Source organism: Pelobates fuscus, chromosome 3 (assembly GCF_036172605.1).
Source record: "Pelobates fuscus isolate aPelFus1 chromosome 3, aPelFus1.pri, whole genome shotgun sequence".
Lineage (NCBI taxonomy): Eukaryota > Metazoa > Chordata > Amphibia > Anura > Pelobatidae > Pelobates > Pelobates fuscus.
Window position 1 is genome coordinate 10,134,528 of NC_086319.1, and position 531,706 is coordinate 10,666,233.

At 43.8% G+C, this 531,706-nt stretch overlaps 5 protein-coding genes across 6 annotated transcripts; 2 read left to right on the forward strand and 3 right to left on the reverse strand.

The window, feature by feature from the left end:
- Nucleotides 1-1,468: 1,468 nt before the first annotated feature.
- Nucleotides 1,469-328,770, reverse strand: ITPR2 (inositol 1,4,5-trisphosphate receptor type 2). Its single transcript, XM_063446689.1, has 55 exons — nucleotides 328,507-328,770; nucleotides 279,050-279,120; nucleotides 256,379-256,494; nucleotides 246,140-246,226; nucleotides 245,581-245,739; nucleotides 244,070-244,168; nucleotides 243,905-243,988; nucleotides 243,207-243,353; nucleotides 236,836-236,931; nucleotides 228,753-228,794; nucleotides 225,440-225,582; nucleotides 225,026-225,125; nucleotides 223,015-223,175; nucleotides 221,022-221,163; nucleotides 204,132-204,293; nucleotides 203,302-203,474; nucleotides 202,551-202,670; nucleotides 202,272-202,457; nucleotides 201,090-201,341; nucleotides 200,215-200,359; nucleotides 194,056-194,206; nucleotides 188,382-188,575; nucleotides 176,721-176,850; nucleotides 176,342-176,399; nucleotides 175,970-176,135; nucleotides 164,911-165,087; nucleotides 154,076-154,165; nucleotides 152,859-152,984; nucleotides 152,517-152,639; nucleotides 152,166-152,366; nucleotides 138,993-139,244; nucleotides 133,105-133,230; nucleotides 132,773-132,901; nucleotides 128,012-128,132; nucleotides 126,804-126,994; nucleotides 125,418-125,560; nucleotides 125,044-125,152; nucleotides 88,662-88,770; nucleotides 87,797-87,984; nucleotides 83,869-84,049; nucleotides 80,878-81,137; nucleotides 80,192-80,392; nucleotides 79,084-79,194; nucleotides 78,633-78,728; nucleotides 77,880-77,999; nucleotides 76,743-76,850; nucleotides 75,804-75,996; nucleotides 59,427-59,552; nucleotides 38,206-38,381; nucleotides 26,956-27,120; nucleotides 26,453-26,648; nucleotides 22,863-22,949; nucleotides 3,330-3,460; nucleotides 2,771-2,936; nucleotides 1,469-1,663 (listed from the first exon to the last, which is right to left on the reverse strand). Exons 1-55 carry the CDS (start codon nucleotides 328,632-328,634, stop codon nucleotides 1,470-1,472), a joined length of 7,908 nt encoding a protein of 2,635 aa, XP_063302759.1. The 5' UTR covers nucleotides 328,635-328,770; the 3' UTR covers nucleotide 1,469.
- A 48,332-nt stretch (nucleotides 328,771-377,102) lies between these two features.
- INTS13 (integrator complex subunit 13) lies at nucleotides 377,103-397,015 on the reverse strand. 2 transcript variants are annotated; one of them, XM_063446690.1, is made up of 18 exons: nucleotides 396,916-397,015; nucleotides 396,012-396,242; nucleotides 395,088-395,162; nucleotides 394,702-394,904; nucleotides 393,405-393,485; nucleotides 390,934-391,024; nucleotides 387,895-388,023; nucleotides 387,754-387,777; nucleotides 387,065-387,149; nucleotides 386,196-386,282; nucleotides 383,940-384,029; nucleotides 383,105-383,283; nucleotides 382,767-382,937; nucleotides 380,522-380,676; nucleotides 380,109-380,339; nucleotides 379,020-379,156; nucleotides 378,497-378,632; nucleotides 377,103-378,142 (listed from the first exon to the last, which is right to left on the reverse strand). In XM_063446690.1, exons 2-18 carry the CDS (start codon nucleotides 396,234-396,236, stop codon nucleotides 378,103-378,105), a joined length of 2,139 nt encoding a protein of 712 aa, XP_063302760.1. In that variant the 5' UTR covers nucleotides 396,237-396,242; nucleotides 396,916-397,015; the 3' UTR covers nucleotides 377,103-378,102. The 2 variants fall into 2 exon arrangements, with proteins under 2 accessions (XP_063302760.1, XP_063302762.1); XM_063446692.1 differs by lacking the exon at nucleotides 387,754-387,777 and having other exon boundaries at nucleotides 377,244-378,142.
- A 1,556-nt stretch (nucleotides 397,016-398,571) lies between these two features.
- Nucleotides 398,572-430,424, forward strand: FGFR1OP2 (FGFR1 oncogene partner 2). Its single transcript, XM_063446694.1, has 6 exons — nucleotides 398,572-398,678; nucleotides 403,082-403,222; nucleotides 405,939-406,056; nucleotides 421,416-421,558; nucleotides 428,244-428,357; nucleotides 429,857-430,424. Exons 2-6 carry the CDS (start codon nucleotides 403,088-403,090, stop codon nucleotides 429,989-429,991), a joined length of 645 nt encoding a protein of 214 aa, XP_063302764.1. The 5' UTR covers nucleotides 398,572-398,678; nucleotides 403,082-403,087; the 3' UTR covers nucleotides 429,992-430,424.
- Nucleotides 430,425-431,166: 742 nt separating this feature from the next.
- On the reverse strand, nucleotides 431,167-457,339 carry TM7SF3 (transmembrane 7 superfamily member 3). Its single transcript, XM_063446693.1, has 12 exons — nucleotides 457,169-457,339; nucleotides 448,344-448,498; nucleotides 443,626-443,776; nucleotides 443,384-443,504; nucleotides 443,030-443,201; nucleotides 442,569-442,746; nucleotides 441,997-442,083; nucleotides 441,607-441,687; nucleotides 440,904-441,056; nucleotides 435,334-435,428; nucleotides 434,726-434,888; nucleotides 431,167-432,717 (listed from the first exon to the last, which is right to left on the reverse strand). Exons 1-12 carry the CDS (start codon nucleotides 457,245-457,247, stop codon nucleotides 432,455-432,457), a joined length of 1,698 nt encoding a protein of 565 aa, XP_063302763.1. The 5' UTR covers nucleotides 457,248-457,339; the 3' UTR covers nucleotides 431,167-432,454.
- A 3,295-nt stretch (nucleotides 457,340-460,634) lies between these two features.
- On the forward strand, nucleotides 460,635-467,176 carry MED21 (mediator complex subunit 21). The gene is made up of 4 exons (XM_063445040.1): nucleotides 460,635-460,759; nucleotides 462,812-462,926; nucleotides 464,553-464,653; nucleotides 465,421-467,176. The coding sequence occupies exons 1-4, from the start codon at nucleotides 460,718-460,720 to the stop codon at nucleotides 465,595-465,597; spliced, it is 435 nt and encodes a 144-aa protein (XP_063301110.1). The 5' UTR covers nucleotides 460,635-460,717; the 3' UTR covers nucleotides 465,598-467,176.
- Nucleotides 467,177-531,706: the final 64,530 nt, after the last annotated feature.

The following is a 531,706-nucleotide window of genomic DNA, read 5'->3' on the forward strand; positions in this document are numbered from 1 at the left end:
ATATCAATACGCAGCGTCATTACTCAGAGTGCATGGTACAGGCAGAGCTAAGCGACGAATCAGATAGTAAATCACTCATTAAATAATAAATAGAAAGTAATTAACACACAATTTACAGAATTTAAATTACAATGATCATTTCTGGGAAGTTAGCTCTGCCAGCAACGTCTGCTATTTTGTTAAGCATTTTATGTCCTGTTTAACATAATTGCTGTTGAAAATAAACGTCTCATAATATGCCAAAGGTCACATCGATCTCTCAAAATATTTATATGGAGAAGATTTGACCTCTCGTATGTCTCCCTCCTCCACCCAGCAATTATACATCTGATATGAGATAAATGGGAGGCCTACAAATGATGTAATAGGAGCGTTAAACAGATAATCGTGGGATTTGGAGATACAGTATCCGGCTGCTGTGCCGTATAATCTGTATTATTTACCGGCAAGATGTGGTGGCTATAGTGACAACTTACAGAGTGTGTTCCTTTACTTTACCAGCAAACTTCTACTCTGTGATTGGTCGGAATCTTAACGAGCATGTGTTATTGGTGGCCAGCTGTCAAAAATTAGCCAATCGTTAACTAGTAGCTGCTACTGCCTGTTGTATGACGCGACAGCTTAGAGCAGCTATTAACGGACAAGGTTACATGTTTAATGTAATAGTTGTATGACACAGTATTGTCAGCGCCCGTGTGATGCCAATCTGTCTCGTTCATTAAAATATGGGAAAATTGAATATCTGAAATAAAACAGGTGTCCTCGCCATGATGTGACTGCAAACTACCAAATATTGGGATTTTCCTCAACTTTTACTATTTTTTCATTTCATATCAAAACGTAATTTGAAATCACAGAGCAGGTTTCATGTGAGCACAAAGCATCCCTTTATAACGTTCATTGACGGCGTGTGCGCTATGTGTGTAATAGCTTAACTCTAACAAGCTGATGGAAACTGGATTCTGGACCAGTCCATTGCTCAGACTCAAACTTCAGACATATTGAAAAGCAATGTGAGTTACAAAAGGAAGGATTAAGGATCTGTTAACCAGCTAATAGGAATGGCTACATATCAGCTGACTATCCCCTTCCAAGGGCTTTAGATCTACTGATTGGCCAATAGGAATGGCTACATATCAGCTGACTATCCCCTTCCAAGGGCTTTAGATCTACTGATTGGCCAATAGGAATGGCTACATATCAGCTGACTATCCCCTTCCAAGGGCTTTAGATCTACTGATTGGCCAATAGGAAGAATTAAGGATCTGTTAACCAGCTAATAGGAATGGCTACATATCAGCTGACTAGCCACAATCAACGTCTACTGACTGTCCAATAGGAAGTGCTAGAGATCTGCCTAAGAGCTGATCGGAAGGGCTACAAAACTGCTGACATGCTTGGGATTTACTCACTAGCCAAACGTTAGAGATCAGCTGACTAGTTGAAAGGAAGAGTTAGGGATCTCACGGTCAATTCATAGGATAGGTGTGTGTGTTACTTACAGCAATCATTTTGGCCACAAAGCTCTCAGGTCCCGTGTACTCTGTGGGATCTTTTACTTTCACCAACACAATGAAGTACAGATAGTGCCACATACAGTGCTCAGACATAATATGCTCTTCAAAGGACACCGTCTTATTGTCAAACTTGTCTCTCTCGAGTCCTAAATAAATAAAGAGCGTTATATATACAGAGAATCCATTAATTCGCAGAGACAGGAGAGAGAATTATATATACAGGGGGAACCATTCATTCACAGAGACAGGAGAGAGAGCGTTATATATACAGGGGGAACCATTCATTCACAGAGACAGGAGAGAGAGCATTATATATACAGGGGGAACCATTCATTCACAGAGACAGGAGAGAGAGCGTTATATATACAGGGGAACCATTCATTCACAGAGACAGGAGAGAGAGTTTTATATATACAGGGGAATCATTCATTCACAGAGACAGGAGAGAGCGCTATATATACAGAGAATCCATTAATTCGCAGAGACAGGAGAGAGCGTTATATATACTGGGGAACCATTCATTCACAGAGACAGGAGAGAGAGCGTTATATATACAGGGGAACCATTCATTCACAGAGACAGGAGAGAGAGCGTTATATATACAGGGGTACCATTCATTCACAGAGACAGGAGAGAGCGTTATATATACTGGGGAACCATTCATTCACAGAGACAGGAGAGAGAGCGTTATATATACAGGGGTACCATTCATTCACAGAGACAGGAGAGAGCGTTATATATACTGGGGAACCATTCATTCACAGAGACAGGAGAGAGAGCGTTATATATACAGGGGAACCAATCATTCACAGAGACAGGAGAGAGAGCGTTATATATAGAGGGGAACCATTCATTCACAGAGACAGGAGAGAGCGTTATATATACTGGGGAACCATTCATTCACAGAGACAGGAGAGAGCGTTATATATACAGGGGAATCATTCATTCACAGAGACAGGAGAGAGCGTTATATATACAGGGGAACCATTCACAGAGACGGGAGAGAGAGCGTTATATATACACAGGGGAACCATTCATTCACAGTGTTATATATACAGGGGAACCATTCACAGAGACGGGAGAGAGAGCGTTATATATATACAGGGGAACCATTCACAGAGACGGGAGAGAGAAGTGGAATCAATTCATTAATTTACTTCAACATGTTATATCAGTGTATATAAAGTTACTGAAGTTCTAGGGCTCTCTCCCAGTATTTGCCGTGGAACATCTCTGAGCACACAAAAACTCACCGCAGATAAAACATGTTGTCTTTAAAATCTCCTCCTTCTTCTGTTTTTCACTCCTGAGATCAGCGAAGGTGTCGATGATGACACCAAAAATGAGGTTCAGAACAATAATAATGACAATGAAGTAGAAGAGGAGATCATACACAACTCTGGCAGCAAAGAGCGGTTCCTACAAGACACAAATGGCAAACAGTAAATGTTAGATTTCGGAATCGCAGGCGATGGCAGACGAGCCGCTTCCCGAGGAGGTACACAGCACCATTTATTAAGGCTGCAGAGGATTGGTGGTAAAAACTGGGAGACATATCAAGAGGCTATGGAGGTGCAATGCCTGTGGAGAAGAGCTCACAATCTTGAGCAAGAGTTAACAGAGGAAAATGGGAAGATTGCCTGAAACAAGAAGGGATCAGTGGATAAAAATAAGGCATTGGGGTGTGTGATGGTTCATCCCAGGGGAGATTGGACAAAGAATAGTAAACGCTAAACAGCAGAATTATCCAGAGAGTCAAGATGCTTTCGCTAGTTTACATTTTTACTGAAACCTTGTAATAAATACACTCACATTCTTAGACGGTTTCCGTAGAACGTCGCCCACTCCGCCCCCATTTCGCAGACCTTGGTTCAGTACGGTCACAATGCACATTAGCAGTGTATCGCAAGCTCGCTCTATACCATCCTCATCGCCATTTTCATCTGCAGAAATAAAATATACATAGATATCATTACATCGCACCATGTTTAGAGCTTGTCCTGGCCAAAGATCGTCATAAGCTAGTCAATTACATCTTAGATAAACACACAGAGCAGCTAAGCAGATGGATTAATTAACATTGACAGCTAAATGTTCTTGTCAATCAAATTGAATTGATTTTTAGAAAAGCATTGCGCTGGGAACGCGTGAGTGAAGATCAGAGAAACGCCCACATTCCTGCTTAAAATATAAACCATCTAAAATCCACCAAACCTAGAGAAGTCCGACGTGGCAAGTAAAAATACATGGCAAAAAGCTTCTAAAAAGGCTAGGTGCGATGCCCAACTGCAAACCTACCATGTAACTGAGAAGGAATGCCTTGTACACTTAGTAACAGACCACAAATCATATCATCATTAGATAATATAAAACAAACTATGTGCTGTGTAAATATTCTTTATTAAATAAGGTCCAGAAGTTCAAGATATTTTGAGAGCTTTAGCAATTTACGAATACATTTTACTACGTGATCTTTATGAAATATAATGAAAATCAACAAACTGAGCAGCCAGTCAGGACATGGAGGTCAGATGCCTGCTAACACTATCACATGCTACGACTACCACGTTCTGCTAAGACTATCACGTGCTACAACTACCACGTTCTGCTAACACTATCACATGCTACGACTACCACGTTCTGCTAAGACTATCACATGCTACGACTACCACGTTCTGCTAAGTCTATCACGTGTTACGACTACCACGTTCTGCTAAGACTATCACGTGTTACGACTACCACGTTCTGCTAAGTCTATCACGTGTTACGACTACCACGTTCTGCTAAGACTATCATGTGTTACGACTACCACGTTCTGCTAAGACTATCACGTGCTACAACTACCACGTTCTGCTAAGACTGTCACGTGCTACGACTACCACGTTCTGCTTAGACTATCACGTGCTACTGTGATGTAATTCCAGTAAAATACAAGTTTAGCAGGCTAAGATTGCCACAAGGCATATGTATGTATATGTGTTTGTAGTATCAGTTAGTTAATTACACGTAGCTAAGATACTGTTATCACTGTACTGACCAGGTGCAGGAATGTAAGAACTGGAATTACGCGTCCCTCTCCTTTGTATCAGATGAGCCACGTGGTTAGACCGGATGGATGAGTTTAGACTCTATTTATTAAATAGGTTAAGGGTATGTGTGGGTGTAGTTAATTGTGGGAGGAGCTACAGTGCTATATAAGGAATGTACTCTATGTATTCAGTACTCAGACTTTGCTGTATTTTGGTGACGCTAGTCCCTCTGAGTCCCGATCGGTGATCCAATAAAGAATCTCTTCCTTCCTGAAGAAACCTGTGTCCATCTCTCTGTGCTTGGCTTCCGTCAGTTTCTCCGGTATCATTTGGTGCATTGGCCGGGAAGCTCATCGTTCAACGGTAGCTGAGAGGCAGAGGCGTGAGACGGTCTATCTTTGCCCACGTTCTCTACGGCTGCACCCCTGAACTTCTGCGTGGACCTCCCTTCGTCTCGGCGCCACTGGTCTGTTGTCCAGGAGATCATCGGCCTCTACGTGAGAAGTGCTGGGGTGTCCCCGTCGATGAGTGTGAACTCAGGTTCAGGAACGAGGAGGTAAGACAACTGCTGTTTTAGACGGCAGGACCCACTAGGGGTATACCGATTGTGCGGTAGGCCCAAAGGGGTTTTGAATCTGTGTATCTGCCCCCTCTGTCGGAGGGAAGGAGCGAAGGCGCACCGCTCGATCGAACGCTCTTTAGTCAGACCGTTTGATTTGGTTAGTCAGGCGGGGTCCTGGTGTAAATAGCCCTAGCCGGACACCGGTGTCTTGTCTAGACTAGCGTTCTAGGGTGTATATTACGTTCGCTAGGTCGGAGGGACCGGGAGACTAAGCGGCGCCTGTGTAAATTCGGTTCGCTAGTTCTCATCCTATCTGGGCTAAGTGGGAAGGCGTGTAAATTTGGAACCCACTAGACTTTTGATAGTGCGACTAAGAGGCGCCTGTGTAAATTCGGTTCTCTAGCTCGCTATATATGTGGTGATTGGGCAGTGTGGCTAACCAAAACGGGTGTATATAGTTTTAGGTAGTCCATTCAAGGTACTGGCCAATAGTTTAGTTGGGAATTGTAAATGTGTTAACGATTGTTTTAGTAAAGTGTATATCTTGTTAGATAGCGCGAGCTCAGCCGTCTAGCGAGAGTGTTAATAGTGTGTTGCTGTATTATAGTGCACGGTACCATAACCCTGTATATTTACTGACATTATATAATAAGTACTAATCATTGTCGTCCATTGCATGTTTAACACCATAACCACTAATAATTGTATTGTGACCTTAACTTGTGCTTTGACCTATGCTAACCGTACTGTAACCGCTATTTGTAAAAGACGATGTTACTGGGGTGTGTTATAGACGGGTAATTCGTATATAGAGAATTATAGCGTGGGTGACTGTATAGTTACGCCAAAGGGCATAATATTGATTATATAGTGACTGGTGTAACAGCTGTGTGTGTACGGGAATTCCCTGAGTGTTTATTGTTATTGTGTACGTTTCACTTGGTAACCGTACCACGTGGTGCTGTTGCCAGAGGAAACGGGTGTGACTGTTGAATAGTACGCGTGTATAGTATTCGTTGTCGACGACGTTCCATTGTTAAGTATGGGTGCGTCGCAGTCAACGATTCCGGATCCCTTAGGATGTATGGTTAAGAATTTTAAAAAGGGATTCAAAGTTTGTGATTTTGGGGTAAAGATGTCTCCTGTACGTTTGGTCACTTTGTGTACTAGGGAGTGGCCTACTTTGGTTGCGGCATGGCCGCCACGTGGCAGTTTGGATCCAACTCTGGTACAGCGCTTACACGTGGCTGTATCGGGTAGGCCTGAACTTTACGGCCAGTTTCCTTATATTGACTGTTGGAGACAGGCCGTAAATGACTCGCCAAAATGGCTCCAGACATGCCACGAGGAGCAGTGTCGCCTCATGGTAGCTAGGACTTGCTCGTCCACTAGGACTGGTGTTAGGCCCATTTTGGACACGCCCCCTGAGTCCGAGATCCCTTTGCCGCCCCCTTACTTTCCGTTAAGAAGAAGTGACGCAAACGCAGGAAGTCCTGCACCCCTCCCCTCATTACCCTCATCCACTTCCGCTTCCTCCTCCAGTACAGGATCCACCCCCCCTCGTACTAAATCTCCCCTTCCGGAACCAGAATCCACCCCCATTAGAAACGAATATCCTGATTTGGCGCCACTTCAGACTTCCGGTCAAGCTTCATCTAGCTCGGCTCGAAGTGTTTTATTTACGACCTTTTCCCAAAACCGACCTCCCACATCCCCATACCCTATCTCTCCCCGACCGGAACCCATGACTGACGCCTCTCTACGTAGCCCCATCCAAACCCGACAGTTGACTGGTGCCCAACAATTAAAGCACTATCAGATGCCTCTTCGTCTGAATCCCGGGTCAGCTTATATCGATGCCGCAGGTCAAATGGCACACGCTGACCCAGTCTTCGTATATGTCCCATTTACCACAACCGATCTTTTAAACTGGAAGACCCATAATTCCTCGTATACTGAGAAACCACAAGCTATGACTGATCTGTTCACCTCAATAGTACAGACGCATAATCCGACATGGGCTGATTGCCAGCAGTTACTAATGACTTTATTTAACAATGAGGAAAGGACAAGAATAAATCAAGCAGCCATTAAAGCATTAGAGGATAGAGCCCGTGCTTTGAACCAAGCCAATCCAGCAGCATGGGCCGCGACACACTATCCCAACACCGATCCCGATTGGAACGTAAATGGTGCTGATATGGTTCAACTCAGAGCCTATAGAGACGCTATAATTGCTGGCATGAAAGCCGGAGGAAAGAAAGCCATTAACATGTCGAAGACAGTTGAGGTGATCCAGAAAAGCGATGAAGCGCCCAGTGTCTTTTATGACCGATTATTGGAGGCATACCGCTTGTATACCCTCTTTAATCCGGAAGACGCAGACAATTCCCGAATGGTTAACTCCGCCTTTGTCAGCCAAGCATACGGAGATATTAAGCGCAAGCTACAAAAGTTAGAAGGGTTTGCAGGTATGTCCATCACCCAACTAATGGAGGTAGCAAATAAGGTCTATATGAACAGGGATACAGAAAGTAAGAAAGAGGAAGAGCGCAAGATGCGTAAAAAGGCTGATATGCTAGCGGTAGCGATCGCAGGCGTAGATAAACGGGGCCCAGATAGAGGCAATAATAGATGGAGTAGGGAGCCTTTGAGTAGGGATCAATGCGCGTATTGCAAGGAAGAAGGGCATTGGAGGAACGAATGTCCGCAAAGAGAGCAGTACGAGAGAGACCAACCCAGGGCAGGCTACGGAAACTTTAGAGGTAGAGCGAGAGGTAGAGGAGGCCCCGGAGGGAGTAATGGTTATAGAGGGAGTAATGGGAACAGAGGAAGTGTTAGGGAAGACAGGTATATTCCAGCAGCGCAAAGGTCCCGCGATAGAGAAGGTAGGGACTTTGTAGGATTGGCTGACACTGTCATGGAGGACTATTGATACCGACCGGGCTCCATCCCCCTTGGTCGAGCGGAGCCTATGGTCGATGTATCAATAGGGGGGAAAAGGAGTGCGTTCATGATCGACACTGGTGCTGAACATTCAGTGGTGACTAATCTAGTTGCTCCTCCATCTGGAAGGACTATTACTGTGATAGGAGCAACTGGAAGAAGTGCTGAAAAACCGGTTCTTAAAAGTCGACTCTGTACATTGGGAGGCCACGTAGTAAAACACCAATTCCTTTATATGCCTGAATGTCCAGTCCAATTGCTGGGACGTGATATGCTATCAAAATTACAAGCGCAGATTACGTTCCTACCAAATGGAACAACATCCTTAAAGTTTAATGGACCTTCAGGTATTATGACTTTATCCGTACCAAAGGAAGAAGAGTGGCGACTTTATACAGTGTTGACTAGCCAAAACCCTAGGAGTGATGAGACATTGTTTAATATACCGGGAGTTTGGGCAGAGAACAACCCACCAGGACTGGCCCGCAATATTCCACCAATAAAAATTGAACTGAAACATGGGGTTTATCCAGTGAGCCTAAGACAATATCACATTCCGCAGAAGGCTAAGAAGAACATCCAATCCTATCTGGATAAGTTCATACGGTATGGTATCCTAAAATTCTGTACTTCCCCCTGGAACACCCCATTGCTGCCTGTTCAAAAGCCCGGTACAGATGAGTATCGACCTGTACAGGACTTAAGAGCAGTCAATGATGCGGTTGTTAGCATACATCCAGTTGTACCCAATCCATATAACCTGCTTGCTTTAATTCCGGGCGGGGCTACTTACTTCACAGTCTTAGATCTCAAAGATGCCTTCTTTTGCCTCCGAATTGCCGCAGAAAGCCAATGTATTTTCGCTTTCCAATGGGAGAACGCTGTAACGGGCTCAAAACGCCAAATGACTTGGACAAGACTGCCCCAAGGGTTTAAAAATTCACCTACCCTATTTGGTTCAGCTCTAAGTCAAGATCTACTGGATTTCGAGTCTATCCCAGGAGAATGTGTATTGTTACAATATGTAGATGACTTGTTGATAGCAGCAGTTACAAAAGAAAAATGTCAGCAAGCAACGCACGATCTACTACATATTCTCTGGAAGGCAGGATACAAGGTGTCCAGGAAGAAGGCTCAGTTGTGTTTGCCAACTGTCAAGTATCTGGGATTCCATATCTCTGAAGGTCAAAGGATTATGGGGCCAGAGAGAAAAGAAGCTGTCTGCCAAATACCAATACCCAAGAATAGAAGACAAGTGCGAGAATTCTTGGGGGCAGCAGGCTTCTGTAGGATATGGATTCCCAGCTATGCGATACTGGCAAAACCTCTGTACGCAGCCATCAAAGGTACAGAGCACGACCCCTTCTTATGGACCCAAGAACAGCAAACGGCATTTGAAGATGTGAAGAAGGCTTTGATGAGTGCCCCAGCATTAGGTCTACCTGATCACACACGACCATTCTACTTATATGTACACGAGCAAAGAAGAATGGCTGTGGGAGTATTGACACAGTACTTGGGATCATGGCAAAGACCTGTTGCCTACATGTCTAAGCAACTGGATGCAGTGGCCAGCGGACTTCCACCTTGTCTAAGAGCCGTAGCTGCAGCCGCCCTGCTAGTAGCTGAAGCCGATAAACTCACTCTGGGTCAAGAACTTTATGTACGAGTCCCACATGCAGTACAGACGTTGTTGGATTACAAAGGAAATCATTGGTTTAGTAACAGCCGTATGACCAAGTATCAAGCAATGTTGTGTGAAAACCCAAGAGTGCATTTAGAGACTGTAAACACCTTAAATCCAGCTACCCTTTTGCCGCAACCTACTGAAAGTCAACATGATTGTTTGGAAGTAATGGATGAAGTATTTTCAAGTAGACCAGATCTTCGTGATTTTCCCATCCAGAACCCCGATGTTCAATATTACACCGACGGCAGTAGTTATGTGAAAGAAGGGATCCGCTATGCAGGATATGCAGTGACAACAATAGACAAGGTGATAGAAGCTCGGCCACTGGCGAAAGGAACATCAGCACAAAAGGCAGAATTAATAGCACTAACACGAGCGTTACAATTGGCTGAAGGTTTAAGAGTAAATATCTATACGGACTCTAAGTATGCGTTTTTAACCACTCATGCCCACGGAGCTTTGTATAAAGAAAGAGGACTACTGAATTCAGAAGGCAAAGAAATCAAGTACGCAGCTGAAATCCTACAACTATTGGAAGCAGTGTGGGAGCCGAAAGAAGTCGGTATCATATATTGTCGAGCGCATCTGAGAGGAGATGGTGATGTAACCAAGGGAAATCGGATGGCAGATAGTGCAGCTAAGCGTGCTGCTGAATCAGGAAGACAGGAGTATGTGGGGCATATAGCTGCTCTTATACCAACTCCACTGTCCCAATGGACTCCAGTTTATACAGCTCAAGAAGAGGAGTGGTTAAAGACTGAACCGGGAAAGTATTTGGAGAACAAGTGGTATCAGCTAGAAGATGGAAGAATAGTCATACCAGCATCACTAGCGGTAGAAATTGTCCAAAATTATCACAACGGGACACATTCTGGGAGAGACAGTACTGAAGAATCTCTCAGGAAACATTTCTACATACCAAGATTGTCCAACTTGACTCAGGCCATTGTACGCAGATGTGTAACGTGTGCTAAGAATAATGCAAGACAAGGACCAGTAAAGCCACCAGGAGTCCAGTTTATGGGGGGACTCCCCATGTCCGATCTACAAATAGACTTTACAGTAATGCCTAAATCGGGTGGACATCGTTACCTGTTGGTAATTGTGTGCACCTATTCAGGCTGGGTAGAAGCATGTCCTACTCGTACAGAGAAAGCAGGAGAAGTTGTAAGATTCCTGCTACGAGAAATAATACCCCGATATGGACTACCCTGTTCTATAGGATCGGACAATGGTCCAGCTTTTGTTCATCAGTGCCTACAACAACTGACTCATATGCTTGGTATAAAGTGGAGGCTTCATACTGCATATAGACCCCAGAGTTCTGGTAAGGTAGAGAGAATGAATAGAACTATAAAGAACCAGTTGGCTAAAATGTGTCAGGAAACCCAACTTAAGTGGAACGTTCTCTTACCCATAGCTTTATTGCGAATCCGCAGTACCCCTACCAGAAGGATGGGCCTCTCTCCTTTTGAAATCATGTATGGGCGACCACCTCCCGTACTTGGTAACTTAAGGGGGGACTTGAGTCAGTTGGGAGAAGGAATTACCCGGCAGCAGGTTGTAGAGTTGGGTAAGACTATGGAGGAGGTACAGAAATGGGTACAAGATAGATTACCTGTGAATATTTATCCCCCTGTTCATAGTTATCATCCAGGAGACCAAGTGTGGATTAAAGAGTGGAATAATGTACCGTTAGGGCCCAAGTGGAGAGGTCCTTATGTTGTTCTTTTGTCTACCCCTACAGCGATAAAAGTAGCCGAAGTAACTCCGTGGATACATCACTCCAGGGTTAAACCAGCAGCAGTCGATTCTTGGCAAATTACAGCAGATCCAGAGAATCCCTGCAAGATCCGGTTGAAACGCACTACTCAGTCGGAGTAACGAGGAATTATTGTGGATTACAAATTTTATTGTTACAGGTGTGAGTGAGAAGGCCATAATAAAGCCTGTCCGCTTACCAACACATAGTGTATAAGCCAGGAAAGTCTCGAAGGGACACCTGTGAAGACGAGCAGAACTCCATTCCCTGCAGCCCTCACATCCTGGAAGCTGAGGTTCCATCGCACGGACGAAGACTGAGGATGAAGACGTCGAAAGAAGTGCTTTTGATTGTGTTTATTTATATGTGTTTTTATATTCAGGAAGGTAGAGGTACCGACACTCCTAGCTGTGAGGTATGCATTAAGACTACGAGAACAGGTAACCATATTTCCCAAACCCTAATTTGGCATTCACAATACGAATGTAAAGGAGAGGTATCAAGATGTAGATACCTAAATATAGACTATAGTGTGTGCCATTTAGGAGTAGGAGAACCTAAGTGCTTCAGTCCAGAGTATCAACCTCGTACAATTTGGTTGACTCTCAGGAATGGAGATCCTCAGGGGACCCTAATTAATAAGACGGTGTTAGAATCCGTACATTCTTCGGGTGTTCTGCTATTTGATGCATGTAAGGCGATATCAAGTGGTAGAAAACCGTGGAATGTATGTGGGGATCTTAGATGGGAGAGGACGTATGGGTCTAATGATAAATATATTTGTCCCAGTAGTAAAAATAAATATGTGAGTCCTAGATGCCCAAATAAAGACTATAACTTTTGTCCATATTGGTCTTGTGTGGGGTGGGCGACTTGGGGACAGACAGTAGATAAAGACATGATAGTGACTAAGTTGCCGACTAGCCCTTATTGTAAGTCTATGGAATGCAACCCAGTCCATATACTTATTAATAACCCCGACAAGTTCCTAGATAAGTATGGAAATTTATTTGGGTTTCAGATATACGGGACGGGTTTAGATCCTGGGACATTATTGTTTATAGGAATAGAGACTGATACGGTATCCTCCCAGACTCATCAAGTATACCATTCCTTTTATGAAGAGATGAGTATAGATAATAAGATCCCCCATAACGCTAAAAACCTGTTCATTGACCTAGCTGAGAGTATTGCCGGTAGTCTTAATGTTACCAACTGCTATGTGTGTGGAGGTACTAACATGGGAGACCAATGGCCTTGGGAAGCAAAGGAGGTAATGTCCGGTTCTGAGGCAGTTGACCAACTAATATCTACACAAGCCGATTATCATTTGAGTGTTAGAGGTAAATCTGAGTGGAGATTAAAGACCTCCATCATAGGTTATGTTTGCATAGCAAGGAAAGGAATAATGTATAATACTTCTGTAGGAGAATTAACTTGTCTAGGGCAAAAAGCTTATGATGATGATACTAAAAATACAACTTGGTGGTCGGCTTCAAATGTCTCAGAACCATCTAACCCGTTTGCTAGATATGCCAGTTTAAAGGATGTGTGGTTTGATTTATCCATCACATCTACCTGGAGAGCCCCAGCAAATTTGTACTGGATCTGTGGTAAGAAAGCCTATTCGGAGTTGCCACAGGACTGGGAAGGGGCATGTGTGTTGGGTATGCTCAAACCATCCTTCTTCTTGTTACCGATTGAAACAGGTGAGACTTTAGGTGTTAAAGTGTATGATGTGAATCATAGGAAGAAAAGGGGACCCTTAGAGATAGGCACCTGGGAAGATAATGAATGGCCTCCCCAGCGTATCATAGATTATTATGGGCCAGCCACGTGGGCAGAAGATGGTACCTTTGGTTATAGAACCCCAATTTATATGCTCAACCGTATTATAAGATTACAGGCGGTGGTTGAGATTATTACTAATGAGACCTCACAAGCACTCAATCTTCTAGCGAAGCATAATACCAGGATGAGGACAGCAGTGTACCAAAATAGATTAGCCTTGGATTACCTTTTGGCAGTAGAGGGAGGTGTATGTGGGAAGTTTAACCTGAGCAATTGCTGTCTTCAAATAGATGACGAAGGGCAAGCAATAGCTGAGCTTACTAGCCATATGGTTAAACTAGTGCATGTGCCTACTCAGGTATGGAAAGGGTACAATCCAAGTAGTTGGTTTGGTAGCTGGTATGAGTGGTTTGGAGGGCTTAAGGCAGTGGTAGGTGGAGTCCTACTGATTTTACTGTTGTGTCTACTCCTACCGTGTCTTATACCCTTAGTAGTTAGGTCTGTGCAAAGCCTGATAGGAAGTATAGCAGAGAGGAAGGCTGCTGCACAGATAATGGCGATATATAAGTATAAGGCTCTAGATCAAGGAGAACCAATGCAGGAAGATGAGTGTTAAAAGATTCACATCATAAGATAAGTCTGGTCTGGTTCATGGTAACCTGAGGTATATGCAAACCAAGGTTAAGTGATGCCTCAAGTAATTGTGAAATATCAGAGGCATCAAAGGGGGGAATGTGATGTAATTCCAGTAAAATACAAGTTTAGCAGGCTAAGATTGCCACAAGGCATATGTATGTATATGTGTTTGTAGTATCAGTTAGTTAATTACACGTAGCTAAGATACTGTTATCACTGTACTGACCAGGTGCAGGAATGTAAGAACTGGAATTACGCGTCCCTCTCCTTTGTATCAGATGAGCCACGTGGTTAGACCGGATGGATGAGTTTAGACTCTATTTATTAAATAGGTTAAGGGTATGTGTGGGTGTAGTTAATTGTGGGAGGAGCTACAGTGCTATATAAGGAATGTACTCTATGTATTCAGTACTCAGACTTTGCTGTATTTTGGTGACGCTAGTCCCTCTGAGTCCCGATCGGTGATCCAATAAAGAATCTCTTCCTTCCTGAAGAAACCTGTGTCCATCTCTCTGTGCTTGGCTTCCGTCAGTTTCTCCGGTATCACTACAACTACCACGTTCTGCTAAGACTATCACGTGCTACGACTATCACGTGCTACGACTACCACGTTCTGCTAAGTCTATCACGTGCTAGGACTACCGCGATCTGCTGGGACTACCGCGATCTGCTGGGACTACCGCGATCTGCTGGGACTACCGCAATCTGCTGGGACTACCGCGATCTGCTGGGACTACCGCGATCTGCTGGGACTACCGCGATCTGCTGGGACTACCGCGATCTGCTGGGACTACCGCGATCTGCTGGGACTACTGCGTTCTGCTGGGACTATCGCGGTCTCCTGGGACTAATGCGTTCTCCTGTACTAGAACTATAATGTTCTGCTAGGACTATTACGGTCTAAGCACTAGAGAAGAGTTGCTGTTTCAGTTATTAAATACGGAATAAACTGCTACAGCACAGAGACAGGTCGTGATGTGAAAAGCCATGAAACCAGATAAAAACGCACAGAGAATGCCATTTACAGAGAACGTTCTTCATTCTAATTGAAAAAGGTCGAATACCATGAAATGTGACAGGAAATTCGCAATCCAAAATGTTCTGACAATTACAAAAGTCCCTTTGGCAAATTTCCACAGACTAAAACATAATGGCAATGGTCTTCAACCAAAACTAGTCCACCCGAGTTTTTAGTAGGCCCCTTTTAATAGTAACAGGCACACCATATTCATAAAATGCCAGGTAAGTGCACAAAATAATATGATTAATGCTTTGGCTTCTCTGACGCATAGGAGAGAGATGGTCAAACATTTAATATATATTATAGTATTGTCACAGAACGGGGCACTGAGATTACTAAACCATTGAAGAACAAGTTACCAAACTAATGTGACGTACATAACAATCCAGATCACAATAAGGAACCAGAAAAGACATGAAACACCCACAAAGTGGAAATGGAAGGTTATGTTTACAGCGTCTCCTACTCAATATGGCTCTCTTTGGGTTTCTTTTGTGCAGCTTCCGTCTGTGAGCCGCGATATTCACTGCGCACGCCGCACAAATGCCGTAAGGGGACCGTTAAGGGACAGCAGTAACGGGCACACCATAATGTGGCAGTTATGATAGAGATTTCATTTCTGCCTGCACTTACACCCCACATTGGGTCCCCAATATATGACAGAGAGAGAATGAGACAGAGATATAATGAAAGAAAACAGGAGAGAACGAGAGACAGAGATCGAATGAAAGAGAGAATATAAGAGAGAAAATGCTACTAAAATATTTCTAAAACTATAAAGAGACAGATGACTAAAAAAAGAGTACGAATGATAGAATGAGACAGCTATAAAGAGAGAGAGTCAGAACAATAGTCTGATAACTTTACTAACAGTTAAGATAACTTTTCTGTCTCAGTGAGACTGAGTTAGTGGGTCGCTGCGACACGTCTGCAGGAATATTCAGCCTACGTACAGAGACAAATATAAAATCTATTCCGTTCTATAAATAAAGTGAAGGTTACACGGATCGTCTTGCTGGCGGTTTTAAATTCTCTGCCTGGCATTGCGGCCGTTTGCAGAGGAGTAAACATTTGTATTTACTTAGGGAATGAAGGAAGAAAGTGTGGGCTGAGACTGAAGGAAACATGAATATTGGATCATGGGGGGCCGCACTGGTTACATCCAGCCTTTAACATTCATATAATCTATTTACTCAGCTTAGAATAAAAGCCAGTGTCCCTTTGCAGATGATATAGCCGTGTTTCTCCTGGGTTTGGAACATACCATTCATTGCGAGAGCAATCTGCACTGAACCCCCGAGCTGGATCGGCATAGAACCTCTGACTACTGTATACGTTTATTTTAATGCCGTCGTCTGTCTGTCTTAGTAACTGTCACAGAATCCACAGGTTAAACAGGTAAAGCGCACCATGTAGGTTTATTGAAGACAGGAACACAGATAAATATACAACGTTTCAGGAAAGAGGCCTTACTCATGTATACAAATAAACCTACATGCTTGGAGGATTACCAGAGAGTGCCCTGGTTCCTCCACATATTTCCCTGGAGTGCCACACCATTTTTGTCACTGTATTTACATCACTAACTTGCTGGGAACTCTTTGGATTTACAGCAGAGGGTTTGGGACAGTTGACCACCGAGCTCTGATAATTCATTATGGACACTCTCTGGAAAGAGAAATCATAACTCCCAACATTCACACAGCTAGAGAGGGACAGTGTGGCTTTACAGGGTGTAGCCAGGGGCAAGGCTATTCTATGGCATTATATGTGACTTCGGGACCGACCAATGACCATTTCTATAAAAGAAGGTTGTGACGAGACCAATCTCGCCACTGTGCATTGGAGGAGCCTGGTTGCCCGCCTGCTGCCTTTAGACTATGGCCCCATGTTGAAACACTTTATTTTCCCCTGCAAAGATAGGAAAGCCGGGTCATTCGGTGCTTGCCCTGTTTGAGCGGTGATACCCCAGATAGCTATGCCATGGAGCCCATTCGTATAATGAAAGACTATTGGAAAGACTTTGACTCCATGGCAATTGAACTGTATGTGTGTGGTCTGAGCGCCATTCAGTAATAATATGTTGAATGTCTGTATTTTATGTAATAAATGTAACCTTGTGTATTTTATTGTATTTTACTGTCTTTTTACTGCCATGTGCTTAATGGAGTTTTGCCTCTGTCCTTGGAGATAATTGGATTACTTCCCAATTATCTCCAGGATAGAAGACTTTGTGGAACTGGTTTTGGGCAGAAAAGCCATGCTTCCTTTGGTCACAAAGAACTACGATCTCTCTTTTGAACTACTGGACCAATTTGTATGATTTTGACGTATGTTTGTATTTGGAGTATGCTGATTCTAAAAATGTGGATGTGATGCATACTTTTAAAATTTATGAATAATGTGGAAAAACTGTATTTCTCTGTCTGTGATAATTACATTACCCATTGTGTAAGGTAATTGTACCACAGGCAGAGGGGAGGATTTTGTGTGGGAGTGTCTGAGTGTATTGTACGTGTTTATTGGTTGTTTTCCAAAACCCTGTGGGTGGTACTAATGTGTATATGAGAACAATAAACCCACAGCTCTGTCTGTTCACTGCTTGACCCTCAACACGGAGCTTTGTCTGGTTCTTGGGGGGATTTACTGTATGCGGTTAGAGACTGATTGCCAGGAGTGTAAGCCGCTTGGGTGCTTTTCCTGTTCAGCTGCTAGCATCTATTCGTTAGGTTCCAGTTCGGGAGTTTGGAGTGCTACTTGGTATCCTGTTCGGGAGTTTGGGGTTCTGCAGTAGCTGTGCCTGTGTCTCTGGAAGGGGAAGATCTACTAAACGGCGGTTTAACCCTTTTATGCCTGGGGGTGCCGTTACAAAGGTGTCTCAAGTGTCTTATACACTGACTGATTTCTTAACTTATTGAGTTTAAAAGACACATTACTGGGAGTATTATTGCTGTGGAGCTCTGTTATACTCTCAGATACATTACTGGGAGTATTATTGCTGCAGAGCTCTGTTATAAACTCAGACACATTACTGGGAGTATTATTGCTGTGGAGCTCTGTTATACACTCACACATTACTGGTAGTATTATTGCTGTGGAGCTCTGTTATACACTCAGACACATTACTGGGAGTATTATTGCTGTGGAGCTCTGTTATACACTCAGACACATTACTGGGAGTATTATTGCTGTGGGGCTCTGTTATACACTCAGACACATTACTGGGAGTATTATTGCTGTGGAGCTCTGTTACACACTCAGACACATTACTGGGAGTATTATCTCTGCGGAGCTCTGTTATACACTCAGACACATTACTGGGAGTATTATTGCTGTGGAGCTCTGTTATACACTCAGACACATTACTGGGAGTATTATTGCTGTTTGCTGTGGAGCTCTGTTATACACTCAGACACATTACTGGGAGTATTATTGCTATGGAGCTCTGTTATACACTCAGACACATTACTGGGAGTATTATTACTGTGGAGCTCTGTGATACACTCAGGCACATTACTGGGAGTATTATTGCTGTGGAGCTCTGTTATACACTCAGGCACATTACTGGGAGTATTATTAGTGTGGAGCTCTGTTATACACTCAGACACATTACTGGGAGTATTATTACTGTGGGGCTCTGTTATACACTCAGTCACATTACTGGGAGTATTATTGCTGAGGGGCTCTGTTATACACTCAGACACATTACTGGGAGTATTATTGCTGTGGAGCTCTGTTATGCACCCAGACACATTACTGGGAGTATTATTGCTGTGGAGCTCTGTTATACACTCAGACACATTACTGGGAGTATTATTGCTGTGGAGCTCTGTTATACACTCAGACACATTACTGGGAGTATTATTACTGTGGGGCTCTGTTATACACTCAGTCACATTACTGGGAGTATTATTGCTGAGGGGCTCTGTTATACACTCAGACACATTACTGGGAGTATTATTGCTGTGGAGCTCTGTTATGCACCCAGACACATTACTGGGAGTATTATTGCTGTGGAGCGCTGTTATACACACAGACACATTACTGGGAGTATTATTGCTGTGGAGCTCTGTTATACACTCAGTCACATTACTGGGAGTATTATTACTGTGGAGCTCTGTTATACACTCAGACACATTACTGGGAGTATTATTAGTGTGGAGCTCTGTTATACACTCAGACACATTACTGGGAGTATTATTAGTGTGGAGCTCTGTTATACACTCAGACACATTACTGGGAGTATTATTGCTGTGGAGCTCTGTTATACACTCAGACACACAAACAATATGGAGCACCTAGATAAGAGGGACATTAGGACACAAAAGATGGATAGAGGGATTTGGGGCCTGTGGCGGAACCCGCCTCGCCACTGGGTATTGGAGGGGCCTGGCTGCCTGCCTCTTACCTGCTGACTATGGCCCCTGGAATATTGGTACGTTTAAAGCACTATATTTGGGCATGTTGTACTTTATATTGCTGCTGCTGGCCCTTTTAAAATCATCTGTGGACATATTGGGACTTTTGGGATACTGTACCTTTAAGACTGTGGAGCATATTACAGTAATACTGCCTTTAATATCATGTATGTATTTATGTATTGAGTTAACCTGGGTTATATGTATGCAGCATTCATCTGATTGTTCTGTAGAATCACTCCATTCATTATACTGAGTGAAACTACCGAACAACCAGACCACCCAGGAATAAGTGTGCCTCCAATTACCGTTTGCAACAATGTTGCAAACGGGTAATTGGCAATCAGTGTAATGTATTCTTTGTCCTCTGGGTGGCCGCCATTCGGGAAACGAACACGTGGCGGCGGCCATCTTAAACTCCCGAACAGCGGTGTTTTGCCGTCGAGTGTCTGGAACTAAAATCGGACACTCGACTAGGCAAACATCGATGAGACCTCCATACTTCCAGGAATTCGTATAGAAACTACCGAATGGCCCGCCGTTCGGTAGAAGGAACCCCACAAACAAGGGGATTCATTCGAATTCCCCTTAGGCTCCATAACCCAGGCAATTCGTCTGTTTTCATTCCCTTGTCTGTGACCGACCGCAGGGCCAAAATGCATGGAACTGTTTTCGGATACTTTACCCATGCGGTCGGTCAAATCTTTGGAACCCCATATCTCCCGAACCGTTTATCCGAATGAACTGATTTTTGGATATATTGTCCCCCTGAATAAGGGCTATCTGGATTTAAAGGTGTACCCCCTGTTTTTGGGGTACATCCAGAACCTGGCTAAAAAGGTGTACCGTATAATTGGGTTTACTGTTATCTGAGGGGAGGGGATGTGTGGGCTGAACCATGTATGTGATTGGTTATTTTATGCCTCCCCCGGGGTGTGGCCTGTAAGTGTACAAGTGTAATAAAAGTTCCTGTTTTACCCTCAAAGTGATGTGTCGTCTCATTATTGGGGGGGAGGATTTATTGCATGCTGTTCCAGTTGACTGCTAGGAGTGCAAGCCTATTCGTATGGTTCCTATTCAACGGTCTACAGCATTCCTATGCTTGAGAAGGTTCATATGCTGCATCGGTTCGGTGATTGTGGTGTCTGCCAGAGTGCTTGGAGTCCTCAGGAAGCACTAGGAGCATCCATTAACGGAGGTACTCAGTCGGGGTGCCAGGCGATCCGTTACAGGGCCAATATAGGGACTGTCCTTCTTAAATAGGGACACTTGGGCGATAAGTACAAACTCACACAGAAGGAGAACACCTAAACTCTGAGCAAATCACTGGTGTTGTTTATTTAACACAGGGTTGAGCACAAGCACCAAGCGGCAAATGACATCCAGTAACAATGCAGCTTCTATGAGTGACATCATGAAGGAGATGTGAGATACAGATTTCCATCATTACCAATATTTATATATTTATATTCCACAGCGCTGTGCAATGGGTACAAGTTTGGTTTATATTGTGGAAGGGTTCTTTCTACATAAGGGTGCAACGTGCATATCTGAGATTGATAGGTGTTAACTCCAGAGAAGCAACTAGTATCTACAGATATTTCCATAAATTGAAACCGTTTTCTGTTCATGATATGCCACAAGGTGAGCTGAGGAGAGAGAATTATGCTGTTCTGTCTCCTCAGCTTCTCTTTTAGCAGCTCCTACGAAGGAGTGTAACTCCCACTAAGCACCTCACATGAATTAAACGTATAATATACCTGTAATTACCTTTTTAAAGTAACACTATAGGTTTAGAAATACAGAGATGGATGACAGCCACTTGGGATGTGTTTAGACCCGCAATGTAAACATCCCAGTATCTAGAACACGGCAATATTTTACACTGCAGGACAATAACGACAGGGTCACTGCACCAAGACCACTTCATTGAGATAGCGGCCCTTTAACAATATTAGGAGCTGGTGTTTCCCACAATGCACCGGGCTGCAAGGAGTTAACATGGGACTGCTGGTGATTTTACATAATCTAGCTTAGCAAGTCACATGTCGAGTCATTTGAGGGCTATCAATTACTCATTGTGAAAAGGCAGCCATTGTGTGCAGATTCCCATCTCTGGGACTGGAGATAGGCTCCCAGGCCGCCACCGCGCCGCAAAACACTAAAACCCTTGGGAGGAATCCTTGTTTGCCCCACGCGGCTCTATTTAAACTGTCTGTCAAATTATATTGTTTGTGCTGCTTCCAACACGAAAATAACATGTCACGGGCTCTGTGGCTGGAAAAGCATAAAAGACGACCAAATTACACAGCCACAGAGAAATAAAGCGATGATTAACCCTTTAAAGAGACAAGGTTCGACACAGCAATTACATGGTATTCGAGAGGTTAATGGTAACTAGGAAACCTGGTGGAAAACCAATGAAAGATCAAGGAATTGAGAGGTTGGAATTTTGGTTCTGGTTGCAAATTAAAATGGCACGTTAAAAATGTTGAGCATAATTTTAGTTCAATTGTAAAAATAGCGCTGCATTCACAGGAGCGCAGGATCAATACAGCACTGTTTATGATAATGAGAATGTTTTGCCAGTAAGTGCAGGGGTGTGTAGGACCGGGGGTACTAAGGGTAAAGTTTAAAGCGTAATTTGGGATAAAAAAAACCTACCCATTTTAGTTTACTTGTATGTCAAACGCAGTGACTGGCCTGGCTGAGAGTGATCTGAGTTACAGTGCACAGGAATGGTACTGTAAATTAGTCACAGAACTTTAGTGGTGGTTGATTTATACAGTAAATTATTATTATCAATATAGGTTCTTAAAAAGTATCCACAGCTCTGTACAACTGGGGAAAAGAGCAGTACGTGACAGGCTGAAGCCAACAGATGGTGTAGAGCAGCATTGCTTATCCCAGTCCTCTGCAATCACGGAGATACAAGGTTTCATTATTATATCTGTGGAAACAAGATCCGAGTGATCTCTAAATGCAGGACCACGTGTGGGGGATAGATGAGCCATCTGAATTGGATCAGAACCTGTAAAGAAAACACGCTCAGGACGTTCCCCATCATTTAACAGACGATCCATCACAGACTCACTTAATTGTAGTGAGAATTCAAAGGGAATTTCAAATTTAAGGTTAACCCCTTAAGGACACATAATACGTGTGACATGTCATGATTCCCTTTTATTCCAGAAGTTTGGTCCTTAAGGGGTTAAAATAATCAAACATTCCCCCATGTCAGCTATGCTACTCTGCTACTCTGGCCTTAACTCTGAGATTGACTTGGAATTCTCACGTTCGTAAATAACCCTGTAAGTCTGGATGAAGTTATTTTCTGGAAACTTTCAATTCACAAGACGCTCCATTGTAATCAAGCTTGGTTCGTGGTAAACCTGGACAGAGAGATCTAATAAGGAACATGAGGGTGACACCGTGCGTCCACTGCCCGTACAGCCTACGTTTCTATCACAACGTATAATAACACACAGACCTGGCAGCGATATCCTGGCAGTCGTACAGTTCTCCTTATGACAAGTGCCCATCATGGCAGTCAGAGAGGATGCGGGTATATCATTCCCTAACGGAAAACAAGAACAGGATTGAATGAGACAGCAATTAGAAAAAATATATAAATGACAACAAATATTTAGGAGTTTCTAATTGTGGCAAATTGAAAATCAAATCTGCAATTAAAGCTGGTTTCAAGCCAGGAAATCTAGCCCAATTCTCCCAATTCAGTTATTTTAGTTTCAATTTGTCACCATTTGTAGTTGAATTAATATGCTAATAAAAGGAAAACACATGAATTAATGTTCCTGTAGTGAACACGCTGGTTTTGGACAGTAATATAGGGTAACTGCAGGTAACAGTTTAGCCACCTACAAACTAAGAATCCTCTTTTGATGTAAAATATGAAATTACTAGTAGGTGTAAAGGCTTCTTTCTGTAATTATTATTTTATTATTTATATAGCGCCAGCACAATTCCGCAGCGCTGTACAACGGGCCTTCTTTGAATATCCCCTTATTGTGAGAACGCTGTGAGTGAGCCTGGCGCCAAAACCCAACAAACTCAGCTTTTACAAAGTGGGAGTCTAGCAGCGGCTGCTGGTCTGAGAAATTCTCCTGAGACTATTGGTATTATCAAACTCCCCACATGGCCAGCATGCTTCATAACCGGCAGGTCAGCGCCTGACCACCAGATAGCTTGACAGGCAAGACCTGCGATTTGCCGACAATCTGAATGTGCAGGTCCAATAACTCACACAGTGCTGTGAATCTTAATTATTAATTAATATTGCCATTTATATAGCGCCAACAGATTCCGTAGCGCTTTACAATATTCTAAGAGGGGGGATGTAACTACAAATAGGACAATTACAAGAAAACTTACAGGAACGATAGGTTGAAGAGGACCCTGCTCAAATGAGCTTACAGTCTATAGGAGGTGGGGTATAAACCACATTAGGACAGGAAATAGCAATCAAATAAGGGGGAGTGAAGCAGAGCTGGAGGAGAGAGTAGAGTGCTGCCCTTTAGGAGAGAGCAAGACACAGTGGTAGAAGTTACTCTGGTAGACCTTTCCTGAAGAGATGGTTTTAAGGCACTTCTTAAATGATTGAAGACTAGGGGAGAGTCTGATGGCGGTAGGCAGGCTATTCCATAGGAAGGGAGCCGCCCGCGAGAAGTCCTGCAAGTGTGAGTTGGCCGTACGGGTGCTGGCTGTACGGGTGCAAGCAACGGACAGCCAAACACACTACAGACAATCGGAACGTGGAAAATTAACCTCCCCCCGAATGTGCGACTTTTTTCACTCTACATTCTTCTTGGTTTCAATACATTTTTTTCAGTCTTGTTGTTATACATGAGGTAAAGTAGGTAAAGTAAGGACTACTTTTTCTCATCTGGAGCATGATCTTTGGCAATGTTTGACAATAAACCGTGCTTAAAGGACAACTGTCACCTCAAATTTTTTTTTCATATAATCCTTTCATCAAGTTTTGAAAAGATATATATATATATTTTTTTTAAATGAAGTATATGTAAAAACATTAGATGAGATAAAACATAAGATTTATTATATGACAGCATCCTTCAGCCATATCCACGCACCTTGGGTCGGACAGTGTTTGAAAACCGACAGTTAGTCTCTATGGTCTTCCCAGCTTCACTCCCAGCACAGATACACGAAAAACCATAGAGACTAACTGTTGGTTTTCAAACACCGTCTGACACAAGGTGTATAAATATGGCGGAAGCATCCCTTCATATACTAAAGGTAGAGATCAGTTTTCCCATTATTTTACATACACTTCATTTAAAATAATCTATTTCCTTTCAAAACTTAATTAAAGGATTTTTACATTACAAATAGTGTTGAGGTGACAAAATGGCGGAGCCCAAGTACGAAGATCTGGCACTAGGTAGGAAAGATAAAATAGGAATAACGGCAAAGAAGGGAATGTATTCATTCAGATTTAGGGGGCATGAGGAAAGGAAAACTGAAAGATCTGAACAGACAGACATGTGTACAGCTATAGTATATAGAGAGATCTGAACAGACAGACATGTACACAGCTATAGTATATAGAGAGATCTGAATAGACAGACATGTACACAGCTATAGTATATAGCAGGGGTAGGCAACCTACGGCACTAGTGCCATGCACGGCACTCGAGATGTCTTTGCACGGCACTCAAGGCTGCTAGAGCCAAATGCACTCTGGCCTATCAGGAGTCCCAGTAAAACTTCAGATATCTGCTAATACGAAGAGGTGGTGAAGGACAATCCTCAATTTATGCATTGCAGCACATAGAGGAAGTGATCTCAGATCACTTCCTCCCAGCACTTGTGAATGGGAATCCACACTGTAGTAGAGCAGCCATCGTCAGCTATCCCAGCTCCTGTCCTTAACCTGTACCTGGCCAGCCTGGTCCCCACTGGAACCCACCCACACTGCTAGATATACACAGAAATGCAGAATAACCCTCCCCTCATACAAATAATATGAACAGCCCACACACACACACACAACACAAAATGCCGACAAACGCAACACCACTAACAATCCACATACACGCACACAACCCCACATGTAGCCTCTCACATACAATACCCCAAACAGCCCCCACACACTACCAAACACACAATGTGACATATCCATCCACACACAATTCCACAAGCAGCCCTCATACACAGCCCACATTCATAGGTATACACGATACCATAAACTACTAACGAACATATACAATATAATAGCTCATATACGCACAAATACAACGATACAAAGCAATTACAGTCAAAATAACACAAGCAGAATATGGCAGCATACACACCTCAATTTAAAAAAATTAGGATCGTCACTCTACGGGACATCACAATCCTCTATCGGCACAGTGCTGCTAAAAGGTTGCCTACCCCTGGTATATAGAGAGATCTGAACAGACACATGAATACAGCTATAGTATATAGAGAGATCTGAACAGACAGACATGTACACAGCTATAGTATATAGAGAGATCTGAATAGACAGACATGTACACAGCTATAGTATATAGAGAGATCTGAACAGACACATGAATACAGCTATATTATATAGAGAGATCTGAACAGACAGACATGAATACAGCTATAGTATATAGAAAGATCTGAACAGACAGACATGTATACAGCTATAGTATATAGAGAGATCTGAATAGACAGACATGTATACAGCTATAGTATATAGAGAGATCTGAATAGACAGACATGTATACAGCTATAGTATATAGAGAGATCTGAACAGACAGACATGTATACAGCTATAGTATAAAGTCACACACACACACACAGATCTGCCGACTCCCAGAATGCAGCATGTTTTGAGTCGTGCATTGCATTCTGGGATAATTTAGAGTACATTATGGGACAGACTGAATGTCACCGCATGTCGATGAACCTACGTTAAATAATACTATTGTAAATTGTTGTTGGTCGGTTTAATGGCCTGTTAGAAACTTTAGGAACAGAATCTGGGCCCAGCGCGTTTGTTGATGATACAGTTGATGATCAAGAAGCGGCAATTCGGAGGAGTGATCTTACCGATGTCCGGTGTTCTGTTTTTAAGCCTGTCCACCTCCATGATGAAATCATCCTTCAGGAAAAGGAAGCCGATGATTGAGAAGAGGTAAACGAGAATCAGGGCCAGCACGGCTGTCAGAATGATCGAACGCCCATTTCTTGTTACACTCTTTATGACGTTCAGTAAGGTTTCTTCTCGATAAACCAAATCAAACAGCTGTCAAAGAATGGGAGAAAATGATGATTAATTTCTAAGTTGTAATTCTTTATTTAACTATTTAGTATATCAAAATAACTTCACTGAAAAGAACATACACACAAATATTTAAAGTTCTACAAGGCAGGAAATGAAAGTGAATTTAAAGAGAATTTCCCATTTTAACCCAAAATAGCTGACTTCACACTGAATTACCAGAAGTTCCTGCTTTGAATAATCCTTCATCTCATTAAATGTAACAGTGTGAACTTGATTTGTCACAATCTACCTGTGGAAACCATGTCGGGTTAATGAAAAGGAAACTCACCAAAAAGCTGTAGAAAAATTCATGAACGAAAAGTCCCAACATGCACACGATGACATAAACCACGTGGTATAGGAAGGCCATGTCCATGATCACCGCCCGATAGCCTCGCGTGAAAGTCCCACGGTTTCCAACAAAACTCACCAAAAATACGACTTTGTTGCAGAGCTGTAAAAGAGAGACAGGACATCACAGAGCACTATCAGAACCTGTCTGCAGAAACACATCCCATCCCGCAGCATCCCTCCAGCCCGCGGCATTCCCTCCATCCTGGGGCACCCCTCCAGCCCGCGGCATTCCCTCCATCCTGGGGCACCCCTCCATCCTGGGGCACCCCTCCAGCCCGCGGCATTCCCTCCAGCCCGCGGCATTCCCTCCAGCCCGCGGCATTCCCTCCAGCCCGCAGCATTCCCTCCATCCTGTGGCACCCCTCCATCCTTTGGCACCCCTCCAGCCCGCGCCATTCCCTCCATCCTGTGGCACCCCTCCAGCCCGCGGCATTCCCTCCAGCCCGCGGCATTCCCTCCATCCTGTGGCACCCCTCCAGCCCGCAGCATTCCCTCCATCCTGTGGCACCACTCCATCCTGTGGCACCCCTCCAGCCTGCAGCATTCCCTCCATCCCAGACCTGTATCTTTCCTGAACTACCACCTCCGGAGGAACACCATCACATGTATCTACAACCATTTGTAAAGGAACAAAAGTTTCCTGTTTTTCCCTAAATCAACTCCCCAGTGACAATTTCCAGGTTACCTGTTCATATATCAGTGCTGATCTGTATTTTACCAATAAAATACCGCTATCGGCTTTAAAACCATTAAGGGTCCAATCATTAAATCAGTCCTGTTATTTACGTTCTTTAACCCCTTAAGGACCAAACTTCTGGAATAAAGGGGAATCATGACATGTCACACATGTCATGTGCCCTTAAGGGGTTATACGGACAGTCATTAAATTAGTTCCATTAGCGGAGTTCATTAAAGGGATAGTCATTATATATTAATTCTGGGTTAATTAAAGGGATAGTCATTATATCAGTTCTGAGTTCATGAAAGGGATAGTCATTATATCAGTTCTGAGTTCATGAAAGGGATAGTCGTTATATCAGTTCTGAGTTCATGAAAGGGATAGTCATTATATCAGTTCTGAGTTCATTAAATATCAGTTCCGGGTTCATTAACCCCTTAAGGATCAAACTTCTGGAATAAAAGGGAATCATGATGTCACACATGTCATGTGTCCTTAATGGGTTAAAGGGACAGTCATTACATATCAGTTCTGAGTTCATTATAGGGATAGTCATTACATATCAGTTCTGAGTTCATTATAGGGATAGTCATTACATATCAGTTCTGAGTTCATTATAGGGATAGTCATTACATATCAGTTCTGAGTTCATTAAAGGGATAGTCATTATATCAGTTCTGAGTTCATTAAAGGGATAGTCCTATCAGTTCTGAGTTCATTAAAGGGATAGTCATATCAGTTCTGAGTTCATTAAAGGGATAGTCATATCAGTTCTGAGTTCATTAAATGGACAGTCACTAAATCAGTCCTGGAAACGGATTCAATTAAAGGGACAGTCACTAAATCAGTTCTGTTAACTGAGTCCATTAAAGGGACAGTCACTAAATCAGTCCTGGAAATGAATCCCATTAAAGGGACAGGCACTAAATCAGTCCTAAAAACTGAGTCCATTAAAGGGACAGGCACTACAACGTCTTGGAAACAGATCCCATTAAAGGGACAGTCACTAAATCAGTCCTGTTAACCGAGTCCATTAAAGGGACAGTCACTAAATCAGTCCTGGAAACGGATCACATTAAAAGGGACAGTCACTAAATCAGTCATGGAAACGGATCACATTAAAAGGGACAGTCACTAAATCAGTCGTGGAAACGGATCACATTAAAAGGGACAGTCACTAAATCAGTGCTGGAAACGGATCACATTAAACTGTTATGCAGTTTAGCACACTGCAATGCACTGTGTGATCTGACACCTTTCTATTTTGGCAAGCATTACGTTTTTTCAGCAATTCAAGCTAAACGAGTTCTGATGTGAGATCAGACCAGATGGACTAGCATTTGCTCACCACGTGCATCATGAGCCTTGGGCGCGCATGACCCTGATATGGGTTCCCTGTGCCTTCTTCGCACCCCTTTTGGTAAGTACTAACCCCTGCATACTGGGAACATCCAACAAGACCTGCCGTTTTGAAGATGCTCTCACCCAGTGGTCTAGCCATCACTATTTGGCCCTTTTCAAAGTCAATCAGATAATTTCACTTGCCCGTTTTTCCTGCTTCCAACACATGAAATTCAAGAACTGACTGTTCACTTGCTGCCGAATATATCCCACCCCTCGGCAGGTGCCATTGTAACGATATAACCAATGTTATTCACTTCACCTGTCAGTGGTTTCAATGCTGAGGCTGATCAGTGTAATCAGTATGTATGCAGGTGTCTGAAGCATCACGGTGTACATTTACACTAGACTTGTGCAAACATTAGTTTGGACAGTTCATCCTAATCAAATTCCTTTTAATCCACAACCAAATGAATTGATCGTCCAGGATTTACCTGTGGATCTTACTCAATGAATTAGTCTGGGTATGGATTAAAAGGAATTCGATACGTTTAATATATGTATGAATGTATGAGTCAGATTAATTGTTGCGGCGTATAGACACAACTGTCACTCTGCAAAACATCAAATTTTCTGATTCTGATTTTAACGCTGGAACACAGGAACTGATCTAAAAACACATTCCGAATTCTATCACAAACCCCTGTGACAATTTAATATCCAGGTATTGGTAGGAATGTGATCGCCGTATGTGTTACACCACAACCAAGATAATCGATTTTACATCCCGGCCATGCTTTGATTGTGGGCTTATAATTGTTCCCTTCTACCTTATTTTCTGTCTCTCGGAATGAAAAATACAGGTTCTGTTGACAGAGACCGTATCCAAACAATTTCTAGGTGACTTTAGCTCAATAAGTAATCATGACACAGCCCTCACTGTGACTGCGTGGAGCCCACTTTAATGTGAAAGGGGAGCTTGTATCGGAAGAGCGCTGCAAACCTCAATCGTAGGAATTTAGTCCCAGAAATATAATCTTTGCTGTCACGCAGAAACAGCTCCCCGGAGTTTTAATATAGAACAGAATAACACAATACATTCTTCCTCAACCTTCACCCATTCTAGTGATCTGGTTACATTACAGAGGTCCTAGCACCAACTGCTCTCCAAATGCAGCGCTATTGCAGGAGACGCAGGAGTACTCTGGGTAATTTTATCATATATTTATTTATCAGAGCAGGATAAACCAGATACTTACATTGAAATGCACGATGCTTGCAGGTACAACAGATGTGGCACTATGTGCCTGGCATTAATGCCCATTTTATGCCCAGTGCTGAGTATTGCAAATAACCGATGGCACCATTATCAACAAGATACTCTATCAGAGACTGCAGTGCTCCCACTAAAATCTGATCAACAATCACTTCAAACCTGGCGAGACATATCAGTGTGAGCTCCAACTGCCCCTCTCCCTGCATTCTGAGAGTGTGCTGAGCTGTTACTGTGTATATAGGAACCATCAGTGTGAGCTCCAACTGCCCCTCTCCCAGCATTCTGAGAGTGTGCTGAGCTGTTACTGTGTATATAGGAACCATCAGTGTGAGCTCCAACTGCCCCTCTCCCTGAATTCTGAGAGTGTGCTGAGCTGTTACTGTGTATATAGTAACCATCAGTGTGAGCTCCAACTGCCCCCTCTCCCAGCATTCTGAGAGTGTGCTGAGCTGTTACTGTGTATATAGTAACCATCAGTGTGAGCTCCAACTGCTCATCTCCCTGCATTCTGAGAGTGTGCTTAGCTGTTAGTGTGAATATAGGAACCATCAGTGTGAGCTCCAACTGCCCCTCTCCCTGCATTCTGAGAGTGTGCTGAGCTGTTACTGTGTATATGTGAACCATCAGTGTGAGCTCCAACTGCCCCTCTCCCTGCATTCTGAGAGTGTGCTGAGCTGTTACTGTGTATATAGGAACCATCAGTGTGAGCTCCAACTGCCCATCTCCCTGCATTCTGAGAGTGTGCTGAGCTGTTACTGTGTATATAGGAACCATCAGTGTGAGCTCCAACTGCCCATCTCCCTGCATTCTGAGAGTGTGCTTAGCTGTTACTGTGTATATAGGAACCATCAGTGTGAGCTCCAACTGCCCATCTCCCTGCATTCTGAGAGTGTGCTGAGCTGTTACTGTGTATATAGGGACCATCAGTGTGAGCTCCAACTGCCCCTCTCCCTGCATTCTGAGAGTGTGCTTAGCTGTTACTGTGAATATAGGAACCATCAGTGTGAGCTCCAACTGCCCCTCTCCCTGCATTCTGAGAGTGTGCTGAGCTGTTACTGTGTATATAGGAACCATCAGTGTGAGCTCCAACTGCCCCTCTCCCTGCATTCAGAGAGTGTGCTGAGCTGTTACTGTGTATATAGTAACCATCAGTGTGAGCTCCAACTGCCCATCTCCCTGCATTCTGAGAGTGTGCTGAGCTGTTACTGTGTGTATATAGGAACCATCAGTGTGAGCTCCAACTGCCCATCTCCCTGCATTCTGAGAGTGTGCTTAGCTGTTACTGTGTATATAGTAACCATCAGTGTGAGCTCCAACTGCCCCTCTCCCTGCATTCTGAGAGTGTGCTGAGCTGTTACTGTGTATATAGGAACCATCAATGTGAGCTCTAACTGCCCCTCTCCCAGCATTCTGAGAGTGTGCTGAGCTGTTACTGTGTATATAGGAACCATCAATGTGAGCTCCAACTGCCCCTCTCCCTGCATTCTGAGAGTGTGCTGAGCTGTTACTGTGTATATAGGAACCATCAGTGTGAGCTCCAACTGCCCCTCTCCCTGCATTCTGAGAGTGTGCTGAGCTGTTACTGTGTATATAGGAACCATCAGTGTGAGCTCCAACTGCCCCCTCTCCCTGCATTCTGAGAGTGTGCTGAGCTGTTACTGTGTATATAGGAACCATCAGTGTGAGCTACAACTGCCCCCTCTCCCTGCATTCTGAGAGTGTGCTGAGCTGTTACTGTGTGTATATAGTAACCATCAGTGTGAGCTCCAACTGCCCCCTCTCCCTGCATTCTGAGAGTGTGCTGAGCTGTTACTGTGTATATAGTAACCATCAGTGTGAGCTCCAACTGCCCCTCTCCCTGCATTCTGAGAGTGTGCTGAGCTGTTACTGTGTATATAGGAACCATCAGTGTGAGCTCCAACTGCCCCTCTCCCTGCATTCTGAGAGTGTGCTGAGCTGTTACTGTGTATATAGGAACCATCAGTGTGAGCTCCAACTGCCCATCTCCCTGCATTCTGAGAGTGTGCTGAGCTGTTACTGTGTATATAGGAACCATCAGTGTGAGCTCCAACTGCCCATCTCCCTGCATTCTGAGAGTGTGCTGAGCTGTTACTGTGTATATAGGAACCATCAGTGTGAGCACCAACTGCCCCCTCTCCCTGCATTCTGAGAGTGTGCTGAGCTGTTACTGTGTATATAGTAACCATCAGTGTGAGCTCCAACTGCCCCTCTCCCTGCATTCTGAGAGTGTGCTTAGCTGTTACTGTGTATATAGGAACCATCAGTCTGAGCTCCAACTGCCCCTCTCCCTGCATTCTGAGAGTGTGCTGAGCTGTTACTGTGTATATAGGAACCATCAGTGTGAGCTCCAACTGCCCATCTCCCTGCATTCTGAGAGTGTGCTGAGCTGTTACTGTGTATATAGGAACCATCAGTGTGAGCTCCAACTGCCCCTCTCCCTGCATTCTGAGAGTGTGCTGAGCTGTTACTGTGTATATAGGAACCATCAGTGTGAGCTCCAACTGCCCCTCTCCCTGCATTCTGAGAGTGTGCTGAGCTGTTACTGTGTATATAGGAACCATCAGTGTGAGCTCCAACTGCCCCCTCTCCCTGCATTCTGAGAGTGTGCTGAGCTGTTACTGTGTATATAGGAACCATCAGTGTGAGCTCCAACTGCCCCCTCTCCCTGCATTCTGAGAGTGTGCTGAGCTGTTACTGTGTGTATATAGTAACCATCAGTGTGAGCTCCAACTGCCCCCTCTCCCTGCATTCTGAGAGTGTGTTGAGCTGTTACTGTGTATATAGTAACCATCAGTGTGAGCTCCAACTGCCCCTCTCCCTGCATTCTGAGAGTGTGCTGAGCTGTTACTGTGTATATAGGAACCATCAGTGTTAGCTCCAACTGCCCGCTCTCCCTGCATTCTGAGTGTGCTGAGCTGTTACTGTGTATATAGGAACCATCAGTGTGAGCTCCAACTGCCCATCTCCCTGCATTCTGAGAGTGTGCTGAGCTGTTACTGTGTATATAGGAACCATCAGTGTGAGCTCCAACTGCCCATCTCCCTGCATTCTGAGAGTGTGCTGAGCTGTTACTGTGTATATAAGAACCATCAGTGTGAGCTCCAACTGCCCCCTCTCCCTGCATTCTGAGAGTGTGCTGAGCTGTTACTGTGTATATAGTAACCATCAGTGTGAGCTCCAACTGCCCCTCTCCCTGCATTCTGAGAGTGTGCTTAGCTGTTACTGTGTATATAGGAACCATCAGTCTCAGCTCCAACTGCCCCCTCTCCCTGCATTCTGAGAGTGTGCTGAGTTGTTACTGTGTATATAGGAACCATCAGTGTGAGCTCCAACTGCCCATCTCCCTGCATTCTGAGAGTGTGCTTAGCTGTTACTGTGTATTTAGTAACCATCAGTGTGAGCTCCAACTGCCCCTCTCCCTGCATTCTGAGAGTGTGCTGAGCTGTTACTGTGTATATAGGAACCATCAATGTGAGCTCTAACTGCCCCTCTCCCAGCATTCTGAGAGTGTGCTGAGCTGTTACTGTGTATATAGGAACCATCAATGTGAGCTCCAACTGCCCCTCTCCCTGCATTCTGAGAGTGTGCTGAGCTGTTACTGTGTATATAGGAACCATCAGTGTGAGCTCCAACTGCCCCTCTCCCTGCATTCTGAGAGTGTGCTGAGCTGTTACTGTGTATATAGGAACCATCAGTGTGAGCTCCAACTGCCCCCTCTCCCTGCATTCTGAGAGTGTGCTGAGCTGTTACTGTGTATATAGGAACCATCAGTGTGAGCTCCAACTGCCCCCTCTCCCTGCATTCTGAGAGTGTGCTGAGCTGTTACTGTGTATATAGGAACCATCAGTGTGAGCTCCAACTGCCCCCTCTCCCAGCATTCTGAGAGTGTGCTGAGCTGTTACTGTGTATATAGGAACCATCAGTGTGAGCTCCAACTGCCCCTATCCCTGCATTCTGAGAGTGTGCTGAGCTGTTACTGTGTATATAGGAACCATCAGTCTAAGCTCCAACTGCCCCCTCTCCCAGCATTCTGAGAGTGTGCTGAGCTGTTACTGTGTATATAGGAACCATCAGTGTGAGCTCCAACTGCCCCTCTCCCTGCATTCTGAGAGTGTGCTGAGCTGTTACTGTGTATATAGGAGCCATCAGTGTGAGCTCCAACTGCCCCCTCTCCCAGCATTCTGAGAGTGTGCTGAGCTGTTACTGTGTATATAGGAACCATCAGTGTGAGCTCCAACTGCCCCTCTCCCTGCATTCTGAGAGTGTGCTGAGCTGTTACTGTGTATATAGGAACCATCAGTGTGAGCTCCAACTGCCCATCTCCCTGCATTCTGAGAGTGTGCTGAGCTGTTACTGTGTATATAGGAACCATCAGTGTGAGCTCCAACTGCCCCCTCTCCCAGCATTCTGAGAGTGTGCTGAGCTGTTACTGTGTATATAGTAACCATCAGTGTGAGCTCCAATTGCCCATCTCCCTGCATTCTGAGAGTGTGCTGAGCTGTTACTGTGTATATAGGAACCATCATAGTGAGCTCCAACTGCCCCCTCTCCCTGCATTCTGAGAGTGTGCTGAGCTGTTACTGTGTATATAGTAACCATCAGTGTGAGCTCCAACTGCCCCTCTCCCTGCATTCTGAGAGTGTGCTGAGCTGTTACTGTGTATATAGGAACCATCAGTGTGAGCTCCAACTGCCCCTCTCCCTGCATTCTGAGAGTGTGCTGAGCTGTTACTGTGTATATAGGAACCATCAGTGTGAGCTCCAACTGCCCGCTCTCCCTGCATTCTGAGAGTGTGCTGAGCTGTTACTGTGTATATAGGAACCATCAGTGTGAGCTCCAACTGCCCCTCTCCCAGCATTCTGAGAGCGTGCTGAGCTGTTACTGTGTATATAGGAACCATCAGTGTGAGCTCCAACTGCCCCCTCTCCCTGCATTCTGAGAGTGTGCTGAGCTGTTACTGTGTATATAGGAACCATCAGTGTGAGCTCCAACTGCCCCCTCTCCCTGCATTCTGAGAGTGTGCTGAGCTGTTACTGTGTATATAGGAACCATCAGTGTGAGCTCCAACTGCCCCCTCTCCCTGCATTCTGAGAGTGTGCTGAGCTGTTACTGTGTATATAGGAACCATCAGTGTGAGCTCCAACTGCCCCTCTCCCTGCATTCTGAGAGTGTGCTGAGCTGTTACTGTGTATATAGGAACCATCAGTGTGAGCTCCAACTGCCCCCTCTCCCTGCATTCTGAGAGTGTGCTGAGCTGTTACTGTGTATATAGGAACCATCAGTGTGAGCTCCAACTGCCCCCTCTCCCTGCATTCTGAGAGTGTGCTGAGCTGTTACTGTGTATATAGGAACCATCAGTGTGAGCTCCAACTGCCCCCTCTCCCAGCATTCTGAGAGTGTGCTGAGCTGTTACTGTGTATATAGGAACCATCAGTGTGAGCTCCAACTGCCCCTCTCCCTGCATTCTGAGAGTGTGCTGAGCTGTTACTGTGTATATAGGAACCATCAGTGTGAGCTCCAACTGCCCCTCTCCCTGCATTCTGAGAGTGTGCTGAGCTGTTACTGTGTATATAGGAACCATCAGTGTGAGCTCCAACTGCCCCCTCTCCCAGCATTCTGAGAGTGTGCTGAGCTGTTACTGTGTATATAGGAACCATCAGTGTGAGCTCCAACTGCCCATCTCCCTGCATTCTGAGAGTGTGCTGAGCTGTTACTGTGTATATAGGAACCATCAGTGTGAGCTCCAACTGCCCCTCTCCCTGCATTCTGAGAGTGTGCTGAGCTGTTACTGTGTATATAGGAACCATCAGTGTGAGCTCCAACTGCCCCCTCTCCCAGCATTCTGAGAGTGTGCTGAGCTGTTACTGTGTATATAGGAACCATCAGTGTGAGCTCCAACTGCCCCCTCTCCCTGCATTCTGAGAGTGTGCTGAGCTGTTACTGCGTATATAGTAACCATCAGTGTGAGCTCCAACTGCCCCTCTCCCTGCATTCTGAGAGTGTGCTGAGCTGTTACTGTGTATATAGGAACCATCAGTGTGAGCTCCAACTGCCCGCTCTCCCTGCATTCTGAGAGTGTGCTGAGCTGTTACTGTGTATATAGGAACCATCAGTGTGAGCTCCAACTGCCCCCTCTCCCTGCATTCTGAGAGTGTGCTGAGCTGTTACTGTGTATATAGGAACCATCAGTGTGAGCTCCAACTGCCCCCTCTCCCTGCATTCTGAGAGTGTGCTGAGCTGTTACTGTGTATATAGGAACCATCAGTGTGAGCTCCAACTGCCCCCTCTCCCTGCATTCTGAGAGCGTGCTGAGCTGTTACTGTGTATATAGGAACCATCAGTGTGAGCTCCAACTGCCCCTCTCCCTGCATTCTGAGAGTGTGCTGAGCTGTTACTGTGTATATAGGAACCATCAGTGTGAGCTCCAACTGCCCCCTCTCCCTGCATTCTGAGAGTGTGCTGAGCTGTTACTGTGTATATAGGAACCATCAGTGTGAGCTCCAACTGCCCCCTCTCCCTGCATTCTGAGAGTGTGCTGAGCTGTTACTGTGTATATAGGAACCATCAGTGTGAGCTCCAACTGCCCCCTCTCCCAGCATTCTGAGAGTGTGCTGAGCTGTTACTGTGTATATAGGAACCATCAGTGTGAGCTCCAACTGCCCCTCTCCCTGCATTCTGAGAGTGTGCTGAGCTGTTACTGTGTATATAGGAACCATCAGTGTGAGCTCCAACTGCCCCCTCTCCCAGCATTCTGAGAGTGTGCTGAGCTGTTACTGTGTATATAGGAACCATCAGTGTGAGCTCCAACTGCCCCTCTCCCTGCATTCTGAGAGTGTGCTGAGCTGTTACTGTGTATATAGGAACCATCAGTCTGAGCTGTTACTGTGTATATAGGAACCATCAGTGTGAGCTCCAACTGCCCCTCTCCCTGCATTCTGAGAGTGTGCTGAGCTGTTACTGTGTATATAGGAACCATCAGTCTGAGCTCCAACTGCCCCCTCTCCCAGCATTCTGAGAGTGTGCTGAGCTGTTACTGTGTATATAGGAACCATCAGTGTGAGCTCCAACTGCCCATCTCCCTGCATTCTGAGAGTGTGCTGAGCTGTTACTGTGTATATAGGAACCATCAGTGTGAGCTCCAACTGCCCCTCTCCCTGCATTCTGAGAGTGTGCTGAGCTGTTACTGTGTATATAGAAACCATCAGTGTGAGCTCCAACTGCCCCCTCTCCCAGCATTCTGAGAGTGTGCTGAGCTGTTACTGTGTATATAGGAACCATCAGTGTGAGCTCCAACTGCCCCTCTCCCTGCATTCTGAGAGTGTGCTGAGCTGTTACTGTGTATATAGGAACCATCAGTGTGAGCTCCAACTGCCCCCTCTCCCAGCATTCTGAGAGTGTGCTGAGCTGTTACTGTGTATATAGGAACCATCAGTGTGAGCTCCAACTGCCCCCTCTCCCTGCATTCTGAGAGTGTGCTGAGCTGTTACTGCGTATATAGTAACCATCAGTGTGAGCTCCAACTGCCCCTCTCCCTGCATTCTGAGAGTGTGCTTAGCTGTTACTGCGTATATAGGAACCATCAGTGTGAGCTCCAACTGCCCCTCTCCCTGCATTCTGAGAGTGTGCTGAGCTGTTACTGTGTATATAGGAACCATCAGTGTGAGCTCCAACTGCCCCTCTCCCTGCATTCTGAGAGTGTGCTGAGCTGTTACTGTGTATATAGGAACCATCAGTGTGAGCTCCAACTGCCCCTCTCCCTGCATTCTGAGAGTGTGCTGAGCTGTTACTGCGTATATAGGAACCATCAGTGTGAGCTCCAACTGCCCCCTCTCTAACCGATGAAGACAATAAATCTGGATGGTACTTACATTAGCGGCTCCGAGCAGGATGAGAGTCGGACCGAGGCCGAGGGTATAAATAGATCTGAGCATAACAGACACCAGGAATGGACGTATTCCAAACGGTTTGGGTAAAACGAACAGCATGGCCGTACACAGCGCAACAGCTATCCACAGGAGGACCGAAAATAACGGGGGCAGGGTACCTGCAATGGAGAAAAACAACTTGTAGATTCTTGTAGAAAAATACTGAATATGGGTTTATCAGGATAGGTGAAACCTTAAATGTTATTCACACGGGGACTTTACATCCTTTAACCCACATTAAATATATACTCCTACCGAAATAACACAAGCTAGTCAGTGTTAGTAGGAACAGAGAGAGGTGCTCTGTTCTTGTTATAACTAAAGGTTCTATTTTGGGCATGTCCATGGCCATCTAACACGGAACGGTTTAATCCACAGATGCTCATTGCTCCCCAGTGTAATGTGATTGGTGAGATTCTAGTCCAGTCTGGAATGCTGGATCTCAAGGGGATTTCAGTCTATACAAAGAAGCTGGGTACAGTGTTCGGCCTATGGAGAGCTGCAGGGTTCAGTAATCAGTCTATGGAGAGCTGCAGGGTTCAGTCTATGGAGAGCTGCAGGGTTCAGCATTCAGTCTATGGAGAGCTGCAGGGTTCAATTTTCAGTCTATGGAGAGCTGCAGGGTTCAGTACTCAGTCTATGGAGAGCTGCAGGGTTCAGTTTTCAGTCTATGGAGAGCTGCAGGGTTCAGTTTTCAGTCTATGGAGAGATGCCCGGTTCAGTACTCAGTCTATGGAGAGCTGCAGGGTTCAGTCTATAGAGAGCTGCAGTGTTCAGTCTATGGAGAGCTGCAGGGTTCAGTCTATGGAGAGCTGCAGGGTTCAGTCTATGGAGAGCTGCAGGTTTCAGTCTATGGAAAGCTGCAGGGTTCAGTCTATGGAAAGCTGCAGGGTTCAGTGTATGGAGAGCTGCAGGGTTCAGTGTATGGAGAGCTGCAGGGTTCAGCATTCAGTCTATGGAGAGCTGCAGGGCTCAGTGTATGGAGAGCTGCAGGGTTCAGTGTATGGAGAGCTGCAGGGTTCAGTCTATGGAAATCTGCAGGGTTCAGTCTATGGAGAGCTGCAGGGTTCAGTCTATGGAGAGCTGCAGGGTTCAGTCTATGGAGAGCTGCAGGGTTCAGTGTTCAGTCTATGGAGAGCTGCAGGGCTCAGTACTCAGTCTACGGAGAGCTGCAGTGTTCAGTACTCAGTCTATGGAGAGCTGCAGGGTTCAGTGTATGGAGAGCTGCAGGGTTCAGGGTTCAGTCTTAGGAGAGCTGCAGGGTTCAGGCTTCAGTGTATAGAAAGTTGCTGGGTTCAGTATTAAAGGGACACTATAGTCACCTCAACAACTTTAGCTTAATGAAGCAGTTTTGGTGTATAGAACATGCCCCTGCAGCCTCACTGCTCAAATCCTCTGCCATTTAGGAGTTAAATCCCTTTGTTTATGAACCCTAGTCACACCTCCCTGCATGTGACTTGCACAGCCTTCCATAAACACTTCCTGTAAAGAGAGCCCTATTTAGGCTTTCTTTATTGCAAGTTCTGTTTAATTAAGATTTTCTTATCCCCTGCTATGTTAATAGCTTGCTAGACCCTGCAAGAGCCTCCTGTGTGTGATTAAAGTTCAATTTAGAGATTGAGATACAATTATTTAAGGTAAATTACATCTGTTTGAAAGTGAAACCAGTTTTTTTCCATGCAGGCTCTGTCAATCATAGCCAAGGGAGGTGTGGCTAGGGCTGCATAAACAGAAACAAAGTGATTTAACTCCTAAATGACAGAGAATTGAGCAGTGAAATTGCAGGGGAATGATCTATACACTAAAACTGCTTTATTTAGCTAAAGTAATTTAGGTGACCATAGTGTTCCTTTAATTCTATGGAGAGCTGCTGGGTTCAGTGCTCTGTATGAGCAGGTCCAGGGTTCCTTGTTCAGTTAACGGAGAGTTGCTGAGTTTAGTCTATAGGAATCTGCTGTCCCATATTTGAAGCTCTGCAGGGTTCGGGGTTAAGTCTTCTGGTATCTGCAATCTTTAGGTTTGGATTCCAATATTCTTGAATGGGTAAGGCAGTGGCTGAGTGACAGGCAACAGAGGGTTGTAGTCAATGGAGTATATTCGAAGCTTGGGCTTGTCACCAGTGGGGTACCTCAGGGATCTGTACTCGGACCAATTCTCTTTAATATTTTTATTAGTTTTATTGCAGAAGGTCTTGATGGTAAGGTATGTCTTTTTGCTGATGATACTAAGATATGTAACAGGGTTGATGCTCCAGGAGGGATAAGCCAAATGGCAAATGATTTAGGTAAACTAGAAAAATGGTCAGAGTTGTGGCAACTGACATTTAATGTGGATAAGTGCAAGATAATGCATCTTGGACGTAAAAACCCAAGGGCAGAGTACAGAATATTTGATAGAGTCCTAAGCTCAAAATCTGAGGAAAGGGATTTAGGGGTAATTATTGCTGATGACTTAAAGGTAGGCAGACAATGTAATAGAGCAGCAGGAAATGCTAGCAGAATGCTTGGTTGTATAGGGAGAGGTATTAGCAGTAGAAAGAGGGAAGTGCTCATGCCATTGTACAGAACACTGGTGAGACCTCACTTGGAGTATTGTACGCAGTACTGGAGACCGTATCTTCAGAAGGATATTGATACCTTAGAGAGAGTTCAGAGAAGGGCTACTAAACTGGTTCATGGATTGCAGGATAAAACTTACCAGGAAAGGTTAAAGGATCTTAACATGTATAGCTTGGAGGAAAGACGAGACAGGGGGGATATGATAGAAACATTTAAATACATAAAGGGAATCAACACAGTACAGGAGGAGACTATATTTAAAAGAAGAAAAACTACCACAACAAGAGGACATAGTCTTAAATTAGAGGGACAAAGGTTTAAAAATAATATCAGGAAGTATTACTTTACTGAGAGGGTAGTGGATGCATGGAATAGCCTTCCAGCTGAAGTGGTAGAGGATAACACAGTAAAGGAGTTTAAGCATGCGTGGGATATGCATAAGGCTTTCCTAACTATAAGATAAGGCCAGGGACTAATAAAAGTATTTAGAAAATTGGGCAGACTAGATGGGCCGAATGGTTCTTATCTGCCGTCACATTCTATGGGTTTAGGGTACCGTTCACAGGATTCTTTCAATCTTTCTATCAACCAACCTGTCGCTACACAAGCAGCTCAGGTGTGTAAAACCAATTTAAGAGATAATTCACACCTGTGCTCATGCAGGGTTACATTAAAAATCTAGACTTTTAGCAAAGTATTTATACTTAATAACCCGAAGCATCTTAAAAGCTGAGAATCCAAACTGCAGCCACAGATTTTTAATCACATCATTACCCTGTGAGATAAAACAAGGATACGTTCTTGTGAATGCAGGAATAAATTAGTCCCAAGATGTTCCGGAAGCTCAGAGCGAGCATTCAGTTGTCATCCTGGTTTTATGGGATGCTTTGGTCCTATAAGTGAGAGCTCGGAGAGCAACTATATTTAGCATTTAAAGTGACAATCATTGTGTCTCTGCTTAACAGAGCTGTGTGCCTGAAAGCCATTTAATGAAACCAACTTTATACATGACACAATGTGCGGCCAAGACGCCGCGTCCTTCCCGACCTGTCAATCTCAGCAAATTCGCTGATTGGGTGCATCGGATCAATTTCCATGGCTGTAAAGGGGACTTTAAACTATTTTTCTGTGAAACACTGCTGTAGTTTTGACACTTCATTAATGCTATTAGATATGATAAAAAAATGTTATAGGGGGAAATCTTATTTTTTTCCCCACATATTAAATAAAGTAGTTCTATATTGAAAATACATGCTGGACTGTTTAAAGAATGCGGTTTCTAATTCACAGCATTACGTGTAGAAAGCAAATCAAATCTAAAATGTAAAGCTAACTTAACATGGTTCGAAACGCTCTGCAACCACAAAACGACCCTGAATAAGGCGATATCCCTCTTGTATCAACACATGCTAGTGGGGCATCTCACCAACAACGACCAATTCCGCAGACGCTGGGAGCATATGCTAGATACATCCTTCACCGCGTCACAATGGGATAAGATCCTCATACTGCACCATAAATGTTCAGCGAATTCCCAATATCAAGAAACAAACTACAAACTTCTTTCATTCTGGTACAGAACACCTGATCACCTACACAGGATCTTCCCGAACATACCTGACACGTGCTGGAGATGTGGGGAAGGGAGAGGTCCGCCTCTACACATATGGTGGGAATTTCCACTCATTAAGCCATACTGGGACGAAATACTACAGAAAACAGGGGAAATCTCACCGCAGAGGCAGTTCTCCTACACTCTACACCAGACCCCATAGGGGCCTATAGGAAAAACATTCGTAGACACCTGCTGAACGCAGCCAAGGCACTAATTCCACTATACTGGAAACAGACGGCTAGCCCGACGATAGGTCAATGGATGGAACGTGTGGAAGAGATCTATAGAGCAGAATCGATGCAGGCCACCCTTATGGGACTCGAGGACAAAAATGTAGAGAGATGGCGTCCATGGCTGCTTTACATAGCAGACCGAAACACGGACGGGAACGACCGTCTGCGGCCCCGAGGAACCCCCCCCCTGGATTGAGACTGTAAACCGATACGATACATGCGATACCGTGGACACGGGCAATGGGACCCCCTTACCTTCCACACCACCCTTCCCACACACCGCATTCTCTTCTCCCTTCCCTCCCCTTTTTTTTCCTTTCTTCTTATCCCTGTTTCCTTTTCTTACCTCACACTTAACTTCTCTCCAAGTTTTACCGACAACAATGCATAAACTACCTGTGCCACAGATGCCACCTACCGTAATCCGAGATTGCTAACGGGTGAGTCACTATTACACACCCATACACCAGTTTGGAAGCAACACTTCTCTCACGACATCACACAACACATACAAGACAAACTCATACTAGACAAATGTCAGCCACAGCCAGTCCACTAAACATCAACGTCACATCAGGGACGAAGCCAAACGGCAACAAGGATATAATGAAAGTGACCAACTGACTGACAAAGCATGCAAAATATGAATATACCTAACCCCATGTCGTAGCTACTCTAATGTTTTAAACATGATTAAAAACCACATTTCTGTATACTACATAACACTGTTCAAATGTTGTTTAAACAATCTTTGCTAAGACCTGTGTGTCCACTAAATTGTACTTGCTTGTGGCATCTTAACTCACTTGTCATTGCATACCGATCAGGGCAAGCCCTGAAATGCTTTTGTGTGAATAAAGCCATTTTAAAACTAAAATGTAAAGCTAATTTTCTGAGATTTGTCTACATTAACCCTTTAAAGGGGAACGGTCACTGCACTGCAATAAAACATTGAAAATCACCTATATCGTGTGATATTGTTTGTTTACTTTAAATTTATTTTAAACACTTAGCAAATGACGTCATAGTCCAGTTGTCTCTCTGTGAATCTGCAGCAAGTTAGGTAGAGCAGCAGTTGGTCAGATAACATGACATTTTCTAAAAAGAATCATTTATAAGATATACCATTAAAGGGAATCCGTACTGCCTACCACAATCTCCTTCCTTGACAGCCCCTCCCAGGCCGCCAGCGCTCCTCCACTGTTCTGCGCGGAGTTATCCTACGTGGGCGAACCTGCTCTATGACTCCAACATGCTGGTTTCATTGCCAGCGTGTCGGCAATTGAATGGAGTGACATCACATCATTCCGTTCCTATACTCCGTAGCCAGGGAGTTACCATAGCAACCACAGCGCCAGTGTCCTGTGGGAAGTCTCTTTTACTCTCCCTGTCTCTCAATTCCTCAGCATTGAGTGAGAGTTGAGGCATTGAGAGAAAGACGGGAGAATAGTTTTTTTTTAGATCTATAGATTTGGTAACAAAACTGCTTTCACAATGTATAGATAGAATTAAAACAGCTAAAGTTCCCTTCAGGGTTTAATAAACATAAAAAACATTTTAAAAAATGAAAAGTGAAAATTTGATGACAGTAGTCCTTTAATGTAGTGGTTTTGGTGGACAGATGCGGCCCCATTTCTCTGGCAAAATGCTCTAGTAGTTATCAAACTGGCAGCAACTACAGGCATTTCCTTATGAAGACCTACGATTTTCAAAGGTCTTCAACTTTTTTCATTTAAAGGACCACTATAGGCACCCAGACCACTTCAGCTCAATGAAGTGGTCTGGGTGCCAGGTCCATCTAGGATTAACCGTTTCTGCTGTAAACATAGCAGTTTCAGAGAAACTTCTATGTTTACATATGGGTTAATCCAGCCTCTAGTGGCTGTCTCATTGACAGCCGCTAGAGGCGCTTCCGCGCTTATCACTGTAATTTTCACAGTGAGAAGACGCCAGCGTCCATAGGAAAGCATTGTGAAAGCTTTCCTATGGACTGGCTGAATGCGAGCACGGCTCCTGCCGCGCATGCGCATTCAAAGGAGGAGAGTCCCCCGCCCGGCGCTGGAGAAAGAGCCCGGCGGGAGGGGGACCCTGAGGGTGGGGGCACCCTCAGGGCACTATAGTGCCAGGAAAACGAGTATGTTTTCCTGGCACTATAGTGGTCCTTTAATGTTCGTCCTCTGTCTGTGCTGACTGTCAGGTGTAGAGAATACATAACAGTGACTGTGGGGGAGCTAAGATTGAGACTCCCGAGTTCTGGACAGCAAGGAGACAGAGAGTAACAGAGAGTAGCGGAGATATAAGGAGGCAGTGTCCTCGCGCTGCACAGATTGTGATATAACGCAGAAAGCAAAGAGACAGAGAGTAACAGTGTTCATGAGGCCCTGACGTTAGCTAACACGGAGGGGCAGCGAGGGGCTACTGGGGTTTTCACTGAGTAAAGAGTGAATTGTAAGGAATTTGAAATGAATTAAAAAATTTAGGCGAAAATTGGTGAACTGAAAAAAATACTCTGAATTCCTGACAGGTCCATCCTTTAGGGAATAACCTAAATCTTTAATTAATCTCTCCTGATTCGTCAGGCAGTCAGGGTTCTAATTATTATTATTATTATTATTGCCATTTATATAGCGCCAACAGATTCCGTAGCGCTTTACAATATTACGAGAGGGTGTATATAACTATAAATAGGACAATTACAAGAAAACTTACAGGAACGATAGGTTGAAGAGGACCCTGCTCAAACGAGCTTACAGTCTATAGGAGGTGGGGTATAAGACACATTAGGACAGGAAATATCAATCAAATAAGGTGGGAGTGAGGCAGAGCTGGAGGAGAGAGTAAAGCACTGCCCTATAGGAGAGAGCAAGAGACAGGTATGTGAGGTAGAGGTTACTCTGGGAGGCCAAATTACAAACAAAGATTAAAATGAATAAGAGTCACTATAATAATAATGAATTAAAAGTAATTTTGGGAGATACAGAGCAGCCCATGACTTATGGCAGTTTCACTTTCATTTTATACAAACTATTGTGACAAGACCAATCTCGCCACTGGGCATTGGAGGAGCCTGGTTGCCCGCCTGTTGCCTCTGGACTATGGCCCCATGTTAAAATGCTTGATTTTCCCCTGCAAAGACACGAAAGCCGGGTCATTCGCCTGTCATGATGTATAAAGTGCTGCCATGTTTTTTAAAGTGCCTTCATGTCATGCTGTATAAAGTGCCACCATGTTTTATAAAGTGCCGCCATTCTGTATAAAATGCCGCCATGCTGTATAAAGTGCTGCCATGCCATGCCATGCTGTACAAAGTCCCGCCATGTTTTATAAATTGCCACCATGCTGTATAAAGTGTCGCCATGTCATGCTGTACAAAGTGCCACCATGCTGTATAAAGTGCCGCCATGCTGTATAAAGTGCCGCCATGCCATTCTGTATAAAGTGCCGCCATGCCATGCTCAGATGCTGGGTGTTTATTAAAGTTCCCCAGCCATGCGCTATTTAGAGAAGTGATGGGTACAGCAGCAGACTGGCATTGCTAGTTGGCATCATGCGTTGAAGTGGTTTCTCTATGATATAAATATATCTGCAGGCGCAATGTGTGACAAGCTGCAGGGCAGGGGCACAATATTGCAGGGACTTCCTGGAAGAAATATGTTGTAGAAATATATTTTAAAAATGCTGCAAACGGCAGACCTATTCTTTTCTTTTTTTAAAGCATTTTTTTAGTCTCCTTCCAGTTTCTATGAGTTTATTAAGACAATATATTAAACAGTAAAATAACTCACAAAACAATGGGCAGCCAAGACCAACAGCGCCCCCTATGTGTGAGCTCCCTGAGGTACAAGGACTCTAGGATTTCACAGAAAGAGAAGTCACGCTCTGCTCCTGTGTGGAAGGTTCCCGGTAACAAGGAGGAAGTTTCACAAGAAACAGAACCATTAATATAACCCCCTCCATCCAACGTGAGCAGCCATGGTCAGTAATACCACGAATACATTATACACCAACACCGAGACAAGAAGCCAAATGAAGTCTGACTCCAGGAACTGATTAAACTATGATACGAAAGGGGTGCACACTCACAAAGTGAAGGAACAGATTGTATTCTGTTTGCTATTTCAGGATTGGGGTAATTCATGGAAACAAATCTCATTTATGTTTTAGGTAGAATCCCTTTTACTGCCATACATCCTGTAAATATATGAAAATAACATGAATTAACCATCCCAATTCCAGTACCATGCGTTGTACAGCCGCGTGTGCTGTGATCAACATAGAGCAGAGGACGTGGGGGCTCGGATCATACATCGCGTAACAGCGATACATTATTTACAGGTTTGGGGGCACTGTGTCTGCCATGCTGGGATTTATTATTGATTATATATAATCCTCATTATGGCCTTGATTTAATATTCTTGGATAACCTTTTAAAATTATGTATCTACAAAAATCACCATTAAAGTCTATGAGTATTTTTTTGTAGATAAAACATTTGAACAGTTTTTCAAACAGATTGGGATCATTTGAAAAGTGTAACCAAAAACATTAAATCGAGGCCAATATTAGTTATGGTACATTTTGGTGCCAAGTCTTAGCCGGTGTCAACAAAAACCAAGCCTGGCCCTCACCTAATGCCAAAGTGAACTTACTCACTATCTGTCCAACTCTGGATGTCGATGATTGGCTAGTGAGGAATGGGGGCAAGAAGGTAGAGAATCTGATAACTTGCTATGGAAAGGAGTCAGAATATTCCCAAAATAAAACTAAAATGTCACTATTTCATATGAGAAATGTAACAGAGCCATCAAAGTGGGGGCTACATGGAGCAGAAATTGTCTAGGGACACTACATGAGTGATCACTATCAGGGCGTGCTGCAAAGTATCTGGCACACGAGGTCTCCTGTCCCCTGCATCCCACCTAATATGACTGCATTAATATATCCATGGATTATGTTGAGCTCTGTGAGAGTTGCACTTCTGAGTCAGCTGAACTACAACTCCCATATACTCCTTGTTGTACCGATATTCTATTTATTTAAAAGTATTTTAGGGACACTCCAGACCCCTAAAGCACTTTAGCTTGTGGAAGTGCTCTACGTGTGAAGAGTGTGTCCCTTTTTTAATTTCACAAAATGTTTAGGATTCCAATAGAAATTGCCACCTTTATAAATGAACAATGTTACACCCCCTGGCTGTCAATCAGACACCTGTACCTGTTACTTCCTGGTTTGTTTAGCTCAGTAAAGATAAATTCAACTGCCCAGAGCACCTGCCTTGCAAAGACTTCTTATTGAGAAGTCTGTGGTTTTAGATATACACCCAGAAAAATGCACAATTAAATGCATACATGTTTTCATTTGGGGCATATAACTAAACTGTGATATTTTAAATATTTTTTGATTTGGGCAGTGGAGTGTCCCTTTAACCCCTTAAGGACCAAACTTCTGGAATAAAAGGGAATCATGACATGTCACACATGTCATGTGTCCTTAAGGGGTTAATGTATTACCTTTGTAAGGAAGTAAAACGTTTGGGTCAGCTCCAGTCTTTAGAAACCTTTTAATTGTAATGTGAAACGCATCAGGTGATGGGCTTTCTCTGGGGCCATACAGCCTTTTAGCCAATTATAGCACTGGATGACTGACAGTTTATTTTATGGAACAAAAATTATCTATAGTTTTAAGGTAACATGCAACACCCCCCCCCCCCCCCCCCAAAAAAAAAAGGGAACAAGCCATCTGTTTAGGTGATTGGGGAACATTCTGCCCACTTTGCATATTGTCTGAGACCCCCCAAGATCTACTTATCACCCACCCCCTTAGTCACAAGAAAACAAAACCTCGTATCTCCTGGGACAGAAAACAAGGATGGGAGCTGCAGTATCCCTTTAAATAATATACAAATATAAAATAAATACAGCAATGTGTAATTAGTTGAATTTATCTCGGTGCTGGGACGTGATACACGGTTCATATTTAGACAGATCATAAGACACAAGCACCAGATTTGATTAAAATGATCTTAATCATTTCCCCCCAAACAAAAACTATAAACAAAAGGCTGTGTGTTATCACGCAGAGCAGGCATGTCGCAATGAAAAGCCACGCGGGATATATATAGTAGATGTTGTTTACAGACTGTCCTGCGGGGCCCAGTGTCCCGATCAGACTAACACGTGTACACACAGCACAGATAAGTCATAGGGAAAGCAGGGGCTGGGATCATGTGGACAAGTCAGAAAGTGAGGACATGACTTCACTGCTTTCACAAACACCCAACGCATGGGATCTGGGCTTCACCAACAGCAAAAGGAAACCCAAAGAATAACACTAGGGCCCTATTCACTAAACAGTGAGCTGCCAAAACCTGCTTAGTAAATACCATCCAAACTGTCTGCTACGAAGGGCTAATGGGACACATTCAGCGTCTCATAGAAACGGACACAAGCACCGATCCAAACTGATTTATTTCTATATATATTGGAGGTTATTTGTTATTTAGCATTTAGATGGCACCAACCTATTCCGTAGCGCTTTACAATGCTTGAAATGGGTTTCTTTAACGGTGAAGAAGACCCTGCTCAAACAAACTTACAATCTTATAAATAGTTAGAAATAAAAACCAGTTTAGCGAACCCCCAAGGCAGGCAAGTCCCACCTACAAAAAAATACAACAATGTAAAAAAATAACAAACAGAAAACGTTGATATTACATTCAGGATTAATCGTTAAACGGAAAATGACAAATTTAGGTCAAAATAAACAAAATGGGAAGATTCTGCAAAGCAGCTAATTTTAATGAAGATAGCGACTGATCAATTCTCAGCGATGTGCGTCTGAGTAAATAATAATCCCAATCCTTGGACGAGCTTTATAATGCCTCGTATAATTAATAACGACAAGTTAAAGATACTATAAGTACAAACTGTAAATACAGAATCTATAGCTTAATAAAGAATAGCCAGGTGCATGCTGGGAGAAACCCCAGAGTCCCAGAACCCAGCAATACTGGATCTATCCCTGAAGGAGAAACATTAATACCCAGAGTCCCAGAACCCAGCAATACTGGATCTCTCCCTGAAGGAGAAACATTAATACCCAGAGTCCCAGAACCCAGCAATACTGGATCTATCCCTGAAGGAGAAACATTAATACCCAGAGTCCCAGAACCCAGCAATACTGGATCTCTCCCTGAAGGAGAAACATTAATACCCAGAGTCCCAGAACCCAGCAATACTGGATCTCTCCCTGAAGGAGAAACATTAATACCCAGAGTCCCAGAACCCAGCAATACTGGATCTATCCCTGAAGGAGAAACATTAATACCCAGAGTCCCAGAACCCAGCAATACTGGATCTATCCCTGAAGGAGAAACATTAATACCCAGAGTCCCAGAACCCAGCAATACTGGATCTCTCCCTGAAGCAGAAACATTAATACCCAGAATCCCAGAACCCAGCAATACTGGATCTCTCCCTGAAGGAGAAACATTAATACCCAGAGTCCCAGAACCCAGCAATACTGGATCTCTCCCTGAAGGAGAAACATTAATACCCAGAATCCCAGAACCCAGCAATACTGGATCTCTCCCTGAAGGAGAAACATTAATACCCAGAATCCCAGAACCCAGCAATACTGGATCTCTCCCTGAAGGAGAAACATTAATACCCAGAATCCCAGAACCCAGCAATACTGGATCTCTCCCTGAAGGAGAAACATTAATACCCAGAGTCCCAGAACCCAGCAATACTGGATCTCTCCCTGAAGGAGAAACATTAATACCCAGAGTCCCAGAACCCAGCAATACTGGATCTCTCCCTGAAGGAGAAACATTAATACCCAGAGTCCCAGAACCCAGCAATACTGGATCTATCCCTGAAGGAGAAACATTAATACCCAGAGTCCCAGAACCCAGCAATACTGGATCTATCCCTGAAGGAGAAACATTAATACCCAGAGTCCCAGAACCCAGCAATACTGGATCTCTCCCTGAAGCAGAAACATTAATACCCAGAATCCCAGAACCCAGCAATACTGGATCTCTCCCTGAAGGAGAAACATTAATACCCAGAGTCCCAGAACCCAGCAATACTGGATCTCTCCCTGAAGGAGAAACATTAATACCCAGAATCCCAGAACCCAGCAATACTGGATCTCTCCCTGAAGGAGAAACATTAATACCCAGAATCCCAGAACCCAGCAATACTGGATCTCTCCCTGAAGGAGAAACATTAATACCCAGAATCCCAGAACCCAGCAATACTGGATCTCTCCCTGAAGGAGAAACATTAATACCCAGAGTCCCAGAACCCAGCAATACTGGATCTCTCCCTGAAGGAGAAACATTAATACCCAGAGTCCCAGAACCCAGCAATACTGGATCTCTCCCTGAAGGAGAAACATTAATACCCAGAGTCCCAGAACCCAGCAATACTGAATCTCTCCCTGAAGGAGAAACATTAATACCCAGAGTCCCAGAACCCAGCAATACTGAATCTCTCCCTGAAGGAGAAACATTAATACCCAGAGTCCCAGAACCCAGCAATACTGGATCTCTCCCTGAAGGAGAAACATTAATACCCAGAGTCCCAGAACCCAGCAATACTGAATCTCTCCCTGAAGGAGAAACATTAATACCCAGAGTCCCAGAACCCAGCAATACTGGATCTCTCCCTGAAGGAGAAACATTAATACCCAGAGTCCCAGAACCCAGCAATACTGGATCTCTCCCTGAAGCAGAAACATTAATACCCAGAGTCCCAGAACCCAGCAATACCGGATCTCTCCCTGAAGGAGAAACATTAATACCCAGAGTCCCAGAACCCAGCAATACTGGATCTCTCCCTGAAGGAGAAACATTAATACCCAGAGTCCCAGAACCCAGCAATACTGGATCTCTCCCTGAAGGAGAAACATTAATACCCAGAGTCCCAGAACCCAGCAATACTGGATCTCTCCCTGAAGGAGAAACATTAATACCCAGAGTCCCAGAACCCAGCAATACTGGATCTCTCCCTGAAGGAGAAACATTAATACCCAGAGTCCCAGAACCCAGCAATACTGGATCTCTCCCTGAAGGAGAAACATTAATACCCAGAGTCCCAGAACCCAGCAATACTGGATCTCTCCCTGAAGCAGAAACATTAATACCCAGAGTCCCAGAACCCAGCAATACTGGATCTCTCCCTGAAGCAGAAACATTAATACCCAGAGTCCCAGAACCCAGCAATACTGGATCTCTCCCTGAAGGAGAAACATTAATACCCAGAGTCCCAGAACCCAGCAATACTGGATCTATCCCTGAAGGAGAAACATTAATACCCAGAGTCCCAGAACCCAGCAATACTGGATCTCTCCCTGAAGGAGAAACATTAATACCCAGAGTCCCAGAACCCAGCAATACTGGATCTCTCCCTGAAGCAGAAACATTAATACCCAGAGTCCCAGAACCCAGCAATACTGAATCTCTCCCTGAAGGAGAAACATTAATGCCCAGAGTCCCAGAACCCAGCAATACTGGATCTCTCCCTGAAGGAGAAACATTAATACCCAGAGTCCCAGAACCCAGCAATACTGGATCTCTCCCTGAAGGAGAAACATTAATACCCAGAGTCCCAGACCCAGCAATACTGGATCTCTCCCTGAAGCAGAAACATTAATACCCAGAATCCCAGAACCCAGCAATACTGGATCTATCCCTGAAGGAGAAACATTAATACCCAGAGTCCCAGAACCCAGCAATACTGGATCTCTCCCTGAAGGAGAAACATTAATACCCAGAGTCCCAGACCCAGCAATACTGGATCTCTCCCTGAAGCAGAAACATTAATACCCAGAGTCCCAGAACCCAGCAATACTGGATCTATCCCTGAAGGAGAAACATTAATACCCAGAGTCCCAGAACCCAGCAATACTGGATCTCTCCCTGAAGGAGAAACATTAATACCCAGAGTCCCAGAACCCAGCAATACTGGATCTCTCCCTGAAGCAGAAACATTAATACCCAGAGTCCCAGAACCCAGCAATACTGGATCTCTCCCTGAAGGAGAAACATTAATACCCAGAGTCCCAGAACCCAGCAATACTGGATCTCTCCCTGAAGGAGAAACATTAATACCCAGAGTCCCAGAACCCAGCAATACTGGATCTCTCCCTGAAGGAGAAACATTAATACCCAGAGTCCCAGAACCCAGCAATACTGGATCTCTCCCTGAAGGAGAAACATTAATACCCAGAGTCCCAGAACCCAGCAATACTGGATCTCTCCCTGAAGGAGAAACATTAATACCCAGAGTCCCAGAACCCAGCAATACTGGATCTCTCCCTGAAGGAGAAACATTACTACCCAGAGTCCCAGAACCCAGCAATACTGGATCTCTCCCTGAAGGAGAAACATTAATACCCAGAGTCCCAGAACCCAGCAATACTGGATCTCTCCCTGAAGGAGAAACATTAATACCCAGAGTCCCAGAACCCAGCAATACTGGATCTTCCTCCCTGAAGGAGAAACATTAATACCCAGAGTCCCAGAACCCAGCAATACTGGATCTCTCCCTGAAGCAGAAACATTAATACCCAGAGTCCCAGAACCCAGCAATACTGGATCTCTCCCTGAAGGAGAAACATTAATACCCAGAGTCCCAGACCCAGCAATACTGGATCTATCCCTGAAGGAGAAACATTAATACCCAGAGTCCCAGAACCCAGCAATACTGGATCTATCCCTGAAGGAGAAACATTAATACCCAGAGTCCCAGAACCCAGCAATACTGGATCTCTCCCTGAAGCAGAAACATTAATACCCAGAATCCCAGAACCCAGCAATACTGGATCTCTCCCTGAAGGAGAAACATTAATACCCAGAGTCCCAGAACCCAGCAATACTGGATCTATCCCTGAAGGAGAAACATTAATACCCAGAGTCCCAGAACCCAGCAATACTGGATCTCTCCCTGAAGGAGAAACATTAATACCCAGAGTCCCAGAACCCAGCAATACTGGATCTCTCCCTGAAGGAGAAACATTAATACCCAGAGTCCCAGAACCCAGCAATACTGAATCTCTCCCTGAAGGAGAAACATTAATACCCAGAGTCCCAGACCCAGCAATACTGGATCTCTCCCTGAAGGAGAAACATTAATACCCAGAGTCCCAGAACCCAGCAATACTGGATCTATCCCTGAAGGAGAAACATTAATACCCAGAGTCCCAGAACCCAGCAATACTGGATCTATCCCTGAAGGAGAAACATTAATACCCAGAGTCCCAGAACCCAGCAATACTGAATCTCTCCCTGAAGGAGAAACATTAATACCCAGAGTCCCAGAACCCAGCAATACTGGATCTCTCCCTGAAGGAGAAACATTAATACCCAGAGTCCCAGAACCCAGCAATACTGGATCTATCCCTGAAGGAGAAACATTAATACCCAGAGTCCCAGAACCCAGCAATACTGGATCTCTCCCTGAAGGAGAAACATTAATACCCAGAGTCCCAGAACCCAGCAATACTGAATCTCTCCCTGAAGCAGAAACATTAATACCCAGAGTCCCAGAACCCAGCAATACCGGATCTCTCCCTGAAGGAGAAACATTAATACCCAGAGTCCCAGAACCCAGCAATACTGGATCTCTCCCTGAAGGAGAAACATTAATACCCAGAGTCCCAGAACCCAGCAATACTGGATCTCTCCCTGAAGGAGAAACATTAATACCCAGAGTCCCAGAACCCAGCAATACTGGATCTCTCCCTGAAGGAGAAACATTAATACCCAGAGTCCCAGAACCCAGCAATACTGGATCTCTCCCTGAAGGAGAAACATTAATACCCAGAGTCCCAGAACCCAGCAATACTGGATCTATCCCTGAAGGAGAAACATTAATACCCAGAGTCCCAGAACCCAGCAATACTGGATCTCTCCCTGAAGGAGAAACATTAATACCCAGAGTCCCAGAACCCAGCAATACTGGATCTCTCCCTGAAGCAGAAACATTAATATCCAGAGTCCCAGAACCCAGCAATACTGGATCTCTCCCTGAAGGAGAAACATTAATACCCAGAGTCCCAGAACCCAGCAATACTGAATCTCTCCCTGAAGGAGAAACATTAATACCCAGAGTCCCAGAACCCAGCAATACTGGATCTCTCCCTGAAGGAGAAACATTAATACCCAGAGTCCCAGAACCCAGCAATACTGGATCTATCCCTGAAGCAGAAACATTAATATCCAGAGTCCCAGAACCCAGCAATACTGGATCTCTCCCTGAAGGAGAAACATTAATACCCAGAGTCCCAGAACCCAGCAATACTGAATCTCTCCCTGAAGGAGAAACATTAATACCCAGAGTCCCAGAACCCAGCAATACTGGATCTCTCCCTGAAGGAGAAACATTAATACCCAGAGTCCCAGAACCCAGCAATACCGGATCTCTCCCTGAAGGAGAAACATTAATACCCAGAGTCCCAGAACCCAGCAATACCGGATCTCTCCCTGAAGGAGAAACATTAATACCCAGAGTCCCAGAACCCAGCAATACCGAATCTCTCCCTGAAGGAGAAACATTAATACCCAGAGTCCCAGAACCCAGCAATACTGGATCTCTCCCTGAAGGAGAAACATTAATACCCAGAGTCCCAGAACCCAGCAATACTGGATCTATCCCTGAAGGAGAAACATTAATACCCAGAGTCCCAGAACCCAGCAATACTGGATCTATCCCTGAAGGAGAAACATTAATACCCAGAGTCCCAGAACCCAGCAATACTGGATCTATCCCTGAAGGAGAAACATTAATACCCAGAGTCCCAGAACCCAGCAATACTGGATCTCTCCCTGAAGGAGAAACATTAATACCCAGAGTCCCAGAACCCAGCAATACTGGATCTCTCCCTGAAGGAGAAACATTAATACCCAGAGTCCCAGAACCCAGCAATACTGGATCTCTCCCTGAAGGAGAAACATTAATACCCAGAGTCCCAGAACCCAGCAATACTGGATCTCTCCCTGAAGCAGAAACATTAATATCCAGAGTCCCAGAACCCAGCAATACTGGATCTCTCCCTGAAGGAGAAACATTAATACCCAGAGTCCCAGAACCCAGCAATACTGAATCTCTCCCTGAAGGAGAAACATTAATACCCAGAGTCCCAGAACCCAGCAATACTGGATCTCTCCCTGAAGGAGAAACATTAATACCCAGAGTCCCAGAACCCAGCAATACTGGATCTATCCCTGAAGCAGAAACATTAATATCCAGAGTCCCAGAACCCAGCAATACTGGATCTCTCCCTGAAGGAGAAACATTAATACCCAGAGTCCCAGAACCCAGCAATACTGAATCTCTCCCTGAAGGAGAAACATTAATACCCAGAGTCCCAGAACCCAGCAATACTGGATCTCTCCCTGAAGGAGAAACATTAATACCCAGAGTCCCAGAACCCAGCAATACCGGATCTCTCCCTGAAGGAGAAACATTAATACCCAGAGTCCCAGAACCCAGCAATACCGGATCTCTCCCTGAAGGAGAAACATTAATACCCAGAGTCCCAGAACCCAGCAATACTGAATCTCTCCCTGAAGGAGAAACATTAATACCCAGAGTCCCAGAACCCAGCAATACTGGATCTATCCCTGAAGGAGAAACATTAATACCCAGAGTCCCAGAACCCAGCAATACTGGATCTCTCCCTGAAGGAGAAACATTAATACCCAGAGTCCCAGAACCCAGCAATACTGGATCTCTCCCTGAAGGAGAAACATTAATACCCAGAGTCCCAGAACCCAGCAATACCGGATCTCTCCCTGAAGGAGAAACATTAATACCCAGAGTCCCAGAACCCAGCAATACTGGATCTCTCCCTGAAGGAGAAACATTAATACCCAGAGTCCCAGAACCCAGCAATACTGGATCTCTCCCTGAAGGAGAAACATTAATACCCAGAGTCCCAGAACCCAGCAATACTGGATCTCTCCCTGAAGGAGAAACATTAATACCCAGAGTCCCAGAACCCAGCAATACTGGATCTATCCCTGAAGGAGAAACATTAATACCCAGAGTCCCAGAACCCAGCAATACTGGATCTCTCCCTGAAGGAGAAACATTAATACCCAGAGTCCCAGAACCCAGCAATACTGAATCTCTCCCTGAAGCAGAAACATTAATACCCAGAGTCCCAGAACCCAGCAATACTGGATCTCTCCCTGAAGGAGAAACATTAATACCCAGAGTCCCAGAACCCAGCAATACTGGATCTCTCCCTGAAGGAGAAACATTAATACCCAGAGTCCCAGAACCCAGCAATACTGGATCTCTCCCTGAAGCAGAAACATTAATACCCAGAGTCCCAGAACCCAGCAATACTGAATCTCTCCCTGAAGGAGAAACATTAATACCCAGAATCCCAGAACCCAGCAATACTGGATCTCTCCCTGAAGGAGAAACATTAATACCCAGAGTCCCAGAACCCAGCAATACTGGATCTCTCCCTGAAGGAGAAACATTAATACCCAGAGTCCCAGAACCCAGCAATACTGGATCTCTCCCTGAAGCAGAAACATTAATACCCAGAGTCCCAGAACCCAGCAATACTGGATCTCTCCCTGAAGGAGAAACATTAATACCCAGAGTCCCAGAACCCAGCAATACTGGATCTCTCCCTGAAGGAGAAACATTAATACCCAGAGTCCCAGAACCCAGCAATACTGGATCTCTCCCTGAAGGAGAAACATTAATACCCAGAGTCCCAGAACCCAGCAATACTGGATCTCTCCCTGAAGGAGAAACATTAATACCCAGAGTCCCAGAACCCAGCAATACTGGATCTCTCCCTGAAGGAGAAACATTAATACCCAGAGTCCCAGAACCCAGCAATACCGGATCTCTCCCTGAAGGAGAAACATTAATACCCAGAGTCCCAGAACCCAGCAATACTGGATCTCTCCCTGAAGGAGAAACATTAATACCCAGAGTCCCAGAACCCAGCAATACTGGATCTCTCCCTGAAGGAGAAACATTAATACCCAGAGTCCCAGAACCCAGCAATACTGGATCTCTCCCTGAAGGAGAAACATTAATACCCAGAGTCCCAGAACCCAGCAATACTGGATCTATCCCTGAAGGAGAAACATTAATACCCAGAGTCCCAGAACCCAGCAATACTGGATCTCTCCCTGAAGGAGAAACATTAATACCCAGAGTCCCAGAACCCAGCAATACTGAATCTCTCCCTGAAGCAGAAACATTAATACCCAGAGTCCCAGAACCCAGCAATACTGGATCTCTCCCTGAAGGAGAAACATTAATACCCAGAGTCCCAGAACCCAGCAATACTGGATCTATCCCTGAAGGAGAAACATTAATACCCAGAGTCCCAGAACCCAGCAATACTGGATCTCTCCCTGAAGCAGAAACATTAATACCCAGAGTCCCAGAACCCAGCAATACTGAATCTCTCCCTGAAGGAGAAACATTAATACCCAGAATCCCAGAACCCAGCAATACTGGATCTCTCCCTGAAGGAGAAACATTAATACCCAGAGTCCCAGAACCCAGCAATACTGGATCTCTCCCTGAAGGAGAAACATTAATACCCAGAGTCCCAGAACCCAGCAATACTGGATCTCTCCCTGAAGCAGAAACATTAATACCCAGAGTCCCAGAACCCAGCAATACTGGATCTCTCCCTGAAGGAGAAACATTAATACCCAGAGTCCCAGAACCCAGCAATACTGGATCTCTCCCTGAAGGAGAAACATTAATACCCAGAGTCCCAGAACCCAGCAATACTGGATCTCTCCCTGAAGGAGAAACATTAATACCCAGAGTCCCAGAACCCAGCAATACTGGATCTCTCCCTGAAGGAGAAACATTAATACCCAGAGTCCCAGAACCCAGCAATACTGGATCTCTCCCTGAAGGAGAAACATTAATACCCAGAGTCCCAGAACCCAGCAATACTGAATCTCTCCCTGAAGGAGAAACATTAATACCCAGAGTCCCAGAACCCAGCAATACTGGATCTCTCCCTGAAGGAGAAACATTAATACCCAGAGTCCCAGAACCCAGCAATACTGAATCTCTCCCTGAAGGAGAAACATTAATACCCAGAGTCCCAGAACCCAGCAATACTGGATCTCTCCCTGAAGGAGAAACATTAATACCCAGAGTCCCAGAACCCAGCAATACTGAATCTCTCCCTGAAGGAGAAACATTAATACCCAGAGTCCCAGAACCCAGCAATACTGGATCTCTCCCTGAAGGAGAAACATTAATACCCAGAATCCCAGAACCCAGCAATACTGGATCTATCCCTGAAGGAGAAACATTAATACCCAGAATCCCAGAACCCAGCAATACTGGATCTCTCCCTGAAGCAGAAACATTAATACCCAGAGTCCCAGAACCCAGCAATACTGAATCTCTCCCTGAAGGAGAAACATTAATACCCAGAGTCCCAGAACCCAGCAATACTGGATCTCTCCCTGAAGGAGAAACATTAATACCCAGAGTCCCAGAACCCAGCAATACTGGATCTATCCCTGAAGGAGAAACATTAATACCCAGAGTCCCAGAACCCAGCAATACTGGATCTCTCCCTGAAGCAGAAACATTAATACCCAGAGTCCCAGAACCCAGCAATACTGGATCTCTCCCTGAAGGAGAAACATTAATACCCAGAGTCCCAGAACCCAGCAATACTGGATCTCTCAATTTATTGTAACTGACTCCAGTTTGATGTGACCGGAACACAACACCTTACCTTCATCTCCATCGTCTCCGAATGGGTAGAAGAGCGCCACACCCAGGTTAATGAACACGGCAAGGTTGAACGAAATGCTCCCCCAGAGAGAGATGTGCCGGGAGAACCAAAACAGTGTGGGGTTCCCTGTAACAAAGGGGAGACATGGGTTAACTGCAAGTAAGATAGGAGGTCCCCATTAGAAATGCAGGATCTAGGTTATCTGAAAAGAATGATACAAAGGAACGAGAGATTTGGCTTTTCTGAAAACAAAGGTGTGAGAGAGGCTTCTATATGTAAGAAGATAGTTTGTTTATTTGCCAGGAAAGATATAAGAACTGTTCCCTAAAAGAAATGAGAGCTTGATTATCTGCAAAATAATAGAAAAGGTTCATTATTAGAGAGAATATATTTGGTCTATCTATAAGGAAACCTTTGGAAATCCCTTTCCAGCTCCACTAGACTCTCAACCCGTCTGCATCCCTTCAAAAATCACTAAAAACTAACTTCTTCACGAAAGCAGATCAATTAAACTGTTATCCACTTTCTCTCCCAACACCTCATTAACCCACCTTCTCCCTGCAACGGGGTCATCAAGTAATCTAAACCTTCATGGTCCCATACATGAAACACATTGTAATCTTATCTCCTGTGCCATTTCCCCCGACTCCCATTAGAAATGATCAGGGCCATCAACACCTTCTGTTTGTGTACACCTAACATGTCTCATTGTCAGGCCACCTACTGAACTGCGCTGTACCACTTGTTGGCGCTTTATAAATAATAACGGTTCTCTATAAGAAATTAGAAATGTGTTATCTGTGAGGAATGATATGAGAGATTCCCTTTAACGGAGGAGAAATTTGGTATTCGCAAGCAATGACATTATTTCAGATGCACATACACACAATTTAACTGACTTGAGATGAGTGTCTACTTTGATACATTGTTTCTATTCATTGCAGGGGTCGGGGGGTCTGGACGGCAGTACGTGTCAGAATGGTAGTATACAAAAAGCATTCACTGTACGTTTAATGAACTGAATGAAGTGTATATCGAGATATAAACGTGGAACACCCGACACATTGTACATTTATTGTGGCAGATTTTTTTTGAAATATTTGTAATTCAGACTAATTTGTCTGTGCTTTTTACTTATGCAGGGCATAGCGGGCTTTTTACTGGGTCAAAGGATAATTATTATTTGCAAATACAGAAGTATTTACAATCTTATCTTCTGCATGATTAAGTGTCGAAAATGACAAAGAAAATGGTTATTATTATCATTAGGAAGTCTGAGTGAGAATTTTAATACTACCCATCGGGAGGGTAGGATTGCGAATTAGAGTATGTGCCTCTCGTTATGCCTGCGTTCACTAATTGAGTGGCAGGAATGAATGTCAGGATCTGCGTTAATGGAGAATTTGTGTTTTAAGTCCAGTAATAGGGCAGTTAGTGTGCGGCCGGGAACATTTAATTTAAGGAAACGGCTTTGGCTATTAATATGCAGAGTGAGCAGTTAAATATGGAGGGATTCTTCCTGTTCAGGCAGAGTTTTTGAAAAGATCAGCATTATAAAGACTCTCTGAACACAGTATCAGATTAAGTAATCGCTCATATATTTACTAATGTGCTAAAGCAGAATTATATGGGAGCCACAGCACCACTTTATCACCAGGTCAAAAAAACTTCCAGAACCAGACGTGAATAGTGGAAACATAAATTTATAGTTAAATCCCCCCTCTCATAATATTGTAAAGCGCTACGGAATCTGTTGGCGCTATATAAATGGCAATAATAATAAATAAAATACACAGAAATGTTTTTCAAATTCCGCTATACCATCCATAACTTTACTGGATCTCTATATTGTAAGGCTGGGTTGGAAAGTGATAAAATGTGTGCAGACTTCTATATCAAATCCTCGCAAAAATGTTTGTAGGACAGCTGATTAACATTGTTAAATTACCAGGTTAGAATTAGTGTAGGATCCCCGTATTTGTTTGCAGAGGTGATTTTAAGTAGCCGTGTAAAATGTTAAAACTGTATTATTTTTGTGAGCTCTTCCTTAATCTGCATTATGTATAAATCATTGTCCTTACGACACCAACACTGCTTAGAAATGCATGTTCGGGGTGTAATTATTTCACTCGTTGACATGCAAATCAATTTATAACTTTTTTGATATGCGTTTTTCAGGATTTTTTTTTGTTATTCTGTCTCTCTTCTGTCTGTTAAAATACACCTACCATTAAAATTATAGACTAACCATTTCTTTGTCACTGGGCAAACGTTCAAAATCAGCAGGGGATCAAATACTTTCCCCCCTCACTGTATGTGGCCCTGTTGTACGTGCAGCTACAGACGTGCTTTCAAAACCCCTAAATGTGGCACATGTTTAGGAGAATGCAGATAATGGTTTTAAGCCGTCATCTTTCATTTAAATTGTGTTTCATTTCTAATAACGATCTTGATAAAGCCCCGGTATTTGGACTGTACTGTACATCTGGAGCAAGAACGTCTTCCATATTATATCCTGGTCATTAATCTTTAGCGGTGCTGAGAATCAGAGTGAGACATATCCCGTCTCCAGGGTCTCTGAATACAGACGCTCTGACTGTTCTGATACCAGCCCGCATCAATATCACTTGTAATAAATGAATAGGAGAGAGGTAATGTTTTCTTGCTAACAAGGTTTAAATTATGTACAGCCTGACGCACATTCCAGCAGCGAGGAAATGCTGTGCGCGGCCACATATTGTTGGGAAGCCAGCGTTTTACAAACCTTGTCAGGGAGTCCTGCACGTTTGTGAAAGGAAAGCTAAAGAGATCTGATTAAGTAATCAAATATTAAAAGGTACAATATGTACAAAGCACAGACTGCATCGTTCGCATTCAAGCTGTGATTAATGACAGAAACGGCTTTCAGCTATGCGAGGGACAAACAGTCAAGACCCGAGATTTGCGTAATAAAGGTATTTAATGAATAGTTTCACTTTCAAACAAGAGGAACTACTCACTAAATTGGAAATTGTGGAGAACTGGTAATGGAATTTCAAATTATAAACAAAAATACCTGATTAGGGAAACCTTTATTTTACCAGTTTAACCTAAATCCCATGTCACTATCTCCATCTTAGTAAATAACCCTCTTGGAATCACTAATGAAGTCAAAATGTTTTAATAACGGTCTCAGGGAAAGGTATGACTGACCGATCTGCTGTCACTGCCGCCAATAAGACACCGGGGTCAGAGAGTGACCGATCTGCTGTCACTGCCGCCAATAAGACACCGGGGTCAGAGAGTGACCGATCTGCTGTCACTGCCGCCAATAAGACACCGGGGTCAGAGAGTGACCGATCTGCTGTCACTGCCGCCAATAAGACACCGGGGTCAGAGAGTGACCGATCTGCTGTGACTGCTACCAATAAGACACCGGGGTCAGAGAGTGACCGATCTGCTGTCACTGCCGCCAATAAGACACCGGGGTCACAGAGTGACCGATCTGCTGTGACTGCCACCAATAAGACACCGGGGTCAGAGAGTGACCGATCTGCTGTCACTGCCGCCAATAAGACACCGGGGTCAGAGAGTGACCGATCTGCTGTGACTGCCACCAATAAGACACCGGGGTCAGAGAGTGACCGATCTGCTGTCACTGCCGCCAATAAGACACCGGGGTCACAGAGTGACCGATCTGCTGTGACTGCCACCAATAAGACACCGGGGTCAGAGAGTGACCGATCTGCTGTCACTGCCGCCAATAAGACACCAGGGTCAGAGAGTGACCGATCTGCTGTCACTGCCGCCAATAAGACACCGGGGTCACAGAGTGACCGATCTGCTGTGACTGCCACCAATAAGACACCGGGGTCAGAGAGTGACCGATCTGCTGTCACTGCCGCCAATAAGACACCAGGGTCAGAGAGTGACCGATCTGCTGTGACTGCCACCAATAAGACACCGGGGTCAGAGAGTGACCGATCTGCAGTCACTGCCGCCAATAAGACACCGGGGTCACAGAGTGACCGATCTGCTGTGACTGCCACCAATAAGACACCGGGGTCAGAGAGTGACCGATCTGCTGTGACTGCCACCAATAAGACACCGGGGTCAGAGAGTGACCGATCTGCAGTCACTGCCGCCAATAAGACACCGGGGTCAGAGAGTGACCGATCTGCAGTCACTGCCGCCAATAAGACACCGGGGTCAGAGAGTGACCGATCTGCTGTGACTGCCACCAATAAGACACCGGGGTCAGAGAGTGACCGATCTGCTGTGACTGCCACCAATAAGACACCGGGGTCAGAGAGTGACCGATCTGCAGTCACTGCCGCCAATAAGACACCGGGGTCACAGAGTGACCGATCTGCTGTGACTGCCACCAATAAGACACCGGGGTCAGAGAGTGACCGATCTGCTGTGACTGCCACCAATAAGACACCGGGGTCAGAGAGTGACCGATCTGCTGTCACTGCCGCCAATAAGACACCGGGGTCACAGAGTGACCGATCTGCTGTGACTGCCACCAATAAGACACCGGGGTCAGAGAGTGACCGATCTGCTGTCACTGCCGCCAATAAGACACCGGGGTCAGAGAGTGACCGATCTGCTGTGACTGCCACCAATAAGAAACCGGGGTCAGAGAGTGACCGATCTGCTGTCACTGCCGCCAATAAGACACCGGGGTCAGAGAGCGACCGATCTGCTGTGACTGCCAGCAATAAGACACCAGGGTCAGAGAGTGACCGATCTGCTGTGACTGCCACCAATAAGACACCAGGGTCAGAGAGTGACCGATTTGCTGTGACTGCCACCAATAAGACACCGGGGTCAGAGAGTGACCGATCTGCTGTGACTGTCACCAATAAGACACCGGGGTCAGAGAGTGACCGATCTGCTGTGACTGTCACCAATAAGACACCGGGGTCAGAGAGTGACCGATCTGCTGTGACTGCCGCCAATAAGACACCAGGGTCAGAGAGTGACCGATCTGCTGTGGCTGCCGCCAATAAGACACCAGGGTCAGAGAGTGACCAATCTGCTGTGACTGCCGCCAATAAGACACCGGGGTCAGAGAGTGACCGATCTGCATTGACTGCCGGGGTCAGAGAGTGACCGATCTGCTGTGACTGCCACCAATAAGACACCGGGATCAGAGAGTGACCGATCTGCTGTGACTGTCGCCAATAAGACACTGGGGTCAGAGAGTGACCGATCTGCTGTGACTGCCGCCAATAAGACACCAGGGTCAGTTAGTGACCGATCTGCTGTGACTGCCGCCAATAAGACACCAGGGTCAGAGAGTGACTGATCTGCTGTGACTGTCACCAATAAGACACCAGGGTCAGAGAGTGACCGATCTGCTGTGACTGCCACCAATAAGACACCAGGGTCAGAGAGTGACCAATCAGCTGTGACTGCCACCAATAAGACACTGGGGTCAGATAGTGACCGATCTGCTGTGATTGCCAATAATAAGAGAGCTCCACCAGACACCATAACCACCGTAAACCACACAGTCAGTATTACAGCTTGGTTGAGGTCTTGCTGTCCTCCACCCACCCTGGACCCAAGTCCAGGATCCAGCTTCCAGTGGGCAGACCTCTCCCAATCCAATGAGTAAAGCAGGATAGCTCTTACACCTCACCGCCCCGGCCGGGTAACTTTTAGCAGAGTAGGCACCTGCAACGTGGAGAAAGCAGGTGCCTACTCTGCTTTAACACTAAGCATGCACTTGCGGCTTGCCGGCCTGCAAAGATGTCCATTGTGGGCCGCATGCAGCCCGAGGGCCGCGAGTTTGACATGCTTGGTTTAGACCGACCGCACACGAGCGAGTGCCCAAAAGAGATCCATGAAAAATGGCACAATGCAGGGGAGCCCACTCTCCCCCCTACTATATTTAATGACAATAGAACCACTGGCGAGTATAATAAGACATAACGATTCTATTAAAGGAGTAGAGGTTTCAGGAGAGTCAATAAAACTTACAATACAAACCATTGTGTGGAAATCTATTCACAAACCGGAATTTACATAGGACACGAGGCCATGCGTTTAGACTGGAAGAAAGAAGATTTCATCTAAGGCTTGCAAAAACAGAATATTCAAAGATATAATCTTTCAATGTAGGGTAATAACTGCTTGATCCAAGGGTAAATCTGACTGCCATTCTGGGGTCAAGAAGGAATTTTTTTCCTAGCTTGTTGCAAAATTGTGCTTCAAACTGGGTTTTTTTGCCTTTTTTTGGATCAACAGCAAAAAACAAATGTGAGGAAGTCTGAACTTGATGGACGCAAGTCTCTTTTCAGCTATGTAACAATGCATGCAGATGACGTGATACTCACGTTGAGTGACCCTCTCATATCCTTGGAAGAGTTGATGGACATCATAAGTAAGTTTTCATTATACTCAGGATATGAACTGAATTTAAATAAATCTATAACACTCCCGTTTAACTTATCACAAACAGTAAAAAAGGAATTATCTGAAAAATTTGGTTGTGACTGTACTAGGAATTCTCTCGGGTGCTTGGGTATAGAAATTACTAATGAGTCAACTAGAATGATGGAACACAATTTGTTAAACTTGTTGAAATATACGAGCAAAACACTCAGAAAATGGAAGAGTGTGGAGTTATCATGGTGGGGGGAAATGAATATGATAAAAGCATACATATATCCAAAGTGGGTTTATCTATTCCGCATGGTACCTCTACACTGTCCAGAAAGTTGGTTGTCCCTGGTCCAATCGATTTTCAATAAGTTCATTTGGGCAGGGAAACGCCCACGGATAAGCTCAAATCGATTGGTGCTAAAGATCAACTAAGGGGGCTTGGGAATTCCACAGTTACAACAAACATGGAAAGCGTGTAACATTGCACAAGCAATTATTACCCAAACTGACACTGCAAAGAACCAAATATAGTAAAAAAATTGAACACTTTCTATATAACAAAGGGAAGCAGAAGGAGGAATTACGTACCTTACTCCGGACAAATGGAGATAAAAAAAATATAGGTATAGTTTTAACTCTAATACTCAAATTTGAAATAATATATTAACTATATAGAACAAGCTTAGAAAGGATCTAGATGTGTAAGATAAAATAATCACAAGTCTTCCTATATGATAATTAAATAGTAACATGATGGACTTAAATATACAGAAATGGATTAATCTTGGTGTTAAGGAATTTGACGATATAGTAGAAAATGGTCAAATTAAATACTTTAATTCTTTAAATATGGAATATAATATTGATAGTAAAGAGATTTTCACATATGCAAGGGTAAAGGGTTATCTTAATGGCCATTTACTTAAAGATAAATCAAATAAACAAGTAAAACTGGAAAAAAATAAAAATAGAAACACTATAAAGAAAATGGTGCCAAGATGTCCTGATCGATATGAAAGAGATAAATGGGAAAAAGATATACATACGAATATAAGTTACGATGATTGGAAAGATCCATAGCTATTGTTTCAAAGAATATACATTGTCTCAATGTATCCGAGGTACAGTACAAGATCATGAATAGATGGTACTTAACTCCAAGTAGACTGGCAAAAATGCATTTAAAAATATTTCCGACAGATGTTGGAGATGTGATTCTCATAATGGAGAGATGATGCATATCTGGTGGGAGTGTGGGTCAATGGTTCTTTTCTGGAGTATGATTGCCATTAAAATAAAGAAGCTGACTAATATCAAGACAGATTTATTCCCGAGTGTCTTTTTGCTGCATCTAAATATGTATCAAATCTTTGGTCAATTCTCTGCACTAGTTATACATATATTGATGGTAAGGTGTTAAGAAACTGGAACTAACATGGGGGTCCCCAGCCAGGTTGGGAGGGTTGGGCCCTTTCTGGGGGTATGCAGGGAAGCAGTGGATGGACTCATCTAATGGTAATCGGACACATTGCGAAGGGTGGTCCCCTGTAAGCGACCTCGATCGATGGACACCTGATGGACCACAGCCTGTTTCAGGGGGGGGCGGTGTGGGGGGTACCGGGAGGGCATGGGAGGACGGGGGCTTAATGGAGGGGGGTTACTGGGCTGTATGTTGGGATACGGATCTGATTTGGGGGGATGCTGTGCAACACAATGTTTTTTCTTTTATTATACCATCGTTTAGACATGTTGAAGTTGTACATTATGTTTATAGGCCCACATGTTTGTTACGAAGCCACATAGTATACACGTTAGGGGTAGCTATGTTCGCACGGATGCCAATCTGCACACAAATGCCAACGGTTGAAATCGCACCTTACTGCACACGTGGCAACCGTGCGCACGCACTATGCAACTGATGCGACTATGCACCTCCCCAATCTAATACTCTAGCCGGAGAAATCCGCATGGGCACGCTGATAGAAAGGCCCCTTAGCCATGCATGATAAAGTAGATCATTATGTTTCTGGGCCCACATGTTTGTCCTGAAGCCACATAGTAACCACGTTAGGGGTAGTTATGCAAGCACGGATGCTAATCTGCACGCAATTACCAATGGTGCAAGTCGCACCTTACTGCACACATGGCTGCCGTACACACGCACAATACAACTGATGCGATAACGCACCCCCCCAACCTAATACACAGGCCGGAGAAACCCGCATGGGCATGCTAGTAGAAGGGCCCCTTAGCCATAACGCACAGGACGAGCCTGGCACACCTTACAACACCCCACAGGATACACAATAAATGGGCACAGGGACCCCAAATTGTGCTGACATAACGAACAACTCACAACCCCACAGATAACACACGAAGGGGGAGATCTTGACATAAGGGAAGTGGGGAATATCCCCCACGCACACACAGGGCAGGGCTCACGGAAGACTCTGTGGCTACACGGGAGACCGGAGGGACACGAACTTGCCCCGCACTCCAGTTCAAACAGTTCACTACGCTACGCACATAGAAGCCTACATCAGGTTGGGAGCCGTAGGAGACGGTAGAAGTAGGAGGACATATAGACCGAATCACTCCATTGGTTACGACGGACTCGACCTCACTGAGACTGACCCATTTGTAAATACTACCGGGGAACCAGGTAGGGCTGACTGCCGACCCATAGGATCCACAACAAACCGGTACAGGGTCGTTGTCACACTAACGAGAAACCCACACACGGGACTGACTGGACACCGGACCGCCCCAACCCCTAGAACCCACTTCCCCGACAACTCTTACCCCAGTAACTTTCTGGTGCGGCGGCGGGTAGGTCGTTCCCCGCCCCTTGCTTCCCCAGTGGAATGACCGCCGCACGAGGGTTTATCCCAGCTCAATTGAAATATTGGTCCAATAATGTCCAGGGACTCAACACCCCGGAAAAACGGGCTCACCTGCGCCGCCGACTATGGCACGCCAAGGCATCAATAGCCTTCCTCCAAGAAACCCACCTCAAAGGTGGGAACGCACCAAAATTGGAAAATCAACGCTTCCCATTAGGCTACTACGCGAACCACCCCGACGCAAAAAGGGCCGGGGTGGCGATTCTGTTCTCACACACTGTCCCGTTCCAATGCACACAATCTCAGGCGGACCCGAATGGGAGATATCTCTTCCTGAAAGGCACAATAGCTGATCATGTATACACCTTCGCCTGCCTCTATGGCCCAAACAGGAAACAACACTCTTTCCTTAGCCGAACACTGGCCAAGCTGGAGAGGTTCAGGGAAGGCTTACTGATCATGGCAGGAGACCTAAACATGCCACTGGACCCATTACGGGATACGTCTAGGGGCCAAAGCTCGATCCCCTCGCACTGCTTGAGAGCAGCACAACGTTCCCTACGTAGACTGGGATTAGTGGACTGCTGGAGGGCGTTCCATCCTGAGGGCCGAGACTACACCCATTATTCTTCTGTGCACTCGCATTATAGTCGCATTGACTATTTCTTTATAGCCCAAGAGTACCTCAACTTGCTGCTCGGTGCAGACATCGACATCATGGACCACTCGGACCATGCGCCGGTACAGATTCGCACTCGCTCGCCTCTCTTTAAACCACGAGAGAGGCAGTGGAAGCTGAATGAATCTTTGCTGGGTGACCTGGAATTCACCACTGCGATGTCCCAAACTTTGACCGATTACTTTGAAACGAACGACAGCCCAGATATGCAACCCCTGACAATATGGGAAGCCCATAAGTGCGTGATACGGGGACACCTCATCACTGCGAGCACTAGACGAAAACGGCAGAGGATGGCGCAAATTGCCGATCTAACGAGCAGAATTGCCGATCTGGAACAGACCCATAAGGTCTCCCTGGACGATTGCACTTACCTCCGTCTCACGGAGGCCCGTAGAGAGCTCAGGGATATCCTATCGCAGGGTCTGATTCACACGGCAAGGAAGTCGTCTAGGTATTTTTACGAGCACTCGAATAAAAGTGGGAAACTACTAGCGAAGATGCTACAAGAAAAACGGAGCTCCCGGCACGTCCACAAGATACACACAAAAACTGGGACCGTTACACAGCTTCCAGAGGGCATTCTATCAGCCTTCCGCGAATACTACGCGGCATTATATGCCCAAACGCAGGCTAAAAAAGGGCATGAGGAACAACTCCAGCGGGTGCGGATCGCAGCATACTTAGAGGAACATGTCACACGCAAACTGACCCCAGAACAAACGGCCGTCCTGGAGCAACCCATGTCAGTTGAGGAACTGGCGGGAGCACTGAAGGCGACTAAACCGCACAAAGCCCCTGGACCCGATGGTCTTCCAGTTACATACCTTCGAACGTTTAAAGACATCCTCCTGCCCAGACTTTTACTGGGACTCAATTCCATTCAAGACGGGGGATGTTTTCCTAAAGATTCCCTGAGGGCAACGATCGCGATCCTGCCGAAGGAAGGGAAAGACCCGACCAACTGTTCCAGCTACCGGCCGATTTCGTTGCTTAACGCGGACGTAAAACTTTTCGCCAAGGCCATGGCTGCCAGGGTGGCACAGACACTCCCGGACTTGGTACACGCGGATCAAGTCGGGTTCATCCCAGGGAGAGAAGCAAGGGACAATACCATCCGGGCCCTTAACATCATACACAACGCGGCAGCAAGCAAACGAGACATGGTGCTCCTCTCTACCGACGCCGAAAAGGCGTTCGATAGAGTGGACTGGCATTATATGGCCGCTACCCTGGACCACATGGGATTCGGGCCGCGCCTGCGAACTTGGGTTGCGGCGCTATACACCGCACCCTCAGCACGCATAAGGGTCAACGGAGTGTTGACAGATTCATTTGACATCAGCAACGGCACGAGGCAGGGATGTCCCCTGTCCCCTCTACTGTTCGCCCTTACACTCGAACCCTTTCTGGAAGCAGTCCGGCAACACGGGGGGATCACGGGACACCACATAGGGGGGAAGGAGCATAGAGTGGCGGCGTACGCCGACGATATGCTCTTCTTCCTAGAACAGCCGAGAATCTCGACACCGAATCTCCTGGAAGCATTTCGTATTTACGGTGAAATATCCAATTTGAAGCTCAACCTGTACAAATCTGAGGCTCTGCCTCTCACCAGGGACCAGGCGCTTAGACGTCACCTTCAAACGCAATTCCCATTCAAAATATGCACCACCAAACTGCGCTACCTCGGCATCTGGCTGCCAGAAGACACAAAGGACATATACCAACTTAACTTCGCGCCCCTTTTGGCAACCATACAACAAGATATCAAAAGGTGGACGGCCCTTTACGTCTCGTGGTTTGGGAGGATAAACGCCGTAAAAATGAATGTCTTACCTCGCATTCTGTACCTCTTCCAGACGTTGCCGACAGCAATCCCAAGGAGCTTTTTTCAATCGGTGTCGACCACCATACGACAGTTTGTCTGGAATCACAAACCTTCACGTATAAGAAGGTCCACACTGGAACGCCCAAAAACCGAGGGGGGAGCGGGACTGCCGTCCATCGTTACATACTATCAAGCTACCCACCTCCATAGATTGGTCGACTGGCATGCCAGCCCGAGCACAAAGCAATGGGTTCACATTGAAATACAACAGGCCAGAGGCAAGATCCCTGCACAATTATGGCTTGGAGGCGCTTCCCTTGGGGAACTGCGCACAGGTAACCCAATGATAGATGCGACGCTGCGGGTTTGGTGCAGTGTGCGCTATAACAGAAACCTCACGACATCTCCCAACCCACTAACGCCCATCACCAACAACCCGAAACTGGCAGGGGGGCTTAACCCGTCCGACCTGCGGAACCTAGGTGCACAAGACTGGGTATACATTAATCAGTGGTGTATTGGACCGACTTTGAAACCGATAGCGGTATTGTTAGATGACCGTAGACCTAGCGGGCTGGACGAATTCCGATACCACCAGGTTAAACACTATGTTACTTCGGTGGCGGGCAAACACCACCTACATCGCCCACTGTCCCACTTGGAGAAGCTTTGTGCGGCAAGGCACCACCTTTCACATGGGGTCTCGACCTTATACACATTGCTCCAAAGCAATGGTGGCAAAACACCCCTAGGATTCACGGAAAAGTGGGAAAGAGATGCAGAGGTAGAACTCACGGAAGAAGACTGGGGAAAAATTTTCCAACTAACGCACAAAGGGACTATCTGCACCAAATACCAAGAATGTAATTACAAAATCCTGACGCATTGGTACAGAACACCGGACGTTCTTCGCCATGTGCATGATTCGATCTCGAGTGTATGTTGGAGATGTGGCGCAGAGGACGGGACAGGGATACACATATGGTGGAAGTGCACGCACATCATACCATACTGGCGAATGGTGCAAAGAACAATCAAAGACATCACGGGAACGGAGGTCCCCTTTCAGCCGTTACCTATGCTGCTAAATCACACGACTACGCCGACAAAAGTATACAAGAAAGGTCTTGTTATACACCTGCTGACGGCGGCGAAAACGCTCATTCCAACGATGTGGAAGAGCCCGGCAGTGCCCACGTACCAACAATGGATAACCAGAGTGGAATCCATATATGACATGGAAATGATGACGGCATCCCTGCAAGGCCGCTCGGACAACTGCGCCCGGACGTGGTTCCCATGGATGGACTATATTTCTAGGAGAGCAGCGGAGGCCAACACGGAAGGGGACGGGGACACCAGTGCCGCCGCACGAGAGATCCCGACGGGTTGACTTGCACTCAATGACTCTATTACACCCGACTGACCTCACCTACGACGGGACTCCCCCACGCTTCTCCTTATTCCTTCTTCCCTACCCAGGACAGTTTGACGTCAGACGGACCATGACCACGGACAGGTGCTCGACAGGTGAAAAGAGGGACGGACACAATGTAGACATCACAAGCGACTTCAACGACTAGTGAGGCTGGACGAGATACATAGGATACCCTTAGAAAACACAACCACGCACTGGCATAAGCAGGGACCCCTGACGAAGGGACTGCCCTGGTTCGACTACAACTAACGGAGACTGACAGGGGCTACCAGCACCCACACCATGACAGGAAAACGGACACTGACAGAACAATGAGACATAGGCAAGCATCAGACACACACTCACAACCACCGCATGATGCTGCCAAACACCGCCAAACACGCCCCATCCCACCATAACCCAGGCACCTGATAGCAAACATACACGGACCTACATCGCACTTGCCATCCTGATAGACCCTCTCGGATCAGGAAGGGAGCGGGCAAACACCTGACTTACAACTGAATGGGATTAGGTAGAGGATAACACGAACGTAGGCCGTAAAGACAACCCACCTATCCCTGGACCCTGACTTCCCACACGAACTCAAAAAAGTCAACCACATTCACACTGCCATCGTCCTTAGCAATTACAGACATGGGGGGAGATAGAAGGAGGGTTAGTAATGAACACCTAACGCTAGCGACCGCTACGACAGTACAGCAGGGAAACAATCGTGAACAGTCATGACACGGCTCATACTAGACAGGGGATGCAGACGTTGAAGTTATTCGATACAACACACGATAGATGGGATCAATAGTGAATACGCCCACGCAGATTGGGGGACACAATGACACCCAACCAGGTATGACACCCCCGCTGTCTCCGCCCGCAACTTCAACTTGCGAGTACGGGGACATGCCAAATTAGACAAAACCCGCCTGCTTACCGAAGTGCCTACTATTGTTCCCGCCTAGAGCTCTAACTAGCACCCGCACATAGCTTGAAGAGAAGTTTAATCGGGCTGTTGGGAAATGAAACTCTTACATTGCGATACGTGGCCTACCTTAACTAAATCATAACAGTCAGGATACTGTAGGACCACCTAAGAACCAGGACGCCGGCCTGGGCCGGGAAGTCCCTACGTAAGCCTATCCATGTCATGTTATTGTATTACTGTCATACGTATGTATCTCATTGCAGTAACTATTTACTTTGACCGAACCAATGTCCATGTATGCGATTATTACTGACTGCTGTCGTAAATATGTACGCCTGTTTGGAGACTAAAGTGAAGTATTACTGTATTATCCGCTAAGTTAAAGATGTTCACTTTCCAATATACTTGTATGATGAAAAACTACAAATAAAGAATGTCAAAAAAAAAAAAAAAAAAGAAACTGGAGATACTCTAAGGTTCCATTTTGGGACTTCGTTAAAGAACATCTGGTATGTCAGTTAAAGATTGAAATGGGAATAATATCAACAGATAGGAAAAGGATGAAGGAATGGCTGTGTAAGATACAACAGACATCATTTCTTTTTATTTTTTATCTTACCCCCTGAACACAATATAAGGTATAATATAGCCTAACAAGAGCAGACTGGCAACGTGATATATTGAAGTCCTAGCTATCCTGGTCATTCTCGAAGGAATTATTAAGTAGAGCTTTATAACATTAAATGATGTGATGTAATATTTACATGTTGAATATGAGCAATGTGTTAAAATAATGGGTAAAGAAAAAGATATAACACCATGGAGGGACACCACGGTCAGAGAGTGACGGATCTGCTGTGACATGCCACAAGGAGGGACACCACGGTCAGAGAGTGGCGGATCTGCTGTGACTGCCACAATGGTTGTTGTGGATAAATAACCCAAAGTAAGTTCAAGGGAACATATGGATGCAGACAGTAGAAGCTTTTTGTCACGATTCGGGGAACCAAACACGCTAACACACACAGAGAAAAGGCGCTGTACCGGACCTTAGAGTGGCCGGGCTAAGCACACAAAGAATCGTTAGGAGACAAGCCGAGTAAGGGGAACCAGAAGACAGAATAACGAGAAACAAGCCAAGGTCAAAGGGTAGGAGAAAGTCACAAAGTCAGATAAACGAGCCAGAGAGTACGTAACCAGAAGCACAAGTTTCAGTAGCAATACTAGCAAGCAAAGACCACAACAGGGCACTGAGAGACAGGAAAGGTAAGTATATAAATCCTGTGTTTAATTCTGATTGGATAATTTCCAATCAGAATTAACAACCACACGTGGGAGATATCTATACCTCCCACTGTGATTGTAGTGCTGTGACTTTAACGCCGGGTCACGTGGCTGACCCCGGCGTTTATATGAATGCGCGGTCTCCCAGCGTGCAGCGTTATACATGCTGCCGCTGGGAGACGAGAAGGAGGATGCGAGCGCCGCCCTGGGCTGTGAGGACGCCGCTCGCCAACAGGTAGGGGAAAGGGAGACCGTGGGCGTCGAAGAACTGAGGGTGAGTGCTGCAAGCAGATTGCAGCCTCCCCTTACAGCCGCCCACGGGATCCTGACACTTTTAACCTAACCTCTTTTTGCCTCAACCCTCTGCACAGCACCGAGCATGCTATAGAATCCTGTTTGGTAGCAGTTCCTACCCCCTTAGACATATTAAAGAAACCATCCCCCGACTCTAATGGCCATAGCCTACGGCAAAAGTAATAGGCCAAGGAATTATGCCGCAAAATTATGAGGAAGTCTATATGTATACCCAGAAGCCAATAGGGCAACCACCCGCCTGGTATAATTGGTCCCAAGCACCACCACCATTAAGCTCCCTTATGCCCTAAAAAACTCTCAATGTCACTGCAGCTGAGATTTGCTGGATATTTACTTGTAACTGCCAAGCCAATAACAAAAGTAGTACCCCAGCCAGATTCTACCTCCTAAATAGGCTTCTGTCTGCCTGTAAACCCATAAATACCTTAATGATCTGTAACAGAACCGTCCAACTAGTGAGTTACCATTACCCCAGGTAACATAACAGGAGGTCCCTGCACCATTTTGCGTCTAACCTTGTAGACCACCCAGTTAAGAAGGTGGGGCTAGTAGGTCTAGTCGGGGCAGAAGAGATATAATCTGGGGTAAGGGTGAGTATACTGCGAGTGTGACCGATCTGTTGTGGCATGCCACCGGTAGGAAACCACGATGAGCTGTGACTTATCACAGGTTGTTTAATGATTTTCTTACGTCGGATTTTGTGCTGCCAGGTCATCTCGTTGTACATGTCCTCTGTCTGCTGGAAGAAATGGTTGACTTTGCTGCCCTGTTCGTCCCGCTCTGTGCTGTTGAATACTCTACACATGGTTTCCTTGGTAAGAAATTCGCAGATATTTGGCACTGGGAACACGATCTGCTCCATGGTACGATCGTGCCGAACAATCTGAAAAAAACATTGGCAAATCTTCAGCATTTTAAAATGGTTTATTGTAAATACAACTGCCCACAGACGGGAAGGCTCTTCCAGGTATCCACTACCCTGTCTAGAACTTATATTTTCCATACCTGTCAATGATCACTGGCAATGCAATATGTGATTTATCATCATATTTAGTTGGATATATTAAAGGAACAATCGGCCAAGGATCTAGCCGGCACTACAGGCCTTAACTCAGGGCAGAGTGCTTCGGTGATCTCTAAAACAATGTGACTACTTACAATGAGGGGGTGGCAGGTCATTGTACAGTTATAGTGGTTATGGTGCTTGAAATTAGCTTTAATTTTAGTTTATAGCACTAAAGTGTGGTGTAAAAAGTTTACCTGCATTATCGCGGCTATACTGTAGGGTTTTGCCACTAAAGGTTATGGAATATTTTCATGAATAAAACTACTTGGCAATGCTGAGCGACATATTTTATAAAGGCCTATTTGGAACGGCTCCCATTGAAAACAACAGAAGGGTCACTCAAAACCCCAGCAATGTCTTGGCCCACGCAGCAAATGAGGTATTTGTTCATTTAACTTATTTGCATTGTTTATATTTATGATCTAATTAAAAGGACTGGGCCAGACCAGTTATGGCTTATAAAGTAACATGTTACGTTACTATATTCATGAAGGACTGGGCCAGGCCAGTTATGGCTTATAAAGTAACATGTTACGTTACTATATTCATGCGAAGACCATTACCTCTATCTGCGCAGTATGATTGGCGTAGTAATTCAGGGCTTCGTCTCCCCCTTCTGGATCGTTCCCCGGTTTTAGCATTTGTTGCAGTATTTTATAATGACGCGCCAACTGAAAAAGAAAGAAGTGTAGTCCTGATTACTGCTGGCGGAAGACACAAAATTCCTGCACCTCATACGTAAACGCCATATTGATGCAACATGAACAAACAGTCCTCAGGACGGCTTATTAGAACAAGTAAAATGTAACAGTCTGACCACAGCACATATAAAACACCGATAACAGCAACACAGAATGTTTATTGAGGTAAATTCTCCACCATAAACCAGTGACATGTTTATATCTGTCTCTGAACTGCAGGTCAGGCCTTTACAAGAATAGCTATTCGCTTCTGGTAAACTCAATGTAGGGCGCAAAGTAATCATAGGAAAAAAATAAAGAGAAATGTAACCCGCAACCAGTGCCAGCAAATCACAGCTCAGAATGGATTCTCTGAATGAACCAAAACACAAAGTCTGCGTAGAGCAAAAAAGCACCAAAATGGGAACATTGTGCTGGGTGTAGCAGCAAATAAATGTATTTTGAATAAATTGTCACAGAAAACCACAGTTATTTATATGAAGTGAGTGGCCTAACAGCCTTGGAAAAAGCGTAATAATAAAATTATTATTTGATCATCACATATATTATTCCACTTGTTTACCCTTCCAGAACTGAAGCGAGATTTCATTACAAGATGGAGGATCAGCACTCAGTGTATTTCTGACAATTTTACTCATTTAATGGAAGCAGGAACTTCCGAGCACTGCTGTATAATCTAAGTATGAAGCTGTGACGGGGTGCCCAGGCCCATACTGGCCATGATGTGCCAGTATCAGAGGCGACGCTGGAAGGGATGCATCTGTATGAGTCAGGTGTGACTATACGCCAGGCAGACTGGCTGTCAGATCGCACAATTAAAGCTCTCTGCCCATCGGCTGAATACTCCCAACGCAGCTTGGGCACAGCAAGCGTATCTAATCATACATTCACACCAGACTTGGGTCATCATTCACTGAAGCCGAGACAGAGGACCCCAGGTAATTCTATGGCTGCTGGATATTTCATTGGTTATGGAAGTCAGCAGGATGTCAGACATACCTGGTGTGCTAATATGTAAATGTTATGACCCACAGCCCTCGGAGACACTTGCTCATCCGACCCATGGTCATCACTGTCACCATCCAACCCTTGGTTGTACGCTGCTTTTATAACGTCCACCTGCATTTAGAAATAAAACAACATTTTAAACATTCACATTTCCTGCATAGTGAAATGGTTTGTCCTGTATAGATTATATCTGTGTGAGGGACACTCAGAGATGAAGCATTTACAGACGCAAAGCATTTCCTTAAAGGGATACTCTAGCCATTAAAACAATTTTAGCTTAATGAAGCAGTTTGGGTGTGTAGATCGTGCCCCTGCAGTCTCACTGCTCAATTATCTGCCATTTAGGAGTTACATCACTTTGTTTATACAGCCCTAGCCACACATCCACTGCATGTGACTTGCACAACCTTCCTAAACACTTCCTCTAATTTTTAAACTTCTTTAATTGCACATTCTGTTTAATTTAGAATTTCTTTTTTAATAGCTTTCTAGAATATGCAGGAGACTCCTGTGTGTGGTTAAAGTTCAATTTTACGGAGTAGGAGATAAAAACTTTTGAAGTAAACACACTGTGCTGTAAGATCTGATTGAAAACTGTGTGAATCACGTCCAGGGGAGGTGTAGCGAGGTGCTTAGAGTATCCATTTAACATTGGAGGAATGAACTGTATCTATAATGCAGCCAGCACGGCACTCACTGGGTCCTATTATAAATGTTTATGAACTGAAACCAACTGTCTCTTACCAGTTCTCCTGGCCTCATGTTATAAAGAATTCGCTCCGCGTTCTCGCTGTCACGTCTGCTCTCCATGATAGCCAGCAGGAGTTTAGAGGCATTATTCTGGAAATAAAAGACAAGGTAGATGTGTCGGAATAGTCTGCATGTCGGTTATATAATGAGATAGTCTGCATGTCAGTTATATAATGAGATAGTCTGCGTGTATGTTATATAATGAGAGTCTGCATGCCTGTTATATAATGAGATGGTCAGCATGGGTTTTACATGATAAGATGGTATGCATGGGTGTTGCATGATGAGATAGTCTGCATGCGTATTACATGATAAAGATGGACTGCATCCGTATTACAGGATAAGATGGTCTGTATGTGTGTCAGATGATAAGATGGTCTGCATGGGTGTAACATAATGGGATGGTCTGCATGCTGGGGAGGGGGAAATCATGCTCACTCTTCACCTTAAGCTGCAGAACTAAATCCATGCGATATTTTCCAAGAGGGTTAATGTCATTTAGAATCAAAGCGATAATTATATCGATCCCATTGGACTCGTGAGTAGCGATGCACGTCTGTGTAAACAAATCCAAGAATTTAAAAATAATTATTATTTTATTAGTTATACAGTGCCAGCAAATTCTGTAGCGCTGTAAAAGAATATATCAAGATCATCCATTTAATTGCCAGACTCAAAAACAAAAATGAAAGAGATATTGAATGCTCACTCAGAGCTAGGAACCTGGAAACCCAGTCCCCACATGCTGTCTCATTATTGTCCATCTAATGCCAATAAAGCAGAAATGTTACAATTAGAGACTTCGTCATATTTACTAAACTAGTACCAGGGACAAGCTGATGGTACGTTTACCTATTATCCATCCTGGCGACCAGCTGATGGTACGTTTACCTATTATCCATCCTGGCGGCCAGCTGATGGTACGTTTACCTATTATTCATCCTGGCGGCCAGCTGATGGTACGTTTACCTATTATTCATCCTGGCGACCAGCTGATGGTACATTTACCTATTATTCATCCTGGCGGCCAGCTGATGGTACATTTACCTTTTATTCATTATTATACATTAACAGACAGTACACTATCTGACTGTAATTAAAAAAGCCAAACGAGTAATCCGAGTGAACAAATTGCACATTCATTCGGTAAGCATTCGTTTGTTCAGCTCACTCCCATCAGACTTGATGAGCATGAGCCGAACTAACGAATGCGCACAGAATGAATGTGCCATTCGTTCATTCGGATTATTCCTTTGGCTTTTTTTAATTACAAATAGTTTAATACAAAAGGATGAACAAACAAACAAATGGTGCATGGAAGAATTTCGTTGGGCGCCCATTAGTTTGTCTCTCCATTCGCTATTCGGACAAATAAACGAAAATGCCTATTTTCGTCAGGAAATCCATCCATCCAAACACGAACGCCCAAGTCTAGTACTCAGTGTATAGCTCTGCGGCCAACTGATGGTATGTTTACTCACAATATCACTATGATACTTTACACATATATACTGCAGCATCTGTGGTGGAAATTACAACATGAATGTAATCACCTGATTTTCATGGCACGGTCCCTGGCAATATTCAGTCAAGCTCTCTAAAGTCTGGTTAACTAAAGCCACGTTCCTCTCGTTTATATAGAGCCCAAGGAGCCCCAAACCGCCAGTGGTACTCCCACAAATACAATCAAGAAACTGCAGTGTCTCGCACACTAGGTTATAGTTGGTTTTATTGTTCTGATTTCTTAGAAAGTTCTGGAAAAAAAGGAAAATGATTAAATTCTCTGGACTTTAGACATAGGAGGAGGAGTTAATACTGTCACAAATCAACATAGAATGAATTGCTAGCTAAGCATCATGGGAAATGGAAGTTTAACAATAACTGGAGTGGTAAGGTTAGACATTAGTAACTTGGGATGTGCTGAATACAGGGTTAAGTATCAATCTTTTATTCATCTATAAACTGCATTATAAGTCTTTTTTTGTAGCAAACTAACATACAACATTATTCACTAATTGCACTATTTGCTAACACGGTTATTTACTAAAAGAAAAAAAATCTTCTCCATTACGCTAGACTGTTCCGACAAGCGCCATTCTTATTGTGTCTAGCGAACATTTTGTATTTCCATTTTAAACAATGAACATGATAAAATTACAGATGGTATTTTCATTAGCTAAGATTTAAAGGGACACAAAGCACCAAACCCACTGCAGAAAATTCCACTGTGAAGTAATACCTGTAAACCTAGGTTGTGGTTCTCGCAGAGCAACTGGAGAAATCGCAGGATTGGCTGCATTATCGATATAACAGCACTCATTGCAACAGCTTCTTCTGCTGCCTTGTCTTCTGCGCCTCCATTATCGGCCCCTGAGCCCATGAGGTCAATATCTGTATCTATCTCCTTCCGGTACACACAATAAGCCTTTGATGTCGCTGAAGACGCCTCTGCCAACTGCCCCTTCATCCCGTCCTTCAGGTGCAACTGAGTATCTCTTACTGTAAGAAAAGAAATGAGGATATAAAACACCAGAACAAATGAGCCATTTCATCAAGAATGGAACCCTTCAATGAAGGACACTTCCTACCACAAAGGGAACAAGAGAACAAGAGACACTTCCTACCACAAAGGGGAATAAGAGAACGAGGGACAATTCCTACCACAAAGGGAACAAGAGAATGAGGGACACTTCCTACCACAAAGGGAACAAGAGAACGAGGGACACTTCCTACCACAAAGGGAACAAGAGAACAAGAGACACTTCCTACCACAAAGGGGAATAAGAGAATGAGGGACACTTCCTACCACAAAGGGGAATGAGAACGAGGGACACTTCCTGTCACAAAGGGAACAAGAGAACGAGAGACAATTCCTACCACAAAGGGAACAAGAGAATGAGGGACACTTCCTACCACAAAGGGAACAAGAGAACAAGAGACAATTCCTACCACAAAGGGAACAAGAGAACAAGAGACACTTCCTACCACAAAGGGAACAAGAGAATGAGGGACACTTCCTACCACAAAGGGGAATAAGAGAACGAGGGACACTTCCTGTCACAAAGGGAACAAGAGAACAAGAGACACTTCCTACCACAAAGGGAACAAGAGAATGAGGGACACTTCCTACCACAAAGGGGAATAAGAGAATGAGGGACACTTCCTACCACAAAGGGAACAAGAGAACGATGGACACTTCCTACCACAAAGGGGAATAAGAGAACGATGGACACTTCCTACCACAAAGGGGAATAAGAGAACGAGGGACACTTCCTGTCACAAAGAGAATAACAGAATTGGGGACACTTCCTATCACAAAGGGAACAAGAGAACGAGGGACACTTTCTGTCACAAGGGAAACAGGAGAACGAGGGACACTTCCTATCACAAAACGAACAAGAGAACGAGGGACACTTCCTATCACAAGGGAAACAAGAGAACGAGGGACACTTCCTATCACAGGGGAAACAGGAGAACGAGGAACCTCTTCCACAAACGCAACAAAACACTTCGTAATACAAAAAAGAATAGGAAAGTTAACACAAAAACAGGGAATGCTTTCTCCTACTAAAGGAACACTAAAACAAGACACTTGCTATAACAAAGGAGATCGCTAGACATAGGGACTTGCTTCCTACAGCAGAGTGACATTAGAAAGAGGGACAGTTCCTACAGCAGAGGGGCATTAGATTGAGGGACAGTTCCTACAGCAGCGTGACATTAGAACGATGGACAGTTCCTACAGCAGAGTGACATTAGAACGATGGACAGTTCCTACAGCAGAGTGACATTAGAACAAGGGACAGTTCCTACAGCAGCGTGACATTAGAACGATGGACAGTTCCTACAGCAGAGTGACATTAGAACGAGGGACAGTTCCTACAGCAGAGTGACATTAGAACGAGGGACAGTTCCTACAGCAGAGTGACATTAGAATGGAGTATATCAGGATAGGATATACTTCCCATTGCATGGTCCAATTCCGTGACAATAAATTATACAAACATGATTTTTCTTTTTCACAGCACCAAGAGTACATGCATGGAAATGACATCTACTGAGTAGCTCGACACCAGCATGTGATGCTTCTTCCAGTGATGTCTTCTACAAACATGGAATGGTTGAGCTCTCCTAATCAATCCTGGCTCTCCAACTGGTTTCTACGGAGCCAGTGACTTATGTACATGTGTACGGCTTTAATGATACAATGCTGTGCAGGAGTTTATGAGAAACATACAACAAGACCTCCTCATGGCAGTGGGACCAAAGGTACTGAACTATGGCACAAAATGATTTTGTCTTTTTTTTTACACTTTTTTTAGAATAATACATTGTGCTTAATAAATAAGGATAATACCCTGCATGGATCATTCTGGCACATTTTGTACCTGTCCCTTTAAAAAAGCAGAAACAAGGGGGAAAAAAAAATCAGATTTTCATTCCCTTTTTAATCAACTTGTCAATGTAATTGGCTTCTTGGAAAAATTCAATCACTTCGAAAGTACAATTTTCACTTACTTGCTTTCTCGGTCTAATTCTAATTATTTTTGGTAATTACTGCAACGGCTAATGATTGCAGCATAATTAGTTCAAACAACAAAGGGAAAAAATTGTCAACAATGTCCCTGTATGTATGAAAAACAATGTCCCTGTATGTCTGAAGAACAATGTCGCTGTATGTCTGACATTCGCTGCGGTATTACTGATGATGTGGAATATGGGGTCCCAAGAGAAGAAATTTCTTGGGATTAAATTATGGAAGGAAATATTTACATTAAAACCTCCAGCATTTTCTTTAGCTTTAGAAAACAATGCAAGTCTTATGCAAATATCAGCTGCCACAAGCCATATTTCCAAAGACTTGTAGAAAAATATTAACCAAATGACATGCCATGACGGTGACCAACCTGTGTCCAGATGGGGTAGGAGACCTCCTCTAACATCAGTTACAGGGTCCAACCCACTTCGCACGCAAGAGAGGGGGCATATTACAATTCTGAGACCGTGAAGCTTTGTAACTACAGGGCTGTGTCGTTTTAACATCCCTAAATGAACATTAATTAGGCTTGCAGGGTTTTACACAAATCCTATATTCTCATCCTGGATACAGGGATCATTAATCAACAAGCCTTCAATCTGCCTCCCCGCACCCAACTGTGTCTTGGAATAATATAATAAAATATATGACCCCCACTACCCTTAGCCAAAATATCACATCATTCAGTTTTACCTCTTTTTGTTGGAATAACAGACGAATCGTAGTCATCGGTCTTCTTCTTGGTGCCAAGGTCTATAGTGTTTACCGTGACAGTGGCGCGGATTTCCTGCTGGGCCACCTTCATTCGATCATAAAGCACTTTAAAGAATTTTTCAGATTTTTTCTGTTCATTCAGCTGATTGTAAAATGAACCCTGAAAAATCAAGATTTACTTTGATTAATTCAGAGTATCAGCACAAACCGGAACCTGGCGGTTAATTGCGGCAAATGAAACAAGGTTTATGGGAAAAACATGGAGCTGGCAAATCCTGTAGGGTTCACTGAAGAAATGCGTTGTTTATGGTCACAGACTGACGTCTCGCTCACTATACATACTTTATTAACTAACGGCAAACTGGTCGCAGAGTCACTCATTGCAAACCGCACCTGGGTTAGATAACGTCGAGTACAACTGGAGATACAGCCATTAGCTATTTACTAACCACCAAATCATACAACAAAGCTCTTGAAACAGCTAGAAAGTTTATACGGGATGGGGTTTCACACCAATATCTCCTGAAGTTTCAATTTAAACAACCAAACAACCAAGACTCCTGCTGGAAGCATTGAGACATCAGCCCTTAAACAAATAGTAATAAATAAATAGGACAAATATTCCTAAACAATGAGGCAGCCAACCATCTCTCCAACTTCTCTAGCAATGAGGTGAGTAGAAATATGGTAAATGTGCCTGGATCTCCTACTAAGCAGTAGTCACAAGGAAGCCCCCGTCCTCTTCCTATTCCCTCACCCATGTGGGACGGACTGAAAGTTGTCTTTTATGGAACATGGAACCTACTGGGGTGCTGGGGGATCCCCCAATTCCGCTGCGCATTGTTCAAACCTTTTTCCACTAGTAACGCTCATACTGCTCCCCAACATAGAGAGTTGGGGGATGCCCAATCCCACTGGAACAAAGGGGCAAATTATCAAAAATAATGTGCGCAAGGGATGATCATCTTCTCTAACTTCCCCAGTAAATTATAACAAAATATTTCCTTTGTCTATCAATTCAGCTTTGTCAGTTGCAGCATATAAACGCCAATGAGTCCACCGATAGAAGCCAACGATAGAAGCCAACCTGAAAAATTGGGCATTTTTATATTGAATTCACAACGGTCTCTCCTATAACAGTGACCCCCAGGAGACTTTGTTGTATTAGGAACACAGGAAGAGATTTGTATAATAACGGGTCATTCAATAATCAGTGATAGGTGACTTCTAGCTGAGCAGGAGATCTGTATAATAACGGGTCATTCAATAATCAGTGATAGGTGACTTCTAGCTGAGTAGGAGATCTGTGTAATCACAGGTCATTCAATAATCAGTAATAGGTGACTTCTAGCTGAGCAGGAGATCTGTATAATAACGGGTCATTCAATAATCAGTGATAGGTGACTTCTAGCTGAGCAGGAGATCTGTATAATCACGGATCATTCAATAATCAGTAATAGGTGACTTCTAGCTGAGCAGGAGATCTGTATAATCACGGGTCATTCAATAATCAGTGATAGGTGACTTCTAGCTGAGCAGGAGATCTGTATAATAACGGGTCATTCCATAATCAGTGAAAGGTGGCTTCTAACTGAGCAGGAGATCTGTATAATAACGGGTCATTCAATAATCAGTGATAGGTGACTTCTAGCTGAGCAGGAGATCTGTATAATAACGGGTCATTCAATAATCAGTGAAAGGTGGCTTCTAACTGAGCAGGAGATCTGTATAATCACGGGTCATTCAATAATCAGTGATAGGTGACTTCTAGCTGAGCAGGAGATCTGTATAATAACGGGTCATTCAATAATCAGTGATAGGTGACTTCTAGCTGAGCAGGAGATCTGTATAATAACGGGTCATTCAATAATCAGTGATAGGTGACTTCTATCTGAGCAGGAGATCTGTATAATCACGGGTCATTCAATAATCAGTGATAGGTGACTTCTAGCTGAGCAGGAGATCTGTATAATAACGGGTCATTCAATAATCAGTGATAGGTGACTTCTAGCTGAGTAGGAGATCTGTGTAATCACAGGTCATTCAATAATCAGTGATAGGTGACTTCTAGCTGAGCAGGAGATCTGTATAATCACGGGTCATTCAATAATCAGTGATAGGTGACTTCTATCTGAGCAGGAGATGTGTATAATAACGGGTCATTCAATAATCAGTGATAGGTGACTTCTAGCTGAGCAGGAGATCTGTATAATCACGGGTCATTCAATAATCAGTGATAGGTGACTTCTAGCTGAGCAGGAGATCTGTATAATCACGGGTCACTCAATAATCAGTGATAGGTGACTTCTAGCTGAGCAGGAGATCTGTATAATAACGGGTCATTCAATAATCAGTGAAAGGTGGCTTCTAACTGAGCAGGAGATCTGTATAATCACGGGTCATTCAATAATCAGTGATAGGTGGCTTCTAGCTGAGCAGGAGATCTGTATAATCACGGGTCATTCAATAAGTGATAGGTGACTTCTAGCTGAGCAGGAGATCTGTATAATCACGGGTCATTCAATAATCAGTGATAGGTGACTTCTAGCTGAGCAGGAGATCTGTATAATCACGGGTCATTCAATAATCAGTGATAGGTGACTTCTAGCTGAGCAGGAGATCTGTATAATCACGGGTCATTCAATAATCAGTGATAGGTGACTTCTATCTGAGCAGGAGATCTGTATAATCACGGGTCACTCAATAATCAGTGATAGGTGACTTCTAGCTGAGCAGGAGATCTGTATAATCACAGGTCATTCAATAATCAGTGATAGGTGACTTCTAGCTGAGCAGGAGATCTGTATAATAACGGGTCATTCAATAATCAGTGATAGGTGACTTCTAGCTGAGCAGGAGATCTGTATAATCACGGGTCATTCAATAATCAGTGATAGGTAGCTTCTAGCTGAGCAGGAGATCTGTATAATCACGGGTCATTCAATAAGTGATAGGTGACTTCTAGCTGAGCAGGAGATCTGTATAATCACGGGTCATTCAATAATCAGTGATAGGTGACTTCTAGCTGAGCAGGAGATCTGTATAATCACGGGTCATTCAATAATCAGTGATAGGTGACTTCTATCTGAGCAGGAGATCTGTATAATCACGGGTCACTCAATAATCAGTGATAGGTGACTTCTAGCTGAGCAGGAGATCTGTATAATCACAGGTCATTCAATAATCAGTGATAGGTGACTTCTAGCTGAGCAGGAGATCTGTATAATCACGGATCATTCAATAATCAGTGATAGGTGACTTCTAGCTGAGCAGGAGATCTGTATAATAACGGGTCATTCAATAATCAGTGATAGGTGACTTCTAGCTGAGCAGGAGATCTGTATAATCACGGATCATTCAATAATCAGTGATAGGTGACTTCTAGCTGAGCAGGAGATCTGTATAATAACGGGTCATTCAATAATCAGTGATAGGTGACTTCTAGCTGAGCAGGAGATCTGTGTAATCACGGATCATTCAATAATCAGTGATAGGTGGCTTCTATCTGAGCAGGAGATCTGTATAATAACGGGTCATTCAATAATCAGTGATAGGTGACTTCTAGCTGAGCAGGAGATCTGTATAATAACGGGTCATTCAATAATCAGTGATAGGTGACTTCTATCTGAGCAGGAGATCTGTATAATCACGGGTCACTCAATAATCAGTGATAGGTGACTTCTAGCTGAGCAGGAGATCTGTATAATCACAGGTCATTCAATAATCAGTGATAGGTGACTTCTAGCTGAGCAGGAGATCTGTATAATCACGGATCATTCAATAATCAGTGATAGGTGACTTCTAGCTGAGCAGGAGATCTGTATAATAACGGGTCATTCAATAATCAGTGATAGGTGACTTCTAGCTGAGCAGGAGATCTATAGTCCCAGGTGCCTCGCGGTTGTACCTGTATTTGCGTGTTTCCACCTTCGAGCAGCGCTATACCCAGCAAGATGCCTTCTGAGAATATCCGGTCATTCTTGGTGCTGACTATAACATCTATAACCAGCTCGGAGGCTCCTTCTTTATCTAGGAGACACTGAATATCCGTCATGGACACCCTGGACTTCTTATCGCTGTCCGGAATAGAAAATGCTGCACATAAATAGAACAACATAGAACATCCATCAATGTTTTAATAATACATGGCTGTTGGATGTTACGTTTTTACAAAAAAGTTTTCATTATGGCTACATTTACCAGCCCTATCTATCCAAACCTAGAGTGAATTTACTGATATGTCAAACTATGATAAGCTGCAATAGCTCTCAGTATTGATACCCAGAGATCAATACAAGAAAAGGTGGATTTACCAAAAACCGTGAACTACAAAAAGTCGATAGCCTCTCCCCTACCAAGTTATTAGTAAAAAAAAAATGATCTTTTTAGACTCGACAGAGAACAGTGAAAACAACAAAAGTGAAAGATATGAGGAATGTAAAGAAATGCCTTTCTGAGTAGTAGAGGCATGGAGAGGTTTCCAGCAGTGGTGGTAGAGGCTAGCACACATGGTTGTCCTGTACAGGGCAGTAAAACATATTCTAGATAGCTTTTATCTGCAATCACAATCTGCACAGTCTATTCACTAAACAGCGGGATTTTTCTTTAAACAGTGTCTTGAGAATTGGCTCTGAAAATGAAGGAGCCAGACAGTCAGCAGAATTCTCAGTTTAGTGAGCAGATCCCAATAGACAGAAAGATACAATGAGTGGACAATGAAAGTCCCACGCAGATACGATTGAGATCTGTTCAGTGAATACAGGGATCCGTACCTCCTGCCTGCGTGGTCTTACTGTAAGCTCCGGCCAGGGGTCCATTCAGCGTGGATCCGTGCTCGCCTTTAAAATACCGGTTGAGGAGAATCTTCCGTAAAGTGGCTCCCTGTAAAATAAGATCTATGTAAGGTGTACACGCTCTCTGGGTAGGGTATACACATTGCACATTCCCAGCTAACATTGTATTTCTTTATTTTACAGAACTTGATATTCTTTTGGAGAGAACATTTAGTAACATTTGCTGGTCTGATGCTGTTTCAGCAATGCCTTCGCTAACACATTCAGCACTTTAACAATTGTTACTAACAACAGAAATTCTAATCTGTAATACATATAACTCGCTAGGAATGTCAGAAAAAGGTCAGAAAAGGGTAAATGAAGGCAGTTGGTAATAAATACAAACAGCGCTTGTCTTCAGAACTTGCAGACTAGCTCAGTTCAGATAGTTTAGTAACTAGGTCAGCAGATTTAGAGTGCAAGCACTGATGACATTAGCCATGGCTATCGATGTATGTCCTCCAATACACAGCACCATTTAACGATCTCGTTTACAACCTTAAACTCTGTGTATTATAATAGAGGAAGAAACAAAATTATCAAAACACTAAAAAATGATGTAATGCAGATTCCATACACTGATTATTCTTCAATTATTAATAAGATATTAGGTGAGAGGTTTGAGATGATATCAGCTGATCTCCCACCACGCCAACAAGTGATACAATGAAACAGTTTGAACAAACAGAGAATAATAATTGCAGGGAGGGAGCTGGAGAACCTGCGATCTGAGGTGCACACTGGACTTTAAATGATAATAAATGGAATCAGTGGCCAGTTTGATGGTCTACTGACCTGTGTGGGCTGACTCACCGGAGTGTGGGCATCTAGGACATATAGTTACCATGGAAGCGGCACACAAGTTTAGGTGTAGGAGTCAGACAGTTATAGAAACTGTAACGGAATGCAGTGTAACAGCATACGATATCCGTTGGTTCATCTAGGAAATCCACAGTCAGAGTAGAAAGCAAGGCAATATTCCCAATCCTCCCAATAACCGGACGAAACACAGTTTGGGAGTCAACTAACTCGGTTTATTCACAGGCAGCATATTTATACAGTTCCCCCTGCAAGGGGTTTCCAGACAGTAATTCCAGGGGATTTCTCCCAACATGCACTGTGACTTTCCCAACAGGCCTTGCTGCACGAGAAAGATACTCCCACTAAAATGGACGCTTAAGTGGATTATCTCCTCGTGCAGCAAAACCGACAATTGACATTAAAATATACAATTCACACAATATTCGGTACTTTATAATAATTGAACGTTCGGTAGATAGCTGGGGTCGGAGCGCACACTTTGGGAGAATACCGCTCTGATCCCAGCTGAATTGACCGAACGCCGCATATAATATAGTAGAACATTAAAGAGGGTTTAAAAGTACCGAATAAGTACGGGACATATAATGTACCGAACGCGGGACTCCCGAACGCTCTGGAAGTCCAGCGGTGTTCAAATCATTGAGTAGCCGTTTTCCATTCCAGGCTCTCGACCACTGAACACCGCTGTAGAGACAAGGGATCCAAGATGGCCGACCGCCGGATGGTCGGTAGTCGAACGACGGCCACCTAGGAGAGCCCTTAATTACCGATTGCAACAATGTTGCAATCGGTTAATTGGTGCCACCCGACCTGTGAATGTGTGGTCTACCTGGGGAGTCCACATTCGTACGGCGAACGGCCAGGATAGCCGAGTTTCGTCGTACGAATGCTTTGTATGCTGGCAACATACTGCTGCCAGCATGCGAACGGCCATAGAGCAATACACATACATTTAACGTTATACATTATATTTTCAGCCTACGGACAACCGGTACTGTATGTAGTTCAGAAGTGGCTAGTTTTGCCACAATGCTCCCCCAGAACCAAGCCGGCATACACAGTCTGATCCCAACGGATCGGCTTGGGGACGTCCGGGAGAGTACTCACAGATCACTTCTCGAGTTCAGTCTGTCTGGATAACCCGTCAGCGTTACCGTTTTGTTTTCCTGGCCGGTAATGGATAGTAAAGTCAAAGGGCTGCAGCGCCAAACTCCAGCGCAGCAGCCTGGCATTGTCTCCAGACACACGGTTTAGCCACACTAACGGGTTGTGATCTGTGAGTAAGGAAAAAGGTTGTCCGTACAAATATGGCTGTAACTTTTTAAGGGCCCACACCACGGCCAGGCATTCTTTCTCAATGGCGGCGTAGCTCACTTCACGAGGCAGCAACTTGCGGCTTAAATAGGCTACGGGGTGTTCTCCGCCATCGGCTCCCACTTGGCTCAGTACTGCCCCCAATCCAAACATTGAAGCGTCTGTGTGAACAAGAAATCTTTTAGTTGGATCAGGAGCAGTTAACACAGGAGCATTAGTGAGAGCAGTCTTGAGTTGTTGGAATGCCTGCTCACACTCTGGGGCCCAGACAACCAGTCGGGGAAGGTTCTTCTTCGTCAGGTCGGTTAGGGGTTTGGCCAGGGTGCTATAGTCAGGGACAAACTTTCTGTAATAGCCGGCTGTTCCTAAGAACGCCAACACCTGGGTCTTAGTCCTGGGGGTAGGCCACTTGGCTACGGCCTCAATCTTGGCTGGCTCGGGCCTCTGCTGCCCACACCCTACACGGTGGCCCAGATACTGCACCTCGGCCATACCTATGTGGCACTTGCTAGGTTTTAGCGTTAACCCGGCCTCCCCAATGCGATCTAGTATCGCCCCTATGTGGTGTAGGTGGTCTTCCCAGGTCTGGCTAAAAACGGCTATATCGTCTAGATAGGCACAGGCATACTCCTGAAAACCGTCCAGTAGTCGATCTACCATCCGCTGAAAGGTAGCCGGAGCGTTTTTCATCCCGAAAGGCATGACCTTGAACTGGTACAGGCCAAACGGGGTGACAAACGCCGACTTGGGGATGGCGTCATCGGCTAGAGGGATCTGCCAGTACCCCTTACACAAATCAATGGTAGTGAGATACTGGCCCCGTGCCATCTTATCCAACAGCTCGTCTATCCGGGGCATCGGGTAGGCATCAGACACCGTTTTGTCATTTAGCCTCCGGTAGTCAACACAGAATCGGGTGGTGCCATCCTTTTTAGGTACCAGGACTACCGGCGATGCCCAGGGGCTATCGGAGGGTTCGATAACCCCTAGCTGCAACATTTCGTCTAGTTCGGCTTTCATATGGGTACGGACGGATTCCGGAACCCTATATGGAGCCTGGCGCATAGGTAGCTGTCCCGGGGTCTCCACTCGGTGGGTGGCTAGCGGAGTGTACCCAGGTAAATTGGAGAAGGTAGTCCCCTTTGCTACAATCAGCGCCTGTACCTGGGCACGCTCCTGGGGGCTTAGCCGCTCCCCCAGCTGAACTCCCCGGGAGGGCTCTATCTGTTCCTCGGGTTCTAGTAGGTCGGGTAAGGGTAGATTTTCCTGATCCTCTACGGAGGAGGCACATATTGCCGTCACATCCTCTATCCTCTCATGGTAGGGCTTGAGCATGTTCACGTGGAGCATGCGTCTCTTCCCTACCCCTGAGCAGGGGCCGATCACATAGGTAGTGTCGCATCGCTGCTCCACTACCTGGTATGGGCCTTGCCAGATGGCCTGCAGCTTATCTGTGCGGACGGGCTTTAAGATCAAAACCTTCTGTCCCACCTGAAAGCTGCGGTCCCTGGCTCCTCTATCGTACCAGCGGCGCTGGCGTTGCTGGGCCGCCTGGAGGTTGGTGTGTACAGCTTGAGTCAGCGCCTCCAGACGGTCCCTGAACTCCAGGACGTAGGACACGATAGGGGTTTCGTTAGTGGTACTCTCTCCCTCCCAGTGTTCCCTAATCAAGTTCAAGGGTCCTCGCACCCTCCTCCCAAACAGTAGCTCAAACGGGGAGAATCCTGTCGACTCCTGGGGGACTGTCAGGGTACCTGAGGTCTCTACCTCTAAGGGAGGTAGAGATTTGGTGGTTTGCCCGTCCAGGCGAGCTGTTTCCCTCGTTCCTCGCGGTTCATCCAGTCACTTAAACACCGGCCGCGAGGAATCCACGTCCTTTTCTAGCAGGACGCTCAATACGTGACGTCATGACGCTATCACGAGCGACCTGTCACTCAAGTGTCCGATATCCAATCGGTACTTGCCATCCAGAGCCAGGGTATTTAAGCTTACTTCTCTCTTCAGCTCATTGCCCTGTCGTGGTTCTAGCTTGTCTAGTCACTCAGTGCTCTGGTATTCTAGTTTACTCTATTTGGTTTTGACTCGGCTTGTTGTACTACCCTGCTTCTCTGTTCTCCCTTGACCCGGCTTGTCTCTCGCTTATCTGTCTTCCCGTTCCCTCGACCTCGGCTTGTCTCTGACTATTCTCTATTACTCTCGGTACGTTAGTCCGGCCATTCTAAGGCCCGGTATACGTACCTTTCCACTCTTTGTACTCTGCGTGTTGGATCCCTGTCCCGATCCTGACATTACGACAGGGCCAATGGATCCTGCAGGTACAAACAGTCAGCTTGGTTCTTCTGATCCCAGGTTTGACGCCATGGAGCATAGGATGGATCAGATGGCTCTAGCACTACAGGCACTTTTGTCTCGTGCTAGTAACCCACCTGAGGAGACACGTACTCCTTCTATTTCTCCTGCAGTCTCAGGTCTAGAGGTAGCCACTGTAGGTGCTTCTTTCCGTATTACCCCACCAGTACGTTATGGCGGGTCACCGGAGAAGTGCCGTGGTTTTCTGAACCAGATCAGCATCCATTTCGAATTACAACCCCGCTCTTATCCTACAGATAGAGCGAAGGTTGGATTTGTTATTACTTTACTCATTGAGAAAGCTCTGAGATGGGCCAATCCTTTATGGGAGAATGATAATCCACTAGTCTATAATTATAATGCCTTGTAGCTGCGTTTAGAAGAACTTTTGACCCTCCTGGTAGAAAGGTCAATGCAGCTAGATTACTGTTGCGCCTTAGAAAGGACAATCGAACACTTGTGGACTATGCACTAGAGTTCAGGTCCTTGGCGGCAGAAGTTAAGTGGAACGAACAGGCTTATATAGATGTGTTTCTGAATGGGTTATCAGATGTAATTCTTGACGAGGTCGCTACTAGAGAACTCCCTGAGAATTTGGAGGATTTAATTTCTTTTATATCTCGTATTGATGAACGCATAAGAGAGAGGCAGAACACTCGAGATAGGACCCGTAGACCCTCCTTTAAACTAGCGCCTACCTTTCAAAATTCTGAGTTCGAGGACTTACGTATTTCTGAACCTATGCAGATAGGCAGTACTCATCTCACAGAGAGAGAGAGACAGTACAGAAGAAGGGAGGGTTTATGTATGTATTGTGGAGTCAGAGGACATTTACGCCTAAATTGTCCTAATCGTTCGGGAAACGCTCGCACCTAAGTTTCTCTAGAGGACAGGCCTTGGGTGTTTCTACTTTGTCCTCTATTCACAACTACAAAGAGTTCAGGCTTCTGTTACCCGTTTCTTTGAGGTGGGAGAAGGGAGTAGTAAAGACTATGGCACTAATCGATTCTGGAGCTGCTGAGAGCTTTATAGATCAGGGTTTTGTTGCCAAGCATGCTATCCCATCCCAGTTAAAAGAGACACCACTGGCTGTTGAGGCCATCGATGGTAGACCGTTACTTGAGCCTGTTATTTTCCATGAGACCATACCGATTAACTTAACTGTTGGCATCCTACATAAAGAGGATATATCCTTAATGCTCATTTCTTCTCCGTCTATTCCCATAGTCCTGGGGTACTCCTGGTTGAGGAGACACAACCCTATTATTAATTGGGAGTCAGGGGAGATAGTTTCGTGGGGAAAGAATTGTCAAGAAAAATGCTTGCGGAAGGTCTTACCTCTCGGATTAACTAACACATCGACTACCTCTGACAATCTTACAGAGACACAAATTCCGCCTCAGTATCTAGATTTAAAGGCAGTATTTGACAAAAAGAAAGCCGATACCTTACCCCCACACAGGTCCTTTGATTGCAAAATTAACCTACTCCCTGGTACCATGCCTCCCAGAGGTCATGTATACCCATTATCTACGAAAGAGAACTCAGTTCTAGAGGAGTATATTCACGAGAATTTAGACAAGGGATTCATCAGGAGGTCCTCCTCTCCTGCCGGGGCTGGATTTTTTTTTGTTAAAAAGAAAGATGGTTCTTTGAGACCTTGTATTGATTATCGAGGCTTGAATAAGATAACCATTAAAAATGCCTACCCGATTCCCTTGATCACCGAACTCTTCGATCGTTTGAAGGGCTCTACAATTTTCACCAAGTTAGACCTCAGAGGGGCATATAACTTGGTGAGAATCCAGCAGGGACATGAGTGGATGACGGCATTCAATACTCGCTATGGTCACTATGAATATACGGTTATGCCTTTTGGGTTATGCAATGCACCAGCGGTATTCCAAGATCTGATAAATGAGGTTCTTAGGGAATTTCAGCAAGAGTGCGTCATTGTATACCTAGATGATATACTTATACATTCTAGTGAGATTGAGACTCATCACAAGCAAGTCAGGAGGGTGTTGCACAAGCTTCTTCAGCATGGTTTGTACTGCAAGTTGGAGAAATGTAGCTTTGATCAAACCCAGGTAACCTTTCTCGGCTATGTGATCTCTGGGGAGGGATTTAAGATGGATCCGGATAAACTCCAGTCCATTCTAGAGTGGCCTTTACCCAAAGGTCTTAAAGCCGTACAGAGATTTATTGGTTTTTCCAATTATTATAGGCGCTTTATTAAGGGCTATTCTTCAATTATCGCACCTATCACTAATATGACCAAACAGGGGGCTGATACTAAGAATTGGACTACTGAAGCTCTTCTTGCGTTCAAAACTCTCAAGGAGCTTTTCGCTTCCGCTCCAATTTTAGTTCACCCCGACACTTCCCTGCCTTTTCTGCTTGAGGTAGACGCATCAGAGACTGGTTTAGGTGCTGTCCTATCTCAAAGGTTGGGTGTTGATAAACCATTACATCCATGTGGATTTTTCTCTAAAAAATTGTCCGGTACTGAGAGCAGATATGACATTGGTGACAGAGAATTACTAGCGGTTATCAAAGCTTTGAAAGAGTGGAGACATTTATTGGAAGGTACTTTACATCCTGTTACCATTCTAACAGACCACAAAAATTTGTCTTATATCGGAGAGGCCAAGCGTTTGTCCTCCAGGCAGGCTCGTTGGTCATTGTTTCTTACCCATTTCAATTACGTTCTGACTTACAGACCTGGCTCAAAGAATTCTAAAGCTGATGCGCTATCTCGCCAATTTGAGCCTTCTGCTTCAGTTGAACCACTTGTGTCCTCCATTGTACCCAAATGCAATATTATTGCTAATACCAGTCTTAAAATTCATTCTCCGCTACTTGACCAGATCTTGAAGTCACAACATCTAGCTCCCGGAAACACTCCTGAGGGAAGAAACTTTGTTCCTCCTGAACTTCAACTGGAGCTCTTACAATGTTTTCACGAAAGTAAGATAGCTGGTCATCCTGGTATTCGCAAGACATACTCTCTGATATCCAAGGATTTCTGGTGGCCTTCACTTCGAAAAGATATTGAGGAGTTCGTCGCAGCTTGTGAGACTTGTGCCAAGACTAAACTACCTCATGCTTCTCCATGTGGCCTGTTACACCCCTTGGACGTTCCTGAGAAACCTTGGTCCTGTTTGTCCATAGACTTTATCGTTGATTTACCTGCTTCCAAGAGACAAACTGTTATTCTCACGGTGGTGGATAGATTTACTAAGATGGCTCATTTCGTACCATTACCTAAACTTCCGACTTCTCCTGAATTGGCGGAGATTTTTGCGAGAGAGGTTTTTCGCCTACATGGGATTCCTTCGGAGATTGTTTCTGATAGAGGTTCTCAATTTGTCTCACGTTTCTGGAGATCCTTTTGTTCTCAAATGGGTATCAAATTGAACTTCTCCTCTGCCTATCACCCTCAGTCTAACGGAGCTGCTGAACGTACTAATCAAAAGATCGAACAGTATCTACGTTGCTTTGTTTCCGAACACCAGGACGATTGGGTCGGTCTGATTCCTTGGGCGGAGTTCGCACACAATAACCTTGTTTGTGATTCAACTCGCTCTAGCCCTTTCTTCATGAACTATGGCTTTCATCCTTCGATTTTTCCTTCGGTTTCCTCTTCTCAGGGGATACCGTCGGTTGATGATCATGTCGCCAACCTGAAGAGATTATGGGATCAGACTCGGCAAATTCTATTACATAGTTCTTCGTTGTTCAAGAAACACGCTGACAAGCATAGAAGAGCGGCTCCTGTTTTTGTTCCTGGGGATAGGGTATGGTTGAGTACTAAGAATATTCGCCTAAAAGTCCCATCTATGAAGTTTGCTCCTCGCTACATAGGTCCTTACAGGATTCTCACTCGTATCAACCCGGTTGCGTATCGCCTTGCTCTGCCACCTGCCTTACGCATTCCTAACTCTTTTCATGTCTCCTTGTTGAAACCTCTTATTTGCAACAAATTCTCCTCTAAGGTTTCCTCCCCTCGTCCTGTTCAGGTGGAGGGTCGGGAGGAGTACGAGGTCAGCTCCATCATTGATTCCAGAATTTCAAGGGGAAAATTGCAATATCTGGTCAACTGGAGGGGATATGGTCCTGAGGAGAGGAGTTGGGTACCTCAGGAGGACGTTCATGCGTCTCGCCTTCGCAGAGTATTTCACCTCCGCTTCCCATCTCGCCCCGGTTCCTTCCGCCCGGTGGGCGTATCTGAGAGGGGGGGTACTGTCAGGGTACCTGAGGTCTCTACCTCTAAGGGAGGTAGAGATTTGGTGGTTTGCCCGTCCAGGCGAGCTGTTTCCCTCGTTCCTCGCGGTTCATCCAGTCACTTAAACACCGGCCGCGAGGAATCCACGTCCTTTTCTAGCAGGACGCTCAATACGTGACGTCATGACGCTATCACGAGCGACCTGTCACTCAAGTGTCCGATATCCAATCGGTACTTGTCAGAGGCGTGATTACCATCCAGAGCCAGGGTATTTAAGCTTACTTCTCTCTTCAGCTCATTGCCCTGTCGTGGTTCTAGCTTGTCTAGTCACTCAGTGCTCTGGTATTCTAGTTTACTCTATTTGGTTTTGACTCGGCTTGTTGTACTACCCTGCTTCTCTGTTCTCCCTTGACCCGGCTTGTCTCTCGCTTATCTGTCTTCCCGTTCCCTCGACCTCGGCTTGTCTCTGACTATTCTCTATTACTCTCGGTACGTTAGTCCGGCCATTCTAAGGCCCGGTATACGTACCTTTCCACTCTTTGTACTCTGCGTGTTGGATCCCTGTCCCGATCCTGACAGGGACCTCTCTATAGGCAAAGAGTAGGTGAGGTAGAAACCTCTCCCAGTCTTTGTGGGTCTCCCCGAACGTCCGAAGCATCTGCTTCAGCGTCCCGTTGAACCTCTCACATAGCCCGTTGGACTGGGGGTGGTAGGCGGAATTAACTATTGGCTTAATGCCACACACCTTCCACATATGTTGGGTAACTTCGGCCGTAAATTGGGTGCCTCGATCCGAGATTATCTCTTGGGGAAAACCTACTCGGGAAAATACCTTCATTAATGCTTCTGCCACGGTCTCAGCGTGGATATTAGAGAGGGCCACGGCTTCGGGGTATCGGGTGGCGTAGTCCACTATAGTTAGGATATATCTTTTGCCCGAGGGACTGGGTTTTGGCAGGGGACCTACGATATCCACTGCTACTCGGCTGAAGGGTTCTGCTATGATGGGCAGGGGGCATAGCCTGGCTTTGTGGCGATCCCCTCGTTTACCTACACGCTGGCAGACGTCGCAGGAGGTGCAATATTGGCGCACATCCTGAGAGATCCCGGGCCAGAAGAAGGCATGGGTCAAACGGTATCGGGTACGGGTCATCCCTAGGTGTCCTGACAAGGGGATGTCATGAGAAATTCGCAGCAGCTCCTGCCTATACTTCTGGGGTACCACTAGCTGTTTATTAGTTAAGGTGACAGACCCCCCCACATCTTTTGCCGTGACACGGTATAGCAACTCTCTTTCCCAGATGAACCGCTCCCCCTCTAACCCTGCTTGGTCGGTTTGTGCCCGGTCCCTATATACTTGGAGAGTGGGATCGGTCTGGACTTCGGTCGCAAAGGTAGTCGGGGTATCCCAGGACATGGGGGTCAGTTGGGGAACATGGTCTCTTACCTGAGCCTCAGAGTGCATCGGTGTAGCCGTGGTGCGAGCCTGTTGCCGGGTGGTTACGGGGAGGGCTTCCTGGTACGGAGCCTGGGGAATAAAAGCGGAAGTCATTTGGCCCAAGTCATTCCCCAGTACAACATCGGCAGGTAAATTCTGCATCAGCCCCACTTCGACGGTCCCCTCTCCCACACCCCAATCCAAATGAACTTTGGCAGTAGGTAGCCGGTATACTGCTCCCCCGGCCACCCGTACTGCCACTGAGCCGCCGGTGTGGGTTGCGCCTGGTACCAAATGGGGTGCAACCAAAGTTAAAGTGGCTCCCGAATCCCGGAGCCCTTGCACCTCCTTCCCCTCCAGGGTCACTAGCTGCCGATGATGTTGTCGGTTGTCGGTGGCTCGGACTGACATTACTTCGTGCAGCACCCCAAGAGGCTCCTCAATTTGAGCGCTCAGCAATTCTTGGGTGGCGGGTGCTACCTGGTAATGGTGCGCAGCAGCCCTGGGTGCCAAGTTTTGTCGCACCTGATTCCAAGCTTGTCGGCTCCGGTTTTGGGTGCACTCTCGAGAAATGTGCCCCCACTGCTTGCAGGTGTGACACTGAATGTTAGCCCGGCCGTTGTATCGGGAGGGGGTTGGTGGAGTATTCAGTGCCGGCCTGTGCAGGGGTGCGGTGGGGCCGGTAGGGATAAAATTATTGGGTGGCCCGGTAATCCGAGGGAGAGTCTTATTTTGGGCACCGTGATGCCTCCTGGCATCAAAATGCTGATCCGCCAATTTAGCGGCTTCGGGTAGGGTGAGTGGCTTCCGGTCTCTCACCCATTCTTGTGCTTCTGGGGACAAACCATTAAAAAACTGTTCCAGCAGCATTAACTGCCTCAACTCCTCCATGTTACTAGCGTTGCTGGCCTGTATCCAGCCTAGTGATGCTTGGTCCAGCTTGTGCGCCCATTCTGCATGAGAATCTTTCTCAGGCTTGCGCAGGCCCCGGAATTTCCGCCGGTATGCCTCTGGGGTAATAGCATACCTCTCTAAGATCGCCCTCTTTACTTTAGGGTAATCCTTACTGTCCTCTCGGGGTACAGCACGGTAGGCTTCAGCCGCCCTATCCGATAATTTGCCTGCCAGCAGCGGCACCCATGTTGCGGGTTCCAAATCGTGCAAATCGCACAGCCGCTCAAAGTCCTGCAAATACCCATCGATTTCGTCCTTTTCTTCACAAAACGCTTTAAATGCGTGATGTGGGACTTTGGGCTTTACCTGTCCGTAGGTGGAGGCAGTAACAGACTCTGCCCTAGGGGGGGTCGCTGGTGTGCTGGTCGCCATCAGATAATCCTGTACATCCGATACCATCACGGTCAGTATTTCCAGCGGTACTGGTTGCGGTAAGAACTCCAACCTGGTTCGTAGCTCTTTTTGGAATGGGGTCTCTTCCTTGGCTGGTGGGGGTGTAGCGCTGCGGGCTCTGTCTCCCTCCATCAGTTCAGCGATCAGCACAGCCTTAGATTTGTTGCTGGCTATCTTACCCCTGGCTTCCAGTAGCTCTTTTAAAGTCTGTCGTTTTAGTATGGTATAATCAATCTCCATACGAATTGCCCTTGCTTTCCTTGTTCGGTAGTTCCAGTTTACACGAACGCTGCTTTTTCGGCTGTAAGGTTCGGATCCCGTCGCTTGCCACCAATTGTAACGGAATGCAGTGTAACAGCATACGATATCCGTTGGTTCATCTAGGAAATCCACAGTCAGAGTAGAAAGCAAGGCAATATTCCCAATCCTCCCAATAACCGGACGAAACACAGTTTGGGAGTCAACTAACTCGGTTTATTCACAGGCAGCATATTTATACAGTTCCCCCTGCAAGGGGTTTCCAGACAGTAATTCCAGGGGATTTCTCCCAACATGCACTGTGACTTTCCCAACAGGCCTTGCTGCACGAGAAAGATACTCCCACTAAAATGGACGCTTAAGTGGATTATCTCCTCGTGCAGCAAAACCGACAATTGACATTAAAATATACAATTCACACAATATTCGGTACTTTATAATAATTGAACGTTCGGTAGATAGCTGTGGTCGGAGCGCACACTTTGGGAGAATACCACTCTGATCCCAGCTGAATTGACCGAACGCCGCATATAATATAGTAGAACATTAAAGAGGGTTTAAAAGTACCGAATAAGTACGGGACATATAATGTACCGAACGCGGGACTCCCGAACGCTCTGGAAGTCCAGCGGTGTTCAAATCATTGAGTAGCCGTTTTCCATTCCAGGCTCTCGACGACCGAACACCGCTGTAGAGACAAGGGATCCAAGATGGCCGACCGCCGGATGGTCGGTAGTCGAACGACGGCCACCTAGGAGAGCCCTTAATTACCGATTGCAACAATGTTGCAATCGGTTAATTGGTGCCACCCGACCTGTGAATGTGTGGTCTACCTGGGGAGTCCACATTCGTACGGCGAACGGCCAGGATAGCCGAGTTTCGTCGTACGAATGCTTTGTATGCTGGCAACATACGGCTGCCAGCATGCGAACGGCCATAGAGCAATACACATACATTTAACGTTATACATTATATTTTCAGCCTACGGACAACCGGTACTGTATGTAGTTCAGAAGTGGCTAGTTTTGCCACAGAAACCAAGTCACATACCTCAAACAATCAAATTCATGTATCGTTACAGACAGACTGACTGATACAGAGAGACAGACTGACTGACTGATACAGAGAGACTGACTGACTGATACAGAGAGACAGACTGACTGACTGATACAGAGAGAGAGATTGACTAATACAGTGAGACAGACTGACTGACTGATACAGAGAGACACACTAATACAGACAGACTGACTGACTGATACAGAGAGACTGACTGACTGATACAGAGAGACAGACTGACTGACTGATACAGAGAGAGAGATTGACTAATACAGTGAGACAGATTGACTGACTGATACAGAGAGACACACTAATACAGACAGACAGACTGACTGATACAGAGAGACAGACTGACTGACTGATACAGAGAGACAGACAGACTGACTGATACAGAGAGACAGACTGACTGATACAGAGAGACACACTAATACAGAGAGACTCACTAATACAGAGAGACAGACTGATACAGAGAGACAGACTGACTGATACAGAGAGACAGAATGACTGATACAGAGAGACACACTAATACAGAGAGACAGACTGACTGATACAGAGAGACACACTAATACAGAGAGACTCACTAATACAGAGAGACAGACTGATACAGAGAGACAGACTGACTGATACAGAGAGACAGACTGACTGACTGATTCAGAGAGACAGACTGACTGACTGATTCAGAGAGAGAGATTGACTAATACAGAGAGACAGACAGACTGACTGATACAGAGAGACAGACTGACTGATACAGAGAGACACACTAATACAGAGAGACAGACTGACTGATACAGAGAGACACACTAATACAGAGAGACTCACTAATACAGAGAGACAGACTGATACAGAGAGACAGACTGACTGATACAGAGAGACACACTAATACAGAGAGACTCACTAATACAGAGAGACAGACTGACTGATACAGAGAGACAGAATGACTGATACAGAGAGACACACTAATACAGAGAGACAGACTGACTGATACAGAGAGACACACTAATACAGAGAGACTCACTAATACAGAGAGACAGACTGATACAGAGAGACAGACTGACTGATACAGAGAGACAGACTGACTGATACAGAGAGACACACTAATACAGAGAGACAGACTGACTGATACAGAGAGACACACTAATACAGAGAGACAGACTGATATAGAGAGACAGACTGACTGATACAGAGAGACAGACTGACTGATACAGAGAGACAGACTGACTGATACAGAGAGACAGACTGATACAGAGAGACTGACTAATAGAGAGACAGGCTGACTGATACAGAGACACAGACTGACTGACTGATACAGAGAGACAGACTGACTGACTGATACAGAGAGACAGACTGACTGATACAGAGAGACAGACTGACTGATACAGAGAGACAGACTGACTGATACAGAGAGACAGACTGACTGACTGATACGGAGAGACAGACTGACTGACTGATACGGAGAGACAGACTGACTGACTGATACGGAGAGACAGACTGACTGACTGATACGGAGAGACAGACTGACTGACTGATACAGAGAGACAGACTGACTGACTGATACAGAGAGACAGACTGACTGACTGATACAGAGAGACAGACTGACTGACTGATACGGAGAGACAGACTGACTGACTGATACGGAGAGACAGACTGACTGACTGATACAGAGAGACAGACTGACTGACTGACTGATACAGAGAAACAGACCAGACCAGAACCACTGCCATGCTGGCGAAACCCACAAGGTCAAAAAAATCCATGTTATGTTTAAACCAGCACCCATTGCTCAGGATATCTGTAGAAATATAGATTGAAGACTGAAACACAATGTCCGCCTGTGCTCATTTGCATGACCGGCTAGGAATTCTGGGATATCCATGATTTCTCACGTTTCTGTGCTCAAGGGGGGCTTTATGAAGTTCAGCATGAGACATGCAGGTGATGAACAACAGTATTTTGTTTGGCACAGAGATAGACATACATAGACAATGGGACAAACAGTCAGATACAAAGATAAAAATAGAGATACAGATAAATACAAAGATAGAGATCGAAAGAGAGATTTGCTGGGGGAGGGATAGTAGTTTTCCTATTTACCTCTTTTTATATACTACCAGATCTAACATTTTCTCTACTTATGGAGATAGTGTTTTCTTGTGTGTTTTTTCAAAGATAGAGAGATACACAGACAGATATAGACAATGAGACAAACAGTCAGCTGCAAATATCGAGATATAGACAGATACAAAGACAAAGAGAGAGACAGACACATATACAAAGAGAGAGATGGGCAGATAGACAGACAGATATAGACAATTAGACAAACAGTCAGATGCAAAGACAGAGATATAAACAGACGCAAAGATAGAGAGATACAAAGACAGAGAGATACACAGACACATATACAAAGAGAGAGAGACAGACAGATATAGACAATGAGACAGTCAGATGCAAACATAGGGATATAGACAGATACAAAGATAGAGAGATAGACAGATACAAATACAAAGACGGAGAGATAGAGAGCCATAGATACAAAGGCAGAGAGACAGACATATATAAACAATGAGACAAACAATCAGATACAGACAGAGAAACATCAGATACAGACAGAGAAACAAAGATACAAAGACAGAGAGATAGACAGATACAAAGACAGAGAGATAGAGAAACAGATACAAAGACAGGGAGATACACAGACACATATACAAAGAGAGAGAGACAGATAGATATAGACAATGAGACCGTCAGATGCAAAGATAGGGATATAGACAGATACAAGGATAGAGAGATAGACAGATACAGATACAAAGACAGAGAGATAGAGAGACATAGATACAAACACAGAGAAATAGACAGATATAAACAATGAAACAAACAATCAGATACAGATAGAGATGTAGACAGATACAAAAATAGAGAGGCAAACAGATACAGAAATAAAAGAGGCACAGACAAAATAGATCCACAGAGAGATACAGAGAAAGACAGACAGACATATGCAGATATAAACAGACAGGTACAGAGATAAAGAGAGAGATTTATATATCTTGACAGACAGGCAGAAAGAGAGATCAATAGGCTGGGAATGATTCAAAACTACAGCTGGATATACGACAGACAAATTAAACAGAGACATTCAGACAAATCAGTGAATCAGTCATTGAGGTCAATATGGGATCCTGTCATTTGGCCAGTCTGGCAATCCTCCACAGGGGTAAATATGTTAAATACCCATTAGTTGAGCTGTCTGTAGGCTGGGTACAGAGGGGGGCACTTTATATATTGGGAGGGTAGATGGCAGGGAATAAAAGGTGTTAGTTAGAATCAAGATGATATATTCATCACATTTCCAAATGGATCACGAGAAGCCACACTGAAACATCAGGATTAATCACTTCTGCTGATTTTTCCCCAAAGTGCTTCATCATTGAAAACCCTGAGAAATGTCTGCTTTGGTAAAGTGCTACCTTGGGAAGAATTTACAATTTACTAAAACAAGCGGCCTCGTTCCGGGAAATATTATTCAATAAAAAAGAGAATGCCTCCTCAATGTCATCTTGTTGGATTGTGTGGCCATGATTGTGAGATTTAGCAAATTGCGCTGATTAACTCTTCATTGGCCGATTAGGCTGCAGCACACACAGTCTGTGCAATAAGCGCATCTTGTTTCAGCAATCAGGAATCATCATTTACCGGCGACAATCAGGGCCTGACGATCATTCCCGCGGTAACATTAAGGCTGTTTGTGTTACAATCAGAGTCAAGCCCTTTCTATACGGAGTCTAAATACAGCGCACAAAAAATAAACAAAACATCTCGGGACATAAAACACCGTTGGTACCGGACATATCATGCAAATCCAAACAGTATCAGAATGCTCTTTAAATGCACGGTGTGCCAGACAACACACAATGTAAATATAAGTATATGAACAAATGAACGCTCTGCCTATTTCTCTTCTTTTGCCACTTCACCGGCAGATACCAAGAGCGGATATAATTGCACTAGTGTGATTAATAGTGAATAAACATCTATAAAATCGTAAAACGAAGGAACCTATTAGCGCTTATTGTTTAATTGTTCAGCCGCCAATATAATTCTAATTTGGGAATGAATGAATGACGAGTACAATACTGCAAGAGATAAACGCGAACACGAAGCAGTTAGATTCAGGTTTGCTCCATGTGTAACAGTTGGATTAGTCGGTGAGACAGAACGAAGATAAACGTATTCATTTAACTCTTGGTCTTCCATAGAATCAGGAATGCCGTCACTATTACTGTGTTTGGTTGGTGACTGGGTTACACATTTTCAATACCTGTGAATTTTTTTTTTTTAATTCTTTATTTTTGTTTGTGCATGGAATTACAGGTCGTCTCGCTGCGCCACAATAGCGCAGCGAACCGTTCATTTACATATAATAACATGTCAGAAGAAATACAGAGCACTTTTAAATAGGGTATAAGATTTAACAAGGTCACCATTGTAAACAGTACAAATAAACATATTATAGTGAATGAGTCTAGCTGTTCTACCTTCGGTGTGATAAAAGTGTGTTTTGGGGGCGTTATCTTTGTGAGATCCAATTGGGTCACAAATGGTATCTGGGCGACTGGGCAGAGCATACACTTGTTTTGATCAATATTATCTTGCTGCTCTTACAGACAGTACTACATTCGGTTCGGCCTCTTATCCAGGTAGCAAGAGTCCCTTAAAGACCTTGAACCTGCATGCGGAGCATATCACCTGTTCGTGCGTTATTGTCTCCCCCGGTGTCCTGCCAAGGTGGCTGGTGTTTATACGGGTAGGCCATATTGCTCGAAATTAGTAAAATAATCTCATAGTATGGTAGAGGTTGTAAAGGCCTTTGTGTTCTACCCATATTCTACCCTGTCAAGGTTGCACCCATATTATGATTGTGTAGTGAGCATTGTATTTTACAGCGCGGCCTTAGCGGTCCCGCCAGATGTGCTATGTGGTGGAGTGCCTTACTGTGCATGTGTGAGGGACCTAGTTCCGTCGATGGCTTGTTTCACTATTGTCAGGCTAATTTGTTGGACCCTCGAGACATGCATTGATTTTGCCGTCGCCCCCTTGGGTGACTTCCTATGAACTGAACATAAGTGCGGGTGGCAAGAAGCCCTCCCTGGTGGCCACAAAAGGAACAAGAAAAAAAAAAAAAAGAACATCATGTCTAGTGCTAGTCAGGTTAGTGAAATCCCATATATGCTCCGAGACCAATAGGTGCCCTCTTGTATCTCAGGGTCGGATTAGCCGGTAGCCGGAACGTAAACTCTACACAGAGACTGCTGTCCAATATAAAGTCCATTCGGCCAGGTATCCATAAATTAAGGAGTTGCTCCCCCTTCCACATTGAAGATTAAGAAAACAGTTGACTCGGAAAAGGTAACTGATGTGAGAAAAGGCATATAATATAAAATAAAAAGTGTATAATATAAAATAAAAAGTAAAAAGTACGAGAACAGTTCACAGCTGTAGGGAAAGTCTCGGTAAGGCTGTGGGGTGAGAGACGGGTTAAAACCCGGGCAGGGGGCAGTGTGAGTGTTTTGTAAGTCCTCTGGGGCAGTGAAAGTCCCGCTTACCGCCTCATGTCCCGCTCTTTGGTGGGTGCACAGCTCTCATCTTGCGCTGCGTTTGGTCGGCGTCAGTGGTCAGTTTTCTTGCCCGGCTGGGTCCGTCGGGCGTGAGGCTTGCGATTACCTCCCCTGTAGGGGAGACTTGCGTCGGCAGATGGAGCGCCTTTAGAAATGCCGCCGGATCCTCATTCGCTGATAAAGTGAGTATCGCATCTTCTTGTTGTACTATAAGGGTGCCTGAAGCGCCCCACCTGTAGCGTATCCCCTTGTCGCGGAGTTCCCTTGTTACCGGTAGGAACCTCCGTCTCTCCAGGAGCACCGTGAAAGGTAGGTCATCGTAGATCCGGATTGGGTTGCCTTGCACCATGGTGGTAGGGTTGTTTCTGGAGCGGGCCAGGATCGCACTTTTTGTCCAAATGTCCCGTGTCACCGCTATGACGTCCCTTGAGGCGTCAGCCGGTGCCGTCGGGGCCTTTCTAATTCGGAATGCCGCTGTGACGGGTGAGGCTCCTGTTGTGGGTCGCACTCCTAGTGTTTCTGCAACCAAGTTGGCAAATCCTAGTATGGCCTCTGTGCCCACACTCTCCGGGACACCGCGTATCCTAACGTTTTTCTTGCGGTGCCTCGCTTCCAGCGAGGTGACCGTGCGAGTGAGTCTAGAGAGTTGCTGGGACATGGCTTCCATTTGGGCCTTCGCTCCTTCCATCTCCTGATCTCTCTTATCTTCCCTCTTTTCCACCGCACTGATCCGCGTGGTTATGCCCGCTACTTCAGACCGCACTCCCGCCAGGTCGGCCTTCCAGACCTCCCGCAGGTCGACCAGCAGTTTTTTTATGTCCCCTTTAGTGGAGGGTGAGGTGTCTGAATCCGAGTCTTCCCTCACATACACCCGGTTTGGGGTCTGCGAAGGTCTGTGGTCATCGTCCTCCGGGGATTCATCAGAGTAGCTGGAGTCTCGGGCCTGCTCGGGCGCCATCTTGGTCTGCGCATGCTGTTGCGGCCTGTCGAAGGACGCGCGGATGTCGGGTTGTTTAAAGCCGCTCGAGTGGGTCAGCTTGCGATTTTTCCTCCCCATTTCGCTCTGTGGGGGTTCTGCTTTGTGCAGGTATTCTTTGTGGGTCTTTTAGGACCACTCTTTGTGGCTAAATAATATGATTGTTAGTGGGGCTTACAGGAGCTCCACATCAGCACGTCTGGTTGCTTGCTCAGCTAGCCACCTTGATCCCTGTGAAATTTTTATATTTAATTTACAGTTTGAATTTAGTGAATAAGCCGGAATTCAAATGTTGGTTATTTCTAGTTCTCCAAAACGTTTTATTATCCCAGTACTTTTACTTCTTTATATAATAAAATAATATATCAATATATATATATATCACTCCTTAAACTCAATATTTACTCTTTGTTTTTCTGGGAAACCTTATTCTTTGTTGATTAGGCTGCCTATGGGCCACGGCGTCTGTTCAGTGTCAGTGTGTTGTGCTGAGCACAGAAATGTGTTGCATGCTTCTCTGACAAATTGCAAACATTTCTCCACTGCGAGCTCCCTGAAGACACATATCAAACCTCTCACAGTCAGGACCTCCGCCCCCTGGTTCCTAAATTACTGTAAAATAAAAGAGAGAATTTGAGCACTCTGAGAAGCTTAGTAGCTTGCCCTTGGGCAAGGGGCAAGTTAGTCGATGTTCTCTGAGATTTGCCGATTCTCAGATCCTCTGACATTCTGTGTAGGGTAAAGGAATCCCCGGTGGGTTGTTTTATTGACTAGATCTCAATTACTTTATTAAATCTTCTCATTTCCTCAGGTATAAAAAAAAAAATAATGTAAAAAAAATAAAAAATAAAAAATCAGTAAGCCGGGGCGTGGTTTGCAGCCGAGCGAGCTGGACGTGTCCAGATAGAGCTCCGCTGAACCACGGTGCCAACAGCCTATATTAGCGGAGATACTCCCGAAATATTTCCAGATATCGGTGGGCTATCTGAGATGGATAGGCGGGCCCCGAGAAAACAGTCTAAAAAGCCTTCGGAGCCAGGTACGACGGTGACGGAGCTGTTCGCGGCCTCTCGCGCCATGCGTTTGGCCTCACAAGATGGCGGACGGGAAGGCCGGGGGACGCCTCACTCGCCTTCCAGCTCGGGGAGCGGAGTCTCCTCGATGGCCCTGGAGTCTGATACGGGCCAAATATTGGCGAAATTGGCGGAAGTCAGAACCTACCTTGCCGCAGAGATTACCCGGAATACAGCCGAAGTCAAGATGGAGATCCAGGCCTTGGGCGTCAGGACAGATACTCTGGAACAGCGAGTGGAGTCTACTGTTGTGGCCCACAATGAAGCTGCAGCACAAATCAACTTCCTGACGACCCGATTGCTGCACGCCGAATCTGCTATTGATGACCTCGGCAACAGATCGCGGAGAAACAACATCCGTCTCCGCGGCCTCCCGGAACGAGAGGGTGAAGGATCGCTTGCTGAAGTGGTGGTAAATATCTTTAGGCCGCTTCTTCCCGACATCCCGGATCATCTTTGGCACATCGAGCGTGCGCATAGGGCGCTTCGAGCCCGGCGATCGGAGGATAGGCGGCCGAGAGACGTGATAATCAAGTTCCTCTCGTTTCCCACTAAGGAGGCCATCATGAAGCACGGTAGGAACAATAACATTGTGTACGAGGGGGCTGAGCTGGCTGTATACCAGGATCTAACCCCGGCTACACTGCAGAAGCGGCGCGAGTGGCGCCCTGTGACGGAACTTCTACAGCGGCACAACATCAAGTATGCTTGGGGCCACCCTTTCAGATTGATGGCATTTAAGGCCGGCCGTACCAAAATTCTGCTTGATGGCGGCGACCCGGTCCCCTTCTTGCTGGACTTGGGCATTCCGGCCCCGGAGGATCTGGCGGTGCAGGCTGCCCCGGCGGGAACCTTAAATCTTCTACCTCGCGACTGGTTCACGGCCGGAGAGTGATGGCGTTGGCTCGTCGGGCGATCTTCCTTTTCGGATGTCTGTGGATCCAGGTTCTGGGGTTCTTTGGGGCTCCTGTGGTTTGGGCGGGTGGCCCTGGGGGTCCGGTCCTCCCCCCCCCCCCCCCCCCCTCCTTTTTTTTTTTTTTTTTCTCTCCCCCCCTTTTATTTTTGGTGTCTTCCCGGGCTCCCCCCTCAACCTCACCGTACGACCAAGGTCTGGCCCGTCCCGTTTTTTTCCCAATCGCTCCCCTTGAGTCGAGGTTGGGATGTGTTGCTTTTGGGGTGGGCTAGGGATTGCTTCCGCCCTGGCCTTTAGTTTTTGGCCCGGCGAGCTTGTCTATGAGGGCGTTCTTCTGGAGGGGCAGTGGAAACCGTCAACGCTTGGGACAGCGATCCCCTTCTGCCCCACCGTCACACCCGATTTCGGGGACTCTGGCAGAACTTTTGATGTACTGGGTTTCTTATGTGCGGCGGGCGGCGGGTGGGGAATTGCTCTTGCTATGTATTCTCAACCCGTCGGGCTACAACCTGGCTGAGCTGACTTATGCAACCTGGTTATGTCGTGCTGCCTTTATGTCGGTTCGGGGTCTAATGTTTATATTGTGTTATATTGGACCGCTTTGCCCCCCTCCCCACCCTTTGTTAGTCTGGCTATCGCGGGAGGCGGGTTTCTTCTCCCATGGTGGCCTCGGAATTTATATGCTAACTATGGTTCTAGTATGCTATGTTGCTTCACAATATGGACGATTAACAGACTGCTGCCCTTTTCCCTCCATGGGCCTATTCCCGTTCGGTTGGGGAAGGGGGGAGGAGGCTGGGGTGGGAGGGTCTATTACATCACATACTTGATTAGATTTATTGTATATTGTGTGCCATTGTTCGGGAAATGTTCTGGGGTCAGCCTGTCGGGGTTGTGGTGGGGGCGGGTACCCCGGGAGGGGGTTGGGGCCCTCCGATACGCTAGTCGGCCGCACCTCGCTGGAGGTCTCAGATATCAGAGGGGGAGCCTGTTGAGATTGGATAACGTTGATAACACTAGGGTCGTGGCTGCTGGGAGGGGTCCCGGGGGTCGGTTATCAGTCCTGGTTTTCAGGGAGTTTCATGGGGGGGGTTGGTGGGGCGGCTCTGGGTGGGGGGATGGACCCCCTGGAGTAGGAGTGGGTACACTACTTGGTGTCCCACCTAACGGTTGTGTACTTAGTATCTCATAATTAGCCCGTTTTGGCACCCTTGTGGTGCATTAAGTAGTTGGTCTATGTTCCTTTTCCTGTGGAGCCTCTTAGAGGTTCCGAGGGGGAGGGAATTTACACCCCAGACGTGCCTGGCTATAGGTAAGACCAGGCTTCCTTTGTTCTATATGTTGTATCTTTCACTTCTTCCTTTTCTTCCTTTCCCCCCCTTCTTCCCCTTCCTTGTCCCTTACCTTGTTCTCACCCCTCAGGTGGGGGTGGCGGGTGAACCCAATTGTGTCGCGCTTTGCAGCTCCAGTCGGTTAGACCTGAGCCGACCGTCGCTCGTACGCAACGCCATAACAGACCATGCCGCCTGGCCCCGGGGCAGGATGGCTCGCGAGATTAGCTGGGTAACTTGTAGGATCCAATGCCTTTAAAGTTGCTATCCTTGAACGTGAAAGGCCTTAATGCTCCGACTAAACGCCGTCTTATGTTTCGGGAACTTAAACGCCTTGATCCCGATATAGCTTTCTTGCAGGAGACGCATATCCCGGCTGCGGCCAAGCTAGCTTTAAAGGACCACACTTTTCGGACAGTCTATGAAGCCAGGGCCTTAAACAAGAAAAATGGGGTTGCGGTGCTTATTCATCATCGATGCCCGATCAGAGTGGGCACAGTGCAGGCGGATCCGGGTGGGCGCTTTATACTGGTGACGGGGAGTGTTCATTCACACCCGATACACCTGCTTAACATCTATGCACCGAACATCCCCTCTACCGATTTTTGGGATGATATAACTCAGTTGGTGAACTCTCTCCCGCATGGAATGGTAATCGTTGGAGGCGACTTCAACGCAGCTCCGTGTCCGGCGGTGGATAGGGGCCCATGCAAGGGCCTCCCTCGATCCCATGGGAGAGGGGGACAGGATAAGCTGTTATATAACTTTGTTCAGCGCACAGGCCTCCTGGATATTTGGAGAGCGCATCATCCTGAGGAACGGGACTATACTTTTTACTCCGCTCCCCACGATACCTACTCGAGGATCGACCTCTTCCTAGTGAACTCCCAAGTGGTACCTAAGACCTCTGGCTCTACGGTGGGATCGATAACTTGGTCGGACCACGCAGAGGTAACATTGACCTTGGATAAATTGTGCACGGCCTCTCCATGGTCTTGGAAATTGAACACTTCCCTGCTCCAGGACCCGATCCTGGTGGAGAGAATTAGGGGGGAAATAACCGAGTATTTCGCTAGAAATGCTGAAGTGGGCGTCCGCCCATCCACGGTGTGGGCGGCGCACAAGGCGGTTATCAGGGGTATTTTGATTCGGGAGGCCACGCAAATAAAAAAGAGAAAGTCTCAACGTTTGGCTTCACTCCTAGAGGCCTTGGGTAGGGCAGAAACTGCCCACAAACAAAGTACTTCACCTGACACCTTGGCTGCCGTTAAAACTTTAAGGGCGTCCATACGCGAAACTCTCCTCGACGAGACAGCTAGGGCTATTATATGGTCCAAGCGGACCTTTTACGAAAAAGCGAACAAGATGGATACGCTATTGGCAAGGTCTCTCAGGCCGAGGCAGAGAAATACGCACATCACGAACATTAAGGATGCCTCGGGCACGTCCCATACAGATCCCACTAAAATTGCCCGAGTTTTTACGGACTATTATTCCCAACTATATAATCACTCTGGGGGGGTTGGCGACGACCCCTCTAGGGGGATTGCTAACACTCGGTCGTTCTTGTCCCGTCTGTCCCTCCCGACTTTACGGGATACGGACTCAGAGGCCCTGGGATCACGGATCTCGGCTGAGGAGATAAACGCGGCTATCTCCTCGTTGAAAGGCAATAAGGCCCCGGGCCCTGATGGCTTTGAGGGGGGCTACTATAAGATCTTTCGGGAAGAACTGACTCCCCATTTGGAACGGTGGTTCAACGATCTATTGGAGGGGGGCGCACCGGATAGGGACATGTCATTGGCTGATATCGTTCTTCTGCCGAAACCAGGTAAGAATGGCATGGTCCCGGAAAACTTCCGCCCTATATCCCTGATCAATCATGATTGCAAGATATTGGCGAAAGTTTTAGCCCATAGGCTGAACCCCTTATTGTCGCGCCTGATACATCCGGATCAAGTAGGCTTCATCCCGGGCAGACAACTATATGAAAATACTAGGCGCAATGTGGATCTCATCTGGCGACAATCCGCTAGGGACATTCCAACATTGATACTATCGCTCGACGCCGAGAAGGCGTTTGATAGGGTGAAGTGGCCATATCTGTTCGAAGTGCTTCGACATCTCAGGTTCCCGACCACGTTTATAACCGCGATCAAAGCCATGTACACGGATGTTCGGGCACGGGTCAGAATAGCGGGGGCCAAATTGCTGCCTTTCAGTTTGGGGAACGGAACCAGGCAGGGCTGCCCTTTGTCGCCCCTGCTGTTCGCCCTCTCACTGGAACCCCTTCTGCAGGCTATAAGGGAGACCGCGGATATCAAAGGGGTTGTGGTTGGAGGGCAGGAGTACGTCGTGTCGGGTTTCGCAGATGACATCTTGCTAACCCTGACTGACCCACTGGAATCCATGGAGGCACTGGCTAATCTGCTGGACGAGTATAGCGGAATTGCCGGCTATAAGGTAAACATGGCTAAATCAAGTGTGCTTCCGGTGAGGGTAGGAGATGCGGAACTGAACATTATAGGACGTACATATAAAATACGTATAGCGAAAGAGTTCATTACTTACCTGGGAGTCCGACTTACGGCGGACCCTTCTCAACTGTTCCAACAAAACTACGTTCCCATGCTGCGCACTCTGATAGACGATATGGAGAGATGGGTGGATAAGCCGATCTCTTGGATTGGCAGAATACACTCAGTAAAGATGAACGTTCTCCCCCGAATCTTGTTCCTGTTTCAGGCACTCCCGGTCCGACTGACTAAAGCGGACTTGGGAGCACTTCAGAAGGCTGTGGGTAAATTCATCTGGCAGAATAGGAACCATAGAATCTCGCGCAACGTTCTATATAGGGCAAAAACGAGGGGAGGTTTGGGGCTGCCAAATTTTTATTTTTATTACCTAGCGGCCCAACTGACCCAGGTAGCTATGTGGCACTCCCCTGTGGGGGAGAGGCGATGGGTCGATTTGGAATCCACTCTTCTGGGTGCTGATTTGCCGCAATTCTACATGTGGGTCCCTCGGGACCGTAGACCACCGGCTCGTATCGCGTGCCCAGCTATCAATAACTCTATAAAATTGTGGGATGCAGCAGCTTCAAAGTATGACCTGTCCCCCCTAATATCCCCTTTGGCTCCTTATTTGAGGAATATGGCATTCCCCCCCGGAATGGAGGCACGGGATTTTAAGGGGATAGAGAGTACTGGGGTACAGAGGTTTTACCAATTCTTTGAGGGCGGTTCGTTTGTAACATTTGAGGAATTGCAGTCCCGCACCCCCCTACGTCCGTCTGATTTTTTTCGATACCTCCAACTGAGGGATTTCGCTCAGACTCCGGAGGTGAAAACAGCTGCATTGACCCCGCCCACGTTTTTTGAGCGGTTATGCCTAAAAGAACGATTCCCGAAAGGTTTAATCGCAATTTTGTACGCGCATATCAGCACGACTACGACGGAGTGGGGGGATCTCACTTATACTGCCCAATGGGAGGCGGACCTGGACGAGGAGTTGGAGGGGGTCGAGTGGCAGGAGATTTGGGAGGCCGCGGCGACCTCGTCGATGTGTGTCTCCGTGCAGGAGCAGGCTTATAAGACCATGTTTAGATGGTACACCACTCCGGTAAAGCTCTGCAGGATGCATAGGGTGCCTTCCGATTTGTGTTGGAGAGGTTGCGGTCAGAAAGGGACGTACCTTCATATGTGGTGGGATTGTCCAGAGGCGCAAAAATTTTGGAAACTAATCGCGGACCTGCTAAGGGATATATTTGATAGAGAGGTCCGACTGGACCCCTGGGTCTTCCTTCTGGCCAGGTCCATGGATGACTGGACTAGGTCGGAACAGAAATTAATACTTAAGGTGAACCTAGCTGCTCGGAGAGCTTTAGCTCAGGTCTGGCTACAGAGGGAGATCCCTTCGATGGACCTAGTTCTCCAAAAGATTAGGGATAATTTCCTGATGGACAGGCTGACGGCGCAGGTCAGGGGTACGCTCTCCAGATTTGAAAAGAGTGGATGGAGAGTGGAGTTGGCAGCTAGGGATGGGGGGGAGGGGGGTTTCCCCCGGCTCTCCGTCTCTTCTGCCGGCTGCTTTGCTCAAGCTCTTGATATGCCCATCCTGCGGTCTGGCGTGGAGACGAGCGGAATAGGCGGACTACCCCTGCGCGACGGTATGTCGTATCACGGGCGTGTTGTCGTTTATCCTTAAGTTGCTGTTGTAGGTCTGTGACGAGTGGCCCTGTTGAGGGCGTGGCGATTGGTTCCCTGTCATTCCCCCTCCTGTCCCTCTCTTCTCCCCTTACTACCTTCCCGTTTTTTATCCCTCCCTCTCCTTCTTTTCTCTGTTCTTTCTAGGAGTTATGTGTACCTCTATGTTTCCTCACATAACCTTTCACCCGGATCTGACTGATGCTGGCGTCTAACTATCGCCGAGTAGGGGGACACTCCCTCGCATACGTAGAGTCGCAGGCGGTGCTGACGTGGCGCTCTGGGCTCGATGCGAGGGGTGTAGGCTCCCCCAAACATTATACTCCTGCCTGTATTATATATAGGACACTACATGTAGACGCTTCATATGAGAATTCTTGATTTGTTGGCTAGTCAGATCTCGGGTCTGTCCTTTTTTTATCTCATCCCTCTTAGTTAAAAACCTGGCGGGGCACTAATAAAGCAAGGAATGTGGCGGTTTGTACATGATAGACATATGCGTTTGGAGAATGACTACGTTTACTTTATACTCTCACCTCGCTTGTACAATTTTGAAAGTATTTTATGCTATTTGTGTCTTACTGCATTATAAGGTTTGCATTCTTTTTGGTGTACTGCCTTGAAATAAATAAAGAATTTAAAAAAAAAAAAAAATCAGTAAGCCAAAGTAAGTATATAAAAGCCTCTGACTGTGATTTCGTTCGACACACACTGAGCCAGAGCATCTGCTGCTAAAATCCTCTGTTAAAACATTTACAAACACGGCTTGGCAACGCACTCTGATTAAGCATAATAACACCTGGAGTCGCTGTGCGCCTGCGCAGGGGGCGGTAGTCCTGCAACGTGCCGAAACTAAATATGGGAAGGGGGAACGAGAGAGCGGAGGAACTGAAATAAAATGTGGAGAAGCAGCTGCCAATAATAAAGAGATTTATCTAAGTTCTGGCAGCCAGCTTGCACATCTTGGCAGGACTAGACACAGAAGTTGGCGCGAGTGCAGACACAGTAAGGAGAGGGAGGAGGTGATTTGGGATTATGGAGCAGCACATTTTCCTCCCCGGGTACCGCAAAGATGCAGAGTCTGGCGCTCTGCGCTGCTGACTTTGAAAAATGTTCCTGTCCAGACTGTATAACAGAAAATGTCTGACTGGCAGATTTATGGTCCGGAACCGCTAAGTAAGGATCGGGATTTAAAGAACCAGAGGAAAGATTCCTATAGGTCTCAATCTGTGCCATGAAAAGGTTTCACAGTTATGGCAGGATTGAGGTGCTAGCTCGGGATTCAGAATTCCAGAATAATTATTATTTTCTTAGGATTGTAACTCCAATTAATGTACGTGATTTAAATGATTAGCGTAGTGAGAGTTGCAGTCACATCATGGTTGCTATGTCCATGAGACTGTGCTGGGTATAATGCGTCATACTGGGTAACATTGTAAATGTGGAGCTTGGTCTCCATGGTTACTGCTTGTTTGTTCTTTATAAGTAATAGCATAGTAGTCACCTGGAGTCAGAATTACATCATTCCCACAATTTTACTACGAAAGCTGCACTTTAATCACTTTTACTAAAATCCTGAATATTTACTATGGGAGATCCAGACTGGTCTCCGATGTAATATCACAGCTTCCTGGCGGGAGTGACTGTGAGGGAAACATGCTGGAAGCAATGAATGGCGCACCCCCACTAACTCTGTTCTCATTTCTGATGAGATTTTTCCAAATTTTTCCATGCTAATTCTTTGGTTTTACACAACATCCCAGCTTAATGTCATGTTAAGGGACATACGTATCCAGGAGTAGCAACGTTTACATACTTCTTAGCTACCTAGCAACCTCACACTCCTTCCTAGCAACCTCACACACCTTCCTAGCAACCTCACACACCTTCCTAGCAACCTCACACACCTTCCTAGCAACCTCACACACCTTCCTAGCAACCTCACACACCTTCCTAGCAACCTCACACACCTTCCTAGCAACCTCACACACCTTCCTAGCAACCTCACACACCTTCCTAGCAACCCCACACACCTTCCTAGCAACCTCACACACCTTCCTAGCAACCTCACACACCTTCCTAGCAACCTCACACACCTTCCTAGCAACCTCACACACCTTCCTAGCAACCTCACACACCTTCCTAGCAACCTCACACACCTTCCTAGCAGCCTCGCAAATCTACCTAGCAACCTCACACACCTTCCTAGTAACCTCACACACCTTTCTAGCAACCTCACACACCTTCCTAGCAACCTCACACATCTACCTAGCAACCTCATACACCTTCCTAGCAACCTCACACACCTTTCTAGCAACCTCACACACCTTCCTAGCAACCTCACACATCTACCTAGCAACCTCATACGCCTTCCTAGCAACCTCACACGCCTTCCTAGCAACCTCGCACATCTACCTTGCAACCTCACACGCCTTCCTAGCAACCTCGCACATCTACTTAGCAACCTCACACATCTACCTTGCAACTTCATTTGCCTTCCTGGCAACCTCACACGCCTTCCTAGCAACCTCACACGCCTTTCTAGCAACCTCATTTGCCTTCCTAGCAACCTCACACACCTTCCTACCAGCCTCGCAAATCTACCTAGCAACCTCATACACCTTCCTAGTAACCTCACACATCTACCTAGCAACCTCACACGCCTTCCTAGCAACCTCACACACCTTCCTAGCAGCCTCGCAAATCTACCTAGCAACCTCACACACCTTCCTAGTAACCTCGCACATCTACCTAGCAACCTCATACACCTTCCTAGCAACCTCACACACTTTCCTGGCAACCTCAATCACCTTCCTAGCAAACCCGCACATCTTCCTAGCAACCTTGCACATGTTATAAAAAACTCACACACCTTCCTAGCAACCTCAATCACCTTCCTAGCAAACCTGCACATCTTCCTAGCAACTTCACACACGTATAAAAATCTCACACATTTTCTAAGCTACCTTGCACATTTGTTTAGCAATCTCACACAACTTCTAAACAAACCTCACACATTGTAAGTGCACTCATACATCTGCATAGCAATCCATGTATTAATCACTCACCTAACTAAGGATCTTCTGCATTCTATGCAATATATATCTATGTAATATCTATACATCTATATAATATCTATGTAATATCTATACATCTATATAATATCTATGTAATATATATCCATCTATCTATCCATCTGTCTATGTAATATCTATCCTATCCATCTATATAATATCTATGTAATATCTATCCATCTATGTAATATATATCGATGTAATATGTACCCATCTATGTAATATTTATCTATGGAATGTGTATCTATGTAACATCTATCCATCTATCTATCTAGCCATCTATCTATGTAATATCTATCCATTTATGTAATATCTATCCATCTATATAATATCTATTTATGGAATATCTATCCATCTATATATCTATGTAATACCTATCTATGTAATGTGTATCGATGTAATATCTATCCATCTATATATCTATGTAATATCTATCTATGTAATGTGTATCTATGTAACATCTATCCATCTATCTAATATCTATTCAGCTATGTAATATCTATCCATCTATATAATATATATGTAATATATATCCATCTATGTCATATCCATCTATATAATATCTATCTATGTAATATGTATCTATGTAATATCTATCCAGCTATGTAATATCTATCCAGCTATGTAATATCTATCCATCTATATATGTATCCATATATGTAATATATATGTGATATATATCCATCTATATATATCCATCTATCTAATATCTATCCATCTATGTAATGTCTATCCATCTATATAATATCTATGTAATATCTAGCTATGCAATATCTATCTATGCAATATCTATCTATGCAATATCTATCTATGCAATATCTATCTATGCAATATCTATCTATCCATCAATCTATGTAATTACCTTTCTATGTGATAATATTATTTATCTATGTAATATCTTTCTTATAATTATCTGTCTATGTAATATCGATCCATGTATCTATAATCATCCATCTATTTAATACCTAACTGTTTTAAGGGAGTGGTGAGTGGGTTAAAGAGAGACCCCCCAATCCTGGTTCTGATAAAGCTCTGTGTGTATTTTGGGGGGACATCGTGGCTGTGTAACTCCAGCAAACATACAATAAAACATGCCAATGGCTGGCAACTTTCCTCGGCCAGCAAAGATCTGCTTTCACTCCACGGCTCTGACTAACCGCGGCGCAGGGAACAAGTCCTGGCATGAACCATGGTAAATGTTTCCAAAACACGAGAATTGGAAACACTCCACGCTACGGTAACTCTTTCAGCGCTAGGAGAGCTAAAGAAGCCCTGTTTCAGAATGAGTTTTTGTCTGTGCTAAGAGTTAAAATCCCAATGGCCCACTTGTGTGTGTAACGTAATGTCCCAAATATAATAAGCATTACAATAATCAAACGACTGAGATAAAGGTGGATTATAATGCAGTACGTGTGGACGTTTAATTCCAGTAATGAAAGGGTCACAGGTAGGACAGCCTGTGTCTCGCTGTGATCTCGGCTGCGATTTGGGTTATATAATGGGTGCATTGAACCTTTTGCCGAGTCCCGGATGTATACACAATGCACACAGGCTCTTACTGGCTTCAGCAACAATTCATCAATTCATCTGCAGCTAATCAAGCCATTTGCTTTCTAGCATAGACTAGGAAAAAAAAGCTTATCTCATGCAGAGTCACGATCGTTCAAAGCAATCTAATTGAATTTCAGGGCCAAGAGCGCTGCTCGCCACGTGATGCGCCAGACGCTGCAGGCGTTACATAATCACATGCTGTTGCTGGCTTCGGACGGCTGTGCTCTCACTTGCCTCATTGACTTGGCAGGCTGCGTCTCTCCAATCACGTCCTGCAGCCTCAGTGTGCACGTCCGATTCACATGTACAGTCACATGCAGGGGAGAGCTGAGCACACACAGCAAGCGTGTGTACTCAATGGCTGGCAAAGTACAGCTTTAAAGCGATACAGAGATCGAAAGGAAACGGGGGCAGACAGGTGGGGGAGGAAAGGAGACCCAAAACAAGGAGAAAACACGGTGTTTGAGAGATGGGGTGTAGTGACTTCAACAACGTGGAACGATGACAAAAAGGAGAGGATGAAATGAAAAATATTCTGAAATTATAGAGAATAGAAATAAATTCTTATTACAGGGAAATCTATGGGCAGCAGATTTAACAAGGACACTGCACCTACATTGCAGTAACACACAGAGAAATGGTGGGTGTCCAAGAACGATCCCACCCAAATTGTGGTACTTGTCCAAATGTACCCCTTCTGCTTGTTCGAACAACGTGGGAAGGTGTAATATTAGGGGCAACTGCCTTCAACATGCTGTAGATTGTTGATCCGATCACTCCCATACATCTTTCTAATCTAAAAAATACACTTACTGAAAACCCTAAAAGAGAAATGAACCCAGAGCCAACACCAAGGCAGAGAGTTACAGTCTGTGTCACACTCGGTAACACCCACTGCGCTGGGCTGAGAGAGTAGGGCTCATTATCCTGTATTGGCTAATAACAGCGCCTTTAAGATGAACGCAATCCATAACAGGAAGAACCTAGGAGTTCCGAAACATTCCATAAAGAAACTGACAGTTAAAGCAGAATGTGAGCAGAGAGAGGAAGTCTTTCAGAGTGAGATATTTACAGAGAATTAAGATGTATTTAACCCAAATACAGTCATAAAATTTAACTGCACTACAAGATCTTCGGATATGGCAACTCTTATTATAATATTTTACAAGTACATCAGACTCTGCGAAGTAGATAAAACGTCTGGTGTTAATCCAATATTACAGAATTTTAGTGACATTGATCTGTCACCCCGGCAGCGCTTTATAGATCATAGTTACATAGTTACATGGCTCAAAAGAGACTTGCGTCCATCAAGTTCAGCCTTCCTCACATCTGTTTTTGCTGTTGATCCAGATCACTGTTCAGTTCCTATTCAGTGTGAGATTCCGGATTTGTTCTGATGCAGGTGTCACAATTTACGGTTTAAGTTGTAACCAGCAAACCTGCCAGTTGTTACCAAGTGCAACACTGCGGAACCTGGTGTATTAGAGAGACAGAACTTGGTAATTACCAAAGAAAAGGTTACGTGCGCTCTCTCCTAAATCCCTATGTATATTTAAACAAATGGAGGTCATTTAGTTACTCCAATGGGCATTGGAAGGAATGCCCGCCTGCCAACGTCAAGGCAGACCCCCCTGGGCGGGTCCTACACTGACCTTTACCCTTACTGTATATATTGGGGCTAATATACCCTTACTGTATATATTGGGGTGGGGCTGATGTGGCTGATGTGGAATATCATAATCCGCAGTGTAGACAGTTATAATAAATATATAATACATTGATAAAATCAAAGAATTTAACAAAAAAAGGGCCACTTAGCATGGCAGGCATTTCCACATATTTCTTGGTGTCTAGATATTATTGAATTATTTTATTATTAATTAATTATACTCATTCTACCGACCTAGGAAGGATAAAATGTTGTGCGGGCCTGCCACGTATCAAATCTGCAACTTGGTAATACGACCTATAAAGCTCTGTCCGCTGAGCTGTGATGGAAAACTAAGGACTGTGAATCCCATCAAGTGTAACCAGCCAACGTCTTATGCGATGTTTTGGTAAACAGCATGGACTGACAAACGTTACCCATCCAGGTTACCATCATTTTAGGGAAAGGGTTAACAGGGAGATACTGCTTTGCCATCAGGCCTTCGCTTAAAACAAGCGGACTAATTATGTCAGCGGCGCGGTCTGATTGCTGACAGGAAAACTCAGTAAAAATGATTTCGTTACTTTTACTTCATAATTCTGTCCTACTCAATCTCTCTTTCCAGTAAGGATGTAAGTGTCCAGGAAATTACTGTGACAGGTGATACAGTCTGAAAAATGGCCTGCGAAAAAATGCATTAAAAGGTACAAAGAGCTTTAGTCAGCAGCGCTGAGCCGCGCTGCCAAATCCACAGGACGCAACTGATTTCTCACGCTGTGCAGTCTTCCAAACCTAATGTGATAATACAGCAGGTTAAAGCAGCCAGCGTGTTACTGCTATGCTGGGACCCATGCTTTGTCGTACTGGTATCGCCAGAGTGGGTCGACCCGTTCCCATATTTTACCCTTGGGATACGGTAATTGTTTTTAAGTAGTCGTGAAAGATGGAGACAATTTGTTTTATGTGCATGCATTTCTCTTTTTGCATTTTGCAACAACTGTTCTTTTCAGCCGCAGCACCATTATTGCAGATCAAACACACTTTTTATTTAATTTTTTGCCAAGTTTACCCCAAAGAGTAAAGAAAATATAGATACCGTATTTATTCGAGTATAACGCGCAAAATTTTGTACCGATTTTTAATCTAAAATTAGGGGTGCGCGTTATACTCGAATAAATATACCCAGCAGAAGAGGGAGGGAGTGGGTGCTTCGATAATACCTCCCAGGACCGCCGGGCTCATTACAAGCCCGGCGGGCCTGGGGTGGCGGGCAGCAAGCGTTTACTCACCTCCCTGCAGCTCCTCCAGCTCCCCAGTGTAAATCTCACGAGACCCGCGGCCAGCTCTGACGGCGACACTGTATCCTAGCCAGTGACACACTATCCTAGCCAGTGACACTGTATCCTAGCCAGTGACACACTATCCTAGCCAGTGACACTGTATGGTAGCCAGTGGCACAGTATCATAGCCAGTGACACACTATCCTAGCCAGTGACACTGTATCCTAGCCAGTGACACATTATCCTAGCCAGTGACACTGTATGGTGGCCAGTGGCACAGTATCATAGCCAGTGACACACTATCCTAGCCAGTGACACATTATCCTAGCCAGTGACACATTATCCTAGCCAGTGACACTGTATGGTAGCCAGTGGCACAGTATCATAGCCCACACTATCCTAGCCAGTGACACTGTATGGTAGCCAGTGGCACAGTATCGTAGGCAGTGACACGGTATGGTAGCCAGTGACACTGTATGGTAGCCAGTGAAACTGTATGGTAGCCAGTGGCACAGTATCATAGCCAGTGACACACTATCCTAGCCAGTGACACTGTATGGTAGCCAGTGGCACAGTATCGTAGGCAGTGACACAGTATGGTAGCCAGTGACACTGTATGGTAGCCAGTGGCAAAGTATCATAGCCAGTAACACAGTATCGTAGCCAGTGACACGGTATGGTAGCCAGTAACACAGTATCGTAGGCAGTGACACTGTATGGTAGCCAGTGGCACAGTATCATAGCCAGTGACACACTATCCTAGCCAGTGACACTGTATGGTAGCCAGTGGCACAGTATCATAGCCAGTGACACACTATCCTAGCCAGTGATACTGTATGGTAGCCAGTGGCACAGTATCCTAGCCAGTGACACTGTATGGTAGCCAGTGGCACAGTATCGTAGGCAGTGACACGGTATGGTAGCCAGTGACACTGTATGGTAGCCAGTGAAACTGTATGGTAGCCAGTGGCACAGTATCATAGCCAGTGACACACTATCCTAGCCAGTGACACTGTATGGTAGCCAGTGGCACAGTATCGTAGGCAGTGACACAGTATGGTAGCCAGTGACACTGTATGGTAGCCAGTGGCAAGGTATCATAGCCAGTAACACAGTATCGTAGCCAGTGACACGGTATGGTAGCCAGTAACACAGTATCGTAGGCAGTGACACTGTATGGTAGCCAGTGGCACAGTATCATAGCCAGTAACACAGTATCGAAGCCAGTAACACTGTATGGTAGCCAGTGACACAGTATCGTAGCCAGTAACACAGTATGGTAGCCAGTAACACAGTATCGTATGCAGTAACACAGTATGGTAGCCAGTAACACAGTATGGTAGCCAGTAACACAGTATGGTAGCCAGTAACACAGCATGGTAGCCGGTAACACAGTATCATAGGCAGTGACACTGTATCGTAGCCAGTGACACAGTATCGTAGCCAGTAACACAGTATCGTAGCCAGTAACACCATATCGTAGCCAGTAACACTGTATCGTAGCCAGTGACACTGTATCGTAGCCAGTGACACTGTATCGTAGCCAGTGACAGACTGCCTTAAAAGACAAAGACACAGTGAGAAAGACAGAGAGGGAGACAGACCAACACACAGAAAGATAGACAGAGGGACACATGGAAGGAAAGATGGAGCGAGACAGACAGACAGACAAAGTGTGCAAACCATTGTATGAAGGTTTGTATGACGAGCTAATTATTGTAAACACACGGCTGCGCTGACATAGAGACTGAGCTGTGAAATGAGAGGGAAATCGGGATACTATAATATACGATATAAAGTCTTAGCTACACGTAATATGGAAAGGCAGAAAAAGAAGACGCTACCTGTTCCGCAAAGTTATCCTTTTTTTCCAGCATTTCACGAAGTGTTTGGAGTATTTTGATGCAAAGTTTTTCTTCTTTTTCCATCAGTTTCTTTGTGTGATTAATCAACCTTAATTAAAGGGTGGAAACATTTATTAGGTTTGCTATCATTGGGCAGAGATTTCTATGGAACATGCTAATTTAAGATGAACTGAATCTTCTGTGTTGCATGTTTTGTTACAGTGTTTGGGACAGGGATGCAAAGGATTACACCGTTCTAGGAGTCGACAGATTTAGCGTCATTGTGGCATTAGCCCGAACGCTAACTTTAAGCTTTACAGTCTTTGTTATATTTTTTGTTGTTTGTTAAATTCTTTATGCGTTTTTGCGCTTACTTGGACATGAAAGCTCCACATCGGATTCGAGCATCACTTCCATCTGGGAACAGGAGCTCAGGACTGTGCAGAACGTCAACGAGGACCGAAAATTCAGCCAACAACATTGGGCTAAACTGCTGCTCCAGGGATAACACAACATCCTGAAAAAAGAAAACATATTTCAAATCTTACATAGCAGCCAATGAATGGACTCACTCAACCCAAATTACATTCAGGTTAAAAGGCGAAATGGATATCGCTGAAAACGTTAAATTGAAAGAATTACTCTGTGAATTACTGAGTGGCCTGAAGTTGAAAGTTACAAAGGTCTGATTGGCTTTACTATAGAGTAATGATATCAATGATTACATAGAAGGAAATATAGAGGAAAAGCTTCCATGGAAGCTTCGATTTATCTTAGGCTGAGAGAGGATCTAGAATAATATGCGGTCAGTTGTGCAACAAATAATCAGATGGGAGTAACATGGTCCAGTTCGGGGGGAGGGAGTAAAATGGTCCCGTTCGGGGGGGGGGGGGGTAAAATGATCCTGTTCGGGGGGGGGGAGGGAGTAAAATGGCCCTGTTCGGGGGGGGAGGAAAATGGTCCCGTTCGGGGGGGAGGAAAATGGTCCCATTCGGGGGGGAGGAAAATGGTCCCGTTCGGAGGGGGGAGGAAAATGGTCCCGTTCGGAGAGGGGAGGAAAATGGTCCCGTTGGGGCGGGAGTAAAATGTTCACCAGAAGGAAACAATATAATTGTATAACGGAGGCCATTAAACTGCTGGTATTCTAGCTCAAATTGGGGATGCCCTAAAACGTACGCTGCCCCCACAAACCTTCTCTAATACTATCAGCATACCCTAGTGTTCTCACTGAAATATCAGAACACACAATAAATAACATGTAATGGTCTTATTGAGCCGGTGGGATAGCGGCTCAGTTAGTAATTTAGCTGCTTTAGCTTTGGTGAATGTTCAGACCTCAGGACCAGCACGGTCAATGCATCTGCTTTGTGGTTAATATTATGAATGCATACTGATTCAGACCAGAAATGGGCGCTATGATAGGCTAAAAGCGGTCAGCTGGCTCTCTCAGTCAATCACAATCGCCCATTGCTGCTCAGATTAATGCCTCCTATCCCATGCAGCACAGAGGGGATGAAAGCAAACATTAGAAAGTGTTTTACGCTGAATGGAAGGTTGGTTCCAGGAGACTTCAGATACTATAACCACTTCAATTATATAAAGCAGTTGCAGTGCCTACAGTGTCCATTTACTGTTCCATGCCTGGTTACATTTTCTGGTAATGTTTGTCTCGCCTATACAGATTTTATTATTGCTAAAGGTGGATAGAGATATAGGCGGAACATTGCTTTCACACCTGTAATAAAAGAACGGTAAACCACCTGAAGCTTTTCAATGATGTTTCTGTAGTCCCAGGCTGGGCCTCCAAGAGCCTCTTTAAAGCGAGGTCCGGTCCGCGCCGTTAACCTCCACCCCATGGCGGCCCTCTGAACCATGTTGGAATGGCTCTTCATGAATAGCGTGTTAACTTGGCTGTCCAGATCCACTGGAATCGCGATCCCACGATTCTTTGCTTTAGTCAGAAAAAACAGTTACAGTTAGTAAGCGGGATCTTGTTTGAAGTAATATTGACAATCTTTGTTAATATCAATTACACATTAACCGAGCAATTCATAGGAGAAGAAGGGTCATGTTGAAAGTGTTTATGATCAATGGTGAGAAATGTAATAGGGGGGAGAAATGGTTAAAAACAATTCATACTAAAACTAAATAGAATAGTGCGGTTTCACAGGCAATAATGTGAATTATAAACCATTTCAGGGCACAATGAGTAAATCCATGGATGTAACAGATCTTTCATGTGGATTCCCTAGCAATGCACAACTGACTTTTTAAAGATCAGATGTGTTGGCTTGTTATCTTTACATCCACAGATCTAGTATTTCTGTCAAAACACTGATTTCCTGGGTGGCAGGAGAGCTGGTCAGCCACGTGTATTAGTGAAGGATATGTTTGGCATAAAAGATAATTACGGACTACATTTCCCAAGATGCTCAATCCATTTAAGGTTAGCAGAGAATCATGGGGAATGTAGGTGACAAATATCAGGACTAGCTATTGATGTCTCAGACTATGGGTTTATTGCAACGCTGGGGCAACTTCATCTCTAATGGCATTTTGGTTGAATTTCTGTTTCCTCTTCACCTATTACTAGTTAAATGGATAAGAGAATCACTTCCCATGTTCTTTGTGGACACGCAGAATATCTGGTTTGGAACACCTGGCTGAAGTCAATATGCATTTCAATACGGTGCAGTGTGCTCCAGTCTCGTCTAGACACAGTGCCTGGGCTTAATAAAGATTCATTGACAGAATGTTGATGGATTCAGCTACAGAACCGAAATACATCTTGCTGTTAGTTTTCAGCATCACTACAGTAAAGTTAAATATAAATTGGAGACAGCGATAACGTGCTCCTTCCTGCCAAACGAGCTGCAAATTGGATCCTCGCTCCTGTATGTAAATCACTTAAACAAGGTTCCAATGTTCTACAAATCGAGGAGAATATTTCCTGATGTCAAACACATACCAACTTCTGCCAGTGTTTTAATGCACGATTCCACAGTGGATTTCTGCGAGGGGTTCGGCCAGGTACAGTTGTAGATTCGGAATGCGGACTGGAGGAGCTGAATGAAGAGCGGCTGATGTGTCTGTGGAGAGAGAATTGTGAGCATACTGTGTACATAACGTGTTTAAAAAGGTACCAACTGTGTCACACACCAAGACTAGACCAGCAGCAGATATATTATTCATAGGGTGGTTGTAAATGATGGAAACTGGATTTTCAATAAAATATGAAGAATTTAAAAGAAGTAAATTACCCCCAAGATGGAAATGTATGCAATGAAAAAAACAATAAACGTACGGTATTATTATTATTGTATTATTTATATAACACCAACAAATTCTGTAGCGTAATCCAACTCAATTTCAAGTTAAAGAAACTTTCAATCTACTATATGTGAATATGTTTATTTAATACTGTTTAAGGGGGGACTGTGCTGCCTGATCTGCATTATAGCAGCCCCCGGCCCGACCCGCAAGGCTCTCCGAACAGATAAACGACTGTGCCCAGTCTGCGCCGCCGGTCAACTGACCCCTTCTGGATCATGACATTATGGATTGTCTACACCACCAGCATTCCACAGAATTATAGCAGCCCCCCACCCCCTTCCTAAATTGACACCTTTTGGATCATGACATTATGGATTGTCTACACCACTAGGATTCCAGAAAATTATAGCAGCCCCTCACCCCCTGCTAAACTGACCCCTTCTGGATCATGACATTATGGATTGACTACACCACCAGTATTCCAGAGAATTATAGCAGCCCCCCCTGCCTCCCCGCCCCTAAACTGACCCCTACTGAATCATGACATTATGGATTGTCTACACCACCAGCATTCCACAGAATTATAGCAGCCGCCCGCCTGCCCCTAAACTGACCCCTACTGGATCATGACATTATGGATTGTCTACACCACCAGCATTCCAGAGAATTATAGCTGCCGCCCCGCCTCCCCGCCCCCCCGTAAACTGACACCTTCTGGATCATGACATTATGGATTGTCTACACCACCAGCATTCCAGAGAATTATAGCTGCCGCTCCTCCCCCCCACCCCCCCGCTCTAAATTGACCCCTCCTGGATCATGACATTATGGATTGTCTACACCACCAGCATTCCACAGAATTATAGCAGCCCCCCGCCCGCCCCTAAACTGACCCCTACTGGATCATGACATTAAGGATTGTCTACACCACCAGCATTCCAGAGAATTATAGCTGCCGCCCCCCAATCCCCCCCTAAACTGACACCTTCTGGATCATGACATTATGGATTGTCTACACCACCAGCATTCCAGAGAATTAAAGCAGCCCCCCCGCCCACCCCTAAACTGACCCCTTCTGGATCATGACATTATGGATTGTCTACACCACCAGCATTCCAGAGAATTATAGCAGCCCCCCCCCCCTGCCTCACCGCCCCCCCCCTAAACTGACACCTTCTGGATCATGACATTATGGATTGTCTACACCACCAGCATTCCAAAGAATTATAGCTGCAGCCCCCCTGCCCCTAAATTGACCCCTCCTGGATCATGACATTATGGATTGTCTACACCACCAGCATTCCACAGAATTATAGCAGCCCCCCGCCTTCCCCAAAACTGACCCCTACTGGATCATGACATTATGGATTGTCTACACCACCAGCATTCCAGAGAATTATAGCTGCCGCCCTCCCCCCGCCTCCCTGCCCCCCCCTAAACTGACACTTTTGGATCATGACATTATGAATTGTCTACACCACCAGCATTCCACAGAATTATAGCAGCCCCCCTGCCTCCCCCAAACTGACACCTTCTGGATCATGACATTATGGATTGTCTAGCATTCCAGAGAATTATAGAAGCCCAGAGCCATAGACACAATAGGCAGAAGTTCTTATTTACATCTCTGGCAAAGCATCATGGGATTTGAGTTCTACAACAGCTGGAAGACTGTTTTGGCACGCCTGTTCTAGATCATGCCATTGTTATAGAATTATTAAAACCCTTATTAAATTTCCCATTAACTCCATTAACTTCATTATATGACAGATTTTCCTAACAGCATTTAGAATATTAGAAAGAGAATGTATTTTCTAGAAGGATATGAGTAACACCGGAATTGTCAAGTTCCTGTAATATGAAACATTGTATGCCATAGTTAGATCATGAGAACTGTACTAATAAAATGTGTATTCACTAAGCCTGAGAAACTAACCTTGAAGCTAAATGGTGCCAAGTACTCAAAATGGCTGGCTGCCAGATCCCCCCTCCCATCGAGCGAGCCTCGTGCTAAACAACAATGGCGCTTGAATCTTATGTCCACTCCCTGTCAAAGATGACGACATCCCATGATGGGAGGATGCCCAACTGACCACTTAACCCCTAAGCCAATTAATAATATAGATGGGAGGGCATTTAACTTACCACTTAACACCTAATCCAATTAATGATGTTTATTTGTTGTTATCTTGATATTCTATGATGATGTAATATTGCCTTTAACCCCTTAAGGACCAAACTTCTGGAATAAAAGGGAATCATGACATGTCACACATGTCAAGTGTCCTTAAGGGGTTAAAAGGGTCTGCATACCCGCTTTTTAACCAGATGCCATTAAATTTTCTCGAAGTTCTTTTAACCTGAACTCCGTGTGTCAGTGTGAATTTACTTCTGCGTATACGCAATTTAATCATCTCTAATTTGGACAGGAACAGATAGTCATTCAAACTTATTTGTTTGCTTAAACGAATCTATATCACCATCATGGAATTGTCTGAATAATACAGCATGCCATGCTTTTTACCAGTCGTCACAGCAAAATTATGCTGGAATTGGATGTAGAAAATGCTCATCTGCGTGCAGTGTAGGCAAGATAAAAAACGCAGGGGGGGAGAGTCGCTTAGATCTTATGTGTTAATTAACAAACCCCAAACATACCTGTTATTAATTATATTGAAATAGGGGTGTTACAGTTATAAACAGCTTCATGTCTGCGGCTATTACTTGCCGATGGCTATCTCTGAAGTTATGCCAGGAAACACCATCGAAGTGCTGAGTTATGCCATGTAGCCAACCCGCCAGCCATGTTAGTAAATATCATGCTGGCTTCTTCTCATTTCCAAGTGCAACTCACTTTATGTTTAACGTGGTTTTAATAGGCATTTGCAAACTAACCCCCAAATAAGCAGGACATGGAGTGCCATTAATCCAGCCTTAGATTTTAGGAAGAGTTCTACAATCGGATTAATGACAGCATGTTTAATGGCAATGGAACCCAAATAAGGGTCACGCTAAGCTCTGCATTAAAGGATCTCAGACACCGAGCACTAAGCAACCATAAAGACGTTCATTCACCAAACACCGACCTGACATCCAAATTGACACATTTAGGTCAAAGTGTGGGTTTTTCCCCCAACTTTGACATTTTGTTTTACAATTTCTTTGTCAAAAAGTCCAGTTCCTCCAAAAACCTGAAGACTGAAATTAATTTTTTTTTTAAAATAATTGCAATTTGCAGAGTTTTGTGCCTGGCCTGTCTGTGAAATCCCGCACTTTCTTCCAATTAATCACTGATAATCAGAAAGAGCTTACAATGCATTGAGTGTGAATTTGTATTCCAGGAACAGGGTTCTTCCGTTGATAAATGTGCCCAGCTGTTCATTAATCCTACCTCGTCGCATGGCCCTGAATTTATTTAAATGCAGCGTTGCTTTAATAAATCACTCATCTGGATGTTAAAACATGGACAATTATTGCTGTTCACAATGATCTGGGGCCAGCGATTTAGCTGGAGAATTAAAGAAACGTGTCACCCATACATGTAGGCAAAGTAAAGGGAAGAGCACAGAGAGGAAACGGGACACTGATTAAAGGGACGGCGCAGGCATAAACTGTCTATCTATAAGTTATCCCACGATGCAGCTGTGAGATATTGCACTTACCCCAATACGAGTGTTTGGGAGAACAAAGATTACTGTAGTTTTGCTGCTGAAAACTGGTTTAATGACCAAGTAAGACAGTTGGAAATGTACCAACCTCTGCAGTTGGCTTTATTGGGACATTCTGTTAGAACCTTGGACATGAGTAGCTGGAGGCCGAGCTGTAGGGGAAGCAGGACTACTAGAGGAATGGGTAGTAATAAAACAATCAGATCTCAGATACAATAATGAGAACTGAACTGGGGAACACACTCACAATATGTAAATTTACACTAAAGGAAGTATAAACATTAGATGACTCTTTACAGGAAGTGTTTAGGAAGTCTGTGTAAGACACATGCAGGTAGGTGTGACTACGGCTGCATAAACAAAGTGATTTAACTCCTAAATGGCAGAGACTTGAGCAGTCAGACTGCAGGGGCATGATCTATACACCAAAACGGCTTAATTAAGCTAACGTTGTCTTGCTCACTATAGTGTCCCTTTAACTAACTCGGACTGAGGGAATGGGTACAAGTATTGCACAATAATATTTTCGGAAAGGATATGTGACAGCTGTAGCTGCACCCAGCACTTTTATAACAAACAGGGTGATATAATGCACGCATTCTAAATGGCTTGAACAAGGAAGGGTGGAAGGAAGAGTGGGGGGATTTATTTGTTTTAAATGGAAGGAGTTGTAGATGCAGGGAACAGTCTTCAGGTATAGGTGGGCATGATGAATATATCATTGCGTTCCTTAATGTGGATGTTATAATTCAGATTATAGTGAGGCTGTATTTCTGCACTGCACTCACCTGAAGACTTGTACTGTTGTCAGAGAACGGAGAGCTAAAAAACCCACTGACAATGTTCATCACGGCTTCAGTTACATACTTCTCTAATGCCGTGTCTGCATGCTTCCGGTCCGTGGTCGTGTTGCAAACCTGCAATGCAAGAAAATGGCTATTACTGACAAGTACATGGTGGGTTAGTAGACAGTAAAATGCTGACGTAGGATAGGAATAAGTCACACACCACAAAAGCAGAATGAAAATAAGGGGCAATGAATGGCAAAGTATCAGATACTTGTTTATGACACAGTATTCACACATTCAGCACTAATTACTTTATAGACAAGGACACTCACTCGCGCCATGTCAACCAGGAAGTTCTCAAACAGCTTCCAGATGTGGTTACTGGTGTAAATCTCCTTCATCTCCACTTCGGTGTCCACGTAGCAGTGGTTCACAAAATTCACGTACGCAATTTTCACCTGTGTAATAAGATCAACGACAAGTAAATCAAATCTATCACTGGCTGTTTGCTTCACGCTGAGGGTGGGATAAACATTGGCAATAAGTCATTCCAGGTCCTGTATTTAGGGAGGTGATTACTGAATATTTACACCTTTAATGTCACTGTCCGCACTCCTGTCTGACAGTCACAGATCTCCTAAACAACGCCGATCAGAACCAAATATTGTAACACATACAGAAAAAGGACTGTAAAACTGAACCCTATAATGTTCTGTTTTGATAACTCACATTGTTTGTATCCACTAAAATAGATAAATAGACAGACAAACAGACAGAGAGGTAGTCAAACATAGCAAACAGTTTATAGTGTATTAAGAAAAGGCAACATCAAGAGTTTTAGAGGTAATCATAATAATATACAAAACCAAAGGGTGAGTGTTCAGAACGCTGAGATATCATTATTTTGACATATTCTATATTTCACTGTTATTCTGTTATTTTAGTATAAATGTGACTATTAGGGTTAAGGTTAGGGTTTGTATTAAGGTGAGTTTTACGGTTAAGGTTAGGACCCCATGACTCCTTTCCTGCAACTGTCAAAAATGACCTACCAAGCACTCAATAAACCCTTCTCTAACAAACTATTTAATTCCCCTACTTTAACCCGTTTGTGTCACTATACCCCACTCCCTCTAGCATGTAAGCTCATTGAGCAGGGCCCTCAACCCCCTCTGTTCCTGTACGTCCAGTGGTCTGATCTCAATTATGTGTCTGTTAGTCCACCCATTGTACAGCGCTACGGAATTTGTTGGCGCTATATAAATAATAAAATAATAATAATAATAATAATAATATGTGTTAGGATTAGGGTTAATATGAGTATGAAGGTTAGGTTGAAGGTAAAGATAGTTATTTGTTTTAGGTTTAGTGTCAATATTGGGGTTAATGCTAGGAGAATAATTCTGTTTAGGTATTTGGGTTAGGTTTACGGTAAAGTTGGGAATAGGGCTAAATTTCCTTTAATTTTAGGACAGCACCACAGCATAGATATCAAATTCTGAGATTAGTGTGAGTTACACTCCTGAGATGCACATGATAACAGTTAAAATAACGAATAATAAAGATGAAGTCACTCAGCATGAAGCACAGGGATTGGAACAAGCTAAGGCATATTATAAATATTTTATATTATCTCCTCACACACAGCAACATGCATGTTTGATCTGAGTGGACAGATTACTCCGGAACTCCGTCACTTACAGGCTTATTTACTAACGTAAGAATTGTCATTACAATTCTAAGTAGATCTTAAACTTAACCCCTTAACCCCTTCAGGACCGGCCTGTTTTTGCGATGTTTGTACGTTAAGGACCAGAGCAGTTTTAACACTTTTGTGGTGTTTGTGTTTAGCTGTAATTTTCCGCTCTCTCATTTACGGTTCCCATACAAGTTATATATTGTTTTTTTCAGGACAAAAGGGGCTTTCTTTACATACCATTATTTGTATTATGTCCAATATTGTATTTAAAAAAAATAATAAAATATGGTGAAAAATTAAAAAAAACAAACATGTTTTTGGACTTTTACTTGAAAAATCTTTTACTTATCTACAAAAGCTAATGAAAAAAACTGCTAAATAGATTCAAAATTTTGTCCCGAGTTTAAAAACACCCAGTGTTTACATGCTTTATTGCTTTTTTTTGCAAGTTATAGGCCTATAAATACAAGTAGGAAATTGCTGTTTCAATATATATATATTTTAAATGTATCAATAGTGACCTTGTAACACCGTTATCTGTCATAAATCCCCGAAACACACCTAACATGTACATATTTTTTTTAAAGTAGACAACCCAGGGTATTCAAAATTGGGTATGTCCAGTTTTTTTTAGTAGCCACTTAGTCACAAACACTGGCCAAAGTTAGCATTTATATTTGTTTGTGTGTTAAAAATGCAAGAAACGCTAACTTTGGCCGGTGTTTGTGACTAAGTGGCTACTAAAAAAGGCTGAACATACCCCATTTGCAATACCTTGGGTTGTCTTCTTTTGCAAATGGTATGCCATCATGGGGCTAATTCTCATTCCTTGGCTACCATACGCTCTCAAAGGCAACCTAACCAATCCGACAAATTTCAATAAAAAAAAAAAAAGTAAAATCAAGCCTTATATTTGACCCTGTAACTTTCACAAACACTATAAAACCTCTACATGTGGGGTACTGTTATACTCAGGAGACTTCGCTGAACACAAATATTAGTGTATCAGAACAGTAAAATGTATCACAGCAATAATATCCTCAGTGAAAGTGCTGTTTGTGTGTGAAAAATGCAAAAAAATTCACTTTCACTGACAATATCATCGCTGTGATATGTTTTACTGTTTTGAAACACTAATATTTGTGTTCAGCGAAGTCTCCCGAGTAAAACAGTACCCCCATGTACAGATTTTAGGGTGTCATAGAAAGTTACAGGGTTAAACACAGTGCTAGCAAATTAAATTATCTGGACTTTCGGCCTGGGTTGGCAGGCAGGTCCCTCAAATTGCAATCATTAAAATTACTTAATTAGGTAAAAATATTACATAAATACACATGTAGAATTTTAATATATATACATATTTATATATTTGACGTCTATGTGTATATTTATGAAATTATTTATGTAATTATGTATATGGACATATGTATATTTCGTATTGTTTTTATTTATTTATTTATACATAGATATATATATCATTACATTCTAAGTATATTTTGATATAAATATATATATATATATATATATATCAAAATACTGTTAGAATAAAATTGCATATATAAATATTTTTTTATAATTATTAAAAATTATTTTTATTTTTTGTTATTTATTTTTATTAACATATTATTTGTATTTTATAATATATATATATACCATATATATAGCAATTATATATATATTGTATATATTCGTGTGTAATTTAAATATAAGTGTATTTTTATATTAATATACGTATATATAAATATAAAAATACACTTAATATGACATTATATATATGATACATATACATATATTATATATAGATATAATACATGTATATATATCATATATATATATATACACATATTATTTATTTATTTTTACACTGATTTTACACTGTTTTTTTTTTTACTTTATTTTTTGGATTTTTCACTTGCAGGGAGACTGCCTGTCAGCACAGACAGTCCCCCTGCAGGCAGATACACAGACACCTATTGCGGTCATGTGATCGAGTGATCACATGGCCGTGGGGTCCTGATCTGCCGAGGGGGGACTGCCGGGCAGACAGGCAGTCCCCCTGGACCGGGTGGAGCACTGATCGCCGCCGTGGGACCGACGGCGATCAGGTAAGTAGCCCCAGACCGTTATGACGGTTCAGGACCGTCAGCGGTCCAAACGCACGTTTTACCGCTGACGGTCCTGAACCGTCAGCGGTCCTGAAGGGGTTAAGGACTGAGCCAAATGTACACGTTGTGATCAAAACAAAATGTAAACAAAACCTGGAATTTGGCTATATGTCTGACCAAACGTAATTCACCTCTTTCATATTAAATGTACCCACACTTATTATATATCATTTTATTCTGGGGAAACGGGGCTTTCATTTAACATCAAATATTTAGCTATGAAACAATTTAATATGAAAAAAATATTTTAGAAAATGGGAGAAAAAAAATTGTAAAACATTTTTTAGTGCTACGTGACATTTTAACTGTGAATGTCATAATACTGTTTGCTTTTACTGCAATAAAACATACATTTGTTTTCAGCGATGTCTCGTGTGTAATACAGTACCCCCTATGTACAGGTTTTATGATGTTTTGGGTAGTTACAGGGTCGAATATAGCATGTTACATTTGTCATTGTTTTCACATTGAAATTCGCCAGATTGGTTACGTTGCCTTTGAGACCGTATGGTAGCCCAGGAATGAGAATTACCCCCATGATGGCATCTCATTAGCAATAGTAGACAACCCAAAGTATTGCAAATAGGGTATGTCCAGTCTTTTTCAGTAGCCAATTAGTCACAAACACTGGCCAAAGTTAGCGTTAATATTTGTTTGAGTGTGAAAAATGCAAAAAATTAATTTGAATGCCAATTTTGGCCAGTGTTTATGACTAAGTGGCTACTAGAAAAAAAGACTGGACATACCCCATTTGCAATACCTTGGGTTGTCTACTATTGCAAATGGTATGCCATCATGGGGGTAATTTTCATTCCTGGGCTACCATACGGTCTCAAAGGCAACGTAACAAATCTGGCAAATGTCAATGTGAAAAAACTGAAACGCAAGCCTTATATTTGAACACAAATATTTAGTAGACAACAGTAAAAAGTTTCACAGCAATAATATTGTGAGTGAAAAATGCAGAAAACTTCACTTTTACTGACAATATCATCGTTGTAATACATTTTACTGTTTTGAAACACGAATATTTGTGTTCAGCGAAGTCTCCCGAGTAAAACAGTACCCCTCATGTACAGGTTTTATGGTGTCTTGGAAAGTTATAGGGTTAAATATAGTGCTAGCAAATTAAATTCCCTGAACTTTCGGCATGGGTTGTCAGGCAGGTCCCGCAAATTGTAATTATTAAAATGACCTAATTATGTAAAAATATTACATAAATATATACGTAGAATTAATATATATATAATTTCATTCTATGTGTATTTTGATATCAATATATATTGATACCAAAGTGTGAGTGTATATATATATATACACAATAAACGTAATGTCCCGCACTCACTGCTCCCGGTCTTGTATGTTGCCCAGGTGCAAACTTCGACCTCCAAATATATAAATCCTTGTTTGAAGTGCACTCATTATTTAAAATCGTGCTGTTTATTCAAAGCATCAAATTTCCAGTAAATGGTGTCAACGTTTCAGTCCTCCAGGGACTTTTCTCAAGACCATATATACATAAATATTTTAATATCACAATACAGTTAGAAAGAAACATATATATATTTTTATTTTTAAATTATTTATTTTGAATTATTTTTATTTATTTTTAACGTATTTACATATTTGTTTATTTTACATTATATATAAATATATATATATATAATTGTAATTATATATATATATATGTAATCAATATCATTCTACGTATATTTTGATATTAATATATATATAATTATATATATTTTAATATTAAAATACACTTAGACTGTATATGTGTGTGTATGTGTAAATGTATATATATATATATATATATATATATACTTAGATCATACATATAATAAATATAAATATAAATATATATATATATATGATCTAAGTACATATTATTTAATTTTTAACTATTCTAAACTTATTTTACATTTTACAGCCAGCAGGGGGACTGGACTGCCTGTCATTCCAGGCAGTCCCTCTGCTGGCAATGCTGTAGATGGCTATGCCGTCCATGTGATCATGAGGTCCTTGCAAGGACCTCACAATCACATGGCCCAGGAGGGCCGGATCGGAAGCAGGGGGACTCCCCGGGATGCCAGGTGAATCCCCCCACCACGATCGACGGCGACGGTGTAATTGAATAGGACGGTGGGGACATTCTATGCCGCCCGCCTGTGTTTAGGACCGGGACGGCATAGAACGCCCGCCGTCATTAAGGGGTTAAGACCAGAATAGCTGAAGTGGAAAGCTTCGAAGCTTCTCCAGTGCGGCTATATCGGTCTACATTTCTAATTTCACTATGAATTCCCAACAATTCTCACTTTGGTAAATAACCCTGTGAATGTTCAGCGTGATGGCGTACCTCGGGAATGCAGTCGTCGTGTGTGACCACCCTCACTATGTCGTCCAGAGGCAGCAGAGAGTTACACTTAATCTCAGTGTATACGTTCTTTCCCTCAGTGCACGCGGCAAGCAGCTCAACCAGGGTGATATGATAGGCCAGCGCGCCACCTTCGTCCGCGCAGTCTCTTTCTGAACACATCATTTGGAGCAGGATGGGAAAGGAAGCGCGATCATTGTAAAATATCAACACGTCTTCCCCTCCATTGATTAGCTGAAAAACAAGCGCACAGATCAGGTCACAATCTGACAGTGTTATTGTGTTCGAAGTGAGAATTCAAAATGTCAAACTCAAGGTCAGAATAGCCACACGGGAAAAACATTTATGCCTCCAGTTTTACTAATGTGGCCTTAAATTTAAAGTCCACTTTGAATTCTCATTTTAGTAAGTAGCCCTGTGAGTATTCCTTTATACTATCACAATAACACACCTAACCTGGCTTACTAGAGTATCTCATACTCCACGTGTATTTAATACCCGCACGAACACTTACTGCAGTATTTAATACCCACGTGGACACTTGCTGCAGTATTTAATACCCACGTGGACACTTACTGCAGTATTTAATACCCACGTGAGCACTTACTGCTGTAGTTAATACCCACATGAACACTTACTGCAGTATTTAATACCCACATGAACACTTGCTGCAGTATTTAATACCCACGTGGACACTTGCTGCAGTATTTAATACCCACGTGGACACTTGCTGCAGTATTTAATACCCACGTGGACACTTGCTGCAGTATTTAATACCCACGTGGACACTTGCTGCAGTATTTAATACCCACGTGGACACTTACTGCAGTATTTAATACCCACATAAACACTTACTGCAGTATTTAATACCCACGTGGACACTTACTGCAGTAGTTAATACCCACATGAACACTTACTGCAGTATTTAATACCCACGTGAGCACTTACTGCTGTAGTTAATACCCACATGAACACTTACTGAAGTATTTAATACCCACATGAACACTTGCTGCAGTATTTAATACCCACGTGGACACTTGCTGCAGTATTTAATACCCACGTGGACACTTGCTGCAGTATTTAATACCCACGTGGACACTTGCTGCAGTATTTAATACCCACGTGGACACTTGCTGCAGTATTTAATACCCACGTGGACACTTACTGCAGTATTTAATACCCACGTGGACACTTGCTGCAGTATTTAATACCCACGTGAGCACTTACTGCTGTAGTTAATACCCACATGAACACTTACTGAAGTATTTAATACCCACATGAACACTTGCTGCAGTATTTAATACCCACGTGGACACTTGCTGCAGTATTTAATACCCACGTGGACACTTGCTGCAGTATTTAATACCCACGTGGACACTTGCTGCAGTATTTAATACCCACGTGGACACTTGCTGCAGTATTTAATACCCACGTGGACACTTGCTGCAGTATTTAATACCCACGTGGACACTTGCTGCAGTATTTAATACCCACGTGGACACTTGCTGCAGTATTTAATACCCACGTGGACACTTGCTGCAGTATTTAATACCCACGTGGACACTTACTGCAGTATTTAATACCCACATAAACACTTACTGCAGTATTTAATACCCACGTGGACACTTACTGCAGTAGTTAATACCCACATGAACACTTACTGCAGTATTTAATACCCACGTGAGCACTTACTGCTGTAGTTAATACCCACATGAACACTTACTGAAGTATTTAATACCCACATGAACACTTGCTGCAGTATTTAATACCCACGTGGACACTTGCTGCAGTATTTAATACCCACGTGGACACTTGCTGCAGTATTTAATACCCACATAAACACTTACTGCAGTATTTAATACCCACGTGGACACTTACTGCAGTAGTTAATACCCACATGAACACTTACTGCAGTATTTAATACCCACGTGAGCACTTACTGCTGTAGTTAATACCCACATGAACACTTACTGAAGTATTTAATACCCACGTGGACACTTGCTGCAGTATTTAATACCCACGTGGACACTTGCTGCAGTATTTAATACCCACGTGGACACTTGCTGCAGTATTTAATACCCACGTGGACACTTGCTGCAGTATTTAATACCCACGTGGACACTTGCTGCAGTATTTAATACCCACGTGGACACTTACTGCAGTATTTAATACCCACGTGGACACTTGCTGCAGTATTTAATACCCACGTGGACACTTGCTGCAGTATTTAATACCCACGTGGACACTTGCTGCAGTATTTAATACCCACGTGGACACTTGCTGCAGTATTTAATACCCACGTGGACACTTACTGCAGTATTTAATACCCACGTGGACACTTGCTGCAGTATTTAATACCCACGTGGACACTTGCTGCAGTATTAGTACCACGATAAGCCGTGCTGGAGTGCAGTGCTATAGGATGCTTTGACTCAATATGTAACTTTCTACATTCTGATAAGTTTTGAAAACATTTCTATATACATTAATATTTAAATGGATTGACATACATTTTAACTCACATTTTATAAAAAAAAAAAAAAAAAACAACACAAATATTTTCTGCATAATTAATTGGTGAATTGATATAAATATACTGAATATTGCTGCCAGTTTTAGGCCACAATGTTTGAGCATATCATGAAAAAAAGCAATTCTACGCTTCCAGTGAAAAAAGAAAAAGTGTTTTAAAGAATGGAAATAAAAGAATCCCAAACACTCTTTGCAAGTAGCACCCACATACTTTGCAAATTCCTTTCACCCTCAAACAAGAATTGAGAGACGGAATAGGGCTGACGGCAAACAGACAAAGCGCCATTAGAAACCGAATGCTTGCGATTGTTATGCAGATTAAAGTCTCCTAATAGTTAAAGGACGCGTAAGAAATGAAAAGGTTGGGAGCGAATTGAAAGCACAATAAAGGTTAGCCCTGTAAGTAGATTCATTCCATTATTCCTCGAAAAAGTTACAATCTCCTTATCGTCACTGACTGAATTTTTGTTCACTGACTCAACTCATTAGCTTGATTTTTACTGTCTTTTGTCTACATCTTCGACAAAAACGTCCGCTTTGGCAGGCAGGAGAAAATGGCACTTCACTTTTAATCTTTAAAAAGAGGGTAGTACTGGGAAGAAAATTAGTTAGAATAACTGTACGTGATACTCGGTGTCATATGTCAGTCATCTTAATTGCTAGGAGAGGGATTGGAAGCATTATGTCAAAATGGCTGAGTACAGCCTGTCATTCAGAGGACGGGACCGAGAGAACTGTTCGCAAAGAAAGTTAGGAGTTTGGCATTTTTAGACATCTCTACGATCCGCTGAGAAGCTATAAAATTCACTTAATCACAAGAAGAATAATTACTTCTTAGTACATTGGAGAGGAATATTACGGCGATTAGACAATGGCGCTTAACCCTGCTTTGCCTTAAAGTATCACGTTAAAGTCCCATGAGGTTTTTTTTTTACAGGATCTGAAGCATCTAAGTTATTGTTCAGAAAGTCTTAATCTGCAACGTAATAAGACACGTGCAACGTATTATAAAAAGCACAGCGTCTTTATTGTGTAGACTGTTGCAAAGGATTCCTCCCTAACTGTTGGGCCCAAACCCCTCTGTTTCTCCTTTCTCTCCTAATGTTCCTCTGTTTAGGAGCTCCATATTGTTGGCTCCGCAGCAATAATACTCCCAGTAATGTGTCTGTGTGTATAACAGAGCTCCACAGCAATAATACTCCCAGTAATGTGTCTGAGTGTATAACAGAGCTCCACAGCAATAATACTCCCAGTAATGTGTCTGAGTGTATTACAGAGCTCCACAGCAATAATACTCCCAGTAATGTGTCTGAGTGTATAACCGAGCTCCATAGCAATAATACTCCCAGTAATGTGTCTGAGTGTATAACAGAGCTCGACAGCAATAATACTCCCAGTAATGTGCCTGAGTGTATAACAGAGCTCCATAGCAATAACACTCCCAGTAATGTGTCTGAGTGTATAACAGAGCTCCACAGCAATAATACTCCCAGTAATGTGTCTGAGTGTATAACAGAGCTCCACAGCAATAATACTCCCAGTAATGTGTCTGAGTGTATAACAGAGCTCCACAGCAATAATACTCCCAGTAATGTGTCTGAGTGTATACCAGAGCCCCACAGTAATAATACTCCCAGTAATGTGTCTGAGTGTATAACAGAGCTCCACAGCAATAATACTCCCAGTAATCTGTCTGAGTGTATACCAGAGCCCCACAGTAATAATACTCCCAGTAATGGGTCTGAGTGTATAACAGAACTCCACAGTAATAATACTCCCAGTAATGTGTCTGAGTGTATAACAGAGCTCCACAGCAATAATACTCCCAGTAATGTGTCTGAGTGTATAACAGAGCTCCACAGTAATGATACTCCCAGTAATGGGTCTGAGTGTATAACAGAACTCCACAGCAATAATACTCCCAGTAATGTGTCTGAGTGTATAGCAGAACGTCACAGCAATAATACTCCCAGTAATGTGTCTGAGTGTATAACAGAGCTCCACAGCAATAATACTCCCAGTAATGTGTCTGAGTGTATAACAGAGCCCCACAGTAATAATACTCCCAGTAATGGGTCTGAGTGTATAACAGAACTCCACAGCAATAATACTCCCAGTAATGTGTCTGAGTGTATAGCAGAACTTCACAGCAATAATACTCCCAGTAATGTGTCTGAGTGTATAACAGAGCCCCACAGTAATAATACTCCCAGTAATGGGTCTGAGTGTATAACAGAACTCCACAGCAATAATACTCCCAGTAATGTGTCTGAGTGTATAGCAGAACTTCACAGCAATAATACTCCCAGTAATGTGTCTGAGTGTATAACAGAGCCCCACAGTAATAATACTCCCAGTAATGTGTCTGAGCGTATAACAGAGCTCCACAGCAATAATACTCCCAGTAATGTGTCTAAGGGTATAACAGAGCTCCATAGCAATAATACTCCCAGTAATGTGTCTGAGTGTATAACAGAGCTCCACAGCAATAATACTCCCAGTAATGTGTCTGAGTGTATAACAGAGCTCCACAGCAATAATACTCCCAGTAATGTGTCTGAGTGTATAACCGAGCTCCACAGCAACCTTTATTTTAGACCTGTAACCATTAGTGTCGTTAAGAAACACCTTAATAATCTAAAAATGAAAAACCAGTCTGGACCTGATCAAATCCCAGCAATGATGTTGAAGCTCAGTGTGCCAGCAATTACTAAACCTGTCACAACCCTAATTAACGAATCCTTGGTGTCTGGATAAATACCCACACTTTGGAAGACTGCAAGAGTAGTGCCTATCCATAAAAGTGGTGACACTACTTTGGTTTCCAACTATCGCCCAATATCATTGCTCCCAGTATTGTCAAAAATCTTAGGAAAGATGGGGCGGAGCCTAGCAGCACAACTGAATAGACGCCATTTCTACAGCTCCGTGCGCTGAAACATTAATCCACTCGATATCTCAAACATCCTGACGACAACTAAAGAAATAAGGTCAGATCTTACCGTAGCGTACTGCCCTGAACCTGCCGATGCCTTTTTTACTGACCCCGGGCAAAAAAACTCCGACCCGCGGCACTAAGGCCTACCGCGCTATCCGACACGCTCCAGCAGCCTGCGGAGGCCCACTAGACTGGGACGACCCCGACTACCTGCACCTGTTAACCGGCAACATGGGGAGAAAAACCCAAAGGCCGACTGCATCCACGGCCAAGCCGCAACAAGACATAAATCACATGCTGCAACAACCGCCGTCGGCGAAAACTCCGACGATAAGGGCGACAGCATCCACCCGAGAGCCCTCACCAGTAAGGGAAGACTGCGGGACCATAAGTCAAAGCCCGATGCCGACGGATAGAGGGGCACCAAGCCAAATGTTAGCAGAAGCACCGGCGACCAAACGGGAGATACAAGAAATGCTCACGGGACTTCAAGACAACCTCAGGTTGATGTGGGAGGCGGACCTGGCGGTTCTCAAAACGGAGGTGCAAGCGGTAAAGGGACGCACGCAAGCCACCGAACATAATGTAACAGACTTGCAGAAAGGCCTCAAGGAATTGAGCGACAGGGTACTACACATCCAGACTCAACAAACTGAAACGAATAAGCAGTTACTAATATTGGACGACAGATGCAGGAGGAAGAATATAAAACTGCGGGGGGTAGCAGAAACCGTACCCCTTGAAGAACTACCGCACTTCATAAGGAGGTTAGTGGCATCACTACTCTCAGCCAGAGAGGCTAAATATTTCTCCTTCGATGGGGCATATAGAATTGCCAAATCTCCTAAAGCCCCTGCAAATGCACCACGAGACATCATCCTTAGGTGTCAATCGATGTCCAACAAATTAACCCTGCTGGCAGCTATGAAAGGGAAGACACCTTACGACTTTGAGAACTGTACACTATCATTTTTTCAAGATCTCAGCAGAGCCACATTACAGTGGCGCAAAGCCATGCAACCCCTCACACAAGTATTGCGGAAGGCAGGACTAACGTACAGATGGGCGACACCGCAAACCCTATGGATTAACAAAGGGGGAAAGTACTATAAAGCCACAGACCCAGCAGATACTCCCGCGCTCCTGGCGGCCTTGGACCTACAACCACAACGGGGCTCAGCTCAAGACCCACAGGACACACAGCTCCTCTCAGACACTGACTCTGACAAGTCTTCTTCCGAAAATAGGGGCGCAAGGAGACCAAAGACCTGAACAGGCAGACGTTCCAAAGTGTCCCAAACAGCAGAGACATTTCTGAGACTTTTCTTAACCTAAAGTTATGCAATGTTTAACGTTTACTATTTAATGGTTTGCTCTTTCAACTTACTCTAATGTACGTCAATACATAGTTACATGTTCACATAATTCATCCGAGCGACCCAAAGGGCACACACAGCGCACACACTGAGCTCGAGACGCCTCCCCCCCCCCCCCCCCCCCCTACTAGCCACGCCAGGGAGGGACTGGATAGAGGTCAGAGGAATACACATAGTCGAGGACCACACAATAGCGACCACCACGTAAGGCCGGCCTCACTGGTGAATCAACAACCGACCCTCCTCATACTATTAAAGTGATCCAGAACCCGCATGCCTCGCTGGTCTTTAACTCCCGAGATATATCACATAGAGGGGGCACACATATTTAAATCCAACTAGTGCTAAAATCGATACAACACGACAGACCACCAAAAACCACAAAACGTGCAACATACCAACTAGACACCACAACTTGTGATGCTATACACATTGTTTACCGCTGTACTTATCTGTGTACAATACTTGTATCAAATGATTCGAAGCAATGTATACCTTTCATGCAACTTGCACCAAAAATAAAGAATTTAAAAAAAAAAATAAAAATCTTAGGAAAATGGGTCCATATGCAACTATGTATTACCAACAATCTAACTATCTGACCCCTGATCAATTGGGTTTTCGCCCGAATCACTCCACTACAACTGCCCTCTTAAAAGTTTGCAATGACATCCAAACTGGCATGGAATAAGGAGACCTAACTGGAGCTATACTTGATTTTGCAAAGGCCTTTGACACAGTAGACCACGACATTCTACTGCACAAACTCAAAAACTCAGGTATTGTGATCGTCTGCTAACCTGGTTTCGATCATATGTATCGGATCATTAACAATATGTGTCAATTTCTGACAGCGACTCCCTCCCTCTCCCAGTATTGGGGGGGGAGGAGGTTATTATATTGGGGGGGGGGGGGGGGAGGTTATTATATTGGGGGGAGGAGGTTATTATATTGGGGGGAGGAGGTTATTATATTGGGGGGGGGGGAGGAGGTTATTATATTCATAACCTCCTCCCCCCTCAATATAATAACCTCTCCCCCCCCATTATAATAACCCCCCCCCATATAATAACCTCCTCCCCCCCAATATAATAACCTCCTCCCCCCCCAATATAATAACCTCCTCCCCCCACTCCGCACGTTCTAAATTACATTTTAGTTGTTATTAAATGTTATTAGTAATAAGCCTGCCCCTGGCCACACGCCCCTGAAATTAAAGTGTCCCTTTTTTCCATGTCAATGTTGGTAGATGTCCATCTCCGCATGACATCAGCAGACACGCTGACGAAGACGGAGGCAAAGCAGGTGACTGCTGCCGAGGTGTCTCTGCGCTGGAAACGAGGTAAGTAATCCTTATTAAACTTACAGGGGGAGCTTGACAGAGAGAACTTATGGTTCTGGTAAAATGATTGTTATTTTCTGGACTACATGTTCCCCAGATATTTGCAGAATGGCTGAATTGGCCTTTTTTTATTCTCTCTTTATAACAGATACCTTCAGAGAATAATATAACTTGTCATTTGCTAATCACAAGGTGATTGGTATCATTTTCCAGTTTGTATGAACAATAAAACAATAGCATTATGTGCACAGTGCTGGGTGCATTAAGGTAGCAGCAATCCGCAGCCCCAGGTCAGCCTCGCAGAGTTCGGCCGTACTCAGGTAAATCGGTGGGCGTACAATGGTACTTCTCAATGCTGTCAACTCCAGTGAGTGAGCAACTCATTACCCGAGCCACCACATTACCCGAGCCACCACAGTGCTGCATATAGTAACAAGTCAGCAAAACAATATCAAGTAAATGGTTGGGCTGGTGATTGTGGCGGACTGCCTGGTACCCCGAATGGGTACCTCCGCCAACACGCTACCTAGCTATCGCCGGGACACCATCAGCACTTCAGCCCCTAGCCGCCGCAGCTTGGCTAGGGTCTCGCCATTGCTTCCCACCCTGAAGCAGGGCCCTGGATCCAGCTTCCAGTGATCAAAGCTCTCGTACATTGAGTATAGCTCTATGGTGATTATAGTATTCCCCCAACACATTAGTCGAGACCGAATGCTGGGAGTAGATCTGTTTAATGCAGGCAAGCACTCTCAATTTATACACACAGATTGGATTTTCCATCAAAGTAAACTTTTGACCGACCGCACACGTGGCTTCTGCCCAAATAGTCCCATAAGAAAAGGGGGTAGCGGTCAGTCACTTTCAGCAGTCCAACACCGAATGAAATACCGAACTGATCCTCTGACTCCTAGGTGTTCGCCTAGTTCATTAAAAATAATCCCACCTAACAGCGCTCTCCTGACATGTATATAAAAGAAGCAGGCGGTCGTTTAAGTTCAGCGGTGTTTGCGAGTTTGGACAAGTTGGCTGCCAACTCAGTTCCCACGTGTTCGTGCATACGAACGACTGCCACCCAGCCGAATACTTAGGATACATAGTGTGAAAACGATGATGGAGGTGTCAGGAGAGGTTCCCGAACAGAAAAGGGAAAACACACAAATCAAATCGTTTATGGGTCGGTTACATGCCCAATAGTCCTTGAGCAGGAGGCTAGCCAACAGGCTCCTTCAGGAGCTCGTGGCATAGGCACATTTGCAACAGTGATAAATTCAGTTACGCTCCGTTTTGGAACGTACGATTACCAAGGAAATAACAGGTATTACCTGGTCAGTTATAGCTGCAAACAGCAACACTTCATCATTATTTACAGCTATAATCCATATAGGTCTGTGAGAACTTAGCAAATTATAAGAAAGGCCCAATCGTGTCTCTCCAAAATTGATCAATCAATTAATTAATCAATTGAAGGGTCCCCCAGGACCAGAATAAAAATAAACCAGCAGAGGTCTGGTCATTGGACATGCCCCGTCTTCTGAGTCCTTATAGTTATTACATGATGGTATGATATGATAGCTAATATATGATATTTGTGCAACATTAGGGCTGGAGTTGCCTCGTCTCCTTGGCCAATAAAGGGGGCATCAAGCATCTACTGCAGCCCCTCTGCCCCCGGAAATGTCTTACTAACAGTGATAGAGGGCCAAAGAATATATATTAGAAGGCCTTTTAGGGCTCCAAGAGCGTGTGCATACCTTTAAATGGCAAACTTTCCTATAACTATTCTTTTCTATAACTTATTTAATGCTGGGAACGCTCAGTGGGCTAATGCATCATCAGTAGAATCTGTTCAAATCGCAAGTTCAATCCCATCATGGCTGACTCAGCCCTTCATCCTTCCGACTGTAGATAAAATGAGTACCATTAAATTGGGCAATAGTAACAACCCCTTGAAAAGTTTTGTATGTGAAGAATGTGGTCTCTTTTTTCATTTTGCAAAAAGTAGAGATTTCAATAGACCTGGTTACACTCGCCTGGCTGTTAAAGGACCACTATAGGCACCCAGACCACTTCAGCTCAATGAAGTGGTCTGGGTGCCAGGTCCATCTAGGATTAACCCTTTTTTTCTATAAACATAGCAGTTTCAGAGAAACTGCTATGTTTACTTTAGGGTTAATCCAGCCTATATTGGCTGTCTCACTGACAGCCGCTAGAGGCGTTTCTGCGCTTCTCACTGTGATTTTCACAGTGAGAAGACGCCAGCCTCCATAGGAAAGCATTGAGAAATGCTTTCCTATCGACTGACTGAATGCGCGCGTGGCTCTTGCCGCGTATGCGCATTCAGACGATGACGTCGGAAGGAGGAGGAGAGTCCCCAGCGCCGAGGGAGCCCGGCGCTGGAGAAAGGTAAGTGTTTAACTCCTTCCTACCCCTAGAGCCCGGCGGGAGTGGGACCCTGAGGGTGGGGGGACTTATTAACACTATAGAGCAAGGAAAGCGAGTTTGTTTTTGTGGCACTATAGTGGTCCTTTAATCAGACAACAGGTAAGGTTTCTTAGTGGTTTGTTTAGCTCAGTGGAACTAAACTCAAGAGGCAGCAATTGCCCAGAGTACCTGCCTTGAAAAGACTTCTCATTGTGCTGCATTGGGAAGTCTGTGATTGGACAGCCACAGAAAGTCTGGGCGGGGTTAGAAGGGGAGGGCTTGCAAAGGCAGCAGACAAGAGATCTGCAGGTTTTGCAACTTGGTTTTATATCTAACCCAATGAAAAAATGCACAATTAAATGCATGCAAGTTTTTATCTGGGGTATATCTACTAAACAGTGATTTGTATTTATTTTGTATTTGGGCAGTGGAGTGTCCCTTTAATTAGACAGACATAGCTTGCCTAGTGAGACTCTATGTCGGGTTTAAGCCACACTGCATCAGAAGAAGATTCAGCCAAATATTCCAAAACACAATACAGAGGGATGAGCAAAGCTTTGGTGATTCTGGTTCATGGCATCATATCCTAGCGTCTCTAATACAGAAAGACAACGGAAACTGTCCCATCCACAGAAATGGGAACATGAGAAAGCTATGAATATGCCCACAGAAATATTAGAAAGCCGGTTTATGGGAATGATAATTACACCTAGGGCCAACTTGAAATAACCTGGATTACACAAACAAATAAATACAAAATGATCAATTGCAACGTCCATGGCTTTCATTTTCTAATCCCAGGTCAGTACCTGCACTCCAGGGTGCTATGAGTAATGAATATAATTAACATTTCTCTTGGACTTCACAGAAAAAGCTTTTTCCCCCCCTATGCCTGTAACCTGGTCTAAACCATGCAGGAGTCCGGAGAATGGTGATTTACAGGTATCTGTCTTCAATATAATTACTGGTAGTGACAATACACGCAGACATGATTAATATATCAATTCTGAGTGCTGGAGTTTGCTCTATTATAAATCATACGGGCACTGCATATTACAAGTTAATCAGTCCAATATTCCAGGCATATTTATCACCCCTTTTGCACGGTTAATTATTACACAGAGTCTGGCAGTTTGTACTGTGAGTAACAGTTTGCAGATACAGAAAAAATAATAGATTAAAAAATTGCACAAAAGTAAAATCAGATCATTCTGTTTAACACGCCTATAGTGCGCCGTGTAACCTTATCTAATGGCAATTAAATATCACACACCGGTTCTCTCTGATAGGCCGAGCAGTATCAAACCGTGCAAGGAGAGTTCCAGCACAGCGAGGACAGAGACATTGAAGGGGGCATGGAAGCACAGTGAGGACAGAGGATTTGAGAGTGGGCAGGAAGGCACAGTGAGGGCAGAGACATTGAGAGTGGGCATGGAGGCATAGTGAGGGCAGAACCATTGAGGGTGGGCATGGAAGCACAGTAAGGGCAGAGATATTGAGGGGCGCATGGGGGCACAGTGAGAGCAGAGACCTTGAGAGTGGGCATGGAGGCACAGTGAGGGGAGAGAGGTTAAAGGTGGGCATTGAGGCACAGTGAGAGCAGAGACCTTGAGAGTGGGCATGGAGGCACAGTGAGGGGAGAGAGGTTAAAGGTGGGCATTGAGGCACAGTGAGGGCAGCGACATTGAGAGTGGGCATGGAGGCACAGTGAGGGCAGAGACATTTAGAGTGGGCATGGAGGCATAGTGAGGGCAGAGACATTGAGGGTGGGCATGGAGGCACAGTAAGGGCAGAGATATTGAGGGGCGCATGGAGGCACAGAGAGGGCAGGGAGGTTAAAGGTGGGCATTGAGGCACAGTGAGGGCAGCGACATTGAGAGTGGGCATGGAGGCACAGTGAGGGCAGCGACATTGAGAGTGGGCATGGAGGCACAGTGAGGGCAGAGACATTGAGAGTGGGCATGGAGGCACAGTGAGGGCAGAGACATTGAGAGTGGCATGGAAGCACAGTGAGGGCAGAGACATTGAGGGGGGCATGGAGGCACAGTGAGGGCAGGGAGGTTAAAGGTGGGCATGGAGGCACAGTGAGGGCAGAGACATTGAGAGTGGGCATGGAGGCACAGTGAGGGCAGATACATTGAGGGGGGCATGGAGGCACAGAGAGGGCAGAGACATTGAGGGGGCATGGAGGCACAGTGAGGGCAGAGGCATTGAGGGGGGCATGGTGGCACAGTGAGGGCAGGGAGGTTAAAGGTGGGCATGGATGCACAGTGAGGGCAGAGACATTGAGAGTGGGCATGGAGGCACAGTGAGGGCAGAGACATTGAGTGGGGCATGGAAGCACAGTGAGGGCAGAGGCATTGAGGGTGGGCATGGAGGCACAGTGAGGGCAGAGGCATTGAGGGTGGGCATGGAGGCACATTGAGGGTGGGCATGGAGGCACAGTGTGGACAGAGGCATTGAGGGTGGGCATGGAGGCACAGTGAGTAGAAGAGAGGACACAGTTCCCCCTCCCCAGTGATCATGGCCCAATCAACAACGCTTACCTCAGTCATCACAACATCTTGACACTTCTTTACGTACTTCCCGTCCGCTTTCACAATGGTCTGTAAGAAGCGCAGGTATTCCACGTGCCTGCCATGGGTCTCTATGCAGTGCACGAAATGTTGCACAACGCGGTCGCTGATCTCGTTGCACAGGTGGTAATTGTTAATAAAGATATTGCGCATGGTCTCGGCTTCCAGGAGCTGAAAGTAAAAGTTTCATTTTTTGATAAAGTCTGTGGTTGAAACATTTACCATTATTTTTGCCGTACAGAAGCCCACAGAGAGTCACGCTGATTACGTTTGGCAGATTTCTATGTAAACATGAGATGAGGGACTTTAGAAATCACTTACCCCCGGGGTCAGAAAGAGATTGAGGTTTTTATGAAGAAGGATCTGATTTTGAGGGTTGCCACGGCAGAAGTTCTGTAAGAATACGTGGGCCAGGGTCATAATTTCGTTCATTTTTTCGTCCGTCTATAGGAAATGAATAGTGACGTCTTAATGGATAAACATATTAACAGCAGCATCGTGTACGTACCATTATAGGGATCTTTTCATTTGGTTACACAGGGTTAAACGGGGAACTCATTGTGACATCCACCACCCCCCATTATAGATTTAAAGGGAAGCTGTCACTTCATCCGTTAAATGACAGATTAGTACGGCAGGTTATTATAAGGCCCCCACACTGACCTTTTCATATGGGATCTGAAGTAGATCCAGAACCACGGAATGGGCCCCCATATTTTTCAGAAGCCGCTGCTGTTGGTTTCGCCCTTTTTTACTCAGCGCACACAACTTACTGAGTCTGATCAAAATCTGAAAAACACACAAAAAAATGCATTGGAATAGGGATATAAAGCAGAAAATTATTTAATCTCAGGCTCTCACCAGTCACTAATACACATGATGCCCAAAAGGCGACTTGGTGTGATGTGAAATGTGATTAATTAAATCTTAACGCGTTATCCCCCATAATTCATATCAGGAATTCCGAAGACAAAATCACATGTAAAATAAATCAGCCTTAAAAGTCTTCTTTAATTAACTGAACACGGTGTGGGTGAAATACGGCCCAGAAATAGTCTGTTTATTATAATGTATCTAAAGTGGAGCAATTGGCTGGAACAGTCCAATGGTTTCCATGGTGACTGCTCCACGTTAGAACATTGCTCCAAAACTGCTCTTCATTAATACAAATGTGTGTTTCCCCCTAAAATGTTATGAAAAACATGTTCCAGGTCGCTTATAATAAAATACTGTGTTATTTCGGTTAATGTCAGGTTTGACAATAATTCCTGTGACCGTGATTTAAAACAGTCAGCATTTTATATCTGGTTGTAAACAGTCGCTAACCATTGAATTCTAATACACCATTAGTAAAATTCTCTCTCTCTCTCTCTAACAGGTTGTCTTCTGTGCTCTCTATAGCAAGCTTACAGTGAGTCACCATTGTAGGTGTCAGAATTCAGAATAAGTCGGCCGTGTCTGAAATGAATTCTCTGTGACGTCATCAAAACGCAGTTTCAGACAGGACTTGATGCTTTTCTAGGTAAGGCACGTTTAATCACAGATTTCAAACTTTCCATTTGGAGGGGTTTCATATAAACTTCCCTTTTTAAAATGTAAAATGAAAATCATCCATAGTATTGATAATCTGACGTCCATTATTGATTATGGAAAAAAGGAACTGTCACCTCAATATCCTAAACTGAACTGAACCGGGATTGCAGTAACCCCTAAAACTATTTTCTGAATCCCCCCCCCCCCCCCCCATTTGCATCATTCAGAGTGTGCTGCCTGTGCGTTTTCCTCCATGGTGTGCATTGGGGGGCAGATCAGTCCTTGATAGAGCAGCGGAGAGAACATATAAACCTGCGGGTAGATCACGGGGTACAGGGATTCATTACCTCCTTCACAATATTATAGTTATTTGCTTTATTGCTGTCAATTTGAGGCTTCTTAGTTCCATCCTGAATTGGACCCAAAATGTTCGGTTCCTAAAAGGGGGAAAAAACATAATTTAAGACATCCACATTAGACTAGAAATTTATCTCTGGACCTATTACCCAAAAGTGTACGATTTAAAGGGAATTTCTAGTCTGCTTGGATTTAAATAATTATAGCATCAAATCCATTTCCTGTGTTATGTTGCAGTAACCATTACGCTTCAAAGCTTTATAAATGATCATACAATGTGTTTAATGAAGCCCATATTGTGGAATACCCAGCAGTATGGGACAAAGTGTCTGCTGCTCAGTGCAGGATCAGTTTCAAGGTGCATAGCCCCGTATCACTTGCTCAGGGGTGGAGCAGAAGATAATCCTAGGGGTCCGTCCCTGAAGTATTATAAGCAGAATGACCCCCCGCCCATGTCAATGCCATGCCGACATTCATTACTGGACAGGGGGAATGCTCTGCACACTACAAACAGAGGTGGCACTGCACCCAGCATTCTGATATCAGAGGAGCAATCTAACGCTCTGTGCCGGGCAGTTACATTCACCCGAGTTCATTTTAGAGTCACCAGAACGTCAGACTAAACCAAAAGTACAGGTAGATTCCCATAAAACGTATGACAAGGAGAGATTATTCAAATCACTAGCCACAATAGATAAAACAGGAGAACAAACAATATGACAATAAGCCAAAACAAACATCTGAAAAGCAAGTCCAAAACCCAGAACACAAAGCTGGCAACAAAACTAGAACCTTTCCCCAGAGAGAGATTTCTAAAGAACACTAGAAGCAGTGATTGGCTCACCTGTGTGACACCCGTGTACCCAGATTAAGGTATTAAAGCGGCTCCATGCACCATAACCACTTCAGTGATATGAAGACGCACCTGCAGTCTTTATGTGCAGCGTTTTGCCATGAAACTATTATTATTATATTTATATAGTGCCAACAAATTCTGTAGCGCTTTACAACTATGCACAGAGTTTAACCCTCAGCTGCCAGAGATGTATTTCAGGCATACTGACTGATTTAAATGAGAACAATGGATCAGTAACTGTCTGACATGTGACTCCACCCCGCCAGTGTCATTGTGGCGTCAAGAGCTAGCCTGGAAGAGTTTGAGGCTAGCTAATGCGAATTCTGTGTATATTTGTTGTCCCCCCTGCACGTGGTGCTATCACTGGCCTTCTTTCAACCTTCCCTGACTTCCCTCCCTATCCATGGAGGAGTGACATCAGCAGGACGAGAATTGCGCAGAGGAAGAACTGTCAAAATGAGATGAGTTCTAGAGATTTTATTGTATTTTCCTGTGTGGCGGAACCCACCTCGCCACTGGACATTGGAGGGGTCTGGCTGCCTGCCTCTTACCCGCTGACTATGGCCCCTGGAAAACTGGTACATTTAAAGATTTATATTTGGGCTTGTTATACTGTATATTGCTGCTACTGGCCCTTTTAACAGCATCTATGGACACATTGGGACTTTTGGGACTACTGTCCATTTAAGACTGTGAAGCATACTCTAGTGTACTGCCTGCAATATTATATATGTATTTATGTGTTGAGTTTATCCTGGGTGATTTGTATGCAGCATTCCACTGATTGTTCGGTAGAATCACTCCATTCAGTATATTGAGTGAAACTACCGAACCACCAGAATGAGTGTGCCTCCAATTACCGTTTGCAACAATGTTGCAAACGGGTAATTGGCAATCAGTGCAGTGTGGTCTGTGTCCTCTGGGTGGCCGCCATTCGGGAGCCGAACACGTGGCGGCTATCTTAAACTACCGAACAGCGGTGTTTTGCCGCCGAGTGTCTGGAACTGAAAACGGACACTCGACTAGGCAAGCACCGCTGAGACCTCCAGACTTCCAGGATTTCGTGGGGAAACTACCGAACGGCCCGCCGTTCGGTAGAAAGAAACTCACGAACTAGGGGATTCATGCGAATTCCCCTTAGTCTCTATAACCCAGGCAATTCGTCTGTTTCATTCACTTTTCTGTGACCGACCGCAGGGCCAAAATACATGGAACTGTTTTCGGATACTTTACCCATGCGGTCGGTCAAAACTTTGCCTGCTCATAACTCCCGAACCCCTGGTCTGATCTGGGTGATTTTTGAGTATGTTGCTCACCCAGATCAGGGCTATCAGGGGATCTGTTTTAGGGGTGTATCATATGTATTTGGGGTACATCCAGGAATTGGGGAAAAGTGTGTACTGTATAATTGGGTTAAGTGTTATCTAAGGGGAGGAGATGTGTGGGCTGAACCATGTATGTGATTGGTTATTTTATGCCTCCCCCTGGGTGTGGCCTGTATGTGTACAATGGTAAGGCTGGATGAGCCAGTCCAGAGTTCCTGTTTAACCCTCAAAGTGATGTGTCGTCTCATTATTGGGGGAAGGATTTATTGCATGCTGTTCCAGTTGACTGCTAGGAGTGCAAGCCTATTTGTATGGTTCCTATTCAATGGTCTACAGCATTCATATGCTTGGGAGAATTTAAAGGTTTCTCGGATTCGGTGATTGTGGTGTCTGCCAGAGTCAGGGCCGGACTGGGAAAAAAATTAGGCCCGGGCATTTTTCAATCAGAGCGGCCCCCTAAGAAGGGGGCGGGGCCAGAGAGGGTGTGTTTTGTCATCACTAATGACAAGCACAGCCCCTCTCAAAGTGAGCATGTTAGTTCAATGCGCAGAGCCCCGCTGAGGAGCTCTGGCATTAGAAAAAGGCCCTGAATTTGTTCTGCGCAGCGCAAGCAAATTTAATAACATGCTTGCGCTGAGTTTGCTTTTAAATTGTCTCTGGTGTCTCCACAAGTGGGATACCAGAGGACAAAAGGGCCAGAAAAGTGTATGGTGCATGTGTATGGAGCCTGCTTGTGGGATTGCGTGTGTGTAGAGTGTGGTGTGGTATTGTGTAAATAGATCAATTTCATTTGTGTTTGTGGTGTAATATGTGTGGCTAGGGGCTGTAGAGAGTTTGTGTATAGGGAGCATAGTGTTATAGGGGATGTAGCGAGTGTGTGCATATGGGTTGAAGTGTGTGTGTATAGGTGACGTAGTGTGTGTAGGGGTTGTAGAGAGGGTGTGTTTAGAGAATGTTGTATGTGTTTGCTGACAAGGAATGTAGTGTGTGTGTAGGAGATCTACTGTGTAAAGGACCCAGAGTGTGTATAGGAGATTGTGTGTGTGTGTAGAGGATTAAGAGTGCATATAGGGTAAGGGATCTAGCGTGTATCTGGAGCGTAATGTGTGTAGTGGTGCAGTGTGAGGGGTGCTTTAGTGTGTGTGTGTGTATATATATATATATATATATATATATTTGGACATATTGTATGCGTGAGGGGCGCAGTGTGTGTGTATGTAAGAGGGGTGCTTTGTGTGAGGGTGTTTTTATGTGCCGTCACATTCTAGGTTTCTAATTTTCTTTGTCTGTTAACTCACTGAGGGTTATTTTATTTATTTATATATATATATATATATATATATATATATATGTGTGTGGGAGTGTGCTGTATATGTGTGAGCGAGGGTGCTGTGTGTGTCTGAGGGTGCTGTGTGTTTGGGTGCTGTGTGTGTGTGTGTGAGGGTGCTGTGTGTGTTTGAGTGCGCTGTGTGTGTTTGAGTGCACTGTGTATGTTTGGGTGCTGTGTGTGTCTGAGGGTGCTGTGTGTGTCTGAGGGTGCTGTGTGTGTGTCTGGGGGTGCTGTGTGTGTTTGGGGGTGCTGTGTGTGTTTGGGGGTGCTGTGTTTGTCTGAGGGTGCTGTGTGTGTCTGGGGGTGCTGTGTGTGTCTGGGGGTGCTGTGTGTGTCTGAGGGTGCTGTGTGTGTCTGAGGGTGCTGTGTGTGTCTGGGGGTGCTGTGTGTGTCTGGGGGTGCTGTGTGTGTGTCTGAGGGTGCTGTGTGTGTCTGAGGGTGCTGTGTGTGTGTCTGAGGGTGCTGTGTGTGTCTAGGGGTGCTGTGTGTGTCTGAGGGTGCTGTGTGTGTGTCTGAGGGTGCTGTGTGTGTGTCTGAGTGCGCTGTGTGTGTGTCTGAGTGCGCTGTGTATGTTTGGGTGCTGTGTGTGTGTCTGAGGGTGCTGTGTGTGTGTCTGGGGGTGCTGTGTGTGTGTCTGGGGGTGCTGTGTGTGTGTCTGGGGGTGCTGTGTGTGTGCCTGGGGGTGCTGTGTGTGTCTGAGGGTGCTGTGTGTGTCTGAGGGTGCTGTGTGTGTCTGGGGGTGCTGGTGTTGTGTGTGTGCCTGGGGGTGCTGTGTTTGTCTGAGGGTGCTGTGTGTGTGTCTGAGGGTGCTGTGTGTGTGTCTGGGGGTGCTGTGTGTGTGTGTGGGGGTGCTGTGTGTGTGTCTGGGGGTGCTGTGTGTGTCTGGGGGTGCTGTGTGTGTCTGGGGGTGCTGTGTGTGTCTGGGTGCTGTGTGTGTCTGGGTGCTGTGTGTGTCTGGGTGCTGTGTGTGTCTGAGGGTGCTGTGTGTGTCTGAGGGTGCTGTGTGTGTCTGTGTGCTGTGTGTGTGAATGTGAATGTATATTTTATTTACATTTAAATATATATTTTTTATTAATTAAAAAAAAAAAAAGTTATATCCCCCCCTCCTCCCTTCTTACCTTTTAGCCTGGAAGGAGGGGGGGAGCTGTTCTGCCTGTGAGGAGAGGGGGATCCGTTCTGCCTGGGGCTGGGGGGTGGGAGGGTGCCGTGCAGCTTCCTTCCCTGGTGGTCCAGTGGTGAGAGTGAACTTTAGCCTGAAGGCTATAGTTCACTCTCGCGAGATCTGAGCGTTGCCGCGGTAACCGCGGCAACGCTCAGACCTCGCGAGAGGACCCGGCGGAGCTGCTGGTTAGAGCTCCGCGGGTCCTCTCGTCTGCCTCCCTCCCTCACTCCCTCTCCTGCCAGCGGCCGCCTGTCAGTGTCTCTGGGCCGGTGAGGGAGATCTTTGATCTCCCCACCGGCCCATGGAAGCACACAGCAGGGCCGGCACTCGGGTAGCGCTGGCCCTGCAGAGACTGGCAGGGGAGATCCTGTGATCTCCCCACCGGCCCATGGAAGCACACAGCAGGGCCGGCACTCGGGTAGCGCTGGCCCTGCAGAGACTGGCAGGGGAGATCCTGTGATCTCCCCTGCCGGCCTCGGCCCCACGGCCATGGCGGCACACCGGGCATTTGCCCGGTATGCCCGATGGCCAGTCCGGGCCTGGCCAGAGTGCTTGGAGTCCTCAGGAAGCACTAGGAGCATCCATTAACGGAGGTACTCAGTCGGGGTGCCAGGCGATCCGTTACATCCTGTTTGTTTGTTTGGGGTTTTTTTTTGGGAGGGGAGGGGGGGGGGGGGGAAGTGACCAGGATAATATCATGGATTACTCTTTTCTTTAAAAAAACTATTTTTTGTTGGATTAACCATTAATAACCTATAATGTCAGAAAACAACACAGCGACAGGAATCGGGTCGCAGGTGCAGATTTGGAATGAATTGATTATTCTGTCCCACATAAAGTACAGAAAGTGTTGTTATAGAAGGTGGCAGAACATCGAAATGATATTTTCCCCTCTCAAAGAAAATGTTAAATTATAACCTCATTTATTATACGAACTCCACTGAATCTAGAACAGGTGTCGTTCCTTGTCCGCTGCTGGGAGGACGTGTTTGAAACGAGTATTTGGCAGGGAGTCAGAGGGGATGTGTGCCGCCACGATTTAGCACAGAGTCCCACAGGTCTTCCATCATTTCATGATGCCCCGTGAGTTATTTATCACCTTTCTTCCCAAATAGCCTCTCAGAGGTCCTAATTACCTCGTAGGAAGCACAGCACCCTTTAAAACACTCACAATTCCCTTCAACATGTAATTGCAGGCTTGGGGCCGCGAGACGGAACACTGAGATTCCTATACGATATCAAGTGACGAGAGCACGGATTGACGCAAAACTGCCATGTTAGACAGAGGGATATTTTATAAAAATAACTAACTTTCACGTATACTGTGCTCAATAATAAAAAAAAAAAATCCAACAAAGCCTATGCTACTAGCCTGGAGTAAAAGTATGCATCACAAAGACCCTACTCTCGATTACGGGTTCCTGTCCTGCAAAACCCAGGTTTGTTTCCCTGTGTCTGGCTTCTGGGGATGCCAGGGGGTTAACTGCCGCAAGCGCACCATTTAATGCAAAGGGTTTACAGGGCATTTATTCAACACACAGGACACTTCAGGGGGAGAGGTCTGAGCCTTCTAATCCAGTCCCTTCCTTATTGCGTCATGGACCCGTTCACCCACTTAGGCCTATCCTCTGTCCTGAAATTATACGTCATAATTCTGAGGGGTGTGCTAAAAGTAACTTGCCACTGCAAATCAATACAGATTAATTGCAATCGTGTACTAAACCATTTATACACTGCTGACCGTGAAGTGAGGAGACCATTATATTATATAACATAATTATCATTTGAAGGGTCCCTGCATCCACGAGGAGGAGGAGATAGGAACTTTTTCTTGATCTCTCGCCCAGTAAATCTGTTAGACTCTGAAGTACTAACTGCCGGTGTTTTTGTTGAGTGAGGGCTAGCAGGTGACAATCAGATTTCTACACTCTCTGCAGGTGATACAAGCTACTATTAACCCCTACAGTGACGGGAAGTCAAACAGATCCTCTGTACTCTTCGTATAAGAAAGAAAACATTGAGTACCAGCCACTGTCACAATGGGGTCGGGGGCTTTAAGGGTCTAGAGCTGGTTCATTATATTGTAGCACTCCGATCAGCTAGTAAAACCGCACTCCTACAATAAGAGCACTGAGTATATTCACAGGCAGGGGAGGCGTGAATACCTACTTATTATTATTATTATTATTATTGCAATTTATATAGCGCCAACAGATTCCGTAGCGCTTTACAATATTATGAGAGGGGATTAAACTATAAATAGGACAATTACAAATAAACTTACAGGAAACAATAGGTTGAAGAGGACCCTGCTCGATCAAGCTTACATTCTATAGGAGGTGGGTGTAAAACACATTAGGACAGGAATTTGCAGTCAAATAAGGTGGGCTGCCCTTTAGGAGAGGGCAAGAGACAGGTATGTGAGGTATTGGTTAGTCTTGGAGGCCATAAGCTTTCCTAAAGAGATGGGTTTTAAGGCACTTCTTAAAAGATGTAAGACTAGGGGAGAGTCTGATGGCGGTAGGCAGGCTATTCCATAGGAAGGGAGCCGCCCGCGAGAAGTCCTGCAAGCGCGAGTTGGCTGTACGAGTGCGGACAACGGACAGGAGGTGGTCACAGGCAGAGCGGAGAGACCGAGAAGGGACATACCTATGGATCTGTGAGGAGATATAAGAGGGGCTAGAGTTGTTCAGTGCTTTATAGGTGTGAGTTAGTACCTTGAATTGACTCCTATAGCATACAGGAAGCCAATGTAAGGACTGGCAGAGGGGTGAGGTGTGAGAGAAACGACTAGAGAGGAAAATCAGTCTAGCAGCAGCGTTCATTACGGACTGTAGGGGTGCAGTACGGCTTTTGGGAAGACCAATCAGGAGAGGGTTACAGTAATCCATACTTACCCCACTGACCGCTAATGGCCGATATAGTCATCAATATAAACTCTCTAAGAGCTACACACTAGCTGACTGCTGGGGATCCACAGTGCTGCTATAGCGTATTCTCTAATAAAGTGTGAATTTCTGAGAATTAACGGAGATAAGTTTCCAGCTGGGCTTTTTTTGACTGACATTTTGAAATTCCCTTTAGTTTACAATTAAATCCTTACAACACATACTCAGACACTCTGCATCATTAGAATTAAAACACCAACTATTTATTTCTATAGTTTTCTTTTGCTGCTTAGATAAAGCAGTTTATTTAAATCCCTTAAAAAGAGCAGTGAGAGCATGCATACGTCACTAGAGCACTTTGAAAGAGCACACAAGGGCCATTTCAATCTTCATCTGTTCCTGAGATCCTTTAGTTTAATCAGATCATATCTCTGACTATTTGTTGTATAGCAGCTTCCTTTAACAATCCTGTCTAAACCTTGTGTACTCCAAAAGCTTTTATATTACAATGCCCATGCTATCTATCCCGTGGGCTGACAAGGCGAAATGGGGAACGGATTTTGCAAAACACTTATAAGATATCTGCAAAGGTCGTCACTAGGAGGGTCGCTATGGAATCGAGGTTAAAGTTAGGGTGAATCGTGTTTTTGTACAATGTCTCTTTCCAAAACGCAGTTATTTGAATCACGTAAAACACAATACGTGGGCAATTCAGTCACACAGACAAGAGTTTGCTGGGTTTACAGATAATAAAAACGTGGGATTTTAAAGCACAGACATTACATGGAAGTACTCAACGATAATTCGCATGCACTGAGGTTCAAGTGATTATAATGGAAGCAAAGAGAACGCACTCACGGCAGAGTGCATTGTGGGATTGCATAATGCATCGAAGGCCGTCACAGCCTACGTATCTAAACTTTTTGGTTTATTTTGATTTTTTTAATTCTTTATTTTGGCAGGTGATATATGACAATACAGCAGTCTCATTGCATCACAATATATAAGCATGTGCAGTATTTGCAAACAATGATGTCTAGTGTGTTCACCTATTTTTTGTTTAAGTGATAACTATCGGTAAATGAGTGGTGCCCAGGAGCTTGGTGGTGGATAGTCGAAGTGTCCGTCTTTTTCTTTGTGTAGGCTAGGAAACATGAGTCTATGTGTCCGTGGCATTAGTGTGTCTCCCGGGTGTTGTGTGGCCTCTAACCCATGAGGCTATAGGGGGGGAGGGGGATATTGTGAGCTTTAAACCCCCTATATATATAATCTTTTGGAGCGTTGAGAGCTATCTATCTATTGGGGGGGTGTTTGTGTCGCTATAGCAGCACTTGGTGGACCGCCGTGTGGCGGTTGTATGGTGATCAGTTGTATCTAGGCATAGGTATGCACGTGTAGGTAACAAGGTCAAACCTAGGTAATGTATAAAAGCATAAGATAAAACTAAAACAGAAACAGTTGGTTCTTTTCCAGACTTTAGGTACTTAAGTCAGTGAGTCCCCGATCGTTCCCTGGCACAAAGGGAGTGATTGCCGTTACGTCCCATTGGTGATTGGGGCTCGTCGATGGGGTTGCTTCCGTTATGCCCAGGGACTGAAGGAAGACCGGTCCCTATGTGGGGCTTGTTGCTCGCAGGGCCTTTCCCTCTCGAAAAACTGTGAGGGGTCTCGGGTAAGTCCAGCGGTAGGCTAGTCCCGCAGTTTCTAGAGCTGCAGTTATGGGCTTCATCGATTTTCTCCACAATAGAGTGGGCCTGCTGAGGTCTTGGAAAAGGGTAATGTTGTGTGTTTCAAAGTGGAGCGGGGTTTTCCCTCTAAGTGCCGTGAGGAGCCTTTGCTTATCTGCAACGGTTTGACAGCACAGGATTATATCTCTAGGTGCCGTGCTGGGCGCTTGTGAGGATTTTGTGATGCGGTATGCACCGTCGAAGGCGAATTGTTTGGCGGATTTCGCAGGTAAGATGGTTGCTGCCAAACGCCTTATGAAGTGGGGAATTTCTTCCGAGGGGAGCGAGTCTGCTACCCCTCGGATTTTTAGGTTACGTTGCCTTCCTCTGTCATCCAAGTAGTCCACTCGCGTGGATAGTGAGGTATGTAATGCTCTTAGTTGCTGGACAGATTCATTAAGGGTAGTCATCTCTTGATTGAGATCCTGTATGTCCTCCTCAGTAGCCTGTTCCCTGTCAGCCACTGCCTGCACCTCTGTCTTGACCACATTCAGCTCTGCTGAAAACATGTTTTGGAAGTGTATAAGTAAATTGTGAATGTCCTGCTTTGTGGATGGGGCTGTTCCGTTTGCTGTGGATGGGGCCTCAGGTATTACTATTGGGTGGCGTTGGGGTAGTCTCTGGCTGTGTAGCTGTCATACCTCTTGTGCGTGCAGGGGCTGCCAGCATCTGGCCGATGTCTTGCCCGTATTTTGGGGTAGGTGGAGTGGGCTTTTTGCGCACCATGTCTGGTTCTTTTGTTGTCTGGGGTTGTTGTCTGTTTGCCGTTTGCAAGTTACCTCCAGTGTATTCCCGCGCTGTAGGCCCTGTTTCCCCGCCGTCGGTTTTTGCCACTCGTGGGGAAAATGAATGGCATCTGCCTGCTCGGGACCGCTTCCCCTGTGAGATGGTAAGGTTTTTTCGCCGGTCAGGCTCTCGGTTACGGGGATTTTGTCGCTTTATTTGGTGGCGTGCTCGGAGCTCAGGGAAATGGCGTCTGGCTCCGTGTGCTGCTTGGCTCCGCCCCCGATTTATTTTGTTTTAATAACAAACAAGGTTATTCCCGACGTGGGAATTATTGTAAATTCACAGTGAATTTTACATTTCAGCTGGCTTGAAATGTTATTTGGGCCCGGATGAGCTGCACCTTTACATGCAGTTTGCCTGGTACTGGGGTATAGATCAAATGTTCATCTCCGTATAGAACGGAGCCTTGTTCTGCATCAAGGGGTTCAAGCATCTGACGGCTCTGCATACAAAATTTATGAGGGCCAATTAACACAGAAAGAATGCATAGCATAGCCATTAAAGGGATACTATAGCCCACACCAAAACAACTTTAGCCTAATGAAGCAATTTTGGTGTTAATAGCATTTTAATAATTTGTTAACTTTAAGAGACTATTTAGATAGGGAACGGGTGATATATGCTCACTGCTAATTGTACTAGTCACACATTGTGGGGAGCAGGGCAGGTTTCAAAGTCTCTGCCATTTTCAGACCTTTGTTTAATCAGCTAATGAATAAAATTAAATCGTAAAATAAAAATGTTCAACATACCTCATTAATTTGCTCCTTCCCATCTTTGGCCTGGCCGTCTCCCATCTCTTCACTCTCGTAACTGTTGCTCTTTTCAACCCAAAGTTCAGATTTCTCCACCGTCAGCCGTAATTGGTCCAGATCTGCTTTGATTTGCTTGTAGTTATCTACATCCTGAGTTGACACCAATAACTGGACCTGAGCAAACAGCACGAAAACAAAGTGTTAAATCTGTGTCTGCAGCGACAGGCCTGCAATGTCCCCAAAAAACTAATTTTAACTGTCTGCAATACAATGCCAGAATCTACACACTATATTACAAAGCAACGGTATAAGTTACCTGCTCTCCTGCACCCCCCGTCTAAGACTAGAAATGAAGGGGTTTCAGGGAAATTGCAAGCTCGTCTATCTATAATGGAACAATTTCAAGGAAGAGAATAATTATAAATCTCTAAACATACAGGATATAGTGAGACGCATCAAACCACGACTGCGGTTACCCGATTCATTTATTATTTATTTATTTATTACTGGTATTTATAAAGCGCCAACAGATTCCGCAGCGCTGTACAATTAGTGGAGAACATACAATGTACACACTGAAATCTAGCCATTTAAGCTCTTTTATACAAAGTGCATGGGTAAATAGCCCGTGAGCTTACAATCTAAAGGATATCGTGGGGATTGAGACAAAGAGGTAGCAGGGGAAATTTGGAAGTGATGGCTAAATAAGGAAACAGAGAGTTGCAGATATTGGTAGAATATAGAGGGAATGAAGTGAAGTGAGTGAGAATTTTAAACAGCTGGAGGAGAATGCAATAAATTTAGGGGGAACCTGGGTGGGCGGGTTGAGCCGAGTAGAATTGTAGAGCCTTGCAGTAGGGATGGTGTGGAAAATGGGCCTAGAGAGGGAGTAGAGATAAACAGTTATATCAAGGTATTTACTGCTAGGAGTGGCAAGCATGGGGGGAGGAGTGGGAGGGGACAAGAAACTGTTGTGGTTTACAAATTAGAATTTTGCCAATCAAATCCTAACAGCCAGATTATTAATGAATGCATGTAGCGGCAAGTACAAGATACTACAGTAGTACACTATAGATAACAATGAAAACATTATTATAAAGAAGTCATCTAGTGGCAAAGGTGAAAGAAATCCGGTGGAGCATCTTCTGAGTTCCAAATTTGTACCCCATTTCATCCTGTCCACAATTCCAATGAACATTCTCATGATTCTCCCTCTGCCCACAATCACGTTGTTTTATAATCAGAGACTCTACTCATTGATACAGTATTTATTTCTCTCCTTCTATGTTATTGACAAGAACTAGTGAAAGATGTTTGACTACAGAAATCAATTGTAACGAACGCACACGCTTCCAGGTTTGGATGATACAGGAAGACGGCATTGCGGGCGTAACTGGAGGTACGTAACGGACTCAAAACAAGGAGGGGAGTACTTTGGACCTTTATATCAACAACATCATTCAGATTTCCCTGAGGAAGTACGTGCATTAGCGGACGAAACGCGTAGGGCTAATACTGGTATTTATTGTGATTTTATAACTTTTTTTTAGCACTTTCGGCTACTTTGGTTTGTTTTGTGGAGCAAGTAACAGAATATTCTCCATCATTAACCAAAAAATAATAAGTGGATAAAACAGGTGCTTACAAAAATGTAATAATATACAAAAAACAGTGAATATAAATTAGGTGTATATCCCACACACTGAATATAAATTAGGTGTATATCCCTTACCCTGAATATAAATTAGGTGTATATCCCTCACACTGAATATAAATTAGGTGTATATCCCTCACACTGAATATAAATTAGGTGTATATCCCTTACACTGAATATAAATTAGGTGTATATCCCTTACACTGAATATAAATTAGGTGTATATCCCTTACACTGAATATAAATTAGGTGTATATCCCTCACACTGAATATAAATTAGGTGTATATCCCTCACACTGAATATAAATTAGGTGTATATCCCTTACACTGAATATAAATTAGGTGTATATCCCTCACACTGAATATAAATTAGGTGTATATCCCTTACACTGAATATAAATTAGGTGTATATCCCTCACACTGAATATAAATTAGGTGTATATCCCTTACCCTGAATATAAATTAGGTGTATATCCCTTACCCTGAATATAAATTAGGTGTATATCCCTCACACTGAATATAAATTAGGTGTATATCCCACACACTGAATATAAATTAGGTGTATATCCCTCACACTGAATATAAATTAGGTGTATATCCCTCACACTGAATATAAATTAGGTGTATATCCCACACACTGAATATAAATTAGGTGTATATCCCTCACACTGAATATAAATTAGGTGTATATCCCTCACACTGAATATAAATTAGGTGTATATCCCACACACTGAATATAAATTAGGTGTATATCCCTCACACTGAATATAAATTAGGTGTATATCCCTCACACTGAATATAAATTAGGTGTATATCCCTTACCCTGAATATAAATTAGGTGTATATCCCTCACACTGAATATAAATTAGGTGTATATCCCTTACCCTGAATATAAATTAGGTGTATATCCCTTACCCTGAATATAAATTAGGTGTATATCCCTCACACTGAATATAAATTAGGTGTATATCCCTTACAGTGAATATAAATTAGGTGTATATCCCTCACACTGAATATAAATTAGGTGTATATCCCTCACCCTGAATATAAATTAGGTGTATATCCCTCACACTGAATATAAATTAGGTGTATATCCCTTACCCTGAATATAAATTAGGTGTATATCCCTCACACTGAATATAAATTAGGTGTATATCCCTTACCCTGAATATAAATTAGGTGTATATCCCTTACCCTGAATATAAATTAGGTGTATATCCCACACACTGAATATAAATTAGGTGTATATCCCTCACACTGAATATAAATTAGGTGTATATCCCTCACACTGAATATAAATTAGGTGTATATCCCTTACAGTGAATATAAATTAGGTGTATATCCCTCACACTGAATATAAATTAGGTGTATATCCCTCACCCTGAATATAAATTAGGTGTATATCCCTCACACTGAATATAAATTAGGTGTATATCCCTTACCCTGAATATAAATTAGGTGTATATCCCTCACACTGAATATAAATTAGGTGTATATCCCTTACACTGAATATAAATTAGGTGTATATCCCTTACCCTGAATATAAATTAGGTGTATATCCCACACACTGAATATAAATTAGGTGTATATCCCTCACACTGAATATAAATTAGGTGTATATCCCTCACACTGAATATAAATTAGGTGTATATCCCTTACCCTGAATATAAATTAGGTGTATATCCCTCACACTGAATATAAATTAGGTGTATATCCCTTACCCTGAATATAAATTAGGTGTATATCCCTTACCCTGAATATAAATTAGGTGTATATCCCTCACACTGAATATAAATTAGGTGTATATCCCACACACTGAATATAAATTAGGTGTATATCCCTCACACTGAATATAAATTAGGTGTATATCCCTCACACTGAATATAAATTAGGTGTATATCCCACACACTGAATATAAATTAGGTGTATATCCCTCACATTGAATATAAATTAGGTGTATATCCCTCACACTGAATATAAATTAGGTGTATATCCCACACACTGAATATAAATTAGGTGTATATCCCTCACACTGAATATAAATTAGGTGTATATCCCTCACACTGAATATAAATTAGGTGTATATCCCTTACCCTGAATATAAATTAGGTGTATATCCCTCACACTGAATATAAATTAGGTGTATATCCCTTACCCTGAATATAAATTAGGTGTATATCCCTTACCCTGAATATAAATTAGGTGTATATCCCTCACACTGAATATAAATTAGGTGTATATCCCTTACAGTGAATATAAATTAGGTGTATATCCCTCACACTGAATATAAATTAGGTGTATATCCCTCACCCTGAATATAAATTAGGTGTATATCCCTCACACTGAATATAAATTAGGTGTATATCCCTTACCCTGAATATAAATTAGGTGTATATCCCTCACACTGAATATAAATTAGGTGTATATCCCTTACCCTGAATATAAATTAGGTGTATATCCCTTACCCTGAATATAAATTAGGTGTATATCCCTCACACTGAATATAAATTAGGTGTATATCCCTTACACTGAATATAAATTAGGTGTATATCCCTTACACTGAATATAAATTAGGTGTATATCCCTCACACTGAATATAAATTAGGTGTATATCCCTCACCCTGAATATAAATTAGGTGTATATCCCTCACACTGAATATAAATTAGGTGTATATCCCTTACACTGAATATAAATTAGGTGTATATCCCTTACCCTGAATATAAATTAGGTGTATATCCCACACACTGAATATAAATTAGGTGTATATCCCTCACACTGAATATAAATTAGGTGTATATCCCTTACACTGAATATAAATTAGGTGTATATCCCTCACACTGAATATAAATTAGGTGTATATCCCTCACACTGAATATAAATTAGGTGTATATCCCTTACACTGAATATAAATTAGGTGTATATCCCTCACACTGAATATAAATTAGGTGTATATCCCTCACACTGAATATAAATTAGGTGTATATCCCTTACACTGAATATAAATTAGGTGTATATCCCTTACACTGAATATAAATTAGGTGTATATCCCTTACCCTGAATATAAATTAGGTGTATATCCCTCACCCTGAATATAAGTTAGGTGTATATCCCTTACACTGAATATAAATTAGGTGGATATCCCTTACAGTGAATATAAATTAGGTGTATATCCCTCACACTGAATATAAATTAGGTGTATATCCCTTACACTGAATATAAATTAGGTGTATATCCCTTACCCTGAATATAAATTAGGTGTATATCCCTTACCCTGAATATAAATTAGGTGTATATCCCTTACAGTGAATATAAATTAGGTGTATATCCCTTACACTGAATATAAATTAGGTGTATATCCCTTACAGTGAATATAAATTAGGTGTATATCCCTCACACTGAATATAAATTAGGTGTATATCCCTTACACTGAATATAAATTAGGTGTATATCCCTTACCCTGAATATAAATTAGGTGTATATCCCTTACAGTGAATATAAATTAGGTGTATATCCCTCACACTGAATATAAATTAGGTGTATATCCCTTACCCTGAATATAAATTAGGTGTATATCCCTTACAGTGAATATAAATTAGGTGTATATCCCTTACACTGAATATAAATTAGGTGTATATCCCTCACACTGAATATAAATTAGGTGTATATCCCTTACACTGAATATAAATTAGGTGTATATCCCTCACACTGAATATAAATTAGGTGTATATCCCTCACACTGAATATAAATTAGGTGTATATCCCTCACACTGAATATAAATTAGGTGTATATCCCTTACACTGAATATAAATTAGGTGTATATCCCTCACACTGAATATAAATTAGGTGTATATCCCTTACCCTGAATATAAATTAGGTGTATATCCCTCACACTGAATATAAATTAGGTGTATATCCCTTACCCTGAATATAAATTAGGTGTATATCCCTCACACTGAATATAAATTAGGTGTATATCCCTCACCCTGAATATAAATTAGGTGTATATCCCTCACACTGAATATAAATTAGGTGTATATCCCTTACCCTGAATATAAATTAGGTGTATATCCCTCACACTGAATATAAATTAGGTGTATATCCCTTACCCTGAATATAAATTAGGTGTATATCCCTTACCCTGAATATAAATTAGGTGTATATCCCTCACACTGAATATAAATTAGGTGTATATCCCACACACTGAATATAAATTAGGTGTATATCCCTCACACTGAATATAAATTAGGTGTATATCCCTCACACTGAATATAAATTAGGTGTATATCCCACACACTGAATATAAATTAGGTGTATATCCCTCACACTGAATATAAATTAGGTGTATATCCCTCACACTGAATATAAATTAGGTGTATATCCCACACACTGAATATAAATTAGGTGTATATCCCTCACACTGAATATAAATTAGGTGTATATCCCTCACACTGAATATAAATTAGGTGTATATCCCTTACCCTGAATATAAATTAGGTGTATATCCCTCACACTGAATATAAATTAGGTGTATATCCCTTACCCTGAATATAAATTAGGTGTATATCCCTTACCCTGAATATAAATTAGGTGTATATCCCTCACACTGAATATAAATTAGGTGTATATCCCTTACAGTGAATATAAATTAGGTGTATATCCCTCACACTGAATATAAATTAGGTGTATATCCCTCACCCTGAATATAAATTAGGTGTATATCCCTCACACTGAATATAAATTAGGTGTATATCCCTTACCCTGAATATAAATTAGGTGTATATCCCTCACACTGAATATAAATTAGGTGTATATCCCTTACCCTGAATATAAATTAGGTGTATATCCCTTACCCTGAATATAAATTAGGTGTATATCCCTCACACTGAATATAAATTAGGTGTATATCCCACACACTGAATATAAATTAGGTGTATATCCCTCACACTGAATATAAATTAGGTGTATATCCCTCACACTGAATATAAATTAGGTGTATATCCCACACACTGAATATAAATTAGGTGTATATCCCTTACACTGAATATAAATTAGGTGTATATCCCTCACCCTGAATATAAATTAGGTGTATATCCCTCACACTGAATATAAATTAGGTGTATATCCCTTACCCTGAATATAAATTAGGTGTATATCCCTTACCCTGAATATAAATTAGGTGTATATCCCTCACACTGAATATAAATTAGGTGTATATCCCACACACTGAATATAAATTAGGTGTATATCCCTCACACTGAATATAAATTAGGTGTATATCCCTCACACTGAATATAAATTAGGTGTATATCCCACACACTGAATATAAATTAGGTGTATATCCCTCACACTGAATATAAATTAGGTGTATATCCCTTACACTGAATATAAATTAGGTGTATATCCCTTACACTGAATATAAATTAGGTGTATATCCCACACACTGAATATAAATTAGGTGTATATCCCTTACACTGAATATAAATTAGGTGTATATCCCACACACTGAATATAAATTAGGTGTATATCCCTCACACTGAATATAAATTAGGTGTATATCCCTCACACTGAATATAAATTAGGTGTATATCCCTCACACTGAATATAAATTAGGTGTATATCCCTTACCCTGAATATAAATTAGGTGTATATCCCTCACACTGAATATAAATTAGGTGTATATCCCTCACACTGAATATAAATTAGGTGTATATCCCTCACACTGAATATAAATTAGGTGTATATCCCTTACCCTGAATATAAATTAGGTGTATATCCCTCACACTGAATATAAATTAGGTGTATATCCCTCACACTGAATATAAATTAGGTGTATATCCCTTACACTGAATATAAATTAGGTGTATATCCCTTACCCTGAATATAAATTAGGTGTATATCCCTTACCCTGAATATAAATTAGGTGTATATCCCTCACACTGAATATAAATTAGGTGTATATCCCTCACACTGAATATAAATTAGGTGTATATCCCTTACACTGAATATAAATTAGGTGTATATCCCTCACACTGAATATAAATTAGGTGTATATCCCTTACACTGAATATAAATTAGGTGTATATCCCTCACACTGAATATAAATTAGGTGTATATCCCTCACACTGAATATAAATTAGGTGTATATCCCTCACACTGAATATAAATTAGGTGTATATCCCTTACCCTGAATATAAATTAGGTGTATATCCCTTACCCTGAATATAAATTAGGTGTATATCCCTCACACTGAATATAAATTAGGTGTATATCCCTCACACTGAATATAAATTAGGTGTATATCCCTCACACTGAATATAAATTAGGTGTATATCCCTCACACTGAATATAAATTAGGTGTATATCCCTTACACTGAATATAAATTAGGTGTATATCCCTTACCCTGAATATAAATTAGGTGTATATCCCTTACCCTGAATATAAATTAGGTGTATATCCCTCACACTGAATATAAATTAGGTGTATATCCCTCACACTGAATATAAATTAGGTGTATATCCCTTACACTGAATATAAATTAGGTGTATATCCCTCACACTGAATATAAATTAGGTGTATATCCCTTACACTGAATATAAATTAGGTGTATATCCCTCACACTGAATATAAATTAGGTGTATATCCCTCACACTGAATATAAATTAGGTGTATATCCCTTACACTGAATATAAATTAGGTGTATATCCCTCACACTGAATATAAATTAGGTGTATATCCCTTACAGTGAATATAAATTAGGTGTATATCCCTCACACTGAATATAAATTAGGTGTATATCCCTCACACTGAATATAAATTAGGTGTATATCCTTTACCCTGAATATAAATTAGGTGTATATCCCTTACCCTGAATATAAATTAGGTGTATATCCCTCACACTGAATATAAATTAGGTGTATATCCCTCACACTGAATATAAATTAGGTGTATATCCCTTACAGTGAATATAAATTAGGTGTATATCCCTCACACTGAATATAAATTAGGTGTATATCCCTTACACTGAATATAAATTAGGTGTATATCCCTTACACTGAATATAAATTAGGTGTATATCCCTCACACTGAATATAAATTAGGTGTATATCCCTTACACTGAATATAAATTAGGTGTATATCCCTCACACTGAATATAAATTAGGTGTATATCCCTCACACTGAATATAAATTAGGTGTATATCCCTTACCCTGAATATAAATTAGGTGTATATCCCTTACCCTGAATATAAATTAGGTGTATATCCCTCACACTGAATATAAATTAGGTGTATATCCCTCACACTGAATATAAATTAGGTGTATATCCCTCACACTGAATATAAATTAGGTGTATATCCCTCACACTGAATATAAATTAGGTGTATATCCCTCACACTGAATATAAATTAGGTGTATATCCCTCACACTGAATATAAATTAGGTGTATATCCCTCACCCTGAATATAAATTAGGTGTATATCCCTCACACTGAATATAAATTAGGTGTATATCCCTTACACTGAATATAAATTAGGTGTATATCCCTTACCCTGAATATAAATTAGGTGTATATCCCTTACAGTGCAAAATATTTTATGCAAACCATTAAATTGCAAGAAAACCCAAAATAACCTTCTATCAATTTAAAGTGCAGGTCAACAGTAAATAGCAATCAATATGTTTATTGTGACAAGACAGTCAACAAATGATATAATATCCCCATATAGAAAATAAACCCAAAATGTTGGTGCGCAAAACAAACCTATACAAACTTGATGATACTTATATAAAGCAACCTTTTCTAACTCGTGTTAAAACTAAAATATAAAACTATCTACTGCAGAGCATCTACAATCTGATCCAATCGTATCAAACTCCCTGCATTGAGTGGTTTATGTGCCTTGAGTTAGGTGGATCCACCAGGCATTAACCGGGCCACAGACAGAGACGGCTGGTATTTGGGACATTTTATTTTTATTTCTCAAGTAGAGCTATAAGCATTTAAAACAAATCAAATGTTAAAATCCTTTGAAGGCTCTCTGTAACTCTTTCACAGTCTTATTTCACCTCACACGCATAACGCGTTCCTCTCCGCTGACAGAGCTTTGTCAAATGCTGACTAATAATCATTAAAGGAACACTATAGTCACCTAAATGACTTTAGCTAAATGAAGCAGTTTTAGTGTATAGATCATTCACCTGCAATTTCACTGCTCAATTCACTGTCATTTAGGAGTTAAATCACTTTGTTTCTGTTTATGCAGCCCCAGCCACACCTCCCCTGGCTATGATTGACAGAGCCTGCATGGAAAAAAACTGGTTTCACTTTCAAACAGATGTAATTTACCTTAAAAAATTGTATCTCAATCTCTAAATTGAACTTTAATCACATACAGGAGGCTCTTGCAGGGTCTAGCAAGCTATTAACATAGCAGGGGATAAGAAAATATTAATTAAACAGAACTTGCAATAAAGAAAGCCTAAATAGGGCTCTCTTTACAGGAAGTGTTTATGGAAGGCTGTGCAAGTCACATGCAGGGAGGTGTGACTAGGGTTCATAAACAAAGGGATTTAACTCCTAAATGGCAGAGGATTGAGCAGTGAGGCTGCAGGGGCATGTTCTATACACCAAAACTGCTTCATTAAGCTAAAGTTGTTCAGGTGACTTTATTTAATAAAAGCCGTTTATTTTATACTACAGTTTTGCACTCTGTGTTTGTTGCTTTCCTTCCCTTACATGTAACTGGATAATTGGGATATGAAAGAAAGAATCTTCCTAAATTATCTAGTGTTGTGTTCTGCCTACTGTCAACGTATACTTGTGAGTGTAATAGTCCACAACATTTTTAAATGGTGTTTTAACTTTATTACACTATTTTGTGCATTTTTATTGTAGATATAGTGTTTGATATATTTTACATAAAACCATCACCCTTGGACCAAACCACAGCTATCCTTCCATAAAATAATCACCCCTGGGCCAAACCATTCCTATCCTTCCATATAACATCACTCCTGGACCAAACCATTCCCATACTTCCATGAAACATCACTCCTGGAACAAAACATTCCTATCCTTCCATATAACAATCACCCCTAAGCCAAACCATTCCCATCCTTCCATATAACATCACTCCTGGACCAAACCATTCCTATCCATCCATAAAACAATCTCCACAGGGCCAAACCATTCCCATCCTTCCATAAAAACAACACCCCTGGACCAAATCATTCCTATCCTTGAATAAAATAATCACTCCTAGACCAAACCATTCCTATCTTGGACTTCCAGATATCCCTGAAGTGCATAAAGAATTCTAGGAAATGTGATCCAAAAGAAGCTGGTGGTAAAAGCCACAAATCTCCATTGTATAAGAGGTTCAGCAGTCATGGGGTACTAACCTGTTTAAAAGCCTGAAGGACCTCGGCCCTCTGACTGAAGTGCTTGAAGAGCAGCTGGAGTGCACCGGAGAGCAGTGGGGGATAATCATGCATAATCAGATGGATGAGAACCCGTAAGAAGGTCCGACCACCCTCGTCATCCAGCTCTACTGGGCTCTTCTCCTTACTAAGAGAGAAAATGTGATCAAAAGCACTTAGAGGGAACCTGGAATCTAATAGAATTAATACATAGTCCTACAGTGGAGATAAACATGATAATGGAGCGTAATCAAGGAGAAATGCCTCCATATAATTATCCCCCCTTGGACATCCTACAACTATCCGTGTCAGTCACAGATCCAGTAATATATTATTACATCTTACAGTACGTACCTTCCAGCAAACATGGACTCTGCTCGCGCAGTAATATCATCAATATCGGGAACAGTGACTGTAAAACACAATATGTCTTTATATCAGTGCTAAAAATTCTTTAATTCCATACGAAATGAGTTTATTGATACAATCATAATCAGAAGTCTAAACTGACAAAACATCAGCTGCAGATACATTTTAATAAAGACATTTATTAGTTTTACAAAATCCATAGAACTTGGACAGATGGAAAAATTCAGGCTAAATTTTAGATCATATTCTAAACTGAGCAAACGAGTAATGGAAGCCGAAAGGATATGGACATGAGGAGCCTGAAGGGTGACAGAGCATTAGGTGGTGGGATATAAGTTAAACAAATCCTTACATAAATACCTACCCGGTAAAGTTGGGGTGTCTGGGGGGGAAACTGTTGATGCATCGACACTGGCTCCATTCTCTCCGAATTCCTTCTTGTAAATGGACAACATGTACGAGATTCTGTAATCCAGCCTGACACTCAGAATAAACTGTAACACACAGAACACACTCATTACACCTATTGCCATACTGTGTAAATAACCTGTAAAGTGCTGAGTACACCTGTTAGTGCTATATAAATAAAATATACATACACTGTATACCTCCTGCACTTACTGTACCTCCCTCTACTGTAATGTAACATGTAAAGTGCTGAGTACACCGGTTAGCGCTATATAAATATAATATACATACACTGTATACCTACTGCACTTACTGTACCTCCCTCTACTGTAATGTAACCTGTAAAGTGCTGAGTACACCTGTTAGCGCTATATAAATATAATAAACATACACTGTATACCTACTGCACTTACTGTACCTCCCTCTACTGTAATGTAACCTGTAAAGTGCTGAGTACACCTGTTAGCGCTATATAAATAAAATATACATACACTGTATACCTACTGCACTTACTGTACCTCCCTCTACTGTAATGTAACATGTAAAGTGCTGAGTACACCTGTTAGTGCTATATAAATATAATATACATACACTGTATACCTACTGCACTGACTGTACCTCCCTCTACTGTAATGTAACCTGTAAAGTGCTGAGTACACCGGTTAGCGCTATATAAATATAATATACATACACTGTATACCTACTGTACCTCCCTCTACTGTAATGTAACCTGTAAAGTGCTGAGTACACCGGTTAGCGCTATATAAATAAAATATACATACACTGTATACCTACTGCAATTACTGTGCCTCCCTCTACTGTAATGTAACCTGTAAAGTGCTGAGTACACCTGTTAGCGCTATATAAATAAAATATACATACACTGTATACCTACTGCACTTACTGTACCTCTCTCTACTGTAATGTAACCTGTAAAGTGCTGAGTACACCTGTTAGCACTATATAAATAAAATATACATACACTGTATACCTCCTGCACTTACTGTACTTCCCTCTACTGTAATATAACCTGTAAAGTGCTGAGCACACCTGTTAGCGCTATATAAATAAAATATACATACACTGTATACCTACGTTACTTACTGCACCTCCCTCTACTGTAATGTAACCTGTAAAGTGCTGAGTACACCTGTTAGCGCTATATAAATAAAATATACATACACTGTATACCTACTGTACTTACTGCACCTCCCTCTACTGTAATGTAACCTGTAAAGTGCTGAGTACACCTGTTAGCGCTATATAAATAAAATATACATACACTGTATACCTACTGCACTAACTGTACCTCCCTCTACTGTAATGTAACCTGTAAAGTGCTGAGTACACCTGTTAGCGCTATATAAATAAAATATACATACACTGTATACCTCCTGCACTTACTGTACTTCCCTCTACTGTAATGTAACCTGTAAAGAGCTGAGTACACCTGTTAGTGCTATATAAATAAAATATACATACACTGTATACCTACTGCACTTACTGTACCTCCCTCTACTGTAATGTAACCTGTAACGTGCTAAGTACACCTGTTGGCGTTATATAAATAAAATATACATACACTGTATACCTACTGCACCTCCCTCTACTGTAATGTAACCTGTAAAGTGCTGAGTAAACCTGTTAGCGCTTTATAAATATAATATACATACACTGTATACCTACTGTACTTACTGTACCTCCCTCTACTGTAATGTAACCTGTAACGTGCTGAGTACACCTGTTAGCGCTATATAAATAAAATATACATACACTGTATACCTACTGCACTTACTGTACCTCCCTCTACTGTAATGTAACCTGTAAAGTGCTGAGTACACCTGTTAGCGCTATATAAATATAATATACATACACTGTATACCTACTGCACTTACTGTACCTCCCTCTACTGTAATGTAACCTGTAACGTGCTGAGTACACCTGTTAGCGCTATATGAATAAAATATACATACACTGTATACCTACTGCACTTACTGTACCTCCCTCTACTGCAATGTAACCTGTAAAGTGCTGAGTACACCTGTTAGTGCTATATAAATAAAATATACATACACTGTATACCTACTGGACTTACTGTACCTCCCTCTACTGTAATGTAACCTGTAAAGTGCTGAGTACACCTGTTAGCACTATATAAATAAAATATACATACACTGTATACTTACTGCACTTACTGTACCTCCCTCTACTGTAATGTAACCTGTAAAGTGCTGAGTACACCTGTTAGCGCTATATAAATAAAATATACATACACTGTATACCTACTGCACTTACTGTACCTCCCTCTACTGTAATGTAACCTGTAAAGTGCTGAGTACACCTGTTAGCGCTATATAAATATAATATACATACACTGTATACCTACTGCACTTACTGTACCTCCCTCTACTGTAATGTAACCTGTAACGTGCTGAGTACACCTGTTAGCGCTATATAAATAAAATATACATACACTGTATACCTACTGCACTTACTGTACCTCCCTCTACTGTAATGTAACCTGTAACGTGCTGAGTACACCTGTTAGCGCTATATAAATATAATATACATACACTGTATACCTACTGCACTTACTGTACCTCCCTCTACTGTAATGTAACCTGTAACGTGCTGAGTACACCTGTTAGCGCTATATAAATAAAATATACATACACTGTATACCTACTGCACTTACTGTACCTCCCTCTACTGTAATGTAACCTGTAACGTGCTGAGTACACCTGTTAGCGCTATATAAATAAAATATACACACTGTATACCTACTGCACTCACTGTACCTCCCTCTACTGTAATGTAACCTGCAAAGTGCTGAGTACACCTGTTAGCGCTATATAAATAAAATATACATACACTGTATACCTACTGCACTCACTGTACCTCCCTCTACTGTAATGTAACCTGTAAAGTGCTGAGTACACCTGTTAGCGCTATATAAATAAAATATACATACACTGTATACCTACTGCACTCACTGTACCGCCCTCTACTGTAATGTAACCTGTAAAGTGCTGAGTACACCTGTTAGCGCTATATAAATATAATATACATACACTGTATACCTACTGCACTTACTGTACCTCCCTCTACTGTAATGTAACCTGTAACGTACTGAGTACACCTGTTAGCGCTATATAAATAAAATATACATACACTGTATACCTACTGTACTTACTGTACCTCCCTCTACTGTAATGTAACCTGTAACGTGCTGAGTACACCTGTTAGCGCTATATAAATAAAATATACACACTGTATACCTACTGCACTCACTGTACCTCCCTCTACTGTAATGTAACCTGTAAAGTGCTGAGTACACCTGTTAGCGCTATATAAATAAAATATACATACACTGTATACCTCCTGCACTTACTGTACTTCCCTCTACTGTAATGTAACCTGTAAAGAGCTGAGTACACCTGTTAGTGCTATATAAATAAAATATACATACACTGTATACCTACTGCACTTACTGTACCTCCCTCTACTGTAATGTAACCTGTAACGTGCTAAGTACACCTGTTGGCGTTATATAAATAAAATATACATACACTGTATACCTACTGCACCTCCCTCTACTGTAATGTAACCTGTAAAGTGCTGAGTACACCTGTTAGCGCTTTATAAATATAATATACATACACTGTATACCTACTGTACTTACTGTACCTCCCTCTACTGTAATGTAACCTGTAACGTGCTGAGTACACCGGTTAGCGCTATATAAATAAAATATACATACACTGTATACCTACTGCACTTACTGTACCTCCCTCTACTGTAATGTAACCTGTAACGTGCTGAGTACACCTGTTCGCGCTATATGAATAAAATATACATACACTGTATACCTACTGCACTTACTGTACCTCCCTCTACTGTAATGTAACCTGTAAAGTGCTGAGTACACCTGTTAGTGCTATATAAATAAAATATACATACACTGTATACCTACTGGACTTACTGTACCTCCCTCTACTGTAATGTAACCTGTAAAGTGCTGAGTACACCTGTTAGCACTATATAAATAAAATATACATACACTGTATACTTACTGCACTTACTGTACCTCCCTCTACTGTAATGTAACCTGTAAAGTGCTGAGTACACCTGTTAGCGCTATATAAATAAAATATACATACACTGTATACCTACTGCACTTACTGTACCTCCCTCTACTGTAATGTAACCTGTAAAGTGCTGAGTACACCTGTTAGCGCTATATAAATATAATATACATACACTGTATACCTAGTGCACTTACTGTACCTCCCTCTACTGTAATGTAACCTGTAACGTGCTGAGTACACCTGTTAGCGCTATATAAATAAAATATACATACACTGTATACCTACTGCACTTACTGTACCTCCCTCTACTGTAATGTAACCTGTAACGTGCTGAGTACACCTGTTAGCGCTATATAAATATAATATACATACACTGTATACCTACTGCACTTACTGTACCTCCCTCTACTGTAATGTAACCTGTAACGTGCTGAGTACACCTGTTAGCGCTATATAAATAAAATATACATACACTGTATACCTACTGCACTTACTGTACCTCCCTCTACTGTAATGTAACCTGTAACGTGCTGAGTACACCTGTTAGCGCTATATAAATAAAATATACACACTGTATACCTACTGCACTCACTGTACCTCCCTCTACTGTAATGTAACCTGCAAAGTGCTGAGTACACCTGTTAGCGCTATATAAATAAAATATACATACACTGTATACCTACTGCACTCACTGTACCTCCCTCTACTGTAATGTAACCTGTAAAGTGCTGAGTACACCTGTTAGCGCTATATAAATAAAATATACATACACTGTATACCTACTGCACTCACTGTACCTCCCTCTACTGTAATGTAACCTGTAAAGTGCTGAGTACACCTGTTAGCGCTATATAAATATAATATACATACACTGTATACCTACTGCACTTACTGTACCTCCCTCTACTGTAATGTAACCTGTAACGTGCTGAGTACACCTGTTAGCGCTATATAAATAAAATATGCATACACTGTATACCTACTGCACTTACTGTCCCTCCTCTACTATAATGTAACTTGTAAAGTGCTGAGTACACCTGTTAGCGCTATATAAATATAATATACATACACTGTATACCTACTGCACTTACTGTACCTCCCTCTACTGTAATGTAACCTGTAACGTGCTGAGTACACCTGTTAGCGCTATATAAATAAAATATACATACACTGTATACCTACTGCACTTACTGTACCTCCCTCTACTGTAATGTAACCTGTAACGTGCTGAGTACACCTGTTAGCGCTATATAAATAAAATATACACACTGTATACCTACTGCACTCACTGTACCTCCCTCTACTGTAATGTAACCTGCAAAGTGCTGAGTACACCTGTTAGCGCTATATAAATAAAATATACATACACTGTATACCTACTGCACTCACTGTACCTCCCTCTACTGTAATGTAACCTGTAAAGTGCTGAGTACACCTGTTAGCACTATATAAATAAAATATACATACACTGTATAGCTACTGCACTTACTGTACCTCCCTCTACTGTAATGTAACCTGTAACGTGCTGAGTACACCTGTTAGCGCTATATAAATAAAATATACATACACTGTATACCTACTGCACTTACTGTACCTCCCTCTACTGTAATGTAACCTGTAAAGTGCTGAGTACACCTGTTAGCGCTATATAAATAAAATATACATACACTGTATACCTCCTGCACTTACTGTACTTCCCTCTACTGTAATGTAACCTGTAAAGAGCTGAGTACACCTGTTAGTGCTATATAAATAAAATATACATACACTGTATACCTACTGCACTTACTGTACCTCCCTCTACTGTAATGTAACCTGTAACGTGCTAAGTACACCTGTTGGCGTTATATAAATAAAATATACATACACTGTATACCTACTGCACCTCCCTCTACTGTAATGTAACCTGTAAAGTGCTGAGTACACCTGTTAGCGCTTTATAAATATAATATACATACACTGTATACCTACTGTACTTACTGTACCTCCCTCTACTGTAATGTAACCTGTAACGTGCTGAGTACACCGGTTAGCGCTATATAAATAAAATATACATACACTGTATACCTACTGCACTTACTGTACCTCCCTCTACTGTAATGTAACCTGTAACGTGCTGAGTACACCTGTTCGCGCTATATTAATAATATATTCATACACTGTATACCTACTGCACTTACTGTACCTCCCTCTACTGTAATGTAACCTGTAAAGTGCTGAGTACACCTGTTAGTGCTATATAAATAAAATATACATACACTGTATACCTACTGGACTTACTGTACCTCCCTCTACTGTAATGTAACCTGTAAAGTGCTGAGTACACCTGTTAGCACTATATAAATAAAATATACATACACTGTATACTTACTGCACTTACTGTACCTCCCTCTACTGTAATGTAACCTGTAAAGTGCTGAGTACACCTGTTAGCGCTATATAAATAAAATATACATACACTGTATACCTACTGCACTTACTGTACCTCCCTCTACTGTAATGTAACCTGTAAAGTGCTGAGTACACCTGTTAGCGCTATATAAATATAATATACATACACTGTATACCTAGTGCACTTACTGTACCTCCCTCTACTGTATTGTAACCTGTAACGTGCTGAGTACACCTGTTAGCGCTATATAAATAAAATATACATACACTGTATACCTACTGCACTTACTGTACCTCCCTCTACTGTAATGTAACCTGTAACGTGCTGAGTACACCTGTTAGCGCTATATAAATATAATATACATACACTGTATACCTACTGCACTTACTGTACCTCCCTCTACTGTAATGTAACCTGTAACGTGCTGAGTACACCTGTTAGCGCTATATAAATAAAATATACATACACTGTATACCTACTGCACTTACTGTACCTCCCTCTACTGTAATGTAACCTGTAACGTGCTGAGTACACCTGTTAGCGCTATATAAATAAAATATACACACTGTATACCTACTGCACTCACTGTACCTCCCTCTACTGTAATGTAACCTGCAAAGTGCTGAGTACACCTGTTAGCGCTATATAAATAAAATATACATACACTGTATACCTACTGCACTCACTGTACCTCCCTCTACTGTAATGTAACCTGTAAAGTGCTGAGTACACCTGTTAGCGCTATATAAATAAAATATACATACACTGTATACCTAGTGCACTCACTGTACCTCCCTCTACTGTAATGTAACCTGTAAAGTGCTGAGTACACCTGTTAGCGCTATATAAATATAATATACATACACTGTATACCTACTGCACTTACTGTACCTCCCTCTACTGTAATGTAACCTGTAACGTGCTGAGTACACCTGTTAGCGCTATATAAATAAAATATGCATACACTGTATACCTACTGCACTTACTGTCCCTCCTCTACTGTAATGTAACTTGTAAAGTGCTGAGTACACCTGTTAGCGCTATATAAATATAATATACATACACTGTATACCTACTGCACTTACTGTACCTCCCTCTACTGTAATGTAACCTGTAACGTGCTGAGTACACCTGTTAGCGCTATATAAATAAAATATACATACACTGTATACCTACTGCACTTACTGTACCTCCCTCTACTGTAATGTAACCTGTAACGTGCTGAGTACACCTGTTAGCGCTATATAAATAAAATATACACACTGTATACCTACTGCACTCACTGTACCTCCCTCTACTGTAATGTAACCTGCAAAGTGCTGAGTACACCTGTTAGCGCTATATAAATAAAATATACATACACTGTATACCTACTGCACTCACTGTACCTCCCTCTACTGTAATGTAACCTGTAAAGTGCTGAGTACACCTGTTAGCACTATATAAATAAAATATACATACACTGTATAGCTACTGCACTTACTGTACCTCCCTCTACTGTAATGTAACCTGTAACGTGCTGAGTACACCTGTTAGCGCTATATAAATAAAATATACATACACTGTATACCTACTGCACTTACTGTACCTCCCTCTACTGTAATGTAACCTGTAACGTGCTGAGTACACATGTTAGCGCTATATAAATAAAATATACATACATTGTATACCTACTGCACTTACTGTCCCTCCTCTACTGTAATGTAACTTGTAAAGTGCTGAGTACACCTGTTAGCGCTATATAAATATAATATACATACACTGTATACCTACTGCACTTACTGTACCTCCCTCTACTGTAATGTAACCTGTAACGTGCTGAGTACACCTGTTAGCGCTATATAAATAAAATATACATACACTGTATACCTACTGCACTTACTGTACCTCCCTCTACTGTAATGTAACCTGTAACGTGCTGAGTACACCTGTTAGCGCTATATAAATAAAATATACACACTGTATACCTACTGCACTCACTGTACCTCCCTCTACTGTAATGTAACCTGCAAAGTGCTGAGTACACCTGTTAGCGCTATATAAATAAAATATACATACACTGTATACCTACTGCACTCACTGTACCTCCCTCTACTGTAATGTAACCTGTAAAGTGCTGAGTACACCTGTTAGCGCTATATAAATAAAATATACATACACTGTATAGCTACTGCACTTACTGTACCTCCCTCTACTGTAATGTAACCTGTAACGTGCTGAGTACACCTGTTAGCGCTATATAAATAAAATATACATACACTGTATACCTACTGCACTTACTGTACCTCCCTCTACTGTAATGTAACCTGTAACGTGCTGAGTACACATGTTAGCGCTATATAAATAAAATATACATACACTGTATACCTACTGCACTTACTGTACCTCCCTCTACTGTAATGTAACCTGTAAAGTGCTGAGTACACCTGTTAGCGCTATATAAATATAATATACATACACTGTATACCTACTGCACTTACTGTACCTCCCTCTACTGTAATGTAACCTGTAACGTGCTGAGTACACCTGTTAGCGCTATATAAATAAAATATACATACACTGTATACCTACTGCACTTACTGTACCTCCCTCTACTGTAATGTAACCTGTAACGTGCTGAGTACACCTGTTAGCGCTATATAAATAAAATATACACACTGTATACCTACTGCACTCACTGTACCTCCCTCTACTGTAATGTAACCTGCAAAGTGCTGAGTACACCTGGTAGCGCTATATAAATAAAATATACATACACTGTATACCTACTGCACTCACTGTACCTCCCTCTACTGTAATGTAACCTGTAAAGTGCTGAGTACACCTGTTAGCGCTATATAAATAAAATATACATACACTGTATACCTACTGCACTTACTGTACCTCCCTCTACTGTAATGTAACCTGTAACATGCTGAGTACACCTGTTAGCGCTATATAAATAAAATATACATACACTGTATAGCTACTGCACTTACTGTACCTCCCACTACTGTAATGTAACCTGTAAAGTGCTGAGTACACCTGTTAGCGCTATATAAATACTATATACATACACTGTATACCTACTGCACTTACTGTACCTCCCTCTACTGTAATGTAACCTGTAAAGTGCTGAGTACACCTGTTAGCGCTATATAAATATAATATACATACACTGTATACCTACTGCACTTACTGTACCTCCCTCTACTGTAATGTAACCTGTAAAGTGCTGAGTACACCTGTTAGTGCTATATAAATAAAATATACATACACTGTATACCTACTGCACTTATTGTACCTCCCTCTACTGTAATGTAACCTGTAAAGTGCTGAGTACACCTGTTAGCGCTATATAAATATTATATACATACACTGTATACCTACTGCACTCACTGTACCTCCCTCTACTGTAATGTAACCTGTAACGTGCTGAGTACACCTGTTAGCGCTATATAAATAAAATATACATACACTGTATACCTACTGCACTTACTGTACCTCCCTCTACTGTAATGTAACCTGTAACGTGCTGAGTACACCTGTTAGCGCTATATAAATAAAATATACACACTGTATACCTACTGCACTCACTGTACCTCCCTCTACTGTAATGTAACCTGCAAAGTGCTGAGTACACCTGTTAGCGCTATATAAATAAAATATACATACACTGTATACCTACTGCACTCACTGTACCTCCCTCTACTGTAATGTAACCTGTAAAGTGCTGAGTACACCTGTTAGCGCTATATAAATATAATATACATACACTGTATACCTACTGCACTTACTGTACCTCCCTCTACTGTAATGTAACCTGTAAAGTGCTGAGTACACCTGTTAGTGCTATATAAATAAAATATACATACACTGTATACCTACTGCACTTACTGTACCTCCCTCTACTGTAATGTAACCTGTAAAGTGCTGAGTACACCTGTTAGCGCTATATAAATACTATATACATACACTGTATACCTACTGCACTTACTGTACCTCCCTCTACTGTAATGTAACCTGTAAAGTGCTGAGTACACCTGTTAGCGCTATATAAATATAATATACATACACTGTATACCTACTGCACTTACTGTACCTCCCTCTACTGTAATGTAACCTGTAAAGTGCTGAGTACACCTGTTAGTGCTATATAAATAAAATATACATACACTGTATACCTACTGCACTTACTGTACCTCCCTCTACTGTAATGTAACCTGTAAAGTGCTGAGTACACCTGTTAGCGCTATATAAATACTATATACATACACTGTATACCTACTGCACTTACTGTACCTCCCTCTACTGTAATGTAACCTGTAAAGTGCTGAGTACACCTGTTAGCGCTATATAAATATAATCTACATACACTGTATACCTACTGCACTTACTGTACCTCCCTCTACTGTAATGTAACCTGTAAAGTGCTGAGTACACCTGTTAGTGCTATATAAATAAAATATACATACACTGTATACCTACTGCACTTACTGTACCTCCCTCTACTGTAATGTAACCTGTAAAGTGCTGAGTACACCTGTTAGCGCTATATAAATATTATATACATACACTGTATACCTACTGCACTTACTGTACCTCCCTCTACTGTAATGTAACCTGTAAAGTGCTGAGTACACCTGTTAGCGCTATATAAATATAATATACATACACTGTATACCTACTGCACTTACTGTACCTCCCTCTACTGTAATGTAACCTGTAAAGTGCTGAGTACACCTGTTAGCGCTATATAAATAAAATATACATACACTGTATACCTACTGCACTTACTGTACCTCCCTCTACTGTAATGTAACATGTAAAGTGCTGAGTACACCTGTTAGTGCTATATAAATATAATATACATACACTGTATACCTACTGCACTGACTGTACCTCCCTCTACTGTAATGTAACCTGTAAAGTGCTGAGTACACCTGTTAGCACTATATAAATAAAATATACATACACTGTATACCTACTGCACTCACTGTACCTCCCTCTAGTGTAATGTAACCTGTAAAGTGCTGAGTATACCTGTTAGTGCTATATAATTATAATATACATACACGGTATACCCACTGACAGATAGACAGAGACAGACAGAAAGACAAACAAACGTGCTACCTTCAGAAAATATTGCCATTTCTACCTGCAGTATTTCGATGATTTTGAGCTTGGTGTCCATAACGGTGATGTCCTCGCTGTCGGTGAGGTTGGCTTGCTTGCTGGAGTGAACCCCCACCTGAACATCCTGCGTCACCATCGGAAGTGCCGCCCCCCTACTCAGAACCATCTGGGTCATCATCTCTCCCACTCCATGAATGGTTCTCATCACATTGTTACCTGGAGCAGGGAAACAGACAAAGTGTCAGCCGTCGCATAACGTGACACACTGGGAAACACTGAACGGGCAACCATGATGCTATTACTGACTAACGGTAGTGAGATCTGTAGTACAGTAAGAAGCAAAGGCTCAATACTCGTTAGGTCCCAGTGTGTGGTAAAAATCACAGAGCTGAATACTCAGTGGATTAAGTGTGACAGATCATTACCTTAAAGGACCCCCATAGGCACCCAGACACTGTCCCTGTCGTGTAAAATATTGCTGCTTAGTAGATACAGCGTGTTATGTGTCACGATTCCGGGAAGCTAACACACACACAGAACAGGTGCAGTACCGGACCTTAGAGTGGCCGGGCTAAGCACACAAAGAATAGCCAGGACTCAAGCCGAGTAAGGGAAACCAGAAGACAGAATAACGAGAAACAAGCCGAGGTCAATGGGTAGGAGAAAGTCACAAAGTCAGATAAACAAGCCAGAGAGTACGTAACCAGAAACACAAGTACAGAAGCAATACTAGCAAGCAAAGACCACAACAGGGCAGGGAGAGACAGGAAAGGTAAGTATTTAAATCCTGAGCTTAATTCTGATTGGATAACTTCCAATCAGAATTAACAATCACACGTGGGGGGTATCTATACCCCCCACTGTGATTATTGTGCTGTATCTTTAACGCCGGGTCACGTGAGTGACCCCGGCGTTCAGATATAAGTGCCGGCTCCCAGCGTGCAGCGTTATAAATGCTGCCGCTGGGAGGAGGAGAGGAGGACGCGAGCGGCGTATCAAGAGGAGAGGACGCCGCTCGCTGACAGGCAAGGGGAGAGGGGATCATTATGACAGCAGTCTTCCTGACAGCCACTAGAGAGCGCTATCGACGAGTCAGACTCGCAACGTCCTCACACATTGCAATGTTTTATAGAACGTAGCGGGCCCTTTACCTAAATTGGGAGTCGAACACTGCATGTTTGTATTGCTAATGCTATAGACTTCCTTCTGGCAATTTTAGGCTAGAATAGTCAAACTGGGAAAATTCTCCAACTCTGGTTATTTTATCAGCTCCCCTACTTGGACCTAACATTTGTAAATAGCTTGTTAATTGTCTACTATTGCGTGAGTTCCTGTTTGTACGGCACGGACAGATTTATTATCTAATATCAATGCATGAAATGCTAATCGGTGATTCTGATATAAAAATACCTTTTCTCTCCCAATCAAAAACTATTGAAAAAATGGATAACATCAGCGATTTTGTTTTATTATAAAAGTTTAACTATGTTTAAGATGTTTTATATTTGAAACAGTTCCTTTTATTTTTTTTCCGCTCTATAAATTGACAGGTTTAACATCCGTTAATTATGAGCATAGGAAATATTAAGGAAGTAGGATAATCGGGTACCTGTCTGGTCTAATTAACTCTGCCTTTTCAAATTCACAATGAACTCCCAGAACTTGTTAGAGGGACGTTAATGGCTTGCGCGACAATGGGTGCCCTCGAGCCACAGCTTATTGTAGCTGCTCGTTAACCTGATCGCTGGATGACTGACACAGTCTACTAGCAGCTAAAAGATATGATAAAAACTCAATCACACAGCGTTCCCACAGCTTTCAATCTATCAGGGAAAAAACACAAAACGGGCAACTGACTGCGAGATCGTTAGTGCAGATTTAGAACTTACAAAAGGTGTCAAATTATGGTTAAAAGTCAATCTCTGAGCGAAGGGTGGACACTGTGCTCGACTGAAACCTTGAAACCTTCACGTCAGATTATTTTTTAAAGATTTCAGCAGAAAAGGAATTAGTTTTTTCATACTTCTATATTTCATTTGGATTTGTGTCTGTTCAGTACAGGCACAGGTTCGTGTTGCAGAGAGATCTGGTTTGTCAGTTCACAGATCAGAACTATCAATATACTAGTTTTACACAGCAAGTGGCCCGGACAGCTATATTTACTAAGAAACTAACATTTTAAAGAGGATTTGTCACCCAAACGCATTTACACTAATCACTAAATGTTAAATGTTAACTTTCATGTTTCAAGTATTTTTTAATGGTGTCATTTTTTTCAGGAGAGGCACCAACAGGGCATTTCATGCAAATTAATGACTTTTCTCATAATCTTTTAGTAAAATGAAGTTGTGTCAGAGTGTCAGAGCTATAGTTTTGCTCCTTTTACAGCACGGATTCCTCTTTGATTCAATGCAGACTCTTTTTGTGAACCCAAGTTGTTGGCATCAAGACAGGCAAACTCCTGCAAAGGAATCATAAGCACACGACTCCCCAAACTCCTGACCAGCGCTCATTAGAAGCTTTCTGCCGTTATCAAATAATGAATGTGCTGAACTGAACCGAACCTCAACATGGGCTCCTGGAGGGGCCTGCTAGCCAGCCTCCTGCCCCAAGATTATATGCCATGCAAAATACACTGAAAAAAGGCTTGGTTTGTGCAATTTGGCTTATATTGTTTAGGAACCGAACCTCCGCACGAACCAGAGACCACCCGGGTGCTTGTTAAGCCCAACTGATACTTTGTAGCAATTTCCACAGCAGTGTTCTAAGTGTTCGTCTGCATTTCATATGGCCGACCACGAGGTGGTGGCCATCTTGTTTCCGCGAACGCAGGCAGCGGTGTTTGGGCATGAATCTCATGGAACTAAAACAACGCTGGACACGTTCCCACGGACAAGGGGAACAGGCTACACAAATAACTTAAGTATTCCGTTCGGTGTTTTATGTACTTTTGTGCTCCCGAAAGAGACCGACCGTTAGCCCTGATTTCCTGGAACTGTTTTGGGCATAGGACCATGCGTGCGGTCGGTCAAATAATTGACTTCCATGAAAATCCCGAACCTCTGAACCGATCTGGGTGATTTGTGGATATGTTGGTCATCCAGATCGGGGCTATCAGAGGAAGTGACTTTGATTTGTGGGGTTTTCATGTGTTTTGGAGGAGTTTTGGGGTTTTGTTTTATTGTATGTTTTTGTAACTGAGAGATAATTAAATGTTATGTGTGTGTGCTCATTTAATTATCTCTCAGGCCAGTGGCGTACATACCAGGGTCGCACAGGGCCAGCCTCTTCTGCTGGGGGGCCCAGGAGCCGGCCACCTCCGGGCCCCCCGAGGCTGGCCCTGCTGTTACCCGGCTGGCGGGCGCGCGAGGGAGCACTCTCCCCTGAGTGCTCCCTCTTCAGCTCCCTCGCGCGCCGCGTACTGATGCCGGAGCCGGAAGATGACGTCATCTTCCGGCTCCGGTTTCAGTGCGGTGCGCGAGGGAGCTGAAGAGGGAGCACTCAGGGGAGAGTGCTCCCTCGCGCGCCAGCCGGGTGACAGCAGGGCCAGCAACACCACTGGACCCCAGGGAATCCCCCCAGCTCTCACACAGGTAAGGAGGCTGGGGGGATTAAATTAAAAAAAAACCAGAAAAAACGTGTGTGTGTGTTTAGTGAGTGTGTTAGTGAGTGTGTGTGTGTGTTAGTGTTAGTGAGTGTGTTAGTGAGTGTGTGTGTGTGTTAGTGTTAGTGAGTGTGTTAGTGAGTGTGTGTGTGTGTTAGTGTTAGTGAGTGTGTTAGTGAGTGTGTTAGTAAGAGTGTTAGTGAGTGTTAGTGAGTGTGTTAGTAAGAGTGTTAGTGAGTGTTAGTGAGTGTGTTAGTGAGTGTGTTAGTGTTAGTGAGTGTGTTAGTGTGTGTTAGTTTGTGTTAATTTGTGTGTGTGTTAGTGAGTGAGTGTGTTAGTGAGTGAGTGAGTGTGTGTTAGTGAGTGTGTGTTAGTGAGTGTGTTAGTGAGTGTGTTAGTGTGAGTGATTGTGTTAGTGAGTGTGTTAGTTTTAGAGTGTGTTAGTGTTAGTGTGTGTGTCTGTTACTGAGTATGTTTGTGTGCGTCTGTCACTGAGTGTGTGTCTGTCAGTAAATGTGTGCGTCTGTTCATGAGAGTGTGTATGTGTGTGTCTAAAGCACTTACCTTTCTCCAGCGCCGGGCTCCCTTGGCGCTGGGGATCTCTCCGTCCCGATCCGCCTCTCAGCTCCGAATGCACATGCGTGGCAAGAGCCACGCGCGCATTCAAACCGCCCATATAGGAAAGCATTACTCAATGCTTTCCTATGGACGTTCAGCGTCTTCTCACTGTGATTTTCACAGTGAGAATCGCAGAAAATCCTCTAGCGGCTGTCAATGAGACAGCCACTAGAGATGGATTAACCCTCAGTGAAACATAGCAGTTTCTCTGAAACTGCTATGTTTTCAGCTGCAGGGTTAAAACTAGAGAGACCTGGCACCCAGACCACTTCATTGAGCTGATTTGATCTGGGTGTCTGTAGTGGTCCTTTAAGTGTATGTGTTTATGCATGCACTGGCGTACATACCGCGGTCGCACGGGTCGCAGCCCTGCGACCAGATGCCCGCCCGCCATGTGTTGCGGCCCCAGCCCGCGCAGAGTAAGCGCGGGGGGGGGGGGGGGGGGGGCCACAGATCAGTTTTCGCACCGGGGCCCCATGGGTTGTGTGTACGCCACTGTCTCAGGCACAGGGAAGTGTGTGGAATGTTTGCTTGTAACTAGTTCCCTCTCAGATCCAGCGAGGAATGCCCCTGGAATATGTTTAAGGAAACCGCTTGCATTGGGAGTTACATAAAAGGCCATGTGTGGCTCCCATTAAACACATTAATTTTACTCCTTCATGAAGTCTAGGCTCATGTTTGGGGGATTGGAGAGATCTAATCACTACTCTGCTGGAAACAGGAGAGCTATAATCACTGTATATAGATGGCATAGGAGTATAGCTGATAATCTACAGAAACAAAACATGACACAATAATGTGATATTGTATCACTGCGATTTTGTCCTTTTGTTAGGATATTTTTATTTGTTTTTATTATTGTGTCCCTGAAGAAGTCTATTTGTTAGACGAAACATGTTGGACCATATTTGTTTTTTTACTTTTTATATATACTAAATAAAGCAGATTTCTTAACCAGACTTCCATATTGTGGCGATACCATCAACCAGCTGAGAGGGAGTTCTGGAAATACCCCCCATATATCCAAGGGAGGCACCCTAAGGCAATTTTACTATCTACATCTCGTGAGTTCCCCTTATATTTGCGCAGTTCTTATGTTTTGTTTCTGTAGATTATCAGCTATACTCCTCTGCCATCTACATACATTTTCCATTTTGTATGGGATAAAGTCTGGAATATCCCAAGAGGAAGCTGCTTTCAGTACTACGATAAGTGATTGTTTTTGTACAATTGCCTTGTAGAGGTGTGGGTATTACACACTCTGTTGCCTGTCTGTCACATATTGAGCTATAATCATTCCAGCACTTGGGATTCGGGAGACTACTAAGGGATATACTCAGCCAGAGTATAGGGGATCCGTTGCAATTAATAGGGAGATATCTGGCCCCACTACGTTTATTAATGTTTATTGATTAAGGAGAAGTATTTTTCATGCTTTGCACAGACATTTTGAAGATGCCAAGAATGATCTTACCTCCATCCTGGAATTTGCTCATTCTCTCCAAATATGATGTCATGGGGCTCTGGACAATGTCAAGAATGGCCAGCAGCGTTCTGGTCAATCGCAGGAGTTCACTAAAACTGTAGAATCCAAAATAGATGAGATTCCTTGCCAAATGGACGACCTGCAGAGAGACATATTTGACAGCGTTAAGGGAATCCCATATCTATATTTATATTATTATTAGTGAGTTTACTAGTATAGTCTGACACTGATCCCATATCTATATTTATATTATTAATAATAGTGAGTTTACTAGTTTAGTCTGACACTTATCCCATATCTATATTTATATTATTAATAATAGCGAGTTTACTAGTTTAGTCTGACACTGATCCCATATCTATATTTATATTATTAATAATAGTGAGTTTACTAGTTTAGTCTGACACTGATCCCATATCTATATTTATATTATTAATAATAGTGAGTTTACTAGTTTAGTCTGACACTGATCACATATCTATATTTATATTATTAATAATAGTGAGTTTACTAGTTTAGTCTGACACTGATTCCATATCTATATTTATATTATTAATAATAGTGAGTTTACTAGTTTAGTCTGACACTGATCCCATATATATATTTATATTATTAATAATAGCGAGTTTACTAGTTTAGTCTGACACTGATTCCATATCTATATTTATATTATTAATAATAGTGAGTTTACTAGTTTAGTCTGACACTGATTCCATATCTATATTTATATTATTAATAATAGTGAGTTTAATAGTTTAGTCTGACACTGATCACAGATCTATATTTATATTATTAATAATAGTGAGTTTACTAGTTTAGTCTGACACTGATCCCATATCTATATTTATATTATTAATAATAGTGAGTTTACTAGTTTAGTCTGACACTGATCCCATATCTATATTTATATTATTAATATTAGTGAGTTTACTAGTTTAGTCTGACACTGATCCCATATCTATATTTATATTATTAATAATAGTGAGTTTACTAGTTTAGTCTGACACTGATCCCATATCTATATTTATATTATTAATAATAGTGAGTTTACTAGTTTAGTCTGACACTGATTCCATATCTATATTTATATTATTAATAATAGTGAGTTTACTAGTTTAGTCTGACACTGATCCCATATCTATATTTATATTATTAATAATAGTGAGTTTACTAGTTTAGTCTGACACTGATCACATATCTATATTTATATTATTAATAATAGTGAGTTTACTAGTTTAGTCTGACACTGATCCCATATCTATATTTATATTATTAATATTAGTGAGTTTACTAGTTTAGTCTGGCACTGATCCCATATCTATATTTATATTATTAATAATAGTGAGTTTACTAGTTTAGTCTGACACTGATCCCATATCTATATTTATATTATTAATAATAGTGAGTTTACTAGTTTAGTCTGACACTGATCACATATCTATATTTATATTATTAATAATAGTGAGTTTACTAGTTTAGTCTGACACTGATCCCATATCTATATTTATATTATTAATATTAGTGAGTTTACTAGTTTAGTCTGACACTGATCCCATATCTATATTTATATTATTAATATTAGTGAGTTTACTAGTTTAGTCTGGCACTGATCCCATATCTATATTTATATTATTAATATTAGTGAGTTTACTAGTTTAGTCTGACACTGATCCCATATCTATATTTATATTATTAATATTAGTGAGTTTACTAGTTTAGTCTGACACTGATCCCATATCTATATTTATATTATTAATAATAGTGAGTTTACTAGTTTAGTCTGACACTGATTCCATATCTATATTTATATTATTAATAATAGTGAGTTTACTAGTTTAGTCTGACACTGATCACATATCTATATTTATATTATTAATATTAGTGAGTTTACTAGTTTAGTCTGATACTGATCCCATATCTATATTTATATTATTAATAATAGTGAGTTTACTAGTTCAGTCTGACACTGATCCCATATCTATATTTATATTATTAATAATAGTGAGTTTACTAGTTTAGTCTGACACTGATTCCATATCTATATTTATATTATTAATAATAGTGAGTTTACTAGTTTAGTCTGACACTGATCCCATATCTATATTTATATTATTAATAATAGTGAGTTTACTAGTTTAGTCTGACACTGATCACATATCTATATTTATATTATTAATAATAGTGAGTTTACTAGTTTAGTCTGACACTGATCCCATATCTATATTTATATTATTAATAATAGTGAGTTTACTAGTTTAGTCTGACACTGATTCCATATCTATATTTATATTATTAATAATAGTGAGTTTACTAGTATAGTCTGACACTGATCCCATATCTATATTTATATTATTAATAATAGTGAGTTTACTAGTTTAGTCTGACACTGATCACATATCTATATTTATATTATTAATAATAGTGAGTTTACTAGTTTAGTCTGACACTGATCCCATATCTATATTTATATTATTAATAATAGTGAGTTTACTAGTTTAGTCTGACACTGATCACATATCTATATTTATATTATTAATAATAGTGAGTTTACTAGTTTAGTCTGACACTGATCCCATATCTATATTTATATTATTAATATTAGTGAGTTTACTAGTTTAGTCTGACACTGATCCCATATCTATATTTATATTATTAATATTAGTGAGTTTACTAGTTTAGTCTGGCACTGATCCCATATCTATATTTATATTATTAATATTAGTGAGTTTACTAGTTTAGTCTGACACTGATCCCATATCTATATTTATATTATTAATATTAGTGAGTTTACTAGTTTAGTCTGACACTGATCCCATATCTATATTTATATTATTAATAATAGTGAGTTTACTAGTTTAGTCTGACACTGATTCCATATCTATATTTATATTATTAATAATAGTGAGTTTACTAGTTTAGTCTGACACTGATCACATATCTATATTTATATTATTAATATTAGTGAGTTTACTAGTTTAGTCTGATACTGATCCCATATCTATATTTATATTATTAATAATAGTGAGTTTACTAGTTCAGTCTGACACTGATCCCATATCTATATTTATATTATTAATAATAGTGAGTTTACTAGTTTAGTCTGACACTGATTCCATATCTATATTTATATTATTAATAATAGTGAGTTTACTAGTTTAGTCTGACACTGATCCCATATCTATATTTATATTATTAATAATAGTGAGTTTACTAGTTTAGTCTGACACTGATCACATATCTATATTTATATTATTAATAATAGTGAGTTTACTAGTTTAGTCTGACACTGATCCCATATCTATATTTATATTATTAATAATAGTGAGTTTACTAGTTTAGTCTGACACTGATTCCATATCTATATTTATATTATTAATAATAGTGAGTTTACTAGTATAGTCTGACACTGATCCCATATCTATATTTATATTATTAATAATAGTGAGTTTACTAGTTTAGTCTGACACTGATCACATATCTATATTTATATTATTAATAATAGTGAGTTTACTAGTTTAGTCTGACACTGATCCCATATCTATATTTATATTATTAATAATAGTGAGTTTACTAGTTTAGTCTGACACTGATCACATATCTATATTTATATTATTAATAATAGTGAGTTTACTAGTTTAGTCTGACACTGATCCCATATCTATATTTATATTATTAATAATAGTGAGTTTACTAGTTTAGTCTGACACTGATTCCATATCTATATTTATATTATTAATAATAGTGAGTTTACTAGTTTAGTCTGACACTGATCACAGATCTATATTTATATTATTAATAATAGTGAGTTTACTAGTTTAGTCTGACACTGATCCCATATCTATATTTATATTATTAATAATAGTGAGTTTACTAGTTTAGTCTGACACTGATCCCATATCTATATTTATATTATTAATAATAGTGAGTTTACTAGTTTAGTCTGACACTGATCCCATATCTATATTTATATTATTAATAATAGTGAGTTTACTAGTTTAGTCTGACACTGATCCCATATCTATATTTATATTATTAATATTAGTGAGTTTACTAGTTTAGTCTGACACTGATCCCATATCTATATTTATATTATTAATAATAGTGAGTTTAATAGTTTAGTCTGACACTGATCACAGATCTATATTTATATTATTAATAATAGTGAGTTTACTAGTTTAGTCTGACACTGATCCCATATCTATATTTATATTATTAATAATAGTGAGTTTACTAGTTTAGTCTGACACTGATCCCATATCTATATTTATATTATTAATAATAGTGAGTTTACTAGTTTAGTCTGACACTGATCCCATATCTATATTTATATTATTAATAATAGTGAGTTTACTAGTTTAGTCTGACACTGATTCCATATCTATATTTATATTATTAATAATAGTGAGTTTACTAGTTTAGTCTGACACTGATCCCATATCTATATTTATATTATTAATAATAGTGAGTTTACTAGTTTAGTCTGACACTGATCCCATATCTATATTTATATTATTAATATTAGTGAGTTTACTAGTTTAGTCTGACACTGATCCCATATATATATTTATATTATTAATAATAGCGAGTTTACTAGTTTAGTCTGACACTGATCACATATCTATATTTATATTATTAATATTAGTGAGTTTACTAGTTTAGTCTGATACTGATCCCATATCTATATTTATATTATTAATAATAGTGAGTTTACTAGTTCAGTCTGACACTGATCCCATATCTATATTTATATTATTAATAATAGTGAGTTTACTAGTTTAGTCTGACACTGATTCCATATCTATATTTATATTATTAATAATAGTGAGTTTACTAGTTTAGTCTGACACTGATCCCATATCTATATTTATATTATTAATAATAGTGAGTTTACTAGTTTAGTCTGACACTGATCACATATCTATATTTATATTATTAATAATAGTGAGTTTACTAGTTTAGTCTGACACTGATCCCATATCTATATTTATATTATTAATATTAGTGAGTTTACTAGTTTAGTCTGACACTGATCCCATATCTATATTTATATTATTAATAATAGTGAGTTTACTAGTTTAGTCTGACACTGATCACAGATCTATATTTATATTATTATTAGTGAGTTTACTAGTTTAGTCTGACACTGATCCCATATCTATATTTATATTATTAATAATAGTGAGTTTACTAGTTTAGTCTGACACTGATCACATATCTATATTTATATTATTAATAATAGTGAGTTTACTAGTTTAGTCTGACACTGATCCCATATCTATATTTATATTATTAATATTAGTGAGTTTACTAGTTTAGTCTGACACTGATCCCATATCTATATTTATATTATTAATAATAGTGAGTTTACTAGTTCAGTCTGACACTGATCACATATCTATATTTATATTATTAATAATAGTGAGTTTACTAGTTTAGTCTGACACTGATCCCATATCTATATTTATATTACTAATATTAGTGAGTTTATTAGTTTAGTCTGACACTGATTACAGATCAGAAGGCACGTGAGATCCAGCCAGTCACAGACTGGACTTACACGGTATCTCTGAAATGAGTTGTGCCTGGAATTCTCCACGTTGCCAGAATTATTTTTAAAATGTATTTACAATAATAAAATGTAAAAATCATGAACCTATTTAAAAATGATCAGCAGAATGTATCGGTGTTTTTCAAAGTGCATAATACAATTTCTGATGACCGCACTCCTAGATCTGCTCTATGTGGAACCTTATAGGAGGGTGGGGGGGGGGGGGGGGGGAGGGAAGAGTGCTAACCTAGATAGGACACAGACACTATAGTGTTTGTACTACTAACATGATTGTGTTCCTTTAAGTGATTTCATGCCATTCCCCCCCATGTGTAATATTTAAAGAGCGAGTTGATCTATCTGTATATTTGTAGATGGCGATTATTAAGATAAACCTTTAAAGAAACTGCCAGTCAGCAAGGAATACGTTCCGTATGAGATTACTGGGGGGAGCTGCACAGGCCAGCTTGTTGGACAGTTTATAGAATATTCTGCCTGAATGTCTAATTACACATTACTAGAACTGTAACCTTCAAACTGGGTCTAGTTACTCAATTAAAAATGTTAAGTAAATAAATAAAAAAATAAAATGTTTCTACCTCGTAGGTCAGTTTGTTCTTTTCTTTATCCCCAAATGGGAAAGGCTGATTGACGACTTCTTTCAGATATTCCTCTACAAATTCCATGGTCAGGGCGAATTTTCTTTTCATTTCGTCCCTCGAGGAGTCTGTGAATGAATCGTAGCTGCAAACCGGGAAGAAAAAGGTCAGTCGTACAAAGAATTCGGAAACCTGCACCTGGTTTCAAACGTCACCCCAGCAGTTTCCCCAAATATCAGTCAGTGGCTGGAAAGTTGATAGCGTTGGTTCTGAATAAAGAGTGTTTCTGGGCAAAGATCTAAATGGAAGAAACTACTCGTTTCCATGGAGACTGCTCCACTTTTAGAACTTCATACAGAACCCCCTGTGTATCTCAATTTTGTCCAAAAAAAGCTGTGCACAGTTTAGTTAGTTTACTTTTAAAAGAAAGGTAAAGAATAAACAGTAAATTGTAAAATTCATGGAACTGACACAAACACTATATAATTGTTTTTTTTGTTCTTTTTTAATGATGTAATAAGGAGTTGTATCTTCTCCGTAATACTAATTTACTATTTAGTTTACATTTTTTCCCTTAGTTTCACCCAGCCCATGTGAAGGCTAAGTGTAGGAACGTTAAAGGGAATCAGTGACCTGAATCACGGCTGCTAACTAATTCATGAAAATCGCACTGATAAATACAGTGTTTTTCATAATCACCCCAAAAAAGGTTGACTCGTGACCATTGGAATTGAATTTTTTTTTCTATCACGAGAATTTCCTTAAAATGAATTTAAAACATTAAGTAGAACATGTGAATTGTAATTGTTACTCAACCTCCAAATGTATATCTACAAACACACATACATTGTGAAATAAAACCCTGTTTGACTCACTCGTGGATGCTAATTCGGGTTGGTATCTCTGTCCACAACCTGGCATATTTTACTGGCACCACTGATTCCTGGGGATCCCGATCTACATGTATGTGAAGCATGAGACGGCAGAAGGAAGCACGCAGGTCATATGGAAGGCTTTCGTCAGACATACATCGCAGGATCAGGTCAACAGAAAGCTGCGTAGAGATCTGGTTTATGGCAAGATACTGGCGGTCCAGACACATCCTCGCAAAGAGATTTAACTGGTATCTTTACAGAGAATTAAAAAGAAATATTGGAGTGTTACAGTGTGCACGCTTGCTACAATATTAGCAAGTAACTGTCAAAATGCATTCTTACATGACATTACAGTGCCTTATAGAACATTCAAATGGCACAGCCATACTGCTTGTAGCTAGAGTGCTCTGTCGCCCCGCTATACTCGCTCCTGTACTACAGACGTATTCCTCGTCTTTCCATTCAGCTCATGGTAAACGTGGAATGGTTACTCCAAGCACCATGACCACTTTACTAATTTGCAGCACTCATGGTGCCCGGTGTCTGTATGGGTAGCATTGTGCTATGAAACGCTGATCAAGGAGATTAAGTCCTCAGCTGCAGGAGATGTAACTTCACCTCTGGCAGCATCATAGGGGCATCATTAGCCGGAACTAGAGTCCTGGGTGGTTAATAATCATTCTGTGTAAAATTGGCACCTGACGTCAGCATGCACAGCACGCTGAGATACACACAAAGGAATCTTGGCTGCGTTCTGACTGCTGCCCGCTCAATGCCAACCATGGCATCCCATAATGACAAGCAGGAAACCACATGCTAAGCATTGTGGGATGTCTCGCACTGTGGGGATGCAATGCTGCACACGTACATGAAAGCGGAGACCCAGAGTCAAACACAATGTATTAATTCAATTTTACGATTTCCCTGAAGTAGATCCTGATAACAAAGTCTTGTTTAGCTCTTTCAGGGCCAGAAAAGCCCATCGTAAAGAGACTCACTAAAGCCAAGCCTTCCAAAAGCTCCTAAAACTGTTACATCTCAAACACTTTATTGAGATACATTTATCAGTTGTAGGAATTATTGTCACTAAAACAGAGACGTGTGCATGGAAACAGGTGTGCTCCCTCTCTATAAACCAGCAAGGTGTGTTTCAGACAGATACTTTATTTAACAGAATTTCACCTGTAGTAAGTCAGGACCTCGAGGTCGGCTTTGGTCCCCTCCTTTGCTTCCTGTGCCAGATGTCGAATGGCTTTACCATGTGGTTCCTTATTACTATCAATCCAGTAAAGCCATACTTCTTCCTCATCAATATCATCAGGAAGCAGGGAGCAATCCAGCAGATTGTCTGTTTGCATTGAAACTAGCCTGCAAAAAAAAAAAAAAAGAATCTAAGACCAACTATTCCATACAACAATGCCAGGGTTTCTGGCGAAGTGAACCCCCATTACAGTCACGTACTTGGTCTGAATAAGAATATCAGCATTGCCAGGACTCAGCATAAATTTACAAATCAGTTCCTGTGTAACAGGTATGGCGGTTGTGTTTGAAACGCAGAGATCAGACAAGTAATCAAGAAACCTGAAAATAAGCACAGCAAATAGAGCAGGAATTTATTCGTCACTCCTATTATTATTATTACATATAAACAAAGTGTGGAATATTAAGTTACTGCCCCAGAGTAAAGAAACTTTGCTACAGTTGTGTAAGAGTTAAATGAAGGTATGAAGAAGGTAAATGTATGATTTATAATTTTGAATAAAAAAAAAAAATACATTAGGACAGACTAGCCCTTTTGAACCATAACACAGTGATAGCATGCAATGTTTGCTCTCTAGAGCCGAGAAGTTAGAATATATGGTTCTATTTAAAAGTTTGTACAGTCTGTGTAACAGCTAGCTAATAAATGTGAAAAATAAAAAAACAGCGTATTCTATGTTGCTGCAAGAATATTTTCTAGATTGCAAGCTCTTTCGAGCAGGGATCTCATCAACTTGTTGTTCCTGTAACACTTTGTAATTGTCTCATTTCTTGTTAAATTCCCCCCTTTTATAATATTGTACCGCGCTGCGGAATATGTTGGCGCTATATAAATACCAATAATAATAGCAGGCCTGTGTGTAGGCAGGTATATTTCATTTACTGGCGGTAAGTATATAGTAGCTTGCCTACAAACCGTCAGAATAAAGTATTTCGAGAAGGGTTGACTGACCTCGGCTCGCGATTCCTTCGCAGTAAACTAACAAAAGTTTCTATTTCTTTTGCTGTGATGTGTTTTTCCAGCAGTTTTCGGTTGTTGTGTAATAATGCCGTGATTGTATCTTCGGCCAGAATATCGTATCCGATCTGAGACTGCATGATGCAGAAATGCTTCGCAATGTACTCCTGGAAACAGAAGGGATTCGGTTACTGAACGGAACAGGGCAGGGTCCAGAGACAGTGAATGGAAATGGGATAAAACAGCTGATATCCCTGTGACTCAATACCAACTGCGTGCACAAGGCGAGATTCGATAGACTGTAAATAAACACTGCTTTGTACAAGGAGAAAACCATGTGATTCATAGAACAGAATAAAAATACAAACACTCAAAAAAAAAATAATATACAAACACTCTTTCTTTTGTTTTACTTTCATTCTTACAACCTGTGCCATTGTTTTGTAACATTTTTTCTTTTTTTGCTAGTACTACAGAGATGATATTCCAGGTAATTTGTAACACAATGTTGTCTATGAATGTTTATGGATCTGTATTGCATGTACTTAAATAAACTTTTAGATACAAAAACACGTTGCAAAGTGGGAAAGACACAAAACACGTTTTATTTACAGCGTTTGCATATGTCCACAAACAGCAGAAACACCTTAGTTATAGCCTTTCCAGCTCTCTAGAGCCCTGTAATTCTTCTAAGGCTGGGCAGGTTTGAACATTAATCTCCCAGATTATCCAAGCCAGTGTTTTGGCTGGCTGAGCAAGCCAGGAGTTGCAGTCACAGAGCTGTCAGGAAGTCTGGCACTAGAGGTGATGACGTGCAGACCAACCTGGTTTTTGCGGTAGTCCTGCTGTGAGTGTCGCAGTACTCTGTAACAGAGTCTCAGGATGTATTTATAAGGTGCGTATCGCTGGTCACCGAGATCCTCTAGACGCAGCATGGCGCCCTCACCCGCCTTGTCCTTGAACGGAGCCTTTAGGATGCCAAAAATCTACAGAAAATCACAGAAACATACTGGGATTAGATTCCACAATAAATCAGTAAATCAAAATCTTGGCCACAATTAAACAAATCATGGTAGAAAATTTAACATCGTATTGGAGTGAATTGAAAACTGAAAACCAAAATTCAGGGTAAAATACCACACGTTGACTAGTTCAGCATCAATTATGCAATTCAGTTTTTAATTTACTACAATTTGCTGTTTTGTGAATAAGTCCCAGCGTGTCGGTTCTCTGCCACGCTTTGCGAAATTACGTCTGAATATTGATAATTGTTAGAAATGGTGTCTGGGACCTGTGTGTAATGCAGATGTTGGGAGGCCAATTCCTCCACTAAAATCCCTGGTAAAGCGCAGAGCCGGGCCTTCTATCAATTGAAAGTACGTTTTACCATTATTATTATCTCCTTTTATGATTCCGGATTATCCTAGAACGTTCTTGTGCTAAGCTCTGCGTCATTCCCACTCTAAGAACACGTCATACAATGTAATGCGTGATTCACACTCTAAGAACACGTCATACAATGTAATGCGTCATTCCCACTCTAAGAACACGTCATACAATGTAATGCGTGATTCCCACTCTAAGAACACGCCATACAATGTAATGCGTGATTCCCACTCTAAGAACACGTCATACAATGTAATGCGTGATTCCCATTCTAAGAACACGTCATACAATGTAATGCGTCATTCCCACTCTAAGAACACGTCATACAATGTAATGCGTCATTCCCACTCTAAGAACACGTCATACAATGTAATGCGTGATTCACACTCTAAGAACACGTCATACAATGTAATGTGTGATTCAAACTCTAAGAACACGTCATACAATGTAATGCGTGATTCAAACTCTAAGAACACGTCATACAATGTAATGCGTGATTCCCACTCTAAGAACACGCCATACAATGTAATGCGTGATTCACACTCTAAGAACACGCCATACAATGTAATGTGTGATTCACACTCTAAGAACGCGTCATACAATGTAATGCGTGATTCCCACTCTAAGAACGCGTCATACAATGTAATGCGTGATTCACACTCTAAGGACACGTCATACAATGTAATGCGTGATTCCCACTCTAAGAACGCGCCATACAATGTAATGTGTGATTCACACTCTAAGAACGCGTCATACAATGTAATGTGTGATTCACACTCTAAGAACACGTCATACAATGTAATGTGTGATTCACACTCTAAGAACACGTCATACAATGTAATGTGTGATTCCCACTCTAAGAACACGTCATACAATGTAATGTGTGATTCCCACTCTAAGAACACGTCATACAATGTAATGTGTGATTCCCACTCTAAGAACACGTCATACAATGTAATGCGTGATTCACACTCTAAGAACACGTCATACAATGTAATGCGTGATTCCCACTCTAAGAACACGTCATACAATGTAATGCGTGATTCACACTCTAAGAACGCGTCATACAATGTAATGTGTGATTCACACTCTAAGAACACGTCATACAATGTAATGTGTGATTCACACTCTAAGAACACGTCATACAATGTAATGTGTGATTCCCACTCTAAGAACACGTCATACAATGTAATGTGTGATTCCCACTCTAAGAACACGTCATACAATGTAATGTGTGATTCACACTCTAAGGACACGTCATACAATGTAATGCGTGATTCCCACTCTAAGAACGCGCCATACAATGTAATGCGTGATTCACACTCTAAGAACGCGTCATACAATGTAATGTGTGATTCACACTCTAAGAACACGTCATACAATGTAATGTGTGATTCACACTCTAAGAACACGTCATGCAATGTAATGCGTGATTCACACTCTAAGAACACGTCATACAATGTAATGCGTGATTCACACTCTAAGGACACGTCATACAATGTAATGCGTGATTCCCACTCTAAGTACGCGTCATACAATGTAATGTGTGATTCACACTCTAAGAACACGTCATACAATGTATTGTGTGATTCACACTCTAAGAACACGTCATACAATGTAGTGTGTGATTCACACGCTAAGAACACGTCATACAATGTAATGTGTGATTCCCACTCTAAGAACACGTCATACAATGTAATGTGTGATTCACACTCTAAGAACACGTCATACAATGTAATGAGTGATTCCCATTCTAAGAACGCGTCATACAATGTAATGTGTGATTCCCATTCTAAGAACACGTCATACAATGTAATGTGTGATTCACACTCTAAGAACACGCCATACAATGTAATGCGTGATTCCCACTCTAAGAACGCGTCATACAATGTAATGCGTGATTCCCACTCTAAGAACACGTCATACAATGTAATGCGTGATTCCCACTCTAAGAACACGTCATACAATGTAATGTGTGATTCACACTCTAAGAACACGTCATACAATGTAATGAGTGATTCCCATTCTAAGAACGCGTCATACAATGTAATTTGTGATTCCCACGCTAAGAACACGTCATACAATGTAATGTGTGATTCCCACTCTAAGAACACATCATACAATGTAATGTGTGATTCACACTCTAAGAACACGTCATACAATGTAATGTGTGATTCCCACTCTAAGAACACGTCATACAATGTAATGTGTGATTCACACTCTAAGAACACGTCATACAATGTAATGTGTGAATCCCATTCTAAGAACGCGCCATACAATGTAATGTGTGATTCCCACTCTAAGAATGCGTCATACAATGTAATGCGTGATTCCCACTCTAAGAACACGCCATACAATGTAATGTGTGATTCCCACTCTAAGAACACGTCATACAATGTAATGCGTGATTCACACTCTAAGAACACGTCATACAATGTAATGTGTGATTCCCACTCTAAGAACACGTCATACAATGTAATGCGTGATTCCCACCCTAAGAACACGTCATACAATGTAATGCGTGATTCACACGCTAAGAACACGCCATACAATGTAATGCGTGATTCACACTCCAAGAACACATCATACAATGTAATGCGTGATTCCCACTCTAAGAACACGTCATACAATGTAATGCGTGATTCCCACTCTAAGAACACGTCATACAATGTAATGTGTGATTCACACTCTAAGAACACGTCATACAATGTAATGTGTGATTCACACTCTAAGAACACGTCATACAATGTAATGAGTGATTCCCAATCTAAGAACACGCCATACAATGTAATGCGTGATTCCCACTCTAAGAACGCGTCATACAATGTAATGTGTGATTCGCACTCTAAGAACACGTCATACAATGTAATGTGTGATTCGCACTCTAAGAACACGTCATACAATGTAATGTGTGATTCCCACTCTAAGAACACGCCATACAATGTAATGCGTGATTCACACTCTAAGAACACGCCATACAATGTAATGTGTGATTCACACTCTAAGAACACGTCATACAATGTAATGTGTGATTCCCCCTCTAAGAACACGTCATACAATGTAATGTGTGATTCCCACTCTAAGAACACGTCATACAATGTAATGTGTGATTCACACTCTAAGAACACGTCATACAATGTAATGTGTGATTCCCACTCTAAGAACACGTCATACAATGTAATGTGTGATTCCCATTCTAAGAACATGTCATACAATGTAATGTGTGATTCCCACTCTAAGAACATGTCATACAATGTAATGCGTGATTCACACTCTAAGAACATGTCATACAATGTAATGTGTGATTCACACTCTAAGAACACGTCATACAATGTAATGTGTGATTCAAACTCTAAGAACACGTCATACAATGTAATGTGTGATTCACACTCTAAGAACACGTCATACAATGTAATGTGTGATTCCCATTCTAAGAACACATCATACAATGTAATCTGTGATTCCCACTCTAAGAACACGTCATACAATGTAATGCGTGATTCACACTCTAAGAACACGTCATACAATGTAATGTGTGATTCACACTCTAAGAACACGTCATACAATGTAATGTGTGATTCCCACTCTAAGAATGCGTCATACAATGTAATGTGTGATTCCCATTCTAAGAACACGTCATACAATGTAATGTGTGATTCCCACTCTAAGAACACGTCATACAATGTAATGCGTGATTCACACACTAAGAACACGTCATACAATGTAATGTGTAATGTGCAATGTGTGATTCCCACTCTAAGAACACGTCATACAATGTAATGCGTGATTCCCACTCTAAGAACACGTCATACAATGTAATGTGTAATGTGCAATGTGTGATTCCCACTCTAAGAACACGCCATACAATGTAATGCGTGATTCCCACTCTAAGAACACGTCATACAATGTAATGCGTGATTCACACGCTAAGAACACGTCATACAATGTAATGTGTGATTCCCACTCTAAGAACACGTCATACAATGTAATGTGTGATTCACACTCTAAGAACACGTCATACAATGTAATGTGTGATTCACACTCTAAGAACACGTCATACAATGTAATGCGTGATTCCCATTCTAAGAACACGTCATACAATGTAATGCGTGATTCACACGCTAAGAACACGTCATACAATGTAATGCGTGATTCACACTCTAAGAACACGTCATACAATGTAATGCGTGATTCCCACTCTAAGAACACGTCATACAATGTCATGTGTGATTCACACTCTAAGAACACGTCATACAATGTAATGTGTGATTCCCACTCTAAGAACACGTCATACAATGTAATGCGTGATTCCCACTCTAAGAACACGTCATACAATGTAATGTGTGATTCACACGCTAAGAACACGTCATACAATGTAATGCGTGATTCACACTCTAAGAACACGTCATACAATGTAATGCGTGATTCACACTCTAAGAACACGTCATACAATGTAATGTGTAATGTGCAATGTGTGATTCCCACTCTAAGAACACGTCATACAATGTAATGCGTGATTCCCACTCTAAGAACACGTCATACAATGTAATGCGTGATTCACACGCTAAGAACACGTCATACAATGTAATGCGTGATTCCCACTCTAAGAACACGTCATACAATGTAATGTGTGATTCAAACTCTAAGAACACGTCATACAATGTAATGTGTGATTCCCACTCTAAGAACACGTCATACAATGTAATGTGTGATTCACACTCTAAGAACACGTCATACAATGTAATGCGTGATTCCCATTCTAAGAACACGTCATACAATGTAATGCGTGATTCACACGCTAAGAACACGTCATACAATGTAATGTGTGATTCACACTCTAAGAACACGTCATACAATGTAATGCGTGATTCCCACTCTAAGAACACGTCATACAATGTAATGTGTGATTCACACTCTAAGAACACGTCATACAATGTAATGTGTGATTCCCACTCTAAGAACACGTCATACAATGTAATGCGTGATTCCCACTCTAAGAACACGTCATACAATGTAATGCGTGATTCACACGCTAAGAACACGTCATACAATGTAATGCGTGATTCACACTCTAAGAACACGTCATACAATGTAATGCGTGATTCACACTCTAAGAACACGTCATACAATGTAATGTGTGATTCCCACTCTAAGAACACGTCATACAATGTAATGTGTGATTCCCACTCTAAGAACGCGTCATACAATGTAATGCGTGATTCACACTCTAAGAACACGTCATACAATGTAATGTGTGATTCCCACTCTAAGAACACGTCATACAATGTAATGTGTGATTCACACTCTAAGAACACGTCATACAATGTAATGCGTGATTCCCACTCTAAGAACACGTCATACAATGTAATGTGTGATTCCCACTCTAAGAACACGTCATACAATGTAATGTGTGATTCCCACTCTAAGAACACGTCATACAATGTAATGCATGATTCCCACTCTAAGAACACGTCATACAATGTAATGCGTGATTCACACGCTAAGAACACGTCATACAATGTAATGCGTGATTCACACTCTAAGAACACGTCATACAATGTAATGTGTGATTCACACGCTAAGAACACGTCATACAATGTAATGCGTGATTCACACGCTAAGAACACGTCATACAATGTAATGTGTGATTCACACTCTAAGAACACGTCATACAATGAACACGTCATACAATGTACAATCGTATGACTTAGCGTGTGATTCACACGCTAAGAACACGTCATACAATGTAATGCGTGATTCCCATTCTAAGATCACGTCATACAATGTAATGCGTGATTCACACGCTAAGAACACGTCATACAATGTAATGCGTGATTCACACTCTAAGAACACGTCATACAATGTAATGCGTGATTCCCACTCTAAGAACACGTCATACAATGTAATGTGTGATTCACACTCTAAGAACACGTCATACAATGTAATGTGTGATTCCCACTCTAAGAACACGTCATACAATGTAATGCGTGATTCCCACTCTAAGAACACGTCATACAATGTAATGCGTGATTCACACGCTAAGAACACGTCATACAATGTAATGTGTGATTCCCACTCTAAGAACACGTCATACAATGTAATGTGTGATTCACACTCTAAGAACACGTCATACGATGTAATGTGTGATTCCCACTCTAAGAACACGTCATACAATGTAATGTGTGATTCCCACTCTAAGAACACGCCATACAATGTAATGTGTGATTCACACTCTAAGAACACGTCATACAATGTAATGTGTGATTCCCACTCTAAGAACACGTCATACAATGTAATGTGTGATTCCCACTCTAAGAACACGTCATACAATGTAATGTGTGATTCCCACTCTAAGAACACGTCATACAATGTAATGTGTGATTCCCACTCTAAGAACACGTCATACAATGTAATGCGTGATTCACACGCTAAGAACACGTCATACAATGTAATGTGTGATTCCCACTCTAAGAACACGTCATACAATGTAATGTGTGATTCACACTCTAAGAACACGTCATACAATGTAATGTGTGATTCCCACTCTAAGAACACGTCATACAATGTAATGTGTGATTCCCACTCTAAGAACACGCCATACAATGTAATGTGTGATTCACACTCTAAGAACATGTCATACAATGTAATGTGTGATTCCCACTCTAAGAACACGTCATACAATGTAATGTGTGATTCCGACTCTAAGAACACGTCATACAATGTAATGTGTGATTCCCACTCTAAGAACACGTCATACAATGTAATGTGTGATTCCCACTCTAAGAACACGTCATACAATGTAATGCGTGATTCACACTCTAAGAACACGTCATACAATGTAATGCGTGATTCACACGCTAAGAACACGTCATACAATGTAATGTGTGATTCCCACTCTAAGAACACGTCATACAATGTAATGTGTGATTCACACTCTAAGAACACGTCATACAATGTAATGTGTGATTCCCACTCTAAGAACACGTCATACAATGTAATGTGTGATTCCCACTCTAAGAACACGCCATACAATGTAATGTATGATTCCCACTCTAAGAACACGTCATACAATGTAATGTGTGATTCCCACTCTAAGAACACGCCATACAATGTAATGTGTGATTCACACTCTAAGAACACGTCATACAATGTAATGTGTGATTCCCACTCTAAGAACACGTCATACAATGTAATGTGTGATTCCCACTCTAAGAACACGTCATACAATGTAATGTGTGATTCCCACTCTAAGAACACGTCATACAATGTAATGTGTGATTCACACTCTAAGAACACGTCATACAATGTAATGCGTGATTCCCACTCTAAGAACACGTCATACAATGTAATGTGTGATTCAAACTCTAAGAACACGTCATACAATGTAATGTGTGATTCCCACTCTAAGAACACGTCATACAATGTAATGTGTGATTCAAACTCTAAGAACACGTCATACAATGTAATGCGTGATTCCCACTCTAAGAACACGTCATACAATGTAATGTGTGATTCCCACTCTAAGAACACGTCATACAATGTAATGTGTGATTCCCACTCTAAGAACACGTCATACAATGTAATGTGTGATTCCCACTCTAAGAACACGTCATACAATGTAATGCGTGATTCCCACTCTAAGAACACGTCATACAATGTAATGCGTGATTCACACGCTAAGAACACGTCATACAATGTAATGTGTGATTCCCACTCTAAGAACACGTCATACAATGTAATGTGTGATTCACACTCTAAGAACACGTCATACAATGTAATGTGTGATTCCCACTCTAAGAACACGTCATACAATGTAATGTGTGATTCCCACTCTAAGAACACGCCATACAATGTAATGTGTGATTCACACTCTAAGAAAACGTCATACAATGTAATGTGTGATTCCCACTCTAAGAACACGTCATACAATGTAATGTGTGATTCCCACTCTAAGAACACGTCATACAATGTAATGTGTGATTCCCACTCTAAGAACACGTCATACAATGTAATGTGTGATTCACACTCTAAGAACACGTCATACAATGTAATGCGTGATTCCCACTCTAAGAACACGTCATACAATGTAATGTGTGATTCAAACTCTAAGAACACGTCATACAATGTAATGTGTGATTCCCACTCTAAGAACACGTCATACAATGTAAGGTGTGATTCAAACTCTAAGAACACGTCATACAATGTAATGCGTGATTCCCACTCTAAGAACACGTCATACAATGTAATGTGTGATTCCCACTCTAAGAACACGTCATACAATGTAATGTGTGATTCCCACTCTAAGAACACGTCATACAATGTAATGTGTGATTCACACTCTAAGAACACGTCATACAATGTAATGCGTGATTCCCACTCTAAGAACACGTCATACAATGTAATGTGTGATTAAAACTCTAAGAACACGTCATACAATGTAATGTGTGATTCCCACTCTAAGAACACGTCATACAATGTAAGGTGTGATTCAAACTCTAAGAACACGTCATACAATGTAATGCGTGATTCCCACTCTAAGAACACGTCATACAATGTAATGTGTGATTCACACTCTAAGAACACGTCATACAATGTAATGCATGATTCCCACTCTAAGAACACGTCATACAATGTAATGTGTGATTAAAACTCTAAGAACACGTCATACAATGTAATGCGTGATTCCCACTCTAAGAACACGTCATACAATGTAATGCGTGATTCACACGCTAAGAACACGTCATACAATGTAATGCGTGATTCACACTCTAAGAACACGTCATACAATGTAATGCGTGATTCCCACTCTAAGAACACGTCATACAATGTCATGTGTGATTCACACTCTAAGAACACGTCATACAATGTAATGTGTGATTCCCACTCTAAGAACACGTCATACAATGTAATGCGTGATTCCCACTCTAAGAACACGTCATACAATGTAATGTGTGATTCACACGCTAAGAACACGTCATACAATGTAATGCGTGATTCACACTCTAAGAACACGTCATACAATGTAATGTGTGATTCACACTCTAAGAACACGTCATACAATGTAATGTGTAATGTGCAATGTGTGATTCCCACTCTAAGAACACGTCATACAATGTAATGCGTGATTCCCACTCTAAGAACACGTCATACAATGTAATGCGTGATTCACACGCTAAGAACACGTCATACAATGTAATGCGTGATTCCCACTCTAAGAACACGTCATACAATGTAATGTGTGATTCAAACTCTAAGAACACGTCATACAATGTAATGTGTGATTCCCACTCTAAGAACACGTCATACAATGTAATGTGTGATTCACACTCTAAGAACACGTCATACAATGTAATGCGTGATTCCCATTCTAAGAACACGTCATACAATGTAATGCGTGATTCACACGCTAAGAACACGTCATACAATGTAATGTGTGATTCACACTCTAAGAACACGTCATACAATGTAATGCGTGATTCCCACTCTAAGAACACGTCATACAATGTAATGTGTGATTCACACTCTAAGAACACGTCATACAATGTAATGTGTGATTCCCACTCTAAGAACACGTCATACAATGTAATGCGTGATTCCCACTCTAAGAACACGTCATACAATGTAATGCGTGATTCACACGCTAAGAACACGTCATACAATGTAATGCGTGATTCACACTCTAAGAACACGTCATACAATGTAATGCGTGATTCACACTCTAAGAACACGTCATACAATGTAATGTGTGATTCCCACTCTAAGAACACGTCATACAATGTAATGTGTGATTCCCACTCTAAGAACGCGTCATACAATGTAATGCGTGATTCACACTCTAAGAACACGTCATACAATGTAATGTGTGATTCCCACTCTAAGAACACGTCATACAATGTAATGTGTGATTCACACTCTAAGAACACGTCATACAATGTAATGCGTGATTCCCACTCTAAGAACACGTCATACAATGTAATGTGTGATTCCCACTCTAAGAACACGTCATACAATGTAATGTGTGATTCCCACTCTAAGAACACGTCATACAATGTAATGCATGATTCCCACTCTAAGAACACGTCATACAATGTAATGCGTGATTCACACGCTAAGAACACGTCATACAATGTAATGCGTGATTCACACTCTAAGAACACGTCATACAATGTAATGTGTGATTCACACGCTAAGAACACGTCATACAATGTAATGCGTGATTCACACGCTAAGAACACGTCATACAATGTAATGTGTGATTCACACTCTAAGAACACGTCATACAATGAACACGTCATACAATGTACAATCGTATGACTTAGCGTGTGATTCACACGCTAAGAACACGTCATACAATGTAATGCGTGATTCCCATTCTAAGATCACGTCATACAATGTAATGCGTGATTCACACGCTAAGAACACGTCATACAATGTAATGCGTGATTCACACTCTAAGAACACGTCATACAATGTAATGCGTGATTCCCACTCTAAGAACACGTCATACAATGTAATGTGTGATTCACACTCTAAGAACACGTCATACAATGTAATGTGTGATTCCCACTCTAAGAACACGTCATACAATGTAATGCGTGATTCCCACTCTAAGAACACGTCATACAATGTAATGCGTGATTCACACGCTAAGAACACGTCATACAATGTAATGTGTGATTCCCACTCTAAGAACACGTCATACAATGTAATGTGTGATTCACACTCTAAGAACACGTCATACGATGTAATGTGTGATTCCCACTCTAAGAACACGTCATACAATGTAATGTGTGATTCCCACTCTAAGAACACGCCATACAATGTAATGTGTGATTCACACTCTAAGAACACGTCATACAATGTAATGTGTGATTCCCACTCTAAGAACACGTCATACAATGTAATGTGTGATTCCCACTCTAAGAACACGTCATACAATGTAATGTGTGATTCCCACTCTAAGAACACGTCATACAATGTAATGAGTGATTCCCACTCTAAGAACACGTCATACAATGTAATGCGTGATTCACACGCTAAGAACACGTCATACAATGTAATGTGTGATTCCCACTCTAAGAACACGTCATACAATGTAATGTGTGATTCACACTCTAAGAACACGTCATACAATGTAATGTGTGATTCCCACTCTAAGAACACGTCATACAATGTAATGTGTGATTCCCACTCTAAGAACACGCCATACAATGTAATGTGTGATTCACACTCTAAGAACATGTCATACAATGTAATGTGTGATTCCCACTCTAAGAACACGTCATACAATGTAATGTGTGATTCCGACTCTAAGAACACGTCATACAATGTAATGTGTGATTCCCACTCTAAGAACACGTCATACAATGTAATGTGTGATTCCCACTCTAAGAACACGTCATACAATGTAATGCGTGATTCACACTCTAAGAACACGTCATACAATGTAATGCGTGATTCACACGCTAAGAACACGTCATACAATGTAATGTGTGATTCCCACTCTAAGAACACGTCATACAATGTAATGTGTGATTCACACTCTAAGAACACGTCATACAATGTAATGTGTGATTCCCACTCTAAGAACACGTCATACAATGTAATGTGTGATTCCCACTCTAAGAACACGCCATACAATGTAATGTATGATTCCCACTCTAAGAACACGTCATACAATGTAATGTGTGATTCCCACTCTAAGAACACGCCATACAATGTAATGTGTGATTCACACTCTAAGAACACGTCATACAATGTAATGTGTGATTCCCACTCTAAGAACACGTCATACAATGTAATGTGTGATTCCCACTCTAAGAACACGTCATACAATGTAATGTGTGATTCCCACTCTAAGAACACGTCATACAATGTAATGTGTGATTCACACTCTAAGAACACGTCATACAATGTAATGCGTGATTCCCACTCTAAGAACACGTCATACAATGTAATGTGTGATTCAAACTCTAAGAACACGTCATACAATGTAATGTGTGATTCCCACTCTAAGAACACGTCATACAATGTAATGTGTGATTCAAACTCTAAGAACACGTCATACAATGTAATGCGTGATTCCCACTCTAAGAACACGTCATACAATGTAATGTGTGATTCCCACTCTAAGAACACGTCATACAATGTAATGTGTGATTCCCACTCTAAGAACACGTCATACAATGTAATGTGTGATTCCCACTCTAAGAACACGTCATACAATGTAATGCGTGATTCCCACTCTAAGAACACGTCATACAATGTAATGCGTGATTCACACGCTAAGAACACGTCATACAATGTAATGTGTGATTCCCACTCTAAGAACACGTCATACAATGTAATGTGTGATTCACACTCTAAGAACACGTCATACAATGTAATGTGTGATTCCCACTCTAAGAACACGTCATACAATGTAATGTGTGATTCCCACTCTAAGAACACGCCATACAATGTAATGTGTGATTCACACTCTAAGAAAACGTCATACAATGTAATGTGTGATTCCCACTCTAAGAACACGTCATACAATGTAATGTGTGATTCCCACTCTAAGAACACGTCATACAATGTAATGTGTGATTCCCACTCTAAGAACACGTCATACAATGTAATGTGTGATTCACACTCTAAGAACACGTCATACAATGTAATGCGTGATTCCCACTCTAAGAACACGTCATACAATGTAATGTGTGATTCAAACTCTAAGAACACGTCATACAATGTAATGTGTGATTCCCACTCTAAGAACACGTCATACAATGTAAGGTGTGATTCAAACTCTAAGAACACGTCATACAATGTAATGCGTGATTCCCACTCTAAGAACACGTCATACAATGTAATGTGTGATTCCCACTCTAAGAACACGTCATACAATGTAATGTGTGATTCCCACTCTAAGAACACGTCATACAATGTAATGTGTGATTCACACTCTAAGAACACGTCATACAATGTAATGCGTGATTCCCACTCTAAGAACACGTCATACAATGTAATGTGTGATTAAAACTCTAAGAACACGTCATACAATGTAATGTGTGATTCCCACTCTAAGAACACGTCATACAATGTAAGGTGTGATTCAAACTCTAAGAACACGTCATACAATGTAATGCGTGATTCCCACTCTAAGAACACGTCATACAATGTAATGTGTGATTCACACTCTAAGAACACGTCATACAATGTAATGCATGATTCCCACTCTAAGAACACGTCATACAATGTAATGTGTGATTAAAACTCTAAGAACACGTCATACAATGTAATGCGTGATTCCCACTCTAAGAACACGTCATACAATGTAATGTGTGATTCTCACTCTAAGAACACGTCATACAATGTAATGTGTGATTCCCACTCTAAGAACACGTCATACAATGTAATGTGTGATTCCCACTCTAAGAACACGTCATACAATGTAATGCGTGATTCCCACTCTAAGAACACGTCATACAATGTAATGCGTGATTCACACGCTAAGAACACGTCATACAATGTAATGTGTGATTCCCACTCTAAGAACACGTCATACAATGTAATGTGTGATTCACACTCTAAGAACACGTCATACAATGTAATGTGTGATTCCCACTCTAAGAACACGTCATACAATGTAATGTGTGATTTCCACTCTAAGAACACGCCATACAATGTAATGTGTGATTCACACTCTAAGAACACGTCATACAATGTAATGTGTGATTCCCACTCTAAGAACACGTCATACAATGTAATGTGTGATTCACACTCTAAGAACACGTCATACAATGTAATGTGTGATTCCCACTCTAAGAACACGTCATACAATGTAATGTGTGATTCACACTCTAAGAACACGTCATACAATGTAATGCGTGATTCCCACTCTAAGAACACGTCATACAATGTAATGTGTGATTCAAACTCTAAGAACACGTCATACAATGTAATGTGTGATTCCCACTCTAAGAACACGTCATACAATGTAATGTGTGATTCAAACTCTAAGAACACGTCATACAATGTAATGCGTGATTCCCACTCTAAGAACACGTCATACAATGTAATGTGTGATTCCCACTCTAAGAACACGTCATACAATGTAATGTGTGATTCCCACTCTAAGAACACGTCATACAATGTAATGTGTGATTCCCACTCTAAGAACACGTCATACAATGTAATGCGTGATTCCCACTCTAAGAACACGTCATACAATGTAATGCGTGATTCACACGCTAAGAACACGTCATACAATGTAATGTGTGATTCCCACTCTAAGAACACGTCATACAATGTAATGTGTGATTCACACTCTAAGAACACGTCATACAATGTAATGTGTGATTCCCACTCTAAGAACACGTCATACAATGTAATGTGTGATTCCCACTCTAAGAACACGCCATACAATGTAATGTGTGATTCCCACTCTAAGAACACGTCATACAATGTAATGTGTGATTCCCACTCTAAGAACACGTCATACAATGTAATGTGTGATTCCCACTCTAAGAACACGTCATACAATGTAATGTGTGATTCCCACTCTAAGAACACGTCATACAATGTAATGTGTGATGCACACTCTAAGAACACGTCATACAATGTAATGCGTGATTCCCACTCTAAGAACACGTCATACAATGTAATGTGTGATTCAAACTCTAAGAACACGTCATACAATGTAATGTGTGATTCCCACTCTAAGAACACGTCATACAATGTAAGGTGTGATTCAAACTCTAAGAACACGTCATACAATGTAATGCGTGATTCCCACTCTAAGAACACGTCATACAATGTAATGTGTGATTCCCACTCTAAGAACACGTCATACAATGTAATGTGTGATTCCCACTCTAAGAACACGTCATACAATGTAATGAGTGATTCACACTCTAAGAACACGTCATACAATGTAATGCGTGATTCCCACTCTAAGAACACGTCATACAATGTAATGCGTGATTCACACTCTAAGAACACGTCATACAATGTAATGAGTGATTCACACTCTAAGAACACGTCATACAATGTAATGTGTGATTCACACTCTAAGAACACGTCATACAATGTAATGTGTGATTCACACTCTAAGAACACGTCATACAATGTAATGCGTGATTCCCACTCTAAGAACACGTCATACAATGTAATGTGTGATTCAAACTCTAAGAACACGTCATACAATGTAATGTGTGATTCCCACTCTAAGAACACGTCATACAATGTAATGTGTGATTCAAACTCTAAGAACACGTCATACAATGTAATGCGTGATTCCCACTCTAAGAACACGTCATACAATGTAATGTGTGATTCCCACTCTAAGAACACGTCATACAATGTAATGTGTGATTCCCACTCTAAGAACACGTCATACAATGTAATGTGTGATTCCCACTCTAAGAACACGTCATACAATGTAATGCGTGATTCCCACTCTAAGAACACGTCATACAATGTAATGCGTGATTCACACGCTAAGAACACGTCATACAATGTAATGTGTGATTCCCACTCTAAGAACACGTCATACAATGTAATGTGTGATTCACACTCTAAGAACACGTCATACAATGTAATGTGTGATTCCCACTCTAAGAACACGTCATACAATGTAATGTGTGATTCCCACTCTAAGAACACGCCATACAATGTAATGTGTGATTCACACTCTAAGAACACGTCATACAATGTAATGTGTGATTCCCACTCTAAGAACACGTCATACAATGTAATGTGTGATTCCCACTCTAAGAACACGTCATACAATGTAATGCGTGATTCCCACTCTAAGAACACGTCATACAATGTAATGTGTGATTCAAACTCTAAGAACACGTCATACAATGTAATGTGTGATTCCCACTCTAAGAACACGTCATACAATGTAATGTAATGTGGGTTCTGGTAGTGAGCATTGTATTATTTCCAAGTTCCTCCAACATACAGAGTCTGACTTGCTAAACCGTGAGCTGCGGTGAGCCGATATCTTTGTAGCAAAGTTTAGGGATCGGGAGGCAGGTTGGAGATTATTTTCCACCACAATTATCTCTTAAATTCTGAAAGTCAGTCACTCTGGATTATTCGCTAAATTGAGAAATCAAAATGAATTTAAGGTAAAAATCGCCCAACAGGAAACATTCAGCTCTGCTTTTGGTTTTACTCTGAAATTCTCTTTTTAGTAAAATAACGTGTTTAGGATAATGCATCCACGCACTGAATTATTCCCCTAATCACAAAAATGACCGGGAGCTAGGGGGATCCTGTTATCTCCCGGTTGTGTGGCAGAGAAAGGGTTAACCGGCTCCTCCATATTCACTCACCTGCGCTAAGATGTTCTGCTCCCGCATCAGTTTCTGTCTTTCGCGGTCAGGTTTTGTAACAACAACCTCCAGCACCTCCTGCCCATTATTCATCACGCCCGCCACAAAGAAAATCAGGTCTTCTAAAAGCTTGGTTACAAACCTGCGAGGAAGCAATGATAAACGCCATTTTAGAATCAACTGACACGAATGTTAGAATTATCTGGTAATTACACCACTATATCAAACATTGAAAATCACCTGGAATGTGTATTAATCTGGTTTATGAGATGCTATGTTTTCTTTAAATGAATATAGAAGATATCAAGTGATATCACAATGCAGGACAGTCCTGGCACAGCAAGGCACACATTAAGGGACACTATAGTCACCAAAACAACTTTATCTTAATGAAGTAGTTTTGGTATATAGACCATGCCCCTGCAGTCTTGCTGCTCAATTCTCTGCCATTTAGGAATTAAATCACTTTTGCTTCTGTTTATGAAGCCCTAGCTACACCCCGTCTGGCTGGGACTTAAACAGCCTGCATGAACAAAATGGTTTCATTGTCAACCAAACTCAACTTACTTTATTTCCTGCTCCGTAAATGTAACTTTAATCACATACAGGGTCTAGCAAGCTATTAACAGTGCAGGAGATACGAAATTCTAAATTAAACAGAACGTGCAATAAAGGAAGTGTAAACATTAGATAACTCTTTACAGGAAGTATTTAGGAAGGCTGTGTAAGTCACATGCAGGGAGGTGTGACTAGGACTATATAAACAAAGTGATTTAACTCCTAAATGGCAGAGAACTGAGCAGTGAGACTGCATGGGGCATGTTCTATACACCAAAACTGCTTCATTAAGCTAAAGTTGTTTTGGTGCCGACCGTATCCCTTAAAATTAGGAGAGATAGCAGTATTGTTTCTGTTTCTCCCCCTCTCATGCTCTCTCTATGCTGACTGCCAGGTGTAAAGGGCGGAGCTTATAACAATGACTGACAGGGAGCTAAGATGGAGGCGGCTCTCTCTATACTGACTGCCATGTGTAAAGGGCGGAGCTTATAACAATGATTGACAGGGAGCTAAGATGGAGGTGGCTCTCTCTATACCGACTGCCTGATGTAAAGGGCGGAGCTTATAACAATGATTGACAGGGAGCTAAGATGGAGGCGGCTCTCTCTATACTGACTGCCTGATGTAAAGGGCGGAGCTTATAACAATGATTGACAGGGAGCTAAGATGGAGGTGGCTCTCTCTATACTGACTGCCAGGTGTAAAGGGCGGAGCTTATAACAATGATTGACAGGGGGCTAAGATGGAGGCGGCTCTCTCTATACTGACTGCCAGGTGTAAAGGGCAGAGCTTATAACAATGATTGACAGGGAGCTAAGATGGAGGCGGCTCTCTCTATACTGACTGCCTGATGTAAAGGGCGGAGCTTATAACAATGATTGACAGGGAGCTAAGATGGAGGTGGCTCTCTCTATACTGACTGCCTGGTGTAAAGGGCGGAGCTTATAACAATGATTGACAGGGAGCTAAGATGGAGGTGGCTCTCTCTATACTGACTGCCAGGTGTAAAGGGCGGAGCTTATAACAATGATTGACAGGGAGCTAAGATGGAGGTGCCCAGTTACAGGATAAAGAAATGTGGATTTCTTTATTTAATTTTATTATTCACACTTCAAAAATCCATAGCTGTTAATTATAGAGATAAGTAAATATATTATTAAAAATAGCCAGTTCCTCTTTGAGCTTCAGGAGCTCTCAGGAGGAGTTTGAAGAGGTGCAGGGCTCCCGGGCACCTACAACTAGGGTCAAGCCACAACTCCATTCATTGTAGAGTAGCGCTAGAAATTAAATTACGTCTGAATACAATTCATTTAATGGACCATTTAATGGACAATAACAAGTGATAGCCCACAGAGCAAGTACAATGATAATTGTTAAAAAGATCCTGTCTGTTTGCAGGTGTATAATGTGTGACCCCTGGAAGAATGAAACTAACCGTCTCTCATTCTGAGTAATGGTCCCATATTCCAGTTTCTTCACTGTCGCAGCTAAGACCTTGTTGGCATCGTTGGCAAAATCCAAATCTCGGACTTCAGACAGGGGGACAGATATGATGGCGAAAGCCTCTTTATCCTCCTTAGTCTGGCAGGTTCCGATCTGGGGACAGTGATAGCTTTGTATTAGATTTAGAGGGAATTCAACACACAGTCAGCACTATACTGGCACAAACAACATTCATACAATAAATGTATACTAATACAATTCAAAAACAAATTAAAATAATAGTACAATAGTTTCAGGCTCTCAGGGCTGCTATCTCACACACTTGTTCCGGGAGGCGGGGCTTACGGCCGTTGGACATAATGACGTCAGAGCGTGACGACGCGTTTCGCCGACGTGCTCGGCTTCAGGGATCCGATGAAGCCGAGCACGTCGGCGAAAGCGTCATCACGCTCTGACGTCATTATGTCCAACGGCCGTAAGCCCCGCCTCCCGGAACAAGTGTGTGAGATAGCAGCCCTGAGAGCCTGAAAAGGACCGACGGAATTGTTTGGGACTATACCACATCGGAGAGGAGAAGGACATACAGCCAGACAACTACTTTTAATGATTGGAGTGTCTAATAAAAGATTTTAACTACCATCACAGCCTCAAGCCTCTATATATCGAGATGCCAATACAGTGCAGAGCAGACTAAATTGCTCTACTTTTGTGAGTGTTTGGATTTATAATTTCAGTATTTCAACTTTATGCATATTGCCCTATGAGTTTTCTTCTGTTTTCTTTGAGTATATCACTGAAGTGCTAACAGAAGCAACCACAAAACTTTTAAAAGTGAGTTTATTTTTCATTTAGCACTTATGTGTTTTGACACTAATGCACTTTTATGATATCACATATGTATGTGGTATTCATATCACTCAATTTGATTTGTAGTGTTTAAGCACAGTGCACTTTATATAACCTTTTGAAAATTTATTATTATTATTTAATATTTGTGTGAAAATTATTCACTTACATTGTTGATGGTCTTAAAGGCACAGCGCACTTTATTATTTTTTTTAGTTAATAACCGGCCTGTACGCAGTGTTAGTTAATAACCGGCCTGTACACAGTGTTAGTTAATAACCGGCCTGTACACAGTGTTAGTTAATAACCGGCCTGTACACAGTGTTAGATAATAACCGGTCTGTACACAGTGTTAGATAATAACCGGTCTGTACACAGTGTTAGATAATAACCGGCCTGTACGCAGTGTTAGTTAATAACCGGCCTGTACGCAGTGTTAGATAATAACCGGTCTGTACACAGTGTTAGATAATAACCGGTCTGTACGCAGTGTTAGATAATAACCGGCCTGTACGCAGTGTTAGTTAATAACCGGCCTGTACGCAGTGTTAGATAATAACCGGTCTGTACGCAGTGTTAGATAATAACCGGCCTGTACACAGTGTTAGATAATAACCGGTCTGTACACAGTGTTAGATAATAACCGGTCTGTACACAGTGTTAGATAATAACCGGCCTGTACGCAGTGTTAGTTAATAACCGGCCTGTACGCAGTGTTAGATAATAACCGGTCTGTACACAGTGTTAGATAATAACCGGCCTGTACGCAGTGTTAGATAATAACCGGCCTGTACGCAGTGTTAGATAATAACCGGCCTGTACACAGTGTTAGATAATAACCGGCCTGTACGCATTGTGAGATAATAACCGGCCTGTACGCAGTGTTAGATAATAACCGGCCTGTACGCAGTGTTAGATAATAACCGGCCTGTACGCAGTGTTAGATAATAACCGGCCTGTACACAGTGTTAGATAATAACCGGCCTGTACGCATTGTGAGATAATAACTGGCCTGTACGCAGTGTTAGATAATAACCGGCCTGTACGCAGTGTTAGATAATAACCGGCCTGTACGCAGTGTTAGTTAATAACCGGCCTGTACGCATTGTGAGATAATAACCGGCCTGTAATCAGTTTTAAAGGGAAACAGTCCCCACCTTCAGCATCACCGGCCTCTCCTCGTTTGTATCGATGGGGATACTGGTACTGGTCACCCAAGTGTTTGTACAGAGATGACGAAGTCGAACATAGGAATTCCTACAGACAGAAAGTTACATATATTAAATGCTTATAGAACACGGTGCTACTGTCAGCTTAGTAAGAATATGAGACAGGAGCTTATCTTCCTGGATGCCCTTTTAATAGATTTCCCAGTAGATTAACTGGATTGATGGCTGAGGACAGTCAATAGTCAATGTATCTGAAGAGTTGAGTTTATGTACTCCAACCTAATATTTACTTTAGAGAGGGTTACAGGATAAAGTAAACCCTTACGTTACCTATACGTTCACCACAAATGTATTTTTGGAAAACAAACAAGTCATTTCCTGTGTCTGTTGAGGCCATATTACCTGGGCACCAGGCAGTCGGCTCGTTGCAGGGTGGTGGCATCTAGTTCGAATAGTGAGGCAATATCGTTGCCATGGGGTACAGATACCAGCGTGTACATGGTCTTTTCCCCTGCCTGCCACTTCTTGCGCTGTGCAGGGAGTTCCTGCAAAATAATTACCAAGAAAATATTCAGTTTCATTCATTTACATTTAAAGTTCTGCCCACATTCAGTGCTTTCCCCTCAGGTGCTCCGCAGAAGCTGTCGAGGATACGAGGAATTTAGGTCAAAATATTTAAAGTGGCAGATTCAGTCTAAACTTTGTAATTCACCAGTCAATTCTCCACAAGGAAATTGCAGGACATTGAAACCTTTAGTCCAAAATAGGTGATTTGGAAACACAGCGTGTCGGAGTAAATTGTCAATGTGCGCACACACAGGCCAACGAATCGCAGGACATGAGTCAGAGATTTTTTTTCTAACTTAGAACTTTAAAACTGAAAATAATACAGCGAATTCACTGCTTAACGAATTAACCGGCTGCACAAATATTTAAAGTTATTAAGAAAATTGGGAATTATGGAAAAATGGGAAATTTTAAATCTTAGGTGAAAGTTGCTGAATTATTTTCAACTTTTTATCCCAACTTACTATTATGGCCTAAAATTTGCAAATCAATTTAAATCATGCAGATTGAGATTTTTTTTAGAAAAATGTCACAGTTGGTCAGATAACAGTAGATTCTGCCGCTCAGACAGATAAAAATATCATTTTTTTTTTTTTTTAAATCATTAAGTTTCATTAAATGTGATAAGCCTTTGTGAAAACGTGATGCTGGTTGTCCTTTGACTGGCCGATACAGTTGCTGTTACGATCACGGTTTGATGAATGAAATGATTTTCTACATATCACAGTGCAGCACTTTACATTTACTGACCATCAGATGGTGATCTGGCAACCTTGGCCCTGTCTGTTTAATGGTTTTGTAAAACACTCTGCGTTCACAATAAACTATTATGTGCAGCTAGACCTGCAAGTGATATTGTGTAAAAGTTAGTGATGTTATGGAATGAGACGATAAACCATTAAAAAACCACAATGAACGCGGAAAATGCACTGTTAAGGGATCATTTCCGTAGGCAAGCTGTGCAATTTGGGCGCAGTGATAAAGTTGGGAGCTTCTCGTGGACTGACGTCACACTTTTAGTTGTGTAGCTGCAAGAGGCTGGTGGGAGGCAGCCCGCTTCCACAAGCACCTTCGCTGTTGACTCACTTGTGACTCATTGCCATTTTTAGCAGAGACATCACGCTGTATCACCACGAGCAGCCAGCGACGCAGGACGCAGCGTATGTGCTTCCCGAGCTGATTCAGGCTTGGAGGCAACGGCAGCAGAATTCTAAATTGGCAGCATCTGTATCACACCATGCTCGGGCTTCCCCATGAGGCTTAACCCCTGCCGCTGCGTTAGCGCAGAACTCGCCTGCACACAAGGCTGAGTACTCACAGGGGGAACACACCAGCAAGCAGTTTAACCCCTTCTATCAGGACAACATCTGAACGACTCCAGTAAATGGAAAGTAGATGAGACGCCGGCAAGGCAGAATAAGCATGTCCAGCCATAACAATGCGTTAATATTCTCCTGCACTAGTCGTGCTCTTCGTTTCTTTGTGCCGTGGTCTCGCGGCCTCAAATAATAACTAACCAGGTCATGGAATGTCTCGCCCGGCTCCCCCCAGACTAATTAAACATTTAGAGGTCGCTCTCTGATTCTCTGATCCCCTTTCTATCTGACCTGGCAGCCTGATCTCATTCTCACAGATCGCGCCATCCCTGACCTCACATTTAGTATTTCTAGCAGGTAAATAATGGTGGGCGACGCACAGGACTCCAAACAAAAATCGAAAAAATAACAATGTCACGGGCTCCATAGCCACTTACTAACGCAGAAAATAATTCTTCTTTCTATCTTTAAATATACATTTTACTGGGCTGAGCTCCCAGGGGGCTGCCTTGCTGGACAAGATATACTTAACCCTTTCAGTATTACGTTAAAACAAGCGGCTGCGGCTTTAAGAGCGTCACGTGTGAGATAAGGACTCAGCAAAAAATAAAAATGAAAAGTACTGGAGGTGTCAAAAAAATTTATGACTCGTTCAGCCAGAGAGAAACTTTACTCCCCCAGATGGTGTCAGGGCCCCAAGAGACATGAAAGGGCTTATTTACTAAACAGTGAATTGCAGTGAAATAAAATGGCAAACTTCCAGGAAAAAAAAGCTGTCATGTGAATATCTGTAATATATATATCTATATATATAATGTGTAACCATGCTACAGTTACCAGAATCGCCAACAATCAGAAAGTTTCACACCTCGGCTACATTTAACAATGGATGACCGATAACTGCTTTAGTGAATAAGTCCCTCAGATGAGTGAGTAAAAAAATTAGATGCAGAAGGAAATGTCAATTAACAGGCACCACACGTCAAGAACACGGATTATAGGGGCCGCAGGGGTTAGAGAACTATCGCGGAGTTAGAGAGCTATCGTGGGTTCAGAGAACTATCACGGGGTTCGAGAACTTTCATGGGGTAAGAGAACTATCACAGGGTTTGAGAACTATTGCAGGGTTAGAGAACTATTGCAGGGTTAGAGAACTATCGCGGGGTAAGAGAACTATCGCGGGGTTAGAGAACTATCGCGGGGTAAGAGAACCATCGCAGAGTTAGAGAACTATCGCCAGGTTAGAGAGCTATCGTGGAGTAAGAGAACTATAATGGGGTAGAGAACTATCGCGGGGTTAGAGAACTATTGCCAGATTAAAGAACTTTCAGGCGGGGTTAGAGAGACAACCATCGCAGGGTAAGAAAACTATCACGGGGTAAGAGAATGATCGCGGGGTAAGAGAACGATTGCGGGGTTAGAGAACTATCGCGGGGTTAGAGAACTATTGCCAGAAGAACTATCAAGCTGGGTTAGAGAGGGAAGCATCACTATCAAGCTGGGTTAGAGAGGGAAGCATCACTATCAAGCTGGGTTAGAGAGGGAAGCATCACTATCAAGCTGGGTTAGAGAGGGAAGCATCACTATCAAGCTGGGTTAGAGAGGGAAGCATCACTATCAAGCTGGGTTAGAGAGGGAAGCATCACTATCAAGCTGGGTTAGAGAGGGAAGCATCACTATCAAGCTGGGTTAGAGAGGGAAGCATCACAGGGTTAGAGAACTATCAGGCCTAATTTGTTATTTAATTCACTATGTTGCACATCTGAGTCACGTTAAGGGTTAAGGCCCAAGTGTTAAATTATATTCATGTTCAACAATAGGTGTACACTTACCGCGCCTTTGCCTTCATTGACATCTCGATAGTCTGGATTGATCTAGAAAGACAACATTTTAATTTTACATTTCTCACTGAAAATATTCACAAACCGTTACACAGTGTTTTAACAGATAACAAACGATCTGTTCTTTTACACGAAATAAGAAATTATTCACGAGTATTGAGGCTGTTCTAATGTAATTATTTCTAACCATGGCACTGCAAATGTTTGTGAACTACATTTCCCAAGATGCTCTGTCTGCATTGTAAATTGCAATGCTACGGAAACCATATTACAATACAGTAAGGTTTATTTGATAACAGTGATTTGTGCTGAATTAAACCGTCTAAAATAGAATAAGGCGAATATTTGGACTTTATTAAGCTCAGCTCTTTGGATGTAAATGTTGTCATTTGATTTCCAATTCACCAGAATTTACATTTAGCAAATAATCGCCAACGTCCAAGCTCTGTCAGTGTGCAGTCCTATGGTTCCAACTAGTGATTTTACCCTCTCAGCTCACAATACCACAAGGAAACCCTATCCACTCTCACTCTGAGAGTAGATAGACACAGCAGAACCAGGCAAGGGGCACAGAAAACACTCATTAATTCAGGAAGATCGGAGTCTTAATGTAAAGTTTTAGAATGTTCTTTTAGATATCTATAGCTGGGACTTTGTTAGACAGATAGACAGTTATGGAGAGAGGAGAGCTAGCAAGAGTAAGAGATATAAAGAGAGAGATTACTTTGAGAAAGAGAGAGATAGGATTGAGAGAGAATGGGAGAGAGAAAGGATTGAGAGAGACAGAGATAGGACTGAGAGAGCGGGAGAGAAAGACAGAGAGAAAGATAGGATTCAGAGAGATAGGATTGAGAGAGAGACAGTGAGAGAGAGACATGATTGAAATAGGATTAAGAGACAGGATGAGAGAGAAAGGATGAGACAGAGAGATAAATAGATAGATAGATAGATAGAATTGAGAGACTGGATGAGAGAGAGAGAGAGAGAGAGAGAGAGAGACAGACATATATAGGATTAAGAGAGAGTCAAAGAGAGAGATAGGATTGAGATACAGAGAAAGAGATAGGATTGAGAGAGAAAGGATTGAGTATAATATAAACTGAAAACCGATTAGCATTATTTAGGGTACAATAGCTAAACTGGAAAAATTTGATAATTGAAATACCGCCAGTTCTTTGCTATTTTTTTCTTAACGTTGCGATTTGGTTTCCAATCTGCTATAATTCATACGTTAGTGAATACACCCCATAGAGTGCTACCTGCTGTTACTTTCCCTTACAGTTAGGACAGAGCAATGCTTTGACTTGTTTCAATCCACGAATAGCCCAGCAGAGACGGTTCTACACAATCTGTGCCTGCATTCAGGGACTCACGGACTCAACTCGTTTTAAAGAGCGGAGAGCAATGCCTGTTATAAAAGTAAAGTATGCGTCCCTGCGAGCCATTTAAACGTCTAATGTTCAGACACCTGTGCTTTTAATTTAGCCGTTAAAGGTGCCTTTAAAATGACAGTGAAAGAAAGTGTTTAACCCCTTAAGGACCAAACGTCTGGAATAAAAGGGAATCATGACATGTCACACATGTCATGTGTCCTTAAGGGGTTAAATATTATTACACCCCATTCACCAACTAATAGAGTATTAACCTGCAAAATGTCTAGTAGGTGTTTACTGCCACCTGGTGGCTCTCTATGCTCATTGCAGTAATATAATTCTCTTATTCTCTTATTCTGTTATTACAGCCACTATACAAGCAATATTTCACTATAAGAATCTTAATAAAGCATAACTTGGCATTTTATATCCACACATTGTTGATTTAATCTCCTCAATAAAGCTTCATCACTTTTCCTAACAGAGATTTTGGCTTCTTTCATTGTGTCCTGGGGATTCGCTATGTTTCCTGGGAAGCGGTGTGCAACTCCCCCAAATATTAGCAAATATTCCTGGGGTGCTGGACCTACCTCATTCACATCTATATTCTAATACAGCACATAACAGGACCACCATCATTATTCCCAGACCCGGAACTCCTGAGAATTTGACCACTTTGCACATTATTGGTCCAAATGAAAGATTTTCCAATTCACCTCCCGGTTATTTGGCATAAAGTTTGAGGTTCCCTGCTGCATTTTCCAGAGTTCCAGTTTAGTGACTAAATCTGTAAAGATCTCAATAGAACTTTGTTACTCAGTGAAGCCTAATGGAGGAATATAATAAGTTATAAGAGACCCCACCAAGTAAACCTAATCTTAAAGCATTCAGCAGAACTCTCTCCTTGTCAACATGTGATAACATTAGGTAATCCCTTAAGGCCCCACTTACTCCCGTCAAACTGCTCCAGTGATGGTTCCGATATATTTATAGCTTATCAATTCATTTATAATGGTTTCCCACCTCCCCTTACTCTAAAGCAACACTGTAGATCCAGGAGGGAGTGAGGTCTACTGAGAATCTTTGCAGGTTGGAATAGCAGCCTTTGCTGTCTGGAATCTTTTGAAGTCACAGAAATACAAACAGGTTCCCTACAAATTCCTATAGCAGGATATTCTATCACTTTTATCTCTCTGTGTTTGTTGCTGTATGAGACAAAAATGGGATTTATACTTCTACGTTAATATCTACCGTCTTAAATATAATTTTTTTTTTTTTTAATTCTTTATTTTTTGTGTGCAAGATTTCACAAAACGGGTGGTGGCTCCACAATAGCAGTCACAAGCACAGTGTCAACATACATTCCACATATGGCATATAGAAGATCTGCACAATTTTTATATTATGATAACAGAGTATTACGCATTTGGTGCTCCAGCAGTTTTCACAGCTAGTATCGTCAGTTTATGCAATAGGAGCATAAATACAAGCAGAACTAGGAATTACAGTTTGCTTCACTGGAGTTAACATGACATAAAGTTAGACGTTTGCTGGCTATAATCATATGAGTGTTTGGTCTCTGATAAGTCGTTTGGTCTAATTAGTTAAACTCTAGCTTGGTCTACCTCGGGCGCCACCGTGGAGCACGTGGAGTTTTGTGGGATTAGTTGCTGTCGCTCCCTTAGTCAGGTCTGGGGTCTATGTAGTTAATAATGGGGGTATTTGTCAGGGCTTATGCGCGGTATCTTTGTCTGCAGTGGCATGTGTATACCAGAAGTTGTCATGTTGTGCGTTTATGGGTTGCTTTACCTACTGGTTATGCTGGCTGGATGTCAGGTAAATCAGAGTGTGTGTGAGTCAGTGGATACCGTTTGTTTCAGTGTTTGCAGGTACGGCATCATAGAGTCCATAGTTAGTGTCCAGAATTAGCCGATGCCTAGGCTTGGTTGTGGACATATAAGGCTGTAGGAGGCCCGGCTGCAGAGTTCAATTAAGCCCTCTTCAGAGCCCTGGGTAATCCTGGGGGCCTGCTTCTGCGGCTCGCGGTTTCGAGTGCTTCCAATGTGGGCCGCGGTACTTCCCTGTGTAGGAGTTGTCGAGGATCCCAGTATGGAGTTTCCTCCTGTGGTCTCAGTTTTTCCACGCCGGAGTTTGGCGTACAGGGCAGGAGCTCCTGGATGTCTTCGGCTGGATTGGGCTCGTTTGGTGTGGTTGTGTGGTCCGTGCGTGGTCCCTCTGTTCCCGCCTTTTGTCTCTCCACTTGCGGTTCTTTGCCGGAACTGGTAGCCACTTAAGGTGGGTTGCTGGCTTGTCTCGGGGGCATGTAGGGTCCACAAATCGGCTCTGCCGTTGGGGGGCTCCGCATTATGTGGCGGGTCGCTCTTTGTATGCCCATGTGGTTGTGGGCTATCCGCCATTTTGGAGCGCTCCCTCTGGGCTTGGTTCTGCGGCCTGGATCGTGTTTGGGCTCGGCAGTCGTCAGTGGTGGTCGCCCCTGGGGACCGGGATAACCCCCGCCGGTCCAGGGGGGGGGGCCGGGGACAGCCGGCCGCTGTTCGGAGACCCGGGGGAGCAGCCGTCTCTCCCCGGCTCAAGCTCGAGTAGGCCCCAGGCCGTGGTCGGGTTTCTCCGGCGCCATACCGTGTGTTGAGAGGTATCGCTGTGTGTGCCCTCATCTTGTGGGTAGTTTGGGTGCCAATTTGGGTTGGTGGCTACTTATGGTGCGGAGTTGGCTCCGATTTTCCGGCCCAGATCCCAGAGCTCAGACGAGACACGTCTGATCTGTTCAGCGGTCAGGCCCCACCCCTGCTTAAATATAATCTTTAGAAATGTTACATCTCCCCCACGTTTCTATGAAGGTTGAAGTTTTCGAATTTTGCTAATTTATTGTTTTTTTCGACCCTGAATATCGATATTCTACCTACTGCTGCCATGTTGTTGGTTTTTAATGCTTACAGAGTTATTGACTGAACGCCGTTTTTTTCCGGATGTACAAAATCCAGTGAAAATGACCAAATATCCGACTGCTATGGCAATTCTAAGATTTACTAAAACTAATTACAGTCGGAGATGCATTCGATGTCCGGATTAAAATCAGTGATTTCTGCATTCGAACCTTGAACAAAGTGTAGGATTCGGAATAAATAAAAAGAACAGGGTTTTAAAAAATTAAGTATCTAATGCATCAGACAAGATCCACTTTGGCAAATGTATTGTTTATTTGCTTTTTGCCAGCGAAGCTTGCAGTTGTCAGACAAATCTTGGCCGCTAATCATGTGGCCAAATAAGAAAGTGCTCTGTGCAGACAAAAGGCCATTACATAAAGTGACAAATTTATAGAAAATTCACAGCTGACACTGCACTCTCCCACCTCAAATTTTGAAAAAAAAAGCAAGGATTGGGTCTGGGGGGTCAAACCAAAATCCAGAGACTTTAGAAATGCCTTGAAGCTCATTCTGTGTGGTGCCCTCGAGGGGCTCACGTGGGTCTACCTTTGCTGTGTTGTAGTTTTATTATTTAGTTGGATTTTAGTGAATCTGCTTTTTTTATTTTTTCTATTTTAATAGTTCGGTCAGGATGTAAAGCCATTTTTTGGGCCTTATTGAGGAGGTAAGGAAAAGAAGACTTCAGAAGAAAGAAGGCGTCAAACGGTAAGTAGATTTATTTACCCCAAGTTATTAGATTTACTGTGACTCACTTCACTATTATTAAGGGGGTATGCAGTGTATTATATTTGGGGGGAAGGTGGCAAGGTGGCTTTAGCCACCAGGATGGGGAAAATAGCACACATTTCAGAGGGGGCACGATGATATATTCAACCGCCCTTGTATATTTTAGTAGCCCCCACCTGCTGCCAGCAGGCCAATAGTTTGGGTTTTTAAAATCCAGGCCATGATGTCAGCCATCTGGCAGCGCTCGGTCGACTCGAAATTCGGGCCATATTCAGGAGCCTGCCATGCAAAATCTGAATATTGATAAATAGCAAGTACAGTGGTCGGAATTTGCCAGCACGAATGGCCCCATAATGCACCAGATGATTTTACCCCATTTGGCACAGGGTCTTTGAGAATTTAATTAATAATCCTGACGGTCTCAATTTAAATTAAAATGTTAATATTTTAATGTAAATCCTCACTTTCACACACATTCATTTCCTGATGTGCTCTTTCAGAGAATTTGTTGTACAGATCGTTCCAGTCATGTGACCCAGCAGAGTAACGTACCAGCAGTAAATAAAACGATATTATATTCCCTGTAAAATTCCCTCACCGTCAGACGATCGGCTACTTTGCACTTCTAGATTTAATTAGATTTTTCACACCTTTATTAAATATATGGATACATTAACATAATATACAAAATCCTGGGCCCTGAAAGTTTAGATCTCTTCTCTTCCATAAGTACTTGGTGTCGGCAGCATTGTAACTCTCCCCCTCCCATCCCATCCAAATAAGGCTCCATAAATCTTTAACTTCTCAAGGTTAACGCTTTGCATTTTGCTTGGCAAATCCTTCAATATGTTACTAAAGAGAACTTGCTTTCTGTTTTGTCTGTTCAATAGTATCCCATACACAGTCACGATTTCACAAAGGACCGCAAGGGGATTGAATTAATTTTTTAATATACTTTTTTATAAAACGCGCAGGTTTTTGCAGTTGGTGGCATGGTAACAAACGGGGAGGAGTTGGGGCAGAGCTCTGTTTTAAGTGTCGCTGACCTTGCTCAATAAGAGGGGTCAGGCTGTTTGGACAGAACTCCAAGTATAATCCAGCTATTTAATGGTTTGCTGTCACTAAATAAAAGTCCCACATACTACGTCTCTGTTTACACTGCATGTATTTGATTTATCTGCAGATTGTGGTTAGGCGGTTGTCGCTAATTTGCTTTTGTTTTCATTATATTCCAGGGGAACTGCCGTCAGAGATTTATATTCCTATTCAAACGAAATAAAGAATATTTACTTGCTTCAGATTAGCTAAAGAATTATATAAGCTGGTAGCTGTAATCAGGCAGTAAGTAAACAGAAGGTGCTGTGCAAGATTAGGAAAGAAAACATAAAATTCAAAAGTCAGGTCGAAAGAGACCTCAAGCGAAATCCAATGTGTTCAATAACAATGAGTGTCAACCGGGCGGAAGGCGAAGGGTTAAAAGGATCAGGATTTACATTGTGGGATTTATTACAATACAGAACCCTGTGGAGTCTATTAAATAAACTGGCAAACATTTACCAGCTCAGATAATTTTACTTCAGATCTCGATTTGATGAATCGAATGTTTACTCCAATCAAAACCCAGCTTTTACAGAAAGTAGCCGTCAGTAACGTTGACAGTGTTTCAAAGAAAACACAGAGCAGAGTTATTGGGAAATACAGCAGCTCCGGTGAGACGTGATACTTCCTAATAGGAACAGCTGTAACCAATAGGAATGCACAGACAGATCCCATGGGGGTTATTCACTAAGCGGTGACACATCGTGCACCAAAATGGCATCCAGAAAAAGTATATGTGGGAAAAGTCACCGGCTCAACTGTTTTGGCTCCGATTTTACAACTAAGTTCCCGGATCACTAAAAGTACTGATTAATGAATAAGCCCAGTGGTAAACGTGGCAACGTCAGCTGGGTTTTGTATAAATCAAGGAACTGGGAACAATTTGCTAATTGAAACAAGACACTACATTCTGAATGCTGTTTCCTAGGCCTGCAGTCAAGTCTGCTCAGTTCTGCCCCTGTGTGTGCAGAGAGCACATTGCAGTCTGGGTGACATTAAATAGCTTCCCAGTATTTGTAATAAAAGGACTCCTGGACTTCAATGAATGCCCTGTCTCATTCACACTCCAATGATTGCCAGGTCTCATTCACACTCCAATGATTGCCAGGTCTCATTCACACTCCAATGAATGCCCTGTCTCATTCACACTCCAAATGAATGCCCTGTCTCATTCACACTCCAATGAATGCCCTGTCTCATTCACACTCCAATGAATGCCCTGTCTCATTCACACTCCAATGATTGCCAGGTCTCACTCACACGCCAATGATTGCCAGGTCTCACTCACACGCCAATGATTGCCAGGTCTCACTCACACTACAATGATTGCCAGGTCTCACTCACACTACAATGATTGCCCTGTCTCACACACACTACAATGACTGCCCTGTCTCATTCACACTCCAATGATTGCCAGGTCTCACTCACACTCCAATGACTGCCCTGTCTCACTCACACTCCAATGATTGCCAGGTCTCACTCACACTACAATGATTGCCAGGTCTCACTCACACTACAATGATTGCCCTGTCTCACACACACTACAATGACTGCCCTGTCTCATTCACACTCCAATGATTGCCAGGTCTCACTCACACTCCAATGACTGCCCTGTCTCACTCACACTCCAATGATTGCCAGGTCTCACTCACACTCCAATGATTGCCAGGTCTCACTCACACTCCAATGATTGCCAGGTCTCACTCACACTCCAATGATTGCCAGGTCTCATTCACCCTCCAATGACTGCCCTGGCTCACTCACACTCCAATGATTGCCAGGTCTCACTCACACTCCAATGACTGCCCTGGCTCACTCACACTCCAATGACTGCCCTGGCTCACTCACACTCCAATGATTGCCAGGTCTCACTCACACTCCAATGATTGCCAGGTCTCATTCACCCTCCAATGACTGCCAGGTCTAACTCACCTCAGCTGCCAAGTAATTTCCTGTTGCCAAATGTTTAAAGCGGAAGAGGCTGTTCCATTGGCCGGCTCCTCCCCGACAGGGATCGTGATGTACAACCTGACAAGAGAGTCACAGAGTGTATCACTGTATAACTGTAACACTGTCTGACTGTCTGACTGTAACACTGTCTGACTGTAACACTGTCTGACTGTCTGACTGTAACACTGTCTGACTGCCTGACTGCAACACTGCCTGACTGCCTGACTGCATCACTGCCTGACTGCATCACTGCCTGACTGCATCACTGCCTGACTGCATCACTGCCTGACTGCATCACTGTCTGACTGCATCACTGCCTGACTGCATCACTGTCTGACTGTATAACTGTATGTGGCGGAACCAACCTCGCCACTGAGAACTGGAGAAGCCTGGTTGCTAGCCTCCTGCCCAGTGATTATGGTCCCTGGGAGGTATTGCCCTTTAAGGGACTGAATTGGGGCTTATGGACTGCTACCATAATGTACTGACCCTTTAAGAACTACTTGTGGGCATGTGGATTGTATAATACTGTCCCTAGCCCTTTAAATACTTTGGGGACAGATTAGTACATTTGTATATGGCACTTCGGACACAGTCGAAGCTGTCAAAGTGGTCGAAGCTGTCGAAGCTGTCGAAGTTACCGAAGTTGTCGAAGTCGTCGAAGTGGCCTGTATCGGACAAAGGCCCACGTGGCGGCGGCCATTTTAACTTCGAACACTGCCGACCCTTAACATCAACTCCACTTCGACACTTCGACTAAAGTCGAAGTACAGGCACACTTCGAATGGGACTTAGCCATTTTTATGCCAGAAATTGACCGACCGCACAGCCCAAATCCATGGAACTGTTTTGGGCAAGAAAATGTGCTGGCGGTCGGTCATAAAAGGACTTCCGTGCAACTTTTGATCCACTGGAGGGATTTGCCTGAATTTTGGAAGTGTTTATGTTTAAAGTATGCTGAGTCTGAATATGTGATTTGTATGTGAATGTGAAGTATGGTTTTGAAGTTACAGATATTGTGTAAAAGTTATGTTTTAAACTGTATAATAATTGGATTATCTCTCAGGCTAAGGGGAGGGGATGTGTGGGTTGTTCCATATCTCGGATTGGTTATTTTATGCCTCCCCCTGGGTGTGGCCTGTATGTGTGAGATGGAAATAAAAGCCAGGCTGGATGAGCCAGTCCAGAGTTCCTGTTTTACCCTCAAAGTGAAGTGTCGTCTCATTATTGGGGGAGGATTTATTGCATGCTGTTCCAGTTTGACTGCTAGGAGTACAAGCCTATTCGTATGGTTCCTATTCAACTGTCTACAGCATTCAGAGGCTTGAGAGGATTCATATGCTTCTCTGATTCGGTAATTGTGGTGTCTGCCAGAGTGCTTGGAGTCCTCAGGAAGCGCTAGGAGCATCCATTAACGGAGGTACCCAGTCGGGGTGCCAGGCGATCAGTTACACTGTATAACTGTCTGACTGCATCACTGCCTGACTGCATCACTGTCTGACTGTATAACTGTATAACTGTATCAGTGTATAACTGTCTGACTGTATCACTGTATGACTGTATAACAGACTGTATTACTGTCTGATGGTATCACTGTATAACTAACACTGTATCACTGCATAACTGTATCACTGTATCATTGTAACACTGTCTGACTGTATCACTGTATGACTATATGACTATAATTGTAACACTGCATGACTGCATCACTGTATAACTGCATCAGTATATAATTGTCTGACTGTATCACTGTATGACTGACTGTATAACTGTATGACTGTATAGCTGTATCACTGCGTCACTGCCTGACTGCGTCACTGCCTGACTGCATCACTGCCTGACTGCATCACTGTCTGACTGTAACACTGTCTGACTGTAACACTGTCTGACTGTAACACTGTCTGACTGTAACACTGTCTGACTGCATCACTGTCTGACTGCATCACTGTCTGACTGTAACACTGTCTGACTGTAACACTGTCTGACAGTAACACTGTCTGACAGTAACACTGCCTGACTGTAACACTGTCTGACTGTAACACTGTCTGACTGTAACACTGTCTGACTGTAACACTGTCTGACTGTATAACTGTAACACTGGATGACTGTATAATTGTAACATTGCATGACTGTATCACTGTATAACTGCATCAGTGTATAATTGTCCGACTGTATCACTGTATGACTGTATAACAGACTGTATTACTGTCTGATGGTATCACTGTATAACTAACACTGTATCACTGCATAACTGTATCACTGTATCATTGTAACACTGTCTGACTGTATCACTGTATGACTATATGACTATAATTGTAACACTGCATGACTGCATCACTGTATAACTGCATCAGTATATAATTGTCTGACTGTATCACTGTATGACTGACTGTATAACTGTATGACTGTATCACTGCGTCACTGCCTGACTGCGTCACTGCCTGACTGCATCACTGCCTGACTGTATAACTGTAACACTGGATGACTGTATAACTGTAACACTGTATAACTGTATAACTGTATCAGTGTATAATTGTCTGACTGTATCACTGTATGACTGTATAACTGTATCAGTGTATAACTGTATCAGTGTATAACTGTCTGACTGTATCACTGTCTGACTGTATAACAGACTGTATTACTGTCTGATGGTATCACTGTATAACTAACACTGTATCACTGCATAACTGTATCACTGTATCATTGTAACACTGTCTGACTGTATCACTGTATGACTATATGACTATAATTGTAACACTGCATGACTGCATCACTGTATAACTGCATCAGTATATAATTGTCTGACTGTATCACTGTATGACTGACTGTATCACTGCGTCACTGCCTGACTGCGTCACTGCCTGACTGCGTCACTGCCTGACTGCGTCACTGCCTGACTGTATAACTGTAACACTGGATGACTGTATAACTGTAACACTGTATCACTGTATAACTGTATCAGTGTATAATTGTCTGACTGTATCACTGTATGACTGTATAACTATCAGTGTATAACTGTCTGACTGTATCACTGTCTGACTGTATCACTGTATGACTGTATAACAGACTGTATTACTGTCTGATGGTATCACTGTATAACTAACACTGTATCACTGCATAACTGTATCACTGTATCATTGTAACACTGTCTGACTGTATCACTGTATGACTATATGACTATAATTGTAACACTGCATAACTGCATCACTGTATAACTGCATCAGTATATAATTGTCTGACTGCATCACTGTATAACTGCATCAGTATATAATTGTCTGACTGCATCACTGTATAACTGCATCAGTATATAATTGTCTGACTGTATCACTGTATGACTGACTGTATAACTGTATGACTGTATAGCTGTATCACTGCCTGACTGCATCACTGCCTGACTGCATCACTGCCTGACTGTATAGCTGTATCACTGCGTCACTGCCTGACTGCATCACTGCCTGACTGCATCACTGTAACACTGGATGACTGTATAATTGTAACACTGCATGACTGTATCACTGCGTCACTGCCTGACTGTAACACTGCCTGACTGCAACACTGCCTGACTGCATCACTGCCTGACTGCATCACTGCCTGACTGCATCACTGTCTGACTGCATCACTGCCTGACTGCATCACTGTCTGACTGTAACACTGCCTGACTGTAACACTGCCTGACTGTAACACTGCCTGACTGTAACACTATCTGACTGTAACACTGTCTGACTGTATAACTGTAACACTGGATGACTGTATAATTGTAACATTGCATGACTGTATCACTGTATAACTGCATCAGTGTATAATTGTCCGACTGTATCACTGTATGACTGTATAACAGACTGTATTACTGTCTGATGGTATCACTGTATAACTAACACTGTATCACTGCATAACTGTATCACTGTATCATTGTAACACTGTCTGACTGTATCACTGTATGACTATATGACTATAATTGTAACACTGCATGACTGCATCACTGTATAACTGCATCAGTATATAATTGTCTGACTGTATCACTGTATGACTGACTGTATAACTGTATGACTGTATAGCTGTATCACTGCGTCACTGCCTGACTGCGTCACTGCCTGACTGCATCACTGCCTGACTGCATCACTGTCTGACTGTAACACTGTCTGACTGTAACACTGTCTGACTGTAACACTGTCTGACTGCATCACTGTCTGACTGCATCACTGTCTGACTGTAACACTGTCTGACTGTAACACTGTCTGACAGTAACACTGTCTGACAGTAACACTGCCTGACTGTAACACTGCCTGACTGTAACACTGTCTGACTGTAACACTGTCTGACTGTAACACTGTCTGACTGTATAACTGTAACACTGGATGACTGTATAATTGTAACATTGCATGACTGTATCACTGTATAACTGCATCAGTGTATAATTGTCCGACTGTATCACTGTATGACTGTATAACAGACTGTATTACTGTCTGATGGTATCACTGTATAACTAACACTGTATCACTGCATAACTGTATCACTGTATCATTGTAACACTGTCTGACTGTATCACTGTATGACTATATGACTATAATTGTAACACTGCATGACTGCATCACTGTATAACTGCATCAGTATATAATTGTCTGACTGTATCACTGTATGACTGTATCACTGCGTCACTGCATGACTGCGTCACTGCCTGACTGCGTCACTGCCTGACTGCATCACTGCCTGACTGTATAACTGTAACACTGGATGACTGTATAACTGTAACACTGTATAACTGTATCAGTGTATAATTGTCTGACTGTATCACTGTATGACTGTATCACTGTATCAGTGTATAACTGTATCAGTGTATAACTGTATCAGTGTATAACTGTATCAGTGTATAACTGTCTGACTGTATCACTGTCTGACTGTATCACTGTATGACTGTATAACAGACTGTATTACTGTCTGATGGTATCACTGTATAACTAACACTGTATCACTGCATAACTGTATCACTGTATGACTGACTGTATAACTGTATGACTGTATAGCTGTATCACTGCCTGACTGCATCACTGCCTGACTGCATCACTGCCTGACTGTATAGCTGTATCACTGCGTCACTGCCTGACTGCATCACTGCCTGACTGCATCACTGTAACACTGGATGACTGTATAATTGTAACACTGCATGACTGTATAACTGCATCAGTATATAATTGTCTGACTGCATCACTGTATAACTGCATCAGTATATAATTGTCTGACTGCATCACTGTATAACTGCATCAGTATATAATTGTCTGACTGCATCACTGTATAACTGCATCAGTATATAATTGTCTGACTGTATCACTGTATGACTGACTGTATAACTGTATGACTGTATAACTGTATGACTGTATAGCTGTATCACTGCCTGACTGCATCACTGCCTGACTGCATCACTGCCTGACTGTATAGCTGTATCACTGCGTCACTGCCTGACTGCATCACTGCCTGACTGCATCACTGTAACACTGGATGACTGTATAATTGTAACACTGCATGACTGTATCACTGCGTCACTGCCTGACTGTAACACTGCCTGACTGTAACACTGCCTGACTGTAACACTGCCTGACTGCATCACTGCCTGACTGCATCACTGCCTGACTGCATCACTGCCTGACTGCATCACTGCCTGACTGCATCACTGCCTGACTGCATCACTGCCTGACTGCATCACTGTCTGACTGCATCACTGTCTGACTGCATCACTGTCTGACTGCATCACTGTCTGACTGCATCACTGTCTGACTGCATCACTGTAACACTGGATGACTGTATAATTGCATCAGTGTATAATTGTCTGACTGTATCACTGTGTGACTGTATCACTGTGATTGTATTATTGTATCATTTTGTATGAATGTATAACTGTATGATTGTATCATTGTATGATGAGGTCCCCCAGAGGAAGGCTTCACAGCCGAAACATTGGGGTTTTATTTCTCCTGCTCTTGGTCGTATATCTTTTTTAATGGGTTTTTGCATTTAGCACTTTACTTACATTGTGGTTTTGGCACTATATACTGGTTTAGCACTATACTATGCACTTTCTCTCTGCTATAATGATATCTTGTTGTATTTTCAATGCATGAATAAAACCTCTTTTTATGTGCAAAACTGTGATGTGCCTTGGGATCATTTCTTAATTTTTATGATTGTATCAGTGTCAGACTGTATGGTGACTATTTATTTAAGGGTATTTATTCATTGAACACCATTGAACGCGGTTTGAAACGATGTAGGTCAAAATAACTCATTTGGAAACAACCTCCACAGCTCAGCTACTTTAGCCTGAAATCTTTCATTTCTATTCTGGGTCTATTTGGAATTACCTCTATTTCCCACAATGCCTTGGAGCTGGTCGCGGATGTTGCAGACTGGCGCAAGGTGGTCCGCAGGAAGATGTGCTGCTTTTTCTCATATTCATCACAAGTGAGAAACTTCTCTTGTTCTGCATGAAACAATCTCACAACATCACCCTATGGCGAGAACAGAGAGAGACCAACTTGAATAGCTTCAGGTAACGGAGAATCATTATCTACATGAAAGAGAGCTCTTTACACAGGATTCCTATATGCTGATGGGCAGTATACGTAGTGGTGCCCTGTCGTAAGTGGCTTTCATATGATGCAGGAGAAAAGTTAATTAACAAATCAAGATCCCTCCTGCAGCACATTAATGCTACATACAGCTCAGGATCTGGCAAGCATGGCAATAAAAGTGTTCAACGTAAAATAAATCTACCATTAACCCTGTCAGTGCTGTACAATGCTGTTATACTCTGAATTCCAGCCTGAAAAAGATTGCAGGAAAGGCTTAGAATGGCAAAGAATACCTCAAATAACTCTGATGTTTTAGTCCTGTCCTTGGGATATTATTGTACCTTCGTTATCATCGAAACCCTAAATACATGTTACTCGGCCAAAAACCCACCCCAGGCCATGGCATAAAGCGTTATCCGGTTTAGTGAGAGCAGAGAGGAATGTAAAAGGAATTATAAAGCTTATTTTGCACAGGTCGTTTTACATACCCCTTTCAAGACATCATCTCTGTAATCGCTGTATTTCATGAACAAGACCACTTTCCAGCTGGTGTTACAATTTACGGCGTTTACCTAAAAGGAGACAGAAAGGGTTCTGTTTTTAGTAAAGTTTCAAAGTTTAGTTGTTGCTTTAATCGAGTCCCAAAGTCTCACCTCTTTGCACCCCGGATTATCGAGAAGTTCAATATTGCTGGCGTGGAGTGGCTGACCAGCATTAACCGGCATCAAAACCACTTTATCTCCCACAACAACCTGTCAAGAACAAGGTGAAGATTAAACAGGATCACAGCAAGATCTCAGGCTGGGAACTACAGACCTGCATGTCTGATATCTACATCATAAAGCTACAACAACATATAGAACGTTCACACAGAAAAAACACCCCGGGGGGCTGCATTGGGTAAAATCCCCTGTAAATAAAAATCAGACTGGTGGGGATTTCTATGAACTGGACCTTCTAACATTGGGAAGGAGCCAGAATCAAACCATCACAAGGTTCAGTCCTTGGCCGCATTCCTTTTAATTTGTTTATTAAAGGGACAAAATGTACACAATGCGTCTCGAATAGCTACATCGTTCGATTTCTCTATAATGTTGGACTTCGGCCATTTAGTTTAACATTTCACACATTCCTGTAGCCATTGATGATTAAAGTGAAGTAGAAAAACCTACATTTTCTAATATTGCTCCAAAACGTGCAATTATGATCCAAAATTATATTTTTAAAATATTATTAACCGCAAAGCTGCAAAGAGCTTTCTTTTGGGTTATTTCTTAATAATATGTTAGTAAAATATATATCAAGATACTTATTGAAGACAGACGTTTACTACACTTTATGAAATAAAACCACCTATATAGCGAATTTCGAAACGTTTTGTTCTTTCTGTGCTCAAACATCCCCCAAAAACTCAATCAAACACCTCCAGAACTCATTGCCTCCTGTCACTCTGCACACCCCATGAGCAGGTGTAAGGTGGTAGAATCTATGTCACGCTGAGTGCTGCAGTTTTCTAACTTCATATTTTTATATGCTTCGATAAACTGGTTTACATATTTTTAACTTGTTATTGCCAAAGTTTCTGAGGAGTCTTCTATGCGATGTATGAACACTCTGCACACAGCTGACTATACCTGCAGTGATCGAATTATTGTTTATAGGAGAAATGATCAGATAGCTGCTGTATCTGTAAACACGAGGCCAGTCAGACGGTATCAGGTATAAACAAGGAATTTGCTATTTTAGAATGAACCTCTAACAAACCCTTTGTAAATTCTCTTTGGTGCTAGGTTTTAAGAGGAACTGTTACCTCCTCACTTTGAGCACAACCATATAGCTAAAAGTCACCTTTTGGTTGTACTAAGTGTTTCTAAAAAGACCCGTAAAGTCTATGTAGCTGATAACCTTTGCATAGCCGTAATTATGGAGCAAGCGCACATTAGGCACTGCTCGAGAAGAGTGAGAATGCGCATGAACATTGGTACTCGGGGTAGATGCCCAAGTGCAAAAGGCAGTGAAAAGGCAACGCCTGAAGGGAGCCATTATACTCACCAGAACAACTACATTAAGCTGTAATTGTTCTGATGACTATAGTGTCCCTTTAATATTGGGAAGGTGTTTTACAATAATGTTATTGTATAGAAGGGAATTTTAATAAATGTACATTATCGCCTTCACTTCTCAGCTTCCAAAATGGCTGAATGTAGAACCAGGATCCTTCGTTTCCCGCTGCGTCCAGCGACACGCGCATGGCGTTCTTTTCCAGAAGTGCCGGTAGTCTCTTGTTGACTGTGAGGTATTTGTTGCTTTTAATGTGTAGTAACTGGGGAGAAATTGAGCAACAGAAAGTGATATTATCCACAACAGAAATTAGAACCATATCCCAAAAATGTTTATCCACGCCCAAAAAAATAACCACACCCACAAAATTAAAACCACAACCACTGACAAATATAGAATAACACTAATGACTCTGAATTACACTTATTAAAACAGAACCAAAATGACAAAATCCAAGTGAAAATTCGGAGAAGACGGGTTGCAATGTGTAAAACGCTATATTAAACAGACAGATAAAATACATTTACATAAATATTTGTCATGTTGTTCACAATTGAGAGGTATAATAATGACTTTTAAAATGCTATTTTTCTCTTGATATTTTTCTTTGAACGTTATGCGGGTGAGCTGTATAAATGGCGGCCGTAACCACGGAAACGTACCTGTATAACATTGCTGTATTTGACGATTTCTCCGAGCAGCTTTCTGTTTTCGGACTCATTTTGTTTCTGTTCCAGTTCGGCGGCGTGCTATGAAATAAAACCATAACATTTATTATCAATAAGAACACATACTTCACTATTCCAGTAAACTGTCAGCGCTATCCACTACAGCGTGTTGGGAAATCAGATTTCAATTTCAAACACTGTACCCTGCAGCTATTCATAGATTTAATACTGCACCCTGCAGCTATCCATAGATTTAATACTGCACCCTGCATCTATCCATAGATTTAATACTGCACCCTGCAGCTATCCATAGACTTAACACTGCACCCTGCAGCTATCCATATATTTAACACTGCACCCTGCAGCTATCCATATATTTAACACTGCACCCTGCAGCTATCCATATATTTAACACTGCACCCTGCAGCTATCCATAGATTTAATACTGCACCCTGCAGCTATCCATAGATTTAATACTGCACCCTGCATCTATCCATAGATTTAATACTGCACCCTGCAGCTATCCATAGACTTAACACTGCACCCTGCAGCTATCCATAGACTTAACACTGCACCCTGCAGCTATCCATATATTTAACACTGCACCCTGCAGCTATCCATATATTTAACACTGCACCCTGCAGCTATCCATAGATTTAATACTGCACCCTGCAGCTATCCATAGATTTAATACTGCACCCTGCAGCTATCCATAGACTTAACACTGCACCCTGCAGCTATCCATATATTTAACACTGCACCCTGCAGCTATCCATAGATTTAACACTGCACCCTGCAGCTATCCATAGATTTAACACTGCACACTGCAGCTCTCCATAGATTTAATACTGCACCCTGCATCTATCCATAGATTTAACACTGCACACCGCAGCTCTCCATAGATTTAATACTGCACCCTGCAGCTATCCATAGATTTAACACTGCACACCGCAGCTCTCCATAGATTTAATACTGAACCCTGCAGCTCTCCATAGATTTAACATTGCACACTGCATCTATCCATAGATTTAACACTGCACACTGCAGCTCTCCATAGATGTAACACTACACATTGCAGCTTTCCATAGATGTACCACTGCACGCTGCGTCTATCCATAGATTTAATACTGCACCCTGCAGCTATCCATAGACTTAACACTGCACCCTGCAGCTATCCATAGATTTAATACTGCACCCTGCAGCTATCCATAGATTTAATACTGCACGCTGCGTCTATCCATAGATTTAATACTGCACCCTGCAGCTATCCATAGACTTAACACTGCACCCTGCAGCTATCCATAGATTTAATACTGCACCCTGCAGCTATCCATAGACTTAACACTGAACCCTGCAGCTATCCATACATTTAATACTGCACCCTGCAGCTATCCATAGACTTAACACTGCACCCTGCAGCTATCCATAGACTTAACACTGCACCCTGCAGCTATCCATAGATTTAATACTGCACCCTGCAGCTATCCATAGATTTAATACTGCACCCTGCAGCTATCCATAGACTTAACACTGAACCCTGCAGCTATCCATACATTTAATACTGCAGCCTGCAGCTATCCATAGACTTAACACTGCACCCTGCAGCTATCCATAGACTTAACACTGCACCCTGCAGCTATCCATAGATTTAACACTGCACCCTGCAGCTATCCATAGATTTAACACTGCACCCTGCAGCTATCCATAGATTTAATACTGCACCCTGCAGCTATCCATAGATTTAATACTGCACCCTGCAGCTATCCATAGATTTAATACTGCACCCTGCAGCTATCCATAGATTTAATACTGCACCCTGCAGCTATCCATAGATTTAATACTGCACGCTGCGTCTATCCATAGATTTAATACTGCACCCTGCAGCTATCCATAGACTTAACACTGCACCCTGCAGCTATCCATAGATTTAATACTGCACCCTGCAGCTATCCATAGATTTAATACTGCACCCTGCAGCTATCCATAGATTTAATACTGCACCCTGCAGCTATCCATAGGTTTAATACTGCACCCTGCAGCTATCCATAGATTTAATACTGCACCCTGCAGCTATCCATAGATTTAATACTGCACCCTGCAGCTATCCATAGACTTAACACTGAACCCTGCAGCTATCCATACATTTAATACTGCACCCTGCAGCTATCCATAGACTTAACACTGCACCCTGCAGCTATCCATAGACTTAACACTGCACCCTGCAGCTATCCATAGATTTAATACTGCACCCTGCAGCTATCCATAGATTTAACACTGCACCCTGCAGCTATCCATAGATTTAACACTGCACCCTGCAGCTATCCATAGATTTAATACTGCACCCTGCAGCTATCCATAGATTTAATACTGCACCCTGCAGCTATCCATAGATTTAATACTGCACCCTGCAGCTATCCATAGATTTAATACTGAACCCTGCAGCTATCCATAGATTTAATACTGCACCCTGCAGCTATCCATAGACTTAACACTGCACCCTGCAGCTATCCATAGATTTAACACTGCACCCTGCAGCTATCCATAGATTTAATACTGCACCCTGCAGCTATCCATAGATTTAACACTGCACCCTGCAGCTATCCATAGATTTAATACTGCACCCTGCAGCTATCCATAGATTTAACACTGCACCCTGCAGCTATCCATAGATTTAACACTGCACCCTGCAGCTATCCATAGATTTAATACTGCACCCTGAATCTATCCATAGATTTAATACTGCACCCTGCATCTATCCATAGATTTAATACTGCACCCTGCAGCTATCCATAGATTTAACACTGCACCCTGCAGCTATCCATAGATTTAACACTGCACCCTGCAGCTATCCATAGATTTAACACTGCACACTGCATCTAACCCTAGATTTAATACTGCACCCTGCAGCTATCCATAGATTTAATACTGCACCCTGCATCTATCCATAGATTTAATACTGCACCCTGCAGCTATCCATAGATTTAACACTGCACCCTGCAGCTATCCATAGATTTAACACTGCACCCTGCAGCTATCCATAGATTTAACACTGCACACTGCAGCTCTATATAGATTTAATACTGCACCCTGCAGCTATCCATAAACGTAACACTGCACCCTGCAGCTATCCATAGATTTAATACTGCACCCTGCAGCTCTCAATAGATTTAACACTGCTCACTGCAGCTCTATATAGATTTAATACTGCTCACTGCAGCTATCCATAGATTTAACACTGCACACTGCATCTAACCCTAGATTTAATGCTGCACCCTGCAGCTATCCATAGATTTAATACTGCACCCTGCAGCTATCCATAGATTTAATACTGCACCCTGCAGCTATCCATAGATTTAATACTGCACCCTGCAGCTATCCATATATTTAACACTGCACCCTGCAGCTATCCATATATTTAACACTGCACCCTGCAGCTCTCCATAGATTTAACACTGCACCCTGCATCTAGCCATAGATTTAATACTGCACAGCACACTGCAGCTCTCCATATTTTTAACACTGCACCCTGCAGCTCTCCATAGATTTAATACTGCACACTGCGTCTATCCATAGATTTAACACTGCTCACTGCAGCTCTCCATAGATTTAACATTGCACACTGCATCTATCCATAGATTTAACACTGCACACTGCAGCTCTCCATAGATGTAACACTACACATTGCAGCTTTCCATAGATGTACCAATGCACGCTGCGTCTATCCATAGATTTAATACTGCACCCTGCAGCTATCCATAGACTTAACACTGCACCATGCAGCTATCCATAGATTTAATACTGCACCCTGCAGCTATCCATAGATTTAATACTGCACCCTGCAGCTATCCATAGATTTAATACTGCACCCTCCAGCTATCCATAGATTTAATACTGCACCCTGCATCTATCCATAGATTTAACACTGCACCCTGCAGCTATCCATAGATTTAACACTGCACACTGCAGCTCTCCATAGATTTAATACTGCACCCTGCATCTATCCATAGATTTAATACTGCACCCTGCAGCTATCCATAGATTTAATACTGCACCCTGCAGCTATCCATAGACTTAACACTGCACCCTGCAGCTATCCATAGATTTAACACTGCACCCTGCAGCTATCCATAGATTTAACACTGCACCCTGCAGCTATCCATAGATTTAATACTGCACACTGCAGCTATCCATAGATTTAACACTGCACCCTGCAGCTATCCATAGACTTAACACTACACCCTGCAGCTATCCATAGATTTAATACTGCACCCTGCAGCTATCCATAGACTTAACACTGCACCCTGCAGCTATCCATAGACTTAACACTGCACCCTGCAGCTATCCATAGACTTAACACTGCACCCTGCAGCTATCCATAGATTTAATACTGCACCCTGCATCTATCCATAGATTTAATACTGCACCCTGCAGCTATCCATAGATTTAATACTGCACCCTGCATCTATCCATAGATTTAACACTGCACACTGCATCTAACCCTAGATTTAATGCTGCACCCTGCAGCTCTCCATAGATTTAACACTGCACCCTGCATCTATCCATAGATTTAATACTGCACCCTGCATCTATCCATAGATTTAACAATGCACACTGCAGCTCTCCATAGATTTAACACTGCACCCTGCAGCTATCCATAGACTTAACACTGCACCCTGCAGCTATCCATAGATTTAATACTGCACCCTGCATCTATCCATAGATTTAATACTGCACCCTGCATCTATCCATAGATTTAACACTGCACACTGCAGCTCTATATAGATTTAATACTGCACCCTGCAGCTATCCATAGGCGTAACACTGCACCCTGCAGCTATCCATAGGTTTAACACTGCACCCTGCAGCTATCCATACATTTAACACTGCACCCTGCAGCTATCCATAGACGTAACACTGCACCCTGCAGCTATCCATAGATTTAATACTGCACCCTGCATCTATCCATAGATTTAATACTGCACCCTGCATCTATCCATAGATTTAACACTGCACACTGCAGCTCTATATAGATTTAATACTGCACCCTGCAGCTATCCATAGGCGTAACACTGCACCCTGCATCTATCCATAGATTTAATACTGCACCCTGCATCTATCCATAGATTTAACACTGCACCCTGCATCTATCCATAGATTTAACACTGCACACTGCAGCTCTATATAGATTTAATACTGCACCCTGCAGCTATCCATAGACGTAACACTGCACCCTGCAGCTATCCATAGATTTAATACTGCACCCTGCAGCTCTCAATAGATTTAACACTGCTCACTACAGCTCTATATAGATTTAATACTGCACCCTGCAGCTATCCATAGATTTAATACTGCACCCTGCAGCTATCCATAGATTTAATACTGCACCCTGCAGCTATCCATATATTTAACACTGCACCCTGCAGCTATCCATAGATTTAATACTGCACCCTGCAGCTATCCATAGATTTAATACTGCACCCTGCAGCTATCCATATATTTAACACTGCACCCTGCAGCTATCCATAGATTTAACACTGCACCCTGCAGCTATCCATAGATTTAATACTGCACCCTGCAGCTATCCATAGACTTAACACTGCACCCTGCAGCTATCCATAGATTTAACACTGCACCCTGCAGCTATCCATAGATTTAACACTGCACACTGCAGCTCTCCATAGATTTAATACTGCACCCTGCATCTATCCATAGATTTAATACTGCACACTGCAGCTCTCCATATTTTTAACACTGCACCCTGCAGCTCTCCATAGATTTAACACTGCACACTGCGTCTATCCATAGGTTTAAAACTGCTCACTGCATCTATCCATAGATTTAATACTGCACACTGCGTCTATCCATAGATTTAACACTGCACACCGCAGCTCTCCATAGATTTAACACTGCACACCGCAGCTCTCCATAGATTTAACACTGCACACTGCATCTATCCATAGATTTAACACTGCACACTGCATCTATCCATAGATTTAACACTGCACACTGCGTCTATCCATAGATTTAACACTGCACACTGCATCTATCCATAGATTTAACACTGCTCACTGCAGCTCTCCATAGATTTAACACTGCACACTGCATCTATCCATAGATTTAACACTGCACACTGTGTCTATCCATAGATTGAACACTGCACACTGCAGTTCTCCATAGATTTAACACTGCACACTGCAGCTCTCCACAGATTTAACACTGCAAACTGCGTCTATCCATAGATTTAACACTGCACACTGCAGTTCTCCATAGATTTAACACTGCACACTGCAGCTCTCCATATATTTAACACTGCACACTGCAGCTCTCCATAGATTTAACACAGCACACTGCGTCTATCCATAGATTTAACACTGCACACTGCAGCTCTCTATAGATTTACCATTGCACACTGCGTCTATCCATAGATTTAACACTGCTCACTGCAGCTCTCCATAGATTTAACACTGCACACTGCATCTATCCATAGATATAACACTGCACACTGCAGCGCTCCATTGATGTACCACTGTACACTGCAGCTCTCCATTGATGTACCACTGCACACTGTGTCTATCCATAGATTTAACACTACTCACTGCAGCTCTCCATAGATTTAACACTGCCCACTAAGTCTATCCATAGATTTAACACTGCACACTGCAGCTCTCCATTGATGTACCACTGTACACTGCAGCTCTCCATTGATGTACCACTGCACACTGTGTCTAACCATAGATTTAACACTGCTCACTGCAGCTCTCCATAGATTTAACACTGCACACTGCATCTATCCATAGATATAACACTGCATCTATCCATAGATATAACACTGCACACTCCATAGATATAACACTGCACACTGCATCTATCCATAGTTTAACACTGCTCACTGCTGCTTTCCATAGATTTAACACTACACACTGCATCGAACCATAGATTTAACACTGCACACTGCAGCTCTCCATAGATGTACCACTGCACACTGCAGCTCTCCATAGATGTACCACTGCCCACTGCGTCTATCCATAGATTTAACACTGCACACTGCATCTATCCATAGATTTAACACTGCTCATTGCAGCTCTCTATAGATTTAACACTGCACACTGCATCTATCATAGATTTAACACTGCACACTGCGTCTATCCATAGATTTAACACTGCACACTGCGTCTATCCATAGATTTAACACTGCACACTGCGTCTATCCATAGATTTAACACTGCACACTGCAGTTCTCCATAGATTTACCATTGCACACTGCATCTATCCATAGATTTAACACTGCTCATTGCAGCTCTCTATAGATTTAACACTGCACACTGCATCTAACCATAGATTTAACACTGCACACTGCATCTATCCATAGATTTAACACTGCACCCTGCAGTTCTCCATAGACTGAACAATGAATGGAACTCTTTTCCTAACTTTGAACTTCCCAATGGTTCCAATCTTCTCCTCCCCGAGGTCAGGGTGTTCTCCCAGATTTCAGAAAGAAACGAGTATAGACTCAGTAAAGCTAAGTGCAGCCAAATGATGCAATTCTGGGCCGGTTCAAAAACAATGCAGATCTAATCGTCCCAGTAACTATCAATCTCGATCCCATATATCATAGGCTTATAATATATACAGGATCCAATCTTGGCCACCAGGTTTGGATATAGATATCTACCTCGAATCTCCATAGATTGTAAGCTTGTTTGAGCAGGGCCTTCTTTACCTCCTTACATCTCTTTTCTATATTGGAATACACTATTAAATAATTACTTCAAACTGCACCATTAAAACATGGACAGTGGCAATACACCAGATTGATCCCATTCCTACGTAACCACCACGTTCACGATGGGGAAGCCCAACACCCTTACCGTTCTTGGGCATCCGCAAGTCATTTCTCACTTGGCAATTTTACATTAATTCCCTAGATAGCTCTACTTCATCCAAAATTAAACCCACTTTCGAGTTTTCGGATTGGTTTTTAACCAGGGTTATAGCAGGCCAATCCCCCATAGTTTCATAATACAAATCTCTTGAAACTAGATACTCCAAGCTGCCCCCGATGTTGCATTAGCTTTGTGCATTTAACTCACAATTTATATAACAATTAATTGAATTTAATTAAAATTTATATTTTTGTTCTAAACACAAGATGTCCTCTAAGATGTCCTCTAAGATGTCCTCTAAGATGTATAAGTCAATAGTCCCAACTGCCAAGTCGATTTTAAATTGTAATATTTGTGACTGTCTTGTTTATTATATCTCCTTGACTCGTAACAATAGAAGAGTTTAAAACGAAATGCTAATTTAATTATAAGACCGAGAAATTTCCACGCTTCCCTTTACTGGTAATAACTTTTAATACATACAGAGAGTGATATTATTTCTAGATATTCTTTCTAATTAATATTCCACTTACATCAGAACAGAATTATAAAATTGCACGGCTTGAGACTGACACGGTTTGGTTGGGATATTGTTTAGCTGGACGTCATACTGCTCATTGGCATAGCAGTAAAGACGGCATCTTCTGGAGATCTATAGCAGATACATGCGCAGCATCCCACCTCTAAGTGAAATAGCGGCATCCCAAAACTCCCAGCATGCACTTACATGGTATGAATTGCTGCCATTCTGGTCATGTAACAGTGAGAGGCAGCATTCACAGACGCCATGACGCCATTTCAGGAAAATGAACACGAAGGAGAGACATTTCCAAATCTATAAACATGCTGCTGATTCACAAGCTCAATGTATGACTAAATCTATATATCTGCCTTAATCAATCACAAATGGGAATATTTATATATAAGAGTTTACACACTAAAAGGTAGCAGAAAAATCTCAAAAAAACTTTTACCTAGTGCAGCATACATTGCTTTGGCTGGATTGATTATCAACCTTAATGGTTGGAGAGGGCCAGGATATAATCACATGGGGAGGAGGTTAAGAGATCCATAGTGTATATATAAGAAAGTAGCAGGATACCCTGTGAGAATGGAGGGGACAGGATCAGGATACCCTGTGAGAATGGAGGGGACAGGAGCAGGATGCCCTGTGAGAATGGAGGGGACAGGAGCAGGATAACCTGTGAGAATGGAGGGGACAGGAGCAGGATAACCTGTGAGGACAGAGGGGACAGGAGCAGGATACCCTGTGAGAATGGAGGGGACAGGAGCAGGATAACCTGTGAGGACAGAGGGGACAGGAGCAGGATACCCTGTGATGGCACAGGGGACAGGAGCAGGATACCCTGTGAGAATGGAGGGGACAGGAGCAGGATAACCTGTGAGAATGGAGGGGACAGGAGCAGGATACCCTGTGAGGACAGAGGGGAGAGGAGCAGGATACCCTGTGAGGTTGGATGGGGCAGGAGCAGGATACCCTGTGAGGATGGAGGGGAGAGGAGCAGGATACCCTGTGAGGGTGGAGGGGAGAGGAGCAGGATACTCTGTGAGGATGGAGGGGAGAGGAGCAGGATACTCTGTGAGGATGGAGGGGACAGGAATAGGATACATTGTGAGGATGGAGGGGACAGGAATAGGATACCCTGTGAGAATGAAGGGGACAGGAATAGGATACCCTGTGAGAATGAAGGGGACAGGAGTAGGATACCCTGTGAGGATGGAGGGGACAGGAGCAGGATACACTGTGAGGATGGAGGAGACAGGAGCAGGATACCCTGTGAGAATGAAGGGGACAGGAATAGGATACCCTGTGAGAATGAAGGGGACAGGAGCAGGATACCCTGTGAGGATGGAGGAGACAGGAGCAGGATACCCTGTGAGGATGGATGGGGCAGGAGCAGGATACCCTGTGAGGATGGATGGGGCAGGAGCAGGATACCCTGTGAGGATGGATGGGGCAGGAGCAGGATACCCTGTGAGGATGGATGGGGCAGGAGCAGGATACCCTGTGAGGATGGAGGAGACAGGAGCAGGATACCCTGTGAGGATGGATGGGGCAGGAGCAGGATACCCTGTGAGGATGGATGGGGCAGGAGCAGGATACCCTGTGAGGATGGATGGGGCAGGAGCAGGATACCCTGTGAGGATGGATGGGGCAGGAGCAGGATACCCTTTGAGGATGGATGGGACAGGAGCAGGATACCCTGTGAGGATGGAGGGGTCAGGTGCAGGATATCCTGAGTAGATGGAGGGTGCAGGACGAGTATAGCCATGCTGTGTGGTGGGGATAAAAGCAGAATTTTCGAGTGGGGAGATGGGGACTTACCTGTAATTTTTTGAGCAGGGCAGCCTCCGTATTATTTCCCTGCTTAGCTTGCTTTGCTTTCCAGAACTGCTTCTGTGCTGAGTATCTGTTCATTGGACAGACCTTGAAGAGACAATCTGAAACAGACGCAAAACACACGATTAGTGAGGGTTAGTGTGAGTGATCATAGAAATAGAGACTGCCTGAAACATTGAAGGAAAAAGACTAAATAAAAAGGTATTTTTAAAAAAGGTTTCACTACAGAATATTTTAAAAACAACATTTTGTGTAATAAGCATCAAATACAGCCCAGCATTTTAATTTCTTAATAGTTTGTTACAATTGCCACTAGTGTTCAGTACCCAATAATGACTGATTATTCTTACTGGTATCACCAAGAGTACACGACTGCCTCCATTACTATACAATGCGGAGAACTGAACTCATCAGCTTTCTATAGACTGAACCCTGCAGCTCTGCATAAACTGATCACTGAACCCCGCAGCTCTGCATAAACTGATCACTGAACCCTGCAGCTCTGCATAAACTGATCACTGAACCCTGCAGCTCTGCATAAACTGATCACTGAACCCCGCAGCTCTGCATAAACTGATCACTGAACCCTGCAGCTCTGCATAAACTGATCACTGAACCCTGCAGCTCTGCATAAACTGATCACTGAACCCCGCAGCTCTGCATAAACTGATCACTGAACCCTGCAGCTCTGCATAAACTGATCACTGAACCCTGCAGCTCTGCATAAACTGATCACTGAACCCTGCAGCTCTGCATAAACTGATCACTGAACCCTGCAGCTCTGCATAAACTGATCACTGAACCCCGCAGCTCTGCATAAACTGATCACTGAACCCCGCAGCTCTGCATAAACTGATCACTGAACCCCGCAGCTCTGCATAAACTGATCACTGAACCCTGCAGCTCTGCATAAACTGATCACTGAACCCTGCAGCTCTGCATAAACTGATCACTGAACCCTGCAGCTCTGCATAAACTGATCACTGAACCCTGCAGCTCTGCATAAACTGATCACTGAACCCCGCAGCTCTGCATAAACTGATCACTGAACCCCGCAGCTCTGCATAAACTGATCACTGAACCCCGCAGCTCTGCATAAACTGATCACTGAACCCCGCAGCTCTGCATAAACTGATCACTGAACCCTGCAGCTCTGCATAAACTGATCACTGAACCCTGCAGCTCTGCATAAACTGATCACTGAACCCCGCAGCTCTGCATAAACTGATCACTGAACCCCGCAGCTCTGCATAAACTGATCACTGAACCCCGCAGCTCTGCATAAACTGATCACTGAACCCTGCAGCTCTGCATAAACTGATCACTGAACCCCGCAGCTCTGCATAAACTGATCACTGAACCCCGCAGCTCTGCATAAACTGATCACTGAACCCCGCAGCTCTGCATAAACTGATCACTGAACCCCGCAGCTCTGCATAAACTGATCACTGAACCCTGCAGCTCTGCATAAACTGATCACTGAACCCCGCAGCTCTGCATAAACCGATCACTGAACCCTGCAGCTCTGCATAAACTGATCACTGAACCCTGCAGCTCTGCATAAACTGATCACTGAACCCCGCAGCTCTGCATAAACTGATCACTGAACCCCGCAGCTCTGCATAAACTGATCACTGAACCCTGCAGCTCTGCATAAACTGATCACTGAACCCTGCAGCTCTGCATAAACTGATCACTGAACCCCGCAGCTCTGCATAAACTGATCACTGAACCCCGCAGCTCTGCATAAACTGATCACTGAACCCCGCAGCTCTGCATAAACCGATCACTGAACCCTGCAGCTCTGCATAAACTGATCACTGAACCCTGCAGCTCTGCATAAACTGATCACTGAACCCTGCAGCTCTGCATAAACTGATCACTGAACCCTGCAGCTCTGCATAAACTGATCACTGAACCCTGCAGCTCTGCATAAACCGATCACTGAACCCCGCAGCTCTGCATAAACTGATCACTGAACCCCGCAGCTCTGCATAAACTGATCACTGAACCCCGCAGCTCTGCATAAACTGATCACTGAACCCCGCAGCTCTGCATAAACTGATCACTGAACCCTGCAGCTCTGCATAAACTGATCACTGAACCCTGCAGCTCTGCATAAACTGATCACTGAACCCTGCAGCTCTGCATAAACTGATCACTGAACCCCGCAGCTCTGCATAAACTGATCACTGAACCCCGCAGCTCTGCATAAACTGATCACTGAACCCTGCAGCTCTGCATAAACTGATCACTGAACCCCGCAGCTCTGCATAAACTGATCACTGAACCCCGCAGCTCTGCATAAACTGATCACTGAACCCTGCAGCTCTGCATAAACTGATCACTGAACCCTGCAGCTCTGCATAAACTGATCACTGAACCCTGCAGCTCTGCATAAACTGATCACTGAACCCCGCAGCTCTGCATAAACTGATCACTGAACCCTGCAGCTCTGCATAAACTGATCACTGAACCCTGCAGCTCTGCATAAACTGATCACTGAACCCTGCAGCTCTGCATAAACTGATCACTGAACCCCGCAGCTCTGCATAAACTGATCACTGAACCCTGCAGCTCTGCATAAACTGATCACTGAACCCTGCAGCTCTGCATAAACTGATCACTGAACCCTGCAGCTCTGCATAAACTGATCACTGAACCCTGCAGCTCTGCATAAACTGATCACTGAACCCCGCAGCTCTGCATAAACTGATCACTGAACCCCGCAGCTCTGCATAAACTGATCACTGAACCCTGCAGCTCTGCATAAACTGATCACTGAACCCCGCAGCTCTGCATAAACTGATCACTGAACCCTGCAGCTCTGCATAAACTGATCACTGAACCCTGCAGCTCTGCATAAACTGATCACTGAACCCTGCAGCTCTGCATAAACTGATCACTGAACCCCGCAGCTCTGCATAAACTGATCACTGAACCCTGCAGCTCTGCATAAACTGATCACTGAACCCTGCAGCTCTGCATAAACTGATCACTGAACCCTGCAGCTCTGCATAAACTGATCACTGAACCCCGCAGCTCTGCATAAACTGATCACTGAACCCCGCAGCTCTGCATTAACTGATCACTGAACCCTGCAGCTCTGCATAAACTGATCACTGAACCCCGCAGCTCTGCATAAACTGATCACTGAACCCTGCAGCTCTGCATAAACTGATCACTGAACCCCGCAGCTCTGCATAAACTGATCACTGAACCCCGCAGCTCTGCATAAACTGATCACTGAACCCCGCAGCTCTGCATAAACTGATCACTGAACCCCGCAGCTCTGCATAAACTGATCACTGAACCCCGCAGCTCTGCATAAACTGATCACTGAACCCTGCAGCTCTGCATAAACTGATCACTGAACCCTGCAGCTCTGCATAAACTGATCACTGGACCCTGCAGCTCTGCATAAACTGATCACTGAACCCTGCAGCTCTGCATAAACTGATCACTGAACCCTGCAGCTCTGCATAAACTGATCACTGAACCCTGCAGCTCTGCATAAACTGATCACTGAACCCCGCAGCTCTGCATAAACTGATCACTGAACCCCGCAGCTCTGCATAAACTGATCACTGAACCCTGCAGCTCTGCATAAACTGATCACTGAACCCTGCAGCTCTGCATAAACTGATCACTGGACCCTGCAGCTCTGCATAAACTGATCACTGAACCCTGCAGCTCTGCATAAACTGATCACTGAACCCTGCAGCTCTGCATAAACTGATCACTGAACCCTGCAGCTCTGCATAAACTGATCACTGAACCCTGCAGCTCTGCATAAACTGATCACTGAACCCCGCAGCTCTGCATAAACTGATCACTGAACCCCGCAGCTCTGCATAAACTGATCACTGAACCCTGCAGCTCTGCATAAACTGATCACTGAACCCTGCAGCTCTGCATAAACTGATCACTGGACCCTGCAGCTCTGCATAAACTGATCACTGAACCCTGCAGCTCTGCATAAACTGATCACTGAACCCTGCAGCTCTGCATAAACTGATCACTGAACCCTGCAGCTCTGCATAAACTGATCACTGAACCCTGCAGCTCTGCATAAACTGATCACTGAACCCTGCAGCTCTGCATAAACTGATCACTGAACCCCGCAGCTCTGCATAAACTGATCACTGAACCCCGCAGCTCTGCATAAACTGATCACTGAACCCTGCAGCTCTGCATAAACTGATCACTGAACCCTGCAGCTCTGCATAAACTGATCACTGAACCCTGCAGCTCTGCATAAACTGATCACTGAACCCTGCAGCTCTGCATAAACTGATCACTGAACCCTGCAGCTCTGCATAAACTGATCACTGGACCCTGCAGCTCTGCATAAACTGATCACTGAACCCCGCAGCTCTGCATAAACTGATCACTGAACCCTGCAGCTCTGCATAAACTGATCACTGAACCCTGCAGCTCTGCATAAACTGATCACTGGACCCTGCAGCTCTGCATAAACTGATCACTGAACCCCGCAGCTCTGCATAAACTGATCACTGGACCCTGCAGCTCTGCATAAACTGATCACTGAACCCCGCAGCTCTGCATAAACTGATCACTGAACCCTGCAGCTCTGCATAAACTGATCACTGAACCCCGCAGCTCTGCATAAAGTGATCACTGAATCCCGCAGCTCTGCATAAACTGATCACTGAACCCCGCAGCTCTGCATAAAGTGATCACTGAACCCCGCAGCTCTCCACAGACTTACATTATTAAAGGACCACTATAGGCACCCAGACCACTTCAACTTAATGAAGTGGTCTGGGTGACTGGTCAAGCTAGGTTTAACCCTTTTTTTTTATAAACATAGCAGTTTCAGAGAAACTACTATGTTTATACTAAGGGTTAATCCAGCCTCTAGAGCCTGTCTCATTGACAGCCGCTAGAGGCGCTTGCGTGCTTCTCACTGTGAAAATCACATTGAGAAGACGCCAGCGTCCATAGGAAAGCATTGTAAATGCTTTCCTATGAGACTGGCTGAATGCGCGCACGGCTCCTGACGCGCATGCGCATTCAGACAATGACGTCGCGAGGAAGGAGGAGAGGAGGAGGAAAGCTCCCCGCCCGGCGCTGGAGAAAGGTAAGATTTTAACCCCTTTCTCTCTCCAAAGCCCGGCGGGAGGGGGTCCCTGAGGAAAACGAGTATGTTTTCCTGGCACTATAGTGGTCCTTTAAGGCGTAGTATAATAAATCAAGTAGCTGAATTTTGCCAAATTCAAAAGAGATTCAGAAAAGGGCTCATTATGAGTCCAGTTCTAAGTGTGCTCTTGGGCTAGTTAATCATTTAGTAACACACAGAGTCTGGAGCCGAAATCCGATTTATTAAGTGCAATCCCTGCTAGATACACATAACAAGACTTTAATTAATCAGCCAACCAGTTATTCACTAAAACGATGGGGATTACAAACAGCCGACATGGGAATATTACCCAATCTAGCCGTATACACAACAACGTTTTACCTTCAATGCCAAGTTCCTGCAAACGTACAGTTTATTGAATAACCCTGAAGGGACGCCCTGTTTATAGGCCAGGCACCCGCTGTCAGTGACAGTGTCAGTACATACAATGCTAAGATATAACAATCATTCCCGGCCAGCTCATAGGATCGCGTGAAGATACATAGCCTGAAACCTGCAGCTCAGTTACTGTTCCTTTAAGGAATAAAACATATGGGTCAGTTTACTAAACCGTGACTTGTGCTGAGCAGAAAAACTATTTTTTTAAATAACTTGTTTGCAAAATGACAATTATTTACATAGCACCAACATATTCTGCAGCGCTGAAAAAAGTATGTGTCCTTTGCCAAAAAACGCGACCCTTGCAATAGTCCCTGTGGTCCCACACAGTGTGTGCAGCAGGCTATGGCTCAATAGTAAAACGCACACTAAATTCAATATAAAAGCAATCTCCCATCAGACTGTAAGCTCCTATGGACAGAACCCATTCATTGTATTGTACGGCACCGGGATAAATAATATATTGTGATAACAGGGTCATTGTTTATGCAAAACCTTGTTTGCAATTTGTGGAGGAGAGGGTTATATCTGAAGAACAGATCTCTGATGTCCCAACTAACGGGGAACGGTCACTTCTGCAGAAATTACAGTGACAATCCTCGGGTCAATCATTTCTTGTACTGAATTATTCGCCAACTGAAGGCCAAACAAGCCGGCCTGGAAGTTTGACTTTGAGAATGATTCCAATTCGGCTCCTTTTACCCTAGAATTCAAATTCTCCCCGAATCCTCACTCTAGTGAATAATCGTGTTATTATGGCACAATTTAAAAAAATACCAGGACCAAGCATAAAGTCATGATGGTAATACATGCATGAAACCAAGAGTCTATGGATTACATTATTTGGGCCTTCTCCGCCATTTTATTTTACTTTCCATTCTGTTTTGTTGTTTCCAATAGTGGGCCTATTTCCTCCGACACATTTTACCACCGTTGTAATATTGGCGGATTTTATTCACCATTTTCCGTTTTGTTAAATTGCGGCGGCATTTTTCCAAATAAAATGACTAATTTGCCCTATTTTGTGAGTGCAATCTCTGGTAAAATCATCAGAAAAAAAGGAGCAACACATTTGTCAGATGAATAGAAAGTAAAGGAAATAATGATTATTTTGGCATATAAAAAATCTGAATAAAAAGTCACCAATATATAAATTGTGGAGTAACAGTTTTACACATATGAAAAATGTCGCAAGCATTAAAGTTAAAGGGTTTCTCTAAGCATCATAACAAATACTGCACGCTGTAGTGGTTATGGTACCAGGAGAACCCTGGCCAAGTCCCACAGTAATGGGGAAATTACCTCTGTGCCCGTCGGGATCTGAGTCTCCCCTCAAAGCTGGTGATGCAGAGCTGCTGAGAGCATCAGTTGATTTATTGGCTAATGACGTCCCAATGACACTGCCACAGAGGGGTTAAGCTCTGTAACCACAGTGTTTTCAAGCAAAACGTTGCACATACACACTTTAGGCACCATGATCACTTCATATCCCTGAACTGGACACGATGCACGGACTAACATTATATTTTAATGTATGCCCTAATACCGCACTAATCCCAAGGGCCACCACCACATCCCTACAGGCTGCCAAAAACCAAACTAAACCGAGCTGCACTCCATGTGAAAAAACTAAACCTTCTCTTTTCACATGGGAGAGTTTCCCAAAAATACAATGTTTCGGCACAGTCATTTAGGTGAGGTTTACCTTCCTTTTGTCCATCGCAGCGCTAGTCTCTGGCATGTACGGCAAGCGCTACGGAATCTGTTGGCGCTATATAAATGGCAATAATAAATAATGTAGCTCCACCTCTTTGGTGAGATCATCATGATCGAAAATCTCAGCCAATCCAATACTTTCCATAGGAACGTATTGGGAGACTAGAGCGCATGCACATCAAAACGCCATGCTGTGCCAATTAGATGGTCTCTGTAAATTCATCGAATAGAAATGGACGATTTTCAATTATTTTATCAGATTGAGACGAATTGATCTGGGTGCCTACAGTGTTCCTTTAAGTCACATTAAGTCAGTAATACACATGGCATTTGTTGGTAATAATAATACCGGGTGCCTTGTGTCTGAACTAAATGCAAAAGAGGAACACACTGCCTTTCTGCATATTGCTCAATAAAAAGAAAACGCAGAAGGCACATTTTCAACGGTCACAGCCGTATCTGCGGTAACCACATTAATTGTATTTACACGATTGGCCAATGATAAGACGTCTCCCCCATTCTCCCAGTTTAACCAGTCATTTCCTGCCGCGTGGTTTTAACAAAGTCAGAACGATTTGATGAACTTTATGTTCCATGCAGGAAGTGGTAGCAGGCATTCCACAGAGAAAAGGTGATCTAATCAACCGAAATAAACCTAGTCTACAACATTCCATCTCCCTCAACCCCCAGCAACCCAAAGACAGAGTCAGGGGAGAAAACAAAATGTTGCATAATAGACCTTTTGGTTTTATTTACTAAACACGGATTTGTTAGTACTGACAAACTCGACTCTGACCTTCGGGGATCTATTTCAGCTGAAACTCCATGAGGACAGTGTGGGATGGAGGTCTGAGGGATATTCACACCACGTTACTCACTTAAGGGAAAAATGTCTGGAATTCAAAGTAAATTTCACATTTATTTACCAAAACATATCGAGTGATAACAGCTTGGAAAATGTTCTAGGTCCAAAGTTTGAAACTCACTTCACATACATTCCTGGTAATTCAAACCAAAAAAGGCATCGGCGCACAGTGATGTCATACTGCTGATGTCACGGCTCGTGCTGGTTTGGAGTTACTCTATTGTTATACATACCGTATATGTAACTTATACACCCCAGTGGTACCACTAAACTAGGAAATTGACTTGCCATGGTTACGTATATTAATTGTTAGTTAAAAAAAAACAAAACACATTTTTAATCTGTCATGTTAACAATCACAGCCCTGACTTTGTAGCAAGCAGATCCCCGAACTCTGACACCGTGATACGCACTGTGTCATATAACAAGCAGTATCGAGTCTGACAGCAATTAGTCACATCGCATTGAAGTGTGCGCATGGTGCAAGAGTCGTATTCGAGGCTGCAGCCCAATAATAGCAATTTATTTATCAACGTGTCAATATTTAGACAATTCCTACCATTAACCCTTCAGAGTCTGGCCACATAGACCTTGCTCCAATACCATTTTCCCGGTGTTGTTTTTATAGAACTCCAAACAGAAATGTCAAGTGACCATTATGGGAAAACTGGCCATTAGCAGAGGCACAGCAGAAAGAAACGTTGCCTGGACAAGTCCACAATATCATGAAGTGGAAGTGGTTGGCATGAATGGATAGGGCAGTAACTGGGCAGAGAGGGTCTTGTAGAAGGGTCTGAGATAGAAAATCAGTAGGAAACCTGAATCCAATCACTAATTCTCCAGAGATACCCCAAGGTACACCTGGGTACACCGACCGCATTCCAACACTACAACCAGTCTTATAAACTCCATGTAACTCCATAACGTGAAAAACCAAGGGGAGAAAAGAGATGGGACGGCTAGGATAATATCTGAACTATTTTCACATATTCTTAGTTTTTTTCAGAACGTATTCATTAAAATCCCCTTCCTACGTCACTGCAAAGTAATATGACGTCAGTTAATAAAGCCCCCCCCCCCTACCATACCCCTTCTATAACCCAGTACCGTTAAATAGCCATAACTGCAGATCACAGCTCCAAGGAATGCTGCATTTCAAGTAGAGCAGAGATACGGTTACATATTCCCATTCAGCTGGTTGGCACAGACTGGGCATGGTGCCTGCTGGGTTTAGAACGAATGACATTTACACTCCTTGGGTGGTAAAAGTGCCATTTGCCGAAACGTGTATTAACTGACCTAATGCAAACTGTGAAAAATGTTGCCCATGATTTAGGACCCGTTGTACTCTGAAAAACATACAGCCGCCCTCTGTGCCATATGTCACTATATCTATGGATTAAATTGGACCGACTGCTGAGTGATTTTTATTTCAATAAAAATGTTCTTTCCATATGTCACCGTTTTTCAATCACGTCTGTTAAACTCAGTCACTTTCACGGCAATATGTTGTATTTACTTGTATCACAGCAGTCCTTCTGGGGCCAACTCGTCACAGTCACCGACATGTTTAAACATAGGACACCGTGACGGCAGCGTATTTTGGAAGCACACAGGTAGGTGTATCTTTTAACCTGTAATGTTTCCATGGTAATCAAACATTTGGGGATCTGTCATTACTGAGCTAATCTATTCACAGATAACACTGTTTGTGTCTGTCAGTCTCTGAAAAAGCTGCTCTTGTTGGGTTTGTGTAACTATGATACACCCGCTACAAAGAATATATATATATATGAGAAAAAAATATATATATGTAGATATATACACACACAGGAGAAAATGCTGAAAAGTGAGGTGTGTATTATGGCAATGTATTGCCTTTAAGAAGTTACGTAGAATTTAAATTTAACAAGAACCCCGAGATTATTATTCTTTCCCCATAACTCACATGACAGGTTTTATAAATATATTTTTCCTGAAGTTTTGATACACAGAAGCTGCAGAGTTGTGCAATACTCAACACAGACACACATACAGGGAGGGAAAAAAGTATTTGATCCCCTGCTGATTTTAACCGTTTGCCCACTGACAAAGAAGTGATCAGTCTATAATGTTAATGGTAGGTGTATTTTAACAGTAAGAGTAACCAAAAAAAATAATCCAGAAAAACGCATGTCAAAAAAATTATAAATTGATTTGCATGTCAATGAGTGCAATAAGTATTTGACCCCTTTCGACTTAGTACTTGGTAGCAAAACCCTTGTTGGCAATCACAGAAGTCAGACGTTTCTTATGGTTGGCCACCAGGTTTGCACACATCTCAGGAGGGATTTTGACCCACTCCTCTTTGCAGATCCTCTCCAAGTCTTTAAGGTTTTGAGGCTAACGTTTGGCAGCTTGAACCTTCGGCGCTCTCCACAGATTTTCTATGGGATAAAAGTCTGGAGACTGGCTAAGCCACTCCAGGAACTTAATGTGCTTCTTCTTGAGCCACTCCTTGGTTGCCTTGGCTGTGTGTTTTGAGTCATTGTCATGCTGGAATACCCATCCATGACCCATTTTCAATGCCCTGAAGGAAGGAGGTTCTCACCCAAGATTTGACAGTATGTTGCCCCATCCATCGTCCATTTGCGGGTGCTGCAGGATTTCAGTCCTTCACGGCGTAGTGTGTTACCAATTGTTTTCTTTGTGACTATGGTCCCAGCTGCCTCCAGATCATTAACAAGAACCTCATGTGTAGTTCTGGGCTGATTCCTCACCGTTGTCATGATCATTGAAACTCTAGGAGGTGAGATCTTGCATGGAGCACCACACCAAGGGAGACTGATAGTTATTTTGTGTTTCTTCCATTTGCAAATAATCTCACCAACTGTTGTCACCTTCTCACCAAGCTGCTTGGTGATGGTCTTGTAGCCGATTCCAGCCTTGTGTAAATCTACAATCTTGTCCTTGACATCACTGGACAACTCTTTGGTCTTGGCCATGGTGGAGAGTTTGAAATTTGATTAATTGATTCTGTGGACAGGTGTCTTTTATACAGGTAACGAGCTGAGATTAGGAGCACCCCATTTAAGAGAGTGCTCCTAATCTCAGCTCGTTACCTGTATAAAAGACACCTGGGAGCCAGAAATCTTGCTGATTGATAGGGGCTCAAATACTTATTTCACTCATTGACATGCAAATCAATTTATAACTTTTTGACATGCGTTTTTCTGGATATTTTTTGTCGCTATTCTGTCTCTCACTGTTAAAATACACCTATCATTAACCCCTTCAGGACGGAGTCAATAGTACACGTTCTGATCAAAACAAAACGTAAACAAAAACTGGAATTTGCGCTATATGTCTGTTCACCCGTAGTTCCCCTCTTTCATATTAAATGCACCCACACTTATTATATATCATTTTGTTCAGGAGAAACAGGGCTTTCATTTCATATAAAATATTTGTATATGAAACCATTTATTATGAATAAAATTAAAAAAAACTGTGAGAATTTTTTATTTTTTTTTAAATTTGTAGTTCCGCCTCACATTTTAGCTGTAAATGTCATAATACTGTTAGGTTTTACGGCAACAAAATGCACATATTTGTAATCAGCGATGTCTCACGAGTACAACAGTACCCCCCATTAACAGGTTTTATGGTGTTTTGGAAAGTTACAGGGTCAAATATAGAACGTTCCATTTTCAAATTGAAATTTGCCAGATTAGTAATGTTACCTTTGAGACGGTGTGGTAGCCCAGGAATGAGAATTACCCCCATAATGGCATACCATTTGAAAAAGTAGACAACCCAAGGTATTGAACGTGGGGTATGTTTAGTTTTTTTTAGTAGCCACTTAGTCACAAACACTGGCCAAAGTTAGCATTCATATTTGTTTTTGTGTGAAAAAAGCAAAAAACTAATATTTGGCCAGTGTTTGTGACTAAGTGGCTACTAAAAATGACTGGACATACCCCATTTGCAATACCTTGGGTTGTCTACTTTTGCAAATGGTATGCCATCATGGGGGTAATTCTTAGTCCTGGGCTACCATACGGTCTCAAAGGCAACATAACTAATCTGGCAAATTTCAATGTCAAAAAAATGAAATGCAAGCCTTATATGTGACTCTCTAACTTTCCAAAACACCATAAAACCTGTACATGTGGGGTACTGTTATTCTCGGGAGATTTCACTAAACACAAATATTAGTGTTTTAAAACAGTAAAACATATTACAACAATAATATAGTCCATAAAAGTGCCGTTTGTTTGTAAAAAATGCAAAAAACGTCACTTTTACTTAAAATATCATCGTTGTAATACAATTTACCAGTTTTAAACACTAATATTTGAGTTCAGCGAAGTCTCCCGAGTAAAACAGTACCCCCTATGTACAGGTTTTATGGTGTCTTGGAGAGTTACAGGGTCTAATATAGTGCTTGCGAATTAAATTCTCTGCACTTTCTCCCTGTGTTGTCAGGCATGTCAATCAAATTTTAATTAATCAAATGACATAATTATGTTAAAAAATTACTTAAATATACACGTAGAATTTTAATATATATGCATTTATAGGTATATAAATTCTACGTGTATACTAATGTCATCTTTTATGTAATTATATGTATTTATCTCTATATATATATTTGCGGTTATTTGTATTTTATATATAGATATATATATATATAGAATGTCATTCTAAGTGTATTCTGTTTCCAATATATATATATTAATAACAAAATACAGTTAGAATGAAATTACATATGAATATATAATTTATTTTATATTTTGTTTCAATATTTTATTTATTTATTTAATTATTTTATTTATTTATTATTGTAATTGTGCGTATATATATATAATATATATATATAGATCTATTATATATATAATATATATACATATTATATATATGTAACGTCAATCTAAGTGTATTTTAATATTAATATATATACTAATATTATTATTAAAATACATTACGTATGACGTTACATATATATAATATCTATATATATTATATATATAATATATATACATATTATATATATATATAAAAAGGCATTTAATTTATTTTATAACATTTTAATATTTTTTTTTTTACACTACCTACCAGCAGGGGGACTGTCTAATATTTTAGACACCCCCCTGCTGGCAGATCCATAGCCAGCTATAGGGGGCCATGTGATCGCTCTTTGAGAGCGATCACATGGCCCCCGGGGGCCTCATTTGGCGGAGGGGGGCTGCCTGGGCTCTCAGACAGCCCCCCAGAAGAGGATCGCGGCGGAGGTGAGTACACCTCTGCTCCTGGGGCTGCAAGCCGTTACGGCGTTCTATGCCGCCGCAACGGCTTTAAAGCCCTTTAAAGCCGCGACGGCATAGAACGCCGTAACGGCGTTAAGGGGTTAAAATTATAGACTGACCATTTGTTTGTCAGTGGGCAAACGTTCAAAATCAGCAGGGGATCAAATATTTTTTTTTTATTCTTTATTTTTGACGTGCAGGTGATTACAAAGCATAGACAGATGCCACAACAGCGTGCTCTTATATTTAGACATAGGATAAACAGTGGCATGAATGGTTTGCACATTTTTGTTTTAAAAGAAACATAGTAAGCTAGGCACATGTGTCTAATCAATTATAAACTATTTACAGTAACTGCAATGGGTTATCGACAGTGTAGTAAGCTGGTCAGCTTTTTGTAAACAGTTATGCATTGACTACATTGGGTTGTCTACAACATAGAAAACTGAGCAGTTATGTCTAAACGATTTTATACTATTTGCATAAACTACATTGAGTTATCAACAGGCTGTAAATAGAAAGTCGTTGGTACAGTGAGCGTCACACATTGTGATAAAGCCCCCCAATGGGCCCCCGGGTATGTCATAAATGTACCCTTCAAGGGAGAATATAACCACGGAGAACATCAGAAATATACTCATCAAGTAACGGTAGGGGTAGTGGTATGATGCCAGTCAAGGAAATTTGCAATGCTCTGCCCCATGGTCAGCCAATTCCCCGCTGGGGTGCTTCTGAGTCCAGCTTTGAGAGACTTGTTGTCCGAAGACAGCCAGGCAAGCGGGGTGAGCACTGCTGGTTTGGTGGTTTCTGTGAGGCTATTCCCTGGGACCTCTGAACCCAGAGTGTGTCGGCGTGTCGGCGTGTCGGCTCGTTGGATGCCTCGATGCTGCTCGTGTTACTGTGCCGGGCGGGAGTGCGCTCCGGGAGAAGCTTGAGATCCTTCCTGCGGGTTCTTTTGCCTGGCGCGCCTCGTGGCACTGTTGCGGTCTGCCCGAACTCTGGGAGGGCCTGCCATGTTCTGCCGCACGTTTGGGCCTTGCGCTTGTCCGCCCCTCCGGCCGACTCGGGTCAGCCTCGCCGGGGCTCCTGCTGCTCCCAGGCTCGAGGATGAGGAGGTCTGCGGCTCTTTTTGTTAGGCCAGTTCCGGGAGCGTGCTCCAGTGGTGGCCCCTTGTGGGTGCTTGTCTGCCGTGATGGTGTTATTAAGGTGGGTCATGGTGTCCCGCCGCTTGTCCCGCCCGGGGCAAGCAGTGTGGTAGGTTCGTGGATAAAGTCTCTGGCGGAGAGGGGTTCATGCGGGCCTCTAGTTTCTGCCAGAAGGCTTGGAATATTTTGTTTAGCCGGAGCTCCGTCTCATGCTCTGCCTTGCTTGTGTCATCGGTGGGGCAGCCGGCCATTTTGTGAGCCACATGGAGAGTTTGTTTGGGGTTTTGCTGTGTTGTTGCTTGATCATAGCTGTACAGGGAGGACTTATGGGGGGTAGACCGGGATAACCCCCACCGATCCAAGAGGGGGGGGGGGGAAGGGGCTCTCGTGCTGATTTTCGGCGAGTTGCAGCAGTGTGAGGGCGGCCGTCCCTCCTGCACCTATACTGGTGGTAGGCCTCACCATGGGTCCAGGGTGTTTGCTGCTTTGGCTGTCGCTTGTGTGGCATCATTCTGTGCCCCTGGATGTCACCTCTCCCTTGGTGGCCTGTTTGCGTTGAGTAATCGCCGTTCTAGTTGTGAAATTAAACTTTTTCTGTCTCAGATAGCCGGAGCTGTTAAGGCTTGCTTCCTTCCAGCTCTGCAGTCAGGCCCCGCCCCCCGATCAAATACTTTTTTCCTTCACTGTCATGACACACCAGCACACACACATTTATTGCCTCCAATTCCAGCAATTGAACTGTGAGGTTTATTGATTAACCACAACCTGCAGTAACATGTAGACAAAAGTAGATGATTCAGAAAAATTCACCAACTTGTTTAAAGTCACAGGTTGATTTTAAAATTTAGCCTGAATTTTGTTACAAATCCCTGGTTGTCAATCAGAAAACCGGTCCTGTTACCTCTGGGTTTGTTTAACTCAGTGAAACTAAACTCAAAAAGTATCAATTGGCCAGAGAAACTGCCTTGCAAGGACTTCTCATTGTGCTACATTGGGAAGGCTGTGATTGGACAGCCACAGAAAGTATGGGCGGGGTTAGAAGGGGAGGGCTTGGAAAGGCTGCAGACAAGAGATCTGTTATTTTTGCAAACTGTTTTTAGATATAACCCCAATAAAAATATGCTGAATTAAATGCTGGCATGCTTTCAGTGATTTTTGATCATTTAATAATTTTTTTTGTTATTAATATTGACCATTGGAGTGTCTTTTTGAAAAGATGTTATCAGAATCTGACTAGAATGTTCTTTTGAATGTCCTTAAATAGTCCATAACAGAGACAACAACAGCACTTCTACATTGTGCTAGCTATGGGTATAACAGCATGTAAACATTGTCTACATTACGCTAGCTATGGGTATAACAGCATGTAAACATTGTGCTAGCTATGGGTATAACAGCATGTAAACATTGTGCTAGCTATGGGTATAACAGCATGTAAACATTGTGCTAGCTATGGGTATAACAGCATGTAAACATTGTGCTAGCTATGGGTATAACAGCGTGTCTACATTGTGCTAGCTATGGGTATAACAGCATGTAAACATTGTGCTAGCTATGGGTATAACAGCGTGTCTACATTGTGCTAGCTATGGGTATAACAGCATGTAAACATTGTGCTAGCTATGGGTATAACAGCGTGTCTACATTGCGCTAGCAGTGGCTATAACAGCATGTCTACATTGCGCTAGCGGTGGCTATAACAGCGTGTCTACATTGCGCTAGCGGTGGCTATAACTGCGTGTCTACATTGTGCTAGCTATGGGTATAACAGCATGTAAACATTGTGCTAGCTATGGGTATAACAGCATGTAAACATTGTCTACATTACGCTAGCTATGGGTATAACAGCATGTAAACATTGTCTACATTACGCTAGCTATGGGTATAACGTTGGCAATAAAAGCGTGTCTACATTGCGCTAGCAGTGGCTATAACAGTGTGTCTACATTGTACTAGCTATGGGTATAACAGCATGTAAACATTGTGCTAGCTATGGGTATAACAGCATGTAAACATTGTCTACATTACGCTAGCTATGGGTATAACGTTGGCAATAAAAGCGTGTCTACATTGCGCTAGCAGTGGCTATAACAGTGTGTCTACATTGTGCTAGCTATGGGTATAACAGCGTGTCTACATTGTGCTAGCGGTGCCTATAACAGTGTGTCTATATTGCGCTAGCGTTGGCTATAAAAGCGTGTCTACATTGCGCTAGCAGTGGCTATAACAGTGTGTCTACATTGTGCTAGCGGTGGCTATAACAGTGTGTCTACAATGTGCTAGCGGTGGCTATAACAACGTGTCTTCATTGTGCTAGCGGTGGCTATAACAGCGTGTCTTCATTGTGCTAGCGGTGGCTATAACAGCGTGTCTTCATTGTGCTAGCGGTGGCTATAACAGCGTGTCTTCATTGTGCTAGCGGTGGCTATAACAGCGTGTCTACATTGTGTACATTGTGCTAGTGTTGGCAATATCAGCGTCTACATTGTGCTAGCGGTGGCTATAACAGCGTGTCTACATTGTCTACATTGCGCTAGCGGTGGCTATAACAGCGTGTGTATATTGTGCTAGCGTTGGCTATAACAGCGTGTGCATATTGTGCTAGCGTTGGCTATAACAGCGTGTCTACATTGTCTACATTGTGCTAGCGTTGGCTATAACAGCGTGTGCATATTGTGCTAGCGTTGGCTATAACAGCGTGTCTACATTGCGCTAGCGGTGACTATAACTGCGTGTCTACATTGTCCTAGTGTTGGCTATAACAGCGTGTCTACATTGCGCTAGCAGTGGCTATAGCAGCGTGTCTACATTGCGCTAGCGGTGGCTATAACAGCATGTCTACATTGCGCTAGCGGTGGCTATAACAGCATGTCTACATTGCGCTAGCGGTGGCTACAACTGAGTGTCTACATTGCGCTAGCAGTGGCTATAACAGCATGTCTACATTGCGCTAGCGGTGGCTATAACAGCGTGTCTACATTGCGCTAGCGGTGGCTATAACTGCGTGTCTACATTGCGCTAGCAGTGGCTATAACAGCATGTCTACATTGCGCTAGCGGTGGCTATAACAGCGTGTCTACATTGCGCTAGCAGTGGCTATAACAGCATGTCTACATTGCGCTAGCGGTGGCTATAACAGCGTGTCTACATTGCGCTAGCGGTGGCTATAACTGCGTGTCTACATTGCGCTAGCGGTGGCTATAGCAGCGTGTCTACATTGTCCTAGTGTTGGCTATAACTGCGTGTCTACATTGTGCTAGCGGTGGCTATAACTGCGTGTCTACATTGCGCTAGCGGTGGCTATAACAGCATGTCTACATTGCGCTAGCGGTGGCTATAACTGCGTGTCTACATTGCGCTAGCAGTGGCTATAACAGCATGTCTACATTGCGCTAGCAGTGGCTATAGCAGCATGTCTACATTGCGCTAGCGGTGGCTATAGCAGCGTGTCTACATTGCGCTAGCGGTGGCTATAACAGCATGTCTACATTGCGCTAGCAGTGGCTATAGCAGCATGTCTACATTGCGCTAGCGGTGGCTATAACAGCATGTCTACATTGCGCTAGCGGTGGCTATAACAGCATGTCTACATTGCGCTAGCAGTGGCTATAGCAGCATGTCTACATTGCGCTAGCGGTGGCTATAACAGCATGTCTACATTGCGCTAGCAGTGGCTATAGCAGCATGTCTACATTGCGCTAGCGGTGGCTATAACAGCATGTCTACATTGCGCTAGCGGTGGCTATAACAGCGTGTCTACATTGCGCTAGCAGTGGCTATAGCAGCGTGTCTACATTGCGCTAGCGGTGGCTATAACTGCGTGTCTACATTGCGCTAGCAGTGGCTATAACAGCGTGTCTACATTGCGCTAGCGGTGGCTATAACTGCGTGTCTACATTGCGCTAGCGGTGGCTATAACTGCGTGTCTACATTGCGCTAGCGGTGGCTTTAACTGCGTGTCTACATTGCGCTAGCAGTGGCTATAACAGCGTGTCTACATTGCGCTAGCGGTGGCTATAACTGCGTGTCTACATTGCGCTAGCGGTGGCTATAACTGCGTGTCTACATTGCGCTAGCAGTGGCTATAGCAGCGTGTCTACATTGCGCTAGCAGTGGCTATAACAGCGTGTCTACATTGCGTTAGCGGTGGCTATAACTGCGTGTCTACATTGCGCTAGCAGTGGCTATAGCAGCGTGTCTACATTGCGCTAGCAGTGGCTATAACAGCGTGTCTACATTGCGTTAGCGGTGGCTATAACTGCGTGTCTACATTGCGCTAGCGGTGGCTATAACTGCGTGTCTACATTGAAATAGCAAGGCGTACAAAAGCGTGTTTACATTGTGCTAGCGTATTGTGCAGGATATTTACATATAAGGTCACACTGTGATATTATTTAGAAGATTTGCATACCAGTCACACTGAGATATTATTTAGGTGATTTGCATATTAGGTCAAACTGCGATAATGATTAGGAGATTTGCATATAAAGTAACACTGTGATATTAATTATGAGATTTGCATACCGGTTACACATTGCGCTAGCGGTGGCTATAACTGCGTGTCTGCATTGCGCTAGCGGTGGCTATAGCAGCGTGTCTACATTGTCCTAGTGTTGGCTATAACTGCGTGTCTACATTGTGCTAGCGGTGGCTATAACTGCGTGTCTACATTGCGCTAGCGGTGGCTATAACAGCATGTCTACATTGCGCTAGCGGTGGCTATAACTGCGTGTCTACATTGCGCTAGCAGTGGCTATAACAGCATGTCTACATTGCGCTAGCAGTGGCTATAGCAGCATGTCTACATTGCGCTAGCGGTGGCTATAACAGCATGTCTACATTGCGCTAGCAGTGGCTATAGCAGCATGTCTACATTGCGCTAGCGGTGGCTATAACAGCATGTCTACATTGCGCTAGCGGTGGCTATAGCAGCGTGTCTACATTGCGCTAGCGGTGGCTATAACAGCATGTCTACATTGCGCTAGCAGTGGCTATAGCAGCATGTCTACATTGCGCTAGCGGTGGCTATAACAGCATGTCTACATTGCGCTAGCGGTGGCTATAACAGCATGTCTACATTGCGCTAGCGGTGGCTATAACAGCATGTCTACATTGCGCTAGCAGTGGCTATAGCAGCATGTCTACATTGCGCTAGCGGTGGCTATAACAGCATGTCTACATTGCGCTAGCAGTGGCTATAGCAGCATGTCTACATTGCGCTAGCGGTGGCTATAACAGCATGTCTACATTGCGCTAGCGGTGGCTATAACAGCGTGTCTACATTGCGCTAGCAGTGGCTATAGCAGCGTGTCTACATTGCGCTAGCGGTGGCTATAACTGCGTGTCTACATTGCGCTAGCAGTGGCTATAACAGCGTGTCTACATTGCGCTAGCGGTGGCTATAACTGCGTGTCTACATTGCGCTAGCGGTGGCTATAACTGCGTGTCTACATTGCGCTAGCGGTGGCTATAACTGCGTGTCTACATTGCGCTAGCAGTGGCTATAACAGCGTGTCTACATTGCGCTAGCGGTGGCTATAACTGCGTGTCTACATTGCGCTAGCCATGGCTATAACTGCGTGTCTACATTGCGCTAGCAGTGGCTATAGCAGCGTGTCTACATTGCGCTAGCAGTGGCTATAACAGCGTGTCTACATTGCGTTAGCGGTGGCTATAACTGCGTGTCTACATTGCGCTAGCAGTGGCTATAGCAGCGTGTCTACATTGCGCTAGCAGTGGCTATAACAGCGTGTCTACATTGCGTTAGCGGTGGCTATAACTGCGTGTCTACATTGCGCTAGCGGTGGCTATAACTGCGTGTCTACATTGAAATAGCAAGGCGTACAAAAGCGTGTTTACATTGTGCTAGCGTATTGTGCAGGATATTTACATATAAGGTCACACTGTGATATTATTTAGAAGATTTGCATACCAGTCACACTGAGATATTATTTAGGTGATTTGCATATTAGGTCAAACTGCGATAATGATTAGGAGATTTGCATATAAAGTAACACTGTGATATTAATTATGAGATTTGCATACCGGTTACACTTTAATATCGTATAGGAGATTGGCATACCGGTGACACTGTGATATCGTACAGGAGATTGGCATACCGATTACACTTTAATATCGTACAGGAGATTGGCATACCGGTGACACTGTGATATTGTACAGGAGATTGGCATACCAGTGACACTGTGCTATCGTACAGGAGATTGGCATACCGATTACACTTTAATATCGTACAGGAGATTGGCATACCGGTTACACTGTAATATCATACAGGAGATAGGCATACCGGTTACACTGTGATATCATACAGGAGATTGGCATACCAGGATGTTATGGTATGTCTAATAACAGTAGACAATTGGCTTGTGGGACATTTTGAGTTTGCATGAAAATCACAGATCTATACAATCCCTGTTTGAAAGCGGCACTGTCATGGCCGAATCAAGTGTTTTTTTAACCCCCCTCCCAACTCTACTACATCTAATTGTCCCCCCCAAATGCCCCTAATCCCCCCATATTACCTATTTTGCATCTTTATTTTCTGCCCGGACCTAAGTCCTGGGCGCTGCCATCTTTGTGTGGGTAGATAAAGTCCCTGTGGGACACGTCATCTGCCCACACTAGATAGAGCTGTGAAATTCCCGTGCATGCCCAGTGAAACACTTGGGCATGCGAACGGGAATTTCATCTATTTATTTATCAGAAAGATGAATAAATTAATAGAAAGTCCCCAAGCCCCTAGTCACTCCCCCCCCAACCCCCGCCCACCTTACCTGTCAGTCTCTTCATTTACATGTCAGAGCACTCTGATTAGTTGGCTTGGAATCAACCAATCAGAGTGCTCGAAGTCAAATTGCAGGGCATGGGAAGGCTTTATAAGCTCAGTCTGCGAGGTGCCCTCGTTCGGTGAAGATGGATTACCTTTTTAACGTCTGGTTGGGTTTTTTTGCGCTCAGGTTTTTTTTTTTTTTTTTTTTTAACAGTTGCGACGGGTATTATGGATTTTTATTTGGCCTTTTTTGGGGCTGAAAAAAGAAGATTTTAGAAAAAAAAGACATCAAATGGTAAGTTATTTTTTATTTACAGGTATTTAGTTTTCTTGTTCCTCCCTCACTATTTTTAGGGTGAGGGGGGTAGGTAGGTCTTTATTAAAAAAAACTTCGCCCATGTGTGGGGGCCAGTGGGCGGGGGGACAATAGGTCCCCCCACAGTCATTTAGGCCCCCACCCGCCTTATGGGTGTGGGCCGGGGGGGAGGAGGACAACAGGTTCCCCCTCCCCATTTTCATTTAATGCCCCAACCCACCACTCATGGGTGGGGGCCGGGGAAACTAGGGGTTCAGTTTAATAGCCACCACTCGCTCACCATGGGTGGGGGCTCAGGAGGGGGGACATTAGGGGGGCTTTTTTTTTTAACAGTGAGCAGACGCTGGCTGCTCACTGTTTAGTAGACATACCCCTACTCACGGTATAGTAGTAGCGGTATGTCTACTAGTATTAGTAAATTAGACTGAAAGACCAATCTTGGTCTTTCCACCTTTTGGTAGATAGCTCCCTCATACCGGGGGAATTAGGGAGTTATCTACTAACCGCAATTTAATTCATATGAATAATATTACAATCCGAACAAAGTCCTGAATTGCGTCCTAACATAATTGGAGAAACTGTTCTCGTTCTGTTAGAAAATTTGGTAGTTTCGCCAGCGTTCTAAAATGATAGGACGTTCGGGAATACTGACAGGAAGCATCGCAGATCACGGCGGAAAGGTAAGAATTGTGGGAAAATTGCTTTGATCACCGGAAACTTAGCACACTTTGCTCCTCAGCTGGTCATAGCTAGTCAGTCGTAGGAAACCTCCATAAGACAATAGTCCCTACTTTGTCTTATGTTTTAAAGAAAACTATATCAGATAGGAAGAAATTAAGAACAGATCCTGACAGAGTGAGAGAAGATGAATTGATTGGGGAAAGGTAAGTGCGGCATAACAGTGCCTCTTTAAATGTCAGACTCCACTTCTAACTTAAATCAGACAATAAATATTGCCTGCACATCTTCTGGGGTAATCAATACACACATTACTCACCTCTAAACTTTTTGGGGGGATTTGCCAAATCTCCTGCATCTGGATTGACCACACATCTGTCGTCAACCAATCTGTAAAAAGAAAAAATATATAAACACATATATATTTAAAAAGACGAAAAATTTAAAGTTAGAAGTAATAAATAGAGCATTGTAAAGATTAGCAGCCAGATCCAATTTTAATACATTGCACAATTAATATCATAAGAAAATGGCTGAATTTGCGTTCCTGCTCAGCCAATAATATCTCTCCCAACTGAAAGCGTGGCAAGCATGGGGCCCGGAGTCAGAAATTAAATTAAAACTAAATCTAAACACTGATTTCATTGGTAATCTTGCTGTCAAGCTCCATAGGCCAATAATGTGAGATTACAAAGAGCCGTGTACATTAATGATGCCAAAAGGTGAGTAATTAACCCGGTATGTTCCAAAGGGGAATGGCAGAGTGTGTTTAAGATGTTTATTTTTATCTAATGTGCTCACGTCTATTTATTATGTTATCAGTATTCGCTACGTTCTATTTTAGTTGCAGTGCTTATATGTCCTATAATGGGTGTAATTGATTAACCAGGAATCAGTAACTTAGCTTGTAGACATCATCGATTCAATGGCAGAGTGTTTCAAGTACTTTTTCAATACTTTGGAGGTATTGGATTCTAACACCACCAAGATATCTGTGGCTGTCCAATCACAGTCTTCCCAATGCAGCTAAATGAGTAGTCTTTACAAGGAAGGTGCTCTGGGCAATTGTTGCCTCTAGCTCTACTGAGCTAAACAACCAGAAAGTAGGGATTTTGATAGAACACCGGCTGTCTGATTTACAGCTAGGGCAGTGTAGCAAAGTTCATTTATAAAGGTGACAATTTCTATTGAAATCTGAACTTTGTGTATAATAACATAAAGCATTTCAGCAAGCTAAAGTTCTTCAGGTGTCTCGAGTGTGCCTTTAACCCCTTAAGGACCAAACTTTTGGAATAAAAGGGAATCATGACATGTCACACATGTCATGTGTCCTTAAGGGGTTAAAGTGCTATTTTCATCTATTTGGCCGGACATGAGGTCTAGCTCTAATTTTTACCAATCCAATAATTGTTGTTGCAAAGTATCAGAAAAGAGGGACTGATTTAGAGTAATAGAACAGAATGGGGTATTGTAAGAGAAAGAAGCTCTTACCGTGTGCACTATGGGATCAACATCTTACCTAAATGCTTTATCACATACCAACCTGTATAACAACTATAATACTCCCAGTAATGTGTCTGAGTGTATAACAGAGCTCCACAGCAATAATACTCCCAGTAATGTGTCTGAGTGTATAACAGAGCTCCACAGCAATAATACTCCCAGTAATGTGTCTGAGTGTATAACAGAGCTCCACAGCAATAATACTCCCAGTAACATGTCTGAGTGTATAACAGAGCTCCACAGCAATAATACTCCCAGTAATGTGTCTGAGTGTATAACAGAGCTCCACAGCAATAATACTCCCAGTAATGTGCCTGAGTGTATAACAGAGCTCCACAGCAATAATACTCCCAGTAATGTGTCTGAGTGTATAACAGAGCTCCACAGCAATAATACTCCCAGTAATGTGTCGGTGTATCACAGAGCTCCACAGCAATAATACTCCCAGTAATGTGTCTGAGTGTATAACAGAGGTTACAGCAATAATACTCCCAGTAATGTGTCTGAGTGTATAACAGAGCCCCACAGCAATTATACTCCCAGTAATGTGTCAGTGTATAACAGAGCCCCACAGCAATTATACTCCCAGTAATGTGTCTGAGTGTATAAATGATCTCCACAGCAATAACACTCCCAGTAATGTGTCTGAGTGTATAACAGAGCTCCACAGTAATAATACTCCCAGTAATGTGTCTGGGTGTATAACAGAGCTCCACAGCAATAATACTCCCAGTAATGTGACTGAGTGTATCACAGAGCTCCACAGCAATAATACTCCCAGTAATGTGTCTGAGTGTATAACAGAGCTCCACAGCAATAACGCTCCCAGTAATGTGTCTGAGTGTATAACAGAGCCCCACAGCAATAATACTCCCAGTAATGTGTCTGGGTGCATAACAGAGCTCCACAGCAATAATACTCCCAGTAATGTGCCTGAGTGTATAACAGAGCTCCACAGCAATAATACTCCCAGTAATGTGTCGGATGGTATAACAGAGCCCCACAGCAGTTATACTCCCAGTAATGTGTCTGAGTGTATAACAGAGCCCCACAGCAATAATACTCCCAGTAATGTGTCTGGGTGCATAACAGAGCTCCACAGCAATAATACTCCCAGTAATGTGCCTGAGTGTATAACAGAGCTCCATAGCAATAATACTCCCAGTAATGTGTCTGAGTGTATAACAGAGCTCTATAACAGAGCTCCACAGTAATAATACTCCCAGTAATGTGCCTGAGTGTATAACTGATCTCCACAGCAATAATACTCCCAGTAATGTGTCTGAGTGTATAACTGATCTCCACAGCAATAATAATCCCAGTAATGTGTCTTAGTGTATAACAGAGCCCCACAGCAATAATACTCCCAGTAATGTGTCCGAGTGTATAACAGAGCCCCACAGCAATAATACTCCCAGTAATGTGTCTGAGTGTATAACAGAGCTCCACATCAATAATACTCCCAGTAATGTGTGTGAGTGTATAACAGAGCTCAACAACAATAATACTCCCAGTAATGTGTCTGGGTGTATAACAGAGCTCTACAGTAATAATACTCCCAGTAATGTGTCTGAGTGTATAACAGAGCTCCACAGCAATAATACCCCCAGTAATGTGTCTGAGTGTATAACAGAGCTCCACAGCAATAATTCTCCCAGTAATGTGTCTGGTGTATAACAGAGCTCCACAGCAATAATACTCCCAGTAATGTGTCTGTGTGTAACAGAGCTCCACAGTAATAATACCCCCAGTAATGTGTCTGAGTGTATAACAGAGGTTACAGCAATAATACTCCCAGTAATGTGTCTGAGTGTATAACAGAGCTCCACAGCAATAATACTCCCAGTAATGTGTCTGAGTGAATAACAGAGCTCCACAGCAATAATACTCCCAGTAATGTGCCTGAGTGTATAACAGAGCTCCACAGCAATAACACTCCCAGTAATGGGTCTGAGTGTATAACAGAGCTCCACAGCAATAACACTCCCAGTAATGGGTCTGAGTGTATAACAGAGCTCCACAGCAATAACACTCCCAGTAATGGGTCTGAGTGTATAACAGAGCTCCACAGCAATAACACTCCCAGTAATGGGTCTGAGTGTATAACAGAGCTCCACAGCAATAACACTCCCAGTAATGGGTCTGAGTGTATAACAGAGCTCCACAACAATAATACTCCCAGTAATGTGTCTGAGTGTATAACAGAGCTCCACAGCAATAACACTCCCAGTAATGGGTCTGAGTGTATAACAGAGCTCCACAGCAATAACACTCCCAGTAATGGGTCTGAGTGTATAACAGAGCCCCACAGCATTAATACTCCCAGTAATGTGTCTTTAAACCACAATACGTAAATGTGTTTAGAAACCCGTCTGTGTAAATAAGATACATTGTTCTTCTAAATTGCATTTTAGTTCTATAAATTGTTATTAGTAAGTCACCTAAAATTCCTGAGCACAGCCCTCCCCTCCCCTGGTCACACGCCCACTCAGAGCAGCCCCGCCCCCTGACCACACCCTACTTACACCCCTAAAATTAAAGTGACCCTCTTTGTCCAGACAGGTATGCTATCACACCCTAAATGGCTTGGTTTACCTATTACATGGCGCTCGTTATCATCTTACTGACTCCATGTTTTAAATGAGGCAGAACTCACTGTATTTGGGCGTTCTATGATGCAATGGGTGCATTGAAAGGGTGCAATATTTAATGTTGACCACGTGTAGATTTTATCACATAAAGATAAACGTTTTTTTATGCTGGCAGTTTTGTTAATGCAATTTGTCTTATTTTTTTTATTTTTATTTTTTATGTTTTCATGGCAAACGTTATTTTAAAGTGGTTTTAAAAAGATATATATCTACATATCACGAGCTGCGAGCTGTACAATCAGGAGGGACACATTTACCTCTGGTGGCGTTAACAAAGAGCCGGGCTGATAACTTAATGCAAGCCATGGGTGACAACAAACACTCAGACACATTACTGGGAGTATTATTGCTGTGGGGCTCTGTTATACACTCAGACACATTACTGGGAGTATTATTGCTGTGGAGCTCTGTTATACACTCAGACACATTACTGGGAGTATTATTACTGTGGGGCTCTGTTATACACTCAGACACATTACTGGGAGTATGTTTGCTGTGGGGCTCTGTTATACACTCAGACACATTACTGTGAGTATTATTGCTGTGAAGCTCTGTTATACACTCAGACACATTACTGGGAGTATTATTGCTGTGGAGCTCTGTTATACACTCAGACACATTACTGGGAGTATTATTGCTGTGGAGCTCTGTGATACACCGACACATTACTGGGAGTATTATTGCTGTGGAGCTCTGTTATACACATTTAGACACATTACTGGGAGTATTATTGCTGTGGAGCTCTGTTATACACTCAGGCACATTACTGGGAGTATTATTGCTGTGGAGCTTTGTTATTCACTCAGACACATTACTGGGAGTATTATTGCTGTGGAGCTATGTTATACACTGACACAGTACTGGGAGTATAATTGCTGTGGGGCTCTGTTATACACTGACACATTACTGGGAGTATAATTGCTGTGGGGCTCTGTTATACACTCAGACATATTACTGGGAGTATTATTGCTGTAACCTCTGTTATACACTCAGTCACATTACTGGGAGCATTATTGCTGTGGAGCTCTGTTATACACTCAGGCACATTACTGGGAGTATTATTGCTGTGAAGCTCTGTTATACACTCAGACACATTACTGGGAGTATTATTGCTGAGGAGCTATGTTATACACTGACACATTACTGGGAGTATAATTGCTGTGGGGCTCTGTTATACACTGACACATTACTGGGAGTATTATTGCTGTGGAGCTCTGTGATACACCGACACATTACTGGGAGTATTATTGCTGTGGAGCTCTGTTATACACTCAGACACATTACTGGGAGTATTATTGCTGTGGAGCTCTGTTATACACTCAGGCACATTACTGGGAGTATTATTGCTGTGGAGCTCTGTTATACACTCAGACACATTACTGGGAGTATTATTGCTGTGGAGCTCTGTGATACACCGACACATTACTGGGAGTATTATTGCTGTGGAGCTCTGTTATACACTCAGACACATTACTGGGAGTATTATTGCTGTGGAGCTCTGTTATACACTCAGGCACATTACTGGGAGTATTATTGCTGTGGAGCTCTGTTATACACTCAGACACATTACTGGGAGTATTATTGCTGTGGAGCTCTGTTATACACTCAGACACATTACTGGGAGTATTATTGCTGTGGAGCTTTGTTATACACTCAGACACATTACTGGGAGTATTATTGCTGTGGAGCTATGTTATACACTGACACATTACTGGGAGTATAATTGCTGTGGGGCTCTGTTATACACTGACACATTACTGGGAGTATAATTGCTGTGGGGCTCTGTTATACACTCAGACACATTACTGGGAGTATTATTGCTGTAACCTCTGTTATACACTCACACACATTACTGGGGGTATTATTACTGTGGAGCTCTGTTATACACTAAGACACATTACTGGGAGTATTATTGCTGTGGAGTTCAGTTATACACTCAGACACATTACTGGGAGTATTATTGCTGTGGAGCTCTGTTATACACTCAGCCCCATTACTGGGAGTATTATTGCTGTGGAGCTCTGTTATACACTCAGACACATTACTGGGAGTATTATTACTGTGGGGCTCTGTTATACACTGAGACACATTACTGGGAGTATTATTACTGTGGAGCTCTGTTATACACTCAGACACATTACTGGGAGTATTATTGCTGTGGAGCTCTGTTATACACACAGACACATTACTGAGAGCATTACTGCTGTGGAGCTCTGTTATACACACAGACACATTACTGGGAGTATTATTGCTGTGGAGCTCTGTGATACACTCAGACACATTACTAGGAGTATTATTGCTGTGGAGCTCTGTTATACACTCAGAAACATTACTGGGAGTATTATTGCTGTGGAGCTCTGTTATACACTCAGACACATTACTGGGAGTATTATTGCTTATTATTAAATTATATTAGCTCGACAAATGTTAGATTTAGAAAACAAATTTATTTTAGTTCAGATACAAAACAAACTGGAAGAATGGAAATTCTAGGAATTAAATCTCCAAGTCAGACGTGTGAAGACATCCCTCAGGTGGTATTATATACGACGCTGTCACTGAAGGACTAAGGCCTCATTTTGTTAGAAAAAGTGTGCTGGGTCCAACATGTAAAGATCCTGATAACTACAGAGTTTGGTTCTTAATATCCCAGATTTTGTCTCCCTTGGGATCAGGACCTAGGACAGCCTCAGCCACAATCAGATTATCTGTAACTGCTATCTGCACATTGACAATAGGCGCCTCTAGTGTGGCTTACACCATCGCCACTGACCTGCGCTCACAACCAGTCCTTATTTTCAGCTTATTTTGCACATTATCGTCATTAACGCAGAAATCCCAATATCATACAATGGAATATTCTGTCCCGCACTAAGAAGCCCGGCAGTTAATTCACTAAGAGGTAAATTATTAACCCAGAAAACTCCATTAATGTTCCTACAAGATGTTTTCATGCCTCGGCTAGTGCTGACCTTTTGTTCTGTAAATGCAAATTTATAGAAATTATATTCTGATACAATATGCACACCGATGGGGCACGGTGATACTGAACATGTTACAAAGGAATGACAAGGAAAAAAAATCTTAATTTGTCCCCTGAGGCAGGGGTCAGCATCCTATGGCACATGTGCTATGCATGGCACTCGAGGCTACCAGAGCCAAACAGGCTCCGACCTCTCAGGAGTTCCAGATATTTGCTAGTGCAAACTTAGCTGCGATTGCCGATGGTGAGGGACAATCCACATACACAACCCCACAAGCAGCCTCTCACACACAATTCCACAAGCAGTCCCCCTAAACATCATACACAACACCTCAAACTACTCAGGAACAAACACAATATAACAGCCCACATAGGCACAAAAACAGCGTTACAAAGCATAAATAACACAAACACAATACGGCAACTTGCAAAAACATAACAAACAGGGATACAATTTCTAATTAGTGGGGTAATAGCTGCTTGATCCAAGGAGACATCTGACTGCTATTTTGGGGTCAAGAAGGAATTTTTTTCCCAGTTTGTTGCAAAATTGGAAGTGCTTCAGACTGGGTTTTTTGCCTTCTTTTGGATCAACAGCAAAAAACAAATGTGAGGAAGGCTGAACTTGATGGACACAAGTCTCTTTTCAGCTATGTAACTATGTAACTATGTAACAACATATACATCTCAATCTAAAAATATAAGCCTTGTTTTGGCACAGTATTACTAATAGGATGCCTACCCCTGTCCTAAGTAAGGGTCATTTTAATTATTTCCCCAGGGCTTTTTATCGCATAGCCCTGTCTACACTGCCCTCCCTACTGTTGCTCTCCCAGAGTGCCTGGTCCATTGAGAAGCTCTGCCTGGAATAACTACAATTGTCATGATGCTTTGCCAGCCTAACACGGATTTAAAATTAGCTTGTTACATACATAACGATAGTGCAACATGCTTCTCTACGTTACGCTTGTTACGAAACTATCCCGAATTCAGCAGACACTAACAGAACAAGTACCCTGAAATCTTTCCACCTGGTAACCTATCTGTGCAGGCTAGGTACTCCGGAGCAGCCACATGGAACTAGTGATGGTCTCGGAGCTCAGCTCAAACCTTTAACCGGGTGGCGATCATACACCGTGCCAAGGAGCAGGGCGCTATTTGAACTGTATACAGCTCATGGGTTGAGGTATCCAGGGATACCTGATATGTGAGGTTTACTGGTGGAGAAATACATCTTTTGGTGCCGAGCTCGACAAATCACCGGCAAGGAATTTTGTATTGGTGCCAGGGTGTTTGTCAGCCCATTCAGCCCCCGAGGTAGCCGGCTGACTGAGATCGGAGGCAGGCAGCTGGCTCATGGAGAGTGGAGGTGGGTGGCTCATGGAGATTGGATGTGGCGAGGGAGCTGTAATCTTACTGCTCTGCTCTCTCACATGCTCTGCTATGATGCCAGGGCTGGTATATGACGTCACTCCGGCCCAGGCATCACTGAACAGTGTGCCAACGAGCAGAATGAGAAGATTGTGAAAATGATCAGAACAGCTCCACTGGACCCCAGGATCCACTCCAGCTCTCCCGAAGGTTAAAATTAAACAAATAATAACCTGTGAGTGTGTGAGAAAATGTGTGTGAGTGTTGCAGTATCAGTTTGTGTGTCTGTCTGTGTGTGTGTGTGTCTGTCTGTTAGTATGTGTGTCAAGTCAGTAAGTGTGTGCCTGTCAGTGAGCATGTGTGTGTCTGTTAGTGAGTGTGTGTGTCAAGTCTGTTAGTGTGTTTGTGTCTGTCAATAAGTGTGTGCCTGTCAGTGAATGTGTGTGTGTCTGTGTGTGTGTCTGTCTGTCAGTGAGTGTGTATCTGTTAGTGAGAGTGTGTGTGTGTCAAGTCTGTGAGTGTGTGTCTGTCAGTGAGGGTTTTCTTTAGTTGACTGCCCCCTCCAATCACATGGGTACTGGGGGCATTTTTGGGCTTAAGTCAAATCTATCAACGTAACGTTTTCTGCACCGGTAATAAAACATATTACAAAGGATTGGATATGTTACAACCCAGCAGCCAATCACAAAGAGGAGGAGTGATGCATGCTGGGAAATGTGTATGTTCAAGAAATTAAAGGAGAACTATCACTTCTCCAAAAATTACAGCACTGAATAAAACGGAAAAAAAAACTTACATTGCTTAGCTGGAGCTAAGTATTACTGACTGCTGATTGGAATCATGTAGGCGACTATTCGGTTAGCATGGGGCATGTAATGAGTTTACACTAATGGAAACTACGAGCAACAGAAACTCCTATCTGCTGGTTTCTGTCAAGGGAGACGCTTCCTTTCACAGATATCAGAGTTATTACAGCCAGCGTCAAGTTCCTGTCTGTTCACATACATATACCATGCTAACATTAAAAATATCCCTCGGACCACATGCCGCTATCTTAAAGGAACAAAAGGTGTTCCAGCGCCATTGAAATTTGAGTTTTCCTGTAAAATAAAATTATCAGCTCTTACTGATAACTTGAAATGTAAGAGGTTTTAAGCTGCAGATAACACGTAAACTGGGGAGTGTATTTCTTAATTTTGATTGAACTAGGAAATCCATAGAATTCAGGAGGAAATGCATATTAGGCAAACGGAGTACGAACTAAAGTGACATTTAAAGTTTTTGTTTAATTGCCTGCGCAGTGTCTATAAAGTCACGGTATACTGCTGATATAACGAATCGGCTGTAAATTCCATAAAGGTATCTATAGTTCTAGGTTGCTCTATCAGTTCTATATATAAAGGCCCGGTATATTGCAGATATAACAAATCGGCTGTAAATTCCATAAAGGTATCTATAGATCTAGCTTGCTCTATCAGTTCTATATATAAAGGCCCGGTATATTGCAGATATAACGAATCGGCTGTAAATTCCATAAAGGTATCTATAGTTCTAGCTTGCTCTATCAGTTCTATATATAAAGGCCCGGTATATTGCTGATATAACGAATCGGCTGTAAATTCCATAAAGGTATCTATAGTTCTAGCTTGCTCTATCAGTTCTATATATAAAGGCCCGGTATACTGCAGATATAACGAATCGGCTGTAAATTCCATAAAGGTATCTATAGATCTAGCTTGCTCTATCAGTTCTATATATAAAGGCCCGGGTATATTGCAGATATAACGAATCGGCTGTAAATTCCATAAAGGTATTTATAGTTCTAGCTTGCTCTATCAGTTCTATATATAAAGGCCGGGTATACTGCAGATATAACGAATCGGCTGTAAATTCCATAAAGGTATCTATAGTTCTAGCTTGCTCTATCAGTTCTATATATAAAGGCCGGGTATACTGCAGATATAACGAATCGGCTGTAAATTCCATAAAGGTATCTATAGTTCTAGCTTGCTCTATCAGTTCTATATATAAAGGCCCGGTATACTACAGATATAATGAATCGGTTGTAAATTCCATAAAGGTATTTATAGTTCTAGCTTGCTCTATCAGTTCTATATATAAAGGCCGGGTATACTGCAGATATAACGAATCGGCTGTAAATTCCATAAAGGTATCTATAGTTCTAGCTTGCTCTATCAGTTCTATATATAAAGGCCCGGTATACAGCAGATATAACGAATCGGCTGTAAATTCCATAAAGGTATCTATAGTTCTAGCTTGCTCTATCAGTTCTATATATAAAGGCCCGGTATACTGCAGATATAACGAATCGGCTGTAAATTCCATAAAGGTATCTATAGTTCTAGCTTGCTATATCAGTTCTATATATAAAGGCCCGGTATACTGCAGATATAACGAATCGGCTGTAAATTCCATAAAGGTATCTATAGTTCTAGCTTGCTATATCAGTTCTATATATAAAGGCCCGGTATATTGCAGATATAACGAATCGGCTGTAAATTCCATAAAGGTATCTATAGTTCTAGGTTGCTCTATCAGTTCTATATATAAAGGCCCGGTATACTGCAGATATAACGAATCGGCTGTAAATTCCATAAAGGTATCTATAGTTCTAGGTTGCTCTATCAGTTCTATATATAAAGGCCCGGTATACAGCAGATATAACGAATTGGCTGTAAATTCCATAAAGGTATCTAGAGTTCTAGCTTGCTCTATCAGTTCTATATATAAAGGCCCGGTATACTACAGATATAACGAATCGGCTGTAAATTCCATAAAGGTATCTATAGATCTAGCTTGCTCTATCAGTTCTATATATAAAGGCCCAGTATATTGCAGATATAACAAATCGGCTGTAAATTCCATAAAGGTATCTATAGATCTAGCTTGCTCTATCAGTTCTATATATAAAGGCCCGGTATATTGCAGATATAACAAATCGGCTGTAAATTCCATAAAGGTATCTATAGTTCTAGCTTGCTCTATCAGTTCTATATATAAAGGCCCGGTATATTGCAGATATAACGAATCGGCTGTAAATTCCATAAAGGTATCTATAGATCTAGCTTGCTCTATCAGTTCTATATATAAAGGCCCGGTATATTGCAGATATAACAAATCGGCTGTAAATTCCATAAAGGTATCTATAGTTCTAGCTTGCTCTATCAGTTCTATATATAAAGGCCCGGTATATTGCAGATATAACGAATCGACTGTAAATTCCATAAAGGTATCTATAGTTCTAGGTTGCTCTATCAGTTCTATATATAAAGGCCCGGTATATTGCAGATATAACGAATCGGCTGTAAATTCCATAAAGGTATCTAGAGTTCTAGCTTGCTCTATCAGTTCTATGTATAAAGGCCCGGTATATTGCAGATAGAACGAATCGGCTGTAAATTCCATAAAGGTATCTATAGATCTAGCTTGCTCTATCAGTTCTATATATAAAGGCCCGGTATATTGCAGATATAACGAATCGGCTGTAAATTCCATAAAGGTATCTATAGTTCTAGCTTGCTCTATCAGTTCTATATATAAAGGCCCGGTATATTGCAGATATAACGAATCGGCTGTAAATTCCATAAAGGTATCTATAGATCTAGCTTGCTCTATCAGTTCTATATATAAAGGCCCGGTATATTGCAGATATAACAAATCGGCTGTAAATTCCATAAAGGTATCTATAGATCTAGCTTGCTCTATCAGTTCTATATATAAAGGCCCGGTATACTACAGATATAACGAATCGGTTGTAAATTCCATAAAGGTATTTATAGTTCTAGCTTGCTCTATCAGTTCTATATATAAAGGCCGGGTATACAGCAGATATAACGAATCGGCTGTAAATTCCATAAAGGTATCTATAGTTCTAGCTTGCTCTATCAGTTCTATATATAAAGGCCCGGTATACTGCAGATATAACAAATCGGCTGTAAATTCCATAAAGGTATCTATAGTTCTAGCTTGCTCTATCAGTTCTATATATAAAGGCCCGGTATACTGCAGATATAACAAATCGGCTGTAAATTCCATAAAGGTATCTATAGTTCTAGCTTGCTCTATCAGTTCTATATATAAAGGACCGGTATATTGCAGATATAACGAATCGGCTGTAAATTCCATAAAGGTATCTATAGTTCTAGCTTGCTCTATCAGTTCTATATATAAAGGCCCGGTATACTGCAGATATAACGAATCGGCTGTCAATTCCATAAAGGTATCTATAGTTCTAGCTTGCTCTATCAGTTCTATATATAAAGGCCCGGTATATTGCAGATATAACGAATCGGCTGTAAATTCCATAAAGGTATCTATAGTTCTAGCTTGCTCTATCAGTTCTATATATAAAGGCCCGGTATATTGCAGATATAACGAATCGGCTGTAAATTCCATAAAGGTATCTATAGTTCTAGCTTGCTCTATCAGTTCTATATATAAAGGCCGGGTATACAGCAGATATAACGAATCGGCTATAAATTCCATAAAGGTATCTATAGTTCTAGCTTGCTCTATCAGTTCTATATATAAAGGCCCGGTATATTGCAGATATAACGAATCGGCTGTAAATTCCATAAAGGTATCTATAGTTCTAGCTTGCTATATCAGTTCTATATATAAAGGCCCGGGTATACTACAGATATAACGAATCGGCTGTAAATTCCATAAAGGTATCTATAGTTCTAGCTTGCTCTATCAGTTCTATATATAAAGGCCGGGTATACAGCAGATATAACGAATTGGCTGTAAATTCCATAAAGGTATCTATAGTTCTAGGTTGCTCTATCAGTTCTATATATAAAGGCCGGGTATACTGCAGATATAACGAATTGGCTGTAAATTCCATAAAGGTATCTATAGTTCTAGGTTGCTCTATCAGTTCTATATATAAAGGCCGGGTATATTGCAGATATAACGAATCGGCTGTAAATTCCATAAAGGTATCTATAGTTCTAGCTTGCTCTATCAGTTCTATATATAAAGGCCGGGTATACTGCAGATATAACGAATTGGCTGTAAATTCCATAAAGGTATCTATAGTTCTAGGTTGCTCTATCAGTTCTATATATAAAGGCCCGGTATACTGCAGATATAATGAATCGGCTGTAAATTCCATAAAGGTATCTATAGTTCTAGCTTGCTCTATCAGTTCTATATATAAAGGCCCGGTATACTGCAGATATAATGAATCGGCTGTAAATTCCATAAAGGTATCTATAGTTCTAGCTTGCTATATCAGTTCTATATATAAAGGCGTTTCTCAGGGACCACCGAGCTGTTTATGACAGCCTGCATCCTACTTCTATATGAATCACAATGATATAAAATGCATGTATCTTTAAGAGTACACAACATTTTATCTACATTCTGCATGCATCCTGTCTGACTCTCACACTCCTGTTTTAGCATTATGGGCTGATTTTTTATGTACCCGAAAAGTGGAATTAACCAAGAAATAATCCAGGATGACAGGACTTGGATCCCAGATAGGGAACTCTTGGCAGGTGTTGTGATGTTACACACCTATGGAAGATGCAGCACTCAGTAGTGACTGATACATCTTCAAACCTTGGCGGATATGGGCAGAGGAAAGAGGTTGGTAGGGGTTTGGTTAAGAAAAATTGGTGTTTCTGTAATGCAGTTAAACTGGAGGTGTCCTGGTTAGTAGTAGTGTACATATTAGGTTAGTGTGTAGGGGTTGATGGTTAGCGGTAATGTACATGTTGGGTTAGTGTGTTGGGGTTGATGGTTAGGGTTAGTGTACATATTATGTTAGTGTGTAGGGGTTGATGGTTAGCGGTAATGTACATGTTGGGTTAGTGTGTTGGGGTTGATGGTTAGGGTTAGTGTACATATTATGTTAGTGTGTAGGGGTTGATGGTTAGCAGTAGTGTACATGTTGGGTTAGTGTGTAGGGGGTGATGGTTAGCGGTAGTGTACATGTTAGGTTAGTGTGTAGGGGTTGATGGTTAGCAGTAGTGTACATGATGGGTTAGTGTGTAGGGGTTGATGGTTAGCAGTAGTGTACATGTTGGGTTAGTGTGTAGGGGTTGATGGTTAGGGTTAGTGTACATATTAGGTTAGTGTGTAGGGGTTGATGGTTAGCAGTAGTGTACATGATGGGTTAGTGTGTAGGGGTTGATGGTTAGCAGTAGTGTACATGTTGGGTTAGTGTGTAGGGGTTGATGGTTAGGGTTAGTGTACATATTAGGTTAGTGTGTAGGGGGTGATGGTTAGCGGTAGTGTACATGTTAGGTTAGTGTGTAGGGGGTGATGGTTATCGGTAGTGTACATGTTGGGTTAGTGTGTAGGGGGTGATGGTTAGCGGTAGTGTACATGTTGGGTTAGTGTGTAGGGGGTGATGGTAAGCGGTAGTGTACATGTAGGGTTAGTGTGTAGCTGCAGTTGATGGTTAGCAGTAGTGTACATGTTGGGTTAGTGTGTAGGGCGTGATGGTAAGCGGTAGTGTACATGTTGGGTTAGTGTGTAGCTGCAGTTGATGGTTAGCGGTAGTGTACATGTTGGGTTAGTGTGTAGGGGGTGATGGTTAGCGGTAGTGTACATGTTAGGTTAGTGTGTAGGGGGTGATGGTTAGCGGTAGTGTACATGTTAGGTTAGTGTGTAGGGGGTGATGGTTAGCGGTAGTGTACATGTTGGGTTAGTGTGTAGGGGGTGATGGTTAGCGGTAGTGTACATGTTAGGTTAGTGTGTAGGGGGTGATGGTTAGCGGTAGTGTACATGTTGGGTTAGTGTGTAGGGGGTGATGGTAAGCGGTAGTGTACATGTTGGGTTAGTGTGTAGGGCGTGATGGTAAGCGGTAGTGTACATGTTGGGTTAGTGTGTAGCTGCAGTTGATGGTTAGCAGTAGTGTACATGTTGGGTTAGTGTGTAGCTGCAGTTGATGGTTAGCAGTAGTGTACATGTTGGGTTAGTGTGTAGCTGCAGTTGATGGTTAGCAGTAGTGTACATGTTGGGTTAGTGTGTAGCTGCAGTTGATGGTTAGCGGTAGTGTACATGTTGGGTTAGTGTGTAGGGGGTGATGGTTAGCGGTAGTGTACATGTTAGGTTAGTGTGTAGGGGGTGATGGTTAGCGGTAGTGTACATGTTGGGTTAGTGTGTAGGGGGTGATGGTAAGCGGTAGTGTACATGTTGGGTTAGTGTGTAGGGCGTGATGGTAAGTGGTAGTGTACATGTAGGGTTAGTGTGTAGCTGCAGTTGATGGTTAGCAGTAGTGTACATGTTGGGTTAGTGTGTAGGGCGTGATGGTTAGCAGTAGTGTACATGTTGGGTTAGTGTGTAGCTGCAGTTGATGGTTAGCGGTAGTGTACATGTTGGGTTAGTGTGTAGGGGGTGATGGTTAGTGGTAGTGTACATGTTAGGTTAGTGTGTAGGGGGTGATGGTTAGCGGTAGTGTACATGTTGGGTTAGTGTGTAGGGGGTGATGGTAAGCGGTAGTGTACATGTTGGGTTAGTGTGTAGGGCGTGATGGTAAGCGGTAGTGTACATGTTGGGTTAGTGTGTAGCTGCAGTTGATGGTTAGCAGTAGTGTACATGTTGGGTTAGTGTGTAGCTGCAGTTGATGGTTAGCAGTAGTGTACATGTTGGGTTAGTGTGTAGCTGCAGTTGATGGTTAGCAGTAGTGTACATGTTCATTTAGCGCAGGAGTTAACAATTACCGGTATTGAACTTGTTAGGGTAGTGTAGTGGTTAGGGGGCAGGTCTCTACTGTAAGGGCCACACTAGAACATGCAGTTTTCCCTGAGATTACTGAGTGTTAGAGTCCCACACAGCAGCTATGTCAGTTGCTGACATTGATTTGAGACAAGCTGCCACTCAGTAATGTAACTCCCACTAATTTCTGGCAATAAGATATATTTATAAATTAAAATATAAAATTGTAGCTGAATTTTTAAAAAAAATATCTAATCACAAATAAGATAGATCACAGTTAAAGGGACACTCCAGGCACCCAGACCACTTCTGCTCATTGGAGCGGTCTGGGTGCCAACTCCCACTACCCTTAACCCTGCAAGTGTAATTATTGCAGTTTTTTTTAAACTGCAATAATTACCTTGCAGGGTTAAGTCCTCCCCTAGTGGCTGTCTATTAGACAGCCACTAGAGGACACTTCCTGACTCATAGCACAGGTTTTCTGTGCTAGAGCGTCGCTGGACGTCCTCACGCTGTGTGAGGACCTCCAGCGTCACTCTATTCCCCATAGGGAAGCATTGAAATTCATTTTCAATGCTTTCCTATGGGGTGCACTAATGCGCATGCGCGGCACTGCCGCGCATGCGCATTAGGTCTCCTCGGCCGGCGAGATCAGTCTCACCCACCGGCCGACGTAAGCAGAAGGAGGAGCGGCGGGGGAGGAGGAAGCAGCGACGTGGGACCTGTCGCTGCCTCTGGTAAGTCACTGAAGGGGTTTTCACCCCTTCAGCAACTGGGGATTGGGGGGTGGGAGGGAGAGGGACCCTCCAGTGCCAGGAAAACGGATCGTTTTCCTGGCACTGGAGTTTCCCTTTAACTGCAATGATACGTCTGTATTCAAGCTAAGAGCAATTGGATAAATACTTGCAAAAACATAATATTCAGGGATATCTTTTTAATTAGTGGGTAATCGCTTCTTGATCCAAGGAGAGATCTGACTGCCATCCCGGGGTCAAGAACGAATTTGTTTCTTGCAAAATTGAAAGTGTTTCAAACTGGGTTTTTTGCCTTCTTTTGGATCAACAGCTAAACAGATGTGAAACAGGCTGAACTTGATGGACGCAAGTCTCTTTTCAGCCTATGTAACTAATTTACAGGCAATTAGAACGCCCCTCCTTCCCACGCAGAATCCTGCACCTTGGTTACTGAATAGCGTAACAATTCCAAGCTCAAACACACAGCCATGCAGTGTGGAAATCTTATCTCGTCCAAACAAAACGCTCGGCCTTTCAAAGTGCAGAGCTGGCTCTGACTCAGGGTTTTGCAGGGGATACAGAGAGCACACACTCTACTCACATTATACAGGGCTAGTCAATAAACAAGGTTATTCAGTGAGAATTCAAAGTGAATTCCTAATTCAAGGCCAAAGTAGCCCAACTGAAAACGCAGCGAACTTACTTGGACAATTTTTCCAGTTCGGATTTACTGACGTAACATTTAAAATTCACTTTAGTAAAAAATCCTTTAAGGTCCAAAATGCCATCAAAATGCTAAATTCTGAAAAAATGACTTGATCTGAAATTCTGAAACAAACACTCAAAGTATTCACTAAATACCATTTGTGGTCAAATTTCGCAATACTAAGAAAATTCAAATTTGAAGCAGATGAGGATTACTAAAAAAACAGAGCCTCGAACTGACCCCCGATTTCCTCCGATTTATATAGCCAAACTAGAAGAAATTCATATATGTCCTCTGGCAAATTAGCAAAGGGTTATAGTAATTAAATAAGTGTCCATCAAATTGCCTGCACATCAGGAGGCCCCTGGTTTAAATATAAAGTGCCGCCATTTTCTAGGACCTCAATTTAGTGAGGTGGAATTTCCACGGCGTTACTGGTCATATTCTATCTCCCCCCGGCTCATTTATCGCCCTCGCTGGAAAACGTGGTATATTGTACTCCATGTTCTCCGCACTGCTGAAAGGCGTCAGGGTGCTGCGGAGATAAATGTGGCCATGCTGTTTGCTACTGCATGCAACAGCACATCTCCCAGCATGCATTCTGTCCTTCCCCTTATGGCGAGAAAGATTGATGTAATTAAAACGTCTGAGACAGGGAGAGCGTCTCACTGCCCGGGGTTATATTTCGCACCCAGAACTGCCCTCTCCATACTGGTGACTGGTTTGAGGGCGATGAAGGCCATATAGTCCACAACGTACTGCAGTGTTGGGGCTGTCTATCACTACATGACTCCGTCTATGGTTAGCGCTGGGTTCAGCGTCAGGCCTATCCCTACCTCTCAAAGCGCATAGCATGTGATATATTAATTAATCGGCATAGAGAATCCTAATGTGGGGGTACAGAGGTACGCTAGTTTAAAAAAAGAACATCGGTATAACCTCTAAGTATGGTGGACCCGGGTCTCACTCTCTCAAGGCATCGCACATTGCCAGCACATCATACCCAGCATTATGGGATGCCGAAAAAGCAGAAAAGGTCCGTGGTGCGCAGACAAACTTTCCTTCCTTCTAATAAAAAGGTATTGTTTTATTAAAGTTCCAGTAATATGGTTTGACAGATAAAGTACATGTTACTATATAACACATAACTACAAATATGCATTTGCAAACCCAAAACGCCGCTGGACATGATGGTACCGCGTCACTAGCATTACAACGGGGAGTGCACAGATTTATAAAGCATTTGTTCTGTACGTTTGCTTACACGACGCACACTTAGTCTACTGGATATATTAGTACTGGTTAAAAAATTAAATACCGTATTTATCGGCGTATAACACGCACTTTTTTCCCCTGAAAATAGGGGAAAAATCGTGGGTGCGTGTTATACGCCGATATCCCATAATTACTTACCTGTCCTGAAGCGTGGGCCGGCTTCACAGCGCGCACCGCGGTACAGGAACTTTAATTTAGGGTTCCGGTTTCCGGCGGGACTGAAAGGAAGTGTGCACAATAGTGTGCACACTTCCTTTCAGTCCCGCCGGAAACCGGAACCTTAAATTAAAGTTCCTGTTCCGCGGTGCACGGTGTGAAGCCGGCCCACGCTTCAGGACAGGTAAGTAATTATGGGAGGGGAGGAAAGTACACTATGGGAGGGGAGGGGAGGGGGAGGAAAGTACACTATGGGAGGGGAGGGGGAGGAAAGTACACTATGGGAGGGGAGGGGGAGGAAAGTACACTATGGGAGGGGAGGGGGAGGAAAGTACACTATGGGAGGGGAGGGGGAGGAAAGTACACTATGGGAGGGGAGGGGGAGGAAAGTACACTATGGGAGGGGAGGGGAGGGGAGGGGGAGGAAAGTACACTATGGGAGGGGAGGGGGAGGAAAGTACACTATGGGAGGGGAGGGGGAGGAAAGTACACTATGGGAGGGGAGGGGAGGGGGAGGAAAGTACACTATGGGAGGGGAGGGGGAGGAAAGTACACTATGGGAGGGGAGGAGGGGAAGTACACTATGGGAGGGGAGGAGGAGGAAAGTACACTATGGGAGGGGAGGGGGAGGAAAGTACACTATGGGAGGGGAGGGGGGAGAATACTATGGGAGGGGAGAGGGGAGAATACTATGGGAGGGGAGGGGGGGAGAATACTATGGGAGGGGAGGGGGGGAGAATACGAGGGGAGGGGGGGGAGAATACTATGGGAGGGGAGGGGGGAGAATACTATATACTATGGGAGGGGAGGGGGGGAGAATACTATGGGAGGGGAGGGGGGGAGAATACTATGGGAGGGGAGGGGGGGAGAATACTATGGGAGGGGAGGGGGGGAGAATACTATGGGAGGGGAGGGGGGAGAATACTATGGGAGGAGGGGGGGAATACTATGGGAGGAGGGGGGAATACTATGGAAAGGGGGGAGAATACTATGGAAAGGGGGGACACTATGGCATGAGGGGGGAATACTATGGGATGAGGGGGGGGAATACTATGGGATGAGGGGGGAAATTTCCTGGAATTTCTTTCTAAAAATGAGGTGCGTGTTATACGCCTGTGCGTGTTATACGCCGATAAATACGGTAAGCATTTAGTTCAACTGCTTCATTCTTAGCTTAACCCCTTAAGGACACATGACGTGTGACATGTCATGATTCCCTTTTATTCCAGAAGTTTGGTCCTTAAGGGGTTAAACCAGTAACATTAACATTAATATCCCTGGCTAGCGTTTCAGTTGGGGGCTAGATGGGACACATTGTGTGCAGAGTATTTAGATCAGTGTAATAATCTTGTTCAGGTTTCAGACTCTTCCTTCCTGGCTTGTAGATACTTCATACAACTCTGCCGTCGTCAAGGTGATTCCTTGGCTCTTATAATCCTGTTTCTGCTTTTAGCTTAATTCAGGCAAAATTAATTACTCTCATTTCTTTTGGTTTTAGCGACACTTCCTGAAGGCAGAATGAGCCAAGTTTGTAAGGACAACAGCGCTATTTAGACAGCGACCTCGGTGGCAATGAGACGGAACATCAATATTCACAGCAACCAATTAAACGGAACGTCAATGTTCAAAGCAAACAATTAAAACTGCACCTAGTGCTTGAAATGAAATTATATATCAGAGAATAAAGAGCTTAATCAGAAGATTTGTATTTATTTATTTTTTTAAATACACGTCCTCAGCCGTTTAGTGAACGCTGCTGTATAATGGTTAGATTTCAACTGTCAAAAAGACAAAGATCCCTTTGTGGCCCCTTTCGGATTATGAAAGTCGCAGGTCCACAAACAGGCGTCTCGCTGCCAGCACACCCTGAAAGACTCTGAATTAGCGAGAGTTGAAACATTAAAGTGATTACAGCATGAAATCTGTGCAAAAAAACCTCAAATAATCCCATGAAATCAGCGTAAAACATGATTTCAAGCACATTATGGTTCCTGCTCCCAGACTGCTAGCCATCGTACAGTGTCGATACAGGACATATTGAGAGCTGAATATCACAGGGTGTGTGAGTCTGGGTTATGGATACATTCTATGAATATACAATATAGTGAATGCTCAGGCATCTATGCTGTCCCAGAATGCCTTGCGTGTGACATTGCGCTAAGTGATGAGTTTGTGCCGCGTGAATTGTACGTACATACACACCAAAGCATTAAAGTTTCAGTAATATATGACAATAGTGGAGAACTGCAAGTTTTAGGGCAAATAGCACAAAAATATCAAAGTTCTACAAGTCAGCTATGTTTCCAATGCAGATATCTTGACCTAATCTTTGCAATTTCCAGATCATTTTGTTATAACTCCCAGTTTAGAGGATACACCCCACATTACACACTATGAGCTCCACCAAAGCTGACAAAGAGGAAGTGTCTGGGCTCAGTCTAATAGCTAACCAACAGTTCTCCATTAGCTGTGGTGCTATTCACTAACATGTGAACTTCTGGGAATGCAAAGTGAATTTCAAATCACAGATCATAATAGGCCAATTGGAAGTAGCCTTCAAATCAGCTATGATTTCCCTTCAGTTCTTAAAGAAAAATAGAACGTTAAATTTGAATTGTTATTATTTAATGTACTTCGGCTTCTTATGAGGCTCCCGGTAAAGTGGAAATGAGTTAAACAGCTTCACACTGACAATGTTATAGCAGCCGAGGGTTCGTTTCTTACTAACAGGAACTGTCAGCAGCTAGATTACAATTAATCCTACAAAGTTCCTCCAAACTGCAACGAGGACAATGCGAATATTATACTGCGGCTGTCAAGCGTTGGCCTGCATCAATACAAGGCAGGTGCAGCCGCTTGGGATCGCTTCGATAAAGCGCAATATCATTGATTGTCAGCTCTCCGCTGGGAAAAATTCCAGCTATCAGCAGGTGTAGCAATCAGCCAGCTTAGAAAAAGGCACATTTCTCATTCTCTGCTGCCGACATGAAGGTATTTCATCAGGAAAGCAAAAAAATTTCAATTACTGACACAAACACATACTTTACTAAGAAATGTAATCTCTTCCTGTTAGCGTGAAAAACAAGTAAATAAAGGGCTTAGAGATAGAGGAGATCTGTGGGCTCAAAGGGGAACTTCTAGTACGGTATAGAAAATGTTACTGGCTAACATAAATGAATGCTCAAATATACAGACAGCTATATACTCCCAGACACACACATACACAGTCAGAAACACACACAGAGAAATACTCCCAGACACACATAGACAGTCAGAAACACACATGGACAAATACTCCCAGACACACATATACACAGTCAGAAACACACATAGAAAAATACTCCCAGACACACACATAAACAGTCAGAAACACACATAGACAAATACTCCCAGACACACATATACACAGTCAGAAACACACACAGAGAAATACTCCCAGACACACACAAACAGTCAGAAACACACATAGACAAATACTCCCAGACACACACATAAACAGTCAGAAACACACACAGAGAAATACTCCCAGACACACACATAAACAGTCAGAAACACACATAGACAAATACTCCCAGACACACACAAACAGTCAGAAACACACATAGACAAATACTCCCAGACACACACATAAACAGTCAGAAACACACATAGACAAATACTCCCAGACACACATATACACAGTCAGAAACACACACAGAGAAATACTCCCAGACACACACATAAACAGTCAGAAACACACATAGACAAATACTCCCAGACACACATACACACAGTCAGAAACACACACAGAGAAATACTCCCAGACACACACATAAACAGTCAGAAACACACATAGACAAATACTCCCAGACACACATATACACAGTCAGAAACACACACAGAGAAATACTCCCAGACACACACAAACAGTCAGAAACACACATAGACAAATACTCCCAGACACACACATAAACAGTCTGAAACACACACAGAGAAATACTCCCAGACACACATATACACAGTCAGAAACACACACAGAGAAATACTCCCAGACACACACAAACAGTCAGAAACACACATAGACAAATACTCCCAGACACACACATAAACAGTCAGAAACACACACAGAGAAATACTCCCAGACACACACAAACAGTCAGAAACACACATAGACAAATACTCCCAGACACACACATAAACAGTCAGAAACACACATAGACAAATACTCCCAGACACACATATACACAGTCAGAAACACACACAGAGAAATACTCCCAGACACACACATAAACAGTCAGAAACACACATAGACAAATACTCCCAGACACACATACACACAGTCAGAAACACACACAGAGAAATACTCCCAGACACACACATAAACAGTCAGAAACACACATAGACAAATACTCCCAGACACACATATACACAGTCAGAAACACACACAGAGAAATACTCCCAGACACACACATACAGTCAGAAACACACATAGACAAACACTCCCAGACACACACGCACAGTTACATAGTCCCAGATACACACACACAGCTACATACTCCCAGACACACACATACACAGAAACACACAAAGCTACATACTCCCAGACACACACAAACAGTCAGAAACACACATAGACAAATACTCCCAGACACACACATAAACAGTCAGAAACACACACAGAGAAATACTCCCAGACACACACAAACAGTCAGAAACACACATAGACAAATACTCCCAGACACACACATAAACAGTCAGAAACACACATAGACAAATACTCCCAGACACACATATACACAGTCAGAAACACACACAGAGAAATACTCCCAGACACACACATAAACAGTCAGAAACACACATAGACAAATACTCCCAGACACACATACACACAGTCAGAAACACACACAGAGAAATACTCCCAGACACACACATAAACAGTCAGAAACACACATAGACAAATACTCCCAGACACACATATACACAGTCAGAAACACACACAGAGAAATACTCCCAGACACACACATACAGTCAGAAACACACATAGACAAATACTCCCAGACACACACGCACAGTTACATAGTCCCAGATACACACACACAGCTACATACTCCCAGACACACACATACACAGAAACACACAAAGCTACATACTCCCAGACACACACATACACAGAAACACACACAGATAAATACTCCCAGACACACACATACACAGAAACACACGGATACATACTCCCAGACACACAGGCACAGTTACATAGTCCCAGACACACACACAGCTACATACTCCCAGACAAACATATACACAGAAACAAACGCAGATAAAAACTCTTAGACACACACATACACAGAAACAAGCACAGATAAATTGTCCCAGACACACATAATCAATGCTACACCCCCCCCCCAGACACACACAGATAAATAGTCCCAGACACACACATACATGGATACATAGTCCTAGACCAATACACACACACACACGGATACATAATCCCAGACCGATACATACCCTCCAAAACATACACAAATACAAATCCTCTGAAGCATACACAGATACATACTCCCAGACACACACACAGATACATACTCCCAGGCACACATATGGATACATACGCCCACACACACACACACACTGATACATACTACAAAACACACAGATACATATTCCCAGACAAACACACAGATACATACTGCCAGACACAGAAGGATACATACTCTCAGACACACACACGGATACAGAATCCCAGACACACAGACAGACATACACTCACACAAATAAATATATACTATCAGACACATACGTATACAAACAGACATACACACACATACATACTTTCAGACAAACACAGATACATACTCTAAGGTAGGCACAACCACAAATACATATTTTCAGACAAACACAGATACATACTCCCAGACACACACATAGATTCATACTCACAGATACATACTCACAGACACACACAGATACATACTCACAGAAACACACAGATACATACTCACAGACACACACAGATACATACTCTAAGAGGCACACACAGATACTCACAGACACACACAGAAACATACTCACAGACACACACAGATACATACTCTAAGAGGCACACACAGATACATACTCACAGACACACACACACAGAAACATACTCACAGACACACACAGATACATACTCTAAGAGGCACACACAGATACATACTCACAGACACACACACACAGATACATACTCTCAGACACACAAAGATACATACTCACAGACGCACACACACAGATACATACTCACAGACACACATAGATACATACTCTAAGACAGGCACACAGATACATACTAACAGACACACACAGAAACATACTCACAGACACACACAGATACATACTCTAAGAGGCACACACAGATACATACTCACAGACACACACACACAGAAACATACTCACAGACACACACAGATACATACTCTAAGAGGCACACACAGATACATACTCACAGACACACACAGATACATACTCTCAGACACACAAAGATACATACTCACAGACGCACACACACAGATACATACTCACAGACACACATAGATACATACTCTAAGACAGGCACACAGATACATACTAACAGACACACATAGATACATACTCACAGACACACATAGATACATACTCTAAGACAGGCACACATAGATACATACTCACAGACTGTCAGGGTACCTGTAGTCTCTACCTCAGAGGAGGTGAGAGACTTAGACGTTTATCCTCCCAGAGGGGTTGTTTCTTCCGTTCCTCGCGGTTCTCTCGGCCATTTACAAGCCGACCGCGAGGGATCCACTTCCTTATATGACGCGACGCTCAGTAGTCGACGTCATGACGCCAACCCGGGTCGACCTGTCAGTCAAGTCCCGAGCACTAATCAGGACTCGTCGGTGGCGTGATTACCCTCTAGAATCAAGGTATAAAGTAAGGCTTTCGGCATCTGCTCATTGCCCTGTCGTGGTTCTAGCCTGTCTAGTCACTCAGTGCTCTTGTATTCTAGTTGTCTCTTTGGTTCTGACCCGGCTTGTTTGTACTACCCTGTTTATCTCTGTTACCCTTTGACTCGGCTTGTCTCTCGCTTACCTGTCCTCTCGTTCCCTCGACCTCGGCTTGTTCCTAGACCATTCTCTACTTACTTCTTACGTTAAGTCCGGCCATTCTAAGGTCCGGTATACGTACCTACCACCTGTTTGTACTCTGCGTGTTGGATCCCTGTCCCGATCCTGACATTACGACAGGGCCAATGGATCCTGCAGGTACAAACACTCAGGTTGGTCCTTCTGACTCTAGGTTCGACGCCATGGATCACAGAATGGACCAGATGGCTCTAGCACTACAGGCGTTACTATCTCGTTCTGGTAATCAACCAGAGGAGATGCGTAATACTTCTATCTCTCCTGTGAGTTCAGGTCTAGAGGTAGCCACTGTAGGTGCTTCTTCCCGTATCACTCCACCTGTACGTTATGGTGGTTCTCCAGAGAAGTGTCGTGGTTTCTTAAACCAAATAGGTATCCATTTCGAATTACAACCCCGCTCCTATCCTACAGATAGGGCGAAGGTTGGATTTATTATCACATTACTTGTTGAGAAAGCTTTGAGATGGGCCAATCCATTGTGGGAAAATGATAATCCGTTAGTATATAATTATAATGCCTTTGTAGCTGCTTTCAGAAGAACTTTTGACCCTCCAGGTAGAAAGGTCAATGCAGCTAGATTACTGTTGCGCCTTAGACAAGAAAACCGAACACTTGTGGATTATGCACTAGAGTTCAGGTCCTTGGCGGCAGAGGTTAAGTGGAATGAACAGGCTTATATAGATGTATTTTTAAACGGGTTATCAGACATAATCCTTGACGAGGTTGCTACTAGAGAGCTTCCTGAAAATTTGGAGGATTTAATTTCTTTTATTTCTCGCATTGACGAACGTTTAAGAGAGAGGCAGAACACTCGAGAGAGAAACCGTAGACCTTCCTTTAAACTAGCTCCTTCATTTCAAAGTTCTGAATCCACAACCTCACTTTTTCCAGAACCTATGCAGATAGGCAATACTCGCCTCTCAGAAGAGGAGAGACAATACAGGAGAAGGGAGGGGTTGTGTATGTACTGTGGAGTCAGAGGTCATTTACGCCTAAATTGTCCTAATCGCTCGGGAAACGCTCGCACCTAAGTTTCTCTAGAGGACAGGCCTTGGGTGTTTCTATTTTGTCCTCTAATCTTAATTATAAAGATCACAGGCTTCTGCTACCCGTTTCTTTAACTTGGGAGAAGGGAGTACTAGAAACTATGGCATTGATAGATTCCGGAGCTGCTGAGAGCTTTATCGACCAAGTTTTTGTTACCAAACACGCTATCCCATCCCAGTTAAGGGAGACACCCTTGGCCGTTGAGGCCATAGATGGTAGACCTTTAGTTGAGCCTGTTATTTTCCGTGAAACCATACCCGTTAAATTAACTGTTGGTATCTTACACGAGGAAGACATATCTTTATTGCTTATTTCTTCTCCTTCTGTTCCCATAGTCCTGGGGTACCCTTGGTTAAAAAAACATAACCCTATTATTGATTGGGAATTAGGGGAGATAATCTCATGGGGTCAGGGTTGTCAGGACAGGTGCTTACGGACAGTGTCACCGCTTTGCGCAGTTAACACACCGATTAATTCTACCTACTCTACAGAGGTACAAATACCGCCCCTGTACCTGGATTTAAAGGCAGTATTTGACAAAAAGAATGCTGATACTTTACCTACACACAGGTCTTTTGATTGTAAGATTAATCTACTACCTGGTACTATGCCCCCCAGGGGTAATGTATATCCTTTGTCCACTAAAGAGAACTTAGTCTTAGAGGAGTATATTCGTGAGAACCTTGAAAAAGGATTCATTAGGAGATCCTCCTCTCCTGCCGGGGCTGGGTTTTTTTTTGTTAAAAAGAAGGATGGTACACTAAGACCTTGCATTGATTATCGAGGTTTGAACAAAATAACCATTAGAAATGCCTACCCAATTCCTTTGATTACCGAGCTCTTTGATCGTCTAAAAGGCTCCAAGATTTTCACCAAGTTAGATCTCAGAGGGGCGTATAACTTGGTGAGAATTCAGCAGGGACACGAGTGGATGACGGCGTTCAATACCCGTTATGGGCACTTGATTCCTTGGGCGGAGTTTGCACACAATAATCTCGTTTGTGATTCTACTCGTTCCAGTCCCTTCTTCATGAATTATGGCTTTCATCCTTCCATTCTTCCCTCGGTTTCTCCTTCCCAAGGGGTACCATCGGTTGATGTTCATGTTGCCAATTTGAGGAAGTTGTGGGATCAGACTCGACAAATTCTCCTACATAATTCCATGTTGTTCAAGAAACACGCTGATAAGCACAGAAGGGCGGCTCCGGTTTTTGTTCCAGGTGATAGGGTATGGTTGAGTACTAGAAACATTCGTTTGAAGGTTCCTTCTATGAAATTCGCTCCTCGTTACATTGGCCCTTACAGGGTTCTGACTCGAATTAACCCAGTTGCGTATCGCCTAGCCCTTCCAGCTGCCTTACGCATTCCTAACTCCTTTCATGTTTCTTTACTGAAACCGCCAGTCTGTAACAGATTTTCCTCCACTATATCCTCTCCTCGCTCTGTTCAGGTTGAGGGTCAGGAGGAGTATGAAATCAACTCCATCATCGATTCTCGAATCTCCCGGGGGAAGTTACAATATCTTATTGACTGGAAGGGATATGGTCCTGAGGAGAGGACTTGGGTACCTCAGGAGGATGTACATGCTCCTCGCCTCCGCAGGGCTTTTCACTCCCGTTTTCCATCTCGTCCCGGTTCCTTCCGCCCGGTGGGCGTTTCTGAGAGGGGGGGTACTGTCAAGGTACCTGTAGTCTCTACCTCAGAGGAGGTGAGAGACTTAGACGTTTATCCTCCCAGAGGGGTTGTTTCTTCCGTTCCTCGCGGTTCCACTCCACTTCCTTATATGACGCGACGCTCAGTAGTCAACGTCATGACGCCAACCCGGGTCGACCTGTCAGTCAAGTCCCGAGCACTAATCAGGACTCGTCGGGGGCGTGATTACCCTCTAGAATCAAGGTATAAAGTAAGGCTTTCGGCATCTGCTCATTGCCCTGTCGTGGTTCTAGCCTGTCTAGTCACTCAGTGCTCTTGTATTCTAGTTGTCTCTTTGGTTCTGACCCGGCTTGTTTGTACTACCCTGTTTATCTCTGTTACCCTTTGACTCGGCTTGTCTCTCGCTTACCTGTCCTCTCGTTCCCTCGACCTCGGCTTGTTCCTAGACCATTCTCTACTTACTCCTTACGTTAAGTCCAGCCATTCTAAGGTCCGGTATACGTACCTACCACCTGTTTGTACTCTGCGTGTTGGATCCCTGTCCCGATCCTGACACAGACACACATAGATACATACTCACAGACACACACACACAGATACATACTCACAGACACACATAGATACATACTCACAGACACACACACACAGATACATACTCACAGACACACATAGATACATACTCAGACACACAGATACATACTCACAGACACACATAGATACATACTCACAGACACACACAGATACATACTCACAGACACACATAGATACATGCTCTAAGACAGGCACACATAGATACATACTCACAGACACACATAGATACATACTCTAAGACAGGCACACAGATACATACTAACAGACACACATAGATACATACTCACAGACACACATAGATACATACTCTAAGACAGGCACACATAGATACATACTCACAGACACACATAGATACATACTCACAGACACACATAGATACATACTCACAGACACACATAGATACATACTCACAGACACACACAGAAACATACTCACAGACACACATAGATACATACTCACAGACACACATAGATACATACTCACAGACACACACAGATACATACTCACAGACACACATAGATACATACTCACAGACACACATAGATACATACTCACAGACACACATAGATACATACTCACAGACACACACAGATACATACTTACAGACACACATAGATACGTACTCACAGACACACACAGATACATACTCACAGACACATAGATACATACTCACAGACACACATAGATACATACTCACAGACACACATAGATACATACTCACAGACACACATAGATACATACTCACAGACACACACAGAAACATACTCACAGACACACATAGATACATACTCACAGACACACATAGATACATACTCACAGACACACACAGATACATACTCACAGACACACATAGATACGTACTCACAGACACACACAGATACATACTCACAGACACACACAGATACATACTAACAGACACACACAGAGATACATAATCCCAGACACACACACAGATACATAATCCCAGACACACACACAGATACATAATCCCAGACACACACTGATATACACACGCAGATACATACTCACAGGCACACATAGATACATACTCTAAGACAGGCACACACACAGATACATACTCACAGACAAATACTCTAAGACAGGCACAGATACATACTCTCAGAAATACACAGATACATACTCACAGACACACACAGATACATACTCACAGACACACACACAGATACATACTCACAGACAAATACGCTAAGACAGGCACACAGATACATACTCACAAACACAGATACATACTCACAGAAACACACAGATACATACTCACAGAAACACACAGATACATACTCACAGACACACATAGATACATACTCACAGACACACACAGAAACATACTCACAGACACACATAGATACATACTCACAGACACACATAGATACATACTCACAGACACACACAGATACATACTCACAGACACACATAGATACGTACTCACAGACAGGCACACATAGATACATACTCACAGACACACATAGATACGTACTCACAGACAGGCACACATACACCTCTTTTGCTTTAAAATGTATTCTTTACATTGTTGCCACCATCCAAGACTGGATGAAAAGCTTAAAGTAAAAGTTCCTGATTCCAGTAGAACTTGCAGATTTCAAGCAAATAATGCAATTTACGAATTAACATAAAGAAATACATTAAATCTATCCATATAAGTAAAAGGGGTGCCGGGTCCTATTAATAAATGGAAAGTTTTGGCTTTGTATCGGAGTCGGGCAGAGTTCTGAGCAGTCAGGACTTGCGCCAGGGCTGGGCTGTGTGCGCTGTAAGCTGTGTTTTGAAATTCTGCAATACGCTGCATGTCTGAGACCCACGTGACCTCAGGCAGAGAGCTGATATGATTACAATTTGTCATGTTATCTTAAAACTTGTTTAAACAAAGATCTAGCGCTGTGTGGCCTGGGCAACGTACCCAGTGTAACGTATGTTATTTATGTAATATATGGGCTTATTGCAAATAAACACATGAAATATCTCCTCTGCTGCATTTTATTCAGAAATTGGTAAAAAAAAAAACCACGTCAATTTCATACAGGAAAATAATTAATTTCTACGCTGTGCAACAATAAACATAACACATTAGCACAAGCAGTAAAATGACGGAATGTGAAAATCTAATAATAATAATAATAGATAATGAAAAGCAAGAAAAAAATACAAAAATTATATCACATTTTTGCTTTATCTCGCACCACACTTTGAAAAACGTTTAGCTTTCACTGGTTTCTAATGCCAGGGTCTTGTGGTTACTGAAATGCATGCTCCTATTTACTGAGTCCTGCACCAGTTGGGCAACATTTCAGAAGATTTAAATGCGGGAAGCAGCCAATCAGGAAGAGGGATTCCGGTGCATGCTGGGAAACATGTTCATGTCGCAAGAGAGAGGAAACATTGATTGCAAAAATTATATTAAAAAGAAATCGGCTGAACTGTCTCAAACTCGCACTCCGTATTTATCTTATCATGCTCTTGTCTTGTCCAACTCAAACTCCTGATTTTGAAGATATTTTTATCAATGGGAAGCAATTTCTAAATGCACTCCCCACTTCCTGTTTCACAACAGGTTTCCTTCTGAAAGGAAGATACTATAACCTACAGACAGGGTAATACTCATCCCTGATATATGTCTGTTCCATGGACATTACCCCGTGTAACGTCAGCCTAATTCGCCTCTGCCGTCACATTCTATGTCTATGTTTCTATGAAACCTCTGCAATTCGCCAACTGTCATCAAATTACATCACATGATTTCAGCAAAATTAGTTCATTTATATATATATACAGCATTATTTTAAAAAGGTGGCCGGCCACATGTCCCCAAACTCATCTTCCTGACTCGAGCTGCACCCTAAAACGCGGGTGCTCTGCTCAGAGCAGGGAGGGGTTTCATGAGGTCGCGCAACGTGGCACCTCATTGGCTGGCAGCTGGGTGCAGCAGACGGTGTGCTGTGAAAAAGCACTGCATGTTATCGGGCAGTGTTAATTCCGTCGACTAACAATTTTAGGCAGATTTAGTTGACTGAAGATAGGCTAAAACTAAAACAATTCAGATGATTAAAATACGACTAAAACTAAAATGGCTTTTTAGTCAAAGGACTATGACTAAAACTAAATTGAAATTTGCCGTCAAAATTAACACTGCTATCGGCAATTTCGGTAACTTTGAAGACCGATTCCGATTATTCGAAAAATGCAATATATATCGGCTCTAATAAAAGTGGATAATCGTTCGATCCCTAGTTCACACAGACCAATCACAGCAGCAGTTGGTCAGATAACAATAGCGTCTTATCCAATATGGCCGCTTAGCCACATAAAAAGTTATATATATGTTTTTTTAAATAATAATTTAAAAGAAGTGTCCTTCAATAACAAAGCAACAAAAATAAAGTATGTCTCTCCTCCGTCTAGCTGGTGAAGGCTGTTTGTGATGTTTTTTTTATTCTCAATCTGTAACAATAAACAATCGCACAAGTTACAGAATGTTTTTGTTATGGGCGTTGTATTTTGGGCGCAGGGAGAAAGCAAGAAGTCGAGAACCAGTGTATGATCTCTGCAAATCTGCACACATGTCTGAGATTGAATCGTACAGCTCGGGACGGCCAATCACAGTCATGGGTTGTAAATACGGTAACGCTGCGCTGAGCAGACTTAGCCGGTTCCCCAATATCTGGCCGAATGAACAAACCCCACAAACCAGGGTACTAAGGGGTTATTCAATAAATAATGAATTATTATATCTGCGTCTCAACAGAAACCTGCGCAGTAAAGAAAAGCGTTTCCAGACACCTGCTCCCGGTCCAGGATGTTTATATTTATTCATTTATTAGGAAACAGATGTTATGTGAACAAAACTTTGAGTAAAATCAGCCAAATTTCTGTTTACCCAACAAGATCAAAATAATATTATTGCATTAATGAGCTGCTGGATCTAAACACAGCGTGTGCTTATATTAAACATGCAGTGTATGCGCGGGGCAGGTGCCTCCATGCAGTGCTAATTTTGTCGACTAAGACTTGACTAAAACTAAAACCATTCAGATGACTAAGATACGACTAAAACTAAAATGGCTTTTTAGTCAAAAGACTATGACTACAACTAAATGTAATTTGCCATCAAACTTAACACTGCACAGAGGGGCTAGGGAAGGGGCAAAAGAGACAGACCAGTGCTTGGGAGAGAGACACCTAGAGGGGTTGGTAGAACACAAAGAGACACAGAGGGGCTAAATAGACAGACCTGGGCTTGTGAGAGAGACACCTAGAGGGGCAGGGAGGACACAGGGAGACACAGAGGGGCTGGGAAAGGGCAAAAGAGACAGACCAGGGTTTGTGAGAGAGACACCTAGAGGGGCAGGGAGGACACAGAGAGACACAGAGAGGCTGGGAAGGGGCAGAAGAGACAGACCAGGGTTTGTGAGAGAGACACCTAGAGGGGCAGGGAGGACACAGGGAGACACAGAGGGGCTGGGAAGGGGCAAAAGAGACAGACCAGGGTTTGTGAGAGAGACACCTAGAGGGGCAGGGAAGACACAGAGAGACACAGAGAGGCTGGGAAGGGGCAGAAGAGACAGACCAGGGTTTGTGAGAGAGACACTTAGAGGGGTTGGTAGAACACAAAGAGACACAGAGGGGCTGGGGAAGGGGCAAAATAGACAGACCTGGGCTTGTGAGAGAGACACCTAGAGGGGCAGGGAGGACACAGAGAGACACAGAGGGGCTGGGAAGGGGCAAAAGAGACAGACCAGGGTTTGTGAGAGAGACACCTAGAGGGGCAGGGAGGACACAGAGAGACACAGAGAGGCTGGGAAGAGGCAGAAGAGACAGACCAGGGTTTGTGAGAGAGACACCTAGAGGGGCAGGGAGGACACAGGGAGACACAGAGAGGCTGGGAAGAGGCAGAAGAGACAGACCAGGGTTTGTGAGAGAGACACCTAGAGGGGCAGGGAGGACACAGAGAGACACAGAGAGGCTGGGAAGGGGCAGAAGAGACAGACCAGGGTTTGTGAGAGAGACACCTAGAGGGTCTGGGAGGACACAAAGAGACACAGAGGGGCTGGGGAAGGGGCAAAAGAGACAGACCAGGGCTTGAGAGAGAGAGACACCTACAGGGGCTGGGAGGACACAGGGAAAGACAGAGAGGATGTGGAACTGGGCAAAAGATTCAGATAGAGGCTTTAACTAAACCCATAAAATTTTAGTTGTGTCGATTAAAATATACTGGAGATTTAGTCAACTAAAACTAAAACAATTCAGATTACTAAAATAAGACTAAAAATAAAATGGCTATTTAGTCAAAAGACTATGACTCGAACTAAATTGAAATTTGACGCCAAAATTAAAACTGCCTGTATCTGTGTCCTTCATGCCATTCACACTATAACTGGTGCCCGAGACATGGTGCCATGTCAACAGTAATTAGAGATGATTGCTATGCCCAAGATATGGCATCAAATTCATAATTACCAAAGAGTAGAATTATACCCCAAATTACCACAGATGTGCTGCCATACCTATAATTACCACAAACATAATGCTATGTCCGACATTACCGGACGTGTGGTACTATACCCAAAATTACTATAGCCGTGGTGCTATGCACAAAATTACCAGACATGTGGTACTATACCCCAAATTACCAGACACGTGGTACTATACCCAAAATTACCATAGCCGTGGTGCTATGCCCAAAATTACCAGACGCGTGGTACTATACCCAAAATTACCAGATGCGTGGTACTATACCCAAAATTACCAGATGCGTGGTACTATACCCAAAATTACCAGATGCGTGGTACTATACCCCAAATTACCAGACACGTGGTACTATACCCAAAATTACCGGTGTGGTGCTGTACCCAAAATTACCAGGCGCATGGTACTATACCAAAATTACTATAGCCGTGGTGCTATGCACAAAATTACCAGACACGTGGTACTATACCCAAAATTACCATAGCCGTGGTGCTATGCCCAAAATTACCAGACACGTGGTACTATACCCAAAATTACCAGATGCGTGGTACTATACCCAAAATTACCAGATGCGTGGTACTATACCCCAAATTACCAGACACGTGGTACTATACCCAAAATTACCGGTGTGGTGCTGTACCCAAAATTACCAGGCGCATGGTACTATACCAAAATTACCATAGCCGTGGTACTAGACCAGATGCGTGGTAGTAGACCAGACTATAGTTGCACGTAACCCAATATGGGAACCCTCCAGTAAGGCAGAATTGCCCCCACTCTTAGTGATATCCAGGGGGTTATTCATGAAACACAGAATGGTTGGTGAAACCCAATTTCCAAATCTTGTAAAATAGCCAAACGTTGATTATAGCTAAGTTGGAGACTTTGAAAAATCTGTTATTTTAGATCAAATGTTGCAATGCAGTTATAATTTACTCCAATTCAGTGTTTAGTAAATACACCCCTTGTATATATATATTTAACAATCTTCACAATCAACTCAGTGAAGACTGCATTTACCATCCTGCAGAAACACCCATCACTCTCAGGCCTCACTTCACAATCAACTCAGTGAAGACTGCATTTACCATCCTGCAGAAACACCCATCACTCTCAGGCCTCACTTCACAATCAACTCAGTGAAGACTGCATTTACCATCCTGCAGAAACACCCATCACTCTCAGGCCTCACTTCACAATCAACTCAGTGAAGACTGCATTTACCATCCTGCAGAAACACCCATCACTCTCAGGTACTGACTGAAGCTTGGAAGATACTCCACCTCCCGTATTACTGGATTGCTACAATATTCTCATGTGTTACTATAGAGTTGTTACAATTTATACCTGTAGTTTGCCTCTGTAATGTTATGTGCATGCAGTGTGTACCACTGCCATTTAATGATTCTGACCAATATTTCATGTAGACAGTTATTAATATTTTGGGTGATAGAATTTGGTTGCTAAACTTTTCAATAGTTTATAACACATGCCTACTCTGCCCGCTCCCCCCCCCCCCCCCCTCACACTCTCCTTTTCCCCTCCCCCCCCCTCACACTCTCCTTTTCCCCTCCCCCCCCCACACTCTCCTTTTCCCCTCCCCCCCTCACACTCTCCTTTTCCCCTCCCCCCCCTCACACTCTCCTTTTCCCCTCCCCCCCCTCACACTCTCCTTTTCCCCTCCCCAATCGTAAATACCTTCATATGACTGTTCTATCCCTATTCCTCAGGCCTCACTTCACAATCAACTCAGTGAAGACTGCATTTTTTTTCTCCCCACTTCCCACCCACCCTCCCCTCCTCCCGCCCACCCTGGCTCCCCACTTCCCACCCACCCTCCCCTCCTCCCGCCCACCCTGGCTCCCCACTTCCCGCCCATCCTGGCTCCCCTTAAAGATATAGCATGCTCCTCCAGCTGTTTGAGATTCTCACCCAATTACCTCTTCACTCCCCTAACATCTTACCAATAGCTTCTCTCTGTTAACTCTTTCAGCCATCACCTCCAAACTTCCCTTGCTACCTCTTGTCTCAAATCCCCATGGTTTCCTTTAGATTGTAAGCTCACGGGCCATCTAGCCAAGCACTTTGTATAAAAGAGCTCCAATGGCTAGATATCAGCTTACGGGCAGGGCTCTCCTACCTCTTGTATTTGTATGTGTATATTGTACGTTTCTCCACTAATTGTACAGCGCTGCGGAATCTGTGTGCGCTTTATAAATAGCAATAATAAATAAATAAATAAATAATATATATTCCAGCACAGAAAGACACAGCACCGAGGAGAGAGAACCTTACTGGCCGTGTTAATGTGTCCCACATATAATAAACCAGGCTAAATCCTCCACGTAAACACATTTCACAATTAATGTCTCTCTTAAGGGGCTTCTCCATAAAACATTCAGCCGATACAGACCCCCTGACAACTATCTAACTACATAACAGGGAGTGTAACACGACAGCTCTATAGGTTTTCAGAAAAGATCTGAATAGACCCCAAGAATTAATGTATACGATGAGCAATGCTTGTGGAATCCCTTTTTGGACATCTTTAAACTTTATACAGTCCAGGCTGCAAACACCCAGGGCTTGTAGTCTGTAATAGGTAATAAAGTCAGGCTGCCTGAGGATTGTGTGAGTTGTAGTACACGTGTCAAGGCCGCCCTTATGTAGATAATTTGTGAAGCCCAGAGCAGGATTAAGATCCCACAGAGTCCTGGGTGGGTTACCAGTCTGCCCATTATTCTTCACATATGGATGGTGAATTGGGACATGTACGGGTAGCCACCTAGGATCGCCTTATGGTTAATCTGTCGCATCCCAATGAAATCATAGATTCACATTGAGAATTTTTTTGAATATTTCTGGGTTATCATTGGGAAATGTCTGGAACTGACAAGAGAATTGCAGATTTTAGGCTGAAAAAATAGCTTGAGGGGCGGAGCCTGAACGCCGGAGAGAACGGTCGCACTAACGGGTCACTCCGAGGCAACAACCGAGAAAAATACTATTTTCCCACCCTACCACCCCCTTAAACCAACCGCAGCGTACCTCAACACAGAATGGGGCGAAGAGGGAAAAAGCCGACACCAAACAAGCCTGCTTCGGGGCTCACAATCGGAGAGATGTGGAGCCATGCACGAGGCGCCAGCGTAGCCAACATGGCGGCACTGCATGGCGGCTGCTCTGACTTCTCCGAAGACTTGTCTGAAGACATGGAGGAGGAGGACCAGCCGGCTACCGCCCCGATACGGAAGACAAAACAAAGTGGCACAGGAGGGGGCTCAGAGCCGGTAACCACAGCAGCCCTACAGGCTATGTTGGCGGACCTACAAAAACACATCCATGAGGATGTAATGGCGATACGTGCGGACCTGAAAGGCCTGACAGGCCGCATCACGAAATTGGAGGGAACCTCATAATCCCAAGCCCAGGACATTGCCACACTGCAAAATACCGTGCAAACCCTACAATTGCAGAACCTGCAACAAGAACGCCGCCTAGCAGCTCAAGAGGATTCCAGGCGTAGGAATAACTTGAAGGTTAGGGGGGTCCGTGAGGAGATACCGGACGCTGAGCTGCCGAAAGTTATGGGGGGTTTACTAGCAGCAATAATGCCGCACAGACGGGACAAACAAATCACCCCAGAGGAGATTTTTAGGGTCCCCAAACCGCTGAAGGCCCCGGCCACCAGCACCAGGGATGTAATAGTCACCTTCCGCAGCGGCAGGGACAAAGCGGCGGTCCTCTCGGCACTACGGGGCAAAACCCCTTTCCGCTATGAGACCATGGACCTGGCCTTCTTCCCAGACCTATCCAACGGCACCCTCGCCTGGCGGAGGTCGCTACGCCCTCTCACCTCCATACTGTAACAGCATAAGATTATCTACCGATGGCGGTCCTCCCGAACTCTGATAGTCATGGAGGGGACCAACACACATACTGTCCAAGACATCCAGGAGGCCCCAGCTATACTGCGTACTCTGGGCCTGACGCAAGATCCTATCTCCCAAGTGGGGCCACCCAACAACGCCTCCCCAACACACACCTGGGACCCGGCGAGGGTCACCCCATTCGTACCTCACGGCTCCACGCCGAATTCCTACGCAGCGATCACCACTTAAGATTATATTGACTGGTTAAACCGAAGGGACGACTGCCCAGCAGCTACTTTGGTATGCCGATCATATGCGACAACATTGATTTGATAAGGATACTTTTTTCCGAGGCCGGCGCCCCTCCACTGTTGCCGAACCCTCCACCACAGCCGACCTCCCACGACACTCTGGCAGAGACAGAACATCCCACATAAAGTGCTTACTTCTGCTGGGTATGGCCTGAAGGGAAACCCGACAAAAGGGATGTTTTCAATGTCTTTTCCCACGTGGACCGGGACAACCCCAGCTTTTCTGGATAGGAGCAAGCTGGTTTATGCTTTGATCCAAGAAACGCTATACAGCAGAAATGCTCTTTCTACGCTATGGTTTTTTCCTCCTAATTTTTTTTTTTTTTTTCTTTCGCAAGTTCAGTTCGAAACTCACGTCGGAAGTCACTGGACAGTGGACCCTAGGTGTGGTGAGCAACCTCCTCCAGACTGAGACCAACAGACCTTTGAACCTTTGAGAAGCATGTTCAGTCACACTTCGATGACTTCGATGAGTCTTGACTTTCGATTATACACCTCTGCTTTGTGTTTGCTTTGTGTTTGCAAGTAGCGGTGAGAAGCTCACCTTAAAAACTAAACGTTAAACCTAACATAAAGTTCCACGTATAGCATGGGAAATGCTCTGCATTGTAATTTTAGTTAAACTCTGTTTGGGATTTTCCCTAGTGTTCCATAGGTGTCCAAGTCTCCTACAATTAATCTTAAATTTTGTTGTATTGGAATTACATAAAACTAAACTCACTGGTGTGTTTAACCTACCAGCGGCAGTTTACAGCGTACCTTTCAATCCCAAGACCCAGTTTGGTGTCCCACTATAGTTTGGTGAAGGGGACTGTCTGAATTAGCGGAAGTCACACACTGCCTCCCTCTTATCATTTAGGTTTAGCTAGGAATAAAACATTAACTGCCTGTAAAATGGAATGATGTTACCATTAACCGTATAGACAACTTGCATCTCAATTGTGTAAAACTAGACGACTGGTGACTATAATTATAATTGATTCAAATCCAATACACTATACGACTGATGAATCCGTAGGCCTACAATGCTTTAAAATTATTTTACTGTATTCAGTATTCTTTTTCGTTTCTTTTTTTTTGCCTTAAGAGTTGTATTGCTTAATTACTCAACTCATGTCTTAAATGACAGTCAGACCTGACCAGATAGCATCCTCCTCTCTTTTTGATATAATCTTTGTCGATCATAAGCATTATCTAGTTTAATATTGAAAAGTGTAACCTGCTATGTCACGTAATCTCTAATGTACACTGTTAACCATTAAGTGTTCTCACTTGTTTTATATACTTCTACTTTAACAATATAAGTGTTCAAGCTAGTTAAAATTATAAAAATGTGTAAACTCTCATGCCACTGCCTAACGTATGTCAATATTGTCTCACGCTGTTGTGGCGTTTGTTCATATCTTGTACCCACCTGCACAACACAAAATAAAGAATTTAAAAAAAATAGCTTGAACTGGACAATTCTTCCTGTTATTTAGGCTAATATGTATATATTATTATTTTTTTAAGTCTCCAGATCTATAGTCATAACTAGCACGTCCTCGTCTGATCAATATTCGCTGCAAGGAGCCTGCCACGGCAAAACAACATTTTTTAAACTTTTATGTCTATTAAAAAAAGTTATATTTAAAATAAACGTTCATAGCCACATGAGGCCCATAGATTGATGGAAACTGTAGAAAGCCACGCTTGTTGTGTGTTCCTCATTTCAAATTCACTGGGTTTTGTATCTAATCAATTTAACCCTTAGTGTACTAATAGCGTGAATCAATATTCTACCACCTCCGGCCCGGTTATAAAACTGCACAAAATGACCACAACCATAAGTGCATCATATAATTTAAGTGGTTATAGTTTCTGGGATCCCCTGGCGCTGTCATTCCATTCAGCATTAAAACCGTATTTAATGTTTTAATACTAAACTGGAGTCCCCAGCAACCTGTCCCCTCTGCTAAGTGGGTGGCTCTGATTGGCTGAGAGTGTCAGCTGACTGCTTCCAGCCTATCATAGCGCCAACTGCTTGTATAAATTGGTTTGGCTGGAAGCAAGTGTGTAATCTCTGCCTTAGCCACACCTCCAGTGGGGGCAGGGCTTTGAGAAGCCAGGGATCCACATTCAGTGATAAACTGTTCGAAAATGATGTAACACTGAATCGAGGGACAGCGCCAGGGGACTACAGGGACTATAACCACTTCAATGAGATTAAATGGTTTGACACTGAATGGAGGGACAGCGCCAGGGGACTACAGGGACTATAACCACTTCAATGAGATGGAATGGGTTACCACTGAAGGGAGGGACAGCGCCAGGGGACTACAGGGACTATAACCACTTCAATGAGATTAAATGGTTTAACACTGAATGGAGGGACAGCGCCAGGGGACTCCAGGCACTATAACCACTTCAATGAGATTAAATGGTTTAACACTGAATGGAGGGACAGCGCCAGGGGACTCCAGGCACTATAACCACTTCAATGAGATGGAATGGTTTAACACTGAATGGAGGGACAGCGCCAGGTGACTCCAGGCACTATAACCACTTCAATTAGATGAAATAGTTGTAGTGCCTACAGTGTCCCTCTAACCTCTTACCAGTCAGAGTTCTATATGCTGAGCACTCGATGAACAAGTGTATTTCCTGCCCGTCTACCCTTTTGCGCGCAGGTGACACTAACAGGAAATGGTTAATATTTGTAGCACTGTTTAAATACAACACGCTTCCTGGTAACTAGTATACTTTGCATTTCACATAATAAGAGAAAAAAAATAATAAAATACAGGAAACCACTGGAATCCTGTCTGGCCAGATGAGAATTGCCCCGTGAGAGTAAAAATGGGCTCCGTACTAACCGCCGGAGGAATAGGCTTCTATGGGTGGAATATAAAGCCTGGCCTTGCAGACCCATCATAACCTCCTGTACATATATAACATAACTCATTGATTTATTGAATTCAGCATTTAAATTCTGCATACAGCAGGGCAAATCTAGCAAAGTGTTGCAGACAGTTCTCTTTGGGGGCAAATTATTAAAGGAACAATGTCATAAAATGTTTTTAATATCTCAAATAAACACTAAGCACCATAACCACTACAGTGTGCTCTCCCATGATAAGGCTAACTATGTGCTAAGGTATGACAAATCATTGAAATAACTGAGGCCCAATAGGGCAGGCCACCAACTTCAGGAGGGCTGAAGCTTCCGACTCTCCAGGAGGCTGTGGTGGTTATTGTGTTTGGAGTGTTGTTTTAATATACCATTTTATTATTTTTTTATTCAGATTTATTGAAATGCTCGAGTTAATCAGCTACCTAGCTTTCCCACTCCCCCTTTTTGACATCCATCGGTCGGATTGTCAGTTCTCTGGGGATTAACCCTTTATTTCTTGTTGCCGTTTGGAGCGATGAAATTCTCTTCTGACGACAGACAAAATTCCAGTGGAATTTCTACAGAGAAGAATCTTATCGTTCAAACACAATAAATCAATATTATAAAACAATCCCAACCTGCGGGTCTACCTGAAAACAGGCTGTAAAAGGATTTCTGAACCCAAAGTACTGCACTGCACAACATGTTGGCGCTATATAAATAAATATCTCGGATACTGAAACACACACCTCCCTGAGATTGTCATAACTCTTTCTAACACTGTACTACTGGGAGGGGTCTGGACGTTGACCTTATCCTATGGAAAGAAGGGTGATAGATATTTAAAACATGGTAACACAGAAATTCCAGGTGTCTCCCTCCATGCGTCCCTGCCTTAGTGTGGAAGCGTTTTATTACCCAGTCTTCCTGTATATACAGCTCGTCAGGGTTATCCACTAAAGTGAGGATTCAAAGTGAATTTCAAATGGAAAGGCAAAATAGCAGAACTAGAAATATTTTCTCATTTAGCTATGCTTCCAGTTCGACTGCTCTGGCCTTAAATTTAAAATTCACTTTGAATTCTCAGTTTTGAATTCTGCTTCTAGACTGTAAATCCCAAAAAAGCATATTGTGTGTTTTATCTGAACTGATCCAACTCTCCCCTCATCCCTCCTTCCTCAATCCCTCCTTCCCCATCCCTCCTTCCTCCATCCCTCTTTCCCCATCCCTCTTTCCTCCTTCCTCCATCCCTCCTTCCTCCATCCCTCCATCCCTCCATCCCTCCATCCCTCCTTCCCCCCATCCCACTTTCCTCCATCCCTCGTTTCTCCATCTATCTATCTATCTATCTATCTATCTATTGAGGATTCCAGTTTGTGTTTAAGGTTGCTGGTATCGTGGCACTTTTTACAAATACCCTGTCTGGCAGGGGAGCAGGAAAGGTGAATATACTTGATTGAAGTTCTCTCTACATCTTTGTTGCCGCTATGGTTGTCCAGCTCTGTGCCTGTAAGGCAGCAGGAGTACTGCGCAGGCGACAATATCTATAACTGTATAAATCTTGGTGACATTATCAGCGATGTACACATAGTTGGCAAGGACTCCCTTTCTTTGGTATCTGGAGTTTATTCACTAAGGAATGAGGATCAGGAATTGCACAATGCTGTATGGGACAAGATCTGAGTTGGAAACATCTGAGTTGGATCATTTGTGTCTATTTTGAAGTAAAAGCTGCAGGTCTCCATGATTCGCGGTGAATAAATGCCAAAAGGTTAGAGTTTAAAGCAACCCGCCGGTCCTGACAAAGCCTCCGTATAAGAACATTCTACGCTATATAAAATATCTGTCTTCTCTGAGAACTTACATAGGATTTGCTGCCTCCTGGGCTATAAAACCAATTTCACGACAGGTCTATTCCCTGTCCGGCAGGGGTCTAGGAGATTAGCAGTTTATTCGCCAATAGCACTTCCAGTCCTTTCATAGGATGCAATGCCGTGTATACTGTGCGGTTATAGATAGCCGGTTCATGGCTTTGTGAATTGGGTTGTGAGTGATTGCCAGAGCTGTGGTCCACAACTCAGTCCAAGTCATTAGTAACAACTTGGGCAAAGTTAATATCTTGTGGCCAGAGCAGAGCGTTCCAACTGTCTGATTGACAGCTTGGGGGGAGTGGGTTATAGCTGTCTGATTCCTCAAATCGCTGCATTTCTAAGCCAATCTCTGTGTCTATAACTTTTACAGTCAATAGATTTGTTATATATATAGTTTTAAGAAATAATGCAAAAACAGCTTAAAATAAAAGAGATACCCACCTTAACAGTTCCCATCTTAATCCCTCTCCATTAAAGACAAATAACAGACATACCTAGACTCGTATTGGTTTAATCACAGCCCCCGGGCACTGCAATCATGTAAAGTTGTGATGGTGCAAAGATTGAATCTTTAAAATGCCCCCTTAGCAAGTAGCTCCTCAAATAACATTGCTTATTTATGGCAGGCAGACCTCATCCTGAAGCCCCCTCAGGCCACAGTTTGACCCCTTTTCCAAGTAGATACAGGGCGGAACCAAAATTAACCCTTAACCTTTTCAGTGCCAGAGGGGAATTGAATCCTTTCTAACATCTGTCAAAAGGTGCAATTAAATGGAATTATTCAGAAGCCCACCCATTCCAGCCCTCCCCTTAAGCCGTCCGTGTTTCCATTTGACTTCATTTAAATGTTATACACCAGGGGTTTATGGTACATTTAATTCTACAGACAATTAAACTATAACTCCCACAAATCCTTGCTGTGCATGGGCCTAGCACTCCCATAGCCAAGTATCTTCCTAGTCTAAACACAGCTTCCAGCAGATGCTGCAAGGTCTGGGATTTACAGCAAATACAGGAACTTCAAAGAGGAATATCTTTTTAGTTAGTAACTCATTCTTTACATACCTAGGAGTTTATAATGCATTTACTGTATAAAAGGTCAACTCCAGCCTCCATTGTGCCCCTTAAAGGATGCAGGAGTATTTATTTAGGTTATCGAACCCACTCAGGATGGAGTTTAAAAGGTATTTTTACTTGACTTTTCACCATCGCCACGTTGGTCTCCCCGCAGCTGGTCACGGGAACCATCTCAGCAAATCCAGTGCTTTTCTATAGGAAATCACTGGGAGGCTACCGCGCATGCATGACAAAACGCTGTGCTGTGCTAATCCGCATCTCCTAATGCGTTTCTATGGGGAACGTGGAGAGCGTGGAGACGATGAACACTGTCTGAGTGACTGCACCTTGATGCTTTACTAGTCAGCGACGTACACGTTACCTTTTCTCTGAAAAGGCAGCGTTTCCATTGCTGAGCCTGCAGGGACAGGCTATATCAAGCTGTAGTGGTTCTGGTGACTATATCTATTTAAGCACAGGTGAATGAATTTCCGTAAGTGGGGAGCGACTAAGCGAGCATAGAACAGTAATAACATGACTTTGTAGGGCTTTTTATTATTGTTAATTAGTGACGCAGTTACTTTACATTTAATACACCCCACTAGGGACGGTTTACTATTGGTTACTTTGTTTGCCTTCTGTACATCACTAGCATTTACCATAAATGGGATTGCCCAGATACCTCGAGCTTTGTATAGGAGAATATTTCTTGAACAATATGCTAAATTGATCTAATATGATGTAAAAACAGAACCGCGCAGGGAATTAAATATTTATGGTTTTATGAGAATTAGCCACTTTTTAACGTTTATTTGGAAGATCTGACGCCCTATATACACCAAGAAGCAGAGCTCCCATATCACTGTGTTCTTACATGCAGAATATGAATGCTACTGCTGTGGCTGTATGTAGCATTCATATGGTGCAGGCACGGAATCAGTTATTCAGGGTTTTGAGATGGGTATTACTCCCACCATTATTTCTTCTTAGTGGCAATAGTCTCAAAATCGGAGAGACAGTCCCAATTGTTCGACTCTATCCCACCAACATGTGTCTGTAATATATAGGAACCACAAGCACACAGCGATCTGATAAGCCCTGCAGGAATTCAAATTAGTTATTATTTACAATTTAACAACACATTCCACAGTGCGATAATACTGCTAAATGTTTGTGCTGAGCACATCAATCATTTTTACACAAATTTTAAAAAACCCTCAATTTTATGAGCAGAACAAATCTAATTTGCATTCTAGCTGTCTATGCAAAAATAGACACTACGCTAAACAAAGACATATTTATAGCGGCGTGTATGTAAATGGATGAGTTACTTAACATTGGGCCTCACTCGCTCTGCCAGGAGAACTGGAAAGGAAAACCCAAATCTTAGGCCCCCGATAAATGGATTAGAAAACTAAAATGAATGATAGTATGTGGATCTTGTATCGCCTGTTCAGCCCGTTTACCCTAAAATGTGATAGTTTAGGGGGACTATTTTTAATGTGATTATTTTGGAGACCACTTTGCAAGTAGTTTGCTAATTTACCCCAATTCACCGTTTAGTGAGGTTGTATTTTACAGTAAACGCACGGTGCGTTACGTATGGGTTTGAATTTAGTAATATACTGAACAATAGACCAACATTAATTACCTGCGTCAACCAATGCAGGAAACACTGTGAGGCCTGATTTAACTGTTTGAGTTGCAGGCACATACCGCAAAGTCACATCAATTCTGAAACCCTTTCAGTGCCAGGCTAGAGATACACACATATCCCCCAGCCTGTCTGTTCTAATTTCTGTACTTCCAGGTTCACATATTGCTCGGCGAACCCGTCCACTACACTTTCCGTACAATGGAGAACGTCTTGGACAGCCCAGATTTGTAAATAATTTGTATTTTTTGACACTATTTGTTAGCATTATTTATTATTTCTTTACTTAGTCGAAAGATATGCCCTGTTTTAGAAATATTGCAATGTCTTATCGAGATCCCCCAGAGAGCGCTCGAGTTGCGAGAGAGGCGGAAGGTGCAGATTTTAGGGGAGGATAGGAAGATTACAGCAACCACTGACTGCACAAGTGAAATGATGTGACATCTGATATTTAAATGCCACAGAAAAATGGAATAAACAGCCCTAAAATGTCACAGCGTTAAAGTACGAGGCTGATTGAAATCTGCTGAAATTTGAATTCCGGCAACGCACTTTCATTCTGATTAAAATCTGCTAAAACTCTAAGAATCAGGCAATTTCACGAACACGTCACAAGCCAGTCATAAACTCTCATCCGGATAGCGGCCACACAGCTCAATCTAGCCGGCCTGGTGCTGTAAATTAGGGCAAAACAACTGGTTTACAGCTGCTAAGCTGGGCATTGTCACAAACTGACCAAGGGTTTCCTAATATTGGGCAAAAATAATCATATTGGAAGAATTTGGCAAATCTGCTATTTTGGCCTAAAATTAGGATTAACGAAACCTTGGCAGTCTACAACAATTCGATGGCAATCACTGACTCCAATCCATGTTTTCTTGGATGTATACAGGCAATACATGCAGAGTCCTTCCTGCAGTATGTAGCATTCATGTGCTAAAGGAGGGGAATCATTTCCTGTAATCAAGGACATTAATTAGTTAATGTAGCTAATTAAAAGGCTCCGGACCTTGAGAATTCCTGTGATTGGCATTTTAACAATATATCCGTAACCATTTTCATTTTAGCAGTCAGTCACGGCTGCCGCTTGGCCTTCGGACTGTAAATAAATGCAACCCTTGGCCTGCAATCCGTGGCTCTGCTAGACACTGCGGTTCTGAGCCACTCTTCACATTTTGATTGATAAAGCGCCAACATATTCTGTAGCGCACAAAACTTCTTTAATAACAACGTCACAATATTTAACCAGGAAGGATACACGGAAATTTGCAAAGTTTATATAGAAGAATTGGAGATTTTGTTTATTTTCCTAATTAATAATAAATCCCAATTTCTACGTGTTAGATATTTTAGAAACATAATATATATGTAAATACTGCGTTGGGGCATTAGTGCTGAGGCTCACTTTAGATTTTTTGTGTTAACTGTTCCAGAGTTGAAGTAACAATGAACATTAACTCATGTCACAGAGCCATGTAATAATATAGATATCACAGAGGAATGTTATAACATTAACACAATATATAAATGTGCGATGCTCAGGCGGCAGATAAGGGGTTAAAACAAGCACCACTGTCCTGTCAGGCAAGAATGAAGCCAGGCTAATTATTGCAGAATAATACAGCCCAGCATGTCAGCACAAATCCAAAATAATGAATGTATACCATCATAAACCAGTGCCAGGTATACCATCATAAACCAGTGCCAGGTATACCATCAGAAACCAGTGCCAGGTATACCATAATAAACCAGTGCCAGGTATACCATCATAAATAAGTGCCATGTATACCATCATAGAAAAGGCCAGCTATACCATCATATCTAAAGGAGAGTCTCATTTCCCCAAATATGAGTTGGCAACCTGACCATGTATGTCTAATGTTAGAGTGGAGTGCCAGCAGGTCTTTGGGGGCAGATAGGTAACAGCACACTCTTGGAGGGTCTGTGGGGGCAGATAGGTAACAGCACACTCTGGTGGGATTTGAGGGTGGAGATAGGTAATAGCACACTATGGGGGGGTCTGTGGGGGCAGATAGGTAACAGCACACTCTGGGGGGGGGGGTTTGAGGGGCAGATAGGTAACAGCACACTCTGGTGGAGGGTCTGTGGGGGTAGATAGATAACAGCACACTCTGGGGGGAAGGTCTGTGGGGCAGATAGGTAACAGCACACTCTGGGAGGGTCTGAGGGGGAGATAGGTAATAGCACACTATGGGGGAGGGTCTGTGGGGGCAGATAGGTAATATCACACTATGGGGGAGGGTCTGTGGGGGCAGATATGTAACAGCACACTCTGGGAGGGTCTGAGGGGGAGATAGGTAATAGCACACTATGGGGGAGGGTCTGTGGGGCAGATAGGTAATAGCACACTATGGGGGAGGGTCTGTGGGGGCAGATAGGTAATAGCACACTATGGGGGAGGGTCTGTGGGGGCAGCTAGGTAATAGCACACTATGGGGGAGGGTCTGTGGGGGCAGCTAGGTAATTTCACACTATGGGGGAGGGTCTGTGGGGGCAGATATGTAACAGCACACTCTGGGAGGGTCTGAGGGGGAGATAGGTAACAGCACACTATGGGAGGGTCTGTGGGGGCAGATAGGTAACAGCACACTCTGGGAGGGTCTGAGGGGGAGATAGGTAATAGCACACTATGGGGGAGGGTCTGTGGGGGCAGATAGATAACAGCACACTCTGGGGGGAAGGTCTGTGGGGGCAGATAGATAACAGCACACTCTGGGGGGAAGGTCTGAGGGGGAGATGGGTAATAGCACACTATGGGGGAGGGTCTGTGGGGGCAGCTAGGTAATAGCACACTATGGGGGAGGGTCTGTGGGGGCAGCTAGGTAATAGCACACTATGGGGGAGGGTCTGTGGGGGCAGATATGTAACAGCACACTCTGGGAGGGTCTGAGGGTGGAGATAGGTAACAGGACTGTTGTGGGGGCAAATAGGTAACAGGACTGTTGGGGGGGCAGATGGGTAACAGGACAGTCTGGGGGGGGGGGCAGATAGGTAACATGACAGTTTGGGGAAGCAGCTGGAGGACACAGATGGGGAAGGCCTGTTTGGGTGGTTTTGGTGATTTCCTTGTTTACTGAGCAGTCTGATACCCCCTAGGGGCAGATAGTGAGATTTCTTACCCCAGGGTGCTGATGAATCCATTGACCGAGCCCTCGGCGTATAGAGACACAATGTCCCCAATATACAGGAAGCTGGACATCTTGTAGCTCATTTCTGGGGCACCTGGAGCAGCACCCCCAAAGTGCATGGAGCTTCCTCAGCAACTAGCAGCAAGGCATGCCCCAGGGCTAGTCCAGGGGGCAGCTAGGTAGCCAACAATATCTCCGGTGTAATTAAAAAGTGCCCACTCTTTCCAATGGGTAGTTACAGCAACTCTCTCCAGGGGTAATTATATAATATCTACTCTCTCCAGGGGTAATTCCAGGGGTAGTTATATAATATCTACTTTCTCCAGGGGTAGTTATATAATATCTACTCTCTCCAGGGGTAATTCCAGGGGTAGTTATATAATATCTACTTTCTCCAGGGGTAATTCCAGGGGTAGTTATATAATATCTACTTTCTCCAGGGGTACTTCCAGGGGCAGTTAGCCTCCTCTTTTCAGGGGCAATGCCAGGGGGTAGTTATATGATGTTCTCTCTCTCAGGGGTAATTTTCCAGTCTATAAGTAATTCCAGGGGGTAGTTAGTCTCCTCTCTCCAGGGGCAATGCCAGAGGGTAATTATATGGTGTTCTCTCTCTCCCCAGGGGTAATTTCAGGGGTAGTTTTCCAGTCTATGAGTAATTCCAGGGGGGCAGTTAGCCTTCTCTCTCCAGGGGTAATATCCACTCTCTCCAGGGGTAATATCCACTCTCTCCAGGGGTAATATCCACTCTCTCCAGGGGTTATTCCAGGGGGTAGGTAGTCTCCTCTGTCCAGGGGTAATATCCACTCTCTCCAGGGGTTATTCCAGGGGGTAGTTAGCCTCCTCTGTCCAGGGGTAATATCCACTCTCTCCAGGGGTTATTCCAGGGGGTAGTTAGCCTCCTCTGTCCAGGGGTAATATCCACTCTCTCCAGGGGTTATTCCAGGGGGTAGTTAGCCTCCTCTGTCCAGGGGTAATATCCACTCTCTCCAGGGGTTATTCCAGGGGGTAGGTAGTCCCCTCTGTCCAGGGGTAATATCAGGGGTAGTTATATGATGTCCTCTCTCCCCAGGGGTAATATCAGGGGTAGTTATATGATGTCCTCTCTCCCCAGGGGTAATATCAGGGGTAGTTATATGATGTCCTCTCTCCCCAGGGGTAATATCAGGGGTAGTTATATGATGTCCTCTCTCCCCAGGGGTTATTCCAGGGGGTAGGTAGTCTCCTCTGCCCAGGGGTAATATCAGGGGTAGTTATATGATGTCCTCTCTCCCCAGGGGTAATATCAGGGGTAGTTATATGATGTCCTCTCTCCCCAGGGGTAATATCAGGGGTAGTTATATGATGTCCTCTCTCCCCAGGGGTAATATCAGGGGTAGTTATATGATGTCCTCTCTCCCCAGGGGTAATATCAGGGGTAGTTATATGATGTCCTCTCTCCCCAGGGGTAGTTATATAATATCCGGGGGTAGATTTCCAGTCTCTCCAGGAGGGATTCCAGGGGCAGATAGAATGGCTATCAATGTGCGCTACTTGCCCCGGGTCTCCCGATAGTTGCCCCCGCTAGTTGCCCCCGTTGTTGCCCCGGTTACCGGGAAGTAGTTTCTCAGTTGGAAGTTTCCCGGAGACAAACTGCTCTGAGCTGGAGGGCGGGGCTTCGGTAGGCAAGCAGCCAATAGGAGGAGCCGCTGGAGGCTGTGGGCGTGTCCGGACTGAGCAGAACTTCCTCAGATTCATTCATAGCAGCAGGCAATGTGATAATACCAAGAGCCATATAATAATAATAATAATAATATAATAATAATAATATAATAATAATATAATAATATAATAATAATAATATAATATTAATATAATAATTATTATAATAATAATATAATAATAATATAATAATATAATAATAATAATAATATAATAATATAATATTAATATAATAATTATAATAATAATAATAATAATATAATAATAATATAATAATAATAATATAATAATATAATATAATGTGATAATACCAAGAGCCATATAATAATAATAATAATAATATAATAATTATATAATATAATAATAATAATAATATAATAATAATAATAATAATATAATAATATAATATAATGTGATAATGCCAAGAGCCATATAATAATAATAATAATAATATAATAATAATAACAATAATAATATAATAATAATAATATAATAATAATATAATATAATGTGATAATACCAAGAGCCATATAATAATAATAATATAATAATAATAATAATAATAATAATATAATATAATGTGATAATACCAAGAGCCATATAATAATAATAATAATAATAATAATAATAATATAATATAATAATATAATATAATACCCATATAATAATAATATAATATAATAATATTATAATAATATAATAATAATAATATAATATAATAACAATAATAATATATAATAACAATATAATAATAATATAATGTGATAATACCAAAAGCTATATAATAATATAATAATAATTGTTATAATAATAATAATATAATATCCATATAAAATAATATAATACCTATATAATCATATTATAATATAATAATAATACAATGTGATAATACCAAGCGCCATATAATAATAATATAATAATAATAATAATGATATAATGTGATAATACCTAGAGCTATATAATAATAATATAATAATAATAATATAATGTGATAATACCTAGAGCTATATAATAATAATAATATAATAATAATAATAATAACATAATATATTAATAATATAATAATAATAATATATTGATAATAATAATATATTAATAATATAATATAATGTGATAATACCAAGAGATATACTACTACTACTAATAATAATATAATATAATGTGATAATACCAAGAGCTATACAATAATAATAATAATTAATAATATAATATTATAATAATAATAATATAATATAATGTGATTATACCAAGAGCCATATAATAATAATAATAATAATAATAATATAATAATATAATAATAATATAATATATAATATAATAATAAGAAGAAGAATATAATATAATGTGATAATACCAAGAGCCATATAATAATAATAATAATAATAATAATATAATATACTTGTGTATTAGTGAAGATAGATAGGTGGGAGTAGCATTATGTAGAGATTTGAAAGCAAGAACCAGAATTTTAAATTGAGCCTTATATCTTACAGGAAGCCAATGTAGGGACTGACAGAAGGGTGAGGCGTGGGCGGTGCGGGCGGACAGGAAGATGAGCCTCGCCGCCGCATTCATTATGGACTGTAACGGCGCTAGTTGGGAGCACGTAAGACCACTGAGAAGCGGATTACAGTAGTCAAGGCGAGGGAGGACAGTGGAATGGACCAACACCTTAGTCGCATCTGGCGTTAAGTAGGGGCGGATGCGCGCAATGTTTTTGAGATGGAAATGACAGGATTTGGCGATAGACTGAACATGAGGCTTGAAGGAGAGGTCGGAGTCAAAGAGAACACCTAGGCAACGAGCCTGCGTGGTGGAGCTGATGGTAGCACCATTGACTTGGAGGGAGACAGACACAGGAATAACAACACTTGAGGGAGGAAAGACCAGAATTTCAGTTTTGGTCAAGTTTAGTTAAAGGAAGTGGGCAGCCATCCAGTTAGAAACAGCAGAGAGGCAGTCAGAGACACTAGTCAAGAAGGACGGGGAGAGATCAGGAGAGGACAGGTAGATTTGCGTGTCATCTGCATAGAAATGATATTGGAAGCCAAAGGAGCTAATGAGTTTACCAAGGGAGGCAGTATAGATGGAGAACAGTAGGGGACCAAGGACTGAACCTTGGGGGACACCAACAGAGAGGAGTTGGGGAGAAGAAGCAGAGGCAGAGAAAGACACTGAAAGAGCTATTATAATAATAATATAATATTATCTATATAATAATATATTACCTATGTAATAATACCAAGAACTATATAATAATATAATTATACCTATATAATAATAATATAATATAATAATACCTATATAATAATATATTAATACATATTTAATAATACCTATATAATAATATAGTAATACCTATATAATAATATATTAAAACCTATATAATAATACCTATATAATAATATAATAATTCCTATATAACAATACCTATATAATAATATACTATATAAATACCCAGAGTAATATATAATAATACCTAGATCTATATAATACAATAATAATTCCTAGATCTATAAAATAATATATTAATTAATAACCAGGCAATATAAAATATTTATACCAAGAGCTATATAATAATTAATAACCAGGTAAAATAATATCTTAATACCTAGATCTATATAATACTATAATAATTGCTAGATCTATAAAATAATATATTAATTAATAGCCAGGCAATATAATACACTAATACTCAGAGCTATATTATAATATATTTATTAATAACCCGGCAATATAATACACTAATATCCAGAGCTATATAATAATAGTCTTTTATAAGAGGGGTTGCAGTTGGGAGACATGTTGTCGCGGTCCGCTAAAACAAGATCACTCTCGGTCTCAGAACCAGCAATCAGGGCACTTTTTGTAGGGTGTTTCACCAAACTGCTGAAACCCGTGGTCGCACATCTTCGAGCTCAAGGCATTCGTTGCATTATATACCTGGACGACCTCCTTCTGTTCTGTTCAGACAGACTCAGACTGATACAACACACACGCTACACCACGGATCTCCTATCATCCCTGGGCTTCACAGTGAACTTTCAAAAATCAGCTATCCCCCCATCACAAACAGTTCCATTTTTGGGATTCGAGATAGATTCCACCTCCAGCACTCTACGGCTACCGACAGCAAAAATCTCAGCCATTCGCAAGGAATTACGCAGGGCCTTCCGCTCCCACACCATTCCACTCCGCACCCTCGCACGCATCGTAGGGCTTCTCTCTGCTTCCATTCAACCTATATTTCCAGGTCCACTTCACTACAGGGCAATGCAACGCCTCAAAGCTTCCTTTCTCAGGGAAAACCCCTCATACGATCAGCCGGTCCCGATGACAGAGGAAGTCAGAGACGAATTCAGATGGTGGCTGGACAGCATGGAGGCGTGGAACGGCCGAGCCATCTTCGGGAAAGCTCCCGACATGATATTAGAATCAGACGCCAGCCTCTGGGGATGGGGAGCGACGAGCGAAAATGTATCGACAGGAGGCGCTTGGACATCCCAAGACCTCAACTTACATATAAACTGCCTAGAACTCCTAGCCGGGTCTTTCGCGATCCGAAGCCTAGCAAAGGACAAGTCGGACTGCTGCATCCTACTCCGGATGGACAACATCTCCGCAGCCCGTTACATCAACCGCCTAGGCGGAGCCCGCTCACGTCTCCTGTCAGAAATAACGAAATACATTTTCGACTTCTGCCTACCCCACAACATCTCCCTCATGGCGGAATACCTCCCAGGAGAGACAAACCTCACAGCGGATTGGTTCTCACGCCACTGGCGGGACACCAGCGACTGGAAACTGGATCCACAAATCTTCAACTGCATTGCGGAACGCCTAGGTCCACTCCACCTGGACCTGTTTGCGTCCCGCAACAACAGACAAACAAAATTATACTTCAGTTGGCTCCCGGACCCGGAGAGCGCAGCAGTGGATGCATTCCTACAACCTTGGCCGATCACAGGAGCCTACGCCTTCCCTCCCTTCGCCATGATAGCGAGGACCATACACTATCTGAAGAATCAGCAAACCTCACTAGTACTCATCACTCCACTATGGAGGGGACAACCATGGTTCCCAGATCTCCTAGCTCTATCATGCCACGATCCCCTTCTACTACCTCATCATCAATACATTCTAACAGATCCAAAAGGCAACCCTCATCCACTAATCCTAGACAACCATCTCCATCTGGTGGCTTGGACGCTTTCAGGGGCTCCTGGCAAGTCGGTGAACTATCGCAGGCTGCTAAAGAACTGCTATGGGACTCATGGGCCCCCGGAACCAGAAGATGCTATCTTTCCGCTTGGAATTCCTGGTCCACTTGGTGTCTGGAACGGAACTTCGATCCATTTACGGCCCCTGTTTCAGCCATTTTGAACTTCCTATCCCACCTTTTCTCATTAGGTCGGTCTTACAGATCACTTAATGTAATTCGCTCAGCTATTTCAGCGGCCCATGTCCCCATACAAGGGATTCCGGTTGGTAAAGAACCACTTGTATGCCGACTCCTGAGAGGCATTCGATTACAATGTCCCCCAGGGCCCAAATATTCTCAATTCTGGGACGTCAACGTAATCCTCCGATTCCTGAGAGACTGGCCAACTAACGACAGACTCTCCCTCCGTCAATTATCATCAAAACTCACAGTCTTGCTCTGCCTGGTCTCCTTCCGCAGAGTGTCAGACATTCGAGCACTGGACATAGACGCTTTCTCAATCTCTCCAGAAGGAGTTACATTCCGGATATCTCGCCGCACTAAGACGGACTCCACATCTGTGTTTTATCCTTTCTTCCCCACAGAACCACAACTCTGCGTCGTCTCCACACTACAACAGTCCGTGGAAACCACCCTACCTCTCCGGTCTACACCATCAGGTCAACTCCTAGTATCATATGTCAGACCACATGTCCCCATCACTTCCACCACCCTGGCAAGATGGGTTCGCTGGTTACTATCGCTAGCCGGTGTGGACACTACATTCGGAGCCCACTCAGTACGCGGAGCAGCAGCATCCTCAGCCTTCATGGCGGGTGCTTCCTTAACGGATATCCTACGCTCCGCAGATTGGTCTAGGGAATCTACATTCCGCACCTTCTATTTCCGTCCGAATTCCGGTGCTGCCATGTCTCTGATTCTACAGCGTTAAAAATGCAAAATATGAAGCCTCCTGTCATGTGATAAAATTGAAGATTATGCTAGCGCTAGTGTACTTATAATCTTAATTTTAATAATGACAGGAGGCGAGTATTTTCCCACCCTTTCCACCCGGGGAGGAGGGGAACCACTCTATTCATACTCTAATCATACTTATCTACATTTCTTCATTCTTCTGTTTTTCTTCATAACTCCTTGAATCATATGTTGACATAAGGTATTCACTGTTGTCATTAGCCTATTTAACTACTAGTAGTCTATACACTGAATATACAAATTAAATTATTGCAATGTAATCCGATGGATCACTGTCATGACTACAAACAGTTTCAAGACCGGTGCCTAACCTTTCTCATATTCTCTTTTCAGTTTAAGTGTGAAAGAATTTGGAACATCTACGGCATGACCATAACATTATTGTTCATCATATAAAGACCAAGCATCGGATGTTCTCCGGTTGGTGCCTGTTTTCCTACTCAACCCAAGAAGTTCATCATTCCCGTTGGATTCCATTACTGATGTTCGTTACAGACTTTATGACTATTTTCTTCCCTATTCCGATGTTCGCTTCCGAAAGAGGGGGAGGAGCCTGTTGACTGGGATAATATACTCCCTATTTGCATTTTGATTGATTAAAAGTTTTTTCACTTTCTTTAATGCTGTGGAGTTTTAGTAAAGAGGGTTAAGCAAAATACTCGCCTCGTGTCATTATTAAAATTAAGATTATAAGTACACTAGCGCTAGCATAATCTTCAATTTTACGCTGAAGTATTTAAACTGGAAAGTGGAAACGTTCTCCAAGTCAGCCATGTTTTTAGTTTTTGTAATTCCTTACAGTTCCACTTTAGTAAATGTGAGATTGTATTGGTTATTTAGACATCTAATGAACATTCTTTACTCGCCATGATACACTGGGTCCGAGTGCTAAAGGAATATTCTGTTGGTTTCCATGATAACTGCACTACTTTCAAAACTGAGCCTTAGAATTGCTGTTTAAATAGGAATTAGAAAGTTGAGGCAGATAAAACATGAAACTCGTGAATTCACTTTCAAGAAGAGTCAATATATCTCCGAATCACGCCTTCACCGTGGAGTCTCACTCTCCAGAGCCACGCTAAAACCCATCACGGTGTATTTGGCAATGTTACCCAGCCTTCACGCTCTGCTCATCAAACAGAACAATTCTATTACTTTATTAATCAATTCATTATGCTCCTTCAACCTGTGTGTGTGTGTTTGTACGAACTGAGCTCTGCCACTGGTGATCTGTCATGCATTGCTGGGTAATCACTGCCTATTATCTACTTTATTGAGTAATAGTTGATAGTCTTTATTGAATTGAATCCACCGTTAAGGCGTAATTGTTAACCTTTTCAGTGACCAAACGTAAGTGCACAAAATCAAGGAATCTATAGTCTGCTGTAATCCGCTTTATTTTTAAGTAATGTTCTATTTCCGTCACATTTTACAGCTAGAAAGAGGACATTTCATCCTATTTCAGTGGGTTTCTCTGGTTCAGTTATTGGATGTTGAGTTTGATTCACAGAACAGGGCATTCCAACTTTGGCTCAAGTAATAATGATGGTTCCATTTCTTGGGAACCAATATTTGAGGTTTCTGGATAAATGCTAGACATGTGCAATTAATTTCATTCCGAATGCAAATTCAGACTAATTTGGGAAATTCGGACATTCGGATGCTTCCGAATGTCCGAAGTGCCGAATTTCGGAATGCCGAACCGAATTTCCGAAGTGCATATCCTCTCCCTCGTCTCCTATTGCATAGATCCTGAGGAAGGATAGGGCTTAGAGGCTAGCCGGATAAGGGGCATGTGTGGGTGTGGAAGGGTGTAGGTGCAATTGGGGAGAGGAGCGTTAGGTGAAGGGTGGAGTATAGGTGGAGGAAGCCGTGGTATATGTAGGCAGGCATTTTACCCCTCTATCGCAGCCATTTTAAAAATCCCGGCATGGTAACAGCTAACTTTTTGGATGTGGTTCTTGGAGATGTTCACCTCATTTTTCTTGTCGCAGCTGGCGAGTAAGGTCCTTGCCAATGCACATGGGGAAGAAGGAAGGCCGGGGCTGATCCCTCCCCCTACCACTGGTATATGGTTTGGATAAACGGACGTGCCCATTGAGCCAAAGGCCGGTTAGTGCTTGGCATTGTGGTATGGTAAGGCCAAGTTGGAGGCCTGATTGTGGTTAGGACGAGGGAGAGGGCAGGCCCTAAGATGATTCGTGATAAGCGGTGGGACGAATTGGTAAGGACGAGTTTACGTTAAATGTTATATTATGTGTCATGTTATGTTTTAAAGGTACACTATAGTCACCCAGACCACTTCAGATCAATGAAGTGGGCTGGGTGCCTGGTTCCTCAGGTTTGAACCCTTCACTTGTAAACACAGCAGTAGAGTTGAGCGGACACCTGGATGTTCAGGTTCGCCGGGTTCGGCCGAACTTCGGCAAAAAGTTCGAGTTCGGGACTCGAACTTGACCCGAACTTGACCCCAAACCCGAACCCCATTGAAGTCAATGGGGACCCGAACTTTTGGGCACTACAATGGCACTAAAAAGTCCTGGAAAGGGCTAGAGGGCTGCAAAAGGAAGTAAGATGTATTGCCTAAGTACTAATATACTTACCCAGTGGAAGAAGAATGTTACACTGCATACAATTGTAAATAAAAAGTATACAAACATAGCCAGGATTCAGCTGTAAGCATTTGCAACACTTTACAACAATCAAGTAACATACATTCATATAAAATGTAAGTTACTTGGCCAGTCATGTAATGACAGGAATGAATAAGTAGATAACTCCCTAATTCCCACGGTATTAGGGAGCTATCTACTAAAAGGCTGAAAGACCTGAATTGGTCTTTCAACCAAATTTACTAATACTAAGTAAAGATTAATTAGTATTAGTAAATTATGCCCCTACTCGCTATACTGCGAGTAGGGGCATGTCTATTAAACAGTGAGCAGCCTATGGCTAAAATAAGGGGGGAACCTATTGTCTGTGGGGTGGGGGCCGGGGGGGGACCGTAGGCTCTTATTTAGGGTCCCCACCCGTTGTTCAGGGGTGGGGGCCAATAGGTTTTTATTTTTTTTATTTTTTTTTACTAGACATGCCCCTACATTTTTTTACTTGTTTACTAGACATGCCCCTACTCGCGGTATAGCGAGTAAGGGCTGCATTTACTAATACTAAGTAATATTTACTTAGTATTAGTAAATGTGGCTGAAAGACCAATTTAGGTCTTTCAGCCTTTTGGTAGATAGCTCCCTGATACCGTGGGAATTAGGGAGTTATCTACTAAGCGGCTGCAAGATGCAGCCACAGCACGAATAGGATCTGAGTTTCATTCATTCGAATGAAATTGCGATACGAACAAAGTCCCTAATTGCGTTCTCACACGAATGGAGAAACTGTTCTCATTCTGTTAGGACGCATTTTGGCAGTTTTGTCAAACGCTTGTTGATTGGCTGCCCTGCAGCTTTTCAAAACGTGCCATTAAATCGCCGAACATCGAACTCGAACCGGAACTGTTACTGAAATGTCGGGTTTCGGGGTAAAAAAATTGTAATGTTCGGTACGAATCCGAACGTTACAGTTCGGGTTTACTCAATTCTACACAGAAGTTTTAAAGAAACTGCTATGTTTACATTAGGGGTTAATCCAACCTCTAGTGGCTGTCTTCCTGACAGCCGCTAGAGGCGCATCTGCGATGTTGTATTCGCATCCAGCGTGCAGAACGTCCATAGGAAAGCATTGAGAAATGCTTTCCTATGGACTGTTAGAATGCGCTCCCTCGCCGCCTTTGATTAGAACAGCCGCCTGCCTCACTGCAGCCCCACTGGACCTCAAAAAGGTAGGGAGGCTGCGTGGGTGGGAAATGTTAATTATGATAATATTAATAATTTGTGTATATCAGTTAGTGTATGTGTGTGTGTATAAGTGTATGTGCATCTGTTAGTGTATGCATGTGTGTGTATGAGTGTATGTGCGTCTGTTAGTGTATGCATGTGTATGTTCGTGAGTGTCTGTCAGTGTGTTTGTGTGTGTCTCTCTGTCAATGAATGAGTATATGACAAATCAGTGACGTCTGTGTGTTTGTCATTGAGTGTGTGTGTGTATTACTGTCAGTGTGTAACTGCCGGTGTGTGTCAGTGAATGTGTGTTTGTCTGTCAGAGAGTGTGCTTAAAGGAACACTATAGGCACCCAGACAACTTCAGCTCATTGAAGTGGTCTGGGTGCAGTGTCCCAGTCCCCTTAAACCTGAAAGTGTAATTATTGCAGTTTCTTAGAAACTGCAATAATTACCTTGAGGGCTAACTCCACCTCTAGTGGCTGTTTACCAGACAGCCACTAGAGGGACTTTTGGGTGGTTGAAAAAAAGGTCGCCTAACTGATGCTGGACGTCCTCACGCTGTGTGCATGAGAACATCCAGCTTCTGCTAAATACCCATAGGATTTTAACCCCTTCAGTGTCAAGTGGGGGAGGGAAGGACATGAGGGAGGGGGACACTATAGGGAATTATAGTGCCAGGAAAACAGCTTTGTTTTCCTGGCACTATAGTATTTCTTTAAAAGGAGCAGGAAAAGTGGAGTCTAAAGAGGAAGGGGTGGGTTCTTAATTAGGAAGAGGTGCACCCTTGACAGGAAGGGGTGGTAAATTTAGATTAGGGGGGTGCTCAGGTATAATCATGCCTAGGGCATCACAAAATTAAAATACACCACTGTGTGAGTGTCTGAGTATGTGTGTGCATCTGTGAGTGTCTGAGTATGTGTGTGCATCTGTGAGTGTCTGAGTGTATGTGTCTGCGTCTGTGAGTGTCTAAGTGTATGTGTCTGTAAATATCTGAGTGTATTTGTCTGCGTCTGTGAATGTCTGAGTGTATGTGTCTGTGAGTGTCTGAGTGTATGTGTCTGCGTCTGTGAATGTCTGAAGGGTCGTGCTATAATGGGACACATGGGGGTTATAATTAGACATATGGGGCTGGTGAGGGAGCTATAGGGACACATTGCAGCTGGGGAAGGGGCTATAATGGGAAACAAGGGGGTTAGGTGGGCTATAGGGACACATGGGGACTGTGAAGGGGGCTCTAGGGACACTTGGGGATGGGGAGGGGCTATAGGGACACATGAAGGGCTGGGAGGGGGTATATGGACACATAGAGGGCTGGGGGCTATGGGGACACATGAAAGGCTGGGAGGGGGGTATATGGACACATGAAGGGCTGGGTGCTGATGGGGGGGCTCATTGGACACGTGGGGATGCTGGTGAGACACATGGGAGGGCTAAAAGGACATACAGGGCTGGGAGGGGGCTAATGGGAGCCATGGAGGGAGGGGGGCTATTAGAACACATGGAGGGCTGGGGGGCTAATAGGGCACATGGAGGGAGCTACTGAGACCCATGGGAGGGCTAATGAGATAGATACAAGGCTGGGAGGGAGCTAATGGGACAAATGGGTGGTTAATGAGATGCAAGGAGGAGCTGGGGGGGGCTAATGAGACATCTGGGGGGCTAATAGGGCACATGGAGGGAGCTACTGAGACCCATGGGAGACAGATACAAGGTTGGGAGGGAGCTAATGGGACAAATGGGTGATTAATGAGATGCAAGGAGGAGCTGGGGAGACACACAGAAGGGCTGAGGGGTAATGAGACACATGGAGGGACAGGGGAGTAAAAAGACACGGAGATTCTGTGAAGTAAAAAGAGGGGTCTGGGGTGAAAGTGGGACTGAGAAAGACAAACAAAAGACTCACAGAAGGGCTGGGGAAGGGGAGAAAGAGACAAACAGAGGCGCTGCGGCCTGGGTAAGAGACTAACAGAAGGGTTGGGGAATGGGAGAAAGAGACAAAGGGCCTGGGGCTAATAGACATATGAAAGGGGCTTGGGGCAGAAAGACACAAACAAAGTGCATCTTCACTTGTGTCTCCTGCTCTCCCTGTAATTTAGAGTTGACCGGTAAGAGAAAGACTTCATATTAAAGGGACACTATAGTCACCAGAACTTGTACAGTTTAATGTCGTTGTTCTGGTGTCTCTAGCCAGGCCCGGCCTTAGGCCTTTAGACGCCCTGTGCGAAAAATCTTCACAGCGCCCCCCCCCCATCATCCATGTATGATGTAATGTTTTTGTTGTCTGTGTATGTGATAGTAGGTGTGATGACTGTGTGTGATATGTATGCTATGTGTTGGCTGTGTGTGATATTTGTAATGGGTGTATTAACAGTGTGTGATATGCGTGTATTGGTTGTATGTGATACACACACACACACACACAGAGTCAGACGGCCATACACACACAGGAAGACATCCACACACACAGAGGCAGACAGTCACACACACAGGCAGACAGTCACGTACACAGGCAGACAGTCACGCACGCACACACACACTGGCAGTCATACACACACACAGTCATGCACACACAGGCAGACAGTCATACACACACACACAGAGGCAGACAGTCATACACACAAACACACATACAGTCATACACACAGACAAACACACACACAGGCAGACAGTCACACACACACACACACAGGCACACACAGGCAGACAGTCATACACACAGACACACACACAAAGGCAGACAGTCACACACACACAGACACACACAGGCAGACAGTCATACACACAGACACACACACAGTCATACACACAGACAGTCACACAGACACACACGCAAACAGGCACACACAGGCAGACAGTCACACACACACCACACACACACAGACACACACAGGCAGACAGTCACACACACACAGACACACACACACAGGCAGACAGTCATACACACAGACAAACACACAGAGGCAGACAGTCATAAACACAGACACATACACAAAGGCAGACAGTCACACACACACAGACACACACAGGCAGACAGTCATACACACAGACACACACACAGTCATACACACAGACAGTCACACAGACACACACACAAACAGGCACACACAGGCAGACAGTCACACACACACCACACACACACAGACACACACAGGCAGACAGTCATACACACAGACACACACACAGGCAGACAGTCACACACGCACACAGGCAGACAGTCACACACACACAGACACACACACAGGCAGACAGTCACACACACACAGACACACACTGGCAGACAGTCATACACACACACACACACACACACAGGCATACAGTCATACACACACACACAGACACACACACACAGGCAGACAGTCATACACACAGACACACACACACACAGGCAGACAGTCACACACACACACACACACACACAGAGGCAGACAGTCACACACAGAGACACACACAGAGGCAGACAGTCACACTCACACTGACAATCACACAGTTACCTGTTCAGTTCATTGTGGAGGCATTGCAGCTCCTGGAGACTGTTTGGTGGGGAAGCAGGGACTCCTTCCCCATTGCAGCTCCTGGAGACTGTTTGGTGGGGAAGCAGGGATGCTTTTAGCTCCGCCCCCACCGCACGGTAAGCTCCGCCCCGCCGCAATTTCTTTTTTTAAATTCTGGCCGGCCATGTGTGAGCTGTGTCGGCCACAGCTCGCACACCCCTAAGGCCGGCCCTATCTCTAGCCTCTCCCTGTAGGTTGAGCATTGTAAATGCTACCTTTTCAGAGAAAAGACAGTGTTTACATTGCTGCCTAGGAACATCTCTAGTGACAGTCACTCAGACGGCCACTAGAGCTGCTTCCTAGTCCAGTGCTGCACAGTGTGAGCATCTCCACTCTCTGCATGGAGGCGCTGAATGCTCCCCATAGAGATGCATTGATGTGGTGAGGAGATTTTCCCATACATGCGCAATAGCCTCCCAATGCTTTCCTATGGGAATTGACGTTGACTGAGATAATCCAGTTGTCCGCCAAAGTGAGGAGCACACTCTTATTACTTCAAAATAAACAAGATAACGTCATTTTGTACTGCTGTGCAATAAAATTCACAATTCCAATTACGAAACTTTGTACTGAAACATTGATTATATGCAAATGCACGTCTGCTTACAACGAATCCGCTCTTTTGTTTATTTTGAAGCCCTATGAGTGCTTTCTTTCATGTTTGAGTGATAGTTTTCAGTTTTAAGGGTTTTTTCCCACCTCCATATCTGCACACTATGCTGGCGCAATGCATTATGGGGCTGGTGTAGAATTTATTTCCAGGGCTGCTTTTCAGTCCGGCCCTGCCCCCTCACCTTTCACACAGAAAGCGATAACCTGAATGGAGAAACCTCATGCTGCCTGAGAGTCTACAATGCCAATGGCAAGTACTTGTATGTGTTCAGCTGCCAATAACTGATTGTGATGTGTGTGAGCTTGAATGTAGTGAGCTTGTGGGTATGTGTGTGGGTGTGGGTGTCAGTGAGCTTGCATGTAGTGAGCTTGTGGGTGTGTGTGGGTGTGTGTATGTGTCAGTGTGCTTGTGGGTGTGTAGGTGTCAGTGAGCTTGAATGTAGTGAACTTTCAGTGAGTTTGTCTGCAGTATATTTTCTATGTGTGTTAGAGAACTTGTCTGCAGTACATTTGTCTGTGTGTGCCAGTGAGTTTGTGTGATATGTTCATGCAGAACACATTTGCATATATACACATACATATATACATTAATATAATATAATATATACTAATGCATGAACATGGAGGATAGCCCTGCTTAGGGAAGTGTCCCCAAGCAGAGTTAATAATATCAGACAGGAGGCAGCCTGGAGGGTGGGTGTTACAACAGTGTAGCACTTATTGATTGTCTGCAGCAAGGGGCTGGAGGTAAGTAACACATAAATATATGACATATCACTATGACAAATCATATAATTAGTGCCTCAGCAAAATAACACCACTGCGTTCTATCAATGTTCCAACTGCCCCAATATTATCTACAGATATGCACACTCTTTACTTACACCTCAGTTATACTTTTGATAAGAAGACGGCAGACCGGTTACCACCTCATAGACCCTATGATTGTTCCATTGATCTCCTTCCAGGCACAATACCTCCTAAAGGCAGGGTTTATCCCTTATCTCCCCAGGAGAATGCTATTATGGAGGAATGTATTAAGGAGTCATTGGAGAAAGAGTTTATAAGAAGATCTTCCTCTCCTGCAGGTGCTGGGTTCTTCTTTGTGTCCAAGAAAGAGTGAGATCAGCGGCTCTGTATAGATTATAGAAGACTTAACAAGATCACAATAATGAATGCTTACCCAATCCCTTTAATCACAGAGTTGTTTGATAGATTAAAAGGGGACTCTGTGTTTACCAAGTTAGACCTCAGGGAAATGCATTCGATACCAAGAGTGGACATTATCAGTATGCTGTTATGCCTTTTGGCCTCTGTAACGCTCAGACAGTCTTCCAAGATTTTATAAACGACGTCCTCAGAGAATACATTCATTCCTTTGTGATAGTGATATTCTGATCTACGTACACATTACTGTCATGCCTCTAAGGTGTTACTAACACTTCTTTATAATGGTTTGTACTGCAAACTCGAAAAGTTCGACCAATCAGAGGTAAACTTCGTGGGCTACGTGATATCTGCTTTAAGATTCAGTATGGACCCAAACAAGTTGTGTGGGCTGTAGTAAAGTGCCCTTTACCTCAAGGTGTGAAACCTATACAAAGCTTCAGAGGGTTCGCAAACTATTACAGACGATTCATTAAGAATTTCTCTTCTGACCCTCACCAAGAACCATGCAAATCCCTGTATATGGTCCCCTGAAGCTATTGTAGCATTTGAAAGGCTGAAACAACCTTTAGTTTCTGCTCCTATACTCAGACATCCTGATCCTATTATCATGTTTATTGGATGTGGATGCTTCTGAGATAGGAGTAGGTCCAGTCCTATCACAGTGTACGTTCCCTGAACAACCAATTCACCCATGTGGGTTCTTTTTTTTCAATATCTCGTTTTTATTAGGATTTTCCATAATACATGGATAGAACAGTGATAGAACACTTTGTGTGGTTGATAAAGAAAAAAAAAAGCACCAAGGATAAATTGCCGTAGACATTATACAGGACAGTCAAATACATTTCCACATACTTTTTTCCCCCCCATCAAATTATATAGTAATTCTAAAGCATAACATAAGCCTAAACAGAAAGTAGCAATGCCGTTTGGTTCCCTTAGTTCCCATTTTGTATGGGTTGTTGTAGACAGATCACACGAGTACACACTATTAGAGAAAACACAGTAGTACGTAAGTGAAATGAAAAAAACAAGAAGGAAAGAAAGTTAAGTAAAGTATAGAATATGACATAGCCGATGTGTTATTTTAGAATTTATCAACTCCAAGAGACCAACATGATGTTCATCACTTGACCTACTAGCACCTGAAGGTCAGTTAGTGGGTCATTGGTCCAATTTGGGGCTTAGGAACACACACATATTTCTCCTTGATCTTCTGCCATCCCCACCAATGTTTGTCATAATCCCTGACTCTTCCCTTCAGCCTATATGCCATTTTTTCATATTAAGAAGACGTGTCGACCCTGTCCAGCACTTCTCGGACGCTAGGAGAACACGTCCTCTTCCAGTTAAAGGCTACGCCTAAAGAATATGGATTTTTACTATTTTATGTGGTAATTCCTTCATATCTAGAAATATGTGTAATTGATAGATTTCTGGTTTCAAAGGCAAGTTATTATTATTATTATCACTGGTATTTATGTAGCGCCATCATATTCTGTAGCGCTTTACAAAATTATAAAAGTTGATGCTAACTTTTATGGATATCATCTCTCTTAATTGCTTCAGTATGATTCTTGGCATGGGCAGGACCAGAACACATACTCAATGGAGCCTTGTAACGGAGCTTCCTGTACCCTGGTTGGGTACCTCTGCCGACGAATGCTCCTAGTGCTCACTGAGAACTCCAAGCACTCCACCACACACCATCAGCACTGCAGTTCCCACGTCCAGCGTTACAGCTTGGCTAGGAATTCACAGCCCTCCACCCACCCTTGACCCAAGACCACGATCCAGCTTCCAGTGGGTGAACGTCTCCTACTCCAGTAAGCGTAGAACTAAACAGCTCTTAAAAGAGCTAATGATTAGAACCCAGGGGAGTATTAAGAGTATAGCAATCCCCAGTGTAAATATAGCAGTTCCCCTTCAATCACAAGACAAGGCTACGTGTTGATGTTTAAACAGGAACCAGTGGCGTACATACCAGGGTCGCAGGGGTCGCGCCTGCGACTGGGCCCGGCCCACCAGGGGGCTCGGCCGCCCTGCGACCCGGTATGTACCCACTGTGGCCAGCCTCTTCCCCTGGGGGGCCCAGGAGCCCCCCCGAGGCTGGCCGTGGTATCACCAGACAGGCGGGCTATCTGGCTGGCGGGCGCGCGAGGGAGCACTCTCCCCTGAGTGCTTCCTCTTCAGCTCCCTCGCGCACCGCACAGATACCGGAGCCGGAAGATGACATCATCTTCCGGCTCCGGTATCAGTACGCGGCGCGTGAGGGAGCTGAAGAGGGAGCACTCAGGGGAGAGTGCTCCCTCGCGCGCACGCCAGCCAGATAGCCCGCCCAGCAGCACCACACCACTGGACCCCAGGGAATCCCCTCAGCACTTCCAAAGGTAGGGAGGCTGGGGGGACTAAATGAAAAAAAAAAAAAAACGTGTGAGTGTGTGTGTTAGTGAGTGTGTGTGTGTTTGCTTGTGTTAGTGTGTGTGTGTTAGTGCATGTGTGTTAGTGTGTTAGAGAGTGTGTGTGTGTGTTAGTGTGTTAGAGTGTGTGTTGGTGTGTTTGTGCTAGTGTGTGTGTTAGAGAGTGTGTGTGTGTTAGAGAGTGTGTGTGAGTGTTAGTGTGAGTGTTAGTGTGTGTGTTAGTGTTAGAGTGTGTGTGTGTTAGTGCGTGTGTGTTTGTGTTAGTGTGTGTGTGTGTTAGTGTGTGTGTGTAAGTGTGTTAGAGTGTGTGTGTTAGTGTGTGTGTGTTAGTGTTAGAGTGTGCCAGTGAGTGTGTTACTGTGTGTGTCTGTTAGTGAGTGTGTGTTTTGTGAGTGAGTGTGTATGTATGTCTGTCACTGAGTGTGTGTCTGTCAGTAAATGTGTGTGTCTGTTAGCTAGTGTGTATGCGTCTGTTCATGAGAGTGTGTGTCTTAAGCACTTACATTTCTCCAGCGCCGGACACCCTTTGCGCTGGGGATCTCTCCGCCCCGATCCACCACTCAGCTCCAAATGCGCATCCGCGGCAAGAGCCGTGCGCGCATTCAAACCACCCATAGGAAAGCATTACTCAATGCTTTACTATGGACGTTCAGCGTCTTCTCACTGTGATTTTCACAGTGAGAATCGCAGAAGCTCCTCTAGCGGCTGTCAATGAGACAGCCGCTAGAGGCTGGATTAACCCTCAGTGAAACATAGCAGTTTCTCTGGAATTGCTCTGTTTTCAGCTGCAGGGTTAAAACTAGAGGGACCTGGCACCCAGACCACTTCATTGAGCTGATGTGATCTGAGTGTCTGTAATGGTCCTTTAAGTGTATGTGTACCTGCATGCACTTTCGTACATACCGCGGTCGCAGGGGTCGCAGCCCTGTGACCCCTGCGACCAGGTGCCCGCCGCCATGTGTTGCGGCCCCAGTTCGCGCATAGTAAGCGCGTGGGGGGGGCCCACAGATACGTTTTCGCACGGGGGCCCCATGGGTTGTTTGTACGCCACTGACAGGAACTCAATTTTAATGGAGGCACACTGGCCTTTTATGCAAGTTTCCCAACAAGGGTTACATCCAGGTGGACCTTGTTGGGCACAGGGACACAAAGTTAACAAACCAATAAAAACAGAGTTATACAATGAGACACTCCCATACACAAACAATAGAATCCCTCCTCTGTGCTTGGGAGATAATTGAATCAGGAACTGAACTAATCTGACCCAATTATATCCAAGCACAGAAAAACATACAATTTTATGAAACCCCAAAAGGTACCTTAAAAACACATAAAATCCCATAAAATCCCCTGATAACCCCGATCTGGGTGAACAACATATCTAAAAATCACCCAGATCGGTTCAGGGGTTTCTGGAAGTCATAGTTTTCACCGACCGTGCCCATGGTCCTACGCCCAAAACAGTTCCAGGGAAATCAGTGCTAACAGTCGGTCAAGTTCGGTAGTCTTTTACAGGTTTCCCTGCAGGGCCCATAGTCTGTGGGCAGGAGGCTGGCAAGCAGGCAGCTCCAAGTACAAGTGGCGAGGTTACTTTCGCCACAGAGAGGGATTTAGCTGAGGGTTTAGAGATGTGTCTTGCAGGGGTTTGTAAATGAATATAGAAGGAGGTTTAGAGAGGAGTCTAGCAGGGGTTGTGGATATGAATCTAGTAGTGGGTTGATAAAGGGTATGGACTTAGAGAAGAGTTTAGCAGAAAGGTATTTATATTGTGGGAGGTCTGAGGAGAAAAGCTCTTCCCTGCTCTATGGCCTCCACTCATGTCCTGCACTGGTAACACCAATCCAGGGATTAGGGCCGGCCTTAGGCCTGTAGGCGCCCTGTGCGAAAAATCTTCAAGGCGCCCTACTCTGGCCACTAGCCCTCTTGGTCCACATCCTCCCATTTATACTTCTAACCATTTAAAACCTCCTTATTAATCACCCACAAAAAAATATTAAAAAGCTGTATCAAAATACAAATTATAAATATAGCTCTAAATAGGTGTCTCCCATTTGCAATTAAAATGAGAAAATAATAAAGATTTACTCATCTTTTCCCCGCGCCTCCCCCAATGTCATAGAGGAGACATTGCCTACCACGCCAATGTCCAATCCAATGCTTCTCATAGAAGACAAGCAAGTGTTGCACAGGCAGTAAAATGTTCCCATAGGAAATGATTGAATCAATGCTTTTTTATGGGGCTCCTGCATCACGTGACCAAGTTTTACTCAGTCAGTGCAGTGGAAGCACCTCGAGTGGCTCTTATACTGACTTATTGCTGGACTTAACACAGCAATTTAAATATTGCAGTATCTCAAAAACACAGGCCCATGCACTCAAACCACTTCATCTCAACGGTCTCGGTGACAATAATGTTACTTTAAGTAAAACGACTTGAATTTGTTGTTTTGATACCGGAGAAACTGACGGAAGCCAAGCACAGAGAGATGGACACAGGTTTCTTCAGGAAGGAAGAGATTCTTTATTGGATCACCGATCGGGACTCAGAGGGACTAATGTCACCAAAATACAGCAAGTTCTGAGCCCCGGACAATAGTGCAGGCTCCTTATATAGGCATATAACTCCTCCCATATTAAGCTCCACCCGCACATTCTCTTGACCAATCAACACAAATAAGAATTAACTTCCTGTTTGACCGCATGGCTTGTCCAGCACAATGGAGGAGGGGGAATACTATATCCTGTATTCTTGCACATGCTCCGTACACTACTGATCGTATCTTGCCTCGTGCATCCAACTGATCGATACGTCAGCATATGCACGTACACATGCCACGTGGTAATCTCGGCCTACTAAATTTATTTTTACCGAGATTCCACCACATTCCCCCCTTTGATGCCTCTTGATATTTTACAATTACTTGAGGCATCACTTAACCTTGGTTTGCTTACACCGCAAGTTACCTTGAACCAGACCAGACTTATCTTATGATGTGAATCTTCAACATTCATCTTCTTGCATTGGTTCTCCCTGATCTAGAGCCTTATACTTATATATCGCCATTATCTGTGCAGCAGCCTTCCTCTCTGCTATACTTCCTATCAGGCTTTGCACAGACCTAACTACTAAGGGTATAAGATACGGTAGGAGTAGACACAACAGTAAAATCAGTAGGACTCCACCTACCACTGCCTTAAGCCCTCCAAACCACTCATACCAGCTACCAAACCAACTACTTGGATTGTACCCTTTCCATACCTGAGTAGGCACATGCGCTAGTTTAACCATATGGCTAGTAAGCTCAGCTATTGCTTGCCCTTCGTCGTCTATTTGAAGACAGCAATTGCTTAGGTTAAACTTCCCACATACACCTCCCTCTACTGCCAAAAGGTAATCCAAGGCTAATCTATTTTGGTAGACTGCTGTCCTCATCCTGGTGTTATGCTTCGCTAGAAGATTGAGCGCCTGTGATGTCTCATTTGTGATAATCTCAACCACCGCCTGTAATCTTATAATACGATTGAGCATATAAATAGGGGTTCTATAACCAAAAGTACCATCCTCAGCCCACGTGGCTGGCCCATAATAGTCTATGATACGCTGGGGAGGCCATTCATTATCTTCCCAGGTGCCTATCTCTATGGGTCCCCTTTTCTTCCTATGATTCACATCATACACTTTAACACCTAAAGTCTCACCTGTTTCAATCGGTAACAAGAAGAAGGATGGTTTGAGCATACCCAACACACATGCCCCTTCCCAGTCCTGTGGCAGCTCCGAATAGGCTTTCTTACCACAGATCCAGTACAAATTTGCTGGGGCTCTCCAGGTTGATGTGATGGATAGATCAAACCACACGTCCTTTAAATTGGCGTATCTAGCAAACGGGTTAGATGGTTCTGAGACATTTGAAGCCGACCACCAAGTTGTATTCTTTGTATCATCATCATAAGCTTTTTGCCCTAGACAAGTTAATTCTCCTACAGAAGTGTTATACATTATTCCTTTCCTTGCTATGCAAACATAACCTATGATGGAGGTCTTTAATCTCCACTCAGATTTACCTCTAACACTCATATGATAATCGGCTTGTGTAGATATTAGTTGGTCAACTGCCTCAGAACCGGACATTACCTCCTTTGCTTCCCAAGGCCATTGGTCTCCCATGTTAGTACCTCCACACACATAGCAGTTGGTAACATTAAGACTACCGGCAATACTTTCAGCTAGGTCAATGAACAGGTTTTTAGCGTTATGGGGGATCTTATTATCTATACTCATCTCTTCATAAAAGGAATGGTATACTTGATGAGTCTGGGAGGATACCGTATCAGTCTCTATTCCTATAAACAATAATGTCCCAGGATCTAAACCCGTCCCGTATATCTGAAACCCAAATAAATTTCCATACTTATCTAAGAACTTGTCGGGGTTATTAATAAGTATATGGACTGGGTTGCATTCCATAGACTTACAATAAGGGCTAGTCGGCAACTTAGTCACTATCATGTCTTTGTCTACTGTCTGTCCCCAAGTCGCCCACCCCACACAAGACCAATATGGACAAAAGTTATAGTCTTTATTTGGGCATCTAGGACTCACATATTTATTTTTGCTACTGGGACAAATATATTTATCATTAGACCCATACGTCCTCTCCCATCTAAGATCCCCACATACATTCCACGGCTTTCTACCACTCGATATCGCTTTACACGCATCAAATAGCAGAACACCCGAAGAATGTACGGATTCTAATACCGTCTTATTAATTAGGGTCCCCTGAGGATCTCCATTCCTGAGAGTCAACCAAATTGTACGGGGTTGATACTCCGGACTGAAGCACTTAGGTTCTCCTACTCCTAAATGGCACACACTATAGTCTATATTTAAGTATCTACATCTCGATACATCTCCTTTACACTCGTATTGTGAATGCCAAATTAGGGTTTGGGAAATATGGTTACCTGTTCTCGTAGTCTTAATGCATACCTCACAGCTAGGAGTGTCGGTACCTCTACCTTCCTGAATATAAAAACACATGTAAATAAACACAATCAAAAGCACATCTTTCGCCGTCATCCTCAGTCTTCGTCCGTGCGATGGAACCTCAGCTTCCAGGATGTGAGGGCTGCAGGGAATGGAGTTCTGCTCGTCTTCACAGGTGTCCCTTCGAGACTTTCCTGGCTTATACACTATGTGATGGTAAGCGGACAGGCTTTATTATGGCCTTCTCACTCACACCTGTAACAATAAAATTTGTAATCCACAATAATTCCTCGTTACTCCGACTGAGTAGTGCGTTTCAACCGGATCTTGCAGGGATTCTCTGGATCTGCTGTAACTTGCCAAGAATCAACTGCTGCTGGTTTAACCCTGGAGTGATGTATCCACGGAGTCACTTCTGCTACTTTTATCGCTGTAGGGGTAGACAAAAGAACAACATAAGGACCTCTCCACTTGGGCCCTAACGGTACATTATTCCACTCTTTAATCCACACTTGGTCTCCTGGATGATAACTATGAACAGGGGGATAAATATTCACAGGTAATCTATCTTGTACCCATTTCTGTACCTCCTCCATAGTCTTACCCAACTCTACAACCTGCTGCCGGGTAATTCCTTCTCCCAACTGACTCAAATCCCCCCTTAAGTTACCAAGTACGGGAGGTGGTCGCCCATACATAATTTCAAAAGGAGAGAGGCCCATCCTTCTGGTAGGGGTACTGCGGATTCGCAATAGAGCTATAGGTAAGAGAACATTCCACTTAAGTTGGGTTTCCTGACACATTTTAGCCAACTGGTTCTTTATAGTTCTATTCATTCTCTCTACCTTACCAGAACTCTGGGGTCTATATGCAGTATGAAGCCTCCACTTTATACCAAGCATATGAGTCAGTTGTTGTAGGCACTGGTGAACAAAAGCTGGACCATTGTCCGATCCTATAGAACAGGGTAGTCCATATCGGGGTATTATTTCTCGTAGCAGGAATCTTACAACTTCTCCTGCTTTCTCTGTACGAGTAGGACATGCTTCTACCCAGCCTGAATAGGTGCACACAATTACCAGCAGGTAACGATGTCCACCCGATTTAGGCATCACTGTAAAGTCTATTTGTAGATCGGACATGGGGAGTCCCCCCATAAACTGGACTCCTGGTGGCTTTACTGGTCCTTGTCTTGCATTATTCTTAGCACACGTTACACATCTGCGTACAATGGCCTGAGTCAAGTTGGACAATCTTGGTATGTAGAAATGTTTTCTAAGAGATTCTTCAGTACTGTCTCTCCCAGAATGTGTCCCGTTATGATAATTTTGGACAATTTCTACCGCTAGTGATGCTGGTATGACTATTCTTCCATCTTCTAGCTGATACCACTTGTTCTCCAGATACTTTCCCGGTTCAGTCTTTAACCACTCCTCTTCTTGAGCTGTATAAACTGGAGTCCATTGGGACAGTGGAGTTGGTATAAGAGCAGCTATATGCCCCACATACTCCTGTCTTCCTGATTCAGCAGCACACTTAGCTGCACTATCTGCCATCCGATTTCCCTTGGTTACATCACCATCTCCTCTCAGATGCGCTCGACAATGAATAATACCGACTTCTTTCGGCTCCCACACTGCTTCCAATAGTTGTAGGATTTCGGCTGCGTACTTGATTTCTTTGCCTTCTGAATTCAGTAGTCCTCTTTCTTTATACAAGGCTCCGTGGGCATGAGTGGTTAAAAACGCATACTTAGAGTCCGTATAGATATTCACTCTTAAACCTTCAGCCAATTGTAACGCTCGTGTTAGTGCTATTAATTCTGCCTTTTGTGCTGATGTTCCTTTCGCCAGTGGCCGAGCTTCTATCACCTTGTCTATTGTTGTTACTGCATATCCTGCATAGCGGATCCCTTCTTTCACATAACTACTGCCGTCGGTGTAATATTGAACATCGGGGTTCTGGATGGGAAAATCACGAAGATCTGGTCTACTTGAAAATACTTCATCCATTACTTCCAAACAATCATGTTGACTTTCAGTAGGTTGTGGCAAAAGGGTAGCTGGATTTAAGGTGTTTACAGTCTCTAAATGCACTCTTGGGTTTTCACACAACATTGCTTGATACTTGGTCATACGGCTGTTACTAAACCAATGATTTCCTTTGTAATCCAACAACGTCTGTACTGCATGTGGGACTCGTACATAAAGTTCTTGACCCAGAGTGAGTTTATCGGCTTCAGCTACTAGCAGGGCGGCTGCAGCTACGGCTCTTAGACAAGGTGGAAGTCCGCTGGCCACTGCATCCAATTGCTTAGACATGTAGGCAACAGGTCTTTGCCATGATCCCAAGTACTGTGTCAATACTCCCACAGCCATTCTTCTTTGCTCGTGTACATATAAGTAGAATGGTCGTGTGTGATCAGGTAGACCTAATGCTGGGGCACTCATCAAAGCCTTCTTCACATCTTCAAATGCCGTTTGCTGTTCTTGGGTCCATAAGAAGGGGTCGTGCTCTGTACCTTTGATAGCTGCGTACAGAGGTTTTGCTAGTATCGCATAGCTGGGAATCCATATCCTACAGAAGCCTGCTGCCCCCAAGAATTCTCGCACTTGTCTTCTATTCTTGGGTATTGGTATTTGGCAGACAGCTTCTTTTCTCTCTGGCCCCATAATTCTTTGACCTTCAGAGATATGGAATCCCAGATATTTGACAGTTGGCAAACACAACTGAGCCTTCTTTCTAGACACCTTGTATCCTGCCTTCCAGAGAATGTGCAGTAGATCGTGCGTTGCTTGCTGACAGATTTCTTTTGTAACTGCTGCTATCAACAAGTCATCTACATACTGTAACAATACACACTCTCCTGGGATGGACTCGAAATCCAATAGATCTTGACTTAGGGCTGAACCAAATAGGGTAGGTGAATTTTTAAACCCTTGGGGCAGTCTTGTCCAAGTCATTTGGCGTTTTGAGCCCGTTACAGCATTCTCCCATTGGAAAGCGAAAATACATTGACTTTCTGCGGCAATTCGGAGGCAAAAGAAGGCATCTTTGAGATCTAAGACTGTGAAGTAAGTAGCCCCGCCCGGAATTAAAGCAAGCAGGTTATATGGATTGGGTACAACTGGATGTATACTAACAACCGCATCATTGACTGCTCTTAAGTCCTGCACAGGTCGATACTCATCTGTACCGGGCTTTTGAACAGGCAGCAATGGGGTGTTCCAGGGGGAAGTACAGAATTTTAGGATACCATACCGTATGAACTTATCCAGATAGGATTGGATGTTCTTCTTAGCCTTCTGTGGGATGTGGTATTGTCTTAGGCTCACTGGATAAACCCCAAGTTTCAGTTCAATTTTTATAGGTGGAATATTGCGGGCCAGTCCTGGTGGGTTGTTCTCTGCCCAAACTCCTGGTATGTTAAATAATGTCTCATCACTCCTAGGGTTTTGGCTAGTCAACACTGTATAAAGTCGCCACTCTTCTTCCTTTGGTACGGATAAAGTCATAATACCTGAGGGTCCATTAAACTTTAAGGATGTTGTTCCATTTGGTAGGAACGTAATCTGCGCTTGTAATTTTGATAGCATATCACGTCCCAGCAATTGGACTGGACATTCAGGCATATAAAGGAATTGGTGTTTTACTACGTGGCCTCCCAATGTACAGAGTCGACTTTTAAGAACCGGTCTTTCAGCACTTCTTCCAGTTGCTCCTATCACAGTAATAGTCCTTCCAGATGGAGGAGCAACTAGATTAGTCACCACTGAATGTTCAGCACCAGTGTCGATCATGAACGCACTCCTTTTCCCCCCTATTGATACATCGACCATAGGCTCCGCTCGACCAAGGGGGATGGAGCCCGGTCGGTATCAATAGTCCTCCATGACCGTGTCAGCCAATCCTACGAAGTCCCTACCTTCTCTATCGCGGGACCTTTGCGCTGCTGGAATATACCTGTCTTCCCTAACACTTCCTCTGTTCCCATTACTCCCTCTATAACCATTACTCCCTCCGGGGCCTCCTCTACCTCTCGCTCTGCCTCTAAAGTTTCCGTAACCTGACCTAGGTCTGTCTCTCTCAGACTGTTCTCTTCGCGGACACTCATTTCTCCAATGCCCTTCTTCCCTACAGTAAGCGCACTGATTTCTACTTAGAGGTTCCTCATTCCACTTACTATCGCCTCTATCTGGGCCCCGTCTATCTACGCCTGCGATCGCTACCGCTAGCATATCAGCCTTTTTACGCATCTTGCGCTCTTCCTCTTTCTTGCTTTCTGTATCCCTATTCATGTAAACCTTATTTGCTACCTCCATTAGTTGGGTGATGGACATACCTGCAAACCCTTCTAACTTTTGTAGCTTGCGCTTAATATCTCCGTATGCTTGGCTGACAAAGGCGGAGTTAACCATTCGGGAATTGTCTGCGTCTTCCGGATTAAAGGGGGTGTACAAGCGGTACGCCTCCAATAATCGGTCATAAAAGACACTGGGCGCTTCATCGCTTTTCTGAATCACCTCAACTGTCTTCGACATGTTAATGGCTTTCTTTCCTCCGGCTTTCATGCCAGCAATTATAGCGTCTCTATAGGCTCTGAGTTGAACCATATCAGCACCATTTACGTTCCAATCGGGATCAGTGTTGGGATAGTGTGTTGCGGCCCATGCTGCTGGATTAGCTTGATTCAAAGCACGGGCTCTATCTTCTAATGCTTTAATGGCTGCTTGATTTATTCTTGTCCTTTCCTCATTGTTAAATAAAGTCATTAGTAACTGCTGGCAATCAGCCCATGTCGGATTATGCGTCTGTACTATTGAGGTGAACAGATCAGTCATGGCTTGTGGTTTCTCAGTATACGAGGAATTATGGGTCTTCCAGTTTAAAAGGTCGGTAGTGGTAAATGGGACATATACGAAGACTGGGTCAGCGTGTGCCATTTGACCTGCGGCATCGATATAAGCTGACCCGGGATTTAGGCGAAGAGGCATCTGATAGTGCTTTAATTGTTGGGTACCAGTCAACTGTCGGGTTTGGATAGGGCTACGTAGAGAGGCGTCAGTCATGGGTTCCGGTCGGGGAGAGATAGGGTATGGGGATGTGGGAGGTTGGTTTTGGGAAAAGGTCGTAAATAAAACACTTCGGGCCGAGCTAGATGAAGCTTGACCGGAAGTCTGAAGTGGCGCCAAATCAGGATATTCGTTTTTAATGGGGGTGGGTTCTGGTTCCGGAAGGGGAGATTTAGTACGAGGGGGGGTGGATCCTGTACTGGAGGAGGAAGCGGAAGTGGATGAGGGTAATGAGGGGAGGGGTGCAGGACTTCCTGCGTTTGCGTCACTTCTTCTTAACGGAAAGTAAGGGGGCGGCAAAGGGATCTCGGACTCAGGGGGCGTGTCCAAAATGGGCCTAACACCAGTCCTAGTGGACGAACAAGTCCTAGCTACCATGAGGCGACACTGCTCCTCGTGGCATGTCCGGAGCCATTTTGGCGAGTCATTTACGGCCTGTCTCCAACAGTCAATATAAGGAAACTGGCCGTAAAGTTCAGGCCTACCCGATACAGCCACGTGTAAGCGCTGTACCAGAGTTGGATCCAAACTGCCACGTGGCGGCCATGCCGCAACCAAAGTAGGCCACTCCCTAGTACACAAAGTAACTAAACGTACAGGAGACATCTTTACCCCAAAATCACAAACTTTGAATCCCTTTTTAAAATTCTTAACCATACATCCTAAGGGATCCGGAATCGTTGACTGTGACGCACCCATACTTAACAATGGAACGTCGTCGACAACGAATACTATACACGCGTACTATTCAACAGTCACACCCGTTTCCTCTGGCAACAGCACCACGTGGTACGGTTACCAAGTGAAACGTACACAATAACAATAAACACTCAGGGAATTCCCGTACACACACAGCTGTTACACCAGTCACTATATAATCAATATTATGCCCTTTGGCGTAACTATACAGTCACCCACGCTATAATTCTCTATATACGAATTACCCGTCTATAACACACCCCAGTAACATCGTCTTTTACAAATAGCGGTTACAGTACGGTTAGCATAGGTCAAAGCACAAGTTAAGGTCACAATACAATTATTAGTGGTTATGGTGTTAAACATGCAATGGACGACAATGATTAGTACTTATTATACAATGTCAGTAAATATACAGGGTTATGGTACCGTGCACTATAATACAGCAACACACTATTAACACTCTCGCTAGACGGCTGAGCTCGCGCTATCTAACAAGATATACACTTTACTAAAACAATCGTTAACACATTTACAATCCCCAACTAAACTATTGGCCAGTACCTTGAATGGACTACCTAAAAACAATCTACATACGTTTTGGTTAGCCACACTGCCCAATCACCACATATATAGCGAGCTAGAGAACCGAATTTACACAGACGCCTCTTAGTCGCACTATACAACGAGCTAGAGGACCGAATTTACACAGACGCCTCTTAGTCGTACTATCAAAAGTCTAGTGGGTTCCAAATTTACACGCCTTCCCACTTAGCCCAGATAGGATGAGAACTAGCGAACCGGATTTACACAGACGCCGCTTAGTCTCCCGGTCCCTCCGACCTAGCGAACAAAATATACACCCTAGAACGCTAGTCTAGACAAGACACCGGTGTCCGGCTAGGGCTATTTTACACCAGAGCGCCCCGCCTGACTAACCAAATCAAACGGTCTGACTAAAGAGCGTTCGATCGAGCGGTGCGCCTTCGCTCCTTCCCTCCGACAGAGGGGGCAGATACAGATTCAAAAACCCCTTTGGGCCTACCGCACAATCGGTATACCCCTAGCGGGTCCTGCCGTCTAAAACAGCAGTTGTCTTACCTCCTCGTTCCTGAACCTGAGTTCACACTCATCGACGGGGACACCCCAGTACTTCTCACGTAGAGGCCGATGATCTCCTGGACAACAGACCAGTGGCGCCGAGACGAAGGGAGGTCCACGCAGAAGTTCAGGGGTGCAGCCGTAGAGAACGTGGGCAAAGATAGACCGTCTCACGCCTCTGCCTCTCAGCTACCGTTGAACGATGAGCTTCCCGGCCAATGCACCAAATGATACCGGAGAAACTGACGGAAGCCAAGCACAGAGAGATGGACACAGGTTTCTTCAGGAAGGAAGAGATTCTTTATTGGATCACCGATCGGGACTCAGAGGGACTAATGTCACCAAAATACAGCAAGTTCTGAGCCCCGGACAATAGTGCAGGCTCCTTATATAGGCATATAACTCCTCCCATATTAAGCTCCACCCGCACATTCTCTTGACCAATCAACACAAATAAGAATTAACTTCCTGTTTGACCGCATGGCTTGTCCAGCACAATGGAGGAGGGGGAATACTATATCCTGTATTCTTGCACATGCTCCGTACACTACTGATCGTATCTTGCCTCGTGCATCCAACTGATCGATACGTCAGCATATGCACGTACACATGCCACGTGGTAATCTCGGCCTACTAAATTTATTTTTACCGAGATTCCACCACAGTTTAAACGGTAAGAAAAAAACTATATATAGCAAATTGTCTATTTAAAAAAATTATGCACAACAACACATACTCACTCTCACTGACACACACAATCACAAGTACACATAGTGTGGTGGAATCTCGGTAAAAATAAATTTAGTAGGCCGAGATTACCACGTGGCATGTGTACGTGCATATACTGGTGTATCGGTCGGTTGGTTGCACGTGGCAAAGATACGATCAGTAGTGTACGGAGCATGTGCGAGAATACCGGATGTAGTATTCCCCTCCTCCATTGTGCTGGGCAAGCCATGCGGTCAAACAGGAATTTAGTTCTTGTTCGTTTGATTGGGTAAGAGAATGTGTGGGTGGAGCTACTTAGGGGTGGAGTTACATGCTTATATAAGGAGCCTACACTATTGTCCGGGGCTCAGATCTTGTTGTATTTTGGTGACATTAGTCCCTCTGAGTCCCGGTCGGTGAATCGAATAAAGAATCTCTTCCTTCCTGAAGAAACCTGTGTCCATCTCTCTGTGCTTGGCTTCCGTCAGTTTCTCCGGTATCAATAGAACCACTGTCAGATGCACTCATGATGCATACAATCAATGACACAAACACTGACGTGCACTCACTGACACAAACACACAGAAACTCATTGACATACATACACTGAGCAAGCATTCACCAACACACACACTCACTGCCACAAGCACTCACTGCTACACACTGTCACAATCATTCACTAACACACATTGACACAATAACTCACTGACACACACACACACACTGAGCAAGCACTCACTAACACACACACTCACTGCCACAAGCACTCACTGACACACACTGTCACAATCATTCACTAACACACATTGACACAAGAACTCACTGCCACAGGCATTCACTGTCACAAGCACTAACTGAAACACAAACACACACTGGCACAGACCCTGACATAAACACTGTCACACAGACACTGAGAGATTAACCTTATGACACACACAGACACTGGCATACAACAGTTTACAAATGCATATATCCACTGTGTGGTTTACAGAGACATTAGTTTGGCAGATAATACAGGATTGTAATGGTTGGTGCCTGGCAGCACTGACAGAAATGGGGCACTAACAGACAGTTAATAGATATATCAGGTCATAGAGTACTGACCTGCAGCAGCCAATAGCTCCATCCTCAGCCATGCTCCCAGACAGGGTTAGCTGATCTGCAGGGGAAGGAAGGCTGTGAGGTGCTGACACTCCTCCGAGGGGAATCTACAGGCAGCACAGAGGCCATAAAAATGGTCAGTGCTGTAAAATGCCAGACTGGCAGCTAAGGACAGGAGGGGGGGGTCTGGAGGAGCATGCTTAGTGGATGAGTAAGCAGAGGGGAAGCCAGGAATGCCTGCAATCTGTGTGCTGCCTGGTTACTCCCCCACGGCTCTCCTCTATATTAACCTCCAAAATGCCGCAGAGACTGCAAGGGAAGGATTAACAAGCCCTAGTGTCCAAGCATGTGAGAGCTGTGTTGGCTGCCCGGCGCCCCTGTTGCCATGGCGCCCTGTGCAGCCGCAAAGCTCGCACACCCCAAAGGCCGTCCCTGCCAGGGATCCCCTGGACTGTAAGGAAGGGGAGGCATGGCTGCTGACACACAGTAAGGGGTGTGGATTTATGGGATACAATTGTGGCAATATGGGGACAGTATAAGTATGCGTGCACGGGGAGGGTACTCACCATTCCTAGAAAGAAGGCTGGAACATTCCTAGAAAGAAGGCTGGAACAGGGTTTTCCCTTCCCTCCCTCCCTCCCTTCAGGATGAGTTTGTATGTTTTGTATGTTGTGGTTCTGTGTTTGCGGTGTTGTTGTTTCTCTTTTCCTTTTGTCACAGCTATGGCGGAGGTCCTGGCCAGCGCAAGTAATGCAAGACAAGGCTTTGGGGAGTCGCAGCTGCCAGGGCTGATGGCAGAAGGCAGACTGTACGGACTCTTGGAATTATCCGGTACATCTGCCTGTTGGGTAGTCACCCCAACAGCCGACAGGTGGTGATAAAACGCTGGCTGAGTTGATATGTTGGAATAATAAAGCTGTGGCCGTTTCCCTTATCCAATACTCAGGTGTCTTGTCGTTATTGGGGGGCAACGGGAATGTAAGTGGTCTGCAGTCATGCCTTTAATGGAAGGTTTAATTTTGGTTATCCGTTTAGCAAAACTCTGGTTACATAGAAACCTAGAATGTGACGGCAGATAAGAACCATTCGGCCCATCTAGTCTGCCCAATTATCTAAATACTTTCATTAGTCCCTGGCCTTATCTTATAGTTAGGATAGCCGTATGCCTATCCCACGCATGCTTAAACTCCTTTACTGTGTTAACCTCTACCACTTCAGCAGGAAGGCTATTCCATGAATCCACTACCCTCTCAGTAAAGTAATACTTCCTGATATTATTTCTAAACCTTTGTCCTTCTAATTTAAGACTATTTCCTCTTGTTGTGGTAGTTTTTCTTCTTTTAAATATGGTCTCCTCCTTTACTGTGTTGATTCCCTTTATGTATTTAAATGTTTCTATCATATCCCCCCTGTCTCGTCTTTCCTCCAAGCTATACATGTTAAGATCCTTTAACATTTCCTTGTTGGTTTGTAACAAGATGTGTGTGTGTATCCGAGATCCATTCTCAATAAAACAGAGGAACATCTTACTTAGAGAGCATGACAGATCAGCTAGATGGGAACATGGTACTGGGGCCAAAATCATTTATTAGTTTGCTGAAGGAAGGAATGCAAATAGGGAACAGGATACATGCTGTCTTCAGAACAGAGATTTATTCACTTATAAAATATATTTATTATTACTTCGCAGCGACGAGAAAATATAAAATCCAATAGCAATGTACTAATATTCTGATATATGAAATTATGAAATGCTGATTATATCCATTTAGTGTAAAAGATATTGGGGGGTTTGGTTAATTGCCCCCTCCAGTGTGAGCTGCTGTGTTCCCTGAGTATTCTACAGACAGCAGTTACATTGTAATGTCCGTATCCCTTTAGTGTAAAAGATATTGGGGGGTTTGGTTAATTGCCCCCTCCTGTGTGAGCTGCTGCGTTCCCTGAGTATTCTACAGACAGCAGTTACATTGTAATGTCCGTATCCCTTTAGTGTAAAAGATATTGGGGGGTTTTGGTTAATTGCCCCCTCCGGTGTGAGCTGCTGGGTTCCTGAGTATTCTACAGACAGCAGTTACATTGTAATGTCCGTATCCCTTTAGTGTAAAAGATATTGGGGGGTTTGGTTAATTACCCCCCTCCAGTGTGAGCTGCTGTGTTCCCTGAGTATTCTACAGACAGCAGTTACATTGTAATGTCCGTATCTCTTTAGTGTAAAATATATTGGGGGGTTTGGTTAATTGCCCCCTCCAGTGTGAGCTGCTGGGTTCCCTGAGTATTCTACAGACAGCAGTTACATTGTAATGTCCGTATCCCTTTAGTGTAAAAGATATTGGGGAGTTTTGGTTAATTGCCCCCTCCAGTGTGAGCTGCTGGGTTCCCTGAGTATTCTACAGACAGCAGTTACATTGTAATGTCCGTATTCCTTTAGTGTAAAAGATATTGGGGGGTTTGGTTAATTGCCCCCATCCAGTGTGAGCTGCTGTGTTCCCTGAGTATTCTACAGACAGCAGTTACATTGTAATGTCCGTATCCCTTTAGTGTAAAAGATATTGGGGGGTTTGGTTAATTGCCCCCTCCAGTGTGAGCTGCTGGGTTCCCTGAGTATTCTACAGACAGCAGTTACATTGTAATGTCCGTATCCCTTTAGTGTAAAAGATATTGGGGGGGTTTGGTTAATTGCCCCCTCCGGTGTGAGCTGCTGTGTTCCCTGAGTATTCTACAGACAGCAGTTACATTGTAATATCCGTATCCCTTTAGTGTAAAAGATATTGGGGGGTTTGGTTAATTGCCCCCTCCAGTGTGAGCTGCTGGGTTCCCTGAGTATTCTACAGACAGCAGTTACATTGTAATGTCCGTATCCCTTTAGTGTAAAAGATATTGGGGAGTTTTGGTTAATTGCCCCCTCCAGTGTGAGCTGCTGGGTTCCCTGAGTATTCTACAGACAGCAGTTACATTGTAATGTCCGTATTCCTTTAGTGTAAAAGATATTGGGGGGTTTGGTTAATTGCCCCTCCAGTGTGAGCTGCTGTGTTCCCTGTGTATTCTACAGACAGCAGTTACATTGTAATGTCCGTATCCCTTTAGTGTAAAAGATATTGGGGGGTTTGGTTAATTGCCCCCTCCAGTGTGAGCTGCTGTGCTCCCTGAGTATTCTACAGACAGCAGTTACATTGTAATGTCCGTATCCCTTTAGTGTAAAAGATATTGGGGGGGTTTGGTTAATTGCCCCCTCCAGTGTGAGCTGCTGTGTTCCCTGAGTATTCTACAGACAGCAGTTACATTGTAATGTCCGTATCCCTTTAGTGTAAAAGATATTGGGGGGTTTGGTTAATTGCCCCCTCCAGTGTGAGCTGCTGTGTTCCCTGAGTATTCTACAGACAGCAGTTACATTGTAATGTCTGTATCCCTTTAGTGTAAAAGATATTGGGGGGTTTTGGTTAATTGCCCCCTCCAGTGTGAGCTGCTGTGTTCCCTGAGTATTCTACAGACAGCAGTTACATTGTAATGTCTGTATCCCTTTAGTGTAAAAGATATTGGGGAGTTTTGGTTAATTGCCCCCTCCAGTGTGAGCTGCTGTGCTCCCTGAGTATTCTACAGACAGCAGTTACATTGTAATGTCCGTATCCCTTTAGTGTAAAAGATATTGGGGAGTTTGGTTAATTGCCCCCATCCAGTGTGAGCTGCTGTGCTCCCTGAGTATTCTACAGACAGCAGTTACATTGTAATGTCCGTATCCCTTTAGTGTAAAAGATATTGGGGGGTTTGGTTAATTGCCCCCTCCAGTGTGAGCTGCTGTGTTCCCTGAGTATTCTACAGACAGCAGTTACATTGTAATGTCCGTATCCCTTTAGTGTAAAAGATATTGGGGGGTTTGGTTAATTGCCCCCTCCAGTGTGAGCTGCTGTGTTCCCTGAGTATTCTACAGACAGCAGTTACATTGTAATGTCCGTATCTCTTTAGTGTAAAAGATATTGGGGGGAGATTGGTTAATTGCCCCCTCCAGTGTGAGCTGCTGTGTTCCCGGAGTATTCTACAGACAGCAGTTACATTGTAATGTCCGTATCCCTTTAGTGTAAAAGATATTGGGGGGAGATTGGTTAATTGCCCCCTCCAGTGTGAGCTGCTGTGTTCCCTGAGTATTCTACAGACAGCAGTTACATTGTAATGTCCTTATCCCTTTAGTGTAAAAGATATTGGGGGAGATTGGTTAATTGCCCCCTCCAGTGTGAGCTGCTGTGTTCCCTGAGTATTCTACAGACAGCAGTTACATTGTAATGTCCGTATCTCTTTAGTGTAAAAGATATTGGGGGGAGATTGGTTAATTGCCCCCTCCAGTGTGAGCTGCTGTGTTCCCGGAGTATTCTACAGACAGCAGTTACATTGTAATGTCCGTATCCCTTTAGTGTAAAAGATATTGGGGGGAGATTGGTTAATTGCCCCCTCCAGTGTGAGCTGCTGTGTTCCCTGAGTATTCTACAGACAGCAGTTACATTGTAATGTCCTTATCCCTTTAGTGTAAAAGATATTGGGGGGTTTGGTTAATTCCCCCCTCCAGTGTGAGCTGCTGTGTTCCCTGAGTATTCTACAGACAGCAGTTACATTGTAATGTCCGTATCTCTTTAGTGTAAAAGATATTGGGGGGTTTGGTTAATTGCCCCCTCCAGTGTGAGCTGCTGTGTTCCCGGAGTATTCTACAGACAGCAGTTACATTGTAATGTCCGTATCCCTTTAGTGTAAAAGATATTGGGGGGTTTGGTTAATTGCCCCCTCCAGTGTGAGCTGCTGTGTTCCCTGAGTATTCTACAGACAGCAGTTACATTGTAATGTCCGTATCCCTTTAGTGTAAGAGATATTGGGGGTTTGGTTAATTGCTCCCCTCCAGTGTGAGCTGCTGTGTTCCCTGAGTATTCTACAGACAGCAGTTACATTGTAATGTCCTTATCCCTTTAGTGTAAAAGATATTGGGGGGTTTGGTTAATTCCCCCCTCCAGTGTGAGCTGCTGTGTTCCCTGAGTATTCTACAGACAGCAGTTACATTGTAATGTCCGTATCTCTTTAGTGTAAAAGATATTGGGGGGTTTGGTTAATTGCCCCCTCCAGTGTGAGCTGCTGTGTTCCCGGAGTATTCTACAGACAGCAGTTACATTGTAATGTCCGTATCCCTTTAGTGTAAAAGATATTGGGGGGTTTGGTTAATTGCCCCCTCCAGTGTGAGCTGCTGTGTTCCCTGAGTATTCTACAAACAGCAGTTACATTGTAATGTCCGTATCCCTTTAGTGTAAGAGATATTGGGGGTTTGGTTAATTGCTCCCCTCCAGTGTGAGCTGCTGTGTTCCCTGAGTATTCTACAGACAGCAGTTACATTGTAATGTCCTTATCCCTTTAGTGTAAAAGATATTGGGGGGTTTGGTTAATTCCCCCCTCCAGTGTGAGCTGCTGTGTTCCCTGAGTATTCTACAGACAGCAGTTACATTGTAATGTCCTTATCCCTTTAGTGTAAAAGATATTGGGGGGTTTGGTTAATTCCCCCCTCCAGTGTGAGCTGCTGTGTTCCCTGAGTATTCTACAGACAGCAGTTACATTGTAATGTCCGTATCCCTTTAGTGTAAAAGATATTGGGGGGAGATTGGTTAATTGCCCCCTCCAGTGTGAGCTGCTGTGTTCCCTGAGTATTCTACAGACAGCAGTTACATTGTAATGTCCTTATCCCTTTAGTGTAAAAGATATTGGGGGGTTTGGTTAATTCCCCCCTCCAGTGTGAGCTGCTGTGCTCCCTGAGTATTCTACAGACAGCAGTTACATTGTAATGTCCGTATCTCTTTAGTGTAAAAGATATTGGGGGGTTTGGTTAATTGCCCCCTCCAGTGTGAGCTGCTGTGTTCCCGGAGTATTCTACAGACAGCAGTTACATTGTAATGTCCGTATCCCTTTAGTGTAAAAGATATTGGGGGGTTTGGTTAATTGCCCCCTCCAGTGTGAGCTGCTGTGTTCCCTGAGTATTCTACAGACAGCAGTTACATTGTAATGTCCGTATCCCTTTAGTGTAAGAGATATTGGGGGGGTTTGGTTAATTGCTCCCCTCCAGTGTGAGCTGCTGTGTTCCCTGAGTATTCTACAGACAGCAGTTACATTGTAATGTCCGTATCTCTTTAGTGTAAAAGATATTGGGGGGTTTGGTTAATTGCCCCCTCCAGTGTGAGCTGCTGTGTTCCCGGAGTATTCTACAGACAGCAGTTACATTGTAATGTCCGTATCCCTTTAGTGTAAAAGATATTGGGGGGTTTGGTTAATTGCCCCCTCCAGTGTGAGCTGCTGTGTTCCCTGAGTATTCTACAGACAGCAGTTACATTGTAATGTCCGTATCCCTTTAGTGTAAGAGATATTGGGGGTTTGGTTAATTGCTCCCCTCCAGTGTGAGCTGCTGTGTTCCCTGAGTATTCTACAGACAGCAGTTACATTGTAATGTCCGTATTCCTTTAGTGTAAAAGATATTGGGGGGTTTGGTTAATTGCCCCCTCCAGTGTGAGCTGCTGTGTGAAGAATAGATAACAGAGATTTTTTTTTTCCAATTTTCCTTTGAATTGGAAATGTAGTTTGAGTTCTCACTTTAGATGATAAACCTGTAAAAGGAATCACAGCTCTGCAATGTGTATTAATAAATACTAAAAACATATTAAAAGGTAACCGTACCTTCCTCCTTTCGTCCCATTTGTAATCCTTTTTGTAATTTATTAGTAAATATCAACATCACTGTCTGAATTAAACAAATTTGAATTTATTTGATTTGTACTTATCAGGTAATTTATATTAATAAATCTATAATGTTTCTAGAGGCCACTGTTAACCCTTGAGATCCTGCATGTTGCTAAATTCAGAACTCTGTGTTTGTTCTGCGCTTGGGCCCATGTGAGAGATATCACACATGTAGCCAAGGTCATTCGGCCACTGATTACAACATATGGCTTGCAGGAAGCTCTTACAGAATTATTCCCTCAAACAAACTTCATTCCTAAAACTTAGGCCAAAACAGGAGAGTTGGAACCAAGAGCGTCTCTATTTACTACTATGATCTACACTAGGGGTGGGTAGAACATATATCGGCATTCTGAGCATTCTATTTGACTAGATTGTAAGCTCCTTGACACAGGGATTCCTGTTTCCCACTTTTTTCGAAATCCATTTAATATCCACACAGGAACTTAGTGCATTCAGTTACATAACATTCCCCCAGGCTGGAAACGGGGGTATAAATGTATAAAAACCCAAGTGCCAGCCGGCAGAAGGTCCCTTTATGCAAATTGTCACAGATCACATGTAATTGAATATGGGACTGGGCAGCAATAAGGACTGAGCAATAAGGATTGTTAGTAGGGGGTCTGGGCATGAACTTATTGTTTTGAAGACGTGGGAGGTGGGTGACTTACATTTACGAACTTGAAATGAAGTTAGAACCAGATTATTTCTTCACTGGCCATCTCCATATATAACTCTACTCTTACATCTGCCTTGAACACTGCAGCGCCACTCCAAACAAGCACCTCGAGGAGGACCCGCCCCCAACCATGGCATATTAAATCAACGCGCTACCTGCAAAGATGCTCCCGTTGTGCTGAACGCTCCTGGAGGAAGTCTCGTACCCAATCAGACTTTCTCCATTATAGATTCATATTGTGTTCATACAGTGCAGCCCTTGCCCTTGCCAAACAGTCCTATTTTTCCGCTCTCATTAGTTCATGTTCCCGCAACCCCAGGCGTCTCTTTCACACCTTTAATTCTCTTCTTCGCCCTGCTGTGGCCACCCCCAAAACTAACCTTACTGCTGATAACTTTGCATGTTACTTCACTGACGAGATTGAACAGCTAAGGAAAGAATTCTCCCCTCCTTGCCTTTCTGTTTCTCAATCACACATAGATCATGCCTTTCCTACCCTTCAGACATTCTCCCCAGCTACTGACCAAGAGGTGGCTGCTCTTCTTTTCTCCTCTCGCCCCACCACTTGCCCGCTCGATCCTGTCCCATCTCACCTTATTAGATCTCTCTCCACTTGTCTCGTGCCTCCTCTAACACACATCTTCAACTGCTCGCTCTCTTCTGGCATCGTCCCTGCTGACCTTAAACATGCCACTGTAGTACCTATACTAAAAAAACCATCCCTCGACCCATCCACCCCCTCTAACTACCGTCCCATATCCCTGCTCCCTTTTTCCTCAAAGCTTCTGGAAAGACTTGTCTTTACCCGTGTGTCTCATTTCCTCAATTCCAACTCTCTCCTTGACCCCCTTCAATCTGGCTTCCGCCCTCTCCACTCTACAGAGACTGCCCTTATCAAAGTTACTAACGACCTAATCGCAGCTAAATCCAAAGGCCACTACTCCATACTAATTCTTCTTGACCTCTCAGCGGCCTTTGACACCGTTGATCATGCTCTCCTTCTTCAAACTCTTCAATCACTTGGTCTCTGTGACTCTGTCCTCTCATGGTTTTCCTCTTATCTCTCCCAACGCTCATTCAGTGTCTCCTTTTCTAATGATACCTCCTCCCCTTGCCCTGTCTCAGTTGGCGTTCCCCAAGGCTCCGTCCTTGGTCCCCTTCTATTTTCTCTTTATACTGCCTCTCTTGGCAAACTTATTACCTCTTTTGGATTTCACTACCACCTGTACGCTGATGACACCCAGCTATATCTCTCCTCCCCGGACCTCTCCCCTGCCGTCCTGCAACGTGTCACTGCTTGCCTTTCTTCCATCTCTGACTGGATGTCCTCCCGCTTTCTGAAACTCAATCTCTCAAAAACTGAGCTCCTTGTCTTTCCTCCTCCTAATACTGATCCTCATCTTTCGCTCTCCCTCCAAGTTTGTGGTACCAACATTAGTCCATCCTTGCAAGCGCGCTGTCTTGGCGTCATACTTGACTCTGGTCTCACCTTTGAGCCTCACATCCAGCATGTTGCCAAATCCTGTAGATTCCATCTTAAAAACATAGCCCGCATCCGCCCCTTTCTTGCACCAGATACTACCAAGGAGCTTGTCCATGCTCTAGTAATTTCCCGCATGGATTATTGTAACCCTCTCCTGATTGGTCTTCCCAATAGCCGTACTGCACCCTTACAGTCCGTAATGAATGCTGCTGCTAGATTGATTTTCCTCTCTAGTCGTTTCTCTCACACCTCACCCCTCTGCCAGTCCTTACATTGGCTTCCTGTATGCTATAGGAGTCAATTCAAGGTACTAACTCACACCTATAAAGCACTGAACAACTCTAGCCCCTCTTATATCTCCTCACAGATCCATAGGTATGTCCCTTCTCGGTCTCTCCGTTCTGCCCGTGACCACCTCCTGTCCGTTGTCCGCACTCGTACGGCCAACTCGCGCTTGCAGGACTTCTCGCGGGCGGCTCCCTTCCTATGGAATAGCCTGCCTACCGCCATCAGACTCTCCCCTAGTCTTGCATCTTTTAAGAAGTGCCTTAAAACCCATCTCTTTAGGAAAGCTTATGGCCTCCATGACTAACCCTTACCTCACATACCTGTCTCTTGTCCTCTCCTAAAGGGCAGCCCACCTTATTTGAGTGTAAATTCCTGTCCTAATGTGTTTTACACCCCACCTCCTATAGAAAATAAGCTCGTTTGAGCAGGGTCCTCTTCAACCTATTGTTCCTGTAAGTTTTCTTGTAATTGTCCTATTTATAGTTAAATCCCCCTCTCATAATATTGTAAAGCGCTACGGAATCTGTTGGCGCTATATAAATGGCAATAATAAATAAATTAAAATAAATAAGGAACAATTAGTCTGAAATCACCGTGCAGTCAGCTCGGTCATGTCTCGGTAATTAATCCTATTATTACCCCAAATGGTGAGTGAAGTGACTCTAAGGCTAGAACTTAACTTCTTGGGGGAGTGTTGATGTGCCACTACATTGTTTCAGAAATAAATAATAATCAAATGATGGGTGTTTCTTTGACGGTCCATCCTTTGACGGTCCATCCTAGATGAAGCAGTTTTGGTGTACAAATCATGCCCCCGCAGTCTCACTTCTCCATTCTCTGCTATTTAGTAGTTAAATCACTATATTTATACAACTGTGGTCACGCCTCCCGTGGCTGTTACTCACACAGACTGCATGCAGGGAGAAAGCACAGGCGGTGACCGTAGGGCACCAGGGCAGGGGGTGCAAAAATCTGAATCATGGGCCCTAGGCATGGGACTCAAATTTAAAAACATCTACTGCCCATTGCCTGTTGTCCCATTCCGCTTCGCTATGTTGGAGGAGACTTACAGACCCTAAGTAACATCCATGGGGCATGACTTCCTCCTCTCTGCATCCAACTCCCCGGCGGTCCCAGCCGAATTGAGTCCATGCCCAGCGCACAGCTTCCCCTGCCTAGAAGGTCACTGCTGTACCCGGACACAACACAGATATTGTTGGACCCGGCAGCATCACCAGTGAGGCGCTAAGGAGAGCGGCATTTTCAATATCTGAAATAACTCATCACCTTATCCCTTTAGTCATGTGTCAATGTGCCCCCCTATAGCTCTGACAGGTTATTAGGAGGAAAGGTATCACAGAGCTATGGAGACAGAGTGGGGACCAAGTTTTTAATCCCCTGTCACTCTAAACTCCTCCCCCGAAGCCCTGCGTCACTCTGTCCCCCTGATTTGCTGCCCCCTTTCCCTGTCCCCTTATCCCTGTGTCACTATGCCCCCCTAATTTGCTGCCCCCTATACCTGTGCCCCCATAATCATATGTCCCCATAATTTGCTGCCATCTATACCTGTGCCCCCCTAATCATCTGTCCCCTTATCCCTGTGTCACTATGTCCCCCTAATTTGCTGCCCCCTATACCTGTGCCCCCCTAATCATCTGTCCCCTTATCCCTGTGTCACTATGTCCCCCTGTGACAGACCCATCCGTCTGGACTAAACATACTGTGTTCATCTGTTTTGCCATTTGCCTGCATTCCCCGTTCGTATGCCCGGATTAGGAGAATACATTTGTTTGCCAATCGCAACTACCGAACGGACGGCCACCCAGGAGAGAAGTGTGCTGCTCGTTAACCTATTGATCCCAATTAGAACGTTGAGGTTAACCGCAGCCACTTCTCAATTAAGACCGAAGACAGGGTGGTCGTCGTTCGTATGTCGACCACGAGGCGGCGGCCATTTTGACTGTGCGAAAGCCCCGGTTATTCCATGGAACCCAAAACGGACACTTAATCAACCGAACACCGCTGTGGCCATCAACCTTCCCTTCTCCATCGCCCGGGATATACGAACGCCGGCCGTTCGGGAATGTTGGCAACACGAATAGACTTGAACTCAGATAGCCATCCCATGGAGTCAATCGCGTACCGAAAGACTATAACAGACTTTGACTCCATGGCGATTGAACTATACGTATGGGATCTGAGCGCTATACGTCAATAATATACGCTCAGATCCAGGCTATCTGGGGATGGGTTATGCGAATACAAAATGTTCGGCAGTTGTAAAGTTATGGATTTTAATGTCTTTTATAACCTGAAGTTAAAATGGCGATGTGCCTCTGCTCGAGGAGATAATTGAATTACATCCCAATTATCTCCTGAGCAGAGGGAAGGAAACTGTGATGCATGCTGGGAATACTGGGGGGATGTATGTCTGAAATGTCCCCATGTCCTTCTATTATTTCAGTCTTCCATTTGGTCCCCTAGGGGAGTGTCCACCAAGTGGGAGACCTGCATAAATACGGGCAGGTAGCCCACAGTAAAGCCAGTTCATGTTTTACCCTCATAATGGAGCTTGGTCTCGTTATTGGGGGGGATTTTATTACCAGCGACTAGAGACTGCTTATGGGGATTATATGCCGCTTAGGTCCTATTGCCGTTCGGCTGTAAGTGGCGATTCGTACGACTGGAGCTCAGATGGTAGAAAGCCGTACCGGTACCGTTTGAGAGTTTGGAGGATTCCCTAACTAGCGGTTCGCATGGTAATGTTACATACGCTACCGACTACAGTATTGTGACCGGGGGATATCTACTAAACGGCGGTTTGGACATTTATTACGGAAGGTACCGTAACACCCTCTAATTTAATTTTTTGCCCCTAATCCCCTAGCCCTGGGTCACTCTGTCTCCCTAATTCCCTGCCCCAACCCCTGTGTTGCTCTGCCCTTATAATACATTGTTCCTTAGTCTAGTCCATTGTCACGCTGTCTTCCAAACAGGGCTGGAGCTACTGTGGCTGCTCCGGCTTTCGGGCTCCCTGACAGGAGGGTGCTGTACCGAGGATACTGTCTGCCCTGCATAATAAGTTAAACGTTATTTATATTCAATATATTGCAAGATCGGCAATATATTAATAAATAAAAATCGAATTCCTGGTGGAGGGCATGGTCTGCACTTGCGGCTGGTGCAGACTATTATAATTGCTCCCCACAGTTTTGCTGTTCAGCTGCAGAGTCAGTGCACAGACACAGTAACTATTACTGTGGTCACGAGAAATGTGAGGCTCAATGTTTGGTATGTTTGTCAGGCATAGCATATGTTGAACATTCTAGTGTGTGAAGGTTTCAACTTTTCTAATGCTTACTATACACAGCATGGCCATTAAGAGAGTTACGGTTATGAGTACAGCGGTTTTGCCATAGTAGGTAGGTTACGGATAGGAGAGTTCAGCGGCTTCACTCTTAATTATCTACCAATCGTCCTCAGACAGATAGGTAAAAAGTAAGTCCAGGGGAGCATGCATGTCAGGTAGGGGGGTTTCGTGTGGCGTCTTCTTGGGCCTTTCTGACCGCGTCCCGATCGGTTCTCAGCCAGTAGCGGTGGTGAGTGGGACTTTGGGGCAGCGAGATTGCGGTCAGCCGATGCCTCTACTGGGGAAGGCAGCTGTGTGAGCTGGAATAGTCCACTGGGGGGGGCAGAGGGTTGGTATAGGCCGCCAGCCAGCCCCAGGTCGGTGTGAGGGCCAGTACCTGTGGTCCACAGACTCCGTGTCTCTGCGAGGCCGGGTCTTCCCTTCGTCGGGCGCCATGGGAGGCCTGGGTGTTACGCCGCCGCCAGCGGCGGTTAGGCCCCCTGCAATGTGGTCGGTACCGTGCAGGCTTTCTCCCTGCGGCCTTTGACCTGGGAAGGCTTTTAGTGCGGTCTATGTAGCTGGTTCCGTGGAGTTCGCCACGTGGTGACCATCCCCCTATCCCTCTTCTGACATCTTGTGCTGCTGCTTCACGTTGGGACTGCTCGTACCTGCTGCGGTCCTCCAGGCGTCTCCAGAACCTCTGGAAGAGCTTGTCAAGCTGTGCCATAAAGTGGGACACAGGGTTAGTGCCCTGTTGATCGTACTGTGTATACGCTGGGTGCTGTTGCTTGGACGCCATTTTGTGAGGCCTTCTGGCCGTGTCGCTCCGGTTGCAGAGTGGCCTGGCAGCATGCTGAGCCGTGGGTCTGGGGCTGGTGGGGACCGGAATAACCCCCACCGGTCCAAGGGGGGGTGGGCGATTTGCAGGGGCCCTTGCCGGAGTGTGAGCGTGGTGCACCCGAGAGAGAGCGGCTGTCCCTCCCCAGGCTATCCCGCCTGCCATGCTGAAGATCAGGCCGCACCGCCGAGCTCCGGTTTCTGCTGGGCGATAAGTATGATTCAGGTACCGTTGGGCGTCTCGCTGGGTGCCGGTCAGTCTCCTGTGTCAGGTTGCTTGTTTCTGGCGTGGACAATCACAGTTGGGTCTGAGTATATGCCCGCTGGCACCGGAGCCAAGAGCAAGTGAGTCCGGCCATCTTGGCTGTCGGGCCCCGCCCCCCCAGTAATAACCTTTCATGGACATTACTGAGAGTTTTGTTGTGGGGGAGCTCTGCGAAACACTCAAGCACATTACACATTCATGTGGGTTTAATTATTTGCTGTGGAGCTCTGTGATACAGACACATCACACAACACTGTGACTTTTAATACCCAGATCGAGGTCAATGAGGAAAACAGTCCAGAGTAATGCAGCTCAGAGCATTGTATGGCATGGAGGAGAATCAAGAGACTCTGAAGTAATAATCTTTGTGTTTGTATGTGGGGCCCTCTGTATAAATGAAGAGAGTGATGGGGCGGCAAAATACATTTTGGCATGGGTACCTAAAAAGCCTTGCATCAAGCCTACCTGCATGTGACTTTCAGTCTCCCTACAAAATTCCTGTAACGAGAGACCTAATGTTTACACTTTATTTCTTATCTCATACTCAGTTAATAGCCTTCTAGAACTTGCAGGAGCCTCCCGTGTGATTAAACTTCAATGAACAGAGCAGGAGACAAATCCTTTTAAAGTAAACACACTGCGGTTGTATTGAAAGTTATTTTTTTAACTGCAGGCTGTTTGAATCACAGCCAGGGGAGGTGTGACTAGGGCTGCATAAACAGAAACAAAGTGATTTAACTCCTAAATGGTACAGACATGAGCACGAAGACGGCTTCATTAAGCGGAAGTTGTTTTGGCATTCACAATATTTATTTACATGTTTCTATAAGTCATTCTATGTTACGGATATCACCGTCATTAGACGGTCTGTTGGGAATGGTCGTGGCTAGGACAATATACCATGATTGGCCTCTGTATCAATAGCAAGATAATAGACATTGATGGCACTGAGAATTCTTATGCAAAACTTGAGCTGAAATGGTTTCCTGTTTTCAATAAAAGTTCCACATTTCTTTAGCCACGAAAAGCTGGAGCCCACGGGCCAGAGCCTCAGGGGTCCAAGATAAAGAAGGGAAACTGGGCTAGTAACAAATCTATCAGTCACTGTACTGTGTGAAACAATGAGCCTGTTTGGGGAACAATGAGACGTTAATGATAAAGGAAGCATGTTCGTAAAGCAAACCCTTTCAGTGCCGGGGAGTGAGAAACCTAGTCACACTCATCATGTTACTGTACCAGCGTGGGAACACCTGCAATAATTAGACTGGGGAGTATTCACTAACTGGGAATATTAGCTACAAGAAGGTAGCTGCAAAATGTGTTAAACATGGAGCGACCAGAAAAAAGGGAACTATGTGCTCTAGTCTTGGTTATAAGATATAGAACTGAACCAGCACAAAAAAAAAAAAAAGGAGAAACCGGGTGCTAAACTAAACTAATGTTGAAATATATTCCTGCAGGGGCCTACGCTTGCATCCCGCACTGTGAGATGTGATGATAAAGTGTAGTGATCGTCCTTATGGAGAAATGTGGTTACAGAGCTTCCCCAGATTAAGAGGAACTCACTCAGCAGCAGAAATAACGGAGTTAAAATCTTAAAATTTTAATAATACAACCCAAAATGAGCAAATCCTTGTTCTCCACACTAATCCGTATAACCCCAATTTAGCGGGTTGCTTTGGAATACATTTTGCAGTTTTGCTTTTTATTTTTTTTAAAGGCAACGCTTCTTCGTTTGTCAGTAAATTAGGTGTAAAACTATTAAAACGAATGCAGTTACCCTTCAACTTTTCTACTCTCGCTTAGTTTCGATTTCCCCCATCCTCCTCGTATTCCTTTCTCTTTCAGAATTATTTACAATATTGAGAATTCACATTTAAGGCCAGTCTAGCCAAACTGAAAGCAGAGCTGACAGAGGATTTTTGGTTTTTTTCCAGTACAGCAATTTTCACCTTAAATTTGAAATTCTCTTTGAATTCATCTCTCCCTTTAGTGACTAACCCCGTTTAACCCTTCTCACACCAGAAAGCTGTTCTACTATTATACCAGTGGTTTAAGTTGGTGAAACCGAACTCTGACTCTGCAATTACTTCCTTTTTTCCTACAGCAAGTTGTTGTATTTGTGTTACACAGCAGTGATATTTATAACTTTAAATTGCAAAAAAATAAATAAAAATAATTAAAAATGAATCCAGTTAGTTTCCTAATTTCCTTCCTCTGTACTGGTGTAGAGATTCATATTTCATTGTATTTGAATTTATAAATGAGCTGCCAAGTGAAAAGCCTTTGCTTCCTATGGGGACCTGCTATGGTTAAGGCCGCAGCTTTGTGCCAAATTCCAACTAAAACGTTGAGGCCCATTTTCTCTATTTGTCTGTAAATATTGACACAAGACTAGGAGCATTAATTGCCGAGGAGAGACCGGCCCAGGTACCTCGGTCTGGAGAGCTGCAGAGAGTCATGTCATTAAAAAGGATTTAGTCAAGACACATCACTTACTCTAAAAGCTCATTTCTGATCAACCTCTACTCTCACCATCTTGTGAAACCTGCTCACATTGTTAGAAACTAAATCTCTACCTTCAGTTTATACTATTAAAATACACTATTACAGTACACATCGAAATAATGTTCTCCCCTCTCAAGAAAAAAACGTTTTCTGCAACAGTTACAAACATGGCAAGGCAACAAACCCAGAGAGTAACCAGGAAGGTACCAAGTGATATTAACCCCTTCCTCTCCAGCTCAGATTATAGACGAGGGGGAGTATCGCTCTAGTTATGTTACCATCGCCCAGACAGACTAGAAAATCCCTCCCCTAACATCAGCCTTATCAGCAAGCAGCAATGTTCTTTAGAATACACACAACTGGGTTAAGGTTGGCCACTTATTTACTGTGTGTTGATGTTGCTCTGAAATTGTGAAAACGTGTGGTATTTTAACATTGTACAGAAAACTTGAACACACATGTGGAGCCTAATAATAGCATGTACAGAGCAGATCCCATTATACAGAGCTACCGAATCTGATGGCGCTATATAAATAATAATTTACTATATAATAAAACATTTAAGGTGTAATTACAGATAAACGGATTCACTGTTAGAAACCAAACCCATGGTGCAGATTTCCAGTGCATTAAAACACATTATTTTAGAACATTTTGTGCCTCTTATAATCTTTTCACCAATAGATGTACATTTAATTGAAAAAGAAATCGGAACAAAGATACAAAAATTCTTTTAAAAAAAACTTTTTCTATACAGGTTTACTGATAATGAATTCATCTATTTAAAGGGAAAGTCCAGGCACCTAAAGTGAAAAAAGGGCATTTTACAGAGAATTAAAGGGAAAAAACAGATGTTCATTATCATCATTAAAAGTTCTCTTAACACTTGGAATGAAAGCTGTACAGCAGCAGCAGCAGCATTACACAGGGAAGAGACAAAGCCAGAATTTCATTCCTTCTTAAATACCATGAATGAAGCCAATCGTTACGGCCATGTTTTGGGGGAATTAAAATGGAGACCAGGTCCGCTGCACTATGAACAAGTTACAAAAGAAATCAAGAGCTGAACTACTGATTTCATAAAAACCCAAGGTTTTGTACAAAGCTCCCACTAAAAGCAACTGGATTGGAGATCTCCATGCCATTCTCTGGTCACTGATGGCCCTGAAGGAGGACAGCAAGTATCTTTTCTCTTTTTAGAATGGATTTGTTGCAGGCAAGTCTTAGATGCCTTGTCCAGCCGAGGCGGTCCTTCTAACAACTGTGAGAGTGATCACTGCCTGCCAGCCTTGCCAGTCTCCACTGTGTCCGAACTGTCAAACGAAACAAATTAAATATGTAAGAAATAAAAATATTGCAGAAGATACAGACAAATTCTTTACATCCCCAGCTCTGGGCTTCACACTGGTCTGCCTAAAATATCATATTCCCCTTCCATACACCTGCTGACTGACATCTCCCATCTGACTGGCCCTGCTGTGATGCAGCACCTAGAGCCACTAACTGGCCTTTATTTATTTCCCTATAGGGTAGCATTTAGGGGGCTACTGCGCATGGCAATCAACATCTCCATGCAGAGTGCAATAGGAAGCAAATCTAGTGTCGGTCTGAGAGTTGGATTGAGTGTCGGTGGAGTCCCTAGCAGGTAATGTAAACACATCTCTCACCCGTTCTCCTCTTTGAGGTGCTGGTATAACTCGGCCTTGTTATTGATGGAATTAAGGCGACCAATAAACTCTTGATGCTTCCTGGAATTTGCAGCATGGATTCTCGTGGTCCACAGCGCCAGCAGAGACATGGGTCCTAGGCCAACAAGAAATAGGAGTTAGTGGTCACCAAAGCTACAAGTCCACGTGAAGCGTGTATTGCACATTCTATTTGCTCACTTTCTCCATCAGAAACACAGAACATGACTTTTACCTGGCAGCCCTTAACAACAATAGACAAGCATTCAAGTGGATGTTGGGGTACGATTATATTAAAACAGAAATAAGTTTTATAGTTAAACTTCCATTAATGAAGCAATCAACAGGAACCACTGGATGTTCATTCACAATGTTACACTTTTTGCAAATTTCCTCAACTGCTCTTTCTACATCAACCTGTGTAAAAAAGGGTCTCATGGGGTCCCCGGGAGTGGGGGAGGTTTATAGAACAGATTTGAAAAAAAATAATGCACTCATCCCTTACCCTTGGACTTTTCAACTGGGGTCACATCATCCACCGAATTGCGTGGCTTTTTGTTAGGGGGTTCAGGGGAATCCGGAGAATCCTTTATTACTTCTGCCTCGGTCAGGTCTTCTTTATCTCGTTCTATTGATTTCAACCTAAACATTGAATTTGGTAATTGGGTAAAACCGTTTCGGTAAATATAGATATAAAGAACAGAGAGCAAGACTTGAATCAAAGTGGAAAAAAATGCTAAGATGTTAAATTCTGTGACTACAAGGGGGGTCATTTCACCAATACCAAAACCTTACACATCTTATTGGGCTAAAATATAGCCAGTCCACTTGCAGAAAACTGAATGCTGTTTGTTCCATTGGTGGGCACTGTCAATATCTTAGGAAATCGATAGGGACGAACCTGCGACTTGAGAAAAGCTCAATATGTCAAACATTGGCATTTTCCTTTTTTACTTTACATTTACCCCTTTAGTTTTTTCTAAGAGTTGGTGTCTCTCTGGGCTAACAATTCTCTGTCTTACTGAAAGCTTTAGAGAAAATAACAACATGTTTGGATAGATTACTTACAAAAGTAAACTATTCTGAGACTTGATTAACTCTAGCGACATCAGATATTTGAATTAAAAGTGGTAAATTGTGTCTGGAATTCCAGGTCAGTGATAGTCTCCCCTTCCCACACTCCAGCAGAATTCCCGAAGTGTTCAGAATGTTAAGCAATGGAGGGGAGTATAAATCTCTACAGTAAGTCAAGCACATGATTGCCCCATAATGCTCCATGTCAGACACGCACCCTTATACAAATAAACATGTGCTTAGGCATTCCTTCCATCGCATCATACATGCAGCAGCCCCACGAGGTTAGTGTGCATGGCATGATGGAAGTCACAGTAATTTACATTGTATGCTCTGGTTGTGACTACTTGTTTTAGATCAATTAATTCAGTTGTGCAGAAATTAGACAAGCAATGGTTGAGCAGAGCCGTCAATGTGCCCTGGCAGTGTGCTTGGTATGATTGCACATGGGATAGAGTGTAACCCTGAAGTGATGGTTGTTCTGGAGCTGTGCATCAATCAGTATGTAAGAGGAGCGCACCTGTCAGATTCCTGACTTTTCTTGTCATGGTCGTGGTCCTTGGTGACTTTCTCAGATTTGTCCTCTTTGTCTTCTCTTTTGCGGCCCCGTTTTTTGCGTTCCTCTTCCTCGGGAGGTTTGCTCCTGCAGGCTAGTAGGCAGTCTAACACCCGCTGGTGCTTTTCAGAGGCGCTGACATGGGCACGGACCAGCGTCTCCAGTTCGTTCCACATTATGCGGTATTGCTCATCCCTAGGACAGTAAATGCATTAGAAATGGATTTTCAAAGAACCCTTAACAGAAAACATCTAGTTAGGGCAAAAACAGATACTGCAAGAATTGCATGCTTGCAGACAATGCATCTCCTGCCCCAAACCCTACTTGCTCCCCATTTATATTGGTCAGATTTTGGGGTGTATGTCAGGGTTCTCCACCTTTTGGGGCCTTTGCCTCTGGTACCGGCTGTAGAAATGGGTAACGGGTCATTTTTTCTCTCCATATCCACCAAATTATAAATAGTTTTCTGGCAGTTCACCACGTCGTCTTCGGTTAGAGATTCCTTTACTATAACGTTGGCCAGGGGGACAACCTGTGTGGAATGGACAATAGATATAGACATGCAAAAGCATCTACATGTATATAGACAGAATACAACGGCTAATGGTTTATAAACCTCACACGAAAAGAATAAAAGCCGATAAGGTGTAAACAGGGGTCTGATTTCTACAACAGGAAATTGATTGAACCTCAATTAAATTTAAAAACCGAACTTTATTTAAAACTAGGTGCCCTGTACAGAAACAAATCCTGCCTAAGACCTACAGTAAAGGAAAAGAATGTACAGAAAATGCTAATGCCGGTCATTGATTATGGGGATGTAGTGAATGCACCTGTGCTGCACGCCCACCTTTATAAACCTACTACACTGTATAACTAATTCTCCCTCTCTATACTGCAATGTAATTGCCACCATTGTGACATGCTAAAAGAGCTAAACCGGCTGTCGCTGGAATCCTTCATCTTTCCAGTCTGGTGTTTAAGAGCTTTTCTGGGAAGCTCCCACCCTACCTGAGCAGAATGCTCTCCTCGGCTGTTCCCACCTCCTATAACCTCAGAGCCAGCACCAGCACTTTATTTAGTCTACCTCAATACAAAAAGAAAGCGGTTCGATTCTCATTTTCCTACAGAGCACCACAAATATGGAAAAACCTCACGGACACCATCAAATCCTCTCCCAGTCTAAAATCCTTTGAAATTATCTGTCATTATACCTCTATAGAGAATGCACTTGCAACCACTGTTGATAATATTTCTCACCTGTACGTGTTCTGTGTTAAAAGTGTGTTAACCTTTTTTTTTTTTTAGTCCCCCGTCCCCTGCTTGCCAGGAAGGGGGGGATATGGCATTCCCTGGTGGTCCAGTGGCATGGACTGTGCAAGCTCTTACTTACCTTCCCAGCAGCTCCCCTGTCTAACTCCCGGGGCCTGTGTGCCGCACGGAGCGTTGCCATGGTAGCCCGTGACAACACTGACGGCCGCGGGACTCGCGAGATTTACACAAGGGAGCTGCAGGGAAGGTGAGTAAGAGCTCACTGCGGGCCCTCCAGGACCGCCGGGCTTGTTAGGAGCCCGGCGATCCTGGTATGTATTATTGGCAATATCGGTATCTCTATTTGACGATACCGATATTGCCGAAAATACCAAATATCGTCCGATAATAGCGGCCAGACCGATAATCGGTTCAATCCCTAGTGTGTACGCACACATCTGTGTATGTGCATCTGTGTGTCAGGTTGTGTGTTTTTATGTCACTGTGGGTATCTGTCATGGTGTGGGCATGTATCAATGTTTGTGTGTGTCAGGGTGCATGTATATCTATATGTGTGTATGTGTCGGTGTCTATATGAATTTGTGTGTATGTGTCGGTGTATTTATATGCATCTGTGTGTTGATGAGCATGAATATCTGTGTAAATATGCATGTGGTAGTGTATGTGCATACATCCAAGCAGTCAAACATCAGCACAACATACAAGCACACATCCCTGCATGCAAGCTATTAAAAACATTTACAAACACAAATACTTCACACAAATGTACATCCACATTTAAAAGTGAACATTACAATCAGATACAGCCCTGCAATCAAACATCACATACAAACACCCCCCTATATTAAGACACAAATGTATACAAGCACCCCTTCAAACACCAACACTGTACATTACACTATAGCGCCAGTAAATGCCGCAGCGCTGTACAGATATACAACCTAGAAATTTTGACTTGAGGTACGCCTTGGAAAAATACTGAATTATCAAGGGCACCTTGAATCTAAACATTTGGGAACCACTGGTCTAGACTATTTACTGCAGGAGTATCAAGCTCTGTCATTGGCTACAGTTAAGAGATTTGTGGTGTATGATATGCAGGCAATTCTACATCAAGGTGTGTGTACATGGGTCGAGTGGCAAAGAATTATGGAAAGTTTTGTCCAAGCAATTTCGAGCTATGGGTTGAACACCCCCGGACTATAGCTTGTTAACCATACAAAGCACTGTCTGGTAATAACTGGCTTCTGCAGCAGTACTGATCAGAACACTATCCCCTGCGATGTGAGATAACCCACATCAGATTTTAGACATCGCGTAGAAACCTCACAGGAGGATGCCAATACTCACAGCCTGCATATTGAAGATAGTCGTCTGTGAGATAATCATCGGCCAATACCGAGTGTATCTTTCCAGCTGTTCTTTGGCTCTTTCCAGAGGAACGTCCAACGTCCCATCCATCTGGTAGCGGGACTCTGATACCGGCATCAGTCTGTTTTCCTTCATAAACTCCCCAAAGTCCTAACAAACACAGAGCAGGGTATACACAGAATCAAGCCTATGTCTCTCCAATTATTACACACTACACACATTGTAATACAGATTGTCTGAGGGGGCATGAAACGGCTGAGAGAGAGAGAGGAGCTCACTATGATGCCATGTGTCAGTCAGACAGCACAGCAATTTACCGTAATCCTGTAGTCAGTCACTCGTCCCCCGCAGCCTTCACTGATTGATGGAGGGTCCTCTAATATAGAGCGAGAGCTGCACAGCACGTGTAAGAAAATTTCACCCCCGTGGCTGCTTAACATGTGGCTAATTACTTTCGATCCAGACTTCCGTGGCTGCTCCAGCAACACTGACCGACCTGAGAAGAATTGAAAACGAAAAATAAAACCATGAAAATAACAAACCACGTGGTACAATAGGCCAGCTAATGTTTAAATCTAATAACATATGCCTATATCCAATACCCTTCATTGAAAGGGAAATTTATACTGAGTTATGTAATGTAAACAGGGGCTAAGAGCAATATGAGGGGACACACAATCAGCTGGTCCGGACAGTGATTTCAACATTAGTGACATGTGATGGAAGACAAATAGTAGAAAATGGTAATGGAACCAATTAGAAACGTACTGAGTAAGATGGAGAGCTTGTATAAAGAATACAATTATACAAGATGAATATTGTTAATCCTTTATCTCTCACACCAATACATCATAAGAATACACAGGAAAACATGACAAATATTGTGCTGATATCATCGAAAATAGGGGCAGGGTTTTTAGAAATTATAAAACGACTTGAGCTAAGGGACCATCGCCTGCTAGCAGTAAGTATATCAAGAGATGGGTAGGCGAAGTCTGTATCTTGTAGTGGTCCTATCGGATGAGGCCGTGTTGTATGCTCAGCATAGAACAGTTAAACAGTGGAGCTTTAAAAAGGATTGGATCAATAGCAGCAAAAAAACACGAACAAGTTTAAAATAAAAAATAAAGAAATAAAAACTGAATTTATTACCATTCAAAAGGAAGTTGGTGAGACAGGAGGACGGCCTGCTATTAACATCTACGGGGGATATTCGATAGGCTCCTATACAGTAATGTAATTCTGAGAGAAGAAATAGAGAAACAGCATTGATCACTCAAAATTAACATCCAAACCATAACCCAGGTATATCTACATAGAGCACAAACACTACACCTCTATCTATATACTTGATTCTTTAATAGAACATTGTCAGAAGTGTTCTAATCACTTACAGTCTGTGTTGTAACAGATCATCTCATTCATTTAACTTATGGAAAAGCAAGAGACAGTTGTGAAATAGTGAGCACTGAATCAGATAGATGACAATACGACCAAAGGAGCATAAAGATGGCTGTCAGAAAGGGAGAGTGTGAAAGGTAGCAAGTGATTTCTTCAAAAAAATGAATTAAAAAAATAAATTGTATATTATAACAAAGATTACAATACAATATTAAAAAACAAAACAAAAAAATAATAACAAGCAACACAACAACAACTTTGTTTTCCTGGCACTATAATTTCCCTTTAACACACGTACATGCAGAAAACAAACGGAACTCCTTGCTTGTATATGTAATTCACTTTATTAGATTCTCTCTCTCCTAGTTACGCTATATATTAGATTCTCTCTCTCCTAGTTACGCTATATATTAGATTCTCTCTCTCCTAGTTACGCTATATATTAGATTCTCTCTCTCCTAGTTAAGCTATATATTAGATTCTCTCTCTCTCCTAGTCGCGCTATATATTAGATTCTCTCTCGCCTAGTCGCGCTATATATTAGATTCTCTCTCTCTCCTAGTCGCGCTATATATTAGATTCTCTCTCGCCTAGTCGCGCTATATATTAGATTCTCTCTCGCCTAGTCGCGCTATATATTAGATTCTCTCTCGCCTAGTCGCGCTATATATTAGATTCTCTCTCGCCTAGTCGCGCTATATATTAGATTCTCTCTCGCCTAGTCGCGCTATATATTAGATTCTCTCTCGCCTAGTCGCGCTATATATTAGATTCTCTCTCGCCTAGTCGCGCTATATATTAGATTCTCTCTCGCCTAGTCGCGCTATATATTAGATTCTCTCTCGCCTAGTCGCGCTATATATTAGATTCTCTCTCGCCTAGTCGCACTATATTAGATTCTCTCTCGCCTAGTCGCACTATATTAGATTCTCTCTCGCCTAGTCGCACTATATTAGATTCTCTCTCGCCTAGTCGCACTATATTAGATTCTCTCTCGCCTAGTCGCACTATATTAGATTCTCTCTCGCCTAGTCGCACTATATTAGATTCTCTCTCGCCTAGTCGCACTATATTAGATTCTCTCTCGCCTAGTCGCACTATATTAGATTCTCTCTCGCCTAGTCGCACTATATTAGATTCTCTCTCGCCTAGTCGCACTATATTAGATTCTCTCTCGCCTAGTCGCACTATATTAGATTCTCTCTCGCCTAGTCGCACTATATTAGATTCTCTCTCGCCTAGTCGCACTATATTAGATTCTCTTTCGCCTAGTCGCACTATATTAGATTCTCTCTCGCCTAGTCGCACTATATTAGATTCTCTCTCGCCTAGTCGCACTATATTAGATTCTCTCTCGCCTAGTCGCACTATATTAGATTCTCTCTCGCCTAGTCGCACTATATTAGATTCTCTCTCGCCTAGTCGCACTATATTAGATTCTCTCTCGCCTAGTCGCACTATATTAGATTCTCTCTCGCCTAGTCGCACTATATTAGATTATCACTCGCCTAGTCGCACTATATTAGATTATCACTCGTCTAGTCGCACTATATTAGATTATCACTCGTCTAGTCGCACTATATTAGATTATCACTCGTCTAGTCGCACTATATTAGATTATCACTCGTCTAGTCGCACTATATTAGATTATCTCTCGCCTAGTCGCCCTATATTCGATCTCTCGCCTAGTCGCACTATATTCGATCTCTCGCCTAGTCGCACTATATTTGATCATCTCTCGCCTAGTCGCACTATATTTGATTATCTCTTTCCTGGTTGCCATATATCTTCCCGTTTTTATCAGGGTTAGGGTGTATTTATATAGGACTCCACTGGGTTTACTCTAGTGGAATTACACCTCCAAGTTTACTTTGTTTTCTACTATCACAGTCCTAAATGCCCATATTAAGAAATGAACATAACATGATGTTGCGGGATTCCATCAGGAACGCTTTACCAAGGTCTAGGAATCAATAAAACCACTGCGCCCAAAACAGTATTACTCACCCACGCTATTTGTCCTTGGTGTGCACCATTTCAAGGTCACCGTTTCCTTCAGTGTGGGTTCTCGACTGTTACTGACATGACCATCACCTAATAGAAATATGGAACAGATGTAACATACTGGGAGCCATGTGGCACTCGCCGCCTTACAATTTGCACACGTTTCCTATTTCTTGTTACTCTGGGTAAGAAGTCATAGCGCTTCATGATTCCACTTTCTGCCACAAAGTGCGGTTGATCCAGCGGCAGAGGGAACACCACACTGTATTGTGCAGTAAACTTAGGAAAGGAACAAAGCATCGCTAGGAGGTTTCCTGTCGGAAAATATCTCTGCTAATCTGGATAACTAAAATATTTATTAGTAAAAGCATAGAGGAGGGTATAGTTTCTAAATACGGGTTTACATCCAAGGCAATAGTTTGTATCTAGACCTAAAAAAATAATGCACCCCAATATGGCCAGACATGGTAATGGATTATTATATGTGAAAGAAATGTCATCATTCTTTGACGAGAACACTTTGTTTCTACTAATTCTGCAGAAAGTCAATATCTTTAAAAAATATATATACTAGGTGTATTGCGTTCTGCTGGGTCTCCTTAGAGTGTTAGGTCTTATTGATCAGGCACTAAAAGGATTAGCCACTAATATAAGAAAGACAATGATTGGGTTATACATCTGATGATGATGATCTAGGAGAGGCCTAACTCATAACTGAGGCAAGATTATCATTGCTGCCATGTTAACAGAAACCTCTGCTGAATATTTGATACACGAGGCTTGTGTTCCAACTGGTGAAAGGCATACAAAGTGCACTATGCAGGCCAACAGTTCCACCATTAAATGCTGCTGGAACATTCTGACACACTCACCACTCTTTGCAAACTCCACGTGTGCGTCCTTGTGGTGGAGAAGCTCCACGTCGTAGTTTGCTGATGTATTGGCATGTTGTTCTTCCTTAATTAGAGGGAATATAAAAAGCAGAGACACAAGAAGAATGTTGACCACGTTTCCCCACTAAAAGCAATTTTACAAAGTGAAGATCAGGAAGCGCCATTGATAGATCACAGCTTTTAGAAATGACTTCAAATGATATCAAGCATCTTCCATAAAACAAAACATGTATACCCAGAAACAAAACTACACTATTCTTTCAGACTTGGGGGATGCATAATGGTTTTATTAAAAAGGACAGGAGAGGATATCACAAAAATCTTACCTGTGTCAACTTAAAACACTAGAAAGCTTATTGTCTGTGCCGGGTTAGTAATTCGAAAGGACATAATGAAAGCAAAGCCACACTTGTGTGAACACAGGTTAGATCTCCAGGAGAAGTTAAGGCAACTCCATAAAAATAATATATATATATATGGGCATAAGATGGGCACGTGGACAGAGATGTAACACATCACAAGGACACAGGAGAACAGAAAAATCTAGACACACTACAGGGCAGCAGGACGACAGGGGAGGGGGCAGAAGCCAAATTTTAGTCAACAAGGAATTCTGCTCCACAGTCCTGCTTTGTTTTGGAGGGAGGTGATTTCCAAAATGTACTAACCTGATCACAGACATTGAGTGTGGGCTAGTGAAAAACAGAAAAATATGATATGGAGAGGAAAAAACAACGTAAAAAGGAAATTCAGAAGTTTTTTGTAAGGAAAAAAAAATATTGATTGGTCTTCGGAGAATGAGATCTTACCTTCATCGGGATGTTGGTGATGGTTGTAGATGCAAGGTCAAAGTGAAGTTGCACTAAATGGTTCAGTTTTGTGGCAAGATGGCGTCCAGCTCGGACACTGTGAACCTCACTGGTTAATACAGGCGAGAGCTAGAGACAAGTATTAGACAAGCTAGGTCATGGTCTCACACTTTACTACCCTATTCACGTTTACTCCAAATAAACATCACACTGCAGTACACTCAGCAGGTTCCATGTGTACTGCAGAAATTGTAAAGTTCATTATTAAAGGGACATACTAAGCAACATACCTGTTCAGCTTAGAGTAATGGTTATGTGGCTTAGGTCAAAGAATTTAGTAGCACCCCTCTCGGAACCCAGAGATCCTTTCCTCCTTGAACGTACTGATAATGTAGAATTTACACTCCAGCATTATCATTGTCCATTTCATCCTACCTGGACGTCATTGATTAGCTATTAGTGCAGGGAATTAGCACAACACTCTCAGCCGATCAATACAATCTGGGCGTAACAGACATTGATAATGTGGAAGATCTAATTACACATTATTGATTCAGTTAAGGTGGGAGCATTCACTGGGTGCCAGGGAGAAAGCCATTTTGTGCCAAACTGATTGAATTAAAACCCAGGGATGGTGTCAAGAGTTACTTAGAGCGCCCCTTTATGTCTGTGTAAAACAGACAACTAAACTAAAGGCCAATGGGTGCAGTGTTGGTTGCTGCGCTCCTGCCCGATGAGCTAAATTCTGTTCGGAAGTTAAAAGGATGCTTTTTGGCAGATTTTACGTTAATAAATATGAAGCTCTATTGATTCTGATTATATAGTGACATGTTTTCACGGCTATGGACGATCTGTAGAAATAAACGCATATAGAGCTTATTGTAAATTACCTTAGCATGGGAAAAAATAAATCTATTTAACCCCTTAAGGACACGTGACATGTGTGACATGTCATGATTACCTTTTATTCCAGAAGTTTGGTCCTTAAGGGGTTAAAGAATCACAGTGAATACATCGAGATGTTGCCATAACCTCCTGAAAGTTAGCCATTGGCTGAGCTAATGTACATGGTACGCTGGAAGCAGCATGCTGTGGGGATATTTATGGGATAGTAATAGTAAACAGTTGAGAATTAGCCACTATTTTTAATCCTCAGATCCCAACAATCGTTATCATTATAAGTGAAATGTATACCATTTCAATAAAATTCACAATTTGTTATAAAAATAGATATTATTATTTGAATATAAAAATAAATTAAGTAACATGCGTGATAATAATCAATAGAAATTCAGTATAACATGAGTATGCAATACAAATGGTAATATAAAAACATCTCCTAATGGTTAGTAGTTTAGAATCTACAGCATTAGCCGTCAAGACAGGATTTACGACTTTCTTCACAGAGAAAGAATGTGAAAGTTTCACAGAGAGAATAGAATGCAGCATAAGGTCGTAAAAACTGACCGTTAAAATAACCCTTTCAATGCTGGCTAGACCTCTTCTAGGCATTTAAGATCTATTCTTATGTAATTTTAAATAAAATAACATTTTACCAGTTCATTAGCCATTTCCTAGATCCATCCAATGAGAAGAAATCTATATGTTCTATAAGCTGATATTTTATTAATTTGCCTAAACAGATATTTAATCTTATTTTATAGCAAATCAATACAGCTGGATAAATATCACGATATGCTAACATGTGATAATTACATTAATATATATAATTAATATTAATCCCATCTGCAGATTGGGATGCTATAACCATATATATTCTTTAATAACTAAGATTTCTGAATATCGCAATCTGATCGTGATTTATCCAGTCATATATCATGCTGTTAGAAAATTTTTAATTAATTTAAATTAATTAAATGAAGACAGTATATTTACCACTTAAATAGATATTTTCACCAGATGTTCTCAGGTAGCTAACTGTCAAGGAAGGTTTCTCTGTCTCGCTCTGACTCTGCTTGCTTCTTATTTAGCCTGCTCCCGACTTTCTCTGCATTACCCTTCTGGCTCTTGATGCTTTGATTGCCCCTCTCTTCCCTTTGTCTTAACTTTTAAAGGGACAGATTCTCTGTTCGTCACTGGCTATAGACCAATGGGAACACTAGAGGTGGGATTATTTTTTAAATAGCAACTTAGTATTTGGTCTATAGATGGCAGTCTCGTCCCACTAAACATACCTATCCAGGAAAGAGTTAACTTTTCCTGGTGGCTATTTTGACGTCATTTTGGCTTATCTATATGTTGCCATAACTCACGTTTTCTCGTCAGATCTAACAGTTTCTTTGGGCTTTCTTCAGACTATGTGTCTCCAAATTCTGCTGTAATTTCTAATATGACAGTTCGTGAACTAAAATTTACCCCTTTAATACAATGGGAATCTGTTAGATATAGAAAGTAAAATTTAATTATTTAATCTTCTCTGTCACCTATGTCTGGGTTTAGAATTTATTCTATTCCATTAGCAATTTGGACAGTCTTATCACTTGGTTTGTTTATACTATACATTCCTTTTAGCTCGGGCAAAGTTTTAGAGAAAGGATAGAAATTTCGTGTCTCTTTGTTAACTTGAAAATAACAAAATGGAGTCTGGTCTGTTCAGATTGACTTCAGAATATACACTTTGTATTTCTATCATAGCACAAAATGTCTGCCGATATAAATACCCTGACAATGCAAATTAATTAACCCGTGCAGTGCCATACTTTTCTGAAAATGACTCTTTAGGGTTACACTTTCATGATACAGTGCATCTAGAAGACCAATTTCCAGAATAGAATGGAGTAAATTGGAAGATATATATTTTAACAGAAAGTGCAATGGTTTCTAAGGTGACAATACATCAGGAGAAAAAAGTCACAAAATTATATTTGCCATTAAATATATATATATATATATATATTCTATATAAAATGGTTCTGTCTGCAGACAATACGGCCAGTACAGAGACAAATTAAATTAAACTTCTAGCTGTATGTTCCCCTTGGACTGGAAGATATCTTCAGTCACCTGTGGGTACGTTACCTCTTTTCGGGGTCGATCAGAAACCAAGCTGTCATCCCCAACTGGGTAAGTGTGGATTAAAACCAACTCACATTTCTGGATCTGCATGAGACTAAAATAAAACAGATTTAAAATGTTTATTAACCTCTACCGGAGCAAACTGTGTTTCCTGATTTCCCCTTTGTTAAAAGCGGCTACAAGAAAACTCTAGTAAGCGCATACAAAATGTTTCACCCAAACAAAACCTCCAATATTAGCATTTTTTAAATAAAGTGGGTTCTTCTGAGCTCACTTTCTCCATACAGAAAAGATATTCAGAGAAGGACATATAAGTCGCTTAAAAGGCAAAAAATATAGAATAATAATAAAAAAAATAAAACACAAAGGTCAAAATTATGAACATAAAATATTAAACATTAGAAGACAAAGGATTTATAGCAAACCATGCAATTCAAAGAAACATTACCAATATAATACACTGGGCATTTTAATACCAATCAAAATATATAAGAAGAACTACTGTTCAAAATATTCCTAAACTAGACAAACAATGAAGACACTGCTCAAGAAAGATTATAGGAAGACCAGTCACAAAACATACAAGCCCCTCTCTAAAAGATTTGGTGTAAACGTTTCCTTTTAACCCCAAAGGATTTCTATTGGTTTCCAGAATTTCTCTGTAATCAGAGAATGAATTTCTAACATAGTTAAATGTAAAACTACTGGACTAACAGTCCCTAAAGGTAAAGATAAATAGTAGATTCCTATGAATGTTCTTTAAGGTGAAATAAAAGCCCGGGCAATAGTACAAAGTGTGGGCAGAATTATTGGATGAACAGTAACAACATACTGGCCCTTAACAGAGCCTTTTTCAAGCTCACTAAAAGTATAGATTGTGTTGTACGTTATTGTTAACACAAATACACTGATAAAGGCTGCCTTAGGAGCCGAAAGATTGCTGCTTTTAATCCAATGAATCTGTCTGAACTTTGGACCTGTGCCCAGTTTTATATCTGACTGTTTAACACTTTTGGAGTTCGGTCACCCCTGGAGGTACGGTCATTACTCCTTGCTTGTGCATGCCCTCTCTCATTTTGTATAAAGGGAAACTCAACACAAATAATCAAAACATAGCCTAAAAGTATACGACCCATGTGCCATCTCTAACCTTGTATTAATTAAACTTACAAAGCCAACAAGTTAAATCCGTTCACATATTATGTACAATGATAGAATATATTGACAGGGACCAAATGTAACATTTATAAACATTATCTAATGATACAGCCTGCGAGCTGCATATAACCGCATATTATATACAGGGCTCAAAATGTCCAATAGCCATTGGGGAGTAGAAATTCCCTCCTGTACAGTTATTTGGAACCTTCAGCGTTGGCAAGTCCCGTTAAAATCCTGCCCAGGGGTGTAAGACTTTAAGCCCTGTATATATACGGACACGGCCGTGCACTGAATTTATCCATATATTATCATTTAACACATATTATACATATGGATATAGAGCCACTTGTTACATTTACCGGAACCCTAAAATTAGGAATACAAACCTTTATTTCTAACTTTAGAGTGATTTTTTTTTAACAATTTAGGAATTACCGTACCTGAAAAGGTAATTAAAAAAAGATTTACTAAATGTTTTCCTCTTGACCCCATCAGACAAGTATCTCAACCTCACCCATAGGGAAGCATTGGGGGGTACTGTACATGAGTGGAATCCCCTTATAGGATGCATTAGCACGGTGCGTCTCTACGTATCCGCCATCAGGCAGAGTATGCAGTCACAGAATGTCGCACCACTAGTACCGGTCTGATTGACTGATTGTCCGAGTGAAAGCCACTAGAGGTTTTCTCAGAAAACGCAGTGTTTACATTACTGAGACTGCAGGGAGAGTCCCATTTCACCACATTAATGGAGCTCTGTCACTTTCAGGGGTATTTTCATATGTTACAAAAACCCTGGAAGGTGACATTTCTGGTTAGGGTCTGGTGGGCATGGGGTGCAGTGAAAGGTCGGTTTACTTACCTGGAGCAATCCCTCCCTTTTTCTGGTACTTCATCTGCCAGGAACAATGACAGTACAACACTGAAGGTCTATTGAGGAATCCTGCTGGTGCCGCCATGGATCAAATCTTGTGATGGGCGAGACAGTGCCTGCATTTTGCAATTTCAGGAGTGTCCAGAACACAAAATCTCTACTTTGAATTTCATTAAACATTCCAACTCCTTCAGCATTATTATTTCATAAAGATTATATCTTTATGATCTACTAAGAAGTGACAGAGACATATCTTTATGATCTACTAAGAAGTGACAGAGACATATCTTTATGATCTACTAAGAAGTGACAGAGACATATCTTTATGATATACTAAGAAGTGACAGACGCTTTAAGCTGTAGAGGTTCTGGTGGATAGTGTCCCTATAATACATAAGGATACAGACACACAAGCTACATTTGCCGGCAGATTACTTACTGATCAGAGCCGGCTGCCAACTTGTTATGTTCATGAATGGTTTCATTGACACAATCTTCGAGCATCTGAACATGGCTGTCACTGTAACAGAGAGTGGTGTATTCTTTATGATCAGGCCCAAGATGCACCCTGCATTAATAACCACAGCCCTGCAACCCCAATCACACCCAGAGCCGTATCTACCGTGGTGCACGCTCACACCGTATCCGCCGCCAGGCGCTCACACCGTATCCGCCGCCAGGCGCTCACACCGTATCCGCCGCCAGGCGCTCACACCGTATCCGCCGCTCACACCGTATCCGCCGCCAGACGCTCACACCGTATCCGCCGCCAGACGCTCACACCGTATCCGCCGCCAGACGCTCACACCGTATCCGCCACCAGACGCTCACACCGTATCCGCCACCAGACGCTCACACCGTATCCGCCACCAGACGCTCACACCGTATCCGCCACCAGACGCTCACACCGTATCCGCCACCAGACGCTCACACCGTATCCGCCACCAGACGCTCACACCGTATCCGCCACCAGACGCTCACACCGTATCCGTCACCAGACGCTCACACCGTATCCGTCACCAGACGCTCACACCGTATCCGTCACCAGACGCTCACACCGTATCCGTCACCAGACGCTCACACCGTATCCGTCACCAGACGCTCACACCGTATCCGTCACCAGACAGACACTCACACCGTATCCGTCACCAGACAGACACTCACACCGTAACCGCCATCAGACACTCACACCGTATCCGTCACCAGACACTCACACCGTATCCGTCACCAGACACTCACACCGTAACCGCCATCAGACACTCACACTGTAACCGCCATCAGACACTCACACTGTAACCGCCATCAGACACTCACACTGTAACCGCCATCAGACACTCACACTGTAACCGCCATCAGACACTCACACTGTAACCGCCATCAGACACTCACACTGTAACCGCCGTGGTACACTTACACCGTATCCGCCATCAGACACTCACACCATATCCGCCGTGGCGCGCGTGCACACACACCGTATCTGCCGTAGTACACTTACACCGTATTCGGCATCAGACACTCGCACCGTATCCGCCGTGGCGCACACACACACACACACACACACACACCCTATCCGCCATCAGACACTCACACAAAGACACAAATACTCTCCATTATTATATGTAAATAACATGGTATCTGTTTGCCGTTAACCCTGAAAGGTTGTGCATTTGTTGGCTCACTCATTTGCAGTGAACCAGCAGTTCACAATAATGATTTGGCAGGAAGTCAGTGTGCACCTTTTTGCGTTGGTGAGACAGATTATACGTCCTCTATTCGCCACTCTATCTGCGTTCTCCATTAACACGGTTCGTGACTCATGTTGGTAATCTGTGATTTTACATAATGTTTCTACTGCCGCAACCAGTCCGTGCAGTATACTACAACACTCAGGGTCAGCGCGAGGATTGGGCGGGCCGATTGTTGCTAAAGCTTCCATTAGCTGAAAAAGAGCGAAAGGGCAGTTATTTAACCCATTCACTGCCAAGTTAATGGGAGAAACTAGAAATTAGAACCACTGTGACATGAAAAGTAACATGCAGAAATTAATTGAAGCAAAAGGAACATTTTAAAGTCACCACCAGAATAGATCAGGGGGTACAAGGAACTCAGCTAGAGCACTTACCTCTTGTACATTCTGGTCCTCCTGAGACCAGGAATTCAATATACGGGAGCATGAGTCGCTGACAATGAGGTTTACCTAGAGAATTATGAAAATAAAATCATTCGTAGGGAGGTTTTACTCCAGCTTGACTAATACATTGGTCATTAGCAAATAGTTTTACCTCAGAACTACAGCTCCTGTCTGGTCGCTCTCATTAACCTCTCCGGTGCTCCATTTCATCTCACTGCCACCAATGTAACTGACAAACGCTGCCTGCATCTATGCCTGATGGCAACTTATAGATGTGATGCATCTCACTTTAAACATCAAATGATCCCCGTTATTTGCCTCTAAAACTTTAGCTTCCACCTTTAGCAATTGAATTCAGGCAATCTTTCTTTCCCACCTTGACTACAGCAACCTTCTCTTGCTTGTTCCAATTTTCCATCTACGTTCCATAACTCATACTGAATTTAGCTGCTAAACTACTTTCCCAGTTTTCTATCATTTTACTTCCCTGATAGTGGCGCACGCTGGGAGCCAGTATTGCCAATTTGCAATTATTATCTGCTTCAAAACTCTCCAGAACATTAAAAACACCCCCAACATGCATTACTGGATGTGACTAGAACTGCAAATTACAGTGTCAGGGGGTACTCTGCTCCACTGACCCCTCAGCATTTTAAACAAACTATATTTATCCACTTACACAGAAACAAGAGTACAGGGCTGGAATATCGCAATGTTCTGCAAGCCATCTGAATTCAATGGGCGATCAGACAGCGGATGGAAACACTTCCCAGCAATATGCAGAATATATAGGCACCCGACTTCAAACCAATTATTTAAACCCCTGGCTTACTTGGGTAACTCTGCACTGTGAAATTGTACAGTGCCCTGAATAAGCTGGCCCTTTAGGATTGTTGACAACTAGAAAAGACTCACCACTTTTTTGAAAGGAAAGATATCATACATGATCCTACAATATTCCATAGCTGCTTCCACCGCACACGTCCATAGTGATTTTGAGATTGGAGCTAAAGGAATAATTCCCTGAGTGCGATTTTTAGTCAGCATGTCAAATTCCACATGTTGTCGGCATGATTCTGCCATGTACGGACAGTGATCCACAACGAAAACAGTCTTGTGGGACTCTGCAAAGGTTTTCATTTTCTCCTGAACAGAAAGAAAAATGTATATTTTATTTATTTAACCCCTTAAGGACCAAACTTCTGGAATAAAACGGAATCATGGCATGTCACGTGTCCTTAAGGGGTTAAATGGGCAGTAACAAATCCATGGAAACATTTGTTTAGTGTGGATTATCTTTTGGTATACATGGTTATTATAAACACGTCAAACACATTTCCCGTAACAGTGTCTCTTAGCTGCACCAAATCGGCACTGCCAGTGTTCATCTTACCCTCTGCACCATTCATCAGGCAGAACGGACAGTAAGAATAGATTGATGACACCAGTGAGAGGAACACAGTAATAAAACAATTACTAACACATCAAACTGTTTAAATTGCGCAACGCAGATGTGGTGTAACCATGTCATTCATCCGTTTCATGATTTATTTATTTTTGGGGATGTAGGAAAGATCTTGAGACCAAACCATAACTCCACAATGGCAACAAAAATGTAATAGATCATAGAGCAGCGAGCCATCATCGGTGCCATTTTTAGCTAATTAATACACATTAAAGTATATTCCTTACTGAAATTACAAAGAAGATAATACAAATTAGACAATGGAACATACAGACATATAGATAGACAGACAGATATATAGAGAGAGGCTGGATAACATGGACCGAACACTTGATATCAGGATTGGGCTTTTACCTGCCCAGTGATGACCTCTCAGGTGAGATGTTTTCACAGGTGAGTATCTGGGGGGACAGGGGTCCCTCACTCAGCTGCTGCTGACCCCTCTCAGTGGGGGGTGGGGAGGTGGGTACAGGGAGCCCCTCTCAGTGGGGGGAGAGGTGGGCTGGGGGTACAGAGAGCCCCTCTCGGGGGGGGGGGGGGGGGGGATGGGGCTGGGGGTACAGAGCCCCTCTCAGTGGGGAGGGGGGCTGTGGGTACAGAGAGCGGGGGGGGGGGGCTGGTGGTACAGGGAGCCCCTCTCAGTGGGGGGGCTGGGGGTACAGAGAGCCCCTCTCAGTGGGGGGGCTGGGGGTACAGAGAGCCCCTCTCAGGGGGGGGCTGGGGGTACAGAGAGCCCCTCTCAGGGGGGGAGGGGGGGCTGGGGGTACAGAGAGCCCCTCTCAGGGGGGGGAGGGGGGACTGGGGGTACAGAGAGCCCCTCTCAGGGGGGGGAGGGGGGACTGGGGGTACAGAGAGCCCCTCTCAGGGGGGGGAGGGGGGACTGGGGGTACAGAGAGCCCCTCTCAGGGGGGGGAGGGGGGACTGGGGGTACAGAGAGCCCCTCTCAGGGGGGGAGGGGGGACTGGGGGTACAGAGAGCCCCTCTCAGGGGGGGAGGGGGGACTGGGGGTACAGAGAGCCCCTCTTAGGGGGGGAGGGGGGACTGGGGGTACAGAGAGCCCCTCTTAGGGGGGGAGGGGGGACTGGGGGTACAGAGAACCCCTCTCAGGGGGGAGGGGGGTACAGGGAGACCCTCTCAGTGGGGGGGGGCTGGGGGTACAGGGAGACCCTCTTGGGGGGGGGCTGGGGGTACAGGGAGCCCCTCTCAGTGGGGGGGGGCTGGGGGTACAGGGAGCCCCTCTCAGTGGGGGGGGGGGGGGCTGGGGGTACAGGGAGCCCCTCTCAGTGGGGGGGGGCTGGGGGTACAGGGAGCCCCTCTCAGTGGGGGGGGGGGCTGGGGGTACAGGGAGACCCTCTCAGTGGGGGGGGCTGGGGGTACAGGGAGACCCTCTCAGTGGGGGGGGGCTTGGGGTACAGGGAGATCCTCTCAGTGGGGGGGGGGGGGCTGGGGGTACAGGGAGACCCTCTCAGTGGGGGGGGGGGGCTGGGGGTACAGGGAGACCCTCTCAGGGGGGGGGGGGGGGCTGGGGGTACAGGGAGACCCTCTCAGTGGGGGGGGGGGGGGGGGCTGGGGGTACAGGGAGCCCCTCTCAGTGGGGGGGGGGGCTGGGGGTACAGGGAGCCCCTCTCAGTGGGGGGGGGGGGGCTGGGGGTACAGGGAGCCACCCTCGGGGGGGCAGGGGGTACAGAGAGCCCCTCTCAGGGGGGGAGAGGGGTACAGAGAGCCCCTCTCGGGGGGGGGGGGGAGGTACAGGAGACCCCTCAGTGAGGTATTGGGGTCACTCAGTGATCCGCCCGATCCCGCTGACAGGCTCCATGCCGGGCGGCTCCCAGTCTCTCAGTCTCGGCCGGTATTGGGCTCGCGGTTCTCTCACTGAGCGGCGGCTTCGCGCAGGAAGGTTTATGGGCCAAACAGGCCGCCGTCCGAGTGTCCGGCCGCGAGCACGTACAGCGTCACACGGAACCCGGCCGCGCGCAGTGTCTGTGTCTCCTGATTGGCTGTCAGGCGGGGTCAGAGGTCGGACCTGCGTCACTGCCAGCGGCTCCGGGGGATGACGTCACGGCTCGCTCTGCAGCGGTTTGGGACCCACACATTGCAAAGCCTCCTGGGAAATTACTGTGAGTGCACACTCACTGAGTGACAGCCAGCCCCCCCCTCACTGAGTGACAGCCAACCCCCCCCCTTACTGAGTGACAGCCAGTCCCCCCCTCACTGAGTGACAGCCAGCCCCCCCCTCACTGAGTGACAGCCAGCCCCCCCCTCACTGAGTGACAGCCAGTCCCCCCCTTCACTGAGTGACAGCCAGCCCCCCCCTCACTGAGTGACAGCCAGCCCCCCCCTCACTGAGTGACAGCCAGTCCCCCCCTTCACTGAGTGACAGCCAGCCCCCCCCCTCACTGAGTGACAGCCAGTCCCCCCCTTCACTGAGTGACAGCCAGTCCCCCCCTCACTGAGTGACAGCCAGTCCCCCCCTCACTGAGTGACAGCCAGCCCCCCCCTCACTGAGTGACAGCCAGTCCCCCCCCTCACTGAGTGACAGCCAGTCCCCCCCTTCACTGAGTGACAGCCAGTCCCCCCCCCCTCACTGAGTGACAGCCAGTCCCCCCCTTCACTGAGTGACAGCCAGCCCCCCCTCACTGAGTGACAGCCAGTCCCCCCCTCACTGAGTGACAGCCAGCCCCCCCCTCACTGAGTGACAGCCAGTCCCCCCCTCACTGAGTGACAGCCAGTCCCCCCCCCCTCACTGAGTGACAGCCAGTCCCCCCCCCCTCACTGAGTGACAGCCAGCCCCCCCTCATTGAGTGACAGCCAGCCCCCCGCCCCTCACTGAGTGACAGCCAGTCCCCCGCCCCTCACTGAGTGACAGCCAGTCCCCCGCCCCTCACTGAGTGACAGCCAGTCCCCCCCTCACTGAGTGACAGCCAGTCCCCCCCCTCACTGAGTGACAGCCAGCCCCCCCTCACTGAGTGACAGCCACCCCCCCCTCACTGAGTGACAGCCAGTCCCCCCCCTCATTGAGTGACAGCCAGTCCCCCCCCTCATTGAGTGACAGCCAGCCCCCCCCTCATTGAGTGACAGCCAGCCCCCCCCTCACTGAGTGACAGCCAGTCCCCCCCCTCACTGAGTGACAGCCACCCCTCCCTCACTGAGTGACAGCCAGTCCCCCCCTCACTGAGTGACAGCCAGTCCCCCCCTCACTGAGTGACAGCCAGTCCCCCCCTCACTGAGTGACAGCCAGTCCCCCCCCTCACTGAGTGACAGCCAGTCCCCCCCTCACTGAGTGACAGCCAGTCCCCCCCTCACTGAGTGACAGCCAGTCCCCCGCCCCTCACTGAGTGACAGCCAGTCCCCCGCCCCTCACTGAGTGACAGCCAGTCCCCCCCTCACTGAGTGACAGCCAGTCCCCCCCCTCACTGAGTGACAGCCAGCCCCCCCTCACTGAGTGACAGCCAGCCCCCCCTCACTGAGTGACAGCCAGCCCCCCCTCACTGAGTGACAGCCAGCCCCCCCTCACTGAGTGACAGCCAGTCCCCCCCTCATTGAGTGACAGCCAGCCCCCCCTCACTGAGTGACAGCCAGTCCCCCCCCTCACTGAGTGACAGCCAGTCCCCCCCCTCACTGAGTGACAGCCAGTCCCCCCCCTCACTGAGTGACAGCCAGTCCCCCCCCTCACTGAGTGACAGCCAGTCCCCCCCCTCACTGAGTGACAGCCAGTCCCCCCCTCACTGAGTGACAGCCAGTCCCCCCCTCACTGAGTGACAGCCAGTCCCCCCCCTCACTGAGTGACAGCCAGTCCCCCCCCCTCACTGAGTGACAGCCAACCCCCCCTCACTGAGTGACAGCCAGCCCCCCCTCACTGAGTGTCAGCCAGCCCCCCCTCACTGAGTGACAGCCAGCCCCCCCTCACTGAGTGACAGCCAGCCCCCCCTCACTGAGTGACAGCCAGCCCCCCCTCACTGAGTGACAGCCAGTCCCCCGCCCCTCACTGAGTGACAGCCAGTCCCCCGCCCCTCACTGAGTGACAGCCAGTCCCCCGCCCCTCACTGAGTGACAGCCAGTCCCCCGCCCCTCACTGAGTGACAGCCAGTCCCCCCCCTCACTGAGTGACAGCCAGTCCCCCCCCTCACTGAGTGACAGCCAGTCCCCCCCCTCACTGAGTGACAGCCAGTCCCCCCCTCACTGAGTGATAGCCAGTCCCCCCCTCACTGAGTGACAGCCAGCCCCCCCCCTCACTGAGTGACAGCCAGCCCCCCCTCACTGAGTGACAGCCAGTCCCCCCCCCTCACTGAGTGACAGCCAGCCCCCCCCTCACTGAGTGACAGCCAGTCCACCGCCCCTCACTGAGTGACAGCCAGTTGACAGCCAGTCCCCCCCCTCACTGAGTGACAGCCAGTCCCCCCCTCACTGAGTGACAGCCAGTCCCCCCCTCACTGAGTGACAGCCAGTCCCCCCCCTCACTGAGTGACAGTCAGCCTCCCCCCCTCACTGAGTGACAGCCAGTCCCCCCCTCACTGAGTGACAGCCAGTCCCCCCCTCACTGAGTGACAGCCAGTCCCCCCCTCACTGAGTGACAGCCCATCCCCCCCTCACTGAGTGACAGCCAGTCCCCCCTCACTGAGTGACAGCCAGTCCCCCCTCACTGAGTGACAGCCAGTCCCCCCTCACTGAGTGACAGCCAGCCCCCCCTCACTGAGTGACAGCCAGTCCCCCCTCACTGAGTGACAGCCAGCCCCCCCCTCACTGAGTGACAGCCAGTCCCCCCCTCACTGAGTGACAGCCAGTCCCCCCCCTCACTGAGTGACAGCCAGTCCCCCCCTCACTGAGTGACAGCCAGTCCCCCCCCTCACTGAGTGACAGCCAGTCCCCCCCCTCACTGAGTGACAGCCAGTCCCCCCCCTCACTGAGTGACAGCCAGTCCCCCCCCCCACTGAGTGACAGCCAGTCCCCCCCCACTGAGTGACAGCCATCCCCCCCCTCACTGAGTGACAGCCATCCCCCCCCTCACTGAGTGACAGCCAGTCCCCCCCCATTCACTGAGTGACAGCCAGTCCCCCCCCCCTCACTGAGTGACAGCCAGTCCCCCCCCCCTCACTGAGTGACAGCCAGTCCCCCCCTCACTGAGTGACAGCCAGTCCCCCCCCTCACTGAGTGACAGCCAGTCCCCCCCCTCACTGAGTGACAGCCAGTCCCCCCCCTCACTGAGCGACAGCCAGTCCCCCCCCTCACTGAGCGACAGCCAGTCCCCCCCCTCACTGAGCGACAGCCAGTCCCCCGCCCCTCACTGAGCGACAGCCAGTCCCCCGCCCCTCACTGAGCGACAGCCAGTCCCCCGCCCCTCACTGAGCGACAGCCAGTCCCCCGCCCCTCACTGAGCGACAGCCAGTCCCCCGCCCCTCACTGAGCGACAGCCAGTCCCCCGCCCCTCACTGAGCGACAGCCAGTCCCCCGCCCCTCACTGAGCGACAGCCAGTCCCCCGCCCCTCACTGAGCGACAGCCAGTCCCCCGCCCCTCACTGAGCGACAGCCAGTCCCCCGCCCCTCACTGAGCGACAGCCAGTCCCTCGCCCCTCACTGAGCGACAGCCAGTCCCCCGCCCCTCACTGAGCGACAGCCAGTCCCCCGCCCCTCACTGAGCGACAGCCAGTCCCCCGCCCCTCACTGAGCGACAGCCAGTCCCCCGCCCCTCACTGAGCGACAGCCAGTCCCCCGCCCCTCACTGAGCGACAGCCAGTCCCCCGCCCCTCACTGAGCGACAGCCAGTCCCCCGCCCCTCACTGAGCGACAGCCAGTCCCCCGCCCCTCACTGAGCGACAGCCAGTCCCCCGCCCCTCACTGAGCGACAGCCAGTCCCCCGCCCCTCACTGAGCGACAGCCAGTCCCCCGCCCCTCACTGAGCGACAGCCAGTCCCCCGCCCCTCACTGAGCGACAGCCAGTCCCCCGCCCCTCACTGAGCGACAGCCAGTCCCCCGCCCCTCACTGAGCGACAGCCAGTCCCCCGCCCCTCACTGAGCGACAGCCAGTCCCCCGCCCCTCACTGAGCGACAGCCAGTCCCCCGCCCCTCACTGAGCGACAGCCAGTCCCCCGCCCCTCACTGAGCGACAGCCAGTCCCCCGCCCCTCACTGAGCGACAGCCAGTCCCCCGCCCCTCACTGAGCGACAGCCAGTCCCCCGCCCCTCACTGAGCGACAGCCAGTCCCCCGCCCCTCACTGAGCGACAGCCAGTCCCCCGCCCCTCACTGAGCGACAGCCAGTCCCCCGCCCCTCACTGAGCGACAGCCAGTCCCCCGCCCCTCACTGAGCGACAGCCAGTCCCCCCGCCCCTCCCCTTCACTCACTGAACAGTAAAATGCATTTCATTGTCGGTCCTACATACTAAGTACTAGTCCTTTACTCACCTACAGCTAGTCTCACAGTCTCTGATACTTGGGGCCCCTTTCACACATCTTGTTACTATGTATTTGTCCTCCAGTCACTGAGCCTCTGTAACATTACAGTGTGTCCATTGATTTTGTTTATAGGGAGAAATGAGTTGCACAATTGAGAAAGTCTTGGCTGATGCTAAAGCCTTGGTGGAGAGACTACGCAAACACGATGGCGAAGCTGAATCACTGATTGAACAAACTACCGTGCTGAACAAACGTGTTGAAGCAATGCAGCAGGTCTGTACTTACACAAGGGAGCAATGCTGCTTGCACCATGGTAATCTTCCATTGATGTAGCACACTTCGACACTCAATGACTATTATCTACACTATGATGTAATTAAAGAGACACTATAGTCACCAAACTAACTTTATCTTAATAAAGCAGTTTTGGTGTATAAATCATGTCCCTGAAATCTCACTGCTCAATTTTCTCCCATTTAGGAGTTGAATCACTTTGTTTATAAGCCCTAGTCACACCTCCCTGCATGTGACTTGCACAACCTTCCTAAACATTTCCTGTAAAGAGTTATCTAATGTTTATCCTTCCTTTATTGCGAGTTCTGTTTACTTTAGAATTTCTTATCTCCTACTCTGTTAATAGCTTACTATATCCTGCAGGAGCCTCCTGTGTGTAATTAAAGTTCAATTTAAAGAGCAGGAGATAAAAACATCTAAAGCAAGTAAGATCTGATTGAAAATGAAACCATTTTTAAATGCAGGCTGTGTGAGTCTCAGCCAGGGGAGGTGTTTCCATGGCTGCATCGATAGAAACAAAAGTGATTTAACTCCTAAATGGCAGAGAATTGAGCAATGAGACTACAGGGGCATGATCTATACACCAAAACGGCTTCATTAAGCTAAAGTTGGTTTGGTGACTATAGTCACCAAAAACTATAGATCTATTTTACACTAATTTAAGATTGGCACATTTAAAGGAAGGTGAGGCCCACTGAGAAGGTGTGTACATGGAATGAAATATGCTGATCTGGAATCCCCAGATATTGTCATAGCCCGGCTGCTCTTTCACCTCTGGTTTGCCGTTCAGTTCTCAGTTCACTGCAGCCCAGTGTTTAGTGCATAATAGTAATAACAACAGGATATGTGGATTGGGTTTTTGTGGCAGAAGCAGCCACAAGAGACTGTGACCTAAAATGTTATATCGTATTTGGACTACATGTCCCTGAATGTACCTTGTATTTTAACAGCATGTTAATGTAATCGGTTCCCGAACCAGAAACCCTTAGCCGGTTCGGGAACCGATTGAAAGTACCGAATGCAAGACCACCCTGCTGTGGTCGTGTGCCTCCCCTTAATAGAAGGGAAACAATGTTACAAGTACAGTAATTGGGTTCGTGGGTGGCCGCCGTTCGCATAATCCCCACGTGGCGGCGGCCATCTTAACTCCCGAACAGCGGTGTTTGGTCGTCGAGCGTCTGGAACTAAAATCGGACGCTCGACTACCCAGACACCGCTCAGACCTCCAGGACCACCAAAACGCACGATTCAAACTGCCGAACGGCCCGCCGTTCGGTAGGATGAATCCCCCAGACTAGGGGATTCATCCGAACGTAAGATTAGAGCCGGATGGCTGAAATGTTCGGTACTTTTTGTTCAGTGAAACAGACCGACTACAGGGCCAGAATCCATGGAGCTGTTTTCGGCTACCGAATCCCTGCAGTCGGTCAAATCTTTAAATGGCTTTAACTCCCGAACCCCTGGTCTGATCTGGGTGAATTTTGAGTATGTTGCTCACCCAGAACAGACCTACCAGGGGACCCCTCATTTGTCACCGTACCCCCTGTTTTTAGGGGACATCCAGAAACTGGGGAAAACTCTGTTCCCACTAATGAGCTTAACTGTTAATCTAAGGGGAGGAGAGGGAGAGGAGGTGACTACGATGTGATTGGATATTTTAAGTTACCTCCCTTGCATGGGAAAAAGACATAAAAGCAAATGTGTGAATAAAGCTGACAGTTGACCTCCAAGCTATGTGTCGTCTAGTTCTTGGAGGGAAGGGATTGTAACTACGCTACCTGTTTTATACCTGTCTTGGATTGCTGTTCCTGTCTACCAGCGGAGCTACCTTGGATCATACCTCTACTCCGCTACAGTTTTCTTCCTATTCTGTGTGTATTACATGTCTTGTATTTATGTATTTATGTAATACAGTCTTGTATTTATGCACTAGATTAGAACATTTGTGTGTGCATTCCCCCCCTCCCCCAAGCTAGGGCTTGTTTTTATAAAGTTGTTTTAGCTTTTACAGTCTGGCAGAACTGACCCAGTTTTTTAAGCCACTACATTTACAGTTGCCAGTATGCTTTAAGTCTTGGTTTATGGCTGTATTCTCAAATCAATACTATTATAAATCATTCTGTATATGCATGGATAATAATGGCCTTTATTGTCAATTCTGTTCTGTTGGTCTGATAATTTCTAAGATAACAGCTGTATGTATATTGATTGTTTTTTTTTTGTTTTTTTTTAATCCACACCCGAACAAATTGATTGTCCGGAATTTACCCGTGGAGTCTTTTTTTCAATATGTAAAACCTTTTTGCAACAGTTTAACCTCAAAGTTGGTCCCCCTGTGCCCAACACTACTACCCCTAGCCGCTGCAGTGTGAGTGGTTTCCAATGATGTCACCAGCTAATGTTTCCACTCTGATTTTTATTCAGCACAATTGGGTATTTAATGAATAAACCCCAGAGAGATGCCATAATCTTCTTTGAATGAAATATGTTTTCATGGATAAAAACAGATCCTGTCAGACATATTATGATCGAAAACGTAAAAAAATGGCAGAAGTGTAGCATTTATTTGGTGCTTTATCAGCCTTTTCTCTCAGGAGTCCCTGTGTCAGCTGCGTGCTGCGTGCAGATTATAGAGTGAATGGGAGCTTGTCAGAGCCCACGTTTGGAATAATGTTTCACTTCTAATTATTTCCAGTATCAAGAGGAGATTCAAGAGCTGAATGAGGTAGCCAGACACAGACCTCGGTCTACATTAGTCTTGGGGATCCAGCAAGAGAACCGTCAAATCAGGGAACTGCAACAGGAGAATAAAGGTAAATGGTCTTCCTTGGGTCACATCTGATACTGCAACAAGCAGTTGCTGTCTAAGATTTTTATTTATTTATAAAATATTTTACCAGGAACATTGAGATTTCTCTCGTTTTCAAGTATGTACTGGGTCTACAACACATTGCATTGTTACAATAGGCTACAATAAACTAAAAAAAACAATATTACAGGAGCACTATAGGGTCAGGAACACAAACATGTATTCCTGACCCTATAGTGTTAAAACCACCATCTAGCCCCCCTGGCCCCCTCTTGCCTCTCTTAAAAAAATAGTAAAATCTTACTTGTATGCAAGCCTGAAGCTGCTTACTTTGTCCCTGTTTCCTTTACACCTGCCTGCTGACATCAGCAGAAGTGGTAGCCTGATTCATTCACAATGCTTCCCCAAAGGATTGGCTGAGACTGACAAAGAGGCAGAGCCAGCACAATTAAAAGACAGCCCTAGCCAATCAGCATCTCCTCATAGAGATGAATTGAATCAATGAATCTCTATGAGGAAAGTTCAGTGTCTGCATGCAGAGGGAGGAAGTGCTGAATGTTTGGATGCATTTTAGGCAGCCGTGACCCAGGAAGGATCTCTAACAGCCATCTGAGGAGTGGCCAGTGAAGTTATCACTAGGCTGTAATGTAAACACTGCATTTTCTCTGAAAAGACAGTGTTTACAGCAAAAAGCCTGAAGGTAATGATTCTACTCACCAGAACAAATTCAATAAGCTGTAGTTGTTCTGGTGACTATAGTGTCCCTTTAATACACAACATATACTAAATGTCACATAGAACAGCTAGGAAATATATAATCAACCATGACAGGTACATTCTGTTTTGAGGTATGTAGAGAGGACTTTAGGCCTGGGGAAGATTTGAAAGTGTGCGGGAGGTCGTTCCATGATTAAAGTGCTCTGTAGGAAAAGGAGGATCGAGCAGCTTGATATATATTGTGTATTGTGTGTTTAAATCGTGAAAGATAACACGGCAGACAAAAAGAGAAACACATTTTTTTTAATTTATTCTAGCATTGAGGATTAACGCTGTTCTGTCTCCAAAAATAAAAAATAAACTTTATTTAGATTGTTTCTATGTAGCTCCCGGTGTCTCAATCTCTAGTACTCTAGTTTTATAAAATACATAAGGAAAAGTAAGGACAGAATTTCCATATCTATAGCAGTCAATGGGTGGAGGTTAAGCAGGGTTCTGTTTCAGTTGGGAGACAGATTTACCCCCAATCCATCATTAAAAGGAATCCCACAAAAGTCAAACTGCAGACATCATGGAGAAAGCAGAACAAAATGGCGGTGCCCAGGTCCTGAGAGCCGACACAGGGAAGAATAGATAATAAATATAAATAAAGGCAAATGACATGGGAGGAAGTGTAATCATTATAAATAAAGTGACATGGGAGGAAGTGTAATCATTATAAATAAAGTGACATGGGAGGAAGTGTAATCATTATAAATAAAGTGACATGGGAGGGAGTGTAATCATTATAAATAAAGTGACATGGGAGAGAGTGCAATCATTATAAATAAAGTGACATGGGAGAGAGTGTAATCATTATAAATAAAGTGACATGGGAGGAAGTGTAATCATTATAAATAAAGTGACATGGGAGAGAGTGTAATCATTATAAATAAAGTGACATGGGAGAGAGTGTAATCATTATAAATAAAGTGACAAGGGAGAGAGTGTAATCATTATAAATAAAGTGACATGGGAGGAAGTGTAATCATTATAAATAAAGTGACATGGGAGGAAGTGTAATCATTATAAATAAAGTGACATGGGAGAGAGTGTAATCATTATAAATAAAGTGACAAGGGAGGGAGTGTAATAATTATAAATAAAGTGACATGGGAGAGAGTGTAATCATTATAAATAAAGTGAGAAGGGAGAGAGTGTAATCATTATAAATAAAGTGACATGGGAGAGAGTGTAATCATTATAAATAAAGTGACATGGGAGGAAGTGTAATCATTATAAATAAAGTGACAAGGGAGAGAGTGTAATCATTATAAATAAAGTGACATGGGAGAGAGTGTAATCATTATAAATAAAGTGACATGGGAGGAAGTGTAATCATTATAAATAAAGTGACAAGGGAGAGAGTGTAATCATTATAAATAAAGTGACATGGGAGAGAGTGTAATCATTATAAATAAAGTGACATGAGAGAGAGTGTAATCATTATAAATAAAGTGACAAGGGAGAGAGTGTAATCATTATAAATAAAGTGACATGGGAGGAAGTGTAATCATTATAAATAAAGTGACATGGGAGGAAGTGTAATCATTATAAATAAAGTGACAAGGGAGAGAGTGTAATCATTATAAATAAAGTGACAAGGGAGGGAGTGTAATCATTATAAATAAAGTGACAAGGGAGGGAGTGTAATCATTATAAATAAAGTGACATGGGAGAGAGTGTAATCATTATAAATAAAGTGAGAAGGGAGAGAGTGTATGATACCGGAGAAACTGACGGAAGCCAAGCACAGAGAGATGGACACAGGTTTCTTCAGGAAGGAAGAGATTCTTTATTGGATCACCGATCGGGACTCAGAGGGACTAGCGTCACCAAAATACAGCAAAGTCTGAGCCCCGGACAATAGTGCAGGCTCCTTATATAGGCATATAACTCCTCCCATATTAAGCTCCACCCGCACATTCCCTTGACCAATCAACACAAATAAGAATTAACTTCCTGTTTGACCGCATGGCTTGTCCAGCACAATGGAGGAGGGGGAATACTACATCCTGTATTCTTGCACATGCTCCGTACACTACTGATCGTATCTTGCCACGTGCAACCAACTGATCGATACGTCAGCATATGCACGTACACATGCCACGTGGTAATCTCGGCCTACTAAATTTATTTTTACCGAGATTCCACCACATTCCCCCCTTTGATGCCTCTTGATATTTTACAATTACTTGAGGCATCACATAACCTTAGTTTTGCTTACACCGCAAGTTACCTTGAACCAGACCAGACTTATCTTATGATGTGAATCTTCAACATTCATCTTCCTGCATTGGTTCTCCCTGATCTAGAGCCCTATATTTATATATCGCCATTATCTGTGCAGCAGCCTTCCTCTCTGCTATACTTCCTATCAGGCTTTGCACAGATCTAACTACTAAGGGTATAAGACACGGTAGGAGTAGACACAACAGTAAAATCAGTAGGACTCCACCTACCACTGCCTTAAGCCCTCCAAACCATTCATACCAGCTACCAAACCAACTACTTGGATTGTACCCTTTCCATACCTGAGTAGGCACATGCGCTAGTTTAACCATATGGCTAGTAAGCTCAGCTATTGCTTGCCCTTCGTCATCTATTTGAAGACAGCAATTGCTTAGGTTAAACTTCCCACATACACCTCCCTCTACTGCCAATAGGTAATCCAAGGCTAATCTATTTTGGTAGACTGCTGTCCTCATCCTGGTGTTATGCTTCGCTAGAAGATTGAGCGCTTGTGATGTCTCATTAGTGATAATCTCAACCACCGCCTGTAATCTTATAATACGGTTGAGCATATAAATAGGGGTTCTGTAACCAAAGGTACCATCCTCAGCCCACGTGGCTGGCCCATAATAGTCTATAATACGCTGGGGAGGCCATTCATTATCTTCCCAGGTGCCTATCTCTATGGGTCCCCTTTTCTTCCTATGATTCACATCATACACTTTAACACCTAAAGTCTCACCTGTTTCAATCGGTAACAAGAAGAAGGATGGTTTGAGCATACCCAACACACATGCCCCTTCCCAGTCCTGTGGCAGCTCCGAATAGGCTTTCTTACCACAGATCCAGTACAAATTTGCTGGGGCTCTCCAGGTAGATGTGATGGATAGATCAAACCACACGTCCTTTAAATTGGCATATCTAGCAAACGGGTTTGATGGTTCTGAGACATTTGAAGCCGACCACCAAGTTGTATTCTTTGTATCATCATCATAAGCTTTTTGCCCTAGACAAGTTAATTCTCCTACAGAAGTGTTATACATTATTCCTTTCCTTGCTATGCAAACATAACCTATGATGGAGGTCTTTAATCTCCACTCAGATTTACCTCTAACACTCATATGATAATCGGCTTGTGTAGATATTAGTTGGTCAACTGCCTCGGAACCGGACATTACCTCCTTTGCTTCCCAAGGCCATTGGTCTCCCATGTTAGTACCTCCACACACATAGCAGTTGGTAACATTAAGACTACCGGCAATACTTTCAGCTAGGTCGATGAACAGGTTTTTAGCGTTATGGGGGATCTTATTATCTATGCTCATCTCTTCATAAAAGGAATGATATACTTGATGAGTCTGGGAGGATACCGTATCAGTCTCTATCCCTATAAACAATAATGTCCCAGGATCTAAACCCGTCCCGTATATCTGAAACCCAAATAAATTGCCATACTTATCTAGGAACTTGTCGGGGTTATTAATAAGTATATGGACTGGGTTGCATTCCATAGACTTACAATAAGGGCTAGTCGGCAACTTAGTCACTATCATGTCTTTGTCTACTGTCTGTCCCCAAGTCGCCCACCCCACACAAGACCAATATGGGCAAAAGTTATAGTCTTTATTTGGGCATCTAGGACTCACATATTTATTTTTACTACTGGGACAAATATATTTATCGTTAGACCCATACGTCCTCTCCCATCTAAGATCCCCACATACATTCCACGGCTTTCTACCACTCGATATCGCTTTACACGCATCAAATAGCAGAACACCCGAAGAATGTACGGATTCTAACACCGTCTTATTAATTAGGGTCCCCTGAGGATCTCCATTCCTGAGAGTCAACCAAATTGTACGAGGTTGATACTCTGGACTGAAGCACTTAGGTTCTCCTACTCCTAAATGGCACACACTATAGTCTATATTTAAGTATCTACATCTCGATACATCTCCTTTACACTCGTATTGTGAATGCCAAATTAGGGTTTGGGAAATATGGTTACCTGTTCTCGTAGTCTTAATGCATACCTCACAGCTAGGAGTGTCGGTACCTCTACCTTCCTGAATATAAAAACACATATAAATAAACACAATCAAAAGCACATCTTTCGCCGTCATCCTCAGTCTTCGTCCGTGCGATGGAACCTCAGCTTCCAGGATGTGAGGGCTGCAGGGAATGGAGTCCTGCTCGTCTTCACAGGTGTCCCTTCGAGACTTTCCTGGCTTATACACTATGTGTTGGTAAGAGGACAGGCTTTATTATGGCCTTCTCACTCACACCTGTAACAATAAAATTTGTAATCCACAATAATTCCTCGTTACTCCGACTGAGTAGTGCGTTTCAACCGGATCTTGCAGGGATTCTCTGGATCTGCTGTAACTTGCCAAGAATCGACTGCTGCTGGTTTAACCCTGGAGTGATGTATCCACGGAGTCACTTCGGCTACTTTTATCGCTGTAGGGGTAGACAAAAGAACAACATAAGGACCTCTCCACTTGGGCCCTAACGGTACATTATTCCACTCTTTAATCCACACTTGGTCTCCTGGATGATAACTATGAACAGGGGGATAAATATTCACAGGTAATCTATCTTGTACCCATTTCTGTACCTCCTCCATAGTCTTACCCAACTCTACAACCTGCTGCCGGGTAATTCCTTCTCCCAACTGACTCAAATCCCCCCTTAAGTTACCAAGTACGGGAGGTGGTCGCCCATACATAATTTCAAAAGGAGAGAGGCCCATCCTTCTGGTAGGGGTACTGCGGATTCGCAATAGAGCTATAGGTAAGAGAACGTTCCACTTAAGTTGGGTTTCCTGACACATTTTAGCCAACTGGTTCTTTATAGTTCTATTCATTCTCTCTACCTTACCAGAACTCTGGGGTCTATATGCAGTATGAAGCCTCCACTTTATACCAAGCATATGAGTCAGTTGTTGTAGGCACTGGTGAACAAAAGCTGGACCATTGTCCGATCCTATAGAACAGGGTAGTCCATATCGGGGTATTATTTCTCGTAGCAGGAATCTCACAACTTCTCCTGCTTTCTCTGTACGAGTAGGACATGCTTCTACCCAGCCTGAATAGGTGCACACAATTACCAGCAGGTAACGATGTCCACCCGATTTAGGCATCACTGTAAAGTCTATTTGTAGATCGGACATGGGGAGTCCCCCCATAAACTGGACTCCTGGTGGCTTTACTGGTCCTTGTCTTGCATTATTCTTAGCACACGTTACACATCTACGTACAATGGCCTGAGTCAAGTTGGACAATCTTGGTATGTAGAAATGTTTTCTAAGAGATTCTTCAGTACTGTCTCTCCCAGAATGTGTCCCGTTGTGATAATTTTGGACAATTTCTACCGCTAGCGATGCTGGTATAACTATTCTTCCATCTTCTAGCTGATACCACTTGTTCTCCAGATACTTTCCCGGTTCAGTCTTTAACCACTCCTCTTCTTGAGCTGTATAAACTGGAGTCCATTGAGACAGTGGGGTTGGTATTAGAGCAGCTATATGCCCCACATACTCCTGTCTTCCTGATTCAGCAGCACGCTTAGCTGCACTATCTGCCATCCGATTTCCCTTGGTTACATCACCATCTCCTCTCAGATGCGCTCGACAATGTATGATACCGACTTCTTTCGGCTCCCACACTGCTTCCAATAGTTGTAGGATTTCAGCTGCGTACTTGATTTCTTTGCCTTCTGAATTCAGTAGTCCTCTTTCTTTATACAAAGCTCCGTGGGCATGAGTGGTTAAAAACGCATACTTAGAGTCCGTATAGATATTTACTCTTAAACCTTCAGCCAATTGTAACGCTCGTGTTAGTGCTATTAATTCTGCCTTTTGTGCTGATGTTCCTTTTGCCAGTGGCCGAGCTTCTATCACCTTGTCTATTGTTGTCACTGCATATCCTGCATAGCGGATCCCTTCTTTCACATAACTACTGCCGTCGGTATAATATTGAACATCGGGGTTCTGGATGGGAAAATCACGAAGATCTGGTCTACTTGAAAATACTTCATCCATTACTTCCAAACAATCATGTTGACTTTCAGTAGGTTGTGGCAAAAGGGTAGCTGGATTTAAGGTGTTTACAGTCTCTAAATGCACTCTTGGGTTTTCACACAACATTGCTTGATACTTGGTCATACGGCTGTTACTAAACCAATGATTTCCTTTGTAATCCAACAACGTCTGTACTGCATGTGGGACTCGTACATAAAGTTCTTGACCCAGAGTGAGTTTATCGGCTTCAGCTACTAGCAGGGCGGCTGCAGCTACGGCTCTTAGACAAGGTGGAAGTCCGCTGGCCACTGCATCCAGTTGCTTAGACATGTAGGCAACAGGTCTTTGCCATGATCCCAAGTACTGTGTCAATACTCCCACAGCCATTCTTCTCTGCTCGTGTACATATAAGTAGAATGGTCGTGTGTGATCAGGTAGACCTAATGCTGGGGCACTCATCAAAGCCTTCTTCACATCTTCAAATGCCGTTTGCTGTTCTTGGGTCCATAAGAAGGGGTCGTGCTCTGTACCTTTGATGGCTGCGTGCAGAGGTTTTGCTAGTATCGCATAGCTGGGAATCCATATCCTACAGAAGCCTGCTGCCCCCAAGAATTCTCGCACTTGTCTTCTATTCTTGGGTATTGGTATTTGGCAGACAGCTTCTTTTCTCTCTGGCCCCATAATCCTTTGACCTTCAGAGATATGGAATCCCAGATACTTGACAGTTGGCAAACACAACTGAGCCTTCTTTCTAGACACCTTGTATCCTGCCTTCCAGAGAATGTGTAGTAGATCGTGCGTTGCTTGCTGACATTTTTCTTTTGTAACTGCTGCTATCAACAAGTCATCTACATATTGTAACAAGACACACTCTCCTGGGATGGACTCGAAATCCAATAGATCTTGACTTAGGGCTGAACCAAATAGGGTAGGTGAATTTTTAAACCCTTGGGGCAGTCTTGTCCAAGTCATTTGGCGTTTTGAGCCCGTTACAGCGTTCTCCCATTGGAAAGCGAAAATACATTGACTTTCTGCGGCAATTCGGAGGCAAAAGAAGGCATCTTTGAGATCTAAGACTGTGAAGTAAGTAGCCCCGCCCGGAATTAAAGCAAGCAGGTTATATGGATTGGGTACAACTGGATGTATACTAACAACCGCATCATTGACTGCTCTCAAGTCCTGCACAGGTCGATACTCATCTGTACCGGGCTTTTGAACAGGCAGCAATGGGGTGTTCCAGGGGGAAGTACAGAATTTTAGGATACCATACCGTATGAACTTATCCAGATAGGATTGGATGTTCTTCTTAGCCTTCTGTGGGATGTGGTATTGTCTTAGGCTTACTGGATAAACCCCAAGTTTCAGTTCAATTTTTATAGGTGGAATATTGCGGGCCAGTCCTGGTGGGTTGTTCTCTGCCCAAACTCCTGGTATGTTAAACAATGTCTCATCACTCCTAGGGTTTTGGCTAGTCAACACTGTATAAAGTCGCCACTCTTCTTCCTTTGGTACGGATAAAGTCATAATACCTGAAGGTCCATTAAACTTTAAAGATGTTGTTCCATTTGGTAGGAACGTAATCTGCGCTTGTAATTTTGATAGCATATCACGTCCCAGCAATTGGACTGGACATTCAGGCATATAAAGGAATTGGTGTTTTACTACGTGGCCTCCCAATGTACAGAGTCGACTTTTAAGAACCGGTCTTTCAGCACTTCTTCCAGTTGCTCCTATCACAGTAATAGTCCTTCCAGATGGAGGAGCAACTAGATTAGTCACCACTGAATGTTCAGCACCAGTGTCGATCATGAACGCACTCCTTTTCCCCCCTATTGATACATCGACCATAGGCTCCGCTCGACCAAGGGGGATGGAGCCCGGTCGGTATCAATAGTCCTCCATGACCGTGTCAGCCAATCCTACGAAGTCCCTACCTTCTCTATCGCGGGACCTTTGCACTGCTGGAATATACCTATCTTCCCTAACACTTCCTCTGTTCCCATTACTCCCTCTATAACCATTACTCCCTCCGGGGCCTCCTCTACCTCTCGCTCTGCCTCTAAAGTTTCCGTAACCTGACCTAGGTCTGTCTCTCTCAGACTGTTCCCTTCGCGGACACTCATTTCTCCAATGCCCTTCTTCCCTACAGTAAGCGCACTGATTTCTACTTAGAGGTTCCTCATTCCATCTACTATCGCCTCTATCTGGGCCCCGTCTATCTACGCCTGCGATCGCTACCGCTAGCATATCAGCCTTTTTACGCATCTTGCGCTCTTCCTCTTTCTTATTTTCTGTATCCCTGTTCATATAGACCTTATTTGCTACCTCCATTAGTTGGGTGATGGACATACCTGCAAACCCTTCTAACTTTTGTAGCTTGCGCTTAATATCTCCGTATGCTTGGCTGACAAAGGCGGAGTTAACCATTCGGGAATTGTCTGCGTCTTCCGGATTAAAGGGGGTGTACAAGCGGTACGCCTCCAATAATCGGTCATAAAAGACACTGGGCGCTTCATCGCTTTTCTGAATCACCTCAACTGTCTTCGACATGTTAATGGCTTTCTTTCCTCCGGCTTTCATGCCAGCAATTATAGCGTCTCTATAGGCTCTAAGTTGAACCATATCAGCACCATTTACGTTCCAATCGGGATCAGTGTTGGGATAGTGTGTTGCGGCCCATGCTGCTGGATTAGCTTGGTTCAAAGCACGGGCTCTATCTTCTAATGCTTTAATGGCTGCTTGATTTATTCTTGTCCTTTCCTCATTGTTAAATAAAGTCATTAGTAACTGCTGGCAATCAGCCCATGTCGGATTATGCGTCTGTACTATTGAGGTGAACAGATCAGTCATGGCTTGTGGTTTCTCAGTATACGAGGAATTATGGGTCTTCCAGTTTAAAAGGTCGGTAGTGGTAAATGGGACATATACGAAGACTGGGTCAGCGTGTGCCATTTGTCCTGCGGCATCGATATAAGCTGACCCGGGATTTAAGCGAAGAGGCATCTGATAGTGCTTTAATTGTTGGGCACCAGTCAACTGTCGGGTTTGGATGGGGCTACGTAGGGAAGCGTCAGTCATGGGTTCCGGTCGGGGAGAGATAGGGTATGGGGATGTGGGAGGTTGGTTTTGGGAAAAGGTAGTGAATAGAACACTTCGGGCCGAGCTAGATGAAGCTTGACCGGAAGTCTGAAGTGGCGCCAAATCAGGATATTCGTTTTTAATGGGGGTGGGTTCTGGTTCCGGAAGGGGAGATTTAGTACGAGGGGGGGTGGATCCTGTACTGGAGGAGGAAGCGGAAGTGGATGAGGGTAATGAGGGGAGGGGTGCAGGGCTTCCTGCGTTTGCGTCACTTCTTCTTAACGGAAAGTAAGGGGGCGGCAAAGGGATCTCGGACTCAGGGGGCGTGTCCAAAATGGGCCTAACACCAGTCCTAGTGGACGAACAAGTCCTAGCTACCATGAGGCGACACTGCTCCTCGTGGCATGTCTGGAGCCATTTTGGCGAGTCATTTACGGCCTGTCTCCAACAGTCAATATAAGGAAACTGGCCGTAAAGTTCAGGCCTACCTGATACAGCCACGTGTAAGCGCTGTACCAGAGTTGGATCCAAACTGCCACGTGGCGGCCATGCAGCAACCAAAGTAGGCCACTCCCTAGTACACAAAGTAACTAAACGGACAGGAGACATCTTAACCCCAAAATCACAAGTTTTGAATCCCTTTTTAAAATTCTTCACCATACAACCTAAGGGATCCGGAATCGTTGACTGCGACGCACCCATACTTAACAATGGAACGTCGTCGACAACGAATACTATACACGCGTACTATTCAACAGTCACACCCGTTTCCTCTGGCAACAGCACCACGTGGTACGGTTACCAAGTGAAACGTACACAATAACAATAAACACTCAGGGAATTCCCGTACACACACAGCTGTTACACCAGTCACTATATAATCAATATTATGCCCTTTGGCGTAACTATACAGTCACCCACGCTATAATTCTCTATATACGAATTACCCGTCTATAACACACCCCAGTAACATCGTCTTTTACAAATAGCGGTTACAGTACGGTTAGCATAGGTCAAAGCACAAGTTAAGGTCACAATACAATTATTAGTGGTTATGGTGTTAAACATGCAATGGACGACAATGATTAGTACTTATTATACAATGTCAGTAAATATACAGGGTTATGGTACCGTGCACTATAATACAGCAACACACTATTAACACTCTCGCTAGACGGCTGAGCTCGCGCTATCTAACAAGATATACACTTTACTAAAACAATCGTTAACACATTTACAATTCCCAACTAAACTATTGGCCAGTACCTTGAATGGACTACCTAAAAACAATCTACATACGTTTTGGTTAGCCACACTGCCCAATCACCACATATATAGCGAGCTAGAGAACCGAATTTACACAGACGCCTCTTAGTCGCACTATACAACGAGCTAGAGGACCGAATTTACACAGACGCCTCTTAGTCGTACTATCAAAAGTCTAGTGGGTTCCAAATTTACACGCCTTCCCACTTAGCCCAGATAGGATGAGAACTAGCGAACCGGATTTACACAGACGCCGCTTAGTCTCCCGGTCCCTCCGACCTAGCGAACAAAATATACACCCTAGAACGCTAGTCTAGACAAGACACCGGTGTCCGGCTAGGGCTATTTTACACCAGAGCGCCCCGCCTGACTAACCAAATCAAACGGTCTGACTAAAGAGCGTTCGATCGAGCGGTGCGCCTTCGCTCCTTCCCTCCGACAGAGGGGGCAGATACAGATTCAAAAACCCCTTTGGGCCTACCGCACAATCGGTATACCCCTAGCGGGTCCTGCCGTCTAAAACAGCAGTTATCTTACCTCCTCGTTCCTGAACCTGAGTTCACACTCATCGACGGGGACACCCCAGCACTTCTCACGTAGAGGCCGATGATCTCCTGGACAACAGACCAGTGGCGCCGAGACGAAGGGAGGTCCACGCAGAAGTTCAGGGGTGCAGCCGTAGAGAACGTGGGCAAAGATAGACCGTCTCACGCCTCTGCCTCTCAGCTACCGTTGAACGATGAGCTTCCCGGCCAACGCACCAAATGATACCGGAGAAACTGACGGAAGCCAAGCACAGAGAGATGGACACAGGTTTCTTCAGGAAGGAAGAGATTCTTTATTGGATCACCGATCGGGACTCAGAGGGACTAGCGTCACCAAAATACAGCAAAGTCTGAGCCCCGGACAATAGTGCAGGCTCCTTATATAGGCATATAACTCCTCCCATATTAAGCTCCACCCGCACATTCCCTTGACCAATCAACACAAATAAGAATTAACTTCCTGTTTGACCGCATGGCTTGTCCAGCACAATGGAGGAGGGGGAATACTACATCCTGTATTCTTGCACATGCTCCGTACACTACTGATCGTATCTTGCCACGTGCAACCAACTGATCGATACGTCAGCATATGCACGTACACATGCCACGTGGTAATCTCGGCCTACTAAATTTATTTTTACCGAGATTCCACCACATGTAATCATTATAAATAAAGTGACATGGGAGAGAGTGTAATCATTATAAATAAAGTGACATGGGAGGAAGTGTAATCATTATAAATAAAGTGACAAGGGAGAGAGTGTAATCATTATAAATAAAGTGAAATGGGAGGGAGTGTAATCATTATAAATAAAGTGACATGGGAGAGAGTGTAATCATTATAAATAAAGTGACATGGGAGGGAGTGTAATCATTATAAATAAAGTGACATGGGAGGAAGTGTAATCATTATAAATAAAGTGACATGGGAGAGAGTGTAATCATTATAAATAAAGTGAGAAGGGAGAGAGTGTAATCATTATAAATAAAGTGACATGGGAGAGAGTGTAATCATTATAAATAAAGTGACAAGGGAGGGAGTGTAATCATTATAAATAAAGTGACATGGGAGGGAGTGTAATCATTATAAATAAAGTGACATGGGAGGGAGTGTAATCATTATAAATAAAGTGACATGGGAGAGAGTGTAATCATTATAAATAAAGTGACATGGGAGGAAGTGTAATCATTATAAATAAAGTGACATGGGAGAGAGTGTAATCATTATAAATAAAGTGACATGGGAGGGAGTGTAATCATTATGAATAAAGTGACATGGGAGGGAGTGTAATCATTATAAATAAAGTGACATGGGAGAGAGTGTAATCATTATAAATAAAGTGACAAGGGAGGGAGTGTAATCATTATAAATAAAGTGACATGGGAGAGAGTGTAATCATTATAAATAAAGTGACATGGGAGGAAGTGTAATCATTATAAATAAAGTGACAGGGGAGGAAGTGTAATCATTATAAATAAAGTGAGAAGGGAGAGAGTGTAATCATTATAAATAAAGTTACATGGGAGAGAGTGTAATCATTATAAATAAAGTGACATGGGAGAGAGTGTAATCATTATAAATAAAGTGAGAAGGGAGAGAGTGTAATCATTATAAATAAAGTGACAGGGGAGGGAGTGTAATCATTATAAATAAAGTGACAAGGGAGAGAGTGTAATCATTATAAATAAAGTTACATGGGAGAGAGTGTAATCATTATAAATAAAGTGACATGGGAGAGAGTGTAATCATTATAAATAAAGTGAGAAGGGAGAGAGTGTAATCATTATAAAAAAAGTGACAGGGGAGGGAGTGTAATCATTATAAATAAAGTGACAAGGGAGAGAGTGTAATCATTATAAATAAAGTGACATGGGAGGGAGTGTAATCATTATAAATAAAGTGACAAGAGAGAGAGTGTAATCATTATAAATAAAGTGACATGGGAGGGAGTGTAATCATTATAAATAAAGTGACATGGGAGGGAGTGTAATCATTATAAATAAAGTGACAAGAGAGAGAGTGTAATCATTAAAAATAAAGTGACATGGGAGAGAGTGTAATCATTATAAATAAAGTGACATGGGAGGGAGTGTAATCATTATAAATAAAGTGACATGGGAGAGAGTGTAATCATTATAAATAAAGTGACAAGGGAGAGAGTGTAATCATTATAAATAAAGTGACATGGGAGGGAGTGTAATCATTATAAATAAAGTGACATGGGAGGGAGTGTAATCATTATAAATAAAGTGACAAGGGAGGGAGTGTAATCATTATAAATAAAGTGACATGGGAGGGAGTGTAATCATTATAAATAAAGTGACAAGGGAGGGAGTGTAATCATTATAAATAAAGTGACATGGGAGGGAGTGTAATCATTATAAATAAAGTGACATGGGAGGGAGTGTAATCATTATAAATAAAGTGACATGGGAGGGAGTGTAATCATTATAAATAAAGTGACATGGGAGGAAGTGTAATCATTATAAATAAAGTGACAAGGGAGAGAGTGTAATCATTATAAATAAAGTGACATGGGAGGGAGTGTAATCATTATAAATAAAGTGACAAGGGAGAGAGTGTAATCATTATAAATAAAGTGACATGGGAGGGAGTGTAATCATTATAAATAAAGTGACAAGGGAGGGAGTGTAATCATTATAAATAAAGTGACATGGGAGGGAGTGTAATCATTATAAATAAAGTGACAAGGGAGAGAGTGTAATCATTATAAATAAAGTGACAAGGGAGAGAGTGTAATCATTATAAATAAAGTGACAAGGGAGAGAGTGTAATCATTATAAATAAAGTGACAAGGGAGAGAGTGTAATCATTATAAATAAAGTGACAAGGGAGAGAGTGTAATCATTAAAAATAAAGTGACATGGGAGAGAGTGTAATCATTATAAATAAAGTGACATGGGAGGGAGTGTAATCATTATAAATAAAGTGACATGGGAGGAAGTGTAATCATTATAAATAAAGTGACAAGGGAGAGAGTGTAATCATTATAAATAAAGTGACATGGGAGGGAGTGTAATCATTATAAATAAAGTGACAAGGGAGAGAGTGTAATCATTATAAATAAAGTGACAAGGGAGAGAGTGTAATCATTATAAATAAAGTGACAAGGGAGAGAGTGTAATCATTATAAATAAAGTGACAAGGGAGAGAGTGTAATCATTATAAATAAAGTGACAAGGGAGAGAGTGTAATCATTATAAATAAAGTGACAAGGGAGAGAGTGTAATCATTATAAATAAAGTGACAAGGGAGAGAGTGTAATCATTATAAATAAAGTGACAAGGGAGAGAGTGTAATCATTAAAAATAAAGTGACATGGGAGAGAGTGTAATCATTATAAATAAAGTGACATGGGAGAGAGTGTAATCATTATAAATCCAAACACACAGCTGGTTTGGGGTCAGTTCTAAACTCTGCCATTTCCTAATGTTTTCCAGAGTTGCGTACGTCTCTTGAAGAACACCAGTCTGCTCTGGAACTCATCATGAGCAAGTACCGGGAGCAGATGTTTTGCCTGTTGATGGCCAGCAAAAAGGACGATCCTGGCATTGTTATGAAGCTGAAAGAGCAGCATTCGAAGGTGAATGGACTGTTTGTTTGACGTGAATAAGGCTTGGCCTACTAATTTGTCTCTTACTGACTTTTGTTGATTAGAACTTCCAAAGAGAATACATCTCCCCATTCCAGAAATTGCAGAGATGCATGTGCATTGCTTGGATTGACAGAAAGAGTGGAGCAGTCACCATGGTAACAAGTGCAATGATCCTGTTGATTTGTCCATTTAGCTTTTCATTCCCACCAATCAGAAAAAAACAATCCGATTAGAAAAGGAACATGCAGTTCAGATATAGAGGGGGGGGGTGTTAAAGCGGCACTGTCATGCTGAATCCCCCTTTTTCCCTTCAGATTAGAGGCAGTGCTTATACCACAGGGATTTCTAATCTGGAGGGAAAAAACAGGCAGGCAAATCTCCAAACATTTAAACCCTCCCCTAATTACCTCCTTTCCAATAAGTAGCAGCTCCTGAACATACCCAGTTCTTTGCCTGCCTTCGGCAGGGGAGGTTAGACAGGAGGTTCTCCAGGAAGCAGGTGAGAAGGGCTGAGGCTCGGGAGGCTCTGCTTCCTTTATGTCCGGGTAAGTAGCGTTTCACACGCCGGACGGCGTGGTCCCTGCCTTTTTATTATGCCGTCTCTTGCCGTGCCAGGTGCCGGTCTGACGAAGGACGCAGGCGTGCGTCGGCTGGGAGGTCCTGTCGGTGGAACGCAGCCACAGGTTGCGTTGCGTTCCACCAGGGAGTCGCAGAGCGCTATACACATGCGCAATGCGAACCTTGATTCAGGCGCCAAATTTGAACTTGGCGTTTTGGTTTGGTTACAGGACTTAAAAGGAGCAATTACCAGCAGCAACCTCTGTTTGCCAGGAGCTCTCAGAACGGTTGCAAAGTGTGTTTCTCACCTGCCCTCCAACACACTCTCAAGCCATTTAAGGTAAGACTGATTAAGTTTTTATTTTAAATGGTTTTAGCCTGAATCTTTAAGGAGAACATTTTGATTATTTTCCCTTTCTTGTTTTCTGTTCCCAGTATGTCTAATCCTGAAAATTTGGATAAAGTTGCTGAGAAGGGGAAATGTACATCTAAAGCCAAGCATTTAATGTGCTCTGTGTGTGGCCAACCTATGCCAGATGGTTGTAAAAAGAAACTTTGCTCATTGTGTTCAAAAGAAGCTTCAGAGGAAGCAAAAAGAACAGAAATGTCCACTTTTCTCAGCTGGTTGCAGCAAAGTATGCAGCAAACATTTGTGGATATGCAGTCGGCAGCATTACAGTCAGTCCAGGCGTCGGTTGCCCAGGATTCACAGATTGTAAAACATGCTAAGAAAAGACTGAGATCTTGGGAAGTTTCCGATACTAGTTCAGGAACTAGTGGTTCTGATTATGGCGAAAATTCAGGTAGTGACTCATCAGATGAGGAATTTGCCTTCCCAGATGAAGCCATTGGGAAATTGATTAAAGAAGTGCAGTGCATTTTTGAGATTGAGGAAACAGGGAAAAAGTCCAAAGTGTTTCCTTTTCACCCACAGATTAAGGAGTTGATTTTAAAAGAATGGAAATTCCCGAGTCACAAGCCGTTTATTTCTAAACATTTTAAAACTCTCTTTTCCATAGAAGCGGAACAAGACTGTAAGCTGGATACAGTCCCTGTAGTGGACGTTCCTATTGCTCAAATAGGAAAGAAGACTACATTACCGATTGGAGACTCAAGCGGGCTGAAGGATGTCATGGAAAAACGCATGGACTCCTCCTTAAAAAAGTTGTTTCTCTTCTGCAGCCCAAGCTAAAGCTTTGATTGCGGGGGCATCCGTTGCCAAGGCCCAAAAACTTTGGTTGGAAGAGCTAGAAAAGGTCTATACGGGAGAAGCAAAGGAAGATCCGGTAAAACTATTAAAAAATATCAAGATGGCAGCTGATTTTTTAGTAGATGCCTCTGCAGAAAGCCTGAAATTATCGGCCAAGAATATGGGTATTTCAACAGTCGCCAGAAGAGCGCTTTGGCTTAGAAATTGGTCAGCAGATGCGGCATCTAAAAATTCACTGTGTGAACTAGCTTTTGAACCAGGAAGACTGTTCGGCTCGAAATTGGATGAGCTGTTAAAACAGATGAAGGAAGGAAGGAAAGCTTTACCAGAGTCATATAGGAAGCAGTTTCGAAGCCGGAAATCGGAGACGCTTCCCTCATTTAGAAGTTCCTTTCGTAGAACCTATTTCAGCGGTCAACATAAAAGAGCCTTTGATTATAGGAAGAAGGAAAGATTTACAGACAAGAGAAATAAAAAATTATGACGCCAGGCCTGTGGGAGGAAGGTTGAGTCACTTCCTAGAGCACTGGAAAAAGACAACATCAGATCGCTGGGTCCTCGCAGTGATAAAGGATGGATACGCTCTAGAATTATCACAAACCCCAAAGAAAATGTTTCTATGTTCCGAGGTTCATTCTCTAGATATGGAACTCTCTCTGATGCGAGAAGTATCAAGTCTGTTACAAAAAAGAGTGGTGGAAGAAGTTCCTCTAAAGGAAAGACATCAAGGCACCTATTCAAGACTTTTCTTGGTGCCAAAACCAGATGGCTCGTTCAGACCCATTTTAGACCTAAAAGCCGTAAACAGGCGGATTATCAAAAAGAAATTCCTCATGGAAACAGTAAAATCAGCTACTCTGCTTATTCATCCAAAAAGTTGGTTTGCGTCCCTGGATTTAAAAGATGCCTATCTTCATGTACCCATAGCAGAATCCAGCAAAAGTCTTCTAAGGTTTGCTGTGTGCTTCCAATCGGTAACCAGACATTACCAATTCAGAGCACTGCCTTTCGGCCTGTCATCAGCGCCCAGGGTATTCACAAAGCTTCTAGTAGTCGTCTCAGCTTTTCTAAGAGGTATGGGCATCGCTGTCATTCCTTATTTGGACGACTGGCTGTTGATTGCAGAGTCTCAAGATCAGCTACAGTTAGACCTGGGGACAGCTATAAAAACGCTGGAAAATCATGGCTGGCTAATAAATTTCAACAAATCGGAACTAGTGCCAGTTCAAAGGATTCAGTTCTTGGGTCTAATTTTGGAATCTATCGCTATGAAGTTATTCCTGCCAGAAGAGAAGAAACTAAAGATCAAGCGTTTAATCCGGAACCTCAGAAAAAAAGGTGTGTTTTCGATCAGAGAAGCCATGTGCTTACTGGGTCTGTTTACAGCCTCAATCCCGGCAGTCGGTTGGGCAAAAGCCAGAATGAGACCTCTACAGAGAAACATTCTGCAAGTCTGGAATCGACAGGAACTCGGCCTAGAGGGGCTTATGAGGTTCAACAATCTAACTTTGAGAAGTCTGCATTGGTGGACCTCTTCTCGATTCCTGCACGCAGGTCTTTCATTCCGGATGAAGTCCTTCACTATAATAACAACAGACGCCTCTGCACTGGGCTGGGGGGCCCATTTGGGAGACATAAAGAAGCAGGGGTGTTGGCAAGAGAAGGATATGAGAAATTCCTCAAACTTCAGGGAATTAAAGGCCGTATGGATGGCGCTCTTGGCATTTCAGTTTCTCATCAAAGATCAACATATTCAAATTCGTTCAGACAATCGAACGACAGTGGCATATTTGAACAAACAGGGAGGTACAAGATCAACAAAATTAGAAAGTCTTTGTTCAAAGATCATGCTGTGGTCAGAAGTTCACCTTATGTCGATCTCAGCAGTTCACATTTTAGGAAAATTCAATGTGGTGGCAGATGCCCTGAGCCGGCATCATTTGAAACAAACAGATTGGTCCCTGTCATGCAGAATTTTCAAGCTCATTACAGACCGCTTCGGTGTTCCGGAGATAGACCTGATGGCCTCCAGAATAAACAGGAAGACAAGACGTTTTGCATCCCTAAATCCAGCAGACAAGCCAGATATCATAGATGCCCTGTCAGTACCATGGAAGTTCAACCTGGCATATATCTTCCCGCCAGTAGTTCTTATTCCCAGAATACTTCAAAAAGTAAAGCTGGAAAATATAAGGATTATCCTAATCCTTCCCTGGTGGCCAAGAAGAAGTTGGTTCTCGGTTCTTCTGAACTTTCCAGGGGCCACCTTTTGGAAGCTTCCTCTATCAGAAGAAATACTAGAGGACGCCATGGTGCCTCTTCCGACCCTTCGGAGATTCCAATTGACGGCCTGGTTTCTGAACTCCAGATTTTAGAGAGTAAAGGTCTGGATCCTGAAGTTATAAAAATTTTGTTGGCAACAAGGAATCTACTTCGAGGATCTACGCTAGGATTTGGAAGATATTTTGTCAGTGGTGTTGTAGGTTTAAAGTCAACCCTGTTTCCGCGTCCATCCAGAAGATTCTAAGTTTCCTTCAGATGGGATTTGCAAAAGGTCTTAAACCTGCTTCATTGAAATTACAAGTTTCTGCTATCAGTTTCTTCTCCCTCAGATGCTTAGCTTCAAATATTCTGATTTCAAGGTTCTTCAGAGCTCTGACACGTTTGGTGCCCTATGTTAGGGAAACCTGTCCTCCCTGGGATCTAAACTTGGTCCTTTCCGCACTTTGTGAGCCACCCTTTGAACCATTGGAGGAAGCTTCCCTGAAGATTATTTCGTTAAAAAACGTTTTTTTGGTGGCTATTACATCAGCTAAAAGAGTGTGTGAGATCCAAGCTCTTCGGGCGAATTTTCCTTTTTTGGTTTTTCATCAGGACAAGGTGGTTCTAAAGCTCGATCCTTCATTCATCCCTAAAGTTTTATCTGTTTCGAATGTCAACCAAGAAGTTGTTTTGCCGACTTTTTGTCAGAATCCGTCTAATGCCTTGGAAAGTAAATTTCACTGCCTAGACGTAAAGAGATGTCTTTTGCAATATCTAAAAGCTACGGAATCCTTCCGGAAGGATAACAGTCTTTTTGTCTTGTTCAAGGGCACAAGAAAAGGTATGAAGGTTTCGAAGAGTTCTCTGGCTAGATGGCTGAAGGATTGTATTCTGTTGGCTTATTCCAAGAGTGGCACGGAAATTGCAGGCCCTATAAAGGCCCATTCTACTAGAGCTGTTTCTACGTCCTGGGCTCTGCGAGCAGCTGCTTCTCCTTCTCAGATTTGTTCAGCTGCTACTTGGTCCTCTCTCCATACGTTCTCAAGACACTACAAGTTGGACATACTGGCCTCAGAGGATGCAGCTTTTGGGCGCAAGGTGCTTCAAGCAGTAGTGAAATGAAACCCGCCCTCAGGATCTGCTTTATTATATCCCTGTGGTATAAGCACTGCCTCTAATCTGAAGGGAAAAACATAAATTTTACTTACCGTAAATTTCTTTTTCCTGAAGATTAGAGGCAGTGCTACAATTCCCGCCCCTTTTTCTAATAAACTCAGTAATTTTGCAGCTATTTGGCTTATGTATTTTCTGGGTATGTTCAGGAGGAGCTGCTACTTATTGGAAAGGAGGTAATTAGGGGAGGGTTTAAATGTTTGGAGATTTGCCTGCCTGTTTTTTCCCTCCAGATTAGAAATCCCTGTGGTATAAGCACTGCCTCTAATCTTCAGGAAAAATAAATTTACGGTAAGTAAAATTTGTTTTTTTTGTGTTTTTTTTACAGTGAGCAGCTATAGGCTGCTCACTGCTTACTAGACATGCCCTACTCGCGGTATAGCGAGTAGGGGCATATTATTTACTAATACTAAGTAATCTTTACTTAGTATTAGTAAATTTGGCTGAAAGACCAATTTAGTTCTTTCAGCCTTTTAGTAGATAGCTCCCTGATACCGTGGGAATTAGGGAGTTAGCTACTAAGCGGCTGCAAGATGCAGCCGCGGCAATGAATATTCCGAAATGAAATTCCGATACGAACAAAGTACCGAATTGCATCCTAACACCAATGGAGAAACTCTTCTTATTCTGTTAGGATGCAATTCGGCAGTTTTGCCGGCGTTCTGTCTAAGTGACAGGACGTTCGGCAATAATGACAGGAAGCATTGTGGGAACTGGGAGGAAAGCTAGGGATCATGGGAAAATTGCTCTGACCAGCGGAAATGAAGCACACTTTGCTCCTCCGCTGGTCAAGCGGAAGAATCCTCCATAAGGCAAAGAGTCCCTACTTTGTCTTATGATTTTAAAGAAAACTAAAGAAGACAGGAAGAAAAGAATAACAGATCCCGAGAGAGGGGGAGAAGAGGAAGAGATTGAGGAAAGGTAAGTTCGGCATGACAGTGTCGCTTTAAGGGCAGGGTTCAAAAACCTGTTTCAATTTAATAAAGTGTGAATATTCTGCCTGGGCTTATAACACAAAATAAAACTGGTGTGAGACAATGGCAGAAAATAGAATTCGTTTCTAGCGCAAAAAGACAGTTGAATTAATTAATCATGCCAGGAAAAAGAAAATGATTGAACAACTTTTTGATAAATGTCTCCATGTTTTTATTTTTCCGTGTATCTGTATGCTCTCTCGGTCTACTCTGCCTGCCAGACGCAGTGGGCGGAGCTTATAACAATTGACAGGGAACTATTATGGAGGCGCACGCTTTCAGCATGAATGTGTGAATTTAATATAAATATTAATTACAGGGATAAGTAAACATTTAAAACTCTATTAATGATTAAATTTACATGATTGATCTACTTTAACCTTGTTTTTCACTGAATTTATTCCTGCAGGCAGTAAACATATTTGGGTAATATAAAGCTTTCCATGAGTTTTGCAATCTGTGTTTATTCCACAATCTGTTTCACGATTTCCATCAGGATTTACAGACCCATGTGGAGAAAATCCATGAGATGACGGCAGTTATAAAGTGCGCCATCGAAATTGATGATCAGGAAGGGAACATGGAATATGATCGAATTCTAAAACTGGAGGTGAGGAAGCACACAGTTTGCTGCCTAAAACACAAACAACACACTGCGTCGGGGAAAGAAAAACTGAAATGTGTTTGTTTCTCCTCCTTTTCTTAAGCTGAGTGACAGGTGTAAAGGACTGAACTTCTAATAATGATTGACATGGTGGTGATCTCTGCATTCTAGCGTCCTTATCCTGGTATATTGTGAATACATTTGGTAATTTCTTCCCCATCATGGTTTTATATCTCAAGGCTGAGAATTCCTGTGTTGGTTTACCAGAAGCCTTCCCCCAGCATCAGACCACCATTACTGGCTGTCTGGGCAGTATTCAGAGCTGCAGACGGCCTCTTACTTAGGATTGTGGTTCCCTGACACATGAGTCAGCCCAACAACAGTTACTGATTGGCCCCTGTGCGGTCTGATCACTTTGGGAGCTGTCAATCACATGGTAAATGACAAAGGTGTCAAAATCTGAGAAAGGCCCACGTGGGGGTATTGCTGTAGTCAGCGGCAGCTGCAGAATTTATAGCTGGGGTCTGCAAAGTAGTAGAGGACACCCTCAAGCTATGAAATTCCATGTCGAAAAGAAAAAAGTTTGAATGAGAAACACAAATCGCGAGGTTTTGTGACAAAAAATGTTAAATGAAACGCTCACTGATCCGGGCTAAATACTCAGCATAATCTGCTTTATCCATAGATATATCGCTGTGTAGTGGTTTTGGATCTTGTGTTATTGCCTAAAACTACATTTAGCAACCGTTTTGTTTTTAAATAACACAATTCACCCTTTGCAACGTTTGTCTTTTAATGGATGAACAATAATGAAGTATTGGAAATAGAAGTAATTATGTTTTTTACAATATAATATTTCAATCATCCTTAATGGGTTATGCCTAATTATTGGGTATTAGAACACTGTTCTGATCCCTAAAATATGATCTGTGGTAGTTGTGGCTACTTTGGAAGAGAGAGCATTTCGATTACAGTGGAACAAAGACTTAGAGGTGCCAGAAGACATTTACAAAAGGGTTAGTTTTATTTTTCTTATCTCACAAAAACACACACTTGTTAAATATAGGGGGATAAGTAACCAAATGAATCCAGGGAAATAATGGTTGCCTTTTTACGGTGTCAGTACTGTGGCACTGATGTAATAGTTTAGTGCATTTTACAGGGGAGACTGCATGATGCGTGTAAACACTGCCGAGAGCCATCACAGGAGGCATTCCCCAAACTGCAGTATCCATTTCTACCACTAGATGGCAAGAACTGACATTAGCCGTTTGTGGCCTTTGACCAGGGGTGCCCAAAATGTAGATACCTAGCAGTGGTAGAACTACAGCTTCCATGATGCTTTGTCATTCTAAAGCCCTGCAAAGCATTGTGGTAGTTGTAGTTCTAAAACATCTGAGAAGCTACCTTTTGGGCACCGCTGCCTTAAACAAACTCACATTAAAGTAAAGGTTGTGATTTCACTTTGGCAAGAGATTTGAGGATTATTGTCTTTTTCATTACAGCAAGAAAATAAGGGATTACGGGAAATCCTTCAGATAACGCGAGAATCCTTTCTAAATCTACGAAAAGACAACCCGGAAACCACATCTGTGGCTGTTGTCATCCCAGGGACTGACCTGAGTTTACGGAAAAGCTGAAGCTGTTTTGTGCACTCTGGGCCTCAGACTGTGTGGAACTGTTATGATGGGCATCAGCAAATCAATGTGACTGCACCCCTTTATTTAAACCGGATACGGTACATGGACTTACATCCCCAGTTTAAGAAGGTGCATTATATCTGCCAATCATTGCATAGATAACTCAATATTTTATTCCCCACAAAGCGTGAATTCTAAAAGTACTATTTTTTTAAGAAATATCTGAATATTTTATAAAACATGCAAAGGACGGTCAGATTCTATTCAGGCTGTTAATTCATTACATTCCTTTAAGTATTTCTGCTGGTGTAATCCGTTCTTTTTTGTGTGATTGTGATCAGTCCGTGCTGGTAGAAAGCGAGCTTACACTGGCCACTGACATCCTTTCATCGTTACCTCAATAAAATTGATGGAGTTTGTGAATACATACTAACCAAGTGATGTCTCAAACTTTTTTTTTTTTGGTGAAGAATTGCATTACATCAATGCTTTTACTTCTGTAGCATCACGTAGGTCTCAGTTTCATCCTGTGGTAGGAGGCTAAATTCCCCACAACCTCCTACGCTCCTGTGCTCGGGGATCAAAGAGGTTTTCTTACACTAGGTAAAGACAAGGTAATTCCTCCCTACTACGCTAGATGCTATAAAGTCTTAGGGCCCTAATAGAGTATGGTAATATAAGGTGACGCTAGTCTATGCCAGGGAACAGTATGTGGTTTTGTAGCATTAATTAGAATGAGTCAATCAGCAGACATTGCTTTGTGAACCGTTTAACCACACTGAAAGGCGTTTTAATAATAAGTGAGTTAAACAATTTTTTTTAGGTCACAGAGTGGAGTGAATATGTTGCACATGTGACAAGCAGAGTTTCACTTTTCACCTTGTGTTTGTGGTCAGGCCTCTAAAGAAAGGTGTGAAATGTACTCGGTTTACAGATACTGAAATCACAATCCTAACTAAGCAGAACTCTTACTGCCTCTCTAAACGCTGAGAACCCGTCTGTCCATCACGGTAATCTACTGACAATATTACGGTGGCCATACAACATCTCTGCAATCTTTTTATTCAATTTATCAAAATCTCTTACATGCTGCCATTGCATTGTTAATTCACAGTGGGTTTTCTGAAGAAAACAAAAGAAAAAAAAATATCGAACAGGGACCAATGTACAGAATCGCTCACTAGACAGTTTTCTTTTTCCAAAGGTTAGAATAGAACAATTTCCTCCCAGTGCCTGTTTCTGCTTTTTCATGTTACATTTTATACAAAGCATGTTTGTTGTGTGATACAGAGACTTATAAACACTGTAAAATGATTACATGTTACTCATAACAGGTCTCTTCTCAATGAGAGAAAGTGGACATTCGCTGCCAATTAGGGAAACTAACAGATCTCTAGAATAATCCACAAATTGACAGTAGTGTCACAAATGCAGCTTTTATTTTATGATGAGGCCTAGACGGTAGCTTCATGTTTTGGAATGTGATTTTATTTTTTTAGTTGTAAACAGGGAAGTCCAACCTTGGTTCTCTTGTTAACAGGTTACAGTGTCTCGCCGGCTTATAAAGAATTCTGGGATAATGTAGTCGGGGGGGGAGGGAGTGTTACAAAATGCAAGGTTGAAAGGTTGAACAAGCCTGATGCACCCCAAGACATGGTGATTTAGCCATGGCATAGTTAGTACAGGACCCATTACGTAGATAATACTGACACATTGTACAGATTAGAAAGTAGTCTGTAAATATCCTGAGAACTATTCTTAAAGAATATCTGAAATAAAATATTAACTCTATGAGCACCAGGGAGCAAACTAGCTAACAGCCGGAGCCATTAGTCCTCAACAATTCAGCCTCCCCATTTAGCTACAACAAGGTATAAACGCGCAGCATTAAGAAAGGAAACGGAGTGTAGGACTAGTAGTAGGCAGCAAATATAACAATTCATTCAAAAGAAGCCATTCATAGCCTTGTACACAGGGACAATTCAATGTGTTCACCACGTCCACTTTATGACAGGATCTCTTGTGCCGGTAATCTGCATTTCGTGTCTTGTCAGGGGAGGCAGATAATGTCCACATCATATCTGGGAAGAATCAACACATTGATATCACTGGTAGGGGATAGAGACTTATTGGCAAGTTTACTGAATGGCTGGTTATTTTACCATCTGACAGGTTTCATTCCACAGTAAGTGGGGAGTTCTGAATTCCACATGTGCGCCCTACTCCGCTGGGAAGTAACTCCAGGTAAAGACTGTAATACTGACTCTGGTTACATCATTCTGTACACCTTGCAGGCGAGAGCTAGGTTTCTTTATATCTGCGTCACAGTACAGGCTGAGCTACAGGATAACTCACCCGCCATCACAAGACCAAAACCTTTTCCAAGTGTGCCCCACTGCTGCCCTCAAAGCTCCCTGCCCTCTTTCTGTTAGATACAATGGACACCAATGGCACCACACTTGGTTAGAGAAGCAATGGAGTTATCTCTCCAATAGGTTGCGGCCGGCGGAACATGTCCCTAAACTTAGCCAGTCTGAGCAGCATCCGTTCTTTCAGTGGTGGCATATGGTGACTTGGGTCCAAAACATTGGTTTTCCGTCTCTCTCTGTCTCGTTTCCATATTAGATACGGGGATGGTGGGAACGAGGGACGCCCTCTCTCTCTGAGAACCTGGGTGGTAATGGCAGCCATAATCAGCACAACCCATAATGCGATAATGATGAAATCTGCAAGTAAATTTAAACAGTCAATATTTTTTTGTGCAAATCAATGGCAAGTCCTTTTTGGACTCCATTCTACATATAAAATCCTCCAAATTCCATAGAGATCTGTGCACCGAGCATATTCAGATCATTAAGTGTAATTTGGAATTACTCCACACATCTGCGTACAGAACTCTCCAAACTGAAACCTCTCAGAAAAGGTAAAAAACTTACTGTGGATCGTTAAAAAAAACACGTGGCTGTGTGACTAAGATATATGTGCAGTTTAGAAACTCATATATAACAAGTATAACATAAAAAGTACAACTACAGTTTTACACATTGTGAGTTTTAGCACTACGGAGCTCTGTGAGTCACAGTAATATGTGCAGTATACACAAAAAACAAGTAAAAAGTAGGCGCTCGTAAAATACTAGTCTCCAATAGATGTTATCTACCTTTAAATGAAGCTGCACCAAGAAATAAGTGTAAAAACTTCTCAAAACACTCTTGTGAATACAATAAAATAAGGTGCGCTGTGTCTTTAAGACCCAAGTGATACAAAGTGCAATATTTTATAATAAAGTGCAAAGTGTTTTAAGTGCACTCAATTGTGTAATAAAATGTTATACATACATATGTCCTCTCGAATTATACATAAAGGAAAAAGAGACATAAAGAACACAATAGTGTAAAATCGTTTTTTAAAAAATATATATAAATAATAAATGCCAGAAGGGTGCACTCACAAACATAGAGCAGAATGAGCCTGCTCTAGCTTTAACTGCTTCTTCAGATATAGGACTGCATAAACGGAGATACTTCAAAATATTTATTTGCCCAGCACAGCATAGAATAGTCACCTTCCTTCACATCCAAATTTCAAATAAATACAAAGTTCGGTAAAGTACTTACATAGAAAAACTTTATAGGTATCATAAAACCTTATGAATATATTAGAAATGTATTAAAAACAGGAAAAGTTTATATATTGTTACAAATCACAATTTCCTAAATAAATATATTTAAATATCTTCAAGTAGGTCTATTTAAATATATTTATTTAGGAAATTATGTGATTTGTAACAATATATAAACTTTTCCTGTTTTTAATACATTTCTAATATATTCATAAGGTTTTATGATACCTATAAAGTTTTTCTATGTAAGTATAGTAATATAAAGATATTTTTAATTAAGAAGGTTTTCATAATAAAGTATGATTTTGGTTTTTCTGTATATATGTATTCAATTGATACTAACGTTAAGGTAATGGACTTTGATTGCCAACCATCCGATTTTACCCATTGAGATGGGTATAAAAGAACGAATAGGACATGTATGGGCAGATCTGATGAAGCCGTGAATACGGCGAAACGCGTCATCACGCAAAGTTACGCACCTTACGTCACGCATACAAGGAAGTCCCTCCCCCCGGAAGTCTTTTCGGATACAGACGGTAACTACAGCGGCGAACACAACAAAGGGAACAGTCGACACCCTGAAGCTGCACTTTACCGAACTTTGTATTTATTTGAAATTTGGATGTGAAGGAAGGTGACTATTCTATGCTGTGCTGGGCAAATAAATATTTTGAAGTATCTCCGTTTATGCAGTCCTATATCTGAAGAAGCAGTTAAAGCTAGAGCAGGCTCATTCTGCTCTATGTTTGTGAGTGCACCCTTCTGGCATTTATTATTTATATATATTTTTAAAAAAACGATTTTACACTACTGTGTTCTTTATGTCTCTCTTTTTCCTTTATGTATAATTCGAGAGGACATGAATATGTGCAGTATGTATGAATGTATCACAGAGCTCCAAAGCAATAAAACTCTTAGGAATGTGAAGTGTGTATGAGGTTTATTACTGTGGAGCTCTGTGATGCATTAACACACATTAAGCTGGTATAACCTTTAATATAGCCTTTGTACCAGTATAAAGAGTCTAATGAAATGTTAATTGACTGGTCAACCGCCAGTTATCGCCCCAGTCACATTGCATGACTCCGATCTCTCATCCAATCACATACCGTTTCTTTGGAAGGGAACGCTGGTGTATGCTGTATTGAATTCATTGTTTAACGCTCTCTTGAGAATGTTTAATGTGATGTAGGACAAACTCGTGTACAAATAGCTATCAATCGCCAGAACCACGCTGTACGATCCAACCATGGCACAGCTCAATATATTCAGCTAGAAGAGAGGGAGAGACAGTTATGTTCAGTAAAACACGGATTAAAAGAGACATTTATATTGCAAATTGCATAAAAACAACCCGTCTGACTGCTATCCACCTAAAATAACCAGTTTGGGGAAGACTCTCCTAAAAGTACAAGCTCTTAATGTTGGACCAAATGTTGCACATTCAGGATTTAAGTTGCCTCAAATCACTACTCACAGCCCCACTCATTTATAAAACATCATCACACGCCGTACAGCTGTAGAAAGCAAAGGAAGAGTGTGAGGAATAACTGAAAATGACCCAGAAAGTTACTGCCCCAACCATCTGCTAGTGTTAGAAATATTTAGAATGGTCTTTAACTCAGTGCTAGTGTTAATATCCCTCCTCCCACTCCCAAATGGATAAAAAAAAAAACATACAAATTGTATCGCAAATCACTTTACACAAACAACTTACATGTTTTGGAATAATGAGCAATACACTAGACACCATCATGAAACAGCAGAAGGTCAGCCAAAACACCAGGTTGTTCCGAAAAACTCCGTACTCTCCTGCAGGAAGACAGACCGAGATCAGCTACAACATAAACAATGTATAACCAGGGGAGGGGGGAATATACACCAGGGAGCTGGTGCTTTGTAATTGGGAGCAGTTACTCCGGGAACTCCCCGAACCCCATTAATAAAGTCAATCCATCTTTAGATCACAAAAATATAGAAAGCTTTAATACAATATACAGAAGGAAACATTGTGAAGGGAAATGGAAAGTGTATAATCAGGGGTTTGAAGACTTTCCAGAGCGTACGGGACAGATCGCTCTAAGCAAACTACTAGCAGATACATAGATTGCAATACTTCTCTTTTACACTCACATATTATTTTACTTAACCCCTTAAGGACACATGACATGTGTGACATGTCATGATTCCCTTTTATTCCAGAAGTTTGGTCCTTAAGGGGTTAAAGGGACACTTCAGTGTCCTAACAAAACATAAATATTTAATAGATATAGCCCCATTTAATTATACTTATTTTCAAGGCAGAATATCTGAACAGCTAGAACAGCTGCAGATCAAGGAGACACGACACAAAGCTATCCAGCTAGATAAAGTGTTTTAGTGGACTGGAGTGTCCCTTTAACCCCTTAAGGACACATGACATGTCATGATTCCCTTTTATTCCAGAAGTTTGGTCCTTAAGGGGTTAACAGATGTGTAGAATATAAAACTAGTCTTGGACATAATTTGGTGAGACAGGATTTAAATCTTCTAAACAATACTCAACGCCAGCTTTTATTAAAAATAAATTGAATTGTACTTTATCCATTTTAAGATTTTAGTGAATATGTTCCAGGATTAGACCTAGAAATAGAGTATGTTGGTTTGTAAGTGTTCTGCCGAATGCATGGTATTTGTGGAATGTAGAGACCTAGAACACCGATCTTTGAATTCAATGGCGATTTCTACAGCAAAATTCACAGATTATCGAATACGTTCCTGAAGCTCAAATCCACACATTTACAGCAGAAAAGGCCAGTTTAAATCTAGCAGTACTGGCCCGGTTTGATCACATATCTCACTTAGGCAAGATATTTGCTAACCTGATCATATCTAATGAACACAGGACACTCGTATCCTTGTCTGATTAGCAGGTACCACGTAAGCCAGGGCTTCCCAAACTTTTATGGCCCGAGACCCACTTTTCAAAATGGTAATTTTTTGAGACCCACTTGCTTTTAATGCATATTTTAAAAAATGAACACCATGACAATCAGCTTTAGAGGCATGCAATTGGCACACCAAAGCAATCCGCTTTAGATGTACACCATGGCAATTGCTTTTAGAGGCATAAATCTGGCACACCATGGCAAACAGCTTAAGAGGCATACAATTGGCACACTATAGCAATCCGGTTTAGAGGCATACAGTTGGCATACCATGGCAATCAGCTTTAGAGGCTATAAATTGGCAAACCATGGCAATCAGCTTTACAGGCATACAATTGGAACATTATGGCAGCTTTAGATGTATAAAATTGGCACACCGTGGCAATCAGCTTTAGATGCATAAAATTGGTACATTATGGCAATCAGTTTTAGAGGCATACAGTTGGCATACCATGGCAATCAGCTTTAGAGGCTTACAATTGGCACACCATGGCAATCAGCTTTACAGGCATACAATTGGAACATTATGGCAGCTTTAGATGCATGAAATTGGTACATTATGGCAATCAGTTTTAGATGTATAAACTTGGCACATCATGGCATCTTTAGGTGCATAAAATTGGCACACCAGTGCAATCAGTTTTAGAGGCTTACAATTGGCACACCGTGGCAACCAGGTTTAGAGGCATACAATTGGCACACCATGGCAATCAGTTTTAGAGGCTTACAATTGGCACACCATGGCATCCAGGTGTAGAGGCATACAATTGGAACATCAGGGCAGCTTTAAATACATAAACTTAGCACACCATGGCAATCAGCTTTAGATGCATAAACTTGGCATATCATGGCAATCACTTTTAGATGCATAAACTTGGCACTCCATGGCAATCACTTTTAGATGCATAAACTTGGCACTCCATGGCAATCAGCTTTAAAAGCATACAATTGGCACACCATGGCAATCAGCTTTAGATGCATAAAATTGGCATATCATGGCAGTTTTAGAGGCATAATTTGGCATATCATGGCAGTTTTAGATGCATAATATTGATATATCATGGAGTTTTAGAGGCAGAAACTTTGCACATCATGGCAATCAGTTTTAGAGGCATACAACTGCTTACTCACAGACTCAGTCAGAATCAGACGTTGTGTCCTGCTCATCCAGGCACCTCACATTGATTATCCCAGTGGTGGAACTAATGTAGAGAGGGCCCTGGTGCAAGTATGCTTTCTGGGCCCCCCTCTAGTGCAAGTGTGGCCAAAAGGTAGATCTCCATCTGTCGGAGAACTTCAACAATGCTATGCCAGCTGGGAATCTACCCTTTGCCCATAGTTGCAGGGTTATATTTGTGAGCGGTGTTTAAGCGGTTAAATGTAAGCATGTTTGTGTATTAAAAGACCACTGTAGTGCCAGGAAAACAAACTCGTTTTCCTGGCACTAAAGAGCACCCAACCTCAGGGTCCCATTCCCGCCGGGCTGAAGGGAGAGGAAGGGGGTTAAAAACTCCCCTATCTCCAGCGCCAGGCTCCCTCAGTGCTGGGGACTCTCCTTCTCCTTTGGCCGTCATCGGCTGAATGCGCATACGTGGTAAGAGCCGTGCGCGCATTCAGCCAGTCCATAGGAAAGCATTCAATGCTTTCCTATGGACGCTGGCGTCTTCTCACTGTGAAAATCACAGTGAGAAGCGCTAAAGCGCCTTTAGCAGCTGTCAATGAGTCAGCCACTAGAGGCTGGATTAACCCATTTGTAAACATAGCAATTTATCTGAAACTAAATGATGTTTACAGCAGGCAGGGTTAATCCTAGATGGACCTGGCACCCAGACCACTTCATTAAGCTGAAGTGCTCTGGGTGCCTATAGTGGTCCTTTAAGTATTTGTATGTACTGTTGCCATTGGAATGTAGTGGTGTACTTGTTTGTAATGTTTGCGTCTGAATGCAGGGATGTTTGAATGTAGTGCTGGACTTTAAATGCAGGTGTGCTTTTTGTGTGTAGTGTTGGTGTTTGAATGAAGGGGTGTTTGTATATCATTTTAGTGTTTTAATACATGGGTGTGTTTGTATGTAATGTTTGCCTTTGATTGCAGTGCGTGTGTAGTGTATGCAGTGTGTGTGGTGGATGCAGTGTGTGTATATTGTGTATATAAAATATACATATACACAATGTGTGTTTGGATGTAAGCATGTTTTTTGCATGGAGTATGTGTGCAGTGTATACACATACAGAGACACACAAATACACACATACAGAGACACACACATACACATACTGACACAGCGATACACACACAATACACACACTTATTTTCCTACACACAGATACACATACACTCATGTAAACAGATACACACACCCTGACACAAAAGGAGACTCAGATACACATACACGCAGAGACAGGTGAGGGTGACCGTGTGGTAGTGAGTGTGTGTGCAGGTAACAGTGTAGGGGGGCAGGGTGAAAAAGGGTTACAGTGGGCGACGGGCAGGGGCAGAAAGTGTTACAGTGGGTGGGCAGGGGGAGAAAGGGCTACAGTGTAGGGGCAGGGGGAGAAAGGGCTACAGTGTAGGGGCAGGGGGAGAAAGGGCTACAGTGGGGGGCAGAGGGAGAGAGGGCTACAGTGGGGGGGACAGGAAGAAAATGGGTTATGGTGGGGGAGCAGGGAGAAAATGGCTTACAGTGGGGGAGCAGGGAGAAACTGGCTTACAGTGGGGGAGCAGGGAGAGCAGGCGTTACAGTGGGGGGGGCAGGGAGAGCAGGGGTTACAGTGGGGAGAGGGGGGGCAGGGAGTGAAGGGGTTACAGTGGGGAGAGGGGGGCAGGGAGTGAAGGGGTTACAGTGGGTAGAGGGGGGCAGGGAGAGCAGGCGTTACATTGTGGGGGTGCAGGGAGAGCAGGGGTTACAGTGGGGAGAGGAGGGCAGGGAGTGAAGGGGTTACAGTGTGGGGAGGGGGGCAGGGAGCGAAGGGGTTACAGTGTGGGGAGGGGGGCAGGGAGTGAAGGGGTTACAGTGTGGGGAGGGGGCAGGGAGTGAAAGGGTTACAGTGTGAGGAGGGAGGCAGGGAGTGAAGGGGTTACAGTGGGGAGAGGGGGGCAGGGAGTGAAGGGGTTACAGTGGGGAGAGGGGGGGGCAGGGAGAGCAGGCGTTACATTGTGGGGGTGCAGGGGTTACAGTGGGGAGAGGGGGCAGGGAGTGAAGGGGTTACAGTGGGGAGAGGGGCAGGGAGTGAAGGGGTTACAGTGTGGGGAGGGGGGCAGGGAGCGAAGGGGTTACAGTGTGGGGAGGGGGGCAGGGACTGAAGGGGTTACAGTGTGGGGAGGGGGGCAGGGACTGAAGGGGTTACAGTGTGGGGAGGGGCAGGGAGTGAAGGGGTTACAGTGTGGGGAGGGGGCAGGGAGTGAAGGGGTACAGTGTGGGTTGGGGCAGGGAGTGAAGGGGTTACAGTGTGGGGAGGGGGCAGGGAGTGAAGGGGTTACAGTGTGGGGAGGGGGCAGGGAGTGAAGGGGTTACAGTGTGGGGAGGGGGGCAGGGAGTGAAGGGGTTACAGTGTGGGGAGGGGGCAGGGAGTGAAGGGGTTACAGTGTGGGTTGGGGGCAGGGAGTGAAGGGGTTACAGTGTGGGTTGGGGCAGGGAGTGAAGGGGTTACAGTGTGGGTTGGGGGCAGGGAGTGAAGGGGTTACAGTGTGGGTTGGGGGCAGGGAGTTAAGGGGTTAGTGTGAGGAGGGGGGCAGGGAGAAAATAATTTACATTGGGGGGCTGTGTCCTACCTTCCTTTAATTCCCTGGTGGTCCAGTGGGGTAACTCTCCTGTCTCGGCTCCGCCGGGTGCAGAGCTGCAGACCGTGTAATAAAAGTCTCGCGAGCTCCTTGAGTGTTGCTATGTTAACGCTCTGGGAGCTCGCGAGACTTCTATCACACGGTCTGCAGCTCTGCACCCGGCGGGGCTGCAGACCGGAGCTGCTGGGCAGACTGACTGGAGGGAGCCTGGCGGCATACAGGGCAAGCCGCCGGGCCCCCTCCTTATGTCAGTCTGCCTGACTCCCCAGCGGCCCTGGATGTGTGGGTCAGCGCGACCCACTGGGAATCGCCATGCGACCCACCAGTGGGTCGCGACCCACACTTTGGGAACCGCTGTACTATTGTATTATGTAAATTCATACACCGTTTCATCTTCCAGTCATGCTTATACCTCATTAAAAAAAAAAAGTTTTACCATACAAGAGGCAGAGTTTTAAAGAATATATTATGTATATGATAGAGAGCCATGAAATCTACCCTTGCCACCTATTTTTTTTGCACACCTACCAGCACCCCTTGTTCAACGTGATAACATTTGGTCACCAAACTATTCTCTCACCTATTGGAGTAAAGAAAATGATGGACGCCACAAGGAACCCGAACACCAGCCCCACAAACAGGATACAGATACGGACACAACCACAGCGCCACCAGAACGCCACTAGCAGGAGCCCCCCCAAAACGCCAGTCACTGCTGTCAAGTACAAGCGGGCTGTGGGTAGAAGGGTGGGAAAATTATGTTATCTCAGCATTGCATCAATCATAATATGTTCATTTACCATTAAAAGCACCTCCTGTGGTTTATGAATTACAGAGTACTTTAGATCTGACCGACTAATGGCGCCGGCAAACCAAGTGAATGTTTCTCAAGGTCAGTGATCCTTTGCAATAGGAGGGGCTCTTGTTTTAGCCAAATTAGCTACAATAGTGCGAAATTACATTTTACTCACATTGCATGAGCTGCAGTTATACTGCTTGGAGGGCTAAGCTTGAACTACAGGGATACATTATATATCAATGCCAGGGAGGGTGCACACATTCTATTTTACAGTTCAGCTCGTAGAATTAATCAGAGAATAAACAAATCTGTGTCTTGTAATAGTTTATTCTAAAGATTCTACAAGACCCAAATAAAACACCTCTGGTACTGGACGGGTGTATTTTTTCTTTCCTACCCGGGGGCTTTGGCAAGGTTAGTCAGAGAGAGCTGAGGAGACTTGCACCGTTTGCGAGTCTCAGTCAGGGGATGCGCCAGTACTTACTGTCGTACTCCAGCAGAGTCACTCGACTGAGGAGAATAAACATCAGGAATCCGGTGATCGTGAACCCCATAAAGAAGAAATCTACAACACGACAGAGAATCGGAGTGGGAATAAACGCAATAACCGACTGCACTTAAAGCATGTGATTTCCAAAATAAAACATAAACCCACAGGTCGTCCCTTCATTCACAACAATGACAGGTAATGGCTAACCTGGCACTCACGCTGTGGCGGAGGTGGATGGGGATTGTAGTCTGCAGAAGCTGGAGTGCCAGAGGTTAATAATCACTTTCACAAGTTTGCGTGCGGAAGGCGACACGACCCACGGTACCTTCAGATCTACAAACACCCCACTTATTCCTTTTTTAAGCATCACCATCGGAAACGTACCTGTTTTTAGATATCTGTGTCCGAAGAAGCAAATAAAGAGTCCAATCACTGCACAAAACGTAAAAAAAACTTTGGTAGAACCTTTCCCTAAGAAAAGAAAAAACAAAAAAACAGCCATCAGATCACAGAGTGCATTTACAGCTATTTAATCTATCAATCACAATCATTTATTATTCCTCATTCCCCATCCTCAACAGGCACAAATTGAAACCTTGCAGATTTAAGATGAAGCAGAGTTAGTCAAGGTTCACGTGGAGCAATAAATTGCGGTGTTTGTTGCGAGGACACAATAAAACCAATGATTTTGGTTTTGTTGTGAACAGAGCAATGTTAATGCTATCTCAAGAAAAAGAAAAACAAGAAAAAAAAAAACAACACCGTTTTTTTACCATCATCCCATCAAACACACACACGGGGCGACAGACATATTCTGAGCAAATGTTTCCTCTCTCACATGGCAATTGATGGTTTAACGCAAATCCCTGACTACTCGAAGACCCATGTACAGATGACGGGAATTATACGGATTATACGCTGATAGACTAATAAAAAACCCAGACATGGCTCCATACCCAGTGTGTAGCAGTTATCCATTTTTGCTGTGAAGTTACAGGCGTACGTGTGAGCGGGAACATACGCTGCTGAGGTATTAAGAAGGGGATCGCGCACGATGACTGTATAAATCACGCCTTGCCCAGGGATGGAGGAGAAGGATGCCAACGGCGGGTCACTGGATTCCAGGGTAGCCAGCTGTGGGACAGATTCATATTTTCAAAGAATGGAAACACAAAGATCCGAGTTAGAACAGTGACTGCCGCCTGTTACACGACACAGGTTTCCGTAACTATATTTCCCACAATGCTTTACTATGTAGTATCTGAGGTGCAAAGGTCCGCTATTTTAACGGTAGATTACAAGGTTGTCCTCTCTCATACATCAGCTTGTCAATGTCAGTTTGGAAACTCCCAACGTCACAAAAATCCGCTTTCCATAGATTAGTTCATGCAGAGACAGCAACATGAATCATTCTCACCTTCAATCCATTGGCAACCACTTGTTCCACCATATACATCTTCTGCAGGTGTGCCAGGAGAGTGGAGCTATTCAGATTATTCTCTGGCAGGAAATATTGGTAAATATCATACTGCAGCCGCCATCGGGAGGTCTGGCCTGTCGTCACATCACAAGCAGGGGGACTGGCATCCCTGTGTTAAAGATAAAGCACTTGTATAACCTCTTCTGACACAGTCGATGTCTGCAACAATGGAACAAAATGTGCAGCACTGTGTCAGCCCCCTCCCCAATATATTATTCATTGTTAGTGAAGTCATCTCTCAGTATGAATTCAATGGTTTCCAGATTTAAGAGGTCCCAAGGTTCTGCTTACCTGGCATAGCCCAGATTTGCTGGAGCAAATGTAATCGTTGTTTCATACAAATTATATTCTAAATGTAAATTTGGGTAAATGTCTAAGTCAAACTCCAAGTTGCACGCTCCTGGGACAGGATCTGGAAGAAAAACAAAACACTAATTTATACCCATGATGTGCCATATTTCCTACGTGAAAGGATTTGTGGTCTAAACAGCTGAGACTCCTCTTACCAAACATTCACAATGACGAACACTTACCTCTCTCAGTGTACGGAATGTTAACAACTGAAGCCAGGACTTTGTCAGGATGACCGGACTCCAAGTACCAGGTGCACAAAGTCTGCTCGGGGTGGAGGACCGTCAGTAATCCGGTGTCACTGCCAGTATCCGAATTGTTTCGGTTAGGGATCTGAAAGGACAGACACTAAATGAAAGAACGCAATAAACAGTTATCAGTATTGGGCAGCCATTCCATTATCCCAAACTCCGAGGTTCATAGATTGATACAGAGAAGAGAGTTTTGTGAGATCAATGAATATCCCTATTCTTTCAAGAAAATTACAAAATCAGTCCATAGTACTGCCTGGAAACCCCCACAATACTCTCCCAGCCCTGGGGCGTTACCATGTCTGGCAATTTAGAAACAAAGAAAGTTCACACCAGTTAGATTATAGAGAAAACCTCAACAAACAAAAAACAGTAAAAGGAATGGAATGCATTCAGAAAGTGTGAGTAGTTTGCAGGTACTCCTTATCAAATGATGGATAAAACGAGAAACAGAAAGAAAGGCCCATGGTTTTAAACAGTAAGTTCATTTTCTTGAGGTTCAGGCAGAGCTATGGGTAGCACATACTTGGCTTGTATTAGTTGTGTGTGTTAGGATTCGCTGCTTATTAATGTGGTCAGCCCAGCTGCAAAGAGGAATCTCTTTATATACTAAAACTAGCCCAAATATTACAAAATATGGGCCGTTTGTGCACAGAACAGCTCTATTGTTAAAAAACAGAGGGAACTTCCTGAAATAATGGGGCTTTCAAAATAATTTCATGGGGAAGTAAAATATACAGAGCCTGTTTTTAGTAAACATATTACATGCGTTTTACATTGTTTACAGCAGATATTTTTGTAGTTTGTTTCCCCTCATTATTTCTGTTGTGGTGTATTATGTCAGACAGAATGTTTGTAGGTCTGTAGGTCCTATTTAACCAACGGTACGTGAAGGTCTGTAGGGAGGTGAGAGTACAAAACAAACTCCACAGTAAAATGGGGAGGACAGCGCAAACTGCCGATGAGGCTAGACGCACCCTCTGCAAGCCCGGTGGCTACTCCCAGATATCTACTCTATGTTGCAGATTTCGCCACCAGCTTCCCAAACAGAATGGATAGTAAGAGCAAGACACAGAATGCAGACAGACGTCTGGAAATATGAATGTCGACAAAACGTTTGCAAGGCCACGCTGAGTACAGCAAAATGTCAGCCAAGGATAGCATGTGTCACTTCCCCAGGAGAACAGCCCGTTCACAGCCTAGATCTGGCACCTACTTACATGGCACCTACTTACATTATCACTCTCCCTCTCAACAACCTCGTTACCAACTATCAGAGAGACTTACAAGCATTCAGTAACTGTGCTGTGAAATGAACACTCCACTGCCCAAATAAAATGAGAAAATAATCACTATTCAGTAGATATCTAATTATGCATTTTTCATTGTGGGTATATATATAAAAAACAGCTTGCAATTGATGCAGATATCTTGTCTGCAGCCTTCTGAGAATATCTTAAATCAGATCTAGTGATCCTCCGAAGCAAGTTTAACGATTTCTTGCTATGTTTAATAAAGCTATTTCATATACACAAAATCCACGCTAGGTTTAAAAACGTATTTGGGTTTACTATTTGATAATGCTTGCTGCGTCAGATTGAATTTCTTGGCTTAGCATCTGTGAATTATATGATATGCATAAAACTTGAAAATAAATACAGAGTAAACTGTAAATAATTATTCGGCTGTGTTTTGAGGAAATCAGCAAAATGTCAACTTTAAGGCAAACTTAACCAGGTTGGAAAAGTAATAATATGAGAAACTAAATTAAATGGTTTCTACCCCGAGGACAACTGGTTGAAGGGCTTAAACAACTTGTTCTGTATGTTACCCACAAGGGGGGGGGGGGGGGTGAATATTAAAAACAAATATGTGCCAATCAAGTAGCGGATGTAATACCAGCTAAGGAGCCATAACCCAGAGGGTCAGAGATGCCTTCATTTTGCTCCATTTGGTTTCCAGCAGTCGCACACCAGGCATAGTGCGTACATGAAATATTGCTGCTTCTACATGTGTCACTGCGAGAATAAAACACCGAAGCCAGAGAGCATGCGAGTGGTTCACTTCCAGACATACCTAGGGCCGGTCCGTCCTGTGGACACGAGACTTGGCATGGGATAAGCATAATGCTTGGCATTTGCTGTTAAAGATCTGCACGGAGCAGGACGCTGTGGTAAAAACCACAGGAAGTAAAGATGCAACCGATAATATAATTAAAAAACAGCAAGTTTAAAAAAAATAAGCCTGACAGTTTGGAGCAAGGAAAGTTCTATTTCCTCTGCAAATGGCCCTGAAACCTCCTGATCTGACTTTAAACAGTCCTTTTATTCAGACTATTATAAAGTCTCTCTATTTATAAATAAATCAAGTTACTGGTCAGGAGTCTGCAGCCGCTGCCAAACTGCATGAAGGCAACAGCAGGAGACTGCGCCGGACTGGAACCGTATGTAAAAATAAAACGCAGGGACGGCGGAGATCAGATAAAGAGAGGAAAATACAGAATTCACATCATGCGGGCTGGTGGCAGGAAATGGATTAGAGTACCAAGGCCCGGACATTGTTACTAATGAAGATGAGAAGGTTTCATAAAATCTGTAAATAAGCCGTTTTATGCTTCACTCCATGCTTCATCAACAGCTGTCAATCCACAGAATCTTACAAAACAGATACAAATACGTTGTGTGAATCAAATTAAGAAATACATCCCCCATAAAACACTCATACTAATTTGGGAGGGAAAGGACAAAAAGAAAGGGAAGGCAATTTATTTATTTTATTTATTTATTATTGCCATTTATATAGCGCCAACAGATTCCGTAGCGCTTTACAATATTATGAGAGGGTGTATATAACTATAAATAGGACAATTACAAATAAACTTACAGGAACAATAGGTAGAAGAGGACCCTGCTCAATTGAGCTTACATTCTATAGGAGGTGGGGTGTAAAACACATTAGGACAGGAATTTGCAGTCAAATAAAGTGGGCTGCCCTTTAGGAGAGGGCAAGAGACAGGTATGTGAGGTAAGGGTTAGTCTTGGAGGTCATAAGCTTTCCTAAAGAGATGGGTTTTAAGGCACTTCTTAAAAGATGCAAGACTAGGGGAGAGTCTGATGGCGGTAGGCAGGCTATTCCATAGGAAGGGAGCCGCCCGCGAGAAGTCCTGCAAGCGCGAGTTGGCCATACGGGTGTGGACAACGGACAGGAGGTTGTCATGGGCAGAGCAGAGAGACCGAGAAGGGACATACCTATGGATCTGTGAGGAGATATAAGAGGGGATAGAGTTGTCCAGTGCTTTATAGGTGTGAGTTAGTACCTTGAATTGACTCCTATAGCATACAGGAAGCCAATGTAAGGACTGGCAGAGGGGTGAGGTGTGAGAGAAACGACTAGAGAGGAAAATCAGTCTAGCAATGACAGCATGTACAGCAGGGTACAGAGTCAGATACACACACACACACACACACACTGACAGCATATACAGCAGGGTACAGAGTCAGATACACACACACACACACTGACAGCATATACAGCAGGGTACAGAGTCAGATACACACACACAGTGACAGCATATACAGCAGGGTACAGAGTCAGATACACACACACACTGACAGCATATACAGCAGGGTACAGAGTCAGATACACACACACACAGTGACAGTATATACAGCAGGGTACAGAGTCAGATACACACACACACACTGACAGCATATACAGCAGGGTACAGAGTCAGATACACACACACACACTGACAGCATATACAGCAGGGTACAGAGTCAGATACACACACACACACACTGACCGCATATACAGCAGGGTACAGAGTCAGATACACACACACACTGACAGCATGTACAGCAGGGTACAGAGTCAGATACACACACACACTGACAGCATATACAGCAGGGTACAGAGTCAGATACACACACACACACACTGACCGCATATACAGCAGGGTACAGAGTCAGATACACACACACACTGACAGCATGTACAGCAGGGTACAGAGTCAGATACACACACACACTGACAGCATATACAGCAGGGTACAGAGTCAGATACACACACACACACTGACAGCATATACAGCAGGGTACAGAGTCAGATACACACACACACTGACAGCATATACAGCAGGGTACAGAGTCAGATACACACACACACACTGACAGCATATACAGCAGGGTACAGAGTCAGATACACACACACACACACACTGACAGCATATACAGCAGGGTACACAGTCAGATACACACACACACACACTGACAGCATGTACAGCAGGGTACAGAGTCAGATACACACACACACTGACAGCATGTACAGCAGGGTACAGAGTCAGACACACACGGCATGTACGGCATGGTACAGAGTCACACAAAACCACACACAGACGGCATGTACAGACTCAGAGTCCGACACACACACACACACGGCACATATAGCAGGGTACAGAGTCAGACACATACGGCATATACAGCAGAGTACAGACTCAGAGTCCGACAGAGACACACACACACACACACGGCACATATAGCAGGGTACAGAGTCAGACACACACACACACATACGGCATGTACAGCAGAGTACAGAGGAAGACACAGACAGAAGGCATGTACACATTTCTGATGCATATCATGAAGACATACCTTGCTGAGTGAGAGTGTGACGTTCTGGAACTGAGTGTGCACTTGGAACAAGATGAAGGATACATTACTTGGAATGTTCTGTAGAAGGATTTCGGTGGGAGATGTTGGATCCAGTGTCAGTTCTGTAAATGTTCCGATAGAAACTTCATGGAGACCTGTAATATGCCCCCAAAACACAGATCCCATTACTTCCTCCGTCAGAACCCAGAAAGTCAATATTAAACACTATTCGTGTTTTAGCTCCATCTACCACAGTTTATTCTGGCACATACATTACTTGGCAACCTCCTTGTCTGTACTCATAAATTTTATGTAATGGAATACTATAGTGCCAGAAAATACAAAACTGTATTCCTGGTACTATCGCTTCCTCTGTCTCCCTCCCCCATCGACGTGAATAAAGAGTTAAAAAACATTTATTTACTTACCTTTTCCCTGCGCCGATGTCCCTCGGTGCTGGGTTGCGGCTCCGCCTCTTCCGACAATGCTCTCCTATGGGGGAAATATCAGACACCAGAGGTCCTCATGCAGAGCGCGAGGACGACCAGCATCACTTACCGGACCAAAAGTCCATTAACATCCAGGAAGTATCTCTGAGTGTTGTCTGTGAGTTAGTCACTGGAGGCAGACTTAGTGCAGCAATGTAAACATGGCAATATTTAACATTGTAGAACTAAGTGCAATACGGACACTGCAACCAGACCACTTCAATGAGCTGATGTAGTCTGGATGCCTATAGGGTCCCTTTAAGAGTGGCTAAAAGGGGTGGGGGTTACTTTTTAACTCTTTTTGCTTCCCCTGAAGTTACGGCACAACTATGCCCCCTGGTAGAAACTGATCTGGGCACGGTTTCAGTTTAGCAGTTTATTGCAGTCAGTCTAAACAGAAAACTCCGGCAGACCTTCTTGAAAACACACAGCCTGTGTTGGTAACATTACAGTGTCAGGACGGCAGCCATAGACTTCCACTGACACAATTTATGTTTGGTGAAGGTGCAATGCCAACCTGAGAACACAGGAACTAGATACAATGTCACTGATAGAATATATCCCACGGCTGGTAGGGTCTACCTAGCCTGATTCACCAATTAGTTTTTTACTGCTGAGAAAACCATAGAATTAATCTCCACCTCTGCTTTTCTGATTAACCTCTTTAACAGAATCACACGCAATAAAATAACCAACGAGCAGGGACAGGTTTAGTGAAAGCCTGCTAGCGCTGTGAATGTAATAACAAACCAGAGATATAGAGCTTGCAATCTTTTATTACATGCGTTAGAAGGCTGGCTCCACCAATACAGAGCGAGAACCTACAATATCACATAATAAACGATAAAACCAAGTATGGGAGGGACAGCTGCCGGACCCCGATTCTCTGACATGGATTAACAGGCTAACTATCTGATTTAATGGTCACGTTTACAGAAACCAACGTTCGGCAGCAAACTAAAAACACTTATTACACTGGAAGAGAATAGACGACAAAACCTAAAGTGTGAAAAATAAGAAGGAAGTTAAATTGTCTTTAAGGGAAGTTGCAGACCAGAACAGGGCATTAAGTTCCTGCATCTCAGCGGGCAGCGATTCTCCCCAAATCCAGGTCTACTTTCTAAGGGATCAATTTTGCAATATTTCATTTCCTTAAACCAAGAAAAACTTCAGTATCGGAAACAGCACTTTCCCCCAAAACTTACATAACCCCAGCGACATGCTAGCAAGGGCTGCCCGCTCACAAAATCCCTCTCAACGCTTCAACATTCAGCTTTGCTACATTTTTATATTAAAACACACTCACAATTTGTTTAAATTATAGTTTTCTCAATTCTGTAAATATTTTGAATATTTATTGGGCTTATAAAAGGTTCCTAGTTTTTAAACTTTAAAAATGACAAAGCTCCCCCAAATGGTGAAAAAAACAGCACACACTTTTAAGGTTCATACACCCTCCCCCTTTTCAATCCTGGAGTGCAGGGGTCATTCTCTGCCATTACAGTGTGTACACAGGATCCAACCAGGCACCCTATCTTCAATGCGTTATATGCATGCTCTGCATGCGGCTTGGCTCCCTCCATGCCCTTCGTTTCTTAGCCTAAATATCCTTTAGAGCTTCCCCACAGTCCCTGCTCCCCTTACAGCGACTACGCCTTTTCTGTTTCTTGGCTATGAGCTTGGAGATCACGTGACGCTGCTGGCAGCGCCATCTTTGAATACCCTCTACCATACAGTTTCCGATTTGGTTTGCCCCAACTCATTGCAACCTTCATTTTTAACATTCACACATTTTACACCTTATTAATATGCCAATATTTTAGGCACTCTGTATATTTTAACCTATTTAAGCAGCACAGGTCCCCTTCCTTCTCTAAACACTTTTGAAAAAGCCAAATAAGTTTAGGTTTATATAATTTTTTAAATCAGTTTTCTACCTTTATTTTATTATTTTTATCAATAATGTACTGTTCGTATTGTACCTGAATACCCTGCTCCATTCCTGATCTACATATCCTGGGGATATGGACCACTTCGACCTTCCGCATTGAGAAAACCATATTTTGCTCCAATTTGTTTCACACTCCTATTTCATGGTGTGCGCCATTGTGTGTCTTATTTCTCTTTTCTACATATATGGAGACGACCAGCACTACCGATAAACCCTAGGGTGGGGATCATACCACTTCACGCTATATTCCAGGAGACAATATAAGAGGCCCCTTAATATGTGAGTGTACTATTCTACTCCTTACTTTTAGAATTTTAAAAAGGGACACTATAGTCACCAGAACAACTACAGCGTATTGTATTTGTTCTGATGAGTATAATTATTCCCTTCAGGCTTTTTTGCTGTAAACACTGTATTCTAAGAGAAAATGCAGTGTTTACATTACAGCCTGGGGATACCTCTAGTGGCCACCCCTGAGATGGCTACTAGAGGTGCTTCCTGGGGCAGTGCTGCACAGTGTGACTGACACCAGTGTCTCCATGCATGCAGACACCGAACTTTCCTCATAGAGATGCATTGAGGAGATGCTGATTGGCCAAGGCTGTGTTTGGCATGTGCTGGCTCTGCCTCTTTGTCAGTCTCAGCCAATACTATTGGGAAGCACTGTGATTGGATCAGGCCAGCACTTCTGATGATGTTGGTCTATGCTGATGATGTCTATGTTTCTATGTCGGCAGACACAGGCACTTTCAGAGGCAGGCAGGGGCAGAGGCAGCAGCTGCAGACTTGAATGCAAGTAAGATTTGACTATATTTAGGGAGGCAAGAGGGTGCTAGATGGTGATTTTAACCATCATGTTTGTGTTCCTAAAACTATAGTGCACCTTTAAAGAGACACTATAGTCACCAAAACAACTTTAGCTTAATGAAGCAGTTTTGGTGTATAGAATATGCCCCTGCAGGCTCACTGCTCAATTCTCTGCCATTTAGGAGTTAAATCACTTTGTTTATGAACCCTAGTCACACCTCCCTGCATGTGACTTGCACAGCCTTCCTAAACACTTCCTGTAAAGAGTCATCTACAGTTTATCCTTCCTTTATTGACAGTTCTGTTTAATTTAGATTTTCGTTTCCCCTGCTATGTTAATAGCTTGCTAGACCCTGCAAGAGCCTCCTGTATGTGATTAAAGGAACACTATAGTCACCTAAATTACTTTAGCTAAATAAAGCAGTTTTAGTGTATAGATCATTCCCCTGCAATTCCACTGCTCAATTCTCTGTCATTTAGGAGTTAAATCACTTTGTTTCTGTTTATGCAGCCCTAGCCACACCTCCCCTGGCTATGATTGACAGAGCCTGCATGAAAAAAAAACTGGTTTCACTTTCAATCTGATGTAATTTATCTTAAACAATTTTATCTCTTGCTCTGTAAATTGAACTTTAATCACATACAAGAGGCTTTTGCAGGGTCTAGCAAGCTATTAACATAGCAGGGGATAAGGAAATCTTAATTAAAAGGACCACTATTGTGCCAGGAAAACATACTAGTTTTCCTGGCAATATAGTGCCCTGAGGGTGCCCCCACCCTCAGGGTCCCCCTCCCGCCGGGCTGGATGGAGAGGAAGGGGTTAAACTTACCTCTTTCTCCAGCGCCGGGCGGGGGACTCTCCTCCTCGGCTGAATCCACTCGCGCGGCAAGAGCAGTGCGCGCATTCAGCCATTCTCATAGGAAAGCATTCAATGCTTTCCTATGGACACTGCGTCTTCTCACTGTGAAAATCACAGTGAGAAGCGCGGAAGCGCCTCTAGTGGCTGTCAATGAGACAGCCAATAGAGGCTGGATTAACCAATTTCTAAACATAGCAGTTTCTCTGAAACTGCTATGTTTATAGAAAAAAGGGTTAAACCTAGCTGGACCTGGCACCCAGACCACTTCATTAAGCTGAAGTGGTCTGGGTGCCTATAGTGGTCCTTTAAACAGAACTTGCAATAAAAGGAAGGATAAACAATAGATGACTCTTTACAGGAAGTGATTAGGAAGGCTGTGCAAGTCACATGCAAGGGTTAGGGTTAATAAACAATGTGATTTAACTCCTAAATGGCTGAGAATTTAGCAGTGAGACTGCAGGGGCATGTTCTATACACCAAAACTGCTTCAATTGCTGGGAGGCGTCAATATTTGCAGTCCTTGGTGGGACGGCCATTTTATCTGTTATGCCGCAACTCTCCAGCTTGCTCCTGAATACTAGATTATTGTTAAATGATTGTGCCAAGATTTCCAGTGGGGACTGGGATAACCCCCACCGTTCCAAGGCAAGTGAGCTCCAGGTCAAGGCCGAGGATCGTCCGCTTCGCCGTCCTCGACTGGTTTTTCAGGCTGCAGGTAAGATTGTCACAGGCTGCATACACTTGCTGCAAGCAAGAGAGTGCCAATAGATTAAGAGGGTATCCCTCAGGGTTGGGAGCAAGATTTGCACCAAAAAGACTACAATAAAGTCAATTTGGGGCCAAGTAAAAGATTTTCCTGAGGAGCTCAAGCACCATGCGACCGTCTCAGTTGGCTGCCAGGCCCTGTCCCCATATTTTAGAATTTTAAACAGGATTTTGGTCCATGCTTGGCTCTGGGTGTGCCCTGTTTTTTGACAAACTTTTTAAAAGCAATTTGAGGGAAAATAGAGAATGCACCATAACCACTGCAATAACAGCGGCTTACAGCATAGTGTCCTAATAACATCTGCAATTCTCTTGTCATAGCTTCACAATTCCCCATTTAGTGAATATGTAATCACTGGGTAATTCTCCCAAATTCTGAATTAACTCATTAGCTAGGATCCAACGGAGTGCAACTCACATGGAAGGCTTATGACTGACTTCCTGGGGGAATCTTGTGATCGTTGGACACAAAGCTTCCCCTTAATAAAAAGGTTTAACAGACTAAGCACCATCCTTTGTATTACGACTGAAATAAACCAGTTATTGGAAACTGAATACCTCGAGCTGTAAAATAACCATAAGTACTGTGATGCTCTGACACCCTTAGGTAAGCAAAGCATTATGGGAACAGCTGTTTTATAATATCTAAGAATTTATCTCTTGGTCAACTCTGAACAAATAAAATAATCTAACTTGTTTTCCCAGTGCTGAGAGACCACAGTATTTCATTAAAAAAGCCGCCAACTCCCAAATTAAAACCAATCCAAGCGATACAATTATCACTAACCTACAAAATGAGCCAACGGTTAGTCACACCAGTCATTCATCAAAAGCCAAAACGAATATTATTCTTAGGAATCGCAAATATATACCGTATGTAATAATACAATCATTTGTGTAAAGAGTAAAATGTACAGGATTTACACTGATTTAGGGCGTATTAAATGATGAATTAAAAAAACAAACTACTAAATGTAGTTTGTCCAATTTTGCTTTCAATTCACCACTTTGTAAATAAACACACTCTACTGTGACAGTGTCTCTCCCGCAGAGCTCACAATCTAAAACAACAAGAAATCACTAATATTTCTACAAATCCAAATAAATGACACATTGTATCAGCCTGACAGATATTATTATTATCCAAATACACTGTGGATGTTAGTATTCACTCTATAAATTACTATTTACCCATCACATTACCAGTTATATACCCGCTCTCTCCTCATTGCTGATTACCCCCCCCCCACCCCACCACCACAGGCTCCCAGTGCCCGGCATGTAACCTCCACAGGCTCCCAGTGCCCGGCATGAACCCCCACAGGCTCCCAGTGCCCGGCATGAACCCCCACAGGCTCCCAGTGCCAGGCATGTACCCCCCACAGGCTTCCAGTGCCAGGCATGTACCCCCACAGGCTCCCAGTGCACGGCACCCACAGGCTCCCAGTACCAGGCATGTAACCTCCACAGGCTCCCAGTACCAGGCATGTACCCCCACAGGCTTCCAGTGCCCGGCATGTACCCCCCACAGGCTCCCAGTACCCGGGATGTACCTCCACAGGCTCCCAGTACCAGGCATGTACCCCCACAGGCTTCCAGTGCCCGGCATGTACCCCCCACAGGCTCCCAGTACCCGGGATGTACCCCCCCCACAGGCTCCCAGTACCAGGCATGTACCCCCCCACCCACAGGCTCCCAGTGCCCGGCATGTTACCCCCACAGGCTCCCAGTGCCCGGCATGTTACCCCCACAGGCTCCCAGTACCCGGCATGTACCCCCCCCACAGGCTCCCAGTACCAGGCATGTACCCCCCCACCCACAGGCTCCCAGTGCCCGGCATGTTACCCCCACAGGCTCCCAGTGCCCGGCATGTTACCCCCACAGGCTCCCAGTGCCAGGCATGTACCCCCACAGGCTCCCAGTACCCGGCATGTACCCCCACAGGCTCCCAGTGCCCGGCATGTACCCGCAGAGGCTCCCAGTGCCAGGCATGTACCCGCAGAGGCTCCCAGTGCCAGGCATGTACCCTCACAGGCTCCCAGTACCAGGCATGTAACCTCCACAGGCTCCCAGTGCCAGGCATGTACCCCCACAGGCTCCCAGTGCCAGGCATGTACCCTCACAGGCTCCCAGTGCCAGGCATGTACCCTCACAGGCTCCCAGTACCAGGCATGTAACCTCCACAGGCTCCCAGTACCAGGCATGTACCCCCACAGGCTCCCAGTGCCAGGCATGTACCCCCACTGGCTCCCAGTACCAGGCATGTACCCCCACAGGCTCCCAGTACCAGGCATGTACCCCCACAGGCTCCCAGTACCAGGCATGTACCCCCCACAGGCTCCCAGTACCAGGCATGTACCCCCCACAGGCTCCCAGTGCCAGGCATGTACCCTCACAGGCTCCCAGTGCCAGGCATGTACCCCCACAGGCTCCCAGTACCAGGCATGTACCCCCACAGGCTCCCAGTACCAGGCATGTAACCTCCACAGGCTCCCAGTACCAGGCATGTACCCCCACAGGCTCCCAGTGCCAGGCATGTAACCTCCACAGACTCCCAGTGCCAGGCATGTAACCTCCACAGGCTCCCAGTGCCAGGCATGTAACCTCCACAGGCTCCCAGTGCCAGGCATGTAACCTCCACAGGCTCCCAGTGCCAGGCATGTACCCCCACAGGCTCCCAGTACCAGGAATGTACCCCCACAGGCTCCCAGTACCAGGAATGTACCCCCACAGGCTCCCAGTACCAGGCATGTACCCCCACAGGCTCCCAGTGCCAGGCATGTAACCCCCACAGGCTCCCAGTGCCAGGCATGTAACCCCCACAGGCTCCCAGTGCCAGGCATGTAACCCCCACAGGCTCCCAGTGCCAGGCATGTAACCCCCACAGGCTCCCAGTGCCAGGCATGTAACCCCCACAAGTTCCCAGTGCCAGGCATGTAACCCCCACAAGTTCCCAGTGCCAGGCATGTAACCCCCACAAGTTCCCAGTGCCAGGCATGTAACCCCCACAAGTTCCCAGTGCCAGGCATGTAACCCCCACAGGTTCCCAGTGCCAGGCATGTAACCCCCACAGGCTCCCAGTGCCAGGCATGTACCCCCACGGGCTCCCAGTGCCAGGCATGTACCCCCACGGGCTCCCAGTGCCAGGCATGTAACCCCCACAGGCTCCCAGTGCCAGGCATGTACCCCCACAGGCTCCCAGTGCCAGGCATGTACCCCCCACAAGTTCCCAGTGCCAGGCATGTAACCCCCACAGGTTCCCAGTGCCAGGCATGTAACCCCCACAGGCTCCCAGTGCCAGGCATGTACCCCCACGGGCTCCCAGTGCCAGGCATGTACCCTCACAGGCTCCCAGTACCAGGCATGTAACCTCCACAGGCTCCCAGTACCCGGCATGTACCCCCACAGGCTCCCAGTGCCAGGCATGAACCCCCACAGGCTCCCAGTACCAGGAATGTACCCCCACAGGCTCCCAGTACCAGGCATGTACCCCCACAGGCTCCCAGTACCCGGCATGTACCCCCACAGGCTCCCAGTGCCAGGCATGTACCCCCACAGACTCCCAGTACCAGGCATGTACCCCCCACAGGCTCCCAGTGCCAGGCATGTACCCCCACAGGCTCCCAGTACCAGGCATGTACCCCCACAGGCTCCCAGTACCCGGCATGTACCCCCACAGGCTCCCAGTACCCGGCATGTACCCCCACAGGCTCCCAGTACCCGGCATGTACCCCCACAGGCTCCCAGTACCCGGCATGTACCCCCCCACAGGCTCCCAGTACCAGGCATGTACCCCCACAGGCTCCCAGTACCAGGCATGTACCCCCACAGGCTCCCAGTACCAGGCATGTACCCCCGGTGCCCGGTATTTACCCCCCAGTCGGTATTTACCCCCCGGTGCCCGGTATTTACCCCCCAGTGCCCGGTATTTACCCCCCGGTGCCCGGTATTTACCCGCTCCAGGTTGGGCTGTGTCCCCCCACACCAGGCAGCCCAGGAGCAGCAGAGCAGCGCGGGCCCCCGGGGGCCACATTGCAGGATCCGAGCTGAACCGACACTGAAACCCCGACTGAGAGACACGGGAACACCCTGAGCGGGTCACACAACCACAACCGCCCACTTCCTGTACACAACACGTGACCACAACAACAACACAACACAGAGACACACAGCAACACAGCGACAAAGAGACACAACAACACAGAGACACACAGCAACACAGAGACACAGCAACACTGAGACAAAGAGACACAGCAACACAGAGACACAACAACACAGAGACACACAGCAACACTGATACAAAGAGACACAGCAACACAGAGACACAACAACACAGAGACACATCAACACAGAGACACACAGCAACACTGAGACAAAGAGACACAACAACACAGAGACACACAGCAACACAGAGACACAGCAACACAGAGACACACAGCAACACTGAGACAAAGAGACACAACAACACAGAGACACAGCAACACTGATACAAAGAGACACAGCAACACAGAGACACAACAACACAGAGACACACAGCAACACTGAGACACAGCAACACTAATACAAAGAGACACAGCAACACAGAGACACAACAACACAGAGACACAGCAACACAGATACAAAGAGACACAGCAACACAGAGACACACAGCAACACTGAGACACAGCAACACTGATACAAAGAGACACAGCAACACAGAGACACAACAACACTGAGACACACAGCAACACTGAGACACAACAACACAGAGACACAACAACACAGACACAACAACACAGACACAACAACACAGCAACACAGAGACACAACAACACAGAGACACAACAACACAGCAACACAGAGACACACAGTAACACAACACAGAGACACAGCAACACAGAGACACAACAACACAGAGACACACAGTAGCACAACAACACAGAGACACAACAACACTGAGACACACAACAACACAACACAGAGACACAACAACACAGAGACACACAGTAACACAACACAGAGAAATAACAACACAGAGACAACAACACAGCAACACAGAGACACACAGTAACACAACACAGAGACACAACAACACAGAGACACACAGTGACACAACACAGAGACACACAGTAACACAGCACAGAGAAATAACAACACAGAGGCACAACAACACAGCAACACAGAGACACACAGTAACACAACACGGAGACACAACAACACAGAGACACACAGCAACACAACACAGAGATACAACAACACAGAGACACACAGCAACACAACAACACAGTCACACAGCAACACAACACACCACAGAGACACACAGCAACACAACACAGAGACACACAGTAACACAACAACACAGAGACACACAATAACACAACAACACAGAGACACACAGCAACACAGAGACACACAATAACACAACAACACAGAGACACAGCAACACAACAACACAGAGACACACAGTAACACAACACAGAGACACACAGTAACACAACAACACAGATATGCAACACAACAACACAGACACACAGTAACACAACACAGAGATACAGCAACACAACAACACAGAGACAGCAACACAACAACACAGTAATACAACACAGAGATACACAGTAACACAGAGATACAACACAACAATGAGATACAATACAGAGGCACACAGTAACACAACAACACTGAGCTACACAGTAACACAACACTGAGATACACAGTAACACAACACAGAGACACAACACTGAACTACACAGCAACACAACAACACAGAGATGTGCAGCAACACAGAGACACACAGTAACACAACACTGATATACATAGCAACACAACAATGAGATACACCGTAACACAACACTGAGATACACAGTAACACAACACCACAGAGATACAACCCAACACTGAGATACACAGCAACACAACACTGAGACACAGTAACACAACAACACAGAGATACAACACTGAGATACACAGTAACACAACACAACAACACAGAGATACAACACATAGACACACAGCAACACAACACTGAGATACACAGTAACACAACACAACAGCACAGTGATACAACACAACACTGAGATACACAGCAACACAACACAGAGATACAACACAGAGACAAACAGCAACACAACACTGAGATACACAGTAACACAACAACACAGAGACACACAGCAACACAACAACACTGAGATACACAACAACACTGAGATACGCGGTAACACAACACTGAGATACACAGCAACACAACATTGAGATATAACACTGAGATACACAGTGTGCCACACAGTAACACACACACAGTGTGACTCACAGTAACACACACATAGTGTGAAACACAGTAACACACACAGTGACATAGGATAACACACATACACAGTAACACACACACTGTGAGACGCAGTACCACACACACAGTAACACACACAGTGTGACACACCGTACACACACACTGTGACACACAGTAACATACACATTGTGCAGAATATACAGTAACACACACAGTGTGACACACAGTAGCACACACAGACAGTCTCACTGTTCAATTCTCTGTCATTTAGGAGTTAAATCACTTTGTTTATGGAGCCCAAGGCAAACCTCCCTGCATGTGACTTACACACCCTTCCTAAACACTTCCTGTAAAGAGAGATGTCATGTTTACACTTCTATTCTTCTATTTAATTTATAATGTTTATTCTGCTTTCTGTTAACTGCCTTCTAGACCCTACAGAAGCCTCCTGTGTGTGTTTAAAGTTTAATTTACAGAGTATGATATTTAAAAAAAAACGTCTAAAGCAAGTTAACATCTGATTGAAAATAAAAACATTTTGTTTTCATGCAGACTGTCAGTCACAGCCATGGCCTATGGCTGCATAAACCGAGACAAAAGTGATTTAACTCCTAAATGGCCGAGAATTGAGCTTCATTAAGCTAAAGTTATGGGAAATGATGTACGAGATTTCTGGGCTATTCACGAAGCCATACATTGTCGGGAACAGATAATAAAATGACAAATTTTAGACCAAATTAGCCCAGCTGGAAACACGATTCTGGTGGGAAATTGTGTCCACGTGGGTTATTTTTGGTGTAAATGTAAAAATCCCAAATTAGCGAATAACCGGCGCTGTGTGACGGAGGCTCACATTAATCACTTATGGCAAATAATGGGTTTATTCCATAATATGGAATTATTATTATAACTGGGGGAGTGAGATACTGGAGCTGTGTCTGTATCTGACACTATGGAGGATGTTGGTGTTTCTGATTAGTGAATAAGCCATAGAACAAGTATAGAGAGGCAGACATTTTCCCGAAGCCCACAGTTCCCTACATTCTGCGAAATGAACTCCTCCAAAATGGACACTGCTACGTCATCATTAGTCTCGAGCCAATCAGAGCCACGCGACTCGGAGCAGGTCACACCATTGTCAGGAGAGGGGGATCCTGGGAGAGACCATCTGAGCTCCCCGCAGCAGCCAATAGGAGAGCGCGGCCAGCAGAGGGCGCAGTGTCTGGGTGCCAGATTCCAAGATGGCGGATCGTCTGACACAACTACAGGACGCCTTGAACTCAGTGAGTAAAAACACGAAATACTGCCCCCCCCCCCCCCAACCAGGGGAAATACTGTCCCCCCCTCCCCCAACCAGGGGAAATACTGTCCCCCCCCCTCCCCCAACAAGGGGAAATACTGCCCCCCCCCACCAGGGGAAATACTGCCTCCCCCCCCCCAACCAGGGGAAATACTGCCCCCCCCTCCTCCAACCAGGGGAAATACTGTCCCCCCCTCCTCCAACCAGGGGAAATACTGCCCCCCCCTCCTCCAACCAGGGGAAATACTGTCCCCCCCTCCCCCAACAAGGGGAAATACTGCCCCCCCCCAACCAGGGGAAATACTGCCCCCCCCTCCTCCAACCAGGGGAAATACTGTCCCCCCCTCCCCCAACCAGGGGAAATACTGCCCCCCCTCCCCCAACCAGGGGAAATACTGCCCCCCCTCCCCCAACCAGGGGAAATACTGCCCCCCCTCCCCCAACCAGGGGAAATACTGCCCCCCCCCCAACCAGGGGAAATACTGCCCCCCCCCAACCAGGGGAAATACTGCCCCCCCCCTCCCCCAACAAGGGGAAATACTGCCCCCCCCTCCCCCAACCAGGGGAAATACTGCCCCCCCCAACCAGGGGAAATACTGCCCCCCCAACCAGGGGAAATACTGCCCCCCCCAACCAGGGGAAATACTGCCCCCCCCCTCCCCCAACCAGGGGAAATACTGCCCCCCCCCTCCCCCAACCAGGGGAAATACTGCCCCCCCCCTCCCCCAACCAGGGGAAATACTGCCCCCCCTCCCCCAACCAGGGGAAATACTGCCCCCCCTCCCCCAACCAGGGGAAATACTGCCCCCCCTCCCCCAACCAGGGGAAATACTGCCCCCCCTCCCCCAACCAGGGGAAATACTGCCCCCCCTCCCCCAACCAGGGGAAATACTGCCCCCCCCTCCCCCAACCAGGGGAAATACTGCCCCCCCCTCCCCCAACCAGGGGAAATACTGCCCCCCCCCTCCCCCAACCAGGGGAAATACTGCCCCCCCCCTCCCCCAACCAGGGGAAATACTGCCCCCCCCTCCCCCAACCAGGGGAAATACTGCCCTCGCCCAACCAGGGTTAATCCTGCTCCCCCCCCCTCGCCCGACCAGGGTTAATCCTGCTCCCCCCCCCCTCGCCCGACCAGGGTTAATACTGCTCCCCCCCCTCGCCCGACCAGGGTTAATACTGCTTTCTCCCCCCCCCCTCCTCGCCCAACCAGGGTTAATAATGCTTGCCCCCCCTCCTCGCCCAACCAGGGTTAATCCTGCTCCCCCCCCCCTCGCCCAACCAGGGTTAATCCTGCTCCCCCCCCCTCGCCCAACCAGGGTTAATCCTGCTCCCCCCCCCCCTCGCCCAACCAGGGTTAATCCTGCTCCCCCCCTCGCCCAACCAGGGTTAATCCTGCTCCCCCCCCCCCTCGCCCAACCAGGGTTAATCCTGCTCCCCCCCCCCCGCCCAACCAGGGTTAATCCTGCTCCCCCCCCCCCTCGCCCAACCAGGGTTAATCCTGCTCCCCCCCTCCCTCACCCAACCAGGGTTAATCCTGCTCCCCCCCCCCCCCCCTCGCCCAACCAGGGTTAATCCTGCTCCCCCCCCCCCCCCTCGCCCAACCAGGGTTAATCCTGCTCCCCCCCCCCCCTCGCCCAACCAGGGTTAATCCTGCTCCCCCCCCCCCTCGCCCAACCAGGGTTAATACTGCTTCCCCCCCAACCTGGGAAAATACTGCTTCCCCCCCTCCCCCAACCTGGGAAAATACTGCTCCCCCTCCCAACCAGAGTAAATACTGGCCCCCCTCCCCTCAACCAGGGTAAATCCTGCCCCCAACCAGGGTAAATTCATTGTGGGCTGCATGCGGCGAGTTTGACATGCTTGATGTAGGGGGTTCAGCAATACAGGCTTAGTTTAGTATACCTTATAATGTGAATGGATGCCCCCATTCCTTCACTGAATCTGTGCGTTTCCAGGGCAGGTTCAGCAGAGAATATGATGTAAGATCTGCCTCCTTTGTATTTTAAATATCTATTATTCTTTCTTGTGCTTTCAGCTGGCAGACCAGTTTTGCAATGCCATTGGTGTTCTCCAGCAGTGTGCGCCGCCCGCATCGTTTGCCAACCTCCAAACTACTATCAACAAAGACCAGCCCACTAATCCCACAGAAGGTAAGGAGAGAAGTTGGCACTTTTCTATATATTTGGTTTGGTGCCTGTAATCTCGCTGAATCACCAAAAGATCTGTTGATTTAGAGAATAAACTCTCGAAGATTTTTACTTCCCCGTGGTGTCATTATATGGACAACCCACCTTAATTGACGTGTGCCATCCCACAATTCCTAGCTCATTGGTCCACATTAGGTGTAACTTTCGCCAGCAATGACCACTCTGTGTTTTTTTTTTGTTTGTTTTTTTTTGTGGTTTATTTTTAAGGGAAACTATAATCACCACAGCAACTGCAGCTTTTAATGTGTTGGTTCTGTTTTCTAGAGCCTGTCCCTGCATGCTTAGCGATGAAAATGCTGCCTTTTCAGAGAAAGATACAGTCGCCGTGACTTTACACCACATTCCCTCAATCATCTTGCGGCTGCTAGGAAGCGATATCTTGTCATGTGATGCATTAAAGTCTTGTGTAGTTCTAGAACTACAGCTCCCATGATGCTTTGTTGGTATTAAGGGTTTATTACAATCAAACACTATTTTATTTTGTTGGAGGAACCCTGCTGGCATCATCCAATTCTCCCACTTTAAAACAATAAATGCGTAAACTTAGAGGTAATGCCAGTTCTCCTACAGCCCAATGCTACTTCTGTGACGATTCAGGAAGGGCATCCATGGAAAGTAAAACATAAATCTTGTATTTTAGCTTTTGCTTTGGATGAGACAGTTGCCTCACTCTGCAGGCTGTAAAAAGATTTCATATTTACCTGCTTCTTTATGTATTGGGGGGGTGCTGGTCTGACCAGTGTCCTACACCGACCGCAATGAAAACATAAATTTTGTTTGTTTATGCACTTTTTTGTTGGGGATTCTATCTAAATAAAGCTGTAGATCTTCTGTCTGCAGCATTCGTAGCCCTCCCCTTTTTGACTAGTCAGGGCTTCTCAGCTGGGAGCTTGCGCACATGATACACATATATTTGATGGGTATAAATTGATATTGGTTTTGGGTTTATATTATACATGATTAAAGCGTAACATGTTTAAATAAAGTGAATACAGAAAGATAAGTCCTGCGCTCACTCCCAGCACTCCTGGGTGGCAGCAACGACTACAGTACACATCAGCCCCAATATATAGTAAAAACCAAAGAAAAACAGGTAACTTGTTTTTCTTTGATGCTTACATAAAGGTTTATGTGCTTTTACCTTTCGTGGATGTCCGTTTCTGAATTGCTTTTGACTACTGAAGGAGTGGTTTGTGGTCCCCTCGGGACTCTATGCTCGAGGTACCATTTAATAATGAGTGCCGTGGCCTCACTCCTGCTCACTGCAGTCATAGAGATGTCAGGAATGACCGAGGGGGAGCCACACCGCCGTGGAATGTCTGTCACCAGAGTGCTACATGTGTGAACGACAGACCCACGTGCACAGAATTCACATTAACCGTCTGGAATGCTAAGCAGCTGAAACGCTGCACATACAATCTCCAGGCACCATGACCTCTTCAAAGCACTAAACGGCTCATGGTGCTTGATAAATGGTGTTTTTTAAAGGACATTGAATGATAACATGTAGGATTTGATAGTGATATTTCTTCTGGAACCCGGTTATTCAGTTTGTTGGTTTATTTTTAGAATATGCTCAGCTCTTTGCAGCGCTCATTGCGAGAACAGCAAAGGACATCGATGTACTGATCGACTCGCTGCCCAGTGAGGAATCCACTGCAGCTCTCCAGGTTGGTTATTTACATCGTCTACGTAATGGCCTGCTTATCTCTGCTTTGTCAGAACATTCTCATTGCTCTCAGCCAGCCTTATCCTAGAAATTACTCCACTCAACAGAAAATTGTTACAGGGCAAGCCAGACACTCAGGGAGCAAATGACAGGACATAGTATATTAATATTCATTTCTGCTAGAGTCAGTCACTCCTATGTATTGTCCCTTTTATAAGAATATGAAGAGTTCCTGCACGTGTTATATCTAACTGTGCTCACTAATTCTTCCTTAAAGGGATGGGAGTCTATGGATTGGCTGAGACCCCAGACACATCCTGCTTTAGCAAAATATAAGCTCACCGTCATCAGATTTATGAGTGTGTACAAAACAATATTTTATAGAACGTTACATTTGGATAACATTAACACATTGATCAATCGATTCACCTGGGGAGTCCTTTATTTAACCCCTTAAGGACCAAACTTCTGGAATAAAATGGAATAATGACATGTCACACATGTCATGTGTCCTTAAGGGGCTAAATACTTTGCTATGTACAGCTGTGAATAGTAGATTGGGATTTTTCCAGCCCCTCTTGTTTCTGTTTGGTATCAGCTGACAATGGATTGGAGCTTAATTTACTGTCACACTTCCAATTGGACTTTTATATGAAGCCCCCTTTGAAATTAAATGCTGCAATTATTCGTAAATAATATTTGCCCTGGGAGCACGCTGTGTTTCTGTTTTTTATCTGCTTGTGATCAGTTTTGTCCTGTGTATTCCAGGCTGCCAGTTTGTTTCAGCTGGAGGAAGAGAATCACGCTGCTGCAGCTCGGCTGGAGGAGGTGGTATATAGAGGGGACCTGTTACTGGAGAAGATACAGACGGCATTGGCAGATATTGCTCAGTCCCAGCTAAAGACACGTAGTGGAGCTCACAGCCAGCCTGTACCAGAGTCCTAACAGCAGGTGGCAGCATTCCTCCACCAGAACGCACTATAAACATGTTCAATATGTACAGTGATGGTGAACGTCATGGACCAGAACCCAGCGTCCTGCTCTCTGTAACCAGAACCTCACTCACTGGATTCCATGGGCTTTATTTTTAATTACCTTTTCGGGAACTCAGTACACAAACTGAATGAATTTGGAGAAGAAAAAAATATCTCTAAACTGCTTAAACGAAGGACGACAAACTGCGCCTGTGCAGATCGATTTGTGTTCATATAGTTTTGTAACATTTCATTTGTAATATCCTGTTATTTCACTTGTTTTGGTCACAATACAAATTGTAATTATGATATTTAATGGGGATTTCCATCAACATTAGAAAGTTTGCTTTTTCCCAAAATATTGTATATGATTCTTTTGCTTTCCTCTTTAAGGATTTCTCTTTTGTGGACAACGTGCACTCCGTTCCAAATGCTTGAAGGAATCCTTAATCTGAAAATATTCAAATTGATCAAATTCCATGTTCCTAGGTAGGAAAAAAAGAAACATTTTTTTTTGACACAATTTTTCTCTTGTTGCAATCACATCTCAAAAATAGAAACTGTTACCGTGTTTCAAAAATTGGCGTTGATGAAAGTGATTTATTTTAAACCCCTGTAAAATTGAAAGATTTTCCAATATGTCGCCACCATTTCCTCTTATTCTCTGCGTAATGAGGGCAAGTAGAAACAAAGCTCCCATAGAGCGGCTGTGCTCGGTAACCGCTCACATCACTCGCTCATCCTTACTTGTTCATTGATCGTATTGAGGGAATTGTGGAATATTTAACATTTGCTTTGGGATACACTCTAAAAGCTAAAACTAATAAATAAAGGATTTATTCGCTAAACCCCAAATGGTAGTTGATCATCACATTTCAAACTTTAGGCAGAAAGTTCCTAAATCTGATCTAGTACCATTTTTTTTATTTATCCAGCCTGTATGGCAATTTCTGTGAGAAGTGAATAACCCCAGAATTAGCAGCAGTGGATGTTCGTACCTCCTATAGGAGCCTGTTTAAGGGAGACAATAAAAGAGCTGGTAGAATGGGCACTGAAGTCAGTGATTTGACTCTTGATGTAGAGGGGTATAAGGAAACGCAGGCACTAGGAGTGTTTACATTCTAATACTTTTATAGAAGATTCACTCTTGAACCGGAGTAGACAGAATGGCTAGTTTAAAATATGAAGTGTCTGTATGACAATGTCCCCTGCCTTTGCAGCATCGCTTCCATCATAATTACTTCTCATTAGCTGATGATTACTGCTGTCTGTCCCTTACCTCGATATGTAATGTCATGGACTACAATACCATCCTCTTGTCCAGACATTCCTGGCTGAGAATGATCGACATGTACCCTGTAATTCTGTTGGTGCAGTGAGTTCAGTATATGAGGAGGTGGATGGTCTGTAAATTTACACTGCGCCATCGTCCCACAAACAATTTGTCAGACTATCCACCTTCTCTTTTTACATAAAAGAAAATGTAGACTGTCTCAGGAGGAAGTGATGTACAGTTCTACCAATTAAAGATTCATAAAATTACAAGGAAATCCATTTTTTTGTCCCGAGATTCTTTTATGATTTGTCTGTCCTTTTCATGGTCTCTGTTCCTGTACGGTCCCAGAGCATTTTATGTGTGATTAGTCCTACTACACATGATGTGTGATATTCCTTCCAGAGTGAGCAGACTGGAGCAGGTTATCTGCTCTTAACACATCTGTGTCGAAAAATTGCGTAATCACTGCTGTGGACAAAAATGACAAAATTTGAAGAAAATAATGCTGAGCTTTTACAAAATCTGTACTTACCTCCCCTTATACTCACCGTTTATTAAATATAACCATCAATTCCAACTTCTGTCTTGATGCATTTTTACACCAAAGCTGAAGCTGAATTTTGTTGGGTTTTGTTTTGCTACTTAGGAGTCTGTGTATTTGGGATATGAGTTACCGGGGGGTAAAGACATTGATTTGATTCAAGATGAGTGACCGATAATCACAATTTCCTCCATTATTTTTGAATTATTTTCTACATGATCTTTAGATACGGATTATAAAACCAATCCTCTCACTTTCTTTATTTAGATCAATGTCATTTATTGATGATTTATTTAGTGATCCACAATCAGACTATCACAGACATATTTATTATTTTTTATTATAATTAAGTGTTCTTGCATAGCAAGACCACTTAATGTTATCTCACATATATATTAATATTATTATAGCCAAATTTGCCACCCTAACTCCTCCTACAGTTTTTACACTACATAGACAAAAATATACCAAAACATGCAGATTGTTCCCGATCGGATTGCTATTACTTTGTGGAACGTTTCGCCGAATGGTTCTCGGAATATCGTCGTTCTTGTGGCGAAATTTGTCCCATAGGAATGAATGGCAAAGCTAGAGTGGGAGCTGGCAAAAGCTGAAAAATGAGGACATGATTTCTAAACTGCCACCACTCCCTCATTTTCAGGCCCACCTACACAAATCTTATATCAAAACGTTCAGCTATCCCTGCTGCCACTAAAAATGTCCTGATAGTTCTCACAATATGACCATTTGTTTGCAACTCACGCAGTCCATTGACATTCATTGAAACTTCACTCAAGCCAGCTCAAACTTGAAGGGCAATTTCTAAACTGCGACTGTGCCTTCATTTTTAATACTTCAGAGACATACGAAGCATCAAAATGTAGGTCTGGGTCTTGTGATTCTCACAATATAAAGCTCTTCACTGTAGGATTTATAGTTTTTTAAAATATGACCGTTTGAAGATGGCAACCGCCAAAATACTCTGACCTGTGCCAGGCTGCAGCAGCAAGTGATGTCATAGACAGGGCCTTTTGTACACCTGCTAATGTTTTAATGTAACTGTGCAACCACGTTGGAATTAAATGTACTATATAAATAATAACAGTTACTCCGCCCACTCCAGTTGTAGACTACTGGTGGAGGCAAGAACACTTCACACAATTTCCCCAGAAATTGTAGCTTTTCTAGTATATTATTATACTGCAATATACAGGCAAAAACGTTAACATTGCTGCAATTCTCAGGATTAATAATATCTGATCCAGAGGAAGGCAAACAAAAGCCCGGTGGATGATGTCTCACAGTGGATCCTTCCTGACCACAATTATGGCGATCGGTTTAATACTCCGACAAGCCACTGAATGTGTATAACTGTATATTGCTGGATATTACACGGATACGCTGAAAAAAGGTTGTATTCCAGAGGAGGCCCTTGCTCACAGAGCTTCCACTCTAATATGAACAAAACTACATAAATGGAGGTACTTGCTCACAGAGCTTACACTCTAATATGAATGTTACAATACAAAGAAGGAGGTCCTTGCTCACAGAGCTTACACTCTAATATGAATGTTGCAAAACAGAGAAGGGCGTCCTTGCTCCCAGAGCTTACTCTAATATGAACAGTACAATACAGATAATGAGGTCCTTGCTCACAAAGCTTACACTATAATATGAATGTTACAACACAGAGAGGGAGGTCTTTGATCACAGAGCTTACATTCTAATGTGAAGAGTACAATACAGAGTAGGCGGTCCTTACTCACACAGCTTACACTCTAATATGAACAGTACAGATAATGGATGTTGCTGCTCACGGTGTATATTCTAATATGAGAGATAATGTACACAATATTCTGAGAATCTTCATTTCTTTCTCTCCCTTTGTTCCTCCCGACAGATGTTTTGACAAAGATGGAGATTTCTATTACAATTCCTATTAGAACACAAAAGAGAATGGTATGTCTATAGCAGGGGTAGGCAACCTACGGCACTAGTGCCGTGCACGGCACTCGAGGTGTCTTTGCACGGCACTCAAGGCTGCTAGAGCCAAACACACTCTGGCCTATCAGGAGTCCCAGTGAAACTTCAGATATCTGCTAATACGAAAAGGTGGTGAAGGAAAATCCTCAATGTATGCATTGCAGAACGTAGAGGAAGTGATCTCAGATCAGTTCCTCCCAGCACTTATGAATGGGAATCCACACTGTAGTACAGCAGCCTGCAGCTGCTGTTGCAGCTCCTGTCCTTGACCTGTACCTGGCCAGCCTGGTCCCCACTGGAACCCAGGGAAGCCACCCACACTGCTAGATATACACAGACCTGCAGAATAAGCCTCCCTTCATACAAATAATACGAACAGCCCACACACAAACATACACATAATCCCCACAAACGCAACACCACTAACAATCCACATACATGCACACAATCCCACATGCAGCCTCTCACATGCAAAACCCCAAACAGCTAACACACACTACCAAACACACAATGTGACATATCCATCCACACACACAATTCCACAAGCAGCCCCCATACACAGCCCACATTCATGTGTATCACACATGATACCATAAACTACTAATGAACATATACAATATAATAGCTCATTAACGCACAAATACAACGATACAAAGCAATTACAGTAAAAATAACACAAGCAGAATACGGCAGCATACACACCTCAATTTACAAAAATAGGATCGGCACGCTACGGGACATCACAATCCTATATCGGCACAGTGCTGCTAAAAGGTTGCCTACCCCTGGTCTATAGCAATGATACTAGCTCTTAACACCTGAGAGGTATCCTCTACACCTTCACCTTAAATCATATATAACACACACAAAAAAATAGGTGGAGACGGTAGTGGCAAAATAAAGATATACTTCCCTCTCTTCTTACTGTATCACTGTAAAGATAGAGAGGTACAGAATAGTGCAGCTATCTCGATATATAATATGTAGAATAGATATTACTCAAACACACTCACAAAGGAAGAGCCATATACTGGACCTGGCTCTGGTATGAATCTCCTTAGGATCTTTTTAGGGTGATCCAAAACCCCTTTGGTGGTGTTTGGAAGATGTTTGGTACTCCTTTCCCAAGGATAGGCAGCAGAGATAGGGTTAATTCCAAAGATACATTTATTGAATAAAATACTGGATAAAAAGAATGCAAATAAAAAGTCTACTAGTGTCCAAAGTATTGCCAAAACGCGTTTCGCCGATATGTGGCTTCCTCAGTTGGAGTGGATAATGTTCTTGTGTACTTAGGTGTCTTAAATACTCCGTTTTCATTTCAATTTTCGCGGTCTTTTTTGGTGGAACGCATCCATGCGTTTCACCTCCTACTTCCGGGTTCTCAGCACCATATCCGGGTTGTCCGCGTCATATCCGGTTTCGTCCGGTCCATCAGACACGGCTTCAATGGAACGCAATGCGTTTCAGTGTAGTTCAAAGCGGATATTAAAGTCCCAAAAGATCCATCATAGAATATATATCGATTTTACAGAACAAACTTTTCAAAGTGCAATTATATCTATATTGTTTATCCTTGAAATAAAGATACTCTATAACTTATAAAATATATATAAATCAATTCTAATCTCTGATAACCTTTGAATTAAAAGTGGTTATTATAAATGGTGCCCTTTTACCTATTGCAAAGGGATAGTATATTCCTATTAGAAACAGAAACATAGATTGTGACAGCAGATAAGAACCATTTGGCCCATCTTGTCTGCCCAAAATTAGAAAGGCTGCAATATTTCCACTCTCATTGAAGACTGAATATAACACTTCTAACCCCGCCCAGACTTTCTGTGGCTGTCCAATCACAAACTTCCCAAAGCAGATCAAAGACAAGTCTATACAAGGCAGATGCTCTGGACAATTGCTGTCTCTTGAGTTTAGTTCCACTGAGCTAAACAACCAGGAAGTAACAGGACCAGCTGTCTGATTGACAGCCAGGGGGGTGTAACAAGTATAATGTATAAAAGTGATAATTTCTATTGATATCTGCATTTATTGTAAAATTAAAAAAGTGGGCACACTCAATTTCAAGATAACGTTTAGAGGTCTGGAAAAACTGGAGAATTCAAGTTTGCACAACTATCCCAGAATTCCCAGCTTGACATGCAAATTAGCACAGGAAGGCATCTTGTTTGAGACTTCATATTACATTTTAAAAAAGAAAAAGAGGGACTTCACTCATAAAAAAATCACAGGGTGCTGACTGAGCATGGGTCAGCATATCCCATAAGAACAGGTATAAAAGAAAAATCCTCAGGCACTAGAAATCAGGCAGATTTATTGGATACTGCAACATTGCGACATGTACCCAGGTCTTTATCACAGCTTAATAAAGACCTGGACACAGGTCGAAACGTTGCAGTGTCCAATAAATCTGCCTGATTTATCACAGCTTAATAAAGACCTGGACACAGGTCGAAACGTTTCAGTGCCCAATAAATCTGCCTGATTTATCACAGCTTTATAAAAACCTGGGTACAGGTCGAAACGTTGCAGTGTCCAATAAATCTGGCTGATTTATCACAGCTTAATAAAGACCTGGACACAGGTCGAAACGTTGCAGTGTCCAATAAATCTGCCTGATTTGTCACAGCTTTATAAAGACCTGGACACAGGTCGAAACGTTGCAGTGTCCAATAAATCTGCCTGATTTATCACAGCTTAATAAAGACCTGGACACAGGTCGAAACGTTTCAGAGCCCAATAAATCTGCCTGATTTATCACAGCTTAATAAAGACCTGGACACAGGTCGAAACGTTGCAGTGTCCAATAAATCTGCCTGATTTATCACAGCTTAATAAAGACCTGGACACAGGTCGAAACGTTGCAGTGTCCAATAAATCTGCCTGATTTATCACAGCTTTATAAAAACCTGGGTACAGGTCGAAACATTGCAGTGTCCAATAAATCTGCCTGATTTATCACAGCTTAATAAAGACCTGGACACAGGTCGAAACGTTGCAGTGTCCAATAAATCTGCCTGATTAATCACAGCTTAATAAAGACCTGGACACAGGTCGAAACTTTGCAGTGTCCAATAAATCTGCCTGATTAATCACAGCTTAATAAAGACCTGGACACAGGTCGAAACTTTGCAGTGCCCAATAAATCTGCCTGATTTATCACAGCTTAATAAAGACCTGGACACAGGTCGAAACTTTGCAGTGCCCAATAAATCTGCCTGATTTATCACAGCTTAATAAAGACCTGGACACAGGTTGAAACGTTGCAGTGTCCAATAAATCTGCCTGATTTATCACAGCTTAATAAAGACCTGGACACAGGTTGAAACGTTGCAGTGTCCAATAAATCTGCCTGATTTATCACAGCTTAATAAAGACCTGGGCACAGGTCGAAACGTTGCAGTGTCCAATAAATCTGCCTGATTTATCACAGCTTAATAAAGACCTGGACACAGGTCGAAACGTTGCAGTGTCCAATAAATTTGCCTGATTTATCACAGCTTAATAAAGACCTGGACACAGGTCGAAACGTTGCAGTGTCCCATAAATCTGCCTGATTAATCACAGCTTAATAAAGACCTGGATACAGGTTGAAACGTTGCAGTGTCCCATAAATTTGCCTGATTTATCACAGCTTAATAAAGACCTGGACACAGGTCGAAACGTTGCAGTGTCCAATAAATTTGCCTGATTTATCACAGCTTAATAAAGACCTGGACACAGGTCGAAACGTTGCAGTGTCCCATAAATCTGCCTGATTAATCACAGCTTAATAAAGACCTGGATACAGGTTGAAACGTTGCAGTGTCCCATAAATTTGCCTGATTTATCACAGCTTAATAAAGACCTGGACACAGGTCGAAACGTTGCAGTGTCCCATAAATCTGCCTGATTAATCACAGCTTAATAAAGACCTGGACACAGGTCGAAACGTTGCAGTGTCCCATAAATTTGCCTGATTTATCACAGCTTGATAAAGACCTGGGTAGTGAGTGCCTGAGAATTTTTCCTTTTTCGCTCATTTTCCATTTCGGCAGATATCCTTACCAATGGGCGCTGGTTGAAACATGGATTTTTGTCTCTCTGAGATGTTGCTGTAGGGAGTTTAATTGTGTTTGGTGTCACCGGTACCTAGCTATACGGTATCAGAGAGACTACAACTTCCAGTCCAGAACCAGCGCCATGCCGATGAGACCCACAAGGTGGGAACTGTGCAGTCCATGGCGGCTTTCTGATCACTGATCACAACCCACGCTATGGATATATATTAGGGTTATTTACTAACGTGAGAATTCGTTTTGAATTTAAAGCCAAAGTAGCTGAATTGTGGACATATGATTTAGATAATATTTCCAGGTTGCTTTGGCTGTAAATGAGAAATTCACGTGGAATTTTCACTGTAATGAATAACCCTGTATGCACCCAATATTGTATCAGAAAGAATACAGAGATCTCCATCACACACGGATACACTGTTATACATTATTACACATATAATTAATTAGTGCTGTCGGATTTGGAAGATTAACGATGCAGATGTTTACCGGGATTGCAGACTATTGACAGATTACAATACATTAAACCTCTGAGTTGTTCTCAGCTGGAGTACCAAAGCAGGAACTCACTGGCCTCTGGCTACCAAAATGTACCTTGTCATTAAAAGTCCACACGATAAAATGACAGGCGATTAGATATGACGACATACTAACGTGATGACATTAGCCTATTTACTGCATGCCTCATTTTTACAAACATTTCTACGATTACTAGCATTACACAGAGCATGTGAAGTGCAATGTGCTGCTAATTATAGATTTATTTAATGACTCGGTAACACACGGCAGGACAGGAAGACTGCTGATCCAGTTTGTGATTAGCGTGACGTCAGTTTATACATTACTACAGTTAACCACACGTTGCCTTCAGCCAGTGGTTTTGTTGATCCAATTGTCTGATCCATGATACATTTACCTTTGTCTGTTAGAAGCTTTCCATGTTAACTTGTATTTCACGACCTTTTATGACTAATTTTGTAGCATTTAAATTCAAGCTGTTTCATACAATGTGCCAAAACGAGTTATATTACTAGTCAGATAAAACCAATTGACATGCGCGACTCACAGCCTGACCATAGTGTGTAACGTTAGCACAACACCAAGAGAAAACTCAAGCTGTACGTTATGATTATGATTTGAATTGCGGCATTGTGTCACCGCCATTATTACTGTATTACTCTCTGTCTGTAACCATCGACGGGACTTTAACCAGGAGCCATGATTGTACAGAACCATTGTTCTCCACTTGCTGTGCAGTGTTCTGAACAACCTTTTCTATTGTTTGTATGTGACGTGATTTTATTAAACAAACATTTTCAGATAAGAGGGAGATATTCTATCGCTTCTAATGGCTGTAAAATGGATATGAGTTATAACTTAGACCATGGATTTCTAATAATGAAATTATCTAACCTGGTTACAATGCTGGGCTGTAAATACAACTAGTTAGAAACAACGAATAACAGAGCAGAGAGGGGGCACGCGTGACGCTTTCTATGCCCGCTGTCTGCTAACCAATGGTGGCAACATTTCATGACCAGCAGTTTTACCACATACCTTGTGCCATGTGTTCGCCTTATGAATAATGGTTTCGAAGTTGACTCTACCCCCTCCCTCATTCCTTTATATCACAAGCAGGTCTGGTGAATTCACACATTCCTGACATCTTATAAATCACCATGGGGAATGTAATTTATTAACATCGGCTTTGCCAAAGTTATCCAAATTAGAACAAAATGCCCTCAAAATGAAACTGGCCACTTTGCAGCCTATTCCAGGACTCGTTGAGGTGGACGTGGGGCGTGTAGCGTGTAAACAGATGTGATGTGGTTTCAGGAATTTGGAGGTTGGATAAGTCAGAGAGGGTCACTTCTGGTGTGAGAGCCCAATATGGAGCGTCTCCTATGTTTAGAGTGGAAATAACCCGGGTTAATGCGGTCACTGGGTCTCAACCAAAAGAGGAAACAAAAAATGTTTGGCAGTCACATAAAGAAATGATTCCTGGGGCGGGGCTAAGCGGCCGCGCTGAACGGTCGCACATGAAACGAGCTCCAGGCCAAAAAGCTCGAAAATAGCTAAAATCAGGGCAAAAACACGACAAAAGACGAATAAACGACCTGGAGAAGGAGACCCTAAACTACAGAGCCAAGCACCAAGCATCCCGACCAAATTCAGAGGCTCCTACCCGGGGATCGACCTGAGGCCTACCAGAGGCCTACTCGGACACAGCAAGGGAGGCGGCCGACCCCTAAGCTGACCGCAGCCACTCACCTGGAGGTCTCCCCGGCACACTCCCCCCCCCCCTGTCGGTGAGGGTTATCCCGGCAACCACAGCTGGAGACACACACAGGAGCAAGACTGTAGCGATGACTGGCAAACGAGCAACCACGACTACACAGCCAGCAGAGACACGGAGCAGCCAGAGCTCAGCCAAGATGGCCGCCAAGATAAGGCCACAGAGAGGGAGCGCGGGCAGCCATTCACACACTCACTCCCTGAAGGCCCTTGACCGGCTCTGCGCGAGCCTATGCATGATACTGTGTGACGGCGGAATGCCATACCATCAAGCAGCCCGTGTAGTGGCTTCATGGATACGTCCTGCGCTACTATGGACTCCCTCTGCGGACCTTCAAGGCGGCCATTCAGCCACGCAAGCACCGACGACCGCAATGGCGGGACAGGGATCCAAGCAACCCGGGTGCTTGCACCCACTCCCACGCACACAGGAACAGGACCGCCGGGCAACCCCAAAGACCAAGCGATGCAACCAAATATAGAATCTCAGGCCTGAGTGTAACCACTCTGCACTCCAGGGCTACAGAGAACCGCCGGAAAACCAACGCCCCGACCCTCATCTTGACCTGGGGCAAACCGCATGGTGAGAAACAGAGGGGTCGTTACCTGCCGAGCACTACCACGCTGGACCACCCCCAGACGCACACCAGCGGCACCGGACTGACCAGCCACAAAGGAAAGGTCGAAGACGACAACGCCCGAGCTGAACCAACAAGGGGCATCGGATAGACTTGCTCTCTGCAACACACTGGTATTTATAGCACAGACTGCCCAGAGCTTTTGCACCAGCTAAATACCCAATCTCAGTAGCCTAAGACTTACTCCACACGGACTATTCTGACTCCCTCTGCGCCTCTCATGCTGCCTGGTACACGGACTGACCTGAGACAAACCCCAAGTGAACCCTACCAGCATCGATCCAGCCTGTGGTTTATATTTGACACCTCATTACCTAGATAGCAATGTTAGCTTGTTAATTATCCTTTGTGTCCTAGGCCTCATTGCGTTGTTTAGCCCAGCATGTTAGTAGTTAAAAATTCCTGTTACACATAGCCTGCCGACAAACCATGCCAGAGTATACAGCAAAACAAGCCCAGTTACAAAACTAGCTTGTAAAAATATAGCAGCTCCATTGGAAGCTGGAGAAATAATTTAGATGGTATGTAATCTGATGTAAAGTGCTAGCTGCATTAGAATGACCAATTACGAGCACAAAACATAAAGCAACACAGAAAAGTAAGCAAACATTGCTAGGTGATAATCTCTTGTATTCTATTACTCAATTCCATACCTAGCGGTCCATCTATACATTGACTATAGCTGTCATAATCTTGATCTAGAGAGATCTCTAAATAAGCTTGTTTATATTCCTGTTATTCCTATTTAAAAAAATTGTGCATCTTAAACGTAATGCCTGTTTGCATGTAAACTATGTATCTTACACTCTTTTGTTCATTGCTATTGGGGCATGACAAGCCGTATGTTATTCTCTGCACTACAAAAATAAAGAATTAAAAAAAAAAAAAGAAATGATTCCTGAATAAATGTGTTTTAAGAACAGAAGGATCCGGGTTTATTTGCCATTATTTATGGGTTTCACATTATCTAATACTGACTAAATTAAAAAAGAAACCATTGACTGAAAGGGAGGAGAATGAGTAATGAAACTGTAAATGGTCAAATAAACAAACCGGGAAATTTTACAAAATCAGACATTTTCACCTAATATTCACAATTGCTTTGTCCATTTTCCACAATTCCAGTAAATATAAATAAATCCAATAAATCGGGTCAAATAAAACACACGGTGCTTGTTCCCTGGGCGTCTAAACCCAGAACTGAGTGCAAACAGCAATTGCTGCCAGTTTACTGGAGTTAACTGTTTAGTAAATAAACCCTTTTTACAAGTCGTACATCAGAGAATCACAATGACATGAAAGGGTTGAGACCAGGGGTGAGACGGCTGGAAAATGGGGTACGACAAATCGGATAAAAGCAGGAAGTAATGGAGGAACAGATAATTACACAAAATACATGATAATATTGGGGTTCATTTTTTATAAATTCTGTAATGCAGTGACTTGAAATTCAGGCTAAAATAGCCAAACTGTGAAAGAATACCTATTTCCAGATCAGCTGCTTTTGCCTCAAATTTGACATTTGAATCTCAGTTAATTAAAATGTATACTTTAGTGAATGAATCCCACAGATTATATAAATATCCAGAGATCCTTTTCATATTGTGCGCTAGTCAATTAACTTTACTCAAGAATGATTCCCACAAAACCAGACCAGATCCCACCCGATTCAATGGGTTAATTATAAACCGATTTCTGTTCTTGTGGTTAAGTTTGGGTGGATAATTTTTTGCTGTTTTTAGAAGAATCACCTCCCCCCAGGATATACTGAGTCACTCACTGTCTGTACCCGGAGAACACTTGTGTCATTGTGCGTTCTCCCAAGTGATGGAGGTAGACGAGACCCCCATCGAGTGCTACAGAGTGAGGTCACCTCTGAGAATGAGAGAATGAGCTGTCTTTTAATGTTTAACATGGGACCCAGCCCTTCTAAATTCCTGGACATTACGCAGGCCATCGTAACGGGCAGGGCTGCCTAACATGGGGCAATGGTGGGACCTTACTATTCTTAGATAGACTAAATAAAACCGACGATATAACAGGGGATATTTATAAAATAGCCTATTTCAGGGCTGGAAAATGAAGATTAAATTCTCCGTATTGTACACAGTTTTGGTATATTGAACCTGGGATAAAACCGTGAAGGTAGTCACTGCGTCAGCAGGCGCTATTACCAGACTATTTCAAACTCTCTGTCCACTCAAAAGGCACTTCAAAACACATTACAGTACCAACCAAACGTCCCGATTCTAGTGGGACAGTCACGGTTTTGAAATATTGCCTTGCCTTCTCAGTTCCCCATTTCCCAGAACCTGCCTTCATGGTATTCAAAGGACACGGTTCGTTAATTTGCTCACATCTCAGCTGCAAATAGCTCATGATTACCCATATTATTATTATTTCTATTACCTGCAAAACAACGCGAGGCGTATTAACTAAACTCAGAATTGTACAGAATTATTACCCGAATGTCAGAATTGGAGATAAAATGCCAAGCTGTGACCGTGGCGAAGTTGGAGAATGTTTTCCTCAGTTTTGCCGTTTGGGTTTTAATTTGCTGTAATTCAGAGTATAGGAAATAACCCCTTTGAGTTTATTACTGATATCCGGATTATAGCTCTGCATAAAAATACCAGCGTGATGTCTGCGCCAAAATAAAAAAAAATGTGTACTTCTCGTATTTCATTGCAAACTAGTTATGTTGTTTGAATTACTTTAATTACTTACAGGAAGCCCACAAGGTAGGCTGACACACTGCAAACTGAGAGATATCTTTATAGCTGGTCGAGAGCCAGGCATTGGTACTTTTATAAACCATAAATACGTAGGCACAGCCACTCCAGACACTACCTAGTCAGGCAGGAATTCAGCTCAGATATGTTTCTAAATTCTAAGTTCTTTAGTTCCTGTTCTTATCGGAGCTCTCGTGATATAATTTGCCGTAGCTCCCAGGCCGGGACAACACTCTACTGACAGATTTTGGAAACAGAGAACAACGTATTCTGTAATAAGGGGGATTTAAAGCTGAAACGTAATATCTTACATTGTGGGGAGACAGCATTCTGTACTCCAGCTGTAGTAAACATCAACTCCCATAATGCTGAGGGATTGTCTGGCCATAGTGGGAGTTGTAATCCATGACACATGGGCATACCTCCCAAGTGTCCCAGTACAGGAGGGACAGCCCCTATTTTAAGCCCAAATCCATCTGTCCCTCTTTTCTCTCCTTGTGTCCCTCTTTTCTAGGAGCTTCATATTGTTGGTGTGGCTCCACAGCAATAATACTCCCAGTAATGTGCCTTTAAACTGCAATAAATGTGTTTATAAATCAGTCTTACGCCTATCTTCTGTCCGTACTCCCACCTCTGATGCTCGACTTCAAGAATTCTCGAGGGCTGCACCGTTCCTGTGGAACTCGCTTCCCTCCTCCGTTAGATGCTCACCCAGTCTCCACTCCTTCAAAAAATCATTAAAAACCCACTTCTTCATAAAAGCGTATCAATTAAACTGTTACTAGCTCCCAACTGATTCCTCTTCTGCAACTGTCAGTAGTCTAATACTATCCTTACCTTTTGTGTCACTTTACCCCACTCCCTCTAGCATGTAAGCTCATTGAGCAGGGCCCTCAATCCCTCTGTTACTGTGTCACTATACCCCACTCCCTCTAGCATGTAGCCCCATGTAGCCAAAGCGCAGCTTAAGCGGAACAGGGCCTTGACAGGGGTTAGGAGGCGGGCCCAGGAGGAACAGACAGGACAGGTGGGTTATGGGATATGCGGGATTGGCTATTTAAGGGAGGAGCCATTTTGTAAGGTTCACTTCTAATTTCCTACCCGGTTCAGTTTGTGTGCATCCCGGTGCTCTCTAGACTTTCTGGGTAGGGTTTCTCTTTTGTCTCCTCTGCAGGGCCATGGATATCGTGGAGAAGCTTTTGGAGGGAATCAGGACAGCGGCGCGGCAACAAGGAGCGGATTGGGTGCAGGCCCAGCTGGGCCCGGTCCTTGCTGCGGCAGCAGGACAGGAGGCCGGAGACTCACGCCCGGCGAGGGCCAGGAGGCCCCCGAGGCGTTTGAGCCCGGGAGGAGAACCGGAGGTCGGTGGCACGGGAGTGCAGGAGACAGCCAGTGGAAGTCGTAGCAGGCCCAGGAGCTGCCTGGTTGAGGCTCTGCCTCCCAGTGTGCGGCCGGGGCTTCGGCGTGGTGAGTCGAGACGGGCGGCTGCCCTGGACATCGATGCACCAACCCCTAACACGGAGGGGGCCGTGCGCGGAGCAGGATCCAAGATGGCGGCCGGACGGCCTAGTGCGGGGCCTGGCGGGGCGGGGTCTCGGCCCAGGAGGGCACCCCCATCGGTCTTGGCGGTGGACTGCAGCACGCGGACTGGGACGGTCCACGACGGGCCCATCGTACAGCAGGCAAGTGCAGGGGCTCCTTCCGGGGGTCCCCTTGGCGTGGTGGGCAGGCGGGGAGTGAGGCCCGATTCCAGGGAGCGGGCGGACGGGGAGGCGGGTAGGCGAGCGGCCCAAGGGGAGCAAGGGTCGGGCGGAAGGCCCCTGGGGGGGGTGCGGGATGCTGCGAAGGGGTCCCGCGGAGTGCAGACTGGGCGGGCTTCCGTGGGAGGGGATGGGGGGTCCCTCGGTAGTTCTCTTGCGGGGCGGAAGGTATTGCCTGCGGGTTCGATGGATGTTAGGAGGGTGGTAGAGGGTAAGGGGAAAGGTAAGGCCCCGAGGTCCGGTCGGTCGGGGATAACTGTCTCGGGGAGCGGGGTGTCACCATCCGCGTCCGTTGAAGGCCCCGGGGGAGGTGCCCCTGGTCTGGGTTCCGTAGGTGTAGTGGTAGGTCGGGCTGCGGCGGGGTTGGGGCGCGGGGCGGGAAGCGGGGAGGGTGGGCCTAGTTCGGAGTCGGGTAGTGCTAGCCCCTCGCCGGTGAGGGCCCCCAGGACACGCAGACGGAGGCCCCGGCGCAGGCGCGCAATGTCAGGGAGTTCGGCAGGGTCCGGGTCCCCCAGGTTGTCTCAACGGGGGTTGGCATCCAAAGGCGATGGTAGGAGTCGTAGTCCACGTGGCAGGGCTCTCAGGGCCTTTGGGGCGCGACGGCGGGAGGATACCCGGCGGGAGGCTTTGGCGGTTAGCAGGCGCTCCCCGGTTCGGGACGGGAAGGTGGTGGGGGAACAGTACGCCTTGCCCAGGACTTCTTCTCCTCTTTCCAGGTCCCGGAGTCGCTCCTCATCTGATTTTTCCAGGCACCGGGTGGGATCCCTGGTTGGCGGGATATCGGCGGATGGCGTTCATCCTGGACGAGCAGTGACGGACTGCGCAGCCCCGGGTGTCCTCGGCCCCAGGGGCTTGGCCGGTGAGTCTATTGAATCGCTACAGTCCAGTGCACTAGTACAAACACTGCAGTCACTACTCCACTCACTGGGGGCGGGGGGTGGCACACAAGGTAGCGTAGGGCAGGTGTGGACGCAAGGGGGAGGGGAGGTGGGGCCCGGTCTAGGGACCCCGGCGGTAGTTGCGGGCGGGGACGCTGTGTCGGCTTCCAGCGTGGGTGAGGCGGGAAGCGAACGGGCGGAGTTGACGGGGGGGGTGACGGAAGCAGCGAGGCAACATGCGTATGTGTCCTTCGCGGGCCCGCTGGGGGTGCACCTCAAGCAGGAGGTGAAAGATAAAATCTGGAAGGGGGAATTTTGCGAGATTTTCTCGCTTCTTCCCTTGGAGGACTTTCTTGACCTCAAGGAGGAGGACAAAAAGGACGAAAAGAAAGAGGAGGAGGAGAAACGGCGGAGGTATCGCAAGATACCGAAGTCTTTTGGTAACTGGCTAAGGGCATTCTGTATCCTAGCCAGCGTGATCGGGGAAAAATCTCCGGGCTCCTGCTCGTCCCTGTTTTGCTACTTGGACGGCATATGGGAGGCATACCGCACCTATGGCGGATTGGCATGGTGGCGGTATGATGAGCAGTTCCGGCAGCGGCTGGCGGCGAATCCGGGCATGCGGTGGGACCAGATGGACCTGCCTCTCTGGATGAAGCTCATGATGGCACAGAAGGCGCAGCCCTTTCAGCACGCGGCTGGCGCTAAGGGTCAGTCCTCCTCGTCGGCCGCCTCGCAGAAGGGCTTATGCTGGCTCTTTAATGAGGGCCAGTGCAAGTGGGGCGCAGCCTGCCGCTTCAAGCACGAGTGCTCGGGTTGCGGTGGGGCTCATGGGCTCCAACGTTGTTTCAAGAAAGGGAAGTCCGGGGGGACAGGAGCCTCTGCCGCGGTTGGCGGCGGAGGGTCTCCCACTACCTCGGGGGCTAACCCCAGTGAAATTAGACGCGATGGAGCCCTGGCTAAACCGCTACGGTAACAGGGCAGACGCGGAGCTGCTTAGAGCGGGGTTTGGGCAAGGGTTTGTCATTCCGTTTCGGGAGAGGGGTGGCACTGCTTGCCCTCATAATCTCAAGTCCGTGGTGGAGTTCCCAGAGGTGGTTCGGGAGAAGTTGGACAAGGAAGTGCGGTTGGGTAGGATGGCGGGGCCTTTTGTGGCCCCGCCACTGGCGGGCCTTCGGGTCTCTCCCCTCGGGGTGGTCCCCAAGAAAGAAACAGGGAAGTTTCGGCTCATTCACCATCTTTCCTATCCTAAAGGGGAGTCGGTGAACGACGACATTGACAGGGACCTATGCTCGGTCTCTTACGCATCATTTGACCAGGCGGTCGAGCTGGTGAAGAGAGCTGGGCGTGGTGCGTTGATGGCCAAGGTGGACATCGAGGCTGCTTTTAGGTTGCTTCCGGTGCACCCGGCGTGTCATCACCTGTTGGGGTGCTTCTTTGAAGGGGGCTACTTTGTGGATTTGTGCCTTCCCATGGGGTGCTCCATTTCGTGCTCTTACTTTGAGAAGTTTAGTTCATTTCTCGAGTGGGTGGTGCGGACGGAAGCGGGAGATAAAGCGGTGGTGCACTATCTGGATGATTTCCTGTGTGTGGGGCCGGCCGGATCTCCCGCGTGCCAGCACTTGTTAGGTACCATCCAATGGGTGGCGGGCTGCTTTGGGGTGCCGCTGGCGGCAGATAAAACTGAGGGCCCGACTGAGTGCCTTAGTTTCCTGGGTCTGGAGATAGATTCAGTGCGGGGGGAATGTCGGCTGCCGCTGGCAAAGCTGGAAGGTTTGCGCGGCGTGGTGGCAGAGGTGCGTCGGGCACGAAAAGTGACCCTGCGCCGACTGCAGTCATTGGTTGGAATGCTCAATTTCGCCTGTAGGGTGATACCCATGGGTAGGGTGTTTAGCCGCAGCTTATCGGCGGCTACCGCGGGGATTAGGTCCCCTCACCATTTCATCCGGGTATCTTCGTCCATGCGGGCGGACTTGGGGGTGTGGGATACCTTCCTCAGGGACTTTAACGGGACGGTGTTCTTTCGGCAAGGGGGCGTGTCGACAGCTGAGCTAGAGCTGTACACCGACGCGTCGGGTAGCGTGGGTTTTGGGGCCTACTTTGGTGGGAGCTGGTGTGCTGAAAAATGGCCGGAGGCATGGGGGCAGAGCCCCCTCATGCGTAACCTGGCGTTTCTGGAGCTGTTCCCACTGGTGGTGGCGCTGGCGCTGTGGGGGGACCGGTTGAGGGACAGGAAAGTGGTTTTCTTCTACAACATGTCCGTGGTGCACGCGGTTAATAATCAGTCTGCAGCATCGAGGCCGGTGGTAACTCTGCTGCGGCGCTTTGTTTTGTTGTGCATGTCCCTGAATGTGGTTTTTCGCGCGCGCCATGTGCCTGGGTACTTGAACGAGGTGGCTGACGCTCTGTCTCGTTTTCAGTGGTCCCGGTTTCGAACGATGGCCCCGGAGGCCCAGGACAGGGGTCAGGCGTGCCCGATCGAGATGTGGCAGCTAGGAGCGTCCTGCTTGGCGGACTCGTGAAGGCTTCGCTGGCACCGGCCACATGGGCCGCATACAGTAAGGTCTGGAGTTCATGGGAACGTTCCTGGGGCGGGCTGGGCCGAGGGGTACGAGGGGAGCCGCCTCTGGATGCCTTCTTGTGGTTTACCTTTCAATTACTGGCGGGGGGCGCCTCCCCGGCGGTGATTGACCGGAACATGGCTGCAATGGCGTTCTGGTTCAAGCTCCATGGTGGAGCGGATCTTACCAAGGCGTTTATTGTCCGGCAAGCACTCAAAGGGTATCGGAGGGCTCGGAGGGCCCCCGACGCTAGGCGCCCGGTGTCGGTGCATGTGCTGGACGGGCTTGTTCGGGCGCTGCCCTCCATTTGTTTCAATGCATTTGAGGTGTCGCTATTCCGTGTGGCATTTCTTTTGGCTTTCTTTGGGGCGTTCCGCGTCGGGGAGTTGGTGAGCAACACCCGGGCGGCCACGGGGGGCTTACAGGTGTCTGGGGTACGTATACTGGATGGGAAGCTGGTGGTACACTTGGCTAGGTCCAAGACGGATGTGGAAGGCAAGGGCCGGGACGTTACGCTGGGGGCCCTGCCGGGCTCGGCATTGTGCCCAGTAGCTGCGGTGTCGGAGTATTTGGGTCAGAGGCCCGCGGTTGGCGGGTCCCTGTTGGTCCATGCGGATGGCTCGTCGCTCTCTCGCTTCCAATTTCAGAAAGTTTTCAGTCTGAGTCTGGGTCGGATGGGACTGGATGCCAGCGCATACGGCACCCACTCCTTTCGTATTGGGGCGGCCACGGAGGCCACACGTCTAGGTTTGGGGGATGAGGTAGTCAAGCGGATTGGGAGATGGGAATCTGTTAGGTTTCGCTCATATGTACGCTTGGGTATGTTGGAACACTAAGGGACATTGGGGCGGCCTGGGGGGTACGGGTGGTTTTATCCTGTGTTTTTTCTTTCTTCCCCAGGCCGGGTCGCTTGGATCGTGGGTCATTCCTTCATTTTCTGGGCCGGACGGAGGGCTGCAGCTCGAGCTCAAGGCCAGCAGCTGGGCTTTCCGGAGGACCAGCTCGTAGTGCGCTGGTGGGGGTATCGGGGCTTCTGCTGGGGGGACGTCTGCAGGGCAATATTTGGTATGGTCGCAGGCGGGGCGCGGCCAGATATGCTAGTTTTACATGCAGGCGGTAATGACCTGGGCCTCACCCCGCAGCGGAGGCTGGTAAAATGGATGAAGCAGGATCTTAACCGGTTGGTTGATCTGCTTCCCGGGGTGATGCTGGTATGGTCGGAGATTGTTCCGAGGCAGCGGTGGCGTTACGCCCGGGACCCGGTAGCCATTGATAGATGCAGGGGTAAGGTGAACAGCCTGATGGCAAGTTTTGTTAGGAAACTGGGGGGAGTGGTGGTAAGGCACCAGGAACTGGAGGAGGGGTTGGATGGGTATTACCGCTCGGACGGTGTACACCTTTCGGCAGTGGGTTACGACCTGCTAAACTTGGGTCTGCAGGAGGGGATGCAGAGGGCGTTCCTTCTCCGGGGTGGCGGAGCTCAGACGGCTTAAGGGGTCAAGGTCTGAGCTTGTGGCGGGATAGGGAGCTGAGAGAGAGGACATAGGCTCCCTATGAGGAACGTGAGGAACATGGAAAAAAGTGGAATTATGGTCAATGGTGGTTTCGAGTCCTGGAGGTGGCTCAGAACCTGGTGGGGCAGGGGTATCCGGGTATACCCCTGCCATGGTTACTTATGGTTGGCACTTGTTCGGTTCAAGTTGGCGAGGTTGGAAAATGTCGTTACATATTTGTATTTGTTATGTTGGGGGTCATTGCCCTCTATTAAAAAGAAGGATACGGATGAGAGGGGCGGAAGGTGGGGGCAATGACCCATGTTTATATGTTAATTTATTTAAAGCAATATTATCGTTATATATTATTTAAATTATTTAATAAAGCTGTGGACAAATTTTCCCATATACCAGGTGTCAGTGTGTTATTGGGTTAGGTATGTGGGGGGTTTTTGTCCAAGGTTCCGCCAGCCCATATGGCGACTATACACCGGTCATGTAGCCCCATGTAGCCAAAGCGCAGCTTAAGCGGAACAGGGCCTTGACAGGGGTTAGGAGGCGGGCCCAGGAGGAACAGACAGGACAGGTGGGTTATGGGATATGCGGGATTGGCTATTTAAGGGAGGAGCCATTTTGTAAGGTTCACTTCTAATTTCCTACCCGGTTCAGTTTGTCCCGCCCACCCTCCCTATATTTTATGTTTAGATAGGGGTTTCCCGTTTTTTTCACAGCGGCGGGATAGGGAGCTGAGAGAGAGGACATAGGCTCCCTATGAGGAACGTGAGGAACATGGAAAAAAGTGGAATTATGGTCAATGGTGGTTTCGAGTCCTGGAGGTGGCTCAGAACCTGGTGGGGCAGGGGTATCCGGGTATACCCCTGCCATGGTTACTTATGGTTGGCACTTGTTCGGTTCAAGTTGGCGAGGTTGGAAAATGTCGTTACATATTTGTATTTGTTATGTTGGGGGTCATTGCCCTCTATTAAAAAGAAGGATACGGATGAGAGGGGCGGAAGGTGGGGGCAATGACCCATGTTTATATGTTAATTTATTTAAAGCAATATTATCGTTATATATTATTTAAATTATTTAATAAAGCTGTGGACAAATTTTCCCATATACCAGGTGTCAGTGTGTTATTGGGTTAGGTATGTGGGGGGTTTTTGTCCAAGGTTCCGCCAGCCCATATGGCGACTATACACCGGTCATGTAAGCTCATTGAGCAGGGCCCTCAACCCCACTGTTCCTGTGTGTCCAACTTGTCTGGTTACAACTACATGTCTGTTCGTCCACCCATTGTAAAGCGCTGTGGAATTTGATGGCGCTCTATAAATATCATAATAATAATAAGAATAAGATACATTATTATTCTTCTAAATTATATTTTAGTTCTATAAATTGTTATTAGTAAGTCACCTAAACTCACACCCCACTCACACCCCTAAAATGTAAATGTCCCTCTCTGTCCATTGAAATGTTGGGGGGGCTCAGTTAAACAAGCGTGTCATTATGGAGATCCAAGATGGATGTTTTAAAATTTGCGTACTTGATATAATTGTATATATAATTTGGCTAAACTCAGGACAGTTGGCACGTATGATTAATGTAGAACTGTTATAGAGTTTATCCCATCTGCTTCCGTCTGCTGATACTTCACATCATAAGAATGAGATGTAATCACTGGCAATAGAAATCGGAACGTTAATCGTGTAACCTTACAGATAAAGTCTATAGATGGGGAGGTGGGTTATACACTGTGATCCAGTAAGTATATTTCTTGGACAGTCTCTGGGACACCACATACCATTAAAGCAACACTTTTCTAATTGCATACCAGTGCAATTGCACGTGTGAAGGAGCCATTCTCCACATCTATATAAAGTTATTCTAAGCACCATAACCACTTCATTTTACTAAAGGGTTTCTGGTCCCAAACCCCTGCCATGCAGCGTTAACAAAAATGTTTCATTCGGGGCGGAGCCTGACCACGAGCCGGAGCGGTCGCACCTCAGCAAGGCTCCCGACCGCAACCTGAAAAAAAACCAGACGAGTGGGGAATAAAACCCCCAACTTACCCACTCCTGACCAGGGGCACCATCGGTACTCTCCCCTACAACCTCCCATGCCGTTTGTGTGCCCGGCACGGGTTAACCGCCGGAAGCGCAGACCCGCGGCCTATAAGCCGGCTGCAGCCCTCGATTGGACGGTATTCCTCGACGGCCTCGATCAGCCAGAGGACTCAGCAGGGGACGATCCCTATATAGCACCCTCACCCACTCGGACAGAAATGGGCCGCCGGTCCCAGAAGCCCCCACCGGAGACGGCTTCTGGGTCCAGGGATATCAGCACCATGCTGCAACAACACAGGCCGCCAGCCAAAATGGCGGGAGCGGCGGAGCAGGACACCATGAAGGTACTCAGGGGTCCCAGCCCACATGCCCAATCCCCAGAACAGGTACCTACACCAGGGGGAACCACTGATGGGTCTGCCCCAGTCACCCTGCGGGACTTCCAACACCTAATTGGGGAAATAAAAAACCTCCTGGCGACCAGCATAGCAGCCATTAAATCTGACGTGCAGGCTATAGATGTCAGGGTTCAGGCCACAGAACGATGTTGCTAACATCAAACAGGTACTGACAACCTTGCAGGACACAGTACTGGCACTCCAGAATCAACAGCAAGCACTCTCCCTCCACTATATAGCCCTCGACGACAGGACAAGGCGAAACCACATAAAAATAAGAGGAGTACCAGACGACGTCTCCTCAGACGAATTACCTCACTACTTGAGACGCCTCGTGGCCGCCATCCTGCCACCCACACAGGCAAAGAAATTTAACACGGATGGGATATACCGCCTGCCACCTTCGGGCAGGACAGCCCCAAGCTTGGCCTGAGACGTGATTGTCCGCTGTGCTGCCTCCCAAGACAAAAGAATCCTGATGACCGCTCTCCGGGGCAAGACGCCACTCACATTTGAAGGCGCACAGCTTAACATCTACCAAGACCTCACCAGAGCCACGCTACAATGGCGCAGATCGCTGAACCAAGTCACCAGCACCCTCAGAGAAGCGGGGATAGAATACCACTGGAGGTCACCCAGATTCCTGGTGGTCACTAGACACGGAACTGTCCACAAACTCTCCACACTTGAGGAGTTCCCGACATTCTGCCACGCTTTGGGCATACCCGCACCCAACCAGGCCACTGACAAGCGACCTACTCCTGAGGCCTGACTCCAACAACAGAGACTTTACCACACATGTTTTACGTTGCACAGTTATAACTACACATAATCTGCCGGCCTTGAACCACTCCTAGCTCACCTCATCCCCCCCCACTGACAAGAGGGAGCGACCACTCCAAACCTACGTACCCCCCCCCCCAGGCCCCGATGGGCCCTGGGTATATATAGAAGAAGGCCATAACTCAGAACCCGATAGGGTTACTACACACATACTATGGTTACTCACCCATTCTCCCGAGGCAATTCACACACTCACGATAACATACCATTGCAGGCCCACATTCTCTAGTACATGATTTCGTTTAAATGCTATTGTTCATGCCGTACTATGTTTTCATGATTATGTTTGATGTACAGTTCAAATATTCTTGACCCGCAAGGGTATGAAAAAACTAAATTTCAATAAAAAGAGATTGACAAAAAAAATGTTTCATTCTGGAGATTATCTGGCTCGTACCTGCTCTACTGAAAATATGGCATATTGCATGTGTTTAATGATCAATTAATCTCCTGCCTGGTTATCGTTGTCAGAGGAGATTTTGCTGCCCTGGTACAGAATATTACGGAAACATTCAAGTTTTTTTGTTTTTTAATACAGATATAAACCCTCGGCTTCTGTAGCACTTTTTAGAAACATTCCGCTCTGTGTTTACACAGAAAGCAGATGCTGGGTGTGTCTGCGTTTCCAGTTTATTCCGTTGGATTTTACAAGAGAAAACTCGCTCTGGTTGGTTTAACGCGTGAGTAAAGGTTAAATGCCAAATAAGTGAAATTGATGGGAGCTGAGAGACTGCGAGAGTTAATTATCACCAGTGTCTGGGACTGACGGCTTTCCAAGCACCCTGCATTTACCGATTTACACATACACTGGCTTTATAACACTTACATGTTATTTACTAGAGGGAAAAGTTACATTTAAGGCCAAAGTAATCAAACTGAGAGCATGGTTTTGAGAATTTTTCCAGTTTGGCTTTTTTAAATGACCACTATAGTGCCAGGAAAACAAACTTGTTTTCCTGGCACTATATGGTCTTTAGGTTCCCCCCACCCTTAGGGAGGAAGGGGTTAAACACTTACATTTCTCCAGTGCCGGACTCCCGCGGCGCTGGGGACTCTCCTCCCTCTATGAACGAATGTGCATGTGCAGCAAGAGCGCGCGCAGTCAGTCCATAGAAAAAGCATTCTCAATGCTTTCCTACGGACGCTGGCGTCTTCTCACTGTGAAAATCACAGTGAGAAGCGCGGAAGCGTCTCTAGCGTCTGTCAATGAGACAGCCACTAGAGCAAGCAAGCATGTCAAACTCGCAGGCTGGCGAGCCGCGAGTGTATGCTCAGTGTTATAGCAGAGTAGGCACCTGCTTTTCCCACATTGCAGGTGCCCACTCTGCTAACACTTACCCAGCCGGGGAGGAGGGCCAGTGAAGGAGCTCAGTTTTCCAGCTCCTCACTGCTCCCTCGCGCACGCTGACTGAAGTGAAGCCGAGTGCCGGAATATGACGTCATAATCCGGCATCACTAAACCGCGCGCGGGAGCAGTGAAGAGCAGGAAGGACCCCAAGGAGAGGCCCCTCATCGGCTCCATAAGGTAAGAAGCAGTAAATTAGGTGTAAGTGTGTGTGTGTCTGTCAGTGTGTGTGTCTGTCAGTGTGTGTGTCTGTCAGTGAGTATGTGTGTCTGTCTGTGTGTGTGTGTGTGTCTGTCTGTCAGTGAGTGTGTGTCAGCATGTGTGAGTCTGTATGTGTGTGTGTGTCTGTCAGTGAGTATGTGTGTGTGTCTGCCAGTGTGTGTGTGTCTGTGTGTGTGTGTCTGTCTGTCAGTGTGTCTGTCTGTGTGTGTGTCTGTGAGCAAGTATGTGTGAGTATGTGCGTGTGTGTGTCTGTCCGTGTGTCTGTATGTGTGTGTCTGTCCGTGAGTATGTGTGTGTCTGTCTGTGTCTGTCAATGTGTGTGTGTCTGTCAGTGAGTATGTGTGTGTGTGTGCGGCCCACATAAACTTAAACCTTGTTTATGTGGCCCGTGCCACACTTTGAGTTTGACATGCTTGCACTAGGGGCTGGATTAAACCATATGTAAACATAGTGGTCCTTTAAATATTAAATTCACTTTAAATTCTCCCTTTAGTGAATCAACCGATCTGATCAGTTCGGTTAATAACTGACACCAATAAATATTATGATTTTACTCAATAAGAAGAATTTGACGATATTTCTGCTCGGTAACCCAGTAGTAAACGTGGGGTGTAAATGAAGTTCTGGTTAGTTTCAATGTCCATAAATCAGTTCTAGTTTTACTGTGAATTGCGAGAGGACAGGGCTGCAGGTTTGGTAAATGTGGCCCGAGTCAGGTACCCATCAGAATTGAAATGCCAGCGCACTCTCTGTTTAAATGTGTAAATGTGCTCATATTTACCTTGTTCCGGTTACCGGCCTAATCTCTGCAAGGCGTGCCCGCTGTCCCTTAAAGCTGCTAAGAGGCCTCGTTCCATCCATTCAAAGCTGTATAAAGAGAATTAGGAAGAATTGGCAGTGAAATTGTATAATAAAATCCTCCTTGCATATTTTGGTCCAAAATGGATAATTCTGCTGCTAATTCAGCTTAACTCTCTGTCTAGTGAATAACAACCATTAATAAATTTAAACAATGTATATATATATATATATATATAAAAGCGTATCGAAGATCCTGTAGATTTCCTCTATAGCTACGTGCAGACTCCTTTCACAACGGGAAGAGACCCCCAATCAGGTTCTCATCACTCTGTTATTTGGACTCTGTTATCGTCCCACTCCCACAAATCCTTGTCAAGCAGCGGTTTACGAGACAAGTGGTTTATCCTCAAGGAGCAATTCCACGCCTGTTTACTGATCGGGGCGAAGCACGTCCGTTGGCAGAGGCGCATTCTGTAAACGCACACCGCACAAAACATCCCTCTCTCCGGAGATGGGAGAGAGCGCAGTGCAAGCCAGGCGTATGGCATGCGCATGCTGCGTACACAACTTGGTCAAATCGGGCATTCTGTTTGCATTAATGACAGCTCTGTGCGGATGGCTTAAATCGCTGTGATTTTATAAATCCCGCCGCTGAGCGAGTTTCTACTTACAATTTCGCAACATTACACAAGTGCTTAGAGTGGCTATTTTTCATATATATTAAAAATGGTCATTAATGTAGAAATAACCTCCTGGTCCTTATTTATTATTAAATAGAATTATTATTATTATTAAATAGAACCTAGAACTTAAAATCAATCCTTGTAACAAGTCAGCGCCGTGGGAGGAGAGTAAAGACTTCGAGGAAATTATCACGAAAAGCTTCTGTTTATCTGGAATTACTGTCCCCAATATGAATTGGCTCGTCACCCAAAACGCTCCTTTTCTTGCAGTGTGAAATTATTTTGAATGTCCACTCCTTCCCGAATTAGTGCTACATCTCTCTCCGCCGCGACGCCCGGAGTATGTGCCTGCACTTGTCTCCGGCAATATTTCCAACAACCTGTCTGTGACTGTGGCCTTTGTGTTATTTTATGGGGGTCGGTAATATTAATTGAATTCCATGGATTTGACAACTGCTTTACAAAACGAAGGCCACAGAAAGCTAGAATTAGATCATTCCTCAACTACTCCGTATCTCTGTCTGTATTTTATCATTTTGTTTTAACCCCTTAAGGACCAAACTTCTGGAATAAAAGGGAATCATGACAAGTCACACGTGTCATGTGTCCTTAAGGGGCTAAACAAGACTTGACTCTCGCTACATCCTGTCTGAGCCGGACGTTACTTCGGATTCCCTCAGCACAGAGACCTCATTATACCGTCTATCACAATCCCCCAATCACACAGACCATGCCACACACCGGGAGCTTGTTTTGCTGAAACCGGTTCCACCACTGAATTGCTTCAGGGAAGACAGATTAAGACTGTGTTCTCTGTACTGTCAAGACGTATTCTCCCTTGGTAAACACAAGTAATAATTAGCATTCCCCCAGTGAATACCCAATCTGGGTGTAATCTACCTGTATAATGCTGAGTGTTTGCAGAGGAAGCAAAGCCTGCACTCTCTCGTTTATCATCTGCCCATCTGCAACGTTTCATGGGTTTCTGACTGTAGTAATAGGCTGTCCTATCACAGAATATTCCCTTATTTAACACGGAGCGTATCAATGTCCTGCCATAGAATATTCCCTCATTTAACATGGAGCGTATCACTGTCCTATCACAGAATATTCCCTTATTTAACACGGAGCGTATCAATGTCCTGCCACAGAATATTCCCTTATTTAACATGGAGCATATCACTGCGCTAAACAAAAAACATTAAATGCAAAAATTAACGGAAAGGTAAAGGCCCGCAAGGTGATGCAAGTGCTACGTTCCACTGTGTTAGTATGAAGGTGAAAAAGAGCGTTTAAGACCTTCCGTGGATTATTAACCCCTTAAGGACACAGCTTCAGAAGCTTGTCTTACGCTTAATGACACAAGCAATTTTTGCATTTTCTTGCTGTATGCGTTCAACTGCAATTTGCATCTCTCGTTTATTGCACCGACACATATTATATACTGTTTTTTAAAGGACATAAAGGGCTTTAATTTGATGTAACATATATATATAAATGCTTATTTATTATTAAATACAGAAAAAAATACAGAAAAATGCAAAAAAAAAGAGAAATGTGTTTTTTTGTACAGTTTTTGCAATAATAATGTGTGCCTAATTAGTGCAGGTTAAAGAAAGTAATTAAAAATAAATGTATTTAGTTGTCCTGATTTACAGAATATATAACGTGTCTGGGATTTTAAGTTTTTTTTGGTAGTTACAGGTCACAAAGCACAAGGAGTAAAATAAACTTTTTATGTGGAGCGATTTTAGAATTTGGTATTGTGGTGGAATCTCGGTAAAAATAAATTTAGTAGGCCGAGATTACCACGTGGCATGTGTACGTGCATATGCTGACGTATCGATCAGTTGGTTGCACGAGGCAAGATACGATCAGTAGTGTACGGAGCATGTGCAAGAATACAGGATGTAGTATTCCCCCTCCTCCATTGTGCTGGACAAGCCATGCGGTCAAACAGGAAGTTAATTCTTATTTGTGTTGATTGGTTAAGAGAATGTGCGGGTGGAGCTTAATATGGGAGGAGTTATGTGCCTATATAAGGAGCCTGCACTATTGTCCGGGGCTCAGAACTTGCTGTATTTTGGTGACGTTAGTCCCTCTGAGTCCCGATCGGTGATCCAATAAAGAATCTCTTCCTTCCTGAAGAAACCTGTGTCCATCTCTCTGTGCTTCGCTTCCGTCAGTTTCTCCGGTATCATTTGGTGCATTGGCCGGGAAGCTCATCGTTCAACGGTAGCTGAGAGGCAGAGGCGTGAGACGGTCTATCTTTGCCCACGTTCTCTACGGCTGCACCCCTGAACTTCTGCGTGGACCTCCCTTCGTCTCGGCGCCACTGGTCTGTTGTCCAGGAGATCATCGGCCTCTACGTGAGAAGTGCTGGGGTGTCCCCGTCGATGAGTGTGAACTCAGGTTCAGGAACGAGGAGGTAAGACAACTGCTGTTTTAGACGGCAGGACCCACTAGGGGTATACCGATTGTGCGGTAGGCCCAAAGGGGTTTTGAATCTGTGTATCTGCCCCCTCTGTCGGAGGGAAGGAGCGAAGGCGCACCGCTCGATCGAACGCTCTTTAGTCAGACCGTTTGATTTTGTTAGTCAGGCGGGGTCCTGGTGTAAATAGCCCTAGCCGGACACCGGTGTCTTGTCTAGACTAGCGTTCTAGGGTGTATATTACGTTCGCTAGGTCGGAGGGACCGGGAGACTAAGCGGCGCCTGTGTAAATTCGGTTCGCTAGCTCTCAACCTATCTGGGCTAAGTGGGAAGGCGTGTAAATTTGGAACCCACTAGACTTTTGATAGTGCGACTAAGAGGCGCCTGTGTAAATTCGGTTCTCTAGCTCGCTATATGTGGTGATTGGGCAGTGTGGCTAACCAAAACGGGTGTATATAGTTTTAGGTAGTCCATCAAGGTACTGGCCAATAGTTTAGTTGGGAATTGTAAATGTGTTAACGATTGTTTAGTAAAGTGTATATCTTGTTAGATAGCGCGAGCTCAGCCGTCTAGCGAGAGTGTTAATAGTGTGTTGCTGTATTATAGTGCACGGTACCATAACCCTGTATATTTACTGACACTGTATATAAGTACTAATCATTGTCGTCCATTGCATGTTTAACACCATAACCACTAATAATTGTATTGTGACCTTAACTTGTGCTTTGACCTATGCTAACCGTACTGTAACCGCTATTTGTAAAAGACGATGTTACTGGGGTGTGTTATAGACGGGTAATTCGTATATAGAGAATTATAGCGTGGGTGACTGTATAGTTACGCCAAAGGGCATAATATTGATTATATAGTGACTGGTGTAACAGCTGTGTGTGTACGGGAATTCCCTGAGTGTTTATTGTTATTGTGTAAGTTTCACTTGGTAACCGTACCACGTGGTGCTGTTGCCAGAGGAAACGGGTGTGACTGTTGAATAGTACGCGTGTATAGTATTCGTTGTCGACGACGTTCCATTGTTAAGTATGGGTGCGTCGCAGTCAACGATTCCGGATCCCTTAGGTTGTATGGTGAAGAATTTTAAAAAGGGATTCAAAACTTGTGATTTTGGGGTTAAAATGTCTCCTGTACGTTTGGTCACTTTGTGTACTAGGGAGTGGCCTACTTTGGTTGCGGCATGGCCGCCACGTGGCAGTTTGGATCCAACTCTGGTACAGCGCTTACACGTGGCTGTATCAGGTAGGCCTGAACTTTACGGCCAGTTTCCTTATGTTGATTGTTGGAGACAGGCCGTAAATGACTCGCCAAAATGTCCTCCGGACATGCCACGAGGAGCAATGTCGCCTCATGGTAGCTAGGACTTGTTCGTCCACTAGGACTGGTGTTAGGCCCATTTTGGACACGCCCCCTGAGTCCGAGATCCCTTTGCCGCCCCCTTACTTCCCGTTAAGAGGAAGTGACGCAAACGCAGGAAGTCCTGCAACCCTTCCCTCATTACCCCCATCCACTTCCGCTTCCTCCTCCAGTACAGGATCCACCCCCCCTCGTACTAAATCTCCCCTTCCGGAATCAGAACCAACCCCCATTAAAAACGAATATCCTGATTTGGCGCCACTTCAGACTTCCGGTCAAGCTTCATCTAGCTCGACTCGAAGTGTTCTATTTACCACCTTTTCCCAAAACCAAGCTCCCACATCCCCATACCCTACTTCTCCCCGACTGGAACCTATGACTGACGCCCCTCCACGTAGCCCCATACAGACCCGACAGTTGACCGGTGCCCAACAATTAAGACACTATCAGATGCCTCTTCGTCTGAATCCTGGGCCAGCCTATATCGATGCCGCAGGCCAAATGGCACATGCTGACCCAGTCTTTGTATACGTCCCATTCACGACAACCGATCTTTTAAACTGGAAGACCCACAATTCCTCGTATACTGAGAAACCACAAGCTATGACTGATCTGTTCACCTCAATAGTACAGACACATAACCCGACATGGGCTGATTGCCAGCAGTTATTAATGACTTTGTTTAACAATGAGGAAAGGACAAGAATAAATCAAGCAGCCATTAAAGCACTAGAGGATAAAGCCCGTACTTTAAACCAAGCCAATCCATCAGCATGGGCCGCAACACATTATCCCAACACCGATCCCGATTGGAATGTAAATGGTGCTGATATGGTTCAACTCAGAGCCTATAGAGACGCTATAATTGCTGGCATGAAAGCCGGAGGAAAGAAAGCCATTAACATGTCGAAGACAGTTGAGGTGATTCAGAAAAGCGATGAAGCGCCCAGTGTCTTTTATGACCGATTATTGGAGGCATACCGCTTGTATACCCCCTTTAATCCGGAAGACGCAGACAATTCCCGAATGGTGAACTCCGCCTTTGTCAGCCAAGCTTACGGAGATATTAAGCGCAAGCTACAAAAGTTAGAAGGGTTTGCAGGTATGTCAATCACCCAACTAATGATTCAACTACCACCTGTACGCTGATGACACTCAGATATACCTCTCCTCACCGGACCTCTCCCCGGCCGTCCTGCAACGTGTCACTGCTTGCCTCTCTTCCATCTCTGACTGGATGTCGTCACGCTTTCTCAAACTTAACCTCTCTAAAACTGAACTCCTTGTCTTTCCTCCTCCTAATACTGATCCTCCTCTCTCACTCTCCCTTCAAGTCAGTGATATCCACATAAGTCCATCCCTACAAGCGCGCTGTCTTGGCGTCATACTTGACTCTGGTCTCACCTTTGAGTCTCACATCCAGTTTGTTGCCAAGTCCTGTAGGTTCCAACTCAAAAACATAGCCCGCATCCGCCCCTTTCTTACGCAAGATGCTACCAAGGAGCTTGTCCATGCTCTAGTAATTTCCCGCATGGATTACTGTAACCCTCTCCTGATTGGTCTCCCCAAAAGCCGTACTGCCCCGCTACAGTCTGTAATGAATGCTGCAGCTAGACTGATTTTCCTATCCAGTCGGTCCTCTCACACCTCGCCCCTCTGCCAGTCCTTACATTGGCTCCCTGTATCCTATAGGAGTCAATTCAAAGTGCTAACCCATACATTTAAAGCACTGAACAATTCCAGCCCCTCTTATATCTCTTCACTGATCCAGAGGTATGCCCCTCCTCGTACCCTCCGCTCTGCCCGCGACCACCTCCTGACCGCTGCTCGCACCCGTACGGCCAACTCACGCTTGCAGGACTTCTCACGGGCGGCTCCTCTCCTATGGAATAACTTGCCTACTGCCATCAGACTCTCCCCTAGTCTTCAATCATTTAAGAAGGGCCTTAAATCCCATCTCTTCAGGAAAGCGTATGGCCTCCCAGAGTAATCTCTCCCTTACATACCTGTCCCTATGGGATAGTGCTTTGCTCTCTCCTCCAGCTCTGCTTCACTCCTACTTGATATTTCCTATCCTAATGTTTCTAATACCCCACCTCCTATAGACTGTAAGCTCATTTGAGCAGGGTCCTCTTCAACCTATTATTCCTGTAAGTTTTCTTGTAATTGTCTTATTTATTGTTACATCCCCCCCCTCTCAAAATATTGTAAAGCGCTACGGAATCTGTTGGCGCTATATAAATGGCAATAATAATAATAATAATAATAATGGAGGTAGCGAATAAGGTTTATATGAATAGGGAAACAGAAAGCAAGAAAGAGGAAGAGCGCAAGATGCGTAAAAAGGCTGATATGCTAGCGGTAGCGATCGCAGGCGTAGATAGACGGGGCCCAGATAGAGGCGATAGTAGATGGAGTAGGGAGCCTTTGAGTAGGAATCAGTGCGCGTATTGCAAGGAAGAAGGGCATTGGAGGAACGAATGTCCGCAAAGAGAGCAGTACGAGAGAGACCAACCCAGGGCAGGCTACGGAAACTTTAGAGGCAGAGCGAGAGGTAGAGGAGGCCCCGGAGGGAGTAATGGTAATAGAGGGAGTAATGGGAACAGAGGAAGTGTTAGGGAAGACAGGTATATTCCAGCAGCGCAAAGGTCCCGCGATAGAGAAGGCAGGGACTTCGTAGGATTGGCTGACACGGTCATGGAGGACTATTGATACCGACCGGGCTCCATCCCCCTTGGTCGAGCGGAGCCTATGGTCGATGTATCAATAGGGGGGAAAAGGAGTGCGTTCATGATCGACACTGGTGCTGAACATTCAGTGGTGACTAATCTAGTTGCTCCTCCATCTGGAAGGACTATTACTGTGATAGGAGCAACTGGAAGAAGTGCTGAAAAACCGGTTCTTAAAAGTCGACTCTGTACATTGGGAGGCCACGTAGTAAAACATCAATTCCTTTATATGCCTGAATGTCCAGTCCAATTGCTGGGACGTGATATGCTATCAAAATTACAAGCGCAGATTACGTTCCTACCAAATGGAACAACATCTTTAAAGTTTAATGGACCTTCAGGTATCATGACATTATCCGTACCAAAGGAAGAAGAGTGGCGACTTTATACAGCGTTGACTAGCCAAAACCCTAGGAGTGATGAGACATTATTTAACATACCAGGAGTTTGGGCAGAGAACAACCCACCAGGACTGGCCCGCAATATTCCACCTATAAAAATTGAACTAAAACTTGGGGTTTATCCAGTGAGCCTAAGACAATACCACATCCCGCAGAAGGCTAAGAAGAACATCCAATCCTATCTGGATAAGTTCATACGGTATGGTATCCTAAAATTCTGTACTTCCCCCTGGAACACCCCATTGCTGCCTGTTCAAAAGCCCGGTACAGATGAGTATCGACCTGTGCAGGACTTGAGAGCAGTCAATGATGCGGTTGTTAGTATACATCCAGTTGTACCCAATCCATATAACCTGCTTGCTTTAATTCCGGGCGGGGCTACTTACTTCACAGTCTTAGATCTCAAAGATGCCTTCTTTTGCCTCCGAATAGCCGCAGAAAGTCAATGTATTTTCGCTTTCCAATGGGAGAACGCTGTAACGGGCTCAAAACGCCAGATGACTTGGACAAGCCTGCCCCAAGGGTTTAAAAATTCACCTACCCTATTTGGTTCAGCCCTAAGTCAAGATCTACTGGATTTCGAGTCCATCCCAGGAGAGTGTGTATTGTTACAATATGTAGATGACTTGTTGATAGCAGCAGTTACAAAAGAAATCTGTCAGCAAGCAACGCACGATCTACTACACATTCTCTGGAAGGCAGGATACAAGGTGTCTAGAAAGAAGGCTCAGTTGTGTTTGCCAACTGTCAAATATCTGGGATTCCATATCTCTGAAGGTCAAAGAATTATGGGGCCAGAGAGAAAAGAAGCTGTCTGCCAAATACCAATACCCAAGAACAGAAGACAAGTGCGAGAATTCTTGGGGGCAGCAGGCTTCTGTAGGATATGGATTCCCAGCTATGCGATACTGGCAAAACCTCTGTACGCAGCTATCAAAGGTACAGAGCACGACCCCTTCTTATGGACCCAAGAACAGCAGACGGCATTTGAAGATGTGAAGAAGGCTTTGATGAGTGCCCCAGCATTAGGTCTACCTGATCACACACGACCATTCTACCTGTATGTACACGAGCAAAGAAGAATGGCTGTGGGAGTATTGACACAGTACTTGGGATCATGGCAAAGACCTGTTGCCTACATGTCTAAGCAATTGGATGCAGTGGCCAGCGGACTTCCACCTTGTCTAAGAGCCGTAGCTGCAGCCGCCCTGCTAGTAGCTGAAGCCGATAAACTCACTCTGGGTCAAGAGCTTTATGTACGAGTCCCACATGCAGTACAGACGTTGTTGGATTACAAAGGAAATCATTGGTTTAGTAACAGCCGTATGACCAAGTATCAAGCAATGTTGTGTGAAAACCCAAGAGTGCATTTAGAGACTGTAAACACCTTAAATCCAGCTACCCTTTTGCCACAACCTACTGAAAGTCAACATGATTGTTTGGAAGTAATGGATGAAGTATTCTCAAGTAGACCAGATCTTCGTGATTTTCCCATCCAGAACCCCGATGTTCAATATTATACCGACGGCAGTAGTTATGTGAAAGAAGGGATCCGCTATGCAGGATATGCAGTAACAACAATAGACAAGGTGATAGAAGCTCGGCCACTGGCGAAAGGAACATCAGCACAAAAGGCAGAATTAATAGCACTAACACGAGCGTTACAATTGGCTGAAGGTTTAAGAGTAAACATCTATACGGACTCCAAATATGCGTTTTTAACCACTCATGCCCACGGAGCTTTGTATAAAGAAAGAGGACTACTGAATTCAGAAGGAAAAGAAATCAAATACGCAGCTGAAATCCTACAACTATTGGAAGCAGTGTGGGAGCCGAAAGAAGTCGGTATCATACATTGTCGAGCGCATCTGAGAGGAGATGGTGATGTAACCAAGGGAAATCGGATGGCAGATAGTGCAGCTAAGCGTGCCGCTGAATCAGGAAGACAGGAGTATGTGGGGCATATAGCTGCTCTTATACCAACTCCACTGTCCCAATGGACTCCAGTTTATACAGCTCAAGAAGAGGAGTGGTTAAAGACTGAACCAGGAAAGTATTTGGAGAACAAGTGGTATCAGCTAGAAGATGGAAGAATAGTCATACCAGCATCACTAGCGGTAGAAATTGTCCAAAATTATCATAACGGGACACATTCTGGGAGAGACAGTACTGAAGAATCTCTCAGAAAACATTTCTACATACCAAGATTGTCCAACTTGACTCAGGCCATTGTACGAAGATGTGTAACGTGTGCTAAAAATAATGCAAGACAAGGACCAGTAAAGCCACCAGGAGTCCAGTTTATGGGGGGACTCCCCATGTCCGATCTACAAATAGACTTTACAGTGATGCCTAAATCGGGTGGACATCGTTACCTGCTGGTAATTGTGTGCACCTATTCAGGCTGGGTAGAAGCATGTCCTACTCGTACAGAGAAAGCAGGAGAAGTTGTGAGATTCCTGCTACGAGAAATAATACCCCGATATGGACTACCCTGTTCTATAGGATCGGACAATGGTCCAGCTTTTGTTCATCAGTGCCTACAACAACTGACTCATATGCTTGGTATAAAATGGAGGCTTCATACTGCATATAGACCCCAGAGCTCTGGTAAGGTAGAGAGAATGAATAGAACTATAAAGAACCAGTTGGCTAAAATGTGTCAGGAAACCCAACTTAAGTGGAACGTTCTCTTACCCATAGCTCTATTGCGAATCCGCAGTACCCCTACCAGAAGGATGGGCCTCTCTCCTTTTGAAATTATGTATGGGCGACCACCTCCCGTACTTGGTAACTTAAGGGGGGATTTGAGTCAGTTGGGAGAAGGAATTACCCGGCAGCAGGTTGTAGAGTTGGGTAAGACTATGGAGGAGGTACAGAAATGGGCACAAGATAGATTACCTGTGAATATTTATCCCCCTGTTCATAGTTATCATCCAGGAGATCAAGTGTGGATTAAAGAGTGGAATAATGTACCGTTAGGGCCCAAGTGGAGAGGTCCTTATGTTGTTCTTTTGTCTACCCCTACAGCGATAAAAGTAGCCGAAGTGACTCCGTGGATACATCACTCCAGGATTAAACCAGCAGCAGTCGATTCTTGGCAAGTTACAGCAGATCCAGAGAATCCCTGCAAGATCCGGTTAAAACGCACTACTCAGTCGGAGTAACGAGGAACTATTGTGGATTACAAATTTTATTATTTTTGGGATTTGGTGCGTGAGTGAGAAGGCCATAATAAAGCCTGTCCGCTTACCAACACATAGTATATAAGCCAGGAAAGTCTCGAAGGGACACCTGTGAAGACGAGCAGAACTCCATTCCCTGCAGCCCTCACATCCTGGAAGCTGAGGCGCCTTCGCACGGACGAAGACTGAGGATGACGGCGAAAGATGTGCTTTTGATAGTGTTTATTTATATGTGTTTTTATATTCAGGAAGGTAGAGGTACCGACACTCCTAGCTGTGAGGTATGCATTAAGACTACGAGAACAGGTAACCATATTTCCCAAACCCTAATTTGGCATTCACAATACGAGTGTAAAGGAGATGTATCGAGATGTAGATACTTAAATATAGACTATAGTGTGTGCCATTTAGGAGTAGGAGAACCTAAGTGCTTCAGTCCGGAGTATCAACCCCGTACAATTTGGTTGACTCTCAGGAATGGAGATCCTCAGGGGACCCTAATTAATAAGACGGTGTTAGAATCCGTACATTCTTCGGGTGTTCTGCTATTTGATGCGTGTAAAGCGATATCGAGTGGTAGAAAGCCGTGGAATGTATGTGGGGATCTTAGATGGGAGAGGACGTATGGGTCTAATGATAAATATATTTGTCCCAGTAGTAAAAATAAATATGTAAGTCCTAGATGCCCAAATAAAGACTATAACTTTTGCCCATATTGGTCTTGTGTGGGGTGGGCGACTTGGGGACAGACAGTAGACAAAGACATGATAGTGACTAAGTTGCCGACTAGCCCATATTGTAAGTCTATGGAATGTAATCCCATCCATATACTTATAAATAACCCCGATAAGTTCTTAGACAAATATGGCAATTTATTTGGGTTTCAGATATACGGGACGGGTTTAGATCCTGGGACATTATTGTTTATAGGGATAGAGACTGATACGGTATCCTCCCAAACTCATCAAGTATACCATTCCTTTTATGAAGAGATGAGTATAGATAATAAGATCCCCCATAATGCTAAAAACCTGTTCATCGATTTAGCCGAAAGTATTGCCGGTAGTCTTAATGTTACCAACTGCTATGTGTGTGGAGGTACTAACATGGGAGACCAATGGCCTTGGGAAGCAAAGGAGGTAATGTCCGGTTCTGAGGCAGTTGACCAACTAATATCTACACAAGCCGATTATCATATGAGTGTTAGAGGTAAATCTGAGTGGAGATTAAAGACCTCCATCATAGGTTATGTTTGCATAGCAAGGAAAGGAATAATGTATAATACTTCTGTAGGAGAATTAACTTGTCTAGGGCAAAAAGCTTATGATGATGATACGAAGAATACAACTTGGTGGTCGGCTTCAAATGTCTCAGAACCATCTAACCCGTTTGCTAGATATGCCAATTTAAAGGATGTGTGGTTTGATTTATCCATCACATCTACCTGGAGAGCCCCAGCAAATTTGTACTGGATCTGTGGTAAGAAAGCCTATTCGGAGTTGCCACAGGACTGGGAAGGGGCATGTGTGTTGGGTATGCTCAAACCATCCTTCTTCTTGTTACCGATTGAAACAGGTGAGACTTTAGGTGTTAAAGTGTATGATGTGAATCATAGGAAGAAAAGGGGACCCATAGAGATAGGTACCTGGGAAGATAATGAATGGCCTCCCCAGCGTATCATAGATTATTATGGGCCAGCCACGTGGGCTGAGGATGGTACCTTTGGTTACAGAACCCCTATTTATATGCTCAACCGTATTATAAGATTACAGGCGGTGGTTGAGATTATCACTAACGAAACATCACAAGCGCTCAATCTTCTAGCGAAGCATAACACCAGGATGAGGACAGCAGTCTACCAAAATAGATTAGCCTTGGATTACCTTTTGGCAGTAGAGGGAGGTGTATGTGGGAAGTTTAACCTGAGCAATTGCTGTCTTCAAATAGATGACGAAGGGCAAGCAATAGCTGAGCTTACTAGCCATATGGTTAAACTAGCGCATGTGCCTACTCAGGTATGGAAAGGGTACAATCCAAGTAGTTGGTTTGGTAGCTGGTATGAGTGGTTTGGAGGGCTTAAGGCAGTGGTAGGTGGAGTCCTACTAATTTTAATGTTGTGTCTAGTCCTGCCGTGTCTTATACCCCTAGTAGTTAGGTCTGTGCAAAGCCTGATAGGAAATATAGCAGAGAGGAAGGCTGCTGCACAGATAATGGCGATTTATAAGTATAAGGCTTTAGATCAGGGAGAACCAATGCAGGAAGATGAGTGTTAAAAGATTCACATCATATGATAAGTCTGGTCTGGTTCAAGGTAACTTGCGGTGTAAGCAAACTAAGGTTAAGTGATGCCTCAAGTAATTGTAAAATATCAAGAGGCATCAAAGGGGGGAATGTGGTGGAATCTCGGTAAAAATAAATTTAGTAGGCCGAGATTACCACGTGGCATGTGTACGTGCATATGCTGACGTATCGATCAGTTGGTTGCACGAGGCAAGATACGATCAGTAGTGTACGGAGCATGTGCAAGAATACAGGATGTAGTATTCCCCCTCCTCCATTGTGCTGGACAAGCCATGCGGTCAAACAGGAAGTTAATTCTTATTTGTGTTGATTGGTTAAGAGAATGTGCGGGTGGAGCTTAATATGGGAGGAGTTATGTGCCTATATAAGGAGCCTGCACTATTGTCCGGGGCTCAGAACTTGCTGTATTTTGGTGACGTTAGTCCCTCTGAGTCCCGATCGGTGATCCAATAAAGAATCTCTTCCTTCCTGAAGAAACCTGTGTCCATCTCTCTGTGCTTCGCTTCCGTCAGTTTCTCCGGTATCAGTATGTTTGTCTTGTAAGCTTAATAGCCATAAAAGAAAACAAAATTGCCACACAAAAGTATATATTTATATAAAGTAGACATCACAGGCTATTTACCTAAGGTTGTTTTGACACTTTCTAAGTAGCCATTTCACTGCCAATCTCTGCTAAATATTGGAGTAAAATGTAGTTTTGGGGGGTTTTTGGCACACAAACGTATAACAAAGAACTTCTCATGTGCATTTTGTAAAGTTGGTGTGTGCTATTCCTGTACAAAGTTTTCTCTTTTTGTTCAGTTACTTCTGCTGAGTACAACGATACCCCCATTGTATGTCTTTGGAACTATTTCGTGAAGCTACAGTGCCATATATGAGACCTTTCCTTTTCAACATTTACAGTAGAATTTTGAGAGGCGGATTTAATTGGCCTATGCTTCAATTTGGGGTATTATAGCAGTTTGACTGTTCAAAAAAAAAAAACCCACAAAGGCCTACCATTTATAAAAGTAGACACTGCAGGGTATCTCATATGGTGCATACTGTGCCTTAACATGCCCCCATTTTTTCACCAATATTGCCAAAGTATGTGGTAAAAAAAAATTTTGGGCATTTTTTACATACGGATTACATTTTTGCTGGGCATTTTGTACATTTCATATGTGCCACTAAGTTCAAACCCCCCAAATTATGCTCCGCTAACTCTTCTGAGTAAAACAATATGCCCAATGTATGACCTAGACACTATTTTGTGAAGTTACAGTGCTGTAAAAGAGAAGTGACAAGTTAAGGTTTTTAAGTGTGAATTTTCATGGAGGGTTTTGATGCGTCCGTGTCCCACTTTGGAGCACTTGAGCAGGCTACATATTACAACTACACCATAAAGGCATACCATTTCTTAAAGAACACATCCCAGGGTATTTCAAAAGGCATATTTTGAATCTAAGCGTGGGATAATTTTTCCGCCAGCTTGTACCAAGTGTAATGGTAATAAGCGTTTTTCTGCCTTTTTGACACACAAAGTGAGTTTGCACAGTATATTTTGCAAACCTTATGTCTACTACGACTGTATACTACTTCATATGTTGCTCAGCTATGTCGGCTGAGTACAGCAATACCCCCGTATGTACCTTTGAAGGTATATGTGGACATTGAAGGGGCACATTTGAGACACAGCCATTCCAGTTTTTTCCAAACTTTGAATTTTTACGCTGTGTCCATGTCCCATTTTAGAGTATTTTACAAGGCTATATGATCCAATTACACCATAAAGGCATACCATTTCTTAAAGAAGACATCCCAGGGTAATTCAAAAGGCATATTTTGAACCTTAGCGTGGGATCATTTTTCCGCTAGCTTGTACCAAGTGTAGTGGTAATGAGCATTTTTAAATGTATTTTTTTACTTTGTAAAAATTTTGTTACTTTGTAAAACCCGTTTTTAAACTTTTATTTTTACTTATTAAATGTTTTACACTATCTTAACTTTTTTTTACACTTTTAAAAACTTTTCTAAACTTTTCTTTTACCGTTAACCCCCAACTAGCAGTAAGCAGCACTAACCGTAAATTCCACATTTTCCCATAACTCCCACCCACCACAGCTAGCAAAATATATAATTATAAAATATTTAAATTAATGAATTAAATAAATATAAAACAAATAAAAAAAATATAAAAAATAAAAATAAAAGTTAATCCTCAGGGGTTAAAAAAAATTAGATCACAGTATAATACTGTGATCTGTATATTGATCACTGTAGGCAGTGATCAACTGGCAGGGAAAGGGTTAATTTTTATTTAGACTGGGTAAAGGGGGGTGGTATTTTTTTTTTTTACTTAAACGTTACTAAAACATTGAAAAAAAATTTGTTTTAACCTTTTTAAAGCTTATTTTAAAAAATTTTAACGTTAACCCCTAGTTAGCCTAACACCAAATTCCTCAATTCCCCACTAACTTCCACCCATCCCAGCTAGCTAAATATATAAGGGTGGGATTTAACTCTAATTTTTTTTTTTTTTTTACACAGGGAAGCAGATCAGCACCGATCCGTCTCCCTGCACTTCACACAGAACCTGGAAGTGCAGGGAGGCGGAAGGTAAGTACATTGAGCACATGTGCTCGCTCTGACATGCTGTCAGAGCGAGCACTGGTGCTGGGGCAGCCCGATCGGGTGCTCCCGGTCTGCCTCTAATACAGAGGCAGACCGGAGCACCGTTAACCCCGCGATCTGGGGTTAACTTTAGTAAATGACGGAAATTTTCCGTCAACGGTCCTTAACTGAAGGACAAGGTTGACGGAAAATTTCCGTCCGCGGTCGTGAGGGGTTTAATATGCCGCGTGCTCTGCGTACGCTGCCTTGCTGAATATTCCCACCTCTCGGACCTCCCACGTTTTGTAGTTTTACAAACGGGGTTTTTTTTTTTTTTAGCATTTATTTTGCACAGAACATGTAACACTGCGAAGGTTAAAAATATGTTAACGTTACGCAAAAGTAAAAAAAAAAAGACATTTGTTGGTTGCGTAAGTATTCACCTCTAAGTCAATATTTGGCAGGCTCACCTCTGGCTACAATACAGCTGGGAGTCTTTTGGGTGAGTCTTTTCACAAGCATGGCATGTCTGGATCTTGCAATGTCTGACCTTTCTTCTTGGCACAATCACTCGTGCTCTGTCTGGTTGGATGGGGACTGTTGGTGAAGAACAACTTAAAGGGAAACTAGAGTGCCAAGAAAACTTCTGGCACTCCAGCTTCCCTTTCTTTCAAGGACCACCCCCATGGTGCAGGAGGGGTTAATAACCCCTTCTGTCACTTACCTGGGTCGAGCGCCAGTGGTGTACATATAGGGGTCGCAGCCAGGCCCGTCACTCCAGGGGGCCCGGCCGCCCTGCGGACCCCTGCAACCAGGTACCAGCCACCATATTTTGCGGCCTGGGCGGCAAACTGCCGGGGGTCGCACGTTCAAGGGGCCGCGCGGGAGGAAGGAAAGGGAGTCAGAGCCTGAGCCACCACTGGACCCCAGGAAAAGTCACCCTCCTGCACCTAAAACGTAGGAAACAGGAGGGTGACAAACATTTTGTATATGTGTGTGTGTGTGTTTGTATGTGTATCTTGTGTGTCTGTCTGTGTCTAGATAAATATATAGAGAGATATAGACAGATAGAGATAGAGGGTATAACCCAAACATGCAGCTCAGTGTCACACAATGGAAACATTAAATAAAGATTGGGAATTTTGAATTGAATTGGTAAATTAGAGTTATGTAACGAGTATATACCCCTACACGCAGGATCCAGCCTAACAGAAGACAGTACAGAGAAGAGATACGTCTACCGGACCTTAGAGTGGCCGGACTCGACGTAATAGGATAAGACAGAGTCAGGAACGATCCGAGGTCAAGGGCACAAAGAGACAGCGTAAACGAAAACTAGCCGGGGACTGGTACACAGGAATAAGCAAGCCGGCAAACAGTACAGAATAGGATAAAGCGAAAACGAAGTCAGAATACAAAGCCAAGGTCAAATACGGAGAAACACAACTGAACACAACAAGCACTAAAGGGAACTGTAGCAGAAACCACGATAGGGCAAGGAACTAAGGGAAAAGGGTAAGTATAAGTAGCCTTCAAACTAATGTGATTGGCTCCTGTCACTTCCACTCCCCCAACAGGTAAGTGTATGGGGTGATTGGCATGACAGGAGCCAATGGGAGCCTTTTTGCAATTTAGGCTCCCACTGTCTCTTTAAGAGCGCGCCCGAGATTCGCGGCGCGCTCTTAGCTGCAGGCGGGACACGTGACCGCTTCTCGCGGTCACTGCCCGCCTTCCTGTCTGAACAGTCGGACGAGCCACGCGCGGCTCGTGCAGCCGCAGGACCGCGCGCGGCTTGAAGAGAGGACCGCGTCCGGCCCCCGGATAAGGTAAGTACCGCTACAGTACCCCCCCCTGAGGACACGCCCTCCGGGCGGGCAGGACCAGGCCTGGCAGGAAAACGCGAATGGAAAGAACGTACAAGGCGGGGAGCATGAACAGCATCCGCAGAAATCCAACTGCGCTCCTCAGGCCCATAACCCTTCCAATGTACCAAGTACTGAAGCCGACCCCTAAGAAAACGAGAGTCAATAACAGCAGATACTTCGAACTCCTCATGACCCTCCACAGAGACAGGAGGGGGAGGGGGAGTATGCCGGGTATAGCGGTTGCGTACGTAAGGCTTCAACAAAGAGGTGTGAAATACATTGGGTATACGCAGATTCTCAGGCAGACCCAAGGCATAAGAAACGGGATTAACCTTATGTATAATGCGATAAGGACCAATGAAGCGGGGAGCCAATTTCATAGAAGGCACCCGGAGGCGAATATTCCGTGTGGAAAGCAAAACCCTGTCCCCCACAACATAGGAAGGAGCCGCTCTGCGATGCTTGTCAGCCTGAGCCTTCTGGCGGGCAGCAGAGTCCACCAAAGAACGCTGAACCTGCTCCCAAGTATTACGCAAACCAGCCAAATGCTCATCCAGAACTGGCATGCCCTGAGAGGAGAATGCAGCCGGAAGAACAACGGGATGCTGGCCATAGACAACGTAAAAAGGGCTTTTGCCGGAAGAATCATGAGTGGCATTATTCCGAGCAAATTCAGCCCAAGGAAGCAGGTCAGACCAATTGTCCTGATGGTGAGACACAAAACAACGGAGGTACTGCTCAAGAGACTGGTTGGCACGTTCAGCAGCTCCATTAGACTGGGGATGGTAAGCGGAAGAAAATGAGAGGGAAATACCCATCTCCGAACAAAAGGCTTTCCAGAACCTGGAAATAAATTGGCTACCCCTATCGGATACAATAGATAAGGGAATACCATGTAATCGAAACACTTCTCTAGCGAAGATAAGAGCCAATTCCTTGGAAGTGGGCAACTTGCGAAGAGACACAAAGTGAGCCATTTTGGAAAACCGATCTACTATCATTAGGATGACTGTGTTACCATTCGAAGGGGGTAATTCAACAATAAAATCCATTGATAGATTAGACCAAGGTCTCTCGGGAACGGGCAACGGATGCAACAGCCCACAAGGAACTCTACGAGAGGTTTTCATACATGCACAAGTAGTACAAGCACTTATATAGTCAGTAACATCCTTACGTAAGGTATCCCACCAGAAATACCGAGAAACGGCTGACACTGTTTTGGAAATACCAGGATGTCCAGCAGTCTTAGTATCGTGATAAAGTGACAGAATATCCCGTCTCTCGGGAATGTCAACGAACAATTTATCATTAGGCCTCTCGCTGGGTGCCATGCCTTGTTTCGCTTGTATGGCCTGCAAGAGGGACGAGGAAATAGACAATATAGTAGTTGCTATTATCCTGTCTGGGGGAATGACAGGAGTGACATCAATCTCCTGTTTGTCAATAGTCTCGAATTGTCTGGACAGAGCGTCCGCTTTGGTGTTCCGGTCACCTGGCCTATAGGTGATTATATAATTAAAATGAGACAAGAACAGTGACCACCTAGCCTGCCTTGAAGACAATCTTTTAGCTTCGCTAAGGTAGGATAGGTTCTTATGATCTGTAAATATGAGAATAGGATCCTTAGTTCCTTCTAGCAAATGTCTCCATTCTTTGAGTGCTAAAATGATAGCAAGGAGTTCGCGATTACCCACATCATAATTCCTCTCTGCCTTGGACATTTGTTTAGAAAAGAAGCCACAAGGATGCAATGGCTTGTCAGGAGACTCTCTTTGGGATAAGACAGCACCTACCCCTATATCGGAAGCATCAACCTCAAGTATATATGGCAATGAGGGGACAGGATGCTGTAAAATAGGGGCAGAGGCGAACGTAGTTTTAAGAAAGTCAAAAGCCTGAAGTGCCTCAGTAGACCAGACACGTGTATTGCCATCCTTTTTAGTCATACGAGTAATAGGCGCTACTATAGACGAAAAACCTTTGATAAAACGTCTATAATAATTAGAGAAACCCAGAAAACGCTGGATGGCTTTCAGACCTTGCGGCAGAGGCCATTCTATGACTGCAGCGAGCTTCTGGGGATCCATCCGAAAACCCTCGGCGGAAATCAAATACCCTAAAAACTGGACCTCGGACTGGTCGAATAGACATTTTTCTAATTTGCAATAAAGACCATTAGCAAGAAGGGTCTTCAGAACTGTTGTAACATGTCTGTGATGAGCGTGAATGTCAGTAGAATATATTAAAATGTCATCCAAGTACACAATAACAAATGAGTGAATAAAGTCCCTTAAGACATCATTAATAAATTCTTGGAACACTGCTGGGGCATTGCAAAGCCCAAATGGCATGACGGTATACTCATAATGACCTGACCGAGTGTTAAAGGCTGTCTTCCATTCATGGTCCTTTTTAATACGTATCAAATTGTATGCTCCTCTAAGATCTAATTTGGTGAATACCGTAGCATGTTTGAGCCTGTCAAACAATTCTGTTATTAGAGGTATAGGGTAAGCATTTTTGATGGTGATCTTGTTAAGACCTCTATAATCAATGCAAGGTCTTAAATCACCTTCTTTCTTTGATACAAAGAAGAACCCCGCTCCAGCCGGAGAAGAGGATCTTCTAATAAATCCCTTGTCTAATGACTCTTTAATGTACTCCTCCATGACACGGTTTTCTTGAACCGATAGGGGGTACACCCTGCCCTTAGGAGGTATAGTACCAGGCAACAAATCAATAGCACAATCGTAGGGTCTGTGAGGCGGTAATTTGTCAGCCTCTCTTTTATCAAAGACAGTCTTTAAAGTTAAATACTGAGAGGGTATTGTCGTAGATAAAGGAGGAACAGTAGGAACGTTAATAGAATTCACAGGCGTGACTTCAATAGTACATGACTCATGGCAGGCTTCACTCCATGATTTTATCTGCCCTGTCTCCCAGTCAAAAATGGGATTGTGGGCACGTAACCATGGATACCCTAACACCAACTGTGAAGAGGGAGAGGTGATGACCTGGAACCGAATGGTTTCATAGTGTAGAACCCCTGTGTACATGTGTAGCGGTGCAGTCTCGTGAGTAACAACAGGAGATATCAATGGTCTACCATCTATGGCCTCAACGGCCAAGGGTATCTCCTTCTCTCTGATGGGAATATTGTTTCTCTTTACAAAACCAGAGTCTATAAAGTTCTCGGCTGCCCCAGAATCAACCAGGGCGTCTATGTTTTCAACTATACAACTCTCTCCCATATGTAAAGAAACAGGGAGAAGCAGTCGGTTAGGAGGCAATGTAGGAGACTTAGAAATCACACCCAAGGCCAGTCCCCTATAAGGTCTTAGGTGCGAGAGTTTTCCGGGAGCAGAGGACACTCCTTTACCATATGGTCTCTCTTACCACAATATAGGCAGAGTCCCTCCCTTGTCCTATGTAATTTCTCAGTATCTGAGAGTTTGGCAACCCCTAATTGCATAGGTTCCTCTTCAGATACTTTAACACTCTCCGGTATATTAACTCTGGGTTGAATAGGTGTAACAAAACGTCTATTCCTGTTCTTAGTATAGAGCCTGTCACGAATCCTATTATCTATATCGATGAGGTAGTCAATAAGGTCCTCTAAGGCAATAGGAAGCTCCTTAGCTGCTACCTCATCCAATATAGAGTCTGATAAACCTTCCATGAAGGCCGTAGTTAACCCATTATTGGTCCAATCGACCTGTGAGGCAAGGGTACGAAACTGTATAGCGTAATCAGCCACAGACCTAGAACCCTGTTTAACCCTCATTAATGCTCTAGCGGCATTCTTAGACCTTTTCATAGTATCAAAAGTTCTGCGAAAAGCTGTTAGGAAACTGTGAAAGTTATGCACCATAGGTCCATTAGCCTCCCAAATAGGGTTTGCCCATTCAAGTGCTTTGTCGGTAAGTTGGTGCATAAAGAACCCAACTTTAGACCTCTCTGTAGGAAATGAACGTGGATACATTTCAAAATGAAACTCTATTTGGTTAATGAACCCTCTGCATGTCTTAGAATCCCCTCCATACCTAGGAGGAGGCGTTAAATGTGCTGTAGCGTTAGGCATAGTCGATACTTCAGGAAGCAGGGGTGCAGGAGGGTTAGGTGCGGTTGCTGGAATGGTTCTAGCTAAGAGCGTCTGGAGAGCCTGAGCTATTTGATCCATACGGTGATCCTGCTCTACAAATCTAGCCTCATGGGTCGCCATCTGTTGAGCTAAATCTGCGGGGTCCATGGCCCTATCGTAATGTAACGAGTATATACCCCTACACGCAGGATCCAGCCTAACAGAAGACAGTACAGAGGAGAGATACGTCTACCGGACCTTAGAGTGGCCGGACTCGACGTAATAGGATAAGACAGAGTCAGGAACGATCCGAGGTCAAGGGCACAAAGAGACAGCGTAAACGAAAACTAGCCGGGGACTGGTACACAGGAATAAGCAAGCCGGCAAACAGTACAGAATAGGATAAAGCGAAAACGAAGTCAGAATACAAAGCCAAGGTCAAATACGGAGAAACACAACTGAACACAACAAGCACTAAAGGGAACTGTAGCAGAAACCACGATAGGGCAAGGAACTAAGGGAAAAGGGTAAGTATAAGTAGCCTTCAAACTAATGTGATTGGCTCCTGTCACTTCCACACCCCCAACAGGTAAGTGTATGGGGTGATTGGCATGACAGGAGCCAATGGGAGCCTTTTTGCAATTTAGGCTCCCACTGTCTCTTTAAGAGCGCGCCCGAGATTCGCGGCGCGCTCTTAGCTGCAGGCGGGACACGTGACCGCTTCTCGCGGTCACTGCCCGCCTTCCTGTCTGAACAGTCGGACGAGCCGCGCGCGGCTCGTGCAGCCGCAGGACCGCGCGCGGCTTGAAGAGAGGACCGCGTCCGGCCCCCGGATAAGGTAAGTACCGCTACAAGTTATAAATGCTAGAGGTAATATTTAATTTGGTAATTTAACTCAAAGGACCACTAGAGTGCCAGGAAAACAAACTCATTCTCCTGGCACTATAGGGTCATTAGATCCCCCCCACCAGCAGGGCTGAAGGGGTTATTTTACCTTAATCCAGCGCCGGGCTGAAGGGGTTATTTTACCTTAATCCAGCGCTGGGCTGAAGGGGTTAGTTTACCTTAATCCAGCACTGGGTTGAAGGGGTTAGTTTACCTTAATCCAGCGCTGGGCTGAAGGGGTTAGTTTACCTTAATCCAGCGCTGGGCTGAAGGGGTTATTTTACCTTAATCCAGCGCCGGGCTGAAGGGGTTAGTTTACCTTAATCCAGCGCCGGGCTGAAGGGGTTAGTTTACCTTAATCCAGCGCTGGGCTGAAGGGGTTAGTTTACCTTAATCCAGCGCCGGGCTGAAGGGGTTAGTTTACCTTAATCCAGCACTGGGCTGAAGGGGTTAGTTTACCTTAATCCAGCGCTGGGCTGAAGGGGTTAGTTTACCTTAATCCAGCGCCGGGCTGAAGGGGTTAGTTTACCTTAATCCAGCACTGGGCTGAAGGGGTTAGTTTACCTTAATCCAGCGCCGGGCTGAAGGGGTTAGTTTACCTTAATCCAGCGCTGGGCTGAAGGGGTTAGTTTACCTTAATCCAGCGCTGGGCTGAAGGGGTTAGTTTACCTTAATCCAGCGCTGGGCTGAAGGGGTTAGTTTACCTTAATCCAGCGCTGGGCTGAAGGGGTTAGTTTACCTTAATCCAGCGCTGGGCTGAAGGGGTTAGTTTACCTTAATCCAGCACCGGGCTGAAGGGGTTAGTTTACCTTAATCCAGCGCTGGGCTGAAGGGGTTAGTTTACCTTAATCCAGCGCCGGGCTGAAGGGGTTAGTTTACCTTAATCCAGCGCCGGGCTGAAGGGGTTAGTTTACCTTAATCCAGCGCCGGGCTGAAGCGGTTAGTTTACCTTAATCCAGCGCTGGGCTGAAGGGGTTAGTTTACCTTAATCCAGCGCTGGGCTGAAGGGGTTAGTTTACCTTAATCCAGCGCTGGGCTGAAGGGGTTAGTTTACCTTAATCCAGCGCTGGGCTGAAGGGGTTAGTTTACCTTAATCCAGCGCTGGGCTGAAGGGGTTAGTTTACCTTAATCCAGCGCTGGGCTGAAGGGGTTAGTTTACCTTAATCCAGCAATGGGCTGAAGGGGTTAGTTTTCCTTAATCCAGCAATGGGCTGAAGGGGTTAGTTTACCTTAATCCAGCGCTGGGCTGAAGGCATTAGTTTACCTTAATCCAGCGCTGGGCTGAAGGGGTTAGTTTACCTTAATCCAGCGCTGGGCTGAAGGGGTTAGTTTACCTTAATCCAGCGCTGGGCTGAAGGGGTTAGTTTACCTTAATCCAGCGCTGGGCTGAAGGGGTTAGTTTACCTTAATCCAGCACCGGGCTGAAGGGGTTAGTTTACCTTAATCCAGCACCGGGCTGAAGGGGTTAGTTTACCTTAATCCAGCGCCGGGCTGAAGGAGTTAGTTTACCTTAATCCAGCGCTGGGCTGAAGGGGTTAGTTTACCTTAATCCAGCGCCGGGCTGAAGGGGTTAGTTCACTTTAATCCAGCGCCGGGCTGAAGGGGTTAGTTTACCTTAATCCAGCGCCGGGCTGAAGGGGTTAGTTTACCTTAATCCAGCGCCGGGCTGAAGGGGTTAGTTTACCTTAATCCAGCACTGGGCTGAAGGGGTTAGTTTACCTTAATCCAGCGCCGGGCTGAAGGAGTTAGTTTACCTTAATCCAGCGCTGGGCTGAAGGGTTTATTTTACCTTAATCCAGCGCTGGGCTGAAGGGTTTATTTTACCTTAATCCAGCGCTGGGCTGAAGGGGTTAGTTTACCTTAATCCAGCGCCGGGCTGAAGGGGTTAGTTTACCTTGATCCAGCGCCAGGCTCCTCTCCTCCCCCGCCGATGTCAGCGGAGCCGATTGTGCATTCTAACAGTCCCTAGGAAAGCGTTTCAATGCTTTATCAATGATTTCCTTTGGACGCTCTGCAATATGGATGAGAATTTCGCATCGAGCGTCATGGAAGCGCCTCTAGCGGCTGTTAGTGAGACCGTCACTGGAGGTTGGATTAACCCCAAATTTAAACATTCTCTGAAACTGCTCTGTTTACAGCAGGCAGGGCTAACCCTAGGGGGACCCGGCAACCTCATTGAGCTGCAGTGGGCTGGGTGCCTATAGTGGTCCTTTAATATGGATGTCAGGGTGTATAATTTATGTTAATTAGACTGATTAGCATCTATCCAATGGGGTCCTGTATTGAGTATTCTGTAATACAAGGCAGTGGGGATCATAGACATAGAACCATAGACATAGAATAGAACACTATGTCTATGGCGGGGATCATAGAATAGAACACTATGTCTATGGCGGGGATCATAGAATAGAACACTATGTCTATGGCGGGGATCATAGAATAGAACACTATGTCTATGGTGGGATCATAGAATAGATCACTATGTCTATGGCGGGGATCATAGAATAGAACACTATGTCTATGGCAGGGATCATAGAATAGAACACTATGTCTATGGCGAGGATCATAGAATAGAACACTATGTCTATGGCGGGGATCATAGAATAGAACACTATGTCTATGGTGGCGGGGATCACAGAATAGAACACTATGTCTATGGCGGGGATCATAGAATAGAACACTATATCTATGGCGGGGATCATAGAATAGAACACTATGTCTATGGCGAGGATCATAGAATAGAACACTATGTCTATGGCGGGGATCATAGAATTGAACACTATGTCTATGGCGAGGATCATAGAATAGAACACTATGTCTATGGCGGGGATCATAGAATAGAACACTATGTCATAGAATAGAACACTATGTCTATGGTGGGATCATAGAATAGAACACTATGTCTATGGTGGGTTCATAGAATAGAACACTATGTCTATGGCGGGGATCATAGAATAGAACACTATGTCTATGGTGGGATCATAGAATAGAACACTATGTCTATGGTGGGATCATAGAATAGAACACTATGTCTATGGTGGGATCATAGAATAGAACACTATGTCTATGGCGGGGATCATAGAATAGAACACTATGTCTATGGCGGGGATCATAGAATAGAACACTATGTCTATGGCGGGGATCATAGAATAGAACACTATGTCTATGGCGGGGATCATAGAATAGAACACTATGTCTATGGCAGGGATCATAGAATAGAACACTATGTCTATGGCGAGGATCATAGAATAGAACACTATGTCTATGGCGGGGATCATAGAATAGAACACTATGTCTATGGCGAGGATCATAGAATAGAACACTATGTCTATGGCGGGGATCATAGAATAGAACACTACGTCTATGGTGGGATCATAGAATAGAACACTATGTCTATGGCGAGGATCATAGAATAGAACACTATGTCTATGGCGGGGATCATAGAATAGAAAACTATGTCTATGGCGAGGATCATAGAATAGAACACTATGTCTATGGTGGGATCATAGAATAGAACACTATGTCTATGGTGGGATCATAGAATAGAACACTATGTCTATGGCGAGGATCATAGAATAGAACACTATGTCTATGGCGAGGATCATAGAATAGAACACTATGTCTATGGTGGGATCATAGAATAGAACACTATGTCTATGGTGGGATCATAGAAAAGAACACTATGTCTATGGCGGGGATCATAGAATAGAACACTATGTCTATGGCGAGGATCATAGAATAGAACACTATGTCTATGGCGGGGATCATAGAATAGAACACTATGTCTATGGAGGGGATCATAGAATAGAACACTATGTCTATGGCAGGGATCATAGAATAGAAAACTATGTCTATGGCGAGGATCATAGAATAGAACACTATGTCTATGGCGGGGATCATAGAATAGAACACTATGTCTATGGTGGCGGGGATCACAGAATAGAACACTATGTCTATGGCGGGGATCATAGAATAGAACACTATGTCTATGGCGGGGATCATAGAATAGAACACTATGTCTATGGCGAGGATCATAGAATAGAACACTATGTCTATGGCGGGGATCATAGAATTGAACACTATGTCTATGGCGAGGATCATAGAATAGAACACTATGTCTATGGTGGGGATCATAGAATAGAACACTATGTCATTGAATAGAACACTATGTCTATGGCGGGGATCATAGAATAGAACACTATGTCTATGGTGGGATCATAGAATAGAACACTATGTCTATGGTGGGTTCATAGAATAGAACACTATGTCTATGGTGGGATCATAGAATAGAACACTATGTCTATGGTGGGATCATAGAATAGAACACTATGTCTATGGTGGGATCATAGAATAGAACACTATGTCTATGGCGGGGATCATAGAATAGAACACTATGTCTATGGCGGGGATCATAGAATAGAACACTATGTCTATGGCGGGGATCATAGAATAGAACACTATGTCTATGGCGGGGATCATAGAATAGAACACTATGTCTATGGCGGGGATCATAGAATAGAACACTATGTCTATGGCGAGGATCATAGAATAGAACACTATGTCTATGGCGGGGATCATAGAATAGAACACTATGTCTATGGCGGGGATCATAGAATAGAACACTATGTCTATGGCGAGGATCATAGAATAGAACACTATGTCTATGGCGGGGATCATAGAATAGAACACTATGTCTATGGCGGGGATCATAGAATAGAACACTATGTCTATGGCGAGGATCATAGAATAGAACACTATGTCTATGGCGGGGATCATAGAATAGAACACTACGTCTATGGTGGGATCATAGAATAGAACACTATGTCTATGGCGAGGATCATAGAATAGAACACTATGTCTATGGCGGGGATCATAGAATAGAAAACTATGTCTATGGCGAGGATCATAGAATAGAACACTATGTCTATGGTGGGATCATAGAATAGAACACTATGTCTATGGTGGGATCATAGAATAGAACACTATGTCTATGGCGAGGATCATAGAATAGAACACTATGTCTATGGCGAGGATCATAGAATAGAACACTATGTCTATGGTGGGATCATAGAATAGAACACTATGTCTATGGTGGGATCATAGAATAGAACACTATGTCTATGGCGGGGATCATAGAATAGAACACTATGTCTATGGCGGGGATCATAGAATAAAACACTGTCTATGGCGGGGATCATAGAATAGAACACTATGTCTATGGTGGGATCATAGAATAGTGTAGCGGATTGGTACAGGGCTGTCCCACGACATGTATGAGAATAAGTGTATTTAGTCATATTGCTGGTTTAATGTGTGTGAACATGTATAGAAATCATGGTATCCGGTTATATTGACAGTTAAATGTATATAAAGACATGTATTCCTCTAGTTGTTCGGTAGAATCATTCAAATAAAACAAGGGAATGAAACTACCGAACAACCAGACCCCCCCTGTGTAAAGTGTGCCTTCAATTACCGTTTGCAACAATGTTGCAAACGGGTAATTACCTATTCATGCGGTGTGGTCTTTGTTCTCTGGGTGGCCGCCATTCGGGATGCGAACACGTGGCGGCGGCCATCTTAGACTGCCGAACAGCGGTGTTTTGCCGTCGAGTGTCTGGAACCAAAATCGGACACTTGACTAGGCAAACACCGCTGAGACCTCCAGACTCCTAATACTTCGTGGGGAAACTACCGAACGGCCCGCCGTTCGGTAGAAAGAACCCCACAAACTAGGGGATTCATCCGAATCCCCGTCAGGCCACTTAACAGTAATATTTCACCCCTTTGCATTCGCCTGTTTGTGACCGACCGCAGGGCCAGAATACATGGAACTGTTTTCGGATACTTTACCTCTGCGGTCGGTCCAAACTTCAAAGTCCCATAACTCCCGAACGCTTTATCCGAATGGGCTAATTTTTAAGTATGTTGGTCCCCCAGAATAGAGCTATCTGGGGATGTTGGATTTGTGGATGTACCCCAAGTATTTAGGGTACATCCAAAACTCGGGGAAAACTGTGTACACGATAAGGGGATTATGATGCTAGAGGAGGGGAGGAGATCTGTGGGAGGTTACTACTTGGAGATTGGATAATGTCTTAAGTGATAGAACCTCCTCCCTTGCATGGGAGAGGGCTTTATAAGGAACTGTGAAATAAAGCTAGTTAGTTCTACTCCTGAAACTGTGTGTCGTCCAGTTATTGGGATTGCGATGGGGATATTGCTGTATTACTCTACCTGCTGGAAACCTTGCCTGTGGACTTAACATCACCTTGTTCCTGAGCCTCACTGGGATCTCTAGTGGAGAATAGCTGTGCAAGATCGGCTCTCCGCTACATTGGTTGGCAGCGCTGGGATCCAAACTCACAGAGGAACAAGCGTAAATGGAGTACGGATGGAGATTGATTTTTCTGCGCTAAAACGCTCCACGCTAAAGGACCTCCTAGAGGCAAGGGGTATACAAGCCAGCAATAAGAAGAAAGCAGTACTTGTTACAGAACTCATGGCAGAGTACAGAATGGAGGGCGATTCAGTTCCGGCACAGAGGGAGCCGGGAGGAACACCACAAGGATCGGAATTCCAGAGGCAGGTTCAGTTCAGGCTATCCTTTTATGGGGAAAACCCCCCAACAGAAATTGTTACCAGGACAATGGCCGAGGTACAAGAATTCATCGTAAGGACACAGGCACCAGAACAAAGCTCTGCAATTAATGTGCCACAGGAAGGTAAGCCTAAAATACCATACCAGGCTTTTAAAACATATGTGGAGGCAGAGGAAGATATAGACGCTTTCCTGCAAGACTTTGAAAGACTGTGTGCACTGCATAAAATTAACGCAGAGGACTGGGTACCTATTTTGGCCGGAAGGTTAACCGGGAGGGCAGCAGAGGCATATCGGACTGTACCTAATGACGAAATAAGGAATTACAGTAAAGTGAAGGAAATTATACTCGCCAGGTATGCTATAACACCCGAGGCATACCGGCGGAGGTTCCGGGATCTAAAGAAAACAGAGAAGGACTCGCACGCAGAGTGGGCATGCCGATTACAGGGGGCAGCGCTCGGGTGGGTGCAAGCTAGCAAGGCACGTTCTATGGAGGATGTAATACAGATGTTGCTGATGGAGCAGTTCTATGAGGGAGTAACCAGTGAGGTCCAGGAATGGGTAAGGGACAGAAACCCTACTTCCCTTACCGAGGCTGCTAGGAAAGCGGATGACTACCTGGATGCACGCAGGTCACAAAAACCTGCAGCTCCAAAAGCAACCTTTAAAACATTCGGGGGAACCACCTACACCCCAGCTCCACCGAGACCACTACCACCACCACCACCACCCGCTGCACAGCCCCGGTTCCGACAACCCCCCGCTGGTCCTTGTCATCACTGCCAGAAGTGGGGACATTATAAAAGGGAATGCCCACAGCTACGGGACCGTTCCACCTGGATTCGTCCAGGCCCACCTCCACCCAGGGCGGCCGCAGCCCACCACTACCAGGACCTAGTTACCACCCCGTATGGTTCCGCAGTCCCCATTACTACTGTGGAACAATGGGAGGTACTGCACGAGGCAGATCCTGTCCAGGCCAATGTGGACAATCTACGGCACCATCGACAGACGGTATATCTGAATGGTACAGCAGTCCGGGGATTACGAGATTCGGGAGCCACCATCACTTTGGTACAGAGCCACCTGATTTCAGATCAGGCAAAACTGAACAAAACTGTTGCCGTCCGGGTAGCTGGGGGAGCAGTGTACCGGCTACCTACAGCAAGGGTACATTTACATTGGGGAGCGGGGGCAGGGGAAGTGGAGGTGGGGTTGATGCCGCATTTACCGGCGGAGGTTTTATTGGGGAACGATCTGGGGAGGCTCACTTCTGCTTTTGAGCCCCAGTCGCCCACCACAGGGGAGGTCAACCCTGTAGTCACCCGACAACAGGCCCGCACCCAGGACCACAACACACTGCCGGAGGTCCAGGTAAGCAACCCTACCCCCCCTCTAGAATGTGTCCCCTGGGCTCCACCTAATGAATTTGTAGCTGAAGTCGCAACAGACCCCACGCTTCAGGTGTATAGGGACAAGGTTGGCACGGGTTCCCCCGGGGCGGAGGGAGAGAGGTTTATCTGGGATAAACAACTTTTGTACAGGGAAACAAGTAAACAGATTACGGGGTTAGACCCGATAGCGAGGAGACAATTAGTGGTACCACAGCGGTACCGGGCTGAATTACTCCGGATAGCGCATGATATTCCGCTATCCGGACATCTAGGGGTTAGTCGCACCAGGTACAGACTAACCCAGAGTTTCTTCTGGCCAGGGATTAGCCAGGAAGTACGCAGATATTGCACGACTTGCGATACCTGCCAGAGAGTGGGAAAAAGGGGGGATCGCAGGAAGGCTAAACTTCACCCCTTACCCATGATAGAGGAACCTTTTAGCCGAATAGCGGTGGATCTGATAGGCCCCCTCAATAAAGTTAGCCCGTCAGGAAAACGGTATATTTTAACGGTGGTAGATTATGCCACCAGGTATCCAGAAGCAGTGGCTCTGACCAACATCCACGCTGAGACGGTCGCGGATGCCCTCATGCGGATATTCTCCCGGATGGGATTACCCAGGGAGATTATCTCGGATCAGGGTACCCAGTTTACCGCAGAATTCACCCAACACCTCTGGAGGATCTGTGGCATTAAGCCTATTATCAGTGCCCCTTACCACCCCCAGACGAACGGGCTCTGCGAACGATTCAATGGTACCTTGAAGCAGATGCTCCGAACCTTCGCAGAGACCCACAAGGACTGGGAACGATTCCTGCCGCACCTCCTATTCGCATACCGGGAGGTGCCGCAGGAATCCACAGGGTTCTCCCCGTTTGAATTATTGTTTGGAAGGAGGGTCCGAGGCCCATTAGATCTTATTAGAGAGCATTGGGAGGGAGACCGGAGCACAGATGGCACTCCCATCATACCATATGTGTTGGCCTTTCGGGACCGCCTAGAAGCGTTGACCAAGACGGTAAGGGAAAATCTTCAGGAGGCCCAGACCCGCCAGCGTACATGGTATGATCGGGGAGCCAGGGACCGTAGCTTTCAGGTCGGGCAGAAGGTACTAATTTTAAAACCTGTCCGACATGATAAGTTACAGGCCGCCTGGCAGGGCCCATATAAGGTGGTGGAGCAAAGATGTGATACTACCTATATTATCGGCCCCTGCACAGGGACTGGGGGGCGACGCATGCTCCATGTGAACATGCTGAAGCCCTACCACGAGCGTACTGAGGAGGTAACCGCCATCTGTGCCCCTAACACGGAAGAGTTTGACAGCTTACCCCTCCCCGATTTGCTGGGGGATGGGCAGTTGTCCGGGGATTTAGGGGAGGTTGCGCTGGGAGATCGGCTGAGCCCACAGGAGCGGATCGAGGTACAGCAACTATTAGAAGAGAAACGCGACACGTTCTCTAATGTACCTGGATACACGCCTCTGGCAACTCACCGGGTCGAGACCCCAGGGCAACTACCCATGCGCCAGACGCCATACCGCATTCCAGAAGCGGTACGGGCAAACATGCGTAAGGAGATCGACGAAATGCTCCAACTGGGGGTGATCGAACCCTCAGACAGTCCTTGGGCATCTCCGGTAGTCCTCGTACCAAAGCGAGACGGTACGACCCGCTTCTGCGTGGACTATAGGAGATTGAACGAGAAGACTGTATCCGACGCCTATCCGATGCCCCGGATAGACGAGTTACTGGACAGGATGGCCAGGGGCCAATACCTCACCACTATTGACTTGTGTAAAGGGTATTGGCAAATCCCCCTGGCCCCAGACGCCATCCCGAAGTCGGCCTTTGTCACCCCATTTGGCTTGTACCAGTTTAAGGTCATGCCATTTGGGATGAAAAACGCCCCAGCCACCTTCCAAAGGATGGTGGATCGACTCCTGGATGGATTTCAGGACTATACCTGTGCCTACCTGGACGATATTGCCATTTTCAGCAATACGTGGCAGGAACATTTAGCTCACATAGGAGCTGTGCTAGATAGGATAAGGGAAGCAGGTTTGACCTTGAAGCCGGCCAAGTGTAGTATCGGAATGGCTGAGGTACAATACCTGGGACATAGAGTAGGGTGCGGTAAACAGAAACCCGAACCTGCCAAAGTAGAGGCTGTAGCCCAGTGGCCCACCCCTAGGACTAAGACCCAGGTTTTAGCGTTTCTAGGGACAGCAGGGTATTACAGGAAGTTTGTTCCCAATTATAGCGCCCTGGCCAAACCCCTCACTGACCTGACCCGTAAGAACCTTCCCCGCCAAGTAAACTGGACCCCGGAGTGTGAGCAGGCATTCCAACAATTGAAAAATGCACTGATAAATGCCCCTGTCTTGGCAGCTCCCAATCCAACTAAACGTTTTCTTGTTCACACAGACGCTTCTATGTTTGGATTGGGGGCAGTACTGAGTCAAGTCGGGGCCGATGGCGGAGAACATCCTGTGGCTTACATCAGTCGCAAACTGTTACCTCGAGAAGTAAGCTACGCCGCCATCGAAAAGGAATGCCTGGCTGTGGTGTGGGCCCTAAAGAAGCTACAACCCTATTTATATGGACAGCCCTTTTCCTTGCTCACGGATCACAACCCGTTAGTCTGGCTGAACCGGGTGGCTGGAGACAACGCCAGGCTGCTGCGCTGGAGTTTGGCGCTACAGCCTTTTGACTTTAATATCCAGTACTGGCCGGGTAAGCAGAATGGAAATGCTGACGGGTTGTCAAGACAAACTGACTTAGAGAAATGATCCGTGAGCCCCCGGACATCCCCAAGCCGATCCGTGTTGGATCAGACTGTGTATGCCGGCTTGTGGGCAAGGGGGAGCAGTGTAGCGGATTGGTACCGGGCTGTCCCACGACATGTATGAGAATAAGTGTATTTAGTCATATTGCTGGTTTAATGTGTGTGAACATGTATAGAAATCATGGTATCCGGTTATATTGACAGTTAAATGTATATAAAGAACTGTATTCCTCTAGTTGTTCGGTAGAATCATTCAAATAAAACAAGGGAATGAAACTACCGAACAACCAGACCCCCCCTGTGTAAAGTGTGCCTTCAATTACCGTTTGCAACAATGTTGCAAACGGGTAATTACCTATTCATGCGGTGTGGTCTTTGTTCTCTGGGTGGCCGCCATTCGGGATGCGAACACGTGGCGGCGGCCATCTTAGACTGCCGAACAGCGGTGTTTTGCCGTCGAGTGTCTGGAACCAAAATCGGACACTTGACTAGGCAAACACCGCTGAGACCTCCAGACTCCTAATACTTCGTGGGGAAACTACCGAACGGCCCGCCGTTCGGTAGAAAGAACCCCACAAACTAGGGGATTCATCCGAATCCCCGTCAGGCCACTTAACAGTAATATTTCACCCCTTTGCATTCGCCTGTTTGTGACCGACCGCAGGGCCAGAATACATGGAACTGTTTTCGGATACTTTACCTCTGCGGTCGGTCCAAACTTCAAAGTCCCATAACTCCCGAACGCTTTATCCGAATGGGCTAATTTTTAAGTATGTTGGTCCCCCAGAATAGAGCTATCTGGGGATGTTGGATTTGTGGATGTACCCCAAGTATTTAGGGTACATCCAAAACTCGGGGAAAACTGTGTACACGATAAGGGGATTATGATGCTAGAGGAGGGGAGGAGATCTGTGGGAGGTTACTACTTGGAGATTGGATAATGTCTTAAGTGATAGAACCTCCTCCCTTGCATGGGAGAGGGCTTTATAAGGAACTGTGAAATAAAGCTAGTTAGTTCTACTCCTGAAACTGTGTGTCGTCCAGTTATTGGGATTGCGATGGGGATATTGCTGTATTACTCTACCTGCTGGAAACCTTGCCTGTGGACTTAACATCACCTTGTTCCTGAGCCTCACTGGGATCTCTAGTGGAGAATAGCTGTGCAAGATCGGCTCTCCGCTACAAATAGAACACTATGTCTATGGCGGGGATCATAGAATAGAACACTATGTCTATGGTGGGATCATAGAATAGAACACTATGTCTATGGCGGGGATCATAGAATAGAACACTGTCTATGGCGAGGATCATAGAATAGAACACTATGTCTATGGCGGGGATCATAGAATAGAACACTATGTCTATGGCGGGGATCATAGAATAGAACACTATGTCTATGGCGGGGATCATGGAATAGAACACTATGTCTATGGCGGGGATCATAGAATAGAACACTATGTCTATGGCGGGGATCATAGAATAGAACACTATGTCTATGGCGAGGATCATAGAATAGAACACTATGTCTATGGCGGGGATCATAGAATAGAACACTATGTCTATGGCGGGGATCATAGAATAGAACACTATGTCTATGGCGGGGATCATAGAATAGAACACTATGTCTATGGTGGGGATCATAGAATAGAACACTATGTCTATGGCGAGGATCATAGAATAGAACACTATGTCTATGGCGGGGATCATAGAATAGAACACTACATCTATGGTGGGATCATAGAATAGAACACTATGTCTATGGCGAGGATCATAGAATAGAACACTATGTCTATGGCGGGGATCATAGAATAGAACACTATGTCTATGGCGAGGATCATAGAATAGAACACTATGTCTATGGTGGGATCATAGAATAGAACACTATGTCTATGGTGGGATCATAGAATAGAACACTATGTCTATGGCGAGGATCATAGAATAGAACACTATGTCTATGGCGAGGATCATAGAATAGAACACTATGTCTATGGCGGGGATCATGGAATAGAACACTATGTCTATGGCGGGGATCATAGAATAGAACACTATGTCTATGGCGGGGATCATGGAATAGAACACTATGTCTATGGTGGGATCATAGAATAGAACACTATGTCTATGGTGGGATCATAGAATAGAACACTATGTCTATGGTGGGTATCATAGAATAGAACACTATGTCTATGGCGGAGATCATAGAATAGAACACTATGTCTATGGCGGGGATCATGGAATAGAACACTATGTCTATGGCGGGGATCATAGAATAGAACTCTATGTCTATGGCGGGGATCATAGAATAGAACACTATGTCTATGGCGGGGATCATAGAATAGAACACTATGTCTATGGCGGGGATCATAGAATAGAACACTATGTTTATGGTGGGATCATAGAATAGAACACTATGTCTATGGCGGGGATCATAGAATAGAACACTATGTCTATGGCGGGGATCATAGAATAGAACACTATGTCTATGGCGGGGATCATAGAATAGAACACTATGTCTATGGCGGGGATCATAGAATAGAACACTATGTCTATGGCGGGGACACTATGTCTATGGCGGGGATCATAGAATAGAACACTATGTCTATGGCGGGGATCATAGAATAGAACACTATGTCTATGGCGGGGATCATAGAATAGAACTCTATGTCTATGGCGGGGATCATAGAATAGAACACTATGTCTATGGCTGGGATCATAGAATAGAACACTATGTCTATGGTGGGATCATAGAATAGAACACTATGTCTATGGTGGGATTATAGAATAGAACACTATGTCTATGGTGGGATCATAGAATAGATCACTATGTCTATGGCGGGGATCATAGAATAGAACACTATGTCTATGGTGGGGATCATAGAATAGAACACTATGTCTATGGTGGGATCATAGAATAGATCACTATGTCTATGGCGGGGATCATAGAATAGAACACTATGTCTATGGCGGGGATCATGGAATAGAACACTATGTCTATGGCGGGGATCATAGAATAGAACACTATGTCTATGGCGGGGATCATAGAATAGAACACTATGTCTATGGCGGGGATCATAGAATAGAACACTATGTCTATGGCGGGGATCATAGAATAGAACTCTATGTCTATGGCGGGGATCATAGAATAGAACACTATTGGTGGGATCATAGAATAGAACACTATGTCTATGGCGGGGATCATAGAATAGAACACTATGTCTATGGTGGGATCATAGAATAGAACACTATGTCTATGGCGAGGATCATAGAATAGAACACTATGTCTATGGCGGGGATCATAGAATAGAACACTATGTCTATGGCGAGGATCATAGAATAGAACACTATGTCTATGGTGGGATCATAGAATAGAACACTATGTCTATGGCGGAGATCATAGAATAGAACACTATGTCTATGGCGGGGATCATAGAATAAAACACTGTCTATGGCGGGGATCATAGAATAGAACACTATGTCTATGGTGGGTTCATAGAATAGAACACTATGTCTATGGCGGGGATCATAGAATAGAACACTATGTCTATGGTGGGATCATAGAATAGAACACTATGTCTATGGCGGGGATCATAGAATAGAACACTATGTCTATGGCGAGGATCATAGAATAGAACACTATGTCTATGGCGGGGATCATGGAATAGAACACTATGTCTATGGCGGGGATCATAGAATAGAACACTATGTCTATGGCGGGGATCATGGAATAGAACACTATGTCTATGGTGGGATCATAGAATAGAACACTATGTCTATGGTGGGATCATAGAATAGAACACTATGTCTATGGTGGGTATCATAGAATAGAACACTATGTCTATGGCGGAGATCATAGAATAGAACACTATGTCTATGGCGGGGATCATGGAATAGAACACTATGTCTATGGCGGGGATCATAGAATAGAACTCTATGTCTATGGCGGGGATCATAGAATAGAACACTATGTCTATGGCGGGGATCATAGAATAGAACACTATGTCTATGGCGGGGATCATAGAATAGAACACTATGTTTATGGTGGGATCATAGAATAGAACACTATGTCTATGGCGGGGATCATAGAATAGAACACTATGTCTATGGCGGGGATCATAGAATAGAACACTATGTCTATGGCGGGGATCATAGAATAGAACACTATGTCTATGGCGGGGATCATAGAATAGAACACTATGTCTATGGCGGGGACACTATGTCTATGGCGGGGATCATAGAATAGAACACTATGTCTATGGCGGGGATCATAGAATAGAACACTATGTCTATGGCGGGGATCATAGAATAGAACTCTATGTCTATGGCGGGGATCATAGAATAGAACACTATGTCTATGGCTGGGATCATAGAATAGAACACTATGTCTATGGTGGGATCATAGAATAGAACACTATGTCTATGGTGGGATTATAGAATAGAACACTATGTCTATGGTGGGATCATAGAATAGATCACTATGTCTATGGCGGGGATCATAGAATAGAACACTATGTCTATGGTGGGGATCATAGAATAGAACACTATGTCTATGGTGGGATCATAGAATAGATCACTATGTCTATGGCGGGGATCATAGAATAGAACACTATGTCTATGGCGGGGATCATGGAATAGAACACTATGTCTATGGCGGGGATCATAGAATAGAACACTATGTCTATGGCGGGGATCATAGAATAGAACACTATGTCTATGGCGGGGATCATAGAATAGAACACTATGTCTATGGCGGGGATCATAGAATAGAACTCTATGTCTATGGCGGGGATCATAGAATAGAACACTATTGGTGGGATCATAGAATAGAACACTATGTCTATGGCGGGGATCATAGAATAGAACACTATGTCTATGGTGGGATCATAGAATAGAACACTATGTCTATGGCGAGGATCATAGAATAGAACACTATGTCTATGGCGGGGATCATAGAATAGAACACTATGTCTATGGCGAGGATCATAGAATAGAACACTATGTCTATGGTGGGATCATAGAATAGAACACTATGTCTATGGCGGAGATCATAGAATAGAACACTATGTCTATGGCGGGGATCATAGAATAAAACACTGTCTATGGCGGGGATCATAGAATAGAACACTATGTCTATGGTGGGTTCATAGAATAGAACACTATGTCTATGGCGGGGATCATAGAATAGAACACTATGTCTATGGTGGGATCATAGAATAGAACACTATGTCTATGGCGGGGATCATAGAATAGAACACTATGTCTATGGCGAGGATCATAGAATAGAACACTATGTCTATGGCGGGGATCATAGAATAGAACACTATGTCTATGGCGGGGATCATAGAATAGAACACTATGTCTATGGCGGGGATCATGGAATAGAACACCATGTCTATGGCGGGGATCATAGAATAGAACACTATGTCTATGGCGGGGATCATAGAATAGAACACTATGTCTATGGCGGGGATCATAGAATAGAACACTATGTCTATGGCGGGGATCATAGAATAGAACACTATGTCTATGGTGGGATCATAGAATAGAACACTATGTCTATGGTGGGATTATAGAATAGAACACTATGTCTATGGCGGGGATCATAGAATAGATCACTATGTCTATGGCGGGGATCATAGAATAGAACACTATGTCTATGGTGGGTATCATAGAATAGAACACTATGTCTATGGCGGGGATCATAGAATAGAACACTATGTCTATGGCGGGGATCATGGAATAGAACACTATGTCTATGGCGGGGATCATAGAATAGAACACTATGTCTATGGCGGGGATCATAGAATAGAACACTATGTCTATGGCGGGGATCATAGAATAGAACACTATGTCTATGGCGGGAATCATAGAATAGAACTCTATGTCTATGGCGGGGATCATAGAATAGAACACTATGTCTATGGCGGGGATCATAGAATAGAACACTATGTCTATGGCAGGGATCATAGAATAGAACACTATGTTTATGGTGGGATCATAGAATAGAGCACTATGTCTATGGCGGGGATCATAGAATAGAACACTATGTCTATGGCGGGGATCATAGAATAGAACACTATGTCTATGGCGGGGATCATAGAATAGAACACTATATCTATGGCGGGGATCATAGAATAGAACACTATGTCTATGGCGGGGACACTATGTCTATGGCGGGGATCATAGAATAGAACACTATGTCTATGGCGGGGATCATAGAATAGAACACTATGTCTATGGCGGGGATCATAGAATAGAACTCTATGTCTATGGCGGGGATCATAGACTAGAACACTATGTCTATGGCTGGGATCATAGAATAGAACACTATGTCTATGGTGGGATCATAGAATAGAACACTATGTCTATGGTGGGATTATAGAATAGAACACTATGTCTATGGTGGGATCATAGAATAGATCACTATGTCTATGGCGGGGATCATAGAATAGAACACTATGTCTATGGTGGGGATCATAGAATAGAACACTATGTCTATGGTGGGATCATAGAATAGATCACTATGTCTATGGCGGGGATCATAGAATAGAACACTATGTCTATGGCGGGGATCATGGAATAGAACACTATGTCTATGGCGGGGATCATAGAATAGAACACTATGTCTATGGCGGGGATCATAGAATAGAACACTATGTCTATGGCGGGGATCATAGAATAGAACACTATGTCTATGGCGGGGATCATAGAATAGAACTCTATGTCTATGGCGGGGATCATAGAATAGAACACTATGTCTATGGCGGGGATCATAGAATAGAACACTATGTCTATGGTGGGATCATAGAATAGAACACTATGTCTATGGCGGGGATCATAGAATAGAACACTATGTCTATGGTGGGATC

What these genes read in the sequence shown, in the direction of transcription:
- ITPR2 (XM_063446689.1), bottom strand. Translation starts at nt 328,634, where the DNA reads ATGCACTTTGGGGGTGCTGCTCCAGGTGCCCCAGAAATGAGCTACAAG. An exon ending in AGCAGAACATCTTAGCGCAG is followed by an intron (nt 204,294 to 221,021) that starts GTGAGTGAATAT and finishes GATTTTCTGTAG; the next exon opens with ATTTTTGGCATCCTAAAGGC. An exon ending in ATCTCTTTCTGACCCCGGGG is followed by an intron (nt 152,367 to 152,516) that starts GTAAGTGATTTC and finishes TTTTACTTTCAG; the next exon opens with CTCCTGGAAGCCGAGACCAT.
- INTS13 (XM_063446690.1), bottom strand. Translation starts at nt 396,236, where the DNA reads ATGAAAACCTTTGCAGAGTCCCACAAGACTGTTTTCGTTGTGGATCAC. An exon ending in CTATCTTCAATATGCAGGCT is followed by an intron (nt 380,677 to 382,766) that starts GTGAGTATTGGC and finishes CATTCCACACAG; the next exon opens with GTTGTCCCCCTGGCCAACGT. An exon ending in CACCTCAAAGAGGAGAACGG is followed by an intron (nt 378,143 to 378,496) that starts GTGAGAGATGTG and finishes TTCGTTTGACAG; the next exon opens with TTCGGACACAGTGGAGACTG.
- FGFR1OP2 (XM_063446694.1), top strand. Translation starts at nt 403,088, where the DNA reads ATGAGTTGCACAATTGAGAAAGTCTTGGCTGATGCTAAAGCCTTGGTG. An exon ending in TGAAAGAGCAGCATTCGAAG is followed by an intron (nt 421,559 to 428,243) that starts GTGAATGGACTG and finishes GATTTCCATCAG; the next exon opens with GATTTACAGACCCATGTGGA. An exon ending in ATCGAATTCTAAAACTGGAG is followed by an intron (nt 428,358 to 429,856) that starts GTGAGGAAGCAC and finishes TTTTCATTACAG; the next exon opens with CAAGAAAATAAGGGATTACG.
- TM7SF3 (XM_063446693.1), bottom strand. Translation starts at nt 457,247, where the DNA reads ATGTGGCCCCCGGGGGCCCGCGCTGCTCTGCTGCTCCTGGGCTGCCTG. An exon ending in CATTTTCTTTACTCCAATAG is followed by an intron (nt 435,429 to 440,903) that starts GTGAGAGAATAG and finishes GTCTTCCTGCAG; the next exon opens with GAGAGTACGGAGTTTTTCGG. An exon ending in CGTTCCCTTCCAAAGAAACG is followed by an intron (nt 432,718 to 434,725) that starts GTATGTGATTGG and finishes ATTTACTTGCAG; the next exon opens with ATTTCATCATTATCGCATTA.
- MED21 (XM_063445040.1), top strand. Translation starts at nt 460,718, where the DNA reads ATGGCGGATCGTCTGACACAACTACAGGACGCCTTGAACTCA. An exon ending in TACAGGACGCCTTGAACTCA is followed by an intron (nt 460,760 to 462,811) that starts GTGAGTAAAAAC and finishes TTGTGCTTTCAG; the next exon opens with CTGGCAGACCAGTTTTGCAA. An exon ending in GCCCACTAATCCCACAGAAG is followed by an intron (nt 462,927 to 464,552) that starts GTAAGGAGAGAA and finishes GTTTATTTTTAG; the next exon opens with AATATGCTCAGCTCTTTGCA.